The 576,716-nt window shown below is 38.3% G+C and overlaps 5 protein-coding genes, 1 non-coding gene and 2 pseudogenes across 10 annotated transcripts; 5 read left to right on the top strand and 3 right to left on the bottom strand.

The window, feature by feature from the left end:
• Positions 1-164,824: 164,824 nt before the first annotated feature.
• KCTD12 (potassium channel tetramerization domain containing 12) lies at positions 164,825-166,940 on the bottom strand. The gene has a single exon (XM_061170844.1). It carries the CDS (start codon positions 166,754-166,756, stop codon positions 165,776-165,778), a length of 981 nt encoding a protein of 326 aa, XP_061026827.1. The 5' UTR covers positions 166,757-166,940; the 3' UTR covers positions 164,825-165,775.
• An 11,285-nt stretch (positions 166,941-178,225) lies between these two features.
• On the top strand, positions 178,226-178,333 carry LOC133076709 (U6 spliceosomal RNA). The gene has a single exon (XR_009697597.1). It is a non-coding gene; the product is annotated as a U6 spliceosomal RNA (small nuclear RNA).
• A 37,150-nt stretch (positions 178,334-215,483) lies between these two features.
• Positions 215,484-221,839, top strand: ACOD1 (aconitate decarboxylase 1). The gene is made up of 6 exons (XM_061170910.1): positions 215,484-215,580; positions 216,245-216,453; positions 217,536-217,697; positions 218,472-218,561; positions 219,773-219,978; positions 220,894-221,839. The coding sequence occupies exons 1-6, from the start codon at positions 215,484-215,486 to the stop codon at positions 221,837-221,839; spliced, it is 1,710 nt and encodes a 569-aa protein (XP_061026893.1).
• A 29,913-nt stretch (positions 221,840-251,752) lies between these two features.
• Positions 251,753-260,411, top strand: CLN5 (CLN5 intracellular trafficking protein). 2 transcript variants are annotated; one of them, XM_061170797.1, is made up of 4 exons: positions 251,753-251,932; positions 255,126-255,291; positions 255,922-256,066; positions 258,334-260,411. In XM_061170797.1, exons 1-4 carry the CDS (start codon positions 251,763-251,765, stop codon positions 258,843-258,845), a joined length of 993 nt encoding a protein of 330 aa, XP_061026780.1. In that variant the 5' UTR covers positions 251,753-251,762; the 3' UTR covers positions 258,846-260,411. The 2 variants fall into 2 exon arrangements, with proteins under 2 accessions (XP_061026780.1, XP_061026779.1); XM_061170796.1 differs by having other exon boundaries at positions 255,841-256,066.
• Positions 260,412-262,636: 2,225 nt separating this feature from the next.
• On the bottom strand, positions 262,637-283,393 carry FBXL3 (F-box and leucine rich repeat protein 3). Its single transcript, XM_061170681.1, has 5 exons — positions 283,127-283,393; positions 278,604-278,955; positions 275,476-275,616; positions 271,754-271,925; positions 262,637-265,154 (listed from the first exon to the last, which is right to left on the bottom strand). Exons 2-5 carry the CDS (start codon positions 278,952-278,954, stop codon positions 264,511-264,513), a joined length of 1,308 nt encoding a protein of 435 aa, XP_061026664.1. The 5' UTR covers position 278,955; positions 283,127-283,393; the 3' UTR covers positions 262,637-264,510.
• An 11,168-nt stretch (positions 283,394-294,561) lies between these two features.
• Positions 294,562-562,937, bottom strand: MYCBP2 (MYC binding protein 2). Of its 4 annotated transcripts, XM_061171161.1 has the most exons (83): positions 562,458-562,937; positions 535,674-535,749; positions 527,076-527,291; positions 519,650-519,803; positions 515,425-515,621; positions 509,470-509,712; positions 509,166-509,237; positions 507,652-507,748; positions 503,765-503,838; positions 503,487-503,625; positions 502,140-502,216; positions 501,064-501,268; positions 499,350-499,514; positions 496,876-497,034; positions 491,750-491,954; positions 480,461-480,606; positions 480,088-480,189; positions 468,866-468,973; positions 462,536-462,655; positions 460,881-460,962; positions 453,160-453,277; positions 447,341-447,545; positions 446,535-446,688; positions 442,473-442,645; positions 441,299-441,424; positions 441,084-441,211; positions 437,944-438,035; positions 435,824-435,958; positions 434,362-434,445; positions 433,080-433,176; positions 429,650-429,842; positions 428,853-429,127; positions 425,381-425,602; positions 421,777-421,968; positions 418,127-418,333; positions 417,135-417,266; positions 415,326-415,504; positions 412,725-412,867; positions 411,165-411,265; positions 410,250-410,468; positions 404,931-405,156; positions 403,856-403,974; positions 403,128-403,215; positions 400,739-400,788; positions 393,295-393,467; positions 391,383-391,527; positions 387,090-387,305; positions 382,425-382,480; positions 379,037-379,152; positions 376,909-377,006; positions 375,789-375,905; positions 374,921-375,061; positions 362,891-363,115; positions 361,901-362,033; positions 359,398-359,520; positions 340,009-341,652; positions 338,891-339,060; positions 337,871-338,115; positions 335,725-335,892; positions 333,550-333,707; positions 332,383-332,582; positions 331,383-331,532; positions 329,926-330,086; positions 328,683-328,839; positions 328,289-328,513; positions 326,156-326,221; positions 324,824-325,063; positions 324,409-324,507; positions 315,055-315,135; positions 313,730-313,996; positions 312,736-313,019; positions 310,578-310,674; positions 309,146-309,265; positions 307,263-307,364; positions 306,071-306,199; positions 305,574-305,706; positions 304,198-304,301; positions 303,220-303,408; positions 302,291-302,398; positions 300,661-300,870; positions 298,026-298,133; positions 297,214-297,379; positions 294,562-295,315 (listed from the first exon to the last, which is right to left on the bottom strand). In XM_061171161.1, exons 1-83 carry the CDS (start codon positions 562,757-562,759, stop codon positions 295,200-295,202), a joined length of 14,037 nt encoding a protein of 4,678 aa, XP_061027144.1. In that variant the 5' UTR covers positions 562,760-562,937; the 3' UTR covers positions 294,562-295,199. The 4 variants fall into 4 exon arrangements, with proteins under 4 accessions (XP_061027144.1, XP_061027141.1, XP_061027143.1 ...); XM_061171158.1 differs by lacking the exons at positions 499,350-499,514; positions 501,064-501,268; positions 502,140-502,216; ... (8 more) ...; positions 535,674-535,749; positions 562,458-562,937 and adding an exon at positions 356,492-356,671 and having other exon boundaries at positions 324,418-324,507; positions 496,876-497,028; XM_061171160.1 differs by lacking the exons at positions 362,891-363,115; positions 499,350-499,514; positions 501,064-501,268; ... (9 more) ...; positions 535,674-535,749; positions 562,458-562,937 and adding an exon at positions 356,492-356,671 and having other exon boundaries at positions 496,876-497,028.
• Positions 471,738-472,163, top strand: LOC133076487 (chromosome transmission fidelity protein 8 homolog; annotated as a pseudogene).
• On the top strand, positions 472,171-473,765 carry LOC133076486 (decreased expression in renal and prostate cancer protein-like; annotated as a pseudogene).
• Positions 562,938-576,716: the final 13,779 nt, after the last annotated feature.

The following is a 576,716-nucleotide window of genomic DNA, read 5'->3' as shown; positions in this document are numbered from 1 at the left end:
CACATCTCATGGGGGAGAAAGAGGGACAAGGGTACAAACACTTCAAAAGCCTAAAATGAAAGAATCAAAATATATCTCTAGTGACTACCACAAGGAACTGATACAGAAAGAAGCTCCCAAAGATTGGACTAAAGCATCAAGAAAGGAAGTCAAAAAAAATGTTTCGGGGCTTCCCTGGTGGCGCAGTGGTTGAGATTGTGCCTGCCAATGCAGGAGACACGGGTTCGAGCCCTGGTCTGGAAAGATCCCACATGCCGCGGAGCAACTAGGCCCGTGAGCCACAACTACTGAGCCTGCGCGTCTGGAGCCTGTGCTCCGCAACAAGAGAGGCCGCGATAGTGAGAGGCCCGCGCACCGCGATGAAGAGTGGCCCCCGCTCGCCGCAACTAGAGAAAGCCCTCGTACAGAAACGAAGACCCAACACAGCCATAAATAAATAAATAAACAAACAAATAAATAAATAAATAAAATTCTTTTAAAAAAAAAAAATGTTTCTCCCTCTGGCTAGAGACAATTATTACCGAGAGTACAAACTCTTCTCAGAGAGCACCAGGGAGAGAGTATTTGAGTCCTAACCTGGCATACTTCTAAAATGTTACCAAAGTGACAGAATCAGGAGGTAAACAAGATACGCTTTTCAGGTCATTCATGTTCTCAAGGACAACTGCCCTTTGACGAACAAACATCTGGATTTGTTGAAAACCTTAGGGCTGACTTCACTCTTCTACAATTTATCAGAAATGGGAGAAAAGTCTTTGCTTGTGTCTGGGGACTGGAGTTGGAGTAAAGCACAACACCTCCACACTGATGCTCAAGAGTGTGAACTAAGACAGTACTGTCTCGCTTATCAGATAAACAAAGACACAAAGGAGAAAATAAATGTAATTTTGAAGAGGGGATGAAAAAATGAACATTCTGACAATTGCTTGGAACGTATAAATTGATCATTTTTGAAAGGCAATCTGGTCTTATCTATCAAAATACAACAGGTGCTTGCCATGTGACTCATAATTATACTTCTGGGAAAAAATATCTTACAGAAATATATAAGCAAATGAGCAAAAAAGTATGTTAAAGCATATTTGTTACAACATTGTTTTGAATTGGAAACCATCTGAGAAGCTATTTTAGAAAGAAAAAGGAGTTATTTCTTTAGGTACTGACATGGAAGGCGCTCACAATCTATGAAGAGAAATTAGCAATTTGCAGAACAGTGGATGTGTTATGATCCAGTTTATATATTTTTAAAATAATATTTGCCTCTGTGAAAACTTAGGTAGGATTTCATTATAATGTCATATCCTTAATATGTTTTGGAACAAACACTGCATTATATTGTCCCTATCATGGCTAACATCAAGGTCATGGAAGAGAAGATGTAGCACTAGAGCTACTTCCTTTGTGTTTCAGACAAACTCTTTTGTTTATCATAATAATGGTAAAATGGGTGATTAAGGTGATAGGAATGAATATAAGCTCTGTGTTAATGAGAGTGCTAATAGTGATAAGAAAAGAAAATCCATTCTCTTGAACAAAAATTGTATATAATCAAATGCTAGATGTGCCCAGTGATGTTTACATTTTGTTGCTATTCTTATGAGTTACTCAAATCCTTAGAGGTAAAAAATAATTTCGCTTTAAAATTCTAAACTCTACAGTTCCAACTCCTTTTTCTTTTAAAATAATTTATTATGTGCCTTTTTAAAAAGCAAGACAAGATTCCTGAAGAAGACAATTATTGAGCTACAGCAGAACAAATTTATATATGCTCACAAAAATCTAAAAAGTCTGAAGACTTCAGGCTAACATGGCAGATGGAACGTGACTGTAAATTTCTTGCAAAACCCCACTGAAATAAGAGTGAAAGAATCAAATCAAGATATAAACCCACCCCTGTAGCATCAAGTTGTATATGTTACATCTGAGGGTGTATTTATTTTCATTTTACTGTTAATAAGATTTATTATATTTATTCAATATTTCTTCATATTGATGTACGTCATTTTTATCATTAGCTTTATGGATGTGATAGTAAATAATGTTTTAATTGTTTTTATATATTATTAAATAGCTTAGGCATAAAAGGCATGAAAATTAATGTTAAGCATTTTTGTACTTTCGAAGCTTAATAAAAGTTAATAATGCATTCAAAAAGAAGATTCACAAGGACTAAGAGAACGTAAGAGGATATAGTAGTAAAAAATCGGTGTCAACACATTTTTGGAAGATGGAAAAATGTTCAAGGAACCAAAAGCTGAACAAGTGCCCCAATTAGGGGGTGGGGAAAGGGAGGAGCAAGTGAATGAAACAAGTCACCTCATTCCAAAAAACCCAGGAAGTCTCAGGTACTGGGGGCACAGTTGCCTCAAAAGTTGGGCAGAGGACCACAAACAGGAGGAGAGTCTGAAAGCCTGGGATAGGGAGCTAGACGTCCAGATCGCCTTCCTCATCTGACACATCCAGGCAATGGCTGCTGACCGGAGCTCAGAAACATGCGGCTCTCTTGCTTTCCCATCCACAAGATATTGAAACTCCTGCATGGGAGTCAGGGTTAAGATAGTCTCTGGAGGGAGAATAGCAAAAAGATTGGGACTGCCGCCTGCATCTTTGTAATCCTGGGAAAACTGCCACCACCCCAGTAGGAAGGAGGAGGAATCCAAGAGGGTGGAAAAGGCAGAGGAAAAGCTTGAGCCCTTGTAAAGGAGAAAACCAGAGCCTTCTCCAGAAGAACCAGAATTTAACTTCAAGACTGAAAAAGTAAAGCTGTTTAATCAGCATTATATGAAACGATAGAATGTCCCTTTGTAATTGGTTTTGCCTCAAAGCAGTACCCCACCATTCTGAGAGCACTTTTTAAAAAATAACCATTGTCTACCCTGGGAGAGGGAAAAAAGAAATGTTTAATCTAAGGTGGCTGAAGACATCAAATTTAAATTCCAGACTTGTACCCACTACAGTCAGCAGAAAACCCTGCCAACACAGATCACTTATTTGGGAAATACCCAAAGCAGCAAAAACCTAGAGCAAGTACGAGGAGATCTCCTGTCCTTGGAATTAGATAGAAAGAAATCCGGGGACATATTGTGGTGACCCACAACTTCAGTCAGTATGCACAAGCCAAAGACACCAGGGGTTAGGCAGGCACCCGGAACTACCCAGTGTTACAACAGAAATATTTTTTCACATATGAGATTTCTATTCAAATCCACTTGGATCAAGAGAGGGGGAACCTATAAAGAAGTGTTCACTATACCTGGTTACAAAGGTCTAAGAGCAGTCCCAAGAAGACCAACAATTTGAAAAATTCAACAAATTTAACTCAACGTGTCGGTGACAGTGAGACTTGGGTCACCATCCAGACCCAGCTGTATCAGTTATCTCTTGCTATAACACTGTTACGTAAATACAACCACAAACTCTAAGTGACTCACAATCATAAACATTTACTTTTCTCACTAGTCTACAGGCCATTTGGGTAATCCTGGTGCTCTGGGACAGGCTTAGCTGATCTTGGCTGGACTCACTCATGGATCTGCAGTCAGCTGGGGCCTGGCTGTCTACAGTGGCCTCAGCGTACAGCTGGGATATCGCCTGTCTCATTCATGTAGTTCCTCGATTCAGCAGGCTAGCCCAGCCTTGTTCTTATGAAGGAGGCTGGGGTCCAAGAGAGGAAGCAGTAGTACCCAAGGCCTCTTGGGGCCCGGGCTCAGAATAAGCACATCTTTATATCTGCCGCATTGTATTGGCCAAAGCAAGTCACAAGGTCAGCCCAGATTCAAGCGTGGGGAGGTAGAGCACTTCTTTCTAGGAGGTGCTAAAATTTCACATCACAAGGAGCATGGTTACAGGGACGGGGTAATCAACGGAGGCCATTAGGACCGTTCATCTACCACACCAGCATTTGACGTAAGAGAATTAGTTCTGTGAGTAAATCAAAAGAACTTGGTTAAGGGCAATGTGATATCCTGGAAGAAGAAAAAAAAAAAACATATTAGTGAGAAAACTGCTGAAATCTGAATGAAGTCTGTATTTTAGAGTAATATTAATTTCCTAGTTCTGAAAAATTCATCTTGGTTATAAGATGTCAGCAAGAGGAGAAGCCAGGCGAAGAACATATGGGAACTGTACTGTCTTTGCAACTTTTCTGTAAAACTAAAATTAATTCAACATAAGAAGTTTATTTAAGGAGGGACATTATAAAAAGAACCTGGAGTGTAGGCCATGTCGGTGTGCAGCACCCTTAACCGAGTGCATTCCTGGGTCACGGAGACTGCTCTATCCTGTATGCAGAAACCCTACTGGCCTGGGAAAGTTTGACAGCATGGGGGGCACTGCAAAGCCAGAGCAGGTGGCTTGGCCAGGGCCATGTCTCTGTAGACCTCCCAGGTGACAGCTACACTGAGCCTCAGGCTTTGGCAGGGCAGGCGCCAGGCCCAGCAGGGCAAGTGTTTGCGCCAAGATCCTTTCTCAGTGTGCATGACGGGGTGTTGACCCAGCTGGGCCTGGTGCTTAGAGCACAAGGCACATAGCCACAAGGCTGCAGTGCTTGGAGAGTCTCTTTTCTTCCCTTTTTAAACAAGTGAAATCCAGACTGAACTATCGTCTTCTGACTTTGTGAGAGGGTCAAACTGTGATCTTCTTCGCCATGCTGTATCTCTGAGTCTAACGTGGAGGCTAAATGAGACACAGAAACACACAATTATGGTACAACGCAATAAGTTCCAGGAAGTGGGCATAGGTTTCTTGCCTGTTCTGCTCTCTCCCTTCAGGAAATGCCGACTTCCTTCCGGGGTGGTTAAGATGGGGTATCTCCCCCACTGCTGTGTGCTCCAGAGGCAGGCATATGACATAGAACACAGACCTGGTTGCTCAGAGCATCCCATCCCTCTGGGCGCTGTATGGTTAAGGGAGAGGCATATGCTCCAAGTGGGCTCCACATCTGGGAAAAGAAGAGTCTTCTTTCTCTGGTACTAGAAGCAGTTATAAAAATAGACTGTCAGAAGCTAAAGACTACCAGAGGGGAGAGCCAAGATATGGAGAGAAAAAAATCATCGTAAGGTAGTTTAAGCTCCTGGATGCAGCCAAGCCTGAGGTCAGAGACACCTCTTGGGGTTCCATACTTCTGGCTATAATCTAGTTTGAGTTGGGTTTCTCTCACTTGCACCCACAAGAATTCTGCCTAATGCAGAGATCAGTAGTTGGAAGTCGGGTGTTGCAATTGACGGGCATTACAATGTGAATTTGATTGAAAACAAGTGGTATGCTGGGCAGTGAAAGTGACCTTTCATTACCTGGGAATGCGACAGTACTTTGTAAGTGATAACAAAGCAGCTGGGAAGATTTTTCCTATCAGTATCCTGGGGACTCAATCCAGTTCATTTCTGTGTGTCTGGGGAGCCAGCTATGACAAAGTTAAAATGGGTTGACTGTGTTTTAGTCAACCTTCAGTGTGGTCCTTAAAGTTTCAGGCCAAGCTCGCCTTCTGACAGGAGACGGGAAGGGTCCAGATAGCCTCACCAAAGAGATCATTTCTTTTTTTTTTTTTTTTTCAGCACTGTAATTCATTTATATTGATTCAAAATTCATACATATAATAGATACAAGTACTTAATATGTAATTCTATATTTATAATTTTCACATATATACTCACATGTGTACATACATTTAGTGATTTCTAAGGGTGTAAAAGATCAGAAGGAGGTAGGTACATGTTCACATTTGATTCACTTTCACTCAATATCTCTTTAAGTTCGGAACATAATCACTTTCCTTGTTTAAGAAAAAGTTACACTTAACAGAAATTCCAGGAATTCAAAATAACACAGGTCAAGCTGTGTGTGTATGTGGGTAAGGATTTAAAATAATCCTTACATAAATAAATATCACTAATTAATACAAAGAGATCATTTCTTTCTCGAGCAATCTTTATGAAGACACAAAAACTTATTTTTCTATATTGAAAGGAGATAATATTGGGGAAACCTAATTTCCCCAGTGCTCACCAAACACTTCAGGCTATACGCTTCCAACCTCAAAAAGACTGTAATTTCACCATTTTAAAGGGACATGCCCAAGGATGAACCCCATCTCATTATCCCAGCCTGTTCCAAGGACAGGGACCAAGAGGCAAAAAGGTAAAGACATTGCTAAGAGACAGAAACTCTGAAACCAAGTTGGATTCAAGGACCATGACCATGATGTGGTATGATTGCATCTTAATTGCTAGCCTATTGGATTTCCAGAAATTGTATAGGCTGGCCTCCCTCTGAGATTTTAAGGAAGTGTTATTTCAGAGACTCTGCAAGCCCTGTAAACAGGCTTTGTGATTGATTGCTCAACCCTTGAGGCAGTCCCCAGACCTCCGGAAACCTGCACCAAAAGGAAATGGGCTACAGTTCTCCAGCACCTCTTCCTGAACTTTATGGCTAGGTTCAAGGAAAGGACTGCAGGAAGCCATATTTTAGCCTGCCTCTGGCCCAAGCCCCAATGCAGCATGATCAGCAGTAAACCAGATACTGCATTTTCATGCCCATCTGGCTTGTGTGTCTAACACACAATTGATTCCAAATCTGGAATCAAAGGAAGAAAGGTAAATAATTAAGCTCTGCCTCAAACCCCAACACTGGGGAGTTGGTACTTTCTCCTATAGGCATTCGGGAACAGTAGGGACTTATCACCAGTTTTAAACAGGTTTAAGGCAGATAAAACCTGTGGTGTGCTTTGTAAAGGTAACTATAGCAGCACGGCGGATTGGCAGGAAAAGGGTAAGACTGGAAAAACGAACAAAAAAAAAATTAGTAAGCGATAGCAATAGGAAAACTAATAAAGGCTTGAACCCAGTTATAATGAGTAGGGGAAGCAGTGAGAGACACCGAGATTATGCAGAAGATGAAAAGCTCACTAATGCAGGAAACACAGCAAAAGGAATACATCCTGTAAGAGAGCACCAAGATTAAACTTTGTGGATTGTAAATGGATACAAGTCACTGGTTTTGTTTCTGCTGGAGAGAAGGAAGAAGCAGACAGCTGGAATTCTGTCCAAAACAGAAGGAAAGATTTTTAAATCCCTGTTTATTTTATACTTGAAAAGGATTCGTCCTGAAAATTGCCAAGCTGTTAAGATGCTCTTAAGGGATTTTGGCAAGATATACACAAAAGAACCCCTTGGTTAGCTACTGAAACACAGCCCCCTGGGACCTTAAAGCATAGCAGGTGCTCAGGAGACTCTAGGTCCACTGCACAAGGTTTTAGGTTAGATAATGAGGCTAATTACATTCTTTTTAGCTTCCCTTTAACCTGGATGAGAGCACGGTGCTAAGCAATCCTCAGGGACTCAGCAGACTATAGAAATATGCAGACCAGAAAAACTTACAACACACTTTTGTGATTTATAAAGGCCCAAAGAGATGATTACCTGCCCAAGGGAGTTTAGCATCAGTCCTGTTCCTTGAACATCCCTTCCCTTACTGGGATTCTATTAAACACTGAATTTCTCAGTGCTGTACCTTTCCTGCTTTGTCACAGCTTTATTTTAGTCCCTAAATAATTCTACCAGGGGTGCTGAAATAAATATTCATTGGTCTCTCAGGCAAATGTAGATCCAGTTTGGCAGTTACCGTTTGTCCATCATACAGGGTCTCTGTGAGGATTAAATGAAATCTTGTGGGGTGAGTGCCTAGCTTAGATCCCAGCATGTAATGAGAACGCACATATGGCGGCTAGCCCCAATTACATATAGCACTGAAAATTGTGGCTTTAGCTACAGAAGAGTTTAGAGAAAAGACACTTTGCTATTACAAATATCTGATAACCCATCCCTATTTTCACTCCAGTATGTACTTCTTCCCCCCTTGATGCTTCTCCAGAATTACATTTATGACAAGAATTCAGGAACTTAGATGTTTAACTTAAAAAAAAAAAATTTAACTGTAATCAAAACACCCCTCAAAACATTCTTTGTCTAGATCTAAGATTATTATTCACTAGCATACTTATGCTTCTAACTCTTTGCAAAGAGTAAAAATTGTTTCTCACCATCAGTGAGAAGACAAGTTCTTTCCCAGAAACAGCTTAAAGTTCTTTCCCCAACTTGGCCTGCTGCACTTGAATTCAGGGTCTCCGCCCTAGAAAGAATGTGGTTGTGTTCGAGTGGAATGAGTCACTGAATTCTAAGCAGAGAAGTTTTCATCTCTTAAAGAGGGGCAGCGGTGAGTTGTTTTTTTATGGTGAAATAATGCTTAAAGTGGACCAGGACGAGAGCCGAGAGCCGTCCCAGCTCATATCCTCTTTTCCATGCCTGGCAGCTAGGAGAGGAAAGGAAGAACTGATGAGAGAGAAAGAGAATATTTGAACTCTGGCAACGGGCCACTCGGCTTTGTTGATTTACCAAGTAATCTTGGCTCCGAATAAAGGTCCTTGGGTGACGGTATGGAACATTAAGCCACTCTGGGATGCCCATTAAATACTTGTTGGCCATCGGTAGGGAGCCCTAGACCTCATCAAGTCCTGCTGCCCTATTTGCTGCTGAGAGCTGTACAGATAGACTGCATCCCAGCTCGACCTTCTTTGGACTCTATCTATAGAGCTCGGCCATTGTTTTTGAGATTTGCAACAGTTCAGCAGGGCTCCATCATCAATCATGTGAAGATGAGTTTTTACTGAGTAGTCCATACAAAGAATGAAGTTTTCAGATGGACTTATGAATATGTGACTCACCCAGGCTTTTTTTATTTTAATATTGCTGAGGATGGATTGATTTAATTTTACCAATGGTCTTCTATATAATACTTCATGGAATCATCACATCTAATTTGAGAAAGATAAAGTCAATAACATCAGTTCTATTTGATAGACTCACATAATAGGTATATAGTGAACACCTACTAGAGTGGGAGCTGTTCTGCTAGATGCTTTGGGAAATACAAAGCTGAGTAACACATAGTCCTTGCTCTCTAATAGCTTATAATCAAGAGGAACGACAAAGCAAAGGCACATGTAACTAGAGTACAAAGTGGGCTATGAAAAGCTTTTGATTGTTTTCCATAGAGTAATGGAAAAGCATTGATGGATTGTATGCAGGAGAGTGACACAATTGTAACTTTAGAAAGATCACCGGGCCCGCAGGATGGAGAACAGATTTAAAGGGACGAAGTGAAGCAAAAAGCATTAGGAGGTTACGGCAACAATCGAGGCAAAATATAAAGGAGGCCCAACCTAGTGCATGGACTACAGAGGGAATGCATGAAAAGATTTTAATCAGAGGAAATTAATAAGATGGGATGGCAAATGATCAACTGATGAGGGATGCAGAGGGAATGTAAAAAGGAACAGCGAGACCTCTGCCTTCGGCAGCTGGGTGGGAAGTAGTATGTTCACTGTAGGAGACCATGGCAGGGATGGAGACAGGCATTCAGGCCAGGCCGAGACAAGAGAGCAAGGGAAGCCCTAGGGAACAATGCCACCCACGACAGAGTGTGGGGTACGTGAAGCAGCTTCACAGCAGACCAGGTCCGGAAAGCAGGCTGTGCAGGCTGTGGATGCCAGGCACAGAGTTGGACTTTAATTCAGTGAGCAAGGGAGAGACGTTCAAGCAGTAGAACAACATGATAGAAGCAGTTCTCCTGGAAAACTAACCTAATCAACAAAGAGACTAAGATCCCGAAAGGTTAAGTGGTAAGAAGACACCTAGTCAGTGGAACTAAAATGCAGGTCTTTGGACCAGGGTCCATTCTGTGCAAGGGAGAGAAAATTGGCTGCTTCTCAGAATTCTAAATGTGCCCTCCTCTCTCCAGGAAGTCTTCCTCCCTTAGTGAATTCCCCAGCTATGATATTTAGTTTGGACCAGATATTTAGCACATTAAGAAAATGAATGAATACTTCCACTATTTTTTAGTAACAACCAAAGAGCCCGGTCCAGTGTTCTAATCACAAATGCTCAAAAAAATCCCAGTGATTGCTAAATGTAATAATGGCAATGGTCTTTAAGACTCCTTCAAAGGTAGGAATCTAGTGGGAATAAAAACACTTTAAAAATAATAAAATGGCTTCCAAGCACACATCAGTATTATAAGACAGCAATAATAAGAGATACATTTTACTGAGGTTTTATTCTGTGATAGCAGTTATTCCATGCATGATTTCATTTTGTTTTTACAAATATCTATTTGATAGATGAGAAAACAGACAGAAAGGTTAAATAATTTGCTCGATGCCATGTAGTAAATGGTGGAGTCAGAATTTAAGCTCCAAGGGAACCCTCCGACACTGTTAGTAGGAATGTAAATTGGTGTAGCCACTATGGAGAACAGTATGGAGGTTCCTTAAAAAACTAAAAATAGAACTACCATATGATCCAGCAATCCCACTCTTGAGCATATATCCAGAAAAAATGAAAACTCTAATTCAAAAAGATACATGCACCCCAGTGTTCACAGCAGCACTATTTACAATAGCCAAGACATGGAAGAAGCTTAAATGTCCATCGACAGATGAATGGATAAAGAAGATGTGAGATTATTTATATATATATATATATATATATATATATATATATATATAATTGAATACTACTCAGCTACTCAGCCATAGAAAAGAATGAAATAATGCCATTTGCAGCAGCATGGATGGACCTAGAGATTATCATACTAAGTGAAGTAAGTCAGACAGAGAAAGACAAATATTATATGATATCACTTATATCTGGAATCTAAAAATAGTACAAATGGACTTATTTACAAAACTGAAACAGACTCACAGACATAGCAAACAAATTATGGTTACCAAAGGGGAAGGGAGGAGGGATAAATTGGGAGTATGAGATTAACAGACGCACACTATCATATATAAAATAAACAACAAGAATTCACTGTATAGCACAGGGAACTATATTGTATTCAAAATTTTGTAATAAACTATAATGGAAAAGAAGTTTTAAAAAGAATATAGATAGATAATGTATAACCGAATGACTTTGCTATACACCTGAAACTAACACAATATTGTGAATAAACTATACTTCAATAAGAAAAAAAAAAAGAATTTAAGCTTGGCTCTAACTCCAAAACCCAGCTTGTAAATAGTCCCCTATTCTGCCCTTCGAAGTAGTTGGCTAGAGAGGGTTCAAAAGAAGCTAGAAGGAGAGCAGCAGGGTTTGTTTGTTTTTCTTGTTTTTTGTTTTAATCAGGACAACAGTGATTTTCATAGGGCTGTACAGGCCATTATAGCAGACAGTTGTCTCTTACTCAGAGCCACTGTGAGAATCTACCAACTCAGGAAAAAACGTTCCCAATTGCAGCCGAACTATTTGGGAAGAACAAGTTCTTATCACACTGGAAATAAAGACCGGGAAGGAGGACAGAATGAGAGGGGAGTGGACTGCCATTAACTTCGTTTATTTTAAATAAGCACTTTGATGAACAAAAACAATCACGAAACCTCAGTAAACCAACTTCTAATCAGCGCGTGTGCTTTAGGCACGCGTGAGCTTGCGTGCACTCACGCTCTCCCAACTCGCACAGAACTTGAGGGGAAGCGCTGGAAAACCGAATAGCCAAAGTCAGCCTAAAGCAGTGGTCTTTCCTGTGAACGTCTCAGAGCTATTATTTTCATGACATAAAATGCTGTGCTTTGGTTCTCCCTTTTCATTAAGGCCCTTGGGTAGATCTTTTTTTATGGATGTCATTATTTGCTAAAGTAAATTTAAGAGAGAAATTCCCATGAGAGCAAAATGATGAGTTTTTTAAACAAATATTTTGTAATATAACTTTACCACAACAGCTCTCTTTACCATCTTTATTCATGAGCAGGCAGTGAATTTTAAATCTGCTCCTTCTGTAATCCATCTCTTGAGAAGAATGAAGGTTGAGCTTGATGAGAGGGAAGGCTCACAGAAGAGAAACTCCTATGCTGGGCTAAGCAGTCATCCTAGTTGAGAAGGGATTATGGGAAAGAGGAACCATAAAAAATACCATGATCAAAGCAACATGTGGGAAAGGAAAGAGAAAGAAGTAGGGTGATAAAAGAAAATAAAAGCAACATGATTAGAGCATGCAAAAACTGATTTTTTTTAACAAGTACTGATTCTTTAATTTTTTTCCAACATTATTTGACCTAATATTCTCAGTTTCATAGTACTGTCTGGATTATATCAAAAGTGTTGGCCCGGGCTTCCCTGGTGGCGCAGTGGTTGAGAATCTGCCTGCCAATGCAGGGGACACGGGTTCGAGCCCTGATCTGGGAAGATCCCACATGCCGCGGAGCAACTAGGCCCGTGAGCCACAACTACTGAGCCTGCGCGTCTGGAGCCTGTGCTCCGCAACAAGAGAGGCCGCGATAGTGAGAGGCCCGCGCACCGCGATGAAGAGTGGCCCCCGCTTGCCACAACTAGAGAAAGCCCTCGCACAGAAACGAAGACCCAACACAGCCATAAATAAATAGAAATAAATAAAAATTAAAAAAAATAAAAGTGTTGGCCCATTGTAGTATCAAATTTGGGAGCCATATGGTCAATCCCATCAGCAGCAAAGCAATTAATTATATATGACTACTCCAAAATAATCAAGTGTTGATTCAGAGGAGAAGTATACACAGAAGTAAAGGATGAGAATAAAAAAGGCAGGGGGCAGTGGGGGGAGGAATGGGGGTAGGAACCACTCACAAGCACAAGAAATTATTCCTTATGGAACAAAATGCATGTTTAAATTTTATATTTAAGTTGCTAAGAGCAGATAAAACAATTGAAGTAGTTTAAGAAAAAGGAAACAAATAGTAAATCTCAAAGATGTTGTTACTACAGCTATTCAAAACTATAAATTAAATAGATATAATACACACTGAAACTAAATGCATTCAAAAAAAAGAGAGGAAATGGAAAATATCAAATAAAGCAACAGATAATCTCAATAAACGTACTGACCCTCAAAATGTTGTAAGTCTAGATGAACACTTAAAGGCAACTTATTCAAGAATACCCAAACCTAAAAGAAAAGTTATTTATTTACATGACAGAATTATCTGAGAGCTTATGAATACCGTTTATCATGTTTTACAAGCGAGACAAATGTCTTTAACAGAAAAATAAAAGATTTTTGCACTCAGTATGTCAAATGAGTTGTTAAAAAAAATTTAAAAAGGACTTGGTCTAGGATCGCCAAAGATGTTACAAGAAATTATTTACCATAACTCCTTCTTTCCTGGTTTTTCTATAAATAGTAGTTTTACATTGGAAAACTTGGGAAGGATTTACCATTGAATCATAGATCTGGCAAGAATCTCAAGCAGTTGTCTAAAAATCCACATTCTTCCAAATGGTAATGATTTCAAACCAGGCAAAACTTATTCCTATTTAACCTTTTCTTACAAGGCTCAGAAAAGGAGATGCTACAGTCGGTCCTGAAAATGCCCAACAACCTTGAAAGATCGTTTTTAACTCTATCATGAGACCAATAAAAATAAAACAATCAACTTTCAGAAAAGACATTTTTCCTAAATATGATTGTCTTTTGGAATTATATTAATGTGTTGCTTTCTTCTTCTGATTAAAATGTATAAACTAAATTATTTTTAGCCTATTTTGCTAAAATCAAAAAATTATTTAGATTAAGTAAAGAGGCCAGCTGGTCCAAGGAAGAGCCTGGGAAAGACCCAGACAAGCACCAGTCTGGCTCCAAGGAGACCCCATGTCTGCTGTAGGCAAACTATGAAGTGACTGACTCACTGGGTGAATCACAACAGCCTATCTATGTCTGGATATGACAATGCAGGAGTAATTAACACTCCTGTGCACTACCCATAGTTGGGATCTTCAGCCCTAGACTTGGAAAAGGCCCTCCACAGCCCAGCTTCCTTGTAACAAAGATGAAAAGCTAAGAGAAATTTTCCTCCCTTCTAAATCAGTGCCCCTAATTTCAGCTTGGAGGATGTAAAAAAGGGAAAAGTTGGTACCTTGTGGAAGTCACAGCCTCAACAGCAAAAGTGCTCCCTTCTGAATCCTCCCCATCTCCGCTCACACTCTGACTCTCTTAAAGTTCTACCCCAGATCTTCACATCCACAATTAATCAGTAATTACCATGTATCTCCTATGGGCCTGGAAATATGCTATCTGTTGTTGAATATAGCATAAAAGCATTTTTGCTCAGCTTGCCACCTTAAAAAACCCACAAAAACAACCAAAAATATCTAAAAATACAGAGAAAAATCTCCCACTTCCGCAAAACATGGGCAGTGTCACAACCACAAACCACACACCCTGAGGGCCAACCTGCCAGGCACTGTGCAATCTGGACTAAGGTAAATGCCTAGGTGCACAGTTTCTCAGACATCAGGTGGGATAAAGACATCCCCTACTAGAAGTGAAGGTCATAGCCAATAATCTTTGAAATGAAACCATGTGTTCTTGTCATGAGGACAGATGATGACAGATGCAGGGAATGTTCCTGAACAGTCATAGTGCAATATCACAAAACTGGAGAAAGGAGAAGGAGCTCAAAGTGAAAGCATGTCATCTTGCCTTTTCAATGGGATGATCCAGCCTCTTATCCAAGGGAAATAGCCAGACATGAAGCAGAGTGGAGGGAAGAGAGGAAACAGTGATGGGCAGAGAACTGTGAGCCTGTGATCCAAATGGCTTTGCTGTTAGCTATACTATCCTCTGTATGCCGAAAAACACAGGGAAATTGTGCCCCTAGGCAAAAGGGGAATGTCACTTTGGGGAGGGAGAAAGTTTTCAAGACAAGAAACCCTAAGGGGGCAGTGGGTATCCATGACTTACTCCACCACTGCTATCCCTTCAATGTTACCCCCAATACCCCTTCTCTATAGACACACACACACACACACACACCAGGACCAGGAGTAAGGTGAGGCAAGCAAGGAGACCAGGGAAACCCTGAAAGTCTGTTGTTTTTAAATTTTGCACCCCAGGCACCTTGCTTGTCTCACCCTAATCCCAGTTCTGACACACAAATGCATCAGTTTGTCAGTAAACAATTGGTTCTATTCAAAAATGAAAAATGAATAGGGAAAAGAAAGAAGAGGAAGGTAAGAGACAAATAGCTCTCCTTGGTCTCATAGAAAAGATAGGCAAAATTATCTGAAGGGGAGGGGAGAGTATAACCCCAAAGAAAAAAACAGTTCAAAGAAGAGCTTGTTCAATTATAGAAGAATATCATATGCAATCAGGAAATAAATGGAAGAGAAAAATAAAAACATCTCAGAGATAGATGCTACACAAGAAGAAATTAAGAAAATGGAATAAGCACAACTGAAAATATCCTCAGGGACATAATAAATAGGCTTGAGAAAATTAAACAAAATGAGATGGAAAGAAATAATATAATTAAAATGTCTAGAAAAAGTGATAGATATGGAAGACAGACCAAAAAAATTAACATACACATAATATTTCTTGAAGACAGAACAGAATAAATGGAACAGAGGAAAACGTACAAAGATATCCTAGAAAAATAAATAAATTTTCTTGAACTAGATCCTTCCATGTACAAATTATAAGACTACAACATGTAGCTGTATAAACAGTACCAGTAGGATCAATGGCAGTACATACCCTGGCAAAGTTACTGATTGCCATTAAAAAATAACAAACATTATTTAAATCTGGGTATAAAAAGCAAGTAACTAATCAGGTAGACCCCAGATTTCTCCACAAAATTTCTTAATTCTAGAAAACAGTGATGAAATATTTATAGTCTTGAGAGTAAGTTTGAGCCAAGAACTTTATATACAGCCAATTTTTTCTTCAAGAGCTAAAACAAAAGCAAAAGAGAAATATCTTCAAGTGGGCAAGAACTTGGAAACTCCATAACCCATTAAGACCTAAAAAAGGAAAGAAGAATGAAAAACTGGGAATTCCCTGACAGTCCAATGGTTAGGACTCGGCGCTTTCAGGTTCGATCCCTGGTCAGGGAACTAAGATCCTGCAAGCCATATGGCGCAACCAAAACAAATTTAATTTAATTTAAAAAATTAAAAAGCTACTAGAAGGTAAAATTCAGTCAACACAAAAGTGAACCAAAATAAATTACTTTGGAAATGACAGGTGGTAAACATTGAATCAATGTGTACATAGAACTATGCTTAAACAAAATATGTATCCCCAAAATCTTGAAAATAAAAAAATTATAATATGAATAATTTAAAAAACTGCCATAGAGGTGAAAGCTGGAGGGAGGAAGTGTGCTAATTTTGTAATCTTTAGACCAAGGAGGCAAAAGATACTGTCTAAAATTTAAATCTGTAGTTTTAAAAAATCACTACATTCTCTCTATCCTCTTAGCAGGATTCCTTGAGAGCCACTTTGCCTTACAGTGAAAATTTATCTTAATTTCAGCAATACTTCATTTTAATTCAGTTTCTTCTTTTTTATTAAATTAAAATAAAAATGCATATCACTTTCAAGTAGCATACCTAGAATAACCCCATTTTCCTTTTTTTTTTTTCCCTTGGAGTATAGTTGCTTTACAATGTTGTGTTAGTTTCAGGTGTACAGCAAAGTGAATCAGCTATACATATACATATATCCCCTCCTTTTTGGATTTCCTTCCCATTTAGGTCACCACAGAGTACTGAGTAGAGGTCCCTGTGCTATAGAGCAGGGCTCTCATTAACTATCTATTTTATACATAGTAGTGTATATATGTCAATCCCAATCTCCCAATTCATCCCACCACCCCCCTTCCTCCACCTTGGTGTCCATACGATTGTTCTCTATGTCTGTGTCTCTATTTCTGCTTTGCAAATAGGTTCATCTGTACCATTTTTCTAGATTCCACATATATGCATTAATATATAGTATTCATTTTTCTCTTTCTGACTTACTTCACTCTGTATGACACTTTCTAGGTCCATACACATCTGTGCAAATGGCACAATTTTGTTCCTTCTTATGGGTGACTAATATTCCATTGTATATATGAACCACATCTTCTTTATCCATTCCTCTGTTGATGGACATTTAGGTTGCCTCCATGTTGGCTATTGTAAATAGAAATAGTGCTGCAATGAACACTGGGGTGCATGTGTTTTTTTGAATTATGGTTTTCTCTGGGTATATGCCCAGTAGTGGGATTGCTGGGTCATAAGGTACTTTTAGTTTTTTAAGGAACCTACATACTGTTCTCCATAGCGGCTGTATCAATTCACATTCCCACCAAAAGTGTAAGAGGGTTCTCTTTTCTCCACACCCTCTCCAGCATTTATTGTTTGTAGATTTTTTGATGATGGCCATTCTGTCCTGTGTGAGGTGATATCTCATTGTAGTATTGATCTACATTTCTCTAATAATTAGTGATGTTGAGCATCTTTTCAAGTGCCTCTTGGCCATCTGTATGTCTTCTTTGGAGAAATGTCTATTTAGGTCTTCTGCCCATTTTTCGATTGGGTTCTTTGTTTTCTTGATATTGAGCTGCATGAGCTGCTTGTATATTTTGGAGATTAATCCCTTGTCAGTTGCTTTGTTTGCAAATATTTTCTCCCATTCTGAGGGTTGTCTTTCCATCTTGTTTATGGTTCCCTTTGCTGTGCCAAAGCTTCTAAGTTTAATTAAGTCCCATTTGTTTATGTTTGTTTTTATTTTCATTACTCTAGGAGAGGGTTAAAAAAGATCTTGCTGTGATTTATGTTAAGGAATATTCTGCCTATGTTTTCTTCTAAGAGTTTTATAGTGTCTGGCCTTACATTTAGGTCTTTAATCCATTTTGAGTTTATTTTTGTGTATGGTGTTAGGGAGTGTTCTAATTTCATTCTTTTACATGCAGCTGTCCAGTTTTCCCAGCACCACTTATTGAAGAGGCTGTCTTTTCTCCATTTTATATTCTTGCTTCCTTTGTCATAGATTAGGTGACCATAGGTGCATGGGTTTATCTCTGGGCTTTCTATCCTGTTCCATTGATCTATATTTCGGTTTTTGTGCCAGTACCATACTGTCTTGATTACTGTAGCTTTGTAGTATAGTCTGAAGTCTGGGTGCCTGATTCCTCCAGCTCCATTTTTATTTCTCAAGATTGCTTTGGCTATTTGCAGTCTTTTGTGTTTCCATGCAGACTGTAAAATTTTTTGTTCTAGTTCTGGGAAAAATGTCATTGGTAGTTTGATAGGGATTGCATTGAATCTGTAGATTGCTTTGGGTAGTATAGTCATTTTCACAATATTGATCCTTTCAATCCAAGAACATGGTATATCTCTCCATCTGTTTGTGTCATCTTTGATTTCTTTCATCGGTATCTTATAGTTTTCTAAGTACAGATCTTTTGTCTCCTTAGGTAGGAAAATAGCCCCGTTTTTCTATAAGTATTTATATCTCGGTGTATCTATCTTTCTAATATACTTAGAAAGGTGTCTAAAATAACCATAGGTTATTTCTGGGTGGAGAAATTGAAGAAGATATTTAATTTCAGTTTTGTACTTTTCAGCATTGTTTGATTTTTTTAATGGTGAGCAAGAATTTTTTTTTATAGAGATAATGTCAATATTCTTTATACGATCAGGTACAGAGAGAAGGAAACAGGAGGAGGAGAAAAAAGAAGGGAGGGAGGTGTGAAAAGAGAGGAAATTTTCACTGCATACACTCAAGCCATGTGTGGCCTTTGAGGGAAACAAGACTAACACACATTAAACAATTAATGAGGAAGTGCTGAACATGCTGCTGCCAATAAGAACTGCCCTGGAAATTCACTAAAGGAAAACTTCACTTGGGATGGAATCCTAGGCAGAACAACAATAGTGATGGGCAGGAAGTGAGTTTGGCCCAGAGTCCTGCTGCTACACTCTCACCAGCAAAGAGCCCAGGAGTGCTTGTGCACTTATCTCTCTCTTTCCCAACAAAATACAACCAGTTCTACTTCTCCTTCCTTTTGCTCTGATAAGGGGTGCCAATGGGAAACAATGTATGTTTGTGTTGCTCACTCCTTCCCTTGAAATATGCATTTGGTTAGCTTTTTGGTGGACATAGTGCCTTAATATAAAGGGGAAATTATAAAGGTGAGAATTTCTCAAACCATTGCTAGGGAGTGGCAGGGACTTTCTTGTCAGGGGAATTTCAGCTGAATTAAGTTCCTCAGGCTAGTACTTGTCAATTGTTTGTCTAGACCATCCTACCAGAAACAAAACTCTTTATTTCAATGTGGGAATTTTTGATGGCGTGGTTCTGACATGAGGACATTTGTGACTTTCTCTCCATCCTGAAATATTACTCCACACCTGAGCAGTTCAGGAGAGGATGAGCTGCAGGAATGGGATAAGCCCATGATTGGAAAAGGATCCAGGATACAATCTGGCATAGAGATGGAGTGGGGTATCTATTACACACATTGTATAGTGATTTCTTTTTAAGAGGGAAGTTTAACATTTTTTTTTAAGGTAACCCTCTGCCCATTCAAGAGATAAGTAATTGACTCTTCATGCTTCAATGGCTTTCTGCATCTCTCTGCCCATGCTGGCAGTCTCTGACTGCGGGAGAATCTTTGCAGGCTAGAAGGTGCCCCAGGATGGACCCTCAATGAATGAGCGGTAGGAGTCAGTGGATAAACACTCTGCAGTAGGAGGGTTCTGAGATGTGTTCCACAGTCCTTCAGAAGCCCCCCCAGAAGGATTGAGACCCAATTCCTCCTAGCCCCAGCCCACTCATTACCGCACTTTTCATCGGTTTTCCTCCTTTCTTTGTCTCACATCCCCACCATCTCACAGTGCTCTCTGGGACCACATCCCAAAGAAACTACTGGTACTCAAACATTTATCTTGGGTTCAGTTTTTGGCAGAAGCCACCTATATTAGTCAGCTCAGACTGCTGTAACAAAATACCACAGACTGGGTGGCTTAAACAACAGAAATTAATTTTCTCACAGTCCTGGAGGCTAGAAGTCCAAGATCATGGTGTTGTGAGGGTTGGTTTCTAGTGAAGCCTCTCTTCCCGGCTTGTAGATGGACACATTCTTGCTGTATCCTCACATGGCCTCTTCTCTGTGTACAGGCACAGAGAGAGGGAGAAAGATCTGATATCTCTTCCTCTTCTTATAAGGACACCAGTCCTATTGGATGAAGGCCCTACCCTTATGATTCATTTCATCTTTATGACCTTCTCACAGGCCCTATCTCCAAATACAGTCATATTGGGAGCTGAAGCTTCAACATATGAACTGGGGGAAGGGGAAGACACAATTCAGTCTGTAACATTTCCAGGAGGGAGACATCAGTTCCACTTTGCTTCCCCAGGGACTCTCCATCACAAGTGTGAGAGCCGCTTAACCTGAGTCAATAGAAGGATAGGTAAGTTGTCCCACTGTCTGGCTACAGGCTTAACAAGTTTCAACAGGTGTTACCATCAGGAGCTGCAGGCGAAGCTTCAGAATGGCAGGGCATCACGGCTTGGAGGTCTCCAGCTCTTCTTACCATCTTAGTTGAGATGAGTAGTATCCAAGTAGTGGCAGTGGTAGGAAGTGTAGGATTTCAATATACTCTCACAGAAGAGAGGAGCTGGCAATTTCTCAAAAGAAATCTCATGGCCTTGAAAGTCAAGCTATAGAAACCTTACGTTTGAATCCAAACCCCAGATACCCAGTGAATGGAAGATATTGTTTAAAAAATTACTTACGGTCCATATATTTTTTTTTCCCTAAGTGACAGAACCATAGTTTCCTCTTTTGCAAAATAGTAAAAATAATACTGAATTGCAGGGTTGTGATGAATAAATGAGATTGAAGATGCAAAATGCTTAGCCCAGTGCCTGGCACTCCACAAGCATGATTTCCCTTTTCCCTTTCCACAAATATGAGCATCCTTTTTCCTCCCCAGGAAACTGGGACTTATACTGGTCCACTCCAGTATATCATTCACAGGTATTTTACTATTGTCACTATTAGTTTTTAAGAACCACCTCCAGGTTCTTGTGTCTCCAATCAAATTTTGTTAAGTGAAAAAAAAAAAAATTCTCTCTTTTCATTGGACTTCTTAAGCTTTCTGATTTTAACCAACGTGAAATTTTGGATGCACTAAGAATTTTTTGCTCTATTTTTTTTAAAAACATCTTTATTGGAGTATAACTGCTTTACAGTGTTGTGTTAATTCCTGCTGTATAGCAAAGTGAATCAGCTACATGCATATGTATATCCCCATATCCCCTCCCTCTTGCATCTCCCTCCTACCCTCCTTATCCCACCCCTCTAGGTGGTCACAAAGCACCCAGCTGATTTCCCTGTGCTATGCGGCTGCTTCCCACTAGCAATCTATTTTACATATGGTAGAGTATACATGTCAATGCCACTCTATCACTTCATCCCAGCTTCCCCTTCCCCTTCCCCGAGTCCTTCCCCTCCCTCTAGTCTTTGTGAGATTTAATTCAACAAGGACTAGAGGGAAATGCATGTTAAAATATGTGGAAAATCTATGTGACACTAAAGAGGATCACACTGAGTCAAGCTAAACATGGGAGCCAAACTTTTAAAAAATTCTGATTGTGTGTCCATAGGCTAAAATGCAGCTGAGTAAGTAGATATTAAAGAAAGCAGCAAACCCAGGCACTGTCCTGCTTCCTATATGAATTGGGTAAATATTAAAAAGACACTGGGAGGTCATTATAGTTTAGAATCACTGCATAGCAGGCTAAGAATAGGGAAGGAGAAATGGAAGGCAAGGACAGAAGGAAGGAAGAGAAGGAAGGATTAAATCAGTAACAGAACAAACCAAGCCTACTTTCCTCTACAAATACCATTTCTGCCAAGAGAATAGAGGATGCTAATAGTGTTCCATCTTCAATAATCCATCTAACAACAACCTCTAGTGTAGCTACTGTAATGATTTATGCAGTAATGAGCAGAAACCCTCCTTATCTATATTATCTAATGTGGATTTGCAGAAAAGAACATAATGTATAAACCCTGAAATAAGAAAATTCTAAGAGACATAAGCACACACCCAAAGCTACTATTGGACGTAGAGAAGTAAAAAGAAAGAATTGTTCTTTCCTGACGTCAGAATGTGGCAGGTTTGAAACAAAAAGGGAAGTTATCTGTGGATTTGTCCTGTTTTGTTTTGTTTTGTTTCAATGATAGCATCTGCTGAGAGATGCTTCCATTTTAAAAATGGAAGGAAAAGCTACAGCAGATCTAGCAGAGACAAAATGAAAAGCTGTCTTTCCTGAATCCCAAACAGCAGCAGATAAAAAGGAGAGAGTAAACGAAAAGGTCATCTCACACTCGTGGCCTTCTGGGTTTGGGGTTTTCCTTTTTCCTTTGGCCACTACCCTGCCATCCATTTCCATGTTGTTTTTCTTGTTGAATCAAAAGTGATTATTTTCCAGAAGCTCTGCTTGTTTAGGTCATGGGAATTGGAGGTTGTTATCATTGTTGTTACATTTGGGATGATTCTTCAGAGTAACAACAAAGTCTACAATGTTTATGAATTTATTTTCTAGTTTGATCTTTCTACCACCTTTACTCTTCCAGATGGGTTTCAATTGCATCTGTATGCCTCCCCTGTTGTTTATGAAAGTACACCTAATGTTCATTATCCAAGGCTGCCCTGCATTAACCTCATAGAATTGTATGAGCAGAGAAATTTTAAAACATAAGAGACACAGAGTTTTTCTTAAGTCTTATTAATCATATTTTGAAAGGGACAAATGTCTTGACAAATTAGTCTGATTATCTGGTCAAGTAGAAGGAAGGTCTTCAAATCATCAGACAAAATGTATTCAATTTACATCTATAGTGTGTCTAAAACTATACCCAGGCACCGTAAGGGACGTGGCATTTTTAAAATACAAGACTTGGTCCTTGCTCCTACACAGTTTCAAATTTAACTGAAACAATTTAGAGAGCCATGAAAAGGCAAGCAAGAGGAAGAGAGGTCTCAGGAGAAACAAATGCCAGCAAGACCTGGAACTCTTAGGATTCGTGGAGAGGTAGACAAGGGACTCCAGCCTGGGAATAGCAAGATTAAAGACATGTGGGAGGGTTGCTTTGAGAATTTTCAGGAACACTGAGTAAGCCTAAGAGGAAGCAAGCAGAGAAAGCCAATTAACATGTTAAAAGAGAGTTTCAATTATTTCAACTCTAAGAAGGGGTCATTTTTCTGCTCATTACGGCATCAAATGCTCTGACTAGATGGGGTATTTTTCCCCATTTATCTCAAGTTCTATTTCCTTTAAGGCACAACTTTTTTGGTAGTAAACTAAATACAAGACCTGAAGTAGTGCTTCTCCATAACCAAAGTATGGCCGCTTTCCTACAGAAACCACATGTTAGCAGCACGTGTTCCTCACATCACCTGCCCACCCTACTGTCAGCCTAGTAATAGTTGGGTGTGGGGGAGGACTAAGAAAGCATGAGGGCCATATGGACTGGGTTTGACTTTTTCTGTTTTGGGGGTTTGGTGGGATCTGCCTGTTAGTATTTTATATAGAGATAATGTTCTATTAATTACTTAACTTCAACTCCATTGTAAATGGAAATAGTGCTAAAAAGCCACACCTGAAGAGAAAGGCAATATTTATTTTGTTTGGCTTTGGTAACATCCATGAAAGTATCTCCTTTCTTAAAGCAGTATACCTCAGAGGAGTCACTCTATGTTTTCGTGTTCAAGTAATATCCAGTAGGTTACTGTAAAACTCTGGGTTCTGCTGTTTAACTTTGAAATTTCCCTTTAATTCTCCTCCTTCAATTGGACCAATGTTCAGGTAAAGCTGTGAAACAACCTGAAGACAAATAAAAGGGAAGACAAATAACAATAGGTACCATTTACTAGTATCTTTCATATGTCAGATCTCTGCCAAGTACTTTACCTGCATTATCTCATTTAATCCTTCCCACCATGCTAGGAGGTCGGCATTATAATCCCCACTTTATAAATAGGGAAACCAACAGGTTGAGCAATTTCCCAAAGTCGCATTCTAGTGAGTGATGCAGCTAGAATTCAAGGCCTAGGCCTGCCCTTAACTACCATGCAAATTTCAATATGGAATGTGGAGAAAGTGAAAGGGAAGAAGGGCTACAGAAGAGAACAACTGAAAAGATGGTACTGGTGTCAAAATGACTGATCTACCATTCTGAAGCAAGAAGGTAGCTGAAGAAGTACCAGGATTAAAGAGTTTAAAACTGATGAGAGATACAGAACTGATGAGCAATACCTAGAGAGTTAATATTTGGTCTCAGCTATAAATACTCTGAGCCATTAAAATGCAAATCAAAACCACGAGATAAAAAAAAAAAAAACCCACGAGATACCACCTCACACCTGTCATAATGGCTATTATCAAAAAGACAACAAATAACAAATGTTGGTGAGAAGGTGGAGAAAAGGAAAGCCTGTTGGTGGGAATGTAAATTGGTGCAGTCACTATGGAAAACAGTATGGAGTTTCCTCAAAAAATTAAAAATAGAACTACCATACAATCTAGCAATTCCACTCCTGGGTATTTATCCAAAGGAAGAGAAAACACTAGCTTGAAAAGATATAAGCACCCCTGTGTTTATTGCAGCATTATTGACAATAGCCAAGATATGGAAATACCCAAGTTTCCATCGAGGGATGAATGAATAAGGAAAATGTGGCATATACATACAGTGGAATATCATTCAGCCACAAAAAAAAAAAAATGAAATCTTGCCATTTACAACAACATGGATGGATCTTGAGGGCATTATGCTAAGTGAAATAAGTCAGCTGAAGAAAGACAAATACTGTTATCAACCCACTTATATGTGGAATCTAAAAAACCTGAACTTATAGAAACAGAGAACACATTGGTGATTGCCAGAGGCAATCTAGGGTAGGAGAAATGGGTGAAGAGAGTCAAAAGGTACAAACTTACAGTTACAAAATAATCAAGTCATGGGGATATAATGTACAGCATGGTGATTGTAGTTAATAATACTGCATTTTTGGGCTTCCCTGGTGGCGCAGTGGTTAAGAATCCGCCTGCCAATGCAGGGGACACGGGTTCGAGCCCTGGTCCGGGAAGATCCCACATGCCGTGGAGCAACAAAGCCCATTTGCCACAACTACTGAGCCTGTGCTCTAGAGCCCATGAGCCACAACTACTGAGCCCACGTGCCACAACTACTGAAGCCCGCGCACCTAGAGCCCGTGCTCCGCAACAGGAGAAGCCACCGCAATGAGAAGCCCGCGCACTGCAACGAAGAGTAGCCCCCACTCGTCACAACTAGAGAAAGCCTGTGCACAGTAACGAAGACCCAATGCAGCCAAAAATAAATAAGTAAAAATAAATAAATTAAAAAATAATAATAATAATACTGCATTGCATATTTGAAAGTTGCTAAGAGAACAGATCTTAAAAGTTCTCATCATGGAACTTCCCTGGTGGTCCAGCGGGTAAGACTCAGTGTTCCCAGTGCAGGGGGCCTGGGTTCGATCCCTGGTCGGGGAACTAGATCCCACATGCATGCTGCAACTAAGACCCAGCACAGCCAAAAATAAATAAATATATGTTTTTAAAAAGTTATTATCATAAGAAAAAAAATTTGTAACTATATGAGGTGACAGATGTTAACTGGACTTACTGTGGTGATCATTATACATGTGGCAATGTATACAAATATTGAATCTTTATAAAACTAATATAATGTTACATGTGAATTACATCTCAATAAAAAAGATAATCTGAGCTCTTAAATTCTCTATTTTTACCATAAATTATCTGTGTGGGCTCTGCTCTGCATGGATATAGTCAAAATGAAAAAAGTGACCTTCTCAGAAAAGCCAAAGACTAGAAGCTCCAGAGGTGTTGCCCAAGAAGGAGAAATGGTCTCTATTTTTATACTTTCTTACGAGGAAATAAGATCAACAGAAGAACCAAGGAGTAGAGGAATAAGCTCTTTCAACAATATCATGCTTATCTTCAAAGCACACTATCTGGAACATTTTGTCATTTTTTTAGACCACCAGTGTTGAGAAAAGACTATTTAGAAAGACAATAATTTAAATGTAACAGGATCTTTTTTTGTAGGCTAGACCAGGGGTTGTGTTGGACCAGCATCTGGATTTAGGCAACACTCCTGGAAGTACTTAAGATCTTCCCTAAGACCCTAAAAAATTGTCTTTCAGCATCACAGGATGTTCAGGGACATGCAAAACATGGAAAGGACTCAAGCTGTGACAACAGCGATATTCAGGTACATTAGAAATATGTCTTCTGGAAAAGTCCAGGGAAAACTAGATGTCAGGAAAGGACAGCCAAGTGTCCAAAGAAAAGCACTGTAAATAAGGAGAGCATCTGGGATGGTAGATGAGAAGTAGCACAAGACCTGAGTATCCAAAGCTGAAGTGCTGACTGGTCCAGAGCAAGGAGATGCACTGACACCTTTTAAAACTCAGTCTCTTGATGGTGCCTAAGCCCTTAAACCCAAGCAAAAGGAATTCACTAAACAACACCTGGGCATCTTTGTCTCTTGCGATCCAAGACTCAGAATTTAAGCACAATCCATAATCCTATATATCTGCGTCATCACTAGTTTGTTCAAGCCTCAGGGAAACTCTTCACATCTCTCATCCTGTCTTCGAAAGAAGTGACAACTGTGTCCAAATGCCATGAAGGTTTGTGGGCTATGCCCCTGCCAACTTCAGAGACTGACAACGCTTCAGAGCACAGGGATGATGTGAGTAGCAAAAAGTACTTAAGGAAGGGAAAAACATATTAAATAATGTGTCACAATCATCCCCAATATTATGAATATAATGGATTCTTGCATGATGAAGTATCATTTCCCATTACTACTGAGCATCCACTGTCTTCCTTCTCTTCACGTTTCAAACTGGGGTTCTAGAGGCATTCACAAATTAGCACACCACTTACAGCAGTTGCATATGCAAGATGAGAAACGTTCTTCAATATTAAATAGTTCACACTACTCTTTAATTATACGTACATAAGTTTATCTTTAAAACTATGCATAAAGATCTAGACAAAACATGCATGAAGCAAAATATCTTTTTTTTTACATTGGCAACTAGATGAACATTGAACACTAGAAGTAGTAATAGTTTTATTTTTATAGGTATATTTAAATTATTTAATTTATATTCAGAAAATTAAAATTAAAATACCAGCTTTATTTTTTAAATTGATTAAAATTTATGATATTCATTAATTCCCATTTGAATTTTACCTCTTAATTTCAATAGATCTTCAATATTTCAGAAGAAAAAAGAACCTTTTGGAAAATATGAAAAGATTTTATTTTTCAATGTTTACATTTACTTTATGTTTTAAAAAAGTGTGTTCAAATTTAGTACACTATAAATAAAATTATATTTTATTTTTTTCATACTTTAGATCATCAAGGTTGAAAAATCATGATAGAAATACAAAATGGAGTTCAGAAAAGTAAAAAGACTGAAATTTTAAAAATAGAAATTTCATTTTAATGAAGGGACATTTGTCAAGAAAGGAGGATAAGATATATTTTATATAACAGTATTTTCACTTGGTTTATACTCAAGTATTTAGACTTTTACATGTGGAGCTCCACTTTTACTCTTCCTCTGGGTCTCAAAAATGTTGTGCTCTAAAAAAGAGAGAAATATGTTAAAAAAAAAAAACCACAAACTTTTTTTTAACGTGCAAAACTGTATCAGTAAGACCCTAAGCCACTCTGCTGTATGAATTGCCACTTGGCCACTGGAGAGCTTGTAATATATTTGAAACAGATGTATCTCTTGAAGTCTGTTTATGAGACAGTCTAATTATCTCCCCCACACCCATGTGCCCAAGAAGGAGAGAGCTGGGCTCTAGAAGGAGAGGACACTTTCCTGTTGACCAAAGGGTGAAATGAACAGCTTGGGTCAGGAGCAGCAGAATTCCAGACCATGGCAACTCAGAGGATAAACACTCCAGGTCACTAGAGGTCAAGGGCAAGTTGTGCATGCCAAGTAGAGAGGCAGCAGCCAACCTACAGGACCAGAAGGGCCCAGCCAGCCAGCTTCTGCCCTCTCTTCCTCTGTCTTCTGGAGGATTCCCTGAGTAACACAGTAGCCATAACAAATCAGGGCCTGCCTCTCAGAAGACGTTGTCATTGACCCACCAAAGGAGAGGACTACTACTGTGAAAGTCACCTCAACCAGGGGACTTCCACAAGCTGGTGGAATCTAAGAAATATTCAGCTTCTATTGATACAAATGAAAATATTTTATATGAATATTATTAAGTAACAATATCCCAAGGCCAGCCCTTAAGTAATATAAAACTTAGAAATAAAGACATTACTAAGGGCTTCCCTGGTGGCACAGTGGTTAAGAATCCGCCTGCCGATGCAGGGGACATGGGTTCGAGCCCTGGTCCGGGAAGATCCCACATGACGCGGAGCAACTAAGCCCGTGTGCCACAACTACTGAGCCTGCACTCTAGAGCCAGCAAGCCACAACTACTGGGTCCACGAGCCACAACTGCTGAAGCCCGCGTGCTTAGAGCCCGTGCTCCGCAACAAGAGAAGCCACCACAATGAGAAGCTCGCACACGGCAACAAAGGGTAGCCCCCGCTTGCTGCAACTAGAGAAAGCCCACGTGCAGCAATGAAGACCCAACGCAGCCAATAAATGAATAAATAAATAAATAAATAAAAAGACATTATTAAGCAAGACTAATCCATTTTAAAAATTTCCCTGAATACAATAAAATACTATTTTGAGATATATATTTAAAAATCTGGGATTTTCAGCTTCTTTTGTCTCACACTTTAACTACATAATACAACATATGAGGTACTTTAAGAAACCAAAAAGTCTCAGAGATAACTTGGTGAACTTTAGGTTGGCTAGTTTCTTTAAGACATAATTGATATGTTATACTCTTCTACGCCATAAATGTCATAGGTACCACTGAATAAACATACTCGAAAGAGAGGCTCTCTGTTCTAAATCAAGCATAGCAAAGAAAATGTGTTCGGAAAGGATTCTTTTTCTAAGAACTATAAAACTTATTATAATCAGCTTTTTTCTGGGGAGAGGATTCCATTCTTTTGCAATTGTCAACATTTCCTTGAAAACAAATGGGAGTTTCTCTCTCTGCTTGGGATAGTTGTCACCAAAGGACAATTTCACTGAGGAACTTATCTCTCCAGTCATTGGTGAAAATGTGAGAACTCTCCAGAAGAACATGTTCTGTAAGTCTCCCATCGGGAGGAACCTCTAATGCCCTCAGCCACATTCAAATCTTTCCAGTGACTAAATTTCTATGCAGGAGGCAGTCTTCCCAGATTGGTCCACTCGAGGCAGATGAGGGGAACTGAGGCATAATGTAATGGAATTGTCTGAATGGTTAATATTTCTCTTTGCTACTTAGGGAGATTTTCTTCAGACAATTTAAATAGGCATAATATTCACCACACATGTTAGCTGTCCTAGAACTATTTTAAAAAGGGTCTTCCAACTGACCTCTTTTAAACAAATCATGCCTCTCTCTGCAGTTGGAGAAGCAGCCCACACTCAAATACCAGTTTCCCACTTGGAACACATAGGCTGGGGAATTTTCCCATTCATCTCCTCATTTTGTTGGCTCTCTTATGTTAGCTATGTCTCTCACTAAGCTATTTTGAGGGCAAGATCTTAATGATCCAGCAATCCCACTCCTGGGTATATACCCGGAAAAGATGAAAATTGTAATTCGAAAAGGTACATGCACCCCAATGTTCATAGCAGCACTACTTACAATAGCCAAGACATGGAAACAATCCAAGTGTCCATCAACAGACAACTGGCTTAAGAAGATGTGGTACATATATACAATGGAATATCACTCAGCCTTAAAAAGGAACACAATTGGGTCATTTGGAGAGACGTGGATGGACCTAGAGAATGTCATACAGAGTGAAGTAAGTCAGAAAGAGAAAAACAAATATCGTATATTAACGCATATATGTGGAGCCTAGAAGAATGGTATAGATGATCTTATTTGCAAAGCAGAAATAGAGACACAGACGTAGAGAACAAACGTATGGATAGCAAGGGGGCAGCGGAGGGTGAGAGGAATTGGGAGACTGGGATTGACACATATACATTACTGATACTATGTATAAAATAGACAGCTAATGAGAACATTCTGTATAGCACAAGAAAATCTACTTAATGCACTGTGGCGACCTAAATGGAAAGGAAATCCAAAAAAGAGGGGATATATGTATATGTAGAGCTGGTTCATTTTGCTATACAGTATAAACTAATACAACATTGTAAAGCAACTATACTCCAACAAAAATTAATAAAAATAATAATAACCTATAATAGAAAATAATCTGGAAAAAATATATTTATAACTGAATCACATTGCTATACACCTGAAACTAACACAATATTGTAAATCAACTATGCTTCAATAAAAAAATTAAAATAAAATTAATTAATTAATTAATTAAATAAAGCCATTAAAAGCCAGTATTTAATGAGCATTCACTATATGTCTGACATTGGGCTATGAGCTATGCCTGAATTATCTCATTTAATCCTTTTGCAACACTATGAGTTTGGACCTGTTAATATGCTCATTTTTCAGATGGAGGTGCTGAGGTTTAGAGAGATTAAATAAAATGCTGCAAAAATCTGATACCAGAATCCAGACTCTGAAGTACTTAATTGCATTATTTCTAAGAGACATATTTTTTCACATTTAAATATCTCTGGACTTGCTGGGGTATCTGACAACATAAAGTTTATTACAATTAAAACTGGTAGTGGTTTTCTTCCTTGATGGTACTTAAAATAACACTGTGCCTCACAACCTATGGCATCTCCATTTCTCTGACCTATTTTAGTCATTTTAAATTTCTGTCTTAGTCCTATTTAATTCTCCCATAGGACCTGACCCCATCCCAGTACAGGGTAGACATTCAGTAATTCCTTGCTTATCCTCCTCATTTACTCCTCTTTTTCCCCCAGTTTTACTGAGATATAACTGATATATAACATTGTATTAGTTTAATGTATACACCATAATGATTTGATATATGTTTATACTGCAAAATGATCACCACCATAAGTTTAGTTAACATCACTCACCTCACAATAGGGCTCCCCAATGTGCCTGCCCCTTCAGGGTGATTCCAGGTCTCTCTTTCCATTGACCAAGTTGCCCTGTGATTTTAGGGTAGAAGGTGGGACATCCCCAGTAGCTTATTATACTAGCTTGTGAACTGGCACAAGAATCACTAGTGTGTAGTCACACTTATAATTCAGACCCCAGAAAATTTCATACACATCATACAGCTCAGACAAAAATGACAAAATAACTGGGTGATGTGTTGTCTGTAGATCAAATGAGCTTGTCACATCTGCATCTGCTCTTCTCATGAAGCAACGGACACCACATGGTATGGTGGTCTCCATCACTGTAATACTCAGCACCCACATGTATCTCCCACATGGGCAAATATCCCACACCAATCAATGTGTGCAGCTCCCTAACACCATACTTTCAAATAGACCTGAGCAGCATCTTTTCTGGTCCCACCAAAACCTCCCAGATGCCTCACCACTCCTTCCTTTATATACCACTGATGATAGCTTTGGTATAATTCATATAACTTCGCTCTTAGAAAGAAAGCTAGACAAAAAATCCAAGTGTAAATGTAATGAGAATGACCTGGAGTACCCCTTATTTACATATCATAAAAATGTCTGAGGGACAAACAAGAATCATACTAATTTTTAAAATAAGACTGCAATGTTTATCTAGAGTAAGGTAGTAATTGCACCCAACTGAGTTGAAGCCAAGACATAAATTTCTGGTGGTGCCAGAGGTAAATCTGCCATGTATATGGGCAGTTCACTTTCCGGGTCCTGGGTCTATGAGGCTTTAAAAGCAGGAGACACACACATACCCCAGCACCTCCAAACTATCTGTCTAAATTTGCATTTATGGAGGTTGTTTTCAGGTGAAACTTCTGCCCAAACCTAAAGACAAGCAAGCAAGTCAACTAAATGAAAACAGTAGAAAAGTAAAGAGGAAACAGCTCCTGAGGGGAAAATGAACAGGATTCGACCTCATTTAAATAAATTTCAATCACCTATTGTGGCTCTGCAGGCCTACCGGGGCATACTCTAGTGCATATGGTGGGTAAAATGGCATGGAGTGGAGCCAGCCTTCATTTGCCCTCTATGCCTATCACCCTCCTGGCTCATTATTTGAAGCTCTCCCCTTCCTCCAAATTCTTGAGACTTGCAGTCCTCACCTGTCTCCTTATTGGCCCCTTTTTGCTCTAATCTAATTGGTTGACTTAATACAATTCACATTTTCCATCTTCAACAACACCCCCGTCCCTTCCTGTCCCCCCCAAAAGTACACTACACCTTCAGAGCGTGAAATGTTCTATTTTTCCTGCCACGTCTTCCCTACCAAACAGACTCTCCACCTTTGTCAGGACAGCCACTAATACTTTAGAGCCAGGAAACGAAAATGCTGAGACCTTGCCGTATACTCAGAGTAGGCTAAATAAATCCCAATCTGCAAATATAAACAACCCATCAGTCACCCATGAGATTTCGAAGCCAAAGGCGCATGAGCTACCACAATCTGCTGACATTGAAGTCTGAAGCACAGGGCAGCTTGAGTGAACTGGGGACTTGAGGTCAGCTTGGAAGGGCAGCCACACTTGGAATCCCCATGGCTGCCCACAGTTCCAGATGAAGTTCCCTCCAGCAGTCCCAAGAACACATGCTGAAGTCTCAACCCAGGATCCAATGGGCTTCTGAATTAGTCAGGGCTCTCTAGAGACACAGAACCAATAGGATGTATATACATAGATTTATTTTAAGTGATTGGCGCAAGTGATTGTAGGGCCTGGTAAGTCTAAATTGTGCAGGGCAGACTAGCAGGCTGGAAATTCCAGCAGAGTTGATGTTATAGTCTTGAGTTCAAAGGCAGACTGGAAGCTGAATTCCTTCCTCTTCCAGGGATCTCAGTCTTTTCTCTGAAGGCCTTCAACTGATTAGATGAGGCCCACCCACATTATGGAGGGTAATCTGCCTTATTCAAAGTCTACTGATTTAAATGCTAATCATATTTGAAAAATACCTGCACAGCAACATCTAGATTTGTGTTTGACCAAACAACCATGGCCTAGCCAAGTTGACACATAAAATTAACCACCACGGGTTCCAAGATGCCTGGTCTCTTCCCAGGAAGCTCCAAGCACTATCCTCTCTTCTCCAGGCCACTTAGCCTGGGAGCTGATCCAGCCTCCATAAGAACAAAGTCACACACACACACACACACACCCCATAGTCTTATCCCAAACATCGGTGAAGGATCCCAAAGGCCCAGAGACTTCTTAGCCACCCCAGATTCCAAGGGCAAGTCTCTCCTCTCCAGAGCACAACACGCTGTCTGAACATGGAGAGTGGCGTTCTCATTCCCTACACCCTTGCATAGATCATAACAGAACCCCCTCACCCCACCAAAAGAATTGAACTGGGCAGTTGATAGAGTCACAAAATCCACCTGTCACATACTTTTAGATTGTGTCTCTTGAACATTCAAACAGAACACTCTTAAGTATTTATTCTTAAATTACATTCTTAAATTACTCAGAGATCTCTAGACTGGTACCATTTTACTTAAAAATTGGGCATTTTTAGTATGTCAACATTTATACATGTCAGGAAATGTGTTCATTTAATCTCTAAGCTTACTCTTAATTTCAGAAATAGACCAATTCCCTACTGTTTTTGGTAACAGAAATGATAGCAGTGAGAAAACACACATATAAGAAGATACATCCCAGACTCAGAGGCCATGTGAATTTGGTCCCTGAAGCCACAAAGTAAGTCAGGAGGCAGAGATCACCGAAAACAAAACAAGGGGAAAGTGTGTAGAGCACTCATTTCCCTACAGTTGGCATCACTGCTACACACAGAGGCTTTGTAAAGCATTCTGGAGGCCAAGGGAGAGGAATGCCATTCAGCAGAGTGAAAAACAAAATCTGAACCACGGCAGCACCACCAGGGAGAAGATTTTCCAAATACTTCTTCATTTTCTGGCTAGACAATTTCAAGCAACTGTAGCATCCTAAAATGAGTTACTGCAGATCCTAGTAGCATTGTAGAAATGAAATTAGTTCCTCTATTCTTAGTACAAGAGATTATTCAAATAGTAATGGACGGCTGCTGCCAGTGACCAAAGAGCCTTGCATTTAAGGAGGAAGTGGCCACAATTTCTGCTTCATGCTGGTCTGTTCCCTCCCCTAAGAGGGAAGTTGAACAGTGTGATCAGCTGATCTAATCTGCCTTGTTATCATCATTGGTAGTTAACATTTATTGAGCGTCAGTGGTATGTAAGTGTCTGGCAGAGACTAAAGCTACTCAGTGGGCCCCTTAGCCTGGTTTCAGCCCCAAAATGTCAAAAAAGACCAACCACCAAAAATCCATAGCAAGAGGGAGCAGACTTGCCTCATCGGACAGAGAGTTGCCTGATTACACAACAGGAAAAAGAAGTGGCCAGAAAAGAACTTGAAAGAGGAAAGCAGATTTTTGGAAGTGTGTCATTTCTTTCCTTCACCCATTGACCTCTTTGGTAGGACTTTTGCAACGAAAGGATAATTATTTACAGAAATGGTTCACAGCCTGCCAGAGAGAAGATCAGAAAAATATTAAAGATTTCTTGTTGAATAGAGGAGGTTTTGATTTCTGAAGAACGAAAAAGTTCTTCTCCATTCAAGCTGTAGTTAGTCTCTGGGAAAACCGAACATTTACAGTTGCCCTGGTGCCACAAGTTGAATTTGGCATACAGAGAAAATGTCCTCATAACGAACAGGAAAATGTGCATTCCTGTTTTCTAGTAGGTCATTTGGGCCTGAGTCAAATTCTTGGTATACTAGTCATGTGACTTTAAACAACTCACAACTTCTGTGTCTCAGTCTCATTTGTAAAATAGAGATGACAGTGAAACCAATCTGAAAGGGTTGTTGTGAGGATCAAGTGAAATAACACATGTAAAACTGTACTAACTGTGGAACTAGCACAGTACTTGGCACACAGTAGGTACTCAAAAAATATTAACTATAATGTGAGAGCACTTTGCAAACATCGAGTATGACACAAATGCCAGTTACCTTATATGGCATGAATGGTTACAGAATCGTCTTTTAATTGCTTCCAAATAACATGTTTCCTTTCTGTAAACAGACCCACATGGTAAAAGGTGTCTTGTCATGGTGAGCTTCCAGTCTGGCTAGAGGCCGAATTAAGAGGGAGGTGCCCTCCAGAGCTGGGGAGGAAGGTGAGGGAAGAGGTGCTGGTTCCAACCTCCCCCTCTGCCATTTTAACGCAGCTGGAGAGCCTGGACCCCTGGAAAGCCCTTCTGTTGTTTGTGCAGCCACATTCTTCATCCTGCTACGCAATATTATCGCTTTAAAGCATTTGAGAGTCAACTGACAGAAAGAGTATCTCCTGGCAGCATTCGACTGGGGAGGAATGAGGTATTCCCCAGCCCTCACTTTTTTTCCCTTTCACCTCCTCTACTCACACCCTGCAACGGAGCTCTGGATCTCTGCACAGAGCTGCCATTCCTGTACATGGGAGGCAGCCTAGTGTGATGCTGAAATGTCAGCCAGGGTCAGACGACATGGATTCAAATGCTGTGTGACTCTGAGAAAGTTACATTACCTCTCTGTACCTCAATGTCCTCATCTGTTAAATGCAGATAATGGAAATGCTTACATCAAAGGTTTGTTGTGAGTATTAAATGTGATAACATATGTAAAAAATAGATAGGTGATCAATAAACATTAGCTATTAGAATCACCATCTTCATCACCATCTTCATCATCACCAACTTCTTCATCATCATCCCCATCATTATTGCACACATTCCTCACTCCTCTCAGAACATCCACCCACAAGCTTGACAGTCATCCTCTCTGTGAAAGTACTAAATCATCTTCTATGGCAACCGGTGACACTAAGTGACAGGAGGCTAAGAGGACAAATGCAGAGGGGCCACAAATGCGTTACCAGCAGCCTGAATGAGAATAGTTCACCAGCATGAAAGAGGGCAAGCCCTGCGTGGGGAGTTGAGTGGGGAATGAAATAGGATATCCTTGAAGTCACTAAGGTTTAATGTCTAGTACAAGGTTACATTCTTTAGGAATGACTCATCTGTGCTTCAGGGCTACCTCCTGGTTTCACAGATGAGAAAAGTAGGGCCCTGGAGTAAATGAGTTGCCCAGAAATTCACAACAGAGACTAGAACCCAGGTCTCCTGACATCTAGTCCAGCACTCTTCCATGACTTCCATGACTCTCCCTTGTACTGACAAGTTGTACAAACTCTGACCCAGGTTGAGAGGGAGGGAAAGGCAGGCTCAGGGCTGGAGCCTCATTCGTTGGGGACCATCCCAGCTGCATCTACCAGTAAGCTGACCTTCCTCCTGTCCTGTCCTTACTTCCTTATTGGTCAGTTCCTCTTCCTCTCCCAGGTCCCAGCCAGGCTTGCAAGAAGATACAGCATGAACATGGCTAAAGCAATAAAATGCAGGTTCCCAGGGTCAAAGCCCTTCTCCGCCCCTCTCCTCTCTTCCTTACTCACCCACACTTCCTCTGTGTTCTCGTCCTTTCCATCTAGGCCCTGTGACCACTAGCCCTATAGACTCTCCCTTGGAGCCCTTCTTTCCCTGCTTCCCTTCCCTTCTACTCTCACACACTGCAGGAAATGCCTTTCTTTGCCCTTCCATCCAGCCACCTGGCTATCCCTCCCTCCTGTAAATCTCAATTCCGGCCTCCCTAGCTCAGCATCTTTCTGAATCACTCCCACCCACTGTCGGATGGGATTCAAGAGCCACCCTTCCTGGTTCCCACATGTGTATTTCTATCTTTGCATCCTTGCACTTACCACACTATTTACAGTTCGCTTCCCTGGTACCTAGAGCCCTTTGAGGGCAGTGACCATCTGCTTTCACATCCCTGGGACATAGCATAGTGCCTGATCCAATACTAGATTCTCAATAAGTATTTGTTTGAATGAATGTAACACAAGTAAAGCTCTCCCAGCTATGCCATTAGGTACAACTGCCCCTGTTTGCATGTCAGTGACTTAAAACCCTTTCCTTAACTGATGAAATAAGCAGTGGTGTTATTTTCTGTTCCGACTCTGATTTTCATACCTCCTCTCATGAGACGTCCCCTCACTTCTTTTTCTTTCTTCCAAAATCCACAATTTCAAAATTAACCTCTCAACTTAAGAGGTTAAAAGGTACTTGATGTCACAGGGGTTGCACAAATTGTGGAATCCTTGACTAAATAGGAAGTACAGTTCTTGCAATGACAGACACACCAAACTAATGGTAGAGAGGTCTCATTGCATTCAATACCCATGCTATAGCTGAATGAAGGTGCCCTGGAAAACCACACCTCCACACTCAGGGTCACTTACTCACTTCGTGCCACCCAAGAAGCTTACAAGGTGCCCCTGGTGCATTCCTTCTTCTCAATTTCCTACTTCCCCCTTTCTCCTCAAACCTCCAGCCCTGCCTCCTCATTCTCACCCTCAGCTGCTGTGACCCTGCTTACCCTTTCACTGGAAAGAGAATCCACCCAAAGGGAACTCCCACAAGCTCGTACCTCGGCACACATACCCCACCCATCCACAACTGTGCCTTTGGACTCTCCTCCTCTATCCTGGAAAAGGTTAACGCTTCCACCTGTGCACTAGATCCCAACCCTTCTTGCCTCTTCTAGGACATTTCTTCAGCTGTTCTCCCCAATCTCACGCAGCATTAATTTTTTCTTCTTACGCTGAGTACATCCATCAGAAAACAACATGCTCTCTCCCACTCACCTGACCAAAAAAAAAAAAAAAACCTCTCTCCCTAGCTACTTCCACATTTTCTCCTTCCCTTTATAGCAGTGTTCCCCAGGAACTGTCATGAGAAGTGTTTTCAACTTAATGCTCTCTGTTGTGACTTGAATCTACTCCAGTCATACTTTAACCCTCAAAACTCCATCAAGATCCCAAGCCCCCTCCACATTGCTAAAGCTATGGTCCAAACTCTGTCTTCATCTCACTGATATTTCAGCAGCATTCGAGGCAGGTGATAACTATATTTTTCTGTCACCTCCCTCTCTGACTTTGAGGACCCCTCACTCTCCTGGTTTTTCTCCTACCTGTCTGGACACACCATCCTGATCTTCTTTTCTGGCTCCTCTTCATCTCTCAAATCTCTAAATGTTGGCATATCCCAAGCTCAGACCCCAAATTCTCTATCTGTACTCACTCCCTTGATAATCTTATTTAGATTTATAGCTTGAAATACCATTTTCATGTTGGCCATTTCCAAAGATATCTAATTAGCATCTTCAGCTTATCATGTCTAAACCTGAACTCTTGATACATACCCCCAAATTAGCTCATTTGATGCTAACTGCAACTCAGTTCTTTCAGTTGCTCTGGCAGAAACTCTTGGAGTCATCTTCAGCTCCTTTTTCTCTTCACCCTACATCAGCTCTGTCAGCAAATCCTGTTGACTCCGCTCATTTTCTGCCTTCATCAGCATCTTCTATTATTATTAAAAAGCTCTAAGCCTTACACAACTACAGAAATTCAAAAGGAACCACAGATGCTGTCAAGAATGCCAGAGAACACAGACGACCCAAAGAAAGAGCCACAACTCTGCCTGACCCTCAGAGCCCTCCTCACTCCTTGCCTCCCCTGACACTTCTGCCCTACCCCCTCGTTAGCTAATAACATTGCTTAATTTTTTGTTTTGAAATATTTACAGATTCACAGGAAGTTGCAAAGAAAGTACAGAGATCCCACGTATTTTTTTACCCACTTTCCATCGATGTTACATCTTACGTAACTATCGCACATTATCAAAACCAGGAAACTGACATCCGTGTGTATGTATTGCTCCATGTCATTTAATCATATATATAGATTCCTGTAACTACCACCGCAATCAAGAGACAGAACTATTCCATCATGAAAAAGAAATTTCTCATGCTACCCCTTTATACTATCTACTTCCCCTCACCCTTAACCCCTGCAAATCACTAATCTGTTTTCCATCTCTTTGATTTTTGTCATTTCTTTACTGTCATATAAATGGAGCCATATCGTTATGTGATCCTTTGAGACTGGCTTTTTTTCACTCAGCGTAATACCCTTGAGGCCCTTAGAAGTTATTGCGTGTATCAATAATTTGTTCCTTTTTTATTGCTAAGTAGTATTTTGTGGTATGGATGTTCCACAGTTGTTTAACCACTCACTTATTGAAGGATATTTTGGTTGTTTCCAGCTTTTTTACTATTGCAAATAAAGCTGCTATGAATAATCCTGTACCGGTTTTTGTGTGAACATAAGCATTTATTTCTCAGAGATAATTGCCCAGGACTTGCAACTGCTGGGTTATACGGTAAATGTATGCTTAGGGTTGTATGTTCGTTTGTTCTTTTTGTTTTGTTTTAGAAACTGCCTAACTATTTTCCCGAGTGGCTGTACCATTTTACATTCCAAGACTTTTCCAGAATCCGACCACTTCTCACTACTAGGAGACTACCCTGATCCGAGTTGATGTCCTCTCTCCCCTGGATCGCTTTAATAGCACCGTAACTGCTGCCTCTACTTGGTGTTCTCTCCGTACTCCTTCTATCTACTTTCAATCCAGCAACCAGAGTGATCCTGGTGAAATGAAATTCAGGTTGGGTTACTCTTTTGCCTGAGACCATACAATAGCTTCTCATGCCACCCTGAGAAAAGCCAAATCCCTGACCATGACCTAGATAGTGTGCCTATCCTCTGACTCTATTTCCCATTACTCTCCCCATCACTCACTCCTCTCCAGCTATGACAACAGCCCCCTTGACCTGCCCTACACTCTTGTCGATTTCACATTTGCGGTCCCCTCTGCCTGGAATGCCTTCCCACATATCCCATTCCCAGACTCCTCAGGGCTTTATTCAAACATCCCTCTCAGGGAGGCTTCCCTAGCCACCCTACCTCCCTACCAACCTCCTCCCCTGCTTTGTTCTTCTCCTTAGTACATTATCACCTCCTAACATGTCACATGCTTTACTTACCTTATTACCTCTCACCCTTCACTAGAATGCAAGCACCCTGAAGGCAGAGGTTTGTGTCTATTTTGTTCACTGCTGAATCCCCAGTGTCTAGAATAATTCCTGGCACATAATAGATGCTCCATGAACAGGTTTTAAGTGAATGGATGGATAGGTGAGTCAACAATCACTAACTACAAAAATGTGATTGCCAGCATTTCATATTTGTACACAACATCCCTGGGTGGAATGCCATTCACAGCACATTGAAATGGAGGCCAGAACAAAGCATCAAGACCATTTAAAAATGTTCCCAGGAAATAATGGCAAATACATATTTGTAAATGGGCTCATCAGTACTGCACTGGGCCACCCTGCTAGAGTCTTTGCATTTCTGTGTCACTAGAACAAAACTCTGGAACTGTCCCAGTTCTGAAGTGTCACATTGGTACACACAGCTCAGGAAGCTGAACAGCAAACCACAAGTTTATTCCCTGATAACCTGGATAACAAGGACACATCCAATTCACATCACCCTTTGATTGTCGATCCAAACACAAAGATGGAATCCTTCACTCCTACAATGACTGTTTCTCAAAGCCTAAAAGAACAAAATCTCACCTCATTACCCACTGCATTACACTTTGGAACCAACCTTATACTCGGTAAGAGAGAAAATTTAACCAAAAAACAAAGAGTTCACAGTGGGTAGAAGAAAGTTCAAAGCCAATGAAAAGAGCCTGTTTATAGGCTGACAGGTAGCAAGGCATGGCATGGACATGCTGGGAAAAAATTCTGAGGCTAATTTATACTTACTGATATCAATTGCTAGTTTTTTGAGTGCTTCCTCTGAAAATAGCCAGCAATTATATAGCACATATTACGTACCAAAGGACTATTCTAAACAGTTTACTAACTCAATCAACACCCCCAGCCCAAGACAACACTAGGAGGTAGATACTATAATAAGCCTCAGATTACAGGAAGTTTTACTAATGGGTCCAAAGACACACAGCCAATGAGTGAGGCCCCCTGGACTTGAACCTGGGCAGCCTGGCTCTGGAATTTGTGTTCTTCATTTTGCGTCTCCATTTTGTGCTAATGTCTCTGCTAAACTGTTACCCTCATTATCTCATTGAACGTTTAAAACCACACCAAGAGGTAACAGAAGGGGAAACTGAAGCTTAGAGAGGTGAACTAAGTAGCCTGGGAAGTGGCAGCGAGGGTTTCAAACTCAAGTCAGCTTGACTTCTTTTTTTTTTAACAACTTTATTGCAGTATAATTGCTTTACAATGGTGTGTTCATTTCTGCTTTATAACAAAGTGAATCAGTTATACATATACATATGTCCCCATATCTCCTCCCTCTTGCGTCTCCCTCCCATCCTCCCTATCCCACCCCTCTAGGTGGTCACAAAGCACCGAGCTGATCTCCCTGTGCTATGCGGCTGCTTCCCACTAGCTATTTATTTTACCTTTGGTAGTGTATATATGTCCATGCCACTCTCTCACTTTGTCCCAGCTTCCCCTTCTCCCTCCCCGTGTCCTCAAGTCCATTCTCTAGTAGGTCTGTGTCTTTATTCCCGTCTTACCCCTAGGTTCTTCATGACCTTTTTTTTTTTTTTTTGACTCTTAATATCCATCTGTGTGGCCTCTTCCGGCCCCTTCTACCTTTTCCTATGCAGTTCCCCTGGTGGAGGGTAGGTTGCTGCCCCTTGGCTACCCACCCTCACTGCCCTCTGTCCACACTGCCAGCCTCCACACACACAAATTAACCTCTCCTTCCTACACATTTCCCTCAGTTCTGTAGGAAAGGAAATGTGACTCGTGTCTCACTGAGGCTTTCCTTTGAATGAAGTCTGCTACTTAACTCAAATGAAGTTTTTATCGGTCTGGCTTCAGACACTAAGGTAAGAATCTCAGAGAGCATTATGGACATATTTTTGACTAAGAAGGTCTCTTTCTGATAGGCCATAAATCATACCCCCTGAGCAGTCATCTTGATCTATAAGGAAAGCCGGCCAAACCACAGGAGGCCACATACTGGTTGTGTGATCTCTGACAAGTCAGATCATCTCTGTGCCTCAGTTTCCCATGTGCAAAAATATACCTACCTCGTGGGGTGTGAGAGGATTCCTTGAGCTATATACAGAATAGCAGTGCTTAGAAAAGTTCCTGGCACAAGGTAAGTGCTGTGTAAGTGTTTGCTATTGTTATCACGATTATTAAATGCCTGGCTCACTGCCCTGGCACGGAGTGAGGAGATGGGCTCCCTATCTCTTCATTCCCAAACTCCTCTCAATCTAGAAATACTTTCTGCCACGGGTTTTCAAGAAAACTTGCTTTCTGCCTCGTGAAGTGGAGAATTTGGGTTGATTTAATAATACTTGCTATTTATATAGTGTTTTTCTTCCTTGAAAGACCTCTGTGCAACCAACAATTCTTTCCATGACCCTGAACAAAGAAAGATTCTTTAATGGGAAATTTGTGAAAGAAATGTCGTGGGCCTCATTTTCAGAAATGGCTGAGCTGGTTAAAGTCTGCTTACTGTAAGAAACATGACACAAACTACCACAAAACAAGAACTTGCAGGGTACAAGAAAATGCACTTTGTTCAAATGCAAAAAAAAAAAAAGCTGTTTTACATTTATCAGCATTTGAGAGTAAATTTGCATTATTCTGAATGCTTTGCATGCTGCTTCTTAGGCTTCTTTTAAAAGAAATTTAAGAGAAGGAAAAGAAAAGAGAACAGCACAATTTAAAAAAAAAAAAAAAGCATCCCTTTCTTATCTAACTCCCTCAGTGGAGATTTAGCAGAATTAGATTGCTAAGCAATGTTATCCCATCTCTTTGCACAATCCACTGACAATTTTCACCTCCCTTGATGGAAACTTCTACGTTTCCTCCCTCTTCTTCAGTGTACTGTTCATCTTCCTCATTCAGAATCTATTATTTCCCGATCCCTGAATTTTAAATTATTCACACTTAACTCTTTCCTTACTTTGTGCACTAAGTTCTGAAACATAGGCAGGAAATGCATTCTGCTTCCTACAACTTCAGAAACATCTGAATACACACTTCCATAATAATTCACCGCAGGAACTCGCAACATTGCAACTTCAAGTGAAAGGATTTGCTCAGGAGATTATGAAAGAAATCAGATAAATGGTTAAACACCTACATGGTCAGAGATGAAGGGGTTTTCCTAAGTAGGGTATCATAAGGCACTCTGCTTCCTGTGAGCCTGAGGACAAGAGCTCCAGCCCTCCGAGGCAAACCATCTATGCCTAGCCAACAGTGACTCCCCTCTTTTACCAATCTGATTAAAAGATCAGCTTTTGTACCCACATGGCTTTCCTTTCCAGATGTCTGGCCTGTATTTGGCATAAAAGACATTGGGCTATTCACAGTTGGGAGCCCTGTGATTCTGCCCCATGGGTAAGACATGCCTGGCTGAGGGCCTCATCTAGAATGACAACTCAGTGGGGTCAGTCTGCAGCCATATTCTCCTCACTGTCAATGGCTCTCACACATGCCTTTGACTGTAACCTCTGTCTTCAAACAGTGCAACCATTGCTTTGACTTCTGGTTACCACACAGCCTGTTCACGGGCACAGATAAGAGCTGTGTCCAAAGAAGCAGAGGGCTGTTGTATTTTATTCATTAGATTGAAGGATTAAGTTACCTAATTATGGGTGTCCTTTAAGTCCATGGTGGCCAGATTTATACAGTTGAGTAGGATTTGTGTTGCTGGGAAAACATACACTCGTTTTGCATTTTATCCCTGCAGCTTTGCTTGGTTCCAAGAATTCTCTTTGAAACCAGCGCTCTTCAGTTCAGATGATTAGCACATTACTATAATAAGGTCAGAGCCATTAATCTATTCATTTGTCAGTTATTGTCACTCAATTCCATGTCACAGACTATACTAGTCCTAGTCAATTGTCTCAGAAATGACGGTAGGTTACCAAGAAGACCAACTTATGAAAATGCGGCCAGGTCAGCACAAATTCACCATCCTAAGAGATGAAACAATTCAAGCATCTATCCCACCAAAAAAAAATGGGTCATTGTCCTGTGAAAACAGTTGCACTGAATATAGAAATGTTCCATTAAGAGTGCCATTCACCCAGTGTTTACGTACACAACTCCAAGCCAGCACCTGTACTAATACCTAATGTCTGTAATTAATATCTACAGTGTCAAAAGATGAGAGTCTAAGGTTCACACAATTAAGGATATCATCACAACCAAAGCCTTCATGGATTTTTCTCTATGGTCTTAAAGCATAAAATGCAATGAAATTGGCTTTGCCTCCAGAGTAATTGTGGCAAAGTTTAGAATGCCATCAGAATGTATTATATCAGTAAACTGAGCATGAAGGCTGATCACCAGTATAGATCATTTTTAACAAAAAACATAAAGAGCCTGAAGTCGGTATTTCCCATATCAAAACAGCCAGAAGAGTGAATGTTCTGGCCCAAGGGCAGGGCTCACTGTGTCTCAAGCATAGATATATCCCCACCAAGGAAGACGAATTAATCAAGCTCCTTTTGCCAAATGCCATGGATTAGTCAAATCACACAACTAACTCTCCTGATTCTACATAGAATATCTGTGGCTTGTCCATAGGGATAAAATGCACTCATCTGCTGATACCAGCACTCATATATTAACTAAATCCAACAAATAAGCATTAACCACCTAATTCAGGATTAAGAATATAGTATCCTTGTGGAGCTTGAATTCTAGACAGCCGTTGATCAAAGAATTATATAAATACATATAAACACCCATCTGTGATAAATGCTATGTGTGAAAGGTTTCTCTAGTCCAAAAAGAGCAGAAAATAATCAGAACATATCAGTATTGTGATAATACCGATCAAGCGGAAATAAATATAATATTTAATTTTCAGAATTCTTGTGGAGATTAAATTTGATATATACAAAAACATATTTTTAAACGATACATACTTAGATAAAAATAAGGATCATTTTACTATAGTGGATAGACTATGTTGCAATAATAAGTAATAAATAAAATCTCAGTAACTAAATACATCAAAGGTTTGTTTCTTACTTGGGCAAAATCACCGGCAAGTCTGGAAGCTCTCCAGGGCAGTTCCCTTCAAGCAGAGAATCAGGAATCCAGTCCACTTGCATCCTGGGGCTCCAACATCTCAAGATGTGGGTTCTAGATCATGGTGGCAACCAAGACCCTCAGAGCAAGGGATCACAGAGTCATGCACTGGTTCTTAAATGTTCCATCTTCCCACGAGGGCACTAGCAAATGTCAGGGAGAACATGCCTATTCAGTAAATAGTTCTGCCATGAGTGGGAAAAGCATGGTTACTGAACAAGTTATCCAACTTTTTCTGAGACCATTTTCTCATTGATCAAGTGGAAAAGGTGATTCACGCTATCTCACAAGGCTAGAGAATTAATGTGAAGAACTTCTACACTGCAAGGAGCCATAGAAAAGGCTGTTACTGCTCTGTCTACCACAATCACCAATGACACCAACACCAAGGGGAAGAATAAAAATGGAGTTGAAGAATGATAGGCCTGGACTACTTTCTGTTGATGGAACAGGCCAGCCAGCCTGGCACCTAAGAATTGACAGTATCCTAAATCATGTCATTTGCAGGTAGAGTAGGGGAGTTAAAACAGCACTGAAGAAAACCAGTACAGACCCTGGCCCTCCCCACTAACCTCCTGGAAAGTACAATTTGACTTCTGGGTCACTGCACATTTACCTAATTTTCTTACTGGGCTAGTCTAAAATTGTCTAATTGTTAAGAGACCCAGTTTTTTTGTTTTTTGGTTTTTTTTTTAAGAAGGTTAAATATACCTAGTTACCTAAGTACTTTCTCATCCTGAATCATATTATCCTGGGTCAGAGATGAGGTATATTACTTGTTTAACTGGCACTATTCCCTATTTGACCATTATAGAGCCAGTGGTCCTGATCTAAATTACAGACCCTTCTTTACCTAACTAAAAACCAAGAAACCAATAAAGAAGCAATTCCTGGTTATCATTATGGCTCCCAGTTGTCTTTGCTAAGATGGGAAACTCAGGTGGTATTTATCTATTTGAAAAATATTGTGCTTATTTATACTCTCTTAAGCAACCATCCTCAGCACCAATATGTCTGCTAAATATACTCCCTTTATTGCTTTGGTGATAGATTTGACCATTAGGTTCACAGCATGACAAATGTATATCTGGGGCCTTGTGCAAATGATGTCAGCTTCTTCATCATGGGTTTTAGCCCTCTATCTGCTCATGCAGGCTATTCACAGCTAGAGTGAAGAAAGCAGTGTGCTGTAACATTAAAGGCAATACCAAAAGCAGAAAAAGGATATTTCTATAAAAAAGGATACTTCTATAAATATTTCTATAAAAAAAGGTGAAAGAGAATGAAAGGAAAGTAACTGGCTGTAAGAAAAAAGTCTCAGAGATTCCAAAAATCAAAGATTAAAAAAATCCAAATGCTGGGAGATTAATTTAACCACTACAAAAAGATGATTCTGAGAAAAACAACCTACAAGACCAATTGAAAAATAGATGGCTGTTTCAGAAAATAGAATAAAATTGGAAATGCTAAGAAGGTAGAAAAGATATGGTAGACAAAACGGCACTTATTTATTTAAGAAGGTTGATAGCCAGAAATGTATGTTATTATTAAATACTATGGTGACCCAAAGCAAATAAAAAACCCCAGTAACACTACATTTCTGTTGCCTATTAAGAGAAGCTATAGAATCTTGGGGGCTTTCCTGCAAAAATAAACCTTGAGAAATCACACAAAGAAAGGCGATTCACTATATGACCTTGGTAGAGATTCATTCTTAACTAAGTAGTCGTGTCTATTTTTAGCTTATTTTATGAAAATTGTCTATGCATTAATATTACATCGTATTATGAAAATAAATACGTTGGGATGTTTCAAAAGGTGCTTGCACATGTGTGTTTATGTATGTATGTTCTGCGGGAGGTGTGAGTACAGGTGGGTGACTGCTTGTATGTGTGTGGTACGTTTACTTATGTCTGCGTGACTTGAGTGTGCCCGTATGTGGTTGTACGTGATGTGTGCGGTTGTGTATATGAATGGCTGTGTAAGTGTGTGGCCTGTGTGTATGAATGTGTGACAGGGTATATGAGTGTAGGTGACTCTATGCATGAGTGTCTGTGGGAGGTGTAATTGTGAATATACGCAACTCTGTGTGAATGTGGATGTATATGGGTGTATGTGTTTGTACGTATGTAAGTATGTGTGTATGAGTGTATATGTGAGTGTGACGTGAGTGTGTGTGTGTGCACATGGGCACATGTAAGCATATGAAAGAGCTGTTGCTAACAGTAGATCACTTCTAATAACCCAAACGGTAAGGTGTTTCCATGGCTTAGAAGGAGACAAAGAGTAGAGATATTTAGGGGCTAATCAGCATAGCAACTTGCTTCTTATGAGATCCCTTAGACCAGAACCACATCAGTGCCAAGTCATTTCCTAAATGGTCCCCTAGCGGCTGAGGCCTGCTTTCCTCACTGCCCCATTCACTGCTCTTTTTGTCCTTATTAGCTTAAGAAGGCAAACAAGCTCCAGCAGTAGCCCTTATTCGCTGCTAACCAGGTCTTTCTCATTTCTAGGCCTCCTCTGTGAGGAAGGTGCCAGGCTCCACCTGTTCATCCCTGCCCATGATGCCTTCCAAGCCCTGATTAAAAACACTTTCATTCAAGAAAGCTTCCCTATCCAGCACTCTCTCACACTGATCTCTCCCTCAGCCCTTAAGAAGAGCATTTATCATTTTGAATTACAGATTAAATTGAATTAACTGTACGAAGAGATGAAATCACATGGCTATCTTCCCAGGGTGATTATAATAATTATAATAGTTAACTTTTATTGAGCACTTACTATGTGCCTGGCATTCTGACAAATAAGCCTTTTATATACATCTCAATTAATTGTCACAACATGCCTTTGACATAGCTACAAACATGACTTCCATTTTAAAAATGAGGAAAGTGAAATTCAGACAGTTTAAGTAACTTGTCCAAAGTCTTTTCTGTCTACGTTCTCTGCTGTTCATATCGATTACGTTCTATTGATCTGTTCTCAAATTCACAGATTTTATCCTGTCTTTTCCACTCTACTATTGAGCCCACCCAATGAGTTTTTACATTGGTTATTGTATTTTTTTTTTTTGGTTCTATAATTTCCTTTTGGTTCCTTTTTAATAATTTCTATTTTATTTCCTGAAATTTCATAATTTTCCATTTGTTTCAAGAGAATTTGTAATTCCTTGGGAAGCACTTTTAGAAGGCTGCTTTAAAACTGTTGTCAGGTCATTTCAAAATCCGATTCATCTTGGTATTGGCATCTGTTGACTGTCTTTTCAAATTCGTGTTCTGATCTTTCTGGTTCTTGGTATAAGTGATTTCTATTGTTCTCTGAGCATTCTGGATATAGTGCTAGGAGACTCTTGATCTTATTTTATCTTACTTTTAGCAGACAGTCCCCCTAGTGAGGTGTACTGCAAGAGTGTATACGTTCAAGTTCCCTCTGGGCCCTGCCAACACCAACTTGGCAAGAGCAGGGCTCTGACTCACCCAGCCTCACTGCAGATGGAGTTCCTAGTCAGCTCCCCTTTCTGCCCTACTGATGTCTTCCCGGTGAAAGTGGGGCACCAGCTCCCACCTTGCTGGGCTCTGTTGCCACCAGGGGAGGGGAGGGAGTGGGGCGCAGTGCCAGCAAGCCCTGCCTCAAACCTCCTAATTCTGTCTTGTTGCTACCGGATCGGATCGGGTGGAGGCTCAGCTCCCCACTGGGTCCCGCTGAGCCCAGGGGAAAGTGGAGGGCTGACTAGTCCTGGCCTGTACCACCTCCTTAAGGTTCATTGCTGCTGGGTGAAGACGAAGACTCAGGTCAACACTGGGCCCTGCTGACACTACGTCAGCAGAATTGGCTCCACTGGGCAGGGCACGGAAGATCAGCATCCCACTTGGTCCTGCCAACACCATCCGGTGGAAGAAGTGAAGCCTGCTTCTGCCGTGCACAGGAGAGAAGGTTAGCTTCCTGCTCAGCTCTGCTGACACCACCCTGTGGGGTTAAGGGAGAAGGCTGCATGCCTGCTTCCACCCAGCCAGGGGGTAGAAGATAGAGCGGGCATCTTTCCACTGGTGTCTGTCACTTGGCTAGAGTGTTTTCAAATGTTCTTTGCTCAGGGAGAACAGGCTTCCCTTGGAGCTTTTTAGTCTGTGCCCGTTGGTGGTTCTGGTTTGGAGGCTTCTGCAGTGCCTGTACAAAATGTATAGATGACAATAAGGTAACTCAGGAATTCACCACCGTGTCATTCCTCAAGGTCCCAAGGTCCCAGGCAGCCCATTCTTCTTTCACCTCTCAGAGACTTCCTATGCTTTTTTGTTGTATCACGTCCAGAGATGTTCAGTTGTAAAGGGGGGAACCTGGGAGAAATGGGGCTACTCCATCTCAGTGGAATCAGAACTATCCAAGGTCTTATAAACTCAGAAATAGTAAGGCCAGAATTTGAACCCAGGAGGTCTAGTCATAGAAACTATTATTTTAATTGTCAAGCTAGCACTACTCAGAATAAAACTTATATGTGTATGATTTTGCTAGGGCTGCCATGACAAAATACCATAGACTGGGTGGCTTAAGTGACGGAAATTTATTTGTTCACAATTCTGGAGCCTAGAAGTCCAAGATCAAGGTGTCAGCAGGGTAGGTTTCTTTTGAGGCCTCTCTGCTTGTCTTACACATAGCTGACTTTTCACGTGTCTTCACATGGTCTTCCTTCTGGATGTGTCTGTGTCCAAATGTTCTCTTTTTATAAGGCTAGTCACATTGGATTAGGGCCCATACCAAGAACCTCAACCTCAGCTTAACTTAATTACCTCTTTAAGACCCCATCCAAATACAGTTGCATGCTGAGGTACTGGGGGTTGGGACTTTAGCATATGAATTTGGGGCAGGGGACACAATTTAGCCCATAACAATGTATCAAATAATAATATAGTATATAAAAGAGTATATTACATAAAGATAAGATATAATAAATGTATAATATGAGAAAAATAGCCTGAATGTACAGTTGGCTCTTGGCATCAGGGTGAATTTACCAATTTGCACAATTCGCACATTGGATGTTCTTTTTTTTTTTGAATTTTTGAATTTTATTTTACTTTTTATACAGCAGGTTCTCATTAGTCATCAATTTTGTACACATCAGTGTATATACATGTCAATCCCAATGGCCCAATTCATCACACCACCACCCCACCCTCCAACCGCTTTCCCCCCTTGGTGTCCATATGTTTGTTCTCTACATCTGTGTCTCTATTTCTGCACTGCAAACCAGTTCATATGCGCCATTTTTCTAGGTTCCACATATATGCGCTCTATCCTGGAGAATGTTCTGTGTGCCCTTGAGAAGAAACTGTAATCTGTTGTTTTCGGATGGAATGTCCTGTAAATATCAATTAAATCTATCTGGTTTATTGGGTCATTTAAAGCTTGAGTTTTATAAATTTTCTGTCTGGATGATCTGTCCGTTGGTGTAAGTGCGCTGTTAGAGTCCCCACTATTACTGTGTTACTGTTGATTTCCTCTTTTACAGCTGTTACCATTTGCCTTATGTACTGAGGTGCTCCTATGTTGGCTGCATATATATTTATAATTGTTATATCTTCTTCTTGGATTGATCATTATGTAGTGTCCTTCCTTGTCTCTTGTAACATTCTTTATTTTAAAGTATTTTATCTGATATGAGTATTGTTACTCCAGCTTTCTTTTGATTTCCATTTGCATGGAATATCTTTTTCCATCCCCTCACTTTCAGTCTGTATGTGTCTCTAGGTCTGAAGTGGGTCTCTTGTAGACAGCATATATATGGGTCTTGTTTTTGCATCCATTCAGTGAGCCTGTGTCTTTTGGTTGGAGCATTTAATCCATTCACGTTTAAGGTAATTATCCATATGTATGTTCCTATGACCATTTTCTTAATTGTTTTGGGTTTGTTTTTGTAGGTCCTTTTCTTCTCTTGTGTTTCCCACTTAGAGAAGTTCCTTTAGCATTTGTTGTAGAGCTGGTTTGGTGGTGCTGAATTCTCTTAGCTTTTGCTTGTCTGTAAAGCTTTTGATTTCTCCATCGAATCTGAATGAGATCCTTGCCGGGTAGAGTCATCTTGGTTGTAGGTTCTTCCCTTTCATCACTTTAAGTATATCCTGCCAGTCTCTTCTGGCTTGCAGAGTTTCTGCTGAGAAATCAGCTGTTAACCTTATGGGAGTTCCCTTGTATGTTATTTGTTGTTTTTCCTTTGCTGCTTTCAATAATTTTTCTTTGTCTTTAATTTTTGCCAATTTGATTACTATGTGTCTCGGCGTGTTTCTCCTTGGGTTTATCCTGTATGGGACTCGCTGCACTTCCTGGACTTGGGTGGCTATTTCGTTTCCCATGTTACGGAAGTTTTCGACTATAATCTCTTCAAATATTTTCTCGAGTCCTTTCTCTCTCTCTTCTCCTTCTGGGACCCCTATAATGCGAATGTTGTTGCATTTAATGTTGTCCCAGAGGTTTCTTAGGCAGTCTTCATTTCTTTTCATTCTTCTTTATCCTGTTCCGCGGCAGTGAATTCCACCATTCTGTCTTCCAGGTCACTTATCCGTTCTTCTGCCTCAGTTATTGTGCTATTGATTCCTTCTAGTGTAGTTTTCATTTCAGTTATTGTATTGTTCACCTCTGTTTGTTTGTTCTTTAATTCTTCTAGGTCTTTGTTAAACATTTCTTGCATCTTCTCGATCTTTGCCTTCATTCTTTTTCCGAGGTCCTGGATCATCTTCACTATCATTATTCTGAATTCTTTTTCTGGAAGGTTGCCTATCTCCACTTCCTTTAGTTGTTTTTCTGGGGTTTTATCTTGTTCCTTCATCTGGTACATAGCACTCTGCCTTTTCATCTTGTCTATCTTTCTGTGAATGTGGTTTTTGTTCCACAGGCTGCAGGATTGTAGTTCTTCTTGCTTCTCTGGATGTTCTTAATATCATGGCAGGCGTGGATCATAACTGCCAAAGGTATGCAAAGGAAGAAGCTATTGCCCCCTCTGAGCTACTCTAGTTGAGGAACAGGAAATCCATGGGCTCATCCTTCCCTTTTCCTGAAAAGACACCAGGACATGGCTTCTCACCTCCTGACCTGGGAAGGGGAGGCTGCTAGAGACAGTCAATGTCTCTTAACTGCTTATTGGGGTAATTTGCAAGCTCAGCCCAGGTCCTAGTGCCCATTTCCACTGTTCCTCCAAAAGCTCGGTCACCTGAACTACAGCGACACCCAATGACATGGAAGAAACTTAGCAATTTAATATTAAATTTTAAAAGTAAAGTTTCAAAACACTGCTTACAACATGTTACCCTTTTTATAAAGTGAGAACAATTAAAACAAAACTGCATATACTTTGTAGGAACATTACAATGACACATATAATTAACAGTGATACATACAACAAACTATATAAAAAGAAAAGCAAGAAAATGATGAATACAGGATCCAGGATGGTGGTTACCTCCAGCAGTAAACATCCATACAATGAGGTGGGGATGGAGGCATGGAACAGGTTAGATTTAGTAACAGCCAGGGTCCCAGCTTTTGTTTTGGATGGTAGATCAAAGGAGATCATTACATTATTTAAATAACAGAATAAATAGTCAATTAAATAAACAAAAGTGGGGGGAAACTAGGTCGTTAAGAGTTGACCTCAGTCTTAAATTAGCTAAGATTCAGGGTTACTTATTACTTTCCTCTCCTCTCCCATTCCATCAGTTAATGAAGAATGAACTGTATGTTTCAAAGGATGATATAGTTTTCCTACCTAAAAATTTTAGTTTGTCACCGCTCAAGCTGAAAAATAGCAGATCAAGAATCATTTAGGTGTGTCCTCAGCATTTGCTACCTAGGGAATTTTCCAAACATAGTTCCCAGCCCTAACCCCAGACATTCTGATTCTACAGCGGCAATAAGATCTGAGAATCTATGTTTTACGGTGAACTCCAAAGCAATTCCTAGGAAGCTTGACTTCAGTGTCTTTTTGATTGACTGTGTCCTATACGTTGCTACCACATTCACCCTCTGAAACTTCTCTGTTTCCATATTACTCTTCCTTCAGGAATCTTTACTGGTTCATTTTTGCTGGCCAAATCTAAATCCCCTGCCCACCTTTCAAGGCCCTCTACAATCCGGTGCCACCCTAATTATGCAGATTTATCTTGCACATTCTCCACAGGCATATGTCAATACAATCAGGCTGGCTCTCGCTGCCACCAAATGTGGAGCTCATTAGAGCCCCCAGCCCAGTTTCTGTGCAGTCCTTGTCTGGAAAGGCTTCTTCTCTCTCCTCTGTCTCTCCAGATCCAGCCCCAGATCCAGGCTAGCCCCAGCCCAGAATTAAAGCTGTCCTTCTCATATAAGCCATTTCTGACTTTACCAGCACACAGTAGCCCACAGTGGATTCCTGTGAAGCGACAGATACATTTCCCCATTTCTCTTTACTCATAGTAGACCTCTGTGTGGCTACTTTTTTTTCTTCCTCTTCATCCACTTATGATTTGGATTACACTGAAACCAGTGGACACTATCAGTACCATCACTTTGGCGATTCCTTCTAGGAAATGTCCATCTCCTTTTGTTCCCCGGCTAATGCCTGAGCCACCCTGTTGATAGAATGACAGCCCACCACTGATCCTAGTCAATGGAATAGGAACGACTCTCTAACCCAAACCAGGCCAAGGAGGTCCTTCCCCAGGATTTTTAGACTCAGTGCCCAAAGATTTGAGGCAGAAAAAAATAAGTTTGGATGCTGATGTCTTGATATCTGCCATGTGTTTTGCTATGGGTAAAAGAGAGGCAGAGAGGGCTAATGTTCCAATAGAGAAAAGAAGGAGCAGTTGAACAGAAACAAGCAGAATCAAGGACTGGAGAGACAGTTCTGGTAGCGGTTGAGTGCATGTTTCTGGTTAGTTCCTGAGTCTTGACTGAATTCCTTTTCTTGGGTTAGTGAGACCCCTCAGTATTTAACAAATTCTTCCCTTTCAGTTTTGCTACTTTAAATGGAGTTTCTTTTACTTTCATGCAAAGAATCAATCTTCTTTATGATCCGTTCTCCATGAAGCTGACCCTGCTCATCACTCTCCACCTTCCTGAGTCCTCGCTCAGCCTGCCAGTCAAGAAAGCATGCTATGGGGCTTCCCTGGTGGCGCAGCGGTTGAGAGTCCGCCTGTCAATGCAGGGGACACAGGTTCAAGCCCTGGTCTGGGAAGATCCCACATGAGGCGGAGCAACTGGGCCCGTGAGCCACAATTGCTGAGCCTGCGCGTCTGGAGCCTGTGCTCCGCAACAAGAGAGGCCACGACAGTGAGAGGCCCGCGCACCGCGATTAAGAGTGGCCCCCGCTTGCCACAACTAGAGGAAGCCCTCGCACAGAAACGAAGACCCAACACAGCCATAAATAAATAAATAAATAAATAAAATTAAAAAAAAAAAAGAAAGCATGCTATGACAGGGATGACTACTATTAACTAGTTCAGTTCTCATTTACTGAGTGCCCTGTGACCATGTGATGCTGGGTGCTAGAGATATCAGACCCTAACGCCCAGGAGAGGAAAGCACCATTAGACCACACTCTAAAGAAGAAGTTGACATTCAGCCATTGGCTCAGCTCACCTCAACTTTGACCTTCCCCAGATCTCCTTTCGTTTCTAGAATGTAAGCTCCCAGCATTCCTGGAACCACCCTTCTGGGTCTCAGGATTAACATTCACTGATTAAAAGAGAGAAGTGCAATTATATATAATTAAATACATTCTCTCAGGTTTGGCAAAAAAGGAAAGAAGACTAAACCCTCTTCTTACTTCAGTGCAGGGAATGCACATTCTCAAACTTCACAAAATGTATTATCTCCTTGATACCTGACTTTCAGAGAACAAATCATTGACACACATATCAGCTCACTCAATGTGTTGACTATTTTTACTTCAAATCTTCACATTTTTATAGCATATATCCATATTCTTAAACTATGGATTTCATGAAGCAATGAGAATTCTGAGCACATTTAATATATCTAATATAAATTAGTTAATTATTTGCTCTGTGACCAAAGCAAGGATTGTGCCTTGCTCCCAACCTGGGTTTCACAGATAACACTGTAGCTGGTGTCCCAAACCGTGCTGTGGCCATGAAGAAATGTTCCCACTCACTTTGCACCAAATCTACAGAGCACACATATTTATGCCTGCCAAGTATTCAGGCTTTTGAAAGGCTCACCCTGTGTCAGAGCTCTGAATTCTGTAGTACCAATGGAATTTCGACACACAAAATAAAGTTAGTTGTGGTAAATGATTAGCAAGGGAAAACTGCGGGTCCCATGGAAAAATTAGAACAATAAAAAATGTAAAAAAAAAACAGTCTTTTGGACACTCCCAGCGTCTCCCTGTGGATCAATTAACTGACACACTCAGATGCTGGCTGTCCTTCTTGTTTTCAGAAACACAGTCCCAATTACTGGGCTCCAAAGTGCTACATTTTATAGCTGAGATGATTTACAGCTGATGTTTTCATTGCACAGTATGTGTTCCTCTTTGCTAAACAAAACGTTCACAGAGAAGAATTGCAATTGAGGAGGGAGAAAGGGAAACAGGCACGTGAAAGGTCAGACTCAAAAAGCCAAATGCAAATTAAGGAAAAAAACAGCAGTCTTTGGACTTCGGCCCATGTTCTTTTGCATTTGTCGCCAAATGTGTATTTAAAGAAATACCCCCAGTTTAGAATTTACTTTTTGCCTTTGTTGGAAGTGCTGTTCTGCCATAGGGTTTGTTGAACAGTGAACCTAATTCAGTCACCAAAGGACAAAAAACTATCAGTCAATCTATTTTGCTATCTTGCTTTATTTATGACCAAGTCAGACAGACTATCGGAGATCCTTTTCCTTGCTTAATGCTCAGCCATTAAAAATATTTCTAGTGAAGGGTGGGAAGTAGGCTTCAAATTTAATACAGATGTGGACGAAGCCTCAAACCTTCCCAAGCCATCCGCTGAGGAGGAGAGCTTACTTGCTGTAACAGATTTGGACTATTCGGTTTAAATAAATGAGGCATCCACCTCTTTGATATGATTGTACAAAACCACTCTTCCGGGCTTCCCTGGTGGTACAGTTGTTGAGAATCCGCCTGCCAATGCAGGGAACACGGGTTCGAGCCCTGGTCTGGGAGGATCCCACATGCCCCGGAGCAACTAGGCCCGTGAGCCACAACTACTGAGCCTGCGCGTCTGGAGCCTGTGCTCCGCAACAGGAGAGGCCGCGATAGTGAGAGGCCCGCGCACTGCGATGAAGAGTAGCCCCCGCTCACCGCAACTAGAGAAAGCCCTCGCACAGAGACGAAGACCCAACACAGCCGAAAATAAATAAATAAATTTATTTTTAAAAAAAACAAAAAAACCACTCTTCCCTGACCTGTGGCTTATAAATGAATTTTCTTTTCCAAGTTCTGTCTTGGGAAATTAAGAAATTACACACAATAAAAAGGGGATCTAACTCAGAAAATGGTACAGATTTATCTGCTGTAAAACCTTTGTACTCAGTGGTTTTCAGTGAGGGGAGAGAGGGATATTACCTTCCAGGAATCATCTGGCAATATCTGGAGACACTGTTGGTGTCACAACTAAGGTGAAGGGGGCCATTGGCATATGGTGGGTAGAGGCCAGAGATTTGGTTAAAGGTCCTCTATTGTGGAGGACAGCCCCCCACAATAGAGAATTATCCAGTCCAAATGTCAAGAGTGAGGGGATTGAGAAACTCCACTTTATACCTTCACATGAATTAATGATCAGATCCTTTCATAAATTTAGCTAACAGCAGGTTTCTGTACAGTTTTATCTCATCGAGCAAAGTGCCTTGGGTGAGGAGGAATTAAGAAAAAGGCAGGAGAGACCTCAGAGGGAAAGAAGAAAACTAAAAAGGGCAGTTACTAAAGTTGAACACAAACCTTTCTCTACATTTCACTTGGGCTTAAAAACCAATTACCTACTAGAACCTAATTAATAATCAGCCTTGTTACACCCTCTTCTCTGTTCTAAAAGATGACTTGGCTCCACTCCTGCTCCCACAGGTGTTCAAATTTTCCATTAACTTCTTTGCACAAGGAAACAAATTTCCCTTCTTTTTTTCTCACATCTTGGGGCTTCTTTCTGGACTTTTAGGTCCTAGAATTTAGCTTTTGATAGTCAAGACAGAAAAGAGGCCTCGTTTACAACAACCTTTGTGTATTATATTTCAAAGTCAATTTCGCATTATTCACCCCAAAGTCTACATGTTTTGTCTATGATACAACACTGGGACAGAGGTATCTGCCAACTTAACAGAGAATTCTCATGATATAAAGGGTACTAACCCTCTCAGTTCTTTAAAAGTATTGATATACATCACAATCTGTCAGATCAGCATTTCCCATCACTTTTCCTTAGAAGAGTAGTTCCTTGTATGTTGCCTGGAAAAGAGTCATACAACCACATAAGATAATAACATTATACTACAAATGAGTAACTGAGTGTGGACTATCATCCTGCACTCTGCGGAATGTTTTATATACCTTATATGTTTCCTTTCCACAACAGCCTGAGTTGGGACTCGTTTTTCCCATTGTACAGGGAAGTAACTTGCCCAAGTTTCATGGCTAATAGTGAGCCTGGGATTTCAGTACAAGTCTATCTGTGTTCAAGTCTGTGCTCTCAAATACTGTGATCTACTACTGGGATAAACAGTTAAGTAGAAATTCTTTACTGCAGAATTTCTTAGGCCCTTTAATATACTACTTCTATTTATAAGCTCTAAATTCATTTCCCAAACTGATTTGTCCCATGCATCCTTTTCACCATGAAGCATCCTGCATGATAAGATCTCCACAGGACCTCTTTAGAACTAAACCATGTTCTGTACCTGGCAGGACCTGGTCAGAGAAACATCTGAAGAGAAGCTCACACCAGTGAGTTGTTCACTGAGTAACCTGAACTGGTGACCACAGAATCACCACGGAAAAGCCTTGAGAAGCACGACAAGTGTCATGCTGATGAGAGAAGATGTATTTTCTGAGAGCAGAGGCTAAAGGGAGTCAGGCTCTTTGTAGAGTCGCTTTTAGAATTTAAATCAAGCACAATTTTCTCCCTACAAGCTTCACGTTGAGGTCTTTACCAATGAACAGCTGGAGAGTATTAAAAGCTGTGTGAATATTTTCTTACATTTGAAAGCAAGAGATGTTAAAATAAACTGGCAAGGCAGGTTTGGTGACTTATGAAGTGTCCCGCATTATGAGCAGTCTGGCTGACTGCGAGATTGGTTCATAAAGGCCAAAAATGAAGTGTTACTATTGAATGCATTTCCACATTTCCATAATAACATTGTTAGCTTGCTATGCTTTTCAAAACTTTCCTCTCTGTTCCTTACTTTTATAGTCTATACTTAAGTGGGATCATGATTCTGGGAAGATTCAGACTGGAAAACAAAGGAAAGTCAGGTAAAGAGATATAATGTATCCCATAAGTCATATACACTTAGGGAAACTAAGAGGAGAGACAGCAAAATAAAACCAGATGCGAATTTGATATGATTATATCATCCCTTCCAATAAGAAGAACACTTCCAAATTCACATCTTTTTTTTCTCTTGGAATCAGTTGCATCACTGAATTCTTTCAAATAAGTACAGCGTTGAGCAGCTCTTGCCCAAAAAGAATTACATGAAGCCCACACAGGGCTTTGAACATTCATTTGCATTTGAATGATGCAAATTATAATTTGGTATAATAAAGTCTATGTGACTGAGCAGGAGAAAGTATATGAACAACCAGAATTCCATTCAAGTCCTCTCCTAGCTCTAATCCCAACATGCTAACTTCAATCTACATGTTCCATCAGAAATGTGTTTCTGTAAAATAAATAATAGCCTTCCTAACCCTGCCACATCTGCCTGGCTTAATAGGATCAAATTATTGGTTATTATGGGCTATTTTCATTTAATGTGTTCTCAAGGATTCCCCATGAACAATATATGTTTCTGAGTCTTCTTTGGTACAGCAGTTACAGCATTATGGTGCCACAATAAGAGTGAACCTAAGACATGTTCAGGTTCTGATGTGGAATTAGCACAGTGACAAATCTGTATTATGAAAGATCATATCTTTGCAGGAAAAACAATATTAATCATTTGACTATCAGACTACAAACCTCTATAAAGGTACCTCCTTATTTTCAAATACAAATAGATAACAAGGCAAGAAAAGCTGTCTGATCTTTCCTCAAAATGGTTAATTTATATAATTTCTAAGCCTGAATATTACACCATAGGGTAAGGGGGACTAAGGTATCACAATTTGGGGGAATGCCAACATGAAGGGGAAATGCCATTTCTCTTCACTGTGTGAGTGTGTGTTTGTTTGTCACTATAGCACTGTACTGTCCCCTTGAAGCTGAGCTTAAATTTTGCAAAGCACTTTCATAAAAAAGTATGACTTTTTTTAGTCTTTGTATCAACTCCTAGACTTCAGAGAATCTTAGAAGTTATCTAGTGTCTCCACCAGCCCCCTCCAATCAGGACTTACTTCTTCATTGATGGGCAATAAGGCTCTCTTTAATGGGGAGGCAGCTAAGGATGCTTTGGGGTAGTTACATCCCCTGTTGTGTGTTTCCATGCTTCGAAAGTGCTTCCATAAACAAAAGCAGAATTTACTTCCATAAAGTTCTTCAGTACCCTCAGGAGGAGCAACACAGACTAAATCTAGTCCCTCTTTAAAAGACTAAAAGGCACACCGGTCCACCCTTGGAAGGATCTGCTCTCCCTAGAGCCAAACATGGCTGTTCATTCAAGCATTCCTCATGTGATGGTGAGGAGACTCAAGCATCCTTGCCTCCTTTCTCTGACACTCCTTCACAACCTCCTCTTCTCTACCCACCCTTTCATGTTTCGGTTTTCTCAAGTTCCTTCCCCTTGTCTTCTCAAACCACACACTCCCAACTGTCATATGGATGAGGACAACCAATTCTGAATCTCCAATACAGATTTCTCTTTTGAGCTCAACTCCTACCTGAACCACATGCAGGTACCAAAGGCATCTCAATCGCAAAAAGTCACAGCAGCATCTTTCCTCTGCATTCCCAATCTTGATCAATGTTATCTACCATCACCCAAGGAAGACATTTTGAGTCATAATAAATCCTCTTCCCCCCCTCAATAAATTTCCCTTCCAGTAACTCTACTTCCTAAAAAATCCTTGAATTCTGTTCCCTCTTCTCCATACCTCTCCTACTACCCTTCAATCTGGTCTCCTTGGTTCCAGTCTCACCTTATTTCCCTCACTATGGCCAGAGTGATCTTTCCAAAACACAGCATGTTTGTGTCACATCCATTCTAATCACAATAAAAGAAACTGTATCTAACAAAACCCCCTTTCACGTCATGCAAAAACTACCCTTATTGGTCATGTTCTATCGACAAAAAATATGCAAATAAATCGTATTCTTTTTTTAGAAGAAGTTTGAGTTAAACAAAAGAAACAGTTGTCAGAAAGGAAGAACTGCTGCTATACAAAACATTTCCACCCAGCTCATCAGTTCTCAGCTGTTAGTTGACAATAAACATATGGGAGGAAACTACGGTATCAGACAAAGATTTAAGAGCCCCATAAAAATACATGTATATTTAAAGAAGACATTTTCCAGACCCTCATACCTGTGTAGAATAAAAGGACATATTCTGAGATTCTTTCAGTTTTTAAGAAAGAAGTTAATGTTCCATCTCCCCCATCATTAGTAACTCCACTGGACTTTTACGCCTTTCTACACACACACATTATAGGGGGTTCCGATAGTGTTCTCTAGGAAGGATAAATGCACTGAGGAGAAGAGTTTGAAAGGATTGTGATTCAGTGGCAGAAACAGAAACCTTTATTACATTTTTTTCATGAGGCAGGTTAGCTTCTATTTCATGCAAATTGTCTCTGTCACAAACAGCATCACAATAGAGATGAAAATGGATTCCATTAGTCTTCAGTCACTTCTATGGAACAAAGCAGGGTGATTTAGTTATATATTCTTAGGATCCTAAAACTGACTCTCCCTTTCTTGGCTCTTACAATTTTCAGTAAATACACACTAAGACTCACAACTTTGGAGTTTCTTGATGAGTTCCCAAACAAAATATTTCAGATGTGTTCATTTGTCTAAATTTATTTAGAACAAAATACTTAAAGGATCATGATGGAATGGACCCTTCCAGATGAGGAGGATGTCTTGAATTTTCAAATTTACTTACTTCTTTTTTGAAAAAATGCACAGTACAGTCTCATTGGCAGTGGAGTAAAATTAAAGAAAAAGTTCTTTTTTATTATTGTTATTTTTTAAATTGAAATATAGTTGATTTACAATATTGTGTTAGTTTCATTTATCATTGTTATTGGACCTTGAAGAGTAATGAACTCTGAAAAAATAAAACACTAAATCATTAACAATAAATAATTCCAGTTAGGTCCCAGGCCTGAAGTCTGAATTTTTTCATCTCAAAAGAACTGACATACACTCTAGAAACAAAACTGGTTTTCTTGCATGTTTATAAGTGTTTATGTAAGTGTGAAGCAATGAGTTTTCTTCTTCACTTCCTTCAAAAACAGGAATATTTTGGGTTAGATTTGCTGGTGCAGATCTTCAAAGCCACAGTCAGGTGTTGCCAGCAGCTTCTGAATAAGTTCATTTTTACTTGGTGTAGGTTTAAAAAAAATTGGTCCATTAATGAATATTATTTGAATTGAACTTTCATAGTTCTATGGAAAATCAAGCAGCACACATGTTTTGGGGGCCATATCACAAGCTCTTCTCCCTCCCCAAGGACTTGTGAGGGTGGACATGTTCATGGTCAAGTCACTGCCCTGTTTGTCTACCCAAACCAGATAATCTGGGTCACCATTATGCAGAAAAATGAGATTTGATACTGTTTCAAAGAAGGAAAAATAACTGCAATAGTTTTTGCTCTGAATTTTGCTATAAAATGATTTTTTAATCCTCTCCAGAAACTTAGAGACTATTTCAGATGCAACAGAAAACTTGAAAAAAAGAATGGAATGGGAAAGAACGGGAAAGACATCCTTAAACATGACGCTTGAACAACATCAATCCCCTACCTAAATGCAACAAAAAATGAGGACAATAGCTCTCTACGGTGGAAAAAAAATAAATAAAACCTGTGAGTGTAAAACAAGAGCACTCTAAGAAGATGTGTTAACAGAGGATTAACCTCTGAAATGCTAATAAGATAGGGAGGAAATGATAAGAAAATTAGACTGCATTTCTCCATGCTGAGCCAAAGAGATAACAGTGTATCATTAGCCAAAACTTTTATATGTGTTGCCATATATGAAAATCTACATACATTTTGCCCTGTTTTTAAAAATGGATGTAAAATAGGAACATTTTTAAAACATCTCAAAACAGCACTAGTTTCAGATATTTTATTTAACTTTAACCTCTTGTCAGGACCCATAACTCATTAATTAAGGATTCATCTCTATATTTTAGATCTTGGTTTAAGGCCCCTTTTACCACATATGTCAATCCAGGGCTATCTAAAGCATTAATTTAAAATGTCAAAAGTGTAATTTTTCTTTACAGCAGAAGTAGAATTATAAAAATTAGATCTTTCAATTACAGATGACATTTACCACTCTAATCAAGGTTAGCCTTACATGTGGTTGGGGTCAGAGGTTGAATGAGAATGATTCTCTACTCCAAAATAACTCTAGCACAGGTCTGCCATTGAGATTTTGCTTCCACCTTGGTAAATACTCCCATTATCCTGGTTCTGAGTCATAACAACCATAATCATAGTTATTGTATTTTATTGTGGATTCTCTATGAACCAAATACCGTGTTCAGCTCTTAATAATTGACATAAATGAGTCCTTAAGTATGGACACTAAAGTCAAGCCCCATGTATTTGAACCCTAGTTCTTGAGAAAATTACCTTACCTTGCCGAACTTCCGGTTTATCAAGTGTCAGATGGGCTTAATAGTATCTAAAATCATAAGGTGGCTGTGAAAATGATGAGAAAGATGATGACCAAGAAAAATTAAACAATTTTCCTAAGGTCCCACACAGCTAAGAAGTGGAAGAAACAGATTCCAACCTAGTTCTTATAATTCCAAATTCCCATAACTTTCCACTATATCACACAGCCTCTAAGGGTGCCCAGGATGACATGCAGATAGAAAGTACCGGAGAAGAACAAGACACAAACACACACAGTGTTTCTATTCTTGGGAGAAGACACGGACCTTTTGGGGTCCTGGGATAACCTAAAGAAGATAGATTCTGTTTGACTCTCAAAATCTTAGGAAAGCATATCAGCGACGTGTTGAGCTGGACATCATGGGAGCTGACAAGGAGTTTCCAACCGACTGTGCCCAGCATACCATAGAATATAAGAAAGAGAAAAACTCTTTCTCCCAGTAAAACATTTTACAGTCCACTCCCAGCTTCAGCATCCTTCGAACACCTCAAATACTTACATTTTATGATAGAAGATGGGGGTACATTTCAAGAAACTTGGGATGAGTGATGCTACCCCTTGGTTGTAAGCTCCACCAGGGCAGGAAGACCATCAGTTTCACTGACCACACTACTCATACTACCTGACACAGGCTGAGTTAACTCTCAATAAGTGTTTCTTGAATTGAATTCAATCCAATTGTTACTATGATCTTCATCCATAATGCACAGATATTTGACCCTCCTGTTTTCTCTTGAACTCTTAATTAACTTCTAGTAAATATTCCATTTGTCATGCATTTGGATCCCACCTGCATTAAGCATCTGCAAGGCAAAGACCCAAAGCCACACAGATCAGACATATCAGCCCAAGGAAAATGGAAACATCCCACATCAAAAGGAATGTGCATTATTTTAAATGTTTCTGTTTAATATGTAAGATAATTCATGTTGGTAGAGAGATGAAATATTACATGATACTGACCTGGATTTAATGTAGACTTTCCTCCTTCTTCATGGAATGCAGAAAGTCTCTTTTCTTGGTAAGATGTTACAGTCATCTGAAGAATATGTGGTCCAAAGTAGCAAGGGGGGAGGTACAATCCTGTAAGACCAAGTCGCAAAGCCACATGCCACCACTCTGAATCTTTGGTGCCATCCTGCAGGCTATCTACCACAGCTTTCCTCCATTAAGTCAAGTTTAGGAAGCTGAAATAGCATTGTTCATAAGACTATATAAATGCAACTACCTTTCTGTGAAGCTATTTGGAAATACATGTCAACAACCTTTAAAATATGTCTATCCTTTGACTGCATAATTCCTCTTCTCAGAATCTATTCCAAGGAAATAATCACAGATGCAAAGAAACATCTGTGTTATAAGAGAAAAAAAGTTTATCTTTTATAAATAAATAAATTTTTATAAATAAAAGATCCACAATAACAAAATGGTCGATTAAATTCAGGTGCATTCATTGATACTAAGACTCACTTTTTTCCAGATTTTAACATCTCTGAAATTGGAATGTGTCTTATGGTAGCTGGCCCCTTATTATCACCATCAGCTACAAAGTAGCCACAAAGTAGCTGTCATCGGCAGGCATGCATTAACTTGGTCACAGATGTTCATCTTGTCATTACCTCAAATGATTGATGTACATTGTTGGTACTACACACGTTGATTTCACTGCCATTTAAAATGCCTTCAAAAGTAACACTGTGATTCAGTATTGAGATGAAAAGTTATTGTGTACACAAATAGGTATGTAAACAGAGCTGCAGTGGGTAAATTTTATATTGGTGAAGCACATATTCATCTAGGAGAAATGATCACTATTCCATATTTTGTTCCAAAGCAAAAAATCTTGTGTTTTATAGAACCTAAGTAGATGAAACTGTGCTACATTTTGTTTTCTGCGGAATATGCAAAAGAAGCATCTCCTACACGCTAAGTAGTGCAACTCAAGGCAAAAGCATTGCCAAATGCTTAGGATAGATGAAAGAAATGTCAAAGCATCAAAAGGCTGGTGTAAGCAACAAATGTGTTTCAGGAGATCATTAAGGCTTTGTGTCATAGCTTAATTGGAAACATTTTTTTTTCCTTTCCTAGTAGTATGTAAAATAATGTGTCCTACAGTTAATGGCATCTTAAAATCATTTAAAATAAAGACTTCCTGGAGACATAGAGAAATCTTTGAGCTTAAATAAAAATATAAAAGAAGAATATAAAATTGCAAACTCACAACTATGTGAAATAATTTTTAAATAGTGTGGAAAAGTGAAAAATATATTAAAATGTTAAAAATTCTGTAAAGTGAGACTATAATTAATCCTTATTTTCTTCTTCCTTTTTATGTTGCCCAGATTGTTTTTTTAAACTTTCCATGTTTTTTTTTCTAATAATAGAATGTAAAATTGGAAATGTTTTTCTTTTCTTTAAAATTGAAGTATAGTTGATTTACAATGTTGTGTTAATTACTGATGTACAGCAAAGTGATTCAGTTATACATATATATACATTCTTTTTTTAAAAAAAGAATGTTTTTTTAATTAGTTCAAAATAATATTTAGAATATTAAAAACAAAGGTGGAAATGCACCCTCCAGGGACTCACCACTTCCTTTATAACCATGATTGTTATTTATCTAAGCCTTTTTTGAATCTGTTTATATTTTATATCCTTATTCTTCTGTGAGATTCGTAAGCTTCCAGTTCCACCTTCTGCCACGTGTTCCTAGATTGGGCCCGTGCATGTCAACCCAATCTATATTCTTCACACCTTCATAATGTTCAATCAAACTTTCTTGGCCTTTGCTATTCCAACCACAAACGCTAATTTATTAAATTTTTTCTAAATATTGAAGCTCTTTCAGAAAAAGTAAGGATCTTTCCAACTCATCTTTCTTAATACTTATAATTATTTTGAGTTCACTACCCTAGGCTATTCTGAGATCAGGTCTATAGCAGAGCAAGTTTATTCCTAAGTTATTTATCCAATTGTGGCATCTTTCAATTTCTTTTCTGTATGACAGAAACTAAGAGGAACAAAAGAGGAAACACATCTTTTTTCTGGGTATATTATCTATCAAAGGGCTATCTAGCTGGTATAGTTTGCAGCCATGGACTTTTTGATAGTAACCTTACTATCATAAGCTAGAATTTCTGAGTTCACTGAGAAGATGAACAAGGAGACCATAAGGTGAAAATGGAACAGAAATAAGGAAACACAGAGGCTGAATTAAACCTCAGAACCAGGGGACTCTGGACAAGCTGAATTCACGCTGGGGAATGTATCCCCAGGCCCATCTTTTTCTCTGCCCTGGATCTTTCTAAGTTTTACTGCATTTACAAAATCCGTCTCTGTCTTCTCTGGTCTCTCTCATTCTTCTACAGTTGAAAAACAAATTGTGCCCAAATGCCACAGGCAGCCTTGGGTTGCAAACAGGAAACAGGATGAACCCCAACTTCACATGCTTGGGCTCCTCCTCAGTCAATGCTGATAGAAGACATCCCCCAGAGGAGCATCTCTATTTGTCTCTGCAGTTAGCAAGGTCGCATCCTTTGTGCCTCAGGCACATGCACACTTCTGTTACTCGTGGAATCTGTGAGTGGCCCTCCTGAAGATGTGGCGAGACTATCAGAGCAATCAGTTCCACAAAGAAAGATCACTGTGCCCCAAACTAAGCTCTCCACTGGCACCATCAATCAGCCAAGTCCTTCAGTCCCCCACAAGTAAACTTATTTGATGGTATAATTATAAAATCATCTAAGCATTTAACCTGCAGCCCATAAGCTTGTTCAGCTCCCTATTTGTGCCCCATCCCACCCCCAACTAGTTAAAATAATAAATAAATAAAATCTGGTTTGATGCTGCTCGCTAACAACTGATAATCAATACCTGACTTGGTCTGAGATTGAAGTTCAAGACTTAATTAACTTTGCCAGAGCTAGACTTTTCCCAGCGACTCGGACACAGAGGCATGGTGGGAAAGGATGAGATGCAGAGATGACACGGTGATACAGAGCTTACTGCAAATCAGAGACACAACACATCAGCTCAGCATGGGGAGAGGAACATCCGGAGTGCAAAGTTGAAGGAGATGGGAGAAGGGTGTGCTGGAAGTGTCTTGTCACTGTCACATTAAGACTTAGACTTTGTGGGACTTCCCTGGTGGCACAGTGGTTAAGAATCCACCTGCCAATGCAGGGGACACGGGTTCGATCCCTGGTCCAGGAAGATCCCACATGCCGCAGAGCAACTAAGCCCGCATGCCACAACTACTGAGCCCACATGCCACAGCTACTGAAGCCCACGCGCCTACAGCCCGTGCTCCACAACAAGAGAAGCCACCGCAATGAGAAGCCCACGCGCTGCAACGAACAGTAGCCCCCGCTCCACGCAACTGGAGAAAATCCACGCACAGCAACAAGACCCAATGCAACCAAAAATTTAAAAAAATTTTTTAAAAAGACTTAGACTTTGTAAAGTCAAATCTGCCAAAACTTGTAAAATAAGGATACATCTCATTGCTCTGACATGTGTGAGATGTTCATTAGCATTTCATGCAGGCAGGCAGAAAATTGCTGGGGAAAGGAAGAAATCACATTCTGAGCTCATCCCCCACCAAGAGCTGCAGATGTGGAATTTCTGCACAGGAGGAAACCACAGCCTGCTGGCAACTCTTCATCAACCCAACCCACAATGGTTGACTCTTCATCAACCCAACCCACAATGAAAACACAAAGCAAGCAAAAGACGCTGCATTTTTACTGCTCTCCGTACGTTGAGAGTATGTATCAGTCTTAGGAACATTTCCTGGAATCATTACATAAACTCTCTTTTCACCTGAAGTACTGTGCTCCCTACCTGAATTCTGTTTAATTCATTAGAACAGAGGTATGATTAACTTCTTTAATGATCAAATATACTAGAAATCTGGGGAAATGGGGAAAGAGGGAAGGAAAGGAATTACCGCATCCAGAGCACCAGAGGGAGGCTGGGTTTCATCTCTGTCCCAGCCCCATTCTTCCAGGATTTTCAGAAGGGGAGCCCTCTCCAATCACGTAGGGCTCCACAGCCCCAAGTGATAAACCAACCTCGATGCTGGATTTGACTTTCATCTTTCAGGTTATGTTGGTACTTGCCACTCTGCAAGTTCCCAGTTATCCATGGCAACAGGGAAAACATGAAGCAAATGAAGGCAAGGCCTTCAAATACTTTACCTCATCCTTCAACACCCTTTTAGCAAAACTGATTAACATGGAACAAAGTGGGCTGTTTGACATTTTACCCCTTCCGCCTTTAATTGCCCTGTTTCTGGTGGAAGAGTAATGAACAGCGACATGGTCTAAAGGCCGAATGTCTAAGGAGGACAAAGTGGGCCGGACTATCGGCGCCTGATTCTGAAGAGTCGGTTTTGCATCTGAGTCACTTCCAAGATGAGGGCTTTATCTTGTGGGAGCCTAGACTGACCAGTCTTTGGCCTAAGTAGTGCTTTAATTACAAATGTATGCTGAGGGGGAGGACAAAAAAAGAAGCTATTACATTGTCTTAAATGTGTGTCTTTGAATTGACTTTGTGTCACCTGCCGCTAAACACCCTCATGTTGCTGCCTGCAAAGGACTGACAGCTTTCAGCTGCTGCTGTCACCGTTCCTTCCACGCTGACAGATCGTAGCACCAAACCTTAGCACCCTTTTCTTTTAATATACCAGGATTTATCCCACATCATCCATTTCTGATGGTTCATCACTTAAAACAACAAAAACCAAAAAGAACAACCTGAGAATATTATTTAGCTGTTTAAAAACCATACTGTTGCAGAACATTCAATGACATGGGAAAGTGCTCATCATATAATATTAAATGAAAACACCCAGATACAAAATTATATATGCAACATGATCTGATTTGATTATGCATATACATGTGTGTGTGATTCCAAAATATTAATCTTGATCATTTCTTGGCAAAGTGTTTAAGAGTAATTTTGATTTTCTTCTTTATGCTTTCAAAAATTTACTAAATTGAGCATGTATTATTTTTATAAGCAGAAAAAAAATAATCTTTTCAAACTGCTACATGGAGGTAAGATAGTCCTCAGTTTAAACCTGCATGTTATTGTTTATTTATACCACATTCTACTCCACTAACTGCACTTCCTATCGTCTGGATATCCCAAGGCCCACATGGTTCAACTTTGTTTCCGGCATCCGGGATGCAAATGAAGCAAGCAGGCTGACTTCTGGGTGACTCCTCAGTGCATCATGTGTCAGGAAGAAGAAGGAGCCAGAAGAACTGGCTCCTGGTCCCCATCCTGTCCCCAAGAGTAATCAGGGCCTTGGAAATCCCTGAGCATCCTGGGCCAAACTCTCCCCATATATGAACTGAAAGATTGGGCCCATCTCACTCGAAATTTCTACTTTCCATGAGCTGCTAGATCCAATTGCAGCAGAATGCTCTAATCGCCATGAGTGTGAGGTTACTGCAAAGTTCTGTTCACAAAGCAAATGATTCTCACGCGACCAGAAGTGGTGAAAGCCAAGAGTCATAAATAAGCAGGAGATCCAACGTGCTGTTTTATCTCAGAACAAATCTCTCAGGCAAAATATTCATTGCAGATGTAAATACAGCCCAAATTTGGGGCAGGGGCTCAAAAAAGAGATAGGCAAGGTAGTCTTTGAGAAACATTAAATTATGTAACATTCCAAACATAAATAAGGAGTTACTATTTAAGTTTAATATTTAAGTTTAATAGTCTGAATTCATCTGAATCATCAGGTGACTCAAGTATCAACACCTGGAATGATTACAATAACCTGATCTGAACAATTAGTCATAGAAAATATAACCCTTAACTTGGATGGGATTATTGACATTTTAAAGCTAAACTCTGAAAATTATACAAGGAATACATAAATTCACTGTAAAATAAAATTCAAACCATACAGCTATACATAGAGTAAAAACTGGAAGTTCTCCTTCAAGTCTCACCCTCTGCCCACCCACTCCTCTACCTACAGGTAACCTGTTTTAGACCTTTTAAAAGTACATATCTTTACATGGTTCCTATCTGTCTCTCCCAAAACACCACAAGAATATCTATAAATATCACAAGTCTTTGTTCTGTCAAATTTAACCAAAAACTTGACAAATTTCTTACTAAAATGGAATAGTTGCTTTTCAAAGAAAAGTCCATTATTTATAGCTTCTAGAATTGATGCTGACCATTATTCTCTATCTCTGCTAAATCTTGTTATCTTTAAAATAATAAGCAAATAAACATGGATATTAGAGGAAGAAATGTTACTAGGACAGCAAGAACAGCACAGAAGCCTCTGCGTGCGCCGTTCTTGGCCTCCCAGACACAGGCATATGCCGCCCTTATTAGCTCAGACCCTTAACTGAGCTCAACAGATGCCCCAGGTTAGTTCCCATTTGACAACACATCCTGCCTGTGGGCACTGCTAGGAAACAGCATCACAACTCTTGCTTCTCTGCAAAACCCAGACAGAGCTTCGGGTTCGAGAGGAAGGACCAGGTATTTTGCAGGTACTAGAAGTCCAGAGATGGCACTTAGGGACCAGCCCTTAAGGTTTCATTATTTAAATGCTGACACAGACAATTTATTACTGGCAAAACCAACTCTGTGCAGAGATCACTTAAGTATAGAGCTCACCTAAGAGGGGAAAAAAATAATTTAAGGAATTAAATACAATTAGCCAGACAGCTCAGGCCCCAAAACTTATTACATTAGGCTCAGGGAGGGGAAATGATGCTTTTGTTAAAGTAGAGGAAATACACTCTATCTACTAATAAAATCTATCATTTATTGGTGCTTCCTATTCTAAGCATCTTATGTAAGTTGAACAATTTAATTTCACCACAAACCCAGACAAAGGTGCTATTATCATATCCATTTTTAAAGATGAGGAAACTAAAGAACAAAGAGCTGGTCAGCTTCATCTTGACAGGATCTTGGCTCTCCCTCCTAGTAGCAAAATGGCTGCAGTAGTGTCAGCCTTTACATCTCCTCACCACACCGTTCAGAGGAAAAGAAGCTCTCTTCTGGAATCCGCATTCTCACTGGCCTGATTGTGTTACATGCTCTTCCCTTATGGACAGGGAGACTGAAATATTCAGATTAGACTAAGCCAATCAGCACCATCTGATTACATACCTGGAGGTATAAGTAGGATCAATGTCATCTAAACTTCCTGGGGGATAACGGATGCTGGAGAGGTGAACACCAAATGTCTACTACAGTACTCATCAGCCAGAAAAGCACGGAGAGTTTCTCCAACAGTATAATTATAATCATAGCCCAGCTTGAAACTCTTAATTCCTATTGGCACTATTTGTTCTGGAACAATATGTCCTCCATGTAGTTACCTTTTTTTTTAAGTCAAATTTTTATTCTATCTCCTCTTCCCCAGAATCAATTTTTCCTAGGGACAATAGGTTTGCAATACATGTTGGGCACTCTGAGGCATATATGTGATAATTACTTTAATTAGAAAATTTGATAGTGCAGAACTAGGACTATCATATACTTTGTGATTAGAGAAGAATCAAGATTTCAGATGAGAAGATTCTTTCTACCTAGTCATCTTATGTATGCGTTATTTTACCCCTGAGTTACAGAGTTAGTGCTGTAGATTTAGCGCTTTGCTTACACACAAGCAAAGCGCACAAGTGAAATCAAGAACTGTATGAGGCCTTATGAAGTGCTCAGAATTGTTCCTCCGCTTTTATTCTAAACAGATAATTAGCTAACCAATTTAAAAGACGTTCTCAAATGAAGATGCCACAGTGTTCCTTGGGAACACATCTTAAAGTTTAATGACCTTCACTATCAGTGTGACGCTTATATTGAAACTAACACTGAATTCAAGTTAATCCAATAAATATTTGTTAAATTTAGGGTACCTACTATGGAACCATCTTGATCATGCCCGTGTCTCGAGAGAAAACATCCTCTACAGTAGCCTTCATGAACTAGAAGACCACAATTGTACATAAGTTGATCAACACATAGGTATCTGAGCATCTGTGCTAGGAAAATAGGCATGCAAACAAGTGTAAATGTTATCCTCAACCTTACCTCTCCAGGATACATGGTTGAATTCCATCTTCCTAGTTCTTCATCGTTTCCATGGCTTTTCTCTGGACCTTCTGCTAGTTTTCCACAGCTACGATAAATTGATGTCTCACAACTGAACTCCACAAATAGAAACAACAAAATGGATTCTGGAAAAAAATAAGTGGTTTATTTTGGGAAGCAGATTCCCAACCACAATGCTTTTACATTAAGTTGTGCTTGAATGGAAAAGAAAAATAAATATAAAACTGAAAGAGTAAACATAAAAGATATCACCTAATAATCCAGGGAGGAACACCTCATATGATCGTTACTAGGGACGACTAATCCAGTACATCCCTTGGCTAACACCAGCTGTCCATAACTGAAGCAGACCAGCAACCACTCCCAGGCCTACAACATACATGCACGCTGCCAAGAAGGACTAATTCTATCAAAGCCTGAGCAGCTCCAAATTTCATTCAGTTCTGCTCTTAAAGAATTTTCAGAATCATTTTAGACCTCTCCAGTGTGATTTAAAGCTCCAGAACAGGCCTATTAAGGGGTGATTGAGGTCATCTTGTTTAATGCAAGAGTCCCTCTACACCCGTGGTTATCCATCGACCCAGAAATGGGAAGCTAAGCATGGCTGCTCCGATGATTGTCAAGTTCCAAATATCGGGAAGCCATTCCTTACACTAAGTCAAAGCCAAGTCCTTATACCCCTCCACTCTGCCATTCCCACCAAAATATGTCTAATCCTTCTTCCAATGACAAGCCTTTAAATAGAGGAAGTCAGCTATCATATTCCCTTCTTAGTCATATCTCCTCTGTCTTCTTCATAGAACATCCTACAGCTCCCATATATTTCGTATCATCTTTCTCCTTGTCACTTCGGTTAGGCAAGTTAAGTGATACAAAATCTAGACGTTTTGAAAAATGTACCTGCTTCCTTTTCTACCACACTGCTTTTGTTAAAGGTGTTTATATTCATTTTGCAGTCACTCTGAATTAAACAAATAAGTGAACCAGTATACATCCCAATAAGCATTTACCCTGAGGATGTCCATTTCGTCATGAGTCAACATTCATACTGCTTTGTGTCTCTTTAAATGATACTCTGCTGATTTCCTCCACCTTTGAGTCTCTCTGTATTCGGCCTTCCCCATTCAGTCATTCTTGCCCAGGAGATTAAGGTCAGGTAGCAAATGCCTCTTTTCTCCATCATCTAATTGATCATGCTGGTGTGACACTTCAATCTCTCCTTCATCTGGAGAAGTGGCCTCATGTTAGATGGTAATGTTGTGGAGGAAAAAACAGAAAGAGAAAAAGCCTATTAACCTTCAGAAAATGATGGTACAATTTGTGCTTCTCAACACCTGATTATTTTCTAAGCAGTAAAACTTTCAATTTATTAAGCCCTAGGTGGGTAAGTGATGCTTTTACAAACAGAACATGAGGTACCATTTTTCAGTGATTCTGTGGCAATCACACAAACTGGGAGAGATTGAAGTAATGACCAACTATGAAAACCACAGATCTGAGTTCCAAACACAAGGTGCTCTGTCTGTACATTTCTACATTGTTATTTAGATAGGTAATTCTAACATGTAACTCCAAAAGGCGGAATTCAGACCTGGTCTGAAAGACCTGGGTTATAATTGTAGGTCAGACCGAAGTATTCAGTATAGACCCAGCTTCTACTGTGTATAGTACCTTTACCTATTTTAACTCAGTTATCCTTCAAAACACCCTGTCAAGACCCAGGAAGAAGGGCTCCATTTTACAGATGAGATCACTGAGGCTTGGAGACTTATGACTTGATGAAGCTCACATAAGTGCCAGATGGAGTTAAAATAGGAAATAAATCAATCATTGAATCAGGATACCATGCTAAGTATTCATCGTAGTAGTCTTCAGTGTTTATTATAGCCTCTCTTCTCTGAGATCTAATATAACAAACTTAACTTCTGCTTTTACTTGCCCTAGATTTTGACAAGTGACACAAGCAAAAGTCAAAAGAGAAGAAGGATCCTAAGAAGGTTGCAAACATGTGTCCTGAAGGATACATCCCCAGGGCACTGCCTGGCAGCCAACCCTAATCTCGGCTTCAGTGATGAGAAGCCATCACATGCTCTGATAATGCACGAACACTGCAAGGTTATCTTAGCACCTGCTAGTGGCCACGCCTCCTTCTGTTCCTTGCTACAGAAACCTGACTCTAGATACATATTTCGAGCAAGTATATAGGACCTTACAAAATACTGGGTCTCAAGACAGGAGTACCCAATGTTCCACCCTCTCTGGATTAAGGTATGAAAACATTTTTTTTTTAATGTACCAGTGTGGGGAGGACATGTTTTTTTCTTTCTCATTTTCTGAGATCACTGGGAATTTTCTCACTGAAACTTTTTTAGAAAAAAAAATTCTTGGGGGGGCTGTGCAATTTTCCAGATATTTCTGAACCTTCACACCACTTACTCTGGGATTAATCACATGAATATCGTGAATCATTTTTAGGTAATTAAGCACAGAACAATTTTCTAATCTCTGCTTTGCCATTTTCTTTATAACTGTGGGCTAGTGACATATGTTCCTTCATCTGTAAAATGGTGATAATATTAGCCTACTCCAGGGAGACTTTGTAAGAATAATAGAAGAAAAGCCTTTAAGTTCATCTATAGCAACCACCCCCATGGATGAAGATTTCTAAGGGATTTGGGAGGAGTGGGAGGGAGCACAGAGGGAGTGGGATGATATAAGGAACTGAAAGAAGCCCAGCCCACCCCTCCCCCAAGTATAGCACCCCACCTTACCTTTCTCTAGTACAAGCTCTCTCTTATGATCTACTTCTTCTTCTGGTCCAACAGTTTCTCCATCAGACCTCCTGCAGGTCCCAGGTAGCTACTAATCCCATGTTAAGAACACTTGCTTAAGATTTTGCTGGAGCTTCTCACATTTCTATATATGCATTGCTGATTTTAAGACTACCCAAAATATGTGAAAGCCATGGCTAAAGATTCTTTCCTTAAGGAAATTATAGTTATGTGGAATCTGTTTACTTTTCACCTTGGAAACGAAATACATTACCTTCCATTTCCTGTTTTAGGCTTAATATGGTTGACAAGCTCATATAACCCCATATCAGTAAAGCAAAAGCTGGTCTCCAGTGTAGACCATCCTGTCATTCTTACATACACAGTCAGCCTTGGAGGGAATAAAGTAATACCCACCATTGGAGAACTAAGGAAAACAAAAGAGACTAACCTCAACTGAACACCAGCATGGCAGAATTGTGAAAAAATAAAGCCACAATTTTACTGGATTTAAAAGGAAATTACATAGAGAAAAGCACATTTCTTTTGGTACACCCAACTAAATAACATTTAACTCTATTAGTAACTTCTACTAGTAATTAATGGCTACTCTCTTCTACTGAAAACACTTAGTTTGCAGACAGTGTGTATCAGTGCTTATGGGTCAAGACACCGACAAAAAACTCGATTCAAAATATAACAACTTAGACTCAGTTTTTTTGATCACAGATGTCAGTTTTCAAAATGCTAGAATATCATTTAATAGCAACCACTTTTTAAAAAAAGAGAACTCAACTGTATTTGTCTATAAATTTAATGTGATAACCCTACTTTTTTAATTACATAAAATTTTAGTATCTATATTGAATTTGATGAAGATGTTTACCCATATAGCTAAACAACAACTAACTCTTTCTTATAGGAACAAAATCAAGACAAAAGATAAACTCGTCAAGTATAAAATCTGATAATTTTTAGTTTAGCTTCACAAGTCTTAAAAATGACCTAGACTAGATGATTACATATTCGTTCTCCTCTTCCTTTCCAACCACCTGCTTTGTATCATAAGCCATACCCCTCCACGCTTTTGATCCCTTTCCTGCATATGTTAAAAGGCCAGTGGTCCAGTAATTTCAACCCCTCTCTCTCTATGTGTTTCCATCTACCTTTTCAACAGTTATCAAATTAACGATCTGTTCATCTCCAAGTCACTACTGAAGCACCCCATAAATCAACAGATGTGCTTTTGATTCAATACATTACCCTCATTCCTTCTCTGCTAGACCCTAAAGAAGTCATTCAGATTAGGGAAAATTATTTCCAGAAGAGAATCGTCAAAGGAGTGTTTCATAGCCTTCAAAAATCTACATCAAATCTGTAAAACTTTGATTGTGAAGTATTAATTAAGCACTACCATTGCAAGGTACCATTAAAAAGTGGCAAATATCTGTGTATATACACAAATGCATGTATATAAAATAAATCAAATGTAAATACATAGGTATAAACTATTTCTGTAGATAGTTGTGTGCATGTGTGTTTAATATTTTTGGCAGCTTGGTATCCACTTATCCTTTCTATAAAATACAAATTTTCTTTTGGAGAATTACATCTTTCCAGTAGTATTGTTTTAGTGGAACAGTAAATCCAGTGCCTGCTTCCCACTAGGAATGTCAAATAAAACAGCATTCCTCACACTTTCTCAGAAGAGTCAGAAGCCCAGGGAATCAGCTACTGTCTTCCAGGATTTACATCTTATGTGAGAGATGCTGGAATGGAGGAAACTCTTAAAATCACTCTTTACAGCTATGGTCCCCTGACATGGCTGTTCCTTGTCTGGAAACATTCTCAGCCCTTCAGAGCAACCTTAAGTAATGACTATTGCCAAACCCTGTTCTCAGCTTTCCAGTTGATTTGCTGAGCTCCTGGTCAATTTCCAGGAGATTCTCTTCTTAAATTGCCCAAAGTCAGTTTCTGTTGCCTACAACCCAAGGACTCTGACCATTACAGTTACTGATGAAATAAACACTGAGTAGGAACACACATCAAATATATTATTTACATTTGGGGCAATTAGTATATATGGATAGATGCATCCAGTTGATCGACGAGTAAAGAGAATCCAGGGAAGTTGAATTTCCAAGCAGGAAGGCTACCATGAGCTCTCTCCAGGGAAATGACAAGAGCTGAGAAAACGTCTTTTTCAGGCATGATACACACACACATATACCTCGCGATATGTTCTGAAATTTCATTAGTACCTCCAATGGAATATCAATTAAAATTGTCAACAGGGGTTTTCAGTGAGAATTCCAATAGTGAAGAGATGAGTCACCTCCCTGTGTTGAAAAATTTTGTACTTTATGCAGCAAGTTTAAAGAACATTTCATCCAACTATTCAATATATGTGTAGATTATTATACTCAAATGGCTGAGGGTATTTCATTGTTCACCCTTGCCATCTCTTTTAATAGCTACTTACTATCCTGGTTCCCCTACATCACCCAGCAAAGAGGGAATTTCTTCACTTTGTTGATGCAGAGCATTAACTTAATGTTGCAGAATTTAAGGTCTTCTCTTTTATAAACTTATAATACCCTTTCTCTCCCTGTGCTGTAAGTCTGATTTAATTATCTCCCAGAAATCAGTAAAGGTACTATTATTGTCTTTGCTTGCCCTTAATCCTTATTTGATTAAAGTACCACATGCTTAATTGGACTGGGTTTACCTCAACCTCCTCAATTCTAAATATCAAAGGCAACAGTGGGACTGCTGGGGTGACTTTAACAGGCACCCTGGATTCAACAGACGGTTCTGGGATAATCAGTAAATCGATATAATCCGCAAAATGCCAGTTCCTCTCCTTCCTGCTGCCCTGTACTGCCAAGCCCCCCGCATCTCCTCTGAGCACAGGTCCCCTTCTCTTTCAGAGTTCTAGCCAGCAAGGGAAGAGGGATATTTATAGGAATCAGGAGGGTGTGTGAAACCTATTATTCCCCATTCTAACGGGCTGAGATCTTTTTCAATCTTGTAGGCCTTTGAAAGACTTCAAGTGCTATTTGATTGAAGCCCTGCAGTATTGACAAGAAAGGGCTCACTAAAAATTTCAGCATTTGAAGAAGAAAGAGAAAAACATAGGCCCCTGTCAATACACATTTTTAAAGAAACTATATGTATCATTGTGATGCTTTTACCAGTGAGTGACCTTTAAGATGTTAGGAGAAATAGAGAAGGAAGGAGGGAAGGGAGAGAGAGAAAGAGAGGGTTGGTTGTCTTAGCTCTAAGAGGGAGCAGTATTACACCAAAATCATTTTCCCACCAGCAGACATTTCCAGGGTTTCCATGAATACCAGGCATACCTGTAGCATAGGAGAAGACATTTCAATATCACCCTAAGTGTTAGTTTCCTATAGGGCTGTCATAACAAAGCATAACAAACTAAGTAGCTTAAAGCAACAGAATATTTTTCTTTCACAGCTCTGCAGTCTAGAAGTCTGCAATCAAGGTGTTGGCAGGGTTGGTTCCTTCTGGAGGCTCCAAGGGAGAATCCGTTCCATGCCCCTCTCCTGTCTTCTGGTGCTTGCTGCCATTCCTCGGCATTCCTTGGCTTGCAGCCACATGGCACTCTCCCTGTGTGTCTCTGTGTCCCTGTGTACAAACCTGCTTCCTCTTATAAGGACACCAGTCATTGAATTAAGGTCCCACCATAATCCAGGATGACCTCATCTTTACTTGATTACATTGGCAAAGGCTCTATTCCCAAATAAGGTCACATTCACAGGTACTGCCGGTTAAGACTTCCAACATATCTTTTTGGGAGACACAGTCAACCCACAACACCCTCTATAGTACAAAGTAGCCTTGTGCTACTGCTTAGCTATTCCGTGTTCCTTTTTGTATATTCAACCCTTTCTTGAACCGGTTCTCAGTCACTGTGGGCCTTACATGGATGTACTGTCATATTTTAATTTAAATTTTATAGAGTAGAAGACAATTTGCTGTGAATAAGAGGTGAGAAACATAATCTATCTGGATCCAAATAAAGACTGCTCACTAGAACACAGAAGAATTTTGCCTTGTAAGTATATGAGAGAAGGGCAAGCAGTAAGTCCACCAAAATGAACACCACTGGAGCAAACTAGTGAGCAGTGTGAGAAAGTGGACGGCTTTCCTGGACACCAGGAAGCATCACTACACTGCGATAGCAATTGCACTGTAATCGCTGCTTGCTTGTTGTACTGTTGGGAGACCCTCAGTCTCTTGCAGTGTGCTGTCAATCTGTTAATGCCTAGAACACAAAAATGTTCAGAACCTCTGGATTCATTGTTGAGTGTAGATCAAATGCTCCAACTCTAGCACCACTTCCACTGAAGAATCATAATTTACCAGGTGCTTAACTCAGTACATTGTGTAAAGATGAGAATTTCAGACCTATAAAGGAAATGATTTGGGGTAGCAGAGAACTTTTTCACATTTACTCAGTGATTTTTTCCATGTATATAGGAAAATAAACCCGACTCAGGGCTCGGATAAAATCACTAAATGTCACTGGAACAAAAAAAAAACTGATCTCAAGAATATGAATCTCAAGACATTTGTAGCTTCTGGAGAGCACCTAGAAGGCTCTGTCCAGGCTCTAACCGCCAGCAGGTCACTGAGGAGCAAGAAATCCTGTCACTGGGGATTTGTTCTGAAGATGTGTGAAGAGCTGCTCGATACAGTGCAATACCCACCCCCACGTAACAGCTAAGAATTTATAGAGATTCTTTCATCAGATACTTTTCCAGTCAAGAGAGAGAGGAAGGCACCTTTCTGGGACACATAATGAAAGGAGAAGCAAAAGGGACCCAAATAATGTCACCCTTTCCTGGCTGTGCCCAGGGGCTGGCGCTGTAACTCTTCTCCCCATGGAGCTTCTGTACAGCATGTCCCTAGATGACATTTTCCATAACTTGGATGATGGAGGGGGAATCCATGAGGTATGAGACCTGCACAATTATTTTCTCAGAGAAGATTCATGTTCAGTGAAGAGAAATGAGGGAAAGAGATCTGGGGAAAAGGAAAAATAATGTGTTCTGTTTTTGCTCCAATGATCAACTTCTTCATCCCTCTGTCACCCTAACCTGCTGACTGCCGAGTCCTGTGTGTCTGATCCTGAAAGGCCAAGTGAACGTTAGGTTGTAAAATGAGAGCCCAGGTCCCAGTGGCCTTCCATCACTCTGTACAGTCCACAGCAATCTACTCAAGAAGATACTCCCCATGCCCCGCTGAGACGCTGGGTCAGATGCAGAAACCTCACCAATTAAATGCCAATAAGAGTGCGTAAATTTGTAGATGAGAGGAGGACTCTAGAAATGTGAGTGGTGCTGAATCTCTCCCGTCCTCACCTTTCCTTCTCTCTCCTTCAGAAACCTCTTCCCTACTTTTCTCCACAAAATCCTCCAGCCAGAACTTCTGGACCACTATGCTGAGGCTATAACCAAAATAGCATGTTCTCTTTCATAGGACACACTGGTGCTGCCGAGTTAGTTATGCTTTTTGGTACTGAGGTGCAGCAAGACCATCCTGTGGCAGAGACCAGTAGTCATTTCCCTCTTCTTTCCTGGGCACACAGCTGGACCTCCCTTCCCAGCTCCCTCGTAGTTAGTTATAGCCACAAAATTGAATTCTAATTAGTGGATTGTGAGGGCTGAGTGGCACTCACAGGTCTGGCCCATGAAACTCCCATGCACAGTAATCCGTGTTCTTTCTCCATCCACTAGTCTGATGCAACAAATACAACCCCTTTGGAAGCCACATGGGGAGGACAGCAGAGCCACAAGATAGACGGAGCCTGGGTCTCTGAATCACCACTAGGAGCCTCCAATCAAACCCCTTAGGGTGTTACATAAGTGAGAAGTAAACTTCTATTGTATTTGAGCCATTCTACATTCTTTATTCAGATTTGTTTGTTACAGCAATGAATCTACCTTAATTAATATGCATCTTCTTTCTGAGTTGCCCACCATGGGGCCTGTGTGCTTTCCTGTACTGTCTATCACTAGAGCTTCTGAAACAATACAGCTGGTATAAGAGAACTTGTTCCTTACTGATGATAAAACTTTACTAAACAACAGGCTTCTATATTATTGTACAAAAGAAAGAGGGTAAGCTTTAGAGTCAGACTGAGCTTGATCCCTTTTCCATAACATTCTGCCCAGGTGATCAATATCAGCTCACTTTATCTCTCTGACCCCAAACCCTTCTCTGTAATTGGGATCACTAGCCCCAATTAAATATTAGAATAGTGTTGCAAAGCATAATGTTTAAGGGGTAGAATCAAAGCATTTAGCACAGTGCCTGGTACACAGTAGATTCTCAATGACTAGAAGGTATTATTATTTATATCTATTAGCATTTACTTGATTGTACCCTTTAAGTATAGGAACAATATCTTATTCATCCTTCTATCTTCAACATCAAGCATGAGTTCCTAGAAGATGTGGATTATGTCTAATTTATCTTTGTAACTCCACATCTAGAACAGTGCTGATTACTTCAGTGAAAGGAAGCTCTCCTTAGTATTAATATTATCACCAACTGTGACCTCCAAAGCAAGCATCGTGTCTATAAATCTTTCTCTAGAATCCAGGAGGGGGACCTGCACATAATAGGCACTCAACAATAGTAATTAATAAACTAATTTCTCGCTGGTAGGTAGATGATGTGATTCTGGTTATGGGCATTGGTAGGAGGCAGTGATCGTTATATAGCAGATGGGTCTGTGAGAGAATCTAGGTTCCAAATCAGTAGTAGCCTGAATTTTCAAAACCTCCTGTACTACGTATGTGACATCACTGCCCACCACAAACAGAACACTCATTCAAAACTAAGCATTCTCCAGTTCCCACTTGCATAAATAAGGCAGACAATGTAGCCTTCCCAGTGGCCTCACAAAGTTGTCATGAAGGTCAAACACCATAATAGATGTGAAATGATATACATATATAGAAGGATACTATTATTGTTGTTATTATCAAAAAAGCCATCTTCTGTTATCTTTGTTATCAGCACTCTCATGGTTTGGATTCTTTCCCCTCATCTGGTAGGATATCCTGTGTCATATTCTCTCCCTGCATGAGGCACGACCATAAAGTAAAATATTAAGACAAATATTCTTATATTACATATCATATAAAGACAAATACTTTTGTTATTAAATTGATTGTTTCTTGGAAACACACCCAGAAATGACTCATACCTTAGAAAATAGGGTAATAAAGCATTTCATTTTGTCCAGGACAAGACTGTGTCACACACAAGTAAGACTAGCAGGTGATAAGCCCCACTGCACTTTCTTAGATTGTTTCAACAATGAGTAGACCCATAAGCAGCCTCTGAAATGAAAAACAGGAATCGGGAGGAGAAGGTAGAGCAAGAGCTGAAATGAGGAAAATAGGATGAAATTAAGCTTTGACGTAGCTGGACGAAATGTAGTTCAATTACACTGTATGCATATAAATAATTGCCCTGATTACATCAAACGAAGCTTGAAAGAAGGTTAGATGTGTCACCAGGAGAGCTGCCAGGCTTAGGGCCTAATGACCCCACAAAGTTACATTCCCTTGGTGCTTTCTCCAAGTCCTCCCCTTTGGAGGCTCTGATATTTCACGCTGTTAGCACACACAAGTGAATTCATCTCTTGAGGATTTAAGCTCATGGGAGATTGAGGGATATTCAAAAAGGCCAGCACGTGCATTTACACTGAGCCATGTAGCATTCAGGATCTTCATGCATGTCTCCTCAAGCCAGCCCAGCCTCTGCAATTATGAATACAACACGGAACACAGACTGAAAGCAGAAGTTCACTTTGTGAGCCTAGTTTTGGAGCTAGCCTCAGGATTCAGATTATATGACTTCTGGTCCATTCATCAGCACAACAGGAACGCACCTGTCTCCAGGAGTCCCTGCATCAAGTCGGGGAAGATGGGTACCTTTTGCCTTCCCAGGAGACAGCCTGAAATGTCAATGCCAAAGTTGACCTCTCTTGATTCCCTGCATCCCACACTCACCTGTCCTTTACTCCCCCTCCTAAACCTGGATGTCATATTCTTTCTCATTCTTCATAATATTGATAAGGTCAAACAAGGTTCTTGAGCCTCATGTTGATTGTATGTGAAATGTCTTATTTCTAAGGTTAATATTGCCAATAGACGATCTCAAGGACAATGTGTTATTTTTATTCAAGTTGTCACCTCTGCTTAGAAGAACTAGTGTTACTTTTCCTTAGAGAAGAATATATTTGGCCTGTTTTTGATGTAAGTGCTACTCATTTGATGGTCGCATCTGCAAATCCTCAGGTATTCAACTTTCTTCTAAGAGACAAATATTCTTTTTATTAAGATTACTTCATAAGCACAAATTCCTTGCCAAAGGAAGTCTGAAATGGCAGATTTTGTAACTAAAATAACAACCGGTACCTGAGGCACAAGGAAGTTGTTGAAATAACAATAGACTGGGATTCAGAATACCTGGGTTCTTGACCTTGTGCAGCCACTAAAGCTCTGGGAAGCCTGTTTTTCACACTTTCATTCTCAGTTCCTTATCTAAAAAGTGAGAGAGCTAGATGAGATCATTTCCAGGGTTCCTTTCTGCTCTAAATTTTTATGATTCTAAGGTACTTGAGCTGACATGCCAGACTACTGGAAAACATTGCTAAGATGGAAGAAAGAAAAGAGCTACCAGTGACTACATCTTTACCAAGTTTCAGGTGTTTTGCACACACCATCTCATCCAGTCCCTAAAACCACCCTATGAGTAGGTCCTATCATTATCTGTGTTTCGCAGATAAAGAAACTGAGGTCCAGAGCTGTTACGTGATTTGCCCAGTGTTATGGATTGAATGTGTCCCCCAAAACACATTTGTTAAAGCTCTAACCCTCAATGTGATGGTCTTTGGAGGTGGAGCTTTTGGGAGATGATTAGGTTTAGATGAGGTCATGAGGGTGGGATCACTGCCCATCCGCATGATAGGATTAGTGCCCTTATAAGAAGAGACCAAAGAGAGACTCCCCCTCCCCCTGACCTGCTCCCTCTCCCTCTCTTTCTCTCTCTGCCATGTGAGGACATAACACTACAAGAAGGCAGCTGTCTGCAAGACAGGCATTGAGCCCTTACCAGGAACCAAATCAGCCAGCACCTTGATCTTGGACTTCCAGCCTCCAGAACGATAAGAAATAAATGTCTATTGTTTAAGCCACACAGTCTGTGGTATTTTGTTATAGCAAGCTGAGCTAAGACACCCAATGCCCTATAGTTAGTACAACGTCTGAACCCTGTGCTAAAAACAGAGGCTGAATTAAACTACAGAAATGTCTGAAGAAATTGTCCCCAGGGCAGTCAGCTGAAGGCCAAGAGTTCCCGTTTTTGGGTGCTGCTACTCTGAAGGCAGGATTAAAATTAATTAGTGTCAGTGCCAACTCTACCCCCGATTGCATAGCAAATGACCTAGATGGTCTGATCTGAAGGACAGGCATCTAGAGGCAGCCTTGTACAGAAGTATCTCATTGGCCCAGGAGCTAGTAAGCAGGGCACCTGCTAAGCCACTGTTCGAAAGTCCATTCTTCAGGAATAAGCACTGCTCTCTCCCCAGGGCTCTTTCGAAGTGCAAACTCCACTGGATTGGGACGCAGAAGCTCATTGCTCCAAGCTGGCCTCTTAGGTGCAGTCGGCAAGGCAAGCAAGCCGCAGATGACGAGAGAGAGGGTGGGGGTTGGGAGGACAGAACTGAAAAGAGGGAGGAAAGAGAACGAGGGGGAGGGCAGATGAAGACAACCACCTACTTCTCCCTTTGCTGGGACCAATCCTAGCGTAGAGAATTCTGCTCCAGACTTGAGCGCGGATGCTAACACCATTATTTATAGCTCACAGCCTCCCAAACCAGGTGGCACTACTCATATGGGAAGGGTACCAGAAGAAGCAGGGAGATATGATGGTGGGGACATTACTACCGCAGATGGTGGCCATGCAAGCTGTGGTGGCAGCTTGCTCAGAGTGGATTCTGTTCTGCTTTAATGGCATCTGTTTCCAAGTTAGGGTTGAGCTTCCAGGTCTGCTGACTCTGTTCCGCTTGAATCCAAGTCGGTGGCGGGCACCACATCCGGACCTCTCAGCCCTCGGGCAGGCTGCCTTGAGCCCAGGCAGAAAATGGAATTTTCCCTTCCTGCCTCATTAAAGGAACCATCTAAGTTCACTTCTCTAACAGAAGCAATTTGGGCTGAATTGAGTCTTGAGCAGTAATGAGCAAAGGCATCAAGTTCCGTGATCCTTCCTCTGTCTCAGTCACAAATGCACTGGAGTAAAAAGGAAATCTCTACACACGTCCTCACTCCTGTGGGGAATATGCGACTCCATCTGCCGTTTCACATGGTAAGGGCTGTGGATGGCAGCCGTTTCTAAGAAACCATTTAGAAAAGTTTTTTACAGGCCATACTTTGCATGTTTATCTCCATTAAGTATTTCGCTGGGCACCAGGCATGTGTCACAAAATCTCCTCACTGTCTTTAATTGTATCTATATTCAAGGGAGCAAGCCATTCTGAAGGTTTCATCTGGAATATCCAGATAATGAAGTTGCCACATTAATGAGATGTTTCTTATAACATGTCTCTTAATCCATTCTTGCATCTCCCATGTGTTGACCGAGCTTTCATTTCAGCCTCTTCAGCCCCACCTCAGGCACCAGATTTGTGGTTCAAGTGCGGACTGTGAGGAGGAAAGTGTGAGAATGAGATCACAGGTTTAACCAAACCTCACTGCCTCAAAACACAATGAGCCGCTTTTGGCAGCCTGGCCAGTCCAACAGGAAGGCCAGCGGCTGAGGAACAGCGCCAAGCTTTAGCTAAGCACTCAAGCGTTGAAAGGTTTCATGCAAAAGTCCTGAAGCAGAGCAGTGGAATTTTCAGGGAGTAGAGCTCCCTGACTCCTGCCCCGGAAATCGTGCTTATGGGATGGTTTCTGGCTCCCAGCAACCCGGTTCAATTTCCATCAGGCAAATAGAAATGAGTGCAAACTTTCTGCTGCCCCATCCTCCCCACCAGGGGTTTGCAACGGGCTCTGACTCCTCTCAGCACCCTCTCTGCTCCACACAGAAGGTGGGTGGCAAACAGCCAGGCTCTGGGCTGGGTCAGGGGAGCAGAGACTCAAGCAGAGCCCTGGTTCTGTGCAACAGGAATGTGGGCCACCGTGGCGGCGGAGGGGGGATTTGCGGGAGGTTCTAAATGCCCTTAGGGTTCAATTTCAACAGAAAGGAATCTCTGTCCACCTTCATCACTTACTGATGCAAAAACTAGCTTGGTGGGGCAGTGGGAACCCACAGTTACACAAAGGCAGAGCCAGGACTAGAATTCAAGGCTCCCGATGACTCTCCATCTACTCCTTGTGACAGTCTCCTGGTGCAAGGGATGAGAAGAGAAAGAAGGTAAAGAGGGTCCTGGAGTGGAAAAATTTGAGAACGTCCATCCAAGGGTTTTCTGAATCAGAAATTGTGCAGTTTTCATCTGTTCTGCCCACAGTCTTCACGAGGTATCTGATTGGCTCCTCCAAGGACCTGTCCTTATCGAGCGGTGCCAGCTCTGGATGCAGGGGAACAGCAACAGAACTCAGCTCAGTCCCCAGGCACAGAGAAAGAGCCCTCTGCCTCCCAGGGCCTCCTTCTTGCAGGCTGGGCAGCCTGCAGCTACAGTGGAAACATGCGGAAACCTAGAAAAGGGAAGCTGTGGTTCAGCCTTAGCAGACGAAATGCAGAGATGGAGCACGGAGGGCTTTCAGCTAACCCACAACTGCAGAGGCCCCTGCCCTACTGCCTCCACGGGCGCTGTTCAAAAGCCAGTGTGAAAGCAGGTGAATTCCCCTGCCTGTGGCAGAAACCGTCGCATTAACTCATTGTAAAACGGGGCTTTGAGAGTCTAAAAATAAAAGCACAGTTTCTTCTTCTTTAGATTGTGGATCAACATGCAGCACAAAAGCTAGATTTTAAGCCGGGGGTCATGCCATCTTTAGGAAACGTGTATTCATACTGAAATCCAAGCCTCCAGGATTTTTCATGTGGGTCCTCCAGATGATATTACTTGTTTTGTCCCTTCTTATGTACCGAGATAACTGTAATCACTCTTTGTGGTCCATGCCAGGGACCTCGAATACATCAGGCAGGGTACATGTTCTTATTCCCGTTTTACAGATGAATAAAATGAGGCTGAGAATCTCTGGTTGCATGATTTGCCCTGGATCGTACAGCTAACAGGTAACAGGGCTGTGACTCAAAACCAGGCCTGGACCTGGAAGCTGGGCTCTTTCCACCCATCTCAGGTGCAGCTGGCCAAATCTCACAATCAGTTCAATCCTACTCTCCGTAAAGCTGAGCACATAGAACCCCCAGTACACCCACCCACCCCACACTCTCCTGGACCACTGAGACTAAGCAAAGGTGAACTCTACTCTCACCATTCCACTGAATGCTAACCGGAGAAAGGCGAACTACCTCCTTTTCTTTGAGATACCTAAAAGCTCTTCTGATATGCCAATCAGGGGTCCACTTTGTAAGTGTGCTCCCCATGCTGGCTGCCAGCAGGCTGGTTTCCTCTTTCTCTAATACCTATACATTTGTGGCCATACTGATGGGTTTACCTGAGGTTACAATCCTAGACAGAAGGAATCTAGACTGTTTAATTTTTGATTCAGTATCAAATAGAAAATCACTTAGAATTAGGTCTTTAATAAATGTTTGCTCTCTAACTGGAGATAGTGGTGATGATGATGATTGATGATTGATGATGATGATGACGATGGGATAAAGGCCTGTGAGGCTCTGGTCTGTAAAAAGCATCCAGAGCGCTTTACCAGAATTATCTCTTGAGATTTCCCAACAAGTTGCAGTAGGGGACTCAGTGGACACGGGAAGCACAGTCTCTGTGAACTGGTTTTCTCTGGTGGTATCAGATACTGGTTAGGGTCTCCTCTCTCCCAGGGCACTGAATGAGGGGACAGAAGAGGCTCAGAGGCTGTGGAAGGCAACTGCTTCAGGAAGAGTGCCTGTCAGCACACGGAAGCATCACCTGCTTCCGTAACAGGGAGCCAACCGTGTCTGAGTCATCAAGCTCACAGCCAAATGGACAGGCTGTAGAAAGAAATCAACAAAACCTTCACGTTGGTGCATGGATTACTGGTTTGCCTGATAACATGCTGAGCATGACTCAACGGGGGGGATGCCGGAGGAGAGAGCCGGTCCCCCTGGTGAGCCAGCTGCGTATTGGGGTCTTCTCCCAGAAGGCTCTGCATCCCATGATCGAGCCCACGAAGCAGAGTCAGTGTGATAGCACGGAGCCTCACTCACAAACGGTTAACGCCATAGCTGTGGTCTGAGTATAAAATGAGGGCAGAAATAATAGGGATAAGAACGGTGGGGACACTCTTGAGCCAGGATGGGACATCCTTCCGAAGAAGACACTCAGACCCTGGCTGTGAATAGCTTTTAAAATGCTCCAAAACTGTTCCCCCAGGTATTCTACATCAGTCAAAAATTATCTTTAGCTTCTAAAGCAATTAAGTGACTGTAAATAAAGAATACAAATAGCTTATGTTATGCCTTGAGTCAATATATCATACACCCCAGACTAAGAGCCATTGCCCTGATTCCATCTTGCATTTAGGATATTTGTTTTTTATTGCATCCGTGGTTTGCTGAGTGCTTTCAGGGAGAATAAATAAGGCTTTGAATGAATAGCACAGGAAGTTTATAAACTGGAAGTCTTTTTTACTTTTAAAATAATTTTAGACATATAAACAATTATATGTCAATGGTTTGTAATCTTTTAAGAAGATGTACATTATTTTGGAAATGAAATCTTTAATATGAATACTTTCTGGCTTACTTTAGAGATAGGACACAGAAATTAACCCACAGATTCATATTTCAACCGTCTCTAGTCATTTTTGTTATTTTATTCTACAGTTCATGGAGGTGAGAACTGGAAAAGAATTAAAATGTGTTTTTTAACTCATAGATCCTTATTCCGTTTTAACTGCAGATAAAGATGACATACTATGGCAAAGGCATTTTATTATAGTTCAGAAGGGCAAAGATCGTGTGAGTTATGAGCTGTATGGGATGGGGGGCGCTAAAAGATGCATGACAATTAAATTCAGAAATACCCATCATTTCTTGCATACGGTGTTGGAACAGATAAATAACACTCATGTCATTCTTTGCATTTGCTTAAATAAATGGCCTTGTCTTACTAGAAATATTGAATGTTGTCTTTTATATTAGAGTAAGCGTTAGTAATGATACCACTGTCTCTGCACTTGAGGTCAGTTGGAAAGATGAGCGTGCCAGTTTCTAGGATGATGAACTCTGAGCCTTCCTTCTCTCGGACACCCACACACCCACATGCAAACAGTGAGCAGACCTGCCACGTGGTCTCAGAGCCGCAGGGGAGAGCGCACAGTCTGCAGCCAGCCCAAGCCCAGATCCTGACTCTACCACTTACTAGCGCTATGGCCTTGACCAGTTGCTCAGTCACTCGTTCTCTGCCTCATTCTCCTCCTGTGGAAAGAGGGGCTAGTAACACCTCCTGTTATGTGGGTTCCTTGAGTTATATGGAAAGCGCTTGGCACAGTGTCTGGCACATAATAAATGCTACAGAGCAGCAGCTTTTCCGATGATAAGAATCTTTTTTTTCAGATCGGTGTCTTCCTTACAACCTCCACTTCTACTCCTCTCCAGCTCCTACACCCACCCCTCCCCAGGTCACCTGCAATGAGCAGGATCCTGGCTGAGCTTCCTGCTTCTAGTATATTCCACGCCACCCACCTCCAGTTCCAATCGAACATCCCCTCCTTTGTGGCTCACTCTACCCAGTAGACACTTCTATTACAGCACCTACTGCACTTTTGACTTTATTTATCTATCTATACTCATGTGTAGTGGAGCTGAAAAACACATTTAAAAATTTTTTTTCAGTCTTATTGAGATATAATTTTTATACGTGACGGTATGAGTTTCAAATGTACAGAATAAAGGTTTGACTTATACTGTGAAATGATTACCACAATAGGTTTAGTGAACATCTGTCATCTCATATAGAAACAAAACTAAAAATACCTTTTCCTTGTGATGAGAAATCTTAAGATTTACTCTCCTAAAAACTTTCATATATAACATACAGCAGCGTTAATTATATTAATCATGTTGTATGTTACATCCCTAGTACTTATTTAACTTATAACTGGAAGTACTTTGACTATCTTCCTCCAAGTTCCCCTCCCCTTATCCCCCATCTCTGGTAAACACATATCTGATCATTTTTTCTATGAATTTGGGTTTTTTTGTTTCTTATTTTAGATTCAACATATAAATGAACTCACATGGTATTTGTCTTTATCTGACTTATTTCACTTAGCATAATGCCTTCAAGGTCCATCCTTGTATGTTGTCAAAAATGGTAGGATTTCCTCATTTTTTATGGCTGAAAAATATTCCATTATATATATATATATATATGTGTGTGTTTATATATATACACTTATTCCATTAATATTCCTATATATATATATATACATTCCATTAATATTCCATTATATATATATGTGTATGTGTGTGTTTGTGTGTGTGTGTGTATATGTATATAACAACTTCTTTATCTATTCATCAATCAACAGACATTTAGGTTGTTTCCATGTCTTAGCTATTGTAAATAAAGCTGCTATGAGCACAGGGGTGCAGATATCTTTTCGAGTTAGTGTTTTCATCTCTTTTGGATATGTTCCCAGAAGTGGGATTGCTGGATCGTATGGTAGTTCTATTTTTAATTTTTTGAGGATCTTCCACACTGTTTTCCATAATGGCTGTACCAATTTACAATTCCACCAACCGTGCACAAGGGTTCCTTTTTCTCCACACCCTTGTCAGCATTTGTTATCTCTTGTCTTTTTGGGGATCATTCTAACAGTTGTGAGGTGATATCTCACTGGGATCTGATTTGCATTTCCCTGATGACTAGTGATGTTGAGCATGTTTTCAGGTACCTGTTAGTCATATATCTTCTTTGGAAAAATATCTGTACAGAAGCTTTTTAGTTTGATGTAGTGCTTTAGGTGTCATATCCAAAAAAAAATCATTGCCAAGACCCATGTCGAGGAGCTTTTTTCCTACATTATCTTCTAGAATTTTCATGAAAAACACATATTTTGAGAGCTGATATCAGAAGCACACTTAGATAGGAAATTGTCTTCATTTAAGAAAAATACCTTGACAGGTAAATTCTGGCAGGAAAGATGAGTCCCAAAGACTCTGACTGTAAGGAGAAAAAGAAAGAGAGATCTAGTTCTTCTGCATGAGAAGTACACATACATTTGGGGTTCAAGGTGAGCAGGGAAAAATAAGTCGGGTAAATGGGGCAAAGGCAGTCAAACAACATGAAAAAAGATTTCAGCTTGCAGAAAAAGGTGGCCAGTGAGAGATTCCTGGTGACAGGAGCTGAAGGACATTTAAAACACGAATGGGTCATCTTTAAGTTCAAATTGTTTGTATTTATGAGAAGTGAGAAAGACCTAACACTTGGGTAAAGCCTGATACACACACAAAGGGTTTGTGTTAAGTGGTTTGGGACCAAATCAAGGAAATGAAGCTGAGTTCCAGGCAGTTAAGATGAAGTAGAGGGAAGAGGGGAACCATGGAAATGAGATAGAAGTGAATGTAGGAGTTCAGAGGCTTACAGCTTGGAGCCAAAATGAAAATATATACCTTCAGGAATTTGCAGAAATTTTGGTCATGAGGTTGGGCTTCCCAGCATATGTGCAGTGAAAGGCTCAAGGCCATATTATTTAAATCCCAAAACCCAAGTGTCTTGGCTTAGGTCTGCCAAGAAGCAGACATGATTGGACGTTTAAGAGATTTACTGGGGAAACACCTGGGAAAGAGTAAGGGGAGGGAGCTGGAGAAGGTAAGAAGAGACTTCAGAGAGAGATGCAGTTCTGACACTCATGAAAGAAGAGGGGCAAGGAAGGAAAATGGGGTGGAAAGAGCCTCAGATCACAGAGGAGTTCTACAAAAGATCCAGCCAGGTTGGTGGAAAGTCCTCAAGTCAAATACACTGTTGGAGGAGTCCTGAAATAATGCCCGCACCATGCTGGTAGCAGCCCACCAAAAGTGTGTACTCAGTGCAAACGTGATAGTAGATCCAGGCGGGGCAGCAACTGGGGCTGGCAATTAGCCATGCTCCCAGAGCAGGGCATTGGAGCTGCACATTTTCATCACCAGCACCCAGAGGTACCGCAGCTGATAGGAATCAAGCCTGATTCATCATTGGATACTCAACTGCTCAACAAATGTTTGCTGAATTGCTAAAGTGATCCAACCTGCACATCAAACAATCATCCTAAATAATCTTCAAAACCAAATGTTGTGCACATGAGGATTCATTATGCTATTCTTTCTATTTTGTGTATTTAAAATTTCCCTTAATAAAAAAAGTTTATTACAGGGAATTCCCTGGTGGTCCAGTGGTTAGGACTTGGTACTTTCACTGCTGGGGCCCAGGTTCAATCTTTGGTAGGGAAACTGAGATCCCACAAGCTGTGCAGCACAGCCAAAAAATAATAATAATAATAAAGTTCATTACAAATATTATTTAGAAACATTATTGTGTTTCCTCAAAAAATTAAATATAGAATTAATTAAATCTAGCAATTCCATTTCTGGGTATATACCCAAAAGAATTGAAAGCAGGGACTCAACCAGCCCTCTTCATTCCCAAGTTCATAGCAGCACTATTCACAATAGCCAAAAAGTAGAAACAACCAAAATGCCCATCGGCAGAAGAAGGGATAAACAAAATGTGGCATATGCATACACTGGAATATTATTTGGTGTTAAAAAGTAAAGAAATTCTGACACATGCTACAACATGGATGAACCTTGAGAGCACTATGCTAAGTGAAACAAGCCAGTCAACAAAATGCAAACACTCTACAGTTGCACTTATATGAGGTAACCAGAGTAGTCAAACTCACAGAGACAGAAAGTAGAATGATTGGTATTCACCGGGGACTGGGAGGAGGCGGAAATGGAGAGAGCAGGTTTAATGGGTACAGAGTTTCACTTTGGGGAGAAGAAAAAGTTCTAGCAATGGATGGTGGTGATGACTGCACAATAATGTGAATATACTTCATGCCACTAAAGCACACAGCTAAAAATGGTTAAAATGGTAAAGTGTATCTTATGCATATTTTACTACCATGCGCCACATGGCATGTGGGATCTTAGTTCCCCAACCAGGGATCGAACCTGTGTCCCCAGCAGTGAAGCTCAAAGTCCTAACTACTGGACCACCAGGGAATTCCCAAAAATATATTATTCAGAGGATATATCTGACAGGGAGAAAAAGGTAAACAGGGCTACTCCACGTGACCATGTGGTCTCATGCCCCGAGTCCACCTCTCTGCCTCCAGACCCCTAATGAAGTCAGTACAGCTCCCGACTTCTCCTAGCCCAGCCATTTGGCTGGTGGTGGGCTGGGTCCAGGGCTCTGCCTAATTGTTTTCCTCCCAAAGTCTGCTCAGGGCAACTTCTCAGACTCCACACAGGAGCTTCCTCTCCAGGCAGCCATTCCCAGCCAGCTGATCCCACCAAAGGCCACGAAGCCCAGGAGTTTGTAGCTTCTTAAACCCCAGACGCTGGCCCTGTGCTTTGGCCCCTTTAACTGAGCTTTTGCTTTTTAAAAATAAAAGTTAACTTGTTATGGTAAAAGTAGCTTGATGGCATCTCTTTCCCTCAAAGACTTTTGCCAGGACGATGGAGTGAGAAAGAAAACCCAGGTGAGAAGCAAACTGAGTCTTTGTCAGGAGGGTGCTACAATGGGCTGGCCCCAGGGGCTACATGTTCTCTGTGTGAACAACAAACAGGATAAACGGAGGAGGGGGCAGGAGGCAAGGCTGGGTGTGCCTTTGGTACCTGCTTCCCCCCTCTTCTTTTGCTCATGCTTCTGACCCCTGATCATGACACCTTTCTCACTTTCTACTCTGCTTCAGGCACTAAATGCCTGCAGATACCCTGTCCTTCTCTCCATTTCCATCTTCCTTTCTGCACATCTGTCCACTCACTCTATTAATTTTATCATTCTAGAAGTTCCAAGTCATCAGGAAGCCTGAGTTCAGAGTTTGGGCTCCACATCCTATGTGTTCAAGGCAGTGCATCAAGTGTGTCAAATAAGATAATATGAAATCAGTAGGACATGTGTGATCAATTATGCTTATAAAGGTGGCAAAGACAGCTAACCCAAGGCACCAAAAAGCCTATAAATCACCTAGATTGATTTACAGATCAAGGCACCTGGGTCTATAAATTGTTCAGAAGGTCATGGGAAGAGGACAGAGAGGGCACAGGATGTTCAGATAAAGGATGCAAAAGTGTGGCTCTTCCCTACGGTGATGATACTCAGAGAGCCTGGCCCCCTCTGCCCCCTGAGCCGCTTGCCGTGTTAGTTTCCTTTTAGGGAATCCAAAACCAGTTCTAAATAGTTTAAGCAGAAAAAAATATGATTAAAAAGAGATTAATTCACTTACAGAAAATTTAGAAAAGCCCCTCAGTAGGCTTGGGGGCTAAGCAGCCAAGAAAATGCCCCAAATCACATTGAATCAGCCCGGTGGTTACAGAGAGCTAGGCGACCACAACCAACACTGCCAGCGTGGGCACACCAGGCTCCCCTCGCCCCTCTGCAGCAACCGTCTCCAGAAACTGGATGCTCTTCCCACAACACTAGCCAAAATGCACCTCACACCATCCCTGGCTTCACCGGCTTCCAGTTCAAAGTCTGACTGGTGGGACCCACGTCACAGGCCGGTGCCCTAACTGGAGGAATGCTGGGGAAGGGCCGGGGGAACCGGTAGGTCTCTTCACTGGGGAATTCTCCACTCATGGGCACAATATTCATAGGTCCTACTTATGACTGTTGAGCACTCAAAAAGAATGGAACATGTGCCTGGGGGCACTGCGGCCACCAAAATGCCCTCCTACTTCTATGACTCCACAGCAGTGTCTCACATAAAGCTTTGCTACCTAGAAAATGAGAATCTATCCTTGCTAAGAAATTAAGAAAGGCCAATTATGTAGACTCAAAAACCCTCACTAGTACCAAAAGTACCCACAACCTTCAGGAAAAAGAGCAAAGTCCTTACAGCACCATTCAAAGCCGTCCACAACAGGCTCCCGGTCTGCCTTTCCAGGATCTCCACTTACCTTCCAAAATTCTCTACCCTCCCACAGCCACACTGGTGAGCTCCTGCCACCCATCCTGGGACCCAGCATGTGCTTTCACCTTGTTTCATATCCCTACAGGGCCAGCCACCATCCGCTCAGCCTACCCAAACTGTATATCCCTCAACACACAGCTCTGGTTCCACATCCATCACCCTCCATAATTCCCTAATAGGAAGGACTTCTCCTCAAACTCCAGTGGTATGTAGAAAACAAATCTGTGGTTACCAAGGAGGAAGGGGAGGGATAAATTGGGAGATTGGGATTGACATATACACACTGCTATATATAAACTAGATAAATAATAAGAACCTACTGTATAGCACAGGGAACTCTACTCAGTACTCTGTAATGACCTATATGGGAAAAGAATCTAAAAAAGAGTGGATATATGTATAATTGATTCACTTTGATGTACAGCAGAAACTAACACAACATTGTAAATCAACTGTACTCCAATAAAAATTAATTTAAAAAAACTCCAGGGGTAACTATTACCTCATACTCCATTGTCAGTAGACCATGCACCATGTGACATTACTTCTATCATTGTCTCAAACTCTTCTTTGTGTCTTTTCTTATTTATTTATTTATACATAAATACATCTTATCTCCCCAATCAGCCACTAAAGCCCTTAATGGCAGAAGCTCTTGTTAGATTTCTTGGAACGCCCATAGCATTTCACATGAGGCTTTGTTCATTGCAGGCAGTCCATAAAGATATGTGACTTTAAATTTACTTTACTCCACAGAGTTTTTACTTATCAAAGTGACAATGTATACCCTTGCTTCTTAGCATGGCCCTGCTCTGCATGCTGACACTTGTGCATTTTCTTAAGTAGAACACAGGGAGGAAGAAGTCAGCAGTGGATTCTTCCCCAGCAAGCATGCTGGCAGAAACAGAGATAACACCTCAGCAGCTCTCATTAATCTGGACGCATTGGCCCAATATTTATCGGAATAGTGCTGATTAGGTGTTAGGTACATTCTGAGAGCTCACAAATCCTTATGGCAACTCCATCAAGTAAATGACATTATTTCCATTTTACAGATGGGGAGCCTGTGTAAAACTCAACCGGGGTCACACAGCAGGTAAGGGACAGACCCAGGATTGAACCCAGACAAGCCAGCTCCAGAGGCAGTGCTTTTAACCACTGGCTAGTGACCAAGATACCCTCTTTCATATTGCAAACTTAATCATGGTGTCTACAGAAAGAGTATATTCTAAGAATTTTAAAGAAAAATTTCACAAAACATTTTAACATGGAGAATCGTTCAACAGAAGAAACCTTACCAATATTTCTCCATTTCTAATTTTATTTGAGGGGCCTTCAGAGAGCACATGCTGAACTTCCTCTCACCCTCCCTAAAGAGTCAAGTCAGATAAAACAGGTGAGAGAAACATCTGCCTCTTTGTGGCACAGAGATTCATGTAGAAACATCTCATACATTCAAAAGCATCTATGAAGAAACCAAACTTGCCCTCACCTCTTCAAATTAATGGTATGCTAATCATTCTATCTGAGGTATGCCTGAGAATAAACTCCAAAAGCCTCAGTTTTCAAGAAAATACTAAAGAGTGTGGTATAGATGGGTATCTACATCCTAGAAATCAAATACTAATTCAAATATTTATAACAAGAGTTAATGGGAAGGTTAACATTTTCTAGTGGCCCAAGTCAAAAACCCTTTTTTGCCTTCTTCTTTTTCATTCTATTATGCTCTGTTCATCCAAGGAGAGTATTATTTGTAATCTCTTGCTAGGTGCTTGACTCTCCTCTCTCATCAGAAATATAGTTGACTTTATTTTTCCTACCTCAGTGTTTCCTACACAGGATGGTAAGCTTCTAAACATCAGTGTCGGATTAAAAAGTTAGATCTCAATAGATAAGTTATGCTTTCAGCTTTCATTGGGGGAAACTATAAAATTACAGAAAATCCATGTACTATGGGAATGTTGTGCCTTCCCTCTTCTGGTGTTTTCTGTAAGCAGGTACCACATGAGAAAATGTCTCTAAACTTTCGTTCTACAAAATGTTTTGCCTCAAAATCATTTGTCTTACAATGAAAAGTGATCATGTTTTTCATTTTACCTTGGCCACCAGGAAACTCAGGACCAATTTCAGGCCAATCATATTTATCTATTTTAGATACAACTAGAATTGAAGCCATTTATGACTCAGTAGGCCAGTTAACAATTTATTGCTTCTCAGCTCTAAATGCATCCTTTTTGTCTGCTCTGTGAAAATGGGCATTGGCCCTTTAAATGTTTATCCTTTGTCAGCTGGCCCTGTTAACCTTTATCAGCAGTGGGCTCTGGAGAGATAATTCAGGATGTAAGGATTTTGTTTCCTGGTCTGGTGCTTGCTCTCCAGGCTCCTGCAGGGTGCACAGCTTCTCTAGGGTCCTCTGACAGCACACGTGGCTTCCCCAGCGCCCAGCACCTGCAGCAGAAGCAGCTTCCCCAGGCCCCAGGGACTCCTGCAAGGCACAGTGGTCAATATCGCCCAGCAGCCAGCAGCTTCCCCAGCATGCCTTTGGGATGACTTATAGCAGAGTCAGAGTTTCTCCGGTCAGGCGCCTCCCTGTGTGTTAGCCTCCTAGTGAACAGCTTACTTCAACACACTGGAGGGCAGATTGCCAGCAAGTTCCTGGGGGCAAATTTCTAGATCAATTCTACAGCACAGCATCACAGTGACTGCTCTGCTATCCAGTCAGCCACAGCCATGCCAACTGGGACTGGGTCTCAGCCCTGGGGGAGTCCTCCTCCCACTCTATCTCAGCCGTTGGAATAGTGTCTGCTCCACATCTCTGCTATTCCGATATTCTACAGAGTTCTCTTGACTTCTTCCCAGGCAACCCTTTGTTGCTTCAATTCCCTGTTACAGTCAATAATTCTTTACACTAAACTTGCCATGTTCCAATGACTGTGTTTCTCTCTCCTGATCAGTTCCAAACTGAGAGGCTTAGCACATGTGCATTTTATATTTTCTTCCTACCCTGATATCTACCCAAAAATGTTTTACACCGTGGTTCTATTATTTTTAAATTTAGATTTTACTACTTTATTGTGTGTATGCTTTCTTTAGTCTACTTTAAAGTGTTTGTGGAATTTAAAGGTTATTAATTCATTGAAATGTGTATGCAAATGAGGGTCATGCCTATTTAATTTGCTGTGTACCTTTTCCAGAAAAGAACCAGACTCAATACAGTAGACCAATTATTTTTGATGAAGATAATGAGGTTGATGATCTTAGGTCTTTCTATCCCAGGTTAGGCTTTCCTACAACTGAAATAAGAACTCTAGAAGTTTCTATGTTAGTACAAAGAATAACAAAGCTAGTAGAGAGACCCATGATAATAATAGTTCATCATTGAGTTCCTCAAATCAAAATTTTCCAACTAGTGTAACAGAGCAGAGGATGACAATTTCAGATGAATATAGGAGAGACTAGTGAGCTTTGTGATGACTGAGAAGTAAAGTCTCAGACCAAATTCCCAGTGTGGCCGCAAATTGAAAACTTCCCAGGTTAACCATCAATTCCATTACCACTGCCCAGGGAACTGAGAGCTGCAGTGTGGTGAGAGGACCTGGCTTCTGTTTGAAACCCTGGGGTCTACTGAGTACTAATTATATACCCTTGAGCAATTATCTAACCTCAGTATCATAACAATGCCTGCCTCCCAAGGTTGCCAATGAAGATAAAGATGAGCACTGACTATGATATCTTTTTCACAGTGCCTGGCACATAGGAAGTCTTAGCAAATGTAATTACCTTCTCCCCTGATGTTAGTTTCCTAGGGCAGCCACAAAAAAATACCACAAATGTAGTAATTTAGAACAACAGAAGCTTATTGTCTCACAGTTCTGTAGGCAAGAAGTCCAAAATCAAGGTGAAGCTTGACCATGCTTCCTCTGAAACCCGTAGAGGAAGGATCCTTCCCTGTCCTTTCCAGTTGCAGGTAGTCCCGGACTGGGCTTGTGGCAGCATAATTCCAACCTCTGCCGCCATCTTCATGTGACATTTTCCCTGTGTCACTTCACGTGGTCTTTCCTCTGTGCATGTCTGTCTCTGTTTCCAAATTTCCCCTTTTTATAAGGATATTTGTCATGTTGGATTAGGGCCCATACTAATGACCTCATTTTAACCTGATTAACTCTCTGAAGACTCTATTTCTAAATAAGGTCACATTCTGAGGTACTGGGGGCTGGGACTTCTACATACCTTTTTGGGGGGGGCAGAATGCCCCCCTCTTCAGTTTTTTGCCTAGAGGTTGCAGCCTAGTTCCCTTCCTCCATAGTGAATTATCAATTAGCTCTTTAGAGTACAACTTGTGCTTTATCACAGATTCTGGAATATGGGCTTACATAATACACCCATCGAGGTAAAGCATAGGTAAGTCCGTAACTTAGAAAGCTCCTAACTCTTCTCCGCCTCCCTCATTCTGGGCACTGGCCATTGATGGCTGCCCTCAGCCTTGCTCCCTCCAGCCTCTCCTGGCCTCTACCTGCTCCAGGCCCTGCCTCTCATTACCAGCCCTGAACTCACCAGATACTTTTCCCTTTTCCTCTTTCTTAATCTGATTCCTTAACCAAAGACCCATAACTATCTATCAGCTGTATTAAAATCTCTATACTCTGCCAAGCAGGTGCAATCTATAAAAAATGGCCCAGAAGGTAAGAAGGACATTTTAGTTCACCTAAAGGGAAGCCCTTCACAGTCCTATGTCGAAGCCCAAGTCCTTAACTGAAATGTAAGAACTTTAGGGATTAATCCTTTGTCAGTTGCTTCATTTGCAAATATTTTCTCCCATTCTGAGGGGTGTCTTTTCATCTTGTTTATGGTTTCCTTTGCTGTGCAAAAGCTTTTAAGTTTCATTAGGTCCCATTTGTTTATTTTTGTTTTTATTTCCTTTTCTCTAGGAGGTGGGTCAAAAAGGATCTTGCTGTGATTTATGTCATAGAGTGTTCTGCCTATGTTTTCCTCTAAGAGTTTGATAGTGTCTGGCCTTACATTTAGGTCTTTAATCCATTTTGAGTTTATTTTTGTGTATGGTGTTAGGGAGTGTTCTAATTTCATTCTTTTACATGTAGCTGTCCAGTTTTCCCAGCACCACTTATTGAAGAGGCTGTCTTTTCTCCACTGTATATTCTTGGCTCTTTTATCAAAGATAAGGTGACCATAGGTGCGTGGGTTTATCTCTGGGCTTCCTATCCTGTTCCATTGATCTATATTTCTGTTTTTGTGCCAGTACCATACTGTCTTGATTACTGTAGCTTTGTAGTATAGTCTGAAGTCAGGAAGCCTGATTCCTCCAGCTCCGTTTTTCTTTCTCAAGATTGCTTTGGCTATTCGGGGTCTTTTGTGTTTCCATACAAATTGTGAAATTTTTTGTTCTAGTTCTGTGAAAAATGCCAGTGGTAGTTTGATAGGGATTGCATTGAATATGTAGATTGCTTTGGGTAGTACAGTCATTTTCACAATGTTGATTCTTCCAATCCAAGAACATGGTATATCTCTCCATCTATTTGTATCATCTTTAATTTCTTTCATTAGTGTCTTATAATTTTCTGCATACAGGTCTTTTGTCTCCTTAGGTAGGTTTATTCCTAGGTATTTTATTCTTTTTGGTGCAATGGTAAATGGGAGTGTTTTCTTAATTTCACTTTCAGATTTTTCATCATTAGTGTATAGGAATGCAAGAGATTTCTGTGCGTTAATTTTGTATCCGGCTACTTTACCAAATTCATTGATTAGCGCTAGTAGTTTTCCGGTAGCATCTTTAGGATTCTCTATGTATAGTATCATGTCATCTGCAAACAGTGACAGCTTTACTTCTTCTTTTCCGATTTGGATTCCTTTTATTTCTTTTTCTTCTCTGATTGCTGTGGCTAAAACTTCCAAAACTATGTTGAATAATGGGAATGTAAATTGATACAGCCACTATGGAGAACAGTATGGAGGTTCCTTAAAAAACTAAAAATAGAACTACCATACCACCCAGCAATCCCACTACTGGGCATATTCCCTGAGAAAACCATAATTCAAAAAGAGTCATGTACCAAAATGTTCATTGCACCTCTATTTACAATAGCCAGGACATGGAAGCAACCTAAGTGTCCATCGACAGATGAATGGATAAAGAAGATATGGCACATATATACAATGGAATATTACTCAGCCATAAAAAGAAACGAAATGGAGTTATTTGTAGTGAGGTGGATGGACCTAGAGTCTGTCATACAGAGTGAAGTAAGTCAGAAAGAGAAAAACAAATACCGTAAGCTAACACATATATATGGAATCTAAAAAAAAAAAAAAAGGTCATGAAGAACCTAAGGGCAAGACGGGAATAAAGACGCAGACCTACTAGAGAAGGGACTTGAGGATACGGGGAGGGGGAAGGGTAAGCTGGGACAAAGTGAGAGAGTGGCAAGGACATATATACACTACCAGACACAAAATAGATAGCTAGTGGGAAGCAGCCGCATAGCACAGGGAGATCAGCTCGGTGCTTTGTGACCACCTAGAGGGGTGGGATAGGGAGGGTGGGAGGGAGGGAGACGCAAGAGGGAAGAGATGTGGGGACATGTGTATATGTATAACTGATTCACTTTGTTATAAAGCAGAAACTAACACACCATTGTAGAGCAATTATACTCCAATAAAGATGTTAAAAAAATAAATAAAAAAGAACTTTAGGGAAGGGTAATGCGTTTTGCCACTAACTCCTTTGTATGAATTGCAGGGGTAGGGTTCATATTAGGACACTGTGCTCCCCTGTGGAACAAGAAGACCATAAGGGAAGAAGCATAGACTGTGCACATGTGTGTGAACAGAGACACATAAATGTACACTCGAACTGGCCCAAGCCAAGGAAAACCAGCTAACGGAGTGGGGTCCCTAAGTTTTGTCATAGGCCTAAAGTCTTAGCAAAAATGGACATGTAGGGCTTCCCTGGTGGCGCAGTGGTTGAGAATCTGCCTGCCAATGCAGGGGACACGGGTTCGAGCCCTGGTCTGGGAAGATCCCACATTCCGCGGAGCAACTAGGCCCGTGAGCCACAACTACTGAGCCTGCGCGTCTGGAGCCTGTGCTCCGCAACAAGAGAGGCCGCGATAGTGAGAGGCCCGCGCATCGCGATAAAGAGTGGCCCCCGCTTGCCGCAACTAGAGAAAGCCCTCACACAGAAACGAAGACCCAACACAGCCAAAAAATAAATAAGTAATAAGTAATAAATAAATTAAAGAAATCACTATAAAAAAAAAACACAAAAAAACTGGAAACTTAAAAAAAAAAAAAAAAATGGACGTGTAAGCACTGCCTCTCTCTGTGTCCCACTATAGGCACCCCTGCTTCTCCCGCTCTATAAATCCCAGGAGAAAGGGAAAAGCTGGATGGTCTGGAGGAGGCAGCTCCACTTAGGCAGCCACATGCAGGTGTGCTTCAAGGGGGAAAAAAAGACTTCCCCATGAAAAATCATCTCCCCAACACTCCCCTCAGGTCTAAAACTCCCGTCATTAGGGTCATTCTTAAGTTAAAGACATCTTGTCTTCCCAAGACATTTGATAAAAGCAGAACACTTCCCGGGAGGGATACACTGTGTCCTTGGTGCCCATTAAGATTTTCACGAGCACTGGGTGTTGTATTCCCTGGTGGTCACCTTAGTCAGCTGTCCCAAGGGAATACGTCCAACCGTAGACATACGTTAGTTTTGTTCTCTGCTATGTCCTCAGAGCCGTGCAAACCCCTGGATGTAAAATGCAATCTGAATCTGCCTCTATAAAGTGGAGACAGAATAGCACCTAGCACATCATGTCGTTGTGAAGAGTTAATGATTAATACCTCTAAAATGCTTAGAACAGTTCCTGACATATAGCAAGCTCCTGGTTATTATTATTGTTCTTATTGCGACTGATTAAACACACAAGTAATGGGAGAGGAAAAAGATCTAGAAACTCTGAACAGGAAGGCCCCATGGGGTGATGTGAATGGGGGGAGGGGTAAAAGAAGTGGGTGGTGGAGGAAGTACAGGGTGGGCTGAAAGGGAAAGAGAGCAGACCAGCTTGTCTTACCATCCGAGAGTGTACAGAACAGCTTATGGACACTGCCCACGCCCCAGGCCCACGGCACTGACCAGGGCCCGCTGAGGGCCTGGCACTGAACTGTGGTCCTCCTTTTCCTGCAGGGTTGAGCCAGAGGCCTTTGCCTCTCGGCCCTGCTGTGGCCGGAGAGGGGTGATAGAATGCAGGAGAGCGCGGTGGGGAGGAGCCTCCATACCTTAGAAAGTGACGGTGTCCTGAAATCTCTGAAACTAAACCAGATTAACAGGGAGCACACGGCACTGGAAAGTAGGTGCCCCAGATTCCCAACCAGGACCCACAGCATAGCATCCAGCCTAAAGGAGAGGCAAGGTGCTGCAACACAGTTTCCCGAAGTGTGTTACCGGTGGCTCGTGAAAAGAAAAAGTATTCAAATAGGTTTCTGGGTTAAATACAGTTAAATGTACTTCTTTAGAATAAGATTTCTCAGAGCCTGTAATATGCCTCAATGTATTGTGAATCTCCAGAGGTAGATACTGCGCATAGTGTTTCCCAAATGTATTTGACCAGAGAAGCCTGTTTTTAACACAGTATCCAGAGGCCCCTGTCCTGCTAGAAAACCCAGGGGGGTGTCGATAAAGCTGGATACAGTGTCTCCAAGGCCAAGACATGTAGAGTTTCTGAGCCCTCGCTTCCTCATCTGAAAAAAGTGAAGGGTTCTTAATTCAGTGGTTCTTATCTGAGAAGCTGGTAAAAGCCATGGATCCTCTCCCTGAAATTAGGCACATTTATATATGTGTCAGACTCTTTTTTTTCATACAAGTTCAGGGAATCATAAATTTCTCAACTATAAGATGTTCTAAGATCCCAACCATCTCTCAGACGGTGAAGGTACCTGAATTAGAAGGACATCATGGTAGACAGCCATCGCTTTTGCCTGCCCAGCATCCCTTCCCTTTCCTTTTGGTAACAGCACTAGTTCCCCTTTGTGAAACCACCTTTTTCCCATTCTCAGTCCATGCAATTCAAGAAAAGTGGACCAACTCCCTTCAACTCCAGAAGTGGGCACGTCACCCAAGCTTAACCAGTCACAATACCTCATTCCCCTTGCCCCAGCAAAGAAATCAGGGATAGCACAATGTTGACGAGAGAGTTCTCTAGGACTTGTGCTAGAGCTATCAGATCAGAAAAAAAAAGAGGAAGGGATGGAGGGAGGGAGGGAAGGAAAGAAGGAGGGAAAGAAGGGAGGAAGGGAGGAAGGGAGGGAGGGAGGGATTAAAGACTTTACATTGTGGCTTCTAAACTAGCAGAATGAAAGTTAGCAGTCTAGGTAGCAACCTTTATCTTTGAGAGGGAAAGCAATTCCTAACGATATGAGCTGAATCATCCCTAAAATCTACTTCCTCCCCCCAAATACCCCATTTTTGTGAGCCAATAAATCGTCTCTTCTGTTTAAACTAACTTGCAACTGAAAGAGTGCTACATAATTCAGACCTCAATCTTGGGACTCCCAGGCCTGCTGTTAGGCTCAATTAAGAGGCTCACTGTGTTAATGCTGAGTCTATACTCGACAGAGAATAAGCCTGTAAGGATGTTTAATGGAGGACTGTGTGTTGGTAGGTACCGGTAGGACCCGACCACTGACCCATGTGAGCTGTGCACCAAGAAGACCCCAGAGACCTCAGCTAGTTTCTTCCACCTCTACCTGCTGCCTGAAATGCCATCCTGGAGCATCTGGGATGCTGGTGGGGGGAGCAGTATGTATGGGGGTATTGCTTAGCCTTTTGAGAATCTAAGGAATCTAATCAATCCTCTTCTTCGAAAAATAAGGGAACATATTTGCGGGCAGTTTCAGGGGTTTACAAACTCTCGGAAGCCCCACAGAGACTCCTTCCTCAAGGGGTCTCAGGGCTGCATGACCTCAGTTAGGTAGAGAGGAGTTGCTAGAATTGTTCCATGAGAGATCCCAATCTCCCAAAGGCCTGAAGATGGCAAGGAAGAAAAAAGGGAGATCACCACCAGCACAAGAAGGGAAAGGAAAGTGGCCAATAATCTGCAAAGACTGTGGCATTTAAACACACAGCATGAATTAGTCTCACTACCCCCAACTGCCCTTTGAGAAGGTTTCCTGTTCTTGGGCAGGGAGGCAGCATAGCTAGAGTCCCCCTTAGTCAGATTTGGAATTAACCTGTGGCCTAAGGTTTGGATTCCTGTTAAAAGTGATTCCCGGACAGAGAACATTTTAAACTCTTATCAGTCATTCATACCTTTTCCCAGGTAACATATTTTAATAAGAAGAATCGGGAACGCCTGAATAAAAAGCAGGAGGGAGAGTAGAGGCGACAGATGTCCCCTGCGGGTGGCTTTGTCTGGGTTGGCTGGTGGAAGCACTAGTCTCTAAAAAAAGCGATCAATCCTAACTTCGAAACATTTTGCTGAATAACTGTTTTAAATGGCTACGTTCTTCCCAACTGTGGGAGATTTTCCTAAAAAAACCAAAATTTAGCCAAGATCTCACAACGAAGGAACTACTGAGTTTATAGCTGGCCTTAAATTTAACTGCAAAGTTAGAAGCTGATGGTTTGACAAAGCCTCACCTATTTTTCTTCCCATCCTTAAAATGTTTTTTTATCAAAACTGGCCTCCCCTACTGAAGTCTGAGTGTTCCACTCCCAGCCCACCCCCCAGCCCCCTGCTCCCACACCCCACTCCCAGCAAGCCCGTGCTTGGGATCCTGCCCAGCCCTCGTGAGGCCTCCTACACATCCAAGGTCCAAGGCAAGGAAAGGAGGGGACAGCTGCTGCTCAGCTCCTGGCCACAATCCTTCCACCAAACCATCATCTGGGATCTTTTCCTCCTGCCCTACAAGATGTCAGAGCTAGGGTCTCATATGAGGAGTGCTCAGATGAATCTCCTGCGAAAAACACACTTTACAATCCAGAGCCTTTTGCCAAGGATAAGAATGGTCTCCCCTGTGCCTATTTCAGTCTCAAACTGAGAAGAGATAATAATTTACGTGTGCCTAACTCCTCCACAGCCTGAAAGTGCTTTTCTTTACCGTTCTGCCTGTTTGTTTGTTCTACTCGGGAACCCAGAGGGGAGCCAAGATGTCAAATCTGCTCCATAGCAACTGTCTCCCTCTAATTTCAATAGGGCCCAAGTCAGCATCACTATGGCACATGCAGACGCAGCCTGAAACTCGGGCTGAGTCCTTGAGTTCACTTCACGGTATGGCTGCTGGTAGATGTGAATACTGTTAAAAGTTTGCCACCATAAATCCTTGAAAAATAAGAACAACTTATTTCTTATATGAAATAAGATTTTTACATCCAAAAAGCAAAGAATTAAGCCAAGCCATCGAGTTTCACCTTGTTTTGAAAGACTTGTTTCAGTACCAAAATCACTGAGCTTGGCATATTCCAATAGGAAGCTCATTAAAACCTAAGGAACAGCTTGGGCAAAAGCCTTACACCTTCAGCTCAAATCTGATACAAACACATGTCAAGAATCTGGTCACCAGGATCTGTGCTTTATGAATGACCATGTACTGGCACAGCCTCGGGCATTGAGCGGGGGATTTCACCGCAGCACTGCTAAGGAGGCTTAGAAAGTATGTGAGGTTTGTACGGGTGGTCCCTTCTCTCTGTTTTGCACTCTCTTACACTCTGTAGACTCCCTTGGAAGCAGCTCTTTGTTCTGCATCTTCACGTTGCCCGTCCACATCAAAGGGCTTTGTGCTTTGAACCACCTACCCAGGATGGCAGTTTGAAGACTTTGTGTGGCAACTCGCCCGGTGAAAGCATTTCCATGCCCAGGAGATAGCAGGCACCAACCGGCAGGATGCTTTTGCTTTCGTCCCTAGCAACTGCTCCCACACCCATGCCTCTGCTTACCTTGCTCGCTTCCCTAGCTATCAGGGCTCCCCATCCCTAGCACACCTCTGACACCACCCTGTCTGTTCACAGCGTTCCCCGTGAACTCCTAGAACCCTACAGAGGGGGATCTCAGGGATTCCGCCTCTTGGAGCACAGACTGACTCTCAGCACTGACTCTCATTTTAATCCTGCCAGGCCCGCAGTCTGTTAGTCAAACCCCCCAGTGCCAGCGTCTTAATTCAGTGTTAGACAATCTGGTCAGATAACCCAGTAGATCTCAATCCTGGATGTACATTTGAATCTCTTGGAAGCCTTTAAAAATGACTAACCCCCAGGCACCAGCCCCAGAGATTCTGATTTCATTGGTCTGGCGTAGAGCAGTATGTTTTTTTAGCTCTGCAGGTGTTTCAAAGGTGAGTCAGGGTTCTGAATCAAGGATCTAACCCAAGACAAGCGGAGTACCGAGCCCATTTGCAAATGCAAAACACAATTTCTTGCTCAATTATGACTGTTGAGACAAATACTGAAAAAGTTATTCCAATTTAATTTAAACAAGTAATTCCTCTAGATTTTTACATTTGTCTAACACTCAGTAAAATACATATTTTATAATGATATTTTATAAAAACCAACCCAATTTTTTTTCTCTTTCAGGACAGCTCCATAAAACTGTGTTACCTGCTGGATGTAAACTTTGTCTATGTGACTCCCTGGTTGAATATTATGCACCTTTGGACATAACGCTTTCACGCCTCCAAAGTGCTATGTAAAAGCCTGAAATAGTCGGGTTATATAATATACAATGAGAATATCATTTACCATTTTTCCAATTAAATCTTCACAACTTTTCACTTAGTCCTCCAATCTGTTGCTGTGAGGTCCATGGAGTAGCAGAATGGTAGAGATGCAGAATCTACAGCCCCCACCCCAGACCAACTGAATCAAAATCTACATTTTAACTAGAGCCTCAGGAGAACCCACAGCTACATTCACGTTTGAGACACACCCTCCAGTAAGCCACTTTTATCAGCCTTGTTGTTAGAGCAGCTTCTTTCAGGGCTCTCCCTTTGTGGTCTTAGCCCCCCATGAATGCTCTGCTTCCACCAAACCACACTGCCCCAGTTTCCAGGCCTCTCAGGCCTCCTCCCCACCATCTGCAAAGCCCTCTCCCCTTCTTTTTGCCTAAAGGCAGCACTCGTATTTCTCAAAGTCCCAGTTGAGTCTCTCAACTCCAAAACCTTCACAGATCTCCATAGCCCAAGGGTTCTTACCTGCCTCTAATTTTACAGAACCGGTCTAGCTACACTTTCATCCAGCATCGTAGCTGTGCTTCTTTTGTTAGTTAACCCTTATTCTGCCCTTAATTTTCCAAGTACTTCTGCTTTGTGTCTCCTGCTAGTCTATCACTTACATGTTTTTGCACCTGTCATGGGACTTTGCACATAATAGATCCAACAAATATTTGGCGTTTGGCTTTGACTTGGATCTCTGATGGCAAACTATATAATACGAAAAACCTATAAATCTGAGTCTAGAAACTAGTAAAAAATGTACAACCTCTAAGTTTTGCTGGTATTAAACCTTCCAATATGCTGAACCCAGAAGTTGCACAATAACGTACTGTACAGATACTGAACCATTTTTAAATAACTGGAGAAAATAAATATCAAAAATGAAAATAAGACAACATAATATCAGGTATCAACTAACACTGTAAGTAGAAACATCTTATATTTCTGTCGCTAAGGACAACTAAACAAATAAAATCCCTTAGCTACCAGCAGCTGCCATTGACCAAAATACATTGACAGCCAACCCCAGCCTATGATGTGCAAAGAAAAGCATACAGGGCTTCTGACCAAAATTGTGTCTACCAGGATACAGGCAGTCTCAAAACTCATTCCATTCCACTCCTGGATAGAATGACCCCATACACTGTGGCAGGAATATTCTGGGGTGTTTTTCTCTATCCTTTCATAAAGTCCACAAGTAGTATTGAGAATTTAACAATGTGTCTTATAGCAGGTCACAGAAATACAAAGATGGCTAAGACATGTCCTTACTGCCAGTGTGCTCACAGTCCTAGTGGGAAGAGGCATAAACAGATCATTCTAACACAGTGTGGAACATACAGTACTAGAGTACACGTGCACAGGGCATTATGGGAACACAAGGAAGGGCTGCCTAACTCAACCTGAAGCAATCAAGATTGTGGACTTTCTGGAGGTGGTGATACTTGAGTGGAGACTTAGAGAGGACAAAGGAATTAGCCAACTGAAAGATGAAGATTGATATTCCAGGTAAGGAGAAGTATGTAAGGAGAGGGAAGAGGACACGGATAACATGGTATGTGGAAGGAGCCTAGAAAGTTCTGCACAGTAAGAGGCCGGAAGTGATGAGGTTTCCTCTACAGAGGCAGTGACCACTTGTTAGTTGATAAGCTTGGAGGCAAAAGACTTGGGACTTTATCCAAAAGGCAAATGGAAGATGTCAGGGCTTGAAGAGACTTCATGCAGCTTCCAAGATCTAATAAGCAAAATAAGAACAGCTTTGATTCTAGATGAACCAACTGCATTAAAGCCATAGAATCCTCATCAACATGGCTACATAGATACTAATTCAAACATTTCATGGGTCATCTCTGCAGATGGATATTGGAGGACAAGACCTCTGAGATAAATCCCTTCCAGCCAAGATTCTATTTTCTGATTTTAAATGGCCAAAAAACTATGGACCTATAACATGGACCTGTCCTTCTGAAGGCACTAAACCATACCGCAGGACAAATACCACAGTCTTATTAAGATAGTGAAGTGAAAAGAGCATTAAAAGTGCCATAGAATGGGAGCCTGCTTCTTCTCACTTCTAGCTAACTTCTCTTTCCAGCAAACTATATTTTTCTCCAATTATAGCTCACCATGTCAGGCAAATGTATGTGATTATTATGTCTTTATTCTTAGTATTTTAATTTAAATTATTCACTGAGTTCTTTCATTTGCAACCAAACAGTTCAACTATTTGCTTTACAGTTATATATGCACCCATACACACACAGATTTTTACTCAATTTTGAGAGGTAAGACGCTGGTTGATTTGAATGTTGGCATTTTGTGAAATTTTGCCTCAGTATAAAAAATAAGTTGTTTACTCTGGATGTTCAAAACCATTAACACAGAAGAAAAATACCAGCAGGAAATAATTCCGTTTGGTTCAGGCAGGTGACAAGATACATTATACCCAATGGTATATATGAGCTGGAATCATTCAACTGCCTGCCTTTTAAATATGTCATGTCTCCAAACTGCACCTTGCACACTGCTTCCTCTAAGGGCTCCTAATCTGGGCCAGACTTCTCAAAATGGATGAAACTAAACTAACTCAGCCATCTTTTGCCAATTTCACCGTATCTGGATTCAGCATCTCATCTTTCCATCTAACCCGTGTAGGTATTATTTTCCTAGCAGTGATTTTACTTTTTGGCGATGGGCAAATGTCCATATTTACAGTTTTAGCCTTTTCAGGACCACAGAATTAAGCAATCATCAGGAAAAAATAACAATGATGATAAAATTTAGAATAATATTAAAGAGGTAAGTGTGATAGTTAAAAAAAAATAAAAATTAAAAACCCAAGTAGACCAGGGATGAAGGGCATGGGCCCTGGGGCCAGACTGCAGAGTGTAGTTCTTGGTTTACCCACTTATACTATACTAGTATAGTACAGTATACTATACTAGCTTTGGATAGGTCATTTAATCAGTCAGAGGTCTCAGTTATCCAGTATGTAAAATGGGAATAATAATGCTAGTTCCTATCTCTAATGTAGTTGATAAGATTTTTAACAGTAATTTATACACAGCATTTAAATCAGAGCTTGGCACATAAGAAGTTATATGTGCTAGCTATTATTAATATTATCATCATCATCATCATCATCATTATAAGGTATCACAATCCATTAATCTCAATTCTCAGAAATAGTTTCATGGAATGTCACAGGGTATTTTCACATTCACATGTCCTCTTCTTTTCCAGCACTTCTTGGGATGTTTGAAATACAAGAGAAAACAAACAAAAAAACTCTTCTCAAGAGATGATATTACAAAGATTAGTTAGCAGAAAATATGTTGTGGCAGACATTGTTGGTTGAATGACCCAACCCCATTTCCAGTCTCTTCCCTAGGTCCTCTTTCAGCTTGCAATGTGCACATGACACAGTGCAGCAGGAAAAGCATTTTCCCTCCTTCCTACTGAAATGATCGCCAGCCTATGAAGGAAGCCCCCAAAGAATCAGAGACCTCAATGCTAACCTTGCTGACCCCCCTTTAACCAGTGCCAACAACAACCCGTCCTCAGATTTTTCATCATGTATGAAAAATAAACCCCTTTACAATTAAGACTTCGTATTCAGGTTTTCTAATGCATGCAGCCAAAAGCATTCGTGACCGATCCATTTAGAGACTCCACGTTGCTCATGAGATCTCAGTCTGCAGCAGTCATTCTCACTGATGCCTGATTTCTTTTCCTAGGGTAAAACTAGGTCCTTGGTGCTTGTGCTTCTGTGTTCAGTGTTCCAACTTGCCCTGCATAGGTTGCATCCTGGGAAGATCCAGGGAGCCCTTCCTTCTAGGTCTTCCCCATTCCATCTTCCTGCTCCCAGGTGCTGATCCCACTTCCAGCCGCTCATGCTGCAGGCTTTTCATTTCTTGCCCTCCAGGAAGCCACACTCTGGGTGACCAGCATGCCTATACTGGTGCTACTTATTCCCCTTGACACCAAGTTCATAAGTTTTCTCTTCAGTGTCACCTGGTAATGGGGGCAGACATCTTCCCATCACTTGTCTCTCTCCACCTTATCAGTTTTATTATTGTGGCCAATTTTTCTTGTCCCCAGTGGTTCTCAAAAAGCCCACCTGCCCAATCACTCCTCAGCCCCTTCCGGCTCACTAACGAAGTCTAGTTGCAGCTGTATACACAATAAAACTGGTAAAAGCTACACAGTTTGCAAAGTGTTTCCAATTGTCATATTGTATTATTGCTGTTTAGACAATCAAACTGTTCACTGAAATAATTACATTATTAAAATATTTTTAAATTGCCTATGGACTTATTTCAGATAGAACTTCTTCAGCTCTAAAATTATTCAACCATTTCAATAACAAAGAAAAAACTGGAACTTGGACTTGGTGTTTGACATTTTCTTCTTCATCAACTTAGTTCACATTTTGGAAACAAAGGTTTGTCTGTTTAATATTATATGAAAAATTACAGCCATCATGGATAAACAATAGTGTCAATAAATAACATCCACATAAGAATGAAAAAAAAAAGCCTATATTCTTGCTGCCAGCAGACATAACTTTTGTTGGCCTTTGAAAGCCAGGGGATTAACTAGCATTTGGGGGGAGACGTTTTGAAAGATACAGAACCTGTCATATTTTCTGCTTCATGAACTAAACATAAACACTGGGAAGACTGTTACAGCTGTCTGCTAACAGATGAGGCTTTGGAGGTTGTGAGCCAAAGGAACAGCAAAGACCATTCTGTGTTTAATAAAACATATACCCTCCAGTACTGAGATTACCCCTGACAGGGAGTTAACATTTGGAAAAAAAAAAACCAGTTCTTCCAAGTCATGGAGGTATAATATAAGATCCTGTGATTGTAAAGAAATCACATGGGTTGTGAAGAGAAGCAATTGTGAGAGATGTCCTTTTTAAAATTTACTATAATTTACAAATAAGAGAGACCTGAGCTGATAAAGTATCATCCAAATTACTATTTGAAAATGATTTATACCACAGGGAACACAAAACAGTAATTCTATTTGTTTTTCTAGCAAAACATACATATGTGCAGCAAAGTGAATCAGAAACTCTTCCCAAATCAGAAAAACTTTAAATCATAATAATAATGAAGATAAAAGTCATTTTCAGGCCGTAGCTCAATCACACACCAAAAATGGAGTCACCACATACATAATTCAGGCATAATGTAATCCTCAAGACACATATTCCTAAAATAAAGAGGCAGATAGCCTGGGTGTGGATCTGGCTCTTGCTGTGTTACTTTGTGCAAGTAACTTAATATCTCTGAGCCTCAGGTTCCACACCTATAAAATGCAGGTAATAGCTACGTTGCAGGGTTGTTAAAATAAGTGAAATGAATTGATATTTTTACACTTTTAGAACAGTTCCCAAACATATAATAAGTGATACTTAAGTATAAATAACAAATAATAACAGCTGTGTAGCTTACCTGATGCCTGATGGGATAAATTTAAACTAATCAGTCAGTGGAAGCGCTATGGAAGCCTCCAGTCTAACCTCTTCTCTCACACAAGAATCCTCTAAGAACCAAAACCAAAACCAAAAACATGACCCGGCAATTCTGCTCCTGGGTATATATCTGAAAAAAACAAAAACACTAACTCGAAAAGGCACATGCGTCCCAGTGTTCATAGCAGCATTATTTACAATTGCCAAGATATGGAAACAACCTAAGTATCCATTAACAGATGAATGGACAAAGAAGATGTGGTATATATATATACAATGGACTACTACCCAGCCATAAAAAAGAAGGAAATTTTGCCATTTTGCAGCAGTATGGATGGACTTGGAGGGTATTATGCACAGTGAAATAAGTCCAACAGAGAAAGACAAATACTGTATGATATCACTTATATGTGGAATCTAAAAAATACAACAAACTAGTGAATATAACAAAAATGAAGCGGACTTGCAGATATAGAGAACAAATTAGTGGTCACCAGCAGGGAGCTGGGGAGGGGCAGTATAGGAGTGGGGGAGTGGGAGATAAAAGCTGTTGGGTGCAAGATAGGCTACAAGGACATATTGTACAACATGGGAAATATAGCCAGTATTTTTAAATGGAGTGTAACCTTCTAAAATTGTATAAAAAATTAAAACAAAAACAAACCTTGACACACTCTGTTTCCAGGGGAAACTGGAAAATACCTCCCTGTAATTCCCACCTTGAATTCTAAATCTGAACCTATAACAAATAAATCCAAGTCTGCTTCCACATGGCAAACCATCACAATTTTTAAGGAACCACCATCACCTTCTCTTCCTCAAGCCAAGCATCCTCTGTGTGTTCATCCTCTGAGACTTTGATGGGGCTCCAGCTCCCTCACCGTCTAGGACACTGGCCTCTACAGACACCAAGTTTGTTCGGTTCCCCAGGAAAGTTGGGCGGGAAGTACCGGGATGTGATTCACGCGGCGGCCTATCTGCCACTCTCATTCTGGACCTTGATTTCTATTAGCTGAGGCTCAGGTGGCGCTCCCGTTTTTTGGCATCTGTGTCACACTATTGCCTTATACTTAAAACTAGCCTCTTGATCTGCTGAAAAGCCAGAGCACTCAACTCCATCCTTACAATGACATTTTTAAGCCTAAACTCAAAAATGTGTATTTATCCCTATTAAGTCTCACTTGATTATTAATCAGGATAAATGTGCATGCAAATGGAATCACAGTAGTACACCAAATCAGATTTTAAATTCTCTAGAGGAAATTCAGGTTTTTTTTACAGGAATCTTATGATCAAATTTTGTAAAGCAAATAGCTATCCTTCAATTGATATTTTTGGTAACTATCTATTAACATAATATAGTTGTCTACAGCAGGAAACAAATATTAAGCTTTGGATTATACCCTATTATGTTATTAAAGCATATCTGCCTTCCTGTACTTTGATTAGGCTAATACTAAAATTAGTTTATTTTCCTTGAATGTACTGCAACCAGAAGATTAGCATGCAGAAGAGAGAGCCAGGAGGCCACAGACCCAAAAACTATGACCAGGTCTAAAATCTCCTAAAAGTGTACAACCCTCAAAGGGCAAACCAAGAGTTAATTCTTGGCTTAAAATTTCCCTCCCATCTCTTTTATATGAATGAAATAATAGTGTGAAAAAAACATTACAACTGACCCTCTCCTATTTGTTCAGTTTCCATTTTATTTGGTTCCACAATTGGGTCACTCTCCTCCAGGGTTCTCCACCAGGTAAGGCCCTTAGGCTAAGCCTTCTACAGGCTGAGTCCAGTTCACCTCTCTTGCCTCATCTCTAATGACACTCCATCACTGTCACCCCTAGAGTTTTACCAGCCCACTCACCTGTACTCTCAGCTCCATCCATATCTCAAAACCAGTCCTGACAAAGGAGGCAGCTGGTAAGGTCTTAAACCAATCCTGTGGTAAGATAACTAGTATCTCGTGTGCCTGGGTGAGCCCTGGGAACCAGAACTGAGCTAATCCTACCCAACTGCTGAGCACACTGTACATGGCCTTCCTGCCCCCTTACTGGGGTTGAAGCTCTTCCCTAAGCCTGGACACTTAACTGAGGCCCTGAGAACTTTCCCAGCCCATTTGCAGATCCCTGTTATTCAGTTATTACCTGGGATCCAGCCATAAATCAGAAAAACCTCCACATACCACCATGTACCTCCCATTAGACTTTCAATACCAGTATTACTGCCCATGGATCTCCCACCACACTGGAGACTGAGCCAAAATTTACCCTGGATCTTTCAACACCACAATTTGAACTACTGATACTAAAGAAAAACTTGAAGAAGAAATATGCAAACCCATGCATAAGGAAAGTCACAACTTCTTTTTCTGAGGAATAAAAGACATCTCAAATAGCTGAAGATAAATGGCATGTTCCTGGGAATGGCAAGGAGTCAAGGCCAAGATATACCAAGAATCCAGTTGAAGGCATCAAACCTTTGGCAGCATCAATCTACCCATGGGGAGATTTTTTAATCAGCATGACTCAGGTGTGGAAGACTGATGGTTTGAATTCAGCCAGGCTTGGGATTTTGCTAAGCAGATGTGAAAGAAGAACATGGGGCAAAAGAGTTGATACTGTCAAAGAGAGACAGAAGTGATGGAACATAAAATCTAAATGGCTTGGGAAGCAAATATAGAAAGTGGGTAACAGAGAAAACAAGAATCTAGAGTCTGGAGAGCCTAATGGGATAAAGATGAATGAAACTTGCTAGAGGATACGTCAAGAGAGCAAGGTCTGGATATAAAATTTCAGTGCTGAAGACACTGGTGATGAAAACGTGCTGAGTATGCAAACAGAAGGACATGATGAAGAGAGGCTATGGTAGAAGCTATTGGAGATAAGTAACTCAAAGCCCTGAGAAGCCTGTGTCATTTGGGCGGGTGTTGAAGTCATCCAGGATACAAGACGGCCTGAGGATCCATGGAAGGACTGAAGCCAAGTGCCAAAGTGGAGCCTCTTTAGAATGGTGGGAGCATTGGCTCATTTAGGACAATAAATTAGACACAGGACAAAAAATAGAAACCTGGATTGTCTTTAACTTTTCCATTTCTAAGACTGAGAAAGGGGAGATAAGAGTTCTTGGTTTAAATGTTCTGGTTAATTTCACAAATCAAATTTAACTTCACTAAGAAAAGTTATGAAACATGGTTCCTTGGCAGTAACAGTACCAGTCAAGTGATATGGTACCACAGCATGAGATTTCAAAGACCTATATTTCAACACTAATGAAATAGAATCCATTCTAGAATTGCATTTAGCATGGCAAGAAAATGAACTCAGGGGGATTAATTATTAAAACATAAAATGTAAAAACATGCATTTGACACATATTTATTTCATTAGTTTAGAAAACTATTTACAAATCATTAAAATTCTTGATACCTATAACCAAAAAGAAAATGGTGGAAGAAAGGAAATGAGACTGATTCTAGCTAGGACAGTGGATAGGAACTAGAACAAAACTATAGAATGTTATATAAAAGTGACTGCCATGGGAAAATTCCAATCACCCGTAGCCTCCCTAGTACCAGCCATCAATTTCCTTGGAATGCCATTCCGTTTCAGTACATCAGTTCAAAGAAGATGTACTTGAAGCACTGAAGTTCTAATAGCAAACCAAAAGTAAAAACTCAGGCATGGAAAAGCAAAAGGTAAAGTTCTCTTGGTCCTGATTCCTTTGATAAATAATTAAATAATAATGAAATTGGAGGTCTAATTTCATTTTAAAAAGTCCAACTTGTTCAGATGAAAGTCTACTAAAAATGGCATATTAAATGACATTGCTTTGAGGCCCCAGTGCTTGATCCAAGGAAAAAGTCCTTTGCAGTTTTGGTTAAAGTAAAAGCTTCTCAACAAATAATCCCCAAGTATTTTTCTGATTATTACTCATACACTAAGTTCATAAAAACTCAGAAAACTATTAGGTTGGGGAAAGAAAAGATGGAGCAAACTATGACTGACTTTTGGGTTTTCTTATTTCTTCTATGAAGTGAAATTCTGCTCATCTTGCTCATTGACATCTCAGACCACCAGACATCCTCAAGCTCTATACCTTATGCAACATCCAACTGAGAATATGGGAGAAGAGTAACCGACATTATCCACTTCCTCTGCTAAGGTCAGACCACTGTCACCACTGACTAATTTATCATGGAGAGTGGGACTCTTCCTAACACCATACACAAAAGTAAACTCAAAATGGATTAAAGACCTAAATGTAAGGCCAGACACTATCAAACTCTTAGAGGAAAACATAGGCAGAACACTCTATGACATAAATCGCAGCAAGATCTTTTCTGACCCACCTCCTAGAGTAATGAAAACAAAAACAGAAATAAACAAATGGGACCTGATGAAACTTCAAAGCTTTTGCACAGCAAAGTAAACCATAAACAAAACGAAAAAACAACCCTCAGAATGGGAGAAAATATTTGCAAATGAAGCAACTGACAAGGGATTAATCTCCAAAATGTACAAACAGCTCATGCAGCTCAATATCAAAAAAAACAAACAACCCAATGGAAAATGGATGGAAGACCTACATAGACATTTCTCCAAAGACATACAGATGGTTAAGAGGCACGTGAAAAGCTGCTCAGCATCACTAATTATTAGAGAAATGCAAATCAAAAGTACAATGAGGTATCACCTCACACTGGTCAGAATGGCCATCATCAAAAAATCTACAAACAATGAATTCTGGAGAGGATGTGGAGAAGAGGGAACCCTCCTACACTGTTGGTGGGAATGTAAATTGGTACAGCCACTATGGAGAACAGTATGGAGGTTCCTTAAAAAACTAAAAATAGAACTACCATATGACTCAGCAATCCCACTCCTGGGCATATACCCTGAGAAAACCATAATTCAAAAAGATACATGTACCCCAGTGTTCACTGCAGCACTATTTACGATAGCCAGGACATGGAAACCACCTAAATGTCCATCAATGGAGGAATGGATAAAGAAGATGTGGTATATATATACAATGGAATATTACGCAGCCATAAAAAGGAACGAAATAGTGCCATTTGCAGAGATGTGGATAGACCTAGAGACTGTCATACAGAGTGAAGTAAGTCAGAAAGAGAAAAACAAATATTGTATAATATCACTTGTATGTGGAATCTAGAAAAATGGTACAGATGAACTTATTTGCAAAGCAGAAATAGAGACACAGATGTAGAGAGCAAACTTACAGATACCAAGGCGGGGAAGAGGAGGTAGGATGAATTGGGAGATTGGGATTTACATATATACATTACTATGTATAAAATAGATAGCTAATGAGAACCTACTGTTTAGCACAGGGAACTCTACTCAATGCTCTGTGGTGACCTAAATGGGAAGGAAATCTAAAAAAGAAGGGATATATGTATATGTATAACTGATTCACTTTGCTGTATAGCAGAAACTAACACAACATTGTAAAGCAACTATACTCCAATAAAAATTAATTAAAAAAAAAAAACAGTTCTGGTAGAACCAGGATTCTTGACAGGAAATTAATTTTTAACTAAACATATTTATTTTAATATTTGTCTTTCTATGCAGTTCCCTCTCTTAAACTTGGGTTGGGTTTATTACTCTTTTTCATTTGAGAATGAATTTTTATTCATCCCGCTTACATATGTTGTACGTGGAGACTGAGACCTTTAATTGAAACTACAAAAGCTCTAAAGATTAATAATTTCATTGTTGAGGGCTCATAAACCTTAACAGGTAAGTCAACTTTTGATATTAACATTTGAAACTGGTTTTTGTTTTTAAATTACAAGTAGTAAATTAGGCAAAATAATGAGGGAAAAAAGGAAGAAACACACATACATACAAAAAAACTTTTTGTTTTATTCTTCTAAATCCCAAAGTGACAAAGATACTATCAATCAGTTTCTGGGTAGCATGTGAGTATGCCAGTATATTTCTCACATTGAAAATCTGAGGGGAGAATGGGTATTTTTTCTATTAGATTCAAAAATTGAGGAAAAACCTGCGGCCAAAAACCCAGACCAAGTGGGTGTATATATTATATTTTTAGCAGAACAAAATAGACTAAAGAAAGAGTTAATGTGTGTGTGCCCCAGGAAAAAAATAATAAATCATACCTCTTTACCTCATGCCTCGGGAATTAATTGAATGCTTTTTTATTTTTTCCATAAAAAATTATCTTCTCACTTTAAAATGAGAAAGCTGAGCATAACAAAACTGTATTTATTTCATGTTTCATTCTCTGAAATAAATAAATTAACATAAATCTACTTTTCAACTTGACACAGTAACAGTTAAACCAGACAAGGATTCTGTAACCTCTCTGTTTTAATTTGACAACTTAATCTCCAAGACTCAGTCTGGAACACTTGCTAACCAAAGTATTTTATGACCTATTCCTGGAATTATTCAAAAGAAAATAATAAAACATATCATACTGAGTACTTTTTCTTTTTGGAACACCAGGGTAAAATCTTGCAAAGATTCGACTGAGCAGCAGTGTCCCTCTGGAGATAAATTTAGCAAAGATGCTTTGACCAGGAAAATCTTTCTCGCAAGATATGTAAAAAGAGATACAAAGCAGCACGTATTCATTTGTGCTTTTCCTTCCTACGGTGACAATGTACGAAGGTTTTATCTACCTTTATTTTTGATTGCAGCTCAAATTTAAGATAAGCTCTTCCCCTTGTAGACAATCCACCTGTAGATGCTTTGGCCCTGGTGCCTCTGTTCTTCCAAGTTCTTTCTCTAAGAAGACATTCTTTATGCTCAGAAGAAATCTGTCACAAAATAATGCATGCATGGAAGGGGTGAGTATGACTCAGCATTTTTTCCTTTAAAATTAGTCACTTCACAAGAAGACAGATCATTAAAATTTGCCCTAAATATCAAAGGGTCTAATTCAGCAAAATATTTTGAGATTCATGAGTGACTCAAAGCAGATAACGATTAAAGTTTAAATCAAGAGAAGGACTGTAAAGCCAAAATACTGGAGACCAAAGAAGAGAGATAATGATAAATATCAGCAAAACCACTCACAAACAAGTTTTTTACTTTATAAAAGCTTCAAATACAGTGCCATACTAATTCATTGTATCGATTAAAATGACAGTTTCTCAACATGTCAGAATAAAAATAATCAAATAGTTTTGCCTTTAAACATCTTGTATATTGTCAAGAGCGTATTAATTTATCCTTTTAGTCTTTGAAAAAGATTAGATTTTCAACCAAAATGTGACTAGCAGACTCATAAAAATTGCTATCATATTCACTTTAAAAATATACGGCTCAACCTTTGCCAGATCCCCTGGCTTACCTTTGTTCTTACATCAATGAAGCATTTAATCTTGCCTGTCTTCTTCAACAAAACCAGTGAAATAGTCATACCATCCAGCAAGAACTGTTCTTTAGAAATATGAAGCTTTGGTGTCAGATCTTAGCCAGAATGTGTGCTTCCACACACAGCTAGAAATTTATGGTCAGCTGGATAGAATCTTTCTTCTGCAACACCATTTGCCCTTTCTCCAAGTCCAAAGCAAAGATCTTTTTGAGCAAAGTAGCTGAAAAGACAGGCTCAGGATAAAGGGCAAATACAGACTGATTTTGTATAATTGACCTTTCTTTAAGCTAGAAAGAAACTAATTTAGAATTTCTATACAAGAATCAGAGAGATGTTTTTCTTTTTGTAACTTTTTTCAAAAGTAAAAATGTACTTTTTACCTAAATTTTGAAGGAAATATTGCTAGAATAAGACATATGAATTTAACATATTAAACTAGGTAAAATCTGAAAAATCTTTTTAGTACAGCTGGCTTATTAATATTTCCCATGTATTACTTCCTCTCACTTTTCTACCTCCCTCTTTGTCAGTTTTCTACTCTACTCTCTTTTGTGTTTTCTCTTATCCCTGTCCTCAGGTTAGGGAAGTTTCCATGGTTCAACCTTCTTCCAATTTCTTGTCTCTCTCCACTTGATATTTCATAGTTGGGTCACATTGTATAGCACTTAATACATTTTACAACAATTACCACATTTGATTCTCATAGCCATCCTATGATATAGTTCTGTATAATCGTCCATTATACACCTGAAATCACACACCTATTAAGTGGAAATCACACACGCATTAAGTGGTAACATAGAAACTCACAAGAATCTTCCAATTGTCTTCACCCACTTCCAAGAGACCACACAGACCACAGAGAAAAAAAAAAATCTGTCTTTGTCATCAATGTGGCCACAACAATTAGCACAGAACGAGCATATAATATAGTTATACATACACAATATATGACTATACATATTTCAGCAGTGTAATGTGCTCAATATATTAAATAAATGAATGAATGAAAGTTAGCTCTACTTCTAATCTTTGTAGGAAATCTTACACTTTTCAAAGTGCTTTTTAAAATATGAACCTCTCTGATGAACACAACATTTTATGAATTAGAAAGATCAACTACTCTGGTCCCCTATTTTACTGATGAAGATATCGTGGCTTGGAAAAGCTAAAGAACTTATTCATAAGTAGCCAATAGTAGTGCCAAGCTAGAGCCTAAAGAATATCAATATGAAAAGAATTTTCAATCCCATACGAACCTGTGGGCTATTCTCTACTATAATGTTACAGTTAGGAGTTATGACTGGTTATTTTCATCATTCTGCACAGACCCGATAGTGCATACATATCTGTTTAATGTCACATGTGCTAGGCTATCGGGATAGGGAAAAAAACATATATTTTTACAAGCAGATTGCCTTTAAGCTGTGCATTGAATTAAATACAATTACTCAGTTCCTTCTACATTTTAAAACATATAATTAAAAGATCAAAACATTTTAATAACCATTTAAGCCAAGATAATAGTTCCCCATGTCTATGTTGTGTATTAACGCTCCTTTAAATAGAAAGCATTCATGAACTTGAGACATTCCTAACACATTACATGCATGCTCACACACGTATGATGCACACACACTGTTTCTTGCAATATTCATCACGATTCACTGCCTTGCCTTTTGGCCCTCCAGATGGCCCATTGGTTCTATTCAAACTGAACTCCGAGATTCCTGTTTCCTAATTGCTGGCTTCCAGAAGGAGCCATTTGTGGCAACTATTCCCCCCAGTCAACTACAACATTCCATTGCTTGAGCCTAAGTTTCAACACAGTCTTCAGGCTCTTCCTCTGCCTACCTAGCTTATAGCCACAACCAATCCTTGAGAATCTATGCAGAAATGGGAGAGGGGCAACAATAATTTAAAATATCAGCATCAAAGGAAAATTATTTGAAAGAACAAAAACTATCATACCAGCTCAGACCTGTGATCTCAGTTTTTTTGGTCTCTGAAGGCAGCAACTAGACTTGTGGAAGAATTTGGTTATCAAGATGAAGCGTATATTTCTTATTAGTCATATATTCACTCATTTATTCATTCAGTAATTTTAATAAAGAGTGTAGGATATATAAGACCTCAATTAAGTGACTGGGGGATGAAATTAGGGGAGAGAGAAAGGAAGGAAAAAATAAAAGGAAGGAAAAAGAGAGAGAAAGAGAAAGGAAGGAAAGGAGGAAGGAGGGAAGGCATGCAAATCATTATTTCAAAGCACTTAAATCCTAAATGGAGACCTCCAGCTAACATTTCAGTGATGTGATTTTTTTCTCTCAGCCTCTGTGCTTCTCCACTCTCTCCTCCTACCTAGTTAATGCTGATTCGTTTTTCACATCCAACATCCAATTTTGCCCAGTAGAAACTTTCCCTAAACCCACCTCCCAACCACAGTAGTTGCCCCTCTGATTTTGCCTTCCTCTCCCATCTATTATCACATTAGATCTAATTTTGTATTTTAAATATATTATGTTTTATTTTAATTATATTTAAAATATATTTAATATAGGCATTAACTAAAACATTGTATTTAATCATATTCCATTATTATATTTAATAAATATAGTATAATAGATTTCAATTATTTACTGTCTCCCCAGAAGCCTATACCATGCCAACCACTTAAGAGGTCTCCAATAAATATTCCTGAATAAAGAAATGAGTTAGTAAATGATAGATATAAGACAAAATGATGTAAGCTCTTAGTGGTTAAAAATGCAAGTTTTGAGTCAGATTTCTGGGTTCAAATCCTTCTTCAAATCCTTACTAGCTGAAAAAACTTGAGAACAGTGCAGAGATTAAAGTTGCCTCAAGCAAGAGGAGACTTTTAGTAAGGATTTTGTGAGGGTTGATTTTATGTGTCAGCTTAGCTAGTCTATGGCAGCCAATTGTTTGGTCAAACACCAGGCTACATGTTGCAGTGAAGGTATTTTTTACATGTTATTAACAATTAAATCAGTAGACTTTGAGTAAAGCAGTTTACTCTCCACAGTGTGGGTGTGACTCATCCAATCAGCTGAAGACCTTAGAAGACTGAGGTTCCTCAAAGAGGAAGAAATTCTCCCCCAAATTGTAACACAGAAACCCTGCCTGAGTTTCCAACTTGATGCCCTGAGGCATTCAGACTCAAGACCGCAGCACCAACTCTTACCTGAATTTCGAATCTCAGATTTTCCAGTTCCCGCAATCATGCGACCCAATTCCTAAAATTAAATCTATTTCTCTCTCTCTCTCTTTCTTTCTCTCCCTCCTTCCCTCCCTCACTCTCTCTCTCTCTATATATATACATACACACATATATGATATAGAATAGTATGCAATATACTAATACATAAATATATATATTATATATTTTACATATACAAATATATATAAATTACATATTATATGTATATTATATATACTATGTAGGTATAATATACATACAATATATAAATTATACATGTTTACTATATATTATACATACATAATAATTAAATATTTATATATTATATATGTTTTCTAGAGAAACAGTATACATATATATATATATTATATATATGTATACTGTTTCTCTAGAAAACGCTGCCTAATACAGATCTATACTAGGTAACCCAAGAGAAGCCAACAGCCCTGTCTCACACAGAAAAGGAAAGACAGAATCAGGCTCCTGGGACCAGGGCCATTTAGATGTCCAGTTACCGAGGGCCTCAGCAGCCGGAATTTGTACTTCTCATTCTATGGCTTTGCCATCAGTGTGGCTCTGCTACTCCTTCCCGTGTCTATCATTCTCCAGTAGCTAGAGATTGACTCTTCATACGCTGATCTGTTTATCTGTTCCCTGCCTTGTATCTTCTTACCTGCTCACCCACAGTTTCTGTCTTTTCATCTTCCTCATCACTTCTGCTTCCTCATGACTTTGGTTTGCCGGGATCCTCATGGTGCCAACATTACTCCATCGCTTTTCCCTAAGCAGTCTTTTACCTTCAGCTCCCGTGGCTGGCCTCTTCTCTGTCATTACGATTCACAGATCACATTCCTAACAGAGAGAACTGAGTCGGCACAGTTCATCTTTTGGAGCCAGCTGATGGTATAGGGCTCTGGATAGCCTGGGAATCAGCTGCCTTTGGGGCAGGTACCCATCTCTGGAACAATGAACTACAACCGGGGACCAGAGTCATGTGATACCTAGCATGGCCACCTGAGACTGTTTCTTCCCATAAAAAAATTTCCCTCGAAAGACCCTTAAAGAATTAAAAATAGAACTACCACATGATCCAGCAATTTCACTTCTGGGAACATACCCAGAGAAAATGAAAACACTAACTTCAAAAGATATCTGCACCCCCATGTTCACAGCAACATAATTCACAATAGCCAAAGCCTGGAAACAAAGTGTCCATCAATGGATGGATGGATAAAGAAGTAATAAATGGAATGTTATTCTGCTACAAAAACAAGGAAATCCTGCCATTTGCCACAACATGGACGGACCTGGAGGGCATTATGCTGAGTGAGGGAAGTCAGACAGAGAAAGACACGTGCCATATGATCTCGCTTACGTGGAAGATCGAAAAGAAAAAAGGTCAAATTCACAGAAAAAGAGATCAGAGGCTTGTGTTTACCAGAGGCAGAGGGCGGGGGAGGGGAAATTGGAGGACGGTGGTCGAAACGTACAAGCTTCCACTTATAAAACAAGGAAGTACTAGAGATGTAATGTACAATACGAAGACTGTAGTTAACACTGCTGTATGATATAAGGAAAACTGTTAGGGGAGTAAATCCCGAGACTCCTCATCGCTAGGAAAATATTTTTTCCTTTCTTTTCTTTTTATTGTATCTATATGAGAAGACGGATATTAACTCAACCTATTGTGATAATCATTTTACAATATATGTAAATCAAACCATGACGCTGTATGCCTTAAACTTATACAGTGATGTATTTCAATTAGTTCTCAGTAAAACAGGGTGGCAGGGAAGAACGTGTAATTTCAGGAACGGCAAAGACGTGACTGAATCATCATGATGCATTTGGATGGGCTGAAGTATTAGATGTAGGATGGCTGTCCTGAGAGATATGTCACATAGGCTTTCTCTTCTGTAGACAATGTGGCTTTCAAATCATTAGGACTTGATGCTCCCTGGTGGTCTGGTGGTTAGGATTTGGCGTTCTCATTAGGACTCTACTGCTTTGGAAAACAGTTTGTCTATTCCTTAAAATGTTAAACATAGTGTCACCATATGAGGCCATAACCCACTCCTAGCTATATACCCAAGGGAATTAAAACAGCTTTCCATATCAAACCTGTACACGAATGTTCAAAGCAACATTATTCATAATAGCCAAAAAATCGAAAGAATCCAAATGTCCATCAGCTGATGAATGAAAAACTACAATGTGGCATATCTACACAATGGAATATTATCCAGCAATAATAAGGAATGAAGTACTGACACAGGCTATAATGCTGATGAACACTTAAAACTTATGCTAAGTGAAAGAAGTCGCTCACAAAAGACCATATACTGTATGATTCCATGTATGTGAAACCTCCAAAATAGGTAGAACTGTCATGACAGAAAATAGATTACTGTTTCCTAGTACTGGGAGTGATATGATGAGGAGAAACGGGAATTAACTACTTATGGGTACAAGGTTTCTTTTGTGGATGATGAAAATGTTCTAAAATTGATTGTGGTAATGGTTGCCCAACTCTGTGAATAAACAGAATCCATTGAATTTTACAATATAAATGGGCAAATTGCATAGCATGCAAATTATATCTTAATAAAGTTGTTTAAAAAAATGTTAAGGAAGGAGCTGTGAGTACATGATGACATGTCTACAAAAGAGGAAAATGGCATCGGCAGAAAAGGGACCAGCCATGGGATCACGACTAGGGTGGGCGCTCTCTCTGCCCAGCCCTGTGGAGGGAGCATTTGCACCGTCAACGGCTGCAGCGCAGACCACTTCTGACCTGTACTCAGTCACTACCAGGGACAAAGAAGACTTGGAAGTTGCATTGGTTACAAAAATGAGTCAGAGATGATGACATTATTCATAGTGTTGTTACGAATAGCATAAACAGTACTCACAGTATTCATAGTACTATCGTGAACCCTATTCTTTTATTCTTACATTAGATTGGGGAGCCTTCAGAAATATTTATAATCTTTGAGGGAGAAGGGGTTTGACCAGGAATAGTCCAAATTCCAGTGCAATATTCAGCTACACCATAGACTAGCTGCCCCCTCTTGATTTCAACTCCTTGATATTGTGGGAAATTGCAGTGAGACTTTGAAATGATCTCAGATCAATGTGGGCCCTTAAAGATCACTCCATGCTTGGGAAGTATTGCTGAATGGAACTGCAACAAGGGCATCACTGAATAGACAGAGCTTATAGCCACTGGGTTGGTATGGAGCTGTACTGCTCAATACAGTAGCAGCTCGCTCTAAGTGGCTATTTACATTTAAATGAACTTAAATTTTAAATTTAGTTTTCAGTCATATTAGCCACATTTCAAATACTCAATAGCCACATATAGAAAATGGCTATTATATTGGACAGCCCAGATACAGAACATTTCCATCATCACAGAAAGGTCTGTTACACAGTGCCATTTGACACGCTCACTTGATGTTCAGGATGAAGGGAACGGGAACACAGTCTTACTAGAGATTTCCTTACAGAAAAATGACCTTAAGATTTCTAGGAAGATACTTGTGAAGAGAGTTCCAAGAAAAAGAATGTTTGAGTCCCTTGCCTCTGATACTGAATTTTTAAAGTTCGACCCATTTCCTGGAAAGTAAAGTGAATACACTGTGAAATACGGCCAAGCCCCAGAGCATGAAATCACCTTTGCAGTGCCAAATGCAGCCTCATTATATCATGAGAAATGTATGCCCAGATATTGGAGCACAAGTTGGGTGTGTAATTCAGCAAAGCCTTTATGGAAGCCACAAAAATCAGAAAATTGGGGATTTTCAAGAGAGTCTCTGAGAAAGATTCCTGAAAGCTGACCAAAACAAACAGCTATGATGAACATTGGCAAGTTTGAGGAAGGAAAACCATGGAATTCAATAGAGTTTCATGAACCCTTCTCTCCAGGGCAGCCATTCTTGCACATGGTTCCTACCCAGCTGTCGGGAGCGCTGAGAAGTTTAATCATTCAAGCAGAACAAAGAAAAAAGCCTAGAAATATTACAGGAAACAGCATAAAGAAGAGGACTTAATGAGTAACTGGAAGTTGGAGAGTGTCTGGGCCTACAGTGTTCAACACTGACAAGTACAACAAGAACGGTTACCCTAGGACTGCCTCCACCAGGTCAGGAGAAACCAGAAGGAGATGGGGCTCCACAGTTCCTCACATATTTTTTGTTGTTTATTCAACATTATTATGAATCACCTCCTTTTACTTTTTAACCCTCTCATAATGGGAAAACAATTAATATCACTATAGCCTCTCGGAATATTTATTTTAACCTTTTCATTGTAATACTTATCGGTCAAGTTCTTTTAACCAACTGGGTTGGAAACTGGGTTGCCAATGGTAGAGCCTATAATTAGTGTGTACATACATCCTGGTTTGCCTCGATGGCTCTGGTTTATGTTGTTGTTCAGAAGTAATTATTAACAGAGCCCCCTTTCACTCACAGAAGTCCTAGTTTGGACAATAAATATATGGTTCCTTACCCATAATGCTATTCTCTAAATGTGTTCCAACATGCCAAAGGCAAAATGTGTTGTTTTTCAGTGGCTGGTGGTTTTAGTGCCACTTTCCATTTCAGCAAATGTCACCTTGGGTGGAAGACATTACTTCACCAAGTTGGCATTGCTGACCAGTTTCAAAACGGTTTCATTCTGATGCCTTTTTTAACCTCCCTGTACTTCTCAAATTCAATTTTAGTGTCAATTTTGCTTAGCACAGTCTTTTTCCTGTCCTTCACTCTTCAAGAATTTTTTACTTTGGCTTTCTAGTTTCTTAACTCTGTTGTCTATTTTTCTACATTTACTGTAATGTGTGCCTTCTATTTGTGGTTTCCTTTCTTCCCACATTCAATCTGTCATATTTTAAATGACTATCTTTTTAATAAATGATAGCATTTCACAAACATCCACTGGTAGAAGGTGCAATACCTGATAACTAAGCTTTTTATTCTACCTCAACTATATGATATGGAACTTTAGTCTGAGAGGTTAAAATTTCTAGTTCCTTTAAAACTGTCTGAAAAGCGGTAGTCTGCTGGTAAATGTTTACCAACCAGTTTGGCGGGGGCGGGGAGGGGAGCATGTGAACAGGGGAATGTCCTGATGTGTAGTATTGCTGATTTCTATGGTGTAAACACCCACACCATAGACAACTTCAAGCTACCAACATGACCTCAACCAATTTGTGAAAATTTAATAATTGTTCCAGATGAGCCAATACGAGCCAGCTCCAGCAGACCACTGCAAAACCCTTTGTAGAGAAACAGAAATTAAAGTTCCAGGGGGGCGGGTGGTGGGGAATCACATAATAAAAAAAAATCATTCTAATTATTTGAATTTTGTGTTATCATTAAAGGAGAAAAACATACACTGAAAAAATAGATTGAAATAAGCTTATATATGAAAAAATAACACTTAAGTTTCCATTTGGTAACTAAAAATTCAGTAGGAGCTATTTCTGGGACATAAAAGTGCCAGGTAAACTAACTTGATTCTATCCTCCCAAAGATTATTCTCAAATCCCGAGAACGTTATTATATAGTTAGAACTCCAGGTTACATGACTGCCACACTATAGCAAATCCATGGGCCAGAAAACTTCCACAAGCTGGAACTGAGCCTCAGGGCAGAAGGTGAAAAAGTCAGATGCTATCAGAACTAAGGTCACTTGACTAGCTATTGAAAATCCTTTGGCATTCAGCAAGGTTCTAAGATTGTCTTTTCTCTGTTCTGAGAGATTCCAGAAGGCCTAAAGGTTACATTTGGTATCAGCGCTTTTTTTACAGATCTAGGCATTATTTTTATTCAAAGCCAATTGATAGCTTTGTTTAGTCTTGATGGCATAATACATAATAGAAACTAAAATAGGTTAGAGGTGGGGAAAGCCCTTTGAGGAATAAGTAGTCTAAGAACCACTCACATCAATTCAAATGCTTTCATCAGATGTAAGAGAATATGCACAGAATGCACTAGCTAGAGACACCCAGTGAAGGTGTCTAGAGAACATTCTGTAGGCAACACAATGTTACCTCTGAACTTGAAATATTTGGCCTGAAGGAAAAACATAAAGGCTGAAGATTTACTGACCCCAAATTTATTAAGATAAATGTCTTTGAACACATCAGCCATAAATCATTTTAGATTTTTTTAAAACTCATATGCTGAACTTTATAGATAGCAGATTAAAAATAAAATTAGTTCTGTTTAGACTTGTAAATTGATGCATCATTTCTAGAAAGGCTCATATTTATTGTTAGACACTGTGCTAAAACCTCTCCACAAATTATTTTATTTAACCTATTATAAACCCCAGGAAGTAGATACTATGATCCACATTTTACGATTAGGAAACTAAGACTTGGGTCAGTTACTTACCCAAAGTCACATACCTAGAAAATGGCAGAATCTGAGTTAAAACTCAAGCATGACCCAGAGCACCTACATTTAACCAAATTGCTGCCCTGACAAAAACCTTAAAATTATCTTACACTTTTTGAACTGCTCATCCCACTGTTACAAACCTATCCCAAGATAATAAGTCATAGGCAGGCACAATGTAGCAAACAAAAGTTGGAAACAATGTAAATGTTCATTAACTGCAGAATGTTAAATGACCTAGTCATACAATAGAATATTTTTCAGTCAAAAAATTGTATTCATCAAGAGCATTTCATGAGATGAGAAACTCATCATATAATATTAAGGAAAAAAACAAGTTATAAAGCAAGATAGTATTTCGCTATACAAAATAAATACAAATGTGGATGGGGAGAGCTAAAAGAAAAACAGCAATAGGTTATCTCTGATGATCTCTGTGGATTAGGGTTATATATTTTTCTACTTTTCCTTCAGCATCTTTTTATTTTTCATTTTTTTATGATGAATACATACCATTTTTACCATGAGAAAAGAGTCATTTCTAAATTCAACAAAAGCATATACATAGTTCTTATTGCCACATCCGACGAAGGAAATGTTGGCGCTAAGGAGGGTCAAAGAAAAGTAACTAGAATGGTCAGAGGAATGGATAATAAACTAACATTATCAGATCTGGGAATTATTCAAAAACTCCTGAAATACGTAGGCAGGGAATGACACAGCCAACACAGTCCTGGCTGGGAAGCATAATGAATAGGATTCCAGGAACAGGACAGAGACCCAGGCCAGCCCCATTGTCTCTCATCTACCTCATAACCAAGACCCTTGGACAATTTGCCTTCCCTCCCCACCTCTACCCTCTCTTCCCCCATTTACTTTTTAACTCACCCTAACCGGCTCTCTTCCGCCTAATTTCCTCTGCCAACTCCAGAGCGATTGCTCTCACCACCACCATCAATGTTCTCTTTGTTGTGAAATCCAATAGTCCCATTCAATCCTTGTCTTATATGAATGACCTCTCAGTCACAAATGACCCAACTGACTCCTTCCTTGAACATCTCTTTCCTTGAATCCTGTGACAGAATACCCTGCTGGTTGTCTCCTCAGTAGACATTACCCCAGTTTCCATGAACACACCCCTACTTCTTTGCTAGCACATTGCCAGCTGTGTTCAGGTGTGGGCAGCAGTATGCTCAGAGGAAGTAATCCCCTATCCTAGCCCCAAGAGATGAACCGTGTTGGCCTAGACCAATCAAGGGAATCTCATTCCCCTTTGCTGTAATTGGTTTAGGAGTTGGTCCTGGCCAATGGAACCTGAGGATATGTTCCTCCTGATGTATAATTCTTGTCTTTAAACTCAGTTTTTGCCAATTGGCTCTGTGACGGCCTTTTTTGTGACCATGAGAGGAAAACCAGGAGAATCACCCCAGAAGCCAATGTAAAGCTCGGACATTGAAGAAATACTGAATTAATCAACCCTGGAACTACCTACCTCCAGACTATTATGTTAGATAATAAGCCCCTATTGTTTAAGCCACTCTTAGCTAGATGTTCAGTCCCTTGCAGGCAAAAGATCCTAGTTGTTACTGATATACTTCTTTCCTGGCCTCCCTTCTACATTCTGCCTACTCTACAGGCCTTCTCCTGAACTCTACCACCTCCTGCAGGTTAATGTTCTGGAAAGTCTCACCTTTGGCCTCCTTCTCTTCTTATTCCATTTACTCTCTCTTTGAGATTTCTCTCCTCTGCTTGGATGATTTCACCTACATGTATTTATTTGCAGTTTACATAAATATTATTGAAGGACTAGTATGAGCCAGATCCTGTTCCATTTTCTATGATCTGGGAATTTGCTGATGAATAAGACCACTGGGGTCCCTGGACAAGAGAGTGGGGCAAAGGAGGAGGGGAGGGGAGAGGAGAAGTTGAGGTTGAGGATCTGTTCATGAGACCTACTGTACAACATAGTATCTGTCATTAACAATTCAATATTGTACACTTAAAAATTCGTGAAGAGGATAGATCTCATGCTAAGTGTTCTTACCACAAAAAAGGAGGGGGGGAGCAGAAGGAAACTTTTAGAGGTAATGGATATTTTATTGCCTTAATTGTGGTGATGGTTTCACAGGTGTATGCATATCTCCAAAATCAGCAAATTGTATACATTAAATATGTCCAGTTTTTTTTGTATATCAATTATATCCCAATAAAGCTGTTTAAAAAATTTAAAAAAATACAAAAAAAATGTTCTTTTTGTGAAGATGTTCAAGTCTTTTGCCTCTTTTTCTAGGGGACTGTCTTTTTTATATTGATTCTAAGCAGTTTTTATTCTAAACATTACTCCTCTTTTTCTATTCTCTAAGTTTGTATAGTACTGTATAGTTGTTTCTTGAAGATTTTGTAAAACTTCTGGTAAAGTTATCTGGACCTTAAATGCTCTTTGTAGGATGGCTTTTTATTTCTTCTTGAGTCAGTTTTTGGAAGTTATATTTTTATAGAAATTCATTTATATTTTCAAATGCATTAGCTTAAAGTTTTCTGAAATATAAATTTAGGGCTAAAAATTCTCCTCTGTGTACAGCTTTGGTTGCACCCTATCAGTTTTTATACATAGTATCTTTTTTTAGGTGTGATTCTAAATATTTTCTAATTTCTATTATGATTTATTCTTTGACCCATGGGTTATTTAGAACCTTGTTTCTTACTTTTAACATATATTGATTTTTTTCTACTTATCTTTTTTTTTAGTGATTTTTAACCTAATTGCATTTGTGGTCAGAAAACATGTTGTGTATGATTTTACTATTTTAAATTTGTTTAGACTTCCATTATGGCATAGGATACATCAATTTTTATAAACGATCCATCTGTTCTTAAAAAGAAACGTATTCTTCACTTCTTGGATGTAATATATGTGACCATTAGATCAAATTTGTTAATATGTTGCTCACACTTTTCTCTCTCCTTATTGATTCTGTTGTTAACTAGTCCTGTTATATAGTTACCTAGTTCTGTTGTTAACTATTTCTGTGACATCTCCCACTATGATTGTAAAGTTATTTCTCTTCACAGTTCTGTTGATTTTGCTTTATACATTTGAAACTGTATTATTTGGAGCATACAACTTTAATACTGCTACATCATTCAAAGGCACTGAGCATGTTATCTTTATCTTTAGTGATGCTTTTTTGCCTTAAAAGTCTATTTTTTAATAAATTAATACAGCTATTTCTTTGGTGAGAATTTGCCTGATTTATCTTTTTACATCCTTTTAATTCCAATCTCTTTATCATCTTCACTGCTTTTTAAATGATTCCATAATACTACTACCACTGTAATGTTTTAATTATAGTTTTAACTTCCAAAATAAGATTATTCACTTCTCATAAGAAACAAGAAACAGAACTAGCATTTCTGGAATTATGGTTTGTGGTTTTGAATATCATTGGTTTGCCACGGTAAACACTGTTCTTTCTCTGACAACCAGTTCTTGTTTTTACTGAGCTCAGGAGCTCTGTTAGAAAAACATATATGGGTGGGTGGATGCCAGGGCAGGAAGAGGGAAGATGTGGCCAAGACAGGTAGAAGTGGGTAAGCAACGCCAAGTGTAGAGTGGGTGTCACAAATCCAAATATCTACAAGGGCCAAACAGCTAATTTAGGCAATTACACAAGGCAGGGGAGAACTGTCTGATCTGGGGATCACCTGCCCTTCCAAAGGCAGCTATTTGTCATCCATCGATCCCTACCCTGTTCAGATGTTGCCAGATCTTTCTAGGAGAAACCTGAATCTAAATCTATTGAATTTGAAAATTTTGCAGCTAATTAATTTTTTAAATTTTATGCAAGTCAAATAAATCATGTCTGTTATCTACATTTGCAAATCCTTGCTTCCACTGGCAAATCCTGGAAGAGACTGCACTTAGGAGGAAGAGAACAAGTAGAGAAGGCCTTTCCCAGCCCTGCTTATCCTCCCAAATGGGCTAACCCATTCCTCTTTACACAGAGAAATTCCTCCTGGGAAATGCAAACTTAATTCATGTTCTAGGTCTTCAGAAATGGGTTTTTGAGATCTTTGGCCTTGTTGACTGCCACAAGCAGCATGATATGCTGGTCATCCCTAGAGACAGAATTGGAAAATAGTGGGAAGCGAAAGTGGGGCTCACACATGAAGGGATACCAAAAAGTTGCTACCAAAACAAAATTCAAAACTTTGTCCAGGGCCCCTGTTAGCAGCCGTGTGCCAATGTCCACATTTGAACTAGTCCAGTCTGAGAAATATGGAAAAGAGAAGGAAGGAAAAGACAAGACGTCCCCTCAAAAATATATAATATATATATATACACACACACATATATACACATATACATATATAGGTATATGCAGGCGTATGCACATACAAAGTCTTTAATTCTTCTGCTCATTTGTTATTTCAAAATAATAAAATATTTGTGAAATATCTCCAGGGAACCATTGGAGTCTACACCTCCACCCAGAGGAGGTGCTTCGATGAATGGCTGAACAAGGTGCTCTTTACAAAAAATAAAAAGAAAGAAAGAAAGTAAAAGACTGAGTCCCTACTACTTACAAATCACTTTTAGATGTTTTTATATACATTATTTTATGTAATACTTGAAACAAAACTGTGCAGTACTTCCATTTTATAGTGAGAAAACTGAAGCACGAAAGAGATAACTTACCAAGGTCACAGAGTTAATAGGTGTTAGGATTAAAAACCAGGATTCAAAACCAGGTCTCCTGTGTGGAAATCCTGTTTTCTACTCTATCACACCTTCTTTAGCTGACAATCAGGCGAGAATCTCAGCTCCAGCAGCCTGATTCCTAGATCAGCAAGACTTCTGATAAAGTGTGGGAGCTGGGAGGTGCCAGAGTTGAGGACTCAAAACTGTGAAATCAGACTTGAGTAGAGGGACTCAGTGTGTAGCAAAGGCAGGACCATTGGATGGTTGCAAGGAAACACTTAAGTCTGAGTTTTAAAACCCTTTGATTTCTCACCCTCCCCAAACCGAATCCCCCTTCCCTTCCCTCCACACAAACTTCTCCAAACATAAAAGACATTTTACTCCAGATTCAAAAAACTACTTTTCTATTTTTTTGATCTCCTTACACAACTCAATCAACTAATCACTTAGCAAATTTCAACTTTAGATGATACCATTTCACTACTCACCTTCTTATATTTTTAGTATATTACGATAGGTAAGTCAATGTGTATTGCCTCAGATAAAGAAAACATACTCCTTATATAGATTAGAACATTCTGAATAACAAAAACATTCTATCTACTTTCACCATAGTTTCACTTAACAAAATTGTTAGTTGTGCAAAAAAAACCTCAGTGTTTTCTTTCAGATAAAAAATAGATAAATAATAAGCAACAGAAAGTGGACAATTAAATTAATTCTCATTCTTTTCGATATGCACAATGTAAAATTTCCTAAGGAATTGTGATAAAAGAGATTTCACTGGAAAGGAAAATTCTTAATTCATTTGCCATCTCTCTGGTCAATTCTCAGACTGACACTTCAGAGCAAAGCCTGTTATAATTCTTCAGCATTTAACTTATCAAAGGTTTATTTTACAAATAAAAATTACACATGCGTAACCCACCTCCCAACTGAGTGAAATTTAACTTATTCTTGGTCTTTGTTAGATCCATTCCAAAGTGAACAGCTTCTCCCCTGTCAATCTGATCTCAGGCCCACCTGGCTCACAAATGCTTTGAATGTGAAAATTCATGAGAGCTTTGATAAAACATTTAAAAGAAAAGCAATGTCTTATTTACATCAATCAGTATCTACTGAGGTGCCCTGGACTGAATTATGGCAGGGAGGGAGAGCATCTGAAAAGTGTAAACTCTTAGATTTTGTCCATAAACAAAATTAATCTTTAAGTAAAGATTTCCTCTACCATTGACTCAAATCTATCTTTGAAGAGTTCGGTGGGGGGGGCGACCTTCAATATGGCACAGGAGTAAGACGTGGAGATCACCTTCCTCCCCACAAATACATCAAAAATACATCTACATGTGGAGCAACTCTTACAGAACACCTACTGAACGCTGGCAGAAGACCTCAGACCTCCCAAAAGGCAAGAAACTCCCCATATACCTGGGTAGGGCAAAAGAAAAAAGAAAAAACAGAGACAAAAGAATAGGGACGGGGCTTGCCCCTCTGGGAGGGAGCTGTGAAGGAGGAAAACCTTCCATACACTAGGAAGCCCCTTCACTGGCGGAGACGGGGGGAGGCGTGGGTAGGCTTCAGAGCCACGGAGGAGAGCGCAGCAAAGGGGTGCAGAGGGCAAAGCGGAGAGATGCCCTCATGGAGGATGGGTGCCGACCAGCATTCACCAGCCTGAGAAGCTCGTCTGCTCACCCGCCTGGCGGGTGGGGGCTGGGAGCTGAGGCTCGGGCTTCGGAGGTCAGATCCCAGGGAGAGGACTGGGGTTGGCTGCATGAACACAGCCTGAAGGGGGCTAGTGCGCCACAGCTAGCCGGGAGGGAGTCTGGGAAAAAGTCTGGAACTGCCTAAGAGGCAAGAGACCATTGTTTCCGGCTGCGCGAGGAGAGGGGATTCAGACCACTGCCTAAACGAGCTCCAGAGACGGGTGTGAGCCACGGCTATCAGTGCAGACACCACAGATGGGCATGAAACACTAAGGCTGCTGCTGCAGCCACCAAGAAGCCTGTGTGCAAGCACAGATCACTATCCACACCTCCCCTCCCGGGAGCCTGTGCAGCCTGCCAATGCCAGGGTCCCGTGATCCAGGGACAACTACCCCAGGAGAACACACGGTGCACCTCAGGCTGTTGCAACGTCATGCCGGCCTCTGCCGCCGCAGGCTCGCCCCGCATTCCATACCCCTCCCCCACCAAGGCCTGAGTGAGCCAGAGTCCTCTAATCAGCTGCTACTTTAACCCCATCCTGTCCGGGCGGGGAACAGACGCCCTCAGGTGACCTACACGCAGAGGCAGAGCCAAACCCAAAGGTGAACCCCAGTAGATGTGCGAACAAAGAAGAGAAAGGGAAATTTCTCCGAGCAGCGGATTAAATCTCCACAATCAACTTCCTGTACCCTGCATCTGTGAAATACCTGAATACACAGCAAATCATCCCAAAATTGAGGCGGTGGACTTTGGGAGCAACTGTAGACTTGGGGTTTGCTTTCTGCATCTAATTTGTTTCTGGTTTTATGTTTATATTAGTTTAGTATTTAGAGCTTATTATCCTTGGTAGATTTGTTTATTGATTTGGCTTCTCCTTTTTATATATATATATTTTTTCCCTTTTTCTCTTTTTGTGAGTGTGTATGTGTATGCTTCTGTGTGTGATTTTGTCTGTATAGCTTTGCTTTTACCATTTGTCCTAGGGTTCTGCCTGTCCATTTTTGTTCTTATTGTCATATTTTTCAGCATAGTTTTTAGTGCTTGTTACCATTGGTGGATTTGTTTTTTAGTTTGGTTGCTCTCTTCTTTACTTCTTTCTTTTTTTAATTAATTTTAATATTCTATTTTTAATAATTTTTTTATTTTTTATTTTAATAACTTTATTTTATTTTATTTTTATTTCTTTCTCTTTTTTTCCCCTTTTCTTCTGAGCTGTGTGGCTGACAGGGTCTTGGTGCTCCGGCCAGGTGTCAGGCCTGAGCCTCTGAGGGGGGAGAGCCAAGTTCAGGACATTGGTCCACCAGAGAACTCGCAGCCCAAAGTAATATCAAATGGCAAAAGCTCTCCAAGAGATCTCCATCTCAACGCTCAGACCCAGCTCCACTCAATGACCAGCAAGCTACAGTGCTGGACACCCAATGCCAAACAATTAGCAAGACAGGAAAACAACCCCACCCATTAGCAGAGAGGCTGACTAAAATCATAATAAGTTCACAGACACCCCAAAACACACCACGAGATGTGGTCCTGATCACCAGAAAGACAAGATCCAGCTTCATCCAACAGAACACAGGAACCAGTCCCCTCCACCAGGAAGCTTACACAACTCACTGAACCAACCTTACCCACTGGGGCAGACACCAAAAACAATGAGAACTATGAATCTGCAGTCTGCGAAAAGGAGACCCCCCAAAAAAGTAAGTTAAGCAAAATGAGAAGACAGAGAAATACAGAGCAGACGAAGGAGCAAGGTAAAAACCCATCAGACCAAACAAATGAAGAGGAAACAGGCAGTCTACCTAAAAAAGAATTCAGAGTAATGATAGTAAAGATGATCCAACATCTTGGAAATAGAATGGAGAAAATACAAGAAATGTTTAACAAGGACCTAGAAGAAATAAAGAGCAAACAAACAATGATGAACAACACAATAAATGAAATTAAAAATTCTCTAGAAGGAATCAATAGCAGAATAACTGAGGCAGAAGAACGGATAAGTGACCTGGAAGATAAAATAGTGGAAATAACTACTGCAGAGCAGAATAAAGAAAAAAGAATGAAAAGAATTGAGGACAAAGACCTCTGGGACAACATTCAACGCACCAACATTTGAATTATAGGGGTCCCAGAAGATGAAGAGAAAAAACAAGGGACTGAGAAAATATTTGAAGAGATTATAGTTGAAAACGTCCCTAACATGGGAAAGGAAATAGTCAATCAAGTCCAGGAAGTGCAGAGAGTCCCATACAGGATAAATCCAAGGAGAAACATGCCAAGACACAGATTAATCAAACTATCAAGAATTAAATACAAAGAAAAAATATTAAAAGCAGCAAGGGAAAACCAACAAATAACATACAAGGGAATCACCATAAGGTTAAAAGCTGATCTTTCAGCAGAAATTCTGCAAGCCAGAAGAGACTGGCAGGACATATTTAAAGTGATGAAAGGCAAAAACCTACAACGAAGATTACTCTACCCAGCAAGGATCTCATTCAGATTCAATGGAGAAGTCAAAAGCTTTACAGGCAAGCAAAAGCTAAGAGAATTCAGCACCACCAAACCAGCTTTACAACAAATGCTAAAGGAAATTCTCTAAGTGGGAAACACAAGAGAAGGAAAAGACCTACAAAAACAAACCCAAAACAATTAATAAAATGGTAATAGGAACATATATATCAATAATTACCTTAAATGTAAATGGATTAAATGCTCCAACCAAAAGACACACACTGGCTGAATGGATACAAAAACAAGACCCATATATATGCTGTCTACAAGAGACCCACTTCAGACCTAGGGACACATACAGACTGAAAGTGAGGGGATGGAAAAAGATATTCCATGTAAACGGAAATCAAAAGAAAGCAGGGGTAGGAATTCTCATCTCAGACAAAATAGACTTTAAAATAAAAACTATTACAAGAGACAAAGAAGGACACTACATAATGATCAAGGGATCAATCCAAGAAGAAGATATAACAATTGTAAATATTTATGTACCCAACACAGGAGAACCTCAATACATAAGGCAAATGCTAGCATCCATAAAAGGGGAAATCGACAGTAACACAATCATAGTAGCGGGCTTTAACAACCCCCTTTCAGCAATACACAGATCAGCCAAAATGAAAATAAATAAGGAAACACAAGCTTTAAATGATACATTAAAAAAGATGGACTTAATTGATATTAATAGGGCATTCCATCCAAAAACAACAGAATACACTTTCTTCTCAAGTGCTCATGGAATATTCTCCAGGATAGATCATATCTTGGGTCACAAATCAAGCCTCAGTAAATTTAAGAAAATTGAAATCATATCAAGTATCTTTTCCGACCACAACACTATGAGACTAGATACCAATTACAGTAAAAATCTGTAAAAAATACAAACACATGGAGGCTAAACAATACACTACTAAATAACCAAGAGATCACTGAAGAAATCAAAGAGGAAATAAAAAATACATAGAAACAAATGAAAATGAAAACACGACGACCCAAAACCTATGGGATGCAGCAAAAGCAGTTCTAAGAGGGAAGTTTAGAGCAATACAATCCTACCTTAAGAAACAAGAAACACCTCAAATAAACAACCTAAGCTTACACCTAAAGCAATTAGAGAAAGAAGAAAAAAAAAATACCCCAAAGTTAGCAGAAGGAAAGAAATCGTAATCATCAGATCAGAAATAAATGAAAAAGACATGAAGGAAAAAATTAAAAAGATCAATAAACTAAAAGATGGTTGTTTGAGAAGATAGACAAAAATTGATAAATGATTAGCCAGACTCATCATGAAAAAAAGGGAGAAGACTCAGATCAACAGAATTAGAAATGAAAATAGAGAGGTAACAACTGACACTGCAGAAATACAAAGGATCATGAGAGATTACTACAAGCAACTATATGTCAATAAGATGGACAACCTGGAAGAAATGGACAAATTCTTAGAAAAGCAAAACCTTCCAAGACTGAACCAGGAAGAAATAGAAAATATAAACAGACCACTCACAAGCACTGAAATTGAAACTGCGATTTAAAATCTTCCAACAAACAAAAGCCCAGGACCAGATGGCTTCACAGGCGAATTCTATCAAACATTTAGTGAAAAGCTAACACCTATCCTTCTCAAACTCCTCCAAAATATAGCAGAGGGAGGAACACTCCCAAACTCATTCTATGAGGCCACCATCACCCTGATACCAAAACCAGACAAAGATGTCACAAAAGAAGAAAAACTACAGGCCAATATCACTGATGAACATAGATGCAAAAATCCTCAACAAAATACTAGCAAACAGAATCCAACAGCACACTAAAAGGATCATACACTATGATCAAGTGGTGTTTATGCCAGGAAGGCAAGGATTCTTCAATATACGCAAATCAATCAATGTGATAAACCATATTAACAAGCTGAAGAATAAAAACCGTATGATCACCTCAATAGATGCAGAAAAAGCTTTCGCCAAAATTCCACACCCATTTATGATAAAAACCCTCCAGAAAGTAGGAATAGAGGGAACTTACCTCCACATAATAAACGCCATATATGACAAACCCAAAGCCAACATCATTCTCAATGGTGAAAAACTGAAACCATTTCCACTAAGATCAGGAACAAGAAAAGGTTGCCCACTCTCACCACTATTATTCAACATAGTTTTGGAAGTTTTAGTCACAGCAATCAGCGATGAAAAAGAAATAAAAGAAATCCAAATAGGAAAAAAAGAAGCAAAACTGTCACTGTTTGCAGATGACATGGTACTATACATAGAGAATCTTAAAGATGCTACCAGAAAACTACTACAGCTAATCAATGAATTTGGTAAAGTAGCAGGATACAAAATTAATGCACAGAAATCTCTTGCATTCCTATACACTGATGATGAAAAATCTGAAAGAGAAATTAAGGAAACACTCCCATTTACCATTGCAATAAAAAGAAAAAAATACCTAGGAATAAACCTACCTAAGGAGACAAAAGACCTGTATGCAGAAAACTATAAGACACTGATGAAAGAAATTAAAGATGATACAAACAGATGGAGAGATATACCATATTCTTGGATTGGAAGAATCAACATTGTGAAAATGACTATACTACCCAAAGCAACCTACTGATTCAGTGCAATCCCTATCAAACTACCAATGGCATTTTTCACAGAAGTAGAACAAAAAATTTTACAGTTTGTATTGAAACACAAAAGACCCTGAATAGCCAAAGTACACTTGAGAAAGAAAAACGGAGCTGGAGGAATCAGGCTCCCTGACTTCAGACTCTACTACAAAGCTACAGTAATCAAGACAATATGGTACTGGCACAAAAACAGAAATATAGATCAATGGAACAGGATAGAAAGCCCAGAGATAAACTCACACATATAGTCACCTTGTCTTTGGTAAAGGAGGCAAGAATATACAAGGGAAAAAGAGACAGCCTCTTCAATAATTGGTGCTGGGAAAACTGGACAGCTACATGTAAAAGAATGAAATTAGAACACTCCTTAACACCATACACAAAAGTAAACTCAAAATGCATTAAAGACCTAAGTGTAAGGCCAGACACTATCAAACTCTTAGAGGAAAACATAGGCAGAACACTCCATGACATAAATCACAGCAAGATCCTTTTTGACCCACCTCCTAGAGAAAGGGAAATAAACACAAAAATAAACAAATGAGACCAATGAAACTTAAAAGCTTTTGCACAGCAAAGGAAACCATAAACAAGATGATAAGACAACCCTCAGAATGGAAGAAAATATTTGCAAATGAAGCAGCTGACAAAGGATTAATCTCCAAATATACAAGCAGCTCATGCAGCTCAATATCAAAAAACAAACAACCCAATCCAAAAATGGGTAGAAGACCTGAATCGGCATTCTCCAAAGAAGATATACAGATTGCCAACAAACACATGAAAGGATGCTCAACATCACTAATTATTAGAGAAATGCAAATCAAAACTACGATGAGATTATCACCTCACACCGGTCAGAATGACCATCATCAAAAAATCTCCAAACAATAAATGCTAGAGAGGGTGTGGAGAAAAGGGAAGACTCTTGCACTGTTGGTGGGAATGTAAATTGATACAGCCACTATGGAGAACAGTATGGAGGTTCCTTAAAAACTAAAAATGAACCACCATATGACCCATCAATCCCACTACTGGGCATATACCCTGAGAAAGCCATAATTCAAAAAGAGTCATATACCAAAATGTTCATTGCAGCTCTATTTACAATAGCCAGGACATGGAAGCAACCTAAATGTCCATCGACAGATGAATGGATAAAGAAGATATGGCACATATAGACAATGGAATATTACTCAGCCATAAAAAGAAACGAAAGTGAGTTTTTTGTAGTGAGGTGGTTGGACCTAGAGACTGTTTTACAGGGTGAAGTAAGAAAGAGAAAAACAAATACTGTATGCTTACACATACATATGTAATCTAAAAAAAAAAAAAAAAAAGTGGTTCTGAAGCACCTGGGGCAGGAGAGGATAAAGACACAGAGGTAGAGAATGGACTTGAGGACACAGGAAGGGGGAATGGTAAGCTGGGATAAAGTGAAAGAGTGGCATGGACATATATACACTACCAATTGTAAAATAGATAGCTCGTGGGAAGCAGCCACATAGCACAGGGAGATCAGCTCGGTACTCTGTGTACACCGAGAGGGGTGGGATAGGGAGGGTGGGAGAGAGACGCAAGAGGGAGGGGATATAGGGATATATGTACATGTATAGCTGATTCACTTTTTTATACAGCAGAAACTAACACACCATTGTAAAGCGGTTATACTCCAATAAAGATGTTAATTAAAAAAAAAAAGTGTTCACCCATTTCCAACAGGAAGGTACTTGGGAAAATAGAATCATTTACATTTAACTGAGAATTTACTTAACAATTTTGTCATAATATTAAGTCTTCAAAGAAATGCTTGCTTATTGATATCTTTTGGTAAACACATAGGCACACATAGCATGATTAAAATTCTTTGCAAAAGAAAGCCATTTCAGTTTTTCCAACCCCATTATAAAGTTTTGACTGTTCCCTTTAAGAAGTGGTTATTGTCACACAAGGGGGTCAATGATTATAAAAAGAATTAGGTCTCTTGGTTTTTTAATAGGAGAATTCATGTAGTGCTTTTACAAAGAACATTTTTTAAATCTCCAGCAGTTTGTTTCATTCATAGCTCCAGGACCTTTGGCTGAAACCAAAAACCCGTTAGCTTTTCTGAAACATTTCACTGGGCATCACATCTTATGTATAAATAGGCTCCCCTAAGGGCCCACATTATCCTCAGTGACACCTGTATTAGAGTGTCCCATAATTCATAAGCCGGCCCCAGTGCATCATGGTCATATCACAGCAGAGGAAGCAAAGTCTGACAGTACTCTGCTATTGACTAAACAGGACAAGGACATCCTTGTTCTATTTTCTCCACTTCAGTCCAGAATCATAACAATCTGTAACTCATACCAATATCCATTCCATAGAGTATAATTCCAGTTCTAAGGTAGAACACTACTTTATACTGATAAAATACAGTGGGTCTATCCATCTCATGGAAACTGGAAAGGAAAGTAAAATGCTGAAATGATAAACATTCAATATATAGCAGAGAATATTCTCTCTCTTTCCTGGAATAACAAATCTTCTGGGTTACTTGTTCACAAATGTTTTGCCACATGTTTGGGGATTTCTTTAGCAGATCAACTAATCCTGCAGCTCATCTACCCTACTGGTCTCTGCTTGCCCAAGCAGAAAGGACTCAGTAGAATGAATGGATCCTAAATAAGATACCAAATGAAAAATATCAAGAAAATTAACTATTTCTAGAAAAAAATACACTGACATTGACATACTAGAAAAAATAAGCTACCTGTCCAAAACCATGGGATAGACTCTTATAGACTATATTAGTTTTCTATGACTGCTGTAACAAATTACAACAAATGTGGTGGTTTAAAACAACAGAAATTTATTCTCTCACAGTCCAGAGGCCAGGTGTCCAAAATCAGGTTCACTGAACTGAAATTACGGTGTTGGCAGCTCCATACTCCCTCCAGAGGCTCTGGGGGAGAATCCTTTCCTTGCCTCTTCCAGCTTCTGGTGGCTGCAGCATTCCTTGGCTTATGGCCCCATCACTCCAACCTCTGCCTCCACAGTCTCATGACCTCTTCCTCTTCTGTCTGTGTTCCAATCTCCCTGTGCCTCTCTAATAAACACACTTGTGATGGCATTTAAGAACCACCCATATAACCAAAAATCCTGATCTCAAAATCCTTAACTCTATCAACATCTGCAAAGACACTTTTCTCACAATTACAGGTTCCAGGAATTAGGAAGGAGATATCTCTTTTTTTTGGGGTGGTGATGGTATTTTTCAGTGTATCACACAGACCAAGACCACAGTTCAAAAATTTAAACAAAATTTAGACAAAGAAAATGGTAAAAAAAAAAAAAAAGCCCTGAGTTGTCAATAAGCCTCACACCATGTCCTTATGTCATGACTGTGTGATGTGTTCGGAGTGGTGTTCGGAGTCATGTTCAGGCCTCAGTCACAATGATGTTTGTGGATTAATGGATTATCTGTCTTTAGGCAGCCACTGACCAACTAAGAAACCAATTCCTCTAACATTTGTCTAATAACAGAGATCACTGTAATGGGAGAAGGCAATATCCTTACCTGATACTAAAGTAGGACCAAACCTGTTCTCTGATTATCCTTTAAGGTTTCTGATCAAAGTGTTTTAGCTTAAAAGTTATCTGGAGACCAACAGTTTTTTTTAAACTGTTCACAGGATTTTGACACTGACACCGATAGTTTACAAATAGGGAGGAAGAGTTTATTTCAAAAAATGTCAGGTGAGGCTCTGGGAAAATATCAGGCCAGCTTCTGGGTCACTGGTGCTTAGCTTTCAGCTGCTAATGTATGTAAATGATCCCATCCAGGGGCCCAGCTGTTGTATGTTGAAATGTACTGATGAAACTAAATTGGGATTTTAGAGAACACAAATCAAATTGTAAGCAAAATGACTGAAATACACCAGCCCTCCTTTGAAGCATCATAGGCCAACCCAAGAAAAATGACTAATGGGTAATAATACACAGTCCTGACAGGAATCATAAGCTAGGAAGGAAGTCGCATGTAAAATAATAATAAAGAATATTAAATTGCCACCAGGCCCTGCTAGAGACAAATGAAAACGGAACAGATTTCTCACCACCAGTCACTTATTCAATCCCTTTGAAAATGTCCCCAGAATCTGCAGACAGAGAATGCTTTCACTCATATTCCGTTTCTACTAGAAATGAATGTTTTCTCAGATCTGGAAAACGCAGATAAGGGATAACCTTCTGAAAAGGAGGCTCTTAGAGGTAACCTCTGGCCAGTTTACCAACCTTCCTTGGGCAACGAGGTAAGAAAACAGGCTGCCTTTATCAGCTACTGGTAGAGAAAATTATGGACTTTCTCCAAGATATCCATAGTTTGATGGCTTTTCATTTCTTCTAACATCATTCTTTTTTTTTTAAAGTCTGCATCTTTATTTTTTATAACATTCTTTTATGTAGAATATGAAGTAATTTTTCATTGTCCATGTAACTTACATAATATTATTTTTACTTTAAGTGATTTCTTTCCTTCACAAGGTAATTAGGGGACTCTGCAAGTTTAAACCCAAAGCTCAGTCATTAGTCACTAGTAAGAAGTGAGCCCCCGCTGCCTGCTCGCTCCTTATATCAAATTATAAGCAAAACCCAGCCTGAAGCTCCTGGCCCACGCACCTCAGCGACAGCCCACACAGACCCCTGCAAAGGACAGGTGGCAAAACACCGCAACACAGGACAAGCAGCCCCTAATCTTAGATGGCAGCTTATTTCAGAGTATTGTTCTAGTCAGTCGCCCTGTTTGTTCCTCCTTGACGTTACTGACCTGTTAGGACAGCAGTTCTCAGCCCTAGCTGCTCGTTAGAAGTATTTGGGAAATGTCTGTCAACATACCTGAAGTCCAGAACCCACCCTGGTCTGAGATGGGGCCCAGGCATCAGCATTTTTCTTAATTCTCTAGGTGCCTCTAATGTGTAAACAGGTTTGAGAACCATTGGTCCACCTTGCTAGCTTCTGTTCCTTTTTACCTTCCACTTCTTCCCGGACTTTCTTCCACACTCACCTACCCGGACCCACCATATTTACCCACTCCTTTTCATCTTTCTAGGGCCTCTTGACCTTCTTTTTTGCTGTCTGTTGCTCTCCTCCAGACTCGATACACAGCCTGGCATGACTTTCCGATCAATTCTTTTCCAGGTCCTGGCTTCTCCTGGCTTTTCCCAATGGAACACCCACCAAGGTTACAAAAATACCTTAGCAAGAGTCTAACTACACACCCACCATTTCCCTCCTTCACTTAAGCCCAGCTCAAATCTGACAATCCACATAACCTTTTCTTCTTGGAACTCAGCAACATTCAACACCTTGCTCTCCATTTGGACCAAATGTCTTACCCTGGCCAGTCCCTTGTCCACCTAGCCATTCTCCTTTCTATCACAGGGCTTCTCAACTTCAGAACTATCACATGTAAGGCCAAATCATTCTTTGTTGTGGGAGGCTGCCCTGTATACTAACAGAATGTTTACCAGCATCCCTGCTCTCTGCTCACTAGATGCCAGTAGCACTCTTCCCCCAACTTGTAAAACAAAAATGTCTCAAGACATTACCAAATGATCCCTGGGGAGGGGGAAGAACTGCCCCCCCATCCCAAATCCTATTGAGAACCACTGCTCTGTCTGTATGTCTAATCCCCCAAACTACTTCAATAGAGTTGGTTCCTCTGCCATCTGGTATGTATTTCCTTCCCCGTTTCAATTTCACCCAAGTTTACAATCCATTACTCTGAAGCATCTACTTCCACCTGAGTTGACAACCTTCAGCTTTGATTCAGCTTCCCAAATGATGCCAACTCCAAAGCAGCTAAAACAGATTCTCACATCTGTTACTCATCCTTAACCCTCCTGTTGCAGAGGAACAACTGTGACTTCTCCATTACATACCTTTGTTCCATAAAGACTGGCCTTACGCTATAAGGCCCTGTAAACACTAAATTAATTTATATAACAATGAGAATATTAATAGACAGAACATAGACCAAACCCTTTCTTAACATTAGAAATGCTAAGTTGGTTCCTGACTCTGAACACACTTACCTTCATTCCTCCCTTTGACTTGTGGAACAGGAATTACAATGTTCTTGCAAAGCCCTTTGAAATTCCAGATTGGGTGGAATTTCATTTCAATTCATTTTGAGTAAGAAATCTTAATTATTTGAGCTAATGGAGAGGAATGAAGCAACAAAAATAGAAAATCCATGAAATACAAATTTAAGCACATACTGACACAAACACATATTCTCAAATTTTCAGAAATTAAAAGGTTACTAAAAGTTATTAGACTGGTTTTATTGTGTGACTCATAAATCATCCAAATGGAGAATTGCTAATATGTTTGAGAATTACATTACTGGCATAACACAGCCAGAGAAGTGACTTTCCATAGTTCTTCATCACAATTGCAGGTGATTTTAATGTCAACCTTTTTGGTAGGGTTAAATAAAAATTTTTATTTGCTTTATAGTTTTCTATATTTTATATTATCTTTATTAAACCCATATTATTTTTATTGTGACAAACTATACATAAAATTTACCATTTTAACCATTTTAAGTGTACAACTCTGTGGCATTACATGCATTCATTGTTGTGCAGCCATAACAACCATCCATCTCCAGAACTTTTTCATCTTCTCTGACAACAGTTTTTTTTGTTTTGTTTTTTTAACATCTTTATTGGAGTATAATTGCTTTACAATGGTGTGTTAGTTTCTGCTTTATGACAAAGTGAATCAGTTATACATATACATATGTCCCCATATCTCTTCCCTCTTGCAACTCCCTCCCTCCCACCCTCCCTATCCCACCCCTCTAGGTGGTCACAAAGCACCGAGCTGATCTCCCTGTGCTATGCAGCTGCTTCCCACTAGCTATCTATTTTACGTTTGGTAGTGTATATACCAACAACAGTTTTTAATAGATACTCCCTCCCTTCTGTCTACTAATAATCTGCTAAATGTCATTTTAAGTTAATTTCCTGTAGCTCTTATTGAAATAAATGTAAAGTCTACCAAAACAGTAGTTCAAAAAGTTGTTTTGAAGGACAGCATTTATATAGGTTTGTTAATTCAACTTTCTTATACAAAAAGAGAATTCTTGTCTTTCATAATCATGCTTCAAACATTCCCACTACTCAATGCCTGACTAATCCTGTCCATCCTCCATCTTCCTGTCAACAGCCTGTACAAGCCCCAAAGGTTCTTTTCACCTGTTAGATCCAGAAACTAAAATAAAAGTAGTGATTTTCCTCACTTATCCCCAAATTGACTCAAACCTAGAATGAAACTATATGATGATAATAACATGAAGCTTTTTTGAGAATTCTTTTAAGACTCTGGGAGAAGAAGACTATGCATTACAGAGGAGAAATATAACAACAATATAAGGAAGTTTCACTGTTGTGAAACTTTGTCATAGTCAGTTTGGGCTGCTGTAACAAAAATACCATAGACTGGCTAGCTTGAACAACAAACATTTGCTTCTCACAGTTCTGGAGGCTGAGAAGTCCAAGATCAAGGAGCTGGCAGATTCGTTGTCTGATGCTTTCTGGTTCTAGACACCTGTCTTCTCATGTGTCTTCACATGGTGGGAGAAATGAGGGGTCTCTCTGGGGTCTCTTTTTTTTAACTTTTTATTTTATATTGGAGTATAGTTGATTAACAATGTTGTGTTAGTTTCAGGTGTACAGCAAAGCAATTCAGTTATACATATACATGTATCTATTCTTTTCCAAATTCTTTTCTCTGGGGTCTTTTTTATAAGGACACTAACCTCATTCATAAGGGCTCCACCCTCATGACCTAATCACCTCCCAAAATCCCCACCATCAAACACCATCACATTGGGGGTTGGGATTTCAACATATGAATTTTGGGAGGACATAAACATTCAGTCCTTAGCACTGTTGTTGTTTCTTGCTCACATTTTAAAAGAAACCCTCTCAGATCCCATGGATAAAACTTTGACCTGGGTTTCCCTGGCGCAGTGGTTGAGAGTCTGCCTGCCAATGCAGGGGACACGGGTTCGAGCCCTGGTCTGGGAGGATCCCACATGCCGCGGAGCAACTAGGCCCGTGAGCCACAACTACTGAGCCTGCGCATCTGGAGCCTGTGCCCCGCAACAAGAGAGGCCGCGACAGTGAAAGGCCCGTGCACTGCGATGAAGAGTGGCCCCCACTCGCCCAACTGGAGAAAGCCCTCGCACAGAAACGAAGACCCAGTGCAGCCAAAAATAAATAAATTAATTAATAAAAAAAACAAACAAACAAACTTTGACCTTACAGCTGTGTTTCTGACATAAACTCACGGAGAGAATTTATACTTTGAATACACATGGTTCTGAGCAGAGAAAAAAAAAAACATATCTGCTATTGTAAGGTCAGAGCATCATTGTACAGGTCATTTATTTTTTAAAAGTCCTTGAAACTGTCATTTAAAAAACCCACAACTCTCACCAGCTGAACATTTGGAACAGTATACTCTAGCATTTCAGGGAAGTCAAATTTCTTTCCTACAACTCTTAAGACGCACCTCTTGAAACTTTCCAGTTAAGATTTTCAAAACTGTATGACAAATAACAGCCCTAGAGGAAAGCCCATAATATGGCTGTCAGTGAACTTAACTTCCATCATAAAATGGAAATGTTGTCAAGTATTTTGGGCTTTGGAGCAGCTGCCACCTAATAACTATTCAGAAACAAATGCCCAAATCAGTTTAGGAAGCCATCAATCAGTTTAGGAATCATCATAATCTCTGTGACTTTCAAGTCAAAGAGAAGGATAGTCATTTTTATGTATTTATTTATGAAAACTACAGTTAGAAATTTCTCAAAAAAACACATGTATAGGTACACAGAGGGATAATTGATTCTTGGTAGTGTTACCAAAAAAGTAAAGGGCAATTTTAAGTTAGTTCTTTTTCTCCCTAATACATAAATTAACATAAGCATTCATTCATTTATTCAACAACTTTTTACAGATGATCTATTATGTGCTAGGCAGTATGGAGCCCTGAAACAAAAATAAAGAAATAAATGCTTTTTTTCCCCTCCTACGAATGGGCAGATAGAGGTCAAAGGTGAGTGAATATTAAGACCATGCCATAAAGTAGAAGCAAGCAACCCAAGTCACCAGGAAATCTAAAATCCTAGTTTCATTTCCCTTACATTCCTCTCACGCTAACCTGTGACTTTTATTCAATGCTTTCCAAAGAAGAAAGATAAAGGCTAAACAAGAAGATATTTCTACTTCCCTTTCCTTTTATATACAGAAATGAGGGCTTGCTCTTACCTTGGATTCTTTCTCACCCACTCAGAAAGTAACAGAATGAATTAATGAGGAATAATTTGTAAATAATTTGGGAAATTGTTGCCAGCTACTATAACAAAAGAGAAGCCCAAAATTTTAGAATCTGCCCTTACTGTGCTTCATCTTTTCCACTTTGAAAAACCAGGTGGGTGGGGCAACACGCACAGGGTATCATTCTTAGTAGCTATTAAATGTATCAATATTTTTTAAATTGTAGGGGGGAAGTGCAAACATGCAAAGTGTGTAAGGCCTAACATGGCTAAGTTTTCTGTGATTTTTGGTAGTTCCAGAGGTAAAGGCCCTTTAACTGGCCTGTTCACCATTTTGTTCTCTGTTATTGAAGGTAAGGAAAACACACCTGAAAGGATATGCCTGTGTCTCAAATATATTAGGCGCTCAATTAATGATTGTTGAAAGTTGAACAGATGAGTTGGTATTTCGGCATTCTTGATGCGTTACAGCAGGTGGTTGATAAACTACCTACTAAATAAATAATTTATTATGTCTCTCTCAACACTCCCTAATATGTCTCTTGATGATGAGATCTAGGGATGAGCAGAAGAAAAGAGTTTCTCATTCAAACACGGTGTTCCCAATATTATTGCAGCCGAATCTCATGTAAAATTGCATGACCTGAGAGGTTTGAAGGGAGAAGAAAGGTGAACAAAACCTTATCCCACCCCTGCAGCCAGGTGCTCTGCATGTGACTTAATGTACATAAACCTTACCCCATAAATAGCTGCCTAACTAGCTTCTAACTTGCTATGCCCACCAAACACATCCCCCACAGAGCCTCAAGGGGTCTTTGCAAAAAGGAATCCTCTGATTATTTCACACTTTGCTTAAAATTCTTCATCCCTAAGAACTAATGTCCAAATCCTTCAACATGGTATATGAGGCTCTCATTGCCCCTTCAGCTGTTTTTTGTTTGGTTGGTTGGCTTTTTCAGGTTTTTTTTTGGCTGTGGGTTTTTTTTTTGGGCGGGGGGCTTTTTTTCCCATGAGTTTCTGGTTCTTACTATCTCCAGGTCTTTCCTCATTAAGTTGGCCTGTGCTTAGAAGGCACCTCCACTTCCTCTTCTTCACCTTTAAGCCTCAGTTCTGGCATCTCCTCCTCTAGCAAGCCCATGGCAGGAGTTAGATATCCCCCTTTCTCACTCCTATAATTACTCAGACTATCCCAGCACTGCACTTCCTACTTATTTTGTCATTATTCATTCAGGCCCCTTACTAATTCTCAGTGCTTACTCATTCGTGTGTCTATATCAGACTGGCACAGTCCAGCACATAGTAGGTACTCAAGAGATTTTGAATGAATGAGTGACTGAGTGGTTGTACATGGAGAAATGTTGCAGGAGCCAAGTTAAGAGCTAATGGCTTAAAGTGGCCCTTGATACCTCTTTTTTACTTAGCCCTATAGGCCACTCTTATCTGCAAGTAGAAGGAGAGGTGCTTTCTGGCTCCAAAGGAGCACTGGCCTTGAAACTCATTTTGTGAGCAGAGTAAAGCAGAGAACTTGAGAGACTAATATTTCCCCTAAAATATCCATCAAATACAAGCCCAGCAGATACCAGCAGTTTTCAACCCCATCACCACCACCCCCATCACCAAGTTCTTAACAGCAAATGAAGGTGAACTCCTCCCTGGAATTCTACAAGTTCAGCATATCTTTAATGTTTAGGACTTCTGTCTTTTAAATTCATGTAAATTTATCATTCTTTCCGTAAGATGGAACTGATCTTTGTAAATCAGTTACCAGTGAAATGACTTAATTCCCCAACTCATACATCCACACCTCAATTAGCCAAACTGATGTTCCAAGAAGGTGTCCCATATTTATTTTATAGCTTCCCATCCTTTTCCAACTCCTCCAAGAGGTGCCTCGTTAAGAAATATGGGATACGTTGTAGTTCCTCTTCCGTACTACATTCTTACAAACCAAGCATCAGCCATAATTAACGAAAAAAAAAAAACTAGAATAAAAACAGAGGGGCGAGGACCTTCGGAAATAGAAAAAAGGGGGATACTGGTTCAAGATGGCAGAGTTGAAGGACGAGCGCTCACTCCCTCTTGTGAGAGCACCGGAATCACAACTAACTGCTGAACAATCATCGACAGGAAGACACTGGAACTCACCAAAAAACATACCCCACATCCAAAGACAAAGGAGAAGCCACAATGAGACGGTAGGAGGGGCACAATCACAATAAAATCAAATCCCATCACTGCTGGGTGGGTGACTCACAAACTGGAGAACACTTATACCACAGAAGTCCACCCACTGGAGTGAAGGTTCTGAGCCCCATGTCAGGCTTCCCAACCTGGGGGTCCGGCAAGGCGAGGAGGAATTCCTAGAGAATCAGACTTTGAAGGCTGGCGGGATTTGATTACAGGACTTCGACAGGACTGGGGGAAACAGAGACTCCACTCCTGGAAGGCACACACAAAATAGTGTGTGCATCAGGACCCAGGGGAAGGAGCAGTGACCCCATAGGAGACTGAACCAGACCTACCTGCTAGTGTTGGAGGGTCTCTTGCAGAGGCTGGGGGTAGCTGGGGGTAGCTGGGGCTCACCGTGAGGACAAGGACACTGGCAGCAGAAGTTCTGGGAAGTACACCTTGGCGTGAGCACTCCCAGAGTCTGCCATTAGAGCAGACTACCAAAGAGCCCAGGTAGGCTCCAGTGTTGGCTCACCTCAGGCCAAACAACCAACAGGGAGGGAGCCCAGACCCACCCATCAGCAGACAAGCGGATTAAAGTTTTACTGAGCTCAGCACACCAGAGCAACAGCCAGCTATACCCACCACAAGTCCCTCCCATCAGGAAACTTGCACAAGCCTCTTAGATAGCCTCATCCACCAGAGGGCAGACAGCAGAAGCAAGAAGAATTACAATCCTGCAGCCTGTGGAACAAAAACCACATTCACAGAAAGATAGACAAGATGAAAAGGCAGAGGCCTATGTACCAGATGAAGGAACAAGATAAAACCCCAGAAAAACAACTAGATGAAGTGAAGATAGGCAACCTTACAGAGAAAGAATTCAGAATAATGATAGTAAAGATGATCCAGAACCTCAGAAAAAGAATGGAGACAAAGATCGAGAAGATGCAAGAAATGTTTAACAAAGACTTAGAAGAATTAAAGAACAAACAAACAGAGATGAACAATACAATAACTGAAATGAAAAATACACTAGAAGGAATCAATAGCAGAATAACTGAGGCAGAAGAACGGATAAGTGACCTGGAAGACAGAATGGTGGAATTCACTGCTGTGGAACAGAATAAAGAAAAAAGAATGAAAAGAAATGAAGACAGCCTAAGAGACCTCTGGGACAACATTAAACGCAAAAACATTTGCATTATAGAGGTCCCAGAAGAAGAAGAGAGAGAGAAGGGACCCGAGAAAATATTTGAAGAGATTATAGTCAAAAACTTCCCTAACATGGGAAAGGAAATACCCACCCAAGTCCAGGAAGCACAGAGAGTCCTATACAGGACAAACACAAGTAGAAACATGCCAAAACACATAGTAATCAAACAAGCAAAAATTAAAGACAAAGAAAAAATATTGAAAGCAGCAAGGGAAAAATGAAAAATAACATACAAGGGAACTCCCATAAGGTTAACAGCTGATTTCACAGCAGAAACTCTACAAGCCAGAAGGGAGTGGCATGACATATTGAAAGTGATGAAAGGGAAGAACCTACAACCAAGATTACTCTACCCAGCAAGATTCTCATTCACATTTGATGCAGAAATCAAAAGCTTTACAGACAAGCAAAAGCTAAGAGAATTCAGAACCACCAAACCAGCTCTACAACAAATGCTAAAGGAACTTCTCTAAGTGGGAAACACAAGAGAAGAAAAGGACCTACAAAAACAAACCCAAAACAATTAAGAAAATGGTCATAGGAACATACATATCGATAATTACCTTAAACATGAATGGATTAAATGTTCCAACCAAAAGACACAGGCTCACTGAATGGATACAAAAACAAGATCCATATATATGCTGTCTACAAGAGACCCACTTCAGACCTAGGGACACATACAGACTGAAGGTGAGGGGATGGAAAAAGATATTCCATGCAAATGGAAATCAAAAGAAAGCTGGAGTAGCAATACTCATATCAGATAAAATAAACTTTCAAATAAAGAATGTTACAAGAGACAAGGAAGGACACTACATAATGATCAAGGGACCAATCCAAGAAGAAGATATACCAATTATAAATATATATGCACCCAACATAGGAGCACCTCAATACATAAGGCAACTGCTAACAGCTATAAAAGAGGAAATCAACAGTAACACAATAATAGTGGGGGACTTTAACACCTCACTTACACCAATGGACAGATCATCCAAACAGAAAATTAATAAGGAAACACAAGCTTTAAATGACACAATAGAGCAGATAGATTTAACTGATATTTATAGGACATTCCATCCTAAAACAGCAGATTACACTTTCTTCTCAAGTGCGCACAGAACATTCTCCAGGATAGATCACATCTTGGGTCACAAATCAAGCCTCAGTAAATTTAAGAAAATTGAAATCATATCAAGCATCTTTTCTGACCATAACTCTATGAGATTAGAAATCAATTACAGGGAAAAAAACGTAGAAAACACAAACACATGGAGGCTAAACAATATGTTACTAAATAGCCAAGAGATCACTGAAGAAATCAAAGAGGAAATCAAGAAATACTTAGAGACAAATGACAATGAAAACACGATGATCCAAAACCTATGGGATGCAGCAAAAGCAGTTCTAAGAGGGAAATTTAGAGCAATACAATCCTACTTCAAGAAACAACAAACATCTCAAATAAACAACCTAACCTTACACCTAAAGGAACTAGAGAAGGAAGAACAAACAAAACCCAAAGTTAGTAGAAGGAAAGAAATCATAAAGATCAGAGCAGAAATAAATGAAATAGAAACAAAGTAGACAATAGCAAAGATCAATAAAACTAATAGCTGGTTCTTTGAGAAGATAAACAAAATTGATAAACCAGTAGCCAGACTCATCAAGAAAAAGAGGGAGGGGACTCAAATCAATAAAATTAGAAATGAAAAAGAAGAAATACAACAGACACTGCAGACATACAAAGCATCCGAAGAGACTACTACAAGCAACTCTATGACAGTAAAATGGACAACCTGGAAGAAATGGACAAATTCTTAGAAAGGTATAACCTTCCAAGACTGAACCAGGAAGAAATAGAAAACATGAACAGACTAATCACAAGTAATGAAATTGAAACTGTGATTAAAAATCTTACAACAAACAAAAGTCCTGGACCAGATGGATTCACAGGTGAATTCTATCAAACATTTAGAGAAGAGCTAACACCCATCCTTCTCAAACTCTTCCAAAAAATTTCAGAGGAAAGAACACTCCCAAACTCATTCTATGAGGCCACCATCACCCTGATACCAAAACCAGACAAATATACTACAAAAAAAGAAAATTACAGACCAACATCACTGATGAATATAGATGCAAAAATTCTCAACAGAATACTAGCAAACAGAATTCAACAACACATTAAAAGGATCATACACCATGATCAAGTGGGATTTATCCCAGGGATGCAAGGATTCTTCAATATATGAAAATTAATCAATGTGATACACCACAGTAACAAATTGAAGAATAAAAACCATATGATCATCTCAATAGATGCAGAAAAAGCTTTTGACAAAATTCAACACCGATTTATGATAAAAACTCTCCAGAGAATGCACATAGAGGGGACCTACCTCAACATAGTAAAGGCCACATACGACAAACTCACAGCAAACATCATTTTCAATGGTGAAAAGTTGAAAGCATTTCCTCTAAGATCAGGAACAAGACAAGGATGTCCACTCTTGCCATTATTATTCAACATGGTTTTGGAAGTCCTAGCCACAGCAATCAGAGAAGAAAAAGAAAAAAAAGGAATACAAATTGGAAAAGAAGACGTAAAACTGTCACTGTTTGCAGATGACATGATACTATATATACATAATCCTAAAGATGCCACCAGAAAACTACTAGAGCTAATCAATGAATTTGGTCAAGTTGAAGGGTACAAAATTAATGCACAGAAATCTTGTGCATTCCTATACCCTAACAACGAAAGATCAGAAAGAGAAATTAAGGAAACAATCCCATTCACCACTGCAACAAAAAGAATAAAATACCTAGGAATAAACCTACCTAAGGGGGTAAAAGACCTGTACTCAGAAAATTATAAGACACTGATTAAAGAAATCAAAGATGACACAAACAGATGGAGAGATATACCATGTTCTTTGATTGGAAGAATCAATATTGTGAAAATGACTATACTACCCAAAGAAATCTACCGATTCAATGCTATCCCTATCAAATTACCAATGGCATTTTTTTACAGAACTAGAACAAAGTATCTTAAAATTTGTATGGAGACACAGAAGACCCAGAATAGCCAAAGCAATCCTGAGGGAATAAAACGGAGCTGGAAGAATCAGACCCCCTGACTTCAGACTATACTACAAAGCTACAGTAATCAAGACAATATGGTACTGGCACAAAAACAGAAATATAGATCAATGGAACATGATAGAAAGCCCAGAGGTAAACCCACACACCTATGGTCAACTAATCTATGACAAAGGAGGCAAGGCTATACAATGGAGAAAAGACAGTTTCTTCAATAAGTGGTGCTAGGAAAACTGGACAGCTACATGTAAAAGAATGAAATTAGAACACTCCCTAACATCATACACAAAAATAAACTCAAAATGGATTAAAGACCTAAATGTAAGACCAGACACTATAAAACTCTCTTAGAGGAAATCATAGGAAGAACACTCTTTGACATAAATCACAGCAAGATCTTTTTTGATCCACCTCCTAAAGTAATGGAAATAAAAACAAAAATAAACAAATGGGACCTAATGAAACTTAAAAGCTTTTGCACAGCAATGGAAACTATAAACAAGACAAAAAGACAAGCCTCAGAATGGCAGAAAATATTTGCAAACGAATCAATGGACGAGGATTAATCTCCAAAATATATAAACAGCTCATGCAGCTCAATATTAAAAAAACAAACAACCCAATTAAAAAATGGGCAGAAGACCTAAATAGACATTTCTCCAAAGAAGACATACAGATGGCCAAGAGGCACATGAAAAGCTGCTCAACATCACTAATTAATTATTAGAGAAATGCAAATCAAAACTACAATGAGGTACCACCTTACGCCGGTTAGAATGGGCATCATTAGAAAATCTACAAACAACAAATGCTGGAGAGGGTGTGGAGGAAAGGGAACCCTCTTGCTCTGTTGGTGGAAATGTAAATCGATACAGCCACTATGGAGAACAGTATGGAGGTTCCTTAAAAAACTAAAAATAGAATTACCATATGACCCAGCAATCCCACTGGTGGGCATATACCCTGAGAAAACCATACTTCAAAAAGAGTCATGTACCAAAATGTTCATTGCAGCTCTATTTACAATAGCCAGGACATGGAAGCAACCTAAATGTCCATCGACAGATGAACGGATAAAGAAGACGTGGCACATATATACAATGGAATATTACTCAGCCATAAAAAGAAATGAAATTGAGTTATTTGTAGTGAGGTGGATGGAGTTAGAGTCAGTCATACAGAGTGAAGTAAGTCAGAAAGAGAAAAACAAATACTGTATGCTAACACATATATATGGAATCTAAGGGAAAAAAAAAAAAGGTCATGAAGAACCTAGTGGCAAGACGGGAATAAAGACATAGACCTACTAGAGAATGGACTTGAGGATATGGGGAGGGGGAAGGGTAAGCTGTGACAAAGTGAGAGAGTGGCATGGACATATATACACTACCAAACGTAAAATAGATAGCTAATGGGAAGCAACCGCATAGCACAGGGAGATCAGCTCTGTGCTTTGTGACCACCTAGAGGGGTGGGATAGGGAGGGTGGGAGGGAGGGAGATGCAAGAGGGAAGAGATATGGGAACATATGTATACATATAACTGATTCACTTTGTTATAAAGCAGAAACTAACACACCATTGTAAAGCAATTATACTCCAATAAAGATGTTAAAAAAAAAAAAAGAAATAAAAAAAAAAGTGTGTGTGTTTTGAGTGTGTGTGTGTGAGGGGGGCTTTTCCTTAATATGAAAGCTATGCAAAACTTCACACTTGTATACCTAATGATTCTAGAGTTATTTCACACCACCATCATCTACATTCCCTTGAGAGCTTCCAATGAATCCTATTATTTCCATAGTCCTTAAAGAAGAAAAAATTACCTCCAGGGGCTTTCTCTCTTGGCATCACTTCCTACAAAAAAGACTCAGATATATTTGCATTTATGTAAAAAGATATTCAATACAGCACTCTTTGAAGCAGAAATTTTAAAAAACCTGGAAATTTAAATGTCCATCAAAAAAAGACTGGTAAAATAAATGACAGCACATCTAGACAATGGCATTTCATGCACAGTATCATATAGCCATCAAATAAGATGAGGTAGATAGATCATTGTTACGTGTACAAGCATGCATTGCAAGAGCTCCAGGATAAGTGGTTAAGAGAAGAAAGCAAGGCAAGGAATAGGCATAAATTCTACTGAATACAAAAAAAGAGGGGAATTATTTATGTATTCATTCATTCATATATTCATTCATTTATATGTAATGTCTCTGTAAAGATGCACTAGTCATTATCCCTGGGAAAAACTAGGGGTTACTGGAGGGTGGAGATATACTTTTTACGATACACACTCTTATATTGCTTAAATTTTTCACCATAAACTTTTCAAAAACTAAAACAAAAGCTATCTGGAGGAAGTAAAGGTAAAAGCAAAGAGGAAGGGCAAAGCCTGCCTCACTGCCCACCTGACTCACTGCTTCCTGGGCCACAGTCCAGCAGCCCGGGGCTGGTGTGACGGGCTCCAACTTCTGTGATTTTTCAACCTGGGAGGCACTATGCTTTCTTTCGAGAGGGGGGACATCAGTGACTGAGGATGGTTCAGGAAAGAGCCCCTATATCCGAAATGCAGAGCCTCTCCCCACATTCCTTAGAATTTTATCTTCATGCATTATACTTTTGATTAAGGCCCATCTCACAGCGTCTATTTCCTTTTCCCCACAAACTTTAAGAGGTCATCTCTACCTACATCCCCCATGTTCAAAGTAATTCACATCTGTTGCCAAGACTGTGGTCAAAGAAAATGTTTGTGAAGGACTTTTCCTCCACATTGAGGACCAAACCACCTTGACAACAGGGGTTTTTGACAATAAACTCTGGGGAAAAGGCCTATTCATCCCTGGCCCAGCTGGCCAATTACCCAGTGAGGAGTCTTTCTGACGTCATTAGCCCTACAACAATTTAGGAAGCATTCCCAGTGTTCAGAGAACCCCTTAAATGAAATTAGACCAGTATTTGAGCCAATTCATACCAAAGAGCCAAGAGGAATAATTAAAGTGTGAATGTTTTATTCTTTAGTGTTTAATAGAATACATCACAAGTCACATAATCAATGATTCATTACTTCACACACAGGGAGGAAAACAATATTGAGTATTTCTGTTATACAACTGGTTGTGAACACAGAGAACCAAAATCTCTAGAGCATTTAGATGGTTGAAGAAATTCTCACTTAAAGTTTGGGCAAGTCTGAAAAAACTTCCTCGGTTTTTAAAATATAAAAGGATTTTTTTTTTTTTCTTGGCTTTCTGTTTCATTAGAAAGCCTGATAATTGTATAATGATTTTTTCCCTTTCTCCTTCAATTTTGAGAATATGGCTCAGTGATATGTATCACTTAGCATATAACATTTTCAACAATTTCATAATCCCAGAATGAAATAATGCCCAGAAAAATTTAAATAACGCGTAATTTGCATCTTCAAAATTAATATCCACAATGGATGTTTTAACCTTTGTCATTAAATGTCACAAATGCTGTTTGAGTGGTCATAAATGAATTGTCATTTGTATTCAATATTAATAGCAAAATTCACCTGCCTATAAAGTCACAAAGACAGTTGTATAATAGTTTACATTACAATTAATGTTCACATACCTCAAAACACATTTAGAATTAAAAAAAAAAAAAACCTGGGAAAAAAGTCACAAAATGTATAAGGTGACAAGAATTCTTGGTCAACTAGTTCAGCTTCCTACCACACGAGCTTATACTCTAATGTAAATATTCTGGTTGAATTTCTTCCATCTTAGTTTCAAGGGCCCCAGTAGAGAATATAAATCTTCAAACATTAATACTTTTAGATGTTTATCATCCAAAATTGTGACAAAGAAAAGTTAACTTCAACATAGCATGTTTCTGGCTCTAGGAAAGCCTATTTTAGGTACTATAGCTACTGGAAACACAAGACTATTTTATTTATTTCTCAAGAGATAGATTTAGGTCATCTAAGAAAACTAATTCAGTTTTTAAATGAGTTATAATAAGGAAAAACAGAAAAAAATTCCAAAGGATTTACTCTGGTAGATTTACAATAAAAATATTTTAGAAATTTAAGTCAACTGAGTATTTATGATTTAGATTATAAAAAAAATTCTTAAGGAATTCAATGCCTCCAGTCAATACTGTTCTAAATGCCTGCACTATCATTTATCACTTTTCATGTGGAGTACAAAAGTGTTTTTGAATATTAGATTAGAATTTACCATAATTTAAAAAGTAAAAAACTATCAAAGCCTCACCTTACATGGCTTTAATGTAATAATAACATTCCATGGAAAATTCCAATAAAAATTGGAATATGTTATGAGCATGCCAGTTGCCTATTTTGTCTGAGAATTCACAGATTATGCATTTCCCCAGAAAAGCAACAGGCTCCATATATATATGGATCTGGTTTGAAAGAGAAGACAATTTTGTCTAGTATTATAAATTATCACTTTGCTATCAATGCAAAAACCAAATAAAACACAAGAATAAAAATCGTGCTGAAAGGGAAGAAATTTAAGTCCCACACATTCAAGGAATATTTTCCACAACACGTAATTTGAAAAATTAAAATGAACATGGTTCATAGTCTACATGTTTTAAAAAACAGACAATATGTCAAACACTTGGTGCAAAAGCATTGAACATGGTACCTGTTTTTTTAACCACCGCTGTCAACCATTCTTTTTTAAAAAGTTAAATTTGTTATTAAAATCTAATGTCACTCAGTTGTATTTATGAACCAAATGGTAATTAGAGCCATTACATATGTAAATGCATGCTACACTGAGTCAGATTAATGCAGTCATAATTTCTGAATAATTTATGACACCCTCCCAGGTTACTGAATGTCTTTGGAGAGCTTACTCAAATGGATGCTCAATATCTCTTCCAAGCTCACAGATGACAACCAACAGTCCAGCCCACTTTGTAGACCACTAAGGGTCCTTCTGTGGCTCAGAGCACATGGTGAATAAGGGACCCAAAAGTGCAGAGGCCAAGTCATCTTACCTCAGTTATAGTATCCACCCAATGTAAAAATGAGTTTCCTACCCAGCCTTTACTTTGGGCTAAGGTAGAATTTTTCATGTATCAACTTCCAACTTTAGAGGGGATAGTCATCATAGAAAAAAAAAGTTGGTTTACCATCTCTAACCAATCAATTCCCAGTCTTTCAGATAATGAAAAGGGTTAGGGAGTACTGCAGGGCAGCAAGGATGTGTGGAGGAGTGAGATGTGGATGAACAAAGCTGTGAAACAGTTCAACTCAAAGTTTTACAAGATAAAACTTTTAAGACTTGGGTGGCAGAGACAAAACTTGAGCAATTTCCCGTGACTCCTGGAGTTGAGCAGATTTAACAGGGCAAATCAGAATCTCGGAGTCTTGCCATACGTCAGTGGCTTTGATCTGTCCCAAGATGTTCTCAATTACGTGCTTTTTGTTGCACAATCTAACAGAATACCACATAGGGTGCAGAAATCTCTGTGACACTTACTTTTGGCCAGTGAGTGACATTCCTAAATCATTTCAGGCTTGAAACAGGGCTAAGTTCTGATGTGTTACCTAGTCCGAGAACACACCCAACACATAAGCAAATGTGACTTCCTGAATGTTTCTGCTTCCCTTACAAGTATGGTCTTCGTAATTGTAAAGCTAACTTTACTTTTCTAAAAAGGCACCTCCAACAAAAGACCTCAAATCTTTCTCTTCCCCAATAGAAAAAAGAAAAAGAATTGGTGGATTAAAAATACAGGTACCATGGTTTATGCAGACAGTTAATTGACATATTAGTATACAACTAATATCCAAGCAAAAAGTATGGAGCAAACTCAGCTTTATAACTATGTATTTTTTTCCTAACCCAATTTCCCCATAGACAAGGATATAAGAAACTCATTGAAACATGTTGCTTTAGTATATACACCATCTGATGCAAGTTACTGGGGGTAAATACAGGAACGTTTATAGCATTAGTAAATTAATTAAAAAACTAAATGATTCATGTAAAATGTTTATATATGGTATATACAGATTGGATCACATGAGTCTAAGAATAAAACTGTTCCAATTCTTAACATCTGTTATGGACATATAGTAAGATACAGTACAAGATTCATTTTTAAAAAGAAGAAAAAAATAGCGCTAATTTAAACACTGAAAACGACTCTTACAAAATCTTTTAAAAACCTACTTCAAGAGAATGATGCTGAAACAAATGAAAAAGGACAGGCTTCTCCGTCATCACAGAATATCCAAAGGAGCCTCACAGCATGAAAGACAACGATTCATCTCCCTTCACTTACAGTGTAGATACGATATACAGTGGGGATTTATTCCATGTTAGAGTAAAGGTATAAGGCAACCAGGTCTCCTTCTGTTTCAGTTGCATTTACATGGAACACCATTTTATTGCTCAGCTCACTTTTAAGCACTTATTTGCCTTCATTTAAAAATATTCCACTTTACAGCTATCTACAGATGGCAGCCCTTGGCGCTTCTATTCTCTGCAGCTCTGTCATTCGAAAAGATTCCACCTTAACTTCAAACAACCTGCATCAAAGTGGCATTTTTCAGGTTTGCCCAGAAGGCAAAATTGGCTGGGCTTGCAGACAGTAAGGATTTTTAATAAGAGAACTTAAGTCTAAGTAACCCAAATCAACATATTTTGTTCAAGGAAATAGATTTTAAAATCAGGACTTATAATCAACAAGAAAATAAAGTTCAAAAACTAAAACCCTACTGGGTAACTCTTTGGTTAGGTTATATAAGTATCAGCAAAACAGTTAGTTCAATAAACTGCCAGGTAAGAGTAGATCTGTGATTCACCTTTACAAAATGCTTTGCATGTTTTTGTGTGCTATTTTGTTAATGTGCATGTACTCAGACGGACGGTACAAACTTCCAACTTTCAAATAATAAATGAGTATGTCCTCTCCTCCCTTCCCACCCCTCCTACCCTCCTTCCTCCCTCCCCACCCCACCCCCCAAGGCTTAAGAGCTAAGGTCCTACTGACAGTCACTGCAATAATACAGGTTTTCTTAATACCCACGACGTGCATTACTACCCAGCTCCGTTTACAGTCACAGCCAGGTGACCTCCTGCAATGCTCGGCGACCTGAGCCGTCATTCTCTCTTTCCCCCTCTTGTCAATAACGGCTGCCATGTCAAGCAGTCGAACCAAGGGCTTCTGGCGGTGAGCCCAGGAGAAAGGGTGCCTCTTCAGGCAGGAGGGGAACTTTCTACAAGTTTAAACCACAGGCGAAGACCTTTAAATCTGCAAGGAAACCAAACGCTCCTTCATTATGCCATCACCAGATTCTTCTCCTACTTCTACCTGTAACTTTTCAAAACTTTATTCATTTATAGTCCCTGAACAGCCTCCGCGGGATCCTAATTCCAGCTCTGGAGTCTTCCATTCAGCCTTCTAAAACTTCACCTTTAAAGAGGGTCAAAAGACTGCGTAATAAATGACCTTTCAAAACTGTTCGCAGACACTGCTACCAATTCTCTCTCTTAAACCGCGAATGAGTCATCAGGGCTTGAGAAGATTTCAAGGAATCTTCTATACACTGGACAGGGTCCAGTTGGGTTCGGAACAATTCAGTCATTCCCAGGTACTCGGTGACTTTGTAGCCACACTGCCCCACTACATCCAGACTGAAGGACAATCCGGGGGAGGGGTGATTTGAGGCCGGGGGCAGAGGAAGCATGGGGTGGAGAGGTACGTCTGGGCTCTCTCTTCTAGTGGGGTCCAGAGAAGACGAAGAAGCCAAGAGGATCTGTGGCTGCAGGTTCTAAAGTGAGGGGTCAGTGGGTCTACTGCAGGTGGGGAACAGGGGAATGGGAGAACGTGGGGTGGGAGGGGAAATCTATAGCCCTCTCCCGGGCAAGAAGGAGAGGGAATGCGCGCGCTGGAGTCGCAAGAGGGTGTGGGGAGTTCACTCCCTGCAGAAGACGTACTCGGTGTAGCTGGTCCAGATCTTGTCCTCGTTCTGGTCGGTGCTGCTGGCGAAGGCGCAGGTGCCCGTGGAACTGCACGCCACCATGTGGAAGCCCGACTCGGACAGCTTGTCGAAGGCCTGCTCCAGGAAGTTGAACTTGAGGTAATAGCGCGAGGTGTAGCGCTCCGGAGGCCGGTCGGGGTCCCGGCTCTCGTTCAGGGTGTCCCCAAACACCTCCTTGGCCAGCGATGTCTTGCCGCACACGGTGATGCGCGCCACTCGCCGGAACTTGGCGTCCGCCTGCGCGTCCCGCCCGATGGTGTAGGAGCCGCGGTAGCCGATGGTGATGTAGCCCGAGCGTCGGCTGCCGTCCAACGACTGGGACGGCGTGAGCAGCGGGCCCGCCGCGCCCCCCGACGGGCTGCGGCTAGCCACCTCCAGGGTGGGCGACGGCGCCCCAGCCGAGGCGCCCTCCTGCTGCTCAGGCTCCGCGTAGCCGAGCGGCAGCAGCTCGTCGCCCAGCGAGCCCTCCTTCTGCACCCCGCGCCGCGAGTGCGGCGGCGGCGGCCCGGGGCCGGGCTGCTGGGGCTCCCCGAGGCGGCGCACGAGCTCCGGCAGCTCGAAGTACTCGGCCTCGCGCTGCAGCCGGCTGCGCTCGGGGAAGTAGTCAGGCAGCACGAGCTGCAAGTCCCGCAGGTAATCCAAGATGTAGCGGAAGAGGAAGCCGTCTCGGTCTAGAAAGAAGCGGCCTTTGCTGTCCCGGGCCAGCTCCTGCGGCTGCTGCTGCGTGAACATGCGCCAGAGCACCGAGTCGGGAACCGACACCACCGTGCAGCGCCGGGTCACATACACCTGGCCCCCCACGTTCAGCTCCACGATGTCGGGAAAGAGCGGCGGCTCAGCCGAGGACGACGAGGAGCCGCTGCCTCCGCCACCACCCCCGTTGGGTAGTCCACGAGTGCTGTCCGCCAGAGCCATGGCCAAGAGGTGGCCGGGCTAGGGCAGTGAGCGAGAGCCGGGCCGCGCGCCGGAGCCGCCGCCGCCGCCTTTCTCGGACGCTCGCTCAGCCCTGCGCCCCGGCCCGCCGCTGCCGCCGAGAGCCGCGCGGAGCCGAGCGCACAATGCGAGCGCGCCTCTGTGCGCCCCCGCGAGCCCCGCTGCACTCCTCCCGCCTCGCCCGCGCGCTCCAGGGGAGTGCCGGGTGGAGGCCCGCGCGCTGCTTAAGTAGAGCCGCCCACCCGGGCGCCGCGGCGAGCAGAAGGCGGGGGCGGCTGCGGAGCGGCGGAGCCTCGCTCCCAGGGCGGGAGGGGGTGGTGGGGCGGGGAATCGATTTGCATCTGAAACGCTGATGCCGCGGCGGGCTGCTGGCTCCACCCAGGCTCGCGCGCCGCCCGGACGCCCCGACTTCCCTACGGCCTCCTCGTCCGGCGCTCTAGCTCCTTCCCGCTCCTGCCCAACTTTCTTCCTCTTCCAAAGCGGACAGAACCTGGCCTTGGCCGCTTCGGAAGACGAGCCTTCTTTGGAGGGGCAGTCACTGCGCCCCCCTCCTCCTAACTGCAGCCGGAGACTGCGGAAGGAGCACTTGAACTTTCCGGCTCCCCCCACCCGGGGAGTGGAAGGGCCTGGCTGCCCCCGGAGACTAGCCGCTTTAAACACTGTAACTGTGGCGCTTTAAACACGCGGCTCGTCTCGTTGCTGAAAGTTCTAGAGAGAGACGAAAAAATCTGGAGAGGCGGTGGGGCCGCCCCGGCCCGGAGGCAGCTAGATTTTGTTTGCGCCTACGGGTAGCCTCGAAAAAACCCTAGAAACAAAAAGCTAACCTCGGTATCCTGCTGTAGGACGCTCTCCCATAGTTTATTTTCTGGGTAAAAAGGCAAACTCATTAGTTGGGAGACCTCAGAATTGGAGGAAATGGCAAAAGGGGAACTTGGGTGAGTTCAAGGAGTGACTTCGGGGCGTGTTCCCCTCCCAGTGGCGGACGCGACCTTCCCCCTCCCCGCCCCCCCGCCGCTCTTTGGCCAAGCTGAAGGGGCATGTACTGTGAGGCCTAAGGGAAAGCTACGTTTCCGCGGCCCTATCAGCCCCGGGTGAATCGCGCAATGAAACTCGGAGGGTTTGAAGGTCAAATACAATTTAGAAAACCTACCTTTCAAACCCTGCGTCTTTATCCTCCCAAAGGTCCAGGCGCACCCGCTCTCCCGCGGGCCTGGGTCATTCTGTTCAGCCCTTTCCCAAGTGCCCTCTAGTCTCAGGGTCCTTGTACATTTGAAGGCCCGCTCTAGATCCCTTCCGGTCCTCTAACTCCTGCTCCCTTCGCACTCGCACTCGCACTCGTATTCGCCCTTCACAATGCAGCACCCAGGTCTCCTACCCCGGGAAAGCTTCCCTGACTCCTCAGGTGGGTGGGGCTTCGGATGGCCCCTTCCACGTGCCCTAACGCCCAACACATTCTGACATTACGCGTCTGTGAGTGATTGTCTAATCTCTGACTTTGGTAAATAGTCTCCTGAGCACTGCAGAAAGAGGACGGAAGAGAGGGTAGTGAAGTCAATGGTTATTGGTTGAGCACCAGGTATTCATTCGGCCGCGCCGGGTAGAAGAATAATGTAAGACGGAATAGGCTCCACAGAGCTTTCAGTGTAGCCCGGTAGGCAAGGGTCAGAAGTCTGAGCAGTTATCAGATCGGTTTGAAGTACAGACTGTCAATCAGGCGAGATCTTTGTTCTTGATAATAATGTTTCCCCTTTTGTGTAACTACCCGATGGGCTTTACAGTCTCCTCATGGATGTGTGTCATTTTTACTTTGAAATGTTTATGTCTGCTGAACAGTTATCTCATGCATGTCAGTGTACTGAAATAAGATCGAGCCCCAGACCAGCTCACTTAACTGCAAGTACAGATTGTGATACTGAATATATTTGACCACTCTTTTTTTGTTTGTTCTTTGGTATAAATAATAGCTGACACAAAAGTTCCAAGTTCCAAAGCTGAATTTCTAGGCGGCTGGGCTACTATTTGTAATATCAGTGTCAAAGCCCTAAAGAAACCAGTCTCTTTTTGTAAATCCAAGAAAAGCCTTTTTCATATCAATTCTGTACATATTTTTGTATCATTACTTTGTTCATCGTATCAGCAAATCCTGTCAGTTTTGCCTTCAGAATTCTTCCAGGCTATTAACATGTTTCACCACCTCCCTGCCATCACCCGGGACCAAGCCACCCATCACCTCTTGCATTGGCCTCCTAACTGCTTCCACCTTTGCCTCCTACAGTCTTTTATCACCAGAACAAAAAGAGGGATCCTATTATAACCTAAGTCAGATCATGTCACTGTGTCCAAAGCCCCTCATTGGCTTCCCATCTCACCAAAAGTAAAAACCAAAGTACTTTCATTGCTTACAATACTCTACAAGATTGGAGCTGTCCCACCAGAACCTCTCAGACGCATCCCCTGCCACTCTCCCAGGAGCTCCATGCTTTAACCACAGTACCCCCACCCCCTACTGTTTGCTCAGGGCCTTTGCACTTCCTGCTCCCTGTGCTGAAAGACTCACTTCCCCTCCCCCTCTTACCTTCCTCATCTTGTTCAGGTGTCTCCCTTCTCACCTTCTTCAGGCCTCTGCAGCAAGACCTTCCCTTGATCGCCCTATTTAATATAGCACAACCCCGCCCAAGCAGCATCCATTTCCCTGCTTTGTTTACTGTTTGTTTCCCTGAATTAGAATATAAAGTCCAAGAGATCATAGATTTGGGTTTGGTTGATTCATCACCACAGCCCCAGTGCCTAGAACAGAACTGACATATAATAGACATTGGATAAATATGTTTCCCACTTGTTTATTCAACCAATATTTATTAAAGGTCTACTACTATGTTCTAGGCAACATGTTAAAAAATAATAATCTCTGCTTTCTTGGAGCTGCCAGGCTTGTGAGGGAGACAGATAATAAATATACAGATGAGTAAATCTACTTCAGGTAGAGATAAATGCCATGAAGAAAATAAAATTATGAAATGAGATAGAGGGACTGAGTACAGGGATACTAGTTTATATAGACTGGCTGGGAGCCTCTCCACGAAAGTGGCATTTGAGCTGCATAATAAGCAAGAAAGCCATGAGAAGTTCTGGAGGAAGAACATGCCAGGCAGAGGGCAAAGCAAGTGAAAGGAGTCTGGGTTAGGAATGATTTTGGTACATCTCACAGTAGAAGTTTGTCTATTGTATCATCTGCTTGTATCTCCAGAGCACCCTTGAAGAGATCAGCGCAAGCTCAAATGTGAGCCATACTAGACACTACCTTCATGCTCCATCACTTAACGTATTCATCCTCCATAGGCTGGTCTACTGCAGGAAGCCATCAGGATTTCCTTACAGAAGTCTCAGTTGTGCATGAGAGGAATAATAATGAATGAAACAGGGGATGTGAGACTGAAGGAATAATTTTCTGGTTAATTTTGTATGTTCTATTTCCTGCCTACTGGTTGGTGTCATGAAATTCAAGAGGAAATAAAATAGGGAACTTTAATGCTGGGACTTAAAGGCCTGAGTGTTTATAGACGAAGGGAGGGGCCATAACTCTTTAGCTTCTTCAATAGATTAAATATGCTTAATTGTCAGAGGATAAGGGAGGATTTGGGAAGCCAGAGCTCTGGGTCTCATCTCAATCCAGCTTCTAGTGATGGATACGTTGATGGTCGTTGTTTCTTTTCAAGTGACTGCGTACTTTCTTACATAACAGACAGCTGTCCTTTTATCCTAAAGTGTAGGGTATTGGAAACATCTCTGGACCTACATTCTCATCTGATTTGTATCTCTTCCCCCACCTATTGCCTTCCAATCAGCTTCCCACCCTACCTCCAATGCACGTAGTAAATATTCTGAACACCAAAGATTTAAGAAAGGAATGAGGAAGATTACGAGAAATATAAAGTTAAAAGGGGAGGAAGAACTGGGGTGAAATGAAGTGAGTGCCTCTGAGGATTGAATAAATTTAATATATGTGAAAATGGTCTGTAAGCTGTAAAACACCATTCAAGTGTCAGAATCAGTATTTTCTACTGTCTATCATGCTCAACAAGTCTACTCAGTAAATACTGAATGAATAAATGAATGGCAGAAACATTAAAATGAATGCTGTGAGGAAAGGGGAGAAGAGACAGAATCAGAAATTGTCCCAAACAAATGTTTAGCTCATTCATCATCCTCCCAATATGTGTGAATCTTATCTGTATGCAGGCTTTAAAAATCATTGACTTTTTGCATTCAGGGAGAGAAAAGAATTAGATACAGAGAGATTAAATAACATTAAGCTTAAATGAACCAGGGGATAAAATGATCTTAATGAAGATCTGGTAAAAGATATGCCAATAACTAATCTTTAAAAAAGAGAGTGAAAATGTTATGTGAGGGACATTGCCGAAATACTAGGTCTAGAAAGTAAATTCCAACATAACTATTATATGATTTTTATACCTAAGAGAACCAAACAGAGAAACAAAAATTAATAATGTTGGAAATTTTTAAATTTTTATTTCCATATCCTTATAAACACTATCTGAAGCTTTTCCAGGAAACAGGTAATAATATGATAGCAAGCATTTATATAGCACTTACTGTGTGCCAGCCCAGTTAATAGAACTATACGAGTATTCTCACATTTAATCCTCACGATAACTCCATGGGGTTGGTACTGTTATTACCTGATTTTTAGAAGATCATGAGAGCAAATAAGTGGTGGAGCCGGGATTTGAACCCAGGAGGTCTAACTTTAAAATTTGTGCTTTTAAATACTGTGTGTGTGTATGTAACTATGTATATAAAAACACTTCTATGAATGCTTTATATGTAGGAAAGAAATAGGTTCTATGATTTTCCCCACTTTACAGATGATGAGCCCAAGGCAAAGAGAGGTTAGGTAATGTGACCAAGATAATGCAGCCATTTAGCCCTGCTAGGCACAAGAATGGTGTTCTAACGTCCATGGACTTATGATCTACAGGATTGGTAACCAGAAACTCAAAGTAGCTGCTGTGAAAGAATTAGGATTAGGAAGGAGTTAAATCCTTGGCTCTCATTTCTCCTTCTATCGATGGCACAATCCTGCCTCAAGTAAGAATCTCCAAGGACATATTGAGCCCACAGACAGAATGGACACATTGTTGTCCTACTCTTCACTGGAGTCCTACACACAATAAATATATGATTTTACTTCTGGCTTTCTAAAATAGCATTATGGTTTACAAAGCACCAGGTTTGTAGTATGTTTACTCAGTTTTATTCTGATCTAATTTACTGTGGACTAGGATAAAGTGAGTCCATGGAAACTGTTGAGACCTAGGTTCTAGTATTCAAAAGCAAGTAGTATCTACTGGTCTTCTGGAGCTTGTAAAATTGAACAAATGTATTCTACTGTGGCGTTAGATGTCACACTGAGCACAAAAATAACTGGCCCTCATGCACATGGGTGATTCTGGAATTTCTGACAGAGGCTAATTATTAACATCACTGATGTTTCATGTGAATCTGAGGGTTTTGGTTTCAAACTGTGATATTAAACGTAGAGGTTAATTATAAATGAGTTATCACATTCTATTCTAGTGCTTCACTGTTTTGAGGGCTTTCATATTGTCAGGTTCACTTGATGATCACAATTTTGGAGGATGTTATTCAACAGTGTCACAAATGAAGAAAGAATCTCAGAAAGGTTAGTGACTGACATTGCCTCTCAGGTAGCGCCAGAATGCAAATGGAGCCTTTCAGGTAGCTGGGATGCAGTGCTGGGATGCAAATGGATGCTTCCTGACTCCTCATTCAGTGCTCTTCAAACTCCTTAGCAGCCCTATCAAATCTGCTCCATTAATACCCCCAGTGAGGGCTGGCGCTCAAAATAATCACCTTGGGGACTCTAGGCTTATTTGAGAGATGTCAGAATCACCCACCACTTTTGGCATATCTGTTTAGGAACTTTCTTCAGGGCTAGTTTACACAAGAACATCATTTCATTAATTTACACCTATGCCAAATTTTGGGTTGATCACTTTTTACAAGGCTGTAATACAGGGCACCACACTGCAGGACACACCCACATGCCTGAGAATAATTAGGACAAAGCCAGTTCTCATGAGTGTGAAACTAAAGTAATGATTATCAGATAATCAGTAAAGACTATCACCTTTTGACATTGGGTTTTAAAGATCTCATCCCTGGAATTCCCTAATCAGCTGAATGGCATTGAGTTTAGGTTACTCAGAAAGAAGAAAGGCTGATTCAACTTCAAAGATTTTAATATGTGGTTCCAGAAAGTCTGCATATTTCACTGTGTGTACGTATGTAACTATGTATGTAAACATTTTCACATAATGGGCAACTACTTATGTAATTGTAAGATCATTTGTTTGATATAATTAAGGGGGGGAAAAACACCTTTCCCCAGTTTGCTTTCCAGAAATATGCATAATATTTCACAGTAGGGAAATGGCCTCAAACTATGCTATACTTTAAATTTATATTACACAATAGGATTTGTTTTTAGAAAATAGGTTTCTTTTCCTACAGTAAAGTATAGATGAGAAAATCATACACATTGGAGTTGGATGAACCTACGTTCTTCTTCTGGCCTTGTTACTTAAAATCTAAGATACTGGGTGAAGTTATTTAAATATTCTGAACTTTAGATCTTTATCTTATAATGGAGCAAAAACACCTGTTTCATCAGACTCTTGTGAAGTTAAATGAGATGATATAAAGCATTTCATTTCACACTGTCCAGCACATAACGGACACATCATAAACATAAGTTTCTTCTTCTACCCTCCCACTCCCCTGTTTCCATTGACTTCTATAACCCAAACAGTTTCTTGTTGAGTGTGCTTTCCTTGCTCTCCTCCTAGCTTTATTTCTTTTACTTGGATGTCATCCAAGTACTGTCTTCAGTACTATCTATAATGGACCAGGGTCAATAGCATTTCATCTGCAGTTCCTCATTCTTCCCAGGAGTCAGTCATTTCTCACAAATTTGCTCTTTGGTTGGAAGATGTAATCAAAATCTAGATAGCTTGGGACTCTCCATTTCAGAGCTTATTTCTCATCCTAGTCTTTGCATCTCAAGTGACAGTTACTAACATAGCTTAGTTTTATCTCTAACTAAAAACTCAGCCTGATGGCTGAACCTTGAAAGCATGGTCTCACTGAAAGAAGCCAGACACGACAGGCCACATATTGAATGATTCCATTTCTATGAAATGACCCAAAGAGGTAAATCCATGGAGACAGAAAGCAGAGCAATGGTGACCAGGGACTGGGGTGACAGGAATGAGGAATGACTGCTTATGGGGGGGCGGGATTATCTCTTGTGTTGATGAAAATGTTCTAAAATTGGTTCTGGTGTTGGTTGCACAAGTCTGTGAATATACTAAATAAAAACCATTGAATTGTGTACTTTAAGTGGGAGAATTGTGTGATATATTATCTCAATAGAGTGGTAAAAAAAAAAAAACTCATCCTGCCATTGGCAACACCTGGGAGAGAAAGGCTAGGTAGAAATAGGCAGAGGTGCTGTAAGGAGGGGCCTAAAAAACTCCAGATGTCCTCAGAATCCTAAGAGAGTGACTTCCTCCAGGAACTGATGAAGATCCAAGACTAAAGAGGGTGGAGCAGCAAGAATGCCATCCCAAAGGGCAACTGTGGTGTTTCCCCATATCTCCCAGGCTGTGATGAGGCACAAGAGGAAGACACAAAGGCAGACTGCATCACTGTAGCAGATATTACTGGAAGAAATATCAACAGTGCAGGGGATGTTTAGCTCCTCCTTACGTTGTATTCAACATCCCTTCAAGTATTTATGAAGTGGCTGCTATGTGCCTGATCTTCCTGGAAGTCATGGATGGTCCATGATTTATGAGAAAGTATGAAATATCAAAGTGAGTGGCCAGTAATGGCAGGAGCCATCAGGAGTTCCACATGTCACATATGAAGATCACACGGAGGGAAGTTACCTTCCTTGTCAGTCAGTATTCTCTAAAGAAACAGAACCAATAGGATAGATGTCTGTATATACAGTTGTATCTATATGTATTAAATGATAGATATACAGAGAGAGAGGTTGATTGATTTTAAAGAATTGTCTCACATAATTGTGGAGGCTGGTAAGTCTGATGTCTGTAGGGCAAACTAATTGGCTGCAAATTCAGGCAAGAGTTGAAGTTGCAGTCTTAAGTCTAAAATCTGTAGGGCAGGCAAGGAAGATGGAAACTCAGGATTTCTATGCTACATTGACATGGGATTCCTTCTTCTCTGAGAAACATCAGTTTTTTGTTCTTATGGCCTTCAGTTGACTGGATGAGGCCCACCTGCATTGTCAAGGATAATCTACTTAAAGCTAACTAATTGTAAGTATTAATCGTGTCTTCAAAATACCGTTGCAGCAACATCTAGACTAGTGTTTGACAAACAGCTGGGCACCATAGTCTAGCTAAGTTGACACATAAAATTAACCATCATAATTTCCAAGCAGTGTTTTATTGGAAGTGAAACTGAGCTTCTTTTGAGGAAAGATGCCTATTCATCAGCAAGAAGCCACAGCTTCATAAGCTATAAAAAACTGACACTATACTCGTGTTTAGTGTAAGAGCATCTGTGGTTTAGTCTTCTTAGTCCCCCTGTACTTATGATTAAGTTTCAGACAGACTTGTGGAGTCCAAGCTGTTTTTAACAGAGGAGCTATAGTAGTTCCACTCTCAGCTTTATTAGTTTGGGAGTGGAGGAGACCCTCTACTGTATTTATAGTACCATGAATAGAGATAAACTAGGTGTTTTGGATACATTGCATCAGGTACATAAATGCTCAATCATTGATGAAGATATTCTCTATTATTTATTAATCTATTATGTATCATTTATTATGACTCTATTCAAAAAGCATGAAGCGATCACAGAGGAAGGAAGCATTTTGTAACTAAACTGACAATGCCCGAATTCCCTCCAAAAATCACTTTTCCCACCCCCTACAGATCTTTCTATGTCTTCCATCTATATGAACAGCATGTCAAAGGGTTGACCTTTCCTACTCATGAATGAGACAATCAAATGTTCTGCTTTCCAAGAAGAGAGAAAAGATGGTTCCCAGAAAATAGAGACTAGAAAACTTAACATTCCTCCCCATAAAAATTCCATAATGGATGATTAAATAGACTGTTTTTGACCTTTTGAGAGAGAGGGGGAGAGAGAGAGAGAGGGGGAGAGAGAAAGAATTGCCTTCTGGAGACAATACGAGCTCACCCTGAGTAAGTCAGGTCAAACAAAATACTTTCCCTTCTTGGACAGCGTTGTTAATCTCATGAACTGTGGTAATACTGTAGACACAGTATATTATATTTTTGCAAGGATTTCACAGCTCATTCATGATATCTTTTTGGACAATGAGAAATGTAAGCTGGATAATAGTTTCAATTAGATGGACACATTGTTGATAAGACAGGTCTATTCAAAGATTGTTGATGAATGTAACAATGTCAAACTGAAGAGAAAAGCTAGAAATAAGATTTTGTTTTAGCCCTTTTCTACTGAACTTTTAATTTATCAACAATTAAGTTAATCAAAATTAAATGAATCAAAATAAAAAATTAAGTGCATATGTGGGAAACATGCTAAAAAATATTTATAGATGACACGGATCTTGGTGGGCTAACCAATCCAACAAATAGGGAACTGACATTCCAAATCATTCACATGGGCTTCAGTAACAAAGAGAAACAAACAAGAGAGGATATAATAAGGATAACTGTAAAGTTATGCAGCTGATTAAGATATAGCTTAGCAGAACTTCATGTGAAAAATTATCTGGGACTCTGCATCAGCTGCAAGTTCAAGAAGCCAGTAAGATGGCATGGCTGTAACACACACATGCACACACACCCAAATACAATAGCTTTTAAAAGTTGGAAAGGACCTTAGAAATTATTCAAGTCAAATCTCTCATGTTGCAGAGAAAAGCTGAGCATGCAATAATAAAAACACAATAACTGATAGTAAAACTACATCTGGTATTTATGTATGTTTTATTGTAGACATCGTACTCTTTAAGGTTACTCTATTGTGTTCTTGATTTGCATGTCTCTAATGAGTAGTGATGTTGAGCACCTTTTCATATATTTCTTGTCCATCTGGATGTCTTCTTTGTAGAAATATCTATTCAATTCCTTTGCCCATTTTTTAGTTGGGTTACTCGTTTTTTTGCTCTTGAGGCAAAGGAGTTCCTCATATATTTTGCATATTAACCTCTTATCAGATATATGATTTGCAAATATGTTCTCCGTTTCTGTTGGTTGCCTTTTCATTTTGTTGACTTTTTTCTTTGCTTTGCAGTAGTTTTTTAGTTTGATGTAGTCCCATTTGTCTATTTTTGCTTTTATTGCCTAAATAAATTGCCTAAATCTATTCATCAACAGATAAATAGATTAAGAAAAGGTGGTATATATACATACAATGGAATATTATTCAGCCTTTAAAAAAGAAGGAAATCATGCCATTTGGGGGACAACATGGATGAGTCTGGAGGACACTAGGCTAAGTGAAATAAGCCAGACACAGAAGGACAAATACTACATAATATCATTTATATAAGGAATCTAAAATAGTCAAACTTATAGAAGCAGAGAGCAGAATGTGGTTGCCAGGGGCTGGGAGAAGAGAGTAACAGGGAGGTATTAATCAAATGACACAATATTTCAGTTGATAAAATGATGAAATGATGAATATGTCCTAGAGAACTACAGCACATCATAGTGCCTAGAGTTCACAACACTGTATTGTATACTTAAAATTTTGCTACAATGGTAGGTCTTATGTTAAGTGTTCTTATCACAAATGATAATAACAATAAGTAAAGAAAAAGAGTTACTTTAATAGGCACGAGTGTATTTTCATAGAGTATAAGCAAGGTTGTGAGGAACCTAAAAACCATATAACAAATATAAAATGTCAAGAGTTTTTTTGTGGTTTTTTTTAGCCTAGAATATAGTAGAGTAGCATAGAAGGGAGTACTATTAGAGGCAGCATGGCAGCTGTATTCTTTACAAAATGAAAGGGCAAAACTAGAGCCTACAGATAGAAGTTCTTAAAAGGAAAAGTTCAGGTTTAGCTTAAGGAAAGCCTTTTGAACAACTAGTGCCACCCATTGATGGGAAAGGCCACTTCAACAAGAGCTGGTTTCCCATTCCTACTGTAGATCTAAGCTATAGACCCACCAAAGACAGGCAACAGAGAAGGGATTCATGATTTGAGTTAAGAAGCTGTACTAAGTGATCTCTACTTCCTTTCTATTTCTAAGATTCTACAATTTCAGAGCACAACAGGTGCTGTTTCTTTCTAACCTTGTCTCCCATTTTCAGGGACCTATACTTTCTATTCACTTTTTCTTTACACTTAAAATTTTCTAAGAAATAAATTCTAGGGCTCACTTCGGCAGCACATATACTAAAAATTAGAACAATACAGAGAAGATTAGCATGGCCCCTGAACAAAGATGACACGCAAATTCGTGAAGCATTCCATGTCTGGGGGGGATTAGCAGATACAGATTACTATATATAAAACAGATAAACAACAAGGTCCTGTTGTATAACACAGGGAACTATATTCAATATCCTGTAATAAACCATAATGGAAAAGAATATGAAAAAGAATATATGTGTGTGTGTGTGTGTGTGTGTGTGTGTCTCTGAATCACTCTGCTGTCCACCAGAAACTAACACAACATTGTAAATCGACTACACTTCAATTTAAAAAAATGCATTCCCTTTACCCCAGCAATTTCACTTCCAGAAACCCAGCTTGAAGAAATATTGGCCCATGTGCAAAAGATATACATACAATGATAGTTGTTGTAGCTTGGTTTGTAATAGCAAAACCACAAGGGGTTGGGGAATTCATAAATGTACATCAATAGGAGAATGGCTAAATAAATTATGGAACAACAGAAAAAAAAGAAATAAAGTCTATTAATTTTTTAAAATGAAGCAGTCAAAAGTTCATCAGCCCTCTGATTATTTACCCTTGGTCCATGCCCCAAAAGGGTCTACCACCTTGCATTCATAATTGTTTACAAATATCTCATCCACAGAGATACTAAAAATAGAAAGAAACAGCTTTCATTTATCTCAGGAATAGTCCCAATGAGTGACATTGTCATAATCTGGAATTTTTAACTTAACCTTACCCAATTTAATATAAAACCAGGTGTCCTTAATATATATCCCAAGGACAGTGGGATAGTTTTTCCACAGTTAAGAATTTTATACATATTTGGATTATCTGATCCCTTTTCCTGAAACAATCTTCATCACCCTTCTGACTCTTCTAGCCATCTAACTAGAAGTTACACTGACCCATCCTATGCTGCCTAAGTATTCAGCGATGCTGTTTTGGGCAGTGGAAGTAGCTGTTGAGTGCCTATCATGCGTAAAGCACTGTGTTGAGTTCTGGGTCTACAGCTCTGTCTAAGGCAGGCAGAATTCCTATCCTCAGCAGAGAATTCAGACAGAGAACAAACTAATTTTACAATAAATAAACAACTCTATGTTTATTACATTCATAACGTGCACTCAACAAATATTGGTTGAATGAAAGAATGAACTCAACTGATGAAGAAAATAACTTGGACTTAATTAAAATTTTCCTTTATACCACCTAGAAAGAGTTTACTAAGAAAAAAAGAAATCGAATAACCTATGCATATTCAACCTCCTTAAAACTGAACATCTTTTAAAAACATTGGAATAACCAGTTATTTGATAAGTTTCAAATAAGCTGTATTTTTTATTTAATATTTTTCCTGAGTTATACAGCAATTTTAACCAACCAAATGATTATCCCTGAATGCTTTGTCAGAGCACTTTAGGAAAGCTAAATATATACTAATATGTGTTAGGTATTTAAATATTCTGATCAAACCTTCAGATATTCAATCCTAGAAGTAGTAACTTTTTTTTTTCTGTCCTATCAGCAGGATAAGGCAATAACAATGCAGGAACATCAAAAGGCATATGTTTTCTTCCTCCAGCTACTCAGGTGAAGCTAAGAGTTGGATTTACCCAGGGAGAGAGTTGAAGGTGTAGTCAAGGGAGTGATTAAAATGATGGAATGAATCCAACCCGTGCAAGGAGGAAAATGAGGCCACGCGTAGGGCCTGCTGAAAATAGCACTTAAAGACATGGGATTACTCTTCAATATTCTTTTCTCCTCAAAGGAGGAGTTCAGGGAGCCAACAGAGCATATAATGGGGTTTCCAACCAAGAGGGGATAAAGGGAAGATGGTTCCCCACCTCTCGCCTTTGCAGTCTCTCCGTATCTCTTTAGCCTCCTTTTTTCACATCACATGTCTGAAGCCCGCAGCTCCGAGCCCACCATGAGAGCAGAGCCTTTCCAGCTTCTCCTGCATTCATCAATATTTCCTTCACTTAAATTCTCTTTCGACCTTCAAAAATAACCTTTGTTGGTGACTTGCGCTCTTGCTTGTATGAAAGAGGTTGAATTGCTAGATTTGATCATTATGTTGTTTCTCTTTATTTCTGTCTGGCTGAAAACTAATGTCCTATTTCCAAAGTTAGAACAAAAAAGCAGGTGTTTATTCCTATGATCAAAATAGGTTCTTAATGGGGAAGCTAGATGCAACAGATCTGAGTAAAACAAAAACCAGTGCTGGTTTTATTCCCGGCTTACCCTTGATCCCATTACAGTCAATGGGAGTAGATCTCACCACTCCTGACCTTGGCACGTGCTGGTGGTGGAGAGGAAGGCAGACAACACCTGGCAACTCAGCTGTTCCAGAGGTGCCGTCCAACACTTTCACATCAATCTCTTTGGCCAAAACTTAGTCATGTGGCCTCATCCAGGGCAGTGACATAACAGAGGTGGGCAGGTGGGAGCAATCTACCTGGAGGACTAACAGGCGATGGGACAGCAGGCCACCAGCAGGGCCAGCAACACATCTATCCAGTCAGTGAAACATTTTCATCCACTTAGTCTCAAGACGTGTTAGAGTCACCAAAAGACCCTTATATTCATATTTTGTTGCTATGCCCAAATAAAAGATGATCTCGTGGGCTGTCACTGTGCCACTTTTCTGTTTACAAATCTGACTCCCCTTCTCCTCCTTACCAGCCCCACTTCACCCTAAACTTTAAGCCTCCACAAAATAGAGGCCATTTTACTTCATTTTTGTACCTGAAATATATGAGCTCGCCCACTAAAAGTTTGTTCAATGAATAAATGAATGAATGAGACAGTGAATGAACGACTAAACCGGATGGGTGAATCTGAGGGAAGAAGTGAATAAATATGTTCCAAGTATCTAATTTGCCCGGTTGGCTCGTTCTAATTTTTAGATCACAATGTATTTAGCTTCGAATTATTTCCTGCCTCATATTTTTTTATCCACTGGGGAGAGAAAATTTTAAAATTTCAATATTTAGAATTGGTGAATTTAAAATCAGATGCCTTGGTAAAATGCATGACTCTTTTCTCGAAAGGGCCTGGTAGACATAAATATGAGGGTGGTTTATGTCCTCTTCATCTTCAAAAATGTTTACTGTGCATTCACAGGCAGAGGGTGGGAGAAATGCTTCCAAGAAAGTTAAACAAAAAGTTATCTTCTACCTCAAAATATTTAGCAGGACATTATAAACAGATGCTATACATTTCCCTCTTTCATGGATGTACATTATATCAATAATAATACCTTTGGTTGATTAATAATACATAATTCATAACTCAGAATTTTCTATTTTTAATCACCTCACATGTAAAATTGTTTAGATACTACAATATATCACATTTTCAGAGAGAAATCATGGGTAAGTCAACTATCTTTTTAACCCTGTAGCTTCCTTCCATTAAGAAGAATTAACAGCAACTAGAGGTATTGAGAGTCTTTGGTTTTCTGACACCTGGTGTGGGATGATACTACAGAAAGCAGAAATAAACTTCACTGTCTACGGTGCTGAGTGCTCAAGTGGTTATGACGATAAGTAAGTATTCGAGGTAAAGCTGTATCTTGGGTTTAAACAGTAGCCAGGAGATAGAGAAGTTTGTTGCTTTTGCACGCACAACATTCTTTTGAGACTAGATTCATATGTGATGGAGGAAGAGTAGCACCTAGTGGTAAAAAGTATCAGCTGCACCCACCGGGGAGCTGACTGCAAGTCTTCCAGGAAGTACTTCAGCCACATTTTTAAAAAACACATTTCAGGCATCTTAAATGCTGGTATCTTTGATTCCCAAGATGGTGTTTGTCACGTTTGTCAGTTACAGATTTGAGGCAACTTAATGTGTTTGAATATTTTCAAATAAACTGTATAGATGATCAATATATCCAAGAATTTAGAAAAAGACCCTAAACTTTTCAGATACCCAAAGCATGTATAGTAAAATGTACAGGTTAAAATAGTATATTTCTTAGATGATCTGAAAGTTTATTTAATTATTACTTATGTAAGTCTACTAACATATTTAAGCGAAAGAGTGCTGCTTTCTTAAGCAAGGAGTTGTATTTCACTGCGATTATTTCGAGAACTTGGAGGTACCTGTAAATAGCTACTCTGAAATTCTCTTTTCTTCCAGTGATGGATATCGTAAACATAATACAATATTTCACACACTTTGGACACACAATAAATTAATAATTGATATATTATTCCAACTTATATAGTGGAAACTAGTTTTAATTATATAGCTTATAGTTTGGTTGACGATGATAGTGGTAAGGAGAAATAATTGGAAAAATTATGAATAAGCATTTGTGCGTACTTCAATTCCTAAATTAAATGGAAATTCAACTAAACTTTTATTCCCTTGGTGGGCGTGTAATCATATGAATGTGTCATCTGTCCTTGAGACCCTGACATAAAAACAAAAAATTGTGAAATTCAAATCACACCTATTTTTTTTTTTAAGATGCTCACTCTGTATCTTTTCTTTTATAAATTAATTAATTAATTTTTATTTTTGGCCGTGTTGGGCCTTCCTTGCTGCCCACGGGCTTTCTCTAGTTGCGGCGGGTGGGGGCTACTCTTTGCTGCGGTGTGCGGGCGTCTCATTGCGGTGGCTTCTCTTGTTGTGGAGCACGCGGGCTTCAGTAGTTGCAGCACACAGGCTCAGTAGTTGTGGCACATGGGCTTCGTTGCTCCGCAGCACATAGGATCTTGCCGGACCAGGGCTCGAACCCGTGTCCCCTCCACTGGCAGGCAGATTCTTAACCACTGTGCCACCAGGGAAGTCCCACCTATTTTGTTTTTATTCCCCAAGCTCCTTTTTCTAGTAGCAGACATCACACAGGTGTGCACACACACACAGGGCAGGCCAATCACCATATCCCACCCCTCGGCCCTTGGGAGTTATTCCAAGATTGTCCAATCAAAGTGCAGCTTCCAGAAGTGATGTCTTGAACCAGAGCTGGCAGAGAAGTCCACTCCTTCCCTTTTAATGGGCAGCTGGAAGAGGTGATGCTCCAGTCATAAGAAACTTAGCACAGCAGAGAATGAAGTCAAATAGAGAGGAAAGGAGAGGAGAAAGACCCCTTAGGACAGGAGTCTCTTGTTGTGGTTGCTGATGTCCGTGGCTCCTCTGTCCTGTTCCTGCTTCTCTCCCCCAGCTTCTCTTCCCATAAATCTCTTTGAGACAAAATTTACTTTGAGATAAGTTTCTGTAACCTAAAGAGAACTGACTTATACTGCATTTTAAAAATAAGGCAGGGACTTCCCTGGTGGTGCAGCGGTTAAGAATCTGCCTGCCAATGCAGGGACTCGGGTTCGAGCCCTGGTCTGGGAAGATCCCACATGCCGTGGAGCAACTAAGTCCATGTGCTGCTACTACTGAGCCTGTGCTCTGGAGCCCGTGAGCCACAACTACTGAGCCTGTGCACCCAGAGCCCATGCTCCTCCACAAGAGAAGCCACCACAATGAGGAAGCCCGCGCACCTCAACAAAGACTGAACCCAGCCTAAAATAAATAAACAAATAATTAATTATTAAAAAAAAAAATAAGGCATAACTATGGAAAAGAGTATGGAGGTTCCTTTAAAAACTAAAAATAGAGCTACCATATCGTCTAGCAATCCCACTCCTGGGCATTTATCCAGAAAAGACTAAAACACTAATTCAAAATGATACATGCACCCCAGTGTTCATTGTAGCACTATTTACAATAGCCAGGACATGGAAGCAAAATAAACAAAATCTCAAATAAACAACCTAACTTTAAACCTAAAGCAATTAGAGAAAGAAGAAAAAAAAAACCCCCAAAGTTAGCAGAAGGAAAGAAAACATAAAGATCAGATCAGAAATAAATGAAAAAGAAATGAATGAAATGATAGCAAGGATCAATAAAACTAAAAGCTGGTTCTTCGAGAAGATAAACAAAATTGATAAACCATTAGCCAGACTCATCAAGAAAAAGAGGGAGAGGACTCAAATCAATAAAATTAGAAATGAAAAAGGAGATGTTACAACGGACACCACAGAAATACAAAGCATCATACAAGACTACTACAAGCAACTCTATGCCAATAAAATGGACAACCTGGAAGAAATGGACACATTCTTAGAAAAGCACAACCTTCCGAGACTGAACCAGGAAGAAATAGAAAATATGAACAGACCAATCACAAGTGATGAAATTGAAACTGTGATTAAAATCTTCCAACAAAGAAAAGTCCGGGGCCAGATGGCTTCACAGGTGAATTCTATCAAACATTTAGAGAAGAGCTAACACCCAACCTTCTCAAACTCTTCCAAAAAATTGCAGAGGGAGGAACCCTCCCAAATTCATTCTACGAGGCCACCCTCACCGTGATACTAAAACCAGAAAAAGATACTACAAAAAAAGAAAATTACAGACCAATATCACTGATGAATATAGATGCAAAACTCCTCAACAAAATACTAGCAAACAGAATCCAGCAGCACATTAAAAGGATCATACACCACGATCAAGTGGGGTTTATCCCAGGAATGCAAGGATTCTTCAATATACGCAAATCAATCAATGTGATACACCATATTAACAAACTGAAGGATAAGAACCTTATTATAATCTCAATAGATGCAGAAAAAGCTTCTGACAAAATTCAACACCCATTTATGATAAAAAATTTATGAGTGTAGGCATAGAAGGAACATACCTTAACATAAGAAAGGCCATATATGACAAACCCACAGCCAACATCGTTCTTAATGGTGAAAAACTGAAACCATTTCCACTAAGATTAGGAACAAGACAAGGTTGCCCACTCTCACCATTATTATTCAACATAGTTTTGGAAGTTTTAGCCACAGCAGTCAGAGAAGAAAAAGAAATAAAAGGAATCCAAATTGGAAAAGAAGAAGTAAAATTGTCACTATTTGCAGACGACATGATACTATACATAGAGAATCCTAAAGATGCTACCAGAAAACTGCTAGAGCTAATCAATGAATTTGGTAAAGTAGCAGGATAAAAAATTAATGCACAAAAAGCTCTTGCATTCCTATACACTAATGATGAAAAATCTGAAAGAGAAATTAAGGAAACACTCTCATTTACCATTGCAACAAAAAGAATAAAATACCTGGGAATAAATCTACCTAAGGAGACAAAAGACCTGTATGCAGAAAACTATAAGACACTGATGAAAGAAATTAAAGATGATACAAACAGATGGAGAGATATATACCATGTTCTTGGACTGGAAGAATCAATATTGTGAAAATCACTGTACTACAGAAAGCAATCTACTGATTCAATGCAATCCCTATCAAATTACCAATAGCATTTTTTCACAGCACTAGAACAAAAAATTTCACAATTTGTATGGAAACACAAAAGACCCTGAATAGCCAAAGCAATCTGGAGAAAGAAAAACAGAGCTGGAGGAATCAGGCTCCCTGACTTCAGACTATACTACAAAGCTACAGTAATCAAGACAGTATGGTATTGGCACAAAAACAGGAATATAGATCAATGGAACAGTATAGAAATCCCAGAGATAAACCCACACACATATGGTCACCTTATCTTTGATAAAGGGGGCAAGAATATACAATGGAGAAAAGACAGTCTCTTCAATAAGTGGTGCGGGGAATACTGGACAGCTACACGTAAAAGAATGAAATTAGAACACTCCCTAACAGCATACACAAAAATTTACTCAAAATGGACTAAAGACCTAGATGTAAGGCCAGACACTATCAAACTCTTAGAGGAAAACATTGGCAGAACACTCTATGACATAAATCACAGCAAGATCCTTTTTGACCCACGTCCTAGAGAAATGGAAATAAAAACAAAAATAAACAAATGGGACCTAATGAAACTTAAAAGCTTTTGCACAGCAAAGGAAACCATAAACAAGATGAAAACACACCCCTCAGAATGGGAGAAAATATTTGCAAACGAAGCAACTGACAAAGGATTAATCTCCAAAATATACAAGCAGCTCATGCAGCTCAATATCACAAAAACAAACAACCCAATCCAAAAATGGGCAGAAGACCTAAATAGACATTTCTCCAAAGAAGAAATACAGATTGCCAACAAACACATGAAAGGATGCTCAACATCATTAATCATTAGAGAAATGCAAATCAAAACTACAATGAGGTATCACCTCACACCGGTCAGAATGGCCATCATCAAAAAATCTAGAAACAATAAATGCTGGAGAGGGTGTGGAGAAAAGGGAAGCCTCTGGCACTGTTGGTGGGAATGTAAATTGATACAGCCACTATGGAGAACAGTATGGAGGTTCCTTAAAAACTAAAAATAGAACTATCATACGAGCCAACAATCCCACTACTGGGCATATACCTGAGAAAACCATAATTCAAAAGGAGTCATGGACCACAATGTTCATTGCAGCACAATTTACAATAGCCAGGACACGGAAGCAACCTAAGTTTCCATTGACAGATGAATGGATAAAGAAGATGTGGCACATATATACAATGGAATATTACTCAGCCATAAAAAGAAACAAAATTGAGTTATTTGTAGTCAGGTGGATGGACCTAGAGTCTGTCATACAGAGTGAAGTAAGTCAGAAAGAGAAAAACAAATACCATATGCTAACACATATATATGGAATCTAAAAAAATAAATAAGGTTCTGAAGAACCTAGGGGCAGGACAGGAATAAAGACACAGACATAAAGAACGGACTTGAGGACACGGGGAGAGGGAAGGGTAAGCTGGGACGAAGTGAGAGAGTGGCATTGACATATATACACTACCAAATGTAAAATGGATAGCTAGTGGGAAGCAGCCACATACCACAGGGAGATCAGCTCGGTGCTTTGTGACCACCTAGAGGGGTGGGATAAGGAGGGTGGGAGGGAGACGCAGGAGGAAGGGGATATGAGAATATATGTATATGTATAGCTGATTCACTCTGTTATACAGCAGAAACTAACACAACAATGTAAAGCAATTATACTCCAATAAAGATGTTAAAAAAGAAAAGAGAACTGACTCATACTGCATTGTAAAAATAAGGCATAACTATGGAGAACAGTATGGAGGTTCCTTTAAAAACAAAAAATAGAGCTACCATATGATCCAGCAATCTCACTCCTGGGCATATATCCAGAAAGGACTAAAACTCTAATTCAAAAAGATACTTGCACCCCAATGTTCATTGCAGCACTGTTTACAATAGCCAGGACATGGAAGCAACATAAATGTTCATCAGCAGAGGAATGGATAAAGATGTGGTAAATATATACAATGGAATACTACTCAGCCATAAAAAAGAACAAAATAATGCCATTTGTAGCAACATGGATGGACCTAGAGATTATCATACTGAGTGAAGTAAGTCAGACAAAGAAAGACAAATATCATATGATATCACTCATATGCGGAATCTAATTTTTAAAAATGATACAAATGATCTTATTTACAAAATAGAAACAGAGTCACAGATTTCAAAAACAAACTTCTGGTTACCAAAGGGGAAACATGGGCGGGAAGGATAAGTTAGGAGCTTAGGATTAACATACATACACTGCTATATATAAAATAGATAACCAACACAAGGACCTACTGTATAGCATAGGGAACTCTATTCAATATTCTATAATAACCTATATGGGTAAAGAATCTGTAAAAGGATGAATATATGTATATGTATAACTGAATCACTTTGCTATACACCTGAAACTAACACAACATTGTAAATCAACTATACTCCAATAAAAATTTTCAATTAATTAATTAATTAATTGAAAAACAGTTGAATGGGTAAAGAAGATATTATATATGTACATACACATATATACATACACATACACAGAGTGGAATATTACTCAGCTCCCATGTTTATATTACATTGTATGGCATATTGCTCAGCCATAAAAGAGAATGAAATATTGCCATTTGAAGCAACATGGATAGGCCTAGAGATTATCATACTAAGTGAAGTCAGACAGAGAAAGATAAATATCCTATGATATCACTTATATGTAGAATCTAAAAAAAAGATGCAAATGAACTTATTTACAAAACAGAAACAGAGTCACAGACATAGAAAATAAACTTACAGTTACCAAAGGGGAAAGGGCGGGGGGTGGAAAAATTTGGAGTTTGGGATTAACAGATACACACTACTATGTATAAAATAAATAAACAACAAGGATTTACCATATAGTGCAGGGAACTATATTCACTATCTTGTAATAATCTATAATGGAAAAGAATCTGAAAAAGAACACACATACATATTTGTATAACTGAATCACTTTGCTGTACACCTGAAACTAACACAATGTTGTAAATAAACATACTTCTATTTTAAAAAGAATAAATAAATAAATAAACAAATAAAAAATAACTAAATGAAAATAAGTCATAGCTCTGATCATGCTACTACCTTGGTCAGAAAATCTCCATGTTCTCCAGTGCTTGAAAAATAATCCCCAAGCCCATTTGGATTTGTGACTTGGCTCTAATCTACCTTTCTATCCTCATCTCACTCAATCTAGTGAAACTGAATTATTCTTTTTTTCTTCAAAATACCTAGTACTCTACTTTATTCATTCTGCCCCATGAAAATGATTTTCTACGTCCAGCCACCCAGTTTCCACCTTCTAAAACTGTATTCATTTTTCAAGGTCAACCACAAATGACTGATCTTCCATAAGCCCTTCTTCATTACTCAATGAATCAGTTAAATTTAGGTTAAGATGCTTAATGAAAATCTAAAATCACAATGGCTTAAAGAAGCAAGAAATTTAATTCTTGCTCATGTAAAAGAAGCCTGGAAGTAGGCACTCCTGCATTGTTACAGTAACAACATGGACATCAATGTATTAGTGTTCTATGCTGCATAAGAAATTAGCCCAAACTTAAAAGCTTTAAACAACACACATTGATTATCTCACAGTTTCCATGGGTCAGGAGTCTGGTTATGTCTTAGTTGGGGCTGGTCTCACAAGACTGAAATCAAGGTGTTGGCTTGGCTGAATTCTCTTCTGAAAACAAGGGAAAAATCCCTTGGGTTTTTGGCAGAATTTATTGCCTTGTAGCTGTAAAATTCCTGGAGCGTTACTTCTTCAAGGCCAGCAACAAAGGAAAAGACTCTCTGCTGGCTGTGGTCTCTGAATTCAGGGAAGGCATAGGCCTTCTTTTAAAGGGCTCACCTGATTAGGTCAGGCCTACCTGGAATAATCTCCCTTTTGACAAATTAAAAGACAACTGATGAGGGACCTTAATTACATCTGCAAAATTCCTTCACCCTTGCCATACAATGTAATATAAACATGGGAGCGATATCCCATCTCCCTTGCCATATTCAACTGATTAGAAGAAGCAAGTCCTGGGTTTCATCCTAACTCAATGAAAGGGCATTACACTTTCATTGAGGGTGTGACTCATTGGTGGTCACCTTAGTGTGTGTCCACACAATCAAGGACCCAGGTCCTCTATTTTTCCTGGTCTACCCTATCACTAGCTTCCATCCTCAAATTCCCCTCATGGTCCCAAAAGCCTGCTAGAGCTCTAATCACCACATCCACCTAACCCACTTTAGAGAGGAGGAACGAAATAGAACAAGAAGGAGTATTCCTTCCTGCGGTCAGCTTGACCCGGGCAGAGAACAGGCCAGTTGGGCAAAAGTAGAGGAGGTGGAGCCTGGCGACTCTGCCTCAAAACTCCTGTTCCTTCCAGGATTTCTCAAAATGGTTTTCCTGTGGCTCATAAGAGATTTGCCCTTCCAGACACCACCTAAAGCCTAAGTCAGTAAATGATTCTGGGACAGATGCTCCCAAGATTACAATTTGAGAAACTCTGACCTTTTAAACAAACTGAGCTTGAGATCGTTTTAATACTACAGAGTAAAACAATGCTTTAATGGTGGGATTTAGGTTATTGAATATATAAGACCAATGTCTTTTAACTTAACACAGAAATTAGTGGGAAAGGCAAGAAGAAAAAGCATCAGAGACAAACCAGTGAGGTTGGGTGGGGATGTTTGTGGGCTCCAGCAAAATGTAGCCCTGAAAGGAAATACACGAGGTACAAACTGATGAGAATCTGAAGCCCCAAAATGCAGATTAAAATGGCTTACTCCACGAGAAAAAGAATGCCCTGAGGAGGAAAAACCAATTTTGGAAAATTGTGAATATGGCCTCATAAAACCAAATGCAAAGGAGACTCAAAGAAAAAATTACAGCAAAGAAAGTTTTTTTAAGCACACAGAATTTTTTAATGTATTATTCAGCACCCCTACACACACACACACATACACACACATACACACACACACACAGAAGGTTTTCTACTTTGCGATAGTAACCTTCAGTGTCAGCAGAGATTTTTCTAAGCAGATGTTCTTTCTCCTTTAGGGGCCAAATTGTAAAATTGACATCTAACAGTTTGCCCTGGGCTGGGATACTGAGTCTGCACCCCGTCCAGCTACTACCCTCCCAGTTTTTCTCCCTCGTTCCATCTTTCTCTTGCTACCCCAGCTGGTGATCCCCTGCCCTTGTGCCCCATTTGCTATTCTCTGTCTTCTGTAATCTCTGACGTTCCTTCTCTACTGACTTCTTCTCTGGCCATAAATATATTCCCTGTCTCCTTTCATAAAAGATACCCTCAAGTGCCCCTGTATCCCCCTCTATTTCACTTCACAATGTAGCCCCACCAAACAATCATATGCAAACTGTCATCTCCACTCTTCCACTCCCACTCTCTTCATCACTGTACACTGCTCCTGCCCCCATTAATGCGCTGAAAATGACAAAGATCCCCAGAGGCCTCCTCATTGCCAAATCTAATTTCTTTTCAGTCCTCAGCTTCCCGCAAACTCTCTGTGACATGTGACTCTGTTGATCACTCCGTGTCTTTGAAACTTTTTCCTCCTTTGGGTTCTGAGAAAACACTCTTAATTCTGTTGCCTCCCTTATATTCCTGCTCAGATTCTTCTGCTGGTTAAATGCTGGTATTGCCCAGGGCTCTGCACTCACGCTCGTCCAAACTGCGGTGTCCAGACCAGCAACCAGAGTCCTTGCTAGAAATGCAAATCTAGTTGCCAATTAGAATACAGGACACTCAGTCAAACTGGAATTTCAGATAAGCAATGAATAAATTTTATGATAAAAAAATTCAGGATAAGTATGTTCCATGCAATATTTGGGATATACTTATCCTTTAAAAATTTGTTATGTACCTGAAATTCAAATTTAGTTGGGATATTGTATTTTTATTTGCTAAATCCTGCCATCCTGAATGCAAAATACTGGCCCCTCTTGCAGTCCTATTGAAATTCTGGGACGGGGTCCATAATCCATGTTTTAACAAGCCCTCCAGGTGATTCTTTTTTTTTGGTAACACCTTTATTGCAGTATAATTGCTTTACAATGTTGCGTTAGTTTCTGCCGTATAACAAAGTGAATCAGCTATACATATACATATATCCCCATATCTCCTCCCTCTTGAGCCTCCCTCCCACCCTCCCTATCCCACCCCTCTAGGTGGTCACAGAGCACCGAGCTGATCTCCCTGTGCTATGCAGCTGCTCTCTAAAGTTAGAGGGGCCAGGCTCTACATCACACCCTCAAGTGACCTCATCTGCTCCCATGACAACACTTATCAAAAGTGTGGGATGTTCTCAAACTGCTAGCTGATGTGGGTTCTCCTGAATTGGATTTAACTGCGTGACCCACCCTTATATGGAGAACCAGGAGGAATGCAAGAATAAATTTATCACGTTCTTGACTTCAGAGCAATTTTGACCTGTATGGTGCGAGACAGAAAGATTTGGGGGTAGACATAATGAGGGAGCATTTGTTTTTTCTGCTACTACCTGCATAGAGTTACGAAAAAATATTTAAAAAGAAAAAATATTTAGTCATTGGAAGCAGGTTTCCTGTACCCACTCCCACCTCCTCAGTCTCTGTAAGGGAAGATGACAGAGGGCTCCATGTGAGTTTGGGGATCTCAGAGTAGAGGAGCCATTGCCCTGCCATCTACCTGTGGTTCCTCTAAGCCACCACGGAGAGGGAGAGGAGAGATGGAAGTGTGGGAAACAATGAGAGGTGGGCTTGGGCAGCGCCACAGTCCTCGTGAGCCCAGAAGGAAAGGGAGGTACCTGGGACCTGGAGAGCTGGTGGTCTCCAAAGGATCCCATAGGCGTGACAAGGGGATTTAGCCCCAGACGGCAGTGTGGCCTATGCCACAGAGGCCAGGTGGATTAGGGACACCTCAGAAGGTGCAGTCTGAAGGGGTGGCTGTTCCCAAGAGCAGCTGAGTCTGCACATCAACGCATGTCAGCACAAGACGGCCACAGACAAGATCCCGCTCTCACCACACTGCGGTTCTCGGCAGCTTCAGCTGCTAAAGGCAGTTTGTATGAGAAATCACTGACACGACTGAGTTGACCTGGAAGAGACTGGATTAAGTGCCCGTTAGGCATTTAATATACATTAATATACATTGTGAAATGATTACCACAATCACGTTAATAACACATCTGTCACCTCACATAGTTATTTGTGTGTGTGTGTGGTAAGAACACTTAAGATCTACTCTCTTAGCAAATTTCAAGCATACAATATGGTGTTGTTAACGACAGTCACCTTGACGTACATTAGATCTCCAGAAATTATTCATCTTGGAACCGCAAGTTTGTATCATTTGACCGACATCTCCCCATTTCTCCCACCCAATCCCCCACCCCTGGCAACCACCATTCTACTCTCTGCTTCTATAAGTAGTTTATAATATACAATGGGGTATGATTCAGTCATTAAAATAAGATGGAAATCCTGGTATTTGTGACAACCTGGATGAATTTGGAGGACATTGTGCTAAGTGAATTAGCCAGACAGAGAAATACCATATGATCCCACTTATATGTGGAATCTAAAGAAGTTTAACTCATAGAACCAACTCATTTTAACAAATGAATGGAAGTAGAAAAGAAGGGATGCCCTCAGGAACCTCTGATTCTGCGGAAAGACTCAGACAGTGAATTGGGCTTCACGGTTGCCTGTTTTTCCCTCCAGAATAGGCTTTAAGGACTTACCTCTGAAATTTTGGATGAAAAAGTAGCCTTACATAGAAATAGCACCATGCAAACACTGGTAGATTGCAAGATCAAATTGACTGAAAGCAATGCTTTCCTGCTACGCACTGCAGCTTATCAAGCACCCCACGAGGTGCTCAGAACTGTGTCAGATACAATATGGCTTGTAACCATTCTAACTCTGGTTATTACTGATAAAACAAGAAATACTGAAAGAGCTGGATTCCAATTAACCTTATCAATAATTGTGGTATCATTCTTGGCGTGTCACTATTTTGTGAAAATAAAAATCTCAACAGTGAAAGAAGGTTACTAAAAGTAGGAGCAGTGATTATAAGTCTCCAATACTTACATAACTTTAGAATGAAAACATCAAGAAAGGGAAAGGGAAAATCATGCAAGCAAATGAGATACGTTCCATAGAATAATGAAAGACAGGGACTTTTTTTAAATGCTGAATGCAAGAAAATGTCACAAGTAAGATAATGCTTATCATCACGTGGTGAATGTATTCTATACTTCACGCACATGGCTTTTCTGAGTCTACGAGCGGTTTTAACTTAAACTTCCGCTGTGCTGACCAGATAATGAGTGACTTACTAGCTTCTGCCCAGGCACGGGGCTGGGAAAGCAATTTGCCACAATAGGGGGCACCCCCTCCCCGGGTTTCTCAGTCAGCGTCACGTGGCTGCCCCAGAGCTCTCCCCAGGGGGCCTTGTGATCCGTGGTCCTGCTGCAAGCTTCCTCCCGGCTCACCCGCTGCCACTTCCCTTGGGTCACCCTGGGCCCAGCTGTGCCAAAGTGCCCACCTCGCCCTGAAAGTCCCCTCTGCCAGCAATCCCCTCTTCCCTTTTGCTCTACTAGCAAGTGTCTCCTCATCCTTTTCCCTAAGGCCTTAATGAAATATCACCTCGCCTGTGACAGCTGCTTGGGTCTTCCAAGCCGAATCTGTAATCCCTACTTCAGTGGTTCCTCAGCGCTCTATCCATGCCCTCTGTTTTGCTGCACTAACACTCTATATTCATCCATTTATTTCTTCAACAAATATTGATTGAGCATCTGGCGTGGATCAGACATTGTTATCTATCCCTGGAAATGGAGAGATGAATGGTCCCCTGTCAAGAAGCTGGCAAACTAGACAGGGGACAGGAGCACACTTACAGGACGGTACGCCAAGGATGGACAAGGTTGTGCAGCGGTGGGAGAGGGGGTGTTAGGGAAACACAGAGGGGACACAGTTATTGAGCCTGTGGTGGCATGCTTGGGGAAGTCAAGAGACTTCACAAGAGGAAAGGGTACCTGAAACACGCAGTGGAGGAGCAATCAACAGCTTGAAGGAAGGAAAAGGCATTCTGGGCACAGGGGACACTGGAAAGTCCAGTGAGCGAGTTGTGTGTGCATGGAGTTGGGTAGAACACATAAACTGCTGGGTATTTGGGGAAACTCCGAGAGACTGGTAAGAGAGAAGGTTGGAGAGAGGAATAGAGATCAGAACATTCACGTCCTTTTAGGGTGCTTAGATTTTATCCAGGTGGCAAATTAGGAATCACCCTGGTAGCATCATGAAAGTACACATCCCTACGCTGCAGCCCCAGAGGTGATGACATAGCAGGTCCGGGCAAGGGTCAGAAATCTTCCATTTTAACAAACTCTCACGTGGCTCTGATGCATCTTACCCAAGAACCACATTTTTAAGAAACACTTCTGTAAATGATGGGAAGCCTTTGAGGGATTGCCACAAACAAATAACAAGGAGTTGTATTTTAGAGAGAACATTCTTTGGGTTTAAAGGAGGATACACTGAAGAGGACGATACTGGAAGCAGAGAGACCACTTAGGAGGCCTTCTCAGCTGTCAAAGTAAGAACCAATAAGGGCTCCAACCAGAGCAACAGTCAAGGGGAAAATGAAATTCCCCAAACTTGGTGATTAAATAGACTGGAGGATGAGGGGGAAAGCCCAGGTGACTCCTAGTTCTCCAGCATGGATGGGCCCAGTGAGATCTGGAGCACACAGGAGAAGTCACTTTAGGGGGAAAGATGATGCATTAGGTGCCTAAGGACATCCAGGTGGAGGTAGCTAAGAGAGAGCGGAATGTCTGAGCCTGAAGCTTGGGGTAGCAGAACAAGCCAAGGAGACAGATCAAGGAGTCAGGGCCCACGAGACCTACAAAGAGCCCCTGGCGAGAGGGTTCAGCATGAGAAGAAGGAAGCCAAGGCGGAGCTCAGACAGCACCAGGTGAAGTGGGCTGGCTGAGGAAGAGGAGCCATGGGGGACACAGAGAAGCATGGTTAGAGGGGCTGGAGGAGAACCAGGACAGCCTGGTGTGATGGGGTCCAAAGGAAGGGTGTTTCAGGAGGGAGCACAGCGCTGGGATTAAGGGCATAGGTTCTGACTTTAGTCTGCCTCCGTGCTGGTCCCAGCTCCAGCACTTACTAGTTGGGTGAGAGAGAGTAAATTATTTTTCACTCTCTGTGTCTCAGTTGCCTCAGTTGTAAAAATGGGCACACTGATGGGTACCCATCTCATAAGGTCTATTGTGACAGTGCAATAAGTTAACATAAAAAGCATTTAGACCACTACCTGTCACATATTATGTTCTTTATTTAAACAGCTTTTTAAAAAGAGTCGTGTATCAACTGCGGTACAGTTGACACACAAAAACCTGCACATATTTTATGTATGTAATTTGATGAGTTTGGACATATGCATACACACATGATACTATCACCCCGATCAAGGTAACAGAAATATTCAGCACCTCCAAAAGTCTCCTTGTACCCTTTTGTGTGTGTGCGTGAAGAACATCTGACATGACATCTTCCCTCAACCAATTTTTAAGTGCACACTACAGTTTTGTTAACTAGAGGCACGACGTTGTGCAGCACATCGCTAGGCTTAGATGGGCCAGAGACCAGAGGCCAGAAGGAGCAGGGCTGTCTCCACTGAAGCCAGTTTAGATAGATGATGACAACGCCGCCCTGACAGCTGATACCTGATGTCTCCTACCCAATCCCTTGAGACAGCACCACCCCACCTCCCCACACGGTACAGGAAGACGAGGGAGGGGGAGATCCTGGCACCAACTGAGATTTAACTTCTGACATTCAGCAGAATAAAGATTCAGTGAGAAAAGATATTCAGTTACAGAAATTTTACAGAAGATACGCTCCTTAAACACCTGTGTTTATAGATGGAGATGTGTGCCTGCCCCAGAAATCATGAGAAACTCTGACAAATGTCCTGCTGAAATCACACAGTACTGTGCTAGTAGTGTCTCTGGGGTCACCCTGGCCCACACAGGGTGACAGCTTTCCAAGAAGAAAGTGACAGGACTATGTGGCAGGCCTTTTCCCAAATCCAGCGCTGATCTAGACCAAATGCCCACCACCCCTACATTTAATGAGCCGGGAATGGCCTGTCATTCCTTATTTTCCAGGTCCTTATTTGGCTGAAGCAGTCCATCATCAAAAGCCCTTAAAATGTTCAGACACAAATAATCTTTTACAGGATATGTTTTATGGTGCTAAATGCTGGTCTCTTAAATAGCTAATGAAGTATTTAAGGAAATTTAATGTTCCTTTTTGAAGAAAATATCGATCCTTCCCACAGTCCCATGGGACTGACGGATGAGAGAAGACAGAAATCAGGCTCTTGAACTTCTACAACACGTTGGCATTTCTGCCTCCTTCTGGCCTCTAAATTGAATGGATGGATGGATTCTTCTTGCCAACAACACAGAACATAATTTAAGGTTAGGTTTGGGTTGAAAAAACCCAAACACCCACCACTTCAAAAACAACCCCTTCCATAGGCTCATGTGAGGCCGCTGATATTAGAGTTCCAAGGGTCATCTAATGACACACACTTCCTTGTCCCCCTTCCAGCACTGCCGTCTCCTCCCCCACCCACCCCTGCCATGGGTTAGACAGCACAAAGCAATCAATCTGGCTTATATTACCTAAGCTCCCTGCAGAAATGGCTTCCCTTAATTAAGATTTTTGTTTTCAGTTTTTATAGATAGTTTATACCAGGAATATCCATTTAAACAATGTTCCTGTGACTTTTGCAAGGCCAAATTTAGAGTTATTGCCTGTTAAGTTGTGAAATGCCTCTCATATGAAGACCCAGTTGATAAATTGCTTCTCGATTCAGGGCAGGAAAAAGTTCAGTTCCTCAAAGATCTAGCCTGCATCCTGCTGTCAAACAATAAGAACTGTATTACCCAACTATCTCCCTTTTTGCCTTAGCTCCAGAAAGTAGAAATAATTATTGTGCCCTACTGCAGTAATTGGTTTATCTCACGGCCCTATGACATTGATTCCTCTGCTATATTAATGTGTCTCTTGTCTAAGTTGTACATTGTGTTTGATTTTGCAAACAGCTTCAGGCTTTTCTGGAAATAGGTGGGGTATCATTTTAAAGAAATGCATTTTAATTTTACCAAGAATTGGTTTCCTTCAAAACTTTTACTTTTACATTTTCTGTTTGATTAATTTTTGTCACTTCTCTTAGAACCTAAGTTCCCTGAGGGGAAAGACCACACCTAATCTGCTCACTGTTGCATCTTCAGTGCCTGGCTGCCTGCCTGAGGACCGATGGTATCTGTGTCAGTCAAGATAGACCAAGTTGTGCTGCAGTAACAAACAGCCTGAAAACCCCAGTGGCTTAAAAGAACAAAGGGTTTTTTCTTGCTCACGCTATATATCCATCATAGAGGTTGGCTATATGTAGCTCAGTGTACCTCATATCTGCTAGAAGATTGCCATGGCAGAGAGAAAAGAGATATGACAAACCACAAATCACTTCCTAGCACTTCTGCTTCCCTAGCCAAACCCCAGTCACATGGCCCGGAAGGGGATGTGTACCCCTCCCAGGGAGGGGCACTGCAAGGAAGGAACAGAATACTTGGTGACCCGTAATACCTGTTTATAACACTACCCTAGGAACTGAGTCACCTGGACTTACAAATTACGTGTTCTTAAATTAGTTAGGTGCTCTTTTAATTATTTCTTCCCATGTATCTTTAACCCTTGGTACATTTGAAATTGTTTGTTTTAGAATAACCTGATTTCAAAGTATCTCACCATACCACTGACTTGGTTATACTTTGGTCAAATATAATTTATCATGCATAACATCTCCCTCCTATTAATAGCTCAGAAAGCCTGGAGACTTTTAACTTTTAACAGCATGTTAACTTTCCCAACACCAATATAATATCAGAGAACTTAGTTGACTGTTTCAGAACCTATGTCCTAATTTCCATCTTCTGTGATAGGGTAGACCAGATAACCTGAAACCCTTTCACTTCAAAACATCTGAAAATCCTGGACAAAACATAACATACATTCTCTTCAAGGCATGCCTGGGCTTGGAAGAAAATAAGAGAACTCCAAAGGGCCAAAAATGAAACTGAAACTGAAAACTGCAGCAGGAATCCAGAGAACCAAGAGTGCAGCAGTCAAGTGGGTTGACTCAACCCAGGGCTGAGGTTTCCAAGGCTTCATGGAAGCAGGAGACCCACCCCCCTCATGTTGGGGAGTTACCACTGAGACCCCATATAAAGCTAGACTTCCCAAAGGACCTCAGCCTCATAAAAGGTACACCCAGGGCTGCCAGATTTAGCAAAAAAATACAAGACATCCAGTTAAATTGGTGTTGTAGATGAACAACAACTAAACATTTAAAACAAGCATGTCCTGTGCAGCATTTGTGATACACTTATACTAGAAAATTATTTGTTGTTTACCTGAAATTCAGGTTTAACTGGGAGCTCTATATTTCACCTGGTCACCCTAGGTACACGAGAAAAATTACTCAGCAGTATAGGAAGTCAATGAGAATACATGTGCATCTCCATATGGGCTCTCAGTTGGGGACAGTGGGGAGAGTATCCTCCCAAGAATTAAGTCATAGGCCTGCCCTTACATGGATTTATGATTCAACTTTTTATCCTACCTTCATGACCCTCACCTAACAGGCCAGAAATTAGTATAAGAAATGTTCAGACCATGATACCCCAGGACTCCCAATACAAGCAAATACAAACCCACTCTGGGTGGGGAGGGGTCACACCCTCAACTCAGGCCACTGTGCAAGTTCACAGACTAAGCCTCACTAAAGATAAGCTCACAACCCCAAATTACAAAACACAGGTGGGAGTGGGAGTGCTTGTGTAAAGCAAGCAAGGTAGGCTTTTTCACTTGCCAGCTAGAAAAGTCCAAGGGCACAAAGTCTTGGAGACACATCCAGAGTGAGGGTCCTTCAAAGCTGATTTCTTCCCTGTGTTCCCTTAGGTGGGGCAAATCACAGTATCTATGACTTCAGAATATGATTCTCATCTGGCCATCCATCACTACTGCTGAGAATAACAAAGCAAAACCAAAAAAAGCCAGTTCTAGTGACAGCAGGTTCAGCATTCTTTAATCCATTAAGCATAAACCTTCAGGAACTTCAGTGCTTTTAGTTCGCTTTTATCGTAAGAACCACTTGTTAACTAAAACTCGAGAAAAGTTCAAGCAATCTGCTTTTATAGGCTTGGCTCCAATGCTTCACTTCCCTGAAATCCCAATAGGCTGATCAACTGTCCCAATTTGCCTGAGACTTTCTGGTTTTAGCACTGAAAAAAAAAACCAAGACAGCTGGTCACAGGAAGCATTCTTCATCCTAATTAAAGGCAAATTAAGTAAATCTGTGAAGGTATTCCTCTATCCTCCTACCAGCAACATTCAGGCAAAATAAGCTAATAATTATTTCTTCGGGAGGTAGGTTATGTAGAGTGTAACTGCAGTATACATGTATTAACATGCATATATACATACTTACTCTTAAGCCTCCTTGAGCTTCGGTTTCCTCATTTGTAAAATACAAATCACTGTAGAACCCAAAGGTTTTGGCAAGGATTAATGAGATCATGTAGAACATATAGATAAAGCACTTAGCTTAATTCCTGGCACACAGTAAGCACCCAAGAAAGATAGCTATTTTGATTATTAAGTTTCAGATTGTTGTAGCACTTAGATTTTATACTTCAGAAACATTTTAAATGCTTCCATTTTCCACACTTTTTGGTTTGAAGTAGTAGCTTTGCTGATATTGCTTGATTGTTCTCACCCAGCTTGTCAGAATCTATTGACAGATGCAAGTTATTTTCTCTTACTGCGTTGGAGACTTATCTGATTGTTCATCCTTTGACTTTCAAAATCCAAAACTCTTTATCGAGACAGGGAAAATAACAGTAATCTCAGTAACTATTTTCTTCACTTTTTAAAGAACTTGGACTTCCCTGGTGGCACAGTGGTTAAGAATCCGCCTGCCAATGCAGGGGACACAGGTTTGAGCCCTGATCCGGGAAGATCCCACGTGCCGCGGAGCAACTAAGCCCGTGTGCCACAACTACTGAGCCTGAGCTCTAGAGCCCGCAAGCCACAACTACTGAGCCTGCATGCCACAACTACTGAAGCCCTCGAGCCTAGAGCCCGTGCTCCGCAACAAGAGAAGCCACTGCACTGAGAAGCCCGTGCACTGCAACAAAGAGTAGCCCCCGCTCGCCACAGCTTGAGAAAGCCCGTGTGCAGCAATGAAGACCCAACGCAGCCAAAAATAATTAAATAAATTTATTAAAAAAAAAAAAAGAACTTGATGTTTATCTTGTCTGCCTATCTTTTTTTCCAAAATATAAAAGAAACAGTGAAAATAGCTTTCCCTTTTCCCCACCTCTTACCCTCAGTGACCCAAAATTAGCAATTTTCATTTCTGACTGACTGATTTTCAAAGTATTCAAACTCTAAATAACCTTTAAATGGAGTGTATATTTTATGCCATTGTTTTACTGATAGAAAAGGAGCTAAAAATCTCTTTCCCCCACCCCCCAGCATTAGGCTGCATTGAGCACGTGCATATTAACAATCTTTTAAATTGCTATCACTTTGAACATATCATCCTCCGTCTGGTAGAAGGACATGACGCTGAGCCATTTGGAGCTTGGAACAACTTGTGATAGATTTGTCCCAAATCACCCATATAATCTTATTTGGTCTTTTTTGTGGCCAGAATATAGTTTAATGTGGTAACTATTTTGGATATTGCTGTCAAATAAGGTTTATCTTTGTTTGACATTAAAAGTCCCAGAAGGAATCAAGACAGGTGACCTAAACCAGTGCCTCTCAAACTGTAATGTGCATACATAGCACATTTTGAGAAACTTGTTAAACACAGATTCTGAGTCTAGAGGTTTGAGCTATGGCCTGCAATTCTACGTTTCTAGTAAGCTCCCAGGTGATGCCGATCTGTGGACCACAGTGCAGCAGCCCGGGTCTAAGGCAGTGGTTCTCAGAGTGTGGTCATGGGACCAGCAGCATGGGCATCACCTGGGAACTTGTCAGAAATGCCAATTCTCAGGTCCCATCCCAGACTTTTTCTAGTCTAGGATGGGACTGGAGAATTGGCATTTCTGACAAGTAATCTGGGTTTGAGCAAGCCCTCCAGGTGACTCTGACACACAGAAAGTTTGAAGACCACTGCTCTAAACAAGTAATCTCCTTGCCTAAAGGGCCCAGGTATTGCATTGTTTCCCGTGAGGAAGGGAACCAAGGCTGTCTAGGGGCTGAGACAACCAGGAGAGACAAGCCAGTGCTCAGTTAGCTCCAGGAAAGGAGTTTGTAACAGATGTGCCTACGTTGGCGAGTGGGCTTTGGGGAGATAGGCCCTGCCAGGGACTGGCTGAAGCTTCATCAAGTGGGTGCATTCTCTACATGAAAATATCCGGGGTTGGTGGGGGGCACTGACGCAAGCTTTCAACATCAGGGAAGCCTGACATGGGTTAACCGAGCAGTGGTGGATTACCCGACAGCAGGAATAAGCATGTGCTTAAGGTATCTGCTAAGCAGGGACACCAAAAGGATGAGAAAAAATTTTTTGAAAGAATTTGACATTTCCAAACAAAGAGCATCAAAGTAGACCCAACGGGAAAATCACATTATTCGCCTCCTTTAAACTCATTTTACTGTTTGGCGTGGCGTAGTGTAGTCTCTGGAGCCAGACTGCCTGTCTCAAAGTCCTGGCTGTACCATGTACCAGCTGTGTTGTCTTGGGCAAGTTACTTGTCTCTCACTCCCTCAGTTGCCTCATCTATAAAATGGGGATAATGAGGTTTTGTGGAAATTAAACATTACTTTAATACAGCATATGTAAAACTTTTAGAATAGTGCATGATATACAGTAAGTGCTTCATCAATATTAATTTTTATCATAAGTTGGGGAAAGAGCAGAAGGGCCCTACATTTTTTTTTTCAATGCTTGGGGTCTTCAAAGATTTCATTTGTTCCCCAGTGGAGCCTGACACAGCTTGCAAGAAATCAGACAAAAGTCAGGAATGCAAGGAGACAGAGACAGCATCTGGAGGGATCTCTGAGTCCCGGGGAAAGACCCAGCAAAAGCAGGGTAGAACCAGAGGAACAGTGGGGCTCTGCACAAAGTCAGGCGCGTATCAGGAACAGAACAAGCCTGAAATCCTGGAGTATAAGCCAGGACACTTGTGAGTGCTGACCACCCATGAGGGGGTAACAGCACCAGTAAGCCCCAGAACTTTAGGCTGGACCACTGGCTCACACCTTGGCTGCAAACAGAATCACCTGGGAGCCTTAAAAATTACTGATGCATGGGGCTCCCCCCAAGAGTCTGGTTAATTGGTCTGGGCATCAGATTTCTGAAATCTCCCTAAGTGAGTTTATTAAATAGCCAGGGTTGAGCATCTTACACTCCTTTACGCTTGTCAGCATTGATCCTGGAAGTTGTGATGGACCCAAACATAGGTAAATGAGAAACAAAATGGCTAGAAAAACACAATCCCTGTGTATTTATCTCCTCCTTCTCTCCTTCTTAGTTATGCTCTGGGCTTACCTCCTCCCCAGCTGCTGCTAGTCTATATAGTGCCTTTTGCGATTCAGAAAAATGTTTCCCTTCTTTAAGACACTGTGTTAATAATTGAGAAGGGTCTGAGGTGTCAGACCTACATGCAAGCTAACATGTTAGCCAGCCAGTTTCATGGATGGTGGCAGAAGACCACCCATGAAACTCCTGGGCCAGAGACAAAGGACTTTATTACTCACAGAAATAGTTGTAGCCAGAGTGTCTGCTTTTTCTTGCACCAATTCCCCAAGCTCCTTTTCTCACAACAATGCACAGAGGGCCAGGTGACATCTGCACATGCGTGGGTTTTGTTACAGGAGAAGACCCCTGAACTTAGGGAACCTAAATCTTTTATAATGACCAGTAAGCCTGCCTACCCTTTACTCCAGAGAGGTAATATTTCTACTTTCCATGGCTGTTTGCTCCATACATCCTTGAAAAGACAATCTGGAATAAATAGTCCATGCCTCTGCTAGCAAAATGTGAAGATACATGTGAGACCCATGAGGAACTATCTCCCAGCACACTTTCACTGTCAGAAAAATTGTTATAATATACTGATTTTATTAGAATTAAAAAACGTTATGTCCTCTCTTCTGCAATTATCATAATAAATACACAAAACTACAATGCCTATGGTGTGAATGGAGCCCTCTTATGTATGGCATCATTGAACAGTTCACAACCTGCACAACTGTACTCTGGGTCATTGTATCTCAGCTCTTATTTTTTTATCTCACTCTCCTACTCTATCCTTATTGGTCCTTATGCAACCTTGCATTTGGACTTATTTTTTCAGTCATCTCATTCCTAATCATTTTCTTTCTTCCACCCCAACTTTCCACTACTTATTTACCTCAAGACTTTGAGACTTTCAGACATGATTAGTCTCATACACTCGTGGGTCTAATCCTTATTATTAGCACATTGGAGCAACATAAGGTGCCCCCCAGACTGGGACTGATTCTACAGATTACCACTCGAAGTTACACTAGCAAAATCCACATATAATGACTGAGTTCTACACAAATGACCTGTGCTAAGGAAGGGAGGAAAGGAGAGATTTCTAAGAGTTATGACAGGACCTCAGGACATGAGGATACTTCAGGGACACATGATATTCCAAAGTAAGCTGCCAATTTCCCAGTTCCGAGAACTCAGTTTTAACTTCTTATTAGAACTACACTGAAAAGGTGGCCAAACAATGTGCTGTCACGTGTCTGTGTGTTGCAGCAACAGGAAGATGATCAATATGGAATTTCAAAAGAGGAACAAAGTAAAAAAGCAAGCAAAGGCAAGATCTTACATTTGGTGAAGACCAAAGAGAAGTATCCATCGTGTGGAACAGGGATGTCTAGCTTTCCCAAAGTCTTGGTAAATGTCCTTCAAATTTCTGCCACTGCTTGCTCCAGTTTCACACTCAGCAAGCAACATCCGATTACTCATCTGACGTCCCAGCCACAGTGCCATAGGGAAGGACCCTACACAGCGAATACATCCAGTCTTGCAATGTAAAGGAACATCCAAAGTGTAAAATGATACACTGGCCTTCTGGTCCATGCCTCAGCATCCTGTGAGGGGTGAGATCCCTCACCAGAGGAGCTCAGCACTCAGGGCTGGATCCAGCCCACTCACTCAGGTAAACTCATGGAGATATTTTCCCAAGAGGGACCTGCTGGAGTGGCCAGCTTGCCTCTAACTCTCCCTCTTTACTCCCTGATGGCAACTGGTCCCACTGTCAGCTTTCATCCTTCCCCCAGGTGAGTTCCTGAGCTGAAACTGGTCCCTGACATTCCAGAAGTCCATGGATGCAGAGCAATTCCAGAGCCTTTCAGGAAAGCCCCGCTGTCCATTGTGGGATATACAGGTGGAATGTCACTCCCAGCACTAAAATGCGATTTCTCAGCTGGTCAAAAAACAGAACAAGGTAGGGACTTGGAACCACCATACTCACCTAGGGTCCAGATGTATGCACTCCCTCACACATTCGTTCACACAGCACCCAGAATGGGGCAGAGACTGCTGATAGGTACAGGAGCCTAACTTTGGTGGGTGCCTTGCTCCAAATTGCAGAGCTACTTCCTCTCATGAAGAGATGAGAAGTGTGTTTTTCCTCTGGATAAAGTCAATTAGCCAATGGTCACCTCAATTACCAGGTAAATTTAGAATGAAGTATGTATGACAAAAGGTGCTATCAAGTCCTCTGACTTGAGGACTAGTTATTGTTTATCTCAAGAACATGTATGTATGCAATGCATAGTTTCTGCTTGGCTATAGAAGGGGGTGAGATTCTTTTCTGTCTTTGCAGCCTCTTTGGGGATTGCCTGTGATGGGCATCACATTCTGGTTTAATGCTTATTCAATAATTAAAGTGTTTTCTTTCTCTGTTACCTCTGTGGAGAGGATTTCAGGGTTGAGAGAAGATTTTGATTTTAGTTACATCTTCCCACCATCTTATTATTCTGTTGCAGGAAAATGGGGTGAGAGAGGATGGTCATGTCCCAGGTCTCGGGTGAGTCCCTGGGATGGGGCCACCAAGGGAGGGTCCTTGGCTTTGCGCAGGAAAGAATTCAAAGGCAAGCCATAGTAACGTGAAAGCAAGTTTCTTCAGGTAGATACACACTACATAGACAGAGCTTGGGCCATCTCAGAAGGAGAGAGGCAGCCCCAAAATATGGGGTGGTTAGTTTTTATGGGCTGGGTAATTACATAGGCTAATGAGTAGGTGGATTATTCCAGCTATTTTGGGGGCGGGGTGGTGATTTCCAGGAATTGGGCCACTGCCCACTTTTTGGCCTTTTATGGTCAGCCTTGGTACTGTCATGGCACCTGTGGGTGTGTTGTTTAGCACATGCTAATGTATTACAACGAGCGTATAATGAGGCTCAAGGTCTGCTGGAAGTCAAATCTTCTGCCATCTTGGGCCAAATCGGTTCTGACCAGTTTTTGTTTTATCCTCAGCAGTAATGGTTGTGCCCTGCCCCCTTCCCTCCTGTCTCATTTCCACATCCACAGTCCTTAGCACTGTGTTCTCCCACATACAGAAGATTCTTGTTGATTTTGACCATTCCTTTTCCCATTTTTCACACATCTGAGACCAAGACAGATTTTTTTTTTTAGTTGATGGAAAAAAGAATAACACTGATTCAAGGAATGAAACCAGTCAGAAAATTTAAAAATCTTTGCAAACTAGATTCTGTTATGTTTGTTAAACTGCAGAAAAAGAAGAATGTTCTCTGTGAATTATAGAGGGAGGAAGGAAAGGAGCAGGGCTAAGTAGAAATTCCAGAAGCCAGAACCCAAGTAGTCATATGGAAAATACCAAGTGTCAGAAGACGCCACATTAATTTTAAGTGTTTTTCTAAAATTTTGAGGAAATACTAAGATGTTGAAATGCATGGCTAATTCTGTATACTTTGAATGAATCATGACAGACATTTCAACTGACAGGAATTTTTCTCTTATTGAAATGTGACAAGAGTGAGTTTTACCTATTAGTTGTCATGCTGTTGCTACCCAGAGACTGTGTTTTATTGTGTAGTAAATGTAGAGGGTATAGAGCTCACCCAGCAGCCAACAAGGCTGATGTGTTTGGGGCGTAAAATGAAAAACCCAGGAATGTCTGATTGTATTGTGCTGTAAGTTAGTACCATGTCTTCACAGAGCAAAGACTAAAAGGCTAACAACATAAAGGTAATTTATAGAGAGCAAAGTAAGAATCTGGCCAAGTGTATCTAGCAGAGAATCTGGTGGACGCATGTGTCTGGGCACCAGGGAGGTGGGAGATTTCATGGGGCAAGGACAGCAGCTCTTCCACAGCCTAGACAGGCAGCTCTCAGCCCCCGCTCCTCTGCTACTGACCAAGTGAACATTGCTAACTTAACTTCTTGGGGACCCTGATACAGAAAAGGGCTTAAATGGAAGACCCTATGGAATTCTGATCAATGTAAATTAACCAATTGGCATTCTGATTAACTCTCTGTTCTCAAATAATTTGGGTTAGTGTGAGTGAGCCCCCAAGACTCAAGTCAGTCATGGGTGCACTGATAAAAAATGACCTGCAAAACTGATAACCAGTCCTGTGAATGTGCTCACGTACCAAGGTGAGCCCATAGCTGATGTTTCCATGGGGCCCAGCCCCAGCTGTCACTTGATGTCTCTTTGTTGTCTCTCTTTCTCTCTCTCTCTCCCCCTGCCCTAATTTCATGAAGCAAGTTTTAGAACTCTAGTTTATCAACCATAAGGAAAATATGCAAATGGAGGACAAGGGGATAAAATCACTGAGACATCAGCAAAATATCCTGCTTAATGGCCTATGTTGAACTGAAATGGGGGCAGTCAAAGCCACATGTAAAATAAGAAAAGAATATGAAAAGTAGACAATGACAATTATTGGGAGAAGATCATCACACCTGAGAAGACAAGCCAAATAATGTACAGCCCCATGGTCCCCCTCTGAAGACCAAGTGACCACACAGGTCCCACAAGACCCCAGCACCCCTGCCATGACTGACTGGCCAAGCAGTAGACACTGACCTAAGGAGAGAAATCTAGAGACTACCAGTGTCTGGTGGTGGTTTGATCCAAAATTTCTACCAAAGTGAGATGGCATTGAGTAAACGTGAAGTTCTCTCTGTAGGTTCTGTGGTCTGCAGATTTTTCTTTCTTTTTGTGAGTTAAAACTGTAATATGCAAGCATGGCTGACCATGTTAGCCCTTATATTTTTGTATCCTGACCAGTACCTCTCACCTTAGCTAAGTTTGAGAACTTCCTTAAGATCTGGCCAGGGAGGCCCCATGGTCTCCAAGCCCAGGAGTCATCATTCTAGATTGGGGGACTGAAGGGATGGAAGAGCATCCACCATAGACAGAGTGATGCTGCAGTCAAGAGTCATGTCCCAACACTGGTGAGCTGTCTGACTCATGTGGGACTGAAAACCAACAGCCTGAAAGAGAGGTACCAGATAAAGAAGTATTCTGAATGATCCCAAAAGAAACAGAAAAAAAAGATTATTTTTTTAATTTTAAAGTAATTTTCTCAAGGAGATTAACTTACAGTAGCCATAAAATAAGAAAATGATGCCATGTAAAATGTTAATCAGAGAACAATAAGAGTTCTTATAAAATAAAAGTTAAAAAAAATTATTGCCAAAATAAGAAACTCATTAAAAGAGCTGAATAGCAGAAGGGCACAAATGAAGACTAAATTAGTGATTGGAAGACCAAGTCATGCAATCCTATCAGAACATTAAACAGAAATGTAAAAATATGGAAATTACAATAATCAAGTGGAGATATGTAGGATAAAGGCAAGAGAAACAATATCTACCTAATACATGTTCAGAAGGAGAATAGACAGGGAACTGAATCAAGAAAACAACAGAAGAAAATTTCCTGGAGCTGAAGAAAGACTTGATCATCTGAAAAAGAGTCTCTGGTGTGAAATGGGAATATCAAAAGGAAATAACTAGACTTTTGCTGCTGAAATGCTTAACCACATTTCTTTTGAGGTCCACAACAATTCCAGCTTCAAAAGAGGAGGAAGTACTTAGAATCTATTCTGCCTGGTAAATATGCATACACAATTTCTGAAGGAATATTTTTTAAATGTCTACCAGATTTCTTCAAATAAGGCATCCATCCATTTTATTCTTCTTTTTGCCAACATCTGATGCAGAACAATACAGCCTGTGGGTAATCATTCAGCATTTACGAGTTAACTAAGAAATATTAACAAGCTATTTTGTGCTTACGAGAAAAGCTACAAACAATACTTTTCTTTGAGGTAGAGTGCTTTAGAGGATAAATTATAACCACCCTCAGCTTCCACAAACAGAAAAATGTTTTCACAAAAAATTATGCTAAGTCAATTATATTGAAGCGATGATTTTACAGCCACACGTTCCTTCGCTATTTTAAAGTCCTCACTTCATAGGAACCTAATTCCTTCCTGAGCACTTTCAAAATTCCATCCAAAATTTAATAAGTTGGTAAAAAGTTCACATACACACACAAAGAGAGAACATATAAAGAACATATACACAAGGTAACCATTGACTCTGTGAGACATTCTCTTAAATATTGCTTTAAAACATTCTCTCTTGATGTCTTACTGAAGTTTTCACGTTAAAATTTGGTTTTATCTTATTGTCTAGGGCCTGGGGAAAATGGAACCAGAACAATGGCAGATAGATAACGGCGTAAGCCTTGGAGATTTTTTTTTTTTTTTTAATTTATTTATTTTTGGCTGTGTTGGGTCTTCGTTTCTGTGCGAGGGCTTTCTCTAGTTGCGGCAAGCGGTGGACACTCTTCATCGCGGTGCGCGGGCCTCTCACTATCGTGGCCTCTCTTGTTGCGGAGCACAGGCTCCAGACGCGCAGGCTCAGTAATTATGGCTCACGGGCCTAGTTGCTGCGCGGCATGTGGGATCTTCCCAGACCAGGGCTCGAACCCGTGTCCCCTGCATTAGCAGGCAGATTCTCAACCACTGCGCCACGAGGGAAGCCCAGCCTTGGAGATTTTGATGGCTGTTATTATTGTGGTGCTGTTTTAAGGAAATTAAATACACTTTACCCCAAAGTTTTCTCCTTTACAAAACGTTCTTATGGTAAGTATATTTCAATATCCCAAAGGAATTAACACAGAACTAATCAGGGGAAGGAACCCTGATTGCTACCACTGTGCTCTCTGATAAAACATAAGCGTTCCCCAAAAATGAAACTTAGTAATTACAGTCTGGAGATTGACTCATCAGACTACACAGGAAGGGCAAGGAAGAAAAAGGAAAACCAAAATTCAAATATGCCAAATCAGCTATTCTGGGCAAAGTTGACTGTATTAAATGGTTTTTCCTTTTTAGAAATAGTCTGCATTCTCACATTTCTCATTTGTTGTTTCAAATATTCCTGATTTACTCTGATAGCTCACGTTCACAAGCCATCCCTAATAGCTGGACCTGCTGTTGTCAAGAGAAACAGAAAGATCTGTTCATTGTATTCTACTTGCTGGCAGACCAGCACTCCACAATAGTATAAAACCACAGACATTAAAAAGAACACCTTCCTGACACATTTCCACTGGGAATAAAGAGGGATTAAATTTCATTCATGTGTTAGTATGATTGACTTATAGAAAGCATTGGGTTTCCATTAATTCATTCAACAAAAATTTATTGAGCACCTATTATGTGTGAGACTCTGGATGTAGTGATCAACGGGGTAGATCAGTTCCCTTCCTAAACAGAACTTCCCTATCTAATAAGGAATATAAAGAGGGAAACTTTGTGCCCTATAGGAACATGCAGGTGAGCAGGTTGACCTAAACTTGGCATGTTTTGGAGGCCTCCTTGATGTAACCTCTACACTTAGATAGGGGTTTCTCAACTTCGATACCATTAACATTTTGGACCAATTAATTTGTTGTTGTAGGGGGCTGTTCTCTACATTGTAGGATGTTTAGCAGCATCCCTGGGCCCTACCCACTAGATGCCACAACTTGGTGAATGTCTCCAGACATTGCCAAATGTCCCTTGGGGGACAATTCATCTCTGGCTAAGAACCACTGACTTAGATGGAAGATGAGGAGAAGAAAGTTGTGGGGTGAGGGGAGAAGAAAGGAGTATGATGTGGGGAGAAGACACAAGAAGTGAGAGGGAATCACTGGTACAAAGGTCCCTAAGGCATGAAGATCTTGGCCCCTTGGGTGGCCCAATGTGAGAATGAAGAGAGAACTCAGGTCTGATCCTAAGGGCCCGTGTAAGGCATATTAACAGGTTGGCGTTTGTATTGTCTATTACTGTGTAACAAATTACCCTCAAAACTTTTCCCCTTAAAAGAACAAACCTTTATCATCTTAACAGTTTCTGAGGGTCAGGATTCCTGGAGCAGCTTAGCTGGGAGGCATAGCTTTGGGTCTCTCAGGAGGTTGCAGTTAAGTTGCCAGCCAGGTCTCTGAAGACTGGGCTTGCTATGGAAAGATGCTCACCCAAACCCACCATTAGCAGGAGGTTTCAGTTCCGCCCCATGTGGGCCTTCATGGGGCTGCTCTCTACACTGCTTCCCCTCCAGACAGTGATGGAAGATCAAATTTGCTTTTAAAAATAATCTGGCTTCTACTTAGAGCTAGGAGCAAGGAGGCAACTGGAAGCCATCAATTGTTTTAATTTTAGAGGAAGTGCTGGTCCTTCCTCTAAAATTTTAATTTTAGAGAGGTGCTGGTCAATCTACAATTTATCATTTAAGCCCCTAGATAGTGAGAAAGTGATTCTAATTACAGAGGGCTTTAGTCTTTAAATTGGTCACAGTTCCATAAAAGCACAAAGTAATTAAGCAAGCAAATCATTGAACTAACGCGTCTTCGAATTCAATAGTGACAAAAAGTGAGAGCCCAGAGATGCTAAATGACAGCACTTCCATCAAAGCTCATCAGACTTGATAAAGCTCATCATCACTTTATAAAGTTTTTCCATGGTGAGACAGCTGAAGCCAGCATAGCCCACTCTTCACTTTCATGTAAAAGTGGTCTTAGGAGTCTCTAAATATCTAAGTAAGCTGAAAACTCCAGAATTCCCAACTGAGATAATTCTTAGAGAGTTCTATTTTGAGTGTTTTTCAAACTAGATGTCTGTTTCCTTTCAACTCGATGAGATTACTCTTAACACCAATTTATGTAAACTATCTAGCAATAAATCACAAAACCTTATAGTACGGATTGTTCTTACTTGCTGGAGTCTATCCAAATGGCCCCAAATACCCATCTTGCTCCCTATTCCCAAATATTCATTTTACTTTTCGATACAGAAATTCACCCGTCCACTGGAACCTGGGTTTGGAGTCCACTGATATAAAACAGATTGTCTGAAATGGTACCCTGTTGCCCACAACCACTGTGGGTGCCAATACTGAGCCTGGCTCTGGGTTTCCCCAATCTGGACCATGGTTGGGAAGCCCGCCTCAGGCCACAGCTGGCTTAAGAAGAGAATCCAAACATCTCCCAGTGTCATCCTTTCAAGTCCCTCTTTCTTGTATCATTCAACTAGGTACAATCAGACCCCCTTCTTCTGACTTTTCTACTACTTAGGATAACCAAAAAGTACCTCCACCCCCAGTCTGCTGCCGGTCACTTCTTCCTCTGACTGGTACCCCCAGCCTTCTTCATGCACAAACAACCTCCCTGCCTTCACTCCCCAAAGCATGGCTGACACTAGGTTGTAGTATGTAACAAACTTTCCTCAGGATGACAAACAATTATTATATTGTAAAGAAAAACTTCAGAGTAGATATTTGATTCCACTGCTCCTTAAATTTGTCTGCCTATGTCCTTCCACATGGGGTTCCCCGCTGACCACCTCCCCACCTCCAGCCTCACCCCTCACCTGTGTGTAGTTCTGACTTATAACCAGGGTATCACCCCCAACAATTCACGGGGATTCCCACTGACCCTGCCCTTGACCCTGTCTCCAGAGCCCCAGACTCTTTCTTCACAGGCTCCAACCAAGAGAAGCAAACCACTTAACCTCTTCTCCTAGAGGTGCTGTCTGACCACAAGAAAGACAGCCTTTTGCATTTTTATGCAGAGCCATTTAGTTTCTCTTTGTCTCAAACTCCCCCTTCTGTAACAGGATGGGGGTAGAGCCACAAGGCTCCTGGAGACTTCCTCTAAAATTAAAATACAATCCCCCTCAAAGAAGAATTCCGCCACTACACCTGGAACAACAAGCTCAAATTTTAAACAACCTGATTGTTGGTACCCACTGTAAGTACAAACCAATTGGCCAGGACTAGACAGCCCAAGGGCAATCACAATTCCCTAGAGGACCAGAGATGGGTTCAGACTAGCCAACCCACAGTGACTGATTATAAACAAAAAGGCTTGGACAAGCTGTGTTGAAGCCCACTTGGGCAATAGCAGGGCGGCAGGCAATAGATCCCAGAAGCCAGGCGGAGGACCCAGGAACCACAGATCTGCATATACTGAAAAATGCAGTTCAGGAACAAATCAGGGAACATCTGAGAAGAAGTGTGATTAATGCCCAATGCCCTTCTAAGTTCTTAATCTCAAGCTACCAGGAACTTCTGGTACTTTTGTCCCTTGACAATGGTGACTAGCAGATGTGGAATGGAAGGGGAAAATGAGAGTGTACCTTAAATACCGTACATGCCGTATTTTGCTTAACCAAGCCACTATTGGGGGGGCATTTGATTTTTTCCAACTTTTAATATTGTAAGTAAGTCTATGAATTTTATTTTATTTCATTTGCTATTTTTTTCCCATAAGTCCATGTCTATTTCCTTAGGATAAATTTTTAGAAGTAGAATACCTAGATAAAAGAGCGTGAATATTTTTCTGATTTTGACATATGGCATCTAGGCACAAGATGCAAGCCTAGTTTTGCCATCAATGTACTTTTCTGATATCTGTGAGGAATCATATGATCATCGCTCCTGTACTTCTTAGGTTTATTTATTTAGTTTACTGGTAAGTTAAACAACTCATGGCAGAGGAAGTTGAAGTACGTTTAGCTGGGAGGTGTTGAAATGGTGGAAACTTTCAAGTTAGAACAAAGTGAAAGAGAATGAGTTTGAGAGAAGAGAGGAGTATAAAGACAGTCACACAGCAACCAAATTTCTCCCCAATTCACTCCTGAGACAGACCTCCTCTTTAGAACAACATGATGCTCAAGGTATTGTTTCCTTTTATGTGGCTTATTTAAACTGGTTTTTCTAGCTTTCCTTTTCTTCTCGATTTCCTCAGTTGCCCTCTCCTTTTAAGAGCTACCTGCTTCTACTTTCAAAATGTGATTTTAATATTTCTCATAGCTTCTGGGTGGTCTAATTAACTGCATCTTGTTTTTTATCAATGTTTTACCAAGAACAGACATAATTCTCTGGTATAAAATTAGGAAGAAAATGAATCATTATAAATTCATAGAATTTTTTTTTTTAAGTAGATTTATTTATTTATTTTTGGCTGCGTTGGGTCTTCATTGCTGCGCACGGGATTTCTCTAGTTGCAGCAAGGGGGCTACTCTTCATTGTGGTGCGCGGGCTTCTCATTGTGGTGGCTTCTCTTGTTGCGGAGCACGGGCTCTAGGCACATGGGCCTCAGTAGTTGTGGCACGCAGGCTCAGTAGTTGTGGCTCGCGGGCTCTAGAGCGCAGGCTCAGCAGTTGTGGCGCACGAGCTTAGTTGCTCTGCAGCATGTGGGATCTTCCTGGACCAGGGCTCGAACCCGTGTCCCCTGCATTGGCAGGCGGATTCTTCACCACTGTGCCACCAGGGAAGCCCAGTTCATAGAATTTTAACCTTCTAGTTTGGCATGTATCCATTATGGCATTGCCAGATTGCTTTTCTAATTATCTGTCTACTGTCCTTAGTTCCCTGGAGAAGATAAGCCTTTTGTGGTGGGAACCATAACATCTTGGTTTGGTACTCTAGAGTGCTTAGCACAGGGCAGACACATAACAGGAACTCCTGAAATATTTATTAAATAACTGTATATTTCACCTTAATTTATACATTAATCATAGTATTTTACTAAGAACAGATGTAAATGCCAGGAGAAAATCAAGAAGACCAAAAAGATATTTTAGAAATAGATGGGCACAAGGCTAAATACAGCTGAACAGCTGCATGTTTATTTCCTAGTGTTCCTTTCCTCAGGGGCCAGAAGGAGGCTGTTTGTTCTTTGGCACATGGGGTGGTGTTCAGGACCTGTCAGGGGGTCCGTTGGGGTCCTACTTTCAGAAGTCACTAGCACCGTGGGATTGTGTGGATGGAGGCCCCAATCACCTCCCGCGCTCCATGGTGGCGCCCTGCAAATACACGCTCCCCAGGCATACACGTTGCCCCAGCAGGCAGTCCCAGGTCAGATCTAACCCTGAAGAGATGAACAATCCATCATTAATTGCCTCCACTGTGGGAATTGTGGGGATGGGAAGAGAGGTCAAAAAGAGGTAGTTTTGCTTATAAGAAAGGATCCAACCAGTGCTTGAATCTCTAAGTTTTAGTTGGCAAATCATCAAGCCAGTTCTCTTCCCTCCTTCCCTTCTCTGTCCCTAAAATGTTTACCCAGATTTCTAGCCACATGAAAATCCAAGGTATTGTTATTCTCCACCCTAACCTGAAACTTGCATCCCAGACCCCTTGCTCTGTTCCAGCCATCTCCTCTCCTGCTTCCTCCCACGTCAGCCTCCTCTCATTGTTCTAGCAAAGCTTCAGAGACATAAAAAGCAACCCACTGTTTCGCAAATGGCAAGGTTTCCCTGGCTTGACAGCCTAGGGATTGAAAATATAGGACAAGTCGACAAGTCGGTGGCCAGGTTGAAGGACTTTCAGCTGGGAACTGGTTCTATCTTTGCACCTCTGCTCTTGCACTGAGCTTAGCGTCAGAGAGCCCCAGACACCCCAGATCCTCTATCCAATAAGCCCCCACTCCCATCCTATAGCTCACGTTTTAAAATGAGTTATCTGATGTTCACAGAGACAAAGAAGTTGTATAATGACGCAAGAATCAGAGCAGGGAAGGGAAGCGACCTAACATTTACTAAGTGGTACTAAGTGCTAGGCATATAGTGAAACATGAAAGGATGTTTTTAACTACATAACAGACATGCTCTTTATCTGGTTTGTGGGTAGAAACATAAGGTCTTCTCGACTAGGATGACCACACGCACTTCACATTCAACAAGTTCACGATGAGCCCAGCATCGTTGCCCAGAAGTCTTCTCCTCTTCCTGTGTTCCCTCTCACGGCAAATGGCACTGCCGGTTCCCCATCCAGAACCTGTGGCGTCGGTCTCTTACCTGCCCTGTCTACCCCTCCCCATCCATTCTCTACATGAGTACCTACAGAGATCTTTGCAAAACACAGTTCTGATCACGCCTCTTCCTCTCTTAAGACAGCACTATGGCTCCCTGATGATGTCACAGTCTTTAGCATAATATAACTTTCGCCATTCAGCCCTGGCCTGCAAATCCATTCTCCCTGTCATCTCTGCCCCTTGTGGGCAGCCCTGCGGCTGGAGTTTGCCCAGTTCACGGCACCGCCCCACACCAACACCTCCACGCCCCAGCCCACGCTGCTACCTCTGCCTTTAACCTCCATCTTCATTCTCAGCACTTTCGCCTGGCTGACCCCCAGAAGTTTTCATAACCAGCTCAGGTATCTACTCCTCCAGCAAGTCTCCACCAACAGAAAGAGCAGGCAGTGGTTCTCGAGTGTAATTTTAAAGTTTCCAGTAGCCATATTTTAAAAAAGTAAGAAGAAACTGATGAAATGAATTTTAATAATATATTTTATTTAACCAATATACCCCAAATATTATCAATTTCAGCATGTAATTAATATTTTAAAATTATTAATGAAATGCTTTCTATTCCTTTGTTTTCCTACTAAGTCTTCAAAACCCAGTGTTTATTCTCCTCTGATGACACGTCTCGGTTTGGACTAGTCACATGTAGCGCTCCGTCACCAGATGTGGAGAGTAGCTACCACATTGGACGTGACAGCACTAGAGCTATCTTAGGAATCACTGAGGAATCTCCTAGAGAGCTTAATGGAAACCTAGAACCCTGTACTAAGCTTCCAAATGTTCTGGTTCTGAGGAGGGTCTAATTCTGGAGGTGTGGGATGGAGAACCAGAAATGTTCATTCTCAGCAAGAAATCCAGGTTTCTGATGTATGTGTTCCTTGGGAAATGGGGGCTTAAGAGCTATAGATGCATCGATTTTGGAGTTAGACCTACAGGGGTTTGTGTCCAGACTAACTAAGTTATAGCTGTGTGACTTCGGGACTTCACCTTCCTGGGTCTTGGTCTCCTCACCTGCAAAGAGAGACTCACGATACATACCTAGAGACCAGTGGGTATTAAGTAGACACTGTATTTAAAACATTCAGCTCAAGACCTGGCACGTGTCTACCAGTGACAGCTCCTACCTGTCTGAATGCACCGCACGCCCAGGCGTGCCCACGTGGTGGGCGAGACGTCCCTCCCCTGCTCCCCCTCTGAGCCTCTGCTTGCCTCACCAGAGCCCACCACCCAAGCACACATTATCTGCCTGCTACTCTGTGTCCTCCACTCGACTGAGGACAGAAACTGGCTATCGCTCATTTCCACATCCCTCTGCCTCACACATGTGGTCAGTACACATCATTTTTTAGGAACTGAACTTAATTTAACCAACTGCGTTTCCTATAGTGGAGTAAACTCTTTACGTAAAAGTACCTCCCATTCTCGTGTAGAAAGGAAGTGTGTGAATACAAAGTGAATGAAGCACTGTTCTAACACTCTTCCCTTTAAAGTCTGTCACAGAGAGCTTGGCCAAACTGATCCACGGCTTGAAAGTGGGACACCTGACAGATCGTGTTATCCAGAGGAGCAAGAGGATGATTCTGGATACTCTGGGTGTTGGGTTCCTGGGAACCAGTACAGAAGTGTTTCACAAAGCCAGGGAATACAGTAAAGTAAGAAGCTCAATGTCTACTTTGGAGCTAAAACCAAGTGTGCACGTGCGCCTGTTTGTGAGGTGTACCCAGAAGCGCGCCCAGGGACGTGCGTTTGTGTTCTACTGCCCTACTCTTCATTTTAGAGACAGTGCTTGGTGTATATAGCATTGTTGTATATAGTTTTATGCTTTTCTATGCTTTATTACCTGAGTCTTAATATTCACCCACATCCTTTACTAAGTCAGTATCTTAAGGCCAGTCTTAATCTTAAGGCTAGCAAAATCTCAAAGTTGATTACTAGTCTGACTGAAAGCACATTTTTACCTGAGAGTCTTAGCAGCCATAGCCCCAGGCCATTTGTTCGTGCAAAGACTTCAAGGTTCTCTGGAGAAAAGCCTGGGCCAGCACCCTGAGCACAGAGTAGGTGATTACATGAGAGACGTAGCATCCACTCTCCAAAGAATATGCTTGGTCTATAGACGATTAGTCCACCTTTCCTAGTACTTATCCTCAAGGGGTAAATAAGAGTAAATTCAGACTTCATTCCTTGGTGCACCTATGGATCACAGTCTGGGACTGAGCAACAGCTTCTCCTCTCCCTTCCACAGAAAAAGTTATATATTCTTCTACAAGGAAGAAAGAAATCCAATGACTAGGGCTTCAGTCTAGCACAAAGGGCTCAATAAGAAGTATTAAAGTAATGCCTCCAAACATGAAGAACAACTCTTGAAATGGTGACTTGGCATGTTGGGTTCACACTCTGTATCACTGATTGATATTCTTTTGTTTCAGATCTATAGTTCCAATGTATCCAGCACTGTTTGGGGCCAGCCAGACTTCAGGCTCCCACCAACATATGCTGCTTTCGTTAACGGTGTGGCTGTAAGGAGATTTCTATGTCTTTGTAACTGTTCAACAATCAGAATAATTTCAGGGCCAGAAAACATCTCAGAAATTGCCCAGTTTCCATATCTTACTGGTGAGATCACTGAAGTTGAGAGAGGTGAAGTGGCCTGCCCTCTCTCCTTGTAGTAATTTCAGTTTTCACGTTTTTACAGTGAATTGATGCTTTTCAAACAAATTGTGAAGTAGAGGAAATAAGATGGAAGTATTTAGATAAAAATGCCCCTAAGGTATCTCAACTCTAAATTAAATATCCAGACTCAATTCCTTGTCAATTCTTTCTGTTGTGGGCAGTATCAGCTTCTATCCAGTAACCAGCCTTTCATTCATTCATTCATTCATTCAACAGATATTTATTGAGAAAGAAACAATGGCCATAAGGTATCTACATTTTCTGAACCAAAAATCAGCACTTCTCATCTGACAATTTTTATGCTTTTTCTGTGTGTCACGGGCAGTCTAAAAGATATAATTTGGACATGAATTTGTTGGGATTTCTGAGATATTTTTATGGTTTATGGGACAGTAGTTCAGAATATTGAAAGTCAAACCTAATGGTGCATCCAGAAGTAAGTAAGTCCAGTAAGTAAGCAGTGGGAAAGGCACCAGCCACAACTAGTAGACAAAAATCTATTTTTAAATGAACTTCTGGTTATTACTATTTTGTATAAGGAAAAACCAAATGATTTTAAAATATAGCTTAATAGTTAAACTGGGTTCAAGAGTTCTTGCAACTTCTCCATAAGTCTGAAATTATATATAATAAAAGGGTTCAAAAAATATGGTCTGATGTGGAATAAATGACATTAAACTTTTCATGTGACTTGTTTGAAAGGTGGAAGAGGGAGGGAGGGAGGGAGGAGCAGCCACCTAATTCTACAGCTTTGTTTATAAGGTAGATAAAGATCTTTCCAAGGGCTGTGGCACCTGAGTAAGACCCAAGCTCCCTGCGGTTCACTAGCTGCTCCCCAAGGTCGCACCTGATCTGGACAGAGGACAGCATGTCTAGTGCCAAGTCATGTGATTAAGAATCGCAGCCAGTTCGTAGGTTTAATTTTCAGAGAATCAGATCTAAAAATCTCACATCAAACAAGGTTATTATTGAACTAAACCCTGACTGGTCCAAAAGTCATTGCATTCAGGGAAATACATTTAGGTTTTGGTTGTTGTTTATGCGTCTGTTCACATAGATTCACTCAATGGATTTTGATGACACGTGGTACCCTGCCACCCACCCTTCTGGAGCTGTCCTTCCTGTCCTCATGGCTTTATCGGAAGCTCTGCCTCCAAGTCCAAAGTGTTCTGGCCTTGACCTGCTGCTGGCTTTCAACGTTGGTATTGAAGTGCAAGGCCGATTAATGCATTTCTCCAAGGAAGCCAAGGACATACCAAAGAGGTATGGAGAAACTGTGCCCCATCGTGAGGCGGCCACACTCCCCTTCATCTGTTAGTCGTTATCTCTGTAGATCTTTCTGACATAGAGGTTGGCTCAGTTGAAGATGTTGACGTTAGTGCTGGCAGATAAGTCAACTCAACCAGTCACATATCAAACTGTACATCCATATACAAAGGTGTGACCTCAGAAGTGCTAGTGAAAAGTCTCCTCTGGGTTTAGAGAGCCGATCAAGCAATGAGGACCATGCACTAAATTGGAGCCTCTCACCCCAGGATGATCATGTCATTCTGGCCTCTGTGGGTACTCTGAATATCCCTCATCTCATCTCAAAGCAGAATCTACTTTGGTATTTGCTAGGGTCCTTCAGACTAATGAGAACATTCAGAATATCCTAAACCCGACTGCTCAATCCATAGATCAAAAATGGTCAAACGCTGACTGTATCATATGGTTCAATCTAATATTTATTTTGCCCCTTGGTCCAGCCTGCTGGGGGAGGAATAAATCAGAATACTGAGTGAACTTTCATGGTTTGTACAAGGCTCTCAATTGTTACAGTTACTTACATAGGCTTTCAGCACTCAACAACTTTTGCCTTTTTGGCAATAATTGCAAAAGTACCATTTATAAATAATTTACTATGTCAGGCACTGTTGTAATCATGCGAATTCGTTCAAAACTCACAAAACCCTATGAAGTAGATACTATTATTGTGACCATTTTATATAAGAGAAAACAGATACAGAGAAGTTGAAAAACCTTTCCAAAAATCACACAGCTAATAAGAGGAAGAGCTGAGATTTGCACCTAGGCATTAGGGCTGCTCCATTAGCTAAGCTCCTGACCACTGTGCTATATTGCCCCCTGGGGGTTGAGGTTTGTAAGTCTCCAACTCTTGTGTTTTTTGTTTTTCAGATTCCATCCCCCCTCAGTGGTGGGAACTTTGGGTAGTGCTGCTGCGGCATCTAAGTTTTTGGGGCTCAGCATGACAGAGTGCCAAGAGGCCCTGGCTATTGCTGTTTCTCATGCTGGGGCACCCATGGCGAATGCCGCCACTCAGACCAAGCCTCTTCACATCGGCAATGCTGCCAGGCATGGGCTAGAAGCTGCTTTTCTGGCAATGCTGGGTCTCCAGGGAAACAAACAGGTCTTGGATATGGAGTCAGGGTTTGGGGCCTTCTATGCCAACTATGCCCCCAAAATCCTTCCAGACGTAGATTCACACACTTGGCTGCTGGACCAGCAGGATGTGGCCTTCAAGCTTTTCCCTGCCCATTTGGCCACGCACTGGGTGGCAGACGCAGCTGCATCTGTGAGAAAACAGCTTGTAAGAGACAGAGCCCTGCTTCCCACTGACCACACGGAGAGAATTGTGCTTAGAATTCCAGATGTCCAGTATGTGAACAGGCCCTTCCCAAACTCAGAGCATGAGGCCCGCCACTCCTTCCAGTATGTGGCCTGCGCCATGCTGCTGGATGGTGCCATCACTGTCCCATCATTCCACAAACACCAGGTCAACAGGCCATGGGTAAGACAGTTGCTTGGTAAGGTAGAGCTGGAGCACCCTCGGGACAACCTACCAAATTTCAACACACTCTACTGCGAGATAAGTGTTGCCCTCAAGGATGGAGCCATCTTCACAGAGCGCTCTGATACCTTCTACGGTCACTGGAGGAAGCCTCTGAGCCAGAAAGACCTACAGGAAAAGTTCAGAGCCAATGCCTGCAGGATGCTGTCCTGCCACTCTGTAGAAAGGCTTATAGAGATAGTAGAAAACCTAGAAGACCTGGAAGACTGCTCTGTGTTAACCACACTTCTGAAAGAACCCTCTCCACCAGAGATTGTTACAAAATCTCTCTAGCATTTAACAGTCCCATCATGCAATCTCTCCTGAGGCTTAACAACATCTAAATGACTTTATATTGGGGAAAATTCAATGCTTTGCTTTATAGAGCAAGGGTCTGTTCTTGGTCTGCCTGGGAATAAATGCAGCATGCTGAAGAGAGTCCAGACACAGAACTGGATATACATGGAAGAAGTCTTGTCCTGTAAATTTTGCAAGACAGTTCCAGTTACCTATAGCAAGATAATGGTGCAAGAAACACAGAGAAATTTATTTTATAAGCATTCATAAGGCTGAAATTCAGGTCACCTGTGATTTGCTTAATCTTTTCAGAGGACTTAGTTATGAAATTCATGAACCTCAAGGCTTGAGAGGGATTTGAACTTCTGCATACAACTTGCTGACAGCGAAGAAGGGCTCTGGTCTGTTGTGCCACCAATGGACTTCTTACACTATGGGTTATCAGAAGCCCTTCCCAATGGAGGGGATGCTATTGGGTTTAAAATAAGGGCTTCATGGGTTCAAATCCTGCCTCTGCCACTGACTAGATGTGACCCTGGCCATGGTTCTGGATAACCCTCTACTTAAGTTTCTCTATCTTTAAAGCATAAATAAAAAACAGTCTAAAAAATAAAGCAGTTTGGCTCTAGAAGCCATGCTCTCAACCACTACAATATATCACCTTTCATTACAAAAATATTTTTGAGACAAATATCATGGATGTAGAGTCTGAGATGTAATAAAGAATGACAGCCAAAACATAGTATATATGTGGGTAGTCAGATAAATATTAAATTGTATAAAGTAATAAAAATGCCTTGTGGGGTTAAAAACTGCAACATTAGCATTATATACATATTATATATATATATATTTTATATATATATATATATAAGCAGGGAGTTATTATAGTTAATGTATTCTAAATTCCTCACGTTGTTCAAGAAAAGGGCAACACTGTTAACTCTAGACTTTGATTTGTAAGTATGTATGTTGACATTTCTAGGGTGACTATTATAAAACAGCAGTGGAATGTATCACTTCAGGTTAATAGAGAGAGAAATATGGAATTAGGAAAAAAATAATCCAAAGAAAGGTAAGAAAGGAGGGGGAAAAGAAATATAGAAAAGGCAGAACAGACAGAAAGCACAATATAAAATGATAGGAGGGACTTCCCTGGTGGCTCAGTGGTTAAGAATCCGCCTTCCAATGCAGGGGACATGGGTTCGATCCCTGGTCCGGGAAGATCCCACATGCCGCAGAGCAATTAAGCCCGTGCGCCGCAGCTGCTGAGCCTGCGCTCTAGAGCCTGCGAGCCACAACTACTGAGCCTGCGTGTCACAACTACTGAGGCCCGCGCGCCTAGAGCCCGTGCTCTACAACAAGAGAAGCCACCGCAATGAGAAGCCTGCGCACTGCAACGAAGAATGGCCCCCACTCACCGCAACTAGAGGGACTCCGAGTGCAGCAACAAAGACCCAACGCAGCCAACAAATAATAAATAAATAAACAAAATGATAGGAAAAATCCAAATATATATATAATTACGAAGAGAGTAAATGGACTAAATGCTCCAGTTAAAAAATACAAAGACTATGAACACATTTTAAAATGTTTGTTTTACTAACAGCTACTGTACATATCATCAATTCATCCATTTTACATTTTATGAGTTTTAGTAAATGTATAGAGTTGTGCAAATATCAGTGAAATCCAGTTTTAGAATACTTCTATCACTTCCAAACATTCCTCAGGCCTGTTTGCAATCAATTCTCACTCCCAATCTCCAGCCCTCATCAGCCAATGATCTGCTTTCTATCTCTATAGTTTTGTCTTTTACAACATTTCATATAAATGGAATCATACAATATATAGTCTTATGTGTCTGGCTCTTTCACTTAGCATAATAGTTTTAAGATTTTTCCACATATGTATCAGTACTTTATTCCCTTTCATTGCCAAGTAGCATTCCATTGTACGGATATACCACATTTGTTTACCCATTAGTTAGTTAAAGAGCGGCTGGATTGTTTCCAGTTTGGGGCCATTATGAATAATGCTTCTATGAACATACACAAACATGTCTTTCTGTGGACGTATCTTTCCATTTCTCTCGGGTTGACTCCTAGGAATGGGAATGCTGAGTCATTTGGTAAGTGCATGTTTAACTTTAGTAAAACCTGTTTTCTATAAAGTAGCTCTATCATGTTACATTTCCACCAGCAATGTACAATGGTTGCAGTTTCTCCTTATCCTCACCAACCTTTGGAATTATCAGTCTTTATAATTTTAGCCAGTCAAGTGTGTGTATAATGGTACCTCATTGTGGTTTAATTTGCATTTCCTAATGACTAACTCTTGCCCATTTTTGCCTATTATTATAATTAGGTTGTCTTCTTATTAAGTTGTATGAGTTCATTTTATATTCTGGCCGTAAGTTCTTGAACAGATATCTCTTTTGCAAATATTTTCTCCCAGTCTGTGGCTTCTCTTACTGTGATTTTAATGGTCTCTTTTGAAGAACAGAAGTTTTAAATTTTGTTCAAGTCCATTTTACTATTTTTTTAAAAAATTTTTGTTCCTACTTCTGGTGTTATTAGAAGGCTTTTTTTTTTTTGGTCGTGCCACGCAGCATGTGGGATATTAGTCTCCCGACCAGGGATCAAACCCACACCTGCTGCATTGGAAGCGTGGAGTCTTAACCACCGAACCGCCAGGGAAGTCCCTAGAAGGCATGTTTAAAATCCAGTTATATACTTTATTCAAGACACATAAGGATGCAGAAAAGTTGAAAGTAAAAAATATGGGGGAAATGTGGATGGAATATTAACAAAAGAAAGCTAGAATAAATAAATGTTAATATTAAACAAAAAAGAATTCAAGCAAAAAAGCATTATTGGAAAAAAGATAATAATGATAAATTCAAATCACTAGGTAACTAAAATAATTCTAAACTTACATGCATCTAAATACTATTAAACTGCAAGGAGAAACAGATAAATCCAACACTATACTGAGAGAATTGTAACATTTCTCTCTTAGTAATTTATATTTCAAGGAAACCAAAAATAAATAGACTATATAAGATTTAAACACAATCAACATGTCTTATCTAATGGACATATAGAGGACTCTGTACTCAAAAACTAGAGAATTCACAATATTTTAAAAATCTCACAGAACATTTACAAAAATGGACCATACACTTAGGCATAAAGCAAGTCTCAAATTTTCAAAGCACTGGATCATCCAGATCATTTTCTCTAATCACAATGTAATCAAGTTAAAAATCAAAATTAAAAAGACAATTAGAAAAGCCTGAAGTGTTTAGTAATAAACATTCCTCTAAATAACTCTTGGGTCACAAAAGAAATTACATAGAAAATTATAAAACATTTAGAACTAACCTATAACAAAAATACCACATATAAAAATCTATAGAATGTAGCAGAAGCAGTACTTAGAAATGGGTAGAATTTTTTATTGCTGGCTCTGTATTACATGGATTATGTTGTTCTATAGGACACATCATGTTAACACTTATAAATGTGAACAAGGTTGATAAAAGAGGAGATAGAAGAGGTGGTTTCTACTGTGACCTTGAGATTAAATTTAATTATCCTATCTTGATACATTTCAGAAGTTTCTAGGGTGAAGATCTGAGGGCCATTAATAATATCCTCAGATAACCCCTGTTAAAAAGAAGACAACAAACCCCAAATGGAGTTGTTTATGCTAAGCCCATATCCACCAAATCGAGACTAACTGAATTACAGTTTTGGCTCTTCCAAAACTGGAATCTTGAACCAGCAAATCAGGAATCTCTGATCAGCACTAGTTAGGTAATCTGCCTGATAGACTCCTGCCATCCCCTAAGGAAAGGAACCTTGCAATAACCAATTTGTTGTTTGTTTGTTTTGCCTAGGGTAACTTCCTTGTTTCCACTCCCTTCTGCCTGTCAACGTCTTTCATTTTGCACAGCTCTTTAGATCCCCTTTCTACCTGCTAGATTGGGTACTGCATGATTCAAATCGATTTGTGCTCAACTAAACTCTTAAAAAAAAATCTTAATATGACTCAGTCTAACTTGTAACACCCCCAAAGCTTGCTTCGGACCAACAGCAGGTGTTGAGGAAGACAGTCTCTCCTGAGGGGGACAACAGCACTCAAGGTGACCTTGATATTGGCTATTATGCCCACTGAGTTAACTGAAGGCAGGAGAAAATATGGGGGGATATGGGTCTGTAGAGAGAGCTCAAGGGTCCTCTTCACTGACAACCCTACACACCATCCACCCCCATCTTACCACACACAAATAATAGAGGAGAGAGAGGAAGACAGAGATTGGCTCCCCACATTCTTTTCTAGATGATTCCTTTCAAAAAGCTAGGGCCACAGTGCTGGTGGAGACTTTGGATGGAATGAGAGAGTTAAAGCTGAGCTAGCATCTCTTCCTTCCATGAGGCTGCGGAGCAAGGACAGCTTGTGAGCTATTCTATCTTGAGAAAGCCCAAGATGGGACTCAGGCAGCTCTGATCTGATGTCTAGGCATTGTGGCAAATGCTTGTTTCTTCCCTTCCTTTTCCTTGGGTACAGCAATGAAGGATGCAGCTCAGCCCACTGTTAGTGTGATAGGCCCTGTGTGTAGGCAAATGAGTCCTCCACATGGATCAGGCCAGACGGCCAGGGAGAAAATCCACCATGAGACTGAGACAAAGGCTCTAGCTCACAGAGAGAGGTTTATTCCAGCTCCCTCTCTGTATTTCTGCATCCTTAGCACATACCCATGACCTTGAGCCAAAGTGCCTCAGTCCCCAGGCACACCTTTGCCCACTCTGGGGACCCCTGGTGCTCTAGTATATATTTGGGGGATCCCCAAGACCATGCACATATTCAGGTGTATGCCAAAAGAACTCACGGGGCTCTGCATATAGCTGTGCTCATGGTTAAGATTTACTATAGTGAAAAGATACAGGATCCACAAGAGAATAAGACACAGGCAGAGTCTGGAGAAACCCCTGCATAGGCTTTCAACGCTCCCTCCCTCCAGTGAGGAGCCCGGTGAATGTGCTCCTTTCTCCAGCAGAGAAAAGTTCAGTAAAATGTGTTCAATGTTTCTGCCCTGGGAAGAGACTTACCACCCAAGGTTTTTATAAGCAGCTGGTCATGAAGGCACCCTCTGCCCAACAACAATAATAATTCCAAACTTCAAGAAGGAAAGTAGGTGTTCAGCATAATTCACATTGTTTGCACCGTCCAGGCAAAGTGGATCATTTTTATCAGTTAGGGAGTGGGTCAAGTGCCAAGTTCCCAGATACCAGCCAAGTACCAACCCTGTAAAGAGGTCCTAATTAAGATAGTAGCCTCCAGCCTGCTATGTTCTCTCTTTTCTGCATATCTTGTCCCATCCTGAAATGCCTTCCATTCCTGTTCGTGTGGCTTTGTAGGGTAGAATAATGATACAGGAAAACTGGACATTGCCTCCACTTTAAGAACTGTCTCTGCCCTGTAGCACTTGAGCTCTATAAACGGTGTGTTTTATCATTGCATTAACTAAAACCGATATCTCCAGTAGGCTTAGAGCTGCCACAGACCAAAGAGCTGTAATCATTTTAACCCAGGCATTTAAAATGAGAATGTGAGTTTAAAGGGAATTTTTATATGTTATATTTTATAACAACTTTACTTTGAAGTCCTATCTAAAAAATATCTCAGACAGGTAAGTCCCGTACGAAAACTGGGACCGCCTTAAGGTCTGTGATAGTTTATGTAGGGGAACCTCTTTGGGGATGTGAAGTAAATGGTGGGTGTCCATTCAATTCAACAAATGTGTATTGAAGGCTTAATATGTTCTTGGTGCAGGTGATTAGAGCAGTGAACAAAATAGGCAAAAACCCCTTACAACTGTGAGCTTACAACCTAGGGTGAGTACAGAGACAAGCAACAGGACAAAGAAAGAGCTCTGTACCTCTTCTGGGCCAGCTGTGCTTCCTTCATTCCTCCCCTGGTGGGAATGTGAGTTTCTGGAGCCTGAGTTGGGTTCAGGGACCGGGGAGCCCAATGCATGTGAATGAATAGCCCCAGTTCTTCCTGGAAGAATATAATCTGTGACAACAAAGGACTTGTGGAACTGTAGGGGTGTATCTTCCTTGTCAATTCTGGCATGACTTCCCTGCATAGAGCAAAGCTACAGGGAACTGAAGGAAGGAGGAAACATCACGACCAGATGCACTGTTTTCCTTCCAGGAGAGGTGCACACGTGTGTGCGGGCACCCACCATGGTGTGTGGTCTCTTCCCACCACTGAAATCTATCTGCAGCACTGCAGTTTTTATTATGCACTAGTGAAATTGCTCTATTATTCCTCTCTTCTCCTACCCTACATTTTAAAAAATAGCTTAGTGATAGTTCACAGAAAGTGATCATTCAAAAGGCATCCAAAGCAGGTGTTTCAGAAGCAACTACTCTGGCTCCTGATGAAACCCTGCCCAGCAGTTGACAGCTGCACAGCACATTAAAAGAATGTATGATGCTTCAAGTGTCATGGCTTTATCTGAATCATACAGAACAGAATAAATACCTTCACAGAAATAGTGAAAATTTGTCTAGTCGCCAAGTTCAGTTGCTAACGCAGATATCTACACTCAGATATCATTGTCCCACTTAAAAAATTCTCCCTGCTTTATGTTGGAGTTAATTCTAAAAACAAGTCAACCCACTCCAGTTACAGCTGGTGCCCATATAGAAGCCAACCTGGAGGTTCAGTAAAAAGCCTTTGCAATGGCCCAATGCCCATCTGTTTAAAACACAGCATGAAAGTATTGCTTCCGACTTTAACAAATGAAAAATAAAAATGACAAGGTGCTTGTCTAGAAACCATGGATATCTGGATAATTCAATGACAGTTATTTCATCGTTGAGTCACGATCCCATTGAAAGTACCTATCACCAAGTGGTAAAATGTGTAATTCAATTGGTTGGAGCTCAACTATTTTTACTTGAACAATTTCTTCCAAAGACTGTGAAGTATCACTTTTCAAATACATTATAAAGCACTCCCCCGCCCCCCCCCCCCAAAAAAGCACTCCCCACATCATTTTCCCCATTCCATCACGATTTTCATGTGAGGGGCCATGCCACGAAGGCGCATGTCTGCGCCATCTCGTTGGTAGTATCCTGGCAGGATTCCCTCACATCCCCATAGCTGTGTTTGCATCTAGGCTTCTGGGTGGCAGTGGCTGGGTCTGCATCAGCAAACCTATCAGAAGAGGAGATCTAACTGAGGGGGAGAAAATGTTTCTTAGGCACCTGACAGCATGACTGTGAAGAGAGTTAAAATTATCAGCTCACACCAGCCTCTCAAACACTACAATATTTGGAACAAAAGTTCACAAGCACTGTACACATAAGAAATCTGTTCCAACATGAGGCTTCATTGAAATACCCACTTAGCAAGAGAAAGGAAGGCTATATGGACTAGGGTCAAGAGGAAAGAATTCATGTAAGCACAAGTGGATCCATGTAGCTGAATGATATCATACAAGAGAATTGCTACATTGAAACTGTTTCCTTACAGACTAAGCCAGAGTATTTCGTAAGAATACATCTTCTCGACGGTTCAGTGCCACCAGGTCTTATCACTTTAAACCACAGCCCCTTGCCATGGCGGCCCCGACCTTAAGGCTGATCACCAAATACTGCAGCCCCATCAATGAAAGATACTTTGTTAAGCTATCAGAAAAGCAGTCACATTTATATTCATCTGGAAGAAGGGAAACAGGAGAGTGCTTACCTGACGGGAAGCTTTTCATCCTTTTCTTCTCCATCCACAATATTATCCTGACCCACTGTGACTTCACAAGCAGGAAGGTTTCAGCTGCCAGCACAGGGAAAGGCAGCACCAGCTCATGGGCTTCTTAGCGCAGCGGAAGGATTGAAATGTCCTTTACAGAACTGTTGACAATGCAGTTCTGGGCCACCCCGAAACCACCTGCAAAGACAGGGGGCCTGGGATTATTTGAGGCAGAACCTATGATCAATTAAATTTTAAGCAAAGAATTAAGGCATATAAGAGCAATAACACATGTGAATCAATGGCAAAAGAGCATTTCTTTAAAGTCTTCTGGAGTTGGTAATGACTTTGATTAATTCAATAACTTAGTTTTTAAAAAATATTTATTTATGTATTTATTTGGCTGCACCGGGTCTCAGTTGCGGCATGCGGGATCTTCGTTGCGGCATGCGAACTCTTAGTTGTGGCATGCGGGATCTAGTTCCCTGACCAGGGATCGAAGCCAGGCCCCCTGTATTGGGAGCCCAGAGTCTTAGCCGCTGGACCACCAGGGGGGGTTCCTCATTAACTTGGTTTTAAAGTCAGGATAGCAATCTATATTTGTCAAAGTGGCTCAGAGATGTTTTTGTAAAAGTTGGTGCAAAATGCTAGAACACAGACCTAATCATTATGGCTTCAGTGTAGCCCTTGTAGCAAGTGGACTTTATACACAGACATAAAGGGTTTATATTAACCTAATAATAATAAAAATAATAAACATTTTGCATCAACAGTATGAAATTCTGAATCGCAAGCTGGAATACCCATCATGATGCTAATTTTTGCTAAATATTTCAAGTTTGGTACAAAGTAGAACTATATATATTTTTAAAGCATTTGAGATAATTTCATTTCTCCTAAAAACAAAAACCTCTTTTTATGTGCTAGAATAAAAGTTTTTTTTTTAAATAGCAGTAATTTTTTTTATTGATTTACAAGTAATACTGTCTTAGATGTGAACACACTAATTTTAGCATCAGACCTGCCAGGCAATAATCTTTATAGTAGGGTAAACCTATTTGCAATGGAAGAAAAGAGTAAATTGTCAAAACACCAGCGGCTCAAATACAATAACTTCCCTCACCCTCCCTGGGGTTTTGTAAATAGATATTTAAATTTGTTTATACATAATAAACTTGGTGTACACATAACGTGTAGCAAGTCTCCAAAGATGGCGTCCCAGTATCCATGCCTCCCAAAGTTCATGCCCTTTTATAATCTCCCCTCCTTGAACCTGGTCTCAATTTTAATCAATAGAATGTAACAGAAATGATGCTGAGGAACTCCTGTGGTTAGATAGTAAGAGGAAAGCCTGGTTCTCTTGGAATGTTTGTTCTGAGCGATGCCAGCTCTCACGTGAGCAACTTAAGCACCTGAGGTCTATGGGTTATAAGAAAGCCCAAGACTGCCACGTGGCCGCACACCAGCCAATCCCAGCTCAGGCACCAGACGTGGGAGTGAAGACACCATTGTGGTGTTTTGCAGCCTCAGCTACTACCCGACTGCAACTGCGTGAGAGATCTTAAGCAAACCCAGCTAAGCCCGGTCAACCTACAGAAACAGGAAAGATGATAAATTACTGTTTAAGCCACTAAATTTTGGTGCTGTTTTTACCACAGCAATAGATATCTGGAATACTGTATATGCAAAGGAGCGGTAAGCAACCAATTTAGATAGATAAGTATCCACATATTAGGGTTAGGAGCAACACACTCTTAATCTAAAATAGTGACTCCCAGCTCTCACTGTGGGACATCTCCAAATTGCCTCCCAAAAGATCAAGAATATTGTGAACGTTTAAAATAATTTTAAAACTGATTTTAGCTGTTGAGTTTGAAAAAGAAATATATAACATATAGCTCCTTATGAGGGGGACTCAATGAAAAAGAAATCAAAAATATCTAAGACAATTATAGTTGTAAATCAATCTTTTATTTTAAAAGATGGAGTCACCTATTTATAAATGATTCCTGCACAGAAAAGGTCCAGAAACAGACAGTCCTCCACTGTGATTCCCAGAGCCCAAATGTGGGCCACACTCCACGTGCCACCTGTCACCTAGGAGCTGAATCAGAATCGCAGGGTACCAAGACCTCCAGGTGATTCGTATACTCATCAGGTCTAGATTGGTGGCTCCCAAACTTGCTTGCATATAAAAATCATCTGGGAATCTTAATTCCAAAATCCAGGCCCTAAGGCCACAGGCCTTGATGGTTTTGAAGCCCACCAGGTGAGTTCAGGTGCAGCCACGCCTGAGAACCACTGGCCACTCTAGGCAGAGCACTGGTTCTCAAACTCGGCCACACAGTAGAATCACCTGGGGAGCATCAAAAACCACTAATGTCTGTTTCTACCCTCAGAGTCCTATGTAACTGGTCTCAGGTGTTACCTGGGCATTGGGAGGTTTTAAAAACTCTCCAAGTGTTTCTCATGTGTTGCAGACCCAGAGCCTGGAACAGAGGTTCAGAATGGTAGCTGAGCCTGCACCACTCTTTCAGGAAGATGGTTTGGAAGTCAGGGAGCATTAATAAAAATGAACAGTTGGCCTCACAGTTTTCAGCTCACTCACCAGGTATCCTGACTGCATCAAGCTTGCTAAAGTTCAGGTCTGCCAAGTCTTGTGCATCCCCATGGGCCCTCCTGGCACTTTCCTCCAGCATATTTCTCTTCTCTTCTGTTGGGCTCTCTTTCAAGTAATTAATAATGTGCATCTGCTCAACATTAGGAGCAAATATCTTCACCTTCAAAAATAGAAATAAAAACAAATGATGTCATTACCTCTATGAAAACAATCAAGCAAATCAATCTCAGATCCTAAACCAGAAAGGAAAGTCAGAAAACTACTAAGTAATTCTGTGTGTCTTCATGGCCAACACCAACTGCAAATATTACAGGTCAACTGCAAGGGAGAAATTGCAGGGGATTTCTAGAGGAAAAAAAAAATAGAGCTATAAATTAGCTTCCAGAAAGGAAGCAGAACAGAAAGAGGTTCGTTGCCTGTATTGTGTGTGAGTGTGTGTGTGTATTTAAAGCATATATATATGCTTTTTAAACAGATGGGTGAAAGGATCCAATTCGACAGACAGGAACATATAGGGCTCCAAAACATGGGAGAATTGATTAAATCAGCCCTTGATATTTTTCCAAAGCAGTGATTCTAAACCCTGGCTGCATATTAGAATCCCCTGGGGTGTTTGAGGCCCAAATAGACCATTTACATGGGAATCTTTGGGAGTAAAGCGCTAGCCTGGGCAATGGTATGTCTTAAAACCTCCCCAGGTGATTCCATCATTTGCCAGGTTGGCAATCCACGATCTAAAGCAAATGAGATATAAAACTCACAACTTCAGGGCTCTGAGTTAAAATCCCAGGGCTTTTAATACCAAGAGCCCAAAGCAGATTTGGAAGCTTTCACTTGCCCCACTTCCACGCATCTAGCCCCACCAAACTCTGGATTAACACCCACCCCTGCCTGCCATCAGAAACGCTTGGATGGGGAGGGAATCACTGCAGTTCCCTTACCCCCAACCCTTAGATCCTGCAGGGGCACTGATGTGGGGAGACATGAGAATTTGGAGGCTCAGGGCAGGCACCTGTATACTGGGGGACAGCCTTTGAGTCATACCTTCTTCACTGCCTTCTCCTCTACTCTCGAGCTTGAGGTCCAGTTCCTCTGGAGGTGGACAGGGCTGGTCTGAGTCAGATGTCCCCTGACTCTGAGAAGGCATCATTAGGGCTAGAAAGCATAAGGTCATGAGTCTCAGCCTTCTGTTACTAAACTTTGTATTTGATTAAAATATATATTAATATTCTAAACATACTCTCTGCTCCATAGTTTTGCTTTTACAAAATTGAGTAATATCTCCTATCTTTGATATATGTGAGAGAGATTCTAAACACATACATATCCTATTATTTGTGAAAAGACTTAGAACATTCTGAAGGGAAAGAAAGACAGATGCAAACAAACATGAACTGGTTTTTAAACCAATAATTCTGGAAACAGATTGGCCTGCAGTTGCTTCATGGAATTAACTGGATACTCCAGCCCAAGGTGGAGGTGAAGGTCAAACATACTTCCACCACTAGGGTGTCCCTTGGACCCTTTAACAAAGTGTTGCATTGTAATCAAGAGTAAACAAGTCCCCAAAACCAAACAACCCAATCCAAAAATGGGAAGAAGACCTAAGTAGACATTTCTCCAAAGCAGACATACAGATGGCCAAATGGCACATGGAAAAATGTTCAACATCACTAATTATTAGAGAAATGCAAATCAAAACTACAGTGAGGTACCACCTCACACCAGTCAGAATGGCCATCATTAAAAAGTCTACAGAGAAAGCTTCAAGATGGTGGAGGAGTAAGACGTGGAGACCACCTTCCTCCCCACAGCTACATCAAAAATACATCTACATGTGGAACAGCTCCTACAGAACACCTACTGAACGCTGGCAGAAGACCTCAGACTTCCCAAAAGGCAAGAAACTCCCCATGTACCTGGGTAGGGCAAAAGAAAAAAGGAAAAACAGAGACAAAAGAATAGGGACAGGACCTGCACCAGTGGGAGGGAGCTGTGAAGGAGGAAAAGCTTCCACACACTAGGAAGCCCCTTCACTGGTGGAGATGGGGGGTGGTGGGGGGAAAGCTTTGGAGCCACGGAGGAGAGCGCAGCAACAGGGGTGCAGAGGGCAAAGTGGAGAGATTGCCACACAGAGGATTGGTGCTGAGCAGCGCTCCCCAGCCCGAGAGGCTTCTCTGCTCACGCGCCGGGGTGGGCTGGGGCTGGGAGCTGAGGCTCGGGCTTCGGAGGTCGGATCTCAGGGAGAGGACTGGGGTTGGCGGCGTGAACACAGCCTGAAGGGGGCGAGTGTGCCACAGCTAGCCAGGAGGGAGTCCGGGAAAAAGTCTGGAGCTGCCTAAGAGGCAACAGACCATTGTTTTGGGGTGCGCAAGGAGAGGGGATTCAGAGCACCGCCTAAACGAGCTCCAGAGACGGGCGCGAGCCATGGCTATCAGCGTGGACACCGGAGACGGGCATGAGATGCTAAGGCTGCTACTGCAGCCACCAAGAAGCCTGTGTGCAAGCACAGGTCACTATCCACACCGCCCCTCCCAGGAGTCTGTGCAGCCCGCCACTGCCAGGGTCCCGTGATCCAGGGACAACTTCCCCGGGAGAACACACGGCACACCTCAGGCTGGTGCAAGGTCACGCCAGCCTCTGCAGCTACAGGCTCGCCCCGCATTCCGTACCCCTCCCTCTCCCCGGCCTGAGTGAGCCAGAGCCCCTGAATCAGCTGCTACTTTAACCCCGTCCTGTCTGCGCGAAAAACAGACGTGCTCAGGCAACCTACATGCAGACGCAGGGTCAAATCCAAAGCTGAACCCCAGGAGCTGTGCGAACAAAGAAGAGAAAGGGAAATCTCTCCCAGCAGCCTCAGGAGCAGCAGATTAAATCTCCACAATCAACTTGATGTACCTGCATCTGTGGAATACCTGAATAGACAACGAATCATCCCAAATTGAGAAGGTGGGCTTTGGGAGCAACTGTAGACTTGGGGTTTGCTTTCTGCATCTAATTTTTTTCTGGTTTTATGTTTATCTTAGTTTAGTATTTAGAGCTTATTATCATCGGTAGATTTCTTTATTGATTTGGTTGCTCTCTTCCTTTTTTTTTTATACATATATATTTTTTTCTTTTTCTCCTTTTGTGAGTGTGTATGTGTATGCTTCCTTGTGTAATTTTGTCTGTATAGCTTTGCTTTTACCATTTGTCCTAGGGTTCTGTCTGTCCGTGGTTTTTTTGTTTGTTTGTTTTTAGTATAGTTCTTAGCACTTTTTATCATTGGTGGATTTGTTTTGGTTTGGTTGCTGTCTCTTTCTTTTATTTTTTATTACTTTCTTATTGTTAATAATATTTATTTTATTTTTTAACTTAATAACTTCATTTTTTCTTTCTTTCTTTCTTTCTTTCTTTTTCCTCCCTTTTCTTCTGAACCATGTGGCTGACACAGCCTTGGTGCTCCAGCTGGGTGTCAGCCCTGAGCCTCTGAGGTGGGAGAGCCGAGTTCAGGACATTGGTCCACCAGAGACCTCCCGGCTCCACATAATATCAAATGGTGAAAGCTCTCCCAGAGATCTCCATCTCAACACTAAGACCCAGCTCCACTCAACAACCAGCAAGCTACAGCGCTGGACACCCTATGTCAAACAACTAGCAAACAGGAACACAACCCCACCCATTAGGAGAGAGGCTGCCTAAAATAATAATAAGTTCACAGACACCCTAAAACACAGCACCAGATGCATTACTGCCCATCAAAAAGACAAGATCCAGCAGAACAGAGGCACCAGTCCCCCCCACCAGGAAGCCTACACAACCCACTGAACCAACCTTACCCACTGGGGACAGACACCAAAAACAATGGAAACTACGAACCTGCAGCCTGTGAAAAGGAGACCCCAAAAACAGTAAGTTAAGCAAAATGAGAAGACAGAGAAACACACAGCAGATGAAGGAGCAACGTAAGAACCCACAAGACCAAATAAATGAAGAGGAAACAGTGGGTCTACCTGAAAAAGAATTCAGAGTAATGATAGTAAAGATGATCCAACATCTTGGAAATAGAATGGAGAAAATACAAGAAATGTTTAACAAGGACCTAGAAGAACTAAAGAGCAAACAAACAATGATGAACAACACAATAAATGAAATTTAAAATTCTCTAGGAGGAATCAATAGCAGAATAACTGAGGCAGAAGAACGGATAAGTGACCTGGAAGATAAAATAGTGGAAATAACTACTGCAGAGCAGAATAAAGAAAAAAGAATGAAAAGAATTGAGGACAGTCTCAGAGACCTCTGGGACAACACTAAACGCACCAACATTCGAATTATAGGGGTCCCAGAAGAAGAAGAGAAAAAGAAAGGGTCTGAGAAAATATTTGAAGAGATTATAGTTGAAAACTTCCCTAATATGGGAAAGGAAATAGTCAATCAAGTCCAAGAAGCACAGAGAGTCCCACACAGGATAAATCTAAGGAAAAACACGCCAAGACACATATTAATCAAACTATCAAAAATTAAATACAAAGAAAAAATATTAAAAGCAGCAAGGGAAAAGCAACAAATAACATACAAGGGAATCCCCATAAGGTTAACAGCTGATCTTTCAGCAGAAACTCTGCAAGCCAGAAGGGAGTGGCAGGACATATTTAAAGTGATGAGAAAGAAAAACCTACAACCAAGATTACTCTAACCAGCAAGAATCTCATTCATATTTGATGGAGAACTTAAAACCTTTACAGACAAGCAAAAGCTAAGAGAATTCAGCACCACCAAACCAGCTTTACAACAAATACTAAAGGAACTTCTCTAGGCAGGAAACACAAGAGAAAGAAAAGACCTACAATAACAAATGCAAAACTAAGAAATTAAGAAAATGGTAATAGGAACACATATATTGATAACTATCTTATATGTAAATGGATTAAATGCTCCAACCAAAAGGCATAGACTCGCTGAATGGATACAAAAAGAAGACCCGTATATATGCTGTCTACAAGAGACCCACTTCAGACCTAGGGACACATAAAGATTGAAAGTGAGGGGATGGAAAACGATATTCCATGCAAATGGAAATCAAAAGAAAGCTGGAGTAGCAATTTTCATATCAGACAAAATAGACTTTAAAATAAAGACTATTACAAGAGACAAAGAAGGACACTGCTTAATGATCAAGGGATCAATCCAAGAAGAAGATATAACAATTGCAAATATTTACTCACCCAACATAGGAGCACCTCAATACTTAAGGCAAATGCTAACAGCCATAAAAGGGGAAAGCAACAGTAACACAATCATAGTAGGGGACTTTAACACCCCACTTTCACCAATGGAAAGATCATCCAAAATGAAAATAAATAAGGAAACACAAGCTTTAAATGGTACATTAAACAGATGGATTTAACTGATATTTATAGGACACACCATCCAAAAAAAACAGAATACACTTTCTTCTCAAGTGCTCATGGAACATTCTCCAGGATAGATCATATCTTGGGTCACAAATCAAGCCTCAGTAAATTTAAGAAAATTGAAATTGTATCAGGTATCTTTTCCGACCACAATGCTATGAGACTAGATATCAATTACAGGAAAAAAATCTGTAAAAAATACAAACACATGGAGGCTAAACAATACACTACTAAATAACCAAGAGATCACTGAAGAAATCAAAGAGGAAATCAAAAAATACCTAGAAACAAATAATGAAAACAGGGTGACCCAAAACCTATGGGATGCAGCAAAAGCAGTTCTAAGAGGGAAGTATATAGCAATACAATCCTACCTCAAGAAACAAGAAACAGGGCTTCCCTGGTGGTGCAGTGGTTGAGAATCTGCCTGCCAATGCAGGGGACACGGGTTCAAGCCCTGGTCTGGGAAGATCCCACATGCCGCGGAGCAACTAGGCCCGTGAGCCACAATTACTGAGCCTGCGCGTCTGGAGCCTGTGCTCCGCAACGAGAGAGGCCGCGATGATGAGAGGCCCGCGCACCGCGATGAGGAGTGGCCCCCACTTGCCGCAGCTAGAGAAGGCCCTCGCACAGAAACGAAGACCCAACGCAGCCATAAATAAATAAATAAATAAATAATTTTTTTAAAAAAGTAAACACTTATTAAAAAAAAAAAAAGAAACAAGAAACATCTCAAATAAACAACCTAACCTTACACCTAAAGCAATTAGAGAAAGAAGAACAAAAAAACCCCAAAGTTAGCAGAAAGAAAGAAATCATAAAGATCAGATCAGAAATAAATGAAAAAGAAATGAAGGAAATGATAGCTAAAATCAATAAAACTAAAAGCCGGTTCTTTGAGAAGATAAACAGAATTGGGAAACCATTAGCCAGACTCATCAGGAAAAAAAGGGAGAAGACTCAAATCAATAGAATTAGATATGAAAAAGTAGAAGTAACAACTGACACTGCAGAAATACAAAGGATCATGAGAGATTACTACAAGCAACTATATGCCAATAAAATGGACAACCTGGAAGAAATGGACACATTCTTAGAAAAGCACAACCTTCTGAGGCTGAACCAGGAAGAAATAGAAAATATAAACAGACCAATCACAAGCACTGAAATTGAAACTGTGATTAAAAATCTTCCAGCAAACAAAGGCCTAGGACCAGATGGATTCACAGGTGAATTCTATCAAACATTTAGAAAAGAGCTAACACCTATCCTTTTCAAACTCTTCCAAAATATAGCAGAGGGAGGAACACTCCCAAACTCATTCTACAAGGTCACTATCACCCTGATACCAAAACCAGACAAAGACGTCACAAAAAACAAAACAACAGACAAATGTCACTGATGAACATAGATGCAAAAATCCTCAACAAAATATTAGCAAACAGAATCCAACAGCACATTAAAAGGATCATACAACATGATCAAGTGGGGTTTATCCCAGGAATGCAAGGATTCTTCAATATACGCAAATCAATTAATGTGATAAACCATATTAACAAGCTGAAGAATAAAAACCGTATGATCACCTCAATAGATGCAGAAAAAGCTTTCAACAAAATTCAACACCCATTTATGATAAAAACTCTCCAGAAAGTAGGCATAGAGGGAACTTACCTCAACATAATAAAGGCCATATATGACAAACCCACAGCCAACATCATTCTCAATGGTGAAAAACTGAAAGCATTTCCACTAAGATCAGGAAAAAGAAAAGGTTGCCCACTCTCACCACTATTATTCAACATAGTTTTGGAAGTTTTAGCCACAGCAGTCAGAGAAGAAAAATAAATAAAAGGAATCCAAATTGGAAAAGAAGAAGTAAAACCGTCACTGTTTGCAGAAGACATGATACTATACATAGAGAATCCTAAAGATGCTACCAGAAAACTACTAGAGCTAATCAATGAATTTAGTAAAGTAGCAGGATACAAAATTAATGTGCAGAAATCTCTTGCATTCCTATAGACCAATGATGAAAAATCTGAAAGAGAACTTAAAGAAACGCTCCCATTTACCATTGCAACAAAAAGAATAAAATACCTAGGAATAAACCTGCCTAAGGAGGCAAAAGACCTGTATGCAGAAAACTGTAAGACACTGATGAAGGAAATTAAAGAGGATACAAACAGATGGAGAGATATACCATGTTCTTGGATTGGAAGAATCAACATTGTGAAAATGACTATACTACCCAAAGCAATCTACAGATTCAGTGCAATCGCTGTCAAACTACCAATGGCATTTTTCACAGAACTACAACAAAAAGTTTCACAATTTGTATGGAAACACAAAAGAACCCAAATAGCCAAAGCAATTGTGAGAAAGAAAAACGGAGCTGGAGGAATCAGGCTCCCTGACTTCAGACTATACTACAAAGCTACAGTAATCAAGACAGTATGGTATTGGCACAAAAACAGGAATATAGATCAATGGAACAGGATAGAAAGCCCAGAGATAAACCCACACACATATGGCCACCTTATTTTTGATAAAGGAGGCAAGAATATACAATGGAGAGAAGACAGCCTCTTCAATAAGTGGTGCTGGGAAAACTGGACAGCTACATGTAAAAAAATGAAATTAGAACACTCCCTAACACCATACACAAAAATAAACTAAAAATGGATTCAAGACGTAAATGTAAGGCCAGACACCAAAAAACTCTTAGAGGAAAATATAGGCAGAACACTCTATGACACAAATCACAGCAAGATCCTTTTTGACCCACCTCCTAGAGAAATGGGAATAAAAACAAAAAGAAACAAATGGGACCTAATGAAACTTAGAAGCTTTTGCACAGCAAAGGAAACCATAAACAAGACCAAAAGACAACCCTCAGGATGGGAGAAAATATTTGCAAATGAAGCAACTGACAAAGGATTAATCTGCAAAATATACAAGCAGTGCATGCAGCTCAATATCAAAAAAACAACCCAATCCAAAAATGGGCAGAAGATCTAAATAGACATTTCTCCAAAGAAGATATACAGATTGCCAACAGACACATGAAAGGATGCTCAACATCACTAATTATTAGATAAATGAAAATCAAAACTACAATGAGGTATCACCTCACACCAGTCAGAATGGCCATCCTCTAAAAATCTACAAACAATAAATGCTGGAGAGGGTGTGGAGAAAAGGGAAGCCTCTGGCACTCTTGGTGGGAATGTAAATTGATACAGCCACTATGGAGAACAGTATGGAGGTTCCTTAAAAAACTAAAAATAGAACTGCCATATGACCCAGCAATCCCACTACTGGGCGTATACCCTGAGAAAACCATAATTCAAAAAGAGTCATGGACCACAATGTTCATTGCAGCTCTATTTACAATCGCCAGGACATGGAAGCAACCTAAGTGTCCATTGACGGATGAATGGATAAAGAAGATGTGACACATATATACAATGGAATATTACTCGGCCATAAAAAGAAACGAAGTTGAGTTATTTGTATTGAGGTGGATGGACCTAGAGACTCTCACACAGAGTGAAGTAAGTCAGAAAGAGAAAAACAAATACCATATTCTAACACATATATATGGAATCTAAAAAAAAAAAAAAAATGTTTCTGAAGAACCTAGGGGCAGGACAGGAATAAAGATGCAGACGTAGAGAATGGACTTGAGGACACGGGGAAGGGGAAGCAGAAGCTGGGATGAAGTGAGAGAATGGCATGGACATATATACACTACCAAATATAAAATAGATAGCTACTGGGAAGCAGCCACATAGCACAGGGAGATCAGCTCTGTGCTTTGTGTCCACCTAGAGGGGTGGGATAGGGAGGGTGGGAGGGAGACGCAAGAGGGAGGGGATATGGGGATATATGTATACATATAGCTGATTCACTTTGTTATAAAGCAGAAACTAACACACCACTGTAAAGCAATTATACTCCAATAAAGATGTTTAAAAAAAAAGCCTACAAACAACATGCTAGAGAGGGTGCAGAGAAAAGGAACCCTCCTACACTGGTGGTGAGAATGTAAGTTGGTACAGCTACTGTGGAAAACAGTATGAAGCTTCCTCAGAAAACTAAAAATAGAATTACCATATGATCCAGCAACACACTCCTGGCCATATATCTGCACAAAACTATAATTCAAAAAGGTATATGCACCCCTATGTTTATAGCAGCACTATTCACAATAGCCAAAACATGGAAATAACCTAAATGTCCATCAATGGTTGAATGGATAAAGAAGATGTGGTACACACATGCAATGGAATACTACTCAGCTATAAAAAAGAAGAAAATAATGCCATTTGTGGCAACATGGGTGCAACTAGAGATTATCATACTAAGTGAAGTCAGAAAGAAAAAGACAAATTCCATATGATATCACTTATATGTGGAATCTAAAATGACACAAATGAACCTATCTATGAAGCAGAAACAGAATCATGGACATAGAGAACAGACTGGTGGTTGCCAAGGGGGAGGGGGTTGGGGGAGGGATGGAGTGGGAGTTTGGGGTTAGCAGATGTGACCTTTTATATATAGAATGGATAAATAACAAGGTCCTACTGTATAGCACAGAGAACTGTATGAAATATCCTATGATAAACCATAATATTTTTTAAAAAGAATGTATATATATGTATAACAGAATCAGTTTGCTGTACAGCAATAATTAACACAACACTGTAAATCAACTATACTTCAATAAAAAACAAGTAAACAAGTCCCTCTACTTCTGAGGAACTTCACCTCAAGGACAGACACATGGATCCATTAAACAACAAAAACCCAGAGCTGGTAGGACGTTGCCCTCCACCCTCTAGGAAGTCAATAACACCCTGTTGAACAAATGAATGAATAACAGCCACACAAATTTTAATACCCTTCAAGGTAAATAGGTGCTAGGTTTAAATGGTTTCCTTTCCTAAGTTTTAGAAGCAAGAGACCTGTCTTCTAAAAGGAGGAGCTTTGTCACTACCTAGTAATGACTTTAAGCAAGTCATTTTTCCTCCTGGGGAAACTCAGTGAGTTCCTCATGAATAGACATGTTCTCTGACTTCAAACTTCAAGTCTTGCAGTCAAAAAAATGAATGGGTAGCATATCTTAAACTATTATTTAAAAGAATGGTGTAGCCACTGTGGAAATCAGTATGGTGGTTCCTCAAAAAGTTAAACATAGGATTACTGTATGATCCAATGATTCCACATATAGGTATGTACCCAAAAGAATTAAAAGAAGGTACTCAGCAGATACTTGTACACCAATGTTCATAGCAGCATTATTCACTATAGCCAAAAGATAAAAACAACCCAAATGTCTTGGACAGGTGAACGGATCAATTAATGTGATATATGCATACAGTGGAATATTATTCAGCATTAAAAAGGAATGAAATTCTGATACACACTGCAACCTGGGTGAGCCTTGATGACATTATGCTAAGTGAAATAAGCCAGCCACAAAAGGACAAATATTGTATGATTCCATTTACATGAGGTACCTAGAGCAGTCAAATCCATGGAGACAGAAAGTACAGTAGAGGTTAGCAGAGGCTGGGAGAGGGGGTAATGGGGAATTATTGTTCAATGGTAAGATTCTGCACCCAACTCCAGCCTGTGCAGGTTTTTTCCACCTGAACCGACAAGCAATTCTCATAACACCTGCTGGGTGTCCTACAATTCAACTCAATTCTGACACTATCTACCTGGAGATAGCGTCAGATCCCACAGGGTAAGGACTCACCCTACAAGACTGCCCCCACTTCAGACACTAGTCTCAAGTCCAGGTTGTCACCTGTGCTTCTGACCAACCAGTTATAGATTAGAGACTCCAATGACCGCCCCCCCCCGCCTCCTTGGATTTGATTAATGTGCTAGAGCAACTCACAGAACTCAGAGAAACATTTTACTTCCTAGATGACCAGTTTATTATAAAAAGATATAACTCAGGAACAGCCAGACAGAAGAGAAGCATAGGGCAAGGTATGGGGAAGGGTGCAGACTTTCCAAGCCCTCTCTGAAACTTCCAATCTTCCCAAATCGCCACGTGTTCACCAACGCAGAAGCTCTCCCAACCCTGTCCTTTTGGGTATTTAAGGAGGCATCATTTGTAGGCATGATTGACTAAATCATTGGCCATTGACAATTGAGTCAACTTCCACCCCTTCTCCTCTAACGTGGACATCAGGGGACGTGGGACTGGAAGTTCCAATCCTCTAATCATCTGGTTCGTTTCCCCTGGCAACCAGCCCCCTTAGGTGCATCCAAAAGTCACCTTATAAACATAACAAAAGACATCTTTAAAGTTCACTTCACTTAGGAAATTCCTTGGGTTTTTGGTGCTTTGAGCCAGAAACCGGAGGATGACCATATATATATTTATAAAAAATCACAATATCGAAAACGGGTACAGAGTCTCAGTTTGCCATGATGAAAAAGTTCTGGAAATGGATAGTGGTATGGTGGCACAGCATTGTGGATGTACTTAATGGCACTGAATTGCACACTTAAAAATGCTTAAGATGATAAAATTTGTTATGTATATTTTACTACAAGAAAACCCAAACCAAACCAGAAACACGCTGTTGGCCATGGGCAACCACGTGGAAGTGCCTGTCAGGCTGCTGCAGATGAAGGAAGGGCCTCTTAGGCTGAAGCCCTGCCTTCACACTAGGATGGTTAACATTCCCAGGGGGCCCGCTTTTCTTTGTCTAAAGCGCAGTTCAGTAGCTGGCGACCGAGTGGAGGGGACAAAGGGGGAGAGTTGAACACAGTTCAAAATTAGAAAGAAGTAAACCACACGAAAGGAAAAAGTCTTCGGATGCGTCTGCCCCGCAACTCCGCAGAGGGAAAGCTCGCCCTCCTCCCGCCCTCGGGCTGTCCTGACCTTGCCCTGGTGCCTCAGGTGCACCAGCCCCGCCAAAGTTTGATGGGCTGCCATAGAAACGCCACATCCGCCAGGACGAAGGTGGGACAGCTGAGCCTTGCTGCGCGATGGGACGGCAGCGGGCTGCACTCGATCGCCGCCTGGCGGCGGATTGGCCTCGCGCACAGCCTGATGGAGAGGGTGTTGGCCAGGGGTCACCAGTCCGGCGGGAGAGAGAGCGCGCCTGATGAAACTGCGCATCCGGACTAGGGGAAGCTGCAGCTATTGTCCTTTGTGTTGGGAAGGAAGAAAAGGTGTGCCAGGCAGCCGTAACCCAGATTTTATTAACCAGAATGTTTCATTTCAAACTTATCTTTAAATTTAAGAGGGAAAAAAATACGGAATTCTACCTTTAGCTGGACTAAAGTAACTTCCATGCAATTTATTCCAAAAGAGAACATCAGTATTTATAGACAATAATTGTTTAATTAAAAAAATTTCAATAATACAAATGAATCTATATACAAAACAGAAATAGACTCACAGACATAGAAAACAAACTTACGGTTACCAAAGTGGAAAAGGGGGGAGAGGGATAAATTAGGAGTATGGGCTTAACAGACACAAACTACTATACATAAAATAGATAAGCAACAAGGTTTTACTGCATAGCACAGGGAACTATATGCAACATCTTGTAATAACCTATAGTGGAAAATAATCTGAAATATATATATATATGTATAACTGAATCACTTTGCTCTACACCTGAAACTAATACAATATTGTAAATAAACTATATTTCAATTAAAACAATTTTTTTTTCATCGTGTTCAATAGATTTTTTAACTGCTCAGCTCCAAAGGCAGAAGCTGAAGTGGTGTTTTTGACAGAAAAAACTGAATGAGAAGTGCCACTGCACCCTTTCATCTGCATCAGAGCTGAAGGACAAATGATTTCTTAGGTCACTTAAAATGGAAAGGTTGATGACCAGATACAGTGTGGGCTGTAACTAAGAGCAGTGAAAGGAGGTAGTCTTGGCTAGGACGCAGTGCTCCTCGTGATATTTTGCGTTTCACAAATGTAGCAAGTTTTTATAAAGTCCAATATCCATGTATGTAACCTAGTTTTCTTCTACGGTCACAGGAAAGAAACAGCAAAGAATGTGTTTACCTTGTTTAGCTAGGATGCTCCCCGAGTTTCTTTTGTATGACCTCGTATATTGACCAGATATCTGAAAGAAATTTAGTCTCGTATTATTAAAGGGTGAAATCTACAATCTCCATCAATTACATCTCTACTTCCCCCGTTAGATCTTTAAATTATTTACCCTATCTTCCTCCAACAAAAATTTACTAAGCCCTTGTTATGTGCGGTGTTATAAATAAAGGACTACATCTACTTTCAAGAAGAAACCTACCTTTCTTAGCCTGGAGATAGATGCTAGTCATAAGTCATGGATGGAAGATTGCAAACCCATGAGGCTGATTCTAACTCTTGACCCAGAAGGACATTTTCATAGCCTAAGACTGTCAGTGATGCCTAAATTTAGAAAGAAGAAGTGTACATGGTATCAACATCAGGCAGGGGAAAGATCAGCTGCCTATGAAAACGCATAGGTCTCCGCCCACATCACTGAGGATAAGGAGGAACAGGAGAAGGAGGAGGAGGAGAGTATTAGTCAACTCGAGAAGCAGGATAACCCGGTGGCCGGAGCAAGTTCCATGTCTGCCTGCTGGGGATCTACCTTGAGTGATGTTGGGAAAGTTACTAATATCTCTGTGTCAACACTTCTGCAATGTGAAAGAGGGAAGTAGCACCTTTTTCACAGGGCTGTTGGGAGGATTAAATATAGTAAATGTCAAGTGTGTCAAAACCTTAATAATCACGTATTTCTGCTCACTGAATGGTAGGCACTGCTTCCTTTTGCTTGATATACATGAAAGCAAAGAGACGTTTTTGTTCTGAAGCTGGCTTTCTTGACAAATTAACAAACTGTTCACAACAGAAGTAAAAATATAGGCAATAAATAACTAGAAGATTGTAAAGAATTGTTTAAAAGATTTAATGTAACAAGTAAAAGAGTATAAATCCAAAATTACTTGATTTAAGATTAGGGTAGAGGGTTAACTATAGCTCCACAGTCATTTGTTTTAAAGTATCACATATTAAGTATGTGACACTAATTCCTTCAAGTGGATATAATTTGTAACTTTATTAAATTCACACTAACTTATACTATTAAATTATCTTTGACCTAAAATAAGTTATGCTGTAGGTAAGTGAAACTGCCAATAAAAATCTGAAAATAGGGCCTATATATTGATATATAGTTGATTGTATTTGTTTAAGCCAGTTAAGCACCTGTGAAAGAGGTACGTGTACCCAAGTTTCATAGCTTTTGGGGGAGGGGGGCTGTTAATGATTTGATTAACATCAAGATACTATTGGGGCTTCCCTGGTGGCACAGTGGTTGAGAATCTGCCTGCTAATGCAGGGGACACGGGTTCGAGCCCTGGTCTGGAAGGATCCCACGTGCTGTGGAGCAACTGGGCCCGTGAGCCACAACTACTGAGCCTGCGCGTCTGGAGCCTGTGCTCCGCAACAAGAGAGGCCGCGATAGTGAGAGGCCCGCGCACCGCAATGAAGAGTGGCCCCCACTTGCCGCAACTGGAGAAAGCCCTCGCACGGAAGCGAAGACCCAACACAGCCAAAAATAAATATAAAGAAAAAAGATACTATTAACGTCTTGCATTAAAATTAGTACAGGAAATTAGTGTGTTCAGGGCAAGGGCTCTTAACCTTTCTTCATGTTCCATGGATCTCTTTGGCAGCCTGGTTAAACCCCTTCTCAGACTAATGTTTTTTAGTAACTAAAATAATATTAACACTGGATTTACAATATTGACACTGCATTATAAGTGTCAATGAAAAACTAATCAATAGTCTAAGAAAGAAATGGAAAATCTCATTCAAGTCAAACTGAGGATTATAACCCAGGAGACAGTCTCTCAGAGAGCTCTGAGGACTGTTCCAAAGAGTTAAGAGGGGAGGTCAGTATATATGTGATTCTGGCGAAGCCGGTATGTGCAATCAAGCACACAGCTTGGTAGAAGTTTGTTGCTAGTCACGAGGAACAGATATCTTAGTTAATGGTTTTAGTGTTTTTCTAAGTATGGGAAGATGTAAGAATCCAGGTTCATAAAATTTTTTCTTCTGAAAATATCTAACTCTCTGAAGGCCAGTTCTGTCAGTTCTCCCAGAGCACAGAGTGCCTTATCCTGATCTTCACCCTTAATTCCTTTTAGGGTGTACTGTAGGTCAGGGACTGCAGTGGCTAATGAAATGATTCTTGTAGAACTGGATGGTGGGCAACATTCTTTGTTTTCCAATCCCTTCCCTTACAGTCTTAATTTCAGCCAAGGTCTGGGAGGCATTTCGTGACCAGTTTGTCCCAAGGTGCTAGGAATGCTCATCCTCAGGTTAGGCAAGGATTTCCTTGGTAGGCCACTCAGTGTGTTGTTACTAAACTAGGCCCTGTTAACCATAGGCAAAAGCTTCTATACCACCTGTTTTATTAGTCTATTATGGTCCAGGACATGGTCCCCTCTTGTTGCTTCTTCCCATACCTACAGTTACACTATTACAATCATTGATCTTACGGATCTGTACATTTGGCCAATCATTTCAAGTCGCATAATCATCATTAATTTTATCTGAGGCTCGTCACACATTTGGTAATGCAAGAAACAATAATCTTGTAAAAGAAGCAGAATATTTACTAACATAGCCAGTAACATTAATAGGTCTTATGTAAGTATTTAAGCTAAGAACTTCCATTAGGTGCAGCCCAGGATCTCCCCAGGTCCTCTGACCAGTCTGTTCTGCACCAATCCCTATCTTTAAGGGAAATGATATATTGGCATTGTACATAAAGTTCATTAAAGATGTCTGTCCATACAAGGCCAGTGGTGAGTCACCGTGACCTCTTACAGGATTGAGAAAGGAATGATATCTTCTAAGGAGTTACAACATGGCTGGTGCCAGAAGGAGAAAAATTGATCTTTATGGTTGAGCAGGTATTTCTGCCACTGGAGAGGTCTCGTTAACACATAATGCAGATGCACAGTGCAACTAGAGGGGAGCGAGGAAGCCCAGATGGAGAGAGAAAATATTTACATTTAAATTTTTCTTGTCTTGCCTTAAAATATGAATTTTTATTTCATCATAAGTGAGAAAGTAAAATTAGCTTGGACTGTAAAAATCTGCCCTGCCATCCAGGAGCCTGGAATAAAAGGCTGATAAAATCAGTTGCAAAATTAACATAAAACAATATTTCTCCCCAAACAGAGCTGTAAAGTGTCATAACCACCTCCTGCTTTCTGACTCACTGAGAAAATTTGTTCTCTAAAGTTAAAGACTTAGAGAGTTTTTGCTGTTGGAAATTACATCAGTAAGAATGAAATATCCCACCTTTACCTGGAGATTCTCAGTCCCTTGACACAGAGAAGCAGCTTCAATTTACAACCTTTACAACCCAGGTGCAGAGCTCCCAATAAGGGGTTTCTAGACACAAAAATTCCTTATCTATTTAAACTTCGTAGTAGCTAAGGAAATAGAACCCCAGGTCCACTTTGTCAGTATTTTTTATACTGACAAAGTATAAAAAAGTATACTTAACAAAGTATAAAAAATACTTTGTTAAGTATTTTTTAATTGAGGTACATACACTATGTTGGGTTTTTTAAGACATTGACTCTGTGTGTTGACACACAGCCTTGCTTTGAGCCTACCAAAATACTGCTCACTTAAATTTCACTTAAACTCCACCCTACCTCAGAATCCTATAACTCTGTCTTTTCCTTTGCTTGGGGAGATGCCACGCAGTTCCTCTGTGCGCAATCTCCCATGATGCGATGGTTAATAAACCTGATTTTACTAGACTACAGTATTGTTCCACTATTGTGGTCTTAGGCTAATTGGAAAAGCCTGCAAAATAAACCAATTGGATTAAAATTCAGTCTATTTGTTGGGTCCTCAAAGTTTAAAAACGTCGGACTAGAGAGAAGTAGCAAGTATGATGAGGGATCAGGCAACAATAGTCTGGAAGCATCCTTAGCCTGGGGTGCTAGGGTCATAGCCAAGAAGAACAGAAGGCAGAACCAGAGCAGAGCAGATGGGAGCTACCGAGAGACTGAGTCAGGGCTAATATGAGGAAACGCTTTGTTAACCATTACAGCTCCTTGCACATAGAGTGAAGAGACTGCACACCCAAGAGGGGAGATCCCCACCACTAACCAAGGTCGATCTGAAGCTTGGTTTAGTAGCTCTGGGAAATCCTGAGCAGGATAGAAAGTTCCACTGTGGCCCTCTAGTGTCTGGTCTCCTTATTTGTAAAATCTATAATGTTTCTTCCGCGAGCTGCTTCTTTTAGCTTTAAGCCATGCTCAAGTGCGGGCCCACTCAGAATCCTACAGGTGCCCTTCAGATCAAGCAGTACCTGTCTGCTGTCACTGCTAGGATGAGTTTCCCTCTCATCTTGGGCGGGTCTTTGGAGAAGCCAGCTTAGGTTTGGTGATTTTGAACTGGGTGGTGGTATACGGAGGAGGGCTAGGGTTGGAGACATCTAAATGCTAGGTAAGTGAGGGTTAAAATGAAGCCCTGCCTGAACCTCCCCAGAATCCCCAACCTGCTGCAGCAAGTGGGCAAAGACGTGTGTGCGTGTGTGCGTGTGTGTGTAGAGGGGAACAATTCTCATCGACCCTCAGAAGGCCTGGCAGGCGTGGGGAAGCCAATGACGCTCCCACCCCTCACCGTGCCCTCACCCCCGACCCCCCCCGCCCACCAGCTCACAACAGTCCCCTCCGGCCATTGCAGTCACCCTGCTCATTCCAACATACTTACAAATACTATGCTGGTTCACTCATGTTGTGGGTGAAGTGAAAGCGTTGGAAAGCCCTGGTCTGAGTCCTGCAGGCCGCCCTCTTGTGAAACGAGTGACTAAGTGACCATAAGTGACTATAAATGATTATAAGTGTCTTTAATGCATTATTTATTTACTTATTTTTGGCCGCATTGGGTCTTCGTTGCTGCGCGCAGGCTTTCTCTAGTTGCAGCGAGAGGGGCTTCTCATTGTGGTGGCTTCTCTTGTTGCGGAGCACCGGCTCTAGGCACGCGGGCTTCAGTAGTTGTGGCATGTGGGCTCAGTAGTTGTGGCTCACGGGCCCTAGAACGCAGGCTCAGTAGCTGTGACGCACGGGCTTAGTTGCTCCGCGGCATGTGGGATCTTCCCGGACCAGGGCTCGAACCCGCGTTCCCTGCGCTGGCAGGCGGATTCTTAACCACTGCGCCACCAGGGAAGTCCCTAATGCACTATTTATAGACATACGTCAACCTCTGTCTATGAGAGCAGGGCAGGCCATGAGTGCCTCATCAGGAGCAGGGCAGCTGATCCCATTGTTTTCTTGAGGTGGTTGAAGGGTCAAAAAAGACAGAGTAATTCAGAATCTCCTTCGCAACTGAAGCGGTAGATCCAACAAGGATGAACATGGTGGGGGGGGGGGGGGCGGGCGGGGGAGGTGGGTGGATGTGAGCTACTTGTTAGTGTGGCCACTGTCATCACAGGCTTAGTCAGGTGAGGACCAGCACTCCCCCATCATTGTCTTCCTCACTGCACTCACCTCCCCCATATATTCTCCTTCACTCAAATGTCTGTTGTCTCCTAGGCTGGGCCCTGAGGGATGAGGTAAGAGTTCGGTGCTAGAGAATCCAAAAGAGACCAAAGCTGCACTTTCTGTTTGTTTGCTTGTGGTGACTGTAGTTGGGGGGAGGTCAGCAGAAGCTCCAAAGAAGCGGTGACCTTTAAACTGAGACGTGAGGCCCAAAGAACTCGGCATTAAGAGAGAAAAAGAAGGCCCACGGCCTGTCTGGGCTGCGCGGGGGAGCTGGACCAAAGCGCCTTCCGGGTCGGCCAAGTCCAGAGGCCGCCCGCGCTCGGGGCACCGGGCAGGAGAGGAGACGGGGCCGCGCGGACACCCTGCGCCTCGCCCCTTGGTGCTCCGGGCGGCGTCGGGAGCCGAGGCGGGGACAGAGTCGCCGGACCGGGCGCGGCTGGCAGGGGGCGGAGCCGCCGGCGGACCGTCGCCCGGGTTCGCTTGAGGGCGTGGCTCTGCGCATGCTCGGCTCGCCGGCCCTCTGCCGTGGCGGGGCGCGGGAGGCGCCGCAAGCAGCGGGAACCGCCTCATGGCGCAGGCGGGGAGAGCTGGTCCCGGGGCCTGGGGGCGGCGGGGTGCGGGCGCGGATGCAGCTCCGATCTGCGCGCCTTGGTGCTGGGCCTCCGCACTGCTCTGGCTGGCGGCGGCAGCGGCGGCGGCGACCGGCCCCTCCCGGCGCCAGTGGCCGGTGCCCTACAAGTGAGTGCGCGGGCGCGGCAGAAGTTCGCTGGGCAAAGGCGGGGGGGCGGGGGGAGATTGTGTCCTGGTCGCGCAGTTGTGCGGGGGCGGCGCTCGGCGACCCGGAGGGCGCGGCGTTGAATGAAGTAGAGAGCTGCGGAGTCGCGGCTGTTTGCTGCGCGCCGCCCTGGGGTCACCTCCTCCCGGGACCCTTGAGCCAGTTACGAGGTGACCTAGACTCAGGGCTGCCCCGAATCGTGGATGAAAAGGGAGTAATGTTATTTCGTCGCGTGACTGTCGGATACAAGTCGCTGACACTTTGAATAGTTTGGGGAGACCTTTAATATCGCATTTATTACCGTGTCATGCCCTGTCATTAGTTATCTTGAGTGCATAACATTTGCACGTCCAGTGTCCAGTTTACCCAGCTTGCCTGGGTTTGCCTGGGACTTCCCGTTTGTAGCCCTAGAAGTCCGGCGACCCGGGAATCCCCTCGCCCCCTCGGTTGGCGACCTCGTTTGTCCACTGTCTTCAGCCTGGAGGTAGGACGCTGGTCATAAGCTGAGGACGTGGAGACTACAGCTATGCGAAGCATATTTGAGCCTTTGAACTAGAAGAGTATTTACGTGGCCTAATTGTCAGAGATGGCTAAGCAGAGAGAAAGAAAGAAAACATGGTGTCAACATCAGGCAGCGGAAGGGCCAGCAGCTTTTGAAAATGCACAACTATTTTGGATGACAAAATAGTGAGTTGGGAGACAGGATAACTTAGGGATCGCAAGTGAGTTCTGGGCTCCGACCACTGCGGATCAAGTCAGGCTCCACCATCACTAGCTGTGTGATCTCGGGAAAGTTGCTCAGCATCTCAGTGTCCACATGTCCTGAGTCAAAAAGTAGGAACAGTAGTTACTTCAGGTTTGTTGGGGGGATTAAATCTAGTAAATGCTAGCCAGCTATTTTCAAACCTGAATACAGTATTGGTGTATTCTGCTCACTAAATGGCTCGCAGTACTTCCTTGTTTTGCTTTATATACATGAAAAGAGAAATTTGAGTTTGAAGCTGGCTTTCTTGAAGGTGTTAATAAAATGTTCAAAAGAAGTAAAAATTTAATATTCAATAGAACAAGGAAGAGATTGGAAATTCAAAACTCCTTGATTTAAGGACAAGGTATTGACTATGACTTCTTACGTTTCTTTACAAGTTTGAAGTGTTAAGTACATGCCTTCATCTACTCCCCATTACAAAATTTTAACTTTATTAAGTTCACACTTAAATCATACTTTTGAAATTACCTTTGACCTAAAATAGACTTTGCTGTGGGTAAGTGAAACCTATATGTAGTTACCCATTTGCTTAAACCAGGTAAGCACCTATAAAACAGTTAAGTATATCCAAGACTCGTAAGCCTTTAGGAGGGTTGTCAATATTTTTGTCTAAATAAAGATTTTTTTTTTTTTTGGCTGCACCACTGGTCTTGCGGGATCTTAGTTCCCTGACTAGGGATTGAACCCAGGCCAAGGCAGTGCAAGCACCGAAGAATCCTAACCACTAGACCACCAGGGAACTCCCTAAATCAAGATTTTAACTCTTTAAATTAGAATAGACATTTTTGTTGATGTGTTAGGATTGTAAAACAATAGATTGGGCTAGAACCTGAGGGAATCTAGGATTCTTAGAGGATAGATAGAGGCAGCTGCTTTCTCTCTTTCATCTTTCTCTCCAGTGTAAGGTGTGTAGTGAGTGTCTGCTGATCTGAAATCACCATAGTCCCTCCTCCCCAGTCCTACTGCCATGGCCTTCTCAGGCTGCTTCCTCTCTTGTTGTATTATTGCCGTGACCTCCTCACTTGACCTCTCAGCCTTAATTTGGCCTTTCTCCCCGCCCTTTTCTAATCCATAAAGTGAGGCTTATTTAGAGCAAATTCAGTTATATCACATCTGCTACTTCAGATCCTTTCATTGATCTCCCTCCCGGGCTCAGCCCTCCGCAGCTGTGGCACTCTAGAGGGTGCCCTTCACATTGTCCAGACATACCTCTCGTTTTATTGCACTTCTCAGGTACCGCATTTTTTACCAACTGAAGATGGCAACCTTGTGTGGTCAGATGGTAGTTAGCATTTTTTAGCAGTAAAGTATTTTTTAATTGAGGTACATACAATATGTTGGGTTTTTTAAGACATAATACTATTGCACGCTGAATAGACCACGGTATGATGTAAACATAACTTTTAGATGCACTGGGAAACTAAAAAGCTCGGGTGACTCCCTTCCCTTTACAGCGTCATCCGACGTATTGTGGTGGTCTGGAAGCGACCCACGCTGTCTCCGAGGTGCACCTGAATTAGGGCGAAGTGACAGTCCCTGCCTCCCTCTCCTCTCACCGCTGCTGCCTTGAAGCCTGAACTCCAGTCTTCCTTACCCACTTGAGACTCTTCCAGCGTGTCATGCCTGTCTTAGAGTATTTAGTGTTTTGTTTCCTTTTCCATACTGAATTCCTAAAGTATTTTAAAAACCTAGGCCAGGCCTTCATCTCTTCCTTTGCCTCCTTACCCCCAGCCATCCCACAGCAGGTAAAAATGATTTCTCCCTCTTTTGCACGCTCAGGACTTTGTGTATTTCTTCGTAAGCACTCACCATGCTGCGTTTCATCACTTGTTTAATGTCTCACGAGCCCCCATCCAGAGCTCCTTGAGGGGAGGAACAGCATTTTACGTTTTGTTTCCCTCCTTTCTAGTATAGTTGTAGATCCTCAATAATGTTGGTTGAAGGGGATGTTGGCTAATCCTTAAGAAAATAGAAAATATGTTCTATTTAATTATGATTATCTTTGAATAATCTTAACATATGGATTGTTTGGGAAGTTAAATATCATTTGAAAGCTATTCCTTTATTCAGTAAATATCTGTCTACTAAATAAGATGTGGAGCTATAAACATTTTCACATGTGGTCCCTGTCTTCGGAATTCTCACAATGGGAGCAGGGAACCAGGAAGCATGCAATTATCAGTGCTTTTAATGTATCATTTGCTATTAAAGACATCATTGGAGTTTGTTCACAGGATAACATATAAAATGTATATTTATACACTGTGGGCTGAGCTTTGGGTGTTTTTTCTAAAAATGTGATTGACAGTGAAATTAAAATCTGGATTCTACGATGTGCAAGAACCAAATTCCTATAAGAATCTAAGTTGATGATTTTTTTTCTTTGTTAGACGCTTTTCCTTCCGTCCGGAACCAGATCCTTACTGTCAAGCTAAATACACTTTCTGTCCCACTGGCTCCCCTATCCCAGTGATGAAGGATGATGATGTCATTGAAGTCTTTCGATTACAAGCCCCAGTGTGGGAATTTAAATATGGAGACCTCCTGGGACACTTGGTAAGGCTGCATCTTGATCTTATAGCTGGTTAATTAAGTGATTTGATTAAGTGAATTTGAGGGAATAATCTCTATTCAGTCACTAGTTTTAGATTATGTTTATTGGTGTTCCTCTTAGCGAATTTTAAATAAGTAGTCCAAAAACAAAATCAGGTTTTATGATCCTGACAATAATCAATGCAGTTGCTTTAATCCATTTTAATATTATGAATCCAAACGCAATTCCTGTACCCAGATCCTGGAAAGAAAGACAGGAGGAGGCCCAGAGCAAGGGGCAAGGCAGGTGGGAATCACTTCTTCACGTCCAGTTCCTATTGTGCACACTTTTCCTAGGTTAGCTCACCATTTGAGCCTCTCATCACCTGAGAGGTACACAGACTTCCTTCCTGAGTCTGGGGCATGGAGGCTTCTCGACATGAGAATAGCAACAGGGAAGGGGAATAACTGGTCTACTCTATATGCAGTTGTGGTATCGCACTTTCTCCCATCTGGCTCCTGAACCAGTGGTTACTTCACAAATGCTTTGATACATGTATGATCTTTACACAGAAAATTATGCATGATGCCATTGGATTCAGGAGTACTTTAACTGAAAAGAACTACACAATGGAATGGTATGAACTTTTCCAGCTTGGAAACTGCACATTTCCCCATCTCCGACCTGAAATGAATGCCCCTTTCTGGTGTAATCAAGGAGCTGCCTGCTTTTTTGAAGGAATTGATGATATTCACTGGAAGGAAAATGGGACGTTAGTTCTAGTAGCAACCATATCAGGTAAGTTTCAAAAATATGGCAGCATTTGATGATTGCATCTATATCCAAAAATCACAGAAATTACTTTCATTGAGGCCTCTCAGTAATGGTCTGCTCTTCAGAGGTCAACTTATAAAATACACTTCTTGAATCACTAACCTTTGACCCAAACTATTACTCATGCAAAACTTCACCTTATTTACAGATTATCTTTTCTATTTTCATCATAAAAATAAATGATATAAAGCTGTACAATTAAATTGGACTTTCTAAATAAAATAATAGAGGTAAATCTCTATTTTAGAGGTGACCACCAGTTTGTTCTCTGTATCTGTGGGTCTCTTTGTTTTGTTTTTTCATTTGTTTTATTTTTTAGATTCTACATACCATATGAAATCATATGGTAATTTGCCTTTCTCTGTCTGACCTACTAAACATAATATCCTCTAGGTCCATCCATGTTGTCACAAATGGCAAGATTTCATTCTTTTTTATGGCTGAATAATATTCCATTGTATATACACGCCACATTTTCCTTATTCATTCATCCCTCGATGGAAACTTGGGTTATTTCCATGTCTTGGCTATTGTAAATAATGCTGCAGTAAACTTAGGGGTGCTTATATCTTTTCAAGTTAGTGTTTTCTCTTCCTTTGGATAAATGCCCAGGAGTGGAATTGCTGGATCATATGGTAGTTCTATGTTTAATTTTTTGAGGAACCTCCATACTGTTTTCCATAGTGGCTGCACCAATTTACATTCCCATCAATAGTGCACGAGGGTTCCCTTTTCTCCACACCCTCACCAACACTTGTTATTTGGTGTCTTTTTGATGATGGCCATTCTGACAGGTGTGAGGTAATATCTCATTGTGGTTTTGATTTGCAGAATTGGTGTCTTTTAAATGTAATCTGGGAATCTTTTAACTATATATCATGCTGTTTTCTATTTTTCTTCCTATTTTCTAATTGATGTGCCCCAAACCATCCAACAATATAAAAGTCCATTTCTCTTTTAGCAATGCTCAGTATGATAAATAGCTATCCTTCTTTCATTCCAGGCCAGTTCACATCTCTCCTTTCTCCATTTCCACCTACCTCATTATCTGCAAAATCTTCCTTCTGACATCAAAGTATGATCATATGAACAAGTGATCACTGTTTTCTGTAGAAGAGTTTGCAATATGCTGGTACTTAAATCTTTTAAGTTATCCATCTGCCTTGTGATTAATCCTGTTCGTTGACCTTTTTTCACATTACAGAATAGGGTTTTGAAGCATTCTTGTCTCTTCATTACAAGCAGTGGCTTTTCAAAGTTGAAGAACACTAAGAACAGTATCCCCAGCTCTAAGGAAACAGGATTTATATTATTTCACCATTTTAATACCATAAAATTGATAAAAGCAGCCGCTCTGTTCATTCTGTAGGGCTTGAAGTACTGATTTTATGGACTCAAGTTGGAGTAACCTAAGAAAGATTCACACACAGTGACAAAGTGAAATGTTGGGGCCATGCTGTTCTAGGCCCAGATGTGGTTGTAACCATGCAGAGTACAGTATTCTGTTAACATTTGGAGAGAGTCCTCTGGTCTGGTACAAGGTGGTAGGAGAGAGTGTTAGCCATCCTGGAGTCTGTATAATCCATGAACTTGGTCAAAAACATTTCCAGTTTAGTTGATTCACCGGAAGAATTTGTGTAGTGGGTAGAAAGGTTGTAAGCAGTAGCCACAAGTACAGGGAGCAAAGGGAGATACCAGATATTCAGGGTGAATGGGGCACGGTGCTTCCTTCTCAAGTAGCTGTTCCTCAGGCAGCCATTCATGCCTTGCTTTGCACAGAAAAGCTTCGTGTTTCACCCTCCTCAGTTCTTCTTACACTGTCTCTGCTTCATTCACTTTTTCCTCTTCCACAATTTTTCCCTTGCTTCTTTTTTCTCTTTTGCCTCTGAATCCAAGATTTGTTGAGTGGAGTAGAGAAAGAGGGCTTCGGCACATGTATAATTTAGCTTTTGACTGTAGCTTAAATGATTATAGAATTTGTATGTAAGACTTCTCTTTATACACCTATTATATCTAATGTTTAGTTCAGAAATACCTTGTGCCTTGAAAATGGAACAGAAATTGGCTGAGCTTGGATTCCTTTTGTGAGATGCAGGTTTGGAAATTCAAAAACTGTTGTTTAATCATGTAGTCATGGCCTTGATCTGGTTAGAGCATTTTACTTAAAACTAACATGATTAGCTTTGATGTTCACATAGTGTTTTTTGTTTTTTTTGTTTGTTTTTAACTAGGAGACATATTTAACAAAATGGCAAAGTGGGTAAAACAGGACAATGAAACAGGGATTTATTATGAGACATGGACGGTCCAAGCCAGCTCAGAAAAAGGGGCAGAGACATGGTTTGAATCCTACGACTGTTCTAAATTTGTGTTAAGGACATATAAGAAGTTGGCTGAACTTGGAGCAGACTTCAAGAAGATAGAAACCAACTATACAAGAATATTTCTTTACAGTGGAGAACCTACTTACTTGGGAAATGAAACATCTGTTTTTGGGCCAACAGGAAACAAGACTCTTGCTTTAGCCATAAAAAGATTTTATTACCCTTTCAAACCACATTTGTCAACTAAAGAGTTTCTTTTGAGTCTCTTGCAAATTTTTGATGCCATGATTATACACAGACAGTTCTATTTGTTTTATAATTTTGAATACTGGTTTTTACCTATGAAATTCCCTTTTATTAAAATAACATATGAAGAAATCCCTTTACCTAACAGAAGCAGAACACTCTCTGGTTTATAAAACCTTAATTCTACTGCTTTTTTTTTCTACCAGCACATCAGTTTTTCAAGGAGTGGTTTTACATGTGTGGATTTCTTAGACCTTTCTTCCTTGGGACAGAAAGGTAAAATACACATGGGCAGAATTGCTGCATAATAATATCTCAGGAATTTTTTTGGAAAGAAGCTGAAAACTCTGATTGTGTTGGCCAAAGTGAACCCATTAGGTGATCTTGATTTCAATCTCCAAGGCTTTGTTAATATGGAGAATTATATCATCAGATATACAGTATCTTTGGACTCCTCAGAATGTGAAATTGTGGATATGGTGTGCCAAAACTTTAAAAATACTGTCAGTGACATTGTCATGGTGGGAGCTTTTTTCAGATACGGTAGTTACACTTTCTCATTTAGGTACTTTCTGATAGTTTTGACTGACTTTACAGCCTTTGTAACTTCTAGAGCCAGTCCTAGTAGTTTGATTTTGTTCTATTCACTTAACCTTAAAGAGTAATTTGGACACCACAGCTGGAGTGGTCGTGCTTCCAGATGTGGTAAAATCAGTGATAAAGAGCACAAGTTTCTGGCTAGCATTTTAGAACTAGCCAGTAACTGGCATTTTGTGATTTAAGCAACTTATCATTTCCAAACCTTAGTTTCCTTATCTCGAAAATGATTCATCTGTCATGATTGTTGTAAAGATTGAAGCCATGTATAGTTTGGCCTAGTAAGGTCACAATAAGTGGTAACTATAACGATTAATCAAAGAACAAACTGCCATCATTGATCTTGCCTAATGTGGTTTACATGCCAACCTTTCCTGCTTTTGTAGTAATCACCTAGACTTTGAGCTGGCAGCATGGTGCTTCTGCGGTTCTTCACACATATGGAACATGGAAGTATCTGACTGCAGGTACATCTGGGTGAACAGGCACCCTCTAACTCACTCCTTCACTGCTTCACACAGTCCCTCCGCCGCCCACTAAAGCTGCCAGCAGTGGAAGAAGGTACACTTCCCAGAGAGAGGGCAGGTTTTTGTCAAGGATCTCCAAGTAGCCGTGCTTCCATTAGGGCCATCAGACAAGGTTTCAAGGTCCTTTAAGTGTCTGATAACTGAACACCTTGTTTCTATTCATGGAAAAAATACCAGTCAGTCAGGAAAATGATGAGGCAGAGATCAGAGAAAACAGTCTGTATTTAATATGTAAATGTACCAATTCTATTCAGTTTCTGCCCACATTTGAGTGCTTCCTAAGAGGTTAGTACATTGAGCTCGCATAAAAAGCCTAAGCGTAGGTACTCTTTACGTGATTCAAATGAGTAAATTGAGACTTAGAAAGGGTACGTGACCTTTCCACAGCTACCCACCTAGTGGTAAATGGAGCCTCATTTTGAACCAGGTTCTGCTGACTGAATGGGATGCACCATCAAGCAAGTTTTTCAGCGCTGCTCAAAGTGTGGTCCTTAGACCAGTGCCTGGACCATAAGTTACTAACAAACACCATATGTTCTGGTCTGTGAGGAGGTACTCTTAAAGCAACTTGTTGGACTAATTTTGTTTCTGTTGAATCTAATTAAAAAAAAAAAAAAAAACGGGGGCTTGTACTTTACTTTTATTTCATTTGTCTAGGAATTTATTATTGTCTTCTTCAAAACTATAGGCACTAAAACGCAGTCTAAAAATAAAAACCCCGCCCTTCAGCACAGATAGCTTAAGAAGAACTGCACCATTATGATGATGCCTGCTGCACGGAGGATGTCTCACCCTCGAGCACAGGGAGAACTGGCTTTCACTGCCTACAGTTTAGCCTCGTCTACTCATGTTAATAGCGCCAATCATTCCTGATTACTTTAGCCTCTTTAACCTGCTAGTTGTCTTCAGAATATGTCACAAGAAAACTTGGATCTTTGCACTAGCACCATCTAGTGGCTAAAATCGGGCAATGTCAACCTCTACGGATTCTCAGGAAAATTGCTCTGGAAAAACAGTGTTTTGGATTTCCAGAACTGCATTGGGGTAACAAGCAGAAACTCCTATGCCAAGTTTGTATTAACTGTCAATCACAGAACTTGGTTCCACGGCAACGACAAATGAGGACATCGTACATGGAACTTGAATATTAAAGCAAGAATCTACTAGTTACATTAAAAAGCATTCATGATTTTCCACTGCTCCTAAGAATACTGATAAGTGAAGAAATTCTACTGAGAATTTGACATATAGACTCAGGATACTATAACAAACAGAGTGTGTAGCATTCATATAAGTAAGTACTTCTTAAGAATTTATCAAACCTATCAACTACACTTACTTACAAGTTGAAGTAGGGCTTTGAAGCAGAGATGATTCAGGAAAAAGCTTTTAAAATGGTAGCTGGAAAACCGAAACACAAGCCAGGCAGGAATTTGCCAATTAAATTTTGCAGTCCTTTGAACTTCTATATAACTAACTTAAATGTGATTTCTGTTTTTCTCGTTAAGCTGTAAATGTATAAAATTTCCTCTACGAGAAACCATTAGTTGAAGTCTAAGTTATATTAGGGCTTTAGAATAATCTTATTAATAACTTATTAATTCTGGCTCCATATTAGGTAAGTATACCCACAGTGTGTCATCATTTGTAGGTACAGGAAAATAGGCAAAAGGTGAAAATAACTCTTAAACTGTAAATATTTGGAACCCTCAATCAATACTGGCTCCTTATTAGAAATCAGAAAAATAAATAAAAAGTCTTAGGAAGTCTCATCCAGTTTTATAATCTGCTCTGGTGACACTTAACGAATTCTCTAGGAGTGTATTTATTTCCTTTAAGAAGACGACTTTTTTTTTTTAAAGAAATTGTTGGTATGTTACAGAAACAGCAACGTTCCCAAACCCCACACACGCTTTTCCCCCTCACAGCAAATGAGTTGGCCAAAGTTTGTTTCCAGCATCTTCCTCATATTTACCCTTTATTGTCCAAATAGCATCCTGCTCCTTAAACCTACATTTTCTCTCCCCTATTTAAAACAAGATAGCATGTTAATCATATATTCTTTTACTGGACTGATTATTCTAAGGATAAGCTCTTAATTCACCTTGGAGTAAAAGGCTTTGTGTTCTTTTTTATATATCATATGATATGTCCTTTTTTTTAAAGGAAAGTTGGGTATCAGCAAGTAGGTAAAATTTTTCTGGCTGCTTGGTAACATTTAAAAACCAGCCCCACAGATAAACTGAGCTGGAATCTGTGCAAAGATTGTGCCCAGCTGTGTATGGGGTAGAGATTACAGCTTATTAAAGGACCTAGTTCAGGCCTGAGCCTTCTTCATACCAACCCTTCCCTTCTATCCTAAGCTTTTCCATAAATATAAAAAATTCTCCTTTGATTGCAGTAAATTGACCTAATCTTTAGTCATGCCTTTTTACCGATAATATTGTTAATAAAATAGCCCAGATTAAGATTACCAAGGTAAACTGAAGTTATTTTATGGAAGCTGGAGATGAAAATAATTTCAATAGTTTAAAAATTATTCTGATTGTATGGATTTATATAAAGGTGTTTCTTTCTAAAAATGCTAGCTGGTTTCAAGGATCCTGACTAAGAATTCTATTTCTAAACAATCTGTTTTTTAAATTCTTATTCTAAATGCCTAATCTTGTATCTTCAAAAAAGCCACTCTATCATAAATATTTAATATTAAACATTACATCCATCAGATATGGATTTGAAACTAAAACCATAAATCTGTAAGTTTAACTTGTTTTAAAGTCAAATAAGTACATTTGTTAGGGTAGTTTTAAAAAATAATACAACAGCATTAGTAACTATCTTTATTCTAAAATTGATAAAAGCATTTAACATATACTTTATAGTATAAACAAATTAAGTGCTATGCATTTTGCTTAAGAAGTGACTTAAAGTTTTTCAAGCATTATATAATTCAATTTGTGCAGAAAGTAAATTTCCAAATAAAGCTTTGGTTATTAGAACTGATTACATACTGTCAAATCCATTTTCCAAAGTTGTTCAAAGAAAAAAGTTTCATCCACTAACACAGGTATTTCTTGTACAAAGTTTTTCACTGTTTAGTAAGAGGGATGAATATTACAGTAATTGCTTTTGATTTCCATGTCTGGACCAGCCTTTTTTCTTCTCATTTATGTGCTCAGAATACCATCACTTTTGAAAGCATAAATTATGTAGAAAATCACCTTTTTACTTGATTCTTAGGAAGGTAATCTATATAAAAAATAGATTAGACCCGTAAGACTGTTAGCTTCCATATCTACCAAGATGCTTTCTAAATTTCAAGCACTAATATATCCCACTGGCGGTAAATCACTTCTAATTTCCCTTAGGAGGGTAATATCTACTAGCACTAGTGCTCAGAATCAAGTTTATATAATATCTAAAGAAAACTAAATATAGCCCCAAACTTAATATTTTTACAGTTTCTACAATGTATGGATTACCTTTATTCATATGAAAGTAATAAAAATGCTGCCTAACTTAAATAATATAAAATATCAGTTTAACGAAATTAACAATCACAAAACTGCAGACATTTTTCTATTAAAATTTTCCAGTCCACTGAGCAATATTTACTCAAAAATATTATTATGAACTTAAATATATGCTCTTTTAAATTTACTGTTTATGCTGAACTGTACATTGGTGCTTTTATGATTTTTGAAAATTATACTTACATAACTATATAATTCCAAAATGTAAAAATAAACCATCACTAAAATTCACTGGAGACTAATATTCTTTCATGGAAACAACTTATAAACATTTTAAAGTTCTACCTTTATTTCAATTTGGCTTTTTAAAATAGATAAACTTCTCATTTCAATTATTGTGTAATACTTCAAAACTAGTTTAAACAAAGATAAACCCAAGAAGAACTAGTAAAAGCATTCCTTACTTTACATATGATGCCCCAAGTGCCACATACATAGTAATGTATCACAGAAAAGAATATATATAGTTTAGCAGATTATAGAGCAATCCTAGAAGTTTATACAAAGCTAAAACTGCCTCCCTTCTATTCCACTCATTTTCTTTTAATTTGATCTTGGCTCTATTTATTATCTTTCTATAATAACCACTGTGTGACATTTATCAGTTTTTTTAAGTGTTCCAATTGTATATACTTCTTTAAACAGCTTTGTAACATTTTAGAACATTCAACCAAACTTTTTCATTAGATACAATATATCCTACATTTTTCTCACAAAATGCTCACTTTCCTGAGCTATATTGAACACCTTATAACAGGTGTATGTATAACTGAAGACCCTAAAATGTCAAGTTTACATTTTTAAAAAATGCATAGAGAACATAACATTTTGGAAAACCTATTAGTACTCACTTATTAGATATTACAATATATATGTTTTGCTTCCTTCAGACTGTAAAATGTTTAATCTTTATTACTGGTTATTACTTTCAGATCTGAATCACTTTTTTAATTTTCTGAGATTAACTGCTATTAGGCTAAAGAAATAGATGAAGTTTTCTGACCAAAACTGGTCCATGAGTCTTCCAAAAAACAATCCTTATATACTCAATGAAGATATCAAATTTCTGTGCCACAAAATAGTAGAATTATATCAGACCTACAGGAAATAAACTTTTATTATAATACAATATGCTTAAAATTAAGGTGCTATTATTCATCATGCCCTATGTCATCTGGTCTTTACCAAGTGGGCATCATGTCTGGAAACCACACTCTACCAAGATGCTTAGACACTTCCCAGTGAATCTGCTCCAAACTATACTTTTGGTCAGGAATTAATACTTCTTCCATAATGGATAACTGAGACAGGCGGCCACCACACATCTTCACAAACTCAACAAAGGCACTGCATGAGACTTCGCATTCCCCTAGTCCAATAGCCGACAGATTTTTGCAACGTTCTGCAATGCGAATTAACTCTTCATCAAGTGGCCGTAATCCATTAGCACACACCACTAGCTCAACTAGTCTAGGGCATGTCATTCCCACACGGCCAAGCACATCTTTGCTTACTGATCTTCCAAAGTAAAGATGGGTGGCAGGTATTTCATACCGAAAGAATGGATCAAATTCCTCTTCATATAAAAAAAAATACATTACTAAGTTCACTTTGGGTGAATGTCTGATGAAAGCATCCCAGCTGCTCTTCTGAATAGCATGGAAGTGTGTCTGTCCAGGATTCTCACTGACCACGTCAATGCGCAAATGTTCTAATCGAACGTGTTTTTCAGAAGATAGAGCAAGCAGCAACTCATCGCTTAGCAAGTGGTAATTCAGGGCCAGTTCACGTAAGCCATGACACCGATCCGCCACACAAAGGACACCTTGGAAGAAGGAAGACCCAATTATTTATAAAGTTTTCTACAAGTCCACCATCTCCAAGAATTTGATCAAGTACATGGCCTACAATAAAATTTTACCACGCTTCACTTACCACAGAGCTATACAATTTAAAATCTAGTTGTACTGACTAAACCAGCAGGAAGTCACACACATTTAAAAATCTATTACCAATTCTGTCCATAAGAAAATGAGACCAATTCTAAATATGATACCTTAAAAGAAATGAAGCTCACTTACCAACTCAGAAAAATCATAAATTATTCACTATCATTTAAAAATATACCATGACTAAATAAGACTTATCCCAGTAATGCACAGTGTCATATTTTTTAAAAAACTGATGACTAACACTAAGTTTATAGGTTAAGCAAGAAAAATCACATGATCATTGTGACAGAGGCTAAAAGACATTTTTTTGAAATTCAAAATCTAATCTTAATGAAAAAAATAAGGTAAAACCAGATAAAATGTGACTTATGCTACTAAATAAGACATTTGAAAAATTAAAAAAAAAAGATTTCCATCAAATGAGCAAAGACTTTAACTGCTAATAATAATGTAACAAGCCTGTCAAATTTCTAAGAAAAAAATACCGAGATATCAACTAGATAGATGAATCAAAAGATAACTGCTCAATTCACATTAATGGAAATATACATTATGAGTTTTAAAGCTCTAACATTCTCAGAAAGCAATTCCTTATATGGTTCCTTATACTTCGGGCACTATGCTTCAAAACTGCCCAAAACCCCTAGCGCAGGAGCAGGTTTTACCAAAGGTCAGTATCTGATCTCCAAAGTGGTCTAGTGTAAGAACTCTGCCCCAAACAGACACACCCTGATACTATAACTTGATAAATGACCCACTCAAACCATTTCTTTTCTGTGTTTAGAAACAAGGATAGGAACAACAAAACAGACATCATATTATCTACTATTTATTGTACAAGTATGATATGTTAAGTTCTAGATATGTTATCCCACAAATACTCAAAAAAAATCTAAAAAATAAGTGTCTTTTCTAGTTTGAAGTTGAGTCAGCTAGCTAAAGATAGCAAAGCTGGAATTCAAACACAGACTGAGTGACTCTTAAGTGCATGTGTTCACCTACTGCCTAAGAAGTAACAAGACGGAGGTCACCAATAAGCCAAAGCTTTATACAGCTGTGGGAGGAGAATATATGCAACAGAATCAATGACGTGATAAACTGAATCACCAGTTTAAAAGAGTCACCAGAAGAGGGAGTAAAAGACATCTGTGCTTCACTATTCAGCCACTGCAAAATTTCTGTTCTCCACAAGGTATGGATATACTTTGAAATAAACCCTGATCACCCAAGGTAACCTGGACACATCTCTGTTCTTCGCAATCTCATAAAGCCTGATATAAAAAAATAAACACATGGGAAATGGTAACCAAAGATGCAAATAAAAGAAACTTTGAGGTATCATTTAATAACTACTAAAACAGTTGTGGCAGGCATAATTCTAAAAGTTGTCCTCAAGATTCCATGCCCTAACCTCCAGAACCTGTGAATGTGATAAGATGATCACTCCCATGATTTTTGTTATGCTATAGACAGCACAGTTAGCTTTAAAGTATGATTAGCCAGGCGATGCTAATCTAATCACATGAACCCTATAAACACCGTTTTCTCTGGCTGGTTGCAGAAGAGGAAGTCAGATTCAGAGCTTCTCTAGCTAAACAGAGAAGCCTGCTGAGCCATGCCTCTAGCTCTGACCTAAAGAACTAGGATGCTAATAAATGGGTGATGGTTAAAGCTGCTAAATTTGTAGCTGTTGGTTATGCAGCAGTAGAAAACACACAGTTACAAGTGCTTAAATACTTAACACGAAATAGTGACAAAGATAAAACTGGTAAACTATTACAACTCAATAATACAAAGACAAGTAACCTAATTAAAACATAGGCAAAGAATCTGAATAGACATCTCTCCAAGGAAGATACACCAGTGATCAATAAGCATATGAAAAGACGTTTGAGTCTTCAAGAAAATACAAATCAAAACCACAACAAGATACCAGTTTACATTCACTGGGATGGCTATAATCAAAAAGACAAATAAGTGTTGATGAGGATGTGAAAAAGTTGGAGCCCTCGAACACTGCTAGTGGAAATGTAAAATGATGCAGCTGCTTTGGAAAACAGTCTAGCAGTTCCTCAAATGGTTAAACAGAGTTACTATATGATTCAGCAATTCTAATCCTTGTTATACACCCAAGAGAAATTAAAGTGTCCACACAAAAACTTGCATATAAATTTTCATAGCATTATTCATAATCGTCAAAAGGTAGAAACAACCCAAATATTCATCAACTGATCAACAGAAAAATGTGGTATTATCCATAAATGGAATATTATTTGGCAATAAGAAGAAAAGAAATACTGATACATGCTACAACATGGATGAACCTTGAAAACATCGCACTAAGTGAAAGAAGCCAGTCACAAAGGACCACATACGATTCCATTTACATGAAATGTCCAAAATAGGTACATCTACAGAGACAGAAAGTAGATTAGTGATTGCGTAGGGCTGGTTGGAATGAGGGTTTTGGGGGGTGACAGCTAAGAGGTACATGGGACCTTTTGGGGATAGTAAAAGTGTTCTGAAATTCACTGTAGTGATGGATGCACTACTCTGTCAATACACTAAAAGTCAATACACTGTAAACTGTATGATATATGAATTATATCTCAGTAAAGCTGTTATAAAACTGGTACAGAAATCCATTGGTGGTGGTGTATAAACTCATACAACTCATGTTGGAAAAAAACACAGCAAGAAGCATTAAAAAAATCTAAACCCTTTGACCTAGATCTTCCACTTCTTAGTAATTTGTCCAAAAGAAGAAATTAACAGAAGCAAACTATATGCTAAAGTAGTTCATTTTTTAAATCACAGCAAATAGTAGAAACAAGTTAAGTGTTCAACCGTAAAAGAACTATGAGGCAAATGTTGGCCTATCAACAAGACAGAAAACTAAGTAGCTAAATGTTCGTTAGTTCAGCTGATAATTAATGTGTGTCTTATATGTTAACAACTGGTGCTAGGATGGTAAAGAGTCAACAGAAACAAGACATCCTTATCCTAACAGAAGCCAGCAGATAATTAAACAAGAATGCTCTGGGAGTCACAGCAAGGAAATCAGGGAAGAATTTCCAGAACTAACACAGACCTACAGAATTTAGAAGGATCAAGCTAGGGCAAAAGGCGAGTAGAGAAGGAAAGAGAATAGTATTTCTGTGCGAATACTCAGACATGGACGAAAACACAAGCACTGTAAGAAATGAAGGGAGCTCAACATACAGTATGTAAGTAAGAGACTATCTTAAAGGCCGAAATCCAGTAGACAGGCAAGGACCAGATCATATGGGACCTTGTCAGCCTCAGTAAGGAGTCTGGATCTTACCTAAAGTATAGTGAGAAGTTTTGAAGGGAATTGGAGGGAAAAAAATCAGATTTATATGTTAGAAAGATTACTCTGGCTATACCATGGAAATCAAATTAGAGAAGAGCAAGGCTGCAAGTTAGGAAATCAGTTAAGAGGGTACTCACAAAGATTACAGGGCTAGATTAGAGTGGACATGAAGAAAGGTAGAGTGTATTAGTTTCAGCTGCTTAACAGAATACCACAGACTGGGTGGCTTAAACCATAAACATTTATTTCTCACAGTTCTGGAGGCTGGAAGTCCAAGATCGGGTGCCAGCAAGGTTGGGTTCTGGTGAGGGCCAGAACTCTTTCTGGCTTCTTGCTGTGTCTTCACATGGCAGAAAGAGAGATCAGATCATCTTTCCTATCCCTTCTTAGAAGGGCACTAATCCCATTTATGAGGATTTCTCCCTTATGACCTAAATACCTCCCAACCCACTTTCAAACACTGGGGAGTAGGGCTTCAACATGTGAACTGGGGCAGTGGGTGAGGGGTGGAGGAGAACACCACCAACATTCAGTAAATAGCATAGAGATTCAAAGCATGTATCAGTGATGGAGTCACTAGACCTCAGTGACTAAAGGGATGTAGAAAGTAAGGGTAGAAGAAATCAAGGATATCTGTTCGGTCCCTGACAACCAAACAAGCAGTACCATTCACTGAGACAGTAAAAAGGGAGAAGCAAGAGATTTCAGTAGGGGGAAAAGGAAGTTCATTAATCTGACGTACCAGTGAGACATTCTAGAGGCACTAGGCCATCAGCAGCTCAACACATAGCTCTGGAGTTCCAAAAACACTAAAAGGAGGAGGTGTTAACATACAGAACATAACTGAAGCCATTGATGAAGATGACACAGCCCAGAGTTTACAGAATAAAACAATAAAGGGCCCAGTACAGAACACAGTGAAACACCAAAATTTAAGGAATGAAAAGAGAAACTATCAGAGGAAACACAGTAGGAACAATCAGAGAGGAAGGAGGAAAATCAAGTCACTAGTGTCAAATGGTGCTTAGAGGTCCAGTAATAGACAATTATAAGGACTATATGAAATGGGAAAAATGTTTTGATAAAAATTGAACTGAGGGCTTCCCTGGTGGCGCAGTGGGGGAGAATCCGCCTGCCAATGCAGGGGACACGGGTTCGAGCCCTGGTCCGGGAGGATCCCACATGCCGCGGAGCAACTAAGCCCGTGCGCCACTACTGAGCCTGCGCTCTAGAGTCCGTGAGCCGCAACTGCTGAGGTCACACGCCTAGAGCCCATGCTCCGCAACAGGAGAAGCCACCGCAGTGAGAGGCCCGCGCACCGCAACGGAGAGTGGACCCCGCTCGCCGCAACTGGAGAAAGCCCGCGCACAGCAACGAAGACCCAACACAGTCAAAAATAAATAAAGTAAATAAATTAAAAAAAAAAAATTGAACTGAAAAACTGTCCAGTGAAGAAAAAGGCATAGAAAATTGCCCTTAATTACAACTTAGAGAAAGAAACTATCTAAATATACAAAATATGGATGGAAAAAAAAATACACAAGTGTTAAATTTTAAATTAAATCCTGTGTTTATACTCTTAAATTAAAAAGTATTACAGTGCTCTTTCTCTTCCCTTCCCAACAACTAATCCAAACGCCATTAAAGCTCAGTAAGACCAAGCAAGCTTATACTATATTATGAGCATTGATATGTATATTTAATAAAAATAAATGAGCTTGAGATGTACCAGGATAAAGAGAATAATGAGCTCAGTTTCACAGAGGAACCAGAGACCCAAAGGTTCTCATACAGTGTGGTAAGTGCTACAAGCTATGTTGAGAATGCTATGGAAACAGCAAGTGGGGCTTCTAAACCAGACGGGAGGAGGAAGAAACTGGAACAGCTGAACTAAATTTTGAAGGCTGGACTGGAGTTAGCCAGGTGAAGAAGTGAAAAAAAAATTTTTTTAGAGGCATTCTCCAAGGTACAGTGTACTGACCACACACACATACAAAGAACTGTTGTTACACAGGGCTCAAATAAAAGCTACACGTGAGTAAAAAGCAAACAAGATTAAAGAGAGAGGTGGGGGTCAGGATACAAAGATCTTTGTACACTATGAAGCTATGAAGTATAGCCCATACTCTCATAGGAACCTATATACGGTAGACAGTAAAATGTGACCAAGGTCACATAAGGAGCTGCCAATGCCCGATCTTCTTAACTTCTATTTTATTTAGATTATCACCTTCAATGATAATCTAGAAGCGGCAGAAAAAGATAGGAAAACACTGCAATAGACCTCACCATTCCCATCACCAGACCCTCCGTGTGGGAGACATGGGAGGATAGAAAGTAATCTCCATCCAAGAGGGAATCATTTTCTTGGGGGAAGGCCAGGCTTTAGTTATGGCAACAAGGTGGGAGGTGTTCTGTAAAGAGATCAAAACAGGTTTTCCAAAGTAACACAGCCAAAGGGTTGGGAGAGATGTCAACGGTTGGAGGGCAAGTCAGGAATGAAGCATCAGACTAACACAAAGTGTAGGTTTATAACTGCTTTATAATACAAACCATTTGGAATTTAAATGCTCTCAAAGTGAATAATCTAGTAATGCTTAGTCTATACAAGAAAAGCTGGAAAGAGCTTTAATAATGCTACTCCTCCATTTGATGCACTCAGCTCTAAAACTCAACTTAGGAAAAGGACTATTTTGCAAAATGTAAGGCGATAACTTCAGCACAACTCCTCTCCCTCTACATAGTGCGACAAAAAGCAACTGTGAGATCTCTCTGACTCAAAACCTACTCTGATAGCGCAACCACGATTAGAGAAAATTCTCCTTTACCTAAAGGGCCATCTCAGGCTGACCTCGCAGTGTCCTTTCCTTTTATTTTTTTAATTTATCCATTTTCTAGCACAGGTTGGACACACATTGCCAAATAAAAAGATTAGAAAATAAGTTGAAAGTAAGTGTCTAAGCTAGGAATGCTACAGAATTTATGCTATTGTATTATAACAATAAAAATATTTTTATGCAATAGAGAGGAAATAATCATATGAACTCACCTTCAAGGTTAATGATCATAATTCTCCTTAATTTGATAAACACATCAATACATTTTACTAAAATATTATCTGGCAAAAGCAACACATACCTGCTGGAGAGACGTGAGGACAGCTGCTCATTTTTAGCAACTTGAGTGTATCACTGTTGTTGGCCACTAGTACTTTGAGGGATGGGTCATCTACTGGGGTGTCATCTATCTTAAGGGAGGACAAGGATTTGGAGTTTACAAACACAACCGTCAGTGCAGAGATAAAGTGAGACTGAAAAACAAAAAAATTAAAACACTGTTTCAATTTTTACAAATGAGAATTGAGGGGTTTTCATATAATACACACATAGTTCATCTGAACCCTAATATATTTCACAACTGTTTTGGGGTAGCAGCCCCTCACTCTGTTGTGGGAATATGGTAAAAAAGAGAGGTGACTTCCCACCATCTTTGAGAACGACCTTTTTACGTGGGGGGAAAAAGATTTCAAACCTCAGGATGGGTGTCTCTGAATCACAACAGTCACTGGTAAGTAAAAAGAGGAACTCTGGAACCCAGAATGAGAATACCTCTCAGACACTTCACATCACCGTATCTGGAAACCCTACTCCAGTGTATTGTAACACTGAACTGCATTCTTTTTTGGTGATAGTAATGACCACTAAAATAGTTAATAACTATTAGCAAAATCATCAAAAATTAAAACAATCAACTTAGAAGCTATGAAAGACTTATTTGGAATATGGAAGCTCACACAAAATTTGATTCTAAAATAATAAAAATCATAACTAAATAAAATTCCAAACTTAAAACTCCTTTAGGGACTTCCCTGGTGGTTCAGTGGCTAAGACTCCGTGCTCCCAATGCAGGGGGCCCAGGTTTGATCCCGGGTCAGGGAACTAGATCCCACATGCTGCAACTAAGTTTGCATGCCGCAACTAAAGATCCTGTGTGCCGCAGCTAAGGGCTGGAGCAGCCAAATAAATAAATAAATAAATAAATAAATAAATAAATAAATACTTCAAAACTCCTTTAAATATGCTAAATTATCTACAATTATCTATATATATAATATTCTGTTGGACACAGAATCTGACCTAAAGAAACCATTGTAGGAAATAGGAATTAAAGCACAAAGTATGGGACTCTGGATCAGAGCTAATAAGCCATAACCAATGGACTCACTACAGCAGTGAAACGGATGAGGGCAGGCTAGTAGCCAAGAAAGTACAATGAAACATTATCTTCTTGGTCACATTCCCTAAATTACTTCTTTCCTACTGTGATTAAATAACTACTTAAATTTTGATTAAGTATCTGTTTAACAACTTAAATGTTAACATCTTTCTCCTAATATTTCCATATCAAATTCAACTATATCTGTATTAGTATATGCATGACTCCATCACTGCCTTCTTTTTCCCATTTCCCTCAGAGTTAGCTCTGGTCAAATACAGTTCTTTCACGTTCTCTTCAGTTCTCCCAGGGTTTCCAAGATATAGCAACAGCCTATTTCAATATTCTACTAAAGCCATAATAGGAAAAGAAAGAAAAACAGCATAAACATCCTAGGCCCATTTAATAAGGAAGGAAGAGTCCCAGATACACCCATAGTTCCCAAAACCAAAATGACTGCATGTAAGTATAATACTAGTATTAGATATGCATAATGATCATCCTGAGTAATAAAAAAAGAAGGAAATTATGTTCAACATACCTTTTACTATGGTATCTTTTACATACTGTATGTGTACTTTTTAAACTACAATATGTACACAGAAATATCAATTCAAAATATTTCATTTCCCATATGAAGCTTGAACAAGGCACTACTATACCACATAACTCAGTGCTTCTTAGAGGGCCATGAACCATCTTAATCAGAACGACCTGGACTGCTCTTAGAAAAAGGAAATTTTGAAGAAGGATACCCAAAATTTAGAAGTTCCTCAGATGATTTTTATGCATATTAAGTTTGAGAACCACAGTGATTGAACTCCTATACTTAGAACCTTAAAATGTTGACATGAACAGACTCTTGCTGATTTCCCTTATGTTACACATGAGGAAAACAATTTATCTCAAATGTATGTATTTAATGAACCTTTTAAAAAATCAATTAAGACTGAAATCAAGTGGTGATACATTTGTTACTGATATTCCATTGAACAGCCTGGGTTATAATATAAATTCAATTTAGTAATACAGACGTACCTCGGAGATAGTGCAGGAATTGGTTCCAGACTACCACAATAAAGCGACTGTTAAAATAAAGCTAGTCACACAAGTTTTCTAGTTTCCCAGTTCATATAAAAGTAATGTTTACACTACACTGTAGTCTATTAACTATGCAATAGCATTATATTTAAAAACACAATGTATATACATTAAAAAATACTTTATTGGGGCTTCCCTGGTGGCGCAGTGGTTGAGAGTCTGCCTGCCAATGCAGGGGACACGGGTTCGAGCCCTGGTCTGGGAGGATCCCACATGCCGCAGAGCAGCTGGGCCCGTGAGCCACAATTACTGAGCCTGCGCGTCTGGAGCCTGTGCTCCGCAACAAGAGAGGCCGCGATAGTGAGAGGCCTGCGCACCGCGATGAAGGGTGGCCGCCACTTGCCACAACTAGAGAAAGCCCTCGCACAGAAACGAAGACCCAACACAGCCATAAATAAATAAATAAATAAATAAAGCATGACACAAATTAAAAAAAAAAAAAAGTAGCAAGTTCTATAAAAAAAATACTTTACTGCTAAAATATGCTAATCATCACCTGAGGCTTCAGCAAGTTGTCATCTTTTTGCAAAAGTAACGTCAAAGATCACTGATCACAGATCACCATAACAAGTAAAATAATGAAAAAGTCTGAAATACTGCAAGAATTACCAAAATGTGACACAGAGACATGAAGTGAGCAAATGCTGTTGGAAAAATGGTGCCAAGTGTCTTGCCTGACTCGCCACAAACCTTCAATTTGTAAAAACTGCATTATTTGTGAAGTGCTGCAATAAAGTGAAGTGCAATAAAAGGAGGTATATTTCTTCCTGAATCATTCTAGTAAATTAAACAATTAGGTGTTTAAAGGGGTGTCTATATTTTAGTTTGTGGCTATTCTGATAAAATCTTACAGATTACTGCTGGATACTAACCTAACTGAACATGAGCTAACACACACAGGGATTTTATCAGTTGCCTTTCTAAAAATGCACACTTCTTATTTTTCTATTTTAAGAGAATAGTTATTAGAGAAAGAGACTATCTCGAATTACATGCAGGATCATGTTAGAACATATATATGAATATAAAATTTATATAAATATAAATTTCACCAAAAAAGTTTTCTTTAAATAAAATCTGTAAATTAATCTAAGCTGTACTTATACTAACTCTGCTCAAGAACAAATCTTTACACACTTACCAGAAGATTTTCTAAGCGAGCTCTACCTGCTCTTAATACTGGCACTGTCTATTTTTCTTTGATTATAATCTCACCAATCTGCTCTGAAAGTCCAAAAGGGAGCATCTGTATGTCTCTTTTTTTCTAACACGCTTATTTCTCAGTTCTACTTAGTCTCTTTCAGTGCTTCCTATAGAATCCTCTGCAAATTCACTCACTCTTTAACATTACCCATAAAGAAACACAAAGTTTAAAAAAAAGGAAAAGTGCTCTAAAAAAAAATCATAATACTTAACATTCTAAATAGTAACTGGTTTTCCATTTTACATACCACTTTTCTTACATTCTCATTATCAGTACAAGAAATGGGTAGGGTTTCACTGGATTTCTCAGTAAAAGCTAATAAAACAAAACAAGCAGATACCTTTGGTAAATCCATAAAGCTTGGCCGAGCAGTTGAAATAAGTCCAAGTGTTTTTAAAGAGCAATTCACAAGTTGTGATAATATATCACAAGCTGCTTCAGCTGATTCTTTGCTGCTGTCCACCTGGGAAAAGAAAACATCCTTTACACATGAATATGGTCGCATTTCTCTGTGCATATTTTAACTTTACAAAAGCAAGAAATACAGTTATTAGTTTATTGCATTATAATTTAAAGAATTAATATTTATCCTTTCAATCACCTACCCTCACATACAATGTCAACCTTCTCTGAATCTCCCTGAAAAATTGTAAGGGCAACTGTCAAGACTTAACTTTCACTATGATAAGATATCTATTTAATGTTAAAAAGACTTGGCTTTTAAGTTGATTTATTCCAAACGGACTATATAACCTAATGGAAATATGAACTTACAATCTTTGAAAAATAATTATATATTTGGCAGTGGATCAGATCATACATGTAAATACAGTGGCTATGGTACAAATGCTTCAAAACAAACTGAATGAGTATTTACTCAGAAGGTTCCAGTGAATCACAACCTGGGATTTACCATTGATGTTATTAATTGAAAGATGAATGTGAAGTAAAATGAGGGCCTCCAACTAGTCAAGCATGAAAATCTGAACCAAATGAGAAGTGGCTGCTCCCATGCACTCTTTTGCATAGACATTTCCTGGGGGAAGGGAAATATGGCCAAAAAACTCCTTAAGGATATAAGAAGGAGCTCTTCTATCAAAAAGGAAGCTGTTCCCTGGGCTAAAAAGCATCTTAATTAAAAGTAATATTCCTTTAATTTCCAGATTGACGTACATTACCTTAACCCAAAAATGTCCTGAAGAGCTCGTTGTAAAACTGATATACCAGTTTACATTACACAGTTTCAGAACTATTTTCAATCCCACCCTTTGGCTAAGTTTCTCTACACCAGCGGTTCTTTTGAGAACTGCTGTGGTTCTGGACCAGCAGCGTCAGCTGGGGACTTGTGAGAAAGGCACATTCTCACGCCCAATGCAGACTATCCGGATCAGTAACGGAGCACTGGAACCCAGCAATCTTTGTCTTAGTAATAAGCACTCCAGGCATTTCTGATGCACATAAAATTTGAGAACCACTGTTCTACATTAATAACTCTGACTATAAGACTCTGGCCTGGGCTTCCCTGGTGGTGCAGTGGTTGAGAATACACCTGCCAATGCAGGGGACACGGGTTCGATCCCTGGTCCGGGAAGATCCCACATGCCGTGGAGCAACTAGGACCGTGCACCACAACTACTGAGCCTGTGCTCTAGAGCCCGTGAGCCACAACTGCTGAGCCCACGTGCCGCGGCTGCTGAAGCGCGCGCGCCTAGAGCCCGTGCTCCACAGCGAGAGAAGCCACCGCAATGAGAAGCCCGCGCACCGCAACGAAGAGTGGCCCCCGCTCAACGCAACTAGAGAAAGCCCCGCGCGCAGCAACAAAGACCCAACACAGCCAAAAATAAATAAATAAAATTAAAAAAAAAAAAAAAAAAAGACTCTGGCCTATGGTCAGTGATGAATTAAACACAAATATTATCAGGAGAGCTCAGAAGAATCCTGGGATGTGGCTCTTTCTACAAATCAGAAATTTCCTCAGAAAAATAAACAATCCCTAATAAAAATGTTTAAACTTATAGGACAAATGGTTTTGTGAAGGTTACACATGTTGGATAAGCTGAATTGTGTCACAGGTTAACACTGACCCAGCCAATCCACTGGATGGAACTGGTCTTCAGACCTAGGAGATTAATGTATTATACCCATCTTTTTATAGGATTTACCATAAGAACACTTTTAGACAACTCAAAGATGACTGAAACCGAGGGGAAGGCTCTTCAGGTTTCCTCATGGGCAGGCGGAGAGGGACAACACATAAGGAGTCCCTGGATTTTTGTTTGTTCTATCCTCCCACTATTCCCCCACCCTTGCCCTCAGTTACGGATGCAACATAACATCCAGGACATCCAATTAAGTAAGTATTAAGTATGTCCCAAATAATGCAAGGGATACTTACACTAAAAATTATCCATTGATTATCTGAAATTCAAATTTAACTAGGCATCCCCTATTTTTATTTGCTAAATCTAGCAATCCTACACTTGGTGGCCTAAGTGCCTTCGTGCATTTTTCTGGAAAGACAGCCATAATACACCCAACCATTCCCAACACCAGGTCTCTCTCCTCTTGTGACACATATGGGAGAATAAACAGGTAATCCCCATCTTAAAAGGAATGACAGTCTTGGAAGCAGACAAGACTTTAGTTTTGGCAAGGATCTCTGGGTTAAGAACCATTGCTATATATGGGTTTAACGTAACGTGTTTAACAACAGCTGCATATGGCAAATCAGGTATTCATGTGTTACTTTTCAACAATAATTATCAGGTGTATTAAGGATTTAGTGAACATACCCACATTTCATTATTCAACCCCAAAACAAAACGCTACAAGCCTCTGTACTCATACAAACCACTATGATTCCTTAAACTATTCTGGACATCTCAAAAAGCCACCCCTCTTCATTTATCTCATCACTGCCTAATTTCCAGTATGTCCCTGCTGGCAATGAAAAGAAACAAACAGTTCTCTCTGGCATTCTTCCATGTACCTTTTTCTATTTCTGTCTAAAATATATTCATCCAAACCTTTTACATAGAGTTTCTGTATCTCTTTTTTCTTTAAAGATTCAATATCACAAAGCCATCAATAAGCAAAACTCAGTCCTATTAGATAAAAATAACAATTAAGTTTTAGTGAAAATTTCCACATCTTTTATTTATTTTACTGTATTATTTCTTTTGGTTCAAATTTGTTCACAATAATTCAATGTGACAGCTTTGGTATATGATTATGTTTATTTAATGGTTGCTTCCACTCTTTTAAGAAATTAGTAAAATTTATAATAAAATGGAATAATTTAGCTCAATATAGTTATTTGTGATAGCCTCTAAGGTACACAATTACTCTAAATCTTTCAGCACTTTCCCTAAAAAGGCAATAGTTTAAAGACATGAGAAGATGTATTGGTTTAGGACACAAAAGCCACTAAATATGCTTTATTTTTAAAAGAAGGATTTAAAGTATTACCTTGAAGCTGACATATTGTAGATGGTTTGAATGTCTTTTAATAATCTGTTTGATCAGCTCTGGATGTGTTGCTTTCAAATAAGATGTAGCTGGCTGATTCAGTTCAAATTCAAAACATCTCCACAAGTCAGGCATGTGAAATACCTGGTTCCAGTTGCGGCAAACTTGTGAAGCATGAGCCCGGTCAAGAAGAGGCAAATACTTAAACACTTGGAGAATAATGTCCTGAAGGAGATTACCCCAATCACAAGTCTGAGAATGCTCATTTGTAGTCCTCAGTTTCTTGGATTTCTCTGCAGTACCTTCTTCTGATGAATTATGGTCACTATCTCTTCCTCCTCCTCGTTTCATCCTATTCAGAAAAAATGCACCATTTTTTTAATACTTAAGTTTTCAATAGAAATAAATCCAAAATTCATTCTTCTGTCACTGAGATGTGTATACATGTGCTTACAAATACCAACAGAAACATGCAGGAAGAACTGGATCAGTAATTCAAGGAGAAGAATGTCAAAACAAAATATAATGAAAAACACCAGCAGAGACCAACTGTCGTTTTACAAACTTATGTCTTTGGCAGGTGCTTTTAAACATTTGTACTGTACTACCTGGGGGGAGAAGTTGATCATAATTTTGAAGCTAAACCAAGAATTTATATTTCAAAAGTTGCAGTCAACTAGAAGGAATATAAAAGAGAACCTACAGTGACACTTTCTCAAGATTTCTTAAAAGTCATCTAAGGATACCTACTATATTTGAATTCCGGAATTCATGGCAGAGTCCCAGGAACCTCCAGAGAAGACCTGAATTAAGTAATCAACAGATCTCTCCACACTGGGTAGCCTGTGATATGTGTTACTGCCAGACCCAATCTCTGCTTAAAATGAGCAAACTCATCCCCACTGTGCATATTTGGTCTGGAATGTGGCTGCTTCTTCCAACACATCACTTGCTGTTGCAATGTTTTATCCAAGTTGTATTTTTGAATGAGAGTTAAGTGTTTATTCTGTTTGTACAACCTTCATTCCATTTGATTTTTTGAAAGTAGTTTTGTTGTTGTTGTGTAAAATAGTAGTACGGTTAAAGAGAATGGGTTCCGGAATCAAGCTCCCTGGTTTAATTCCTGGCTCTGCCTCTCACCGGTTATGTGGCCTTGAACAAATTACTTGACTTTCCTGTGCTTCAGTTTGTGAACTGGGAATAACAGAAATACACAGGGTTCTTGTTAGGAATTAAACAGTTATTAGGGCTTTTGAAAGGAGATATCGATGATTGCTGAACTCAGGTATAGGAAAGCAGTCTAGTATTAAGGACATTAAAGTGCAACACAAGTAGAAACAGAGGTTACCAACCAGAAGGCAAAGAATGATCCTAGATTTGTTTTAAAATGAAGTGTGTATGAGAGAGTATGAGAACGCAAGCTTATGTATGAGAAACATACATTGGAAGTAGATTACCACAATATAGTAACTATAATAGTGAAATTATATAATATTATAATAGTGGGACAATAATAGTGGTGGGATTACAGGTGATTTTTTTTTTTGCCAGTATGCTTCCCTATATTTTACACGTTTCTTTTAATGTCAATGAATTACACTGTAATCAGATAAAAGGTCTCAGTTTGATTTATTTGGAAAAATAAATATTGCAGGCTCTAACTAAATGGGGGTAACTGCAGACCAATCACTGGTATCCCTGTTTAGTTTAGAGCCTGCAATACTTTTGTCTCTAGAGAGCAGTTCTGGCAGGGTATGGTTTGGATTTAGAGTCACAACTTTTTCACAAAGGATGGCTTGTAGCTCCAGCTCCCTTCTTCTGGCACATCAGCATGTAAGAATTCTGACTCCTGTGTGGGACAAATGTACACAAGCATGGCTCTTAACCAAATATGTCTCTGCAGACTCTCTCTCTAGAAGCTAGCTAAAATTCTGAAGGAGGATTAGGGGCTGGAGGAAAATGGCAGAGGACCCTGGCTTTCATGCCATTAAAATCAGCCCAGGAGGTCTTATTACATGTGCAGTAAACCACCTATTCCTCATTACTCCTACTTCCAACTCTAAGTTAAGTAAATTAAATGATGTATAATAATACTGTGCAGGGGGAGAGGAAGGGAGAAAACAGAATGACAGAGGTGATAGCAAGAGGGTAGTTTTATAGAAGACTAAAACTTACATCTGAATCTAAGAATACATTTTTAAAATGTGTTTAGAGAAAAGGCAGTATAATCTACAATGTCATCTTTAATATTAAAAAAAAGTCTCTCCTAGGAATAATTCTCACTAGAGGTTGAGATAACACTGTCATTATGACCCATTTTTCTGCTTTAACTTATCCTGAAGGCTTACTTTAATTTTAGCATATAAAATCTGGGTCAAAGAACAAAGAGTTTGCTACTCGGGGCTTAAAATTTCTCTTCTGACTACCTAAAACTACTCAGAATTTTGAGATACAGAGATTCAAAAAATAATGAAGTTATCTTTATAATTTCTACTCCTTATTATAGAATGCTGATCTATTTCTGGAGAAAAGTCTTCTAAAACAGAACTATTCAACTTAAAGATAGAATGATTCATTTTACTTTAAAGTATGTGGACATATAAACACAAACAAAATGACAGTCTTTTTTACACAATTATCTTTGCCGATCCTAACAAATACCTTCTTTTGTCTGTTGCAGCCTTGTTTTAAATATATTTCAATACCTTTCCAAGTTGAGGAGAGAAAAAAGTTGACATATTAAAAAGAAGTATGCAACATTGAGGAAAAATATCTCTTGGTCTAGATATATAACACTATATGATCACCAAAGTATATTTTAAGCACTTACTAGTCTATGACTAGCTGAACTAGTCTGTGAATTGTCATATATGACTGTAATATGTCAGAATTACAGTATATTAAGCAATAGAAAAAATGTAAGACCAAATGCCAATATGAATGTCTCTGTATTATCCTCATTTATGCATAAAAATGTGAGCTCATAGTGGGCACCTAAGAAAAAATTTTAATGTCTAATTTTTTCCCACGATGATCTCATTTATTCATGCAAAAATTTACATTGCTTTCAAAAGTATTTTATTAAATCTATTTACACATGAAGCTCTGCTATACAGAAAGTTAAACAATTGAGAGCATCCACCAGTCTGCAAAGAATTTACTTCAATGGATTACTTATCTCTTACTTTTAGTCAGAGTGAAAATACCTCTCACACTTAACAGGAGTGCAGAGGAGAAGCTGGATGATCAACATCTTAGATTTTGCAGAGCACCCGAACTAGGCCTCTTCATGACTCGGGCAGTTCAGTTCAAACTGTAACTTTTCGAGGCCCCAAACAATCGATGCAACTTAGACCTCTAAAAGCATCTGGTGAGGGACTTATACTACTACGAAGCATCAAAAAGCAAACTAATGAGGAAAGACTCCAGCCTCGTTGAGCAGCACAGGGAGTTGTGCAACTTACTCTTCACATTTCCATACACTCTGAAAGGAGCAGTCCACTTGCCCATCAGATGAAGAGTAGCAGAAGAAAACACTTAGCCGTGTGCCCCTCGTTGTATTATTTTTAGTACATTGCGCTGGTAGTAATTTTAAAAGCCCATTTGTAGTTGGCCCTAAAAAGCCTGTTTTGGGCAACATATTTCCTTTCCATTTATGTTCTTCTTTGACTAATATCACAATTAGTATGCATTCTTTGGCTGGAACACAAGACTAAAACAGCGCAAAGAGCTTAACTCAGGACCAGATGGTATCAGAGAGTGTGGTGGAGAGAATCTGCTTAGCGATCATCTGTAGATACTAGAAGTTGATGGCGTTTTTATAAAGATTTCAGGAGTAGAAGACGACTCTAATTAAAAAGACCTGGGCCGTTCGATTGGACATGATGAGCAACAAAATAGCTCACCTCTTAGCTTGGAGATACAGGCCAATCATTTCACAGGCTGTTTTCCTGATCCCTGTCCGCAACCCCCCCTGAAAGGGGTGCTCTTGCTCAAAGCAGGAGCGAAGCTGCTCATCACAAGTTGACCAACTTTTCCACGTGGCTACGCGCGGCCCGGGCGTCCTCTCCTCCCGCGCCAGCTCCACCGATTGGCTTTCCCTGACATTTCTGCTGCGCCCTACCCCGGGCAGTCTGTTTTGACATCTTAATGCCTCTCATTTCTCAAGCTGCAAGCACGGCCGTAGCCGACACCGGGAGGAGCCCGGCAGAGCGCAAGCTCAACGGTGTCGGTCACCAGCCCCCGCCGAGGGTTAACAAAGCCGGGCGACAGGCTCGGCGGTGTCGCGGGGAGGCTGCAGGCCGCCGCCGCGAACGCACCACGCCTTGTTGACATGTTTTGAAGCAGGCTCAGCGGGGAAATGCCCCGGAGCAGGGTCCGCGGTCCGGGCGCCGCGCCGCGCCCCGCGCTCCCGAGGAGCGGCGCGCGCACCCGGGGCCCCGCGGCCCGCCCCGCCGCCCGCCCACGTCGGCGACCCTCCCCGGCCCCGCCTACGCCCCGGGGCTCGGGCCCTCCGCTGTTACCTGCTGCTGGGGGCGGCTTCCCCCACACTCCACCCCGGGCTCTGGGGGCGGCTTGGCTCGCGGCTCTCACATGAGGCCCCGCGCCTTGCGCTCCCGCCGCCGCGGCCCCCCGCGCTCCACCCGCATCCGAGGCGCTGGTCCCGGGGCGGGCGCCAACGCGGCTCCGCCTTTGCGGCTCTGGTTCTGGCTGCCCAGGGAGAAGCCGCCCTTCTCAGTCCCGCGCCGTCCGCGTCCTTCTCCCAGGTTCTCTCGTCGCCGCTCGAGAGACGCCTTCACCGAGCCGCAGCCACCGTGTAGGTCCCCAGCGCCGCGGGCCAGACACCGAGTCCAAAATGGCGCCCGGGCTCGCGGCCGCGCGCTTCCCCCGGCGCGTCTCCGCTGAGGGGGGCGGGCGCGTCTCCGCCGCGGCGCGTCCGCGGAGGGCGAGGCGGGGGGCGGGAGGAGGCCGCGCCCACGCGGGAGCGCGCTCCGCCCCGCGCGGCCGGGGGCCTCAGTCGCCTGGTTCAGGATGGAGGGTCTGCCGCTTTCCTCCCGGAGACGTGACTGCGGCTTTTCGGGGTTTTTCGTCTTGAAACCGAAGTTGGGAGGGCTGGAGCCAGCTAGATGCCTAAGAGACTCTCTGCGGTGGAAACTGGAAGTTTAGGGAGGTGGAGCAGCGAGAAGAAAGAAGGGCGAGTCTCTGGAGCCGGCTGTAACCCAGCAGCTGGTTCGGTCCGAAGGATAAACAGTAGCTGCTGCAGCGGACACACCTCCGCGCGCGAGGCGGGAACTCCGACGGCCACACCTGCGCCATGTAACCCGACGGGGTAAAATACAGCTTGTAATAATACGCACCATATAGACCATGACAGGTATAGCATGATAATATGCATCATGTATGCATAAGGTGTCTTTTAAAACTGCAGGGAATTAAAGCAGAATGGTGACAGTGTTAACGCTGGGATTACAGGTGATTTTTTAAAAATTGCCTTTATGAAGTAGACTCCTGAAATTTGTAAGTTGCTTTCTGAAACACAATGAGGAAGGTGTAAGGGAGTAGATGGCTGTTTAAAAGAAAACTCTGGTGAAGCCTTTTGTAAGTAGAGGCATCTTTGTAACTGCTACCTGGTTAGCTTGTTTTAAAAGTTTGGATTTTGGGGATACTGGGTTTTCTTAAAGTTAGAACTGTCCTTAGGTGCAAAATCATAACTTGAATCATGCAGCTTCCCTCCCTCAAAAATAAAAAGAAAGTAATTTTTCATCCAAACATAGATGTCTTTTCAAGGATCTGACCCATGTGGAAGAGACTGGAAGGCAGTGAAGCCCAGGCAGCCCTCCACAAAAGTGAGCTAGGAAGCCATGTGTGAAATGACAGCAAGATTCAACGCGGCAAGATGCCACTGTTCTTCGTTAGGGCCTGGCTCTCTGATCATCGGGTCACAAGGAACAAAGTCTCCAGCAACATAATAATGTGTACCTGCACTGCAACACTTTTTAGGTTCCTCCGTGACTGGATGCTGAAGGACAATAGGAAGACAGGCCGTGATAATTATAAGAGGAAGAAAAAACAAGTCAAATACAAGCCCATTTATTTAAAACTGGGTTAACAGAATAAATGATCAGCAAAACAAATTAAACCAAATCAGCAAACATAACTAGTATATATTACATCACACTAAAATTTGCACACTCTAATTGTAGTCCCCTTTTAATTCCTCATTACAGTCTATCCTCTCCCTAAAGAAGGCAAGCATGGGATCTTGGCACACCTTACCTATCTAACGCTTCCTTTTCTTTCCTGTTTTTGTTATTGAAAGATTTTATTTTACATTTTTGAAAAAAGCAACTTGTGCTTATTTTAAAATCATGCAATACTTATTTAAGTTTACCTGTTGTGTTAGTCAATATCAGTCTGGAGGGAAGGGAGAGAGGGTGGCGGTGGAGGAGTGTGGTCCAACAGCGAAGAATATTTTGTTACCAGCCCTGTTGGACAGGGTTGCCAGAATTGCCAATGCAGAGATTAAGAAAATTTTTCTTGTATGACAATGAAAATACCATATATATCAGAATTTGTGAAAAACATCTATGCTAACTCTTAGAGTGAAATTCATAATTTTAAATATAGTTACTCAGAAACAAGTACAATTCAACAAAAGCCAAATATTTAACTCAATAAATCAAAAGAAAAAGCAACAGAAAAAATCCAAAGCATCAGGGATAGTATAATGTTGTTCACAAGATGGCTACCACCTATTCTTCCCTTGCGTAGGATCGAATGCTGCTTCTCACATTAAGTGATGAAGTCCAGGGAATTCCCTGGCGGTCCGGTGGTTAGGACTCTGCGCTTGTACTGCGGAGGGTGTGGATTCGATCCCTGGTTGGGGAACTAAGATCCTGCAAGCCACATGGCACGGCCAAAAAAAAAAAAAAAAGGAGAGATGAAGTCCAGTTCCCTTGCCCTTGAACCTGGCTTGCCCTGGTGATTTGTTTCACCAGTAGCCTGAGGCAGAAGTGACATTTTAAAACTTCTGAGGCTAGGTGTTAAGAAACCTTACAGCTTTTATTTGGGTCTCTTGGGATGCTTACTCTTCAGACAGTGTGCCAGAAGAACCAGCCACCATGTCAGAAGAAAACAAAGCGTCACAGTGCAATGCTCAGTGAACTCCAAGAGACAATAATAAATACCCGTTTCAGTCCAGTAAGGCGTTAAGTGGTTTGTCATGCAGTAGTAGATAACTGGAAGAGAATTAAATAATAAAGACAAGGACAGGAATCAACAAAATAGGAAAAAAAAAAATAGAGATTATCAAAAACAAAAGATGGTTCAAATAAAAGTGAATAAAGTAGATACAACTCTAGTCAGATTGATTAGGAAAAAAGTTGCAAGTTAACAAAATACAAAAGTTTTTGAAGGGGGAACAAATATAGCCACCATAGGTATTTAAAACAATAAAAGTATGTTGTAAATAATTATTAGCTAATAAAATTGAAAACCTAGATAAAGCAAGTCCTAGAAAAATATAAAATGCCAAAATTGGCAGGAAGAAGTAGAGAATTTGACTAGATCAATAAACATTGATGTAATTGGCAAAGCCCTTTCCTCCCAAATAACCCTAGACCCGGAGGGAATTATAAGTGAGCCCTACCAGACTCCCAAGTAAGAGTTAATCCTTTCTTCTACAAGTTGTTTGAGAAAAAGGTTGAAGAAGAAAAGCTGCCCAGGTCATTTTATGAAGCTAGTATAATCATCGCTCCCAAACCGAATATGGAAAAGAAAGGAAAACCGAAGCCCCATTTCTCTTATGAAAATAGGTGCAAAAATTCAAAAAGAAATATTAGGTAATCAAATTCAACAATGTACTACCAAAAGCAAAAAATAAACAAAACCAGGACAAAACAGTGACAATAACACTCCGGAGCCCCCTTGACCTCTTTTTCCTTTATCACAGCATGTTATCACCTCCTAGCATATTATATATTGTATGTCTGTTATGTAATGTCCCAACTCGGTTATAATAAGCACCATGACAACATGAGTCTTAGTTTGGTTTGTTCGCAGATCAGGCTCCCGGAACAGTTCCTGGCTCGGTAAGTGTTTCTCTGAAGAGTGAAAGAACATGACAGGATGGGGCTTCTGTTTGTATTACATGGTGTAGTGTCCCGGATTTGAGCCATGTTGCAACTAAAATAAATCCGTCGTGGGGAGTAGATGGGCAGATAGGTGTTGCGGGAGAGGGAGAATCCTAAAAGGTAAATGGGGATAAGTGAGTTTGATTATGGATCAGAGGCTCCAAATCGTACAAGGAACCCTGTGCTTTTGTGATTCACCAGTATCACAAGTCCCACAAGGAACGGGGAGCCTCCTCACAGAAAACAGGAAATCTGTTAATAGAACAGGAGAAAGAAACTGTAACTATCGTGGTCCCCCTCTTCCTCCTCTTTTTCCTCCACTGTCTACAAAGTGCTTGGTGTGACAGAGGAGGAAAGGGACAAGGTCTGTGTCCTTCTATAGCTGTCTAAAGGGATAGCATCCACCAATGAAACAGAAAACACTTGTACAGCGAGGTATTCATAAGTTCCTAATAATGTAGTATACAAGAGTGCTGAGGGCACGAGATGCAGAGTAGAATAGGGATAGATGGGCAGAGCTCATTCGTTGATCAAGGTCAGTTTTGAATCGAACCTTGAAGAAAATAATGAAATTAGGCAGAAGAGAGGCAGGCAGTCTATCCAAGTGGCAAGGGAAGCACAAGGCCAGGATTTGGTAAGATGATAGAATCATAATTAGAAGGTCATTGTGTTCAACTACTGCCCAAGACTGAAATCTGTAGTGAACACTTAGTTGTCTCCTAGTAGCTCTTTTGGGGAGAAGCCCCTCCCCATCTGCTTGGTTTTCGTAGTGGTTTCCTGTAGCACGTGAACCTAGGCCCTGTCCACAGTTGATTGGTCCAGAAATGGACACGTCATTCAAGTTAAGACAGTCCTCCCCTCTGGGAATTTGGAATTAATACGGAAGGAAAGAGAGTAGTCTCTTCCTTGGGTGTTTGGACTGGGAACATACAGACACAGGGGTTATAGGTGGTCACTTTCTACCACATGGTCTGGAAAGCAGAGAAGAGTGGTCTGCAGTGAGAAGGAAGAAGAGCAAGATAGATGCAGAGAGAGGACCTAGAGGAGAGACGAAACCATAGCCCGAGCGCTGGTCCTACTCTATTCTCAAGACCCGGCGGTATCCCAGCGATTGCCTTTTTTCTGGCTTGCTGAAGTTCCTCTGCATTTGCTTTCTTTTGCTTGCAACCAAAACTCCTTACCAGTGCGAACTTGACCTGGAAAGGCTCCTCCTTGGTTCTTCAATGTTTCCTTTTAACTGAAGGGTGATCATGGAATTTGTTCCCGCTGTGTCCTGTGTCTGGGAGTGGGGCTAGGGGTGGCATCTCTCCATAGCTGCCATTAACCAAGCATGATTCTGCCTAGTAACACAGGGGTGGCGGCTGGGGGTACGCTCCTCTCGGATGGAGTTCTAGGAAAATGAGTGGGCCTGACGACTGCCTCTTTTTGCAGGATTTCCTGCCTTCCAAGTGGGCAGCTCAGCCAAGATCTTGTATGAGAAAGATGCATGGAGTTCTCTTCTGAGGTCAGGTAGCTCTCCAGGGAGCAGTTGAGTTGGGGAGGGACAGAACCTTTAGTGTTAACTTAGTCATCCCTTTGACTCACACAAGGGAAGGGCCTTGTAGATGTATGGTTTTATAAGGAGGATGCTCACAGGTTCTTTCCTACTCTTTGACCTCTTTTTCTCTTTCCCCAATTCCTCTCCTTTCTCTGAAGCTCTTTCCTTTCAGGTCCCCCAGTTTGGCGTTTACCCGCAAGAGGAGGAACGCGCGTCTCCTCAGGCCTTTCCGGGGTCCTGCAAACTTGAGAGCCGTAAGTCTCCACTGCTCAGTCGAAGCTGCTCCAGAGTGGGATGGAGAGGGTCTGGCACCTGAGTCGGGGGCTTAGGTTTTGATCCTCGTCTGCCTTTACTGGATATGCAAGCAGGGACAAGTTACTGAATTTCTTTGTGCTTCAGTTTCCTCATCTGTAAAATGGAATAATAATAATAATAATAATGGGATAATGATAATGTTATTAATAATTATAAAATGGAATAATAATAATAATGTTATTATTATTATTTTGTATGTACCACATAGAGTTGCCATTAGAATTGAATGGGTTAACGTACGTGAAGCACATACGTCAGTCGCAGGCACGTAGTCAACGCCCAGTGAGTGTTAGCTACGTTGCTCTTATTATCACCACTCCAACTCCACAAATGAGGACATTCACGCCTCCGTGGCATCTTACCTCAGCAACCCCACTTCTCTCCTCTGAGTTACGCCAGCATACCTCTCCCTCTCAGGCAGATTAGCCCAATGAAACTACTTCATTTTAGGCTGTCTCTTGGAATTTTAACTCTATCTAGGGCTAGGCTGTAGACTCCTCAAAGGAAAGAAGTCTGTTTTAAGAACCTGTGACAAGAACCTTTATCAACTCTTCCTGAGACTTCTCCAAGGGCAGTGTCTTTCAGACCACCTAACCCGCTTCCTGCGTTACCTTCCTAAAGCCCCTGTCTCTTTCTCAAAAAAATCCAAAGATGCGTGATAAAATCCAAACAGTTGAGAAGGAGATTCTAGGCCAGGATAGTTCATTTAGAAATATATGCAAGCCATATACATATAACTTAAAATTTCTAGAATCCACATTTTAAAAAAGCTAAAAAGCAATAGGTGAAATTAATTTTAATATTAAATATTTTGTTTAACTCAGTATATCCAAAATATCACCAGTTCAATATGTAAGCAATTTAAAAAATTATTGAGATATTTTAAATACTTTGTCTTTTGATACCAAGTCTTTACAAAGCCTTGGGCTAGTTATTTAACCTCTGTGAGACTGGAATTGCCCCATCTGCAAAAGGAAAATAAGAGTTAATAGGTTTGTGGGAAGATGAAAATGTTATAATGCATGTGAAGCCCATTGTGTTTGTTTCTTATTACCACAGACTTAGTGGCTTGAAGTAACACAACTTTATTATTGCACAGTTCAGCGGGTCAGAAGTCCAAATGGGCTCAAATCAAGGTGATGGCAGAGCTGCATTCCTTCTGGAGGCTCTGCGTGAAAATGTTTCCTTGTCTTTTCCAGCTTCTAGAGGCTGCCTGCATTCCCTGGTTCCTGGCCCCTTCCTCCAGCTTCAAAGCCAACAGTGTAGGGTCTTCAAGTCTCTATCTCTGAGCTCTGCTTCTGTCACCACATCTCCTTCCGTGACTTTGACCTTCTTGCCTCCTCTTTCCCATGTTAGGACTCTTGTGATCCCATCGAGCTCACCAGGTTAATCCAGGAAAATCTCCCCATCTCAAAATCTGTACCCTCAATTACATCTGCAAAGTCCCTTTTGCCATGTAAAGCGACATATTCACACCCACTGGGGATTAGGATGTGGCCATATTTGGGGGGCTGTTATTCTGCCTGCCATACCCAGGCATTACACAGAGATCGGCCACTGTAAGCCCTCAACAAATGCTCTCTCTTATTCTTAGAAAACTTTGATTATAGTTCTTAATAACATTGTGTTACTTACATGGTTCCGTATTTGTGTTCTGTGGCCATCTCATCCCTAGCACCTGGCCCAGTGCTGCCTGTATTTACTAACTGGTACAGTTCACTTATCAGGCAACTTCTGTGTGTAACTCATGGTTACTAAGCAAGTGGGCACTCAGTTCCCATCCTTGTGAGCATGTACTGTCAAGTGGAAACAGAACAGGTGCTCAACTATTTATTAAATGAATTGATGAAGCAAAACGGCTTACTTCCACTTTGGAGGAATACACCAACACCTTAGTTTTCACCACACTCTCTCCCTGGAATGCCTTTTTCTCTTGTGCCTCTCAAAACTTATCCATCCTGCAAGACTGGGCTGAAATACCAGCTTTGCTCTTTTTGAGGAAATGGACCTTGTAAGTCATAAGCGAACATGTTTCTTGTCCTGCTTTGTTAACTAACATATTGTGAAGTTGATGGCCTTCTCTCTAGAAACTATGTAAGACTGTGTAACCATAGTTTATACAGTCACTTACTGGACACTCTCCTCTAACCTCGGCTTTGATTTTGTTTCATAATTTTTCTTCACTGTAACTCCCTCCAGTATTTCTTTTATAGCCTATGCATTTTTTTTTCTTAGCTCCCTTATGTCACTTGTGAAATGAAGCAGCCGTTAAGTCAGTCATTTAAAACGTATTATCCCTCTGTTTCACTCAGCCAAGTCCTCTATGCCAAGATAAAGTTAGAAGTGCAAGAAATCTGTTGGGAGTGGTGCCTCTGGAAGATCAAGGTGTGAGGGAGCAGGAGGAGGCAAGGGAGCGTTCAGACTGCCACGCAGGCTTGGCATCTGCCCAAGGACGGGGGAAGGAGTGCTGGGCAGGGAAAGGCTCTGACTGCAGCACGGCTCCAAGGAATCTCTCTCAGCTGGGCTAGCCCGAGTCCTGGTGTACAGATGGCCCACAAAGGAGCGCTTCTTTGGGCAGAAATGGCCAGGCCCTGGTACCCTGCCATGCTCTGTCACTGGCCAGGGCTGCAGGGGAAGAGTGTGGCTTTGGATCAAATGCTGTGGCGGATCCCCTAGGTGGGGCAGGTGCGGGCTGGCAGCTGACCCCTTGCCCACACCCGCCATGAAGGAGGTGGGCGCTGGGTCCCTCTGGATCTACCCTGCACAGTCCTTGAGGCAAAGCCTGTCTTGTTCCCTTCGCAATCTTGCCCATATTACCGGTGTCCAGTTACCGTTTCATGAGTTACTTCTTTTCATAGGACCAGTTGGTAATGTAATAGTAATAGCCTGATGGGGTAGGAAGAACTTGGGTTTGAGACACAGAAAGATCTGGATTCACATCACAGGTTTTTTTCTAGCCAAATCTGTATTAGATCAGCTGGCATCTAATGCAAGTTCTTTAACTTCTTTAAGCAGCTGAAATGAGATTAAAGTCATCTGCTGAAATGAGACTTAATAACGTTTTACCTACTCAGTTGTCTGCCTAGCAGCTCTTTTGGGGGAAGCAACAGAGTTGCTGGGAGGATTAAATAAAATGCTTATAATTCAGTGGCTGCTGTTGAGGAGGCGTTGAGTAAATGTTCTTCTCTCCTTTACTCTTCACTTTCAAATAATGCTTTACGTGGGATAAAGCACTTTTGTAAATGCTTCCTCAGCTGATTTAGATTAGGTATTATTATTTCCAAGAAGTTGTGACGGAAAGGAATTAGTGGCCGACTGAAGGTCACACAGCCAAAACCGAGGCAGAGTCAGGGCTTGAACCCAAGTCCCCAGGCTTCTGTTTCAGCACCGTTCATGTACTGTTGGCAGTTTTCAGGAAAACAAGAGGCGGTGTTCCATCTGTCAGAAACACGTGTGGCTAGGTACTGGTGGAATTCAGTGACAAAGTGGCCAGGGAGAAATGCTGGGCTGAAAAACCTGAAAAAGAAGGTGAATAAGTAATCGTTGTATATGAGAAGTTAATAGTGAAGTGTATATTTTTCAAATATGCTTACTGATGGAGTAAGGAGGTTTTAGACCTAAACAGACTGGCCAGAAAACTGCTTAAGAAAAATGGCTTTTTCCAGGCCTGAAAATATAACAGGAAAAGAGTTTGTTTCCAGATTCCCCAACACCTGCTCTCATGATTCTGCTTTCTGTTTCCTGCCTGGTATCCTGCATAGCATTTGAAACCTTCGTGCACAGTATGCTTGAGCCAAACGTATGCCAAAGCCATCTGCCTTCTGTGCTTTGTCAGAACGTATTTATTCATAAAATGCTTTTCTGGTTTTGAGATGCTTGGAATATGACTAAAACTAGCTGCTTCCTCATAAACGAAGATAAGCTGGAGTCGTTGTGAGAATGTTTTAGGACTTTGTGGTTTTTATCCCTTCTATTACCAGCGTATTAATTTGAGACGGCTCATGACTGTCAAGCAGTCTCCATTGTTTCCCTTTCTTTTTCCTTCCCATTTACACACTGCAGCTTACATTTCTCAAGTGTCCATGATGCCTCCTATCTGCATGGCATTGTCAAGGTTAGTTTCATTACTGTGGCCGATGAACTTAAGTCAGATATGGTCACCGTGGCCTCATCACATCTGGTTTTCTGGGGTAAACCTACGAACTGCTTCTGTCTCTGACCTACTTTGTGTTTTTGGGAAACACTGAAAGCCAATCCTGAATCTGTGCCCTCAGTGTTCTCCCACAGGCCTGGGCATGAAACGAGATTACTGTGAAAGGCAGAGCTTTGCGAGCAGGTGCTGAGAGGTAGAAGCTGGGGCTGAGGGGTTGTCTGGGCGCAGTGTCACCATCCCTTCCTGATGCCTGTTGCCCAACATCCTCATGGTAGAATGATCGCTTTGAAGAAAACAACTGTGTTGCCCTGAAGGTTCTGGAACCTCTTTTGAACATAGGTAGAGAATCCCAGCTAGCCCTCTGTCAGAAAGAGAAATGTGTGTGTGTTCGGGGGCGGGTGGGGGGGGGGATATAAACACGCGAGTGCCTTTAGGACCCTTTTCTGCTTCTTCCCGAATCATAAATCCAAAGTATTCTGGAGGTTGAAATTGAACTAGCCCTGCCTGCAACCCTTTCAGCTTGACTTGGGACCACCCAGAAGTGCCCTCAGTAACAACAAATCACTCCCCTCGCTTTTGAACCCATTGGGCAGTTAAAAATTGCTTGCAACTCTGGGGCATTGTCACTAATAACAAAGGAAGTTTGCATAATGTCCTTCTCTTGAGAGATTTTAAAAGAAAGTGTTATCATTACTTTTTCAGTGATGGTTCAGATGTATCTTATTTAGATGAAGAGGGACCTCTGTACTGTTTCAAAAGTCCTTTCTTGCTCAGGAAGGCCCCGCGCCTGTACATACAGTGGATCCTCATGAAGAGATCAGTCTTTGTGATCTTCAGATTTTTTTGTTTTTTTGCAGTAAGGTCTCCAACACAAGGAAAGTTGGACTATTCACACTGTTCTATCAATCACATTCTAGAATTTTCTACACACATACTTTTTTCCTCCTGCCTTTCTCTACATCTCCACCCTTGACATGCTACTTATTTTTCAAGGGGAAGCTTAAGGGGCCTCTTAGCTAACCGCCCCCCTCCCAACAACAATAACAAAAACAAAAAACCACTAATAACCATCTTTCCTAAACCCTGAAGCATTTGGTGTGGACATTTCTATGCAATTTATTAGAAGATTCTCTAAATAGTTATCTCTGCTCAGGCTTGATCTTTTCTTTATATTTTAAGTTCCTTCAAGGCAAAGGTTATTTTGAATTTCTCACAAATGCTTAACAAAGTCATTAAAATAATGGTTATTGACAAATTATCTATTTTCAACAGTGGGAATTTAGAACAAAACTGATCAAAACTTTTGATCAGTCTCATGAAATAAATATAATCTGATTTATGACTCATCGTAAGTCAACAATTCATCAATTTCATGAGTTAACTGTAAAAAACATCTACTAAAACACACAGTCTATAATAGGTAAAGAAAAGACTAGTGATTCTGTTGATTGTTATACACGTTGAAAAAGGTGCTGGTTAATAAGGTGGAGGGGTTGGTGAATTTCCTAAATATTTTCTTCTATCTTTCGCCTATGTCTGTTTATGAATATCTATCTAGCCATCTCTCCAGTGTTAAGATTCCAACATTGTACTTCATTACTACTCTTATTTTCCCTAACAAACAAACAGTTTTGAAGGTTATGATTGTGCTATGTTAGTAAATTTCTTACCAAGGAAAACTGGATGGAGTTTTAGACCTTAGGTATTTAAATTTTGTTTCTCAAGCAACACCTTACACACTTGTTAGACTTTATCACTGTATAAAAATGTACAGTGGTTTATTGACATGTACATTCCAATATGTTTACAGCTGCAAGATAATGAGGCACACTCAGTATTGCACTTCATTAAAATTTCAGGCTCAAACTTAACCTAGAAGTTTAAATGAAACTGCATTTGTAATTTAGTAATTCTTATACAGGACAAACATTGATATCTTTATATACAGTGTGATACTTATTACATTTATATGCCGTCCTAACACAATTTTTTTTTTTAAATAACAGTCTAGGAAATAAACCAGAATATTCCTCTTTTTATCCCCACCCGTGATGCAATTGTACAGGATTACAAAAAGGCAGTATACAATAAACAATGATAATTTTTCTCTTTTGCTTGAAAGCCAGCATCATTCTTAGTCCATGGGCATGGCAATTCTTTGATATCAATTATCTATAAATGTCCAATGCTTCACAGGCCAATGACGATAATGGCCACATGCAAACACCTCACAAGTTTGATGTCGTGGTTCAAAAGAAGATAAACTGAAATAATGGGGAAACTTTCCATAGCAAGAATTATGTACATGGTATTTGGCATCCTTCTTGCACTGTGAATGGTTCATTTTCATGGATGTAAAAATGGTCCCGTCCTTATCCTGAGCAGAGTTTAAACTTCACCACATCCGCTTGGGGGATGAAGGCAACTTTTCTCTCTGTAGACAAAGGAATCTGAGTGTTCTAAAAAGTGTGAGCATTTCTGCACACTCCACAACCCAGGGCAAACTCTTCTCCAGTGGGTGGATGCACAACATGGAGAGGACATTCAGTTCCTTCTAACTGTTTGCCTTTGGGACCTGTATAAATTTTGAAGGAGGCAAAAAAATATAATTAAAACACACACACACATGCAAACCTAATGTAAATATTAATCACCCATAAGTTACTTAGAGAAATAATGTGACTGTGGTTATGCAAATATAAAATTAAATATAAAATTAAAAAATTATTTTCTTCTAACCACAAAAATAAAAACATTCACTATAAAAAATTCAACATACCACATGCATGCAACAGGAAGGGATAGGGTCCCTATCCCAGTCCAGAAGGATTATCTACTTCAGCTTCTTAATCTGGACTCCTGTCCTCATCCATACAACACTGCCCCCTTTTCACTCCCTTCATTCGCTGACCTCCAGCTCACCACCCTCCTCCTGCTCATCGTGGCTCACGTCTCTATTCTGACCATTCTCCTAAACACTCTAGCCTCACATTATTCTCATCTTGCTTCTTTAAAAGTCCTAAAGTACTTCTACTGTAAAGGAAGTAGAGGAAGAATAGTATAACAAATTTTACTTGACATAAGCAAATAGCAAAGAGTAGCCATACTTAAAAAAAACCTATTCATCTTAGTATCCTTCTTTTTGAACAGATAATATATTTCACATGGTTTAAAAATCAAAATATTAAAAAAAATTACATACAAAAAGAAGTCACCTTCCCCCCATTTTTATCCCATTTTTCCCTGTTTTCCCCAATAGTTAATCAGTTTTATTAGTTTCTTGTCAATCTCCCCAGTGTTTTTTTTTAAATGCATATGAGTATATATTCTCATTTCCCCCTTTCTTACAAAAGGCGGCATACTGTACACACTGTTCAGTAACTTGATTTTTCATTGAACAGCATCTGCTAGAGATCTTTCCATATTAGTACACAGAAACTCCATCCTCAGTCACCTTCCTTTTTTAATAGTGTGTAGTATTTAGTGTTTAACCAACCTCTTACTGGAGACTTGCATTGTTTACAAATTTGTATTATTGTAAACAATGATGCAATGAATAACCTTCATATCTGCTCTTTTTTATTTTTCTCACATATGTGGGTGTAGCCCCAGAAGTGGGATTGTTGAAGGGCAGGTATATTGGCAATTTTGAGAGGCACCGCAGGGTTCTGCCCTTTGCACTCTGATAAGCAATGGATGAGAATGTGTGTTTCCCAGCTTTAACAACGTTGTACATTGTGGTGGATGTGCTCTTGCATGTATTTCCACTCGTTTCAGATCTGTTTCTTCTGTGGTCACATTTACCTCTCCTTCCACTCTTCTCACTTCTGTTAAGCCTGGTATTCCACCCCACTGTGATCACCAGCCTCCTGACCTCTTCCAATTTTCTGTCTCTTTTTGGTTTCATATTCACTTTTTCTCAGCCTGACCTCCGTAGACAATCATCTCTCCTGTATTCTCAGTGGCTTCTTCAATTCCCTTGGCTTTCTGATGCTCACTATGCTGCCCATTCCCAGCCATTCTAGATCAAATCACTTGTCCATTTTATGGTGCTGGTTCCAGGGTTCTTAAAAAATATCATAGCTGCTCACAATAAAGGCAGATGTGTGACCAAAAAAAAAAAAAAAATCACAAAATCCTTTTAAATGGTTCTATTATCAATTTATAATTTCAAACTTCTCATGGCCCTTTAGTGCAGAGCAGCAATCCTTCTACTAATCCTTAGCTTACTTCCTTCTCAGTCCCCACACAATTGCTTCTTACAGCTTTGAGCCCCTCATTCATGATGGTCATCTTACTTTTTACTCCACTCGTAAAGTCAGAAGCTTACAAGGGCCGAGGAATTCCCTTTGTTTCTTTAGGATAGTTTGAACTGGGTTTCTGCCACTTGAAACAAAGTGTTCTCATGTGATCATTAAATAAAATGAGATACCATATACATTATAACCATATTTATAAATATTAAAAGCATACCTGCAGGACAGTGTGGTAGTTCTTCCTTAGGAATGCTAGTCATTCTCTGAAAATCATCATGACAAGCATTACAAAAATGCGTTGTCCCAAAACAGAAAAAGACTGCCACTGAACAGCAGTAGCGACATTTATATTCCAAAAAGTCTGTGCCATGTTTCGGACACATCTACAGCAAAAGAAAATAAATACAAGATTATGGCGAGTCTATTTCAACTATACTTAAGAAAATCATACACATAACTCAGTGATTCATATTTTGAGAGTACACACAGCTCTCAAAACTGACTGAAAAACTGATGATACACACATTAAAATATTGAATAAATATGTGGCTTGGCCCAAAAGGTTTGGACGAAGCCCCAAGTTTAAATCCCAGCTCCATAATAACCAATATTATTTAATAAGCTAGCCATTTAATTTCCTTGTGAATGTTTCTTGGTCAGCCAAATTGAAAAATTAATAATATTTCTTCTATCTCTCAATCTCATAGATGTATTGTTAAGATTTCACTGAACACGGGAAAACCTAAAAGTGTGACTGCAGGTTTAAGAAAATGAAATAAGTAAATTTATTACTTGTTGAAATATGGTGATTATCTTATGGGAGACAAAATTATAAAATGCAAATACCATCCAAAAGAAATAATATATACAAAATGATCTGGAAAATTATACACTGCCCTACAAACATAAGAAAGCACTGGGGAAAATAACATACTATACTATCCCCATCATATTCGTTATATTATTATTTTAAAAACGTAGAAGTTTAACATTTCTAAACTGTCCTTTCTAATAAAATGTTCTGCCCACCTGAGCCCTGGACACATCAGAACAGGCACCGCAAATGAGCTCTCTGGGATCATAATCATCTCCCTGTCCAGCCTCAGCATCGCAGCGAGCTTCGCCACCGAAATATGCCTAAGGAGGGAATGCATTCAGATCACAGCAGGAAACAGAAAACTCTGCCATGGGAGGTTCAGTGTGGGTGCAATGGAAGTGAGATCGAGAGGTCTCAGGAAATACTATTGTCTATTGACATTCCCTTGTAATGCCAAGTGGATACCCATATTGCTGCCTGTAAGAAATAGATCAGGGTATGAAATAAAGCTACTTCAGTTCTGGAATGGATCCATACTTACAGTAGAAAGTTCAAACATTGTACTGTCAAAGCAAAATAACAAAAGAATGTATAATATTCCAAATAAATATCAAGAATAGGATATTAAGTAGTAAAGAGAAGCTATGATTTTCCAGGGCAAAGTTTGAATAGTTTTTCTCTTTTTGAAATATTAAATAACATATTCCCTTCTACTACTCTCAAAAAATGCCTAAAATAAATATTAGTATAAAATTATAATCCTGAGGCTAATGGGAAAGAAAAAAAATCAATTTTGATCATATAAAAATTCTTAAAAAGGAAAGGCAAATTTGGATATTCTGTTCAGAACATTGCTCATACTTACAGAGCTACACTACATGTAGGAACTCAACAGTATCTAATACAGACACTTGAATATATGAAGTTATCATCATGGGTAATTCCTCTCTATTTGCTCTGGGCACAAAATAAATTAGACCAATTATAACTGGGGCATTCTGCAATATATAACATGTCTCATAGCCAAAAAAACTATATCCATAATTGGGTATAAATAAGTCAATAGAAATCTATTATTTGTACTAGAAAAACAAGCTGAAAGACAGGCTTCATCGATAAAGAGGCTCTAAATGGTCATCCACCAGCTAAATCACGCCTCAGAAGTATTTCATTTGTCCTGGGGGCCTATTCCAGCTGTTTTACTTTTCTAGATTCCCTGCGTGGCTTCCTGGACATCTGACTGTCATCTGTGTGGTAGCACAGTATTCATTTATGAGGTTCAGTACATTAAACACACAGAAATAGTATTTTATTATTTGTAACAATTCAAGTTTCACAAATGTACACCACTGGTCTTTCCTTGGGTGTGTGTATTTGTCTGCCTTTCTGGCTACCATCTATCTATTTAGCCTTCCATTCATTATCTGTATTTTCTTTCTGTTACTTTGGGAGACTATGCATCTTTCATATATTGATTCCTTCCTTCATTTATTCATTCTCCAATTAACTTAGTGTCTAGTAAGTGCCAAGTACTAGAGATAGAGAACTTAAGAAACATAGTCTCCGTCCTCATGGAACTTATCAAGGGGGACAGAGAGACACGTGAACCAGTCACCATAACGCAGAATAATGAGCGCTTAGCCGGACGCATGCGAGACGTCAAAATGGCGCGGCGGTGGTGGGGAGGTCGGGGCAAGCTGCAGAGGAGGCGAAACCGGAGCCGAATCTGGAAGTGTGATTGCACAGATCTGGCCGTGCCTACGAGCGTGTGCGTGTGCGTGGGTGGCAAGTGAGAGTAAGATGCAGAGTAGGAGGCAGAGAAGAGCATTCCATGGACAGAAGAGCCCCGGCCACAGCGGGGAGGTGTGGGTGAGTGAGCCAACACGACCCAGTTGGGGGCACTGCACGCTGTTCGGTGTTTCGCTGCACGGGGCACAAGTGGTGGCCTGCTGGGAGATGCGACTAGAGAGATGGAGGATTAGAAGCCAAACAGTGACACGATCAGATCTGGGATCTAGAAATGTTCATCTGCTAGTGGAATTGTAAGTGTAAAGCATGGAATGGAGAGGTCAGGGGCTCCAAACAAGGAGCCCAGTAAGAAGGCTACTATGATTACCAAAGAAAATGATTAGGGTTGCTAAAGATAGAATAATAGAAAGAAAAAAGAACTCAAGAGAGATTTGGAGGCAGAATTGACTTTGTTCATTTGTTAATACAGACTGGAGATTGACAGAGTCAGAAGTATCTGTGAGAAATCTAAATGTCTGGTAGACAGTTGGGTATTTGTATCCAGATCTCAAAAATTTTGGAGGGTCAGAACAATACAGGTGGTAGGCAAAGGCATGGGTATACAGGTCACCAAAGGTGAGGAGGTATGATTAGGCAAGAATGGAGGGCTGGGGAAACAAATATGTAAGGAGTAGATGAATAAAAAGGAACTCTGTGAGGGGGTTAAAGACAAGTGACCAGAAAGGAAGGAAGATACCAAAGAGAGTCTTGTCCTGGAAGCCAAGGAGGTAAGAATTTTAAGAAGGGAATGGTCAAAAGAGTTAAGCAAAAGAAGTTTATTCCAGAGTCAACTGGATTTGGAAAACAAGAGGGGACTGCTGATGGGAAATAGCTTGTGTAGAGAAATACTTCATGTTGGTTTTGGAAATAGTCTGTATATGTTAAAAAAAAAAGTCCCAAAACAAATTAAGAAAATAAATTCTACTTGAAGCACAGCACCAAACTTTCTCATTTTTAACTTTAGACTTAAAACCTAAGAATAATTAGACATCACTATACAATTCAACTTCTTAATCACACAGGTAATCTTAATAATTCGTAGTATGATTAACAGCATACCTTTCTGCATTTGTAGCAGACATAATATGCATATCTATTCATGGCATAGCCAGCGGGGTCATTATAAAATCTCACACCAGGGGTTGTGATAGCTTCGCTCTTATGCAGACCTTCATATTCCAATCTCATTAGGGCTTTTCTTCTGACATCCTCATAGAGCTCTTTTATAGGATCAAGCAGGTCTTTTAACACGATATGATTTATTTTGTTCTGAAATTTTGAAAAATGAACATTCTTTAACAGAATCATTTATTTATTAATTCAACAAACACTTAGTATTCACCCAAGTGCCAAGCACCCTGCTAGGACAGGAGATAACCAAACATTTCCTAAATAAAATGCCATTTAAAAATAATCCTGTAGGGGCTTCCCTGGTGGTGCAGTGGTTGAGAATCCGCCTGCCAAGGCAGGGGACACGGGTTCGAGCCCTAGTCTGGGAAGATCCCACATGCCGCGGAGCAACTAGGCCCATGAGCCACAACTACCGAGCCTGCGCGCCTGGAGCCTGTGCTCCGCAACGTGAGAGGCCGCGATAGTGAGAGGCCCGTGCACCGCGATGAAGAGTGGCCCTCACTCGCCGCAACTAGAGAAAGCCCTCGCACAGAAACGAAGACCCAACACAGCCCCCCAAAATAATAATAATAATAATAATAATCCTGTAAAGTCCTCACAAGCCTATAGTTTCCCAAGAGCAGGGAAAGTGGCGGCAAGTGGGGCACAGAACACGAAAATTCCATTTGATTAGCTTCATATTCCTGAGTAGGAAATATATCTCCTGCTGCCTTAGCTGTTCTGGGAATAAAAGGTTACCCTGCTGCCACAAATATCCCTCTGTGTGTGTTTTGGTTCCTTGGGGGTGGGGCAGAATGTTAGATAATAGAAATGAACAAGTAGTAGTTTCTGTATCACTTTCATCTATCATTTCCTGAATGTGACTTTTCTTTGTGGCAACAAATGAGAAGGGAGAGAAAATACTATCATCTTTTTGAATATTGCTCAGTCTAAGCAATGAGTGTGCTAAGTCCATGTTACACCCTAAGCACCAGTCTGGCAGTACATTCTTAAACAAAAGTTTTTTGTTAAACATTATTAGCTTGCCAAAATAACCTGCTACTTTGGTTACTATCTTTGCAGAGACGTGTCAAAATCTCAAGAATTTTCTCCTTGTTTTACCCGAGCTCTAAAGAATCTGTCCTGATGGCACTTAAAAAGTTCAGGTTTCACTCTTTCATGGCAGGTATCAGTACCTACTGATATGAGCACCACAGGCTCATTCTTCTTTTTTAGTCACCCACTGACAAGTTACATGGCCTGAACTCTCAGGGGGTCTGAAAGCAGTGATGCGTGCCCTTCAATGCACGATGATATCTAAATGAATTTTCTGATGCAACAGTTTAATTTAATCAGCTTTTAATGGACAATTAATGTCTTGAAATGTAGTATAATAGATAGAAAGATCTTATTCTCAGGTACTACCTGGGTGAAGAGAGCAGAAACTGATGGGGGCTGGTGGTACAAAGTAGACTAAGAAGGACACTGAGAGATGCTGCCATGTTTATTTTGAAAGATGAAAGATGAAGACAAAGATGAAAATTAATAGAAAGCAGATAATTTCTGATTCTTTCCATACCTTGCAAATGGGACAAGATATAAATCCAAATGTTATCCTTGGACCAAGCCATCTGTTTTCCAAAACTCGTCGACAGCACTGTAAGTGGAATATGTGACTACAATCCAGCTTAAATAAAGAAAAGAGAAGGACATAAGCCAATGTGATAACAATAAACACGAGTAACTGGCAGATTAGTCAATGTAAGGTGCTACTTAGGGCAGGTAAGAGAAAAATCTAGAAATTCAGTACACTGAAACTTCAGCACTTCTCTGTTATTCATGGGACATTATGAACTAGATCTTCAGCTTCTCCCAATTTTTACCATTCATGTATTAACGCCACCTTATAGAGAGTAAGCTGGGCTAGGGAGAAGTGTGAAATTATTCAATTTTGTATCTCATAGGAAGAAGAGGAAACTACTGATTTAAAGATTTAAAATTTATTTTTCAGAATATTTATTGTCTTGGAATCACAAGAACTGAAAATATAAACAAACAACCAGTAAATGTTAAAAAAAACTTATTTAGCAAATTGTAACTTCTATAACATTACTAACATTATAGATATATGTATATATATTACATATAGAGGTATGTATCATCATGCATAGATCAATTACATAATGCTATAAAAGGCCATGCTGGATTCTGGATATTAAGAAGAGAGAAGCTATTGGATAATCTAATTATTTTTTTCTCCCTTATGAACATCTTATACATTCAATTGATTATACAGGCTCACACAAATCACAGATTAAAGCTCACTGCACAAAATGGAGACAGAACATAAAGAGACAGCATTTGCTCTTTAATAAACTGGTGGATATTAGTGGGATATTTTCTCCCAATGGTATAAGAAAGACTCAGTCGTTTGTTTATTTGACATGTATATTTATATTTCCTATTGAAAAATCTAGGCACACTTAACACGTTAAAAGCGGAGACAACCTGAATGGCCGGTGCTGCGGAGAGCGCTTCTGTGAAACAGATCATGCACATGTCGTCAGCATCCTGCTTCAGGGTCGCGGCATTTTTATCACAGCCGTGTAGACAGGGCAGACAGCGCTCTTCGTTTTTAACACCTCCGCATGGATGGCCACAAGGATGCGTCTTGCTACAGGCTATCTTAGCATATTCCTGTTAAAGATGAATTACAACGGCACAGAAAATATCAAAAAAGGCACACATCCTGGTAATTACATACATTATATTAATTTTCCAAGATACTTTCCCATGGGAAATAGATATAAGGCTAAGTAACCACAAAGTAAAGTTATTTTTATTCTTTGTTTTCATATAACTTAGGATTATTAACAAAGTCTAATGTGATTTAAAAAAATTTCACTCCACATAAAGGGAATGCTGATTAAAAAGTGAGCTGCAATTTTAATCTATTTGTTATCATGCATAGCCACGAAGCAAAAAAAATTCCTGACATATAATCATCCAATCGCCACCTACCTCTCACCAAAATGGGGATTAAAAAAAAATACAGGTATCCTTCACTATCTGGACACTATCTAAATGCTTGTTAACTAAATTGAGGAATCAAAAATATTTGGATAGCATGGAATGTGTACAGATGTTCAAGCATAAACAACTTTAAGCAAACAAGTGAATAAAATGTGTAAGAAGCAAAGGAAAGGCAGCCCATAGCTTTTTATCTGCTTCTAGCACGGAAGTAAGTGCTAAATATATATGATGGTGGTAGTTGGGAAACACACAAAAGAGACTGATTTGGGTTTGAGAGCTTTAACTGATCCATTCTCCAGCTTTGATAAAGCATTTAACTCTTGACATGGGTAATACACTAATTTAGAAAACAAAAGTGATGCTGAGCTCAGACTCCTATTTATATGAAGTGAAGGTGTCATGAGGGAACACATGCTATTCCTTACATGATGGCCTAACTAACTATACACGCACCTGGCAATCTGCATCAGAACAAACACTGCCAACAGCAGACAACTCTGTTCCACTCCTGGAACCACAGAAACGGCATGCTTCCGAGCTACTTGTGGTGGGTTTACCTAGGTTCAAGCAGAAAAGAAAAATCCTCCTTAAGTATATGTTTTCTACATATTTTAATATAACTAACTGAAGAAAACAAATCAAGCAAGCAAGGATATGTATCAGTTGCTATCACTGAGAAATCAGCCTGGCAGTTTTGCAGCTGAAGGGTTGTAAGCTGCCCTAATTATAAAGTAAATAATCACACACAAAAAAGGATAAGAGACTGAAGAGCTACCTGAAGCCAAATAAATTATTAACTGATTTATTTATACTTCTTCAGTACACAGAAACAGACTAGGCTTCTAGGCAAGATAGCAGGTCGAGCAGCTATGGTAAGCCCCCTCATTACAAAAGCACAATGCCAGACAAAATATAACAACAAAAATTAAATAAAGATACATAGAAGAAAGGGAAATCATTAGGTACCTTTCCCAATGACAACATTACAAGGTATAGGAGAAAACCTATCAGCAGAGAATATGAAACGTGAATAACAGAAGAATTCCCACCCAGGGAACTAAAGATAATAGAAAAATTTGAAAAGGAATTTAAATATGTTTGAAATAGTTAAAGGAGGAATGGAATCAATAAAACAAAGAACAAGATTTGAAAAATACAGACCAAGCTCATTTTAAAACACAGGTACAAAATTCTAAATATGATAAGTGAACTTAGCAATATTTACAGAAAATGTTTTTTAAAAAGGATAGTTTAGGTCATAAATACAATGATGGTTCAAACACTAGAACATTCATTAATGTAATATGGTATGGAGGGAAAATAGGAGAAAAAAAAATCAGCTGTGAGAAAAGAAAAGACCACGCTCTTGCAGCATGAAAAGTTATTCATATTTAAATTTGTCAGATTTACATCTAATACCAAAATCAGAAATTTGTGTCAGGTAAATGGCAGACTACAGAGGTGCTGAAAATTGAGAATCTGTAAGATTCAATGTACCTTTAAGCTGGGAATACACCAGACTTTAGAAAAAAATCAAAATGAAAAATGCATATTTTGGAGATAAAATGACTTGCCCAAGGTCACACAGCTAGTTCATGGCAAACCAACTTTCCTGACTTTTAATCTAATGTTCTACAATAGAACACTGAACACTGTCTAGTAAATATAAAAATACAGACAGTGATCAATGATCTCATAATCACTTAATAGAAAACACTCAAAATTATTCACATTAAATAATTAAATTAAACTAACATCTAGTTTAATCGTAATCAGTAGGGATGGTTCAATCTATTTGTCAGGCACGGTTCAATCTTAAATCCTTCTACCTGTGTGTTCTCGGAATTCCACCATTGCCTTCATGGTTTTAGAATCTGCTAGTGCCATCAACCAGAACAATTTGGTTCTACCACAACCTTCATGAAGGTCAACCTTTATAGCTTCTTCTTCTTCTTTGAAGACCTATTGTATCATTAAAGAAAAGGGGAAAATATATCACTCTGAAAGAAGTATAAATTTTAATTATTCAATAATGAAAACGGCTTTTATTTATTAAGCACTCTAAGAAATTCCAGATATTTCTAGTCTTCTCTTTAATCTTCACAACAGCCCCATTTTTATAAATGTGGAAACCAAGTCTCAGAGGTTAAACAACAGGCTTGATTTACACAGCTGGTAAATGAGACAGCTGGGAACTCCACCAAGGTCTTTGATTCCAAGGTTCATTTTTCTCCCATTACACCAAGTCTCCTTCCCACATTTATTTCTTACTGAATATATTTTATGTTACAGATACTATTCTGCATGTAAATGCAGAAATCTTCACCTGTCTTTGATGAGTTTTGGTTCGCCGATGAAGATGAAGGAATCTGTCACAGTCAGTACATAAGTTTCCACATACGTTGCACAAAATGATTGCTGCAGTTTCACCATCATCATGGTTATCACACATAGGCTAGAACAGGACATTTCCATACGTTACAAAAGATTAACAAGAAAGTCTTAAATACTCATACAAATTGAATGTGATTTATTTACAACAGGAACAGACTGTTACTCTGAACTCGAATAAGAATTTAGAATCTGAACATTAAACAGAATTATGGCAAGTGTACTTAACTATAAAAAGCCCTCGGGCTTCCCTGGTGGTGGCGCAGTGATTAAGAATCCGCCTGCCAATGCAGGGGACACGGGTTCGAGCCCTGGTCCGGGGAGATCCCGCATGCCGCGGAGCAACTAAGCCTGCGTGCCACACAACTACTGAAGCCCGTACACCTAGAGCCCGCGCTCCGCAACAAGAGAAGCCACCGCAATGAGAAGCCTGCGCACTGCAACGAAGACCCAACGCAGCCAAAAATAAATAAATAAAGTAAAATAAATTTATATATATTTTAAAAAAGGCCTCAAAATCCCCAAATCAATGATTAATGTGCTATGGGCATTCAATGATTAACAAAATAAACATGTATACTTTTCTTAGCGACTTAAGAAAATTTCTCCCATTATATTCAAACATTCTGTATGCTAAATGAATAAATAATGCATTTTCGAAACTTGGATGTTAAAAAGAAAATGTTGAAAGGGCCTGTATAAAGTTTTTCCTTCCAGTGAAGCGAGGGATACTTATCAAACCCACTTTAAGTACATCTGTGAATAAATGGTATATCATGTTGTTCTCTTACTACTTTATTTCCTTCTTATCATAAAACTGATTACATTTCAGTACAAAATCTAGATATAGAATCAGAGTCTGGCTGAAACCAAACTCTGATATGATGCAAACATGACTCAGAGAAGAAGGGAACAGTTTTTTTATGTAATTAAATCCCCTAATATACTATGAAGAGGGAACCCTAAGTGAAATAGACTTGTGAGATGAACTTGGGCAATATGACACAATTTTTCAAGAGTTCCACTAACTGTGTATTTTGACACGTAGAGTCCTTCTTTTAAAGCTAAGCCAAAGCTTACTGTAAAGAAAAACAAGCTAAATTTTTATAAAGTAACTTTGATCTTACCATTTGTTTCTGTTGCCCATCCTTTCCCATCCATCTCCCTGAGGAGAGGCGATCCACGTGGTCCTGGTCGAGAACACACAGCGACGCCAGGGCAAGCCAGAGCTGCCGAGGGGAAAGGCTGTTACACTACAGAGCATGGGGTTACGCGTTACAGAGCACCCACCGCCACAGCTCAGTGAATGCCAGCTGCACTTGAAAAGACGTAGATCCCCAGTGGCACTCAAGTCTTCCTGGTGTGGTACCAGGCACCCACGCCCTCTACTGTGTGTGCCATGCACACAGTAGGCACTCAAATACATACTGGGTAAATGACTGTTGCTCTGATGAACCATTCTGTTGTCTACCTGACATATAAAATCAACCTTTATTATTCTGATATGTAAACTACATATCAATACATAAATGTACATATTTAATATACCAATGCCTTCTACACATTTTCCATCTAATATCTGCCTGAGGCATTAAATTCCAAGGAAATCTGTATGCCTCTAACAGTCTAGCACTATGCGGGGTACACTTTGTCAGAAATAAGTAAACGTCTTACAAGCGTTAGAAGATTGTCCTCAAAAATAGTTTAAAACTTTCTGAGGCTTAAAGAGCAAGCTTCATTTTTACATAGAATAATATATCTCTTCATTACTGAAAAATAGAAAATAATACTTAACCGTCTCAACTCTGAGAAGTGCATGCGAGTATCACTGGACATGAAGAGTAAGGGGGAAATAAAACAGGAAAAGAGAAACCAGAAGAAAATTAAAGTTATGCAAGGAGAAAGGGGAGAGCCGACTGAAGAACGAGTGCAGCATATACGTGGTGGGAAAGGGTGACTGTCAGAGCAGCTGATTCAGAGTCACACTCACTGGCAACATGGCATAAACTGGCTTTTTCTGCCCAAGGGAGATACAATGTATCTTCTTTTTCAGACTTCTGAGGATTAACTTAAGCAATTTCTACGAGCTTTGACTTCTTCCTAATGCTGTCACAACTGCCCTGCTTCAAGGAAATCTCAAATCTCTTTTGGAAGTATATGAGACATAAAATTTGGTAGGTTAAAATTTACAACAGCTTGCATCTCATCTGAAGGATGCAATCTCACTTCCTAAGAGATTCTGCCTCATTGTGCCCTGGGCACACACTTTCTGCTTTTGAAAAGTAAGGCCTACACATTCAGTAAGTAGGCTATAGGACTCTATTTTAGGACAACTGAGTTATTACAGAAGGAGTAGGCAGGGGCCTTGTCTTTAAAGGACCTTCAGTCTATCACAACATCATGCTGACACTAAAATTAACAGTAAATACATCATTAGAAAGACAGTACACGGACATATAGGTAATTTAGCCTTTTTTAATGAGTATATCCTTAGCTCCCTAAATAATAACAAAAGCAAGTGATAAAGAACACATAACAGTGAACATTAAAAATTACCAGGCTTAGCTTATAATTCAAAAAAGCCCTTCATACTTTTTCAATAAATACAATATTTGGTAAGAAAAAAAAGTGAGGTCAGTAGGGGAGGGATGGATTGGGAGTTTGGGATTAGCAGATACAAACTATTATACAGAGAACTGACAAACAACAAGGTCCTACTGTAAAGTACAGGGAACTACATTCAATGTCCTGGGATGAACCATAATGGAAAAGAATATGAAAAAGAATGTATATATATATATATATGTATATAGATAGATAGATAGATAGATAGATAACTGAATCACTTTGCTGTACAATAGGAATTAACACAACATTATAAATCAACTATACTTCAATAAAATAAATTTTTTAGAAAAGTAAACTAAGCTGGCTTATTGATTTAAATTTGTTCAAATCTATTACTGAAAAAGAACATGCAGCAATATAGACCAAATGAAAGGAAACCTACCCTAGTTGTTGCAATACATCTCACTGGAGATCTAAATTCTTCCTCCATCTTGGTCAAGGCAATGATGGTTTCTGCAATGGCATTTTTTGTCACTCGGGACCACGCTTCTGACAAATGACCCTAATGAGCAGGACAGAATAACTTAATAAACAACCAGAAAGGTATAATCAAAGGAGCAGATTCTGTTCTCTGAACATCTCTCACCAAAAAGGAAAATTTATTTGCTAGTGGAATCTTAGATCAAGGGGCATACTTTAATATAAAAATCCTTCACAACTATATTAAAAATTCAACTTTTACTTACTATTTTGATGATTCAAAAGAAAAGAAAATAAAAATTTAAGTTCTCAATACTCTTATAGAGTTCAAGGGCATTTCATCTTACATGTAGATAAAAACATAACAAATACTAGGCTGTCTATGACTGAGAAATTCTGATCATGAAACCCTGTTATTTAACACGGAGCTCATACAGCTAAGCTAAGCGCTTTAGAAGAGTATAACTGGAACCTGAGAGCATAAATGGGTTCAAATGACAACTACCTTAATTTGCTAACTTGATTTTTACTGAACACCAACATGTTACTTCTAGAGAATTTCAGTGTTCCTAAACATCTTTCATAAATATTTACATCCAGTGAACATACTCAGAAAGCCTATTTGAGCATGGAAAAAATTCTCCATTTCTCTGATTGAGGAAATGTCCACACTGTTGCCAAAAGTGACAGAACTTCATATTTCCCCAGAATATCCTTACTCGTCTCATACCCACACGCTATCAATCTTTAAAGGGACAGTTCAAATTCCAATTCCTCCTCTTCCAAAATGCTTGTCACCTACTCTACCTCTCAGGAACCTGTCATCCACAGTGTCCTGCCCTCCTCGGGCTGAACTCCTGGAAATACAATGGGATGTGAGGAAACTAACATGGAGCAGGCAGTGAGAGCCAGGCACTCTGAGAAGTAATTCCCTTTCCTCCGCACTCTGGGATCTCCCTGCAAAAGCAACACCTAAAGACAGCGGTACAGGACGTTCATGAACTGTGAGAACTAAAAGACAGCGAGAAACCTTTGCTCTGAAAAGCCCTTTTTTTCCTTTAGGCTCTTGGGCTCAGGCTGTTTTTTTTTAGGGTTCAAAGAGTATACTTTTTTTTTTTTTTTAAGTTTTAAAGTCTTGGAAGACTTATGTAATAATTCTCAAGTAAATTAATTGGGAAGCTTGAAATGAACATAGTTTACACAAAGGGCAAATTTATCACCAGCTGGAAAGACAAATCGTGCGATAGTGAACCTACGAAATGGACCTTGTAAGCAAAGCAAAATAACACGAATGTTCTCCTATCAATTCAGCAGAAAGATTATGCTACTCGTTTTGTTAATCAGGTTTCTACTGTACTTCACTGACGTTAACGATCAGGAGGATGGGAACTTACTGCCGCCATATCCTTAACAAGTTTAATGATGATCTCTGAGATCTGGGTAGGAGTTGAGCCCTTCATCCACCAATGACTCTCACCTCGTCGGATATAACTACAAGAAAAGTCAGCGTTTGTAAACCAATCAGTGAGAGTTACAAATGAGTAAGATGAAAACTGTTATCTCAGCATGCAGCATTTTAATTTTTAAAATGATTCAACCAGTCAGGACATTTTAAAAGAAAATTAATGACAACATTATTCGTAATCCATCTCTTCAACCCCAAGGGAGTAGCTATTCTGATATGTGTTCCCTTTCAAATATTTCACTGTTTACATATTATTTTTGTATGCATCTTTTAGAACAGTACTATTCAAAATATATCAATAGAACACAAACTATTTGTTACCAGCCCACACAAAGAGCTTGCACCAGAATATGTCAACTATATCACTGAGCATACAGCAAGTCCCCTACATACAAGCCTTCAAGTGACAAACTTTGAAAGATGCAAACGTGCATCTGGTTCCAGCAAGGAACCAGAACCTGTGCCATCAACGTCAGGCGTGAGTGCAATTGCAGCTTGCCCTCTCCTATTGCTGACAATCCTTCAGCTCTACCATCTCCCACCTCCTCTCCCTCCTCCTGTCAGTAACTCTTCTTGCCTGTTCACTCGATGCCAGTCCCAGTATGCCAGCTGTTGTACTGTACTACTGTAATTTTCAGGGTACTGTACCCAGTAAGATTAAAAATGTTTATTTTTTTGTTTGCTTGTTTTTTATGTATTATTTGTGTGAAAAGTATTATAAACCTATTACAGTACAGTACTATATAGCCGATTGTGTTAGTTGGGTACCTAGGCTAACTTTGTTGGACTTAACGAACAAACTGGACTTACAAACGCGCTCTTGGAACGGAACTCATTTGTATGTAGGGGACTTACTGTACTACTGTTTAGTTCAGCTCACATTTTTTTCCCCTAGGAAAACTATCCAGATGAAGGAAGCAATATACTTATTTACATTCTAGTGCTATTTGCTTAATGTTATGAATTGGCTCTTTGACTAGCATTATTCCAGATGTCTCTAATCTTCTGCTGTTACACACAATTCTGTAACAAACAGCCCTGTATATATATCCTTCTGCACATGTATGAACATGTTTGAGAGAAACAGTTCTACAGAAGTAGAATTGGTAGGTCAAAGGATATGCATATTTTAAATATGATATGTTATCAAACTGACATCCAAAAAGGTTATGGCAATTTACATTAGATGTCATAAAACTGTCTGTTTCTTCATAATTATGCCAATGCAAAGATATTTTACTGTTGTTTTAATCTACATTTCTCTGAATAGCAGTGAGGTATCTTTTCATTTACTTATTGGCATTTGTAACTTTTCTTCTCTGAAGTGACTACTCTTGGCATTTATTTTTGTATCAGTTGTTTGTCTTTTTTTTTCATTGATTTATAGTCATTCTTCTAATATTATGACTAATAATTCATTGCCTACTATATAAGTGTTAAATATTTTTTTCCAAGTCAGTTGTTTGTATTTTAAAAGTATTGTCTATCAGTTAATTTTCACTTTTATGTAGCCAAATCTCTGAGCCTTTTCCCCTGTTACTTTTGGGTTCTGTGTTTTACTTAAGGACGTCTTCCCAAATTGAAGATTACAAAAATATTCTTCTATAATTTGTCCCACTAGAGTGTAAAAACAAAAATATACAAACCTTTAATTGATCTCAAGTTTATTTTGTAATGGTGTGAGGGCCTACAGTTTGTTTTCTTTTTTCTTTTGTATTTGGGAAGTACTCTAACATCATATAATCAGCAGATTTTCCTTTCCCCACTAATTTTTTTTTTTAATTTTTTAAAATTTTTGGCTGCGCTGCACAGCATGTGGGATCTTAGTTCCCAGACCAGGGATAGAACCCACGCCCCATGCACTGGAAGGCGGAGTCTTAACCACTGGACCACCTGGGAAGTCCCTCCTCCCTAATTTGAAAAGGCACTTTTATTATACACAGCATTCTCTTTCATACATGGGCCAGTCATTTACGGCTTCTATTTCTGGTAAATAAGCAAACAAGATGGAATTTGAAAGGTCTGAATTCTTCAAACAGTAGCTTACTCTGTTCTATTTTTGTACCAAAACATATGCAATGACCAACCTGGAATTGAAAATCATTGGAAGGGTAACTGTTGTAACTCCTTTGCCCACGGAGGTACCAGCTGTTCCTGTGATGGTGGTTCCTTTGGCTTTTAGCTGTACTGTGAGTGCTTTGGCAATGCATCCTAGAAACATGTCCAAGATACCTAGCTTATTCCAATCTCCTTTCTCTGTTGAATGAATAATATCACTGATATCTGCTGGGGGGAGGGATTTCACTCCTATAATGCTGGCCAGACGATTAGGGGTGACTTCAGGCAAAACTCGCCTTAGTAAGGAGGTCACCTGGTACAAAAAATAAAAGAATCTTATTTAAAGATTTGGGATTAACATATACACACTGCTATATTTAAAACAGATAACCAACAAGAACCTACTGTACAGCACAGGGAACTCTCCTCAATATTCTATAATAATCTAAATGGGAAAAGAACTTGAAAAAGAATAGATACATATATATGTATAACTGAATCACTTTGTTGTATACCTGAAACTAACACAACATTGTTAATCAACTATACACCAATATAAAATAAAAATTAAAAAAAAAAGATCGGTGTTTTAAAGTTTTCATCTTTTTTAATGAGTCTAGCTGCTGTTCTATGACTTCAAAAGTTTTGAGAAGGACAGAGAAATGATTTAAACATGATTTAATTTCTCAAGTGGTAACTACCACTCCAGGGCAGCAAGAAAAAAAAAACATGTCTCTTAACTTGGTCATTATATAAATTATATACCTCATGAATAAGATATTCAGTAGCAGAATACTCTTTTATCACAATAACACATTACTAAAATGGAACATATTTTGTTCTTCCATATTCTCATTATAATGAGTCAAGAAGAAAAACATGCGGTTAAAATACAATCCAAAAACCAAAACATAACCAAAAAAAAAAACCAAACAAAAACCCCTGATTCTCTTTGCTAGAGTAATTTTTAACAATGTTTCAAGTAACAAAATAAGCCTACAGGTAAGTGATGTGATCAGTCACCTGTCTCTGGACGCGTGGAGAGGCGGTGTGGAGCAGTGAAAAGAGGTCCTGGAGCAGAGTCAGCTGCTGGGCCAGATACTGCCGGCCCACGTTGGAGCCACTCAAGGCTAACACCATGGAGAGCAGCTCAAAGCAGTAGGCATCGGAGGAGGCATCTTCATCGTTGGGCTGTGAATTGGCATTTTCTTTACTTGATATGGCATGTTCCCATTCTTCACGAACTCTGGTGGCTTCCATGCGAATAGCCTGGACGATGTGAGCACACACCTATTTGAGGGCAACATAAAGAAAATGTAAAAACATTATTTGTAAGGCCTAGTCAAAAAAAAAACAAAACAAGAATATTAGTTGATACTCAATTTAATACTCTTCCTCCCAGTTAATTCTCCATCATACCATTCTCTTAACTCATCTTAAAAACAATTAAGGAAAACCAGGCAAACCATGATTAAAAATCTGAGTACTTAAATCAACTAGTATAGAAACAAATTATATACTAGTTACCAATTCCCCTGCCTGTGGTTTAAGACATGAAATGAAAACAAATCACCATATTTAATCACTTCTAAGGCACATTTCCCCCCACATGCTAACATTTCTATTCATAATGCGCTTTATAATTGATGCAATTCATAATTTAATTGGCAGTAAATTTTTTTAGCAATACATAAAATAACAGCACATTTTACAATTGGTAGCTTCTAAGATTCAATAAAATGCTGTTAAAAAGATAAAGCACACATAAATTTATGTGATTTATTTAAAAGATTTAATGGTGTTGAAAGTTAAAATAATGGCCAATTTAAAACCTAATTCAAAAGTCAATATTTTATTTGACTTCGGAAGGGCTAATTTTGTTATTTAGGCACACCTAAATGAACCCCCATTATATGAATGATCTACTGCTACTCCCCCATCTCCTGATAGTTAAAAATATTAACACTGGTTTAGTTAACATTATAATTGCTCAGCAAAATAATTTAAAAAAATCAACCAACAAACAAAAAAACAGGGGGGAAAGGAACACAGGAGATGCAAATGAAATCTGATATAGCTGGGTACTTGACACCAAAATGAAACAAGCTACCTAAAAATGAGAAAAACAGAGAGCAGCAAGGTAAGAAAGTTAACATTCATAACAAAATCTTTGAAGTGATGCAGGTATGCCAATATACTCCTTCCTCTCTAGAAAAAGGCAGACACATTCTGCAGGACCTATCAAAGAGTCAGCATAGAAAAGCCTCCATAAATTTTGGAAAATGCTTTACACCCTAAAAACAAACAAACAAAAAGTGATGAAGACAATGAAATGGCTGTTAACCAACCTGTTTTTGTAGGTTAGTCAGTTTACTCCTGCTGAATATGATTCCAACCATATGTTCTTTCAGGTCAGCATCTGAAGTTGCCTTTATACAGCAAAAAGGAAAAAAAGGAAGCGGGCTCTTTCAATAAAGTTTGCATATTTGACATTTTGAAGCATCTTGAGAAATAATTATGCAGGTATTTTTACAAGGTGAATTTATTTTAAATGGAGATCTATAATACTGGGACAAAGGATAAAAAGTTTGAAGAAATCACTGTTGGCTAAGGTGGCTATAAAAAGGACAAAATTTCTCAATTTAAGAAATCCAGAGAAGTATACTTCATGGATTTCTTTAATCTAGTCAATCTGTGTCATTTTGATTCAATCTATTTCTGAACTTTGAACATTATTAGCTCATATCCTACATTTGGTTATTAGAAGAGCAACTCAGGAAAATGACATTTGGTTAAAAGGAAAGTGTCTTAAGAAAACTCTCTGATAACGGTGGCCTTAAATAAAGCTACTCCAACACCAACAGTAAACAAAGAAGCATATCATGAGAAGAAAAATGAAGGTTGAAGTTTTATAGTGCTTAGCATGTGTATGGCACTCTCTCAAGTGGTGGATAAATATGCAAACATATAAATACACAATCTTATTTAATCTTCACAAAAACCCCATAAGGTAAGATCTGATATTCTGCCTATTTTACAGGTAAGAAAACTGAGGCAAACCACCCTTGTATTAGAATTAAAAATAACTCTTGGTTTCACCTTTCTTAGGATAGAGAAAGCCACAAGAGAATGTCACTCCCACCTTAACAATGAGAAAAGCTGATAATCTACAAAACCATAACTTTTTGGGTGCCCATCAGAGAGCTGAGATGGACAACCAGGTGAACTGAAATCTAAATAGACAAATGCATATAGTTGGACACTTCGAAATTCTTTCTGTACCTGACAGAACAAGAAAATGAGCAAAGAAAAAAAAATCAGCAAGGTTCTTACAGACCTGAACAAAACTATCAGCCAAATGAATTAATCAATATTTATAGAACCCTTCACAGAACAACAGCAGAGTTCATATTCTTTTCCAGTGTACATGGACATTCACTAAACTATACCATATTATGAGCCAGAATTCAGGTCTTAACAGTTTTAAAAGGGATGAAATTATATGAAGTTTATATATATTTTTTACTGTGATAGAGTTAAACTAGAAATCAATAATACAAAGCTATCAGGAAATCTCCCAAATATTTAGAAATTAATTACGCAGGGGTCAAGGAAGAAATCAAAACAGAAGTCAGAAAATATTTTGAATTTAATGAAATGAAAAAAACAATGCACCCAAATGTGTGACACTAAAGCAGTGCTTAGAAGAAGATTACAGCATTACTTATATGAGAAAAGAAAGGTCTCGAGTCATCATATTAGGACCTTAGGAAACCAGAAAAAGAACGAACCAAATCCAGAGCAAACAGATGGAAAGATATAATAAAAGAAGATACATCACTATAGAGTCTAAGGATAATAAGAGTATATTATGAACAACTTATGCCAATAAATTCAGCAACTTAGATGAAATGGGCAAATTACTTGGAAGACACAACTACCAAAGCTCACTCAAAAAGAATGGGTAACTGCAATATTCCTGTATCTACTAAGGAAAGTAAATTTGTAGAATAAATTTTTTTTTTTTTGCTACTTAAAATACTAGTAGATTATACATTAACAAATGAATTCCTTTTAGATAGGACGGCCTTTTAACTTCTTTCATAATTCACTTTGCTTTTTTGACATACCATACTATTCATTCATTTAAAGTGTACAGTTCAATGGTTTATATATTATACATGCACAAATCAGTGCAACCATCACCACAGTCAATTTTAGAGCATTTTCATCACCCCAAAAAGAAACACTGTGCCATTCAGCTATCAGGCCTCTAGTTAACCTTCTTTTTTATTAAAGAAAAATAAACTGCATATAAGCAAATACAGCATATCCATTAACATACATAGCAATATATGGATTATTTTACTTAATAAAAGAAAATGAAAAAAGAAAAATACATAAGAAATCCATTCTGATAAAAATTCTCAGCAAACTAGAAACAGAAGGAACCTCCTCAAACTGATTGAGAGCAGTTAAAAAAATCTATGGTGAAAGACTGAATACTTTCCTTTTACTATCTAAAAAAGGAAGACTAATCTCACTACTTTTATTCAACATGGTACTGAAGGTCTTAGCCAGTGCAATAACATAAGATTGGAAAGGAAGAAGTAAAACTGACTTTCTTTGAAGACTACATGATTATCTATGAAGAAAATCCCAAAGATACTACAAAAAAGCTTCCAGAACTAATAAGTGAATTTAAGGAGACCATAGGATATAGGTTTAATACAAAAAGTCAGTTGTATTTTTATATACTAGAAATGAATAACTGGAAAGTGAAATAAAAATATCATTTACAATAGCATCAAAACCATGAAATGTTTAGGGATCAATTTAATAAAATGTGTAAGACAGGTACACAGAACTGAACTATAAAACACTGCTGGCAGAAATTAAAGAAGATCTAAATAAATGGACAGATCTAAATAAGTATCATATTCACGGACAAGAACACTCAATATTAAGATGTCAATTCTCCCCAAACCGACTTAGCACTTTGGTGCAATTCCAATCAATATTCCAGTAGGTTTCTGTTTATTGATTTATTTATTTATTTGTTGGGGAGGAAGAAATTGACAATCTGATTTTAAGCTTTCTATGGAAATGGAAAGGACCTGGAATAGCCAAAACAACTTTGAAAAAGAACTTGGTTGGAATCTTATCTCATGATTCTCTATAAAGCTACAGTAATCAAGACAGCCTGATGCTGGTGTAAGAATATACGTGTAGATTAATGCAACAGAATAGGGTCCAGAAACAGACCTACACATTTACAGTGAATTGATTATTGATACAGGATAGTCTTTTCATCAAATGGTAGTAGAAGAATTGAACATATACATGCCAAAAAAATGAACCTCAACCCTTAGCTCATACTGTATAGAAAAACTTGAAATGCACATAGTTCTAAATAAAAGAACTAAAGTTCTAAGGTTTCTAGAAGAAAACAGGAGAAAATCTTTGTGACCTTAATTAGATAAGACACAAAAATCATGAGTCATTTAAAAAAATAGATAAATTGGACTTTATCAAAATTAAAAACTACCTCAGAACAGAATAAAAAAAAAAAAAATGAAGAGAATTGAGGACAGTCTCAGAGACCTCTGGGACAACATTAAACACACAAACGTTCGAATTATAGGGGTCCCAGAAGAAAAGAAAAAGAAACGGACTGAGAAAATATTTGAAGAGATTATAGTTGAAAACTTCCCTAATATGGGAAAGGAAATAGTCAATCAAGTCCAGGAAGTGCAGACAGTCCCATACAGCATAAATCCAAGGAGAAACACGCCAAGACACATATTAATCAAACTATCAAAAATTAAATACAAAGAAAAAATATTGAAAGCAGCAAGGGAAAAACAATAAATAACATACAAGGGAATCCCCATAAGCTTAACAGCTGATCTTTCAGCAGAAACTCTGCAACCCAGAAGGGAGTGGCAGGACATATTTAAAGTGATGAAAGGGAAAAACCTACAACCAAGATTATTCTCCCCAGCAAGGATCTCATTCAGATTCGATGGAGAAATTAAAACCTTTACAGACAAGCAAAAGCTAAGAGAATTCAGCACCACCAAACCAGCTTTACAACAAATGCTAAAGGAACTTCTCTAGGCAGGAAACACAAGAGAAGGAAAAGACCTACAATAACAAACCCAAAACAATTAAGAAAATGGTAATAGGAACATACGTATCGAAACTACCTTAAATGCAAATGGATTAAGTGCTCCAACCAAAATATATAGACTGGCTGAATGGATACAAAAACAAGACCCATATATATGCTGTCTACAAGAGACCCACTTCAGACCTAGGGACACATACAGACTGAAAGTGAGGGGATGGAAGAAGATATTCTCCATGCAAATGGAAATCAAAAGAAAGTTGGAGTAGCAATTCTCATATCAGACAAAATAGACTTTAAAATAAAGACTATTACAAGAGACAAAGAAGGACACTGCATAATGATCAAGGGATCAATCCAAGAAGAAGATATAACAATTGTAAATATTTAGGCACCCAACACAGGAGCACCTCAATACATAAGGCAAATGCTAACAGCCATAAAAGGGGAAATCGACAGTAACACAATCATAGTAGGGGACTTTAACACCCCACTTTCACCAACGGACAGATCACCCAAAATGAAAATAAATGAGGAAACACAAGCTTTAAATGATACATTAAACAAGAAGGACTTAATTGATACTTATAAGATATTCCATCCGAAAACAACAGAATACACTTTCTTCTCAAGTGCTCATGGACACTCTCCAGGATAGATCATATCTTGGGTCGCAAATCAAGCCTTGGTAAATTTAAGAAAACTGAAATCGTATCAATTATCTTTTCTGACCACAACGGTATGAAACCAGGTATCAATTACAGGAAAAAAGTCTGTAAAAAATACAAACACATGGAGGCTAAACAACACGCTACTAAATAACCAAGAGATCACTGAAGAAATCAAAGGGGAAATCAAAAAATACCTAGAAACAAATGACAATGAAAACATGACGACCCAAAACCTATGGGATGCAGCAAAAGCAGTTTAAGAGGGAAGTTTATAGCAATACAATCCTACCTCAAGAAACAAGAAACATCTCAAATAAACAACCTAACCTTACACCTAAAGCAATTAGAGAAAGAAGAACAAAAAAACCCCAAAAATTAATTAGCAGAAGGAGAGAAATCATAAAGATCAGATCATAAATAAATGAACAGGAAATGAAGGAAACGATAGCAAAGATCAATAAAACTAAAAGCTGGTTCTTTGAGAAGATAAACAAAATTGATAAACCATTAGCCAGACTCATCAAGAAAAAAAGGGAGAAAACTCAAATCAATAGAATTAGAAATGAAAAAGGAGAAGTTACAACAGACACTGCAGAAATACAAAGGATCATGAGAGATTACTACAAGCAACTATATGCCAATAAAATGGATAACTTGGAAGAAATGGACAAATTCTTAGAAAAGCACAACCTTCCAAGACTGAACCAGGAAGAAATAGAAAATATAAACAGACCAATCACAAGCACTGAAATTGAAACTGTGATTAAAAGTCTTCCAACAAACAAAAGCCCAGGACCAGATGGCTTCTTCACAGGTGAATTCTATCAAACATGTAGAGAAGAGCTAACACCTATCCTTCTCAAACTCTTCCAAAATATAGCAGAGGGAGGAACACTCCCAAACTCATTCTACGAGGCCACCATCACCCTGATACCAAAACCAGACAAAGATGTCACAAAAAAAGAAAACGACTGGCCAATATCACTGATGAACATAGCTGAAAAAATCCTCAACAAAATACTAGCAAACAGAATCCAACAGCATCTTAAAAGGATCATACATCATGACCAAGTGGGGTTCATCCCAGGAATGCAAGGATTCTTCAACGTACGCAAATCAATCAATGTGATACACCATATCAACCAGGTGAAGGATAAAAACAATATGATCATCTCAATACATGCCGAAAAAGCTTCTGACAAAATTCAACACTGATTTATGATAAAAACCCTCCAGAAAGTAGGCATAGAGGGAACTTACCTCAACATAATAAAGGCCATATATGACAAACCCACAGCCAACATCGTTCTCAATGGTGAAAAACTAAAACCATTTCCACTAAGATCAGGAACAAGACAAGGTGGCCCACTCTCACCACTATTATTCAACAGAGTTTTGGAAGTTTTAGCTACAGCAATCGGAGACAAAAAAGAAATAAAAGGAATCGAAATCGGAAAAGAAGTAAAACTGTCACTATTTGCAGATGACATGATACTATACATAGAGAATCCTAAAGATGCTACCAGAAAACTACTAGAGCTAATCAATGAATTTGGCAAAGTAACAGGATACAAAATTAATGCACAGAAATCTCTTGCATTCCTATACACTAATGATGAAAAATCTGAAAGAGAAATTAAGGAAACACTCCCATTTACCACTGCAACGAAAAGAATGAAAATACCTAGGAATAAACCTATCTAAGGAGACAAAAGACTTGTATGCAGAAAACTAAGACACTGATGAAAGAAATTAAAAAGGACACCAACAGATGGAGAGATATACCATGTTCTTGGATTGGAAGAATCAACATTGTGAAAATGACTATACTACCCAAAGGAATCCACAGATTCAATGCAATCCCTATCAAACTACCAACGGAATTTTTCACAGAACTGGAACAAAAAATTTCACAATGTGTATGGAAACACAAAAGACCCCGAATAGCCAAAGCAATCTTGAGAAAGAAAAATGGAGCTGGAGGAATCAGGCTCCCGGACTTCAGACTATACTACAAAGCTACAGTAATCAAGACAGTATGGTACTTGCACAAAAACAGAAATATAGATCAATGGAACAGGACAGAAAGCCCAGAGGTAAACACACGCACATATGGTCACCTTATCTTTGACAAAGGAGGCAAGAATATAAAATGGAGAAAAGACAGTCTCTTCAATAAGTGGTGCTGGGAAAACTGGACAGCTACAGGTAAAAGAATGAAATTAGAACACTCCCTAACACCATACACAAAAATACACTCAAAATGGATTAAAGACGTAAATGTAAGGCCAGACACTATAAAACTTTTCGAGGAAAACATAGGCAGAACAGTCTTAGGACATAAATCACAGCAAGATCCTTTTTGACCCACCTCCTAGAGAAATGGAAATAGAAACAAAAATAAACAAATGGGACCTAATGAAACTTAAAAGCTTTCGCATAGCAAAGGAAACCATAAACAAGATGAAAAGACGGCCCTCAGAATGGGAGAAAATATTTGCAAACAAAGCAACTGACAAAGGATTAATCTCCAAAATTTACAAGCAGCTCATGCAGGTCAACATAAAAAAAAAAACCAAACAAACAACCCAGTCCAAAAATGGGCAGAAGACCTAAATAGACATTTCTCCAAAGAAGATATAGATTGCCAACAAACACATGAAATTGAGTTATTTGTAGTGAGGTGGATGGACCCAGAGACTGTCATACAGAGGGAAGTCAGTCAGAAAGAGAAAAACAAATACTGTACGCTAACACATATTTATGGAATCTAAAAAAAAAAAAAAAAAAGGTTCTGAAGAACCTAGGGGCAGGACAGGAATAAATAAAGACACAGACGTAGAGAATGGACTTGAGGACACGGGGAGGGGGAAGGGTAAGCTGGGACAAAGTGAGAGAGTGGCATGGATATATATACACTACCAAATGTAAAATAGATAGCTAGTGGGAAGCAGCTGCATAGCACAGGGAGATCAGCTTCGTGCTCTGTGACCACCTAGAGGGGTGGGATAGGGAGGGTGGGAGGGAGATGCAAGAGGGAGGAGATATGGGGATATATGTATACGTATAGCTGATTCACTTTGTTATAAAGCAGAAACTAACACACCATTGTAAAGCAATTATACTCCAATAAAGATGTTAAAAAAAAAGACCATATTAAAAAAAATAATAAAAAAATAAAAAGGCTACTTTCTACAGGGGGTTCCATTAAATAACACCTGGGAAAAGGCAACACTATAGGGGCAGAAACTAGCTCAGTGGTTGCCAGGGGCTAGGAATGAGATGAGGGGATTGAATCCAAAGGAACAATGGGGCAATTCTGGGAGAGATGTGTTTTTAAACTTGCTTGTAATGATTTCACCACTGTATACATTGGTCAAAATTTGAAACGATGCAGTTTAAAAAGATGAATTTTTTGTATGTAAATTTTACTTCAAAAACCTGACTTATAAAATGATTCCCTTAAATGTTATGTTATCTCACCAGCATTGAACCACTAGCATAACCTTTCCTATTCAATCTTAATGCCTCAGCATACACTCTCCTACAGTTAGGCCAGCCTCTTCAAGGAGCCCTTGTTCCCATCCTATTAATCTGACTGTCATCCATTCTCTTTCAGGTCTAACTGCTTCTAATATCCCCCAAGAAGCCTTCTCTGACCACTCCAGGGCACAATAACCTCAATGTACTCTGAAATCCTGACATGCAACTGACATGTAATTTTTCACACATTTAATAAGTAGATTATATACTGTAGAGTATTCCTGTTGATCTGTTTTTGGGAGGGAGGGGATGGACTGTTCACATCTAAGAACAGAAGGTAAGCTTTTTGAGGGCTTGTTACCAGCTCGTAAGGTTATTTAGCAAAGAACTGACATTTGTTAAAATTCAGCTGATTTAATGATTAGTTACTCAGTCTTGCAGTTGTGCAAATATCTCCTAAAGATGCTGAAAAAAATTACCAGAGTTTATGAAATCCCGTTTTTTTTTTTTTTTTACAGAACCCAAATAGAAAAATGGGGATGATCTAGATGCTAGTGTATCAGAAGGCACAGGGTTAGCCTAGGTAAGTCCTTGAAATTATCTTTCAAAGGGCTGTCAAGTTGATTATTTACAGCATCTAAAGACACAAGAATATGAAGACTAGTCAGAGTTGACCTCTCTTTTTGAAAATGGATGAGGTTCTCCTCTTAGATATAGTGCTTTAGTTTAGACCAAATAAGTTAGGCAAATGCATTTTAGAAGAAATTTCAAGAACAGTATAAAGAACAGGTTATTCCAATAAAAATTTACTGAACACATGTGTGTTTATGCCATGGTGGATATAAAGACAAACCAGACATGTACTTTGTCTTTAAGAAGGTATAATTAAGTAGAAGATATAAAACATGTATACAAATAAACCTAACAAGAGAGAAACCAAGAAGAGACACAGAAATTACTATGAAGCTTAGCAGAGGACATACTACTTTGTGTCTTCTCCATGACCTTCTTTATGATTTCCCCTGAACAATCATAAAGGAGGCTCACGGAGAAGACGGTATTTTTGAGCTGAACCGTGAAGGACAGAGAAGATGGAGGAAGGCGCACATCACAGTCAATGACGAAGCTGATTTTACAAATGTCAACATTTGGACACAACAGCCCAACGTTTAGAGTAAATTTTGTTGCTACTTAAAATACTAGCTAGATCATACATGAACAAAAAGTGAATATCTTCTGACAGTTCCTTCATCTTCTTTCTAACTAAAGTAAAAACTATTAACTTTAGTTTTAGTTAAAGATACAGAAACTAGTATCACATATACATTAAAATACACAGCAATACATGGATTATTTCAGTGAACAAAAGTAACAAAGTGAAAAAGGGAAATAAATATTTTTAGAATATAAATAAATACATTGTATACTTTTTCTTCTCCTTCAGGTGATGACAATAGTGCTTTTTCCTCTTGTTCTGGTGTGGGTTCAGCATCTCCAGAGATGAGCTTTCCAAATACCTGGTGGAGAAGAGAGGGAGGTGAGAACAACTCAATGGCAGAACCTCCTCTGAGAAGGCTAGAGGAGTCAGTAGCTGGCTCTGTGGGCTTTATGCTACTAGGCTATTCCTACTGCACACCTCTACTCTGCAGGAGATGAATGCAAAATGAAATACAAGAATTCAGGGCTATGAGAAGAAAAAAACGGGCCATGTTTGTAGCCAGCAACCTCTAACAAGCTTTCCAAAATATTTTGTTAACCTCTTGATATTACTGTTGAAGTAGTATATTATTTCAATTTATCCTGTGTTAGAAAATGTGTAGTAAGGACACTCACCTGTGATGTAATAAGTCTGAACACTCGTAGAGTCTCAGCTTCACAGTTCCTTTGCTGGGCCACGCTGGCTGAAATCTGGCCAGCAATTTTTGTGCTTTCGCCATCCTTCCAGCCCAGAACCTTAACTTGTCGAACTCTCAGTGTATTTTCTGGGCCCTTTAATTCAATTTTGATGATGTGATTATCCCCTCCTGGAAGTTCACTTGTTACCCAACCAATGTGCCTGGAATCCAGATCAACCTAGGAGAGGAGAAAAGGGATAGAAACCTGATACAGGTGTACTACTATTTTATCACTGTCCTAGACTTTGCATTAATAACAGCAAGCTCAAATAACAAATAATTGTACCCATAGAAAAGTTTATTAGATTATTTCACACTGATTATCTTATTTAAACCTTGTGAGGACAATACAACACTATAGTAGCTACAGACGAAGAAAGTGAGGTTAACACAGATGGCAGACGTCTAGTAAGTGATGGAGTTGAGAATTCAAATGCAGGTCTGCTTACTATATGGCTTCTGAGCACAAGTTACATAAGTGAAACCACTGCAAACAATTTACACGACTGTACCTACACTGACTGTAAGTAGAAATACTCACATGATCAGCAATGAAGTCCTGTTTTGTGCATCTTCACATGAAAGCACATTTAAAGGAAGGATTTTTGCTGTGCAGTTACTTAATATATTTTACTTTTGAAGAAAAATTATATAATATGTAAATTCACATTGGTCATTACTTATTTCAGTATATTTCATTGAGAATACAACTTTTTTTCAAGGATTATATTTCAGTGTACTGTAAAATGGTTTTTGACACTATTCACTCACAAGTAAGTGAGTTTATACAGAATCTCGGTCACATGCCCAAACAGAACTTAACCTGTTTCTAGAGTTGGTTTGTAAATTGACTTTCAACCTGGATATAGTCGCAGTGTTATAACTGAAAGACTTTCAAGCTACAGGACAACAACCTACATTCCAACCTGAAGTGTGGGTGAATTAAGGTGACAGTTGTGAATCAGATCTATGATGAATTTTAAGGCACCCTGAATCTCTGCAGGGGAGCAGGAGTCAGGGTGGAGGGCTATAGGCACGGTATACTTGCTCATCACTAGAGAAATTTAGGGAAATAATGGGTAAGATGTTTAAAACAGAGATGGTTGTAACTATTCCTATACATGGACCATTTGCCAATTTAGTATTTTGTAAATAGACGATTTCCTATAATACTTGGGTGGCATGCCAAAATTAGAACTCAACAGTGGAGAATGAGAAGAAGAAATTTCTCCCTGGGCAGTAAAACATTTAATGACAAAGTTTTAATTACCTGCTTTATTCTGCACAAATCTTCTACTGCTTTGCCAGTTAAGAAGGTCATTGAGGTAACTTTATTCTGAAATAAACAATTCAAAATAGTTACTATGCCATGTTCCTGGCTCCAGAACTGACAGTGATTTCGTACAGCCTATCAATATAACATCAACTCTTCTGCCTGTCTTTTACGGTCCTTCCTAACTGACTTCATTCCATCTGTCCAACCAACGACAGTTCCTACAACTCCAGTCTTTTCTTTTTCTCACAAACTCCATCTTGAATCTCACATTTCAGCCCTTCTCTATGGGCTCTGAGAGAGGAGGTTGGCATTCCCTCTTTTCATCCAAAGTCTAATCATTTAAATTCTATCTTTATCATGAAGCCTTTCAGCAACTTGCCTTGCTACTCATGTCCCATTTTTATCACATTATTCTCATTGTTTCTGGCTGTAAAAAGGAGGAAGACACGTAGCTTAGGCAACAAATACTTGTGAGCATCACGATGGACCCAGACGGCCTTAGGGACTTGGAGAAGGATATATGAGAGGGATAGGTTCTATCCCCTCGAGATCCTTGTCAAACTAGGGAAGGAACATTAACACATAAAGTAAAATATCAAAAGAAATTCAATACCTTTAAGTACTGAAAAGAGTTACAATGGTACTAGAGCCAGAGACCTTAAGTCTGAGTAAGTTTTATGCCAAGCACATCAAGAAAGAGACTGACATACTAATTCCTTGGAGAGCTGCATACTTTAAGTGCTATAGGCTGATGCAATTCAAATCAACAAGTGCTGTGTTTACGGCAGTGTGGTGGGCAGGCTGGGGGGACACAGAGGTATGTAAGTCTTAATGATGCATATAAATTAGAGGAGGTTTCCTAAAAGAAAAGCTGATGTCAGCATACATACTGGGGCTTTTAAAAATGAATATTATCATGATTATCTCTCATAAAAGACAAAAATGTCAAATTGAGTGCAACCATTGTTTTGAGGGAAAGTGTGTCCTAGCTTACAACATGAATCAAAGATAACACTGTACTGAGCAGTGAGTTCCTGACAGAAAAATGTTTTGATTTGTTATACTTGACTTTCAAGTAAGATAAAGTAGTTGTACCAACTGAACTGCTGGGTCTCAAGAGGAGGTAAGCTAGTGATATACTAGCTAAGCCTTTATTCCTTATTCAATCTGAGCTGATGGACAGAAGCTGGGGTGACCGTGGACGGCAAGGAGTGCTCTGACTGCACACTGAACTTCCGTGGTTGGCGTTCCCCACACAGGAGACCCAAGCCCATCACTTTGGCTGTCCCTGGGAAAGGAAACACACAAATGGGACCACAGCAGCTTGGCAATGGCCCAAGGGGACTTATTAATACTATATCTGCTAGCAAGCCACTTCCATTCAGAGGGAAAAAAATCCCAAGAAGTATTCTTCCCCAGGAATGGGGTAAAAGCGTGGGAGTTTGGTAGCTGGTGCTACTTTTTTCTCGGCTCTGAACACTCAAGTAAATAGGATGCTTTTTCCTGTTCAGTGCTTTTTGTAGAAGAGTGCTCAATTCAGTGGAAACGTGTAGACAGGCTAGAGCTAGGGAGAATATAAAGTATGATGACTTAGGTTAGTCCAGGAACTTCCCCCAATTCCCTCATGATGGCCGGGGGGGAGGATTAAAAACTGAAAGCTAATTACGCTATCGGTCAAAGTGTATTAAGTGCCATCAGAGTAATATAAAAAAGAACCCAGAGGAGAGAAAGAGTAATTTTTATAGATGAGGTACTGGGAGAGGATTTGTCTGTCGGGTCTTAGATTTGGGAAGGATATGAAAAGCAGAGTTTAAGGAGAGGACTTCCAGGCCAAGGAAATAGCTTGAACAGGGGCATGGAGGTAAAAAAATCATGGGATATTTATATTGCTTAGCTATAGCCATGGTATATTTGTAATCAGACCTTTTCTTAGAATTGGTATTCCACAGTGCTCCCAGTCATATTAACCTGTTTTTAGACTTAAGATTTATTTTAGAACTATAAAAATATAGTTTGGTTGGTGAATTCCAGATGAAAGTCTTTTTGCTAAAACTCAGAAATGAGACTGCATGATAAATAAAGGTCTGAAAAGAACTAACGAACCACTAATTAAGTTTCCTTTCTTACCCCAAGATCTCGGGAATTGTCCACATGAACAGATACATAGCGGGCATTGATTCCTTTCACACAGTTGATGGTGATGTTCTTAGTTTTGTTTTTATCCTCATCTCCTGATTCCCAGAAGGTTTCTGTGGAACCATCTGTCAAACTGCCAATCATGGCAGGTCGGCTAGAAGTTTTTATGTCAACAATGCTGGTTAAGTCCTTTAAGCACATTACAATGCATAATTCCTACCAGAAACAAATATACATAATTATAACACTCAAATGGGCATCTTCCATGACAATAAAACGAACAGACAAGAGATAAGAAATAGCAGTAAGAATCAAATTATTTAGAAGTAATTTTCAGTTTCTCCTTCAATACATTGTTGAGTATTAACAATGCTAAATGACTAACCTGACTCATAGCTTCAAAGCCAGACTGTATGCTGATGCTGAAACTCTCTTCACTGTCTCCATCATCTGATTTTGACAAAATATTGTTAATGTGATGAAAGACGTTGCTCTGATGGAGGAACTGGTGATCAGATTGCTTGAATTTCAGACTCCAGCATCTAAAAAGGCATAAGTAATACATTAAAAAATTCTTTTTCGGGAACCTCTAAGGAATTCCTGGAAAAAAGCACTCTACAGCTAATATTTCAAGAAATCTTAATGCTCTAGGTACAAAAAATACAAATTTTAAAAATTCAAGAAACAAAATTATTTCTACTGGCTTTTATTCTTTTTTTTTTTTTTTTTTGAGAAATAAAGGTCATTTCTTTCGAACAATATAAATTCTAAGGAAAGTTCACCCGTTTTCAAACTGGATACATGAAGGTCAAGGCTACAGAAGCAAAAAAGGTAATAAATCAGTTTTGTAGACAAGTGTTACCCCAACTATAAGAGCCTCTTAAATGTATTAGTCTTACAATTCCGTAATAATCCATCAGAGTATAACACACTTTGTACTTCAAAAATCTTGTGAGGAGGAAACAAAATCTCCTCTCTGCTGGTCTTATCGTTAGGGATGTGGGTAGCCAAAATCACTCCTTCAACCTATTTCTTATAAAAATCAGTGGAGGATTTATTTATATGTGTAATCTAGTACATGGCTCTAATGACAAGGTCCACAATGTAAAAGTAATGCTGAATCTCAGCAGGTTTGGACTTAAAAGGAGGCGATGCTCTTCAATGTAGTTTTAGGATTGGCTGCATATGACTAGGCTCTATTTCTCCTGATATTCTTTTCAATTCAAAATTCTATTTTGATTTCTGTTTTTGAGATTTCATTCCCTCTCCCTTTTTTTTTTTCTTTTTCCCCCTCTCCCTTTTTGTGACATTTAAGACTCTACTGTTGCGTAGCACTGAGACACGTGATTGCGGGTAGAAGAGAGGGGAAAGTGAGGAAGACTGCTACAGACTATGATAATTTAGAGGACTAAGTAGTATATTATCCACATTTTACAGAGGGGCCAACAGGCATGAACTAAGAAGAAGGACCCTTCTAAATTATGACAGTCATGAGGGAGGCACCATTCACATAATGCAGATATTCTTTCTATCTTACTATTTAAAGAGGTCTTTCAAGCATTTTGTGCTTTGACTACTCCACAAAATCCTTTTTCCAGGGTACCTACAATACTTAGATATGAGATTACCTCAGGGCCATTTGCTGTAACGAACTGCCACTGGGGAGAGACATCATAAGATCAGAGATGGTTTGAAGTAAGCGGTGAAATGTATGTGGTAATGGATGAGCAGCTTCCCCTGCAATCACTATATCTGAGAGTGGATGTTCACAGACTCTTGTATCTTTCTCCTAAGACAGAAATTGAAGGCAAGTTGATCCATCTGTCTGCTGGAAGGAATTTTCCCCACACAAAAAAATGTATACTTTAAGGGTACTCATGTAACAGAAATGTAAACAAAATCAAACCATACCCAAGACATCCATTAAGATTAACTAATTATGTCTGTATTATTTTAAAGGAAAAAGTGATAAGGTCACCTATAAATAAAATCACCAAACAAATAAATGTCACATATGAGTATCAATTCCAGTGTACTCACTAATCTACTAGCAGAAATGAGCCGTTCCCTTCGGCTGAGCCTCACCCAAATTGCTGATCCACAGAGCTGTAAGCCAATAAGCAAGTGTTTTCATCCACTGGGTTTTGGGGTGGTTTGTTACACAGGAATAGAGAGCTCTCATGAATGTGTGATAATCTCACATTGTAATTGTGGATTTTTTTTTCTGTTTTTCCTTGCAGCTCTGTTGATTTTTACTTCTTTAAAGGCTATATTATTAACTACAAACATACATTAACTACACAGAACTACTCTTATCATTTTGTAGAAAGCCTCTTTACCCCTACTGATAATTCTGTCTTGAAGTCTGTTTTTTTCTGATGTTAAACTAGCTGTAGCAACCTAATTTTGGTTGGTATTTACCCAGTATATCTTTTTCTACTTTTAATCTTCCTCTGTCCTTGTGTTTTAGATGTGATGCTTATAAACAGTATCTAGCTTTTGTTTTTTTCTGCCTATTCTGACAGTCTTTTAAATGGAGGATTTAGTCCTCTACTTTTTTTATTCTAGAAATAGAAATGTGGCCCACAAGTCACAGCTACAGAGGTGGAAATGGGGCTGGAATCCAGGCTTCCAGGGTCCAAGTTCAATGCTTTTCCATTATACAGGCTGCCTCCTATAAAATACAAGTCCCTTCTAGCCAAAGATTTCTGAATTTCATGTCCCTACACAGTATCATTTTCACTCTCTGTACCTTACAGTAATGTTGTAAAGTAGACTGATCTTCTCTGTAATAATGTTGCCCTGTTTATCTGTCTTATACTGCACTGTGATAGTGTTTATCTTGCAGTTGATTGCTTCGAGACAGTGATGGCTAGTGAGAAATCAGAATTGACTGACAGCGTTTTTGGAGACAGAAAACTTTCACTCAGCATAGTTAATATGTTGCTCATAGCACTGAAATTTTATTCCTGCCTTTAGGTTATATAATCTGTGAATGACCTCATGAAAATTATTGCATTATCTGAAAGTAGTTCTACTCTTCTATAAAAATATGGACAATTAAAAAACCAAGAAGCTCACTTACTTGTTCTGCATTTTCTTTGTTTGTTTTATTTTCCTCATCCTCTTCTTCTTCTGGTTCCACTGGAGCAGGAGTCAGTGATGCCACAAAATGCCACAGAATATCATGGAGAGAATTTGTTTGGATGACATTACACAGAAGCCAGTTGAAAGCCTGAATAAATGATGGTTAAATAAGTCCAAGATAAAAAGAAAATATACGAGTGAACATAGCAGGACTTTTCTTATTCGGAAACAAAGAACCTTCCTGGACTAAGTCTTTTAAGGAAAGATACTAGGAAGTCTGATCTTCATTTCCCTGAAAGTACACTGAACTTACACAGTCAATAATTTTGGGCCTAATTAAAAACTTAATAATAATAGGGAAAATAATACCTATGAAATGCAATACCAAAATACTTTCCCAAAATACTTTTTATTTCAAATATTTGTCTTCATATTAATTTACCCATGCACATTTTTTTTCCAACTTGCATTCAGGATCAACACAGAATGTTTCTTAAGTTCTACACAAGCTACCATTTACTTAAATAAACTCATATTGCTCCCATTGATGAAATGGCAGGTTACCTCCTACCCATGATAAAGAAAAAAAGTTTATTATATACAAGTCTATGATATATAGCAATCCATTTACAGAGACTCAGATAAGTTATTACTGTTAAATTTACAACTCAAAAGCCCACTTTTCATCCCCTTTGCAGGATTATTCTAACTGAAAAGACTCTGTGATTACAAAAAGCTTTTTAAAAAAGATATTATCAGGATTCAAATAATGAAGCAATGCAGAAATAAAGTTTTTTAGAGCGCTTAACTATGAAACTCTAAATTCATTTATATTCATAAACTTGAGTTTAATTTTGTTGCGAACACGATATTTTCTATTCACTGAAGTCTCTTAATTTGTCACAATTTCTGTTCGGTAGAAAAGTGACATCATTAAATAGAATCATCACATGAATTGTATGATGAATGAATCAATAATCCTATTAATGTATTCTTACCTCCATAGCAAAAACTCGACAAGCAGATTTCCTTAAGGCCTGTTTCATTGCTATTTCAAGACCTTCCAGATCATGATGCTGTATAACAAAGGCTAAAACTGGCCACTGGAAATTTCGTTCTCCTTTGGAAAGAGAGCTGTGGGCTGAGATTAGCCGGGAAAGCTCAGGAGATGGATGTCTCAAGAGGGAAGAACCGACTTCTATTTAAAGGAAAAAAAAAAAAAAAAAAAAAATTATTAATTTTTATAGGTAATACATATGATTAGTGTATTTAAGATGATATTAATGAATAGTATCTAGCTTATTCACTTTAGAGTCTTTGCAGTTTTTTTGTTTTTATTTTTACAGGTCTGAATCTAAAGTCCATGCTTTCTAAAACACTAAACACGAAGTGATTTATTTTCTCCCTAAATGGAATCTACATCTTACCCCCATCATTTTCTACAGGACTGCTTTATAACAAATGGTACCTCAATAAGAGCTCAAAAATACTTGTTGAATGAACCTATAAATCATTAATATTTGCTTTATCCTCAATAATATTTTCCTTGAAGATCTTCAATAAGATCCATAATCATTTACCTATAAATATTAGGTCAGATCTTCATTTAGTAAGTGGTCAGCCTGATAAATCATTAACATATTATCCTTTTTTTTTCTTGGGTTTCTTTATTCTTGAGACAGAATCAATCAGCCCCAGTTTGAGGCTGTTGATACCAATTGGTCCAGATTATCTAACATTTTTACTGATTAAGAGCTAGCCATATCCCCAGTTTTTATTATCTATTTGAGTGGTAGTAGCTACAGGTGTTACAAGCTTCAACGCAAGTGGGAAGATCACTGTGAAAGTGTTAAGTCATTGGAACTGCTGGTTCACTGAAGCTTAGTGGAAGGGAGAATGGTAGCAATATTTGGCTTAGATATCTAACAAGTAATGCACTTGAAAGATCAATTTATTCTTAAATAACACTGGATGATCTCTGGGTGCCTCTTCCAACTGAGATGTGAAATTTAGAGAGGCACATTTATGGCTAAGTCACATAAAAGGAATGTCTACCACAATTTAAAATTAATCCATTCCTCTGCCTTCAAAAATTAGATTTTAAAAAATATCTACAAATAAAACCATTTGGATCACTCAATCTTCTTTTTTATCTTTATACTTACCAGTGTCTCCACTGTTAACTCTTCTTCTAGGAATGGCTTTAACTCGTGCAGGTAAGATGGAGTGTTGTTTATCATACTCAGAAGCAACAACTGAGTATGATCTTTGGAAGACAGTTCTCTTGGCAAGATCAGTATCAGTTATGGGACTAGTTTCCAAACTGCAGATAGAACAAGATGACAGATAAAAACTCAAGAGAAAAAGTGAATGACGTGATACTATATTTATTTAGTTTTCAATAGTGTAGTCAAATATGGGAACCTGTATTTCATGTGGAAGAATACAAATTCAAAGCCAACTTGACACTCTCTCTTTAAATCATAATTTGATCTTTCCAAATGTAGCCACATTTTGACTGATTTCAGAACTGCATCTTAAAACTTTTAGTTTTCTTAAATCTGCTTTGCATTTCAAATGAAAAAGAAGAAAAGGCTTCAAATGTTCTAAGCTCCTTTCAGAATCAAAAGCACCGTGGTGGAAGACATGTGTCATGATATTCAGGAAAATCAGGCAGATATATTCATAACAGCACTGAATAGAAAGAAAATGGATATGTACCTACAGAGACCTAATAAAATGGAAAGTGAAAGGACGCAATTTTCCTTTGGTGCTGAGTGTTCTGTGAGGTTTCTCATTCTTTGGGGGTGCTGCCCAAAGCCCTGTCCAGAGCATGGCTGCACCAAAGTGTACTGAGAGGTGACAAACTGAATTCCAGTGTCAGTTATATTATACTTACATCCATATGAGAACTCAATGGTTTTCATGCGGGCTTTAGGAAACCAACAATTTTCTATTTACTACGGCGGCATTAAAAAACACTTGAAAAAGTATTAAGATGGTTATATAATTTCCTTTATTGAGACATTTTATAAAAAAGAGAAATACCTTTCTTCACTTTCTAAGGCAAATTTATAAACTATTCTTTTCATGTGTTCTTTTCTCTGTCACCTCATTCCATATTGGGCTATTTTTGCTCTCACCCTGAGTTCTAGAGTTGTTTCTTTTCCATCGTTCAAGGCAGGTTTAAAATCCTATGTCCCTCAGTAAAGCTTATATACTTTCTAGTTAAGTGTTAGCTAACTCCCTGGCCGTTTTCTTTCCTCACTGCCTAAGTGTGTGCACATTCTTGTTTGAACAGATGATAAATGTTGTACATAACTAACTGGAGTAAAGGTGCCTGGATGTCAGTTTCCACTGTTTGGCTCCAGAATGACCAGAATATAGGGATATGTTAATTTAATTCACTGTATATATGGTGTTACTATAAAGCACAAGACATCTTTTCTGCTTTTAGAGGAAGTTTATCTATCAACGTAAAAAATTGTTGTACAACCTAAAAAATAATGACTTGTTCTTACAAAATTGATCAAGCTTGTGAAGAAACTCAAGCAACACAAGAAAACCCAAAGGTTTCCTTTCTAATGACATCATGTTCACAGTTACTCATGCCTGAACTCTTGATGCTATCCTAAACTGATCCTTTTCATTATCCAGTCACTCAACAAGTCACACTGATTTTTCCTCCAAAATATTTCCTTTACCCATCTGTCTTTAACAACCATTGCCAGCACCATCCAATTCCACACACACAGCTGTAATCTTTGATTGAAATGTTCAGCTTCTCAGTTGACACTGTGAGACTATTTTTGCATTTGTACCATGTCATTCCTCCTCTAAAAACTCTCAGTGGTACCCTGTTTCCTTCTGCATTATATTTATATGCTTCTCTTCAGTTTTCAAGAAGCCCTTTACTCTGATACTATAAGGGGGTAGGGTGGGGCCGGGGGGAGCACTGCAAGTAATAATCCAAGAAGCTCAAGATCTACTTTCAGTGCTACTTCTCCCATGAAACCTTCTCAAAGTACTGCCTCAAAGTGACCTTCCTCTAGTCTGATTTACTACAGCATTAAATGATATAATATACAATGGAAATGGAATCCTTTATTACTTCACTAGTTGATCTTTTCTCTCCAACTGGATCTGCCTCTGCTATCAAGGACCTTACCTGATTCATGAATGCATGCTTTTTCTTACTGCTCTAACAGTTAGCAGAGTTGACACAACTTTCTTCCCAAGATGGAGGTATATATGAAAGATCTTCTAGAGCATTCTCTTCTAGCTTACAGTCTTTCTTCCACCAAACACTGGACTCAACAGAAAGACAATAACTCAAATACCTGGGTGGCATGGACTTCATGTTGCTCTCTGGCTCTTCAAATACATTAGGACTCGCATCAGGAGTTACTGATATGTACGGGGCAGGTACAGATGTTGAACGCAGGTATCTCATCTCATCCTGGAATAGGTTGTCATCTTGATAAACCACAAAATTTTCATGATGATGCCTGCATCAGATCAAACCCAATAACTTAAAGTATGATGGCAATACAGATAACTTTCTATTTTTAATCTCCTTCGTAAAAGTAAAAGCAACCCATTAAGTCTGTAACTGAGGATTAAAGTATTAAAATAGTTGTAGATGTAAGCGAAAGGAGATAAAAGTCTGATAATTTTACACATAGATATTCCTGGTACCATAAACATTTCAAATCCAAAACTGAATTTATTTTCTTTCCTTTTTAGAACGTTTCCATCTTCTAGCTTTAGTGAGTGATCCCACAAGCTATCCAGGTGCCTTACACTAAAGTATCTCGGTGTCACAGCAGGCTCAGCCCTCGACCACGACCAGTCACTTAGGCCTGTGGATACCAGGTTCCCTCTCACTATTCCCCTTCTTGTTCCCCATCATCACTGCCTTGCTTCAGGCTCATGACATTTCTTGCATGGACTACTAAAGCACAGGCGGTGACCGTTTTTTTCAAGAGTGAAATTTGAAAAAGATTAGATATATGAAATGTTCCAAGGGTTAGAGGGATATCTATTCCCCAAAGGGCTAAAAATATAAAATCCATAATTAGAGTATGCCAGCATTTTTTACGTGTTTTACCATTTGATTCTATCCTTTCAAATTGGAACAGAGAGGTACTAGCCTAAGTACAGTAAACAGGTGACTGAAGCTGAAGGCTTGCTGTACTTGGCATTCCTGATGATTTCCTCCGCAGTCCCAAATGTACTTAGTCTCACATTTTCATTTTTGTTTCCCACTCATTTTATTGAATAATAAGTACAAAAACAAACAAACAAAATACATAACTCTGCTTCTCAAAATGGAACTGTTGGTTGGTGAGCCACGGCAGCAGGCAATTTCTAGAAATCTTCATTTGTCTGCCGATGAAAAAAATCTGAATTTGGCCTATGAAAGGCTGTTTTAGAGTATCAGTGTACAATGCATGAACATATGGGTTGCACCAGCAAAGTCCAATATAGGAAAAACAGTACACTGCTAACAGGCTTCTCTCCATCTTCACTTATGCCCTTTGATCCGGTTTCCACATTAGCAGCAGAGTGATCTCCCAACTGCAAACCAGTTCACGCATTTCCTTGTTTAAAATTCTTCTTTATCCACTGTTTCCTCTATGGGATAAAATCCAACCTTAGCATGGGCTACAGAGCCACACGCATTACCTGGTCTTGGGAAACAACACTTCATATATTTCTCCTGGTAACCAATACTTTAATAAGCCTGTATTCCTTAAATGTGTAATGCTATTTCATTTGTGTCCTCACATATGTGTTTTATGTCAGGAAATGCTTTCCTCTCATTTCCTGCTTGATTGATTTCTAGTTATCCTTCAAGACTGCTAAAATGTCATATCCTCTGGGAAACCCTTCCTTATTTCCTTGGGAAGATTCAGGTACTCTCTACCTTTTACGCTATGACAGTATTCTATACACACTTCTATCATAAGTACTCCTCACGTAACATTTTAAATGTTTCCTTTACATATCTGTCTCCACCGGAGTCTGAACACACGAAGTCAGGATTTTATTATATTCACCTTAGTGTAACACAAAGCTGGTACTCAGCTAACCAACATTTAAATGCTAACAGAATTAATAATTTGAAAAATGAAAGATTTTGGATAGCAAATATCAGTTTATTTCCATTTTAGCATTTCCCACTATTAACACACTGACGTCTGCCTAGCAAAGAGTAAATGATAGCTGAAGTCTTACTAAGACATACTGTGTATTAATAATACAAATCAACATAGTATTTACATATTTTTTCAAATACCTACTACTCTAAAGTTTATACCTCTACCAGTCATATTTCTGAGTTAAGGCAACTCAGAAAATAAATTCCTGGAGGTCACTTTACTGTATACAATCTGTACTGTAGTGTGGAAATTCAGGGCATGATATTAAACAGTAGCTGTTAATCCAAAGTGATTTAAAAAAACAACAGCCGAGTTATATTACCTAGCTAATGTCTGCAGGTAGAGACAAGGCATTTTAACCGGAAGATCCTCAGAAATGCCCTCTTTCACGCTGGGAAGTTGAGACTGGAATGGCTTTGTAGGATGGTAACACAGAATGCTTGGTTCGGCCGCGCTGCTCAGGGACAGCAGGAAGAGGGCGTTTGCTTTAATCACTTGGTGAGCTTCCATAGTGGGCAAGGCACGAGGAGTCTTGACTTGCATTGGCTTCCTCCTAGATTGTTTGACCTGGAAAGAAAATTTGTAGGGATCTTTTCCTACTTATACTCAAATTTTAAATTTCTTAATCTAAATATTTCGAATTTCCAATAAAAATTATTGAACACTGTAGAACTGCTTTCAAATAATAATAGTGATTCCCAAAAGCAACATTCACTTCATGCTTCTCCTGAACTTATTAAAACTAATTTATATCAAATGCAAACTATATTTTTCTCTTTCCTTGGGAAAGTTAAAAAACCTAAGTAGTAAAATCTAAATGTAGTTATCTAAATAAGAGAGTAAATAATCTGTGTGTGCGTGCGTGTGTGTGTATATTTGGCAAATGTTTTTAGCTAGGTGTGTCACTAGTGTGAATGATCCTGACTTTCCATGAGTCCTCAACATAATTAGGGATTAAGAAAAAGAGAGAGGAGATGAAGAGTAGAAAAAGAAAAGGAAAAAGAGAAGGAGAGAGTTAAGAGAGATAAAGGTGAAGAGGGAAAGCTATATATATGTGTAGAATAGCAGACAAATTAATAATAAAAAATTATGCAGTAAACATCTGTCAGTAAGGTATGTATGCTACAGGAGAGTTGTTTTGTGTTATCCCAAGATATAATTTGTTTTTGTAATTAAAAACAGCTGACCTGGTACATAAATTAAATTTATATATTATTCCTGTTATGAAGGCTGATCTTTAATATCAATTATGTGGAGTTGTCTGATAATATGATCATAAAAAGAGATTTTTATAAGGTTTATCCTTATCACTAACAGTGTAGCCAGAACAAAATAAAAATACCTTCTCCCTTGCAGCAGCCTGTTTTTCACGGAGGTATTTTTCTCTACAGCGATCACACACCAGGTACCACGTGCTTCCCCCTATGCCACCGTCACCACAGTTACCAGCCCATCCTCCACAAAAATGCCCAATGCTATTGTAACCTTGTCCACCAGCATACCGGCCACAACCTTGAAGTAAGAACATAAATAAAAATTTAACACTTTAAGTGTCCTTAATAGTCTGCTCCTTGCCATCTGTACATAAATGACAGCTTTTCCTTCTCAAAGTAAGCAAAATACTGAAGCAAATATCTAACCCCGACCTGGGCTGTTAATTATATCAGCAAAATTGCAGGTGTAACCAAAAGTAATCAATTAAACGATGCCTAAAATACTGACGATACTCTATACAGGCAGATGAAAAGAAATGTTAAGATATGGGTACATTTAGATTTATTGAAGTATGCTAAAAAAATTGGAGAAGACAGGTATTAGGTATAAAACACTCTGTGAGAATAATATATTTTACAAATCATGTATTTTACAAAAGGTTGCAGTGTAATATGTAGGAAGAGAAAAACATTTACCCAAATTCATAGTAAGTGAATTTTGGAATATTAATTGTTACAGAAATTGTTACATTTACCTAAAACATAAAACTGTCTTCTGATGAAACAGTTAATCTCTTCCACAGGAAAATGCCCAAAGAAATCAGTATAATCTAATTTAATTTGCAATTCTGAACAGGAAAACAATACAATCAAAGGAGACCTAATGTTGCGACCTTTCCTGTGTGTATGGACATGTCCTTATTTCTATTGTGTGAGACACCTTAACAGCATCTTTTGGGTAACACATAAAATACTTAAAAAGTTAACAATATCTCAGAATGTGATACATTAAAATGAAATAGTACTAGATTGCCTTACCACCATACTATTAGATTTCTTTACCTATTTTTCATAAACCCTATACTGTACTGATAAAGCACTTTAAAAATTACATTGTAAGACACTATAAATTCTGGGCAAAAGTTTCCCTGTACTTTAACATAATTCATGGAACAGCTTAAGTCAAAGTGACCTAATTTGTTTTTCTTACACAAAGTACTTACATATATTCAATAACATCACTTACCTGGGTGAGCCTGTCTCATGTGGTAGGTCACTGGGTATGGATGTGACTCTCCACAGAGCTCACAGATGGTATCTTTCTCTGGTCCTCCTACCGCCAGCTGGGCCATTTCACCAAACAAATTACCTCTGGGCCGAACTTCTGTCTTTTCTTTTTTCTTTTTTTCCTTTTTGGCCTTTTTATTCTCTTTCTCACACTCCTTCTTTTTAAGGACTGCACAAGAACCAGGACTTGGAAAAATCATATTCTGGGAAGCTGCTTTGATAGTAGCCAAAGAGATGTCCTCCCAAAAAGCCACTAAATGTTGCAGAGTCAGGGGAAGAGGAGACTTAGACTTCATTGGGTGATGCATGGACATTTCAAAAGTGGCCTCAGTTTTCCCGTCTTCACATTTTTCATGCAGAGGAGGTTCCTTAAGCATAGACAATACCTTATTTTTGTTGATACTACCCATTTTAGATATGTCTGGTCCATGAGGTGCAATATTAAACATATTCAGTGCAGATGATATTTCCAATGAGTGTCTATTTTTTAATTTGGTTTCCTTTTCTTCTGTAGGCTGCTGGCTGCTTAAACTACTTCTTATAGGAGCATGTTCTTTGGAAAGTTCAGGATTAAATTTTAAGAAAGAAGAACAAGCCATCGCATCGTGTACTATGCCTTCGTGCCACAGGAAAGAGGCAAAGACGGCTCTGGCACACTCAGCCACGGAAGGGGACATGGCTTGCTTGGCTGGCTCTAAAGGTTTGGATCCATCTCCTTTGAAGAGAAAGCTAGATTTTTCCTTCTTGGGCCTGGTGTGCCTATTAGCACATTTCCGACTTGTCTTGGGGGACGCTCTCGTTTCCTGTTCATCTTTCAGTGGTGCTTTTCCTATGCTGAAATGAACTTTATTTGGACCTTCATCCACACCCTTAAATTCACTGCTTTCGTCACAGGTGCTGTCTGTTAGGCTATTCGTTTTTAAAGTACTTGAAGTGCAGACTTCAACCACCTCACTGTGGAGGTTTTCTTGTACCACGTGGGGAGAAGGAGCTCTATTTTCGGATCCAGGGGAGTCTTTAGAATCCTTTGGTACTGGTTTTGGTTTCGGTGATGTTGATCGTCCCCTTAATGGTTCTGTGAGGGGCATTTTCTTCTTGCGGAGGGTATCTGGATCGAGGGTGTAAGAGTCTGATTTGGAACGTTCCCGAGGAGGATCAAGTTTCGTCTTAACAGGAGCAGTGCTCTTCTGAGGTAGACTTTTATCGTGCGGTGAGGAAGAGCGTGCAGAGCTAGCACCGGATGGGCTAGACCTACTGGCTGGGAGAGTCTTTGGCTTAGGAGATGATGACCGAGAACCTGGTCCTGGGGATTCAGCTCTGAAGCTAGAAGACATCTTCCCATCAGATTTCAGTGTCTGCAAGGTGTTATGGTTGGGGGATAATGACCTACTGTGAGAATCTGACCTCAGCTTTGCAGCATCGGATTTCAACATGAGAGATTCACTAGCCGATAGTCCTTCTGTACCCCTCTGCTTCTTCTGGTCAGCGGTAGTCCGGCTCATACGTCCATCGGGTTTAAGTGTTCTGCTGTGTTTGGAGGGCAGTTCTGATTTTCCTGATGTACAGACTGGTCTAGAAGATGTTGAGATAGTTCCTCGGTCACCTGTATGGTCCATTTCATAGTGAAACTTGTTAATATAATTATAACTTACTGATGATTTAGCCACTAAACAATGAAATAAAAAAACATAGCTAAAAAAAATTTGTATTGCTTGTCACAGACAAAAATACTTCAAGAATAAAGAAAAAAGGGGGAATTCTCGTCAAATTTCTATTACATCATTTTATAATTCTAATATTCTAATGTTTGGATTAGAATAATTTATAATCAATGTATGAATGCCCTAAAGCTATTATTTAATTACATGTAATGCAGGCAGTCTGTTATTTGTAAAGAGGTTATATTCTAAAAGCTTATTTAGTTCATAAGCTTAGCTGGTTAGAACTCAGAGCTTGAAGAAGAAAAATGGTGGGATCCTCAGAATTAGAATTACAAGTCTGAATTCTGGGGCCTTTCAACAAGGAGTCAGGAGAATAACAGAAAAAAAAAGGATAAAAAGAAAAATAATCTCGCTCTTTCCTAGGCAAAGCACTAGATGTTTCTACATGAGCACCACTTGTTTTTGGCATCCTGGCCCTCATTCAGTGTCTCTCCTTCCTACTGCTTCATGCTTTTCCTTTGAGGCATTAGAGCCAGGCCGTCTTTGCTGTCAGTCCGTGGTACAACCTTCAAGATTATCTTTCCTCCCTAAAATCAAAACTTCTACCCTCAGTGCAAGTGATACTAGTTCATTGTTAGGAGGAAAGGAACCTGACTGAAGTGATTCAAGTGACATGAAAAACTGAAAATCCATAAACCTTGCTAGAAGCATTTATATTTTTTGAAAAAGGGATACTTAGTAAATTGAGATGACTCAGGTTACACTGTAGTTCTTTCTTTTTCCTTTTTAAAGGGATATGAACAAGTTTGGATAAAGTAGAAACGTGTTTTGGGGCTTGCTTGCAATGTGTGTGTGTAGAGTCACAGCCTAGTTATCTAAATGTCAAGAGAGCTTTGCCATGGCATCTGCCTCCTCATGGAAGGCCTGCAAGGGCTGGTATTTTTGCTCATTACTACTCTCCACTGAGGTCATGTCAAGAATGGGTCAGCATAGTAAGTGATTTTGTTAAATGAGCAAACAAATTCTTATTTTCTTAGTTTCTTTCCCTTCTGCTAGTCACAAATCTTCAGATTCTCTAAAAACTCACTTTTTACTTTTATGGCTCCCACGGCCACAGGGCAGAGGCGACAGGAGCCATTGTTGTGTGAGGGTCAGATTTTATAAACCAATATACTGTATTTGGTAGAATCAAGCATCAGCTTAGTCCCTGCCACTAATTTGGAGTGACTGATGTCTGGAGCACTAGTTTTTTTTTTATTACTCTGACAGCTGGAAATGCCTTCGTCATCACATTTATTTCATGAACTGAACCTTACATAATGCTGAATCTAGACAAATAAACAGTAAATCTTTAATATTTGGCACGCCTCTCTCTAGAAGATTAATTCGTGAATTGAAAGAGGCTTGCTTTGTAATTAATGATGCACAATTCCTCATAAAGGAAATCTCCACTGTGACTGGCTAAACAATTGAATCTTCCAAATATCAGGAACACCACTTGTCATATGCTAGCAAAAATGTTTGTTATATAGAGAGGGTCAGAGAGTATGGGCAGCTGTATACCTTATTTCTATGCTTCAAGTAACGGTGAATATTTTTTTAAGATCTATAAGTGGTGACAGCTGAATACCTGTTGGAGTCTAGGCACATAAATAATGCACCATTATTTCTTCCCAAGATGTCAGATTACAATTACATCCCGCTGAAAAAATTTACTTTTCCAAAATATATTTCATATATTTTTAAAAAACAAATACGTCAAGTTAGTTAAGTGTGGTAAACCCACATACTAACTAACTGATGTTTATCTTCTTCATCTGGGTTTCAAAAGTTTTGAGGCATGCAGTAAGTATTATTAAAAATGGTCATGTGGCTGCTTTAAGTATCAATAAGTATCAACACAATTTGTTAAAAAGCTTTAGATCATAAATACTTTCACATTCATCACTTAATTTTGTTTAATGTTTATCATATGTAAGTTTAAGCAATAATGGACACTTTTTTTAATCTCAAAAGAGTCTAAAGAAAAAATAATACAGGACAGGATAAAAATTTAGTACACTCAAACAGATTAGTGAAAATATTAAATATCAGGTATTCATTAATAACCTGCATATTTTTATGCCAAACTTATAAATAAAAGGTTATATAATACCACCCCATAATATAATATAATCATAATATAATACTCTACTGTAATATGATATGCCATAGTATATACTATATATCAGGTTACACAAGACTATATACTACAGAGATCAGGTTCTATAATTATACTACAATATTATATAGTATCACTGTCAACTGTACAAAGGAGAAATGTAAAACCGTTTTACTCATTTCTAGGAATACAAGATTTTAAAAGTTTAATTAAACATTATTACACTAAGACAAAAATATGTGATTAGGTATCTACAGTATTTTATAAGACCAGAGCATATTTTAAAATCATCTGGCATTTTATCAATTGTCAATAGTTTAAACATTTCTAAGTTTAAAGTATTAAAACAAAGCAGCTAAGAAAACACTATAAGGAAGACTCATGCCAGACAGGACAGCCCTGAAAACTAAGGTAAACTAAAGAATATAATTATCAAACTGTTTCTCATAAAAAAACTAAAACAGAAAAATGATTTTTACATTACCTAACAGAAAAAATGAGTCTAAGACTAACCTGTCACATGAGATACTATATTCTTATAGATCACAATGTGCTTTACGGCTTACACATATACCACCTTGTTCTGGTAATAATGGTGTTACAATTCCCCAAAGGCATCTATTTCTACATACTTATTTTATTTAAGATCTCATATAGGTTTGAAATTAAGCCAGAGTTCTATTTAACCTACAGATAGTAAACAGGCATATCGATTAGGATAATCAATACAATATTGAACAGATATATCACAAATTACCCCAAAATATCAAATTTTAAATAAAATTATAAACTTTAACCTTAAATGGAATGAGATGAAAATGACTGAGGTGAACTAAAACTTCTTTCTTGAAACCTCCTAGGTTTATTAAGAATGGCCCATCCGTGAAGGCACGCATACCCACCCTTCAGTTTGTGAGACAGAGATGAGAGAGCAGAGGCAGGCCCAGCTACACCATAATTTTTGTAAATGCGCTCACGAGAAGCAAGGTTGCGAGATGGAGATTCTACAGTGGAAAACATTGGCAAAGAAGCAGCACAGATTCAATGGAAAAAAAATTTAGCAGAGAACACAAGCAGAAACAAAGCATTTCAAATGGTATGCGTGACTACTAACTTATTAAAAAGTTTATATTCTGCTAAATTTTCCAGCAAGTTTATTATTTCTCTAAAATTAAAAACTGAATACAAAGGTCAAATTAATTAATTTAGACTAATAACGACAGCACCAAATGTGTTAGGCTAAAAGTTAAATAACATTCATAGCACTGGTAAATCAAATTTGAGCATTTCTTTTCAGACTAATATTTCTTTAACTCAATTTTCTTTAATTTGGTGCTCACTTACTTATAAATGAAAGTTTATAAGTAATTTTTTTTGTAAATAGTGGGAGATAAAGAGATGTTACTTACAGTTTAACCTATTGTCACCTGGTTTTCTGTATGGACACATGACTATAATTTTTCCAGTATGTATCTCAGAATGGACCCAAGTTGACATTTATGGTCAACTACTTTTCTGAGTCCATCCTCAGTAAAAAATGTTAGTGCTAATCCTAATATTTAGTGTTTGTTTTGTCAATCATATTACTGAGATACCAAATTCTGTTTATAAAAAGTCTCACAACACAAACAAAGCAAAAAAGATTTACAAGTCACTGAAAATGTTAGACACATTAATGATTCACCATGCAGAAAATGAAGTACTTAAAATTAAAAAAAATTACCTTTTTTCAAAAAATTAACAGAACCTTTCAAGTGGTCTTTCAAAAGCAGTATGCTAAAAAAAAAAATCTCTATCTAAATCTGAAAATAAATCCACTATTTAAAATTTTAACTCATGGCAATGAAAATAAATGTAATCAAGTGAGCTGAAATAAATTCAGGTAATAAGGAGATAACTTTCTTAATATTATTGAAATTAAAAAAATGAATACAACACACACTTTTCTCAAAACAGAAAAAGTAATAGTTGACTGATTCATTATTATGGCCAAGATTAAAGATGAACTATTCATAAAACCAAGAATCCTGCCATATAACGTACTGAGTATGTATTATGTGTCAGACATTGTCCTAGGAATTGAGCATAAAATGATGAACAGAAATGAAGTCCCTACTCTTATGGAGCTTATTTTCCAGTAAAAGGAGAGAGACAATGAACAAATACACCCTAGATGGAGCGGTGATAAACCTGAGAGTCATAAGCACGCAGATGTTGGGTAATACGCCATGCCTGGATAAGACAACTTAGGTAGCAAGGCCTAGAAGAGACCAAACCCCTGGGACAGTCCTAGGAATACAGAATAGAGGAGGATGTAGAAAAGAGACTGGACATGAACAGCTGAGGTAGGAGATGATATCCAGCAGGCAAAGGAAGAAGGCATTTCAAGGAAAAGAGAAAGATCAATCCTGTCAAACACTGCCAACAGAGCAAGTAAAATGAAATCTTAGAACTGACAGTTGAACTTAGCAAAACAAAAGTCAAAAACTGAATAGAGCAATTTCTGTGGATAAGGACAACTGCAAACACCCCCTGTAGTTGGTTCAAGAGAGAATGGTAGGAGTGGATGGAGGGATGGAGACACATGCCAACAAGTCATGTTCCTCTAAGTTAAAGAAATGTTAATATTTTAATATTTTTGAGCATTCTTCTTTTTAAAGTGTGTAAAACTCAAAGGCACCAGGAACTGCAAAATGAGGTCTTATGCTATTTCAATCTCATATAATACTTACTCTGCAACTCTCACTGAAAATGTCAGTTAGGAGAGTGCCAGCTTTTGATTGGAATTCAAGGACGATTCAAACTGCCAATGTAAGGATACAGTCTCGTAGTTTGGTCACTAAAATCTGTGAAGACTGGGTTTAGCAGGAGGACACAGGAGCAGGAAATCAGAATACTATCTTAATTAAAAGCACCCGTAACATAAATGTACAAAACTACATGGACACTTATTAGATAAGATGTTAGAGGTTTAAGGACAAACTCCTGGAAAAAGTTTTGAAGCCAAATCATCCTTGAAGTCTTTCCAATATGCTACAAAACCTAAAGAGACTGGATTCCTAGGTATGATTCAGAGTGAATAAGATGAAAGAAACATCTTTTGAAAGTCTACAAAAGGTTACTGTTAAACGCCTAAATACAGTAAGCTGTGATTTCACACAACAGTTGTTCTAGACATTTAATTTTCACAAGCTCATGTTTAAAATACTTTGAAATAGTTAACTTTTTAAAAGATTTATATCTTTCAATTTAAAAAGGTAAGTAATCCTTAGGAGATACTTTGCTATCTATGCACAGAAGAAAAAACTGATCAACTTTTAGACATCTGATGAAGATTAATCACGCTTTTTACCTTGCTTTATAGATAAAACAATCAATTATTAAATTAATGTCTGTAGAATTTTGATTTTTTTGTCATAATATAGTTAACTAAGGAGAATAATGTTTAAAACAATATAAAAAGCTGGATTTTTTCCTCCAGTACACATTTGAAGTCAACGTTGTTTGTTTGGTATAAAGTATCCCCTTATTAACAACACGGTTCTTTACATGTCATTTATTCTTTGTTTTCTTTGTTTTAAATCCCGAGTATCAAGTTCCCTGGGGTACTTCATTCATCCTCTGGTCATAGAAACTCTGAGCTCATTGTAAATTGTATTTTAAAAAATTACTCCCTAGGCTAATGATAATAATAAAACAGTATAACTTTTCTTTTTAATAAGGAAAGCATTCTCATTTCAGTTGGACAAAGACAAATTGTGGTTTTGCTGTATCAGGACCTTGACCTTGTTATTGGGACAATACACTGGAAGAATCAAGACACCTGTCACCATCTGGTGGCAGTACACAAAACTGCAGTTCTGAGATTTAGAAAGGGGCGTATACTCTTTCAGGTTTGAGTCAACAATGAAGTAATGATCTTCTTCATCCATTCATCTGTTGATGGTACTTAGGTTGTTTCCATACCTTGGCAATTATAAACAATGCTGCTATGAACACTGGAGTGCGTGTATCTTTTCGAGTAAGTGTTTTCCTTTTCTTTGGATTATACCCAGTGAATTTGCATTTAAAGCTGTCAGTCCAGGCAGCTGCTGGCTAGAGTATGTAATTATCATCACTATCACCTTATTCTAAATCCTCCAAAACATCAATAGACAGACGTGGGAATAATACTTATACTTAATTGTACTTATTTCTTATCTGCATGTTGTTTGGTTGCTCACATCTTTTGGCCAGGTTGAAGGTATAGTTTATATATTGTCTCCTCAATAACCAATAAACTAGTTTTTTATATTTTTTAAAATAAATAGTTTTAAAATAAGTAATTTCCAGAATATCTGAATTATAAGTTAAGCTTAACCATTTACTGCCTGTGTTAAGAGTCTATTTGTCAAAATATCTGTAGTACTATTCAGAGAAGAATGCAAATGTACAATTACCAGGGTTTAAATTGAGTGAAGAAAGTCAGAAACACTGTTCCTGTCATTCTACTGTAAACTTGACAAAATGTTATTATCATTGTTTGTGAAGGATCTATAGAATTAGGTTTCTTTCTATATCTTAAAAAATATATACACACATAAATGTAGATATGTATAAACACTAACAGAATGTGGAATCCTACTAAATGTATTAGAAGAAAAAGAGCTTAAGACACAGAATAGGAACTAAAATTTACTTATATAAATGTTAGTATACTAAATGAATTATAAAAGAATGACAGCTTAAGCTTAAAAATTTCCAACTTAAGGCTAAAATAGAAATAAGCTTTTCACTAGAATATAGCATTCATCCATATGATACAAATGCAGAAAGGAAGATGGATGAAAATCTGTAATGATGTATTTTCAAATTGTCAGTCAACAATGCCATCTTCAGTTATGTAAATGCTAAGTATGTTTCCCACATTCGAATTATATTACAGCTTACTGGAGGCTAAGTTACCCAACTGAACTCATTTTTTCTTAAAATCTGCTTTTTATTCTGTGTATTGGCATTAGGTAAGCATATAATCTTTCAAAACAAAGACAGAAAACTGGACGCCATTCTAGACTGGCTCCTTCAACTGTGATTAGCAAGTCCTGTACAATTTTACTGCCTACGTGTTTCTAAACTTGTTCCTTCTTCTATACGTCCACTGTAATTTACCTTAGTATAAGCCCTACTCAGCTCTTCTCTGGAATCCCTGCCTCTAACGCTCTCCCTTTCCCCAGAACCTTTTTCATAATATTTTTAGTTATCTTTCAAAAATGTAAGACTGATCATATCATTCTTTTTGTTTAAAATTCTGCAGAACTATATATGCCTTCATCTGCTCCCTCCATTTTACTCACTTTACTCACAGGATAAAGTCTAAACTACTAAGAGTGGCTTACAAGACCCTTCATGATGTGGCCCCGCCCTCTCTAGTGTAAGAAACCGCCACTAAGACACTAACACTCTAAGCTACAAACGCGTGAAGTTTCTCAAGTGAATCATGTTTCCTAACATAATCAAATGAGTTGATTCATTTGAAGTGGTTAAAATGGTGCCTGTTATGTGGTAAATGACTGCCATGTGTTAGCGATTACCACATCTTCTCTTTCCTCAAACCACCAACACTTTCCCCATGCTAACTCTGAGCTGATGATGGCTTCCTATTTTACTGAGAAAACAAACAAAACATAAAACAAATGGACAACATTCTCAAGCTGCTAACACTACACATTCTTTCCTCTCCTGTTATGATGGATCACCTATTTCTGCTCCTACTTGGCCAATCTTTCCCCTTTGCGCTACATCCCATCCCCTCTCCCACGGATGAATACTGTTCCAGCAATCCTCCCCTCTCTCCTGCATCGGCAATTTTTCTCTCTATTGGATCATTCTCATTAAAAAACAACCCTGATGTTACCTTTTCCCCATTAAAAACCAAACCAAACAAAAATCTCTCTAGATCTCACATCCTCTGCCCTGGTTTCACTTTATGTGTTTTCCTTCCCTTTACAGTAAAACTTGACAAATTTATCTATAATAACTGTCTCCAATTTCTCTTCCCCCCTTTCGCTTGAACCCACTCTAATCGAGCTTTGGCATCTCATCCGACTAGAGTTGCTCTCATCAAGATCATCAGTGACCTCCACGTTGCTAAATCCAATGGTCCATTCTCAATCCTCACTTTACCTGACCCATCAGCAACATCTGATACAGCCTGTCACTATTTCCTTGAAATACTTTCTTCACTTGGCTTCCAGAAACACCACACTGACTTGGTTTTCCTCCTGTTTCTATGGCCACTTGTCAGTCTCTTCCCTGAAGTGCCCCAGGGCTCAGTCTTTAGGCATCTTCTCTTTTCTCCCTATACCTATTTTCCTGCTGCTTTAATCCACCCTTAGGGCAACTCTCAAATTATTCTGCTATAAGCCAGTGAACTCCCAACTTATGTGTCCTTCCCAGACAGTTCCCTTGAACTCCAGGGTCTTACATTGATCTCAACTTGATATCTCCACTGGACTTAAAAGGAACCTCAAACTTAACGTATCTGATCATTTGCAAACACGGTGACAATTATTCCTATCCCTGTACCATGCCCCTTTGCAGCAACTCTAATCAAGAAGTGAAGTCCATGTCTCCGTCCTTGAACATAAGTGTCTTGCTTTGACCAACAGAGTATGGCATATGCGATGCTGTGTCAGTTTCAAGCCTAAGCCTCAAAAGACTGTGCATGCTTTTGTGTTTGCAGAATCCTGCAATGTCCACGCAAACAAACCCAGGTTAGCCCACTGAATGACAAGAGATATTTGGCCTAGTCACCCTTTTCACGCCAGCCAATCCCCAAGGAAAAAATACCTGGCTGACCTACAGATGCATGAAGGATCCCAGGCAAGATCACAACAACTGCCCAGCTGAACCCAGCCTACTCTGCTAACACACAGAATTGTGAGCTAAAGAGTGCTTGTTTTAAGTCATTAAGTTTTGGGGTGGTTTGTTATGCAACAGTAGCTTACCAATATAATGTCCAAAATTAAGCCTTTATTATTGCCCCCCAGACCTAGTTCTCCTACAGTCCCCATATTAAATGGAAATTACATTCTTCCCAATGCCTAGGCAAAAATCTTAGATTTGCCCTCCACTATTTTGGTATTCTCATTGCTTATGCAATCTTTAGGCAAATCCTGTTGATTCCCCTTCAAAATATATCCAGTATTCCATGATTTAATACCATCCCTTCGGCTACTACTCTGGTAAAGCCACCATCATATCTCACCTGGATTACTGTGAGAGCCTCCCAAACTGGACTCTTTGCATGACCAGTACTTAGAAGAGTGCCTGACGTGTAGATGGTGGTCAATAAATATTTTTGAGTCAATGGATCCCGAAAACTTAGCTCATGCTATTCTTAGAGAGGAAATACACCTGTAACCTCCTTCCCCACCCCCACTGCTGCCTGATAAATTCCTATGAGTCCTTCAACACTCTGCTTAGGGGCCACCTCTTTGTCTAATGCCTTCTCTAACCTTTCCTAGCTGAGTCAGCAGCTTTTCCTCCTATGTTTCCAATGCATCCTGTGAATATTGCTCCTCCAGACTTAAAATAATGCCATCATTTTTTTCAACATGGCTGCTTTCCTCAGTATTCCAAAAGCTCTTCAAGATCAGTGATAATATTTTCTTTACGTTATTGCTCCCTATAGCCTAGCATAGACTACACATTTAACAAACGCAGGTAAATAGATGATGGAAGAATAAATGACCCATCCGAAGAAAAATGGTAATAAAGGGTGGAATAAATTTAGTAGCCAATAAGGAGATGGGAGCAAAGGGAGAGACAAAAGGTCAGATCTGGTCAGGAGAAAGCAAACAGATGCACTCGGGCACACTGTCTTATAAACAACAGCAGCGTTCTCTGTGGTCTAAATTCCTAGGATGAAGTGAGGGCTGATGAAGAGGGAAAGGAACATGGGTCAAAGCTTTCCTACCACAGAGAAGATGGAGACACTGAGTGAAGATAAATTCTGGCCCATGACTGAAGTGACAAGGATTTGTAGGGATGCTAGACATGTTACAGCCCAAACTGAAATAAATATATTGGCCATTGTGACAGATGCTATCGGTTCAAGTATGAAAAATTTTACTGCACTTGACTATTTGATTTTATGAAATCTTTGTTGATATCATCCTTTAATTTTCCTTAACAAAAATTACAAAGAGGAAAAGGGTCTGAGAAATCAGCTTAGTGTCACAAAACTAACTGGAGGGAGAAGAACAGAGATTAAAACACAGGTCTCCTTCCCAAGTCAAGGGCTCCATCCATGCCACAGCTCACACCAGGCAAGCAAATAAGTAGACAAATTCTGGGCTGGGATTATAATCCAGGATAAAAATGAAGTCTAAGTCTTAGAAAAAAACCTGGCTTTTATACTGATATTCATACTAACATCTGAATGTAGTGTTACCATATGAAGAATTAATCTCAAAGCAAATAATGAAGTTAAGCTGTGAAAATGTACTGAGGAGTAGCTAGGAAACCTCATTTGTGCCTTTCCTGCACCTCACTCCACAGAGAATAGACTGCTCTCTCTGAGACTGTGATTTCCTCCACTTTTCCTTGGAGCATGAGAGATGTTAAATGTTTGCATCAAAAGGCAATATCAATATCAACAGATAATGTTTATTAGGCACCTCATTTTATGGATGAGGTAAAAAGGGCTCAGATGCATCAAGTAACTTAACTAAATAAGTGGCTGGAGAGGAAATTTGAGCTTAACGTCTTTCCATCACTACATCTTTATAAGCTAAGTAAGTAAACACAGTGCTTTAATATATGTTAGTATTCTTGAACACAAACCAATATGCATGCAGATACTCAGGCGGACTCTTTTGTCACATTTAGCAAAAGTTTTGTCTCATTTGAGAATGTGATTATGGGTATAACAGAAAAACTCGTTGCAAAGTAACCTAGAGCTCTCATATCTGGGCTTGAAAGTACAACATACTTTGATATATATATTATATGTTACATATTTAAAATCTCTGGGAGAATCGTTAACTGTCTTAATGTTCTATTTACCATTTTTTTCTACAAAAAAAATAAAAGCAAATTATGTAGCTCCTTGGACAGTAGCTAGAAAATGTTTATATTAAACACAGTCACGTGAAATACAGTTTTTCAATTGGAGGATCTTTCGCAAAATTCCATCAGTATAAACTCAGAATTATTAGATATCACATCATCACATATAGTTAAATTTAATTACTACTGAAGTATTCTTCCTCTATTTTGAAGATGTACTCTAAGTAAATACAGGAATATCAATCATAAGATAACAAGAAACACATGATCTTAAACTCATAGTTTACACTGAAGAAATGATCATCTTAGGCATTTACAGTCAATAAATACTCCCTGAATGCTTATGATGTGTAAGATATTGTCAGAGGATATGGGACTTAAATAAAATGATGCTTTCAAAAGAAATGAGGAAAGATAATGAAAATATAGAATGTAATATTCTTAAAAGAAAGCGGGCACCTATATCATTCCCCACCTCAGTCCACTAGAAACTTACTGCCAAGTTGCTTACCAATTCTAAAACCTACATAAATACTTTTGAAATAAAAAAGTAAATTATGGAACAGTAAAGGAAAAGTTTATATACACATCTCTCTTCTCTCTCATGCCTTTGCACACATATAAATATGGTAAGACAAGGAAAATGTGTGACTTTTATTTCTATAATTATTCTATTTCACTAGAATAACAGTTGAAGTAATTCGTATGTATATATGTATGTGTGCATGTATAAAATAATTTTGCAACTTAAAAAAATTACCAAATGAATTTAATGTGCCAGATTATTTTCAATTCCAAAGATTAATTTTAAAAAACCCCTATGTTTCAGGGGAAAAAAAAAACCTAAAGAAATACTGATTAATAATGCTCATAAAGTTGACATGTGGAGCAGTTTATGTATGTCCCTACTTTACGTATGTCATCTACTTAGCTGGGAACTTGAGTTACAGTATTTAGGAAACCTTTTCCTTTTAAACCATGCTACATTCTTAAACTATGAAAGGGAAAATAACCAATCCAAACAAAGCTAATACTCTGGATGCTAGAACCAAATGGAAACAGAAATTTAAAAACTATATATTAAAGAACAGATTTTTACATTATTTATTAGTAGGCAAAGCTAGATATTTAAAAACATGGCTTCCTTTGTAGTCAGGAGAACTGGGCTCATGTTCTGACTCTACCATTTACTATGTATGCTTCTAGGGCATATCATTTATCCTCTTTAAGCCTCCGTTTCCTTAACTGTAAAATGGAGACATTATCTCAAATGAGGATGTATTAAAGTGCTCAAGGACAGTAGTAAGTACATAGTGGTGACTTATCAGAATAAGCAAGAACTAGTAAATACAGTCTTCTATACATAATATTTTATTCAATATTTTAGAATCACAAAAGTGTAAGACAAAAACGATTCTCATTTTACTAATTAGTAAAGGGAAGTTCAGTATAAATAAGCCATCTTTTAAAGCAAGATGAAATGCTAGTGTGATGGACGGCAGTGAAATTCAGGAAAGAATAGCTTACTCAGGTAGTTTTAACTCTGCCATATTTAATTTTCCTATGATGTAATTACTACAATTCTAATATATCTATAAAACATTGAACTATTTTTAGATTCCATACTTGTTTTTAGTTGTGCTAAAGATTAAGCCTTTTGGTTTCTGGAATTGGGTAGTCAAACTTCAGTGATATTCTGCTGAGAATAAGAAGTCTGTATCATTGGAGTACACGCAAGTAATGATTCAGAAAACTGGTAATTTTGAGACATTTCTAGGCCAGGATTTCAAATTTGCTCCAAGATGGTGGTAAAGGAAGTGGTGGTACTGATAACACCTAGACACAATATGAACAAAATTATATTGACACAATGTCAGTTAGAAACCTATTATCCTTTAAAAGAGGCAAATCTGATTTCCTTATGGTCTTTACATTTTGTTTTACAATATTTTATTAAGTAATTTGGTAAAATAAAAACAGTAATTATACTTTTTTTTAGAGAAGTTTTTGAGAAGACTTGCAATAACCCTTTAGGTAGAACAAAACGGTTCTTATTCCTTAGTTCTCTTGTCTGCTGCCACTATGACATTATCAGGGTAATTTCTCTTTTACAATTTTATATTTAATATGAATTTTCTGCCTGGTTATGATGGGTTTTTTCCATTTGATTTCCTTGTCCTTACCTTTAAAACTTCCTGCAACCTGGGTACATCTAAATGTAAAGTGTCTGTCACTCCATTAAATGGGTAAACTAAGTCTTCACTTCTCTTTCATTCTTCTATAATGCTTATCAAGGAAGAAAAAACTATTTCACACACATGACACTATTATGTTTCCTTGAAATTCTTCTTTTAAGAGACATTAAAGTGAATATTACACATGAATAGAGATGATTAGCTAGAAATTGATACTACTTATATTTACAAACTAATTTCATTAATTGAACTTGCCTAATGTATAGTGCAAACCTAAAAAAGTTTATACTCTTGTATACTCTTTTCCTAAGATAGATAATAATATCATTTGCTAACTATACACCACCCTGGTTCCTAATAAAAACTAAAACAGCTGGCATTCTCTTAAGTAATCCTAATAATAGCTATAAAAGTATTTTTGTAGAAAAATAACTTAGGTCTAAGTGTGGATGTATTTTATTAAAGTAAAGCAAAGAGGTCATGCATTTGAATTCAAACAAATGGGTGTACAAGCTGAGACTTCCAAAAACTCTCTCAATTCAGTGAGTGTGTTTATATACTGTATAGCCAATATGTGAACTGAAGGCCAAGAAGAGCATATTGTTGTCATACTAGGAGGCTTGAGAAGTTTATGGGGAAGCCTCAGGAACTTATTAAGAAAAAAGAAGACTCAGGTAAATGTAATTTGTTTTGGGTCTGTTTTCCAGATCAGTATGAACTACTATCATGGATAAAGGGCTAGAACAATCCTAGAAGGCAGAACTGGAATCAACTGATTGGTTTAACTTATTAAGAACAAGAACAACAACAACAACAACAAAAAGCAAGAGAAGAAACAACAATGTGAGAACATTTGGAAACCTAAGTTGCTATACATTTCACAGACACCAAATTCACTTAAAAGAAACAAACAAACCTGCCCAGTACAGCCTCTCCTCCACCCACTGGTATACTGAAATAGGTTCATTCTCTTGGGGCATCTCTAAGTAACAAAAATTCAGTGTAAAACAATGAAAGTTATCCTTATAACTGATGCTTACCATAGTCGTGCATATTATAAAATTTTTTTTTAGTCAATGTTTTCTTAATATATTTTATAGTATGATTTGCTTATTCTGGAATTAGAATAGAAAACATAAAAGTCATATTTTAATAACTACACTTAATAAAAAAATGTGATTAAAAACAAATGTCTTAGCTGCAGAATGTCTTAGGTCAGAATAGCTTAAGTGCTTCAAAAATGTGGGAAGGGATAACATCCTCATTAAATAAAACCAGTTAGGTGAGTTGATAAATAATTAGTAACTGATAAACAACTCAGAACAAAGCTTCAGAAATGGTTTGATGAGGCAGGTTAAGGCTGACAAGACTTACTCTGAAGCTGAGGCTGCTGGAAGGAAAGGGGCTGTCCGAACACAAATGGGCTGTGGACTAGGGAAGAGGGAGGTTTTGCAGCTTGATCAAAGATGGAAGGAGCTGGGAGATTGGGCCGTGACTGAATGGAATTCAATATGGCACTCAGTTGGTCACCTGCAGTGGGCAAAACAGTCAAAACTACAACTTGTTATTAATTAACATCCAAAATGGCAAAGTAAATGGTGCTTTATGACATTCAGATAAAGTTAAACACTAAATAAAACAATGCCAATTCAGAACTGTTGTGGAAGTTGGTGACTGTTATTCTCAAATTAGGGATCGAATGTTGTATGTTGTTTTAATAATGGAAGCACCCCAACAAATTTTATATAATGGCCCACCTACAAAAACAAATCCATTTAAATTCATATACAACATCTAGCAGCAGCATGAGAGAATACAGAGTCTATGAAGTAAGTATGATAAGTTGATTCAATACCATACAAGTATAAAGGAAGATCTAAGTCAATGATGTCTTCTGTGCAGTACCTGACATTGACTATTGTCACCCTGCCTCATACGCAGTACACTTCATGCAGAAAATATGCAAATAATATGAACAGTTCAATGTAGGACTGAAGGGAGGCAAAGTATATGTTATTAACTTAGTAATACATTTATATTACAGTTATAAATTAGTATTTTCTTTTTTAAAGTTGTTATTGCCAAAGAAATTATACATTTTTAAAAGCATGAACTCTTTTGCTTGGATAGGCAAAGTAAAAATTTATAAAAGACCTATAAGAAAAAAAGGAATATGAGGTACCTTATTTGAATAGTATCTCAAACATGAATTCTGATATTTTCTTCAAAATTAAATACAAAGGACATTAACAGAAAAATACTTTTAAAAATATGAAATGATATAATTGGATGGATGATAGCTCCTTATTTATGAGAATATAAATATTAAATAGTTTAAATGATGCTGAAGAAGAAGGGTGGGGGTGGGGGGAGAACCATATCCAGACTAGCTGATGCAGAAACCAGAAATCAGTACCTTTCCAGGCATATTCTCTAGATATAATAAAGTTCCATAAATAAAAATTTAAATGAAACACCAACAAGAAACAGATTAATATGGAAAGAACTGTGCACACAAGCTACATATCTTTACTTAAAAAAATTAATGCTGCAGATTAGAAGAGGATTTTAGAGGTGATGAAGAATTTTATAAAATTGTTGTAAGGAAAAAGAATTTTTGCAAAAAACAATTGCTTGATGTTGGATAGCATAAAGAGTTAAAGAAAATGGGAACTACAATTAAAGGTAAGATAATAAATAAAGATTAGATATATTTAATCAGATGAAAGTTTCTTAATATTTCTTCACTCCATCTAAATATTTTAAAAGCCTATTAAGAAGTACATTTAAGAAGTGCTATTTTTGAACAATATTAGCAAAATCACTTTTAAAAAGTAATACATTATTTCTAATTAATAACAGATGTTCTCAGCAATGTTTGTCTCTATTGAAAGTTGATTTTTATTCTTATGATGTTTTAACAAATTCTGTTTTAAAGACTGATTTAATGTGACAGCCACCAGTACAATTCAGACATTTTAGAGACTGAAAGCATACAATTTGAATTAAACATGGCTTTACAACAGATTACTGTACAAGTACATAGTGGTAAGTAAACACTGAGATTTTAACTTAAGGACTGGGAGCGGCAGAAGGAAAGGGACATGAAGGAAACACCACAAAGCATTTACCCTACTTAAGCGTGAAGGTCTAGTTTAAGTTAGTTGAAATCTGAGCTACCAGAAATGAGCAAGCAGATAGTACCCAAGCCTGTAGGATAGAGCAACCCAATGTAGGAGGAAGAGCCAAAAAGAAATCTTGTAGCTAAGGCTTCCTTCTTAATAAAAATACTTTGTGGAAAGTAATAAAGGTAGCAAACAGAAAGTGGTTTTATTTTAAATTGAATATTTCCTCTATACTGATGTAATTCTGTATCTTGTTGACTATTTCATTATTTCACTTGCTCTGCAAGTCAGGTATTAAAACAACTGTATTTGTGTCTGGAAATCAAATCTCATGAATTAGTTTAAATAACATTTTAAAGTAGAAGTATTTCCATGTAGGCTATCTTCTCCTTCCTACCCTTTGTCCAGTTGTATGCTACCTTCTGACAATATCGTCGATTTTGAAGCTAAGAGTTAGGATCAGGTTCATAAGAAAGCATGTGAATGTGTCCAAATTTACATACAAATGGAATTTTGGATGAAATTCGAGCATAAATTACTCCAAAATAATTATTATTTGGACTGCCCATGATGCTGGTCTCTTCTATTAATGCAACCGAAACAAGTTGTATACATTTTATATCCATATGGCTTAGGGGTTTTGTTTTTCTTTTTACAATTTTTTGGTTTCATTATACATACCAAACCCAAAGCTATCATCTCATGTAATTCAAAATTAACTAAGATAACTTGATTAGACATTGAAAACCACACATGTTTAATAAAGCTGATGTGCAATATTACTTAAAAATATTACTTAAAATATTTTGATTTTAAATGGATCATTTTGGAAAGTTCTTTTTTGCTCATTAACATTTAATAATAACTGGATGATAAAGAAAAGTTCTTCTACTGGATATAGTGACACAGAATCTTTATGATGTGAATTCAAAATGAGTGTCTACAAAATAAGAACAGGTAAGCAAGAACTATAAACTTAAGCTAAAATGGCTAAAACCAATACTGTAAAAAGAACACCGTCGTAAACATTTTGATTGTTAGTTTTCTAGGAACAAACTTAAAGTTTTGTGGGTGAACAGTAATAAAAATGGTTATAAGAGAAGGTAATAAAAATATTACAGTTAGGTAAGTAAAAGACTCACTTAAAACACTTACCTTTATTATTTCCGAGTCCATAATCAAATCCTTGGGCACTGCAACTTGCCCCTTTATTAAAAGCTTGTACTGAGAAAGGGCTTGGAGGAGGAGTTTGGGAATTTTGATCCAGAAGAACTTGTTCTACAATAAAAGGAACATCTATAAAATTAGTTTCTTATGTGCTATTCCCCATTTATAAAGAGAGAAAATTGCAAGAAAGATTTTTATGATGGCTAAATTTTAAAATAACCTCACATTTAGATTTGATAATAGGTCTACCAATTAGGTCACTGATACCAACAAAGTATACGACAAAATCTTTGTTTTCATCAATCAAAATCACTATAATATTTAGAAATGGGATATGCTCTTATGGAGTCAATTTGCTTTTATTGTGCTATTAACATTTGCTATTATTGCTTTTTTTTTGCTTTTATTGTACCATATATATATGGCAAAAAATCATTAAGTGATCACAGAGAAATTTAAACTTCTCTTACACCTCTTTTCGGGTTGAGTATATATCTTAGTAGAAACGATATCCTAATTTAAGAAGCATTTTATCTAAAAAGAACCTTCTACCTTCTAAGTATATGGGAATACAATTTCCCATGGTAAAACTCACTCCTTAGTATAGAAAGCATTTTACATTTTAACAATAATAGCTAACCTTACCATCTGATAGCTTTGTTATTTCTTCACTTAGCTTTCATATAGAACTCACAAAGTATCTTCACTTTGTAAATGAGAAAACCAAGGCACAGAGATATTAGGTAATTTGGCCAAGGTCATACAACTGAAAAGTTAAGAGCTGGCATTCGTACCCTGGCAGTCCAGTCCCAGAGTCTACTCTTGCACATTATGCTCATTGCTAGTTAAAATGATTACTAAGCTAGAAACACCCTGACGGTCACTTAAACCATTCTCAGATTATTTAATTATGTCTTATATAAACCTGATCTCGCTTTAGGTTATTTTCATTTATATCTGAATATCCCTATATAATGAAAATGTTTAAGAATTTATGAATATGTGATAATTATATATGTAGTAAGTATACTGTAAATGGGACAGTTATTTTGTAAAATGTCTGATTTACATGAAATGAAGACTTTTGCTTTTCAAAACATAATGAAGAATAGTTCTACCATCTCAGGACATTATTTTATGATGACAACATCTATGACTAAGAAACACTGGTCTGTAAAGACAAGGGAGGAAGTAGGTTCTCAAATTGGGTTCAGTGGATTACTGATGCAGTGTGGTGTAATGAGCACAGCATTTGAAATATGAATGAAGATTCTGGCTCAAGTCTTTCACCTGCCCTGTTTCCAGTGGTATAACCATAGGCAAGTCATTTTAAATTCTATGAGCTTAGAAATGTAAAATGAAGATTATATAACCGATCTCAAAGGCTTGCTGCGGGGAAAAAGGGGAGAATGTTTAATGTACCATGTTAATATATCTAAACGTACTCTGTCATTCACACAAATTCCAAACCTTTCTTGAATCTATTTATATACTATGGCCATATTACCTCTTGGATAATAGTTATTATAACTTTATACTCTTTTGGATAAAGAAGCATATTCATTTAATTGTCTGACCCTCTCCTATAAATTCTGGGATTTGGTAGAAAAGTCTATGTTGGGCCTATCCACTTATTTTGATGTCCTAACTAATACTTTTGTGACTCAACTTGTATATTTAGAAAACTTAGTGAGCAACTAGTATGTGTGAAAACTGCTTTAGAACTAGGAATACAAAGATAAAAAACCTGTGCCTGTCCACAAGGGACTCACAATCTGGGTACGAAGAAATAAAAATTAACTTCAATATAATATCAGTTTTGTTCTAGTGGTGAATTCAGTTCTTTAGGATGAGAGGTAACTCTTCGCTCTGTGAGAATCAGTTAAAGCTTCACCTAAGTGATGTCATGGTCTGAACAAGATTTCGCCACCAGGAGAATGAAGAGAAGAGGACAAAAAGGAAAATCTTTTATTAAAGGAGATCATTGTTGAAAAACGGTAAAATAAAGTTTAAAGCTGAAACTCTAATAACAAAATAGGAAACCCCCAGAAGAAGCTAAGCATATATTCAATGCTCCTTTCCTGAGACAGCATTCAATAGAATGAAATTGCCTGGGGGAAGTACTACAATCAGTGGTTTGAAAACTGAACTTCCATTTAGTGGTAGAAAGAGTAAAAGGTTTAGTCCCGAACTGGCACAGAAGAATTATCATTTAAATTCATATTAATGAAATAAAAAGCATGTTTTACAAAGATCAATTCATATGTTTCACATTTCCTTCTAATTCTCTTCTTTTATGTGTATTCATTTAGTACCTATGTATTTTACATAGGAATTTTAACAATTGCAAGATTTTTAAACCTTTAGTTTTGATTTTACTTAAAAAATAAACACACAGAAAAGCTCTTTACAACAAAAGAAATACAGTACACTTTAAACTTCTGCACTGCAAAGGTAAATCGGAATAAATCACAAATTTAAGCCAACTTGCCATCTTCATGTCGGAGGTACCGGTTTCCGCCTCTGTCTCTAGCTAAGGACCATGCCTCTCCTTCATCACTCTCACAGAACTCTACCATGCTGTTCTTATCCAGCTGCACCCATGTACCTTCAGAATTGGTTACCTAGTACATAACAAAAAGCATGATTGATTGGCTTGATTCTTTCAGGGCATTCAGGCTGAAAACCAGCAAAAAGTTTAAGTGAGTAATTATTCCAATAAATCTCTATCATCAAATTAGTTTCTGAAATTAAGACCACAGCCTGAGGTAAGACAGAAATCAATAAACAGTCTTGTAAAATAATGCTCACTGATGACTTCAGTAAAAACAATATTTTTTTAAGGCACAGAATAATCCCTTGATAATTTTAAATGGTACCCCAAAACACACGGCTCTTTGTTTGGCACCTGAAATGTCCTAACACAGCATACTCTCTGTTATTTAGGGTGGTAGTGACTAAAATGCAACTTGAAGATAACCCTGACACTGAGAAATAGCATGACACACTACATCTTTAAGCTCATCAGCTGAGGCAAATGCCACAGTTGACTAAAGAGTAATGTTATTTGCTCAGGACTTCAGTGACACCCATATATGGGAACGAAGAAATGAAACCCTTTGAATATAACACATCTCCAAACTGATTCATAGCAAATATTTCAAAGTGCTGTTCATCCATGACAGTACAGTACACATTTGCAATAATGAAAAGATATTTGCAAATACCGAACATTTATATATACAATACAAATCACTTTGTTATATAAATATTGTTTTCACAAGGATAATTATGAGAATAAAATTATTAAAAAAGAAGCACAGAAAAATTGCATTAGTATTTTCAATACAGGTAAAGATAAAGAACATTAACATTTAAAAACCTGGGATGGAAATGGCAACCTTTGGAAGAAAGAGATGCTTTGGTTGTATTATATTAAAAACGAATATCTTAGAAGTCATGAAGCTACAAGAATCCATACCTCTCCCACTGCTTTGACTTTGTTTCCCAGAACTAACATTCCAATTGGGATACCTCTAAGGTTAGGGCAGCTTCTGATGTTGTGACCGGAAGGTCCCGTCTTCACTACCTTGTACATGCCTGGCCCTCCTCGCAAGAACGGCATATCCTGCTCTTGCATTGTTGCTTCCTGTGGGCAGCAGGAGTTTATGTCTTTGAAAAAGTCATCAGTATTAGTTTTAGGTTCCTGAAAATTTGAATAGGAAAAAAAAGTAAACAAAATACAATCTATTATCACTTTCAACATCCTTCTTAATTGCTTTTACAGCAAGTCCATAATGCATCAATTAAGAAAAAGAACACATATCCAAAGATAGCTCAAGTGTTGGTTAATACTACTATTAAAGAATCTTTCAGTTATTCAATTCTGAATAATATCGAAAATAGAGTTGAAGAGAAGAAAAGATAGCAGGAGAGGAACTGAACCTCTAGCTTCTGTCCACCATAATTTGAGAAACACAGTAGTACCTGATTTTACTTTTATCTTTTAGTGAAATATTTAACAGTAGGATAAACAAAAATAATTTACTATATGAACCACAACTGAATAATTTTGAATCATTATTACTGCCTGTCAGTATGGGTTAAAAAGTCTAAATCTCCATTTCCTTGTACTTTTGTTTATAATTATTAATAAATAGAGAAACTAGGTATGAAGATTCTGGAGACTTATCTATAAACAGAGATAACAATGATGAAAAAATGTGCATGAAATATAGCTACATGTTAATATTTACTAGTTATGAATGAAATAAGAATGCTTATAAGATTTTAACAACTCACACTTTCTTAATACAGTACAAATAAAAATGCCTTGTTAGATTTGCTAGACCATTGTTAAACAGTGATATATTAATGCTTTTAACAGAAAAAGATGATTATATTTTAGCAGAGAGGAGAGATTAACATTAAAGATGTGGTTTTATATAAATATAATACATTTGGATATAAAACAGTCACTTCTAAAATGAAAGAAAGGAACATACCCTAAATTTCCTGTTGAATCTGAATGCTGTGATGAAATTACTTCCTACGTGAATGCAATAAAGAGAAATAATAACCTTCCCATTTTTGCTCTTTTTCCCAATTAAATGTAAAGGAAAGTTCTACACTGGAAATTCTTCCACTGTCATTATTACTTCTTTAAAACAGACTTAAACTGCATTTTTAAATACAGCAATATAGACTCTACAAATTGCTTTATTCAAATACAGTAAAAGATCATAATGGGACACTTACTCAAACATTAGGTTAAAATTAAATTAATATTTAGTTATGTTATAAATAGGATAAAAATGAAAAAACCCACTAACATATTATGCAAGATAAAATATTACTGAATAGCTCTACCCCTATGAGTAGTCTCATTCCAAAAGACATGTCCATTATATAGTGGAAAATTAAAAATAAAGTCGTAAGGTTAAAAAATGTGGATTCAAGAATTCTCCGTACCTGTGACTTTAATATATGATTGGTCAGAAAAAATTTTAAATCCATTATTAACCTGCACATAATATCTTGTAAATTTCATTGTGGTGATGAATAATCATCAATTTTTACTTATACAAATACGTACTATGGACGGTATTTATTTACATTTACTATAATTACTGTACCATATTTGTCCAACATTCCTTATTTATATATTGGCAATTTAATGGAAATGAGAATTTTAAGTACTTGAAAAATTTAGATTTACAATCTAAAATAAAATATGCATTTTATATACCCATGCATGCATATTTGTAAATATTTATATATGTGTACAACTATATGAATACAAAGAGAGCACTCAAAATAAAAATGGAGAGTAAGGTCTAAACTTTAAATTGTGCTATTTTACTCATGAGATTTTCAGTAAATATTTTAAAATGTCATTGTGAATGATCAATTTTAGCAAATACATGATGCTATTTCATAGATGGAAGAGTCAAATTAGTCATATGTACAAATGATCTTTTAAAAATTACATGGCATGATGTAAAAACTAAACAAATATTCATAGATTTAGTGAAAATAAAATTTCACTGGTCTTTAATGATACATCTCGAGCATTTAATTAAGTTATAACAATATTTCCAATTTGACCACTCAGGGTAACAGTGAGAGAAAAGTCTTGGCAAACACTAATAATAATTATAATAATTGCAAGTTATTCACTGAAAGGCAACATAGGAGAACTGTCCTAAAATATTTAATATTTTATTGATTAGTTAAAGAAACTATATAAATTAATAAATGTACAGCAAAGTCTATCCTTTTTCTTAATACTAAACAGTATAAAAAGAACTGATAGACCTAAAATCACAGAACTGTGTCTGTTATTCTCAAGAAATCCTAAAATGCATGTTTTATTCTATACAGAAATTTAAGACCTGGGCACCAGCATATGAAATTGATGAACTGCAATGTTAATTTTTGCTCCCTGCAATCCCACCCCAACATTCAAAAGACCACTGTGCAAGGCTAGGAAAAAAACAGAAGAGCCATAGGGTTGGAACTCTCCCACCTAAAAAAGTAAGTTCTGAAAAAGCTAGACCTGTATATAATTGTTGGAGAAGCTAGTCATAAAGTTAAATATAGCAAATTTGAAGTCAAGTAAAAGTTTAACTTAAACTAGTAATACAGTCTTTGGCAGAAATAGAGGGGAAAGGTTTATGGGGAAACTCAATTGCAGAACTCTGTATAGATCGTTTTTGGTAAAAAGAAATTTTTTTAAATTAATCTTAAGTAAAGGCTTCAAAGATACAATGTAAAATTTGTTATACAAGCTGAAATACCTGAATAATGTATGACTGTTCCTTACAGTTAACTCACCTGGGGGAAAAAAGCTTTGGAAGTCCATGAAAATACGTCCAAATCCCTGACTCCTTGGCTAGCATTAAAGATATTCTGAGCAACAAAGTTTAAGAAAGAAAAATATCAACAAAGAAAGGGAACAGGATATCATCTGCAGAAGATGCGTTCACAGTAACAACAATGTTCTATACTCTAGCACCAGCACAGGAATATTATTTCACTAAAGGGAAACTGAAGCCACCTGAGTAAACCACACAGCAAAGAAATTCCGATACATAAGTTTTTGTCAAAAGCTCTCCATGGATATAGTGTGTCATGCCATTTACTACAATTAAGAGCCAGACATTGATTTAAATCTTAAGACAGTCAGTGCAAGAAGGACACCTTCAAACTCCTTTAAATGATGACGTGTCTATTCCAGTACAAGCCAGATTTGTTTTATGACAGAAAACAGTCTGCTGTTTTATAAAGAAAATGTGACTAACACAGATTGTATAGATAGAGCAACTATTATTGTGAATAAAATGGCATGTAGTATATGTGAAATAGTTATCTCTGTTTAAAGTACAAAAAAAACCAAAAAGAAAAAAAAATTTAAGTCATTTTTCAATTTTGCTCTCTTCTATAAATGAGAAAAAAGTCGCTTGGAAATGTTACTGAAAGCTGTTAGCAAATTTGTTAAGCACAGAGAAAAAACATACAATCTGAACTTTTATCAAAAGGCAGACCTAGTTTTCTCCATCTCAAAGTTTAGGAAATGCACAGAGCATTTAGGATCTCTACTTTAGAGTCTAAAAATATTTTGTTACAGAACAACCAATTCACAGCAACATGGTCCCAGAAAAATCAGCATTTTCACAAAATGTTTTCATAAAAATTAAAATGATAATACATTTACATAGACATATCATCCTATTGAACATATTTATTTGATCTGAAATTAAAATCCTTCCAGAAACCAGTAATTACACAATTTTACTGCTTATATAAATACAAAAAAAGAGGACATTCAAAATGTTAATGAAAGTTGTCATTATCCAAGACTTCAGCACAAAAGAAACAACACAATTCCCAACCAACTGTAAGCCATTTTAGATAACGAGAATTTATTTAATATTCTCCAGTTCTATTTTCCTCATGTATGTACATGTATGGACAGATGTAGATACAGACCCATATACATACATATATGCTAATACAGAAATATAAAACATATAAAAGCCAGAAAAAAAATGAGCTTCTATTAGTGTGCCTACAGATAAATGCAAAACAAAAGAAAAAAACAAAAAACCAAAGCCCCCTTCACATTTAAAAATAGACAGCAGACAGGGCACTTTCTCTTTAGGTGAAGTGGAAACATGTTGCAAAGTATTTTGAAATACTATTTTGGGGGGAAAAAGATGTCCTTACTGGTTCATCCATGTATGTAAGAATTTGTGGAGTATTTGCTCAATGGTTTTTCTCCTTTGCAGAGAATAGTGGTGCAAACCTTTGACATAAAACAATATTAATATTTTTTAGCATATTCTATTTTTTAGCATAAATTTTTCTAGCATCAAAAGCAATGTGAAAAGCGTTGTAAAAAGCAATGCAGATGAGTTAGGAATAAAGAAGCAATGTGGTGACTGACAATTTTAAAGCTTGTATCTCTCTTTTATTTTTATTTTTTTAAAATTTTTGCTGTGCCATGCAGCTTGTGGGATCTTAGTTCCCCAACCAGGGATTGAACCCGCACCCTCGACAGTGAAAGCGCGGAGTCCTAACCACTGGCCTGCCAGGGAATTCCCTCTCTTATTTCAATGTGCAAACTCAAGTGTTTCCTCAGTCTGAGGACATGAGTTAACATATACAGTGATACCTTAAAGTGATGTAACTGCTAACCATGGTAACAAATTGCCAATAAAATCAATTTTGTACATGTTGATTATATGTGGATTCAAATTTGACTCTTTTTTGCTTTTGTTCTGCATTTGTAGAAAATTCTTAGTCTACACTGGTTTACTATAAGATTATTTTTAAAATGTGTTATCCTAATAAAATTGCATTTATCAAGTATCAAAAAAGCACCAGATAGAAAGCTGGAGTTTAAAAATAAAATGTACTTGCATAGTTTTCTTTTGAAAATTTAGGAAAGGTTAGTCTAAAGATATGAACATGCATGAAAATATTAATCTCTCCAAAGTCTCAATTTCTCACTATTAAAATATATAAATTAGCTTTCATATTGTATAATTTTATAGAATAATATGAGCACCACTATATATGTATGTAAAAGTGTGTATATATGTATATATATATATACACACACACACACATATACAAATACACACATATCTACAATAATCAAAATCATTCTATTCTCAAAGACTATTGTAAAGGCAAAAAAGTTCTGTCAAGAAAATTAGAAACTGGAGCATGCTAAAAACCTAACTAAATTGATGAGCACCAAATTGCATCTCTAAGACAATAATCTTTCAAGGCATAGAAGAGACCAAATAAGCGAACAATTTTCATGGAGAAATACATGACCAAACATGCCAAATGCTCACGCAAAAGAAAAAAAGAGAGGAAAAAAAAAAAGTAGTTGTTTCATTGTGCTGAATGATCACAGAGTTAAAAATTGCCACTTTTAAAGTGAAAAAGATAAAATATCTCAGGGAAATTAAACACAGCGTATATACAAACAATTATAGTGTTATTTTAATAGAGGCTTAAATTAAGGCTTAAATGGAATTTAAGCCTTAATTCCATTCTGTTTAGGAAACTTAAACATCAAACTAAAGTATGAAATGAAGCTTTTGATAACTATCTAAGGACAGCATATTTACTAATGGTGTATTAAGTAAATACTTAGTATTTAGTAGGACTGAAAAACAGGTTACGCATACATATACACACAAATTTATTAATGAGACAAAATCAAGAAATTTGGGGTATATTAAAGCTGTGACTATCAGGCATCATTAGGTATCCCGAAAGAATGAAACTGACATAAAATGCAAGAAACATTTGCTAATTTTACCAATTACCCTGAGTAATGTTATAAGAGAGAATACCAAATGATATTTTTCCTTCATCTCTCCCCCAAATCTTCAGAGCCCCCAAATTCAGAAAAATCAACCTACTTTCTATATGTGAACACCAATCAGTCTAAGTAGGTAGAAAGTGGTTTGTATAATTGCACGGTGTGTTCGGAGACTCAAGTTGCTTCTGCAAGAATCTGGATAATATGGGCATTATAAAGGTATCTTTGAATACTTCTAATGAGGTATCATCTACTTTCCTTGATATAAACTTTCTCTACCACTCAACCTCATTCACAATGTGAAAAGACCTCATTTTTGACAAAGAATCCAAAGAACTGGGCCTATAAGTTTCAGATCAGTAATATCTCCTATTTTAGAAGTAAACTTGCTTTCCAAAAAATTTAGGCTCTATTATAGGCAGTCAAATGTCTCCCACGTCATGTGCATAACTGATTTTCTCTCTCTTTTTAAACATATTTTCCCTGGTATCTGAAACATTCTGTTGGCTTACATTTGTAGTTTTTAAATCTTAAGAATTTTAATTTAAAATCAGCCTTCCCCAGGTATACCTTCAACATACATCACGATATTCATCCTCATTCAACCATTAAGGTTATCAGTATTCATATTTATTTAATTGTGGAGTTCTAGCCAAAGTAATATGATTCTTATAGCTATATTTACTTTATCCTTTTATAACTATTTATCCTTATGGCTCCACTAGATTAAGGTAGACTAAACATAAAAAAATGGGCTTTGGAATCACACCAACTGGAGTTCCAGAGCTAGCTCCACTACTTACTACTTATGATCTTGGGAGAATAGCTCTCTTCTGTCACTGGAAAAATGAGAATGATAAAAACTTAACATCAAAGGGGCACAATGAGAATTAAATGAGAGAATTAAGGTATGGAGCATAAGAGAGGGTCAGAAATTATTTTAAGCAGTATGATCCTACCAAATGCCAAGAACTAAAATTTAGTATTTAACAAATGTTGAAAGCCTACCATGAGCAAAATGTAATATTTAACACTCCGGAAGAAAAAATATAAGAAGGGATCCTAAATGAGTCCTAACCCTTGAGGAGCTTAACAGAAATAAGAGGTATATAAATACAAATGGGCTAAAGGCCAAAAAAATCCAAACTAAACATTATGGGTAGTTGGAGAAAGACATTATAAGCCTTTTCTGCTTTTACAGACAAAGTGCTACCTGAGAAAGGAGAGAAAAAGCTAATTTCCCCAGTACTTATATGCTTTTTACCCTCAATTCTGCTTCACCCGTATCAACTATTTTTTACCATACATAGCATGCCTCCATAACTTTGGACATCTGACTCTCTAATGTGAAATTACTTTACTTTGTCCTGGCAATTTTTCTTTAAGATTTCCTCAAATGTCACCTCCTAAGTAAAGTCACTCTGTAACTTACCACAATGCAACTTAATTGTCTGAATATTGTATGTCTATCCCATTACATAGTGAGTACCCCAAGATCAAGAACTGCACTCTTACTTATTCTGTATCCCTCCCCTTTGCCTCTCCACCCAACACCTACTTCCCAGCTTAGTGTCTGGTACATAATAAGGACTCAATAAATATATGCTGAGTGAACAATTAATGAATTAATAACTACAGCGTTATTGGGATGTACAGGGATGAGAAACGTTGACAGAAATTTTTGAGCCTGGCCAATTAGGAAAATATTAGAAAAGTTAGAAAAAAAAAATGGAAGCAAAAGCATTTTAGACAAATGAAACAACATAAACAAAGACTCTAAGATGTAAAATTAAACAGTGTGTTCTAAAAGGGGCAACAAGTTCTAACAGACCGTGAGCACCTCACAAAAAAGGATCTGCACTCTTCATATTTATCCCTATTCTTCCCACTGATTTAAAAACATTTTTTTTGATTTAAAAATATTCTAGGGCTTCCCTGGTGGCACAGTGGTTGAGAATCTGCCTGCCAGTGCAGGGAACACGGGTTCGAGCCCTGGTCTGGGAAGATCCCACATGCCGCGGAGCAACTAGGCCCGTGAGCCACAACTACTGAGCCTGCGCGTCTGGAGCCTGTGCTCCGCAGCAAGAGCGGCCGCGATAGTGCGAGGCCCGCGCACCGCGATGAAGAGTGGCCCCCACTTGCCACAACTAGAGAAAGCCCTCGCACAGAAACGAAGACCCAACACAGCCAAAAATAAATATATATAAAAAGAAATTAATTAATAAAAAAAAAAAATTCTAAAAAAGACATAGTCATAATATGGATGTCTAATGCTATTTAATCTCTAAACTAGAGCATTACTAAAGTACTAAAACACAGTTAAAGTCATATTTGAACTAAGTTAGGATGTCATTATTTCTTAGTAATGATGTTTAAATAGAACTACTGCTAGGTAGGCCAAAATTTAGCTAAAGTACTTATCTACAATGAAAATGATAGTTCTACAAAATGAGTAAATAAACAAGACAGTGCAACAAAAATCATTTTAAAGCTTATTCTAAATATGACTATTTATGGTAATCTTTTTATAAAAAATAGTTCATCAAATATTTAGTCAGTGTTCAATTTCCAATCCCTACCCCCATTCTCTCCAACAGTTTGTTTGAGTCAGGCTCCAAACAGGGTACACGCATTCATGTGAATACAAAATTGTTGTAACTAGAAAAGGCTGAAGAGGTTGATGTAAGGGCTGCTCAAGGCAACTTTCTGGTACTTTTGCGTCTCTTTAAGTTAGTGGCATTAGTCCTCGATAATTTCTAATTTTATTTCAAATCTCCTAGCTTTCTTTTTTTAATTGAGTAGTGTTTCACAATGGTTAGCCATAATTTATAGTTGATTTACTCACAAACGAACTGAAGTATAAAAAGGGAGACTAGGTGGCAAACATTTTTCTAGTAGTAAATGAAGTAAGAGATGCAAAGGGAAGAAGCAGCAAGATGCGTTTATTTAGCTCTATTAGTTCCTTGAGGAGATGAGATGGAATCATTATCCCCTCTATGCCCTATCATGCTCTGCCCTGTAGAGTAAGGTACTCATTAAAAACTTATTGACTGTATAAGAGGCCTGTCCTGGTCCTTAAAATCAAAACCTTGGAAAACTAGCCTGTTCTTGCCTATGCCGGGCTCTGACTCTGTGGGTCCTCATATAACACCCTCATTGAAGCAACTTTATACCAGATCTGTTTGAAGCCCTAGGCCAGTTGTCACACATCCCCTCTGTCCTCTTTGGTCACCACATAAAATATAAACCCTCCTTATGTCATCTACCTGTTCTCTTTTTATACCAAAACTACTCTAGGCTTCTTCCTGATCCAACATCTAATTATTCCCATTTGTCCCATGACTTTATATTGTATCTAACGGGACTCTTCCTCCAACGGTAAACAAACTCTCTTTCAAACCTTGCGGGTCACAGTGTTGCCATCACAGGTACGTCTTTGTGTCGATGTGGATATCATCCAACTGCCTAGCCTTTTAGTTCTTAGACTTGGGCAGTTCCAATGACCTTTACTTCCAACATACTTCAGCTGCCCTCTCACGGCCACATTAATGAGCCATTTCATTCAATAAAATGCTCTAAGTATGAAATCAAATCCAAATATGCTATGTTATCACAAAAATTGCCTATCTCCTTCCAGCTCTTCAAGTATAGCGCACTCACTATATTGTTCTATTTTATTAAGTCCTCCAAGTCCCTTGGACCGTCCATTTGTCCTTCCACATTTCTAAGTTAGGCTGGATCCCACAGTTGGTGATCTCAATTGCTCTTTCATCAGCATCTGAAATTCCTTTTTGTCCCTATTTTCCTGTCATAGCAGCCCAGGAAATTCCAGCCAATGCTATCATCTGTTTTCCTGGCTCCTTTAATGCTGGATAGTTAGGGCCATGGGAGAGGAAGGGTATCCAGAATGGATCTATCCAGTGGTCCCACTGGGTCCTTAGTGGCCCAATAATCCTCAAACAAGTAGTTTTTTGGTCAGATCCCACTCCTATTTCTCTCAAACATTACTCCAAATCTTTATGGCATTTCTAAACTCTCTAGCTTAACTCAATTGTTTCAATCTCAACTGATGACTTTTCTCCCTTCTATATGGAAATCACGGTTTCCTTCAACCTCTTCCCTTCCTCCGTCAACCCTAAAAACTTACCCACTGCCATACATACCCCCTCATCCTTCACAGAAACAACTCTCCAATGTGCCCTCAATTCTATTTTCTCCTCCTCTTTCAGCCTTCAGATTTCTTATCTACATCTTTAGTGTCTCCCTTTTCTACTGGCATCTTTCCTTTAATTTATAAGGATCTCAAGTCACTACCGTCCTTAAAATAAAGGAACCAGAAAAACCTCAGCCTTCTTAATGATAGCAGATACTCTGAGTTGCTTAACGTTAAAAGAGAACTCATGTCATTCTTCAACATAAAGACAAGCTAGAAAATATCAAAAGCTACTTCATTTTACTTTCTATCGCCAATATTCTTCATCTAGATTTTTCAAATAAGTCAGTGATAATCTCCTCATTCACATACCAGTGAAAAGCCATCAACGAGTATTTGTACGGCTCACTCCATTTAGCGTTCCCTCTAACCTTTATTATGTCCTCTCTCTCTGACCTCAAGACTGTCTACTAAAAACTGTCTCTTGGCTAGAGTTTAAAAGCATCAAATAACAGAACACCAGTGGTCCAAAATGAAGCCATGGGATTCAGAACTTCAGCACACAGCACACTTCTTGCTCTTCCTTTCTACCTTTGTTTATTCTCTTGCTCTATCTGTGTGAATATCTTCCTCTTCCAAAACCATCCCCTCAAATGAGCAAACAAAGGAATTAGGAAGAAAATTTTGAAGTGGGGAAGGTAGTAAAGATAATATAATCTAATATAATGCCTTATTAGGGCCTTAAAATACACAAAACTCTAAATTGGTCAAAATTTTAAAAATATGCTGTTAGTGACATAAACAAAATGGCTATTATAATGGCTATTATAATGGCTATTATAATGGCTATTATATATTATCTCATTTAATATATCATTTTCGTAATCCTGAAGAATATTTGGTTACCATAATGAGAGATGGGTTCAAACCATTTAGGGCCAACTTTCGAGCCACAGATGAAAAAAATCAAAAAATCAAAAAAGCAGTAGACCAACACTCTCCGAACTTTATCACGCATCTATTTGTAAAAAAGTATATAGATAGATATATCTCTCCCCACTGTACTATTATAAAACATATACAAAGGAATAGAGAAAAGAATGAAATCAATAAATTTAAATAGAAGTTCTGTTATTTTCTTTCCCAAAGAATCATCTTGTATACACCCCTTTGGAGAACATTACTCTGAACTATTAAGGAGAAAAACAAACAATATATTAAATGATTTGATATAAAGAGCTAGTTTTACACACTGATTTTTAAGAAATTCAACTGTTTAAAATACTAAGGCTTTTTTAAAATAAAAATTTACCTGTTCTATTTATTAGCAGTGTCATAAGGAATACATTTGATGGAGACGAAAAAGAAAAAAATCATATATTTCTGTTTAAATTATAAAAAGAGCTGTGGGTTCCTGTCATATTTAGTGATAGAGCAAACTTTTGAACACTCTAAGTATTCTACTGCATCTGTCAAAGAGGCTCAGTGAATTTTCTCAGACACTAAGATTTAACTTCAACTAGAACACTACAGCACCACAAGTCTAAAAATCCACCTTATTTTAATACAGCAGTATCACATGCCAAGAAAGAAAAGATTCCAACTTAGACAACACAGAATTACAAAATGCCAACATAAAAAAATACATTATACATATTTCTGAAATGAATAGTAACACTGAATTCTTAAATTTTCGTTTGGAATTCATTCCAAACAGTAGTGTGAATAAGAAAGGGGAAAAAAAACTGTAACCGCTCTCGTTCCCTACCTCTGTGAAAGGAATTCAGCAGGCCTAGTTTTAATTTACTACCTCCTGCTTGTGATGGACCATAGTAAGTATTAAGGTCCTTAGCCTTGCCAAACTCCTTCTTTATTACACAGAAGCTCTCAGATTTCAAGCACTTAAAGTTATTTAGTTGTGGTTTACCTCAGAACTGAGAAGCCTTAATTAAAGAAAGCCCTGTAATGAGGACAGAGTATACCTAGAAAGCTTTCTAAAACCACCTTTCACTTACGTCAACAGGGACCAGAAGACTCTTCCCAAGATGCTGATTAAAAGAGAGGCACCAGGCTTCAGTGTAACCATTCATGTTAGGAACATACTTCTTTATCGTCTCATCGTTCAGCCTCAGCCACACACCATCATCATTGTGGATCTATGGAGTATAAACAACAGAAACAAGCCACGCCCTCCTGTAACTCCTATGAGGGCAGCAAGGTCCGAAAGGCTACAAAGCAGGCAAATAATGCTGGACGTGGAGATTAAGCATCTAGTTTTTGCAGAAGGGAAGAATGAGAGAAGCTTTAAGGAAAAAACCAGCAAGGAATGCCAAGCAATATGATAATTCACATGGTGAGATTGTAAAAAACAATGTCACTCAGGAGTAAAAGCACACAAAAAAATCACACTTTAAGATAAATATTTCAAACATAAAATCAGATGTTTCCCAAAAGAACTTAAGACTTCCTTCCCCTCAATTTAGATTTTCATAATTGGAAGTTACTTGACTGTATTATTAGAAAAATGTACTGTCCAAAGTTAAGGCAATATAATAAACACATTCGAAAACAAACTACATTTAAAAAATTCAAGAAAAACTGTACTCATTTTCATTGAATCCTTGTACAGGTTCTGACTACCATGTTAACTGAACTCCTTTTATGCTAAAAATATAATTTTAGTTACTTTTTCTATTGATAAAGAAAAATGAATGCAATGTTTGAAACTCAATGAACAGAATTTTGAAATTCTGTGAAATGATTTCCCAAACACTACCCAAACTGCTTAAAACACATTCTAACAATTTAGTAAACTTATATTGTGCAAACAATGCAAAAACTTTCTGTCCAAAATTTATTACCAAGTGTTTCCTTACAAATTACCTCATCAATGAAAGTGATGGTTCCATTGACCTTCACTATGCCTATCTGCTCACTCTGAAGGGAAGGGTGGCTTCGGATACGGAGCCCTGCACTGTCCTTGGCCACAAATCTTCGAACCTGAGAAAGGCAAAGACAGACAGATGAGACAGGGGAAATCACGGAACAGAGACCTTATAAGTAAGTGGTAAGAGAGAAAATTAAACAGATTTGAAAGTATAATTCTGAGAAAGTTTCCAAAATTATTTGTAGCTGGTTTCCTTGTGCAAATAACAGTGGTTAATTCATAAAAACAACAAGAGAAAACATTTATAAAAACAACATTTAAAAAAAAATGTTGTTTTTTAAAATGTATAAAAATGTAAATTATTGAAAAAAACAGAAAGTTATTAATATACGTTTATAATTTCTTCTCCAAACTTTGAAGACATATGATAAAAAGGAGAAAAGACCCATTTTTTTCCTTTCAGGAAGGTATATAAATTCTATTATCCATGTTTCTTTTTTAGTAAGTAGTTTACTAAAATTCCTACAGTACTTACTCTTTAGATGTTAGGAAATGAATTTTTTCTTTTAACAGCACAGGATACTTTAACCTTGTCAACTTTATACACTTAATTTCAGTAGACATTTTGTGAATTGTAAACTTTATTTCCTTTTTTTTTTTTTTAAAGGGTAGCTTTTATTTATTCATTTGGCTGCGCCAAGTCTCAGTTGCGGCACGCGGGATCTTTCGTTGCGGCACGCGGGATCTTTCGTTGCGGCATGCAGGATCTAGTTCCCTGACCAGGGATCGAAACCAGAACCCCTGCATTGGCAGTGCGGAGTCTTAACCACTGGACCACCAGGGAAGTCCCAATTGTAAACTTTCAATAACAGAAAGTACACAAGGCCTATAAATTACTATAGCATTATACAAAGAAACCAAAAAAGTACAGGTTCTACAATTGAGAAATGATTAGAATTAACCACGAACTATTCTTCAAGTTCATTTAGGAATACTTAGAATTCGAATACTGAAATAAAGTAAAATATGAGGTGTTTGATGGCTACCTTGAAGCATCAATGAAGAAAATTAATAAATCTCAGACCAATTCATGTTCTGATTTCATTCTACCCTAACCTTATTTGGTTGAGGCTCAGTCTTTGGTTTGACCAGCTGAGTTCCTGGTGGTATCATCCCTTTTGGTGGGTCTTTTACTTTTACTTCTAGGCCAGCATCTGTAAGAAAAGGAAGGGAACTGTAACATTTGAGAACACAAGGGAAGGAGGACCCTTAAACCTAACTTAATATACACTCACAGGCTATTTTAAACAATTAAAACAAATATCTGAATTCTGTCACTTTAAGGTGATTAATATTTAATAGCTAAGAGAGAAATATCTGAAAAATGACCTTAAGATTCCAAAGGGGTGTCTCAGGGGTTCAAGGAAAAGAGGACGGGCTGTAGAATATGTAAAATAATACTGAAAAATTCAAAATAATAAAAAAGAAACCCTCGTGTGATCAAACGTTATCTCATAACAACCAATCAGAACACTACTCATCATCTATACCAATCATCTCATGAGTAACAGGCAGCACAGCATGGTGTCTAAGAGCTGGGCTTCTCATGTGAGACTTGGCTGTTCCCACATCTGCCACCAACTGTTTGACTCTCTGTGCCTCATTTTTTTAATCTATAAAATAGGGATGAGAATAGCACCTATCTCACTGAGATGCTGTGAGAATGAAATGATTTTAAAAATATATATAAAATATATAAGGTGTGTATAAAAATTTTTAGATATATATTAAATGCTATTATCATCCTCCTTATGCTAATGAATTATTATCTGTCCTTGACTGCAGTCAAGCAAGATCCTAGTCTACTAACAGTTTGGTCACCTTTGGAGAAAGCTAAGTTAAGAAGGTGGGGAAGAAAATGAATGATTCTAAGTAACTATGGATCTTTTTCTTCAGTGTCTTTCCAGAAAACAAATGTAAGTGGATTTTTCTTATCTACTTTGTATCAGTTTCCTTTACCCGCTATTAGCCAAGAAGAAACCATTCTTGACTATCTCCACTTTTGAACTGCTGTAATTTGTGCCCCTTGCACATCACTACTTATATTCTACTTCAGGTGATTTTGTTTGCCTGTTTTATCTTGCAATCATCCGTAAGTTGTCAACACTTGCCAGGAACTGTCATACCTAGAACAATGTTTTGCCCAGAACCAACGAAAGTTTGCTGAACTAAAGGCTTTAAAGATATGCTGAAATAAAAGAGTGTAGCAAAGGCTGCCACTAAAGGTCTCTAGGATGGTATAGATGAATCTAATATATCTGATCCTATACTTACATTAATGTATGGTCTATACATCTATGGTTACAACAATGTAAAGTACCTCTTTATCTTCACTGTAAAAAGAAACTACTTAAAAGTTTCCCAGAGGGTATTTTGGTGGAATGTTAATCAGTATTACTTTTATCTCCTCTTCCCTACACGTAAGGGTCTCCTGATAAGGATTAAACAAATTTAGAGGGATTCTTAATTTCAAGATTTCTTTGAATCCCAAATATGATAATATGAATTGTATTGATGTCTAAGATGAGACTACAATATATTGGGCTTTCTAAATCTGCCTGATCATAGGAACCCTTTTGCTTGAGGAGCATTAGGAAAGACAGTGTTATAAGGAATTCATATTGATTAACACTTATTAGAGCTTTGTTGTCCTACTGTTGTCCTATTATACGGATAGTTTAAAAATAAATAGAAAGATTAATGCCCAAAGGAAAAGCAATATATTTTTCAAAGTTAGTGGTAGGTAAAAAAAATTCATCCTTTTGGCAAGTATTTATTGAGCAGCCATCATGCGCCAGGCACTGAGCCAGACTGGGAGATCCAAAGATGAAAGAGGTGTCTGCTCACAGCCAGGAAGGGAAGACAGACATACCACGGGGTAGGGAGATGAGGCATGCACACGGTTACAGGGCAGCGTGGAGGAGATCGAACCTGACCAGCCACATCAGGGAATGCAGGGAAGGAATCATGAGGGCTACAATGACCCATAAATTATTACAACATTTTAAGACCTTAAGAATGCACGAATTAAGTACTCATTATAAAGGAGGATATGAAGCCCCCCTAAAAGTTATGAAATCTGTCCATGTCTGTGATACATGTTAAAGGGCAAACTAGAACAGAAAGAGGATTTTGATTCTAGTTCTTTGCACTAAGTAACTCACAACTTAAAAAAAAAAAATACCTATTTCAATGCCATCGATTGTAACATGAATGGTGTAGAGTCCAATAGCCCCCGGAGTCCAGTTTGCACAGTAAGTGCCATCGTTATTGACACGAATCAGCATATTCTCACTGGGTCTGAAAGGAAATAAGATGAGTACTGCAACATTTACTTTTGGTTACACAGGTGACATCATCATTAACATGTATCAGCAAACATAAAATTTCTGATTGTATTATCACAATGAATAGCAATCCTACTGTCACAGCATGTTTTCCTACTCTCCATGATTGAATTTACTTTTTCCTCCTCACCTCAAACCTCTAGCACCACTCTTCCTCACTCTCAGCTGATCATGACCTCATCACTTTCTTCAGTGAAAAACAGAAGCAATCAGATACAACCTCAAAGTTGCAATCAGATTAAACTTATTTTCCTCTACCTCCTGTTACAATGGAAAGAGTGTCCTGGGTCTTGTCCAAAGCCAGCCCCTCCATTTGTGCTGTGAATCTCATTCCGTCAGCACTTCTGTGATGCAATTATCTTGCTCTCTCTCATTCATCGTCAATTTCTCCCACTTTTACTGGATCATTTCTATTTCTATACAAACAAACTCAGAATCTTCCATCTTAAACACCTCCCCTTGATATTACAGCCTTCCCTAATATGGTCTCATATCTTTTTTCCCATTTACAGCAAAATTTATCTAAAGAATTACCTACAATCACTCTCCATTTCCTCATTTCCAATTCTCTTCCAAAGCTTATTATCCTCACTAGGCTTTTGCTCCCAACACTTCATTGCAATTGATTATGTCACAGTCACCAATGACCACCACGTCCCCAAATCCAATCATTGCTTCTTCGTCCTTGGCAATCTCTCAGTAGCATTTGATAACAACCGACAACTCCTCCTTTCTTGAAAAACCTTCTTTTCGCTTCTGCAACATTTTTCTGGTTTTTCTTGTACCTCACCGGCCATTCTTTCTCAGTGTTTTGTTGGCTCTCCCTTTTCTGAGCACCCTTTAACTTATGGAATGCCCCAGGATTTGGGTCTAGATCTTCTTTTTTCTTTCAGTGTCATCTCTCTAGTTGATCAGTCATCCATTCCTCAGTTTTAAATACCGTATGTATAAAGATGACTCAAACATTTATTTCTCCCCTGAATTTCGAACTGGTATTTCCCGCTGCCCTGGAAATATCCCCACTTGCATAAGTAAGAGGCATCTTGGTATCTCAATTTTAATATACCCAAAGAAGAATTATTATTCCCTCCTCACCCCAGCATCCAGCAAAACAAAAAACTCTTGCTCATTTCTCAGACTTTTTGATCCTCATAAAAATCATGATACCAGGGGTAACATTTTCTGTAACGGTATTTTAGTCTATTGCGCCAAGCAGTCTTTGTCACCACTTTTTAACTCTGTCACTGTAGTGTAAAAACAGCCACAGACGATACATAAGCTCATGAGCAAGGCTGGGTTCTAATATAACTTTACAAACACATGCCTGGTTGGGTCTGCCGGCCAACCTTGGCAAACCCCTCTTCTGCTGGATAATCTATCCTGCTGCTGAAGCGGAAGAAACCTACATTCACTCTTGGATCTTCTCTTTCCTTCACCTCCCATTTCATTGTAGCAGCAGGCTGTTGGCTTCACCTTCTAAGTGTATCCCAAATCCATCCACCCCTCTTCATTTCTACCGCTAAGGCCCTTCCACCGCTAGTCCAAGCCACCTTAGAGTCTCTAACTCATCTCTCTATTCCCACTCTTGCTCCCCTGAAATTCATTCTCCAGAGAGCAGCCGCAATGATCTTTTTAAAACTATAAATCAGATTCTATCACTCTCCCACTAAAAGCCCTCCAAAGAAATCTCTTCCAAGAAAACTCAACCTTAACACAGCTCACCAGTCCCTGTGTAATACGGCCATCATCTGGTTCTCTGATCTCATCTTCCACCATCTTCTTTCCTGCTCACTATTCTCCAGCCCCGCTTTCTGTTCCTCAAAGACATCAAGCTCCATCTACCCCAGATTTTCTCTTCCTAGATTGAACTTCCCCAAATCTTTACACAACCAACTACCATCTCGCTCTCCACTCAAATAACGTCTCCTCAAACAGCCCTCCCCTGTCATCCAATACTTTGGTGACCTATCCCCTCCCCATCACTCTCTATCAAATACCCTTATTTATTATTACTATGTAGTTTACTTATTTATAGTTTGTTTCTCCACAGGAATGTATCTGCCATGACAACCAGCACCTTCTCTATCTTGTTCATAGAAGTATCCCAGTGTCTTCCATAGAGTAGATGCCTAATAGTATTTGCTGAATTAATAAAGGCATTCACTTTGACAAGAGACTTTTAAAATTAAGTTTAAAATGCCCAATGCATAGAAAAACCTATATACTGGCAAATGGCCAATTTGTTCTTATTTAACATGCTATAAACCTACAGAGTCCATATTTAGTTTACAAAAATCATATGCTTCCACTGAATGGACATTTTGTAACTAAAACTAAGCCAGAGACAAAATGCTACTTCCTTATTCCTATACAAAGATACATTCTCAAAACTTCGCTATTTTGACAGAACACTTTCTAGATTGTGCATTAAAACTCTACTTTGCATACATATCAGAGTAAAGTCATAGTAACCTGTTAATTTCTAATAAGTCATTGATATATGATAAATACAAGTACTTATGCTGTTTCAGATTCACTTCGGAGCTTTTTCTAAATTCTATGGAGGTGGTCTGTCTAAAGTACAATCCATCTAATAAGTTTTTCCAAGCAAGTGTTTTAAAAAGTACTTCTCCTAACAAGCAAATAAAATAGTAAGCCAAAAAATCTGTTTCAGAAAATCTGCTTCAATCTGGAGTTAAAAGAATTACCCAGGGGCTTAAAAATAAAAGACTTCATAACTGAAAATACAAATACAACATACACTGAAATCGCTCCGCCACTCATTAGGTGAAGGAGAGAGGGAAACAAAAAGAGAAAAAACAAACTAACCAATGCTTTACAAGCCAATTTATATACTTTTAGATACTAGCTATTTCTTTATTACCTTAGTATTCTGTAACATATTGGCAGTACCACAGTTCAATATAAATACATTCTACCTGTGAATCTACACATTATAAAACCTGTCGTAAATCTCTACCAGGGGATATGGGGATATGTGTATACATATAGCTGATTCACTTTGTTATACAGCAGAAATTAACACAACATTGTAAAGCAATTATACTCCAATAAGGATGTTAAAAAAAAAAAAATCTCTACTAGGAATTTTTAAATCCTATAAAATATTTATTTATAGAAAACAAAGTTGGAATGCAGGGTGATCTTAGTTATAAGCAGCTGGCAACACATGTTTTGGCTACGCTTTGAGAAAATGATCCTCACCTCTTAGGAGTCGGTGATGCAAAACGCAGTTCTTCAAATGAGTAATTTTCATAAACCTTTAAGAAAGAGATGAGCAAGAATCACAAAATCATTAGAAATATTGTTAACTACCGCACTGATAGAACATTCAATAAACGGTGCTGAGACAACTGGTTATCCATACCGGAGAAAAAGAAAAAACTCAATTACCTACATCACACCATTTACAAAAATAAATTCTAGGTGTGTTAAAGACCTAGATGTAACAAATAAAACATCAACAAATTCAGAAGAAAAAAAAGATAATATGTTTTGAGCACATTAAAATTTTAAATTTCTCCAAAACAATGACACTATAAAGAAATGGCAAAGTTAAGCCTTCACCTGGGAGAAGGGGATTCGTAATTCATTTAACCTTAACGGGATATGAATCCATAATAATACAGAACAAATCAATACAAAAGACAGAAACAACACAAAAGAAAAGTGAGTAAAGGCAAGTCACTGAAGAGGGAAATCTGAAAGGCCAATAAACATTTGAAAAGTTATTCAACTAGACTGGGGATCAAGAAAATGCAAATTAAAACAACAAGATGATCCTATCACAGTCATCAAGTTGTGTTGCTAAGAACCAAATGCTGGTGAGAACATGAAGTACCTAGCATTTTGATACATTGCTCATGGGCATATAAATTTTGGCAATATTTAATATAGCTGAAGACAGGTATGTCTTACTATCCAGCAGTTCCACTTCTGGATATATATCTTAGAAAAACTCTTGCTCATGTACCAAAGGGGACATATACAAAGATGTTTATTTCAATATAATTCACAGTAGTGAAAAAAACTAGAAACAACCTAAATGCCCATCAGTAGGGGAATGAACAAATTATGGAACAGTAATACACTGGAATACTTCAAAGCAGATAAATTGAATGCACTACAGCTACATGACTAAATCTTAAAAACAATGTTGGACAAACACTGGCAAAGTGACAGATGCATATGATACCATTTTTATAAACTTCTGAAAAATACACAAAATTCTAAATACTATATTCCTTATAGATTAATTTGTACTCAGTAAAATACAAAAAATGTATCTGGGGAAGAAGAACCATTAATTACCTTCAGGACAGTGGTTACCTCTAGGGAAGGCATGGGAATGGGTCCAGGGAGAAGGGTTTACAGAGGGTTGCAACTGTACTGTTAACAATCTGTTTCTTAACAGAAATAACAAAAAGATCTGAAAAAGTTTGGTAAAGATAAAAATGGGGTGAAGGTACATGAAACTTGTCGCATTATTTCCAATACTTTTATATTCCTGCAGCAATTCCAAATTAACCTTTCAAGGTTCAGGTAAAGTTCTCCAATTGCTCATTCATTTCTAACTACTACTATACTTACAGCAAAGAGAAGCACACACACACCACTCACAAGCCCCCTTCCTTCGCCCCACCCTTGCTATTTTCATGAAAGTGATTTAGAAATGACCTAGCTTCTGTCACCTACTAAAAAGTTACAAATGAGGAGAATGCAATTTAAGGGTAAGTCTAACAAGATTACAACGGTGTTAACAGCAGGAAAGCGCAAGTTTCCAGATTCACAGTACAATGGGTTTTCTACTCCACCAATTTCCCTCAAATACATATTATTCTATTTAATAATGAAAGAATAGATCATATCTCACTTTTACATCCTCCACCATATTTAGTTCACTACTGGGTAGCACACGGTATCTGTGAATGGTTGATATAAGAGAATCCCCTTTCCTGGAACGTGAATTAATATCTCAAAGAGACAGTTTGGGAATGGTATTCTGTAATTGCCTTAACCTGGGTCTCTCAGAACATTCCTGAAATACTGAATTCAGTTCTGGTAACTAGATTTTCAAAAGAAATTATACAAACCTAAGTATGTTCATAGGAAACTAAAAGAATAATTAGGGAGGTAAGGAGTCCAGAAACTAGATCTCTTAAAAAAAAGTTGAAATGAATGAGAATATTTAGCTTCAAATTCTTTAATCGTGGACAACTCATCCAAAACTCTAGCTTTTCAGTTCTTTTATTTCTTCAACCTCAATAATCTCAACTTCAACTTTGTTTCAGCCATTCGTACCAGAAGTCACAGACCTGTGATGTTACTCAGAACTGTTCAATCTCTGATATCAAAATAAAATGGCCTGCTCCTTTCTCTGCCTCCATAACTTCACTCCCTCTTCATCGACAAATTAATCAACTGACTATGCCTCTAAAGCTGCTCCTGCCAAGATCACTGATCACTGCTAGATCCTTTTCAAGACTTCACTCTGCAGCATAACATTGTTAACCCGTCTTAAACAGCTTTCTGTGACTTTCAGGACATGGCATAAGGTAGTTGGGGGAAGTAGGAAAATCAAATCTGGAATCAGACTCTCTGTCACTGTGTGCCCTTGGGCAAGTTATTCAACCTCTCTGTGCTTCAGTTTCCACATGTGTAACATGGGAATAAGAAAGAGTCATTCATAGGGTTGTTATGAGGATGAAATGAGTTGCCATATGCAACATGGTGGGAAAAGTGGCAAAGGTAAGAGCTGGTGTCCTAGTTTGTACTAGCCCTTTGGCTCGTATTCTTGCCAATGTTGTTTCCATTTTCATTTCTTTCTTTTTTTTTTAATATATCTATCTTGTAAATCAATATTTCTCAAAGTATAGCTTTTGAACCTGAATCATTCTGCATATCTGTTTTATATGTGAATTTTGGAACCTCTTTTCAGACCTACTGAATCTAAATCTTTGGATGGTAGGAAAATCTCCATTTTAAATAAGTGCTCCACAGGGTTTCCCTGGCGGCGCAGTGGTTAAGAATCCGCCTGCCAATGCAGGGGACGTGGGTTCGAGCCCTGGTGTGGTAAGACCCCACATGGCGCGTAGCAACTAAGCCCGTGCACCACAACTACTGAGCCTGTGCTCTAGAGCCCACGAGTCACAACTACTGAGCCTGCGTGCCACAACTACTGAAGCCCGCATGCCTAGAGCCCGTGCTCCACAACAAGAGAAGCCACTGCAATGAGAAGCCCATGTACCGCAATGAAGAGTAGCCCCCGCTCGCCGCAACTAGAGAAAGCCCGCGCGCAGCAATGAAGACCCAATGCAGCCAAAAATAAATAAATAAATTTATTTTAAAAAGAAAAATAGGGGCTTCCCTGGTGGTGCAGTGGTTGAGAATCCGCCTGCCAATGCAGGGGACACAGGTTCGAGCCCTGGTCTGGGAGGATCCCACATGCCACGGAGCAACTGGGCCCGTGAGCCACAACTACTGAGCCTGCGCGTCTGGAGCCTGTGCTCCGCAACAACACAGGCCGCAATAGTGAGAGGCCTGCACACCACGATGAAGAGTGGCCCCCGCTCGCCGCAACTAGAGAAAGCCCTCGCACAGAAACGAAGACCCAACACAGCCAAAAATAAATAAATTTATTTTAAAAAAATAAAAATAAAAATAAATAAATAAGAGCTCCAGATGATTCTGATGTGGACAAATGTTTGAGAATCACCAATATTGATGTTCCTCAGGACCCGGTCCTGGAACTTCCCTCTCCTCTTGCCACGTTAGATAGAAATCATCTGTTTCCATAATTTCATGAGTAATACAAGTACTGATGACTCTCCAATTCTTTTCTTGAGGTAAGACTGTGATCACTTCAGGTTTGTAGTTCCAACTTCTTTTTATATATCTTCACATGGATATTTCAGAGATATCTAAAACTCATCACATCAAAAGCTGAATCTGTTATCTTCCTCAACCAACCTCTGCCCCTTCTCCAACATTATCAATCTCACTACTCAAGCCCAAAATGTGAACTCCATTTTTTATTTCCTACCTCTTTCTCTTTACCTCATACCCATTAGCCACTAAGTCTTATCTATCCTAAATATCTCTTGAATCTACCCTAACTGACAACTCACTCGTCCAAGGGATCAGTATATCTCACCAGATTAAGTCAACAGTCTCCTAAAGAGACTTAAACCAAACCATGTCTCTTGATTATCCTCCCAACTGCATTCTCCATATTCCACCATGATCTTTATAAAACACAAATGTAATCATGCCATTCCTCCAACTGAAAGCCTTCAATGGCTCACCACTGCTCTCTGAAAATAGCATAATTCCTAACTTCTATTTCAAATAACAACCATCTTGATAATTTAGACTAACATTGCCTCTAAAGATAACTAAAAAAGCTGGACAAAAAAATTTTTTTTTTGAAATCTGTCTAAAGGCACCAAAGAGCTAAAAAGCCTAAAGAAGTAAGAAACCCAAAGAGATGAGCCTGGCATTTGGAAGAACCCAAAGTTAAAGGGGGCCTAGGTAAACTCTGAATCCCTGAAGGGCTATGTCCTAGGAGTACTGGTAAATTGAAAATAGACAAGTATTTTTGCAGGAAATGAAATCCAGTTTCCAAACATCTCAATCTCTGATTGAATTAACTTGATTTACAACTGGAAACCTCTCTAGACTTCTGCCAGAAACGAATGAAAATCCTCTTTGTAGGAAAATAACATTACCCTTAAAAAAACATTGCAAGTTTGACATCTATCAACAGTTCTCTAGACCTGTGATTTGTATCTGAGTTTGAATCACTGAAATGTCTGTTAAATGAATGGACGGTGAAAAAATAAAATTTTTCTGGTAAGTAAAATAAATTACCTTCATCATTGTTATGGCAATATATCGAGCCTCCTTCACTATCATTGGTTCATATGAAACATCCAGCTTTGGTGATGCCAGCCCACCAAAAGTCATGTCAGTATTAGAAGGTGCAGTTGTTACTGCAGGACTGCCAGGAATCCTTTGAGGTTTCTTTACTTGCTCTTGTTGTAAAGATGTTTTTTTCTGAGAAACAGGAACGGCTTTCACTTCCACCTAACCATGATATTATAAAAACCAAATGCTATTATTATATAACTGTTCGTAACACATCAAAAGAAGCAATTTACACAGTTATAAACTCACAATTCTATACATTTTATGTTACCACTCATCCCTCTTGGGCATTCTTTTCAAAGATTGTTTAACATTGTCAGAATGATCAAGATGGTTCCACCTCAATAGGGATCCTGAACACAGTGTAAAAGAGAGGCCTTGTTTTTGGGAATAAATAATCATAAATATCAAAACACAAAATAAAAACAAATGCCGCCATTAACAAAGTCCAGGAAAGGATAGTCAAACGAATCTACATTCTTGCAGGGACTAACATTAAATTATTTTATCCGGTAATTCAGGTATAAATACTTGCCAGGAATCTTCACATATTTTAAAGCACTGATATCAATTTTAGCTATACTGTTTTGCAGAAGAAAAAGTATTCCATTGATAGGTATCTTAGAAATTAACAGCTAATAAAACAAATCTTATACCTAAAACTTCACGATGTTTATTTACTCTGCAAAAAGAGTATTATTAGTTTTGTCACCAACATGAACTATTAGAGCTAAGCAACCTATCGATAACTAAACTTTCCAACTCAGCTTCTTCAACAATAATATGGTGATATCTTTTATCTATACTTCACTGTAGAGATGCAAAGAACAGACTTCCTAAGGCATTTTAAAACACTGAAAGTATAAATTGTCTCATAAACAATACTCAGAAATACTTTCCAGGAATTATAACAAAACATTTTATTGTTATTTATTTGTTTATGCATTGGCAAAAAACACTCAATCTCTAGGCAACCACAAAGTTACAAACAATTTAAATACCACTTTAGCTCTTTATCATTCTGAGGGTCACCCAAAATTTCTTGTGTTCTTTTCAGACACTACTTTTGTGGTTGGCAAGAACAGGTAATTCAACAACAAGCTCTTCACAGAAGTAGAAAGGATTGCATAAAAGAAAGTGACAATATTACTTAAGTAATTGAGAGATACCCCAGAAATGTGGAATGTCTTTAACGGGTATTATTCTTATTAATGCCATTCTAGGGAGTCAGTAGTTTGAGACTCTCAGTGTCTATATATAAAGTTAAGTGTAGCTAGCAAATACATTCCATTAAATAACCACAATCTTTAGTTGGGGTTATGACAAATCAGTATTTGGATTGATATAATGCTCTGGAAATATTAAAAACCCATCTTACATTTAAAACACAGAAGTTTAAAGATACATGGTAAAATTCTTCAGCTCATATACATTGCCAGCATTAAAAGCTTTAAACTTAAATGTAATAAAAAGGAAAAAAAAGCAAATGCTTCCAAATTCTAAGACGTTTGATTTTAAATTATAGCCACTATTTTTATACGTACTATTTTGATTTAATCTTTCTTTAAACAACTACATTTACCCTAAGTAAATTAACAGTAGAAGTACATCTGCCTATGTACTACGAACCTTGAAGTAAATCACTGAATAATTTCATACTCTAGGAGTACTGAGATATAAAATGATAACCATTCTGCTTTCTTTCATAAACTGTGCTTCTTTGTAAAATTTGTTACTCTTTTATTTCCTACACAACTTTCTCTTTTCATTAAATAAGATTTCCTTGGAATAATCATTTTATAAGTTAAAAAAAAAAACCAATAACACTTGCTGCTTTAAAAAGGATTTTGGATCTCACTGAAATATTACCTGCAAACCAACTTTTATGTTCCAAATAATTGGTTATTACTACATAAGGATACTTCAATAGTTTCTGAGAAGTCTAAAATGCTCCTAAAACTTCATGTGCTATCAGGCTGAAAACAAAACAGATTGAACTACTTTTGTTTTCAGCTAATATGATAACGTGATATAATAAATTAAACATCAAGAGGTATGCAAATCACTTTTCCTAAATAGTATTTACTGGAGTTTCATAGATACGGTTTCTAAATTTGACATAAATCTGATATGAACTTGAGCATACTGAGTAAGAGATTTAGGGCTTTTCGCCCTCAAGAGGCAAAATATGTAGCAAAAAAAAAGAGGAAGTAAAGAAAGAGAGACAGATCATGTGGCTAAAAAAAGAACCCAAAGAGGAGAACAAAAGATAAAGCATAAAGTCTGACTCTGAAATGTAAGATGTAAACAACCCAGGTACCAGAATGGAGTAAGAGACAACAAAGCAAGGTGGAAACACAGGAAAATACAGCTGAAGATATACTATAGGCATAACAGTATGAACATTAAAAAGAAATGAAATGTTATGCCTAGCTGGAAAATGGTAACTACAACATAGTCACATGAATAAGGAACTTACTGTGGGCTCAAAGACTGGATTTAACAACTCACTACATACACTTAAGTGAGAAATTCATCAGTGAATACACAAACCCCTCAACATATTAATGTATATTGTATTGTGATCAAAACTCTGTCCTTGAGTGGAGTGATTTTTTGTATCACTTTCAGAATTACTTTTTTCTCTGTTCAATTTTTTTCTTATAATCTGTGATGCTTTTTGCATTCTAAAGAGTAATTCTTAGCGGGCCTGAAATCGCTTTGATGGGGTGTGATCTTCCTTTAAAAAGTAAGATATAAGGGAAAATATAAGAGTGCAGCATACTGTATGAATGTGTATTATGTATATTGTATGTAACTAAGAGTACATACTCTTCCACTCTATATATGTACGTTTGAGTCATAATGCAAATCCTTGCTGGGGGTCATGGCCAAAACTTTGAAAGCCACTGGTAAAGAGCCTGATTTTTGTTTAGTATCAGGGTCAAATACTTTTCCATTCAGTTTTACTTACTGGTCTTAAGACATGTGAACTATATGTCTCCTGTCTTTTTTTACTATGAGTCAAGTTAGAGGCTCCAGTGGCACTGTGCTTCTTCATGGTATAAATCAAGTAGTTGAAATAGTTCTGGGACTTCCCTGGTGGTGCAGTGGTTAAGAATCTGCCTGCCAATGCAGGGGACACGGGTTCGAGCCCTGGTCTGGGAAGATCCCACATGCTGCAGAGCAACTAAGCCCGTGTGCCACAACTACTGAAGCCCAAGCACTAGAGCCCGTGCTCTGAAACAAGAGAAGCCACTGCGATGAGAAGCCCACGCATTGCAGTGAAGAGTAGCCCCCGCTTGCCGCAACTAGAGAAAGCTTGCGTGCAGCAACGAAGACCCAATGCAGCCATAAATAAATAAATTTATTTATTTATTTTAAAAAAAAGAAGGAAAAAAGAAATGGTCCACATCAAAAGTCTTAAAAAAAAAAAAGTAATATTGAGGTAAAATCAGCTGCTCTGTGAGTAAAAAAGATTTTGTGGCTTAATCAACTCTAAGTTCCAAACAACCAAATCACTTTGTAATACAACTTTGGGGGGCAGGGGCGGCTAGGGATTGCCTATACAAATTTTCGTTCAATATTGACTATTTTCAGAAATATAATAAAAGTTTAAAATAAGATATATAATTAATAGATATCACAAAGGACTTAATATCATCCATTACAATATGCTCTAAAATGTCATTATTAATTCATGTTTCAGGGAAAAGGTATCCAAAGAACTATATCCTTCAATATAGCACATGACTAGTTCCAACCCTCATTCTTTTACAATCCAAATTTATGTATTTCTAATTTATTTAATAAGTATCAATATTATATTTTAAAGCTTGTTTCAACAGTACCAAATGCAAAATGTATTTGAGTCTTTTAAAAGATAGGTACAAAATTTTAAAATGTATTCTTTCATTGATTTATTCAATCACTTATGTATTAATGGCCTTCCCTCTGTGTGCTTAGCACTCTTTGTACGGACACTTTCTTATCCTTCCTTTGAATCACCACAGCACCTAGCAAAATGTAAAAAAACAAACCAAAAAATATATACCTTGGAAAGTTGAGTACTGATTAATATAAACAAGCCATTTCAACAATTTTTTGGCTTCCTTCATTACGTATATCTAAAGAGGGTACTGCATGTGGACTCTTAAGCACTTGCCATTTCTAAAATTTTATTAGTTACAATAGTCAGTGCATAGTTGTCTACTAATACAATCCCAATATAATTACCTTCATATTGGGGACGTGTACCACATCCCCATACTGGTCTTTTGTTTGAACAGTGATGGTGGTAGGCCAACCACAACGAATATCATCCTTATTCAGAATCAAAGATGTTTTCTGAGGATCAGCATAAGAGTCTGGCTGAAGCCACCTAGCAATAATGAAAAAAACAAGTAAACAAAAAACCAAACATTCATCAACATCTTCAATGATTAACATGAAACTAAGCCAAATGAGTAAAACTTATATCAAACAAAATGCTAAAATGGTATCTTCATTTCTGATTCAGTGATAATGGCCACAGTGTCTCCCTTGTAAATAGTTAATGACAAATTCATTAAAAAATATGCTGAAGCATATAAGATTTCTGATGATTACAAATAAAATAGAAATAATTTTAAAATCAGGAAATTTGAAATTTTAACTATAGCTGATTTAAAATAAGCAAGAAGATGAATTTAGGTTGCATATACTTTGAAGTCCCAAATACACTCTTTAAGGGAGGCCTGCTGAATTTGCCAACCTGAAAGCCTGGGAAAGAGCAGGGTCAAAGCAGGGACAGAAGTGACATTCTGCTTGCTGGAGAGCAAGCAGGTTAAAGATACGTTGTCTATCTTCTCTTTTTTTTTTAACATCTTTATTGGAGTATAATTGCTTTACAATGGTGTGTTAGTTTCTGCTGTATAACAAAGTGAATCAGCTATACGTATACAGATATCCCCATATGCCCTCCCTCTTGCGTCTCCCTCCCATCCTCCCTATCCCACCCCTCTAGGTGGTCACAAAGCACCGAGCTGATCTCCCTGTGCTATGCGGCTGCTTCCCTTCACACAATTTCTTAACTATCTTCCCTCACTACCCTCCCTTCCATGTAAATTTGGCCTATTTTCTGTACTTTGTGATATCCATGCCTGAATTCATGATCATCATATCCATGATCTACATTCAAGTTGTCCTGTGAGATGAGTAATGAGTAATTCTGCCATGCATTACATAAAAAGTCCATAAAGATAGCACTGAGGCTGACTTAAAAGATTTTCTATTCTTCTCCAATCACCATTTTGGTTTTTAAAAACTAAAGCGTAGGGCTTCCTTGGTGGTACAGTGGTTAAGAATCTGCCTGCCAATGCAGGGGACACGGGTTCGAGCCCTGGTCTGGGAAGATCCCACGTGCTGCGGAGCAACTAAGCCCGTGAGCCACAACTACTGAGCCTGCACGTCTGGAGCCTGTGCTCCGCGACAGTGAGAGGCCCGCGCACCGTGATGAAGACTGGCCCCCACTCGCCGCAACTGGAGAAAGCCCTCGCACAGAAACGAAGACCCAACACAGCCAAAAATAAATAAATAAATTTATAAAAAAAAAAAAAAAAACAACTAAAAACTATTTAAAAAAAACCCCAAAAACCGAAAGAGTAATCTCTGTAGTTTTAAAATTAAAGACAGAAAGAAGTCAGATTTCTATATTTACCAGTAAAATCACAAGTCAGCATATTTGTTCTTTTCATCTTCTCAAAAAAGCAGATAGCAACAAAATAAATGAGAACTCCACAACCTCAAATGATTTAATTTAAATTCTAAATTTATATTTGCATTAATTGTAGATTTGGAAAAAACCTCATATTAAAATAAATATAGTGATAAATTTAGGAGTTTAGTACACATATTAAATACTACCATCAAGTACCCAGACTTCTCAATTTTACCAGGTGTTCTACATATTTTTAACAACTATTATATATTTTTAAAATATTTTGAAATATTAACTACCATTTCATATTTTGGCGAGTCCAAAACACATAAACTAGATTATCTTAGGCAGCACTGTCACATCCTAACGACTCCCCTCTCATTTCTCTTCAGAAATGAAGACTGAGGCAAGCCCTGAAAGGAAGTCATTGCAGTACTTAATATACATTACCTCGCAAGCCTTCCACCACTTGATCCTGGAACACAAGCAATAAAATCATCCAGAAAGGACTGTTCATTGCTTTGGATTTGAAGTGGTAAGTTTCCTTCTAGTGCCTCCAATATAGTTGGTGAATGAGAAAGCGCTAAACCCTTTCCAAGAATACCAGAATGGGTTTTGCACACCTGTTGGGCAAAAGAGAACATTTGTATATTTTATTTTTTTAATTTATTTTTTATATATATATATCATATAACAGACTTTTTTTTTGAATTTTATTTTTTATACAGCAGGTTCTTACTAGTTATCTATTTTTTACATGTTAGTGTATATACGTCAGTCCCAGTCTCCCAATTCATCCCACCACCACCTCCCCACAACCCCGCTTTCCCCGCTTGGTGTCCATACGTTTGTTCTGTGTCTCTAATTCTGCCTTGCAGGCTGGTTCATCTGTACCATTTTTCTAGATTCCACATATATGTGTTAATACACAATATTTGTTTTTCTCTTTCTGACTTACTTCACTCTGTATGACAGTCTCTAGGTCCATCTATGTCTCTACAAATGATCCAATTTCATTCCTTTTTATGGCTAATACTCCACTGTATATAAGTACCACATCTTCTTTATCCATTCGTCTTGTCGATGGGCATTTAGGTTGCTTCCATGACCTGGCTATTGTAAATGGTGCTGCAATGAACACTGGGGTGCATGTGTCTTTTTGAATGATGGTTTTCTCTGCGTATATGCCCAGTAGTGGGATTGCTGGGTCATATGGTAATTCGATTTTTAGTTTTTTAAGGAACCTCCATACTGTTCTCCATAGTGGCTGTATCAATTTACATTCCCACCAACAGTGCAAGAGGGTTCCCTTTTCTCCACACCCAAGAGCATTTGCTGTTTGTAGACTGTCTGATGATGCCCACTCTAACCGGTGTGAGGTGATACCTAACTGTAGTTTTGATTTGCATTTCTCTAATAATTAGGGATGTTGAGCAGCTTTTCATGTGCCTCTTGGCCATCTGTATGTCTTCTTTGGAGAAATGTCTATTTAGGTCTTCTGCCCGTTTTTGTATTGGGTTTTCTTTTTTTAATATTGAGCTGCATGAGCTGTTTATATATTTTGGAGATTAATCCTTTGTCCGTTGATTCGTTTGCAAATATTTTCTCCCATTCTAAGGGTTGTCTTTTCGTCTTGTTTATAGTTTCCTTTGCTGTGGAAGAGCTTTTAAGTTTCATTAGGTCCCATTTGTTTATTTTTGTTTTTATTTCCATTACTCTAGGAGGTGGGTCTAAAGAGATCTTGCTGTGATTTATGGCAAAGAGTGTTCTTCCTGTGGTCTTATATTTAATTCTTTAATCCATCTTTAGTTTATTTTTGTGTATGGTGTTAGGGAGTGTTCTAATTTCATTCTTTTACATGTAGCTGTCCAGTTTTCCCAGCACCACTTATTGAAGAGACTGTCTTTTCTCCATTGTATATCCTTGCCTCCTTTGTCATAGATTAGTTGACCATAGGTGTGCTGGTTTATCTCTGGGCTTTCTATCCTGCTCCATTGATCTAGATTTCCGTTTTTTGTGCCAGTACCATACTGTCTTGATTACTGCAGCTCTGTAGTATAGTCTGAAGTCAGGGAATCTGATTCCTCCAGCTCAGTTTTTTTCCCTCAAGATTGCTTTGGCTATTCAGGGTATTTTGTGTCTCCATACAAATTTGAAGATTTTTTTGTTCTAGTTCTATAAAAAATGCCATTGGTAATTTGATTCAGATTGCACTGGATCTGTAGATTGCTTTGGGTAGTATAGTCATTTTCCCAATGTTGATTCTTCCAATGCAAGAACATGGTATATCTCTCCATCTGTTTGTGTCACCTTTGATTTCTTTCATCAGTATCTTGTAGTTTTCTGAGTACAGGTCTTTTACTTCCTTAGGTATGTTTATTCCTAGGTATTTAATTCTTTTTGTTGCAGTGGTGAATGGGATTGTTTCCTTAATTTCCCTTTCTGATCTTTTGTTCTTAGTGTATAGGAATGCAAGAGATTTCTGTGCATTAATTTTGTATCCTGGAACTTTACCAAATTCATTGATTAGCTCTAGTAGTTTTCTGGTGGCATCTTTAGGATTCTCTATGTACAGTATCATGTCATCTGCAAACAGTGACAGTTTTTCTTTTTTTCCAGGTTTTATTCCTTTTATTTCTTTTTCTTCTCTGATTGCCGTGGCTAGGACTTCCAAAACTATGTTGAATATAGTGGCGAGAGTGGACATCCTTGTCTTGTTCCTGATCTTAGAGGAAATGCTTTCAGTTTTTCACCATTGAGAATGATGGTTGCTGTGGGTTTGTCATATATGGCCTTTATTATGTTGAGGTAGGTTCCCTCTATGCCCACTTTCTGGAGAGTTTTCATCATAAATCAGTGTTGAATTTTGTCAAAAGATTTTTCTGCATCTATTGAGATGATCATATGGTTTTCATCCCTCAATTTGTGACTACGGTGTTTCACATTGATTGATTTGCATATATTGAAGAATCCTTGCATCGCTGGGATAAATCCCACTTGATCATGGTGTATGATCCTTTTAATGTGTTGTTGGATTCTATCTGCTAGTATTTTGTTGAGGTTTTTTGCATCTGTATTCATCAGTGATACTGGTCTGTAATTTTCTTTTTTTGAAGTATCTTTGTCTGGTTTTGGTATCATGGTGATGGTAGAATGAGTCTGGGAGTACTCCTTCCTCTGCAATTTTTTGGAAGAGTTTAAGAAGGATGGCTGTTAGCTCTTCTCTAAATGTTTGATAGAATTCACCTGTGAAGCCACCTGGTCCTGGACTTCTGTTGGTTGTAAGATTTTTAATCCCAGTTTCAATTTCATTACCTGTGATTGGTCTGCTCATATTTTCTATTTCTTCCTGGTTCAGTCTTGGAAGTTTATACTTTTCTAAGAAATTGTCCATTTCTTCCAGGTTGTCCATTTTATTGGCATAGAGTTGCCTGTAGTAGTCTCTTAGGATGCTTTGTATTTCTGTGGTGTCCCTTGTGATTTCTCCTTTTTCACTTCTAATTTTATTGATTTGAGTCCTCTCCCTCTTTTTCTTGATGAGTCTGGCTAAAGGTTTATCAATTTTGTTTACCTTCTCAAAGAACCAGCTTTTAGTTTTATTGATCTTTGCTATTGTTTTCTTTGTTTCTATTTCATTTATTTCTGCTCTGATCTTTATGATTTCTTTCCTTCTACTAACTTTGGGTTTTGTTTGCTCTTCTTTCTCTAGTTCCTTTAGGTATAAGGTTAGATTGTTTATTTGAGATTTTTCTTCTTTCTTGAGGTACGACTGTATTGCTATAAACTTCCCTCTTAGAACTGCTTTTGGTGCATCCCATAGGTTTTGGATCATGTTTTCGTTGTCATTTGTCTCTAGGTAATTTTTGATTTCCTCTTTGATTTCTTCAGTGATCTCTTGGTTATTTAGTAATGCATTGTTTAGCCTCCATGTGTTTGTGTTTTTTACGTTTTTTTCCCTGTAACTGATGTCTAATCTCATAGTGTTGTGGTTGGAAAAGATGGTTGATAGGATTTCAATTTTCTTAAAATTACCAAGGCTTGATTTGTGACCCAAGATGTGATCTATCCTGGAGAATGTTCTGTGTGCCCTTGAGAAGAAAGTGTAATCTGTTGTTTTCGGATGGAATGTCCTGTAAATATCAATTAAATCTATCTGGTTTATTGGGTCATTTAAAGCTTGAGTTTTATAAATTTTCTGTCTGGATGATCTGTTCGTTGGTGTAAGTGCGCTGTTAGAGTCCCCACTATTACTGTGTTACTGTCGATTTCCTCTTTTACAGCTGTTAGCACTTGCTTTATGTACTGAGGTGCTCCTATGTTGGGTGCATATATATTTATAATTGTTATATCTTCTTCTTGGATTGATCCCTTGATCATTATGTAGTGTCCTTCCTTGTCTCTTGTAACATTCTTTATTTTAAAGTCTATTTTATCTGATATGAGTATTGCTACTCCAGCTTTGGTTTCCATTTGCATGGAATATCTTTGTCCATCCCCTCACTTTCAGTCTGTATGTGTCCCTAGGTCTGAAGTGGGTCTCTTGTAGACAGCATATACATGGGTCTTGTTTTTGTATCCATTCAGCGAGCCTGTGTCTTTTGTTTAGAGCATTTAATCCACTCACATTTAAGGTAATTATTGATATGTATGTTCCTATTATCATTTTCTTAATTGTTATGGGTTTGTTTTTGTAGGTCCTTTTCTTCTCTTGTGCTTCCCACTTAGAGAAGTTCCTGTATCATTTGTTGTAGAGCTGGTTTGGTGGTGCTGAATTCTCTTAGCTTTTGCTCGTCTATAAAGCTTTTGATTTCTCCATCGAATCTGAATGAGATCCTTGCTGGACAGAGTAATCTTGGTTGTGGGTTCTTCCCTTTCATCACTTTAAATATATCGTGTCACTGCCTTCTGTCTTGTAGAGTTTCTGCTGAGAAATCAGCTGTTAACCTTATGGGTTAACCTTATGGGAGTTCCCTTGTATGTTATTTGTTGTTTTTCCCTTGTTGCTTTTAATAATTTTTCTTTGTCTTTAATATTTGTCAGTTTGATTACTGTGTGTCTCCGCATGCTCCTCCTTGGGTTTATCCTACCTGGGACTCTCTGTGCTTCCTGGACTTGGGTGGCTATTTCCTTCCCATGTTAGGGAAGTTTTCAACTATAATCTCTTCAAATATTTTCTCGGGTCCTTTCTCTCTGTCTTCTCCTTCTGGGACCCCTATAATGCGAATGCTGGTGCATTTAATGTTGTCCCAGAGGTCTCTTAGGCTGTCTTCATTTCTTTTCATTCTTTTCTCTTTATTCTGTGCCGTGACAGTGAATTCCACCATTCTGTCTTCCAGGTCACTTATCTGTTCTTCTGACTCAGTTATTCTGCTACTGATTCCTTCTAGTGTATTTTTCATTTCAGTTATTGTATTGTTCATCTCTGTTTGTTTGTCCTTTAATTCTTCTGGGTCTTTGTTAAACATTTCTTGCATCTTTTCGATCTTTGCCTCCATTCTTTTTCCGAGGTCCTGGATCATCTTCACTATCGTTATTCTGAATTCTTTTTCTGGAAGGTTTCCTATCTCCACTTCATTTAGTTGTTTTTCTGGGGTTTCATCTTGTTCCTTCATCTGGTACCTAGCCTTCTGCCTTTACATTTTGTCTATCTTTCTGTGAATGTGGTTTTCATTCCACAGGTGCACGACTGTAGTTCTTCTTGATTCTGCTGTCTGCCCTCTGGTGGATGAGGCTATCTGACATTTGTATATTTTAAAATATAAAACTTTAATTACATGAATTTTTTTGTATTTGCACCCAAGTTTAGATAGGCCTTTTGGGGGAAATAATTTCCTTCCCATGCCCTAGTGCTCCTTTAGCCTATAAAGTAGAAAACTTTCAGGAGGGAAAAACTTGGGATAATATTTCCAGCGTCTTTCTTCCCACAAAAAAGAAGTGATTTATCAGAGATCTGCATGCTAGATGCAATGGTGCATCCCCTCCCACTCTAGCTTTCTACATGTGCCACATCCCTATTTGTCAGGGCCAGGGCTCCCTTTTGAAGACAGCTGTAAAGGTCTCCCTCTTTTTGTGTCTCCATTACTGGCAGCTATCATGGGTACACTGTGTCTGTTCTCTTGGGCAGGTGGGTACCAAGGTCTTGACTTGGGCAAAAAGTAGATGGAAGTCTGACTGTGGCTGCACATATACTGCATTAGCCTGTGTAAGCCTTATTAAAGTTAAGAAAAAAAGGCAGATAAAACTGAAATTTTAGTTCTCACCTATATGAGAAGCAAGCCTTATATTTTGGAAAGACTTGCTTTAAGGGCTAAAACTCTAGAAAATTTTTAATGACCATATAATACATTTCAAAACATACTATTTTTCATAGAGAAGCATTATATTTCCATTTCTATCAATTTCTACAACAAGTAACTTCTGCATTCTATAAGCCATGCAATTTCAAAGTCGTAATCTTTAAAGTCAAACAGACTTGAGGTCAAATCCTGACTCTGGATAAGTTATTGCTGTGTGCTCTTGAGCTAACAAGTTACCGACCATTCCTGAATCAGTGAAATGTATAAACTGGTGATCAAATGATATCTCTTCCGTGGTTATTATAAAATTTAAATTAAATAACACATTTAAATGCCCACCACCTGCCTAACAAGCAGTAGGTGTTAGACCATCACAGTGACGACCTTACATGCCAAAACGGTGGGTAATTTGGGAAATCACTTTTCTCTTTACAGCAGTACGATAAAGACCTCTTTATATCTGGCCTAAATGACATTCTATAAGCCGTAATAATCCCTGTAATGATAATATGAGCTACTTGATGGTTTTCCTTAGCTAGAATGTTATCTGACGCATAGTATGTTTATTAAATATTTTTTAAATTAATTTTTATTTTTGTATCTTAAGATACAGAGATTTAACTTTTTTAAAAGAAAAAACAAAAACAAAAGCTGGTGGGTTTTTAAGACACAGAAGTTTCTTAACATTATTGAGGACACCATGACTCCCTATGATTAGAGCATAGTGATCAAGATCATGGACTTTGTCACCAAACTGCCAGAGGGCAAATTCTACCCAGCTGCTTACTAGCTGTGTGATTCTGGGCCAGTTACTTAAGTTCTCTGCGCCTCAGTTCCCTTATCTATAAATAAGAGTCTCTAATTCATAGGGTTGCTGTGAGGACTAAATGAGTTAAAAATACGAAAAGTGTTTGGAATAGTAATTGATAAAGTTAAGATCAAATAAATGTTTGTTTTTATTATTACTGCTGTGATCAATTCATTTCAGAAAATAAATAAAATGTAAACCACTAACTCTAAGTATTGATATTTGAAGACCTGGATATTAGACTTTATCTCCCAGTAAGCTGAATTCTTAGACAAATCACAAAATGTCTCTGAACTGAAGTTATTATAATTGTAAGATACAAGAGAAAATACTGACCTCAAAAGTGTAATTGCAGAAATAGACAGATAATGTCAAAGACATGGTAAACTATAACGTGCTCTACAGATGTTATTTAAATTACTATTACTAACAGCTTTTTTCCTCTTTTTCTAACTGGTCAATAAAACTTCTTTCAAGATCCAGTTTAAATGTCCACCGCTGGGCAAAGCCTTCCCCTGGACCCTTGGCACTTGGTAGCTCTTCTTCCTCCAGCAGGGCTTTCATCTCACTCCAGAGTTAACACCCACCACACAGTACAACAAGGGCTCATGTGGTGGGTCTCTCCCATCAAGGGGAGAAATTATGAGCTATTTATCTCTATAACTGCCAATTATGGCATGAAATACTTAATGAATGAGTGCTATGTTCAAGAAAAATAAGGTTGATCTGAGTGGAAATTCTGCTTAAAATTAATGTGCAAAGTTTACCCTTACAATTATCAGGACAATACCTGTAATGCAGCCTCTTCAAGAATTTCAAGGTCTTCCTCTAATTCATTACCTGTTGTGTAAATGAAAAGGTTTACTAAAATATATTCATCCTTAGTTTATCTTTCTAGTCTTTTGCACTCATGACATCTTTCCCACAAATTTGATATTCCAAATTGAAGAGAACTATTATCGTTCTGGATAAATCTCAGTGGTTTAAATTTTCAAATGCTATTTTCAGTGTGAATATAAGCTGTAATTCTCAAGACAATATGCAAAAAGCAATCATCAAGTGATTTTCAAAAGATATATACTATATTTATGTACACAAATGTGTATTTTTGACTTTAGTGTACTTACTTTTTGACCAAAAAAAAAAAAAAAAGAAAAATGAGGGAACTGATTTTTCAGAATCCGAGCCTTTCTTGTTTGGTTATATTGTAGAAGAGCTTTACCTTTAGTAAACAACAGTTACTTAGAGGAAAATGTAAGATAGTGACTGTATTCTCTAGCCATTTTCTCCTTTACTGCTTGATGTAGAATATATTTTATTTATTGAATTTTCTTTGATAGTTTAATTAATTCATAAAATATTACTACTAAAGTAATACATATTCAAAGGGAAATATTCAAAGTATGCAGAAGTGTAGAACGAAAAATTCTGCTACCACCCCCTTCCAAAGATAAAGAGTGTCAACAGTTTCTTACGTATTGTTCTAGAAATTTTGTGTGCAAATAAAGTGTATGTACATATGTGTCAACGTACACACATGTGGGTACATACACATATATTTATATACTTACAATATAATGTTCACAAAAATGGGACCCTCTTCCGCAGCTTGCTTTTCTTAATTAATATAACTTGGACATCTTCCTTGGCCAGGACATAGAGGTCTACTTTTTTGTTGCAGTTTTTTAACAGGCTGCATACATTCCTACTGTATGGACTTACTTACCATTGCTTATTGAACCAGTTCCCAACTGACAGACATTTTGGTTGCTTCTAGGTTTTATAATCACAAATACTGCTATATTAATCTACCTTACAACATACCTTTTTTGAGCATTTGTGCAAGTATGCATAAAAAATTGCTACATCAAAAGCTACATGCATGTAAAATTTGAATAGCTGTTGACACATCTCCTTCAAAGAGGCTGTGCCATTTTCCCTCCTATGTATAGAACACAGATGTCTCATTGTCTCATTTCCTCATCATGTGTCAACATGAAGCAGGAACAAGGGAACAGAGAAGGGTGGAAGGCAGCAGGAAGAGGAAAGGGATTAGACAAGGAAGAAAGGAGTAAAGAAAGAGAAGGGAGGAAAGAAAGAATAAAGTGGGAAGGGTAGCCCCAGAGGGAAGAGATACAGATGGACTTTTGGAGGTGAGAACTGGGGAAATACAATAATAATGCCTTTTATTCCCAACTACTGTAAAAATAAAATGTTTGACCATGGATAAACATCATGGAATTAGTAAATATTTTACACCTTATTTTCATCTTTACAATTCTGATAATAAATCAACTCATGTATCACACAATTCTGTATCCTAGAAATAGGTACTCTTTGGCCATTGCCTCATTTCTCTGTTGTGCATCACATGAAAACTCTTCTAAAGAGCCATCTACGTTCAACCTGACTCCCCCTCCTGACTTTCCATTCTCTCACCCCACTCTGAAAGTCCTTATATTTCTCTCATTTTACTGATATATATATATATTTCTTCTTGAGTATATAAATAGCCAACAAGTTTAACCCAATGACAAATTTTAATTGATTTCTCAGTTTCATTAAAAAATCCCACCAATATCCACTCTCCTGAGGTTTTACATCTACCTCATTGGCTGCTGCTTCAGTCTTTTCTGCAGCCTCTTCCTCCTGTTCCATCTGTCTTTGAAATTTTGACAAGTCCCAGCTTTGACCCTTGGCTATTTTCTCTTTCTCATTTGCATTCTCTTCCTAGCTCATCTTTCATATGGTTCTTTCATATGGTCTTTAAATGCCAACTACGTTCAAATGACATTTCTATTGACTTGTCCCCTGAGCTCCAGACAATAAGCATCCAATCGCCTATTTGATATGTCCACTAGGATTTCTGAGAGATATCTCAAGCTTTGGTTCAGTACTCTATTTCCAGTGCTTAACCCAGGGCCTGGCACATAGCATGTATGCACATAAGAAAGTGCTTGTATGCATATATGTGTGTGAATAAAAAAACTAGAGAGATACTCTTCAGTCTCCATTTAAAAAACCCAAACAACCAGTATATTAAGCAGTTGCTCATGAATGTATGTGACTACTGAATTCATTTTGCTAATCTATTTTCAGAATGTTCTGCAATGAACATATTCTACTCTTAAAAATTTTTTTAAATCATAAACAAACACCTAGTACTTGACCACACTTACCAATAGGAAGTGCTAGATCCTTTTTCATCAAAGCTGCTGCACAAACCCCGCCAAGATTGGCTAGTTCTTTTTCCAACTGGATGACTCCCTGGAGAATTGCAAAAACAAAATCAGATGCTTTAAAAAATGTTTGGAAGATGAAATTTTTGAAAAGTGATGTGGATTATCAAAAAAAGCGTGACTTGCATTCAAGTGTAATGTTTGAAACTAAAAGGAAGCATATGTTAGGAGCTAATGGTTAATTAAGAGTGTAAGAGATTTAATATTATGTCTCATGCTGGTTGTTAAGTTTCAGACCGACAGGTTCATTGTCCAAAGATTTTTCATTCATTATTTTGAAGGAACATGATCAGTCTTTCACCTTGACTTTTTTTTTATTGTACAATTTGAAACATTTAGAAGAGATACTAAGTTAGTCCCATGGTGAAATTAGGTTCTATAATTTACTTAGAAAGGTATAGCTACCAGAGCTGGTTTGGAACAGGCACAACTATACTAAGTCTTTAAAGGCTGGGTCATGTTGCACAGACTCCATTCTCTTCACATATTAAAAGTAGCAAAACCAGACCACTGCACAAAATTAAACTACAGAATATTTTAAATTATACACTCTAGCTTAAAATAAATTTCAGACTTCTTGAATACAGAAAGCAAACACAATTTAAGGCAACAGCAGCCCTTAGAAACACAATCTTCCTTAACAGAATGAGAAGATAATTCATTCTCACCTCATCAGGTCCAGGGCTAAACTCATATCCAATTGCAAAACATTTGAAACCATAGAAAGAAGCTTTGTCATCTTTCACATAATCTGATGCCGTCTCCAGTGAAAAAAGGGCCTCATTTCCTAAGAAGAAAGCTAACATTGAGTTCAAAATCTGAAACAACTTTATCAAAATTTCCTTACTTTTATCTATCTCAAGATAGGTAGCAATACAAATCAGGTACTAAAAAAATCGAGTCTTTTTTGGGGTCCCTATATCTACTTGAACAAAGCTGTGCTTAAAAAGGACAGTAGAAACAATAAAACCATGCCAGTTGTTATTTTTCTTTATGATCTAATTCTCCTTAATCACATGTCCTAAGTTAAGTTACATGAGGGATCATTGTCAATTATCCGTCAATTACTAAGGTGACCCAGGTTAGCCTCTTCTGTTTCAGAGTGAGCAATCCTCTCCAGGCTAAAATCTGGCTTTGTCTGATTTCTTCACAAACAAACAAGGCAGGTCAGACTAGAAGAAAGAAGTTTCTAAATTCAAATTGGCTATTAGTTTGAGAGATCACAAGAGTAGTTATTGTTAATTGGTTAAAAAAAACAACAGACTGTAATAGCAAAAGTGCCTCCACCCACCCGGCCACATACACCCTCAAGCTCAAAAACAATAACTTCACATAACTCAGTGGGTTCGGTGGTTCACCAGTTCTCTTGAAAGGAAGAAGTCCTTGGTAACTTCTCAAAATTTAGCACTTACTGGGAAAATAAAACACCTAATCCACTTTTTTCTATAGTTTGGCCCCAACTATACAGACAGCTACTCCTCAGTATTAACTCTCTGCTTTTGTCAAGCTAATCTCTTCTCACAAGATCCTCAAAACATTCTCTTCCCTAAAACTTGGTCATGTTGTGCCCCATGCCCAGAGAGTCTTCTTTACTACCCAACTGCAATCCAGACACTGAGTAGGTCTTGAAGAAATTCTTCTAAAAATTAAATAAACATTTTCAATGATGTATCCTTACTAAACATAATTATCATAAATGCATATATTTTACCATATAAAACAAAAAAGAAAAAAATAACTTACCTGGCAACACTAAAACCATGGTAGGCCACCCAGAGGATCCTGAAAATTTCTTTAATTCTATCCAGGAATTAAGATTTTCATGGACAGATGTCAATTTTGGTCCATATCCTGAATTCTGAACAGTTCTGACAGGAATCAACAACCGGAGGACATCTTCTGACTGTGCAGTACCACACTGAGGGTCAAACTCGATTGTCATCCACCGTACACACTCCGGGAATGTCACCTGAGGTCAACAGGCAAGAAGTCACTCGCATAAGATGAATCAGATTTTAGCGTTTTGTCTAGTTTAGAAACAGGACATCATACTGTAAAGATGATGCCTTCAACATACTGTAAAATAAATTTTAAGTAAGGAATTAAGTGATCAGAAATCAAGGTATTAATGGTCAGTATCAATTGTCTTGACTCCTCACTTGAAATATCTATTGCTTTCGAGCTAATATTTGCATTAATGTTTTTAAGTACACACTGATATCATTAGAAAAACAATTACAAAGCTGCTTAATTTCCATAAACATTCAGCTATCTGACTTTCCTATGGAAGAGTTTATATAATAAATTTTCCATTTCAGTCAGTACACATTTAAGGAATATAAGTCGGTAACTGACAACATAATTTGATAGGTATAATATAAAGATACATTGATGGAAATTAATAAATCATTAACATGTAAGGTTTTAGTCACTTTTAGGTTATCTACCATTCATAGTATCTACTACAAATGTTTCTTTTCATTAACAAAAAAACTTTGTAACTTCATATATTATGAGAATAAATATAAACACACACACACTTATACACTTGATAAAAGCCTAGATTTTTATATTTTCCTAACCTGAAATTTTACTGTATATATGAGATTATGATGGCACATAATTATATATATTTTTAAGGCCACTTTTAAGCTTCTGTCACCATTATGGTAGAAGGAATGCTGTAATGGTAGTCAAATTACAGTTAAGTAGGACCATGTCAAGTAGTAAACTATGAACTGGTTGTAGGACATGATATAAACCTTAAGAAATTTCCCAAATATTATATTAATCTAAAAAAAAATTACCTCGGACAATGGCAAAATAGGATTTTTTACAATCTCTATTTAAATAAAAAGCTCAACTTTGTTCATGATAACATAAATGTAAATTAAAACTAAACTGAGACACCATTTTCCCACCATTCCTTCCATTATATTGGCAAAAGGCCCAAAATTTAACCACATACTCTTTTGGGGAGGCTGTGAGAAAACAAGCACTCTCATACATTGTTGGTGGGACACAAAAAGACATAACTTCTATGGAAGGGAACTGTCAACATCTAGCAAAGCTACATATGCATTCACCCTCTGAATCAGCCATCCCAGATCTATCTAGCACAAGGCTCCTCATTCTGTATTTGTTTAACCCAGCCATCCCACTTCTAGGAGTTTACTTTGAAGATATGCTTCTAACAATACGGAAACAAAAAAACAAACAAAAACCCCCAAACACAGGCACAAAGTTATTCATTGCAAAAAAAATGAAAACACCCCAGATGCTCACACACATAAGATTGGCTGAATAAACTATGATAGGTCTTTACAGTGGAGAACTATGAGTCTGTAAAAAAGGAATGAGCATAGTCTCTTTAAATGGATATGGAGAGATTTCTATACACAGTGTTAAATTTAAAAAGCAAAGTACAAAGTAGTATACATAGTGTGCTACCTTTTTAAAATAAAGACGGAAAATAATACTACAACTAAATCAATCTACCTATCGTTCTGATTTTTTCCAAAAAAGAAAGCAGGAAGGATACACCAGGACACTTACTGGAGTAAGTGAGAAGCAGAGAAGGAAAAGGACTTACAATTCTGAGTATGTTATTTTGTATAATTTTATTTCTGGAGCCATATTAATATTTCACATATTTTAAAAGTAAAATTAAATCAACTAGGATAGGAAAAAGACTCATAAAAATTAAGTACAAATAAACAAATAAGCCTAACTTTATATTAAACTGATCATATACCCACTTACACATATACATAAAATGAACTACCCCAAGCAACTTCTGAATAAAGTACTTTGATTATCCTAATGTCAGTGGGATTAACAAAAGACAAAATTTTTGCAAAGAAACTGTTAATTTTATATAGTATTCAATATTTTTATTATTCACAGTGGCATACGTAAATGAAAAGGGTATAAAGAAAAGACCTCAATGGTGTAGACTGGAACTAAGAAGAAGTGCTCAAAATCTAATGAAAACACAGAAAAAGGACACAGAATCCAGCTTGAACAGATTTTCCCTGGCCAAATCAATTAAAATTTGAGCATCAAACTGAATGACAGCAAAGGATTAGAACACTGAGCAAAAAAGAGAAGCTTTGAGTCCATATTGATATAAACACATAAAATAAATAAGTAAATAGATTTTTAAAGGGGAAGGGATAGGAAAATTCTCCTTTACAACAGAACACCAGCTGGGAGGAATAACAGAATTAGAAAGCCACCGTCTTTATAGTAATGAATGATTTGGGTAAGAATAACCAATGGATACTAAAATTTGTTGAAAGACAGTATTTTTTACACAGTCTCTAACCCATAAATATCTACCCATAGACATTTTCAAAGGGAAAAAAAGATGCTTTTTTGGTGGAGCTATCACCTTAATCAAGTGACTAAGTACTTCCTGATGGGATGCACTGAGGAGAACAGGACATCGCTTACGTGGTGTTGCCACCCAAAATGCACAACGTGAATCTAATCATTAAAAAACAATCAATTACATCCAAATAAGAAGGATATTTTTACAAAACCACTGATTGTGTTCTTCAAAAATGCCAATGTCATAAAAGACGAAGGAAGGCTGAGGAACTACTGCAGAAAAAGAGATCAAAGAGGCCTGACAACTAAATGCAATGTTTGAACCCGATAGGATCCCGGTCTGGGTTTAAAAAGATTCTATGAACACCATTGTTGGGAAAAAAGGCAAAACGTTTAGCTTATAACATGATATACTACTACTCTTTATCATGGTAATAACCCCGTTTCAATGTTAAATTTCCTAAATTCGATTGGTACATTAGGGTTATACAGGAAACTTCACTGTTCTTAGGAACAAGGTGAGGGGTCATGATGTTTGCAACCTACTCTTAAATGGTCTGACAATAATAAATATAGATAAATAAAACAATCATGGCAAAATGTTAACTAATGAAGCCAAGTCAAGGGCATAGGGGGGTGTTCACTGCACAAATCTTATTACTTTTTTATACAGGTTTGAAATTCTTCGAAATAAAAAGTTGAAAAACATGAGGAATGAATACACATACACATCTGCATCTGTATTTGTGTGTCTATGCTTACATTAAAAGAAATAATGGAAGGCTAAACAACAAAATTATAATAATACGAAATGTTATCTGAGAAGAAGACATGACAGGGAAGAAGGGAACAGAATGAGGGGACAGAGATAATAAAAGCTAGATTTCTTTGAATACACTTTGTTCTACAGATTTGACTTACAACTATGTAATTGAACTATTATCAAACAAAACTTAAAAAGCAATTCCTAAAAATCTAGAATAAAATAAAATAAATGATGCCAAATGTACGTCCAATTAGCGGCATAATCACAGAGAGAGGGATTATTCCAATTTACTTTAAAACACAGTAGTTGACCATACCCACTTACTTTGAAAACATGGTCATTTCTCTGTACTTCCTAGTTGGGAATATGCCCAAAAGACAAAACACACACACACACACACACACACACACACACACACAAAGAGTGAATGAATAATTAAGGGATTTTCTAATTCTAATATTCCCAGTGCCATCGAGAACAGGAACTTTCGGTTTACAAGAAATGAGATTCAGGTGTAACATCCTGTGGTCCTTATTTTGAATGAGTATCATCAGTACAAACTCATGAGGTATTTTATCATTCAAAAAATACGTATACACATAAATGTGTCTGTTCATAAATACACCCACATACATAAATATATATACAAATAATATATGCCTGTGTATATAAATACATGTGTGTTTATGTGTGAGTGTATGTACTAGTTCTATACACTATAAATATCTAGAAACAATGACAACCCAGGAGAAATGAGCATTCCCAGTGCCATAATTTGGCTTTTAAAGACTCATTACCATTTAAAGGAATCACGGCACTTTGAAAAAGATGGTGGGTTTCAGATTTGAGGCAGGAAATGTGTAAGCTCTTATAACGTCTTATACCAGAGGCTGTAACATCTTATAACATCTTACACCAGAGAGTGAGGATGTTATGAATGACTACAAGGGGTGTGTCTAAAGGACTCAGGAGTCAAGCTGAAGAGGATCCTATCAGAAAAACACACGATCCAGTTTCTTAAATAAAATTCAAGGAAACAAAAAAGAGAGAGATGGAGGGGGATCAACAGATTAAAAGAGACTTAAGAGACATAACCAATCCCAATGCATGAATCTTATTTGGATTCTAATTCAAAGAGTTTAAAATGTGCACATTTGATAACCTAAAGGAATTATTCGTTTTTTTAAGTGTGATAATAACATGGTTATTTTTTACAGGTCCTTACATTTTGAGATACATAATGAAAAATCCATGAATGTGGAAGGGACAAAGAGGGTGGGGAATAAATGAAAGAGGTTTGACCAAGAGTTGATAACAGCTGAATCTGGGATGATGGAGAAAAGGGGTAAACTGTACTAGGCTGACCTTTCATATGTTTACCATATTCTACAATAAAAAGCTGAATATTTTACAAGCACATAAAACTTAAACTTATAATTAATTTAAGTGGACAAATTTTCTTTCTCTCCCTTAATTTAAGTGATACAATTTAGAAAGCAACGAATAGGATTTTGAATACTCTATAATAACAACATTATACTTACAAATATTTTATAGGTACATTTTAACATTATGTATAGTATTTTAAATCCTACACTGGGTATGTAAATTTTCAGAGCTCAGGCTGTGGTACAAATAATATCAGTTCAAAAGAAGTGATTTTTAAATTTTAATGCTGATATCCACTATTACAATATATTATTTGCAGTTGAACATTACACATGACCCTATACTTACAAAAAGATATGAGAACAACTTTCCTAAACCCTATAAAACTATACTCTTTAACAGTAAAAACTGTCTTAAACCCTGGTGTGTATTTGACAGTGTCTAACCACCTGCTGATTCTCTTTATCTACATATAGAAGTTATACTTGAACAGAGACCAAGTATCCTTTAAGGTATCAGTATAGAACATCAAATCAAGTTTTAAGTTTAAACTGTCCCTAGGAATTGGTGCCCACCTTGTAGTGCATCACACATGCAGGCTTATAGGGGTGCTCGCTCTCTATGACAGCATAGTGATTAGAGGTTGTACAGGCAGAGAGGCCTTGTTCAGGCTGGTTTCCTGTGGTGCTATCTGTTGACTGATTAGGATTGAATGCAGGGGGTGCATACTTCTGATTCAGAATGGCAACTGAAGGAAGCAACTGTTGGACAAGGCCAAAGACTTCTACAGCCACCTAGTATAAAAAAAAAAATGATTAAATGAGATAAGTGTGAAAGTTGCTTTAAAATGATTAATTACTATAATTGTTGGTTATACTTATTATTCAGAATTTCTATTTAGAGTTTCTTCTAGCTAAGTTTTCGTTCAAAGAGAAATTTGTTCTATGGAAAAAAAAAAAAAAGACTTATCTTAAATTTATCTTAGGTGTTACATATAGCCTAGTCCATAGTTTTAAACCCTTCTGCCTTTTTGGGACCTGCAGTAAACTAGGTTTTACTCAAATTTAATTACGCCAAAGAATCAGTAGTTTATAATTTCTTCCATGTCTTGAATATTTCACAATTTTACAACACTCCTATCCTTTAACATTGTTATTTTTATTCAAAATGGAGATTTGGCATCGACATTATAACTTTTAAAGATCTCAGTGAACTTGAGCTTTCCTTACATATCATATTCTAAAATATATTTCCTATTCCCAAGTCCTTCAAATGTAAAGCCAATAAGTAAGCATGGTAATCCAGTAAACAATACTAAGATCAGAGAATTAGTTATTTAACTAATAACTTCTACCATTTACATGTCTACCTGCTTGTTACCTGTAACCCAGATGCCTCAAATATTAAAGTATTTTTAAAGGAAAGATACAAAGTCTAAATAAAATTATATTTACAAAAAAGATTCAAAGTTAGAGAATTAAATCACACACCTTGGGAATAGCAGCAGCTACTGGTCCTATGTAGGCTATAATAAGGGGAAGCAGCATGGAAAACAGACTGGAAGAGCTAAGCAGTTCTGGAATGTCATCAGCTAAAAAAGGCATTAAAACTATAGTTAGAAGGTAATTTCATTGTAATGTATATATTGCTGTACTAAGCCTGTATTCTAGTCTCTGGAGTAAAATTATAGTTGACATTGACTGAGTGCTTATAAAGGACCTGGCACTATTCTAAGGGCTTTACGTACATTATCTCAATTAATCCTTACAATAAGGTACTTTTATTATCGCCCCTTTTTAGAAGTGGAAACCAAGGCACACAGTGTTTAAGTATATTATCCAAAATCATACACCTGTAAGATGACAGAGCCAGAATTAGAACTTAGGGTAACAGTCATGATTTTAAACCACTAATCTTGGTGCAACACATAGCTATATTTCTGTCATTAGGCAAACTACGTAATCTTTGCGTGCAGGTTACTCATCTGTAAAAGAGGATAACAATACTTCCCTCACTGGATGTTGTGGTGATTCAGTGAGTTAATACATGTAAAATGCTTAGAACAATGCCTGCACATATTAAGTACTCCAAAAATGTTTGCTGTTATTAGCTATATTGCCTTCTATTTTTTCCAAGGAAAAAGCACTTTGCTGATGGACATTTTAATTATTTCTCCACGAACATGGTGCTGGGAAGATAAGTTGAATCTATGTTATGAAGACCTTTATACTGAAGGCCAATTATTTCCAAATACTTGTTTCTAGATCTGCTGTTGCATCAGAGTAGGCTGGGCAATAGTTTCTTAGTTCAGCCTAAACCCCTAGTTTGGATGGACCAAATATTCTTTATTTTCAGCAAGTTTCTCAGGTGATTCTGATGTGCAACTACATTTAGGAACAAATGTTATAGCTAACAGTAATGTTTTTGTAAATGTAACTCTGCTGCCAGTGTGGAAGATGACTAGATAACTAGATGGGGAGTGGGGGAAAGGTGGCAGGGAGATTATTAGGATGTTATCAACCCATGAAAAAGAGGACATGTGCTTGAACCATGGCAGCTTGAACTATGGGAGAACAGATAGAGAGGAGAATACAAACTGGAGAGCTTCCAGTGGAAGAATTTACAGAACTCAAATGAGACAAGTGAATCTGGGGAGATGTTTGGGATTACCCAGACCTTTGGATGAATGGTGATACTATTACTAGAAACAGAACACACAGAAGGAAAAACAGGTCTAAAGGAGAAAACAAAATGCTTTTTTAGACTACTAAAAGAAGCAAAGACTCAGTTTAATCAAGAGTTTTTCTCTTAATGGGCTAACTAAGAAAACTACAGTATAAAATAATTACTTCTGAACATTCTAAAAAATTCTGCATTAGTGTATGGAGAGTATGGCTGATCCCAAATTAATGTACGTATATGTGTAGATCTATAATGAATAAAACCCTCTGGGATTCTACAAGATGGTTCTTCTTCAGTAGCTCTGTGCATAAGTTGGGGAATAAAGAATCTAAAATATCACTATTAAGGAAGTAAAAGAAAAGTCTTACCATCCACGGCAAGAGCTCTGTGCAAGAGGTCTTTTGCAGCTCGAACAACAGTGCTTACCACAGAGAGAGCTCTGCTACAGTTTTTATCTTCTTCATTGGCTTTACTCAGAAGTTGAGATTGTAAATCTCCATCGAATTCACTCCTATAACATGAGTAACACATGAGATCGTTTTACATCGTGGGTAAAACACGATCTAACTCTAGGAATCATATCTGGATCACAGCTCACTTAAGTTAAAAAAGTTAAAGTTAAAAAAAGTAAATATAGAGCTATATAGTTTTAAGGAGTAATAGGGCTTCAAAGAAAAATAAAGCCCGATAAGGGCACAAAGTTATTTTAAATAAGATCATGATGGAACTGCTATTTAAACAAAGGCCTGAATTGTGTTAAAAAAAGATCTGAGCTGAGAGAAAAGAACAGTAAGATAAAAAAAAGAACAGTAAGATAAAGGTTCAGACAGGAACAAGATGGGTGAGTTCAAGGAATAGGGTGAAGACATAGAATGTCTTCACCCTATTCCTTGAACTCACCCATCTTGTGAGTTCCTTGAGCTGGAATGAAAGGAGAAAGAGTGTGTGTGACTAGAATGAAAGAAGAAAGAGTGAAGGGTGACAGGTGGGCAAGGTAAACAGGAGTCAGATCACATGAGGTTTAAACACCACAGTAAAGACTACATTTTATCCTGGAATGGGAAGGGGAAGCTATGAGGGAAATGTGAGCAAGGGCAGAACTTGATACGATTTACATTTCTCTAAGGTCACTCTGGCTGTGCGGTGGAGGACAGACTGTAGGAGAGCAGCAGTGAAAGGAGGGAGACTTGTTTGGAAGCTCTTTCCTCTAAGATCCAGTTATCCGGGTAGTTACCCAGGTCGGCGTGATGGTTTGGTCTAGACTGTTAATTATGGGAGCGGTAGAAAAGGTCAGATGTAGGACATTTTAAAAGTACAGCTGCCAAGACTTACTGACGTAAAGTGTGAGGGAAAGAGGGATGTCACGAATGCCCCCAAGGTGTTTGCTGTACCTGTGGATGGGGAGGAGCACTGTGGACGAGTACCACTAAGACGTCTATTAGCCAACCGTAAAGAGGATGTGTGTGTGGTACAGTGGTTAAAGGCAGTTCATCTGGAGTCCAATTTCCTGCCTACAGACCCCAGGACCATAATTTACTATGAGTGAGACTTCAGGCAGGATGTTGAGCCACTCATCTGTAAAGGAGGGATAGGAAACTGCCCACCTCACAGGAGTTCCTGTGAGGACTGACTGAGCTAAGACAAGGAATGCCTTCAGAGCACGGCGTGGCATAAAGGAAGTGCTCAGTACACAGGAACTCTCATCATCATCTCCATTACTGTCACTCAGATGAAGATATCAGAGGGAACTGGATATTCATTCCAGGGCTCAGAGGAGATGGAAGCTAGAGATATAAACTTGGGAGCCATCAGAGTAGCATGGTTTTTATAGTCAAGTGATTTGAATCTTTTAAAACTTAATTAATTAAAATTTAAAGCTGAAGATATTTAAACCTTGGTGGAAAATACTGAAATATCAAAAACACTGTATTTTGTGTAAGATATAAAGTCTGGACAGCAGATGCTTTTAAGGGGCTCTTCAGCTTTTCGAAACACGTAACTCTTCTTTTGTGCCTGATATGGTTTCCAATCTACATTTTGAGAAAGCAAATAATGTACTGTTTACTGTGGGGCTATATAACAGAAAAGGTTTTTCATTAGGGTAAAAAGATTAGAAAGTTTTTGTATCTCAGCAGCAACATGCCACTATGTAGCTATTTAATGCCTACTATTTCTATTCTATTTTACATGGAGAAAGAAAGCAGATCATCTACATCTAGGGAAAAACATTTTGTACTAACTGCCTAGGCAGTGTCCTCTTGACTGTTTACGAAGGAAACAGAGGAAGCAGTAAGCCTCTGAAAGTGATATGCAACTTCAGTGATTTGATGTCAAGTCAGGTTGAGGACCAATGTGGTGAACGGTACTCACTACTACCTACGATTCCAGCTAAGTTGCTAAAAGAAAAATTCAGACTCAGTGAGAAATGTATACTTAAAAGTGTTTTTTTAACTCAAAATTGTTGTAATTCTTTGTTTTCTACTGTTTACCTAAGGAATGGCTTTAGTTAAAAATATTAGAAACACATCATTATATATTCTAGGGCTCCAAGGACTAGATTCACAGACACCAAAATATTTTGCAGACTGGATAACTGGTTCAAGGTAACAACAATACTTTGGTAGAGATAATTTGATCATTAACTTTTGGTATTTAAAAAAAAAAAGAATAAATTCCATTAAAATTTGAAAATGCAGACCACAAAACTATAAAAGTGACAACAAACAGCACATATGCCCAGTACATAAATATTTCAAAGATATTAAATAAATAATGACAAAGAACATTTTAAAGTAAACACTGAATTTACATATGAAAATGAGATCTTTTTATACAAATTAGCAAGTGCAATGAAGATACGCTGTATAATTCAATTATCACTGCCCATTTAGCGTTTTGTACCTTGGTAGTAAATTGCACGTGTTCTACCACTGTAGAATAAACTCCCTGATCTCTATACACACACCTACCTGTAGTAGAGGATCTGTGGAATCTGTCCTCTGGTTTGATTTGTGCCGTTACTACTCAAGCTGCACGTGCTGAATGTAAACGTCACGCCATCAGGGCACTGAACCGTGGTCATTCCTCCATCTCCGTTTGCTGTGCGGCTTCCATAGTTCCTCAAGCGCACAGCATATTTAACATTTTCCTTCACGATAAAGATGTAAGGCATGTTTATATTTATTCATAATGTACAGAGGATATATAAAACGAGCTCTAGCAGCAAACTGGGCAAATACAGTTGAGCCTTGAGCACCACAGGTTTCAACTGCCTGGGTTTACTTATACGGGATTTTTTCCAACAGTAGATATTACGGTACTACCCGACCCGAGGCTGGTTGAATCCACACATGCGGAACCAGTATAGGGAGGTATAAAAAGGGCTGACTATAAGTTATACTTGGATTTTCCACTGCGAGGAGGGTCAGCACCCCTAATCCCCACGTTGTTCCGGGGTCAACTGTATAATGAATTTGTCATATTTATAGACAATTTGGTTAAATGAGTTTTTTTAACGAATCAAACAGGGTGATAACTAACACTTATTGATGTTTATTATTTAACAGAAACTGTCCTGAGTACTTTCTGTAATTTACTTTAATTAAATTAATCCTTAAAATGACCTCATAAGGTTAAGTGCCATTATTATCCCTATTTTACAGATGAGGACTCTGCGGCACAGAGAAGTTAAGTTACTTGCCCAAAGTCACACAGCTAGTAAGTGATGAAACTAGGATTTAAATACAGGCCGTGGGGCTCTAGTTCCTGCCTCTAGTTCTTAATCACACTGTAAAAAATATTAGCCATAATAAAAGATTTTAAATACATGAATTAATATTTTCCTTTGATGAGTTTAACTTTTCAAACAGTTTTAAATATGGGAAATAATAATGGTGAATCCATTATATTTTTATTTTAAGAGAGACATTCAGAGACAGAAATAGACCGGCACACAGACATGGAAAAAAAATATCCGTAAGAAAAAGTTGTCCAAAACAAGATTCACTGTATATAGAAAATGTGAGACATAGATACTGGCGCCTAATGATCCATGACATAAACTTCATAATGATGGGTTTCTTTTTGTTTGTTTTTTGGTATCGTTTATGCTTTTGATGAAGTAACTGATGAACTTACCTCATCCAAAGTTCTGCTGTATAATAAAAATTATTATAGTTGGATTCAGAATTACCCTATTAATTATTACTTTAATGTTAAGTAAAATTTGTTTTGCTAAATAGTTATTTTCTGCGAGACAGTCAAGTTATATAAAATAATAATAACTTGAATAGTTATTTAATACGATCTGTTAAGACCACTGGCTCTCTACATGAGCTTTGGCACAACAGGAGAAGAAAAACAGGAACTAATATTTATTGAGTTTCTAATATATTGTGCTAGACATGGAGGCAAGTACCTTATTCCATTCCTTAGTTTAATCTGAACAACACTGCAATGGAGGTATTATCCTTCCCAATGTACAAGTCAGCCTCAGAGTGGGCAAATGATGACATATCCAATGTCTTAGAGCTAATATTTGGAGGAGCAGGTATCTGAAGCCAGGTTTGTTGGACTCCAGAACCTATGGATACTTTCCACTATACCAGACTTGAAGAGACCTTTTGCAAAAATAGAATATAATACAGTACAGTATCAGGAATATAGCTGGTACTCTAGAAACATTTAAAGGACTACATATAGGAATACTTTTCACTATTTTTTAAGTAAACTCATAATAATACATCCTATTTACAAAAGAAACATACTGTTAAAATTACCTTTAAAGGAACAACTTTGTCAAGTCTGATTTCAGCTATATCACTGGGTGAATCATCTGTTGTATAAGTTCCTTTGACTAATTCTAGAGATGTCCATCTGTGAGAATGAGTTGAATCCCCTGCATGTTCACTCTAATTAAAACAAAACCCACATGCTCTTAATTTCATTAAATGAACAATTCTGACTTATCAATGATTGTTTTTAAGAGTTTATTTCCTTGCATATAAAATTATCCATTAGCATTTATCCATACATACTAAAGAAAACATTTTTGGTCCTCTAAAACTGTTCATTTTTATCTGATTTCCTGAGGCATCTACAAATTATATCATATAAATAGGCTTTTTCATCTGTCTTAAAATGATTCCCCCTTCTTCATAAGGATGCTATATCTAATTATAGAGCCTAATGAGGTAAGGAAATAATTCAAATTAATTGCTCAAAAGAAGCAAAATACAGATATAATGTTATTTACCAGCAAATTATTTATACGCTACCTGTCTGTCTCATTTTAATAAAACTTTGTAAAACTCAGGCACTTTAAAAAATTTATAGTGGATACAGCAAGATACTGCTAATTCAGTCAGTACCGCTATCTTTACTAAGACTCATCCACTGGCACTCTGACAAAATTGCTTAATCACTGATACAGGTAATAATACCAGTCTGAATATTGTTCTTGTTTTCTGAAATACTACAAAAGCAAAAAATTTACTCAAGATTTATAATCAGAGGCTTAGCTATATAATTTCTAGTTTTTTTCATTTAAAATCCTCCCAGGAAGTGCAAAAAACATGAGGCAAGAGCGATCCAAAATGGCACATGAGCAATCATGTAGAATCGCTTCCTTTCAATTTCTCTAATGTCCTCCATCTATGACTAATCTGCTAAGCCCTCAAGGATGTGGACCACTGTACTGTACATTATAATGATGATATGTCCTGACACACAACCCACACAGCAAGAGGAACACTGTAAGAGTGGTACTCACATCATCAACCAACACCTCTAATTCATATTCATGAATTCCACCTCCTCCATAGACAGAAAAACCAACCACAACTATTCCAGGTTTGTCTACTGAAAAACAGATTGCATCTGGGGACCCATTCCCAGTGTTCCAACTTCTCCCCTGACTTGTCTTTGTGAATCGGTTAGCACTGGCTTTAACGGAGTGGAGAGAATTAAGCCCATCAACCTGTGAACAACGAAAGCAACTACATCAGTAGTCTGGACTTGAGCGTTACTAATATACCTTTAACAAAACTATCCAAAGGTTTCTAGGAAGTTCACTAAAATAACCTACCTTTAACAAGAGGGTTTAAACCTTCCTAAAGGTACATTCCAATAAGAGATTAACAAAGAATAAAATCAGATTTTATTATTCTACATTCACAAATCAGTATCATGTGACAGTATATTTTTTTAGTCATATTAAACTATACTTTTCACTTAATTTATGTCAGAACTATAAACTTGTAAGTTATCACAGTCATAACATATGCATGAATTATCATTCACTTTGCAAAGAGATACCAAAAATTTCATCAATAGTTTATAGACCAATAGTTTTCAAACTATGCTACACATAGAACACTAGGAATGCTGGACAGATGGATATTCAAGAAAGAGGCGGACTCAAGGTTCCCCTCTTCAGTCAGACCATCCTTCCTCTTATCTGTGAGTTTTCAAGCTAAGACGTCATTGCAGAAAATGTTCTGTGCCTTAAGTCTGAATATCACTAATGTATGTTATGGTAACTTGGCAGTCAATATGTGAAAATACACACACACACACAAGTACAACATCATTAATTACAGACTTTGATTAGAGAGGATCAGAGCACTTATTTTGGTTCGAAACTATCTTTTTAATTATAGAGCCTGCTTCTTATCTAAGTTGGCTGCAGAAGTCTGAAAGACCTACAAGAGTTAAAAATTCAAACTCTTAGAAGAAAACATAGGCAGAACACTCTATGACATAAATCACAGCAAGATCCTTTTTGACCCAGCTCCCAGAGAAATGGAAATAAAAACAAAAATAAACAAATGGGACCTAATGAAACTTAAAAGCTTTTGTACAGCAAAGGAAACCATAAACAAGACCAAAAGACAACCCTCAGAATGGGAGAAAATATTTGCAAATGAAGCAACTGACAAAGGATTAATCTCCAAGATTTACAAGCAGCTCATGCAGCTCAATAACAAAAAAACAAACAACCCAATCCGAGAATGGGCAGAAGACCTAAATAGACATTTCTCCAAAGAAGATATACAGGTTGCCAACAAACACATGAAAGAATGCTCAACATCATTAATCATTAGAGAAATGCAAATCAAAACTACAATGAGGTATCATCTCACACCAGTCAGAATGGCCATCATCAAAAAATCTAGAAACAATAAATGCTGGAGAGGGTGTGGAGAAAAGGGAACACTCTTGCACTGTTGGTGGGAATGTAAATTGATACAGCCACTATGGAGAACAGTATGGAGGTTCATTAAAAAAGTAAAAATAGAACTACCATACAACCCAGCAGTCCCAGTACTGGGCATATACCCTGAGAAAACCATAATTCAAAAAGAGTCATGTACCAAAATGTTCATTGCAGCTCTATTTACAACAGCCAGGATGTGGAAGCAACCTAAGTGTCCATCATCGGATGAATGGATAAAGAAGATGTGGCACATATATACAATGGAATATTACTCAGCCATAAAAAGAAACGAAATGGAGTTATTTGTAGTGAGATGGATGGAGTTAGAGTCTGTCATACAGACGGAAGTAAGTCAGAAAGAGAAAAACAAATACAGTATGCTAACACATATATATGGAATCTAAGGAAAAAAAAAATGTCAGGAAGAACCTAGTGGCAAGACGGGAATTAAGACACAGACCTACTATAGAATGGACTTGAGGATACGGGGAGGGGGAAGGGTAAGATGTGACAAAGAGAGAGAGTGGCATGGACATATATACACTACCAAACGTAAAATAGATAGCTAGTGGGAAGCAACCGCATAGCACAAGGAGATCAGCTCTGTGCTTTGTGACCACCTAGAGGGGTGGGATAGGGAGGGCGGGAGGGAGGGAGATGCAAGAGGGAAGAGATATGGGAACATATGTATATGTATAACTGATTCACTTTGTTATAAAGCAGAAACTAACACACCATTGTAAAGCAATTATACTCCAATAAAGATGTTAAAAAAAAAAAAAAGAATGTATTAGATGGATGATTTTCCATAAGGGTACCAAAAAAAAAAAAAATTGAAGTTTATGATTCTAGCAAGAATGACAAACTCCTCTGAGAAAAAAAAAATATGGAAATCTAAGACAGGACCTTTAGAAACTCCCAAGGTTGTATATTAGGCACTTGCAATTTGGGGCATTCCTTTTCATTAGAAAAGTAAGTTCACAGGGGATTACTACATAGCAAATTTCTGACGGGGACTGAGGCATTATAAACTTTCTCCTCCACGGTCTAGTACAAGAGGGAAGCATATTATAGGCTGAATGAATAAGTGAAAAAGAAAATTAAAATGTTCTGACCAGGGCTTCACCTCCTAGGCCAGGGTGAGATACTAAAATCTGTTCAGGTATGTGTAATCATTTAGAAATCCTAAAGGCTAAACTCTCACTATGAATCAGTAATGAGTGTAGACTGAATGGATTAATTGAGAATAGATTCTGAAATAAATCTGTTTAAGTAAGTAAAAGCAAAGACTAGGAATTATAAAAGTAAAATAGAAGTTCCTTTGCAAGAAACGAGAGACCTGGGGTCAATCAGTACATCCTGGTTATTAAACATTCATTTGAATGATATAAGATATTTCACATTATGACATGATTTTCAAAACCAATCTACCATCTACTTTTTCAGGAAAAAAATAGAAATATTCACCAAATTCAGTCAAAACATTTAGATATATTATAAAACAGAGTGAGCAGGGCAGTGAACTGGTGAAAAATAATTACTTTACAAAAATGTAAAGGCACTTTAAAATGTTTCAAAGTGGTTTCCTCAAACATATTAATATTTGATCCTTTTAAAACTCTGTAATAACAGCTGTACAACAACGTGGATGTACTTAATGCCACTGAACTATACACATAAACATGATTAGAATGATAAAATTTTTGTTACCTAATTTACGACAATTAAAGAAAAACCTTTGTGATATAGGTGAGATAAAAATTATTATTCCCATTTTACATATGTGTTTGTCTAGGGTCAATCAAGTTGGCAGAGCTAAGGTTTGAACCTCTTTTACCTTTTCCACACCGCATATTCATTAGTAGTCTTACTTCTATTTCTCATTACCCAGCAGTGAGAACTATTTTTACTTTTATTGGGACATGGTGGTGGGTTGTGCAATGGGGCAGTTGAGGGGAAAATGTATGCTTTGTATTACTGCAACATCCTGGGTAAACTGGTGAGAGAGAGGAAGCAAAGAAGAGCAGAGAAGAGGTATAAGGAAGGGAGAGAAAAAAACAAAAAACAAAACCCCCAAAACAGCCTAGCTTCAATGTTTTTTCTTAACAAAAATTAGTTTCTACAAAGCCAAAATATATGAAAAAAGAAACAATGTGGAGAGTTTAAACATGTGCTCATTATCCAATATCAAAATGTAACATTACTTCAGATCCCAGGGCTGATGCTGTCAGTTCGCTGACAATACTGGCCAGTAATCCACAAGTGTTGGAGACCAGGTGGGAGGAGAAGAGCTCGTTTTCTCTCCTCAGGCTGTTCCTGACTGGGAGCACGACAATGACCAGCATTTTCTCCAGAACTTCACGGAAGCTTGTCATCCCTGAGATATTCTCTTCATTCTATGATACGTGAAAATAAAACGTTCTAAGATACTGCTTTATTTTCCTTCACATGAGTACTCAATTGCAAAATCTTGTCTTTCTAGATGACACCTTTAAAATTCAGCCTTGAGTCTATGTCTTTGTATCTATCCAGTTGTATGTGGAGTCACTATAGCTACTTTTCCCATAGAAGTTCTTTTTTAAGTTATCAGTCCCTGGGCATCATAAAAGTACCACACATTTACAAGGTATTTGTGTTTTTATTAACCTAGGGTCATTTCCACCTACCTTCTTATTTAACTTTTCAGTAAGAATCATATATGACAGAAAAAAACTCTTCCTATTTAAAAAGCTATTTCTATAGGACAAAATTCCAAACTGAGATAATTATTTCTGGTATGAAATAATTTCTGGTATGAAATAATATAATGATTTCTGATTTAAAGGCAAAGCAACTGAGAAATAGTCTATACAAATCTGTTTTCTAATAAAATTCTTTCTGTACATGCATGTAACAAAAATATGGAATTGTTCAATAAATACTTCTGTGCAGCTTTACAATTCCTATTGTACTTGATTTCAGAAGTGAAGATAAGAAATTCCAACCCCTACCAATGAAAAACTTTCAAAATAAGAAATTACAGAGTCCCATCAAAGACCAGTGGGAAAATACTTTTTTTTCCAGAAACAAAAAGGGGAAAAGATGAGTAATTTAACTGATATCCAGCATGAACACTCTTTATCTCTTTTACCATCCTCAATATCTTTTAGCTCACTGTGAACAGAGAACAAGATGCATTCAGTTTCATCAGAGGGCCAGTCGTGACCAATGACCCTTTCAGCTATCCCGTGGACTAGGGAATCAAACAATTTGGGATCTAGTTCCAGTTTTTTCATAGTGCCTCAACCTCATCTGTAAAATCGGGGGAACCATCTGCTATGAGTACGTTATCAAAAAACACTTTGTTGCCCCTGAGCAAGCAAGTCCTTCCATAATACTTACATTCCATATTGCATTACAAGATATCGCAGGCTCAACAGATTTCATAAAGTCATAAAAATCTCGAGGTGGAAAATGGTCTTAAATCACTCTCCCCGACACAACCCAAATATATAAATGAGTGTACTTTCAATCCATTAGAAAAAATTAAGTAACTTTTCAGTTAAAATCATCATGAGCATCATTATGAATCACCCAACAATGTGTACAATCTCTCATATTTTCTTAATGTCCAATCTTAGGCTGAAAATACAAAGTTACTTAGAGATAATCTTCAATCTTTAAGTTATTTCTACTATCTTTGAATAAAATTTCCATAACATTTAGGTCAGTATCCTATGTAATTAGTCTTCCTGGCTTTAAAATAATCAATTCTTGATTCTGTTAAAATTACAATTCTTCTATCCTTTACATCACTTTCATTCTCCAAAAACTTTACTTTTTGGAACATCTCAGAAAATTAGCTTTGGATGAAACTTAATCCCCAAGTGTACTCCATAATCAGTAATCTAGAAGGGCTTTCTTTGGGGGGTGGGGCATAGGGGTGTGTGTGGAGTGCATTTATCCAGTTACGTCCACTTAAGTTTCTAACTAGTAATTAAAAGATTAATACGAGAAGCTTCCCATAAAATCTTAATATGGAATCAAGAGTGCCAATATGTTTTAGTTAAAGGGCCAAAAAAAAAAAAAAAACTATATATATATATATATATATATATATATAAGCACATTACTGCCACTAAAATTTTAGCAAAAGGAACTCTTATTCACTAGTGGTGGGGAATGCAACCTGATATTAGCTTTCTGGAGGGCATTTTGGCAATTTTAGCAAAGTCTTAACGTGTTCTCCTTTGACTTAAGAATTTTCCACTCCTGAAGATTTATTCTGGAAAAATCACTGTGTATACACATAAAAATATAGTCAATGATATTTTCAGCTGCATTAAAATACTGAAATATTGGGAAAATCTAAAAATATATATAGAGAAAGGATTGGTTGACTATATTATGCTACATCCAAATGGTAGAATTCTATATTATCCACTAAAAAGAGGGTAGAATATATAATAACCAGGATATATCTTCACAGAATAATACAGACATGCAAATATGCAATTATTAATTTTAATAATTACCAAATGTTAGCAGTTCTCAAAAAAATTTTTTTTAATATTTTGAACTTTTACTGTATTTTTAAGGAAAACACTGCAACACTAAGAATTTGAAAACAAAAACACAGATTATCCATAACTTTATCACCTAAATATTATTTTTACTTCCAATATTCTCTTTCAAAATATGCAGGTTTTTGCATACATATTTTACATAGTTTGTCATCATAGTGTATATATATACTTTGGTTTCTGACTTTTTATTTTAAAAACTTAAAAACATCTGCTTTGATATTAAATGTAAATGTAGTTATTTTTCATGGCTGATAGAACCATATTCTATCAAGTTGATATATCCAAATTCAACTATTTCACTTAAACAAGGTTAGTAGGTTTTCTCCTCATAGTCTCACCAGCACAGGACTTCATAAGAGAAAAAATTTATTTGTCCTAACTTTTTACAAATATACTGATACCTTGATAGAACTTTCACCCACATTTAATTACTAGTAAGGCTGAAAATTTTCCCATGCTGTCTTACTCTCTAAATTCCCTCTTATATTTACTTTTATTATTTCTACTGGGATTCTACAAAGGTATTATATTAACTGCAAATTTTCTTCCCATTCTGCTATTGTCCTGTTTTGTTTCTGTATGTCATTGAAATTTTTCTCATAATTTTTCTGTTTCTTCAGTCAACAGAACATTGCTGCTGTACACTAACTGGGATAACTGTTCTATTTTCTACTCTTTTTTTTGGCTTTAATTTTAAAGATTACTTCTCATCAAACTTGTTAGTAATTATATATGGTTTTCATGTGTATTTAATTTTTCTCCACAATGCTTTCTAGTAAACCAGAAGCAGTTACTAAACAATGTTTCCTATGACTATTGTTTTATAATACTTATCTTAACATACCAAAATGTTATAGAAAAAAAATATTTTAAAAATTATTTATTTCCCTAAAATTCTATCTTGGCAATCTAAAATACTATATTAGAATATAAACGTTTGCTTATAGTATCTGCAATTTTTTAAATGGTTCAGCAAAAACCAAACATACAGGAATTTATTGCATAACTCTATCAAGTTCTTTATAGGTTAGGGGTCATTTAAAATGAAAAATAAGAGAAAGAAGATCGCTCATTTACAGGTAAACAGAGAAAATGTTTTTTCTTAATTTTAACTCTTCTCGTAAAACTCATAATTATTTGGTAAATATACGTACTGATACAGAAGAATAAGCACCAAGCTAGGTATGTCTCCATTTACAGTTTTATTGCTTCAATATAAAAGATATTTCAGAAAAAGACCTACCTGGCTGAGTTTTTCCATGTGTGCTACCAGAAGGGGAAAGCGGTGAACCAGTGTTGAGTCATTCTCTGTGCTAACTTGTTTAACAATTGATCGTAGCAGTACTTCTCCATCATATGCAATAGGGAAGATAGAAGTCAGCTTAACAGAAGTGTGACACAGAGCTGACATCACAGCTGCAAGGAGCCGGCTACTTGATGTCTTGAAGTTTGCCTCTTGAATATCCTTTTAAAAACAAAAATACATACCCCACTAAAGAAATACTGCATCAATATAATCCAAGTTTTTGGATATATAAAAGATAAACAACCTTTTATAACAAACTTTTCTAGCACTCAGTCACTTTAATTGTCTTGTTACAGGATAATATTATATCAACACTTTTAAACACAGTTAAGTTACTACCCAGTGAAGATGGAAAATTACCAAATATGGTCAAGAAAAATCAGCCTCCTGTACTATATATGTGTTCATATATCCTCAGAATCACAGTCATCTCTAGCTTGATTCTCAAAGAGTGACATCAAAAAGGCCCCAATTAGTATACATTAAAGTCATTTCCAGTAACAAGCACTAAAACTATTTTCTTCAAATAATAAATGATTTAAATTGTAAGTCTGTGCTACTACAAGAAGACATTTCTCTGTTAATGTAGCATAATGTTATTATGCTACTACAACAGCATTTTACTACAGTCACAAAATTATGTCATCACGTTACACAGTTTATTCAGAAAATTTAGTACCACACTTGGTAAGATTTCATAACAAAGTATTAAAAACTTATCAACACAGGATATCCTAATTCACAAAAATCACGTACACTTTACTTAGTTCATCAAATAGTACATTCAAAATGTGTTAGGAGGAGACATCTCATGTTAGGTGTTCTCACAACAATGAAATAAAATTTTTTTAAATGCCAGGAAAAATAAACTCAGTGTGCAAATAGCTCAAAAAAATAATAAAAACAAAGTTGCCTATCTGGATGTCATTACTGCAATAACCTTTCCACTCGGCTGGGAAAGGTTATTGGAGTTACCTTCTAACAGTGAATTTTTTGGTGGTGGTGTGGAGGGCAGGGGTTGGTGGTGTGAGAACTTCCAGTACAATGTTCAACAGAAATTGTGAGAACGGACACCTTGTGCCTTGTTCTCAAACTTAGGGGAGCAATCAATATTTCACCATTAAGCGTGATATTAGTTGTACATTTTTTTTGTAGATATCTTTTATTAGGTTGAGAAAGTTTCCTTAAATCTTAATTTGCTGAGTTTTCATCACTGAGTAAGTGCTAATTTTGTCAAATATTTTTTCTGTATCTATTGAGAGGATCATACAGTTTTCCCTCTCTATTCAGTTAATGTGGTTATAATAGCAATTCAAATATCAATTACATTAATTTTTAAATGTAAAACTAACATTGCATTTCTAAGATATACTCCACTTGGTATAATACATATTTTACTTTGGTGGATTAGATTTGATAATATTGTTAAGAATTTTTGCATCCATCTTTCTGAGTAATATTTGTCTATAATAATATTTTTCTTTTACTATCTGTGTCAGGTTTTGGTATCAGGATAAGGCTAACCTGATAATTAGTTTGGATGTGTTGCCTCCTATATTTTCTGAAAGAGTGTGTAAAACATTGATATTACTTCTTTCTTTTATGTTTAACAGAATTCACCAATGACAATATCTGGGTCTGGAGTTTTCTTTGTGGTAAAGGTTTTAATAATGAATTCAATTTTTTTAACAGAGATAAGGACATTCCGATTATTTTATTTCTTGTTGTACCAGTTTTGGTTAAGTTGTATTTTTCAAGATATTTGTCTACTTTATCTAAAGTTATAATTTATTGGTATAAAGTTGTTTATAATATTCCCTTATAATATTTCAATGTCTGTTGGATCTATAGTGATCTTTCCTATTTCATTCCTGATAATGGTATTTTGTGTTTTTTCCTTCTCTCTTATCTCTCAATCAGACTTCCTAGGAGTTTTAAAATTTTTGTTTTATTTTCGAAGAACCAACTTTTGACGTTGCTAATATTATCTATTTTCTATTTCATTGATTTTGACTCTTGATTATTTTGATCCTTTCCTTATTACTTTCTTCTTACATTGGGTTTGATTTGCTCTTCTTCTGGCTTCTTAAGGTAGAAATTTAGATCACTGATTTTAAACTTTTCTTCTTTGCTAGTAGTATAAGCATTTAAAAATACAATTTTTTTCTCTAAGCAACACATTGGCTACTTCTCATAAATTTTGATATATTTTTATCTTCAGTGTGAAAAATTTCTAATTTCCTTTGGAATTCTTCTTTGATTCACTGGTTACTCAGAAGTGTTGTCTATTTTCCGAATATTTGGTGTTTTCCTTGATATATTTTGCATTTAATTTTTAATTTACTTCTATTGTGGTCTGAAAACACTTTCTTTAAGATTTTAATCTTGTGAAATTTACTAAGATTTATTTTATGACCTGGCATGTAATATACCTTTGTGAACATAATATGTATACTTGAAACAAAAATGTATACTGAACTTGCACATTCTTTTCCATAAATGTCAGTTAGGGCAAAGTGGTGGATAGTGTTGTTCAAATCTTCTGTATCCCAACTGATATGTTTTGTCTAGTTGTTCTATTAATTACTGAAAGAGTTCTACGTTCTATTAATTACTGATAGTCACCAACTCTCAACGTGAATTTGTCTACTTCTCCCTTTAGTTCTGCCAGTATTTTGCTCAGGGGTTTTGAAACTGATTTGGGGCATACACATTCATGAGGGTTGCAGTTTCTTTCCTCATGAGTAAATGAATGATGTTAGCATGCAAATTCATTCGCAGCTCTCTCTCCTGACTGTTTTGGAGATATGGGAGTGGCAGGGGCTACCATGAGCTGTCCTTGCTCTCACTTATAGATTCAAAGAACAACCCAGCAGCTATACAATGTGCCTGCCAATTTTATAATTAAGAAATGATAAAGCAAACAGAAAAAGTTTTTTTAACTTAAATTTTTTAAAAAAATATTTATTTATTTATTTTTGGCTGTGTTGGGTCTTCTGTGCGAGTTGGGTTTCTGTGCGGGGGCTTTCTCTAGTTGCGGCGAGTGGGGGCCACTCTTCATCGCGGTGCGCGGGCCTCTCACTGTCGCGGCCTCTCTTGCTGCGGAGCACAAGCTCCAGACGCACAGGCTCAGTAGCTGTGGCTCACAGGCCTAGTTGCTCCGCGGCATGTGGGATCTTCCCAGACCAGGGCTCGAACCCGCATCCCCCGCATTGGCAGGCAGATTCTCAACCACTGCGCCACCAGGGGAAGCCCCTAACTTTAATTATTTAACTCACATATACCAAACTGATTTCTTAATTTACCTTTTATACAAGTTAAAAAGACTGAGGCAACTGAAATATATTTTCTTGAAAAGTATTAAGTAGCATAACATATTTTCAACTGACATTTTACAAACTTAAATTACCTGATCCAAACAATTCAGTAGATCACAAAGGCAAGCCCACTGTAAGGCAGGAGTCGGGTAGAAAGAATGAAAACAGGCAGTAAAGGTATTATGACACTCCTGAAGGACAGCTTCTAGGAGACTCAAGGGTTGACTGAGATATCCTTGGGGATCATTATCCAACTTCACCATGCAGTGATCAACCCCTTCTGACAAAATTTTTCTTAGCAAAGTTCTGGTTTTTCCAATACATTCTGCTAATTTGCTAGTTTCTTCTACAACAGCTTTTCCTGCAGCTTTAAGAGAACAAAGCAGATTGCTAATTAAACAGAATAATAAACATGTATGAAAACATTCAGTACAATTCAAGTAATTTCCTATATGGCTAAAAATCATAAGTATTCATAACCTAGAAATGAAACAATATAGAGATTATGTGTGGTCCAAAAGGATTTCTTTTTAAATAGGACTCTAAATAGGAAAAAAAACAAAAAACAAAAAACCTGCACAGGTTTCAGCATTTAAATCCAAATCAGTCGTTCAAAATATTTCTGACAGAATCTGTTTATAACAATACCTTATCAGAGTATTTAACTTTAGTCTAACATGGCTTTTTGTTATCAGAATGACATGTAATCTATTATATTATTTATAAGTAAATATATAAGCATCACAGCAAGCCAAGTTTCTCCCCTCAATTCAGGAGCAGGATAAATAAAGGCAGCTGGGGATCTTAAACTTTTGGTAATCCCTATATAAACCTTCTCAATGTCTCAAAACATTTTCTCCTCAAAAGTCATTTAAAAAATGCATCATACCTGACACTGGGTAAATTTCACAGGTATAGACACGCAATAACCTCAGACAACAGGTACCCACAAAGCGTAGTCTTTCTAAATCTAGAAGTGTAGCTGTAAACTGGAATCCTTTTAATCCTCTTAGTTCTTCGACTCCTAAGACTAAGGTGGTCCAGCTCCAGTGAAGAATACTCAACAATGACTCAAAACATTCCTAATCCAGAATATGAAAAAATAGATAACAATTAGTTCAAATGGTACCACAGGTTGAATCAAATGGAAAGATGACATTCAACTTGAAAAGTTTACCTTGAAGTTTGTACTGAGTTTTGGTAGCCCAAATAATAGACATTCTATTAGTTCATTCATTACATTACCATTAGGAATATCTTTGACAAAAAAGGTAAAGTAGTTAGGCATCTATAAAAACAACATTCTTCAATATTTACCTATTTAAAAATACATTTTTAAGTTAAAAAAGTTAAAAAACTTTTTAAGTTTTAAGTTGCTACCAACCTATCTAGTTTATCATATAAATAAAGAAAAAAAAGAAAAACACTTATAAACATGTTTACTTGAAAGAAAAATTAAACTCTATATTGTCAATGTAGTATTATGTATATAAACTAAAAGTATTTTAAGCATTTTAATAATCTTTGAATATAATAAAGTATTCCAGTATTAGATATCAGTGACAATAATAAGTTATTTTTTGTCTACATATTAAATTTTACAATACAAACTATAGCCAAATCTTGATAAACAAGGTAACAGAAGATTAAAATTGACTAGAAAACACAAAAACACACTTATTTGGATCTTTAAAAATTCTAGAATATGAGTTTAGGGTGGTGAGCATCCCTTGCCATTCTAGTTGGCCTGTGGGTTTTATCATGCTTATGATAACAGATACTTGATGAATCTCAAAGTAAAGCACTTATTCCCTCATCTCCACCAAATATCAGTCCTCTGGTGTGGCAAAACCAAGAATAAAGGTTTGTATTTTAACATTGTAAAGAAATGAATAAGTTTCTTATCAAAGATTACAATTACCTAATGACCACAAAATCACTTAGACATAAATATAAAAGAATTACTATGCACAGATAAAAGAGATCACTGAAAAAGACAAAACAGAGGCAAAGATACTTATTTGGATCAAAAGATACCAAACTGATCTTAATACTAAAAGGATGCCAAGGTACCAAGGAGCCAAAACTCTTAAGAGCCTCTTATTCAAAGCACACCCTCTGTTGGAAGATGAATTTGACATGATATATCAAAATTTAAATGAGCCCACCTCCAGTAGAAATATTCACAGAAGTATGCAAGTATCAAAGACACATATGTACAGATATGGATATACAGTCGGTCCTCTGTATTCACAGGTTTTGCATCTGCAGATTCAACCAACCAGGGATCGAAAATATTCAGAAAAGAAAAAATTCCAGAAAGTTCCGAAAAGCAAAACTTGAATCACTGCCAGCTATTTACATAGCATTTACATTGTATTAGGTATTATATGTAAGCTGGAGATGATTTAAAGTACACAGGAGGATGCGTGTAGGTTATATGCAAGCACTGTGCTATTTTATATAATGGACTTGAGCATCCAGGAATTTTGGTATCTCTGGGGGGGGATCCTGGAACCAATTCCCCCTCAAACACCAAGGGACAACTGTAATAGTGAAAAATGAGAAACAAACAGTCCTCTGGTAGGAACAGAACTGGATAAATTAGAGTACACCATTCTACAGAATACTAAGCAAACATTAAAAAAATTCAGATAGAGCCAAATGTATTAACATGGAACATATCTGTAGTGTATTTGATGAAATTTTTATCATTAATCCAGAGAAAACCATAATTTGAAAAGATATATGTACCCCAATGTTCACAGCAGCACTAGTGCTGCTATTACAGATGAACGGATAAAGAAGGAATGGAATAGAATGGAATGGAATGGAATGAAATATTACTCAGCCATAAAAAAGAATGAAATAATGCCATTTGCAGCAACATGGATGGACCTAGAGATTACCACACTAACTGAAGTCAGACAGAGAAAGACAAATATCATATGATATTGCTTATATGTGGAATCTAAAAAAAAAAAAATGATACAAATGAACTTATATACAAAACAGAAACAGACCCATAGACATAGAAAACAAACTTATGGTTACCAAAAGGGAAAAGGGGAGAGGGATAAATTAGGAGTTTGGGATTAGCATATACACACTACTATATATAAAATAACCAACAAAGACCCTGTGTATAGCACAGGGAATTATACTCAATATTTTGTAATAACCTATAAGGGAAAAGAATCTAAAAAAAAAAAATATATATATATATATATAAAACTGAATCACTTTGCTCTACATCTGAAACTAACACAGCATTGTAAATCAACTATAATTGAATAAAAAAATGAATAAAAGAAAAATCATGTCATTTGTGAAGTGTTTTACTACCACCTTTAAAAAAAAGAAATTTTTAGAAAGTAATATGCAGAACTTTAAGCGTGATCAAAAACAAACAGGACTGTACAGCACACAGTAAACAGAGACTAATAAATTTGTTTATGTACAAAAAATAGTCTGGAAGAATATACATCCGAATGGAAATAGCAGTTATATATGGTGATAAAAGGGTGATGGGAAAAGAACTTCAATATAATTTTAGTATAGTTTTAACCCTATTCCCACCAGGGACGTGTATTAGTTTTGTGGTTTAAAAAACAAACTAAGGAAAAAAGGAAAAAAATGCATTCTCCCTATTCATTTTACTAATATGACAGACTATCAGCTACATTAATAAATCATATTCATATAGAGCCTTACAAATTAAAAAGAATTTTTATATCACTTAACTCAGAAATTCATAATGATGCTATGATATAGTCGAGATTACCTTCCTAAGAGTCCTCAACTAACAAATAAAAGAGCAAGTATTTAACCCAGACTTCCTGAGCTGAAGCACCATGGTATTTCAATTACATCTTATTGGCTTTCCATTCTACACTGGTAACCCCAATGGCATCATGTCTTTAAATGTACGAAGGGGATGGTCAGGTAATTCAACAAAGTCCCTAGTTAGATATACGACCCTTCTACTTAATGCTTTAGCATTAAAGTAACATTCTTGGTTAATATCACTCAACTTTTTCTTCACTTTCTAACTCCTTCAGCATATGTGTTCATACATAATTTATAAGAAAATTCACCATTTATTTCAGAAATAGCAAGGTATGTTAAAATCAGTCAACATCTCTATTTTCCATTATTTAATGTGCATATTCTTTGGCCTGGGATGTCAAAGCTAATATAAACAAATCTGAATTACAAAGCTATGCTAAGATAAACTCTTAGAAAAGTGGCTAAGTGCTAAACATCAAAACAAAATTGAGCACTGGACAGAAAAGCTGAAATTTTTAAAAATGGCTTACCACTGAGACAGTTCTTGCAAAAGATCTCTTTAAAATATGTACAGGTTCACTGGTTTGCTGTTTGCCTTTTGAAGCGCTGCCATCACTGGTTGGAAGTCTGAAGGTAGCATACACACAGAAATTTATGTTGGAAAGTCCACCGACATTTTTCTTCTCAAATATACATTTTTGCAATGGCAAAACAAATTAAACATTTAAGCATTTTTGTTAGGCAAAATCCCAATATGGGGCTTTTTACAAACATTTTCCAATGCTAAGCAAAATTTTTAGCACGTAAGTACCTCATCTTCCAAATCTCACCTTTGTAAGACTGGGTAGTAGAAACTCTCTTCTCTTACTAGACAACGTTATGTAACTTATGTTCTCTAGTAATGTTACTATTAAATGCTACCATTAAAGAGTTACTCAACCACTGTACCCAGGAGTAGTCCAAGCAACTTGCTATGTTCATAATGCTACATATTACAAATACTGACTATAGCAGATTGCATAATAACAAACAAAAATATCCTCTTGGAAAAAGTGAGGTTATACCACATCTAGATTCTTGAAGATATTAGTATAAAAGATATAGAAGACAGAGAATCACTGTTCTAAAGGTATTGCCTTTGATTTTTACTATTTAAAGTAAGAATGCCATTTTTTAGTGAGGGTTTATATCTATTTAAATTCTTTAATCTAAAAATTATTGCAGTAATCACCTAGATATAGATGGGCACACACATAGGCATTGTTCCCATATATGTCTCAATTACCACGAAGTAATTAAAATTCTTAAATAATGTTAAAATATAATAGTATTATCATATGAGCAAGTTATTGTTTGATATTTTAATTAAAGGTGGAAATTTTTCAGCAGTAAGGGATTTTCCAATTCATTCCATCACAAGATAAACAAGAAATATAAAACTGTAGAACAAATCAACCAGGCCTACATCTAAAATCCCCACCTAACACTCAGATTTCATTTCTCTAAGACAAATTTTATTAAAGTTTAAAACATTCTGAAATTGGTAAGAAAATCAATAGATTTAAAAAATAAGTTATTAAAATATTGTTATAGGCATAATACAGATAATCTGAGTCATTAGAGATATTTTATTAAAATTAACTTGAGGTAAAAAAAAAGTTTAAAAATATACAAAACATAAATTAAATATTTTTATTAAATGTAGCTAAATGCTTCAAATAATTTCTCCCTTATTATGCCATATATTTTATAGTGATCCTAGCTCATTATATTAAAAGAATAAACCATGTTAATTGTAAGTACGCTAAATACCTGTATAATAATTGAGGTATCTGACCAGCGTTAACATCTGTACCATTATTTGATTTCTTTGAACTCTTAAATTGGAAAACAACCCTAAGAAGAGAAAAAATAACAATGTAACCAAAAACAACACGATTCAAGATTCATGGAAGGAAATGAAAAGTTTAACAATCATGGTTTCAAATCTTACATTACTGAAGAGAGATTCATTCTTTAAGGACAAAAATACACGTAAAAAGACACCTCTGATTATAATTCTAGCTCTGAATGCCTTAATGGGTTAAATGAAAGAGTTGAACCTGATTGGGAGCTCCTAGGTGAGTAGCTGCTCTGCTCCCTCCCTCCTGGTTAAAGCTCAACTTTAACCAGAACAATAAGCTTTTAACAAAGTATTTCAACTTACGGTTTAAAATCTGCTTAAATAGATATAACATAAACTTTAGCTTCAAAATGCTATGATGTTCCAAGGTTGAATGAACTGTATATGGGAATCATACAGTCCAGGATCAAAGCAGTCTCCCCAGTCCTACCATACAATCTTAGAGGAAAGCTGAAAAGGATATGTTACAACAGTAGACTTAATTTATCTTCAGCATTCTACTTGAACATTCAGGAACATAGAATTCACCTCATAAATCAGTCTGCTCTTTTTCTGGTCAGCTCTCTTATGAGTTGAATGAAACTATATGAAATATATGATTACATAACTTCTACCCATTTCAAACAGTTTATGCTCAAGAATAATAAAGAATAAATTGAATTTCTCTTATAAATGATGGTCCTTTCACATGAATCAGAGTAGAGTATAGAGAAGGCTGGACTCAAGAGTCAAGAAACTCCAGGTCCAGATTTGGTTCTGCCACACAGTAGCCATACAATTTGACGCAAATCGTTTCACCTTTTGTCTCTCTATTCCCGAGTATAGAAATGGGGCTAATAACCACTTTACAAAGTTACTGAGGGCATCAAACAAGATAATATAAATGAAAGTATCTTATAAACTGGGAAGTACTCCATACTTGAAATTTAAACGGTAAATTTCCCTTTACATTTTATTAAAACTGTAGCATCTCATGTCATTAAGGCTTTGCAATTTATAAAGTATTTTCATAAGCACGGTCAAATTTTATAGGATGTATATATTTCATTTTCATGGTTTCCAAACTCCCTATCCTTGTCATTTTCCTCTGTATAATTTCTAATTTTGCAAACAAGCTTTTAAACAAGGTAACATCCAGAAATACACACGAATGCCAACTGACAAGAGCAAAGAATAGCAGTTCTATTATCTCCACATTCTGTCTTACTTTAATTTGGCATGCGATTATACGAATTTAATTTTTAGCAGGTCATATTATGCTCTAGACCTGCAAAGATTTTTTACTCTACTAAAAGACCTCTGAGCTTTCAAAACAATATTCCACTAACAAAAATGGGAATTGCTTAAGGAATACTTAAACATTCTGCTTACCCATCATCTGTGGTAATAGAAGCTTGTCCATGAGATCCACAGTCACTGCTGGGTCCTGACACTCGAGCCCAGGCTACATACCACCAGCCAGCTTGCAGGAGGACTGGTTCATCAAACATCATTGCATATTTTTCTCTAAGAGGAAAATTAATGTGTCAGAGACAATGCCTTTGTACTTCTCTGTTACGTACATTTATTTTTTAAAATCCTTTATAAACAAAACATGAAATACACTGTATTATTATAAGATTCTTGTCAAACAACATTAAAGACCCTCTATTTTAAAAAGTCTGGACAAGAACACAAATAATAGTTACTGGTGCTACAGTGATGGCATTACATTTCTTCCTCCTCATTTGAGTTCTAAAACTTGCTTAAATGTTATAAAGTTTTCATACTAAAATAAGACAATTTCTTTTTAACTGTTGTTAAAAAAAACATGCCAGCTTTGTTGGAAAACTTTGAACTTTAAAGTTCATGTATTCAATTAAAGTCTTTCGAGAGTTCTGGAGTCAGATGGCCTGAGTTCAAGGCCTGACTTTGTAACTTGCTAGCTGCATGACCTTGGGCAAGTAACTACATCTTCTTTGCAACTTAAGTTTCGTCATCTGAAAATAGGGATAAAAACAATATCTAGCTCATAGGATAGGATTGTTCTGGGAATTGAGTTTAGACAAAGTGTTTGGAACTGAGCCTGTCACACAGTCACTACACAAAAAGTTTATTAAATTAGGAGGAGAGAAAACACATGTATACAAATAAGGGCATCTGATAAAGATATACCCAAGTTACAAAGTTCTAGGTAATAGAGTGGAAGGAGTGCATATTGGTTGTACCTGGGACAGAGAGAAGAATAAAGGTATTGAGGAAGGGGAAGACTGTCATGAACAGATTGGCAGGAGTCTGAAAGTACAAAACGGGGTCTGGAAGTGGCAAGGTGTCCAGTTAGGTTAAAGCACTGAGACAGATACAGAAAAGTAGTAGGTAGAAATTTAAAAAGATGCTGTGAAAGATTGTGGAAGCCTTTAATACCAGCCTTAGGAATCTGGGCTTTGTTAGTAGGCAAATGAAGAAAATCTAGATGATTCTCTGTACATAAAACCATACACTGTATTTTTGACTCACAATCATATGCTCAAAAAAATGATAACAATGGCACCTTAAGGCTTTGTTAAAAATTAATTAATCAATTAACTTTCCTGAAATTTCCCTAATCTTCATTTGTGTATAACATTAAGAAATTACTGAAATAGTATCTCCTGATATTGGTTAATGCCTAAAGTGAAGAAACAGTCAAAATTTTCTTTAGGTTTACTACTTTGTTCTCAAAAGTATTTATCTGTTAAAAGTAAACTCAATGCCTTACTACCATTTTCAGAAAATATACATTTTCATTAACAATAAGCTTATGAATGCCGCAGAAGGTTTTCTTAACGTAGTTATCATTGGGAAAGACAGTATACTACCATTATCATGAAGTCCAAATCCGTTCTTTTTCTCATCATAATATTCCCTGATTCAAATCACTAACTTGTCATGACAGTCTTGAGATAATTCTTAGGTTTACACAGAGAAGACTAATAAAATCTAAGTCTCTTTATTATTTAACGAACCTTCATAAATAAACATCCTGATTCTGGTTAGCTCCTGAGAAGTTTCAGTAAAGCTGGCCACCTCTCCAAGCGTGTTATAATCAAGCAAATACTACAGGCTTGGTGTCAGAGCATATAGGTGATTTGAAGTATGACCCACTATGACTATTTGACACAGTATACATAACGCTACCGGTAGTAAATAATTGTACTGCATTACTAGAACACTAGCATATCTGGTGTTCTCTAAGTGATGCATGAAAATATGTGTGCAAAATATATGTATATTTCCATCTTCAATATAGAAACAGTCAATTTATCTTGTGAAATACAAATATGAAGGATACTATTAGTTTTAATGTAGCATTGTTAAAAGCAACAGTTATGTTACCTAGTATATAATTTAGTTTCTTAAGCATCTGATCACAGATTATTTAAAACTTTCTCTTTAAGTTGCGTTGCTCACTTATAATAAATATGTCATATTAAGTATGCAAGGATTACACTGAATACTGAAGAAATCTTTACCTAGCAGCACAGTCATAAGCCAACACATCAGTCTCTGCAAGAAGGTCTCCATCAGTTTCATGATCTCCTCCATCAGGACCTAACTCAAACAGCTGGGGAGAGGAGAAAAACATATTGTGCCCAGTCACTCAGTCATGCAAATCTGCTGAATAATATGTTTATAATTTCGTGTCTCCAGTATATGCTGGACACTACAGAATGTAAAAGAGTACCTGCTTTTAAAAAAATGTTATTCAGTGAAATGTACAAATCTATATATCTAAATTAAGAAACATATGTCTTATGGTCTGTATTAACCTCAGTTTTCCTTATTTTATATATTCGTCTACTTATAGCAAATGCTCCAAAAATGTTCTGTACCAGATATAAACATCTGAAGGTGAGAGAACTCCAAGTTCTAAGTGAGCTTCCACATGTAGTAGAATTTTGCTTCAACACATAACTAGCTGTGAGATCCTAGGACCCAGTTTCCTCATCCATTAAAGGGAGATGGACACTAGCAGTGCCTACTTCATTGTAATTGTGAGAATTAAGTGAAACGATACTTGTGGAACACTTAGAAAAATACCCAGCAAAAAAAAAAAAAAAGGCTAGAAAAATATTAGCTGAGGAATAATAGAAGGAAAGGATCCTTAAGAAAACAGGTAACAAAAAATAGCTCAAATGGCATGGGAAAAGGAGATAGATAGAGTGAGGGGGAAAAAATGTTATAAAAAAGGGGGAGGACTGCAGAGTACAGGAAAAGAATAAAAGAGAAGATATCAAATAGGAAAAGTTATGAAATTAAGTGAAAATAAATGAGAATTATGAGGAAGAGATCTTTTTTTAAAAAACAATGGACCAATACATATTTTTAAAACCCTTATTTCTCTTGATGATTATAGTAGGTGAACTACAAGAAAGGTGAGTAAAAGACTAAGAAGGAAGAGACGGGGACATTAAAACTTACTGGACAATTACTCTGTTAGACGTCTCCATTTTTCAACTATATATGCTAATAAGTTTAAAAATCTGTCTCCACCTCAGATCCTAGTCTGCACCTGGGATTCCCCCGGGCAGCTCAATCTCACCAGTTGTAAAGTGACTCATCTCTCCTGCCTCCTGCCTTCCCTGCTCTGATTAAGGCACTATCATTCACCTACTTACTCAGATTAAAAAACCTGGGATAATCCTTTTTTCCAAATCTCTCCACCAGCACTGTATCTCTACTATTGCTGGTACCAAAGCTTGTCAGTGCAACCAGTGTTAGCAGTGTTACTAGCTGGAAGAGTTCAATATGAACTAATTAGTTCTTCTCTCCATTCTCTCCTTGCTCTAACCCATATTCCACAAAGTTAAGGGTTTTTGCTTTCCTTGAATAACCCACAGCAGTCTTTTTAAAATGAGTATCTGATTAGAATACTTCCTTAATCTAAAAGTCTTCAGTGGTTTCTCTTCTTCTTTGTAGCATGATATAAAGGTCCTTAATGATTTGCCCCTAACTTGGCTCCCCCGTTTATGTTCAACAAATAATTCTGAACACATACTGTGTGCCAGGCAGGGTTCTAAGAACCGGGCATACAGGGGTGAACAATGCAAACAAAAAAAACGGGCGGGGGGCTACTGGAAGTAAGTCTGTGGTAAGGGAGAGGATCTTAAGGTAAAGAGGAAGTGAGCCATGCAGGTTATCGTAGTGAAGAGCTGCCGTCAGAGGGAGTAAGTAGCAAGTGTGAAGGTCCTGAGGTTTGACTATGCCTGGCATGTCTGAGGAACAAGGGCCGGTCAGTATGGCTAGGTTAGAGTGAAGCAACTAGTATAACATAAGGTCAGAGTGGTGATGGAAGTCAGTTCTGATGGTGTTTTTCAGGCCCTTGTGAGGCCTCTGGTTTTTATTCTAATACTAGAAGACATTGCAGGAATCTGAACAGAGGAGTGGCATACTCTGGTGTACATTCTAAGAGAATCACTCTGCTATGTTGAGAACAGACTGAAGGGAGCAAGGACAGAAGCAGATACAAATCGGGAGGCTACTGTAATGCTCCCAAGCAGCTGTGGTTTGGACCAACTTGGTACCAGGGGCAGTTTTTAGAAGTGGTTAGATCCTGGATTTATTTTCAAAGTGCAGCCAACAATATTTGCTGCGAGAGTGGATGTGGATTGTGAAAGAAAGAGGCAAGGCAAGGATGACTCCAAGATTTTTGGCCTAAGCAACTGGAAGAATGAAGTTAACTCCATTCTGAGTCAGTCAACTGGGATGCGGAAGGACAAAAGAACAGCAGGTTTAGAGAGATGGTCAGAAGCCTAGTTTTGAGTACGTTACATCCCAAATACCTGTTAGCTATCCACATGGAGATGCAGAGTAGGCAGCTGTATATGTATCTTTGGAGGTCTATTAAGTGTGAGAGCGATAAGAGAAGAAATACTTAAAGCCATGAGGCTGGATCACTGAGGGGGTGAGTAGACTTTAAAAAGATGTCCAAGACTGAGTTCCGGCACTCCAGCGTTTAGAGGTCGGGAAGACGATGAGTGACCAGCAGGAGACTAAGAAGAGCAGCCAGCGAGATGGGAGGAAAATGAAGTGTGGTGTCCTGGGAGCCACGTGAAGAAACTATATCGAAGAAGAGCTCGACTGGATTAAATTCTGTAGACTCGTTAAGGAAGGTAAGGACTGAGACTACAGTAGTATTTAACTGAGAATTTTTTAAGAAGCCTGCTATTGAAATTAAGGCGTAAACTGTAGTCGTCTCTCTCACTTTAAGAGCACAATCAGATAATGTGACAACAGAAAATTCAAGCTATGAGTGAATTTTCAAAGACTGAGCACATCCTTTGCTTGGTATAACTGTTGCCCTTTCTGAGATGAATAGTGCAGTAAACTTAGGACTTTTGATTGCTTTTTGACTCTCTACCAGATGGAATCCATCCCCTTACTCACTTCATCCCTGGTCCCCACGCCTGTGGTGATGATGTCTGTTTACACAGTATTTGGCAGTAAAAATGCTAAAAACTTTTTAAAGCTACATCAAAATGCCCCTGCATCTTATCATTAAAACGGCTACAAGAAAGTAGGCACATACAAAGGTGCCTTATATAAAATAATAAACTAAGTCAAAATACTTAACTTCAAACACAAAAGGCAACAGTGCGAATGAACTGCTTACCTTAATTTTAGCGGTATATTCTCCTCTACCTCCAAACAGACCGAGACCACCAAGTAAAATGTCTGTGTCAGCACTAAAACGTATCGCTTCTACCGAGTGAGCAGAGTAACCCCAGCCCCCTCCATGACCTAAAAGATGCAAATGATAACTTATGTTTTAAAGTATCCATATATTTCATTTATAAGACAATATTTCCTAAACATAAATATACATACTTTCAAACCTGTTTACTACACTATAATCTTCTTTGGAATAAACCTTCATTACTGCTTGAGTCTCCTCCTCTGTACTCGCAACACCCATTTTTAAATCCTGCATAGTTGCCAAGGTATCAAGACAACCTAAAAGCAAACAAACAAAAATTCAACTCCTTGAAATTAAAATTTCCCCGAGTACTTATAATATGAGATGCTGGAGGCGATAAATTAAAACAATAAATTCTGAATGTGCTCAACAAATTTATGCCAAGCTTTAACATTTCATGGAAGATACTTACAACCAATAAAAATTATCCTCTGCCTGGGTAATTATCATATTTAAACATAAGCCATATGACAATGTTTCACACAAAACTATCTCTCTGAAAAGTTGGAATCGCTTAATCTTTGAGTCCTTACAAGGTTCTTCCTTTTATCAAACTCTCTGAATCACTTTAGACTGATTCTTAAAGTACTATTTGAGGAAGACATAGTAGCCTGGGATAACCTTAATCGGTGCTAGTTTTGGATGTTTACGATGGCTACCAGACGTAAAAGTGCTATATCTCAAATTAATTAATTAGAAGTGAAGTTGATGTGCTGTGGAAAACTATTATGTAAGAAGAAACAGAAGTGGTAACTATCAAATTCATATCATATTTTATAGAATTTATTTTAAATAATGTATAAAAATTAAATATTATAATTATACATTTGAATATTTAACCTACATCACTAAAGTTTATATATTCAAGTTAAGCAAAAACATTATTTTAAAGAGATATGGGAATATATGTATATGTATAACTGATTCACTTTGTTATAAAGCAGAAACTAACACACCATTGTAAAGCAATTATACTCCAATAAAGATGTTAAAAAAAAACAAAAAAAAAACAAAGAAAAAAAAACAAAAAAAACACATTATTTTACAAGATACCTATTAGGAAAATTATATTCAGGGCTGCTTTATATTTGGGCATATATGAATCTTTCAGGGTGTTGGTGTAAGTCTGATGTACTGTTTTCTGTAGGGTAAACCTCTTAAAGTTAGAGGATCTAACTTATTTTGCACCTAGCGTATTATTGTTTAACAAACATGACAGAATGATATACAAATTTAAGTACTCTTAAAAAGAAATCCTCAGCACACATTAATGAAAATTAGCTGATCATCAAATACCAACCCTACCTAGAATGTGCAAAGCTGCATGAGACCGGGTGGTGAGAGCCCTTGACCCCGTCGGTAAGGCAAGCTCAGGACTTAGAATACTACATCGGGACTGCATGTCTGCTGCAGAGGGAAGTCGGGCATCAGCAACCACTGCATTGTAACACCACAGCTCTCTAGTGTTTGGTCGAAACCTTTCAAGAAAGAATAATTACAGCACCTCAACATATGGTTTCATTTAAAAAAAAACCTGTTAAGTATAATTGACAATACAAAGAGAATAATACAGCCAGCTTAAACAGGACAAAACGTAGCTCATGACTTTCCATATCTGAGCTAAAGATATAAATAAAGTGATTATGTCACTATAACTGAAATAATTTGAACAAAACAGTAATATAGATCACATTTCATGAATAACAAAGCAACAGTATACTTAAAAGTATAATGTGTACTTACAAATGTAAAGCAAAATGTACAGCAAAAACTCCATAAAAAAGTGTAAAGACAAAAGATAAGTCAAAAGAAAATACATGAAACAAACATGTGAGACAAAACTACAATATCCATAACGTAGAAGAGCTCCCGCAAGCCTGTAAGAGATAATCAATCCCATATCGAAAGTGGGCAAAGGACATGGAATGCTGTTCTTAGAAAGGAAGCAAAAATAGAATGTATGCAGATGCTGAATCTTACTAATAAACAGTAAAGCATCACAAAAACCGTGAGGAACCCACAATGCCCTCCTGCCATTATCTCATTCCTTTTATCTCTTTCATAACAAAATTCTCAAAGAGCAGTCTCCACTTCTTTACCTCTTTTATTCTATAAATTCTTTTTGGAAAAGTTGTTTTTATCAACTATTGAGTACACACAAAAGAACAGTAAGAAAATATTTTCAAAATAAAGTATGAAGAATAATGACACAATGTACACTAGTAAAAAGAACATTACCATTATCTATTAAGTACTCTGTGTCTCCCTCCCTACTCAGTTCCTTTCCTTTCCCTTTCAAAGGTAACGATTATCTTGAATTTCAAAAGTTTATTCTTTTCTTGCTTTTCTTTATGATTTTTCAAATGTTTGTATCAAAATAGTATATTACTTAAGTCTGGTCTTCTCAATCAATGGCACTTGATGATCCAAATTTACTAAATATAAAAACACTTATATCCAGCAATCCCACTTTGGGTACATATCCAAAAGAACTGAAAGCAGGATCTTGAAGAGATATTTGCACACCCATGTTCATAGCAGCATCATCCACAATAGCCAAGAGGTGGAAGCAACCCAAACATCCTTCGATGGATGAAGGGATAAAGAAAATGTGGTAGAAACATACAATGAAATACCATTCAGCTTAAAAAAAAAAAAAAAAGAAAGAAATCCATCATGTCACGGGCTACAATGTGGATGAACCTTGAAGACGTTATGCTAAGTGAAACAAGCTAGTCACAAAATGGCAAACTATGTATGATTTCACTTATATATCTAAAGTAGGCAAATGCAAAGGAACAGAAAGTAGAACGGTGGTTGCCAGGAGTGAGAGGGAGGGAGAAATGAGCTGTTCTTTGCATAAGTTTAAGTTTTACAAAATGAAAATGTTCTGGAGAGATGCTGTTCAACAATGTGACTATATTTAATGCTACGGAATTGTACATTTAAAAATGGTTAAGATGGTAAATGTTATGTTATTTTTACCACAATTAAAAATTTTTAAATTATTTTTAAAAAACACTTAAAAATAATACTTCACACAGAATAAATCCTATGAAAATAGCTGCTATAATTAGTAGCATTAATATTATTGGTTTATTGCTTTTTAATTTAATCTATCAATCTAAGTGTTACTTGTATTCTTATTTACATAAAAAACAAAATACATGCATTTTAAAAGGTATCAAACAATATAAACCAAACCTAATACTTGTGACCCATAGAGAAGGTTAGTGGGATTTGGTACGGGAGTAGAAAAAGACTTGGAGAAGGACCACATCCTTTTTCCTGTTTGTATTTTTGCTTTGCTTTTTAAAAAATAACAACACAGATCTATGTGTTAGTTTTGTAAATTTTGTAATGGGAAATAAAATTGCTATTAACATTTATCTGCTCTTTTCAGATGTTAAAGTTTCTAATTATTCAGGAGAAGTTATTGTTAAGAATACAAAAGGAGGCAGACTCAGGCCAGAAGGAAAGTCAAAGTAAGCTAACACTGAATCTGCAATGTCTGTGATAGCTGTAAAATGCACGTACCCTACTGAAAAACACAAAGGACACAAAGCAGCCAGAAGTCAGGATAACTGAACAAACTCTCCACCTTCCAGCTGTTTTACTCAAACATAGGAGGAGACTGCCCTTCATCTTTTAATCTCTGTTTTAGAATAAAGGGTAAATGATCAAGGACCTGGCAAGCATTTGAGATCATCTGTCCCCACTGCTACCACATGTGAAAAAGGCAAGGTTCAAGTAATCGGATACTGCACTTTGGAGTTCTGTTAAGACCCCAGGGAAATGATTCTAGTTATACTGTTAGAATCTACTTCTACTGTTATCTCTAATTTAGAGAATGCATTTCTAATTAAGTAAATGTATCCAGAAACAAATTCCATACTGCCAGTTTTTACTTTATTTTGTTAATGCAAATTTACTTCATTTAAAAATAAAACATATAAGGATCATAGAAAATCAAACATCAATTTAAACCGAGGTCCAAACCAGAGCTTGCTCTTTGGTAACTAAGTCTCTTGTACATTGACTTCCAATCAGTAAATAATTGAGGACAATTCTATCTTTACATCATTTGCTTCTCTATCCCCTCCGTTCCACTGTGACCACTCTAGTTCTGGTTCTCAGTATCTCATGTCTTCATAAGAATCACTATAAGAGTACCCACCTCTAGCCTCTTGTTATCTAATCTACACTGTATATTGCCGCTAGGGAGATCTAAAAGCACTACTCAACTCAATTCTGGCCTCCAAGTCTTCCCACAAAATGCCCAAATGAGATAGCAAGCTTGTCAGCAACCTGGGAAGCACTATAATTCCTTCACTAGGAATCAGGCCTCAGGACTGATAGAAAACATGGCCTTTTAAGACTTGGATGGCTGGTGGAAATGAAAGCAGGAATGGGCAGAAGAAAGAAGACAGAGAAAGTCTTCCCTCTCCTCATTCATGCCACTTCAACCTTTCAACTTACCTGGATTCCTACTAAGGCTGGCCAAATAAACAATGCAAGGGGGAAAAAAAGGTTAAGTCCTGTGATGAGCCACTCTGGTAAAGGCAGTGTACACCCCCTATTAGCGTTCAAAGCTACAAATCTGAGGATAACTCTTTCCTTTACTCATTATGTATATAAAGCACCATAATAAATTTTAAACAAGTACAATATAATTTCTTGAATCGCCTGTGTACCTGTATCCATCTCTACATTTTTATAATTTCCAGAGTTTGATAACCCTGTATATTTCTCTACTAATATGGGGATTTTGTTACATACATTCCTAAAGGGCAAGCTCATTGATCATATTTATTCTGTATTGTCTTTGGCATAATTTCTTCTACATAGCTGGTAATGATTAGATATTTACGGGACCAGGAAATAGAGTGAATTCTATACAATACAGACAAGAATGCTGACAGACTAAAAATAATTAACAAGAGAACTCTTGAGAGTAAAATTTTTTATTATAATGAGAGTAGCAAAGCCTTCTACAGCACCTACTATGTGCCTCTACCCTAAGTTCTCATAACAGCCTATAAGGTACCATTATTATACCTATTTTATAAATGACAAAACTAAGGCACACAGAGTCAAAGTGACTTCTCCACAGCGACACAGAAAGCAAAGTGTGCAGCTGGGATAAACCTAGGCAGTCTGGCTCAGAATTCATGCTTTTAACCACTACACTAAAGGTAGCAAGGGTAAAGGTCCCCAAGAGTCACTGAGATAGAAGTGTAGTTAACAGTTAAATAGGAGAGTTCTCATCTATGAAAAGTCTGCCTTATACATGACTTTTATATTCCACAAAAGTACAATTTGATCCAAACTTATTTATTACTCTATTTTATAAACAGAGAAGCTTACCTCCAAATGACATCATACACAGGATCAAGACACACACCAAATCCTTGCAGATCCTCTTGTTCAGAGTCATTAAACGTTTTACAACTACCATCCACTTTATTTATCAGAAGACACTTAAATGGAGGAGGTTCTGATATAGAAGCAGGTACCAAGCCTTAGGAAAAAGTATTTATATATTTTAAGGATGCATTACCTTTTTATATTCTCCCAACTTATAAGATAAGCATTTCCTATAAGGTAAGTATTATTACTATCTCCATTTTACAGAAGAAGACACTGAGACTGAGGGATTTAAGTAACTAAAAACCTTTAAGTAGCAGAATTTGGACTAAAACCTCAGGCTGTCTAAGTCCACAACACATGCCCTTAATTTCTACACAATACTACTCTATTATATAATTATTCATGATACCATGGACACAAGTATAAATTGACACCCTGGTCTCGATGAAACGTCAAAGTTTGATTTATGTAACCTTCCATAAAACTAATTTCCATCATTTATTTGACAAGAACCAACATAGAAAAATTCCTCTTTCCAATACACTGTACAGGTTTTATACCACTACAATTGAGCTCGTATTTCTACCACTCTCTAGCTTATAAGTACTTTGGTTTCTACTTTCCTAGTTATTTCATTCTTCCGGCACATAGATACACATAAACATAGACACTTAGAAGCTTCTTTTAAACTTCTTCAAACAGAAGAAAACAAAAAGCTACAGGACTACATCTCATAATAGGGAAAGATGAATGTTTACTATCAAGGATTTTTTGGAGGGACATTTGCTTGTTTGGGGTATTACCTATGATGTGTTTACTGGCAAAAATTTCTGATGTAGCGAGCACATGAGAATTAATAAGTGCTTCATCAATTCGTAAGAAAGTCTGGTCCCCACTTGCACCTATCCAGGTAGCTTTTCTTCCATATTTTGATCCAATGTTAGGCATGGGAGCTGGTTTTGCATTCCAATATGGCACATCCAAAATTGGTCTGCCCAGTTGTCCTTTCTAAAAGATTAAATAAATCGTATTAACAATATTACTGGATAAACAATTTATAATATTTTATAAAGTTAAGGAAACAGTAGACAAAAATAGCTCTATGAGACATTATTCTTCATCAGTTGTTAGCTGTATTTTTTAATAAATGAGATTCATGTGAAATTTGGACCAAACATTTACAAAGGAGTAAAATAATTTCTATTATTCTTAGGAATTCTCCTCCTAATAAACCACAAAGTACATGATTAAAAAAATAATAATACAGTTGAAATATTTCTCCATGTAAGAAATCTCCCTGAAATACTGTGATTGTCTTCACCAACATTTAAATGAAAAGTATAATAAATACACAATATGTTAAAAAATTGGTAATACAAATTGTTCGTTTAAAAAATCACTTTGATATTTTAAGTTGACAGTACAATAAAATGTCACTCTCGAACTCACAGAGTCTAAAAATATTTGGGTAAAAGGCCAAAATAATGAATACTGCCACTGTGAGTACAATTAGGAAATTACATATTTTTCACATGATCATGTGTTAGTAAGTTATTTCATTTAGTTTTCAAGATAGAGAGCAGAATCATTATGATGTCTTAAGTAAGTAACTGTGAACTCACTTAAAAAGTATGGCTGTCTCTAGGTACCTGGTTAGGTAAGAGTAATAGGAAGTTTCTCACTACTAAGAGAGTAGCTGTAAAAGAATGTTAATGTTGGATTGGGAAATATTCACCCACCCGTGGCTCAGGAGTTCTCTCTCTCTCTCTCTCCTAGCATTCCCCTTCCACAACCCCCTGGAAGGCAGACAATGCTGCACCACGGCAGCCAGGGTTTACTGCAAGTAATGGGAATGGGAAATCACAGCAAAACACCCAAAGCATAAGGGAGCTGGGAGCACTGCAAACAAACACAGCCACAAACTGACTGCAAAAGCAACAGAGCTTCAATCCCTGGGTTGAACCAATGGAGGGAAAAGTGGCAAGCACATGATTAGAGAAGCAGCCAAGAAATTTCAATGTTTATCTCAGCTTCTTTCAAGGTCTGTCCTTATGTTTTGACAAAACAACAACAACAGCATAAAAATGTGTATGTCATACTGAGGGGTATATTATGCTTTTGGAGGAAAAGAAATAAATTATTTTTCATTGACTATGAAATAAATATCTATTCCCCTATCAATCAACTAATGTGAAGAAAAGCTGTCTAAAAATATGATAGATGCCTGGACAGCCCCATGGGATTCAGAACGTGGTTATAAATAAGCCACATTTAAATACATAGAGTTTCACAGCTACGGCTTCTGGGGCTAGAGGACAATGATGATTGTCTGATTCTAAACATTACCATTTACATTCCCTCCAAAACAACATAAAATCCACACAGAGCGGGCTTCCCTGGTGGCGCAGTGGTTAAGAATCCGCCCACCAATGCAGGGGACACGGGTTCGAGCCCTGGTCCAGGAAGATCCCACATGCCGCAGAGCAACTAAGCCCGTGCACCACAACTACTGAGCCTGCGCTCTAGAGCCCGTGAGCCACAACTACTGAGCCCACGTGCCACAACTACTGAAGCCCACGTGCCTAGAGCCCGTGCTCCGCAACAAAGAGAAGCCACCGCAATAAGAAGCCCGCGCACCGCAACGAAGAGCAGCCCCCGCTCGCCACAACTAGAGAAAACCTGTGCGCAGCAATGAAGACCCAACTCAGCCAAAAATAAAATCAATAAAATAAATAAATTAAAAAAAAAAAATCCACACAGAGCAAAGAAAACCACACATGACTCAAGCCTTCAGCAGTATCAGGAAATAATGGACCTCAGGACTTTTAAGGTGCCTGAAACCAGAGCGACCGAATTCCAAGGTGGGGTGGAGGTGGGGTGCCAGGCACAGAAGTGGAGGCTCAAGACGGGAACAGAGGGAAGAACTGGCGAAATCATCCCCCAAGGGAAAACCCGAACCTCAGCGTGAAAATGCCAGATACAGGCAAGGGTTTGAAGGTTCACAGTGCCAGCCACAGGAAAAAGCCTTCAAAGTATGCAGGACGACTGCTCACCCATCAGGCTGACACAAATTAAAAGGTATGAGGGACAACACATGCTGCTGGCAAGGCTGTGGAGAAACAGGCACTCTCGTACACTGCTGGTGAGAATGCAAAATAGAGGGGAATTGTTAATATCTCACGAAACTACACAGGCATCATCAGCCTTCAACCCAGCAATCTTACTTCGAAAAATTTACCTCAAAGGTACACCTCTAACAGTATTCATTGTTACTGGTGCAAAATATTAGAAAATACTTCTTATTCCAAGCACAAGAAATTGATTTAATAAACTACAAGATATATACACAATTGTACTATGCAGATGTAAAATATGAATTGGGAAGATCTCTATGAACTGATAAGGAATGATTTCTAGGAGATACAGTAAAGTGTAAAGACAAAGTACAGAAGAGCATATATAAAATGCTACATTTTGAAAAATAAAGATGGGGAAATAATTATATATATGTAAATATATACATACCATATTTATACCTATATCAATGCAGATATAGACAGACGGTGTGTGTGGTTATTTATGTATTAATCTTTAAAAGAATAAACACAGTAAGGAGAAACTGGAAAACAATGAACTTCAGAACCTACAAGCACGGCGTGAAGGGGTGGGAAGTAGGGATGCCAGAGATGGGAGAGGGAATGACACTTGGGTGAGTATACCATTTTTGTGTAACTTAACTTTTGGAAACATGTTAAGGTTCTACACATTCAAAAAATAAAACTCCATCTGAGGATGTGGGAGGAGGGACCCTTAAACTTAAAAGCAAACTGGAACAGCACACTGGACCACAAACCACTCTCCTTGGAAGTCTGAGAGCTCCAAGTCGGCAGGACATGGTAGAGGTCAGCAGTTAAACCATGTCTTCCTACAAAGGGCCAGGAAGACTGTTACAAGAGGGAGAAGAGGAACCCCACTCAGTGACATTCCTTTAATCCGTCCCTTTTCTGCCCTACCTTTGGCATTCCTCTGGAGCCTCATTCACTGTTCAAGGCCAAAGTTATCTCCATGCTGAAAGGTCATCCCTCTTTCTCCCCCACCCGAGATCAGATCTTACTCACTTTACGGAGATGAACCCCTGTCCCAGGACAGGGTGAGACAAAGTGTACCTGGTAAAAGGGCCCGTTTTCAGGAACAAGGGAAGGAAGGTGATCCTTGGCTGTTGTCACTTTTTACAAAGAATCTGTTAGTTCTACCTATTTTTATCCATATTAAATAAAGTTTAAAGAAAAAGAAAACTAAAACAAATGAACCCAACTCTATTCCAAAGGAATAACATAATCCCACTGAAAGGGGGTGGGAAGAAAGAATCCAAGTAACTTATGAACACACTATTTGACTCTATACCTTCGGTCTTGGGGTAGGACACAGGCCAGAGGGGGCGAGAGGGGGAGAGAGGGGGGCAGAAGCAAGAGTGATAAACAAATCCTGAACTCTTCTTAGGGAGTTTGTTTTTATAGCAGTGTGGGCAAAGCAAATATAAAACTATTTTAGACATAGTTTAGGACTGAGTGAATGAGAAATAAATGTATTGATATTGTTGGGAGCCAGGATTCTTACTGTGGAAGAAGGGACATAAACATGGAATGAGACAAGGTAAGAAAGAACCCTATGGGAACGGGCTGGAATTAAGAGGTATCAGTGCGGACTTATTATTTCTAAAATACACGTATGTATGTATATATGCACACAGATGTGTACTGGGGATGCAATGAATACACCTAGTGCTCAGCTGGTGTCTAGTACTATTCCCCACTAAAAACAACCTAGGTTTTTTAGAGAAATAGCTGATTCTAGGACTCATACAGATAAGCCTGGAACAACTTGTTATGCCAGGAAGTAAGGAAGTACTCAAGAAAACGAAGAGGCATGTCACCAGAACACAGAAGTCAGCGTGAAGGGACTCCCACTGGCGAAATCTGAGACAATATAAGCACCCAAATAATCAAGTACAGTAATGACGAAAAAAGAGAAATGTGTCTACACCAATAATAAGTATACAGGCAAACAAACAAATATTAAATGGGCTCTTGCTTAGAGTAGAACGCAAAGGGCTGACAGGTGAATGTGAGGAGGTGCTGGGGTTGGAAAAATCATCATTTCTGCAGCCATTATAGTAAAGACTGGCTCAGGCAAGAACAATCAACAGATGCGAAATCTAGAGAGAAATTTTGATGAGAAGCAGGTATCTTAAAACTTAACAGTGTCAACCCAAAGACTGCTTATTAGTTTCAAGTGAAAAAATTCTAACTCTGCAGTAGTGAAAGCAAACAAAATTTTACAGGTGATCAAAATTTACATCACCAATAAAGGGCAGGTGGGCATTTTGTGCCTTGAAATGTGATGCCCTCAGAAGGACACAATATCACTTACATGGTATTTTAGTCTGGAATGCACAACCTGAATCTAAACATGAGGAAATATTAGAGAAACAAAAATGAGGAAACTTTTGTTAAAAAAAAGAAGTACCATATTCTTCAAAAATGTCAATGTCATAATAAACAAAGAAAAGGTGCAAAAATGTTACAGATTAAAGGAGACTAAAGAGACATGAGAAATAAATACAATGCCTGATCCTAGACTGGAGGGGAAAAATGCCAGAAAAGAATTACCAGATCAACTGACAAAACACAAACTATTTAAGGAGTAAAGGATCATAATGTATGCAAGTTATTCTTAAAGGACAAGAAAAAAAAGTTTTATACACACATGCATACAGAGTACGTGAGAGAATGAGAGCATGAATGTACAAATGATAAAGTAAACAAATCAAAATGTTACCAATAGGTGAATCTGATTCAAGAATATATGGGCACTCTATGTACTATTCTTATTTTTGGGAACCTTTCTGTAAGCTTAAAATCATTTCCAAATAAGAGATTTTTTTAAGTTCACATTTACATTTTTTAAAAAATCAAGAGTTGCAAATTACATCCCAGAGACTTAGGTTATAGGGTTCTGAATATTTATCCACATCACAGATGGTACAGGTTTATTAGCACAGTCTTATTAAGCTTTTCCTTCAGCTCTACTATGCCCAAACTATACAAAATTCTCAGAGCATCTTCACTCTTTTCAAGCTTTGGCAAAAAAGAGAAAGAGCAAAACAGACAGGCAAACAGACAGAGACACAGAGAGGGAGAGGAAAAAGTAAACTATAATTCTAAACAAATCTAACAAGAAAACCAGGCCTTTAAAAAGTTCTAAAATAAAAATAATTCTACATGTTAAGAAAAATGATTCTTTACAAACTAGTTGGGAAATAAGTTTTCAGTGACAGAATTAGCTCTACTGAATGCTTACCAGATTCTGACCTGGAATAAATATGTCCAATATTCTAACACAGCTGTTAAATTTAATAAATTCTAATGCTACACTAGAGAAGAAAATCATTTCAAAGTAAAGTCTGTTAGGTTTTGTGTATGTTGGATGTGGAGACAGGAAATACGCATATGCAATAATTATAGTACAAGAATTTCACTGAAACCAGAAAAAATAGCTAACGTAGACAAATTGCAAGGCAATGGTACAATGCAATATTATTAATGCTTAAAAAATTTCTTACAGAAAAACTTCCAAATGTGAAGACCTGTCCATCCATTAAAAGTACTGCCGTGTGGTTGCTGCCTGCAGTAACTTGTGTGCTAGGGCCTGGCAATGCTTGAACAAGAGTGGGACATCCCCTAGGTTAAAAAAAAAAAAAAAAAAATTAAGTCAATTTCTTACAAGACCCAACTGAAATAAAAAACGATAAACAATGCAATAAAAAATAGAAGAGATAAAAGGCACTAATAAGAATATTCCGCAAACACTTATTTAGGTACTATATGCCTCTCTCCATCCTACGTGTTAGGTACACAAAGATGAAAAAGACATAATCACTGACTTTAAGGAGATTATTAAAAAGATTTCTTGAGTTTACTACCCTAACTATGGACACATAATTTTTATTTTTTCTGAAAGACTGGTGCTACCTTTGTTTTAAAAGAAAAAAAAATGTTACCTTATATAGTGAATGGCAAGTTAGAGAGCTCTATAAATATTTGTCGGATGAAATAAAAATCATGTGCTGATTTAACAGGAACTCAATCCAAGAACCATACAAAACAATTAAATTTATGTCTTCTTTTCTACTTTTTTCCACTGAACTGTCAATTATTTTTATGTCTTCTTTTCTACCGTTTTTTCACTGAACTGTAATTTTAGATTTTAACACATACAGTAGTTAATGAATTAGAATACGGTATCATGAGAGGCACCGCAGCAGTGGCTACAAGCTCAGGCTCTAGATGTAGACTGCCTGGGTGTGAATCCTGGCTCCACCACATAGTAGCAATGTACCATGACTTTGAACAAGTTACTCATCCTTTTCGTATTTCAGTTTTCTCTTCTATTACATGGAGATAATACTAAACAGTATTTACCCCATAGGGTTCCTATGAATAAAGAAGCTCACATATGTCAAGGGCTTGGATCAGTGTCTGGTACACAGTTAAAAACTAATAAATGGTAACTATTATGATAAATGGCATCCCTGTATTCATCGCATCTATCCTTGTAACCATCCTTATATCACTTTATTTACCACTTTCAGTAATCATCATCTATAATGAGAATAATCACACTATAGAAATAGTCCACACATAATAGGAGAGCTCTGTTTTTGAGACAATGTAATTATAATACTTTAAATTTTTTAAAATTACATATATTTTTTAATGATTATTCAGGCTGCAATGAAAAATGAACTGGGAAGAGGCAATACTAGCAGCTGGAAACCTAGTTAAGAAAATGTCACAATAATCTGGGTGAGTTATGGTGAAGGTCTGAAATAGGAACAGTGTGGACTGAAAGGAATGAATGGATTTGACAGCTCTGTAAGGAAGAGAACTGACTAGACTCTGGCAATGATTGACATGGGGCAATGAAGGTTTTCTGCTTAAGTAACAAGGTAGATAGTGGTAACATTCACTTAAGCTATGAGAATGAATGAGAGCTAGGAAGACGAAGAGAGAAAAGATAGTTTTCATTGTAAGTCTCTCTAACATTTAGGTATGAACAGAGGAAGAAGAAGAGCTCATAAAATCTAGGACGTAACAAAGAATGAACTCTGGGAAAATGTGGTACGTAGACGGTCATTTCAAGAATAGGGAAATAATGTACATGCTGAATGCTCTAGAGACAGACGCAAATGACCACCTGATTTTGCAAGAAGGAAGTCTCTTTGGTGGAGTAGGCACAACACTATGTAGCAAAGGAAGAGTTAACAGTGGGGTCAGAGACTAATGCAAAACCCCTTCAAAAACCTCAGCACAAAAGGGAAAATGGAGAAGCAACAGCTAGAGGGAAAATGGAGCTGAAGGGGAAGCTCTGTCCTTTTTAAGAATCTGCAGAAGTTTAAAAGAGTGACTAAAGATAAGGACATATGGTTCAGAGGGGAGACAAGAAACAGAACCAGATCCCTATGGAAAAGGCAGAGAGGCTTCACGGCACGGACAAGAACAGGCCCCACTTTCAGTGTAACATGAAGAAGGACGAAAGAAGTAGTAGGGACGCAGGCAGGTTGGCAGAGTTGCTGGACTGAAGAATTTCCCACCTAATGTTTTTATTTTTGCTGTGATGTGAGCAGAGGTCAAGTGCTGAGAGGAAGAAGCAAATGGGTGAGGAGAGAATTTAAAGATTACGGAAAGGGTACGGTGGTGAATGGAAAAAATAAAAACCTAGACCAGAAGTTTTTAACCCAGATCCAAATGACTTCTAGCAAGTCTGAATGTGAGCTTCAGGGGATCTGTGAATCTTCTAAATCTGGAAGCCAACTTTTAAGTGTATATTCTAATGTCTGTTTTTCTGAAGAGACAGCCTATGTCGTTCATCACATTCTCAAAAGGTCTTAAATCAAATAGTTCAAAACTACAAACCAGGAGGATCACTGCCTATTGTAGAAGGATTGGTCCAATCTACAAATCATAACAATCTGTATAAGTATGGTGATTTATTTTTTTCCAGAAGCCTAAGTTAGACATAGAAAATACAGGTAGACCGATGCATGCTTGAAGTTTTGCCATGCCTTAGCATCAAGACCCAAGAGGGTGACAAAACTGAGGATAATAGTAAGAGTACAGGTGAAGAGAATAAATGACAGTCTCTAAGGTGGGTCGGAAAAAAACTGAAACAGGCGATAGACACTAAGCAAGTAGAGGGCTGTACAGAATGAAGTACTGATAAAGTCAAAGACCAAGTAAAGTAATGCTAAGTAACAGAAGAAGAAATTGTCATCAGATCATGGGTTGTTTAAACTTAAAAATTCAGAGTTGAAGCTATGCTAGATCCATAATGGGTCCTGGGAATGACCACCATGAATGTGGAAGTAAAGTTCACTAGATCTCACGGTGTCAAGGTAACTGTATTGTATGGGACCATTCACGAGTGTGACAAGACTCAGACTGGGAAAACATTGTGAGCCAGATACTAAATTTTCAGTGAATGAAAGGCAGTGACTAAAACGTAGGTAGGTAGTAACCAAAAGGGAGGAGAGCAGAATGGCCCTGCCTCAAAAGAGTAGTTTTTACTTGAGGATACAATAATATGGCTAGGAACAGCAGTGAAAGTTAAGTGGTTCTCAAATCTGAGGTACTGGGAGTTTTGGCAATAAACAATTACCAGGTCAAAGGGCTGTATGGCGAACTAATGTCCTCACAGAAATGTCCAGTTCGATTCAAACAAAGGATTAAAGGGAAAGTACCTAAAACTGTTTACTTGTCTGCAGTTTACAAAGCATTTTCATATAAAATGTATCACTGGTTATCAAAATAACTCTATGGGTAGATCTGAAGCCCTTTAAAAAGGATTTTCCCAGAGTTAGTGGCAATTCTTCTAATAAACTCTTTTCATGATACTAGAGCCCATTTATTAAATTATTTGGTAAACACAGGAAGAACAGAAAAGAAAAATTATATGTGTATGTGTATGCATGCCAGGCATTTTACAGACACTATATTAATTCTTTAACAACGCTATGGGATATTTAAACTAAGGCTTAGTAAATTATAGTCACATAGCTGGTAAGAGATGAATCAAAGATATGAACCTTGTCTAAATGGTTCCAGACACCATGACTGTGTAGCATATTAATGCAGAAGGAGGATATAGCAAGAAAAAGATGAAACTCAGAAACATTATAAGAATTATCCAAATTCTACTGAAAAAAGGAGAATAAAAGCATCTAAACGCTATAGTCCCTTTCCCAACATCCAGGTTTAAGTTTACTGAAAAGAGTAAAAGAATTTGGAATTCAGAGATTTAGGAGCATACTGAAGAAAATAAACGAAAAAGAGGGTTGGTAGACTCATGTCATGAGTGAATGTATTACAGCCCTCAGAAGCTTTTTGACATTCACTTTTAAAAGCAGCAACAGTAACAGCCAACATTTATTGAGCATCTACTACAGGCTAGGCCCTGTGCTAAGTAAACAACACGTTATCATCTCACTGAACAACAACCTTCCGAGAGAAAGATACTTATTCCCATTCAAAAGGAAGAAACTGAGACACAGGAAAGTTAAGTAATTTGGTCAAGGTCACATGGGCACCAAGTGATATAATCAGACTCAGTCATCCTGGCAAGACAACACATTAAATAAAGAGAATAACAATAACACGTTTCTACCTTTAGCACATGCACACTACAATATTTATCTTACATTAATCACACATTATTAATGTGTGCTATACAATAAATTTCAGTTAAAAGTGCTTGATTACTAGAAACTTAAAAAAAAAATACCTTCCAACTTTATTTCAACGAAATATCTATAAATGTTTTGCTTCGTGGTAGTTAGTTAATATGTATGCTATTGAGGCTTTGTTCCTCCAGGGATTGTTCCTCCATATACACGGTCAATTCCTTTTGGAATTCGTAACAGTTCCTGACTCCTGCCTTCCAAGTCCCAGATAAATCCAGACAAACAGGGTCACTGGAGTGTTTCCAGCACAGACGGTTCTGGCTGGTTTTCGTTTAATCCACCAGGCACAGCGTGTAGACGTTATTTCACTGTGTCACCCAGCCTGGTGCTCCCAACCCCCATGGGATCAGCCTTCCAGTTACAACTCAATCGATGGAACCAGCAGTGAAAATTCACATGTTGGAAAAAAACAACTTTGGGCAGTTGAAAGAAATCCCACCAGAGTTTAATCTCCTTAAAAAACCCTAACTATTTAATTTTCAACATTAAAAGCTATCCTACTTCATGAAGATATATTCGAAACTATTAAAAATACTTAGCATATTGCCATGATACTGTCACCTGAGCAAGTCACTGCAAGTCAAGGTACGGTGCTCCCTGGTTGATAATCAGGACCAGGAGGCAATGTTTTTAGGTAGCCTCTTCATTTTAAGAGCTGGCTTGAGATCCTTCCCGTTCTACAGCCGTTACACCTCAACGTGGGGTGGCAGGACTTGGGCTTATGCTGTTCATTCTTCACACTGTGCAGGCACCTTAGGGCTGTGATTTGATTATAGATATGATTTCCACTATTTCCCTCCCACTCAGTCAAGACCAGGAAACACATACATTTGCTAAATCTCTTCCGTGGAATGATATACAAGTACAGAGTCTGATTTGTGAGAAAGCGCCCCTCGCGGCACACATGACTGACGCTCCGTCATGTCTAACTGTAATGCACCTTCCCCAGGTTATGTCATGACTCACAAAATAACCTCCAGCTAAATAACAACAGCAATAATGATGATGATGACGATAATAATAAATTCTCTTCTGTGTCATGAGTCTTCCGTGAGAAACAGAACAAAAAGTTTCCAAATTCTTCTCCATGCATATTACAAGCCCTGTCTCAGTCTCTGCATACGAGTGATGTCGTTCAATTGCGACGCAAAGTACCTGCTGCCTTCTAATACCTGTAACAGTAATCGTTCAACCCTGCAAAGTACCTGCTGCCTTCTAATACCTGTGACAGTAATTGCTCAACCCTGCAAAGCCACTGATATTCTGAAATTTCCAATGTCCGATATACAAATGCCATACCTGGTGACATTTGATACAGTAATCTGTCAAAGACCTTTTGCTCTCTTTCCAAGCACAATATTTGTCCTTAAGATTGTGATAGTTTTATAAACGTCTTAACAAGTGTCAAACGTATGTTGCACTTGTGTTTTTGGTGAGAAGTTCAACTCAGTGGTATCTCAAATCATCTCTTTTCATCAGTAACAACGGTCATCGAAGTAACTGAGGACATTCCTTTCATCCTCATTTTCTGTGCACTGCAAATGGACCTGACCCTGCCTTTTAGGGATGGACGGCGTTTCTTAATCCCAGATGCACAGTAGACTGTGGAGAGCTTTTAGGAAAGAACTGATGCTGGCATCCTATCCAACCCTTGCTGCCTCCATCTCCCATCCCCAACGCCCATCTCCCAACACACACCTCGTAAAAAGTCTAGATTTGGGGTCCAGGCATGGCATTTTTGAAGTTCCCCAAGTAATTCTACCGTGCAGGCAGGATTAAGAATCACGGGTCTTTACCATGTAAATGGCATCATCCCTGCCACAGTAATGAAGTGATTTCAGAATAAAGTGAAAATTATGGATTTTATTTAATGACTGGAGTGATTCACTGTATGTGAATGAGAAACCATATAGTTCCAATTCCTTCTGGCAGGTATCTTGTGACTATAGGAAGAATCAGGCAAGAGTAGAGAGACAAAAAGAAAGGAGGTTCTGTGGCAAACTGAATTGGTGAGTCAGGTCTAGCCTGAAGCTGCCCTATATATCCCCAGACTTATAAATAAACCTGGTTTCAGTGGTGGGGCAGCCACACACGTGGACCACTCAGATCTTGAAGACCACCTGCTGCAGGGAACATAAATGACTGACAGCCTCAGATGCTGTTCCTTTGGGCCCACGAGGCCATTCTTCCCCTGGGAAGCTACCAGCCTGTGACTGAGCACTGTGAAGGTATGCATGCTGGCCCATCCTGCCCACTTTGGGACTCTTCCAAAGGCAACCTTGGCTTGAGGACACCCCACTGGCCTGGCTAAAACCCAATCAGAACTGCACGGTAACCTAACTCTTCCTACCCCATTCTTCTTCCTTCTTTCCCTTCACAGGGGTCAGATCTACATCGGGCCTATTCCTGCTCTTTTCCCTTTTATCTTTCACAGCAGTTTTCTACCAATAAACCCTTTGCACATCTAATCCTATCTTAGCATCTTCTTCCTGGAAGACCTGAGCTAACAAAGATGGATTTTCTATACTTTTGACCAAAAGCACTCTCACTGTATTAAGCAGAAGTGGAATCAGCTGCTGTAATGAAAGCAAAGTAACAGGGAATTAAACAAGACAGAAGTTTACTTCTCTTTCAGGTAAGCACCCAATTATAAGGAGCTGATGTGGCAGTTCCATGGTGTCGGGGACCCAGACTATTCCTAACTTGTGGCTCTGCCATTCTCAATACACAGTTTCCAACTTATGATCGCTATGATGACTTTTCCAGCTCCTGCCGCCAGGCATGGACTCCAGGCAGCAAGCTGGGAGGGAAGAGGGAGAAATGGAAGGGTATCCCCCTTCCCTTTAACAGCATGATCCCAAAGCTGCACATATCACTTTAGTTTACTCGGCCATATCTTGCTGCAATGGAGGCGGGAAAATGAAGTCTTTAGCTTCATGGTCTTGTCACCAACTAAAACTCTATTACCAAAGGAAGTAGGGAAGAATGGATATTAAAAAATGTCTAGTAGTCTCTACCACAATTAGTTCTTCACTATTCTGGGTAAGTCAAAACAGTTTCTCTGAGTGACCACTAGATTTTGTTTGAAAATTATGGAAAAGCTTCAATGACTTCATGTTAATATTAGACCAAAATTTAAAAACGGTAACATCAAGGAATATGAATAAATCTATTGCTGATTTGTTAAAATGCCATTTGGGGATAGTCACTGTCTTATCCATTGCCATGAACAGCCTTTAAAAAGATATTAATTCTTAAGAATGCAGTAAGATTTCGTGATAATCATAATCACTCTCACATTTTAAACGTATAAAATGTAAATCAATTTTTCTCCCGAAACTACAAAATCATCTATCCCCACAAAAGCACTCAACCACAAAATCAAGAATAAACAATAATTTATGGGCCACATTTTGCAAAACAGTGTTATAAATACTTTTTCAAGTGTAGAAATATATATTTAGAAAGAAAAAAGGAAAGAAAGAAAGGAAGAAAGAAAGAGAAAAAAAAACCACTCAGCATCTTCACACAAAAAGTTAAAGTACCTGGAATTGACATCTCCATGTCCGAGCTGCCCATGCTGCCCGTACCCAAATGTGTAGACATCGCCATTCTCCATTAAAACCACTGAAACCAAAATCCAGAGCTTTATTTTTTCATTGTATGCATTTCATATTTCTATCACAACTATACTGAAGGCAGTGCAATTTTCACTATTTAAAATTTGTAGAGCCATTAAAAACAGGCAATTGAAGCATCGACAAATTTATATTTAATGAGAAATAAATATAATTTCAGTTCTGTAAAATATTTTTGTAGGTTATAAAAATGTATGTTTTCATAATATACACTTTAAAATTCTTATAAATGCCATTTAATAACAATATTTAATAAAACATTGCTTTGGGTCAGCTGTAAAGTCTTTTTATAATGAGTAACTACATAGAAAATGTTCTCTCACATCTAGGATAATTATATAGGTAGATGGGTTTGAGCTCTGCACAGTTACGTACAACATCAATATGTCTGTCAGAACTTTAGTATTTGTCAATGTCTTATCAAATAAGGAAATATATTGAGTATCAAAAGAAAGAATGTGACATTTTTTATGTTTAGGTTGAAGAGTACAACCTAAGCTATATAATCCAAATGTCAATTATTTACTAGGAATTGAAATTTCTACTTTTTAAAAAAATATAGAAATTTGTTGATGCACATCTCTCACTGAACAGTAACAAAGTTTGTGACCAGATTATAAAAATCACAGAATTGTAGAGTTCAAAGGGATTTCAGGGATTATTTTATCTTCAGGAATTTCATGAATTGAATTATAAAATAAGTCCATCAGAAGACAGATTAGAAGTCAGATCTCTACATGTACCACAATGTTCATTGCAGCACTATTTACAATAGCCAGGACATGGAAGCAACCTAAGTGTCCATCGACAGATGAACGGATAAAGAAGATGTGGCACATATATACAATGGAATATTACTCAGTCATAAAAAGAAACGAAATTGAACTATTTGTAGTGAGGTGGATGGACCTAGAGTCTGTTATACAGAGTGAAGTAAGTCAGAAAGAGAAAAACAAATACTGTATGCTAACACATATATATGGAATCTAAAAAAAAAAAAGAATGGTTCTGATGAACCTAGGGGCAGGACAGGAATAAAGCTGCAGATGTAGAGAATGGACTTGAGGACACGGGGAGGGGGAAGGGTAAGCTGGGACGAAGTGAGAGAGTAGCACTGACATATATACGCTACCAAATGTAAAATAGATAGCTAGCGGGAAGCAGCCGCATAGCACAGGGAGATCAGCTCGGTGCTCTGTGATCACCTAGAAGGGTGGTATAGGGAGGGTGGAAGAGAGACACAAGAGGGAGGGGATATGGGGATATATGTATACGTATAGCTGATTCACTTTGTTATACGGCAGAAACTAACATAACATTGTAAAGCTATTATACTCCAATAAAGATGTTAAAAAAAGAAAAAGAGAGAAGTCAGATCTCTAGACAATCATTTTATAGCTTAAAAGAGATTCTGTAATAAATATGCTTTCACATATTTGAGAGATACTGTCACACTATAGCTTTTAAACACAGTTAACAGACTACATTTGTCAAAACTAAACAAATAGGTTATTCAGCACAATTGTAAAAATGCAGTTATACCCTAAAGTTCCAGCCGCTACCTGAATGGTGAAATCCACAGCTGACTTGTACTGCCCGGAGCTCACAGTCAAATCGCACAGAGCCTGGAGGATATGTTGTGATTTTGCTTGCATCCTTTTCTCCTCGTTCTCCACTTCCATCTGTAAGTGTTACAATTTGTAATTAAGCCATTATTCATCTTCAAAATAAAATTTAAAATCAGTTTACTATGGAAAAACAAGAGAAAATGTTAAAAGGAACAAGCAAGAAGAATCTGTAGCTGTTAGAAGTGATAGATCAAGACTCTACCTGCAAAGAAGCAATTTTGAAAAGATATACTATATACTTCTGTTTGCAAATATCACTAAATCAGTAAAAACACAGATAAGGTCTGGTTACAGATAAAGTCTATTAATCTAATCAGTTATGTAACGTAAATGGGTCATTAAGTTGTAGAAATAACAAAAATCTAAATGTAATAGTTTATATGGGAAAATTTAGTTTACATAAAAATAACTGCATGCAAAGTCATTTAATTGTTTTAAACTTAGTGATAGTGTTAGTGCTAGCCATTTAAAAAAAATTTCTAGCTGACTCGCAAATGACTTAGATTTCCCAGACACATCTAGAAAGGCTACTCTGTCCGCCAGTATTGCTAAACTCAACTGAACTTTAATAAATTTATAAAGACCAAATAGCTTTATCCAATGTATTGCAGTTCAATGGTTTCCTGTCGTTCATTTTGTCTGTCCCACCTTGACCCTCAGCCAGTCAGCTCTGCAGTCTTCTTCTGGCCCCCAAACACAACTCTGAACCAAACCCTCTGCTTTTATTCCTTCTTTCCTCCTCCGTTCTTTTTATAATTTCCTACCATAAGATTGCTTTAAGGCCCTCCCCCTAAACAGGCAACAAATGATAAAATATAATATAAGAGACATAGAAAATATTTGAGCATTTTAACCATACAAATTTTAAAAACACATTCCAGAATTTAAACAACTTACCCTCTACTCCTCCGGAATGTGTAAATAAGAAAGGCAACTTACATTTTCCTAGTCTAATACTGTACATCAACTAAAATACGACCTCTATGTCATCAAGATTCAAATTCCTTACACATGGAATAAATGTAAATCTGGATGGAATTTCAGGTCAACTAGTCTAAGCTAACTGCTTTGTGATACAGTAAATCTAAACAAGTGTGTATAATATTCAGATACACATGTGGGTCTACACACATTTTAAAATAATTCTGTATTTTCATTACCCATTTTAGAATACTAAGCAGAATAACATCAAATCATTTCATGTTCCCATTATCCTTTCTTTTTCTATCTAATATTTCTAACCTTTAGTACTATCCAGGTAAGACAAAATTGGCCTAAATTATGAGTTCCATTTCTATAACTAAATGACTCTAGCATTTCAAAAAGTTTTAAACTCTTTACAACATTAGGACAGTAAAACCTCACTGATTCGGAATAACACAGAATGGGCTGGCCTATATAACTTACTGAAAAGGTCTTAATTATAGAATGTTTAAGTAAAAGTTCAGTTTTATTACCTTCAAACAGTACAGATTATAGATTAAACTAAATGCTATTGATACAATAAATAAAATGTGGTTACCTACATTATAATTCAAAATAGGCCTATATTACATAAAAATGTACCATAAACATAAAAGTCCTTTAACATACAAGAATTAATTGCTGGACCCAGAGGTTGAAGGCACGTTGAAGGAATCCTTCATTTCTTGAGCCCTTGGTTTGAAAAGCTAGTGATTTTAGACAGGTTTCCCCTTATAAGTATGACCCTGAAAATTCAGAGGAAGAAGTTATTTTGAATTTTTTACTCAAAAAAGATCACAAATACTGTATCTGAAGTACCATAAATTTTGAATTAGTGAGAGGTTTTACTATGAAAGGAAAAAGAATATGATTCTTCTTTTGCTAAATTATCTAATGTGGGTTTGCCAAATTAAATCTGCAAGAATGGATGGGCTAAAAAAAAAAAAAACACAACATTTAGTTTTACTCCATCCAAAATGCAATATACTCTTAGTTCAAAGACTCCTCATCTTGGAAAGGCAGTGAAATGGTTAAGTAGAAACAAGGGCTTACCCATAAAGGAATAAGTATCTTCCAAAGACTATTTAAATAAGATGACAGATATATAAAAATTTTACAGCTTTATCTCAATTGGTAAAAATATCTAATTATTAAAACCAAATCTGATTTAATATAGAAAACAAATTGTGTTCATTTGATTGTGCCAGACCTAACTAAATTCAATGCTACACCTTAATTTCAGTTTATATAAATGTACTGATGCCTAGTTAAAGCTTTTACCTTTGAATCTGGCATTCTGCCCTCTCCCTCCAGTCAGAGATTAAATATAGATACAAAGCCCACAATAGAGACAAAGCATCAGGGAAGGAGGAAGAAAAAGCCTAGTAATTTACTGATTAAAATCATAGTGATTAAAAGAGTACTAGCTATTATTTAGAGGTAAAAAATAATACTAGAAACATTTTGTTCAAGTGCATCTAAACAAACCTTTATCTATATAAAATAATTTTTCAATTATTATAGATGGTGAAAATATTGTTATTATAAGAAAAAAACAGGGATAAGGTTCTTGATCACTAGTAGCAGCAGTGACAGAATTTTTTAAATATACATCTGTATCTGGAATTTTATGTCAGTTCAAAAAATTAAGTACGATTCTAATAATTTAGAAATTTACAAAAGTTTATCAAAGAAAAAAGATACCTAATAAATAGTCAAGAATCTAGTGTAAATTCAAGAACTAGCAAGCGAAATTCAGCAAGATAAATTCTCCTCAAGCTCATTACTCAGTAAAGTGTCAATGAGCAGCAATAAAATTAATCTCACATTTTTAGGAAAGTTAGGCCTAAATATTCTTATAATTGGCCATTTAGGTATATCTGTATTTTCCCTAATTGAATATGTTCATACATGTATCATATGATATTGAAACTGTGATAGCTATAAGGTTTGACAGATATATAACTAAAGTATTGTATGTATATATACATTATTTATGCATATCTGTGTACACACACAGAGAAAAGAGGATTCAGTATCTAAAGGACTCTAACTTTTAATTTTTATTTAAATCTATACTTTTTGGGTAATCTTATAAGCATGCATATCACTGAATGTATCACAGAACACAGTGAGTACTTTGAACGAAATCACTAAAAGAAAACAGCAAAGCAGTAGTAATTGCAATTTGCTAAACACCTCTGCGCTAAACACTGAAAATTGAAATAGCACAGTGGATAGTGCTTTTGAGCACTGGAGCCTAAGAGACTTGGATTGGAATCCTGGCTCTACTATTTGCTAGTTTTACGATAACTGGACACTGGATCTTTTTGAGTTTTAGCTTTCCCATCTATAAGATAGGAATAATGGTACATTACCTCACAAGGTACTTATGAGAAATAAGTGCAACAATGTATGAAAAGTGTTCAGTCAATATTCACTATTGTTGCTCTCCTTAATCAATACAATAATCCGATGATAAGGGTATTGTTATTCCATTTTGCAGTTGGGAAAACCAAGGCTTTAGAGGGGTTAAGTAGCCAGCCCAAAGTAATAAATGGTAGAGCAGTTTTAGAAATTGATCAAAAATAAGGCTCACGCATTTTACCACCACCAAATGGCTGACATCTTAAATCTTTTGTAAAAATAATTACACATTTAACAAATCTCAAATTTTGTACCTTTAAGATAATTCTAAAAGAGGATGCAAGGAATTCAAAGAATTCAAGCTAGTATTCATGGAGAATTTTTATTTGCAAAGTATATACATATACACACACACACACATATCTTAATTTAATCTTCATATCAACATATTCAGTTAGGAATTATCATTCTTATTTTTTAAAGAAGGAAACTGAAACCAAAGAGATTAAGAAATTTATGAACGGCCACACAGTTCTAGTAAATGAAAAACAGGATTAAAACTGAGGCCTAATTCCAAAGGCTGTATTTCCATTACGCCACAATACACACAGATGTTTTTGAGTGCACCTTCAGATTTTCACATCAGTCACTTCAAGACTATCTCCAGAATAATTCTAATGTTCCTAACTAGGAGTAGTACATTAAAATCTTTTTTTTCTATGTAAGGCACTGAATAGTTGAAACAAATGTTAATTCAGATAACTGTTTAAAATACAGTCTACAGTTACATTCTTTAAATACTATATGGTATATGGATTATATGTTATACATAACTGATTCCGTCTTACACACTATTTTGCCTCTGGTCAAAATTTGCCTGTATAGGATAGATTCTGTGACCTTCTCTGAATTCTTTCCAATCAGCCAGAAGCTCTCCAACTTTCCATCTTAGAACTCACTCCTGTTAACAATAAATCCACAGTTCTTACCCTCCACACACCCCTACAAAAAAGTCATAGTCTAGAAAATTTAAATCATTATTATCCTACAATGGTGTACCACCAACATAATTAAATGTAAGATAGAACACAGCAATTAATACAGTGAATTTGTCAGTGCAAGATAAACACGGTAACACAAAAGAGAAAAAAAATGTACGTAGGAAAAATAATTTATTAAAAGACTATGTCTATATGTAGCAGGAGTAAAAGCAGTGACTGGCAAGGGGATTAAATGACAGGAACAGCGAATGCAAAGGGAGTAACAGAAAGCGAATCTGTGGATGTACAGTGAGTGGTAAGTTAATACTCTCTAGATAAAATGGGACACCATCTGATAAAGTATTACTTACACTTTAAATTCATTTTGGTGGTAAAGAGATGAAACTATTCCACTCTATAAAACCATACAATCTGATGATTAAAAATAAAATGGCCTTATACTGTAATACTACAAAGTAAGTCCTTCCAAAGAGGTTACCCTGTGGCAGACAAGATGGAAGTAAGGCTTGCTATTGTTGAGTAATTTCTATAGCTAATCAGTGTGACATTGTAAAAAGTCTATTTTAAATTTGCAACCTTGGTTTTCTTTAGCATTTCATTTTCAAATTCTGGAAAAAAACAAAGATGACTGTCTATATGATACTAACGTGGAGCTGAAAAAGTTTTAAAACTGTTTATTGAAATGTGAATAGTTAACCTCCGGTAAAGTACTGGAAGAAGTCCACTTTCATATAATTGGCAAGAAAAAGACACTTGATAAAATCTGTTCTAATACTGGCAGAGTAGAAAATGTGAGATCAGAGATTCTAGCAATAACCAAAATAATTTACATAGCACACCCCAAATATTATTCCTTAGATTTAAATATTAATGGCATTGTTAGAGCACCCAGTAAATAAAGCAATCACAAATTTTACTACAGTTAATCACACTAGACTTAAAATACTCTCAATTTTTATTTCTGCAGAATATAACTTGAGTAGTGCTCTATTTGTGTTTTTACTAAAAACAGGGGTTTTTGTCTGTTTTGTTTTGCATTTTTGCTTTGAGTGACAAACTGATAGATTGAAACAGGCAAAGAAAAATAAAGTTGATTATAATATATGGCATATGAAAGTTTAAAAATAAAATTAGTCTATAACAGTTTTGCAGCCCCCAAAAAAGACAAAACATTAGTTAGAGTAATTTGCATGGAATATGTGTTTTTAAAATCTTCTATTTTGCAGGGTTTATTTCAGGCATTTAAGAAAATAGTAGGTCTAAGTTGTACTACTCAAAGAGTGCTTGGTTCCCATGCCAGAATTCAAGGCAGAATTTATACATAAATTTATAAGTTCTCTGCATTAAATTCTTTCCTGATCTTAGTTGACCCATAATCTGTGGTTTAAGGAAAAATAATCTTGCTTTAGGAATATATCAAACATCAAATAAATCATGTGTATTGTGAATATAAACTTTTATATTAAAACAATGGAAGCGCTGTAGCAGTCAACTCATTATTACTTTATACACTGAATTTAGCAATTCTGTTAATTCTAAAGCAAATAAACAGAATTAAAAAAAGAGAAAAGGACTGCAAAATGCCAGACGGCAGTGATCTAAGAGCAGATAATAAAGTATATAAAATAGAGAGCAATAATTATTTTTTCCACCTTCCCTTAACTTTAGGAAATTTGAAAAGAAATGGAAAAGAAAAAGATATACTGTAAAATGTCTTCTTTTTATTAAAGTTAACCAAAAAAATACAATAAAATAAGATTGACAGTTACTGACAAACAGTACACTTTCAGCATGTTCTTTCTCCTCAGGCTATATAATAATGATAGAAGCAAAGTAGAAGAATTAGGTTTGTGCATTTTCCCAGAGACAAAATTCGAATAAGTGGAAGAAATTGGGAAAGTATCCCACCTAGTTGATAAGGAAGACCAAATACCTTTGTGCTTGTCCCGTTTATGCTTTAGCTGTGCTGGATGGGATCTGAGTCTGGCTAGAGCCTGTTCTCGATGGTTCATAAAAATAGGACCAGCAAATACAAGGGGGCCTGAGGAGAAACATTTTGTATGTGCATAGAAAAGCTCACAAAATGAAAACACTACAATGAACAAAACTAATTCAAACTAAAAAGCATGGAAATTAAAGTTTTGGACATGATACTTTTCTCCCAAATCCCCCCCCGTTAACCTCCCACTCCCAACCATAACCTATTCACCATTCTACACACAAGTTTTATTATCTTAAATATAGTTAATAAAGTAAACATTCTGATCTTTTAAACTTATAAAATTATTAAGTAGTTACTAATAGTCTCAAATAGATAATCAGAGAGTTCAAATAGAATAAATCAAATTATCTTACACATCTTTTAATATCATATATATTCAAACTTGGTAAACCACACATTCATTAAAAACAAATATCTTTCCTTTTAAAATACCAAACACCAACAAAGTTTTAAATTAATGATTAAATTTTAACAAGGTCTTCAAGATTTAATATCCACATCAATCTTGATACAAAACCAAGATGTTACTGACAACTACATTCTGTCATAGAGGTAAGAAAACAAGGTGGTCAAAAACAAAAAATTACTATGATCTGCGATATACATATTTATATACATACACATTTATATACATACATATACATACATACATACAACATACACACATATATACATGTATATGTATATATATATAATCACTGCTTTATAAAGACAAAATTGTATAAGCTGCATTTGATTTGATTTTCTAAAAAAGATAAATCTAACTTTATGATTTTAACCACATACACAAAATCAGACACAAGGATAAGCTGAATTTCATACTGATGATGAAGAGGGGACTTTAAACCCAGTAACATTTTTAGAACATTAACGGTTCTCTCATAAAACAATTTCTTTCTGAAGCTCCTCTATGTACATATACATATATACATAAATATACACTGACACAGATTACAGTCATTTCTATTTATATAGTATTTAAGAAAAAAATCTGTAGCCAAATTAATTTCAATAAAATTTAAAAACTGTTTCCCCATTACTGTTTAGCTTGAAAAGAAAACTTTAAATTATACCTTAAAATTTTAGTTCTTTTCTTACAGAACAGAACCACAGCTTCCTTGAGTTTTAGCAATATCAAAAATGCTTACAAATTTCAAAACACTAAATTTGACAGTTAAGAAGTTACCAGTATTTGAAAAGGAAATTGACAGTATATATGCACTGAACATTTTTAATTAAATTTCTGTGATTCTCTATAGATCTTCAGCTATAACTAATTTTTCTAACAATGCGACAAAATGAAACTACTACTCTGTAATAAAATTTGACAAATGTCATATTAAATACCAAAGTACCCTGCATTAAACATTAAAAAATGGGTAGAAAAATATATATTTAAATTATGTCTCTAGATATAGAAAAAAACACAAGCAGCATCAATTCTATGAAAAACCAAGAATAACATATTCTATGATTACTACAGGTAGAAATATGCTAAGTTAATGTTAATAGAAGAATTAAATATTATTTTCCAGTAACACAGTATCAATCATTTTCAAACTAAGATTATATAAATTAAGCTTCATCTTTAAAATATAATAAAATGAGATACATTTCAAATATGAACACATGTCATTTCTTCAACTTGCCCTATTTTTCAATTGATTTACTAAAGCAGGTAATATAAATCAGTCTAAAAAGTGTAAGACACTTTCCAACTACACCAAGAAATGTAAATATTAAAATAACGATAATATTAAGCTGCATTACCATTTTCTAATTTCTGTGGCCTGCCTGAGATACTATTTCTTTCCATAAAAATATTATACCCATAATATTCAGAGTTATTTAGCCTCTCATAAATTCAATCTTTTCAGAGTCCTTTCTATACATAAATACAGAAGGCCCACTGGCAATCACACATAGAAAGTACATCACTCGAGCTCAACTTAAGTTACCATTTATAATATCAAGTTACCAGGTTCTAAAATACTCTTGTATCCCATGGACTAAAATAATTTTTCTTACATAGTTAAGTCATTCATTTATTCACCAAACATTTTTGATTATCTTTAATGTAACAGATGCTAGGTATCATAGATATAATGACAAAGACACAGATCTCATTCAAATTCAGTCCACCAGGGAAGACAGAATAAAAACAAAGAATTGCAATATGTTCTAATAAATGTTATAAAGTAAATCTGTACACATCATATCCTGAAGGATGAAAAGTGATCAAATCAACTTGAGTGACTCCAAGAGGTTTCAAAGAGGGACTTCCCTGGTGGTGCAGTGGTTAAGAATCCACCTGCTAATGCAGGGGACACGGGTTCGAGCCCGGGTCCAGGAAGATCCCACATGCCGCGGAGCAACTAAGGCCGTGTGCCACAACTACTGAGCCTGTGCTCTGGAGCCCGCAGGCCAGAACTACTGAAGCCTGTGCACCTAGAGCCTGTGCTCCGCAACAAGAGAAGCCACCGCAATGAGAAGCCCGCGCACTGCAACGAAGAGTAGCCCCTGCTCTCCACAACTAGCGAAAGCCTACGCACAGCAACGAAGACCCAATGCAGCCAAAAATAAAGAAAAAAAGAGATTTCAAAAAATGAGAAAATGTTTGCCAAGAGAGAAAGAAGAGAAGAGAGGGCATTCCAGGTAAAAGGAATAGGATTTATAAAAGCATGAAGACATAAACAACGTTACTGTATGGTCATTAAAAACACACACGAGTGTTTAGAGCGGCGATGGCAACAGCGGCAGGAGGTTTGGTTGTCACCCGTTGGCTGCGCGGCGCTGCGCTCAGCGGCGGCCATTGCAGCTTATTTTCAGTTGCTTTTTAAAGACGGAAAGCTCATGGTGCAGATGGTTATTTCCAGTGCTGGGGCTGGAGGCCTGGCAGAATGGGTGCTGATGGAGCTACAGGGGGAGATCGAGGTTCGCTACAGCACTGGGTTAGCTGGAAACCTCCTGGGAGACCTGCACCACTGAGGGAATCCCTGTGCTGATCGTGGGGCATCATATCCTGTATGGGAAAATCATCCACCTGGAGAAACCCTATGCCGTCCTTGTTAAACACACTCCCGGGGGGGAGCAAGATTGTGATGATCTTGGCTGCGAGAATGGCACCCCGTACCTGGTGACAGCACTCATCAAAAACAAGATCCTTTTCAAAACTCGCCCCAAGCCCATTATCACCAATGTCCCCAAGAAAGTATGAAAGAACCCCAGATTTTCCTAGAGAGAGGCCAACTCCTTGGACTCATGCTCCGTTGCCACCTCAAGGACAGATGGATAGTTCCCTGGGACCACAAGGGGGTCCTGTTTTAAACATAGGCCACCCACTGGGTATGAACTCAGATCCCTTCCTTATGGCAACAGGCTCTCTTGGTGGAAATTTGGCCCCATTTCCAAGGAACCCATCTCCTTTTCCAACTTCATCAGGTTCACTGGCTTCAAATCCAGCACCTTTCCCCGCTGGTGCTCGTGACCCAAGCATGGCTTCTTTTCCAAGAGGGATGAATCCCACTGGCACAGGTGCAGTTTCTTTCCCAAGGCCGGGTGGTCTCCTGGGCCCAAGCCCAGGGTCAGCTCTAAATCCTGGAGCAGGGGCTCTTCCAGGCCCAGGGCCTCTGTCTAACCCAAGGTTAGGGAGTCTCCCAGGGCCAGGTCCTATGTCCAACCCAAGGCCAGGTGGTGTTCTGAGAACAGGTCCTGACCCCAGAAGTGGTGGCCCCATGGGCCCTGGATCTGGACCCAACCTGAGAACAGGTGTCCTGTTGACATCTGGGGATGGTCCTCCCAATCCTAGACCTGTTGGCCTGGGCCCCGGACCAAGTCCCAATCTGAGATCAGGCTTTGTAGGTACAAACCCTGCCCCGAGGTCAGGTACGTTTCCAGGCCCTGGCCTTGCGCCCAACCCAAGATCAAGTGGCCTGGGCCGAGGCCTTGGGCCTAATCCAAGGGCAGGTGGCCTGGGCCCAAGCCCTAATTTGGACACCAGAGCGGGTGGCCTCTTGGGCACAGGATCTGGTCTTAAGAATGGCTGGACCTCAAAGCCTAGATCTTGCCCCCATTCTAAGAGCAGCTGGTCTTCTAGGAGCAAATTCAGCTGCTTTCTCACAAGCTTCTGGAAACGTGGGCACAAGCCCATCTTCCACGGCCAGCACACCTGGCCCCACAGGCCCAAACTCGGGTCCTGGCTCTCGGGGAACTGGCCTTCAAGGGCGAAATCCATCCCCCATGTCGAGGGCTCCTGGCCCCATTGGCCCTAATTCAGCTCATTTTTCAAGCCCGCTGGCCCCATGGGAGTAAAGGCTAATCCTTTTCCAAGAGGGACAGGTTCAGGGGAATTGAACCCAGCTGCTTTCTCTCAGTCTTCTAACACATTGGCTTCAAACTCAGTTAACTTCCAGGGGTCTGCTGGCCTCCAGGGCTCAAGTCCAGCAATTTTCCCAAGAGCCTCTGGGTCACTAGGCTCCAACCCAGCTAACTTCCCAAGGTCTACTGGTCCATTAGGCCCTGGTCAGGTTAATTCCCCCAGGTCAGCTCCCAAGGCTCTTCACCAGCAGGCCCTGTGGGTATCAACCCAGCTCCTTTCGCAAGGCCAGCTGGGACCCTGGGTCTAAACCCAGCTTCCTTTCCAGGGATGAATGGCCCTGCAAGCAAGACTTTGGTCCCATTTCCTAGAGTGGGGAGCCTCCCCGGCACAAACCCAGCTGCTTTCCCCAGACCAGGGGCTCCAATGGCTGCAATGTACCCAAATGGAATGTTACCCCCTTAGACACCATTTTCTCTCCAGGACCACCTTGGTTTCCAGACACTGTGGTTCTGGGCAGGGGTTGTGTTTTGGGTGAAAGGGTAGTTATGGAGCTACAGTCTGAAGTACATAGCTGGGGCTCAAGTTCAAATGAGCCTTTTTCCCCCCTCTGCGTCTTTCTTGACTGAAGGTGAAATGTTATCTGTGGGACATGGACTTTGGCAGGTGGGAATGATCCCGCCTTGCGAGAAGGAATCTCCAGCCTTCCAGAAGCCTGCTGTGCTTCTGTCCCACAGCTTTCTGCCCCTTGTTTCTTACTAGTTTCTTGAATTGTTCTTGTGGACTTTTCCTCAGGGATACATTGGCCTGCAGGTCCCAATTCATATGCGGTCCCCTGCTCACCACTGGGGAATCAGCTCACTGCTCTCTAGAAATGTCGCGTTGGTGAGCGGACCACGCTTCAGCAGCACTGACCTGGCCACCCTCTACTGCCATACCTTCCCCTGGGGGCTGGAACACAGAACAGGGAAGTGCAACCACTTCAGAGAGCCACCAAATACAATTTCTGCTTGCCTGACTGGGCCTGCAGCTCCCTTCTCCTGGGACTTACTTAGAGGAGGCCAGGATCAAGGCTCCACTGCTCATCCCACTCCCTCTCCACTGGTACTCCCAATCAAAGAACCTCAAAATTAAACTGATGTGGATGGGGTTAGGCGAACTGGGGTGGGGGTGGGGGGAATGAAGGGGAGAAATCACTGTGCTTCGTTCAGCCTGATGTGAAAGGATGGTTGGTGTTTTCCTGCAGTGTATCTTGTCTTACTGTTTCTTTAATAAATGGGATGAGAGGGAAAAAAAAAACACACAAACATAGTTGAAATGGATGGAATATAAGGTTATGAGGCAGAAAGTAGTGGGATATGAGTTTGGAGATGAATATACAAAAGAGATAATTAATGTCTTTTGATACCATTACACTTCATTGTAGAGGCGATGAGAAGTCCATGAAATGTTTTCAGTTAGTCAACAAGCACATATTAAGTACTGACCAATTTCAGGCACCATGCAAGGTTCTAGGAACACTTGGATAAACAAGGCCCCATCTCTGACTCAAGAAGCTCACAGTCTAATGGTTGAGGGAAAGTTACATAAAACTCAAGAAGAAATTATGACAGTGTGCTATGACAAAATTAAGCACACTGGAGGGGCAGCTGGCAAAACCTGAGGGTGGGAAAGTACGGAGTTACTTTCTGAAAGTCATTGGTGATACATTTCAAGAACCTAAAAATTATTATTATCCTTTGGCCCAGTAATTATACATACAGAAATCTGTTCTAAGGAAAACTGAAATATTTTTTAAAAGATTTCAGCTCAAAGGCGTTATTATAACCTTATTAATGGTAATGAAAAATTAAAACAATCCAAAAAGAAGAACAGTTAATAAAAAACTATGGTATATTTTCTCACTGGAATAATAATCAGCCATTAAAACAAGATTTATAAAGAAAAAGTACTTCTGTGCTATTTAAATTAGCAAGGACATAACATCGTTCACCAACGTTTTACAAAAATTAAAAATAATAATAATACCTAATACAGGTGGTGCTACAGGAAAACACCACTCTCATATGTTAGTCTTAGGAAGATAAATTCCTATAACATTTTTTTAAAAATTTGAAATATCTGTTAAAATTTAAAACGTACACACTCTCTGGCCCAAATATGCTATTTCTGGGAAGCTCTACTATATAAACAAAAATTCCACTACATATGGCTACAAGTTTAAGAATATATTATTAGAGCAAAATCTACAAAACCCTGAAAATAACCTTAATGACCATTAACAAAATAATGGCTGAATAAACTGTGATACAGACATATTATGAATTGTTATGTAGCTATTAAATAGAATGTGATAGATCCATATTCACTAGTATGTGTTCATGTTGTACTGTAAAATGGGAAAAAGGTGTTGCAAACAACTGTATATTTAATACAATATCCCTTCTGTAAATAAACATATGCCTACATGCTCACATATGTATAGATATCTGCACATGATTATATTTTAATGGAGTAAGATACAGAAATATACCTATTAGACTAAACCTCATTTGCTTGGTAAAAGAGAATGGGAAGGCAAGGAAAAAACTGCTGGAAAATTTTTTAAAATGTACATACTATAACATTAAGCAAATATATGAAATATAAGATTCAGTCAGTGAGGGACTTCCTGGTGGCACAGTGGTTAAGAATCCGCTTGCCAATGCAGGGGACATGGGTTTGAGCCCTGGTCCGAGAAGATCCCACATGCCGCGGAGCAACTAAGCCCGTGCACCACAACTACTGAGCCTGTGCTCTAGAGCCCGTGAGCCACAACTACTGAAGCCCGCGCGCCTAGAGGCCATGCTCCAAACAAGAGAAGCGAAGTCACCGCAATGAGAAGCCTACACACTGCAACAAAGAGTAGCTCCCACTCGCCGCAACTAGCGAAAGCCTGCGTGCAGCAACGAAGACCCAACACAGCCAAAAAATAAATAAATAAATAAATAAATAAATTTATATATAAAAAAAAAGATTCAGTCAGTAATATAACTGGAAATGTATAAAACTCAATTAGAAGATACCGATGAAATAAATAAAAGTAATAATTTAATTAAAGGATAGGTTTGTGGAAAACCTTTAACCTAAATTCCTGTATTACTTTAATATGGTATTGCAATAAGGCACAAAAAATGTATGATATAACTATTAAGGAGAAAAAACAGTACACCGATATATATCACAGTATGAAATGATGTAAAATGTCTAAACAAAAAAGTATGCATAGAAAACCTTTAAGAAAGTATACCAAAATTCTATAGTGGTTATCTTTGGATGAGAATTACATTGATATTTTTTTCTTACTTATGTTTTCCATGTGCTTCATATAATATTTTACTTTAAAAGGAGACTTCAATGTAGTATTGGAAGATCAGCTAATACTGGATTTGACATGTCAAATCAAGAAAACTTAATGGTTTTCGAGGCTTAAAAATCAATACCAATAACTTCTCAATCACTTTGAAACTGGAGAGACTATAATAAACTTGTTTTTACATTCTAATTTGTGACTATGGGAAACTGATTTTTTTTCTATCAAAATAGAATCATTTTATTCTACAGATGATGTAGGGGGTTTTATTAATAATAATCAAAATTTTGTGATGAGCATCCCAATGTTGCGAGAAAAGCAATCAAGTAGAGGCCAGAGCTGGAAAAGAATCAAATCCAAAGAGAACAGCAGTTGACTAAACAGCCCACCACCACCACTAGCATCCTCATCATCACCATCGCCATCATCACCATTTACCCAGGGCTTAGTATATGTCAGGCATTTTCATGCAAGTCACTTAATCCTCACCCCTACTTAACGTAGGTACAGTTGTAATCTTCATTTTAAAGGTAGGGAAACTGAGGTTCAGAGTGGTTATACTCCAAGTAAAACTTAAGAAGCCGGGATATGAACCAAAGTCTAACTTCAGAACCCATATTTTCAACCACCATGCTATACAGCTATGCTAACTATATAACTTATTATCCAAATGAGACTCTCTACCGAGAGCAAAAGGGGGCACTGTAAGAAATACGTCCGAACAGTAGGCATAAAATGGGACTGTCCCAGGGAAACCAGGACGTAACTCACCCCATCGACAGCTCACAATCACGGAATTTTGATTTGACATTTAGGGGAAAAAGAAAGAAGGAAAAATAGGCAACATTATTTGGGCTTAGTTTTCCTTAAAACAGAGCGCTGAGAAGGAATATAAAGATAAGAACATTGATACAATCACCCAGGAGTCCTGATGACTTAAAGAGTTCTACTTAAAAATCCCACTGAACAAGCACTCCACTTGTAAAGTTAATACAAGTCTCAGAGAACTTATATATCAATCAACTCTGTCTAATCTAAAAACAAACTAAAAATGATCACAAACACCACTGAAATAAAATCTGTAAATGAATACTATTGGTACCTAAGAATATATATGTAAGAAAAGTATTATCTGGAAGACTAATAGCATAAAAAAATTAAAGTTCCAACTTTATCAAAAAGTAGTAACCACACTACTTTTGGGGGTTTCAACAGCAACAGAAGAATCTGTGTCATAAACAGCAGCTGAACTACATCAATAGGCCTGAGGTTGATGAGCAAGGCTTTAATACAAGAGCTAGGTCCTAAAATTTTGATCAACTTTAAAACAAATAACACAAACTTGGTAAACAGGATGAGACAGATAAATCAAGTAAAATAATTTAACTTAATCTAATACTGAAAGGCTGAAATTTCAACACAGGTAAAGCCAATTACTAATAAGCATAATTACCAACAGACTGCTGTTAGTTATCTAAAAAATACCAAGCAGAAGCCAAGGGGGGCGGGGGGCAGGGGGGTGGAGAAAAGACAAGTATGTATGTGTGGCAGTTGGAACACTAAAAATTTATTTGACATTCCTGTTCCTCATGAGGACAAAACGAGACTAACAATCCTCGCTAGCATGGTACCAAACGAAAGCCCTAGAACACTGTGCATGTGACTCAAATCTGTATCGAGGACCCTCAGGCAGAAATGCTGAAGCATGAGGCCCAGGTGACTCTGATGTAGAAGGCCCATGTAACAAACTTTGAACATCACTGCCCTAGAGCAGTGGTTCTCACACTTCAGCACCCTCAGAATCGCCGGGAAAGCTTGTTAAAGCACAGATACAATAATCTAATTTCCATAAATATTTAAATAATGGAGGTTTTTTTAACTTTTAAAGGGTTAGAGTTTATGTTTTAAAGGTCTATGATACATTTTAAAATAAAAGGCAAAAGAATATTCTGCTATCACAAAGTTTTGTTGAATAACCAGTGCATCATCAATGTTCTTTTACTTCTGATATACAGAAATATATACTATACCTAGAGAAGAATAGCTTTTTATAAAGGGAGAGAAAAAAATAAGATATATAGCGTTAGGCAAGTAATTAAATGTCATCACAAGGATTTGCTATACTTTGGTAGAAACATATGAAATTGCTGGTTTTTGTAGGTCATTTCATATGATTCAACCTAATATTTAAAAAAAAAAAAAAAACCAGGTAGTAAAAGTATCACTAGTAATTAACCTTAAGCAAATCATACTATTAATATAAAAGGAATTATCACTTAATTACCATGTGTCATAAAGACCCAGAACTTAAATTTTACCCTATTCTCTACAAAACATTTAATATGCAATTTTCTCATACATTTATATAATATAAATAAGAGTAGATACATTAATCTCATTAAAATATCATTTAAAGGCAATGATTTTATGTAAACAAAGCCAAATTAACAGCAAATATTCACTGTATTAATTCCTCAACATTGCTTATTAGACACTATAGAAACAATCTTCAAGTTCTAAGCAGATGTTTTATGACCTAAGTTTAATAAAAACAGAATTACCATGTGTGCTATATATTTTATATTCAATACTTACTCCATTTTATATTAAAAAAAGGAATGCCTAAAAAAGTCTGTAATGATGGTTAAATGAGTAATAGGTTTTATCTCCTGTATCAAATACCATGCCATTTTAATAAGTATTAAAATATACAATATCACTAAATATTTCGAATCAAAATTTTGCCTAGCAGAGGAATAAAATTACAGACTTTTGTAACAATCTGTCTTAATCCTACAAAGAAAAGATTCTATTGGGCAAGAATAACTTTAGTAATACTTATATTTATCTCTGCTTGTTGGATATATACTAAAATACTATAATCACTGTTAAATGTAGTTTTTAGGCTGAGAAATGGTCATAAACAATGAGGAAAAGATAGATAATAAATCTATCTTTGCAATTAAAACCTGCAGACCCTCCAACTTACCCTTCTTGTACATAACCAGAATAAGCTTTTTCCGGAAAGATACATAAAAGCATAATTATGCACTAAATTGGAAGGAAGGGCGGTGAGACTATGCCCAAATGATAATAATTGTAAATGAGTAAGAAATCAGAACTTAAAATACTAAACTAATTTGGTGTTCATAGTTAAGTAGATGAGTCAAAATATGGGTGAAGGACAGTTCTTCGAATTTGTATTTTTTTAAAGATTGCCATTGCTAATAGTTTTTGATGCTTGGCATACGGCACAATTTTTAATATGGTTGACTTATGCCATAAACACACTAACGAATTAAATGTATGTTATTATTAGCACAATTGTAATACCCTGAATATTTTCATAATACTTTCATGAGTTACTAGAATGTTACTAATTTTAATTTCTTACCAAATCAGCCTATTCTGTAAACTTTTAACTGGTCTCAGTATAGGGTAAGAAAATGTATTTTCATATACATTTTCTCTGCAGCTACATCTTACCTCTTCCTTCATCTAATCTGTGTCTCCTGATTACACGTTGCCGTTTTTCTTCTTGTCGTAACTGGAGGTGTTCTTCAATGTTAACCCCGGGTACTGGGACAGCTAGATGATTGACAGTCAATCAGTCAATTAGTTTTATAATAGATATGATAGAACTATACGAAATTCAAGAAAGTAAAAGCTAGCAAAAACACTGTCTAAAACACAAATGATTTTTACTGCAAGGATCTTAGCAAAAAAGAGGAAAAGAATCTCATCCCTTAATCAACGACACACTGTCAGTTACCAAACACGGAGTACTGCATAATCAACTATTAGCTTAATTTTTTAACACATATCTAAAAGGAATTATTTAGACTATCAGAAATACTACCTAACAGAAGGTCTAAAGGTATCATCTCCTTCACTGCATCAAGAATCCCTCTTTGTCTTGCCTCTTGACCATCCAATTCTCTTGCACAAGCCTTGCAACATCCACATACAGCACAGCCAGATTCTCCAGAACCACAACCACAGATCCTAAAAATAAACAAATAAATTATTAAGTGAAATCCTTCTCTTTCCTTAAAACTCCATAACATCTTTTCTGCACTTTTAAGATTAACTTAAATGAATCAGCAATGAAATCACCCCTTCAGATCAGGATTTGTCAATTTTAAAGAAAAGGTATGAAGAGATGAATAATTAAAAGGTATGAATAGATATTATACACTCCTAATAGGCATAATTGGTATATTTCTACAGAAAATACAAATGGATTCTGCTATCTTCAAAGCCATTATTAATAACGTCTTTAAAAAGGTTTCACAATTAGTGAGGCACCAGCAGCTTTAGTATTAAAAGGTTAGCAAACAAACAACATGGCTATCTCCCAGATAAGGGAGATGTGGGCAGCCTTCAATGAGTAAGCTCAGCTTGCCAGCTTCATGAATTCTGTCTCCTTACCCCTCCCTCTCCTTTACATGCCATCATCTCCCATTCTCTTTCACTGCATCCAATTACCTGTTATTTTTCCTCTTCTTTGTCCTTTTCCTAGCATTTGTGAACTAAGCATATGGCCTTTGATTATAACATAAAAGAAAACAAGAACACTCCCAGGAGTTGGCTAGAGGGTCGGTGAACACTAATTTCTTAGTCACATATTCTGCAGGAGTCCCATCTTTAAAGTTATTTGTTGGATCAGTCCTGAAAAACTTGTGACAGCCTCACTGAGCCTCTTCCTGGTTATCCAGATTTGTGGAGACACAAGACAAAGGATCTACCTGGCAACAGTTTTGAAACACATAGCCAGGTGCCCTGTGAAACTCCTGGCTTTCAACAGCAAGTATTAGTGACAATTTGGAAGATCACTTACTACAACAGTAACAAACTGATAAAATAATATGCCCTACTGAATTGGCCATGGGCACTATTTTAAAAATAACGTTTAATTCTAAATTTATTCTAAGATATGTAGTCACAATTTTATAATATTTAAGTCATCTGTAATAGTGCTTAGTGTCCTCCATATTTATTCCTAAGTTGACTTTATTCGTGTGTTTATTTCTGCTTCACTAATAAAGAAATTACTGTACTTGGTTAGGTACTATCCATTTAAATCTGTAAATACTTATTGGAAACTGATAGTATATCTCTGGGGAAAAAAGAAAAGAAGAATTAATTTCAGAAAGGACCAAAGACTTTAGAAATTCACTTATGATATTTATCAATGGCTTAAGTTCAGAGATTGGGAACACTTAATTTTAAATGGAAATAGCTTGGGAGAGATCCAAAAAGATAAACTTCAACTCCAATGTTGTTTTTTAAAAAATCACAGAATCTTTCTTTAATCCAAATTAAACTTTAAAATAAACAAGTTAGGGGCTTAAATACACTAAACAGAGCCAAATATATAGCTTTCTAGAAGAAATACTATCCTTTGATAAAGAGAGCCAAAATATTTTTTAACAGGCTAAAAATGCAAAGAAAATTTATTGTTAAAAAATCATAATATTCCAACAGCCTGAAAGAAAAGCCCTATTATATATGATCTATTTAACTATGTTAGGCCAAGTATAAACCCAGAAATATACTCATAGGAAATCCAGACATTATTTGGGAAGAAGCACCTGCATACTAACGAGGTGTCAAACAGGGGAGCCAGAGATGAGGAGGTGGGTGGTCTCGCTCAGAGTTTTTTTTGACAAGATTCCCCCTACTTCCCAAAGCTGGCTAATTATCGTAAATAATCTGATCTTACAAAGATCAGATCTATCATAATACAAAGATGTATGATAATTAATTTGATCTCCCAAAGGATACCCCATTATATTATATTAGCTATAAACGGCAACACAAAAACAGGACTTGAAATTCTCTCCAAGATTCTAGGGGAAAACCTGCATTCTGATTCTGCCAAACTCACATATTAACTTTAAAGTGATAATAACACAGAACCCTGGGGGAAAAAAAGTAGTCCAACAAGAATGAAAAGGATAATTATAACAGGAATAATGCAACTTTAGAAGTGACAGCTCCTCGAACTCCTAAAGTTGCAAATAATTTATCAATTCAAAAGAAAATTATATACCCCTAATTGAGTATTCTATGTGATGTTTGATAATTCCACACCGAAAAAATTCATGTTCAACACAAATGAACAGATCTCTGGCATTAAAGCAGTCTTACGAAAAGACTACAAATGAAGGCACAGACCCAAGCATTAAGGAAATTTATGACCTGTTTTAAAATAATGGCTTAAGTCAGACAGAGAAAGACAAATATCATATGATATCGCTTATATGTAGAATCTAAAAAAAGGCTACAAATGAACTTATCTACAAAATATCACTAGAAATAGAGTTAAGATGTAGAAAATAAACTTATGCTTACTGGGGGGTAACAAGGGGAGGAGGGATAAATTGGAAGATTGGGATTGACACATACACACTACTGTATATAAAACAGATAACTAATAAGGACCTACTGTATAGCACAGGGAACTCTACTCAATACTCTGTAATGGCCTATATGGGAAAAGAATCTAAAAAAGAGTGGATATATGTATATGTGTAACTAATTCACTTTGCTATACACCTGAAACTAACACAACATTGTAAATCAACTATATCCCAATAAAATTCAAAACAAAAACAGAATCTGAATAAATGGAAAGACACATCCTGTTACTGAGTGGGAATATTTAATACCATAAAAATCAATTCTTCTAAAACTAATAGATAAATTAAATGCAATTTCAATTAAAATTATATTTTGTTTTAATTAAATACTAAGAATAGTCCCCCAAATGATTAAAAAAGACAGACACTGAGAGTAGCTAACCTTATTAAATGTTAAAATACCATACAAAACATAAACCACATAATATTAGCATAAGACTAGATCAGTAAGTCAGGAAAATAATGGAAGGCCCAGAAAATAGATTCTGATATATAAGGGAATATAATAAATGATAAATCTGGTAGCCATTTCACACGTAATGACTGTACAACTGGCTACACATCTGTAAGAAAATAAAGTTAGATGTCTACCCCACATCAGAACAATAATCATCCACTGGCTTTAAAATGTATTAATGTAAAAAGAAATAAAACACGCTTTTTGAAGAATATTTAAGATATCATATAATCAGCTAGAAACTGAGAAACCTTTCTAGTCTAGATAGAAAATTCAAAAATTTCAAAGAAATACATATTTGCTTATAAAAAATGTTAAGTGCTTTTGCGTAACAGAATATAACCTAATTTAGTTATATGATAAGTAAATTGGGAAACACTATTTGTAGAGAAGACAGAAAACAGTTAATATAAAGAATATTCAGAGAACATCTTTCAATTTTTAAGGATAAAAACAATACCGGCAAAGGTTTTTAAGAGAAAACTCACAGAAGAGTATATTTAAATATCCAGGAAAAATGTGAGTCATGGAAATATATATGAAAATAATGATGAGATATCACTTCACATTCACTGAGTTGACAGAAATTAAAGAATTATATGATCTGCTACTGGCAGTATTTCAAAAGTAACTGCCTTTTTTCTGCTGTTAGTGAAAACAGAAACCCTTCATTTTTTAAAAACATTAACCACCATAAGCAAAACAAATAACAAAAACCAATACTTTTTAAGCAAGCAGTAACAGTCCAGGAAATACACTCCATAGAAATAGATTCACCAATACATAAAAACACAATATATGTACAAGTACATTTTTTTGCGAAATAAAAATTTAAGTAATAAAATGAACTGAGGAACTTGAGGAAAAAAAAATAAAATGAGACCTTCAAGACGGCAGAGGAGTAAGACGTGGAGATCACCTTCCTCCCCACAAATACATCAGAAATACATCTACATGTGGAACAACTCCTACAGAACACCTACTGAACGCTGGCAGAAGACCTCAGACCTCCCAAAAGGCAAGAAACTCCCCACGTACCTGGGTAGGGCAAAAGAAAAAAGAAAAAACAGAGACAAAAGAATAGGGACGGGACCTGCACCAGTGGGAGGGAGCTGTGAAGGAGGAAAGGTTTCCACACACGAGAAAGCCCCTTCACTGGCAGAGATGGGGATGGGCAGGGGGGAAGCTTCGGAGCCGCGGAGGAGAGCGCAGCAACAGGGGTGCAGAGGGCAAAGCGGAGAGATTCCCGCATGGAGGATCGGTGCCAACCAGCACTCACCAGCCCGAGAGGCTTGTCTGCTCTCCCGCCGGGGCGGATGGGGGCAGGGAGCTGAGGCTCAGGCTTCGGAGGTCGGATCTCAGGGAGAGGACTGGGGTTGGCTGCGTGAACACAGCCTGAAGGGGGCTAGTGCGCCACAGCTAGCCAGGAGGGAGTCCGGGAAAAAGTCTGGAGCTGCCGAAGAGGCAAGAGACCATTGTTTCCTGGTGCACGAGTAGAGGGGATTCAGAGCACCGCTTAAACGAGAAATGGGCGCGAGCCGCGGCTATCAGCACGGACCCCAGAGACGGGCATAAAACGCTAAGGCTGCTGCTGCAGCCACCAAGAAACCTGTGTGCAAGCCCAGGTCACTCTCCACACCGCCCCTCCCAGGAGCCTGTGCAGCCCGTGATCCAGGGACAGCTTCCCCGGGAGAACGCACGGCGCGCCTCAGGCTGGTGCAACGTCATGCTGGCCTCTGCCGCTGCAGGCTCGCCCCGCATCCGTCCCCCTCCCTCCCCCAGGGCCTGAGTGAGCCAGAGCCCCCGAATCAGCTGCTCCTTTAACCCCGCCCTGTGTGAGCAAAGAACAGAGGCCCTCAGGCGACCTACATGCAGAGGTGGGGCCAAATCCAAAGCTGAACCATGGGAGCTGTGCGAACAAGGAAGAGAAAGGGAAATTTCCCCCAGCAGCCTCAGAAGCAGCGGATGAAATCTCCACAATCAACCTGACGTACTCTGCATCTGTGGAATACCTGAATAGACAACGAATCATCCCAAAACTGAGGCAGTGGACTTTGGGAGAAACGATATATATATATATTTTTTCCTTTTTCTCTTTTTGTGAGTGTGTATCCTTATGCTTCTTTGTGTGACTTTGTCTGTATAGCTTTGCTTTTACCATTTGTCCTAGGGTTCTGTCTGTCTGTTTTTTTTGTTTTTAGTATAGTTTTTAGCACTTGTTATCATTGGTGGATTTGTTTTTTGGTTTGGCTGCTCTCTTCTTTCTTTCTTTTTCTTTTTGCTTTTTTTAATTACTTTTTAATTTTTTTATTTTTAATAATTATTTTATTATTTTTTATTTTAACAACTTTATTTTATTTTATTATTATTTTTTTCTTTCTTTCTTTCTCTTTTTCTCCCTTTCCTTCTGAGCCATATGGCTAACAGGGCCTTGGTGCTCTGCCCGGGTGTCAGGCCTGTGCATCTCAGGTGGGAGAGCCGAGTTCAGGACACTGGTCCACCAGAGACCTTCCAGCTCCACATAATATCATTCGGCCAAAGCTCTCCCAGAGATCTCCATCTCAATGCTAAACCCAGCTCCACTCAATGACCAGCAAGCTACAGTGCTGGACATCCTATGCCAAACAACTAGCAAGACTGGAACACAAACCCACCCATTACTAAAGAGGCTGCCTAAAATCATAATAAGGTCACAGACATCCCAAAACACATGACCAGATGTGGCCCTGCCAACCAGAAAGACAATATCAAGCCTCATATGCCAGAACACAGGCACTAGTCCCTTCCACCAGGAAGCCTACAAAACCCACTGAACCAACCTTAGCCACCGGGGGCAGACACCAAAAACAAAGGGGAACTACGAACTTGCAGCCTGAGAAAAGGAGACCCCAAACACAGTAAGTTAAGCAAAATGAGAAGACAGAGAAACACAAAGCAGATGAAGGAGCAAGGTAAAAACCCACCAGACCAAACAAATGAAGAGGAAATAGGCAGTCTTCCTGAAAAAGAATTCAGAGTAATGATAGTAAAGACGATCCAAAATCTTGGAAATAGAATGGAGAAAACAGAAAAAACGTTTAACAACGACCTAGAATAACTAAAGAGCAAACAAACAATGATGAGTAACACAATAAATGAAACTAAAAATTCTCTAGAAGGAATCAATAGCAGAATAACTGAGGCACAAGAATGGATAAGTGACCTGGAAGATAAAATAGTGGAAATAACTACTGCAGAGCAGAATAAAGAAAAAAGATTGAAAAGAATTGAGGACAGTCTTAGAGACCTCTGGGACAATATTACATGCACCAACATTTGAATTATGGGGGTCTCAGAATAAGAAGAGAAAAAGAAAGGGACTGAAAAAATATTTGAAGAGATTATAGTTGAAAACTTCTCTAATATGGAAAAGGAAATAGTTACTCAAGTCCAGGAAGCACAGAGAGTCCCATATAGGATAAATCCAGGGAGAAACACATCAAGACACACATTAATCAAACTATCAAAAAGTAAATACAAAGAAAAAGTATTAAAAGCAGCAAGAGAAAAACAACAAACAACATACAAGGGACTCCCCATAAGGTTAAAAGCTGATCTTTCAGCAGAAACTCTGCAAGCCAGAAGGGAGTGGCAGGACATATTTAAAGTGATGAAAGGGAAAAACCTACAACCAAGATTACTCTTCTCACCTAGGATCTCATTCAGATTCGACAGAGAAATTAACACCTTTACAGACAAGCAAAAGTTAACAGAATTCAGCACCACCAAACAAGCTTTACAACAAATGCTAAAGGAACTTCTCTAGGAAGGAAACACAAGAGAAGGAAAAGACTACAATAACAAACCCAAAACAATTAAGAAAATGGTAATAGGAACATACATATCGATAATAATCTTAAATGTAAATGGTTTAAATGTCCCAACCAAAAGACACAGACTGGATGAATGGATACAAAAACAAGACCCGTATATATGCTGTCTATAAGACACCAACTTCAGACCTACGGACACATACAGACTGAAAGTGAGGAGATGAATAAAGATATTCCATGCAAATGTAAACCAAAAGAAAGCTGGAGTAGCAATTCTCATATCAGACAAAATAGACTTTAAAATAAAGACTACTACAAGAGACAAAGAAGGACACTACATAATGATCAAGGGATCAATCATAAATATTTATGCACCCAACATAGGAGCACCTCAATACATAAGGCAAATGCTAACAGCCATAAAAGGGGGAATCGACAGTAATACAACCATAGAAGGGGGCTTTAACACACCCCTTTCACCAATGGATACATCATCCAAAATAAAAATAAATAAGGAAACACAACCTTTAAATGATACATTAAACAAGATGGACTTAATAGATATTTATAGGACATTCCATCCAAAAACAACAGAATACACTTTCTTCTGAAGTGCTCATGGAACATTCTCCAGGATAGATCATATCTTGGGTCACAAATCAAGCCTTGGTAAATTTAATAAAATTGAAATCGTATCAAGTATCTTTTCTGAACACAACGCTATGACACTAGATATCAGTTACAGGGAAAAAATCTGAAAACATACAAACACATGGAGGCTAAACAATACACTACTTAAAAACCAAGAGATTACTGAAGAAATCAAAGAGGAAATCAAAAAATACCTAGAAACAAATGACAATGAAAACACAATGACCCAATACCTATGGGATGCAGCAAAAGCAGTTCTAAGAGGGAAGTTTATAGCAATACAATCCTACCTCAAGAAACAAGAAACATCCCAAATAAACAACCTAAACTTACACCTAAAGCAGTTAGAGAAAGAAGAACAAAAAACCCCCAAAGTTAGCAGAAGGAAAGAAATCTTAAAGATCAGATCAGAAAATAAACGAAAAGGAAATGAAGGAAAAGATAGCAAAGATCAATAAAACTAAAAGCTGGTTCTTTGAGAAGATAAACAAAATTGATAAACCATTAGCCAGACTCATCAAGAAAAAAAGGGAGAAGACTCAAATCAATAGAATCAGAAATGAAAAAGAAGTAACAACTGACACTGCAGAAATACAAAGGATCATGAGAGATTACTACAAGCACCTATATGCCAATAAAATGGACAACCTGGAAGAAATGGACAAATTCTTAGAAAAGCACAACCTTCTGAGACTGAACCAGGAAGAAACAGAAAACACAAACAGACCAAACACAAGCACTGAAATTGAGACTCTGATTAAAAATCTTCCAACAAACAAAAGCCCAGGACCAGATGGCTTCACAGGCGAATTCTATCAAACATTTAGAGAAGAGCTAACACCTATCCTTCTCAAACTCTTCCAAAATATAGCAGAGGGAGGAACACTCCCAAACTTATTCTATGAGGCCACCATCACCCTGATACCAAAACCAAAGATGTCACAAAGAAAGAAACCTGTATACAGCCCAATATCACTGATAAACATAGATGCAAAAATCCTCAGCAAAATACTAGCAAACAGAATCCAACAGCACATTAAAAGCATCATACACCATGATCAAGTGCAGTTTACCCCAGTAATGCAAGGATTCTTCAATATACGCAAATCAATCAATTGAAGGATAAAAACCATATTAAAAAATTGAAGGATAAAAACCATATGATCATCTCAATAGATGCAGAAAAAGCTTTTGACAAAATTCAACACCCGTTTATGATAAAAACCCTCCAGAAAGTAGGCATAGAAGGAACTTACCTCAACATAATAAAGGCCATATATGACAAACCCACAGCCAACATCGTTCTCAATGGTGAAAAACTGAAACCATTTCCACTAAGAGGAGGAACAAGACAAGGTTGCCCACTCTCACCACTATTATTCAACATAGTTTTGGAAGTTTTAGCCACAGCAATCAGAAAAGAAAAAGAAATAAAAGGAATCCAAATTGGAAAGGAAGAAGTAAAGCTGTCACTGCTTGCAGATGACATGATACTACACAGAGAATTTTAAAGATGCTACCAGAAAACTACTAGAGTTAATCAATGAATTTGGTAAAGTAGCAGGATACAAAATTAATGCACAGAAATCTCTTGTATTCCTATACACTAATGATGAAAAATCTGAAAGAGAAATTAAGGAAACACTCCCATTTACCACTGCAACAAAAAGAATAAAATACCTAGGAATAAACCTACCTAAGGAAACAAAAGACCTGTATGCAGAAAACTATAAGACACTGATGAAAGAAATTAAAGACGATACAAACAGATGGAGAGATATACCATGTTCCTGGATTGGAAGAATCAACATTGTGAAAATGACTATACTACCCAAAGCAATCTACAGATTCAATGCATTCCCTATCAAACTACCAATGGCATTTTTCACAGAACCGGAACAAAAAAGTTCACAATTTGTATGGAAACACAAAAGACCTCGAATAGCCAAGGTAATCTTGAGAAAGAAAAACGGAGCTGGAGGAATCAGGCTCCCTGACTTCCGACTATACCTCTAAGTTACAATAATCAAGACAGTATGGTACTGGCACAAAGACAGAAATATAGATCAATGGAACAGGATAGAAAGCCCAGAGGTAAACCCACACACATATGGTCACCTTATTTTTGATAAAGGAGGCAAGAATATACAATGGAGAAAAGACAGCCTCTTCAATAACTGGTGCTGGGAAAACCGGACAGCTACATGTAAAATAATTAAATTAGAACATTAACACCATACACAAAAATAAACTCAAAGTGGATTAAAGACCTAAATGTAAGGCCAGACACTATAAAACTCTTAGAGGAAAGCATAGGCAGAACATTCTATGACATAAATCACAGCAAGATCCTTGTTGACGCACCTCCTAGAGAATTGGAAATAAAAACAAAAATGAACAAATCGGACCTAATGAAACTTAAAAGCTTTTGCACAGCAAAAGAAACCATAAACAAGACGAAAAGACAACCCTCTGAATGGGAGAAAATATTTGCAAATGAAGCAGCTGACAAAGGATTAATCTCCAAAATTTACAAGCAGCTCATGCAGCTCAATATCAAAAAACCAAACAACCCAACCCAAAAATGGGCAGAAGACCTAAATAGACATTTCTCCAAAGAAGAGATACAGGTTGCCAACAAACACATGAAAGAATGCTCAACATCACTAATCATTAGAGAAATGCAAATCAAAACTACAGTGAGGTATCACCTCACACCAGTCAGAATGGCCATCATCAAAAAATCTACAAACAATAAATGCTGGAGAGGGTGTGGAGAAAAGGGAACCCTCTTGCACTGTTGGTGGGAATGTAAATTGATACAGCCACTATGGAGAACAGTATGGAGGTTCCTTAAAAAACTAAAAATAGAACTACCATACGACCCAGCAATCCCACTACTGGGCCTATACCCTGAGAAAACCATAATTCAAAAAGAGTCATGCACCACAATGTTCACTGCAGCTCTATTTACAGTAGCCAGGACGTGGAAGCAACCTAAATGTCCATCGACAGATGAATGGATAAAGAAGATGTGGCACATATATACAATGGAATATTACTCAGTCATTAAAAAAACCCGAAATTGAGTTATTTGTAGTGAGGTGGATGGACCTAGAGTCTGTCATACAGAGTGAAGTAAGTCAGAAAGAGAAAAACAAATACAATATGGTAACACGTATATATGGAATCTAAAAAAAAAAAAAAAAAAAAAAAATGGTTCTGATGAACCTAGGGGCAGGACAGGCATAAAGCTGCAGATGTAGAGAATGGACTTGAGGATACGGGGAGGGGGAAGGGTAAGCTGGGACGAAGTGAGAGAGTAGCACTGACATATATACACTACCAAACGTAAAATAGATAGCGGGAAGCATCCGCATAGGACAGGGAGATCAGCTCGGTGCTTGTGACCACCTAGAGGGGTGGGATAGGGGGGTGGGATAGGGAGGGTGGGAGGGAGGAGATATGGGGATTTATGTATATGTATAGCTGATTCACTTTGTTATAAAGCAGAAACTAACACACGATTGTAAAGCAATTATACTCCAATAAAGATGTTAAAAAATAAATAAATAAAATAAAATAAAGTACAAGGTTTAAACAAATCAAATGAAAGAAAAGCACATTAAATAAAATAACACCAAAGAAGTAAATTATGATAGAAAACAATTATATGAATTATAATTATATGCCAGTGTGCCTTTAAGAACAACACAACAGAATGAGCTCTAGAATAACTTTGAAAAGAAATGTGTTTTGCGTAATTTCTGTTATTGTATCTTGAGTATTAATCATTCTCTTACCCTCCAGGGACTCTGTCCGGACGCCCACTGCTGACACAGCTGGCTCCATAACCGGTACAGTCTCCACACACGGTGCACACCATGCACTGCTCCAGCTTCCACTTGTGCATGCCTGGAGGACACATCATGGACTTCTCGTCTTTATCATCTAGCTCTTCTTCCAGGTCCTCATCCATTGCTGTTGCCATATTTTCAACTCCAAACCCTATTTGAAAGATCAGTTTATAATTTTCATCTAGATTATTCCCATGTCTAAAAAACTGGTAATTTTATTTCCCAATTTAAAAAATGTAGAACACATACTAATCCCAATGAATATACACAAGAATGATAAAATATTAGAGGAACAAAAGTAAAATTTAGTTTAGGGACCACTAATAAATGCTCTCTCCATTTCCTTTCTGCAAAAAGAGGCAGTGATGGCAGGAGTATCTCATAGCTGTTACTTTCTATCACTCGTACTTCTAATTTTTTCTGATTTTAGTCCCTACTTTCCATCCTCACTGCCAATACTTTTGTTCAACAGACCAAAGAAAGTCTCCTAACCACATTCTAAAAGCCAAGAGTTCCTCCACTCTAGAACATCCTCTCATTGTTGGAAATTAGCTTTTTTTTAAAAATAAATTTATTTAATTTATTATTTATTTTTGGCTGCGTTGCGTCTTCATTGTTGCATGCAGGATTTCTCTAGCTGCGGTGAGCAGGGGCTACTCTTTGTGGCAGTGTGCGGGCTTCTCATTGCGGTGGCTTCTCTTGTTGAAGAGCACAGGCTCTAGAGCGCAGGCTCAGTAGTTGTGGCACACAGGCTTAGTTGCTCCGTGGCACGTGGAAGCTTCCTGGACCAGGACCCGAACCTGTGTCCCCTGCATTGGCAGCTGGATTCTTAACCACTGCGCCACCAGGGAAGCCCGGAAATCAGCTTCTTAAAATATGTATTTGATCCTATGACTTCACAATTTACAAACCTCCCATGTCTTTCAAAGGTCTTCAAAAGAACAAAACTTCTTGGCAAGATACAGTCAGTCACAACATGGCTCCCGATTTTCTCCAACCTCACTTCCTCCATGCAAACTATATTCCAGCTGAACCTAAATTCCCTCTGCTTTACAAACATCCTGTGTCCTTTCACATGCTCAGGGCCTTTGCTCATTCCTGCTCCACCTGTATCTCTCTGCCTCATTTATCGGATGCCTCTTCCTATCTCATCTACCAGAGAAACTCCTTTTCAGCCTTCAAAAACTCAACTCGGAGGTCATTTCCTATGAAAGCACTTACAGTTTTTTCCAGGGTAAGTGATTATCTCTTCAAAGCCTGTTTATACCTCAATTACAACTTATTTAATTGTGTTATAATTCATTCAACTATTTTTTTTTTAATTGAACACCAACTATGCCCCAGGCATTCCTTTATGTCAGAGTCAGCAAACTTTTTTGTAAAGGGCTAGACTGTAAATAATTTAGGCTTTGGGGGCCACATAAGTCTATGTCACATTTAAAAAAAAATAACCCTTTATAAATATAATATACATTCTTAGCTTGAAGGGCCATACAGAAACAGGCCCCTGAGAAGATAAGGCATCAGATTACGGTTTGCAAATCTCTGCTCTAGGCACTGAGGACTGTGATAATGAGCAATTATAAAGCTTGCAAGCTAGTAAGAAAAACTGACATGAATCAAATAACCATACTGAAAAGTATAAACATACAACTGTGACAGAATTATGAAGAACATACAGTGCTACAAGTCCATATAATGAAAGAGCAAATCTGTGGGAATCAAGTAATTATTTTTTATGTTTGTCTTTCATAGCAGACCTAGATCCTCAAAGACAAGGTTCTATCTTACTCACTTCATCACTTATTCTTAGTCAGCCTTATTCTCTGACCACTTACACTTGTAACAGACTCAGTACAAGTCTGTCTAATCAAAAAATGAACTCATAGGATACATAATCTTTTTTATTTTTGCCAATTCTAATCTGTGGACAGGTTGAGAAATTAGATAGATGACCAAGTATTGGATAACTATGTCAAGAGTTAGAATAAAGCAATCCTTAAGAAGGCATAAGTCATATTTTTAACAACAATAGCTAAACCACATCGAGCATTTACTTGTAACTGGCTCTACACGTATAACTCATTTACTCATCCCAACAGTACTATAACTATCATGCTCAAATTAATCTCTAAATTCAAAGCAATCCCAACCACAGTGACAAGTAAAAAAACTGATTCTAATGCACATGGAAAATAAAGGCCCCAACCTGACTACATAAAGCAAAAATTTATAAAGAAAAACAATGACGAACTTGTCAAAATTTAAAAATTATATACAACAAATGAAACCATAAATAAATGTAAAAGATAAGCCACAGGTTGGTCAAAGATATTTGCAAGGCATACAGTACAGTATACAAAAAATTCCTACAAATCAATAGGAAAAAAGGCAAGCAAATAAGAAAAGTTTGAAGAGAATCTAACTCACTATTAATAGTCAAGGGAATGCAAATTACAAGAGAGACTCAGTAATTCTACTCCTAGTTAAATACCCAAAAAAAGGGCACTCATATCTTCACCAACATTTACTAGAATGTTCACAGCAACACTAACATAAGCCAAACTAGAAACTACCCCAATGTCCATAATACTAGAAAAGATTTTAAAACTGTGGTGTATTCACACAATTTAATACTATACAATGATGAGAATGAACAATATATAACTAGCTGGTAACAATATGGATGAATCTCATAAAGCTGAATGAAAAGAAACTAGACACGAAAGAACTCATACTACATGATTCCATTTATATAAAGTACAAATGCATGCAAAACTAATTTATAGTGTTAAGTGGAGAGGTAGACAGTAACTGGAGAGGCACATAAAGGGGAGCTTCCTGGGATGCTGGTAATATTCCTGATCTTGGTGCTGATTACATGAATGTGTTGTTCATTTTGTGACAATTCATCAAGATGGGCACTTATGCTATGTGTACTTTTCTGCATGTATGTCATACTTCAATATAACAAAAAATTACAATGAAAAACCATGTCATAGCCATCAAAATGACAAAAATCAGTCTGTCAATACTATTAGTGTGATATGGAAAATCAGACTTTACTTCTAAGAATATCCATTGGTACAACCTCTTTCAAGAAAAATCTAGCAAAGCTGAAATCTACAACACTAGAGAAAAGTCTCACACACGTCTGCCAGGAAACATGAATAAAGGAGGTTTTAAAATTATTTATAATAGTGAAAAACTGGAAATAACTCATCTATCAGCAGGAGAATGGATAAACTGTGATATGTTAGTCGCACGGTTTATTACACAGCAGTTAACATGAGTCATCCAGATTTATATGTACCAGTGTCACTATATTTCAAACACAATGGTGAGATTAAAAAAAAAATTTACAGAAAAATATAAATAGATTAGCACTTATAAAAATCTTCTTTTTATGTGTAAAATATGAGCATATAATATACAAAATATATAAAAACAAGTACAAATACAGGAACATGACCGAAAGGATATTAATCAAAGTCATGATTGTGACTAATTCTGGAGAGAGATGGAGTACAATAATAAGCCTTAGAAGGGGAATGTGGGACACTTGAATCTTATCTATATATTTTTTTACTGAAAAATGGTTAAGACGTGGTGGTAGATACACAATTTTTTTACATTGCAATATTAGTTTCTGTACTTTTCCTGTTTTCTTTTTAAAAACATCTTTTAAAAAATCCTTTATTTCTTTGCAACTCTGCAACCTGTATTCATTATGTGTCTTACGCTACCAGTTTGCTTTCTAATGCATTACTTACTAACAGAGTGGGTGTGACTTATATTAAGTAAAAACAACTTTTAACAATTTCATTTTGGTTATTACAAAATTTACCTTAAGAATCCAGAACATAGGTGTAAACATAGTTTCAGGATAATAAAGAACAGTTTTATTCAGTTCAGAACTCTTATAAAATATAATTTGAATCTATATTTATACTATATATAGAAAACTAAGCTGCTTCTCTCCTTTATGCCTAGTAGGTGTTATCCAAATCCATGGCTCACTAGTTCAGCAAGAAGAAAAAAAATTTCCATTTTGGAGTAATTCATTTCATTTTGTTCTTCCCTCTTCTTTAAAATCAATATGCTCTAATAGACTTGCTCTTTTAAAAATTAAAGTATTTTAAATACACACAAATATAAATAAGGTGAAGAAAAAAAATAGAGGGCTCCTGATATCCAGATGAGCCTGCCATCAAGAAGGCCCCAAAAAAACTAAACTTGTTTTTGTTAATTTATACAAATATTAATCCTCAAACCCATTCATGCTTTAAACACAGTTTAGTGCTTAATTCTAATAATATGTCTCTATTTCCTATTCTCCATCCATACAAAATTAAAAAGAGAAAACCTGAAATTGGAGTGAAGGGTATAGGACAACACTGATAGCAGCTAGAAGTAAAAACTGAGAGTAAGAATGAGGTAGATACAACTATGACCAAAAAACAAACAAACAAACAAAAAACCCACAACAAACATGGCAAAGGATTAACCCCTCTCATCCTTCTTCAACAGCCTGAGTGTTGGGGCAAAGGATACAGTATATAAGGTGCATCTACAATTTCACTCTTGATAAAGGGTCAAGTATTCTTACAGATCACTCTTAGTTGTCAAGAACTGATTAAATTACAGGTAGTACATGCTGTTAAACAGGAAGATAATATTTGCAGATAGACCGCTGCCAAAAATTGTTATAACTAAAACATGGGGTATGAAAGGACCGAATAACAAAGAGTTTCAAAAATGCACTTTTCTGGGATAATTCAACCACTAAAAATGCTAAATCAAAGAAGTGCTATTACATTTCATATAAAAGTAAGAAAAAAATACAAGTAAGCAAGCTCATTTGCTCAGAAATTAGAAGTCTAAAGTATACTGATTATTCCAGTGAGTGATAGACTGACAAATAAATAAGAAATTTAGTAGTTTTCATAATTTTTAAGTATGAAATCAAAAAGCCACTTGTTTTTTAAAGAGTAAGATTCTTCACCACGGTGTTCTGAAAAACTATTGAAAAAAACAACACAAAATTTAATATCCACACATTAAACACCTACCTTTCCCACCTTGGTTCATGGCACCAGTGTCTCGTCCACATTGTCCTTTATTATTCACACCAAATGTCCAAACTTCTCCATTCTTCATTAAAACACAAGTATGAGCTTTGCCCATAGCTACCTGAGTTACAAAATGGCCCTTCAAATCTGTTACCAAACCTACAGGAAAGATACAAACTTGGTAAGAAACAACAAAAAAGCCTTTCTGGGCCTAGTAAGCCATCAGTAACGTAAAAGGACCACTTCAACGCAGAACTTTTCATTTCTGGGATAAAATAACCCACCAAGATGGGAAATAGTAGCCAAAAGATGGGCAGGGTATCAGTAAATTAATTTTATAATTTTGTAATGAAGCTTCAAACTCTTAAAATGCTATCATCTAGACTTGGGACAAATCTTTACTCCGGCATTAGCTCAAGCCTGCTTCTCCTGAACGCTTGCTCTAAGTGGCAGCACCTCTCAACAATTCTCAGAAGGGTCACTAGATTTCAAACTTTCCTGACCCAAGAACAAAGGAACCTTTGAATCATGTACTTTACTTGCTTTGACCTGCCTCAGCAAAACAGAGTAAAATACTCACCAGAGTATTCTGAAATAACATTGTTTTTGTAGAAACCTGCGAGATTTTCCAAAGCAGTATTTTTCGATCATTTTTAATCTACAATGCTTTCTTCCACAATCCAACGTACAGCTAGTTCCTAAATTTCACTTATTCACATATTGCATTCATTATAGTTGCCATATTCAAGTGCCACTCATATTATCTTAATATTTTTTGCATCAATTTTAAATTTGACTAAAGCATTTTAACCTTATCCAGTACTAATAACAGTAAAAATCAAAGATTGTTGAGTATTTATAACATACACTAAAATATAAACATTTTTTAAAAGTTGAAGTATTTGTTTTATTTAAATCACAAATAATATAATTCTCATACCACACTTTGGCAAAACTGTTCTATATTATTAGTTCAGATACCACTTCCTTAAGGTGACCTTCCCTTTCACCCTATACTAACTTAAGTCTTTTGGTTAAGCATACCTCAAAAACTCCCATTGTTAGTATTTAGCATACTTGAAAAAGATATGTATATACAGAAATAGTATTTACTATTATTAACAGTATTAGCTGACATGTCTTGAGCCCTTACATGTGCCAGGCTCTGTTCTAAGCATTTCATAAGCATTATCTCCTATAACCTTATAAGAACCATAGGAAGCAGGTATTATCATTAGCTCCCTTTTACAGGTGGAAAAAAAATGAAAAGTTAAGAAAAGCTCTGAAAAGTTATGTAATTTAAGCTAGTTAGCCAAATAAAAAGTGGCCATGCCAGGGTCTGATTCTATATCCATAACCATTAGACCACAGATCTCTAACATTTAAGTTCTGTAATGGCCAACTGTCTCTCAGAGCCTCAAAGGGAAAGGGACCATGTCTGTCTGGTCCACCAAGCCCTGACATATTGTTAGTTCTCAATAAATATATGCTGAATAAATGCACAAGTTTCCATAAGCCTTAGCCAAGAGGATTTTAGCAAGCAATAGTTACATTGAATATTATTTTTAAACTATACATGAGCCCACCTCCAAATTTTGATTCACTCTGACAGTTGAGGCCAATTGAGACTCTAGATATTACCACATTAAACCGTCTCATAAGTCACCTGAGCACAGTTCAAATTAATAATGGACAGTTATAAACGTTTGATATATGTCATTTCCCCCGCATGAGACAATCAACTAAGCTTCTAATCAGAAACTTCGTTAATTCTGATTTCCTTTTTACAGAGAAATTTATAGGCTTTACATATTTACTTCATATAAAATCCTTCCAAGTGGGTTGCCACAATCATTTTACTCATTTCTAAATGCTAGAAAGAAAATATAACAACCAAATATGACAAGTTTTTGAGATTACAGTTTATAAATATAAAACCCTTTATTTGGCTAGTTCTATCCCTCATATCCACTACTTGTAGTTATCAGTCACTCAGTCACTTAACAAGTAATTCCTGAGACCCGACCATGCACCAGACACTGCGCTGGGCACTGGGGATATAATAGGAAATAAGAGAGAGACGGCCTTTCTCTAACTACCTAAGAATAGGGGGAGATAAATAATCCATCAGTTATAAATTCGCTAAGTTATGAAAATCATGTCCCCAGGGTACCACCAGGAACATGTCACGTGAGCGTCTAACCGAGCCTAGGGAGAGCTTTCCAGAGAAAGTAACAGCTAAGGTAGAGCTGCACTAGTCAAGCCCCATGATTAGCTCTGCAGGAAACTAGTGACACTGTTCCCAGCAATAAGGCAGGAAGGAAGAACAAAACACTGTACTTAGAAAGAAATGTGAAAAATGTAGAGAAAGCATGCTACAAATGTTAATTTTCTAGATATATCTTTGTAATACATAAAGTCTAGTATAGGACTTTCTGTGCATAAAAGTGAAACGGTGTTTAAGTTTAACTTACTTGAACTATCAGAGTAAATGGCATCTTTTCCAAACATGTATAGCTCTCCATCTTTAGAAATAACAGAACTACTTCCATTATTGCAGGCTGTATACACCACAATCTTTCCTTCCATCTTAATTATCTTTTTAGGTTTATAAGGTTTTGATTGCCGTCTGCTCTTAGCTTAAAACAAAAAAAAAAATTAATTTAAGGCATCTATGTACAAATAAAAATAATGATTTGTATATAAAGCCCAAGGAAAAATATATCATTTGCATTTATCATACACTTTATTTATTTATTTTCACAAAGGCCTGGGCTTCCCAACATGTCAATTAAATGAGTCAATCTGAAAGCCTCATCTCGTTAAATGTCTATTAGGCTATTGCTATCAGATCCTCTTCTTTGTAGCACACTGAAATTCCCAATGAGAAACACCAATTTTCTACCAAACTTCTGGGGAGCCCAATCTCTAGATTAGCACTTATATTATCAATACCATTCCATTATCATATATATGTATTATATTTATATATAATATAAATATATAAAGTTATATATATATATTATAAATATATATAATATATATATGTATATATAATTTTTTTTTAATCCCTTTACTCTCAAACTCTATCACACATGTATTCGTCCAATAGATCCTGGAAAGTAAAATCAGTTCCTCATTCATTCAACACATATTTATTAAGCAGCTACACCTAGTCAGAGATTGAAAGGAAATATGCATATGGAGGGAGAGCAAACAAATTTAAACGTAGATGATTTAAGCAGCCTCTGCTCTCAAAAACTAAATCCCTGAATTGAGCAAAAGATGGGAAATACCAATCTTTTGTTCCCTTAGTCAATTGCAGTTTTTGCATACCTTTCTGATTAAAAACATATTGCTGTGTTGGATACAATTCTGGGATTAAAATACCACTATATCTTTTCTTATAACATGATCTATATACTTATATACAACAACTAAGTTATCTGGTGCTTAAGCAAAGGAAGAATGATGTCCTCCAAATGCTAGAAGGAAAAACTGGCTGAGCTGAAGTTTCTGAGGTATGGTAATACACTTCATAGCTATTTGAAGGGATTTTTTTCAGGATAACATTTATTTACGCATGATTTCTACATTAGATGTTGACTTCAAACCTAATCCTCATAAGATGCTACCCCAACTACTACAATGTATAATGTACAAGAGAAGTTACAAAAACAGAAAAATGATCTTTGAGGAAGACTGAACAGAAGCATAGGAAAGCTAAGAGATAAATGATAAAAATCGTTTAATTTTTCATTGCTTAGGAATTTTATCACAATGAAATAACACCAAGAACAGTGTTTCATAACTGACACTATTATACAATTTACATAAGGTTTACCTCATTGTGAAATATACACTCTTTCCAAAATTTCCAATATATTACTTCCAAAATATTCTTTCTAAAATAATATATTGGAATAAATAAGTTTTTTAAAATAACACCAACTGACAAAACAGATAAATAGCCATGTATGCAATGCATAAGGCATATAAAAATTCATGAATAGGAACTCTAGTATGAAATCAGCAATCATAGTTCTTTAATGAACAGTACACCACAACCATTAACTGAATATTCCTCAATATAAAATCTTCTATTAACTTGGGAAGGTTAGTGCTGTTGAAATTGATATACCTTATGTTAATAAATTCCACAGTATTTTTACTGAATAGTCAACTCACTTGACTCTCCATCTTCTCCTTTACTAGCAGATCCTGTAAAGAATATGCTTCCATCTTCTGCAACTAACAGGGCATGAGAGCCATCATGTCCAACTGAGAAGTGCACAATCTTTGGGGATTTCGTAATTGGTAGCTCAACCCATTTTCCTGCTGAAGGACCCCCTTGTTTGATTCCGAGACTCTGGTATTTGCCAGTGTAATATATCTTAACACATTAAAAAAAAAAAAAAAAAGGAATTATAGTGCCTTTTGAAGTAGTGCACCAGGTTTCACATGAGAGAAAACAACCTCCATACTTTATTGAAAATAAAAATAACAAGAACTCAAACTCTTTCTTTACTACTATTCAACTTCTGAGAGCTGAGCAGGAAAGAAATAGGCATATTTTTCCAAAAATATACAGTTCACAATAGTTTTTTCATATCTACTCAGGATACTTATCATCTTTCATAAGTATCCTGAATAGGTATGAATAAATATATGCCATAAATATACTCCAAACATACAACAGAAGGAAATTCATAAAACTGTCAATTCATTTTTCCCAGTGAAAAAAGGCTTACATACAAACATACTGTATATGCCTCATAATTTTAATTTTCAGCATTCTTTTAATTACCTTACTTTATCCTCGCACCCACCAGATAAGAAAAAAATCTTCCATCTCTATAAATAGATCTCTACAATCTATAACTTAATTGTACATGCTCCTACTTTCCCCAGCTTGTAGTCTATATATGTCTGCACATTTACAAAAATTGGCAAGGGATAACCTATTCAAAATAAACCCAAATGTGAATTCACCCCAGCTCAAAAAATTACACAAAGAGCTCCATAATTAAATATCTGTAAAAAGGTAACATTTTATAAAGTTTATGAAGTTTTATACTCAAATGTTACAATTTTCTTTTACATTATTTCAACATGAATAAAAGTTTACTATACAAAAAAATTTTAATCAAACTTTAAAATATGATTATGTTTAAACATGTGAACTATGTAAGCTAATCAACTGATTATACCAACTATCTCTTAAAGCAGATAATGTAATTTTTAATCCTAAAAGAATAATTTACCTTTCCATTTGCTGTTTTCATTAGTGCAAACTCTCGGCCTGCACCAAGAATTGCTGACTCCTCATCAAATCCAGTACCTGATAATACAACAAGACTTAATAAATACTGTTACATTTTTAATATGAATAATTTCAAGCACAACTTGTGTTAGTTTGAGTGATGAAAAAGTCAATTCAATTAATATCACTCAAAAACAAGGATGACAGGGTATGTCATATGCCTCAATTTAAAAAAATATTAACAGTAGCCACACTACTCCAAGGAAAGATAAAGTTACCATAAGCTTCTTAATTTGTATCAAATTAGTGCCAAATTATTTTTTTAATGTTAAAAAAATTGTTTAAATCAATGTCAGCCATATTTCTTGAATGAATGAATGAACTAATTTTTATTGGGCATCTATTAGCTATCAGGCATTATAGAATGCATGAGCCTTTTCCTATTTGATCCTCACAACTATACTGCTTGGCTTACAAATGAGCAAATATATAAAGCATGGTGAAGTAAGTCCTGACATGAAGCGTCTGGGCTTGAACAATGCCATTCAGATATTTGAATTAAGGTATTTCAGATTCCCTGTTCCAAGCTTTTTTCTATAGAAGAACATTTCATGTAGCTACTCCATGAATTTGAATACATATGTGTGCACATATACACAAAAACCCTTAAGTACATTTTCAAATTGTGAAACTATGAGTAAATAATTATATAGCACATTTTATGAGTTTGTCCAATTATACAAACTACTAATGAGTTTATGGGATTTTGAAATCTAAAAACTACGAGTTTAATACAATATTTTTCTATGGAAAAACAAAAATACTACACAAATGCAAAGTAAATCACTAATGAAGTTTAATAAATTTAATAAGATAACAGTCAAAAAAGTTGGGTCTTGCAAGGAATCCCACAAGTTAATAAATGGAATTATTAAACCAGGAACAGTATGGCAAACCAAAATTGAGACCCTCATGGAAACTAGTAATCCTAACTACTACTATGACACTGCAAGAGTAAGTATACTAAGTCCAGGAAATATTCTGTGGACGTCTGCATTTCTGTATCCAAATGAAAGATTCTTAAATCAAATGTTAGGCCAATTACCATTTTCACAATCTACGGGACCATTCTATGACTATCCTGAAAGGCTGTTCAAATAAAAATCAAAGGCTTCAAGTTACTCCTAGTTATTTGTACATATTAATTCGTTAAGTGTGCTTCATAGTAACAGACAGCAAAATAGCTACCTAATATAAGCTACAATGTTGAAAACACAATGTTAGTTTTCTAAAGAAAAAAGAATCTGAAAATTAAAATGTGGGAGAAAGGTTTTTTTGACCATCTTACTTATAATATGCAAGTCCTTTTCCAGATCAAATAGTGAGATACCACAGGCATGCAAGCATTTTCTGGCCAGCTTAAGTTGTAATTCTTGTTGTAGCACAGGCTCAGTGCTTGTGGCAAATATTCTGACAACAAAGCCATCCTAAGAGAAATAAAACATCCACAGTCTTTTGTTACATGAATTGATCTTCTAAGGCTCTACTTTCCATCTAATAAAAATCAAATAATTTACGAGAAAAAGATTCCATTTATACCAGCTTCTCATGACTCAGAATACTTACATCTCTGGAAGCAGCTATCTGATTAATATATTCTCCATCAGTGAATAAAATATTTTGACCTTCAGTGTGGCAATCTGTGCAAGAGGAAGAAACAGCAATTACATTACGATATAAATAAACACCTCACAAAATGACTTTACTCCTCTGTTGAAGTCAGAATGAGAGTTCTCCACACAATAAAGGTAATTTAAACTCAAAGGGAGACTGTGCTTTTTAATAAAGAGTTACAAATTAGCAGAAACTAAACAATTCAACTAAAAATACGCATTACATTTTGTGCTTACATTTATAAATCTTCCATAATCAAGGACCTGAGAGCCCACCTAATTTCAAAATGAACTAGTATTAGATATAGTCTGATCATAAACATGCACCACAATGAACAAACTATAATGTGGTTATAATCAATTCAATACAATCACATGCGAGGTAGGCAACACTCTACCTTCAGACATACTTCACAGTCATTAGTGTCACAGAAAAATACAGATAGACCTGAAGCTTCTGCATTTGAGGTCTATGGTGTCCAACTACAGATATCCCTTGCTTTATAATATAGAACTGGCTGTACAGTTTCCACTTAGGTTTAATGCTTATTCCCAGTATTTTTAGCATTTAGCATGCTATACACTTTTTAAATGTTCACCCTTCATAGAACAAATCTATGGTTATGTGTTTCTTTTTGTCTGAAAGTTTTCACGTATTTTGGCTGAAATGCCATATTTCATCAATACTGTATATACCTCTGTGGAACAGTGCGCTATATACTTTGATCAAAATAATGCACAAGTGCAATTGCAACAAGGGATACCAGTATTACAGAAGGACCAGTGGGACGTGTGTTAGTGATTGCTACTAAATAACGTGAAAGGACAAGCAACTCAATAAGTATAAACTGTATCCTTTTGGAAAAACAAATGTTCAGCAAGCAAGTCTAAAAGCACACACATTTCCCAAAATAACTGCAGAGAACTAGGATGAATCTCTCCATTAATTACAATACCAAAAAATAATATTTCATTTCTATTTGCACCTGAATCAGCAAAACATAAAATTCTGGTTTTGGAATGCAGGAATGGAGCCCACCCAAATAAGCTGAATTACTCTATATCTTTGCCCAGGAGCTTCATACTAGCATACTTCCTTATTATAAATATGCAAAACACAGGCAGACCCTTACCAAATAGAGAATTCAGTGATCACAAACTGGAAATAGAAACTGGGAGACAAGGCCCACTGGTAGCCCAAGAGACTTGGTAATCAAAGAGAGGAGAAATCGAAAGAAAGAGTTCCTAGTCCACTGTACAGAATACAAAGAGGCGCAAGAAAGATGCTTCTCAAGCTCTAAGCTGTAAGATTTTAAACTAAAAAGCAAAGAAGAAAAACTCATTATAATTTCAGATAAACGCAGGGGTGAGGAGTGAAGCGGCGCAAGAAGAGTAGCAAAAACCCTCATGATCTGAGGCAACCTGTCACCAGACATGAAGAGTAAACGACACAGGGATACAATATAAAAGGTATGCCAACATATCAAGGCTAAATGACAATAGGGGGAAAAAAAGTATGTTTTCAGCTCATCAGTGCCGGGTTGAAAATAACTTATTTATAAACTAGTCTATAAGACAAGTTGGAACATGAAGCTCAAGGAATTACCAGATTTCTGTCAATTGTAAACGTGGTATTCATTACCATCTATAAACCTGACAGTTCACTTCTGCTCCTTCTTGATGGGAAAGCTACAGAGCAGAGTTGCCTCTAGCTAGGGAAAAAAGGACTATTAAAGAAACTGCCTCCCAGGTCAAAGAAAGGGAAAAATGACAACAGGCTTCTTCAGGCTTGAAGGCAAGTCTTCCTGCTGCATGACTTCAAAAAGATTTTTCTCTTTATCCTTTCTGTATCCTTCATGTAACGTTATAAGACAGCATCTTCGGGAAAATATCAAGATACACAACATGGGACTATCCTCCCCCAGTCTGGTTCCTTCTTCACCATGAATATGGTACATATTTGTGAAACACAGAAAGCCACTATTTGTATTGTTAAAAGGTGCATTTCATATGTTAAATGAAGTAGAGGGATTTAAACTGAAACATTAACAAGTCATTTCTTACCATGATGGAATAAATAAAAGGGCTGTAGGTAGACCATTTTCAAATGGTCTTTCTCAGTCACAATCTCTGTTGAATGATCAGGGTTTTTCAGAAGTAAACCCTTTATATTAGTATTCATCTGTTGGGCAGGGGGTCATGGGGGAATTAACAATTTTTTCTTCCAAGACATCCTAAAATGACTTGCACAAAGACAGAGCGACAGGGATGCTCATTGCAGTGAAATTTATTATACATTGCAAAAAATTAGATGGGATCTCCATTTCAAATATTAATCAATGGAATATATTTTATAACATTAAAATGATGTTACAGAAGACTATTTAATGGCCTGGAAATATATTCAGAATATTAAGTGAAAGGGGTAGGTTAAAAAAGCAATATGTAGCATACAATCACTTTTGTACAAGTATGTGCATAATATACACAGGAAAAAGACAGGAAGGATATTCACTGATATGTTGGTAGTGTTTATAGATGGGAAGTGGGGTTACAATTAATTTTTATTTTGTTTTGCTTATACAATACTTGTACAATAAATATGATTACTTTTAATATATGTATATATATGGGGGTACAAGTTATTATTCCAAAATATTTTTATTATTATTATTGTTATTATCATAATCATCAGCATCATCATTAGGACCAGAGACATGGCCCGGAACTTGTGACGATTAAAAAACAAACAAATAAACAAACAAAAAACAAATAAAACCCTGTAGACATATTTGAAAACAGACAGTTATTTACAAAATGGCTTTAATAAGTTATCTGTTTTCCAAAGTAGCTTTATTTATGAAACACACATGAAATGTGACATTTACCTTAACATGGTGTCAGGTACACTAATTTGGATATATGTAGACATAGCAATATTCAAATAAATGTTTGATGAAGTTATAAAAATATCTTAAAAATTAACAAGCAGCCAGGGAACAATTATCCTTTTCAATGTGTTCTTCAGAAATTCTCAGTCATTTTCAGATGGCCACGTGCCTTGAAGTAATATTGCTGTTTACCATGAAATTGTTGGTAGACACATTAAACATTCAAGATTTTAGTATAAACAAGCTCCTTTAGAATATATTAAAGATATAAGCAAATTCAAATACCTTACAATGGAGAATATACTATGCATTTGCCCGGTGTTCCATAAAATTTAAGATTCACTGCCTAAGAACTTAGACAGCACAGTGAGTGATCTGAAGGATAAATACATACGTACAACCTCAAAATTAAAGCAAAATTAATTCTGTCCAAAGTGGCTTATCAGAGTATTATTAAAAAGTATAAATGATAGAATTTTTAAAATTCCTGACCCACCCTAAAATCTGTCTCTGAAAACCCTTTAAAATAAAGAGGAAAACCCAAAGTACACTGTTGGTAAAGTCAAAATAAACAGAAGGTTCTTTACATCAAGGTTATTTGAGAGCCAGAGTCGTGGATTTATTAAGAGCAACAAAGCAACATCTCCCCACTAACTGAGGAGTTGAAACAGTCATGGTGGGGTAAGGGTGGGGGGTCAGGCTACAGAATCTGGGCAAGAATTTGAAAACAAGTATTAAAACACTTCATACTATATTTATGGTATCTGTTTTTCTCAGATGCATTAATTTTATATAGACTGTAAAATGTTTTGCACGTCAAGATTTCTTTAACCCATTTGTAAGCAAGCACTATTCCTTGCTAACCATTCTTTATATGTCTCAGTGGCCTAACATGCACATCTCTTAAAATCACCTGTGAAGAAAACAGATGACTAGTTGAGTAACATACCTGGTAACATTACAGTACCATCCTGTTCCAGTGTTTCAGGGCTTATTCTTATGGCTGTCATGCTGTGGTTATTCATATCTCTATACAATAAATAACCCTGATAACAACAAAAAATTTTGCTATGTTATATGTTAAAATATTTTTTCATTAACCACTTAGTAGAAAAAGTAGCCATAGAGGTCTGTATTACATTTTTTTGAGGTACAATAATACAACAATATTGATGTCTAAAATAAACTAAAGATTTAAAATAGAAGAACCTGAGTATATTGATACTTTAATAAGAGGAGGTATTATACACCACTGAGTATCAATTTAACCTATTAATTCTCAGATACACATATTAGATACACCACACAAGACAGTAAAAACATTTTGGTTATTTTGGTCAAAATTATCATATCACTTGCCAAGTAAATAATAGAAATGACTGCTGTTTCCTTTACAAATATTTAGGTTAATATTTAAAAATCAGTAGTGGTTTTAGATAGAATGATATGTCATTGGAACATATTTCTGTAAATGTATTTCCCATGTTATTATTTGTTAGATAAAATACAGTAGTGGCAAATAAAAATTTGATATTTTAAACCAGGTTATGTTTTAACAGACAATTACTAAGTAATTAATTTGATATTTAAATTCAAAATCTCCCCAAAAGTTGAGTAAGATTATTTTTCATGCAACAATAATTTTTTTAATTTTCAGAATGCTTTCAAATATCTTTTTTCATCTGATGCTGACAACAAACTTTGAGCTAGGCAAGACAGGAGTGCAGGGACATCTTTATTCTATATTCTTCCACAAGGAAACTTGGGCTTCACTTCTCAGGAAAGGATAGTATAGAAATAAACACTTCTGGCCCTCTGACCATCATTCATTTGCTTCATCATTCGTTTGCTTCATGCATCCAACTGCTGACACCCATTTGGCCGTGTCAGTCAGGTGATGAGATCACAGCATTAAGAGAGCAATATGGGCCTAGCTCTTTTCTCTCATTGGGGATACTCTGCATGATCCTCCATGCAGGCAGCTATCTACTGGGCAGGCCACACACTGTTCCCTGGAGCGTACTGATCTAGACTTAGAATGAAGGAATTTGTGGTAAAAAGCTCTAATTTAGCTTTGGGTCACAGTAACATTCCTGATTCAGATTTGCAAATGATAAAGGTGGTCTTTGCTTCTTAACTAGAGGCTCTCTTAAACAAGAACTCCAACAGAAGACATACTTATTCCCATTTTACAGCTAAATCACACAGGATCAAATAAATTCGCTGAGTTGTCCACAGACACACAGCTAGTAAGAAGCAGGGCCAGACCTAGAAGTAAATCTCTCATGAATTCTAAGTCAATGTTCTTTATACTACACCATACCATTGTTATAGTCATATTATTAAAAAATATGCTCCATCTGTTTAAATAGAAGTGATATTATTTATTGATTAAACAAATATGGACCACATATTTTAAAAGATAAGAAAGAAAAGTTTGGTTTATTGTGGATATTCTCCTACCTGAGCATACCCTAACCAAGACTTTTTTTCTTTTCTGTTTCTGATGCGAGATGTAGAATTATATATATGGCCCTGTGAAACAACAGAAGTTAGTTCTATCAACAATTTCATAATTAATAATCAGTGAAAAATAACATAAATGGATGAATGACATTTAATATGTATGTTCCATTTTGATTTTCAAAGAAGTAATATTACATCAAAATTAGATGGTACTCTAAAAATAAAGCAAGAAGCAAATAGAACACAATTCAGTATTAGACATAACTTCCACTATGATTAAGAGCTGTAAGGAATCACCTACCCTAACTGTTCCACTGTATCCAGAGCCTATTTTGTATAATCCGTCTTTGCATAACAGATAAAGAAAAAATCCATCATTCTGAAGTAGACATTGATCATCTTCATCAACAGATATTTCTTTTAATGGCCACTTGTGCATTAAAGCTGCTTTCTTAATGCCATTGCTAAACCAGTCTTGAATTTGAATTTTTCCCACCAACACTGCCTGTACACTTCTCTGTAGTGAATTTAGTATCATTGGCACCTAGTCAAGAGAAGAAAAACACAAAAAGACATTTTTAAATGTCTCAAACACAAAACAGACAAAATAAAGATATTTAATAATATATCATCATTTATAAGAAAAAAATTATTCAGAATGATCATGTTTAGCTTGTCAGCAAAAAGTACCAACTAGAAAATCTGTAAGAAACAATTCTCAAGCAGGACAAAATAAAAATGTAAATCCAAAGCATATTAATTTGTATTTGTGACCAAAAACACTGAAATATGCATCTTTCTCCAAAACACCAGGCAACCAGTACTACCTGTGATTTTAAGTTTCATAAAATAAAACATACTAGATTAGTAAAAAGTATGAATACTGACATATATTTTTTGTATTACAGTGCACTCAAGCCAAAATGATATCTTTGGTATGATATGTATATCCATTAATATACTTCATGATAATGAAGTGCAAAATTAAGCGTAAGAGAAATACGGCTGCTTCTACAGATGAAACAAAATTTCCAGTATTTCTCTTCCACTTTGCTTCTTTATTACGCCTAATACCCATTAACATCAACAATTTTCCATGATACAAAAACTTAATTGTATGAATTGTGTATTCATTCAGCATTCATTTAACCAATATTTATCAAATATCTATTGTTTGTTGTAAAGGAGTCCTCAAAAGTTACCAGCATGGGACCAACACTCGGCCACCAGAGAAAACTCCCTGCTCCTCATTTTTTGCCTCTCTTTCACTGCCCAAGGATGGCTGCCACACATCTGACTGCAGGGCAAGACCCTAGGGCACTGTACCAGCCCCAGTTCTCCAGCTGCACTGTCCAATACGGCAGCCACTAGCCACATGTGACTACTGAGCTCCTGAAATGGGGTTAGTGTGACTTGAGATGTGCTTGAAATATAAAATACACACTGCATTTTGAAAACTTAGCATTAAAAACAAGAGTATAAATTTTCTTAATAATTTTATATTGATTACATGTTGAAATTATTTTCTGGATATATTGAGAAAAATCTATTATTAAAATTAACTTCATCTGTTTCTATCATTTGAATGTGGCTAATAGAAACATTTAAATTACATATGTGGGTTACATTATATTACTATTGGACAGTACTGTTCTAGAGGGTAGAGATTTCAGAGGGATAACTAACCCACTGTTCACAGATATATTCTCTTCCCCTTCGAGTTCTAAGGCCTCTGACCCAATCAAAATATGGAACTCTTACTTTTATAAAACTTTTATTTATGTATATGGTTGAATACTACAAATTTTCTCCCTAGAAGCAACTACGTTAAACTTAAAACTGTTTTATCTAGAATCGATATCCTTATATAATATGTCAAAGCTTCACTTTCAATTTTTTGGTTTTTGTTTCAGATACTTTCTGTTGGGTCTGTTATGAAAGATGATGCTGCTCCTCTCTTCCCAAATCCTCAGAATTGAGCTGTACAATAATTTCTGGTTAAACCAGTAGTCAGAGGTCATTTCACTATGTCTGTGTGATCATGGTTCAGAACTGAGCCAACTGTATTACATACTACATTTCCCTTATATAACTTTTCTTTTTCTTCATCGAGTCAACAATTGCCCTATTTTTGCATTTGCTAAGTTTTTTCTATACCTACCTCTAATTGTTCCTCATACTCCTCTCAACAGAGTCAAACACATCATTTCTACTTTTTCCCCTTGGCAACATCCCTCAAGAGGCCCTGCTCCAGTCTAGACTAAGGACAAGGGCAGACACAGAGGTTAAAAATGTTCCATGCCTTGCGTGTTCAAAAGCATCTTTATCTTCCCTCAAACATGACTGACAGTTGAGCTAGATATAGTGACATCATTTTCCCTCAGAACTTTGAAGGCACTGTTTGTTATTTTCTATGCCAATGTTGCTTTTGAGCAGTCCAATGGCATTCTGACTAATCTTTGGTACATAACCTGTCCTTGCACTCCGGAACATTTATTGTCTCTTTATTGTGTGTTATGATTTTGCAAAGTTATACCTGGTGTGAGTCTTTTGCCATTCATTGTGTTGGGCACTGAGGGTGTGTTCTGTCAATCTGAAAACGTGTATCTTTGGCGGATGGGAATTTTCCTTACAAAGCTTAGGTAATTTCCTCCTCTCTGCTTGAATACTTATTAGATATTGGATTTTCTGGAAGGATGCTCTAATTTTACTTTATATCACCTATTTTCTTTCTTTCTTTCTTTCTTTCTCTTTCTTTTTTCTATTGTCTGGGTACCTCTTTAATCTGAACTTCTAACCCTTCTACTGATTTTACTGCTGCTATCTTATTTTTTTAACTTGTAAAAACTCTTTGTTCTGAGTTTTTTAAAAAATACTGCTGTTTAATGTAAATAATTTTCTCATCCCTCTTCAAAATACTAATTACAGTTTTCTTAGAGCTTTTCTGTTCCCTATACTCTTTTCATCAAAGTTTCTTTTATTATTATTATTATTATTACTATTTTTACTGATTTGGGGGATTCTGTCTTTCATGTTAGTCTAGTGATACTTGGCTGTACACTTATTTTTAAAGAGTAAGCGACTAAAAAACTGATAGGAAGCTGCTGTGAATGGATAGGGTCTGAAAGATAGTGAGCGCACCTCAAAATGATCACACTAAGTCTAGCAGTTTCATTGGAGGATCTCCCATACACCCCCCCACCCCGCCCCTGCCAAATGTCTGCATCTATACGTCTTTTCTCACTTTTTCTCCAAAGAAGCATCTGCCAGTCTTTTTCCTAGAAGCTATAAGTCTCACTCCCAGTGTACTGGGAACTCAGTGAGGATTAAGAAATTTCACCATCAATACGGAGACTGTCACTTAATCTCCATCTTCAGCCTGGCTCCTCAATTCCACTCTCAACTATGCCTGGTTTCCCCCGGCCTCTCTGGCTCAATTTCTTTAGACAGCAAACCTAACTCTTAGGGGTATGAGAGAAGGACAGCTGACTGGCTGGGAAGCGTAGAGGAAGGGCTCCGGTGTTCTCGAGCTTTCATTACACAGACTTCCAATCAATTTTTAGCTCTTCCCCTCACCACCACTTTCCAGGTATTTATTACTTCCAATTCTAAATCCTATCTATAGTTTTATGTGAAAATCAAATTACTTTCTATGGGCACTAGCCTCTTGAGAAGCTTAAGCTCTCCCCAATATTTATCTTCTAAAAATGTGTCCCATTCTTAAAAGTTTATACTTTAAAAAAATCCTTTATTATAATCATAGTGTAAACTGCAGGGATGGAGGGGAGAGCAGAAACTAAAGTGTCTTCAACATGGCTCTGTTTCTCTCATGCTTTCTAACAGGGTATTAAAGTTTTAAGGAAACCCAGTGCTACAATCAGAAGTCTCAGATATACCCCTTTTCCTATCCTATTGATTTTCTCTCACCAACACTGTGGCAGGACCTAGAGAATTTATTCTGATAAACCAGACTTCCTTAAACTGAGGATTCCAAGTCATTCACCAATTCTGGAAAATCTTAGCCATTATTTCAAATACTGCCTCTCCACAAATCTACTACTGCCTTGTGGAACTCAGGTTGTACTGATACTTTAGACTTTCTCATTCTCTATCCATGTTTCTTATTTTTCATATTTTGTCTCTCTGTGCCGCATTCTGAATAATTTCTTCCTCTTTATCTTTCAGTTCACTGCTTCTATCTTCAACTGTATTATCCACTGGTTAACTCATCCTTTAAGTTTCTAATTGTAAGTATTTGGTTTTTCATTTCCAGGAGTTCTATTTGGTTCGTTTTCTGATCTGATTACTTTTTATATCCTTATTCCTTAATAATACTTTTGATACTTAATAATAATACTTTAACTATATTGAATATATATACACATAGATTTTATACTCTATATCAAGTAATTTCAATATATATAGACTTGGCAAGATTGATTCCGCTATATTTCTTTCTACTAACTCTCAATGACGGTGCCTTTTTTCTCTGTCCTTTCTGTTTGTGAGTTCAGATACAGCAGAGCTGTGTTTGTGGGAGGCCTCTGAAGTAGGGGGTTCATCCCTCCAGGACGGATTTTAGTTTCCTTCAATAAGGCACCTTACAGTACTACTACCAGCCCTACCTTACTTTAAACTCTCAGCTTAAGCTTTTTGGAACAAGATAAGTAATATGCATTTGGATCCCAAAATAATTTGAGATGTTACAGTTATACATTTTCAGACTTTTCTCCCCCCAGTCATAGCCTGGCCAAGAGAGTTTTGTGAAATGAAGTAGGTAGGTGGAATGGGGCCAAATCATGAAGAACATTATATGCCATGTTAAGATAACAGGTTTTAATATGGCGTTTGGCCTGGAGTTGGGTATGTAGCGACGGGACAGGTCTACAGAGAACCTCGGCTGTTGGTTCAGGGGATCAAGTAGTTTTGTGCAGTCTAGTGCTTGAGCATAATATTGCAGTCAGATAGATATGCGTTCAAGTCCTGTCTCTGCTATATGACAGCTCGCTACACTATAACTACACTAAACTTCTTCCAGCCTTCAGTATTCCACTCTTACTCATATTTTCATGCTTTAGCACATGGATACCAAGAACATTCTCTCTCCACACCACCAATACCAACACCTCCTCCCTCTGCACTGGCTAGTCTCAACTCACTGTTTAGATCTCATGTCATAGCCTCTGGAATAAATCTGCATAAAAATAAATCACTGGATTCTAGTAGGTACATGTGTTTATGGTCACTATACTTTTAAAATTTGGCATTGATATTTGAATGTTTGTGTTTATTCTATTAAAATTTTGAAAGTATTTGTATATTTTAAGCATATATTTAAACTAAAATTTTGCTGAACCCTCAAAGCACAGCTGCAGAACAATTCGGAAATCACTGAATTAGAGGGACTTCAAAATAAGTAAGGACCATAAAAAGGGAAAAGAGGACTTCAGGCAGGACAAAAAGAGGGAAAAGAATAAGAATAGAAGCCTAGAGTAAGGAGGCTGCTCGAATTTGACAAGGGAAGTTCAAAATCGCTGAGTAAGTCACAGAAAATAGCCCATTTACCCCTTTTGCTAACTTTGGCCCGCTAATAACGGGATTGAGGCATCCCTTCCTTGTGTTCTGGAGGTCATCCAAGGGGCCAGAGAAAAGCACATACCAGAGACTTAAAACTGTAACTTCTTACTCAATTTCCAGAACAGTCCAAAAGAATTAAATCAAGTTTGCCTATAAGTAGGGTTATAATTCCCACTACTAACAAGGATGAGGGGCTTATTCCACAACTGCATATCAAAATGCTATACGTGAAGCTGAAGTAGTTCAGAAACAAATCAATTCATGAAAAACTATAATCAACCAATCAAAAATACAGTAAAAATGATATATCCTTTTCTTTCAATACAGAAAAGATATTTAGAAACTATGAAGGAATTCCATACTTGAAAATTCAGGGCAAGATGGGAGGTGGGGGAAGGCAGAGAGCAAGACAATGCAATGAAAAAGGAGGCTGTAGTGCTGACACAAAGACCAGGTTAAAGATTTAAGCTTTTGCCAAATTTCACTTTATTACCTTTAATGTCACAGAGTTAAACACATGTAGCTTAGCTCAAATAGCTTAGATTATTTATATATCAACCTTGAACAGATCAAACCACTATACTGAGTGAGAAAAAGCAGACACTGCTCTGACAGAAACTGAGGTGAAATTGCAACTTGGCATCCTATCAATTTCTAAGCAGCTAGAGATATGAAATACCTGAATAGTTTGGCAAGCATGGCTGCCATTGTTGGTGAGGATAGCAGAGATGGCCTGAAGTGTCCTTCCTGTTTCTCCCCAAGAAGCCACCAGACTAAAGAGACAAGCACAGGAAAGTGCTGTCAGAGACTGTCCTGTGCTGTCATTCATTCCAGTACTTCGAACAGTGATTTCCAAAAGGAGCTGGAAGAGAGACTCTGTGGATAAAACAGAACTCAATTATATTCATTTAACATAAAGAACATTATATGGTATCTGTCTGTCTGCTTATACCTTGCCTCATTATAAAAAAATATTTAAGGCAGTTACAACACTTACCTTGCATTAGTTCCTTTCTAGTTACCCTTTCCCCCCAAAAGTTAGAATATTTATATAAAAATGACCTTGGAGAATATTTAGTGAACTCCTTATTTTTGTAAATGAAAAAATGGAATCTATCCAAGATCATTTAAAAGAAACTTGCTTTGAGGCACTCACAGTATTCAAGAAGAAGCCTATCAAGTAGTAACAGACTACTCATTGCACTTATTTTTACCGTTTAGATTGGGAAAAATATGGGCATCTTAAAATGTTAAGTGTCCAGAAAATTATGTATTCGTTTGCAAAACAACAACAGAATACACAAAACATATGCAATAATTTGTTTAATATAAAATTGGCTTTATCATGAACATAACAGCAGTTCACACTTGTAATTCATTTTATACTCTAGAAAAAAACCTGCAAGTCAATAGGACAGATATCCCCTTTTCATGGATAATGAAATTGAGACACGGGGAGGTTAAGAGATTTTCCCTAAATCATAAAGCCAGATAGAGGCAAAGATGGAAAAATAACACAAGAATGTTCTATGGCCATCAGAGGTCTCCACACAAAACTCCACTCAAGATTAAATCAATAAACTTCTGGGTATTTCTTACGTAGAAGGGAAGGAGGATTTGAAAATCCTTTAGAAGTGCATACTCGGAGACACAGAGAGAAAGAAAAAAACAGAGAGTCAGAAAAAGAGAGAAACAGAAAAATTGAGAAAGGTGGAAAGAGAGAGAGGGAAAGGGGAAGGAAGGAGGAAAGCAAGAGAGAGAATTGATGTACTGTAATTCTCTGCAAACTAAAAGGCCATCTGTGTTTTATTTGTTAGCTCATAGAAACCTAGGCTTCCTCTATCTAGTCCCCATCTTCCATATCTAATCCCTAATTAAGTCCTGTCAATTTTACTTCCTAATTAATTCCTCCACTTTTTTGCATCTCATCAGCATCTCCCCAATCCATGCTACCTATCACCATCTCTTAATTAGACTACTAAAAGGTGTTCATAAATTAGCTCCTATCATACACTTTTGCACCCTTATAGCCAAAGAGAATTTTTAAACCAAAAATCTGGTTTTCTATTTAAAATCCACTCACTCCTTTGTTAATTCCCTCCTGCTCCTCTTCCTTCTTTCCTTTCTCCCTGCCTTCTTCACTTCCCTCTATATCCTTCAGTCTTTCCTTTATGCCATCTAACCTTCCCTCTACCCTTTCATCTATCTTTCTTGTTTGTCCATCCCTCCTCTATCATTACCCTTCTGCCCATTCATCTTATAATTATTCAGCCAATATTTCCTGAATTCTTCCTGTACATCAGGAACTATTCTAGGTTGGGGCAGTACATTGACAAAGACAAAGAATGTCCCTGCCATCAAAAAAGTTAGATTCAAATTAAAGAAAACAGTATAAGACTATAAAGAATTTTTTAAAAACCATAAGGAGACAGTGATGTTCAATTTCTCGTAGAACAATGACCATCCTCCTTGAACTGGCCTATCAAGCTCCACATGATCTACTCCCTGCCTTTTCCATCCCCTCACTCTCCACACTCTAGTCATACAGCCTTTTTCCAGTCATTCTCCTTCCTACCTCAGAGCCTTACTACATGCTCTCCTTTCTGCCTGGAAACTTAGTTAACTCCTTCTCACTCATCCTTCAAATCTCATATGTCACATCTTCAGGGAAGCCTGTTATAAACCCCAGAACTCCCTCTTTCCCCCATACTATTTATTCACATTTGTAATCATACATGTGTCCAACTGTCTGATGCTAAATTCCATAATAACAGCAACAATGTTTATATTGATCACCCCTATATTATACACTCTTAGCACAGAACATAGAAGGCGCTATTACATTTAAGTGAATAATTGAGAACATATATTCTAACCTTAAACTGAACAGAAAGATAGATATAAGGGAAGGATTTTTTTAAAAAACTGGACAATTTGTAAATCAAATCCATCTGCAAAGAGAAGTCTGATGTATAATAATCATCAAGCTATCCCAACAATAAAAGAGATACAAATATACATATATTTTCATGAGTAACATGAAAAAAAACAATGTGGAAAAAGTGTAACTAATGTAATTATGATATTAAATCAAAGGAAAAAAGAGACAGATTTCAATACAAATTTCGATTTAAAGAACCAAATTACTACTTACACCTTTGTGCCAATTAAACAAAATAAAAAGTATGAAGTGTTGATAAATGCCTGAACAGAAAAATAAGTCAAAGCAGTGAAGAGATCAGAAAAGTAAGCATTGGAAGGATAGAAGAGAGACCAAAGACAGTATAGCAGCATTTGAAACTGTTAGTAAGAAAATAAAAACAAATTAATCAGGAGACCTAAGTTTTGACAGAAAGAAGATGATTAAGCTAAAGCACATATTATCATTTTAAAACCCAGTATTAAGAAGATCTATTTTGAAAAGAATAAAGGAGAGGGAGTATTTATGTATAAACTGAATATAAGAGAAAGTATACAACAAGTGATAGAAGACAACAAAATGGCAGAAGATCTAGGAGGAAAGCGAGGATTAGCGTGTTGTTCAAAGTAAGATATAGGATATACTGTTTTAGTGGATATTTTAAATACTTCAATTATTTGCTAATTTACAAACCAGAGCTAAGGTTAACTAGCAAAATATTCTTAAATAAAATGAATTAATTTAATTAAATCTTCAATAAAATGCCATGAAGTCAAGTAGTACATCATAATAGCAATATGATCACTGGTGCTACAGTGACAATAAACAAGGTGCCTGCTTCTTAACATATGCAGCTTTATTTGGTAGTAGCATTTCATAACATGGTGGATTGGGGGGCTGTTGTTGTTTTTAAAAATCCTCAGCTTATTTTCATGGCCAGTTCTCCCCCCACCGACTAAAACAAAGCAGTAACAAAACAAATGGAACACAAAAACTAATCACAATACATGACCAAAAAAATAACAATCTGACATGTAAATTAAAACCATGTAATTAGGTTCTCACATGTGGGTCTAACATAATCCAAATAGCCAAGTAGAGAAAAAGGACCAAACTCTAATCCAAACCAGCAGTGTGGTCCCCAGACCAGCAGCATCAGCATCAGCATTACCCAGAAACTTACTCCAAATGCAAATTCGCAGGTCCCATCCCAAATCTACTGAATCAGATACTCCACACTTAGGACCCACATATATGACTGAAACAAGCTAATGCTTGAGATTTAGAAAACTAGACTCTTTGAAGGCCCCCAGTTAGCATCAGAGAAAAGCAATTAGCCTTCAAAATTAAGCTTCCATCTCTACTTCTCTTCCTTAAGAGTCCCCATCCTGCTTACAGGATTATGTGTTGAGCCTAGGTCACGGGCATGAAAGGCAGGCATTCATAAAATTCAAATGCACTTTACAAAAAGCAAACATTTTTACTCAATGGAAGTTGCTACTAATTCAAAAGCTTTATCTTTAACAAAAATAAATTTTTATTTATCATGAACACAAAAGAAATGCCCTCTCTGTTTAGAAACTAATTGTGTTGTTTTGGGTTGGTAGTATTTGTTCCCTCTTTTCCTACTTTTTTAACTCTCCAAAGTAACATAAAGTTAGACAAAGTCGATGTTAGCTATTTTGGCCAAAGGTTTATTAAGAATGATTTAAGTTCATAGTGACTATAAGGCTTGAGGATTTTTTCTGGGTTCCAAGAATTTATATTTTGCTTTTCCCCATCATAATAATCAGGAAATGACTGTGCACGACCTATAACTCTTAAATCATAACACCAGGGGAACACAGCAAAGTAACTTAAAATTTATACCCCTGCTGTTTCAGCATCATAAACAAACAGAGACTGAATTACAGGCTGCTGTATGTGCTCCATAAGAGAAGCTCTTTACATTTAAAGGCTTCATTCAATGTGCCTAAGCTCTTACCTAGGACCTCGGGTGGCTCTGACTGGAGGCCTTCTGGCTGCTGACCCTGAAGCACGTTAAGCAGGGCTTGGAGACTCCTGAGGCACAGGGATGGATGAGAAAATCGCGTCTCCTTGATCAATTCAAAAACTTCACAGAGTCCAACCTCAATGATCTATTTAAGATGAAAAAAAAAATTATACTTTATAGCATGTGAGCTAGTAACACTTCTCAGGCAGTAAAATCGGTACAGCTTACTTCCACAGCAAATGAGTAATGGTACAATATTTTAAAGGCAAAAAAGTCATCACATAAAAAAGAATAAAACCCAGTGTGTTTAATTTCAAGATTTAGAAAATCATCTCGTAACACAGAAGGTTAAAAAATAGTGGCACTACTTAAAAAGTAGTTTCAGGATAATGAAGCCATAATAAAACACCATGAAAATGGTTTAACAGTGAACTAGGTACTAGACTGCATTCACTCAGAAAAAAATAAACTATTAATTTACAAAGTTCATTTGGCTGTTCTCAAGTCAAAACTGGCGCTCTTCTGTTACGTTAATTATTACCTATACCAGAAAAGAAGGCAATATAGTACATATGGTGAAAAGATTAAAAAAGGAACTTTTCATCTTAGCCTTTCCTATATGGCACAATCACCATATTATTATTTGTAGATGGTGTTCCTTATTCTTGTAGGATTTATCACAAAAAGAATTAAAAACTGCCTAGCTAAAATATCATGGCTATTTTTACTTTAATTATCTTATTCCTCATCAGGACCAAGAAAAATATAACTCAGTATCTAGCAAAAGATAGATAAATCTGTAACTAAAGACTGAGACAGCAAATGTGATGAACTCGTATAAGGAAATACCTTCAGAGGGCTGACAGAACAATAAACAATGCAATTCCATTTCTCAGTCAATGCCAACATTTTAAAAAGGAAATGTGTAAGATCTTCTCAAGAAGTGTTAAATTATTTGGAGAAGAAGTAAGTAACAGAAGAAGTTAAAACTAGATGAATTACTAGAAATGCATCAAAGCATTATTAATCCTATTGAGCAAAACAGAAGATAGTCTCTCTGCTGAGATCTGTACATTAATTCATATATTACATAAACATTTTAAGTACTTACTTTGTACAACTTGCTACAGGAGATACGAGATATATTATACTAGACCTTGTTCTCTAAGAGTTTATAATCTAACAGAGTAAATGAATCTTATATATAATGCTTACCCAGTCCAGACCTCTTTTATAGCACTTATTATGTTATAGTGTAACTGACTATTTTTGTTTCCATTTTCCCAACTAAACTGGGATCTCCTTGTGGACACAGAGTATGTCTTAACTAATATCTCCCATGACTATCCCACTGCCTGCACATGATAGGCAGACAACAAATATTTATTTACTCTCTCAGCTGTGTGCTAAGAACCACTGCAACTTGTCCGACAAGGGTTACATCAATTGCAGGCAAGTCAGTTGCAGTTCTGACTACCATCTGCAAGGTTTCTGAAGAATACAGATATGACTGAGAAGTCAAAATAACTAATAGGATTGTCTTTAGAGAAGTTATCTAAAATCCTAGAATACTTGATTATAGCTAAGATTACAGAAGTGCCTGTATAGAGTTTCAATTAATTAAATGGAAATGAAAACTTGCCATTTCACATAGTTTATTTTCCTGAAACAGACTAGAAAATAAAAACATGCTGTCCAAGATTTCCATCTGTTTATGTCCGTACAGGAAACAAATCTGAAGTCAAAGATCTCCTGAGTACAATACAAAAGTAGGGCTCTATTCTCAGGCCAGTAGGAGACTACTCTATCCATCAGTCTTGAAGATTGCTTACTCTACCACTATCAATCATGACTTTTCATAATTCAAAGGATTCTTCACGGATGACATTTTTGGCTAGGGTTTCTTTTTATAAGTAGATTCCTATAGCAACAGAGAAAGTATTGAACCTTTCCAAAAGCAGTAAGGCTACTTACTGAACATATTCCCAAGCTGTCTCTCTAATAAGTTTAAGGTATAATAACAAATGTATGACAACAGGTAACTCAGGTGGGCTGCCCAGGAGCAGAGCACTAGATGGCTTTCGTGAAAAACACTCATAAAACGTTAGTCAAAACGATCAAGACAAGGAATTACCCATCTGTCTAGGTTAACCACTGTGATTCTCGCTTATTATCTGTATCTTAGTTCGGTGTGGATTTTTTTTTTTAATAAGGGAGAAAACATTCATTTCCAGAACTGTGATATGTATTCAATATACAACAAAATAAAAATCAACCTCAAGTTTTCCAATCATATTTAGCTTTGAATCACTGAGCAAAGGAGCACAACATGTTGTGAATTAAGACTTTTTTCTGAGGTTTGGCTGAGAGTATTTTACTGTATGTACAAACTTTGAAATTGCACTTTACACTTTGAAGCCTGTCTTACAGTCACTGAGAACACACTGTATGTCCTCCTCCCTCAATATTAGGAAGGAAGAGTACAAGGACAAAAAAAAATATAGTACTGCAAATACAATATGATTTCATTTGTGCAGAAATAAATATATTTTTAATGTGCATATACAAAAATGTTTACAGTGGGTATTTTTGGTTAACAGGATTTTAGAAATAACTTCTAATGTAAAATTTTCTTTTCCTCTTTATAAAAATGTTCTCTATTTTTTCAAATTATCTACATTGATTATGTACTGCCTTTATAAATAGCAAAATAAATGATTAATAAGTTTGACTGCTAAATAGAATTGTTCATTATAATAAGATAACACACTAAGCACTCTATACGTTCCACGATAAACTATAACTAACCACCAAAAACACGGTCTTCCACTTCTCTTCAGAAAATAGTCTTTTGTAAATTTACTGAATATTATCTTTATTGTTGCTTTCAAACAATTAAATCCTGAAAGCTCTCTGTTATACTTGAAGGAACACAAAACCCAAATAATTAACTGGTACAGCCAGTCCAATGTCACTGTTGAGAAAAGTGAGGCAAAAACATATTTGGCCAAAAAAAAGAAAAAAAGAGTCTTTTGAGGTTTTATTTTTCTCTCCTCGAATCACGTATTTCCAAAGGTGGCATTATTATTTCACTAACAAACAATAACATAAGCGTTTAGATACATCATATTTAGATTTAATATTAATAAACTCTTTGCCATTAGAAATTATATCTTCTATTAAAAAGTCCTAGTATCAGTTCTAAGACTTACAGAAAACATTTGCACGAGCGCAAAAGGAAATCAGAAGTAGATTTACATACTACTACAGAGTGAAGTATACTGTCTTTAAAATTTTCTTCTCTAAAGTAAATATTTGGTAGAGACATCATTTACAAATAATAAAAAATAAAAATCTAGAGAGGCGTGAGAGAAGGGAGGAAGAAGAGGCAACAGCAACAGACGCAGCAGAGGAGGAGGTGGGGGGGAAGAGGAGAAGAATTCTGCTCCTCAGAAGATCCAGGTGTGAAATGTCTAACCTCCTAGCCTCTAACACACAAATTTATCTACGACTTCTACCACCTTCTTCCCTTCTCTTCACACCCAGAGGAAAAAGTGCTCTTACAACTTTTCAAAGCTAATTTAGTTTTTAAACAATGTTCTTGATCCCACCTACTGTTCCATCTCTAACAGAATTTTGTGTCAACTTCTGTCACCACACTAACTCCCAAAACTGTATGCCTAGCTGGGACCTTTCTTTTGAACTTCAATCTTACATAGTGAGCACCGGACATCTCACAGCTACTTCACACTCAGTACGGCCAGAACTAAACTTAATCATCGTTCCAACAAAGCACTGTTTCTCCTCCAGTTCTTCCTCTTTAAGTAAATGGCATCACCACCTAGAAACTTCAGAAATATGTTTACATTCTACTTTCTCTTTCAGCCTTCATAACCAACTAATTAACAATTCCTGACAATTCTACTTCCTTAATATTTCTTTTATGCCAAACACTGCTACTACCCTAGTTGCACCCCCCATGAACACTTGAGACGACTGCAGTAACTGCCTCACTGGTCCCTCTGCTCTAGTCTCCCCACCCTCTAGTGGATCTGCCTTTCCAGCACCTGAGTAACTTTAATAAAATACAAGTCTGATCATAGTCTTTTGCTTAAAATCTTTCATATTTCCAATTTACAAGACAAAATCTGAAAATGGTTGCATGACATTTAAGGCCCATGATCCTGTTCTCTACTCTTGCCCTATTCAGCCAGTCCACTCTAGCCAAAGCTGACCGCTTGTGCTTTTGCAACGATGCCATTCTCCCTGCCTGCAGGTGCATCTTCAGTCAGTGCTGCATCCTTACTCCACCGGGCTCCACTACACCTTGCACACCCCTATCAATCCTTAGGGCACTGGACATGCCTGCTAGACATAACTTTCTTTAGGGTGGGGATCGTGTCTCATCATTTTGTTCTCAGGGCCTAATAGAATGCCTGCTATAAACTGAATTTACTGAATTAAGAAGTATATAAATGAATCTGTGTACATCCACATCTTTTAACAAAATATGAGGCATGACTAGCCTCAAATAAGTTTGGATGGGAAGTATGAATCCTAAATATTACTATTAAAAAATTAAGTAGCTATGAAATTTGGAGCACTTTAGAAGATCTGGAAATCAGATACTGAAAGGCAGTTTGAGCTGGGTAAAAACTGTTTTTGGTAAGAAAGGTATACTTTTAAGCAGGTGGGGGTAAGAAAGTACTATTTTAAATGATTACTGATATGCAAAAAACAAAAAGCAAAAAAATCTGACAAGCAAGGTCTACATCAGAGTCAAAAACAATTTAACTAACTTTTAAAAGTCAAGAAGGGAAAACACAGAATTGCATCAAAATGATACCTTGACAACAAATAAAAACTGTCTTCATTATGTGAAAGAAAAAAGAAGCAGGAGAGAAAGAAACATCTGCAAGAAAAAGGAAAGTGACAGCCACACATTCAGGAGGAGCAAGAGAGAAACAACAAAGAAAAGGGAGGAACTGACATGAAAGAGCATCTGGAGCAGAGGCACAGAAATGGTCAAAAGGAAAAGAAACAGTCAACATTTCTCACCTGCCCTCACGCTCCCATCACCTCAAACCCTAAAGACTTCATCTCTTCTTTCGTGCCCTGCAAACTGCTGCCTAAGACCTGAAAGTTTCACTCCCTGCCCTGCCCCCACCCATGGCATTCTGACTACCTCTGCATAAAGGCATGTGAATCTCTGATCTCACTGATTGTCTAGAGGTTTCATTTCCTTGGATATGAAGTATTTCTTAATAAATTGATGAGTTCCCTGAAAACTAATGAAATTCATTTGGACCTACACATTTTCCTGTTTGCACCTGATACTTAGAACTACAGCTATCATTTATTGAGCACACGTGCGTTTATTAACTCTGAATCCTCACTACTACCTACGAGATAGGCATTATCCCCATTTCATAGATGACAAAACTGAGGCAGAGAGAGGTCAAACAACTTTCGCAGCATCACACAGCTAGTATTTTTAATGGCAAGTGTTTGAACTCAGGCAGTTTGACTCTACTTCCCATATTCATCACTATACCCTGTTTCCTGACAGGTCAGTACTTGATGGAAAACTCAATATTAATTACTTGAGCTATTTGCTTTTCTTCTACTTTTCTTTTAAAGATCCCTTTTTGACTCTGCATCTTTTAACTCTGTTAATCATGCTAAAAATTCACTGTCTTAAGAATGCCTGATATTTTATTTCTTTAATACTCATTCATCCTGATGTTTTAAAACAGCCTAAGAATCAGTTGTTCTTGATTGTGCAGTATCTTTTAAATTGACTATAGTTTATTATTCAAAATCTGCATACCTGTGTGAAAGGTTTCTCTGGGTCTTTATTTTCCTTCCTAATGTTGAATCTAAGCTGAGTGATTACTATAGTACAGTGGGACTCACCCACACACAGAATGGAATTCTTATAACAAAAGTATACTTGATTCCTTCATATCCCCATATCCTAACTTAACAACGTATTTTTCCTCAACCTCCCCTAATTAAGCAAAAGAAATGAGAATTAGAGACCATGCTCTTTACCTGGAGAGACTTATATGGAAAAGATGGGCCTGTTTGTTTTAAGTTGAAGAAAGAAGCTAGTAGAGAAGGTACAGTTAAGGACACTGGAGAGAAAACGACCAAGGGGAAAAGGGTCCCAAGAGGAGATAAGGACATTTGAAGGTGGCTGATTAAGAGGCTGAGGAACTTCACAAAACCTCTACTACTCTATGAAACAGGAAGCAAGTCAACTGCTGAGAATAAGGTGAGAAGAACCTCACAGTAATGATAAAGGACAGTGGTGAACTTATGAAGAGCCACCATGAAATGTACAAAATAAATCAGATCAGGAACACAGCCTCTATCTGGCTGCTATTTCCAAGTAGTAAAGTAGTATTTACATGATATATTATGTATGCATATAAAGAAGTTTTCAAGGCACAATTTTAAGGTATCCATTTAGTAAAAAGACAATATACACGAATCATTTATGATAAAGGAAATCATTTCAAAATGTCTGTATTTAGAAAAAAACAAATGCATAAATCATTTATGATAAAGGTACCATTTTTAAATGTTTATATTTTTACCCATTCTTTTGTTAGAAATACTAACTACACATACTATATAGAAAAATACATATATAAAGTAACATTATAGTCTTGAAATATACTAATGCTTATATAGAACAGAGTACCTTAAGAACAGTTTGTTCTACTTCAATACATGTTTCTATAACACCAATGAGATTATATGCCTCTGGTAAATATGGGAGTGATATCAGAACAATGCAGAAGTTTTACTGGTTCATATGTAATTTTATTCCTAGGCAAAGGGAGCCAGGGTAGCCAAGAGTACAATTAACCTTAGACAGAAAAGGCAAAAGCTCTCAGCTCAGCTGCTGCACAACCAGGAGCATTTCTAGCTCTATTTCAAGAAAAATTAAAATGTATACCTGTACCCAGAGGGAGGGATGTGCCCCCAGCTTTTCGTGGCTCTTGGCTTGTAGTAATTTGCACTTCCTCTTGTGCCCACCTTAATAGCAGCTCACTGGCTCAGAGTTCCACTTCCATCTGCAATGGCTCAGTGCCCGCAAGCCACCATTTCCCCTCTACTGCTTTTGTACATTTTTAACAGCCCCTGTAACACACTCCAAGCCACTGAGCTCCCTGCCTGGGCTTTCCAAATACTCCCCACTGAGGTACCAATTATTGACTTTGTTAGCACTCCAATTATAAAGTTGCATACAGTTTTCCTGATCTAGCTCAAACCTATTTTTACCCACAGGCTCTGTTATTTTCAGTGTGCAATTTTATTAAAAGCAAGGCATTTTAGCAATGCAAACATATGTATTAAAGCCCAAACACCTGTAGGTTATGCATCTAAGTGGATCTTAGTGACTTACCTTTGGAAGCTTGATAGGGGGCTCTTTGGATTCCTCCTCTTCATCACTATCTGATTCTCCACTCTGCACAGAGTTCTTAGATGCAGCTGCCAACGATGTTTCCTTTTTCTGCCATTCCAGAACGCAATGGCGTACATTGCAATAAATATTAAACGCCGAAGGATTGCTATGTAGTTTGATATCTGGTATGATTACTGTATTCTCCAAGTTTTCAGACTGAAATACAGGATATAATATTTCAATTTTATATTCCTTTCCATCATCATCAATTCTCATTTTTTTAAAAAAATTAAATATTAGGCTAGATGATTTGTAGAAGTCACATAGGTGACACAGCAATAACCAACCTGATAAGGGCTGGAAAGACACCAGCAAAGAACTCATCAGGACTACCCTTTTACCCCACAATAGGAAAAGAGCCAACAAAGCTTAACTGCTGGATTCAAAGGATATTCATTTGTTGCTTTTCTAAGGGACACCAGATGTACTGCAGAGTCTCAAAGGCCTACTACAAATGTTGAATTACATTTTGATTTCTTTCAAAAGTAGATATAGGGCCTTAAGCAGAAATTAGGACTAAAAAAGAAAAAAAAAAACTAAACCCTTAACTTTAGTCAATTCTAATTTCATTCTCATTCAAATAATGGTAATGCTAAGAAAACTACAGACTATGGGCATATGCTTTCTGAAAGCTCTCTCTTAGCTATCTGTCTTAATAAGTACTACAAATCACATGTTTGGTACTTTAAGTGTTAAAACTCAATGCTCGGGACTTCCCTGGTGGCGCAGTGGTTAAGAATCCGCCTGCCAAGGCAGGGGACACGGGTTCAATCCCTGGTCCGGGAAGATGCCACATGCTGCGGAGCAATTAAGCCCGTGCACCACAACTACTGAAGCCCAAGTACTCTAGGGCCTGCGTGCTGCAACTACTGAAGCCCACACGCCTAGGGCCTGTGCTCCACAACAAGAGAAGCCACCGCAATGAGAAGCTGTACACCGCAAAGAAGAGTAGCCCCCACTCGCCGCAGCTAGAAAAAGCCCGTGCACAGCAATGAAGACCCAACGCAGCCAAACAAACAAACAAACAAAAAACAACTAAATACTCAATTTCTATTTTGGTCCAGCATTTTATTCATCAGACTCCAACCACATTTTTGAGATCAACATTTACATAATAAATATACAGAACTAGTTTAAGATAGTCTACAAATGCAAATTCCAACAATTAGAGTATGTCCAAGAAGTATCCAAGATAAATAAAATGACACTTTGAGTACCAAGAACACTTAGTCTCAAAATTCTACCCTTCTTCCATAAATAATTAGGAAAAAAATGGAGTACTTCTTGTTAAATCAAAGTATACTAAAGTTAACTGACATATAACATGTAAATATGTCTTCCAGAGATATTAAAAGCAAACAAATATTAATAATTCAAATCCAACAATATACTCTTAAAAAGATGATACATCATGATCAACTCAAAAACAAGGATGTACAACACTGGAAAAGCAATCCAAAATCCACACCAACAAAAGTAAGAGAAAAAAAAATAAGACACTGCAAATAAACATGGAAGAAGCATTTGACAAAAATCAAATACCCATTCATGACAAAAGCCTAAGTAAATTAGGAACAGAAGAGAATTCCAAAACTGGATTAAGCATACGTATGAAAAACACACAGCTAACACAGTAAAAGATTGAATGCCTTCACCTTAGATTGCAAACAAGGGAAAGATATCTACTCTCAGCAATCAGACTCAACATTGTGCTAGATATGCTATCCAATGCAGTAACCCAAGAAAAAGAAATAAAAGGTATAGTTAGAAAGAAAAAATTATCTCCTAGAAATCAAATGTGTTTATTTGTAGGAGACATAAAAAAGAATCTTAAGTCTGCAAAAAAAAAGTCACTAGTAATAATGTGTGGATTTAGCAAAGTCACAGGGTACCAAATAAATCTATAAAAATGAATAATGTATCTATATCCTAGGAGTAAACAATTAAAATATGTAGTTTTAAAACTAGTAGCAGTAAAGTTACAGACTGGGAGAAAATGTTTGCAAACCACGTATCTGACAAATGACTAGCATCCAGCATATATAAAGAATTCTCAAAACTCAGAGAGTAGAAAACAAACAAGCAAGCAGCCCAATTAGAAAATGGGCAAAAGACATGAACAGACATGTCACTGAAGATATACAGAAGGCAGATAAGCACATTAAAAAAAGTTCAATAACATGAGCCATTAGGGAAATACAAATTAAAATAAAATGAGATTAGTACACACCTATCAGAAAGGCTAGAGTGAAAAATAGTGACACCAAAAAATACTGGTGAAGATGTGGAGAAACTGGATCTCTCATACATTGCTGATGGGAATGTAAAATGATACAGAGACTAGAAAAAGTACAGCTTTTTCTTAGAAAATTAAACATGTACTTATAGTATAATCCAGCAATTGCACTCTTAGGCATTTATACCAGAGAAATGAAAACTTATGTTCACACATCAGCAGCACATGAACGTTCATAGAAGCTTTATTCAAAATAATCAAAACTGGAAACAACTCAGATGTCATGTAATGAATGAAGGGTTAAGCAAACTGTGGTATATCCATGCCATGGAATGCTTACTCAGCAATAAAAGGTGCAAACTTGGTATATGCAACAACTTGGATGTATCTCAAGGAAATTATGCTAAGTGGAAAAGAGCCAATTCCAAAAGGTTACATACTGCATGAGTCCCTTTATATAACATTCTTGAAATGACAAATTGCAGAGATGGAGAACAGATTTGTGGTTCTCAGAGGCTAGGGAGAGGGTGAGGTTTGGAGATGTGTTCATTTATATAAAAGTAGTGCAGTGGATCCTTCTGATGGAACTGTTCTACACCTTCACTGTAGTAATGGTCACAAAGATCCACACATGATAAAACTGCATAAAACTAAATACACACAAACAAATGAGTGCATGTAAAACTGGTGAAATCTAACTAAGATCTGTAGGTTGTATCAATGTTGATTTCCTAGTAGTGATATTTACTATAGTTACGCTATACCTTACCAATGGGAGAAAATGGGTAAAGCGTACACAGGATCTCTCTGTATTATTTCCTACAACTGCATGCACATTACAATCTCAAAATTAAAACAAAATTTTTAAATAATAGCATTCACAATAACATCGAAAATATATAATTATTAGTTAAATTTAATAAAATTATGTACAATCTCTGTTCACTGATAACCAAAATAATGTTGCTGAGAGAAATTAAAGAAGACAAATAAATGGAGAGAGAGACCATGTTCATCAATGAGAAGATTCCATATCATTAAAATGGCAATTCTTCCCCAAACCTATATTCAGTGCAATCCCAATAAAAATTCCAGAGGCTTTTTAAAAATGGAAATTTACAAGTTGATTCTAAAATTTATATATAGAAACGTAAAGAACCTAAATTAACTATAGCATTTTTTTTTAAAAAGACCACAGTTAAAAACATATGACCTATTTCAAAACCACTGTAATGAAGACAGTACAGTACTGGTATAAAGGTAAACATATAGATTAATTAAACAAAATAAATTCCAGAAATCGGCTTAAACAAATATAGTCACTTGATTTTTTACAAAGATGCCAGGATAATTCAATGGAAAAAGATGTCTTTTTAAGAAATGATACTGGATCAACTGAATACCAACATGTGAACAAATGAACATCAACCTTTATCTCATACCATACACAAAAATTAACTTGAAATGGATCACAGACCTACAAGTAACAGCTAAAACTATAAAATCTGTAGAAGAAAATATAGAAGAAAATCTTTGCGACAAAGGGGTAGACAAAGACTTAACAACACATGAATCATAAAAAAAAAATCAATTCGTTAAATTTATAAAACTTAAACACCTTTGCTCTTATAAAGCACTCTACAAAAACAAAAAAGGCAAACCATAGAAGAGGAGAAATTATTTGCAACACAGCTGACAAAGTACTTTCATCTAAAATATATAAAGTACTCTGAGAATTCAATAAGAAGACAATTATAAAAAGTGGAGACAAGTTGAAGAGATTTCACAATAAAAAGACATAATTGGTGAAAGGCACATCACACGATGATTATGATGCTCACAACATTAGTCATGAGAGAAAAGCACAGTAAAACACCAGTGAGATACCCCTATATACTTATCAGAATGACTAAAATTTCGTGTAACACTCTTACAGAGTGAAAAACAGGGATATCTTTTCAGGAGTATTTTTTTTTCCTAGCATACAAACTTTGACCATAATTATTCCCTAGGAAATAATTTTAACTGCTTTAAAATCATTCATTTTCATCTATGATTCTAAATGCCCCTTTCTTTTACAAAAGAATAAAATTAATGTATTAAAAAAAAAAAAGAATGACTAAAATTTGAAAAGCTAACAAGATCATGTGTTTGTACAGATGTGAAGCAACTGGACTTCTCATACACTACTGGTGGAACAGTAAAATGGAATAATCACTTTGGAAACAGTTTTCAGTTTCTCAAAAAGCTAAACATTCATCTACTATGCCACCTGTGAAGAAGAGTTAACACTGAGTTAACACTGCTTACGCCTTGTATTTCTCCAAGGGAACCATCACTGCCCCCTGGCCAGTACTTAGGAATGTGGTCTTTAGAGTTTCCTTTATATTAGGTATCGATGATTTTGTTACATACTCCTAGAGCAACCATACCCACTGGCTTGTCCAACTGCTTTGCAGAAACATCATGACTGACGATGTGAACCCAAGTTTCACTTGCTATGGCTGGCTGCATATCAGGATGTGTCTATGTAACCAGATCCCCATAAAAGTCTCAGATCCTAAGACTCAAATGGGCTTCCCTGGACAGAAACGTTCCACAGATATTCCTGCAGCTCACCCCCAGCGAGAAAGCATGTCCTGCGTGCTCACACAACGAAGGGCCAGAAGGCCTAGGCCATTACTCCCTAACCACCAACACATTTATTTTTCCTGCTGTTTACTCTGTACTTTTTGTTGTAATAAATCTTAGCCATTAGTATAAATTGCTTTCGAGTCTTATGAGTCCTTCTAGCAAATCATCGAAGAAAACATCACTTAATCATCCCACTCCTAGGTATTTACCCTCCCCAAAAAACAAAAACTTATACCCACACAAAGACTAGTACACAAATTGTTCATAGCTGTTTTATTTGCAAGGGACAGAAACTGGAAACAACACCAAAATGTCCATCAACAGATGAATAGATTAACAAATTGGGATATATCCAAACAATGGGATACTAATCAGAAAAAAAAAAAGGAAAGACTATTAATATATACAACTATATCAACACAACTCAAAATCATTATGCTGAGGGAAAGAAGCCAGATAAAGAGTATACCCAGTATGATCTCATTTATATGAAATTCTAGAAAATGAAAAATAATCTATAATGACAGAAAGTATACCTGTGGTTGTGTAGAGCTAGGGCTGTAAGGAGGGATGGAATGCAGCAGAGGATGAGGAAAGCCTTGGGGATGATGGAAAATTTCTAAACCTTGATGTGTCTTTCAAAACTCACTGAATTGTACACTTTATATCCCTGTCTCAGGTTCTACTATTAAGGAACCTGATCTAAGACAGATACATTTGGTAGCAGGATGCTGAGGAAGTTTCCTGTGTAATGGATTTGACTTCTCTTATAAGGAAGTGAAGTCATTTGCTGGAGAGCAGAATTTATCAGAAGTTTGAGGAGAGTGGCAAAGGTCTGAAATAGCCACAGGAAAAACGGAAGAACTATCTGACCAGAAATAACAAGAAGACAGTCTGGCTATGGATGGTCCATTTGATACTGGTAATCATAAAACTGTACTGGTATCAATAAACTCTTGTTTAACTCCTTTTAGCAGTACATGGTACTCACCTGCAGGGAAAGAGGGAAAGATGGCTGGATTTGTACAGGACTGAGTTTTGTCAGATAAATCCAACAAATGTACATGAGGGAAAGGAAGATGTGGTAGGCAGAATAATGGCATCCAAAAATATCTACCCCCTAATCCCTAGAACCTGAGTACATGTCACCTTACATGGCAAAAGGGAGCCTGCAGATATGATTAAATTAAGAATTTTGAGATGGGGGATTATTATGGATTATCTAGGTAGGCCCAATGTAATCCCAAGGGTCCTTATAAATGGGAGAGGGTGGCAAGATGGAAGGAAGCACAACCCAAGGAATGCAGGCAGGCTCTAGAAGCCAGACAAGGCAAGACAATGAATTCTCTTCTAGAGCCTCCAGGAAGAATACAGCCTTGCTGACACTTTGATTTTAGCCCAGTGAGATCCATTTTAGACTTCAGACTTCTAGAACCATAAGATAATTTGTATTGTTTTAAGCCACCATAAAGTTTGTGTAATTTGTTACAGCAGCCATAAAGAACTAATACAGTAGATTAAGCAAGAATTTTTCTAAAAATACTGTAGTATCTATACTGGATAAGAAGGAAAGTAAATGAAGGGGATGGCTAATGGAGAAATAGAGGGGTCAATGACAGCAATAAAGAAGGAGATGAAGAAGTATAGCTAAATGGCATTTTAAAAATAACTTTTATAAAAAGAGAGTGGATAAAAAATACTCCAAAAACAGTAATAGAGGGCAAAGAGACTAACACCACCATTTTATGAGCAGTAAATGTTTCTTATTCATCTTTGCATCCCAAATACCGAGCACAAGGCCTGCACAGAGTCAGTGTGCAATTGAAGTCTGAGGTGTAAATGAAGTTTTTTTATATCACTCTTATCACAAGCTGCTCCTAAAAAAGCAGATATTAAACCTGAAGGCCAACGGAAGAAAGATGAATTATGAAGGGAGCAAAGCTAGTTAGAGACAGAATTGAAGTAGAAGAAAGAGCTTGACTTCCCATATCTTCCTGGATATCACATGCCACCACTTTTAGGAAAATCAACAAATGAAACCTTAAAAAGGGCTTTAAAAGATTTTCAATATTCCCATATTCCAACTCTTCACACAGCACCAAAAAGTGGAAAATGGGTAGAAGTTGTAAATCTGAATGACTATTTACTTGTTAAAGGTTTTCACATACTAAGTATAGTAAGAATGCTTTCCACTTCCCTCTTCTGTCCCAAAAACAGTAGTAAGATGTGATATAGTGAACATATATTATTTATCTGCCCACCTAGCAACATTTCCCTTAGGGCAACCACCCTTGCCATTCCACACAGCCTGCTAATCAAGGTGCTCATCTATAGTCCATCACAAGGTTACAAACAAAACTCAGCCTAACCAATCAAAGTACCCCATCTTCCAGGTCAAAGTGAATGATGCAGGTCAATCAAAAACCCTATCCAAGATTTTCTGCCACAACTAGGAGAAGAAATCGCCTTTTGCTTAAAGAAAATAAAGCTGGAGCTGCCAGCAGCCTTAGTCCTCAGCCACAGTCAATAAACCCACACTCAGAGGAAAAGAGAAGCAAGAAGATTTGATGACATTATTATAATCCCCGGGTCCAACTGATCAATTCCATCCCTCATCCTTCTATTTTTGGTTCACTACTTTAAAGTAAATTTCTCTCAGTTACAAGAGCAAAAATACTCATTAAAAAGTGCAGGAAACAATTGTCTCTAGAACTTAAATATGATATACAACCCAAGCTAAGTGACTGTTTCTATAACCAAAAGTGGAGCTCTTCAGAAATCACAAGTATGATTGCTCTCTTCCTCCTGTCTAAGCTTCTTACTACTGTTCATTAGAAAAGAGATTCTTTTACAAAAAGCAGTATCTGGTCCCTGAAAATGTTTAAGAAAAAACTAGATGGATTTTATAGAGAAGATATCTGCACTGGGTAGAAGAACAGATCCTTGATCTCTAAGGTACCATCTAATTCAAATATTCTCTATTGCCTTTTTTTTTTGTACAGCCACCAACAGTCTAAAGAAGCTGAGAACAGTCAAAAGTCTACAGACGCACCAATTAGAATACTCTCTAATTCATAATGTATGCATAGGTATGAGACAAACCCAAATCCAAGTCCCAACTCACAAGCCAATTTTACTCAATTTCCAGTACATGTAGTCAGAGTGAAAAAAGAGAAGAGAAATGGATATCTTCCCCCAAAGAACTGATCAAAGAAAACAAGAATAAATAATAAATAATTTTCAGCACCCAGATAATAACTTCCAGGTTGCTGGTCAAAAAAATGCCAAAAAGATGAAACTAAACAGTGTGACCAAATAATAAGGGGTTTTTTAAAATTACTTCAGCACACAGAAATAAAATGGTTTGCTAATTACACTCATACCTTATTTTTTTTATTGAGGTATAGTTGATGTACAATATTATACAAGTTTCAGGTATACAACACAGTGATTCACAATTTTTAAAGGTTATATTCCATTTATAGTTATTATAAAATATTGGCTATATTCCCTGTATTGTACTATATTATCCTTGCAGCTTGTTTATTTTATATAGTAGTTTGTACCTCTTACCTCTTACCAAAATTAAAATTACCTTTTTAATTTTGGCATTTTTATTCAAATTAATAAAAAAGTCCTTATTCCCTATAAATTGCTAACAGTTTTACCTTGCTTCTTGTCTTCACTTTTGATTTGCTCTTCTGTTTTCTTTTCAACTTCTTCTTATTTAAAATTTTCTTATTCCTAAAAATGTAAAAAAAAAAAAAGTAGAATAAAAGAATTATGGAAGTTCATATTTTAGAACATATAAAGCTATTAAAAATAGGTATTTCCAAAATAGATGAATAATTCTTGTATAAACCTTCTATGAAACAATATACTCTAGATGTACATATAAGGTACTAACATACAATATAGCTATTGACATGACAGCAAAATACTGGATAGCTAAGAAATACACATTAAATTATTTTTTAAATGTGAATTCTGCAAATACTTTTATAAAATTTAAAAATTGTAAAAAGGCATCAAATGAAATTTTTAAAACTTTATTCAACAGTGGGGCTGCTAATAAATACCAGTTATGTTCCCTTCCCAGAAAAATCTGCTCTTTGTAGTAGTGAGGGCTACAGTGCAAAAAGGGTCAGGAGTCCATTTTTACTAAATTACTACAGGAAAACCCAAACTCATACACTTCTCATATCCAGCAGCCAGTTTTTCATAACATCACAGCCCTAAGACCAAATTATTCTTTAAGCAAAAGAAGCCCCTGAATGACTTTGAGAAAAGAAATTTTTAATGTGGCAAAGAATAAGAATTAATGGAAGAAACCCAAATCAAGGAAAATGTATTTTCATCTCATTTAATATTTTTTTACATCTACCCTGCTGAAGTGCACACTGCTAGGTACTAAAGACATAAGATGAAAAGGACAGTTCTTTTCCTCAGGAGCTCAGAGACCTGAATGAAAAGCATAGTTTAATGATCCAGCAAAAGGATGCTACTGCTATAACAAAGACAAAAGGTGAAGAGGAGGAGGAGGAAGAAGAGGAAAAGGGAAGGAGATGAGGAGGAGGAGAAGGGAGAGACTCTAGATGCTACCGAGGTCAGGTCCTTAACACTTGGTAACTAATGTAGTGGAAGCTGTGACCAAATAAAAAGGTCGCAAGGCTAGGTCACTTGAGGTAGGGATGTCATTCACAAAACAGAGAAGTCAAGGGGAAGAATTAGTTTGCAAAAGGAAAAAATGAGTTCGATTTTGAAAATGTTTGACTTCAAGACACTAGCATATGAAAAATTTATCCTTGACACTGCCTTCAGCTTCATACTTTAAACTGAAATAATCACAAAATCTTATCAACTATATCTCGTAAACAGTTCTTGAATCTATCTACATCACCTCTACTGCTGATATGCTAACAATGTAAGTAACCCCTACCTCCTGCCTGGACCACTGCGAAAGCTTCATAAAAAAGCTTCATTTCTGCACATCCACGTCTGCCCCCTTCAATCCATTTTTCATATAAGCACTCAAGTCAACTTTTTAAAAAAAACAAATGAATAGGTAATTCTCCCACTACAAACTCTATTAATATATTCTCAATTCTCTTAGATAAAGACCAAAAGCACTGACGTGGTTTAAAAGATCCTCCACCAAGATCTGACCTCCACCAGTCTCTCCCACCTCGTTTTGCATCCTTCTCCAACTTGTTCATCACATTCCAGCCACAAGGACTATTCATTCAGTTGTTTGAACCTGCTAATGAGCTCCTTAGTGGCTTTCTCTTAGGGGCTTTTTCTCCCTCTTCCTGGAATCCTATCCCACATCTCTTGCTAACCCCTATTCATCTTTGAGGTCCCAGTATAAGTGTCACTTACTCAGGAGTGTCCCAGACTAGGCTAGTTTCCCTAACATCCATTCTCATTTCATCTTATACTTGTGTCTCATTGTGTAACCTACAACTGTATGTTTGGAATTACTTGTTTAATGCATCACTCTCACCAAGCTGTAAGCTCCAAGAATGCAGAGGCCATATCGTTCTTGTTCACTGCTCCAGCCTCTGTGCTCAGAAAAGTACCTGAAACAAAGTACTCAACAGTACTTTGAGAGACAGAGAAAATGGGAGGAAGGAGAGAGGACAGGGAGAAAAGAAGGAAGTTCAGAGCTATAGCTACCAGCCTTACTTAGAGAGGAAAATAAGCAGAGGGCCAAGGATGGACCCATAGATACATCAATACATTTAAAGGATATCCAGCCAGAAATGTCCATTAAGGAATTATCCATGGGAGTATTTTACTCAGATTTTGGTGCAAAGGAGGTAATGAAAATCATGTATGTAGACGGGATTTCCCCAAGATAGCATGCTACAAAAGAAAAGAGAAAGAGAGTAATAGTATCAAATGCTACACATGAACAGATATACCTCCTCACACAATCTATTCAACTATGAGCAAAAAATATTTATTTCAACATTTTCCCTTTCAGCACCTGCGTCAGTGCCTGACACATCATGGATGTTCAAGAAATATCAGGTGAATAAACAAGTTGATGAAAAGCAATGAGTATTTTTCATGTGTGGTTTAGGACACCAACTTTCCTTTACACTAAAGTTTACTTAAGTGAAATCAGTTATTTGAGCAAAAGGAATATGTAAATGCTAAAAGGTTAGCCCTTTCTATACAACTCAGAAAAGCATGAAGGTTCATTCAAAACCAATCTTCAGAGAAACAGAATATATAAATATAAATTAAGATGAATTTCCTGAAGGCTACTTATCACGGACTTAAATTTTCCAAAGCATATACCAATACTTTTGTCTGTTTTGTTTAACAGACCTTCTTAAAGTTCAAATGACTTTATACATATTCCTAAAATATTTCTTTTTATGCATTTGGCATTTAATTAGTTTAATTAAAATTTAATTAAAATTAATTTAATTTGGCACAATTTTAATGAAGCTGGACCCACCAAATCCTGCATATAGATCAGTTGAAAAATCAGCTTTCCCCAAATCCCCACAAATTGATTTTACTGTGTTTTTTGTTGATTTGGCTTGTTTTAGAAGTAGAGGGTTATCCAAAAGAGCTAGTAATAAGCTAAAAATTATATGTAGAAAATCTGTATTCAACATTAGAAAATAAAAATGCTATTTTTTAGTAATATAACATCCCACTATATGACTGCATTTCAGAACTAAGCTTAAATAAACTTTTCATGGTATCTGAGGATGGAGAGATAACTAGAAACAAGTCTTACACATTAACATTTCACCGTGGAATTTCTGATGATTTAGGACTTTAAATCCTAAATCAATAGGAGCTTAGTGAAGAATGTCTGGAATTGGTCCTAGAAGATTTTTAGTCTTCTCATAAAAAAAAACCTCATACCCATGAGATTTGAAAGAATTTTGGGTGGTAATGAAAGGCAAAGGTTATTAACATGCTCTAAATATTTATTTTAAAATATTTACTTTAAAAATTCCAAAGAAGAAATTCTCTTAATAGCTACCACTGTTTAGTAAAACCAAATACTTCTGCAATAAGAACAAATGAATTTTGCAAGTTGTTCTGTGATATAGATCATTAGTTTCTATATCAGCTTATTACTGAGTCTATTTTCTAACGAAACAAAAATTAGCCATAATTTAATTTAAAACTTCTCTGACTCTAAATCTGTTTCTTCATTTGCAAAATAAAGAGATAAAGGAGATTATCTCTGAGGTTCCTTCCAACTCTAAAATGCTAGTATTTAAATAACTCAAAATTCAAAGAACTTATGGAATAAGAAGGTTTCAGTCTTTTGTTCAATTTCCCTTAGAAATGAGAAATGAAAAATTCCTGAGTCTATGATCTAAGACAGGAATAGGCAAATTTTTTTTCTGTAAAGGGACAGATAATAGATATTTTATACTTTGTGGGCCATAAGATCTCTGTTGCAATTACTCATCTGTTAGCATGAAAGCAGCCATAGACAACACAAAAACAGATGAATGTGGTTGTATTACAATCCGATTGTAATTTCTGGATATTGAAATTTGAATTTCATACAATTTTCATGTGTCACAAAATATTTTTCTCCTTTTATTTATTTATTTATATAGCTATTTATGTATGTACGTATGTATGTATTTTAAAAATGTAAGAACCATTCTTAGTTCACAGGCCATACAAAAAAAGGAACTGAGTCGGATTTGGTCTGTGGACCACAGTTTGTCGACCCTTGGCCTAGAGTATATTTTGATAGACAGGCTCATATCAGAAGGAAAAAAATATTAGTATGCAACACAGATAAAAATATTCAGAATATCACTATGCTTATATCAATAAGCACCCTTAAAATTATCTGCCTTTCTTTCTGCAAAGATAAACTCCTGACTTTCACTTTTATTTTACTAAAGTAAGATACCAGACAGGAGCAAGCCATTGTTTTTCCTCCAAAAACTAGACTAACATAGAAAGGTCTGGAAGCAACTGAGGACTGGATGAAGTAAAAGTCCAGAGATGGAAGAGCACTTCCAAGGTGAGCTGAGATCACTGGCATTTTCTTGCATGAGGGCATCTGCAGAGTTTGGGTACAAGTGAGGATTGAGCTCACTAAAGGAAACCAAAAACTCGGGTGCTTTATAGATGTCTGCATGGGCTGGAATGACAGACTGGAATCTAGAATAGCTCCGAATATGTGGCCAGGACATCTAATAGTACATCTGCTTAGTGATGGGGCACTGAAGAAAGATAGGGAGGCTGGGCCAAAAGGGCAGGGTCGATTTCCCATAGTTGCCCAGTTTTAGAAGATAGAATCTCAGTAGATGGAGGAATCGACTTTATCTCTGATTTGGACTGAGGTAGCCAACACTTCACGCTATCTGTCTAACACAATAAAGAACAAACCTTTCTGGAAGAAAATATCATCTGAAATAAATTAACTGTTCTTTTACACATAATGTTAGGCATAAAATAAACATATTAAGAGACATCCAAAGAAGCAAAATAATGTGATAGACAGATAATCAAGAGAAAACCAGACAATCCGGCAGACTCAAGATAACCCAGACACTGACATTAGGAGGCAAGGACCTGACATAGATGCAAAGTTGAACAAAATGGATGAAATGATGTAATTTTCAACAAAAAAAAATTTTTTAAAAGCCAAGTGTATTTCCCAGAACAGAAAAATCAATATCTGAAATTAAGAACTTGTCAGAAGACTCTAAGAGCAGAATAGGCCAGAGGAAAACAGAATTGACTGACTTGCAGACAGGCCAAGAAAAAATATCCAAACTCCACCACAGAGAAAATAATGTGATGAACAAAAAAGAGAGTATGAAACATGTAGGACACAGTCAAATCGTCTCATATTCATGTAACTGTAATCTCAGAAAGAGAGAGAAAATGAGAACGGAACAAAAGCAACAGGTGAGGAAATAATTGATGATAATTTTACAAAAGTAAGGAAAGAAGTCAACCCAGAGATTCAAGAAATTCAGGGAACTCTCAAGCAGGAAAATGCAAAGAAAACCACACCTAGGCACACCAAATGCTTGGCACAGTCAAATTGCTGAAACAAAGGACAGAAAGAAAATTTTAAAAGCAGCCAGACAAAAAAAGATACATTTGAAGAAACAATAAGATTGACAGCTTCCATTCTTTGTGTTGAAAGCGCAGAGGGCTGGAGAATACGGGGGATTAGCAACCTAGAATTATATATCTATCAAATATATCCTTTAAAAATGAAGACAGGGCCTTCTCTGGCAGTCCAGTGGTTAAGACTTTGCCTTCCAATGCAGGGGGTGAGGGTTTGATCCCTGGTCGGGGAGCTAAGATCCCACATGCCTCGCAGCCAAAAAACCAAAATATAAAAACAGAAGCAATATTGTAACAAATTCAATAAAGACTTTAAAAATGGTCCACATTAAAAAAAAAAATTTTTTTTAAATGAAGACAAAAATAGAGATAACTTTAGATCCACAAACGTTGACACAATTCCTTGTCAATATACCAACACTACAAGAAATACCAAAGAAAGGTCTTCCTTTAAAAATTGCTATGTCAAAATTTTAAATGAAAGGACACAGACTAAAAGTAAAAGGATTGCAGAAGATGTATCTTGTACACACTCACTGGCCTCCCAAAAAAAGCTGGTGTGGCTATATTAATATTTGACAAAGTAATTTTTAAGGCTAGAAGTGTTATTAGAGATGAGCAGAACATTTCATAATGCTGAAAGGGTCAATTCAATAGGAAGACACAAAAATCCTAAATGCGAATGCATCTAATAACAACAGCATAGCTTCAACATATATAAAGCAAAACTGAGAGAAGTAAAAAAAGAAAAGACAAATCCACAGTCAAAAAAATCAGATTTTAACATACGTCTATCTAACTGATATAACAAGTAGAGGACAAAACAGCATGGATGCAGGAAAATGTAAAAACATGATTAATCAACTTGATCTAACTGACATACATAGAAAACCACATCCAACAACTGCAGAATACACATTCTTTTTTAAGGCAGATAGACTATTTACCAAAATAGACGATATGCTGGACAACAGACCAAGTCTCAACATATTTCCAAGGACAATGATCACAGAAAAATTAAACTATAAACCAACAACAGAAAGAAAACTAAGAAATTCTCAAATGTTTGAAAATCTAAAAAAACAGATTTCTAAATAACCTATCGGTCAAAGAGCTATAATAGAGACTTACAATGGAAATTAGAAAATATTTTCAATGGAATAAAAATTAAATATGACATATCAAAACTTGTGGCATGTCGTTGAAGCAGTACTTTGGGGAAATATATAGCTTTCTGCATACAAATGCATACAATGAAAAAAGAAAGCTTGAAAGTAAATGATGTAGGCTTACAACTTAAGCTAGAAAGAAGAGAGCAAATTCAATGTAAAGAACATAGAAGGAGATGGGACTTCCCTGATGGTCCAGTGGCTAAGAGTCCATGCTCCTAATGCAGGGGCCCAGGTTCGATCCCTGGTCAGGGAACTAGATCCCACATGTTGCAACTAAGAGTTTGCATGTCGCAACTAAAGAGTCCACATGCTGCAACTAAAGATCCTGCATGCCGCAACTAAGACCCGGCACAGCCAAATAAATAAATAAATATTAAAAATAAAAAAAGAAAGTAGAAGGAGAGAAATAAAAATAAGAGCAGATATCAATGAAACAGAAAGCAGACATTCAATAGAGGAAATCAAGGAGTCAAAACGGATTCTCTGAAAAGATTAATAAATCTAATAAACCTCTAGAAAGATTGGTCAGGAAAAAATAATACCACAAGTTACCCATATGAGAAATAAATTAGAAAGGGGGCATAATTACAGACACTGCCCAAAAATTTCACAACTTAAATAAAAGGACAAATTCCTTGTAAAAATATAACTTCTCGACACTAAACAAGGAAAAAACACAATATCTGAGTAGTCATATCTGTTAAAGAAATTGAATCCCTAGTCAAAACCTTCCCACAAAAAAAAACTCTAGACTCAGATGGCTTTACCAGAGAATTCCTTCAAACACTTAAAGAATTCACTGGTACAGTCTTTCAAACAATATCAGTCTTAGACTAACTCTTCCAGAGAATATAAAAAGAAGAAACACTTCCCAACCCATTTTGTGAGGTTAGCATAATTCTGATACCAAAGTCTGAAAAGGATATTTCAAAATAAAAAAATTTCAGGCCAGTATCTCCCATGAACATAGAAACAAAAATACTACATAGGCAAAAAGTAGAAACAACCCAAATGTTCATGAACTGATGAATGGATTAAACAAAGAGTGGCACATCCATATAACAGAATATTATTCAGTCATAAAAAAGAATGCAGTAGACACATGCTACAATATGGATAAACCTTGAAAACATTATGCTAAGTGAAAGAAGCAAACTCCACAAAAGATCACAGATCGTATGATTACATTTATATGAATGTCCAGATAGGCAAATCCATAGAAACAGGAAGCTGATTACTGGTTGCTAGGGGCTGACGGAAAGGAGACGGAAAGTGACTACAAGAGGATACAGGATTTATTTTGGGGGTGAATAAAAATGTTCTGGTTGCACAAAGTTGTGAATATATTAAAAATAATTGAATGATATACTTTGAAAAGGTCTATTTTATGGTATGTGAATTTCATATCTCAATACAAAAATTATGAGGAAAAAAAGCCATTGACCTAAAAATAATTTCAGTGTCCATCAACATATAAAAAGGATAATAAATAAAATGCAAAATTCATTTTTTAAATGTTTCCCCTTATTCTGAATAAGAGGAATAAGCAGAAAAATATTAGTATTTCAACAGAAGCAGAAACGTTATTTTATACAACTCAACAATCATTTGTGATGAAATGCCGCATTAAGTAGGAAAAGAAGAGAAGCTACTTAATCTAATTAAGATTATCAACAAAAACCCTACAGCTAACATTATACTTAATTATACTCGATGAAAAATTAAATACTTCCACTAAGAATGGGAAAAAACACAAGAACTTACACTGTCACCACTTCTACTTAATACTGCACAGGAAGTCAGTAAGTCAAGCAAAAGAAATAAAAGTCATAATTGTTGAAAAGGAAAAAGTAAAGCATTTTTATTTGTAGACAACATAACCATATTTATAGGAAATGCAAAATAATCCACAAATAATTAATAAATAAATTATCAAGGTCAGTAAATAGAAGACCAATTTTAAAAAATCAACTAATTTATAAAACACTATATGTAAACTGAAGTTTTTCTATAGAAGCCAGACATTTCTCCTGTGTAATTAATGTAATGATACTCTCACTGTGTTCATGCAACACTGAATAAATTAGGGAGGGATAGTAGTCTGATTACTAAGTAGAAAACTTTTATTTACTTAACCTAGGCTGATAATTAGTAATAAGAACAGAGATTTTAACAGTTCAAGTTGATCTGGGAGAGAGAGGCAAACAATTTCCTATATATCTTCAGTCCCTTGATTTTATTTGGAAGTCTTTAGGTTGGGGATAGGAATGGGAGGGTGTGGGAGTGGTAAGGACTATAAATAAAGTTACCTTGGCAGTGGGCAGAGCAGCATAATAAAAAGAGAGTGGGGGAGAGACTGGGAGTAGAGAGTGAGGGGAGGAAAAGACTCTGGAAAGTTATGACTTTATTAGACCATGCCTCATGCAGATTTATAATCTAGGTACACAGAGCCTAGGTGGCCAAGCAAAACTCAAGCCATGGAGCAACTATAAAACTTTCTGAAGACAGTCCATTTATCCTAGGACTAAGGGAGCCACCAGAAGGGTAATGAGAGTTAGCAGTCAAACAACCAGGCACACAAAGATACAAGGCACCATGAGTGAGAACTAGCAGAAAAAGAAAACAGAAGGACAAACAGACTCCAGATAAATTTTTCAGACACAACTATGGCTACCAACTTTACAGAAAAAAAAAAAAGACTAGCTTTAAAATATCTGCAGGGTATGGGGAATATAGCACATCTGAAAAAGAATCAAATCCCACTTCTAGACATGAAAAATATAACTGCAACTAAAGACTCAGTAGGTGAGTTTACAGCATTAGACACGGTGAAGAGAGAATTCGAAGAGATCAGAAAAAATTACTAGAATTCAGAAAGATGAAAAGGGTGAAAATATGCCCCTGAGACCTCTTCCAAAACTTAAATCTCCTCCTTCAAGTCCCTCCATCCCAAGAGAGACAGCACTTACCGTATCCAAGTATACCCTTCCTACCATACACTGGACCCCATCTCATTCACCATCCTTGGGATTTTGCTCAACCACTTACACCCTTTCTTTGTTCACTCTTTTATCTCTGTCTTCTATGGCTTCTAACCCTAGAGGCCTACTGGCCTCCTCCAATTTAAAAAAAGAGTTTAAATGATTCTCTAGCCCTCTGCCCTCTTCATCACTAAACTTCTTGAGGAACAACTGTCTCAAACTTTTTCAATCCCCTACGATCAAGCTCCTACAAGTGTATGAGACTTCTCAACATCACAAACTATCTTGTTGCTTACTGAATTCCTTACCTGCAGTTTCATCCTTTATATTCTTCTACATATGAGTACTATCAAACGGTCTACTTCTTTAAATACTCCCCACCCTCAGCTTCTAGAAGAACCTCTATTTTAGTGTTCCATCTCCCTTGATGATGATTCTTTCTCAGTCTTCTTTATTAGCTCCTTTTTCTTCCTTTTCCTGTCGCTTAAATCTTTAGCACATATATTACTTCTCAAGAGAGTCATCTGTTCATAATTTATATTTATTTCTATATTGGTAACTTACATTGTTTTCAATAAGCTATAACAACCTTAATAATAGCTACTGAGAGTTCACAAGCATCATCAGAATGCTGGTCTAGAGCCAGTTATGTTCTCTGGCAATAAAGGTACATCCACCATGAAAATCTACCACCTTTCAAGCCACTTCAAAATCCCACCACTACCCATTTAGCTCAGAGCACATAATCTAACCCTCTACTTAACTGCTGAAAGGGACATCATTTAGAATGTACTACTTCCTTTACTTTCCTTTCACCCACCTCAAAATAATCTCTACGAGGGCCTTACTCCATTAATTGTCCTCACTCTCTCTTTTTTGCTCATTATTCCTGCTCTTCTCCCTTAGCCTACCAGCTTACGAGGACAGAATTTAGAGACATACGGCATAGGTTCAAATGCAGGCTCTGTCATTTATTAGCTCTGTGATCTTGGGAAAGTTAATCAACTGCTCTGTGCCTCAGTTGGCTCATCTGTAAAACAGGATGAAAAGAGTACTTATCCCATTAGATTATGAGGCACTTACAGTTATGCTTACTATTAATAAGTGCTAAACAAATTTTATTTCTTTTTATTACCATGCTAAAGTGTCTACTGTGGTTTGGGTTTCCCCAAAAGCAGACATGATTTAAGGATTCAAGTACAAGTAGTTGTTTGAGAGGTGATCCAGGAAAAACACTGATAGGGGAAATCAGAAGTGAAATAGGGAAGGGAAGGCAGTCAAGAAAGAGTGTATTATTAAGCCAGTTACCCTGATGGGCAACCAGAGTGTGATCCTACTGGAGAACTCTAATGGATGGTATAGAACACGGCTCAGTTACCCCAAAGGAGAGATGTGAAAACGAGGTATTTATCCACCACATCCCCATCCATCAGTGGCTGAAAGCCTTTCTGACAGTGTTAACTCCCTGGCATTTCTGGCTTGCCCTGCACACAGGCCAAGCATGTCTCTATGGCCAGTAAGAAAGTTCTCAGGCAGAAATTCATAAATGTAAGTAGACAATATAGAGATGAAAGCCAAAGAAATATGGCTAGGACACTAAGAACATCTGCTACAGTGTCTCTTATCCAAAAGACAGATTAATTCTTTGTCCCCTTCCTCAAGCTACCATCTTCCTTCTTTCCCTCTAAACACTAATTTCTAAATGCTGTACTCCCTTCTCCATCTAACCTCAATTCACTTTCCCACTGAATGTGACTTTTCTCAGCCTTCCGAAAAAAGGAAGTGGGGGTGAGTGAGTGTTAGGTCATTATCATCTCTTAATGTCAACTTCAAGATGATGTCTCAGACTTCTGTTTAGCTGACCTATAGGAAAAGAGTCAGTATGTAAGTGATAGTATGCTCATGAGGAGCCTCTGAATATATTGTACATAATGTATTTGAGACAGGATTGAGAGACTCCTAACAGGAGACTTTTCAAAATACAGGTCTAGAGACCAAGAGAAAGGTTTTAGCTACAAACCACAGACCAGGAAGTCCAAAACAATTAGGTAATTACTGAAATCACAGGACTGACTGAAATAACCGACAAAGAAAATGTAGAGAGAAAGGTGTCAAAACTGGCCTCCTGAGAAACTAGTTCTTCCTCCCTCCCTTAATACCTAGAGGAAAGGCATTATTATTTCTGTATTTGACATCAAGTCACTTGCTATACCTGTCATTCTTTCATCATCCTTCTAACACCAAAATGTCTCTCAAATCTGTTCTATTTCATCTATTCCCATTGCCTTCTCTCAGGTTTTATTATCACTTGTCAGAACTACTGCAATTGCTTCTTTAAAGGAACCCCTGCTTTGGGGATCTATGTCTTTTCATCCCTTACAGCGCTGCTATAGACATTTTTATAAATTGAGAGTTTAACTCTATCACTTCTGTCCTCAAATAAAGCAATACAGGAACATAGTAATCCAGTCCTAACACATCTTTCAGTCTCTTCTCCTACACCTTTATTCTCATTCGTCCAGTTCCCCCACATTTTAGTTATTGCCAATATCTGTGTTTTACGCTTCTTTGATTTTACCTCTATATTCACAACGTAGTTCCGGCAACTATTACTGTCTACACCTCAGGAGTCAGCAAACTATGGCCTCCAGTCCAAATCTAGCCCGCCACCTATTTTTGTAAATACAATTATACTGGAACACAGTCATGCTCACTTGTTTAAATATTACCTATGGCTGCTTTCAAGCTGTAACAACAGAGTTGCAATAATCGCAAGGGAGACTAGAGAGCCTGCAAAGCCTAAAGTATTTACTATCTGGTCCATTACAGAACAAGTTTGCTGACCCTTCAAACATGGGACAACATCAAGCAGCCTCATGTGTGTATAAGTGGATTCCCAGAAGGAAATGAGAGAGACTAGGTTTGAAATAATATTGGAGGAAGTAAAGGCATAATGTGTGAAATTAAACAAAAATTATATCACACATATCTAAGGAGTTCAATGAACACCAAACACATGATAAACACACACTAAGAAAAAACATATTTAGGAAGAGCATGGTCAAATTGCTAAAAATCAAAAATAAACAGAAAAATCTTAAAAGCAACCAGAGGAGGAATTTTGATTCCAGTATGGTGGCATAAACCAAATACAGTCTATCTTTCACACTGTTTACAACTATAAACTTTGGGCAAAATACAAAAAAAAAAAAAAAAAAAAAAGAAAGAAAGAAAAAAATTATTTGAGGACTCTGAAAAGGAAACAAAAGTATATTGTGGAGGAGAGTCAAACTTGGAAAAATGACCCACAGGATAGTGAGCGTCCCAGCTCGGCTATTTTCTTCTCCTTTCTCTAACAGCTTTGCTCTAAGGCCAGGAAGCAATCACTGCATACAGAGAGCAGCAACAGAGAAGTTAAAACTCCAAGAGAAACCCTATCTTTCTGGCCACAGGAATTGGGGAAAGGGGCTCCTGCATGCTGGAGAATGTGGAGAAAATCCTGGAAGGGAGAAAGATTGGAGAAATGGATTCTCTAATCCTGCCTATAAGCCCACGTAAGTCTTAGGCTTGCTCTGGAGCTGCGCAGGTATGAGACAAACCCATACCAACATAGCAAAGTCTCTGAGAATTAAAAACCACCACCCACAAAAGGCAAGACCAAATTTGCAATCTGAAGCTAAACAGGTTGATAGTCGGCTAAAAGAAACAACAACAAAGATCAACACTCCAGAGAATTATGGTAAGACCCAGAGTTTTCAAAACAAACACTCACAGTGTCCAAGATACAATCCAAAATGTTTGCAATGCAAAAAGAAAATGTGATAAATTTCAAGGGAAGAAACAATTAACAGATGCCAACCCTGAGATGATCCACATGTTATAAATATCCAACAATACCTTTAAAGCAACTATTATAAATATGCTCCATGAAGTAAAGGCAAACACAGTTGAACTGAACAGGAAAAAATTCTCAGAAGACAAAGAGAAATTATTTTAAAAATGAGCCAAATGTAAATTTAAAAACCGAACAATGCAGTATGTGAAATAAAATTCACCTGGATCGGCTCAATAAATGAATGAAGATGAGAGAGAAAAGAGTCTGTGAACTTGAAAATGGATCAATAAAAATTATCCAATCTGAAGAACAAAGAGGAAAAAAATTGACAATAGAAAAAATAGTCAGAGACTTGTGGGACAATCTCAAAAGTTTTGTCATTGGAATCTTAGCAGGAAAAAAGAAACTAGAGCAGAATATTTTAAGAAACAATGGCAGAAAGCATCCCAAATTTGGTAAAAGACAAATTTACAGATTCAAGAAGCTGAGCATTTTCCAAAGAGGAGAAACTCAAAGAAAATAAAGACTAGATACATCAAATTTAACTGCTGAAAAACAAAAACAAAAAAATTCTTGAAAGCAGATAAAGAAAAATGACATACTACATAAAGGGAAATAAAATTTGAATTACCAAAGGTTTGTCATCAGAAATCATAATGGTGAAAAGACAGTGGAACAACATCATGAAAATGCTAAAAAGAAATAAGCTTTTACTCAGAATTCTATGTTCCCCTAAAATATCCTTTAAAAATGAAAGCAAAACAAAGACATTCTCAGATGAAGGAAAAAAAAGAGAGTTTATCCGCAGTAGACTACTTTACAAGAAATGCTAAAGTAAGTCCTTTAAGCTGAAAGGAAATGTAGCATCTTCAGGAATGAAGGAGGAATAACAGAAATAATAAATATATCGGTAAACATAAAACACTTTTTTCCTTTAATTTCTTTAAAATATGTATGACTGTTGACAGCAAAAATTATAACATTGCATAGTGAGGTTTTCAAAGTGTGCAGCCATAACATATATAAGAACTGTAACATAAAGGAGGGAGTGAGATGTAGCAGAGGGGAAAAAAAAGCATCTGTATGTTTGTAAGGTTTCTCCATTTTAAGTGAAGCAGTACAATAGTAACTCTAAGTAGGTTGTGAAAGGGTAGGTATCTATATTGTAATCCCTAGGGCATTAAAAATTAATACAAAAAGATATAGCCAAAAAGTCCAATAGCTACATTAAAATGGAATACTAAAGAATAATCTAAAAGAAGGTAGAAAAGGAGTAAAAGAGGAATGAAAAACAAAGAGGGAAACAGAAGACAATAAAATGGTAGACCTAAAGTCAACCATATCAATAATTAATTACATTAAATATTAATGGTCTAAACTCTCCGAATAAGAGGCAGAGATTGACAGAATGGATTAAAAAAAAAAACAAAAGCAAAATCCTATGTGTACTGCACAAAGGAGAGAAACTTTAAATATAAAAACATAGATAGATCAAAAGTAAATGGACAGAAAAAAATTTACCAGGCAAATAGTAAGCCTAAGAAGTCTGAACAGGCTATTTTAATATCAGATAAAGTAAGTTCAAGACAAAGAGTATTACTGGAGATAAAGAAACATGTATCATAATGAAATAAAAGAATAATTTATCAGGAGGTTTTAACAGTTACACAAATACATGTACATAATAGCAAAGCCCCAAATATATGAAGCTAAAACTGACAAAATTACAGGGACAAAGACAAATCCACAGTTACAATGGGATATTTTTAATACCCCTTTTCAGCAACTAATAAAACTAGACAAAAAATGAGTGTAGACATAAAAGAGCCAAACAACACTATCAACCAACTTTAACTATATGACATTAATAGAACTCTGCATGCAAAAATGGCAGAACACATATTCTTTTCAAGTGCACATGGTCTAATCACGAAGGTAGACCATATCCTGGGAGATAATGCGTATCTCAATAAATTTTAAAAGACTGAAATTACATAAAATGTCCAGTGGAAAGTAATAACAATAAAATACATAAAAAAATCAAATATATGAGGGTTAAATAAAATAATTCTAAGCAAGGCATGAATCAAAGATGAAATTACAAAGAAAATTAGACAATATTTTAAGCTGAATGACAAAGAATATACTGAATATCAAAATTTGTGGGATGCAACTAAAGAAGTGCTTAGATGAAAATCCATCACTTTAAATACTTACATTAGAAGACAAGAAAAATCTAAAATCAATGACCTAAGATTCCATCTTAAAAAACTAAAAAAGGAGAAACAGAGCAAAGTAAAAAAGAAGTAAATTATAATAAGAGGAAAGTCAATGAAATAGAAAATAAACCAATATTAGAGAAAATCAATAATGCCAAAAGTTGATTCTTTGAACTTATAAACAAAAATGACAAACTTCCAGCTAATCAAGGAAAAAAGAGAAAACACAAACATGAAGAATGAAAAAAGGATTATCCCCACAGACCCCCAAAGACATTAGAGGATAATAAAAAGAATGCTATGAACAACTTTATGCCAAAAATTTCAACAATTTAAATGAAAGGACAAATTTCTCAAAAAAAAAAAAAAGTTACCAAAATTCACATGAGAAATAACAAAAAAAATCTGAATATCCCTGTATCTATTAAAGAAAATGAATCTGTCAAAAGCCTCTCCCAAAGAAAACTCTAGGACCAGATGGTACCCCCAGTGAGTTCTGTCAAATATTCAAGAAGAAATAAGACCAATCTCATGCAAACTTTTTAAAAATACAGAAGAGATTACTAACCAACTCATTTTACGAAACAAGGATAACTGTAATACCAAAACCTGACAAAGACATTACCAAAAAAAAAGATTATAGACCAATATCCTTTGTGAATATAAACTCCAAAATTCTTAACAAACAAAAGCAAATCAAAGTCAACAATACATCACATACGAGGTTTTATCCCAGGAATGCAAGGTTGACTTACCATTCAAAATTAATTAATTTAATTTTTCCTTTTATTCTCTTACTATATGATCATATTGATAAATGCAGAAAAAGCATTTGACAAAATTCAATACACATTTATGATAAAAACCATAAGCAAAATAGGAATAGTAAAGAACTTCCTCAAATTGGCAAAGACCATCAAAACATCTACAGCTAATAGTGAAAGACAGAGAGACTAATTTGTCATTGTTTCTCCCTCACATTAGGAACAAGGCAGGATGCAACTTTTACCACTTCTATTCAACACTGAACAGAAGTAGAAAGGTTCTTGTCATTGGAATAAAGGTTGGGGGAGCACAGGGGTATCTGGAGATCAGGAAGAATGATGATATGATTATACAGAACATCCCAGAGAATCTATAAAACAGTTAAAATTAACCCACAGCATTCACTACAGGTCACCTATTATACTACTAGCATTCACTTGCTTCAAATAAATTCTGGACAATGTTCTGCAGAATTCTGGTTAGTCTCATTTCCTGGAGAAACTTTCCAGAGGAAGTAAAGTAGGACAAACTACAGCCTCCACCACTGGTTTCAGATGGTTTCAAGGCCAAAACTTATAGTCACAACCTCTTCTCTGCTAGTCATTCTGGATTCCCTTCATCTTTGGCTAGAATTTCTGCTGGCCCAGTTGGCTGATCCTGTGAGGTGGCCATCAGGCCTTTCTCATGTCCATTTACCATTAAAGTTGGAAAAGAAAGTACCAATAGACACCCAGTAGATCACCTGTGTGCCAAACTCCATGCTCCATTGCGTAACGGCAGCCCTACCTCCTTCAGATGATCAGGTACATTAGCCCTGTCAAAATGGTGACTCCTTATCTTGGAAAAGCAGCACCAAATCCTACCAGTAGCAGTGTCTTAAAGTATAACAGGACTCTTACAGTGTCTCTGTTGAAAATGTTTCCCTTCGGAGAACCAGGACCTTTTAACCCCCAGTGCTCAGAGCTACAGAGATGGGAAGCATAAAGTCCCCAGTGGATCACTGACAGTGATGCTAAGTGGAGGCATCCTAATTTCCATGTGTTCTTCCTACTAGGAACACTGAAGGATAGGACCTTACGCTCATCATCAGTTGTGCCATCAAAAGACTGTCTTACTATCTATCAGGTCAGCAGCTTCTGGGCAGTTATGGTGCACAATAGGACAAATGGATCTGTGGGATTCATTTGCTATAAAGTGGGTCCCTTACTCTGAAACGATGTTATGTGGCACCCTGTGCTGATGGATCACTCTATAAGCCCTCAAATATGGGCACTGGTTGAGCCCCAGCAAGTTGCAAAGGGAAACTCATACACAGAATATGCATCAAATCCAGTCAAAATGAATCACGGTCCTTTCCAAGGCACAAGGACTGGTTGGTATCCTTGAAGGAAAGTTAGTCTCTGCTACTGTCAGGCTGGACATTCATCAGTTCAGTTGCTAGATCAGCACTGATGAACATAAATCCATTACTGGGTCCTTGCATAGCCATCATCAGTAATTTTTCCATAACCCTTGTAGGCCAAATGGAATACCTAACAGTAGAGCTTATTATGTAATGAGATCCAAATAATTAAGAATTTACATTCTAACAACTTAGTAGCCATCTGAAAAAATAATACACATAAACTTAAAGAAAAATATTTCATCTTAAATAACCACAATTACTTAATAATAGGACACTGCACATTCTGAGTACTGCACAACTTCTCAAACTTGTGCAGATTAAACATGTCACCCTCCTCTTCTGTTCCACACTGATTTTTGTGCAGTGCTTTGTTGTATCACAGCAACAACCAAAAATTCAACTTTAAAAAGATACGACATCATCAAAAGGAGTGCAACAGGATCTAATGTAAAAACCGTGAACTACATCAAGTTAGTAGTTTGTGACAGACGTTTCTGTGTTTCCTTTAAAATTCTGAAATATCCCATGGTATTCTTGTGTGTCTGCTGGGGTGTTTGGGGGTGCCTCAGTGCAGTTTGGGAATCAATCTGTGTGTGCGTGCGTGCGTGTGCACCGCAGTCCCTCTCCTCCCTCAGCAGACCCAGCACCTCCCAGTAGGCTTTGTTGTGACTTAACTCTAGTTAGTTATTGGTTTGGTGATAGACAGCAGGGGAGAGGAGAACAGATGGGGGTAGCTGGGGCAGCATAATCTTCAAGTAACTACCTTCTAGCCAGGAGAAGAAGGTAACTTCTGTAGGCTCAGAGGGTTCAGAGGAATTTGGGGTTTCAAGGTTTTCCAGTGCATCAACTCAGATGTCCCATCTTAAAAGCCAGGGTCTCATTCCTTCCTAATCAGAGCACAGACACGCTGGTTTAGCAGACTTGCTGAGAAATCAACCTGCCCTGGAGCTCTGCTACCCTTGAAATTAAATCTTGGGCCTAATCCTTAGCTTTTTCTTTCCTCCTACTGCAGAAGATGAGTTTCTTTACATGATACCAAAGAAAGAAATTACCTAACTTTCTCATTTTGCCCCCAATTACCTTCAGCCTTTCATTGTCTTTCTCCAATCTATGTCACTCACCAAACAGCCATCTGACTACACCGTGCATATAATTAATAACTTCCCTAAATGTCTCAAAAGCCTAAGACACTGTACCCACAAATACTTGCTCTTCTACAGGAATGCCATTCCAATTCGCCACCAGTGAAAGTTTTAACAGGTGCACAGCTACAGTGCATGCAAAGGGTTATCAGTATCAGTGCTCCATCTACAACCAGTAGCGGGGTTCTTCCTGCTAGCCAGCCAGCAGATAATCTAGCTCCAAACTTCCATTCTGAAGACTACTTCCTCAGACCATTGCTGGTACCACAACTGTCTTGGAAGAAAAAAGACTCTGAAATGAAGAGGTGTACAACCAAAGTACTGGGGAATGCCCTCCAAATCAACACCTGTGGGAGAGTAAAGGAAGCGAGACTAAACAGAGGAAGGAGTTGAATTGAAATGCAGTCACAGGAAGGCCTCAGCCAATCCATGGGGAGCTCTGGAGTTGCGATGGATCTTCAAAGTTGTCCTACCTTAGGGCAAAAGGGCCAGGCATTCACACCCCCATACAGAATAGGCATTGGATGCAGGCTGATCCTGAAGAAAACGCAAGACTTTGAGGGAAGCAGGTCTGTTGGCTCACAGCAATGCCTGGAGAGACTCAGTTGCAATCAGTTTTAGCTGCCAATATTCTCAATGGCTAGGGGAACTTGTAACTGAACGGAGGGACATGGGTGATGAACTAGAGCAACCACCACACCACTGCTGGACTATTATACCAAATGGGCTAATGAGGGGAGAAAATGAATCATTTACCCTGCTTTCTTAGGAGGAACTAAGTTTACCACCAGTTGATAAGGGAAAACTCTTCTTTGCAGAAGAGCATCAGCTACTAAATTCTATTTTAACAGAAATATAAAAATCATCATTTTGAAGCCCCTAATGAAATTATTGACTCAGTCAAGGATTATCAAAAGATGCTAAAACCATTAGTGGAAGATATTCAGTGTCCCAAAGTTATTACTCACGATTACCTGCCTAATGCAAATGGAAGAAGCATACATTTACAGAAAAGAGACCTAGTGGGTACCGTCTTATCCAAGTAATTCAAGTAACTAGACTGAGCATTATTAAACAATGAGACAACCTGAAAATCTCTGGATGGGATGCAATGTGCAGTACTCAGCATTATATACAAAATATTCTTGCCAAAAAATGTTTAACCGAAACCTATTGAAGCTTTAAAGCCTAACTTCCATTTATAGAAAATATGGGGATAGATTACATAAAGGGGAACAGTATCTGGGGTCCTGTCCTTAAGGAGCTAGATTCATAAGACATTCTAGAAAAGGTAAAGTATTAGTGACAGAAAACTGGTCTGTGGTGGCCAGTGGCTAGTGGTAGGAAAAGGGAGTTAACTAAAGAAACTTTTTAGAATGATGGAAATATTCTATACTTGACTGTGATGGTTCTGAGACTCTTCAAATGGACACTTAAAAAGGGTGAATTTTATTATATGTAAATTAAACCTTGATTAACCTGTCCCCTCCCCCCAAAATCTGAATATTTAATCTATTCTTGAATGAAAAAGTGAGACTATTCTATTCTGTTGATTTTTTAAAATAAATACCTTAAAATGCAAAACTATTTTTAAATTAACATTTTTATTTTCTTTTTAAGCCCAAAGGCAAGATCTTCTTTTATCTTGATCTAGGAAACGAATTCATTTCATATTTCTACTTGCTAATATGCCAACAGAGCAATTTTTGCCTTAACATGTGTTTATATAGGATTCCATAGATGTAACAGCTATATGAAGCAAATTACTACCTATCCACAAATATACTGATTCAATCCCATATCACTTACTAAAACACTCCTACAATAATGTCTCTTCATAGCTCAAAACTATCAGTGTCTACTGAATAAAATCTAACTCTTACCTGGTAGTTCAAGCTGCCATACCCTCTGACCAAAGCCTCCACTTCCAGAATGAATTCCCGTTGCTCTCCCTCATAACACCTACATTCTAGCTCTAACAGAATTCTTACCATTACCTACACACAAACTGTGCTTTCTCACCTCTTGCTCATGCTTTTGTACCAGCTCAGAATGCCATCCCTTTGTCATAATAGGCTATGCTTTCTTAGTCATTTCATTTAACACTTTTGTAAGTACCTGCCTTTGTACCTTTCACACCCATCCAGACAATAAACTCAAGGTAGAAACTGTCTTACAAATCTTTATAAGGCCAATGGTTAGCACCAAGTATTAATCCCGGAATCTTTGATGGATTAACCTCTTCTAACCGAAATCCCATGCGTCTGAAGGATGGGCTCAAATAGCATTTCTAACAAGAAAGAGATAAAGAAGCTGAAGGAAGTAAGTGGGTTTAGCTTGGAGAAGAAAAGCAATTTCCCATTTTAACCACAGTCTCCCCTATTGTTTCCACTAACACTGTTCTTCTACCACTTCAACCCAGATACCCTGACTGTCTTTATCTCCCAGTCTATCAGTTCCCTCCTGGCATCACTTTCCTTTTTACCATATGTTCAATCTTTGTCACCAAAAACCTTCACTTTCCTTTTTTCTTAGACCTCCAGGCACACTTCAACCTTGAATCAACTAGCAGTTTTTTTCATTTCTCTTTTGAGTGGAAAAGCTTACAACATCATGCTGATTGGAATTTTAAATATGTGATTTTAATAACAGTAGTAGTAGTAGTAGTAGTAGTAGTAATACTAGGACCACCAACAACAGCAGCTAACATTTAATGAGCACTTAACAATGTTCAGGCACGATGTCCTTTCAATAACCCTATAAGGATACAAGTAAAGAAACAGACACGCTAATTAACAGAAATGCTAATTAACTTGCCCATTTTAAGACAGAAAAAAGCAGAACTGAAATACTAAGACGGTCTGACTCCAGAGCAGATTTAGCCACTGTGCTATGGTTCTTCACAAATGCAATCAATGCTGTACTACCATTCCACTAAGAACTGATCAAACATTTCTTTATTCATTTCCTAACAATCCCTTTCCTCAAGCAAATGTTCCAACTTTGATTGATTCATTCCTACAAAAATATATTTATTCAGTCACTGAATAAATGAAATAGTTATTCCCACATTCAACACAGTCATTGAGACCAAAAATAAAAGAGTAAGACATGATCTCTGCCTTCTCTTTAAGTCCCCAAACTCCATCTGCCCCTTCACTCTCAGCAGAAATCATTAATTAATATTTATTAGCACTTAATGTGCCAAGCACTTTACATATACAGATTCATTCAATCTACAATACGATCCTCATTATTATTATTCCCATTCTACACAGAAGAAAACTGAGGCATAAAGAAAAGCAAAAACAAACAAGTGGGACTATATCAAACTAAAAAGCTTCTGCACAGCAAAGGAAAGCAACAAGAATGAAAAGGCAACCTACCAAATGGGAGAAAATACTCGCAAACCATATAATACTGGTAAGGAGTCAGTATCTAAAATTAAGAACTCACACACCTCAATATCAAAAAACAACAACAAAAAACAAACAAAAGAACACAAACAATCCAATTCAGAAAATGGAAAGAGGCTCTGAATAAACGTTTTTCCAAAAAAAGATATATGAATGGCCAACAGGTACATGAAAAGATGCTCAACATCACTAATCACTAGGAAAATGCAAATCAAAACTACAATGAAATATCACTTCACACTGTTAGAATGACTATTATCAAAAAGACAAGAAATAAAAAGTACTGGCAAGGATATGGAGAGAAGGGAACCCTTATGCACTGTTGGTGGGAATGTAAATTGATGCAGCCACTACGGAAAACAATACGGAGGATCTTCAAAAAATTAAAAATATAACTACCATATGATCCAGCAATTTCACTTCTGAGAATATACTCAAAGGAAACGAAACACTAACTTGAAAAGATATCTGCACCCCTATGCTCACTGCAGCATTATTTACAATAGCCAAGAAGCCACCTAAATGTCCACTGATGGATGAATAAAGAAGGTGTGATATATATAATAAATGGGATATTATTCAGCCATAAAAAAGAGGGAAATCTTGCCATTTGCAACAGCAGGAATGGATCTTGAGGGCATTATGGTAAGTGAAATAAGTCAGACAGAGAAAGACAAATATACCATATGATCTCACTTATAAGTGAAATCTAAAAAAAAAAACACAAAAACAAAACTGAACTCATAGATACAGAGGAGAGATTCATGGTTGCCAGAGGCAGGGGGTGGGAGATGGGCAAAATGGGCGAAGGGAGTTGAAAGGTACAAAGAAAAACTTCCAGTTATAAAATAAGTAAGTCATAGGGATGTAATGTACAGCATGGTGACTATAGTTAGTAATACTAGACTGTATATTTGAAAGTTGCTAAGAGAGTAGATCTTAAAAGTTCTCACCTCAAGAAAAAAAATTTTTCAACAATGTGTGATGGTGGATGTTAACTTGACTTTATGTTGTAGTCATTTCTCAAAATATGGAATGGTTATGTTGTACACCTACAACTGATAGAATGTTATATGCCAATTATATTTCAAAAATATTTTTTAAGCCAAAAACTGAGGTATAGGAGTTATGTAATGCACCCAAGGTCACACAGCTAGAAAGTGGCAAAGCCAGGATCTAAAACCAGTCCAGCTTCAGAATCCAAGCATTCACTAAAATGCCATCAAAGTCACTGACACCATTAGGCTGCCATCCCTTAACTTCTCTACCTACACCTAAAACATAATCCACAGTAATTAATTTATTCAACACTGATAACTCACTTGCCTTGTTTTTGTTCCTTGAACACAACCTTGTTTCTGCGTCAGAGACTATATTTTCCTAGAACACCATTCCTCTAGTTCTGCCTTCCAATCATTATGACAACTTAAATGTCAACTCGCAAAGAGACCAATCCTGACCACCCTACCTAAAATACACCCCCAGCCCCCGCCAACTACAAATCATCTATCACATGCAACTGGGTTCATTTCCTTCATGGTTACTTATCACTGCCTGAAATGATCAGTTGCTTATTTCTCCCCACTGGAGTGGAAGTTCCAAAGAGAGTAGAGACCTAGTCTATCCTGCTCACTGTTACAGCTTCAGCACCTAAAACAGTGCCTGGCACACAGTAGGCACTGGATATTTACAGAACAGATGCCAAAAATTGTGCTAGACACTGGGGTTACCAAAACGAATAGGATACAGTTCTTAATAAACTCCTAGTCTTTAGATTTATAAATACTTACCTCCTCCCCTTTTATATTAAAGGATGACTAGCTCCTAACGTTTTTTAGTGGCTAACTTCTCCACCTGTCATGTTAAATCTGTCCCTGAGATCTCCCTTAGACTTCTCACCGTCATTTATCCCCTCTCTAACTTCTTTAATTTCTCCCTCTCCACTTACTGAATGTTTCCCACCCACCCTCGCATACTCAAATATCCTTCCCTCAACCATCTCCCCATTACCCCAAATATCCCACTGGCTCCTCAGCCACATCTCTCTTCCACAGAATCTTGACCACTTCCTCAAAAGTCATCAGCGACCTGGAAAGTGTTCTCACTTTCTTCAACATTTATCCCTGTCGACTACTTTCAATCCACTTTCTTAGGACCGGAGGTGCTACTGTCCCACAGTTCTCTTCTTAATTTTTTAAATCTTTTTTCAGCTTCCTTCACTGTCTCCTTTCTCTCACAGCTTTAAACTTGATTCTCACTAGAACTTCACCCTCTATTCTTGCTCCATTCTCTGTCTCTGAAACATTTCATCTTCTCCTCTAACTCAACTAGTGCCCCATACAAATAATTACATCATTCATTCAGAACCTAAATCCCAGCTCCAATTTCCCCATTCATAGTTAATAAGAAATGTGACTGAATTCTTAAGCAAACCCTCAATAAAGAATAGTTGCAGGCCAAGACTTAGAAAAAATAATGTGAACTATAATAAACAATCATGTTCTGAACAAGCACTAGAAGGCAATATCACACAACTTACAACTTAAGGCTCGTTTCCATCAGTACTTCTTGAAATACAGTACTTGAACTAATTCTTCACTAATTTTAATTGACAGTTTGTACAAAAATTGACCAAAGACTAAAAATCATTCATAGACTTTATGTATGTCGTTAATCTATATTAATTTTGTCTAAAACTGTTTATACAGTTCTAAATACACAGAAACTGTATTATTACACAAGTATAGGAGTACAAAGTTAAAACAGGGAACATACCGGTCACAAATTATTGCATAAGTCTGGAAACAACATACAAAATAAATTCAAATTCTTTGAGAGGGGTTTGTAAAGATGTACCTACGGTGCCATAATACACAGACTCACAGCTCCAATTTATACCTAATCATTAGAGCAAACTGTCTATTTAGATTCTGTGCTATTTTCAAAAGCATCAGCAAGAAACAGACGTGCCATTGTGGCCTTCAGTTTACATAGCAAAGGGTAGTTAGTTACACACATTTATATCAGTATGATAAAACTACTCAAGTCCCAATCCTGTAAACAATTATACACATGAGAAGAGTGGTTTACCCAGAAAATGTGTGAGGAAAGCTCCATCTTACAACTCTCTGCAGTGGATAAGAGCCACAGTACATACTGGTCAACCACAGATACCTGACTCACAGCCTAGCCCCTCTCATAATGAGAGAAAATGGCATCTGGTTATTACCGAACAAACTACATATTCAATACATACAGTAAACTCTGTAACTTATTTGACAAAATCCTACTATGCTTTCCCTATGTATTGCAAGAAGGTGTGAGGAAAAAAAAGATGAAGCCAACTCCCAATTACCACTGCCAAAGCCAAGCTGGTGAAACAAGTCAGTCACCATCCTTCAAGGTATGTGGCATGTAAGAGCATGGAAAGGAAAACAACAGGAAAGCCCTAAGCAAAAAGACACCCTCATTTTAAGAAAAAGAAAATGAAAGTGGTTTAACATCTCCATCACGGGAGCTGAAGGTGTACCAAGCCTAGGAAGAGATCTAGGAGCTACTCAAATTTTCCAGTTGGTGTCAGTTGATCACTACAGCAGCTGTCATATTTTGAAGTTCTTCAGGTTTCCCCTTTTCCCCATAAACCACCGCCCCCCCCCCGCACTCTAAAGCCGAAAAGTGACAGAGGAAATAGAAGATGAAGGGAAATGGCCGATGGGACAACAGAACACAAGCACTGCTGCAGCCACATCTCTAGAGGACCAAAAGGTTCACTTATCCAAGTACAGCTCTAAAAATCTGTATCAGACACCTTTCACAGCCACCTAAACCTCCAACTGCATCCTTTTCGCATAAATCTCTTAAATTGAAACCCCATGCCTTATCCTACAGGCTGATTATCTAAAACTCGTCCTATATATATGACATTATCCTTAACCGATACCATCACCCCCCCCTCAGTGAAAGGCAGATTTTTTTTTAAGGGAGGCGGAAAGGTGAGGATGGAATGTCATGAAGGGGTGGGGGGGAGGGGTATGAGAAATACGTGCAAATACCATTGCGGCAGAGACACTGGGAACGACACTTCCCTCGTCGCTCTTGCAAATTCTCTTGGTGCATTACCCTCTGCTCATCCCTCCTCCTTCTTCAACAATACACATACACGTGTCATAACCGACCCGCACCACCACCTTTTCTAGCATCACAAGCTCCCCTCCCACCCTCTCTTGCCCCCTACAAAAACAGTTACACACACTTAGAACAGAAACTGCCGCCACCGCACCCTCCTATCTCAATAAGTGATTCTACAATCTAGCATCAAGCGCTTGCTGAAAGACAGCTCAGTATGTAGAGACAGACAGACAGACACACACACACACACACACACACACGGGCGCACATGCAGCATGTGGCGCAACGAAGGGCACCCGGAGACGCACCTGGAGGCCGGGTGTCCAGCGCTGCTACCCCCCTGGTCCCTGTCACTGAGCGCAGCTGTGTAAATCCTCCGGTAGCGGTCGGCCAGGGCCCGGCCTGACAGCAGCAGCTGGTAGTGACCCCGGGAGTCCGCGGCCGGCAGCCCGAGCCCCAGCCCCGCGGCCGCCAAGGAGCCCTCGGAAACCGGCATGAACAGCGCCCCCGGCGCCGGGGAAGAAGAGACGGTGGCGGCAGGGAAGAATCCGTCCCCGCCGGCCCCCGAGGAGGCGGCGGCGGGAGAGGCAGTCGCTGCGCACATCATCATCCTCGCAGCCGCCGCCGCCTCGTCCCCGCGGGACGGGCAGGCAGACACGCGCGCGCACACACAGCCCTTTTCCAACGACGACGGCTCCGGCGGCGGCCTCTCGCTCCCGCAGCAGGGAGACTACAAAGACAGAGACCTCCTCCTCCTCCTTCTTCTCCTCCTCCCCCCCGCGCCGCCCTCGCCACTACTGGGGCCGCTCATCTAACCTCGCCACCCCGGGAGTATGAGGAGGAGGCGGTGCCGCCGCTGCTGCCGCCGCCGCCGCCGCCGCCACCGCTGCCACCGCCGGAGCCACCCGCAGTGGGAAGCTGCCGACCGCACTGGGCATGCGCCCCTCCTCGCACATGCTCAGTCACTCCGGCCCCGCTCCCTCCCCACCCCCTCTCCGCCACCACTCCCTCTGCCTCAGGCCTTTGGGTGTGAGGCCTGAGAGTTGGGCGGGATCTGAAAGCAGGCCGCTTCTCCGGGTTTTACTAGCAGCTTGAGGAAGAGTAAGGAAAGTGCTGGGGAGGCTGTCAGCTACAACCAGTCGGCTTCAGGTACTGGGTTCCCTCCAGGTGGGAGAACTGGGACCTGAAAGATAGAGGCCCCGTGCCCACCGCCAGAGGTTGACCGTACGCACTCCTGCTACCGTTCCCCAGAGTGTGTGCTGCCAGCGGGAAGATGTCCTGTGAATGGCGCTGGTTGACCTCAGAATTCGAGGCAGAGGAGGCCCGGCGAATTAGAAGCCCCTTTGGCGATCTTAGTTTGGAATTTTTGTCATTAGGATTTAGTCTGTTTAAAATAGTTTTTACTTAAGAAAGACAGGGAGTCATTTATCGCATTCCTTTTTTTTTTTTTTCTGTGAAAGTAGAATTCCCAGATATGAGAGTATTCACAAGTCAGAGGCATTCCAAAATTCTTGTTTGTAACGTTTATATCAGCGCTAAATCTTAATGCAACAGTACTTTTCTTAAATATTCTTTTTTTTTTTTTTTTGACTCCACGCTCACCCTAAGAGGGCACTCTTATCTCTTGACAGTGGTCACTTCATGGCTTATCTTTTTCCTCCCAGACTTACATTACTAAAGATAACTCTTGAATATGACCTGAAACTAGTTGTGACTGACTGTGTAACATCTGAAAATGCCATATCTATCAAAGATCTTATCATTGTTATCCATAAAAATGTAATATTTGCTGAGTCCCGTGTTCCAAGCTATTCTACCAACTCCTTCTAAGTAGATACCGTAGAAATGTATGCGCCAGTGCACCCTGATTCCTATTAAGTTTTATCCTTTTTATTCTCAATTTGAAGAGTTTGCCTAATAGTCCTGGCAAAATCATTTTTAAGTCCTATCATCCCAGTGCTATATCCTTTATATACCTACTGGCTCTTAAGCCTCTTTGAATGTCCTGCTTTAGGGGGAAAAAAAAAAAAAATCAAGACCTGTTTACTGTTTAGAGAAGACAGACAAGGAGTGGGGAAGTAAATTAAACTAATTCTAGTTTTTGCGGGGAGAGAGTGCTGAAGGAGTGCATTTATCTGGGGCTTTGAATAATAAGTGGATGTCATTTTTATTTTAAAAAGTTGTCTTTTTTAAAGACAAGGAAACTTGTTCCCCAACTATCTTGTAAGCTGCTTCGGAGCTTCTTGTTTATCTTGGTGTCTTCCTCAGCCCCTGTCTAGAACCTCCTGTATGGTAGATAGCCAGTAAGTATTTGTTGGGCGAAATTCCTATCCTGATGCTTCAGCACAGTTACACACCTGTGTCGAAGAGAAACCGCCCCGCCCCCGCTCCCCCTCCCCCCTCCCCCCTCCCCGCTCCCCGCTCCCCCAACTCCGGGACCAGAGCCAAGACACAGGTATGGAGGCCGCTAAAGGCTGGTGGAGTTAAAGGCCTGAACTCTTAGCAGCTCTAAGGGCTGTAGCTGTTGCATGAGCCAGAGAGGCCCCCAAAAGGAGGAGGGGTTTGGATCCCGACTCTGCTACTTGTATGTCTTTGGGCAAGTTTCATCCTCTGAAAAATGGTCAAAATAATACTTCAGGGGACTGTGGGAGGGCTTCAAGCGTCTAGGACAGCCACCTTGTCACACGGCTTTTCACAGATGGTTACACACAAAGCAAAACATACTAGACTTTTCCATGAGGACTGGAATCATGCTTGTGTCTGTTCCCCCATCACGTTCCCAACTCCTAGCACAGACTCTTGCCCTAAGCAGGAGGGAAATAGATACTGGTTGAATGAATGAATATGTCAATGAATAAATGTTGCCGGCACAGAGAAACATTTCCAGCTCAGGCTTAGGTGGTGGCATGTGCAGTCACTGCCCGTTTAGAGTTTCTAGGGGACACTGACCTGGAGCACTTGTCTCCCCAAGTCCCCCCCTTACCCAGTCCTGAATTCCCCTTTGGTCCTTTCCATACCCTTCAGTCCCAGACAGGCCCCTTCCCGAGCCTTCTGGGTACACACAAAACCCGGTAGCTGGATAAATTTCTAAGGAACCCGTTGTCATTGAGGGGCGCAACTAGGCGTGCGCAGAGGCACACACATGCTCACTTAGGTATCCGAGGGTGGCGTTTCTGTTGCGGTTGGCAGCGTTTCCTTCCACGGCAGCGGTAGCGGCCGCTTTACTCTAAATTGTAGCCAATGCAGCGTTTTTTCTCCTCCTCCTCCTCTTCCTGCCTCCGCACTGTGCGCTCCCGGGTCACTGCGACTGCTACTCCTCTGCTTTGGCAGCTGGGCACCTTGGAAGGCTCCCTGGGGTGGCAGGGAATGGGGCGCAAGCCGGGAAGGAGAGGGCGCTTGGACTCACCCTTGATTCCACTGTCCAGGGGACTTGAAGGGGAGGGTGGTCCCCAAGGCAGGTCGCGAGGGTCACCTGAACCACCGCTGCAAACGGGAGAAGTGGATTTCTCGAAATGTGCAAAAGCAAGCGTCCCCTGCCGCCAATACTGCGCGCACTACTGCAGAATGCCTTGTGTTGGGCAGTGGGGCAGGGGGCTCTTATTATTCAGAGAAATGTGCAGAATGAAGAAATATGTAGAGGCCTTTGCTTTTGTTTTTCCGGCCACATTGAGCGCGGCTCCAGTACTTTCCGCGCTGCCATCTTAGCTTTATCTTCTGGCCGGGCTGGGTGTGTGTGTGCGTGCGTTCGTGTTGGGAGGGAGGGCAATTGGCGTGGAGGAGAGTGGCGGGAGCATTGGGCGGGTTGGGTGTCAGAATTGGCTAGACAGAAGTTGAGGACACAGTCACCCTGAAATAATAACATTGAACTACGGCAAATCCTGACTTTGCCCATTTTATTCGTGAAACACATGCATAGTATTTTTTAGTCTTTGTGGTTGATATCATGCTCATTTCTCAAAAGCATCTCTCTTCTCTATGACCATATAAGACCATGGCTTCATCTTTTATCCCTATGATCACAGATTTTGCCGCTCTTCACTTGAAATTGCAAACCTGGGACTACAATTTTCTGAACTCTTATCAGATTTACATTTTTTCTACTCTCTATCTTTAAGTAGATTTTTTTTTTTTTAAAGGAAGCCATCAGCACTGGTGTAGCAAATAACAGGCAGAAACCATAAAGTGTATGTAAGAGGACAATGATTGATATTGTTAGTTTCATTTAAAAGGTTAATATTGTACTAATGCTATACAAGACTACAAACACAGGAAGCATGTACATTATCAGAAACATCAAGACTGCTGAAAATGTGATCAAAGTCAAGAGTCTGAGTTTGTTTCCCGGATTTGTATGATAATGCATGTCAACAACAAAATTGGTGGCTGAGAGCATCTTAAAACAAGCTTGGTCGCTGAGAACAATTTGGAAGGAAAAAAATGCTCCAGCTTCACTCTTCAGTAGCCGCTTTCTAAGGACCACAGGATTCTGCTTTCTTGACAAATGTGATATATTGCACTTTAAAATGAAATATATTTCATATATTTAATACTGCACACTGAACAGAAAAAGTCAACATGGCAATTGAAATTCTTTTAAACAAAAATTACATATAGGATCCCCTAGATACCTTGACCTCTTCCTTTAAACAACTATTTTTAGAGCCTTGGAAGAGTCAGTAATTTGTAGGCATGAAGAGTTAATGATTTTTCCTTTTTTATTCATATTAGTTTTAGAAGATACAAATTTTATGTGCAAATTTTCCTACAAATAAAAAATTCAGATTCTAGGGCCCCTGAGTTAAATTTTTCTCCCTGAAAAATTATTCTAAAGTATCTGTTAATGAGAATATTCTTTGAAGTATGTAAATTCAATAACATATACTTGAATGCAAATCACAGTTTTAAAAATCTCATTTAGTGTTTTAGCCCAGAAGAAGCTTTCACAACTGATACAGAAAGTCATATAAAGTATAACTCTGAAAGAGAGAAATGTAAGAACCACAGAATTTTAATCTTGAAAACTTCAATATAGTTTATACGTTATTAGGTTGGTCTTTATTACTAAGGTTAAATAGTTTAATAATTAAATCATATTTCCTCAAACCCTAAAGGACTATTGAAATTTTTATAGAATAGAAATTTTACAATGTCTAAGTTTCCTTGAAATATATTATTTTTAATAGGGTTCTTGGCTAATCCAGCTATCAGGATATATCTAAATGGCTCTAAACTGATTATACTAGGCATGCTCTTATTTTAAAGACATTTAGCCTCCCTCAGGCTAAGTTTTCTCATCAGTAGAATGAAGGTAATAATAGCACCTACTTCATTAGATTCTTTGAGAATTAAGTTAAATAATATGTATGAAGGACTTGCTTAGCACATTATCTGGCAGGCAATAACTATTATTATTATGTGTGGTGCTTTATTTGAGGTGTGTCCCAATCTTATGCTAGAGGAAGTAACAAAATAGTTATACAGTTTGAGTTTTATACACTTGGATTTAGAAGTTTGTTTTTTTACAGAGTTCTCTCCACAAATACAGATTTACTATATCTTGATATGACAAGAAGAATAGAATCTTAAGACTATTCATTTCCCTAAAATACCCTTGGATGATTTGTTACTTCAACAAAACGTATTGCTTACTTTCATAAATTCAGTGAGTTTTTGGAATTTTAACTGATGGCTATATATTTGACACGTAATAGTCAACACATTATAGTTTCTTCTCAAGTGGCTGGTGGCACTGGTACACTTCTAGGGTCAAATGTTATAAATCATCCGTGGCTCACATTCTCTGTTAATTTATCTGTAATTAACATCAAAATCTTAGTCCCACCTAGTTCAACTTCCTGTTTTGATCAGTATTTTTACTTTTACATTTTGAAAGTAAAAAGGAATTGATTTGCTAGTTCTTCATAAATAATTCTCTTAAAAATATTTTGCTCGTTCTTTATCATGTCAGGGTTTTTTTAAATATCTTTATTGGAGTATAATTGCTTTACAATGTTGCGTTAGTTCCTGCTGTACAACAAAGTGAATGAGCTACATGGATACATATATCCCCATATCCCCTCCCTCTTGAGCCTGTCATGTCAGGTTTGTCCTCAAACTGGGCCAGAAGCTGTTTAAAAAGTTTTTAGAACATGTATTTCATGAAAAATAGTTCACGCTTTTCCTAAATTAATTTGTGGTGAGTAACGCTATTTTCTTAGTTCAGATCGAATAATCTTATCTGTATGATGTCAGATATTGGGAACTAGATTATTTATGTGGTGGAGCAAAGACAACACTGCTTCCTGAGAAAAGCTGTGGCTTCCCTGCAGGTACTCCTAACGTCCATCTCCACGTGCAGGTGGGATGGTGTGCCAGTAATTTGCTTGTTTGCTCTTGAGTCCATTCCTCTCCATTTCCCTGCCCTGCTCTGTACAACAAGGGAAAGAGCCCCGCAAACTTCATTTTCCAGGCTCTGTTGCCAGCTAGCCTGTGCGATGAGATGGGTGATTGGAAAGTGGGAAGGAGGAGAAACTGTGCCTCTCCCATCCCCCACCCTCCCTGCTCTATTTTGGGCAACATCTCCTCTGTGATTCCAGCTTCTGCTGGACAGCTTCTCCTTCCATGATCCAGCTCCAGCCAGGTACCCGCTGTTGCAGAAACCGTTCTCGCTGGGCAGCTCCAGATCCTGGAATCTTGTAACAGTGTCTCCTCCTTTGGGATCTCCAACCCTAGGGATTAAGAGTAGCTTCCTGCTGATATTAATCCTTGAGATATCTCTATCCCTTCTTTGGCTTTTCAGCTCCTTCAGTACCCTTGCAGTTAGTTCCCCGTATTCAGTCCCCTCTCTTAAAGACCTGGCATGCACTTGTTTGTTTTCCTGATTGGACTTGGAGTGAGGCAGATAGTCTCCCATCCACATAATAGACCTGAATTGGCTCCTCAGCCAAATGATGGCATGTCATCATCTTTCATTTGGTCTTTAAAGCTTGTAGATCTGACCTCAATTAGCAAAGCAGAAACCTACTTTGAAAACAGTATTGACTGACTCACTGCACCCATTCCAAATCCCCTTATTCCATGCCTGCCTGTGCTCTAGAGACAGGAAATAATGAAGTATTCTCTCTGTGAGACTCTCCTACATCTTAGGGTGGCTTTGGGACACAATTCAGGCCAGCAGGATGAAGGGAAATCTTCTGGTACTGCTCTCTTGTCTTTCTCTCTTTCCACCTCAAAGATGGTCAGAATGGCTGATGTTTGTAGTCATGAGATAAATGCCAAGGGCATCACTGACATCATCCTTGACATTGTGGAACCACTGAACAAAGTTTCAAACTTATTTTTATGGTGAGGGGGGAACCCTTCCTTGCTTTATTCAAGTCAAACATCATAAAGTTCACTGAATTGTATTTTATGTCATTCCTTTTGGGTTTATTAATGATTTCTACAGGTGTGCCTCTCAGGTATCCTCCAGGTCTGAGGCACTTATTCCACCCAGCTGCTGGAAGTATTGACTGCTAGCTGATCACAGCTCAGCCCCTTCTCATAAGTTACTCTTGACCTTAGGGAGCTGTCCAAGATTCCAAGGTTCCAGCCCCTCCCCAGGGGGATCCCGCATCCATTAATTGCTCAATGTGGTGTACAAAGACCTGGCCTTCTGACCATACTTCAGGATGACTCTGAAGAGCCATGCTAGCTCAGAACTCTGCATTAGCTAAGGCCTTCGTTCCAACTGCATTGCATCAGTTTCTCTTTCTCACCTGCTTTCCTCACTCATTCACAGGCAGTATTGTTGAAAGGACTTATCGATAAACTTTCTTCATGCAAGTCTCCATCCCTGAGTCTGTTTCCTAGGGAGCCTGACCTGTCAGTTGGTATGGATAGTGGTCCGAAGAAGCAGACTCTAAAATGGGATTTTGGAGCTAGATCATCCACTGGTAGGGTGGCAATGAGGACCCCATCTGTGGTGGACAGTTTCTAAGGTGACCCCATGATCTCTGTCTCCTAATATCCCTGGTATAAATGTAAGATTATGGTATAAACCTCTCCCCTTGTGTGTGGGTAGGACCTGCAAATTCCTTTCAACCAATAGAATATGGCACAGTGACAGGATGTACATGATTACATATATGTGACTAAGTTACATAATATTACAACTCCCATCTTGCTGAGACCCTCTCTTTTTTGCTGACTTTGAAGACTCAAGCTACCATGTTGTGAGCCACTGTATGGAGAGGTCCACATGGCAGGGAGCTGATGGTAGACTCTGGCCAACAGCCAACAAGGACTGAGTCTTTCAGTCCAGCAGCCTACAAGGAGCCTAATTCTGCCAAAAACTGAATGTGGGAGTGGTTCCTTTCCCAGCTGAGTCTTAGATGAGACTGTAGCCCTAGCTGACACCTTGATTACAGCCTTGCAGAGGACAGAGCTAAGCCGTGATAATAATGTGTGTCATTTAAGCCACTAGGTTTGTGGTAATATGGCACTGTAGAAAGACAATGAAATGCTGAGTTAGGGGTCCAGTGGTCTGAAGCATGCCAGATACCTCCTACAAAGTAAAGGATAGGTTATCACATCTTGCACTTGCTACACAAAGGAGAGACAACACCTGCTAGGCTTCTCTGAGTTCTGCAGGTGTAATGTTTACTTGAGAATATTTAATGACACATTTCCTGAATGACACATATGGCTGCCAGTTTTAAGTGGTGCCCAGAGCAGAAAAGGGCTCTACATCATCTCTTAAGTGTGGGGCAAGCACTTGGAACATACAGCATGACAGAGTGTACGATATTAATGTATTAGTGGTGGGGAAAGATGCTGTGGAATGAATGGAAAGTTTCAGTGGGAAAATCACAAAGAGAAATCCAAGGGTTCTGGAGCAAGGCCACGTATGTAATCTTTAGAATAAAAAATCATAAACTATTGAAAAATAGCTCCTGGCACCCTATTTGGGCCAGGATAATGACAGAGCACCTCGCCATGAGATGTCAGGTGGCTAGAATTGCCCAACAGGAGCTAGGTTTTGTCAGATCCACCAACTTATAAGGTCCAGTGGGCCCAGCAAAAACCTATGGTAAGATGGAGGTGATATACCCAGGACTGGGCATGAACAGGGCCAGAGAACAAGTAAGCTGCATGAGTGTGTGGCCAGATGTCATCAACCATTATTGCACTGGTACCTGCCTCTAAGCTCAGACATGTGGCTGCATGGGACCGAAGGGTCCCGTATGATTGCTGTAGAAGAGGAAAAAGGCTGAGCTTGGTTCAAGCATAAGATGACTTGGTAAGTAAGTGCAAGTTGACATGAACTGCTGCTATACTATGATCTGATAGATAATGATGAGGGAAAATCCTCCCAGTGGTTCAAACTTCATGCATTGCACATAGTCATCCATTTTGCATATAAGGAGAAGTGGCCTGAAGTAAGAATATGTAAGACTAATGGGTAGTAACAGATGGCTTGGCAGTTTGGTAGGGGCCTGGAAGTAGAAAGATTGGAGGATTGGGGAGAAGAAGGTCTATGGAAGAGGCATGTGAATGAACCTCTGGGAGTAAGCACAAAGTGTGACTATCTTTGAATCACATGGTGATGCCCCTCAGAGAATATCCCACCATGGAAGAGACAGTAAATGACCGTGTAGATACGATGACTCCACCAGTTGATATCAGTTAGCCTCTGTTTTTTGTCTACCCAATAGGGACACAAAGGGCACATGGACAGAATAGCCATGGTGCAGAGATGGAGGTTATGTGTGGTGGCAAGGATGGAGGTTACGCATGGAACTTACAGGGAAGGCTCTCCCTTAACAATGCTGATCTAGCTGCTGCAGAATGTGCAGTCTGCCAGCAAGATTAAGCACAGTACTTCAAGGAAACCAACCAGCCACTTGCTGGATAGTTGATTACATTTTATCCTGGAAGGGTCAGTGATTCAACTTGCCTGGGACTGATGCATATTTTGGTATGGATTTGCGTTCCCTGCCCACACTGGCCAGTGCCATTATCTGAAAGCTTACTGAGTTCTGTTTCACAGATATGGGATGCTGAAAAGCATTGTCTCACACCAAGGTGCCCACTTTATAGTAAATGGTATATGTCTGTGTTAGACTGAATAATGATGCCCCTCCAAAATTGTCCACCTTATAATCCTCAAAACCTGTGACTATGTTACAGTACAAAGGGGTGTTGCAGACATGATTAAATTAAGGATCTTCAGATGAGAAGAGCATTCTGGATTATCCAGGTGGGACTAATAGAATCACAAGAGTTCTTATAAGGGGGAAGCAAGAGAGTCAGAGTGAGAGAAGGGAATGTGTCAATGGAAGCAGAGTCAGAGAAGAGGTGATGGCAAAAGCAGAGAAGACAGAGAAAAAGAAATTTGAAGATGCTATGCTGCTGGCTTTGATGGTGGAAGGAGGGCTGTGAGCCAAGAAATGCATATGACCTCTAGAAGCTGGAAAAGGAAAGGAAACAAATCCTTCTCCAGAGCCTCCAGAAGAAATATAGCCCAGCTGACACCTTGACTTTTAGGACTTCTGTCCACCAAAAGTGTAAGATAATAAATTTGGTTTGTTTTAACCCAGTACATTTGTTACAGCAGCAAAAGGAAACCAATACACTATCCATTGGATCCACTTATCCTATCATATAAAATGCCACCCAGAACCTGCTGTTAATATCAATAGAATGATGGTGTGGTCTTTCGAAGGTGAAGTTGGGGCATAAGCTGCACATAATGTACTTTAACAGCTATTGCATGGTGCTGTGTCCCCAGCAGATAGAATATATGAGTTCAGGAGCCCAGAGCAGAAGCAGTAGTGGCCCTACTCCCAATAACCCCTTAGAGAATACAAGCTTTCTGTCCTGCTTGGGCTCTGTAGCTCTAGAGCTCCTGGTTCCCAAAGATGTAATACTTCCACGAGAGGGCCCAGTAAGAGCCCCATTGGACTTGGGTTGCTCTTAGTCATTTCAGGTTCCTTGGTCCAGGAGACTAGCAGACCAAGAAAGGAGTCCCTATGCTGGCAGGAGTAACTGACCCCTATCATCAGGAGTAGATAGGGCTGCTGTTACACATGGGAGCAGGGAAGAGTATGTATAGGTGAGCCACGGGTGTGTCTCTTGGTACTCCTAACAAAGTATTGATGTTAAATGAGCAAGTACAGTCCCCATGGCCCAAGAAGGGCATGGTGACTAGGACCTCAGGGATGAGTATGTGGGTGGTCTTACCAGGTGGTCCACCTAGACTAGCAGAGATTCTAGCTGAAGTTAAGGCAGTCTAGGACAGATGTGGAGGAGGGTCATTATGAATTTCAGTTGTAGCATCGAGACCAGCAGTAACAAGGGCTGTGGCTCACCCCACTTATCTTCCAGTTTTAGTTTTCTGCAGAAAAAAAAAAAAGACTATCCAGAATCCTGGATATGGGGTGAACTCTCTAGAGAAGCAAGTGAATCTGAGCAATGCTGCAGGTGGACTGTCTTAGATACTATAAGGTTCTTGCCCAGATTCATTGCCCCTTCGGGATTGAGTCACTTATTTCCCAGTGGTCAGAAGTGTTGGCGGCTGACAACTCACAGCTGCGCTCTTCTCTGAGGATTGAGCTCAGAAGTCAGTGGAGGGTTGCTGCCTGGACCATGGTTATGTTATGTCCCCTCCCTGAGGTGCAGTTTGCATCAAATGACTTAACATTGTGGTGGTACAGGGGTCTAGCCCAATTGCCTTAATTTGGGTGCAACGCTAAGGACATCTCAATTTCAGAGTTCTTTGTAGATTTGGCTGATGCATCTCTTTTTAACTGATCTCTGTTCAACTTCTCCCTTTACGTAATCCTGCTTCCCTCATTTCCTTACAGGTTTTGTTTCTTAGTGTACTCCATAATAAACTTCTGCATGCAAGCTTTTATTTCAGAGCTGGTTTCCTGGGAAACTTAAACCAAGACAATTACTGTGATTAGAAGACATAAAATGTGTCCTTGTATTTGCTTGAAATATTGATGACATTATTCATGACATCATGCCATGTTCCAAATCTGATTTTACAATTAAGTACTCAGAAAAACAGGTTTTACTGTTCTTTTCCTTTTTATTAATAAAAGTTACATCATTGGTCACAATTCCCCTTACATTCGGCTACTGCAAAACAGTAAACATAATATTTGCTGCAGTCCTTTCTCTCAAGTTCTGAAAAAAAAGCTGTAAAAAAGGTTTGTAGCAAATGGAAGCAAAAATTCATCTTTATTATAGTAATGGGTAAGTGAGAAGACAGACCTCAATGTAAAGCCAAAGAAGCTCTGTTCTCTGAACCCCAGATGTTAACAGTTTTAGCCACACACCCCCTTTAAAACTGGCAGGGCAGTCCTCATTATGCTGTTGGGAAGAGAGCGCGTGCTCCCTGAGGGCACCTAACTTCCAATTGGATGAAAAGAGGAAGGGGCCAAGCTATAAACACCTATGTATTTCTGCTTCCTAACTCATCAGTGAGATAAGGCACTGCACCTCCCCCATTCATCGTTCATCCATCTTCTGTCATGGTTGCTCCTCCCGGTGATAGACGTAGCTGGGCACCAGGAACAAAGGACATTAGTTAGGCAGTTATTGTTGTAGTTCAGCATGACCCGCTGAGGGCCTCAACTAAGGCAGTCAGCATGGAGGGGAGAGGATCATTCAAGAGGTAAGACCCGCAGGAAAAAAGTGATCTAACGTGAAGGGCGAGGGAAATGGAGGATCCTAATGTCACTCCCAGATTCTGTGTGGACAGTGGTGTCATTCATTGAAATGGAATCCAGGGAAAGAAGGCTGTTTCAGGATGGGAGATGAAAAGTGCTGTTTACCTTCTCTGTTTCTTGCTTTGAAAATAATTTGAGAGAATGTTTTTAGAGAGTGCGATCACTCCCCAACTTATACACATTCCTCTGCCATTGATTTTTGGCTTACCCCAACCTATTTTCTACACAGCTGTCATCTTTGAAAATTGTATCATATGCAATGAAATATTATCCAGCAATAAAAAGGAATACATGCTACCACATGGGTGAACCTTGAAAATATTATGCTAAACGAAAGAAGCCAGACAAAAGAGGCCACGTATTGTGTGGTTCCATTTATGTGTAGCGTCCAGAATATGCAAATCCATTGAAACAGAAAGTAGATTTGTGGTTGCCAGTGGCTGGGGAAGTGGGGGATGGAGAGAGACTGCTGGTGGGTATGGGATTTTTTTGGGGGGGATGGGGAATGTGATGAAATTGTTCTAGAATTAGATAGTATAGATGATTGCACAACTTTTAATATACTAAAAACTATTGAATTTTATACTTTAAAAGGTTGAATTTTATGGAATGTAAATTATTTTTTAATGAAACTTATTTTTAAAATCTGCTGAAAATCCGTCAGTGATTTTGTATTAGAGTAATTAAAGCTAGCTGCCACACCAGACAAACCTCGTGAACTGCTTGTTCTTTTTACCCCCAGAGCCATTCTCCTCCCTTCACTGAACTGCTTTGTGCGCCTGGAGGCTAGGTCCTGTGCACCGCATCACCTGGGCTCCCTTGAGGCTGCATTCTGATTGGGCTTGGCCAATGGGGATGCCCTCTCAGGAGACTGGAGCACAGGAGAAGAGGAGGTCAGGATATTTTTTCCCCAGCTCTCCCCCTTCTTCTGGCAGTGGCTGTATCGCTTCATGACTAGAGTTCCTGCTGGGCTACTCCTCCTGCTTGGCACCAGCTCCCAGGGCTCTCATAACTCTTTTCCTCTCCGCCCCTTCAGTTCTAGGAATGAAACAGCTTCCTGCCTCCCGTGTTTCTTCCCTTACCCTGCCCGCACCTCTGAAAGGATTTCCTTCGTTAAAGTCTCTTCATTTGAACCATCTGGGGTGATTTGTTTTCTGACAGAATTCTGATTGATACTCCCCAAACCTTGATGGATTAGGACAGTAAAAGCTTACTCCTTACACATTTGATACAAGTCAAATAGCCTTCTTTCATCTTGAAGCTTTGCCATCTGAACCATGTGGCCTCCAACACAAGGCAGGAAAAGAGTGAATTGGAAGATTGTAGGGGCTGCTATCAAGGGCCAGCCCTGGAAGTGGCTTACATCCATTCCACCCACATTCTTTGCTGAGAACAAGTCACAGGGCCACAAGCTAACTGTGAGGGAGGCTGGGATTAGTGGTGTGGTGAACATGTGACATTATCTCTGGATAGAATTACAAAATCGCCTTCAGGTTTAAATGGACTCTTTAACAGGGCATAAAAAATACACCACCATCTGGGCCCAGCCCACCTTACTACCTTTATGGCTGCTAGTGCCCCACGCTGTGCTTTGCACAAGCTGTTTCCTCTGCTTGAGTTTCTATTCTCCCTCTTCTCTACCTGGCTTCACTTCAAAACTCGGCTCAATAATTAACTCCTCCAGGAAACTTACCCTGACCCTTCCTAAGGCTGATTTAACTACCAGGTCTCTGTACTACCACAGTGCCAGGAAAACAACTCCATCATAATGTTTATCATTTTGTGTTATCTCATTCATTTCTCGTCAGTTGAACTGTGAGTCTCTTGAAGGCATGGATTGTATTTCAT

Source organism: Eubalaena glacialis, chromosome 16 (genome assembly GCF_028564815.1).
Source record: "Eubalaena glacialis isolate mEubGla1 chromosome 16, mEubGla1.1.hap2.+ XY, whole genome shotgun sequence".
NCBI lineage: Eukaryota > Metazoa > Chordata > Mammalia > Artiodactyla > Balaenidae > Eubalaena > Eubalaena glacialis.
The sequence above is the reverse complement of the archived record's forward strand: the minus strand, read 5'-3'. Positions and strand labels throughout refer to the sequence as shown.

Excerpts from the sequence above, each read along its gene's own strand:
- MYCBP2 (XM_061171161.1), bottom strand. The coding sequence starts at position 562,759 with ATGATGATGTGCGCAGCGACTGCCTCTCCCGCCGCCGCCTCCTCGGGG. Across the intron at positions 491,955-496,875 it reads CATGAACCAAGGTGGGAAAG|GGTTTGGAGTTGAAAATATG; the intron begins GTAGGTGTTTAA and ends TCTTTCAAATAG. Across the intron at positions 359,521-361,900 it reads GTACCTCCGACATGAAGATG|AACAAGTTCTTCTGGATCAA; the intron begins GCAAGTTGGCTT and ends CTTTTATTGTAG.
- CLN5 (XM_061170796.1), top strand. The coding sequence starts at position 251,763 with ATGGCGCAGGCGGGGAGAGCTGGTCCCGGGGCCTGGGGGCGGCGGGGT. Across the intron at positions 251,933-255,125 it reads CAGTGGCCGGTGCCCTACAA|ACGCTTTTCCTTCCGTCCGG; the intron begins GTGAGTGCGCGG and ends TTTCTTTGTTAG. Across the intron at positions 256,067-258,333 it reads TCTAGTAGCAACCATATCAG|GAGACATATTTAACAAAATG; the intron begins GTAAGTTTCAAA and ends GTTTTTAACTAG.
- ACOD1 (XM_061170910.1), top strand. The coding sequence starts at position 215,484 with ATGGCAAGGTTTCCCTGGCTTGACAGCCTAGGGATTGAAAATATAGGA. Across the intron at positions 216,454-217,535 it reads GCAGGCAGTGGTTCTCGAGT|TCTGTCACAGAGAGCTTGGC; the intron begins GTAATTTTAAAG and ends TTCCCTTTAAAG. Across the intron at positions 217,698-218,471 it reads AAGCCAGGGAATACAGTAAA|ATCTATAGTTCCAATGTATC; the intron begins GTAAGAAGCTCA and ends CTTTTGTTTCAG.
- KCTD12 (XM_061170844.1), bottom strand. The coding sequence starts at position 166,756 with ATGGCTCTGGCGGACAGCACTCGTGGACTACCCAACGGGGGTGGTGGC.
- FBXL3 (XM_061170681.1), bottom strand. The coding sequence starts at position 278,954 with ATGAAACGAGGAGGAGGAAGAGATAGTGACCATAATTCATCAGAAGAA. Across the intron at positions 275,617-278,603 it reads TACAATATGTCAGCTTCAAG|GATGTTTTCTTTTCCCAGGT; the intron begins GTAATACTTTAA and ends TCATGTGTAAAG. Across the intron at positions 271,926-275,475 it reads GCTTTATGGATTTACCAAAG|TCTCACTTTATCTCTGCACT; the intron begins GTATCTGCTTGT and ends TTTGTTTTTCAG.